This window comes from Delphinapterus leucas, chromosome 9, assembly GCF_059928025.1.
Source record: "Delphinapterus leucas isolate spDelLeu-1000000601 "Yukka" chromosome 9, BTC_Dleu_Yukka2, whole genome shotgun sequence".
In the NCBI taxonomy this organism is placed as follows: domain Eukaryota; kingdom Metazoa; phylum Chordata; class Mammalia; order Artiodactyla; family Monodontidae; genus Delphinapterus; species Delphinapterus leucas.
The window spans coordinates 39,422,517-39,999,232 of NC_143137.1; the positions used below are offsets into that span (position 1 = coordinate 39,422,517).

Here is a 576,716-nt window from a genome sequence, read left to right on the forward strand (position 1 = left end):
TCTCCCGCTGCGGAGCGCAGGCTCCGGATGCGCAGGCTCAGTGGCCATGGCTCACGGGCCCAGCCGCTCCGCGGCACGTGGGATCTTCCCGGACCGGGGCACGAACCCGTGTCCCCTGCATCGGCAGGCGGACTCTCAACCACTGCACCACCAGGGAAGCCCTTCCCTATATATTTTGAGCATTAAAGTAATCACACAAATTTGATTAATTTGACTAAAATGAATAAAGTTATCTTAGTGAATTGTCCTTATGTGCTATTTATATTGTCATCACCATTCAGTAAAAACATAAAACACGTTAATAATAATAATGATAATCACTAGGAAATAATACATCCTTTCTTTAGCCCAAGCATTCTTCCAAGTATTTTCATACTCATTTTGTTTAACTTTTACAAGGTTCCTATGAATTGGGGAATATTCTAGTCTCTATTTCATAGCTAAGTAAGCCAAAGTGCAAGTGACTATGAATCTTGCCCAACTTTACTCACCTGGGAAATATCACATTTGGAATTTGAGCTAATCACATGATTCTAGAACTTGAGTGCTTTAATATTTCATTCTACTTAATTTTTATTTCCCAAGTAGCAATGAGCTAAGCCAGTCTCGGAATGGCCAGGTCTAAATCCTTTTGCAAAATGCTTCCCAGTTATATCTGTACCTCTGAGAAGGACTCTCACACACATCCTTTAACGACTATGGCATTGTCAGTTACTATGCAATGTGTATTCTGTTCTTTCTTCTCTCTCTCATTCTGTCTCTTGTTACCAAAACCGTTAGGGAAAAAAACAAAAACAAAAACAGATTTTGGTTAAACCCAACAGATTGAACCTGCACGTGTGCCTGAATTCTCTCTGCATGGAAGACATCAACATATTTTTGGAGGCTGAAATGGAAAAGTGGTAACTGTTTAAACAAACCAGAAGGAAGTCAAAAATCTAAGTAACTATAGTAGGTGTCAGTCAGGTGTGGTGTGTGTGTGTGTGTGTGTGTGTGTGTGTGTGTGTGTGTGTGGTGGGGAAGGAAGTGGAACTGGAGCTAGAAGCCAGAATTGATGCAGAAGACCCCAGTAAGGCTTCAAGGATAAGGACTGTAGCACTTTCTAGGGTTTATGAGAATTCATACTTAATTCCTTAGATATTCTAGTCTATAACCAGGGTTAAGTATCATTGTTATATCGTTTAGGTGGTAGGCTTCAAGCTGGTGACTATATTCTCTAGTACAAAATGTATTAACCAATATTCAAACGGAAAACTTTACATATGCACATAAACACATATACATATACATGTGTATATCTTTGTGTGGGTGATGTGGACTATATGGTAATAAAAGAAGATGAAAAGAGGACTATGAGTTCATTATGTTCCAAAAAGTGAAGTAATCAAATGAGGTCATTTTGGTGAGAAAAGAAGGTCTTAGTAAAGCAGAATATCTCAATAAAATTACAGTATTTCAATTATAATGTAGCCACTGAGCAAATCTCTATGAGCAAGAATATGACACTAAGAAATATCCAAAAGTAGTATAAGATAAAGTCATGCCTTCAAGAAGCTTATAACGTAGATTAAGATACAAATATAACATGGAGAAAATCATTACAAAATTAAATTCTAACTAAAAGATACTAAGTAAGGCTCAGAAATAATGCCACATAACAGGTAATCCAGAGTTAACTTGACGCATCAACAAGCAGCTTATGGAAGAAGAGGCAGCATTAGTGTCCTTGATCATTAGGTTTTAAATAGATAAAGAAAAGAAGCACATTCCAAATAAGAGGGAAAGTAAGAGCTGTGTATATACTGAGGAACTGAAATCACCTCTGCTGTTTTAGATTTTGTATGCTATCAAGTGCAGAGGAAAATGAGGAATAGTGATAAAACAGGGAGACAAGATGAAACTAGAAATCTAACTATATCTAATATTTATCATGGTGATCTTTTATTCTTTTTTTAGAAGATCAGTGAAATTCAGATACTGTTTCATTTAGGACATTAGTAAAATTTTTAAAACCTCATATTGATACTAATGAGAAAAAAAGCAAAAGGCATGAAAAATCATTATCAGCAAGAAAAAGGGGACATGGACATAGATTACGTAGACCTGGAAAAGTTTACAATAGGGTAATAATGACAACTTTTTGCCAATTAGAATATGTTGAAGTAATGGAAATTTCTAAAGTATAACTTTCCAAAACTAAAACAAGAAGAAATTAAATCTTGAATAGTCCTATTTTCTTTTTTTTTATGTTTATTTTTTTCTTAATAGTCATCTATTTTATACACATCAGTGTATACATGTCAATCCCAATCTCCCAAATCATCCCACCACCATCCCACCACACACCGCTTTCCCCCCTTGGTGTCCATACCTTTGTTCTCTACACCTGTGTCTCTATTTCTGCCCTGCAAACCGGTTCATCTGTACCATTTTGCTAGGTTCCATATATATGCATTAATATACGATATTTGTTTTTCGCTTTCTGACTTACTTCACTCTGTATGACAGTCTCTAGATTCATCCACGTCTCTACAAATGACCCAATTTTGTTTCTTTTTATGGCTGAGAAATATTCCATTGTATATATGGACCACATCTTCTTTATCCATTCGTCTGTTGATGGGCATTTAGGTTGCTTCCATGACCTGGCTATTGTAAATACTACTGCAATGAACACTGGGGTGCAAGTGTCTTTTTGAATTATGGTTTTCTAAGGGTATATGCCCAGTAGTGGGACTGCTGGGTCATACGGTAATTCTATTTTTAGTTTTTTAAGGAACCTCCATACTGTTCTCCATAGTGGCTGTATCAATTTACGTTCCCACCAACAGTGCAAGAGGGTTCCCTTTTCTCCACACCCTCTCCAGCATTTGTTGTTTATAGATTTTCTGATGATGCCCATTCTAACTGGTGTGAGGTGATACCTCATTGTAGTTTTGATTTGTATTTCTCTAATAATTAGGGATGTTGAGCAGCTTTTCATATGCTTCTTGGCCATCTATATGTCTTCTTTGGAGAAATGTCTATTTAGGGCTTCTGCCCATTTTTGGATTGGGTTGTTTGTTTTTTTAATATTGAGCTGCATAAACTGTTTATATACTTTTCAGATTAAGCCTTTGTCCGATGATTCATTTGCAAATATTTTCTCCCATTCTAAGGGTTGTCATTTCGTCTTGTTTATGGTTTCCTTTGTTGTGCAAAAGCTTTTAAGTTTCATTAGATCCCATTTGTTTATTTTTGTTTTTATTTCCATTACTATAGGAGGTGGATCAAAAAAGATCTTGCTGTGATTTATGTCAAAGAGTGTTCTTCCTATGTTTTCCTCTAAGAGTTTTGTAGTGCCCAGTCTTATGTTTAGGTCTCTAATCCATTTTGAGTTTATTTTTGTGTATGATAGTAGGGAGTGTTCTAATTTCATTCTTTTACATGTAGCTGTCCAGTTTTCCCAGCACCACTTACTGAAGAGGCTGTCTTTTCTCCATTGTATATTCTTGCCTCCTTTATCAAAGATAAGGTGACCATATGTATGTGGGTGTATCTCTGGGCTTTCTATCCTGTTCCATTGATCTATATCTCTGTTTTTGTGCCGGTACCATATTGTCTTGATTACCGTACCTTTGTAGTATAGTCTGAAGTCAGGGAGTCTGATTCCTCCAGCTCCGTTTTTTTCCCTCAAGCCTGCTTTGGCTATTCGGGGTCTTTTGTGCCTCCATACAAATGTCAAGACTTTTTGTTCTAGTTCTGTAAAAAATGCCGTTGGTAACTTGATAGGGGTTGCACTGAATCTGTAGATTGCTTTGGGCAGTACAGTCATTTTCACAATATTGATTCTTCCAATTCAAGAACATGGTATATCTCTCCATCTGTTGGTATCATCTTTAATTTTTTTCATCAGTGTCTTATAGTTTTCTACATACAGGTCTTTTGTTTCCCTATGTAGATTCCTAGATATTTCATTCTTTGTGTTGCAGTGGTAAATGTGAGTGTTTCCTTTAATTTCTCTTTCACATTTTTCATCATTAGTAAATAGCAATGCAAGAGATTTCTGTGCATTAATTTTGTATCCTGCAACTTTACCAAATTCATTGATTAGCTCTAGTAGTTTTTTGGTGGCATCTTTAGGATTCTCTATGTATAGTATCATGTCATCTGCAAATAGTGACAGTTTTACTTCTTCTTTTCCGATTTGGATTCCTTTTATTTCTTTTTGTTCTCTGAATGCCGTGGCTAGGGCTTCCAAAACTATGCTGAATAATAGTGGTGAGAGTGGACATCCTTGTCTTGTTCCTGATCTTACAGGAAATGCTTTCAGTTTTTCACCATTGAGAATGATGTTTGCTGTGCATTTGTCACATATGGCCTTTATTATGTTGAAGTAGGTTCTCTCTATTCCCACTTTCTGGAAAGTTTTTATCAAAAATTGGTGTTGAATTTTGTCAAAAGCTTTTTCTGCATCTACTGAGATGATCATATGCTTTTTCTTCTTCAATTTGTTAATATGGTATCACATTGATTGATTTGTGTATATTGAAGAATCCTTGCATCCCTGGGATAAATCCCACTTGATCATGGTGTATGATCCTTTTAATGTGTTGTTGGATTCTGTTTGCTAGTATTTTTTTGAGGATTTTTGCACCTATATTCATCAGTGATATTGGTCTGTAATTTTCTTTTTTTGTAGTATCTTTGTCTGGTTTTGGTATCAGTGTGATGGTGGCCTCATAGAATGAGTTTGGGAGTGTTCCTTCCTCTGAAATTTTCTGGAAGAGCTTGAGAAGGATGGGTGCTAGCTCTTCTCTAAATGTTTGACAGAATTCACCTGTGAAGGCATCTGTCTTGGACTTTTGTTTGTTGGAAGAGTCTTAATCACAGTTTCAATTTCATTAATTGTGATTAGTCTGTTCATATTTTCTATTTCTTCCTGGTTCAGTCTTGGAAGGTTACACCTTTCTAAGAATTTGTCCATTTCTTCATGGTTGTCCATTTTGTTGGCATAGAGTTGCCTGTAGTAGTCTCTTACGATGCTTTGTATTTCTGTGGTGTCATAACTTTTCCTTTTTCATTTCTAATTTTATTGATTTGAGTCCTCTCCCTCTTTTTCTTGATGAGTCTGGCTAATGGTCTACCAATTTTGTTTATCTTCTCAAAGAACCAGCTTTTAGTTTTATTGATCTTTGCTATTGTTTTCTTTGTTTCTTTTCATTTATTTCTGCTCTGATCTTTACGATTTCTTTCCTTCTGCTAACTTTGGGTTTTGTTGGTTCTTCTTTCTCTAGTTCCTTTAGGTGTAAGGTTAGATTGTGTATTTGAGATTTTTCTTGTTTCTTGAGGTAGGCTTGTATAGCTATAAACTTCCCTCTTAGAACTGCTTTTGCTGCATCCCATAGGTTTTGGACCGTCGTGTTTTCATTGTCATTTTTCTCTAGGTATTTTTTGATTTCCTCTTTGATTTCTTCAGTGATCTCTTGGCTATTTAGTAACGTATTGTTTAGCCTCCATGTGTTTGTGTTTTTTACGTTTTTTCCCCTGTAACTGATTTCTAATCTCATAGCGTTGTGGTCAGAAAAGATGCTTCATTTGAGTTCAATTTTCCTAAATTTACGGAGGCTTGATTTGTGACCCAAGATGTGATCTATCCTGGAGAATGTTCCATGCACACTTGAGAAGAAAGTGTAATCTGCTGTTTTTGGATGGAATGTCCTTTAAATATCAATTAAATCTATCTGGTCTATTATGTCATTTAAAGCTTCTGTTTCCTTATTAGTTTTCTGTTTGGATGATCTGTCCACTGGTGTAAGTGAGGTGTTAAAGTTCCCCACTATTATTGTATTACTGCCAATTTCCTCTTTTAGAGCAGTTAGCAGTTGCCTTATGTATTGAGGTGCTCCTATGTTGGGTGCAAATAGATTTATAATTGCTATATCTTCTTCTTGGATTTATCCCTTGATCATTATGTAGTGTCCTTCATTGTCTCTTGTAACATTCTTCATTTTAAAGTCTATTTTATCTGATATGAGTGTTGCTACTCCAGCTTTCTTCTGATTTCCATTTGCATGGAATATATTTTTCCATCCCCTCACTTTCAGTATGTATGTGTCCCTAGGCCTGAAGTGGGTCCCTTTTAGACAGCATATATATGGGTCTTGTTTTTGTATCCATTCAGCCAATCTGTGTCTTTTGGTTGGAGCATTTAATCCATTCACGTTTAAGGTAATTATCAATATGTATGTTCCTATGACCATTTTCTTAATTGCTTTGGGTTTGTTCTTGTAGGTCCTTTTCTCCTCTTTTGCTTCCCACTTAGAGAAGTTCCTTTAGCATTTGTTGTAAAGCTGGTTTGATGGTGCTGATTTCTCGTAGCTTTTGCTTGTCTGTAAAGTTTTTGATTTCTCCATTGAATCTGAATGAGATCCTTGCCAGGTAGAGTAATCTTGGTTGTGGGTTCTTCCCTTTCATCACTTTAAGTATATCATGCCACTCCCTTCTGGCTTGTAGAGTTTCTGCTGAGAAATCAGCTATTAACCTTATGGGAGTTCACTTGTATGTTATTTCTCATTTTTCCCTTGCTGCTTTCAATAATTTTTCTTTGTCTTTAGTTTTTGCCAATTTGATTACTATGTGTCTCGGCATGTTTCTCCTTGGGTTTATCCTGTATGGGACTCTGCACTTCCTGGACTTGGGTGGCTATTTGCTTTCCCATGTTAGAGAAGTTTTCGACTATAATCTCTTCATACATTTTCTCAGATCCTTTCTCTTTCTCTTCTCCTTCTGAGACCCCTATAATGCGAATGTTGTTGCATTTAATGTTGTCCCAGAGGTCTCTTAGGTTGCCTTCATTTCTTTTCATTCTTTTTAGTTTATTCTGTTCAGCAGCAGTGAATTCCACCATTCTGTCTTCCAGGTCACTTATCCGTTGTTATGCCTCAGTTATTCTGCTACTGATTTCTTCTAGTGTAGTTTTCATTTCAGTTATTGTATTGTTCATCTCTGTTTGTTCTTTAATTCTTCTAGATCTTTGTTGAACATTTCTTGCATCTTCTCGATCTTTCCTCCATTCTTTTTCCGAGGTCCTGGATCACCTTCGCTATCATTATTCTGAATTCTTTTTGTGGAGGATTGCCTATCTCCATTTCATTTAGTTGTTTTTCTGGGGTTTTTTCTTATTCCTTCATCTGGTACATAACCCTCTGCCTTTTCATCTTGTCTGTCTTTCTGTGAATGTGGTTTTTGTTCCATAGGCTGCTGGAATGTAGTTCTTGCTTCTTCTGTCTGCCCTCCGTGGTGACCTTTTTTTATTTCAGTTTATTTAACCATTACAACCCCTGAGTTACTCAAAAAATTTTACATAGTGGCAATAACATGTATCGTATGGGATGGTAATTCATTATATATAAATTGAAGTGGTGTTTAATAATAATAATAAACAATGCATTTAACATGTATATAGAATGATATATTATTTCACTTATATATTACAAATATATAACTTAATATATTAGTAAAATAATTACAGAAATTATAAATGAAAATAGAGAAAGAAATTATACTGCAGTGAAACTGACTTTCTCTCTGTAACTCCATAATTAAAATATTTCTGGCCTCAGAACTTTTGGGGTTTGTTTCCTTTTTTTTGGTTTGTTTGCTTGTTTTGTTTTTGTTTTTTCTTACTACACTTTTCCCTGCTATTGTCATGGCTAAATCCTTCTCATATTCCATTTCAAGTGTAACGTCTCCTCTTGAAGGAGGGCTTTGCTGACTTCTGTAGCAACTAATGTAGCATGCCCAGAAGTTGCTACCCCAGTCCCTCTCTGCTTCCTTTAGAGCAGTCAGCTTGATGGGTTTGTACTTGTTTCTACTCCTGTGTTTGTCCATTCTCCATACTAGAATGTAAACACTAGGAATATAGCAACCAAGTTTGTTTTATACAGCAGTGAGTGCTTTGAGCCCAGCACAATTTTTGGCTCAGAGAGATACCAAAAAAAATTAGTTAAGCAGATAAATGAGATCTGTAATCAATCATCCGTCTTGACTTTCAGAGGTGCTTTAACCATAATATTTCAACTTTTTTGCCCTGAATGAATTATTTAAGAATCTATATCACGGATGACCTAAGTAAATTATCCATATTCCACATTATTCTATGACAGTAAAGAAATATATAATCTTTCTTCTCATGACCTAGGGCCCTATCTGTTAAGTTAAGCTGCTTCCCTAGATCTATGTGAAGCTGTGGAGACAGACCCCAAAGCCAGGCTGACAGGATAACTAGTGAGTGAAGCCTCTTTCAATATGGAATAAAGCTCTCAGATCACCGCTCTTGTAACAACCCAATTTAAAGTTGAACGTTATTGAATTAAAACCTTGAAACTATAATTGAAATATAAAAATCACAATTACTATTTTAACTGTGAATTCCCTCTGTTTTCAATAAAGATATCACCATTTGAGACAAGAAGGGGACGGATGGTTGTGGCAAAGGAAAGTGATACATACAAATGTCTAAATACACAAGAATGTAGATTTTTAATGTGATTTCCTGCTTTAAAACAATGCTATTGTTTTAGATTTTATTTGAAATGATCCTTGAAGTCTATAAGTGTCACATTAAGAACTTTATGCCTTGAGTGGTTGTTACAGAAGTCGAAATAAATTTCTTAAGATATTCCAGAAAACCCTCCAGCTTTTACTGTATTATTGTTACTAATCTCCTGTGTAGAATAGTTTTGCCACTCAGCTGGGAGTATAAGGAAATTGAAAACAATATGCATGCCTAATGTGCTAAGTGAACTGCAATAAACCATGCTACATATCCTGACCACCCCAGTAAATCAGATGTTAATGGGTTTTCCTATTTATTAATGTTGTAAAATTGCCTGAAATGTTCCTCTCAATTTGAGGAATTGAAGATAACTTTTGCTCCCTTTTCTGTTACAGAAAAATGTAATTGAAAAAATATATTTTTTTCAAATACAAAAATTGAACATATCCAGAACAAGTGGGCTCTTTAAAAAAATCATATTGTCCCCAAATCATTCATCAAATGCAACTATATTAAGGGTTTTGGAATTTAGAGCTAGTTTGTAAGGATGTATTGGACAGTTGTTCGCATTGATATTGAAGCACAGACATTTGTTGTTTTGTTCTGTTTTTTGCCAGTTGGTTGCTGCTTTTCATGAAGGCCTACTTAGGCTTAGGCAGAGAAAAGCAGGGATCAATGGCATAGATTTTAGCTATAGCTCCAGCTAGCTAGCTAACAGAATAATTCTGTTGATTAAAGTGGATAGACTGAAAAGAGATTTTTCTAAAATAAGTTATGGAAAAGATAATTCAAAACAAGTATTCCATTATCTAGTGGCCTGTAATTACACAGAGATAGCACTAATTAATTTTTAAAAATAATTACTAAGATTTTAATATCTAAACATCTAAGTTGTGAAATGTCAAAGTTTGCATATGCATATGCATGTTTTCATTAAATTGAGAGGCTGTTATTTTAAAAATAGAGATATTATTGTGCTTCTAAGGAGATATGGTTTTAATAAAATTAAAACTTTCTTGATGTCAACTTTGGTGGGAAATTCAGAGAAGACACTTTTTATGGGTTTTAGACATTTACTTTTTACACCTTTTCTCCTTTGCACAATCTGACTACAACTTTCCATTGTTTCAATTCTTGGCATTTCTTACTCTATTCAAATTGTTTCTTGAACCTCTCGATTATTTCCATGTTTGGCTTCTGACTTTTCCCTCCCAATCAAATTTCCTCTTCATGACTTAGTTGTCCCCTTAAGTACTCTTTATACCAAGTCACTCTCTTCCCTCTACTTCCACTGTTCTTTTCCCTCTATTTAAGATCCCCTGATTCTCTTTCTTTTCTTGCTACTCTAACCCTGGGTCACTCCCACAATCATCTTCCCTCTTGCTGACCAAGCCCTGCTGGAGAAAAGGACATGACCCTAAAGATTAGTGAAGCTAAAGATCTATAATCTCCAATATCAGTTAGACTCTCAAAACTGCAGCCAAAAGTATGCTCATTCATTCATTCCTTTATTCATTAACTCATCATTAACTTATCATTCAGTCTTTTAGTCCATAAATCTTTACTAAGCCACAACCATAGACTAGGCATTGGTCATACTATGGTAAATAAATTTAAGTCCCTGGGCTTCCCTGGTGGCGCAGTGGTTGAGAGTCCGCCTGCCGATGCAAGGGACATGGGTTCATGCCTCGGTCTGGGAAGATCCCACATGCCACGGAGGGCTAGGCCCGTGAGCCATGGCCGCTGAGCCTGCACGTCCGGAGCCTGTGCTCCGCAACGGGAGAGGCCACAACAGTGAGAGGCCCGCGTACCGCAAAAAAAAAAAATAATAATAAAAATAAATAAATTTAAGTCCTTGCTCTCAGATATATAGTTAGACAGATCTATATTTAGATAGATAGATAATCAGACAAATATAAAATTGTTTCAGAAATCAGCAAGTTCCAAGAAGAAAAATTAAGTGGGGCAAGGAGACAGAGTGATTGGATTGAATATTAGTTAGTGAAAAGATCTCTGATAAGGTGACATTGTACAGAGATCTAAGAAGACGGAGAGGGGGCTTCCCTGGTGGCACAGTGGTTAAGAGTCCGCCTGCTGATGCAGGGAACACGGGTTCGTGCCCCGGTCCGGGAGGATCCCGCATGCTGCAGAGCGGCTGGGCCCGTGAGCCATGGCCGCTGAACCTGCGCGTCCGGAGCTTGTGCTCCGCAACGGGAGACGTCACAACAGTGAGAGGCCCGCGTACCGCAAAAAAAAAAAAAAAAGAAAAAAAGAAAAAAGAAGACAGAGAGAGGCATATGTAGAATTGAGGGAAGAGTTTCCTAGGAGAGAGAACAGTAAATTTCTTTGCTACACTTGCATAATTACTTTAAAAAATTCACCAGTGGGCATAGTTATTAGGAGCAGAGGCTCCTAAGTCCCCCTTCCTAAATTTGAATCCAACTACATCACTTACAAATCAGGTGCCCTTGAACAAGTTAATTGATTTCTACCCTTCTCTGTAAAATTTCTGTAGTATTCATCCCTATCTCTGGGAGAAGATAGCAATTGTGACTATTAAGTGAGTTAATATATGTGTAAAGCACTTAGGCAAGTTCCTGAAACATAGTAGATACTCAATATTATTTTAGCTCTTAATCCCACGGGAGATCATTCATCCTTACCAAACTTTGTTTTTCTGTAGGATTTATCTCCTTTATTCATTTCTATAATAATACTGTTTCTTGGCTTTCATCTTACCTCTTTTTATATTACTACACAGATTTTTTTCCTTCAATTTGCCAATAAATAATCCTTAAGCCAAACACTCTTTCAGAGGTCATTACTTTGGTTTACATATATATCCAAGAAGCTTCCTGTTCTCAGCAGTCTTCTTTCCCTACACAGGATAGGTAATTTTATATAGTCTTGATCCCATAGTTATATGAATATTTTTCATGTGCTCATGACCACTCAATTTGCCTCTGTAGCTCAGACTATTCACCCTGAGCCACAGACTCCTTCCTTAATCCAACTGCTAACTTGACATCACCATCTGGATGTATCCAGGATATATCTAAGTAACATTACAACCTTAAATAACTACAACTGTTACTCATTCCCTACTCCTTCCTTAAATCTGCTCTAGACTTGAAGCCTTTCTTATACCAGTAAATAATACTACCAGTTTTTACTTAGGACACAATTCTTAGAATCACCCTTGACTCCTCTGTTTCCTCACACCTCACATCTAACACATCAGCAGAGCTCCTTAGTTTTACCTCCAAAAATAACAGAATTTACCTATTTTTTCCTTTGGTATGCTGCACGGCTTGCAGGATCTTAGCTCTCCAATGAGGGATTGAACTCGGGCCCTTGGCAGTGAAAGTATGAAGTCCTAACCACGGGACTACCAGGGAATTCCCAAAAAAACAGCAGAATTTAACTGAAATCTCTATTGCTATAATCAGAGACCTGGAATACTGCAGGCTACTTTGGCTACTTTTGGCTACTTTTCCCCCATTGTTAACTCCCCAACCAAATACAACAAAACTTCTTCACACAATAAGAAAAATAATTCCTCTAAATCAAAAATGATGTCATTATAATTCTCTGCTTAAAAGAGCCTTCAAATGGTTTTCCATTGCCACTAGAATAAAATTCAAACTTCTTACCATGGCCTTGAACGACTATAAGATTTAACCCTAACTTAAATGTCCAAGCTTATGTTCTTCCATCCACTGTATCCAGCCACATGGTTTTTATTTGTGTCCTTTTAACACATCAAATGTCTTTTGATCTCAAGGTCTTTTGACGTATTGCTTCATCTACTTGGAATGTTCTTTCCCTGGAGCTTATATGGCTGGATCCTTCTCATCATATAAGTATCAAATCAAATGAAGTCGTCTCCATGCCAAGCATACACTTAGCAGAATGATATATATGGAAGTATTTAAGGGCTCTGCCAACATTTCCTGGACTCAAATCTTAATTCTATTATTTACTTGTGTAAAGGCACATGCAAATTAAAAATAAGAGGCTTAATTCTTCCTGTTGAATATAAGGAAGATTCAGTATAAGCAACCTCTCCCTCCCTTTTCTTTGAGCATTAACTTTAGAAAACTTGCAACTGTAAGTTCTTTCTCTGTCTCTCTAAAATGTATGTAAAATTTTTGAAAAGCTAAGTAAGAATTTTGTCAGATTTATAACCTAGGTATGCCTTTCTCACGGACCTGGGAACCATCTCTTTGATACGTAATTATCACAGAAGATAGCATCCCTATTTCCCAGTTTCTTTGAAAGCTTAGGAGGCTAACTTTGGCAGGTGTCACACTCCAAGTTGCAAAACTACCTCCTGTCATAAAGATATAAGAAGTTTATTCTTCCTTTGGATAAGGCTAATTAGTTGACACAGAAGGTCACCCCAACTGCCCGGTGAATTTAGGGTGAACTATGTGTGACAAAAGGTGCTTTCAAGTCCCCTTGATAGAGGGCTAGTTACTGTTTATCTTGAAGACATATCTGTAATGGGTTGTATCTGCTTGACTACAGATACGGTGAGATTTCTTTTTGTCTTTGCAGTCTCTTAGCAGAATGCCTGTGATGTGCATCACATTCTGGTTTAATACTCTTTCAATAATTAAACTGTTTTCTTTCTCTTCTACTTTTGGAGAAAATGGAGAGGTTGTCTGGGTTAGCAGGAAATTTTGTTTTTAATTATTTTCTCAACACTTACTAGTTGTGAAGCAGTAAGTTACTTAACATTTCTGCATCATTTTCTTCATATGAAAAACCGGGAGTAATAAAACCTCTTAAGTTTCTATAATGAAACAAATTAATTAAACCATGCAATGAAGGGTATCTATTACAATAAAAGTGTTTGATAATTATTAAGCATTGCTATTATTCTAACAGCATAATAAAATCTGTAGTAATACAAGAAATTATCTTTATGCGTTTTAATGTTCACCAGTTTATTATATGTCTCCTTCCTCAACAAAACTCTGCCAATTTCTCCTTCAATGTACTTCAAGTGCCTATCCATGAACAACAATAAATACTTATTTACTGATGTACTAAGTAAGTTTGAAGAAACAAACTAAAAGATGACAAACACTATTAAAAGGGAGGCATTTCCTCTACTTTCTTTTTCACATCTTGTAAGTAAGAGCCCATAAAGATGTTTTAAATATTTTATAAATATTTATAAAAATATTATATACAAATATATGAAACTTAAAAAGCATGCCTTAGTGGTCATTTATTTTTAGGAAGAGAATCTTAACAGTTTTAATAGCTTATGAAAATTATATCTTTGAATCATCAATAACAGAATAATATATTCAGTGTCATTTGTTTTAACAGAAGAAAAATTGTAACATACTTCAAACAATAACAATTTTTTTAAAGTTTCAGTGCTTAAGGAATGCTTCATTTGCTTGGAAGTTTCACTTATATGAGAAATATCTTATTTCAAATAAGAACAAATAAGTTGGGTATTAAACGTTTTATTTGCTTGCTTCCTCAATTACAGACATACATATACATGTGTATCTTAAATGTTCATGCAAGCATATATGTATTGATGCCTATTAGTAAACACTTTGAGTTTTAAACAAAAAAAAATTGGCTTTTGCATGTTCAAAGCAGAAAAAAGTTAAAATTCTACTTGCATAGCAGTGATATAGTCTTTACAGTTTAATGAAAATGCAAATGAGCTAACAGTTTAGATGAATAATACATGTCTTTATAGCTGTATGTACTAAAAAATATTCCTCAAATAAATGAGTTATAAATTTCAGCTCAATTTCATCATTTGGTGATACAGTAGACACTTTACAGGATATAAAAATTGGTTATTGTCTCATACTAGTTTAAAGGCCCCATTTATAAAAAAAATATTAACATAAAATAATTATTGTTAGCAGCCATTTTAGAATGCCTTACATATTCATTGTATTATTCACATAAGAGAATCCTGACACAGTTATCACTACTAGGGTATAAACCCAAGTACTCCAAACTCCCATTTCTCATCAGATATGTATTTCTCCTCTGTCAAACTCATAGGTCATTTTCAATTTTTGAACTTTGAACTTGTACTTTTGCTATGGAGGAAAAAATGACAAAAGGAGGTAATCAGTAAGTAGATAAATAATATTTATTTATTTTTATTTATTTATTTTTTTGCGGTACACGGGCCTCTCACTGTTGTGGCCTCTCCTGTTGTGGAGCACAGGCTCTGGACGCGCAGGCTCAGCGGCCATGGCTCACGGGCCCAGCTGCTCCGCAGCATGTGGGATCTTCCCGGACCGGGGCACGAACCCGCGTCCCCTGCATCGGCAGGCAGACTCTCAACCACTGCACCACCAGGGAAGCCCGATAAATAATTTTTAAAAACAAAACTTTTTAATCTAAATATTACAATTAGCCTTTGCTTTCATGTAAGTCTTTGAGGTTTTATGCTATTACAATTGGCAGAGAGATGTAGGAACTTTAATTTCTTACATCTATTTCCTTTATAGTTGCTGCTTTAATTAATGGAAGTCAGTGTCCACTTTCCTTAGGATTGGAGACATATATTAAATCTCCTCAAACATTCCTTGCTCAGCGATGTGAATGCTTTATACAATGGTAACTACGGCCAACAGTAGCTCTTGTTGCTATTTATCTTATGCCCAGACCATTGTGTGCTAAACATGTTTCATGTTACCTACATGGCCATACCTGCTTGAAGGGGAAGAATGAAACCCATGTACCTTGCTGAAGGGTGTAGCCTTGATGGTCGTATTTTTTGTTGCATGGACCTATGTACTAGCCCTACCACAGCTAACTGGGACAAGATTTGGTCCCTTCCAAAAAGTTTGGTTTGAAAAAAATGAGCTAGACTTATGAGATTCTCTCTCATTAATCTGAACTAAGAGGTAACAAAATATCTGATTAGCGATGGGTGTCAAAGATGAAAGAGTAATTTCTTGAAAGTAGATTAAGGGTCATGGTAAGCTGAAGCCATGTGTACACTGAAGGCATGAGAGAAGAGAAACAATAAGTAAGCAGAGGTAGAAAATAAATCAGGGAGGGCGGAGTCAAGATTGCAGTGTAGGAAGAGGCAGAGTTCACGTCTCCCCACAGCTAGGGTGTCTGCCGGATGCTGGTGGGGGACTCTGACACCCAAGGAGATGGGAAGAATCCCCAAGCGAACTGGTAGGACATGGGGGGACTGAGGAGGGAGAAGAAGTGGAGGCCAGACAGGACTGGTGCCCCTGAGGGGTAGCTGAGAAGGGGCGGGGTTCCCATGCCTGAAGGGACCCTCAGGGGCTCAGATCGGGGGTAGCAGGCCCAGCGTTTCCCCTACCCAATCGGCCAGGGAAGTCTGCCTGGCTCTCAGGCCAGGTCCTACTCCCTCAGAGGTCTCATCCAGGCTGGGTTGGTCCTGGGGATGTAGGAGGGAGGCCAGGAGAGGCAGGCGGGAGGGGCCCTCCAGGACCGGAGGACTGGGAGAGGAGCAGAGGACATTTGCTCCACTGACTGGGGCCCAGGGAGACTGCTAAGCTCCCAGGCTGATCTCCCACCCTCCAAAGTCCACTCCAGGCCATGTGGGTCCTGGGGACAAAGGAGGGAGGCCTGGGAGATCAGGAGAGGCAGGTGGGAGGAGCCCTCCAGGACAGGAGGAGCAGGAGAGGAGTGGAAGGTGTTTGCCCCAACCACTTGAACCCAGGAAGCCTGCTGGGCTCCAAGGTGGGGTCCCCTGCCCTCTGAGACCAGGGGCCTGGGCCCCTTCTTTTCTGTTGAGCTTACCCATCCACACACCCCAGGGCCTTTTCCAGCCCTGTGGGTCCTAAGCATAGGCCCCACCCACCACCCAAACCTTGACCCTGCTTAGGCCCTGCCCTCCATAGCCAAGGCCTTTTCCACCTTTTTTTTTCTCCTCCTCTTTTTTACTATTGTGGTTCTCTTTTACCTTCTCGTTGCTGTTTCATCTATATTTTTATTTTTATTCTAACATATCTGTTAGTTTCCTAGTCTAATTTTATTTTTTACTTTGTTATTGTTCTTTTTTTTTTTTGCTGCCCTGCGTAGCTTGTGGGATCTTGGTTCACAAGCTGGGGATTGGGCTGAAGCTCCTGTGGTGGGAGCTCTGAGTCCAAACCACCGGAATCACAGAGAACCTCAGAACCCAGGGAATATTCATCACAGTGAGGTCTCCTGGAGGTGCTCATCTCAGCACAAAGACCCAGTTCTACTAAACAGCCTACAAACTCCAGTGTTGGAAACCTCAGGCCAAATGACCAGTAAGACAGGAACACAATTCCACTCAGAAAAAAAAAGGAAAAAAAAATGAGATGGAAAAAAAATATTTCACAGATAAAGAGGCAAGGTAAAAACCTACAAGACCCAATAAATGAAGAGGAAATAGGCAATCTACCTGAAAAAGAATTCAGAATAATGATAGTAAATATGATGCAGAATCTCATAAATAGAATGGAGGCACGGATTGAGAAAATACAAGAAATGTTTAACAAAGATCTAGAAGAACTAGAGAACAAACACAGATGAACAACACAATAACTGAAATGAAAAATACAATAGAAGGAATCTAACAGAAGAAAATAGTTGAAGAGATTATAGTGGAAAACTTCTCTAACATGGGAAAGGAAATAGTCACCCAAGTCCAGGAAACACAGAGAGTGCCATATAGGATAAACCCTAGGAGAAACACACCAAGACACATATTAATCAAACTAACAAAAATTAAATTCAAAGCAAAAATATTAAAAGCAGCAAGGAAAAAAAAAATAACATACAAAGGAATCCCCATGAGGTTATTAGCTGATTTTTCAACAGAAACTCTGCAGGCCAGAAGGGAGTGGCAAGATATACTTAAAGTGCTGAGAGAGAAAAACACCACCAAGATTACTCTATCAAGCAAGGATCTCATTCAGATTTGATGGAGAAATCAAAAGTTCTTCAGACAAGCAAAAACTAAGAGAATTCAGCACCACCAAACCAGCTTTACAACAAATGCTAAAGAAATTTCTCTAAGCAGGAAACACAAGAGAATAAAAAGACCCACAAAAACAAACCCAAAACAATTAAGAAAACTGTAATAGGAACATACATATGGATAACTACCTTAAATATAAGTGGATTAAATGCCCAAACCAAAAGACACAGACTAGCTGAATGGATACAAAACAAGACCCGTATATATGTTGTCTACAAGAGACCCACTTCAGACCTAGGGACACATATAGACTGAAAGTGAAGGGATGGAAAAAGATATTCTATGCAAATGGAAATCAAAAGAAAGCTGGAGTACCAACAAAATAGACTTTAAAGGCTGTTACAACAGATAAGGAAGGACACTACATAATAATCAAGGGCTCACTCCAAGAAGATGATATAACAATTATAAATGTTTATGCACCCAACACAGGAGCACCTCAATACATAAGGCAAATACTAACAACCATGAAAGGGGAAATTGACCGTAACACAATAATTGTAGGGGACTTTAACACCCCACTTACACCAATGGAAAGATCATCCAAACAGAAAATAAATAAGGAAACACATGCTTTAAATGACACAATAGACCAGATAGATTTAAATATTTATAGAACATTCCACCTGAAAGTGGCAGAATACACTTTCTTCTCAAGTGCACACAGAACATTCTCTAGGACAGATCACATCTTGGGTCAAAAATCAAGCCTCAGAAAATTTAAGAAAATTGAAATCCCATCAAGCATCTTTTCTGACCACAACCCTATGAGATGGGAAATCAATTACACGAAAAAAATTGTAAAAACCACAAATACATGGAGGCTAAACAGTGCACTATTAAATAACCCAGAGATCACTGAAGAAATCAAAGAAGAAATAAAAAAATACATAGAAAAAAATGACAACGAAAACACAATGACCCAAAACCTATGGGATGCATCAAAAGCAGTTCTAAGAGGGAAGTTTATAGCAATTCAATCTCACCTCAAGAAACAAAAAAAATCTCAAATAAACAATCTAACCCAACACCTAAAGCAACTAGAGAAAGAAGAACAAAGAAAACCCAATGTCAGTAGGAGGAAAGAAATCATAGAGATCAGAGCAGAAATAAATGAAGTAGAAATGAAGAAAACAATAGCAAAGATCAGTAAAGCTAAAAGCTGGTTCTTTGAGAAGATAAACAAAATACATAAACCCTTAGCCAGATAGATCAAGAAAAAAAGGGAGAGGATGCAAATCAATAAATTAGAAAGGAAAAATCACAACTGACACCAGAGAAATACAAAGGATTATAAGAGACTACTACAAACAACTATATGCCAATAAAATGGACAATCATGAAGAAATGGACACATTCTTGGAAAGGTACAATTTTCCCAGACTGAACCAGGAAGAATTAGAAAATATAAACAGACCTATCACAAGTAATGAAACTGAAAGTGTAATTTAAAATCTTCCAACAAACAGAAGTCCAGGACCAGATGGCTTCACAAGCAAATTCTGTCAAACATTTAGAGAAGAGCTAACACTGACCCTTCTCAAACTCTTCCAAAAACTTGCAGATTTTTGAATGAATCCCAGATTTGAGATTCATTCAAATAATGAATCCCAAATTCATTCTATGAAGCCATTATCACCCTGATACCAAAACCAGAAAAAGGTATCACAAAAAAAGAAAATTATAGACCAATATCATTGATGAACATGGATGCAAAAATCCTCAACAAAATACTAGCAAGCAGAATCCAACAACATATTAAAATGATCATACACCATGATCAAGTGGGATTTAACCCAGCGATGCAAGGATTCTTCAATATATTCAAATCAATCAATGTGATACACCATATTAACAAATTAAGGAATAAAAATCATATGATCATCTCAATAGATGCAGGAAAAGCTTTTGACAAAATTCAACACCAATTTATGATAAAAACTCTCCAGAAGATGGGCATAGAGGGAACCTACCTCAACATAATATAGGCCATATATGACAAACCCACAGCAACCATTGTTCTCAATGGTGAAAGACTGAAACCATTTCCATTAAGATCAGGAACAAGACAAGGATATCCACTCTCACCACTATTATTCAACATAGTTTTGGAAGTCCTAGCCATGGCAATCAGAGAAGAAAAAGAAATGAAAGGAATACAAATTGGAAAAGAAGCAGTAAAACTGTCACTGTTTGCAGATGACATGATACTATACATAGAGAATCCTAAAGATGTCACCAGAAAACTACTAGAGCTAATCAATGAATTTGGTAAAGTTGCAGGATACAAAATTAATGCACAGAAATCTCTTGCATTCCTATACACTAACAACAAAAAATCAGAAAGAGAAATTAAGGAAACAATTCCATTTACCATCACAACAAAAAGAATAAAATACCTAGGAATAAACCTACCTAAAGAATCGAAAGACTTGTACTCAGAAAACTATAAAACACTGATGAATGAAAACAAAGGTGACATAAACAGATGGAGAAATATACCATGGGGATATATGTATGCATATGGCTGATTCACTTTTTTGTACAACAGAAACTAACACAGTATTGTGAAGCAATCACACTCCAATAAAGATCTATTAAAAAAAGAAAGAAAATAAATCACAAAGAAGAGTTCATGTAGAGTATAAGTCATGTCCCAAGTTATGTCCATGGTAGGGTACCCAAGTTGAGACTGCTATGATTGAGTCCTTAGCATAGCTGAGTCCAGCATTAATATGCAAGCTAAGCTTCATGAGAGTGGGCTTCATATAGTCTCTTCTTTGTGGATTTCTGTTATGTTCCATTTATATTCTCACAATAAATAACACTGGGCTAAACCTAGCTTCATTAGTCCTTTCTTCCCTGAAACAAAAAAATATCTAGGGAAGACACATGTTTAATGTGACATTTCAGCTCAAAGTAAAATTCACCTTTTCAAGCAAATGTAGGACTTTCAACAGCGTTCATTTGAAATTTATCATTGCCATGTTATACAACCCCAGGTGGTGTTTCATTATGTCTTTGAATCACAGAATTTTAAGTCGAAAAGTAACATTAGATATCATCTAGTTTTATGTTATCATTTTAAAGGACCAAAATTTAGAATCCCAATTACATTTTGTGATTTGCCCAAGGTTATACTTCTCTAAGTCAATTTAGCAGAGACTAGAATTCAAATATTCTAATACCTAATAGGGAGGTAGGAGGGAACAAGAGATGGAAAGAAAGAGAGGAGAGACAGACACAGAAACGGAGAAAGGAAGAAAGAGCAAGAGAGACCATAAATATGTGATATTAAAAAAACTCACTTGGAAAATTTATTTGTGTCTACCCAGAAGTATATTCCAATTTTGGTATTTCTTTGTCACCACAGGCACTTATTTAGAGAGTGTATCTTTCTATTCTGATATATGAAACAACTAGGACTTTGACATAGGGTGTCAATATCATCATGGTAGAGGAGCAGCAGAGGGTGTCAATATCATCATGGTAGAGGAGCAGCAGGTCTTATCAAAAGAAAAAAAATAGAGTGAAAAGAACAGTGATTGTCTTAGATAAACTTGAAGGAAAGCAAATGTTGAAAACTAGACATTAGTAAGATTATTAGAGTCTTTGTGAACCTTATGAGAAGCACAGGTACATATCACATATTTCTACACTGAATCATTCATATTATTGTGTATAAATATATATAGTTATATATATATATAACTATATACATAATTAGAGTACATGTCTATGATTATCAAATCAGTTTAAAGCACTTTTTATTGTCTCTAATGCAATGTAAAAGCTTGATACATGTAAAGTGATTTTTAAACATTACAGATATAGAGACAATAGATAGATAATAGATAAAATGTGATTGTATGTAACTTTACCCTTTATTGTGATACAATGATACAATAAGTTTCCTTTCTTTAGTTTGTTTTCTTTGTATAATATCTCAGTTTAACTTCCAAATAGAATGATTTTTTTCCACTAAAGAGCTTCTGTTTTTAACCAAATATATAACATTTCACTTCTGATCATACTGGCCTATTGTTTTTTATAAGTTGATTTTCAGCTTATAAGTTTACTCAAGGCAATTTAAGGATAAAAGCTAAATTTATTGTCATGACAGAGAGGCATCACATGGAATCAAAGGCAGGAAGTACAACTAGATATCATAAAAATTGTAATCAAAATTAAATATCAGAATCCCAGAATATTTCTAGTTCCATATAAGTTAGCACTTGGCCTATCCCTGTGTCAATAACATCAAAACCACTGATACAAAAGCCAGGGAGATGGGTATAAAAAATGAACTAACAATGGAGCTCCAAAATATATGAAACAAACAAAAAACTGAAAGAATTAAATGGGGTAATGAATAGTTCTACAACAGCTGGAGGCTTCAATATCCCGCTTTCAGAAATGGAGTTAAGAACTAGACAGAATACCAATCACAAAATAGAGGACTTGAACAACACTACAAACCACCTAGACCTAATAGACATATTCAGAATATTCTGCTCCAGAAAAGTAGAATACCTTTTTCTCAAGTGCACATGGGACATTCTCCAGCATAGGTCATATGTTAAATCACAAAACAAGTCTAAATATATTTTAAAAGAATGAAATTGAAATTATCCAACATATCTTCTCAAACTACAATGGAATGAAATTAGAAATTAACGACAAAAGAAAAGATGGAAAGTTACAAATATGTGGAAATTAGACAACACACTTTTAAACAACCAAGGGATCAAAGAAGAAATCAGAAGGGAAATGAGAAAATACTTTAACATGAATTAAAGAAAAAACATATACCCAACACACCAAAATTTACAGGATGAAGCAAAATGACTGCATAGAGGGAAATTTATAGCTCTAAATGCTTATGTTAAAAAATGGAAAGATCTCAAATCAATAACCTAACTTACAACTTAATAGAAAAAGAATAAAATAAATCCAAAGCTAGCAGAAGGAAATAATAAAGTTTAGAGTGTAGATAAACAAAACAGAGAACAGAAAAACAAAGGGAAAATCAACGAAACCAAAAGTAATAAAGTTGGTGTCACATATGAGTAGAACATGATAGTATGCAATGAAATCTGAATTCAGTGATACATACTACAATAAATGATGCATTGGAGGAAGTGTACTTTTAAATTGAGTGCAAATTCTATAACAGCTTCAGAGAAGAGATTGCTATGATTTATGTAGGTCAAGAGACTATTAAAAGGAAATTTACAGCAATAATACCATGAGGAAATTTTAAAAAATCAACTAGTGATATTCATAGGAGGAACAAGGAAGAGAGTAGTGTAACAATGTAACAAAAGAAAGTTCACACTGAAAGCAAAAAAAAAAAAAGATTAGGTTATAGATCTTAGTCTATACATTAGTTATTCTGTGATTGATTTTCACTATATATAAAAATTATTGGCCAACAAAAGAGCCAATACAGACATAAAAAATAACGCAAATTTCAAATGTTGACACATTGAAATTTTTCATTTAAAATGTTTTATTATATATCTATTGTGTCATTTTCCGCTGGTTATGTCAATTTCAGAAACACACTTTTAAATATTGTTATGAATGTGTGTGAGACTAAATACATAGCTCTTTATTTACTCCCATAGAAGTGCTAGGGAGGATTTTCCTAAAATGTACCTAGGAGGTTGGAAGGGTGCACACCAGAGAAGATTTTTAGCAGAATACATTTAATAAACTGTGCCTTTCTATTTATTACATTATTGTCAGAAAAGGATTTATACTTCAGGGGAAAGCCAAGGTACCATCACATAGAAGGCTGGGCAACAATAGGAAAGGATGTCAAAGCTCAAATTAAAGATAGCATTCATAAATTAAGGATGGGGCAGGAAAAGTTTTGATGATTCAACATGTAAATCTAGTTGTGAAGTCAACCTATCTAGCTTCTTGGTCTATTTGTATTTGTTATTTATGCTTTTAATTTTGGCTTAGACAGCAGCGATAAGTTTACTAAAAGAAATAAATATAAATTCTCTCTGGGTTTGCCTTAGGGAATCAAGCTGATTTCGTACATCTTTTCCTTGAACTGGATTAGACCTCTTGAAGATAAATATAACTGTGGAATGGAAAAGAGACTGTTGAAGACCTAATGTGATTAGTGTTATCTTCAAAGCAGTTATCTTTCCTTCTGAGGTAAAAATGACTTAGGTTTGAAGTTCAGCCCAAAAAAAACTTTTTTCTAAGTGCTACAAAAGAGAAATTGTAACAGTTCTTAAGGATTATATGGAAATCCTGGAGAGCAATAATGAGAAAGGAGTAAGTAGAACAATAGCTACTTCGATTTAGACTTAAAAAATAAACTGTAGAGCTTATTTTTCCCATTCTTGAATACATACACAGTTCCTGACTACATTTCTATAAGACTTATTTTTGTAGCCTGATCAGTCAGCGACTATAAACTTTTCTGATGGCAAAGACCCAGAACAGCCAAAATCATCTTGAAAATGAAGGAAAAATGTGGATGATTTACATGTCGTGATTTCAGGTCTTACTCTAAAGTCAGAAATCAAACACTGAAGTACTGACAAAAGGAAGGACCAAAAACAACCAAAACAAAACGAAACAATAACACATAATAGAGAATTCATAAATGGAACATATACTGTCATATGATATTTTGATCAAGGCATCAAGTCAACTCAACTGGATAATAAAAGTCATTTTAAACAAATGGTGCTGCAAACACGGGATATATGCTAGGAGAAAAAAGAGAAACTCATTTCTTCATACCCCTCCCCCCCCAACACACAAAAAACCATTTGAGATGGATATCATAGACCCAAACAGAATATCCAGAATCATGCAGCTTCTGAAAGAAAGCAACCTTGTGAAAACTTCTTCAACTTAATACAGAAAAAGCACAAATGAAAAAAAAAAGGTAAATTAAACCTTATCAAAGAAATCTATGCTCATTAAAAAAAAATCGTTAAGGAAATAAAAAGCAAACCACAGACTAGATATAGTATTTGCAGCATATATAGTAAGAAAGGACTCATAGATTGTTAAAGACTACAAATAATGAAAAGATAAATAACAAAAAATGGGCAAAAGACTTTAACAGACAATTCTCAAAAAATATATGCCAATGACCACATGATAAAGGACTCAAAATCATTAGTTACCAGAGAAATGAAAATGAAAACCATGATCAGTTATAATTTAGCACCCACTAGAAATTGCTAATGTTATTAAAAAAATGACAACACCGAAGTTTGTGGAGCACCTGGAATTTTATATATTGTTACTGAGAGTGCAAGATGGTAAACACTTTGGATAAGCATTTGGCAGTTTCTTTTAAAGTTAAATAGAGGAGGAGCTGAGTCCTGAGGTAGTTCAGTTTTTAGAGGTTGAATATTTAAGAGGGAACAAGTGAAGGAGAGGAAGGAGGAACAACCAATAACGGCAAAGGAGAATCAAGAGAAGATGAATTGAAACACACAGGTGAAGAAAGTGTTTCATGAATTGTGTCAACCGCTGCTAATAATGAGTGGGTAAGTTATAATTTCTTGTAAGAGTCAGCCTTACTACTGCATGATAAGATCTCAGATACAAAGGTGATTTCAAAGACTATGTGAGCAGTTTTAAAATACTCTTTATGATTCATTTGCCCAGTAATCAAACTCATGTACTCAAATAGGAAATTTTAACCCTGGATACACATTACAATGGTTGGGATCTTTTTTTAAAAAACACTGTCTCTCAAACAGAGATCTGATTTAATTTTCCTGAGATGGAATTGAGCTTTGGTATTTTTTTTCCAATCTTTCTATATTACTCTAATATGCAGCCAGGATTGAAACCACTGATTTTGATCAACTCAGTGATGAGAATTCATTAATTCTTGAGATAATTTATTTTATTCTTAGACTTCTGTGATATGCTACATCAAATCTTTCCAAAAGCTTCTCTCCTTTATAAAAATATTTCAAATTCTTGTAGACATTGATGACATGATATGGATCGGATTGTCCTCATGCTCCTGATTGCTCTTTTCTGAAACCACCTTAGATGATCAATGTCTGCCATGAAGTGGAATCAAATAGGAAGCTATTATAACATAGGAAAAATAGAGCAGTGTCCAGACTCAGACCATTGCCACAGGTATGGTCTAAGTAAGGTTCCCATTGTGAACACAGGGGTCCATTAAAACAACCTATTTGTTTGTTTGCTTGCTTGTTTGTGTTTAATTATGGAGGTAACATTACAATGGTGATTTTTGTTTTTACTGGAGTATAGTTACTTTACAGTGTTGTGTTAGTTTCTGCTGTACAGCAAAGTGAATCAGCCACACGTATACATATATCCCCTCTTCCTTGGATTTCTTTCCCATTTAGGTCACCACAGAGCATTGAGTAGAGTTCCCTGTGCTATACAGTTGGTTCTCATTAGTTATCTATATTATACATAGTAGTGCATATATGTCAAACCCAATCTCCCAATCCATCCCACCCACCCCCAGTCCCCCCTTGGTATCCATACGTTTGTTCTCTACGTCTGTGTCTCTATTTCTGCTACAATGGTGATATTTTTAACCTACTATCAATTATAACCTCTAGAAAGTTATCACACCTTATGAAGCACTGTGTCCTCTGTTTTATTCTTCTCTACCAACTAGGATTTTGGTACTAGTTATAGACCTTTCTATAGGGCTCCCCTAAAATTCATCTTGTTGAAATTAAATTATCATTAGAAATAGAAATGAATATAAATTGCATTCCTTGTCTAGTAAGTGGTTTAACAGATATCCTCTCATTTGAACTTTATAACAACATACCTCAGGCTAATTGCTTATTTACTATTTATATTATTTCATTTATCTTCATTATTATTTTGTTGTTTTGCTGTTTTATTTGTTGTTTGCTGCATTATTATTTTGCTGTTCTTTACAGCAGATTTGAATATTCTTTAACAATCCAGCAAATATATATTATAGCCACTGTAACCAATATCTAAGATATCATTCACAATGTATATGTCCATAATAGATTATTAATGGAAGGATCAACATAAAACAACAGGGCTCACAGGATGATCCCATAGAGTACAGTGTGTGCCTGTGTATGTGTACAGGCTAGTATAAGAAGAGTAAAACATAACCTGTAAGTATATGTATCACATTGTCAGCAATAGCTATCTGTAGAAATAAAAGGGATTTTACTTCCTATTTTCATATTTCTATAATGTTTTTAAATTTGCTTTTTTAATTAAAAAAAAAACAGAAGTATAAAAAAGACTTCATAGCAAAAAGGAAAGGTACAGTAGGACCAACTTCTTCATTAGGTACAGTAGGCACAGTGCCTACCACCCACAATACTTTTAGGCATCCATGAAAATATTTTAACTTCTTTCTAAATTAGAGGAAAAACTGAACTTTTAGGTAAAATAAAATAGTTTAGTATATAATGTTAATATATTCATTTTTATACCAATGCAGTTATAAAATATAAATTTAAAATTTTTTGTGGAAGAAGGGGCCCATGGAAAGTCATAATTCAGCCCTGGGTATGGGCTCCTCTTGGAGAGGAAAGGCACCCTGAAGCTGTTACCTGTCAAGTACACAATCAGGCATTCCATCCTAGAAGTCACAGGAGAAAAAGTCTCCAGATCAAGTTAAGATGTTCAAATCACAAGGTTTATTGAATCAATTTAAAACATATGGGGACTTCCCTGGTGGCGCAGTAGTTAAGAATCCGCCTGCCAATGCAGAGGACAAAGGTTCGAGCCCTGGTCTGGGAAGATCCCTCATGCAGCAGGTCCAATAAGCCCGTGCGCCACAACTACTGAGCCTGCGCTCTAGAGCCTGCGAGCCACAACTCTTGAAGCCCACGTGCCACAGCTACTGAAGCCCGTGTGCCTAGAGCCCGTGCTCCACAACAAGAGAAGCCACTGCAATAAGAAGCCCGTGCACTGTCCGCTCACCACAACTGGAGAAAGCCTGGGTGCAGCAACAAAGACCTAACGCAGCCAAAACAAATTAATTAATTAAAAAAAAAAAACCATATGGCAAAGCAACATAGATTAATACATTATGGTAGCTTGCAGGTGGGATAGAAGGACCATAATACCTCAGTCTCTCCCTCTCCCTCTCCTCTTTCCCTCTCTCCCTTCCTCCTCTCCCTTATCCACCACTTTTCTCTTGCATCAGCCTTCCCTGCTATAGTATGGTAATAAGGACCAGAGTTGAATTCAGTCAAGGTGGCTCAGCGGAAGGAAGGTGACTGGAACCAACACACAAGCTTATTTTATGGAAAAGATGCAGGGGCAAGTCTCCTGGCCAGTAGCTGTAGCTCCTATAACCTGCTATGCACCTGTGGCTTGTTTCTACATGTCTCAGTCAGAGGCTACATGGGGCCAGATGGGGAGCACCAATGAGTGCCCGATTTAAGGGTGATATAACTGTCATAAAAATGTGGTGCTCCTTGAATAGCTAATACTTGCTCATTGTATCTCTTCCTCTCTATGTCAGCACACAAATGAACTACTTACCTCATCTATGGCTAACATGTTTCAGGCACTTCTTGTTTGTCATCTATACTTCATTTTACTATCCTCTATTGCTCATTTCTCTTCCTCTCTATAATACAGTGGACTATTCTTAAATAAAATAAAAAACACACAATAAAGTCACCTGATCTGATCATAATAAAATTAAACAAGAACTCTGCAATAAAAATTTGAATTAAATGACAATAATTGCAACCATTTTAACAAGTTAAAAATATTTAAACCTATGAGTTTTTAATCATTAAAACAACCATAACAAAAGTCCTGTCACCTTTGGAGGATATAAGTAAAACCAACTAAATATTTTGAAAAATTGTTAAATAAGAGTAAATAATCTAGTATGTTATCTTTATATAAAAACTGTTATTCATGGTAACTAAATTGTTAATAAGGAAAGTTTCTCTTTGTGAAAGCATCACAGCTAATAATTAGGATTGTTAAATTAGATGTCATCTTTTCATAATCCCTAATGAAGTGAAAGATGTTGGCAATGATTATCAATGGCTAATAACAGAGAGATGGGGTGGGATGTGGAGAAAGAGAGAAAAGAGAGAGAGAGAGAGAGATAGAGAGAGAGAGAGAGATTTTTTTTTACCTCTGGAAAAAAGTATGAGACATTATCTCTGTAGTGGTTTTGCCAAAACCTTGAACTGGTTTCTGATCAAACTTGTAAGTCTACCTCACAGCTTATACAGAAAAAAACGGTAGGTAACAGAGAGAAACATGTTAATAGATATGTGGGAATGTAATCAACAAAATCCGGATTTAAAATTTCTAAGGACATGTCACCTGGCTTCTTCAATTACAAACAAATGTGAAAGAAAAATAGGTACAGAGGAAGAACATTTTCCAAAAGAGAATTAAGAAACATACCAATCATTCTCAATTTGCAAATGAAATTATATAATTTCCAAAATTTGCTTCAAAGTAATTTTGGAGAAGTAGAGGGTTAGGTCATCAATAAAGTAAGATTGGCCATGAGGGGATAATTTTTGAAGTTGAGGACATGGGGATATTATATTATTTTCTTTACTTTGTATATCATTGGCCTTTTCTATAGTAAGAAGGGAAAAAATAAAAGAGAACCACACTGGATCGTTTCTATGTCCTGAGTAACTGTCAGTTAAGAGGGAAATAAAAATAGACAATTTGGTTACTCAGCAAATAATGATAAAATAATTATAGGAGAAATGCATGAGTTTAAGTCAGGCTGAAGTCATAAATTTATACTCTAATACGGTTTTCTTATATAACAGAAAGAAAAGGGATGAGTTATTTATTCATTTTCAGAATGTAAAAGGAGAAAAAATACTATTCAAAGAAAAACAAAAAAGGGTAAAAGCAGAAACATTTAAACTAGATTATTGGAAGATATTGTAGTCGATACTTACACTCAAGGAAAGAAAAAAATAATTAGACAGACCCTTGAGAAGTCTACCAAAAAGTAGAAATAATGATAATTAGAATGAGAAATCAAATATAGTGACATGAAATACAGGAATTAAAAATCATATTAACACAGTTGAAAATATTAACAAGGGAATCTTGTTAGTATTTCTGAAATAATCTATAATTGCATCTTTTAATGTATGCCAAGAATGAAAGTCCAGCTCAATTTTGAAAAAAAATTATTCATATTTTACATTAACACATCAATAAAAGCCACAAAGGAATTAGAGATTTCTTATAAGACATTCTTCTAAAACGCAGGAAAAGACTATTCCCTAAATACAATTCTGACTCTCCATTTCAAATTAACAACTACATTCTGCCTCCTTTACAGTTCTTGGTTGTGTATCTTACTGCCAGCCCCTAATGTCATAGTGCTAGCTGTACTTATTTCTTCCCTGAAAAAATTTTACTTTAATACTTATTTCTTTCCAGCCTCATTCTCTCTATGTTTATTATTGACAGTATTCAACAAGGAAAATATACTAAATTTGCTTTTAGTTTCCTTCAGAATAAAGTCTATAGTCTTTAGAACGACTAAATTGATTTATTTTTAATTTACACATCAAATATTTGAATATCTATTATGTGTTTGGCCCTTCATTTATGTCTCTGGTTCTATTTCTCAATTCTTTGTTTATAATAGCATAAAAGAAGAACAGAAATATGGAAACCTTCTCAATGTCATAAGTGGGTGAATTGTGTATTCTCCCCCTCCAACCTATATCCTATTTTATTGTTTTCTTTATGCCCTTATAATCACCTGATATATATTATATCATTATTAGTTTATTGACTGGCTTGCTTTATAGATAGCAAGCTCTGTACGGTGAAAGCATTTATGGCCTTTACTGCTGAATTCCTAGGGCCCCGAAAAATGCCTGGCACATACAGGTGCTTAATTAATAGTTGTTGAAGAATTTCAATAGATAAATAATAAGTAAACCATGATATATCCAAAACCAATAGGATAGCATCATGGTAATAAAAATCATGGTTGCACACATAGCAAGAAATAGTTGTTGTTTCTTATTTACTTCAAAAGTTTTAATTTAATGTTTTCTTAGAAAATTGAAAGGGTTTTAAGTATTACTTAAAGGTTATAAGTATTACTATGTAAAAAATTTACAATTACAGAACACAAAACTATGTATAGATAAAACAACTGAAAGGGGAAATGTCAGAGTAATGTCTGTTTAGTATTAACATGTTAACGACACCCTTACATTAGTGATGAAATAATGAGCGACAGGTCCTCTACTTTTTCTAAAAATTTTTAAAATTTCCTTTCAGATTTATGAACTGTTTATAACATGAAATATCATGATGTATGTAATATATTTGAAATCATTATAATTAATCTTTTGTTTTCAACTACTGTACTAACTTTCTTTAGGTGAAACTCTCTGGTTCTTTGTTATCATCTAAGGTCTATAGATAAGGTAGGTTTTATAGAACATGTGCACAATAAAAGAAACCAAAGAACATAAATGTGGTAATATGAAGCCTAAACAACTTGTTTTCTCAGAGTAAACAGACATTACCCTGTAAAAATTGGGGAAATGTTTTATTCATTTTTATAATACAGACACTTGCTCTATTAAACATCATAAACAGAACTGCTTTAACATTAATTTAAATCATAGTTTATGATCCTTTTATAGCAAAACCTAAAGATAAAATGCTTTAAAAGTACCCAGTTACATGACAACACATCTATGCAAAAATTATTGTGTTGATTTTCATATAAATCCAAAAATTAAGATTGCTCAAAATCTGAATTAACTAAAAATTATCCATATTTGGTCTATTTTACAGATTTTCAGGGGCAGCATTATTGAAAATAAAATCCTAGCCATTCTAAATGTAACTCATTAAGTGAAAACAATAAGTTACAATTGCATAAAAATATACGCAACTATATATACCCCTCACAGTAGGTAATCTAGTTCTTTTTTATCCTTATTTGAGTATACTTTTATTGGCATACAAACATAAATCATAATAGTGACTTTTTGACTTATTCATGTCTTTCTTTCTCAGACTTTTCTAAACAATGTCCTGCCTGGCATGTGGCCACTTTAGGATAGGGGGGATGAAAGGAACCTCTTTGAGAAGGCTGCATCTGAGCAGAGACCTGAAGAGGCCCTAATAACATGCAGTAATTTTAAACAAATTATTTAATTTGCTTTCAATTTGCAATAATCATAAACTTTTAGAACTGTAATTGACCATAAATATAATCTAGTGGAATTTTTTAATCTAATACACTGAAATTAAAACCAAGATGCTATACAAATAAGCAAGATGGCTGAATGGTAATTGAAACAGTTGGCAACTTTAAAAATGCCAATAATTAAAAATTTTTTTTCAATAATTAAATTCTCAACTATACTGGATGTTCCTTAATAGAGCAATTGTTATATTTCTTTGTACCCTATATACAACACAGAACTGTGCCCTATAGTACAGTAATTAAAGTTATAGATTTTATAGTCAAGGAAACTTGGGTTTAAATCCAATTTTTGCCCCTTACTAGACATACAACATTAGAAAGGTTATGTAACTAATTCTAATTCTCAGTTCCTTCATCTGAAAGAAAGGAATTAAAACAGTAGTTAGTTGTGAGTTTTAATTATAATAATGTTCTCAAAAGTATTTACTATTCTTTAGTAAATAACTTCTATTATTAATTTAGTAAATATTCAATAAAAAGTTAACAAGATAGGGAGGGTGGGAGGGAGGGAGATGCAAGAGGGACGAGATATGGGGACATATGTATATGTATAGCTGATTCACTTTGTTATAAAGCAGAAACTGACACACCATTGTAAAGCAATTACACTCTAATAAAGATGTTAAAAAAATAAAATTAAAAAAGTTTAAAAAAGTTAATAGATTTTCACTAGCACTAAATTGACATTATATATCTTATGTAAATTATTTTAAGATAATATTTATAAATCTTATTTATATTTATAAATATTTACAATCTTATTTATGAGATTATAAATCTTATTCCAATAATATACTAGATTTTGCTTATGAGAATAGTACTAACATGTATTAAATGTTAATAGAATTAACATTTGTTGAAAAAATAAGCACAGGACATAAATATGTTATATATTTAAGGCCTTGTGAGTGGATTTCAACTTGAAATACAATACATACAAATGTGTTAGAGTTACAATCTATGGATTAAAAGCAAGAAACAGGCAATTTTCTGGTGTGATATATGGATGATAAGTGACATAAAAAAAGATACAAATTTTTAATATGATTTTTCTGCAAAACAGCCCGGTGCCCTTCTGAATACAGCCATCATCTGTACTGTTGCTTCTTATCTTGGCATCTGAAAATCCTTCCACAATGAAATTCAAAGATGAGCCTTAATGCATAGATCCCAAATAGCAGGAGCTATTTATTCTTAGGAACAGCTCAGAACTGCTATAATAAATTGTATTTCCATCACATGGCATTTAATGTCTACTTTTCTCTTTGGTAAAATGAGAAATCTTAAATATTTCTTTTCTGAATAATAAACACAACAGATATATGACTTAAAATTGAGAAAATATATAAAGCTTAATTTTTTCTCTAACAGGAAATGACAATAGGTCAAGAATATTTATATGTTTTATAAACGACTATGACACTGAAATTTAAAGATGGAGCAATAGCAGTCATTCTTTTGGTCAAAGACTGGTTGAAGGGAATTTTCTTTCAGTGTGGGGATGCTTCCCAATGAGCATGAGATTTTACCCTACCCCCAAGTATATATATATATATATATATATATATATATATATATATATATATATGTACACTTTTTTCAGGTTTTATACCAGGAAGAAAATCTTGTGTTTTAGAAAAGAACTATAGAAAAGTCTCAATATTGAAGTAGAAATGTAAAGTTCTAGAGACATATTTACTCTAAGAAAGTATGTCCTTTTTTAGTTATGGATACCTAATTATAGCCACATAATCATTAATTTCATAAGCAGATTCAGCATGATTTTTATATACTATTTACCAAGGCATTTGAATCTAACCATCCGGTTAATCTGACCAACACCATTCTCCTCCATTCATATAATGACTCTAATGTTTATCTTTAGGATAACTAACACATTTAGCTGCAGAATAAATATAACAAGTGGATAGAGAGACAAACAGATAGAATGCAGAATAAATATCACAACCAGGACTTCCCTGGTGGCACAGTGGTTAAGAATCCGGCTGCCAATGCAGGGGACACGGATTCGAGCCCTGGTCCAAGAAGATCCCACATGCCGCGGAGCAACTAAACCCGTGAACCACAGCTACGGAGCCTGCACTATAGGGCCCACAAGCCACAACTACTGAAGCCCGAGTGCCTAGACCACGTGCTCTGCAACAAGAGAAGCCACCGCAATGAGAAGCCCGTGCACCGCAACGAAGAGTAGCCCCCACTCACCACAACTAGAGAAAGCCCGCGTGCAGCAATGAAGACCCAATGCAGCCAAAAATAAAATAAAATACTAATAAATAAATAAATAATTTAAAAATATATCACAACCAGATAGGTAGATACTTACAAAATAATCCCTGCAAAACCTAAATATTTAAGCTAAATTTGTATTAACTTGAATGACTCCTCTTCCTTTTAATGCTAAATACACTCCTAAATATACTGCTTAAGTTAATTGTTATTTTTCCCAATTTCAACAACTTCTAGGCTTTAGAAGTCCTTCATCCTAGTCTTTGACATAAAGTTAACACACAGCCACTTATTTACTTTTTTGACTGAAAGCAAAAGCCTCTCCCCTCCAAAAAATAATAATGACAATAATGACCTTTGAATTTAAAACAAGTGCCCTAAATGTAAACTGATCCACCCTTATGCAAATGCAACCAAGTTATATATTCATAGACTCAAAAACTCATCTCATTAAGCTCTTTTTTTGGTACTACATGACTTTTTCCCCTGTGAGAAGGCACTCTGTTTTATATAAGTAGCTTTGTAATGGCCTTTGACCAAAATTGTAAACGTCTGAATTTCTGACCTAAATTACATATCTCTATTACTAACTGCTTTACATTGAATATAAGCCTGTTAGTAAAAATTTAAAGAGATAGCATTTTTTTTTTTTTTTTTTTTTTTTAGCGGTATGCAGGCCTCTCACTGTTGTGGCCTCTCCCATTGCGGAACACAGGCTCCGGACACGCAGGCTAAGTGGCCATGGCTCACGGGCCTAGCCGCTCCGCGGCATGTGGGATCTTCCCGGACTGGGGCACAAACCCGTGTCCCCTGCATCGGCAGGTGGACTCTCAACCACTGCGCCACCATGGAAGCTCAAGAGATAGCATTTTATACAACTACTTAAAAATATTTTACCCAAACATGTATTCAGTACTTTCTAGGCAAAAATGAACATTTTCTCTTGAAACCAACTTCAACAGGGAAAGTGACTGCAGATCTTTTTCCCTACTGTTGCTTCATGACAATAATCACCTACTGATGAAGGTAAACAAACTCTCTGGAGGCGCAGGCAAAAACTATGCCTTCTATTTTCTATTTCAGTGAAGCTACAGCCCATATCTGCAAACAATCCCACTCACAAATAGGTTCTTATGATTCAGAACTTCTAATAAATTAAGGTCATTCAAAACCAACTGTACTAACATCTCTCCTTGAAAGTGAGTTAAGTTTACATAGAAGGCAAGTTCATGCTGAACTGAAATTATAAATCAAGCCATTAAAAAAAAGTGTGTGATATTATGGACTCGTTTCAATGAGATGATTTGCTCATTCTTTTTGCTAAGGTCAAAACTAAAAATCAATAATTTTGAATGCACATATCTTCTAACATGAAGTAAGATCCAAAGACATGGTTATCTCAAAGCTGACAGTTATCACATAGATGCCTTACAAAAAGTTATCATTCCATTAAATAAACGGTTCTTTTTTAATGTGGTATAAAAAAGCAAAAAATGAAGGGGAAAGAAAAATACAAAAACAGCACATGATAGCCTAAATATATAAGGAAATTAATATTTTATTCATAATAAAAGATTAAAAAGTATTATAGAATTTCTAGACTTCTCCAGTTATGGAGTCCTTTTATCAATTGCCCATGAGCCAGATAATTTTGAACTCTTAAAAAATTTGTAGTTAAAATTCACTTTTGATCATTCCACATCCATTTTCCAATAATGGGAATAAAACTATATTCACAGTGAGCTAAAGAAAGGAAATCTGGTTAAATATGAGACTACTCTGCTTTTCAAATAACCTCTTCTAATATCCCTAATCCAGGATACATTAATTCTCATTGTCTCTGCCATTCTCTTATTTTCAGAGGTTCAGAGAATAGCGATAAGAATATAACTGATTCTTTCCCAGGTTTATTTGGAAACCAACAAGTAGTTATATAAATAATATTTATATATATAAGAGATATTTATACATATAAATTCTTCATTAACTCTCTGTATTATGACAACTCCTTCAGGGTTATTCAAGATAGAACTTTTCTTTTCTCTTGCCCATCTATGATTTTGATTCTGGTTTCCAAAAAGAACCTCTCTCTTCAAGCAAAATTTTGCCTTCCCATGGGGTGAGGGTTCAGGATACTCACATTAAATTCGGCATAGAAATCTAAATGTTCAAGACAAGGTTACCCACTCTCTCCACTACTATTCAACATAATTTTGGAAGTTTTAGCCAGAGCATTCAGAGAAGAAAATGAAATAAAAGGAATCCAAATCAGAAAAGAACTAAAACTGTCACTGTTTGCAGATGACATGATACTATACACAGAGAATCCTAAAGATGCTACCAGAAAACTACTAGAGCTAATCAATGAATTTGGTAAAGTAGCAGGATACAAAATTAAGCACAGAAATCTCTTGCATTCCTATACACTAATGTTGAAAAATCTGAAAGAGAAATTAAGGAAACACTCCCATTTACCACTGCAACAAAAAGAATAAAATACCTAGGAATAAACCTACTTAAGGAGACAAAAGACCTGTATGCAGAAAACTATAAGACACTGATGAAAAAATTAAAGATAATGCAAACAGATGGAGAGATATACTATGTTCCTGGATAGGAAGAATCAATACTGTGAAAATGACTATACTACTCAAAGCAATCTACAGATTCAATGCAATCCCTATCAAACTACCAGTGGCATTTTTCACAGAACTAGAACAAAAAACTTCACAATTTGTATGGAAACATAGGAGACCCCAAATAGCCAAAGCAATCTTGAGAAAGAAAAACAGAGCTGGCGGAATCAGGTTCCCTGACTTCAGATTATACTACAAAGCTACAATAATCAAGACAGTATGGTACTGGCACAAAAACAGAAATATAGATCAATGGAACAGGATAGAAAGCCCATTCTTTTACAGCTACATGTAAAAGAATGAAATTAGAACACTCCTTAACACCATATACAAAAATAAACTCACAATGGATTAAAGGCCTAAATGTAAGGCCAGACACTATAAAACTATTAGAGGAAAACATAGGCAGAACACTCTATGACATACATCACAGCAAGATCCTTTTTGACCCACCTCCTAGAAAAATGGAAATAAAAACAAAAATAAACAAATGGAACCTAATGAAACTTCAAAGCTTTTGCACAGCAAAGGAAACCATAAACAAGATGAAAAGACAACCCTCAGAATGGGAGAAAACATTTGCAAACAAAGCAACTCACAGAGGATTAATCTCCAAAATATACAGGCAGCTCATTCGCTCAATATCAAAAAAACAGACAACCCAATCCAAAAATGGGCAGAAGACCTAAATAGATATTTCTCCAAAAAAGATATACAGATTGCCAACAAACACATGAAAGGACATTCAACATCATTAATCATTAGAGAAATGCAAATCAAAACTGCAATGAGGTATCACTTCAAACCAGTCAGAATGGTCATCATCAAAAAATCTACAAACAATAAATGCTGGAGAGGGTGTGGAGAAAAGGGAACCCTCTTGCAGTGTTGGTGGGAATGTAAATTGATACAGCCACTATGGAGAACAGTATGGAGTTTCCTTAAAAAACTAAAAATAGCACTACCAAACCACCCAGCAATCCCACTACTGGGCATATACCCTGAGAAAACCATAATTCAAAAAGAGTCATGTACCAAAATGTTCATTGCAGCTCTATGTACAATAGCCAGGACATGGAAGCAACCTAAGTGCCCATCAACAGATGAATGGATAAAGAAGATGTGGCACATATATACAATGGAATGTTACTCAGCCATAAAAAGAAACAAAATTGGGTTATTTGTAGAGAGGTAGATGGACGTAGAGACTGTCATACAGAGTAAAGTAAGTCAGAAAGAGAAAAACAAATACCATATGCTAACATATACATTTGGAATCTTAAAAAAAAAATGTTTCCGATGAACCTAGGGGTAGGACAGGAATAGAGACGCAGATGTAGAGAATGGACTTGAGGACACAGGGAGGAGGAAGGGTAAGCTGGGACGAAGTGACAGAGTGGCATTGACATATATACACTACCAAATGTAAAACAGATAGCTAGTGGGAAGCAGCCACATAGCACAGGGAGATCAGCTCGGTGCTTTGTGACCACCTAAAGGGGCGGGATAGGGAGGGTGGGAGGAAGATGCAAGAGGGAGGAGATATCGGGATATATGTTTATGCATAGCTGCTTCACTGTGTTATACAGCAGAAACTAACACACCATTGTAAAGCAATTAAACTCCAATAAAGATGTTAAAAAAAAAACAACAGTAGTCTTAGTGAAATAATTTTCATTCTTGTCATATGGGAGAAAGATCCAATTATTAATCATGAAATCATGCTAGAATTAGAAATCAGAAAATAGCAACTCTATAGTTGAGATTGAATTAAGTTAAGTGAGAGAATAAACAGAAAGGGAAGATGAGACCTAGGTGTTTTGTCTGAGCAGAACGGAGTAGGATGGGACAGGAGAGAAAAGGCATTCAACTATAAAGAAGATAAGAGAATGGGGAGTGAATTAGGGATACGGGAATCTAATCTTGCAAAATTCAGGTATTTATTTTGCTGTTCCTTATTATTGACTTTGGCAGTAATATCCAGGCTGCAGAGGACTATAAAAAGAAGAGGACTGAGATGTGCCTGAGAAGGACTACAAAGGGTGAAGGCTCGAGATACAGATTCATGATCCATTTGCATCAAGATCCAGGATAAATTTCTGAGCATTATTGATAATGGAAGAGGGTAGGGCCGAGAAGAGAAGTAACTAGTTACATAACAAGTAAGAGTAATGTATTTTTTTAAGTTAATTTATTCTTTCAATTTTAACTTTTACTACCTCTATTTTTAGAAAAGAGGCTTGTCCTTAGATCATCTTGCCATTTCAAACTTGCTGTACTATTTCTCTGTCATGTCACTTCATGTTGAATCTTTCAACATCCAAAATAATACTGACCCAAAACTATATATGTCAGATTTGTATAAAGTATTCAAGACAATATAGAGGATTGGCATCATGGCCTGGAAAACTACTTAATATATAAATTCCCTCTGTACATATCTCTGGTTTTGAAATGTCTTTATCTGGGAATTGTTTATTCTTAATAACATAAAAGAAATGTAGGCATTCACTGAGTTTTGGGTAGGCTGAAGTAGAAGCTTCTAAGATTCTATATGTTTATGAAATAAAGTTGAAAAAAAAGGATAAGATTTTGTTATCAATATGGGGTTTTTTGGTTACCAATGTTGTAAACAGAAGGTTTGCTTTATTATTGTTAATAAGCACTCTGGGGAACTAATATATTATAAGTGGTTATTGTGTGTCAAGTACTATCCTAGATGCTTTATGAACATCTCTTTTAATATTCAAACATTTTTTGGAGATATTATTAATTCCATTTCTAGAAGATTAAAATGAGATTCAGGGAGGTTAAATACCCTTCCTGCAGTATTTCCTTTGTCCCCGTTAAAAGGTGGAGGCCTGCTCTTGTTTGCTCAACCCCGTTCCCTTTTCCTCTCTTGCACTTTACTGACCCTCCCAACCCCCAACTCCTGATACTATCTTACCTAAAACAGTTCAGCATTCTCTTCTTTCCTCTCCTAAACCATGCACTCAAGCTCTCATTTTCTAGATCATAATTTCTTGATATCTTTTCTCTCATTATGTTCCCTGATTTTATCTATTGACATACCCTAGACTACCCATTTAGCTTATTTACCTTAATACTTATGAGGTTGGTAAGTATAATTCAATATTTTTAAAAAAATATTTAAGTTTGTCTCAATTAATTTAATCGTTCGTATTTGGAAAATTATGCCTATGTCTGTGTGCGTGTATATGTTATGCCTTTTATTTCATTTATGCCTTAGCTTCAGGTATACCTTTAAAAATTATGTCTAACGATTACCAGTACTATGAAGATGACATGCTTAAGAAATGTAATTTAATTAGCTGATAAGATCAGTGAAGTGGTAAATTAGTCAGCCATAGATGAAATATTTAACACCTGTCCTCAAAAGAAGAAAAGTTATTTTCTGAAAGGCGTGTCAGCTTTAACACTGTCATTAAAATGGTCTCATGGAATAGAATTTTAAAACTCAAAAGTACCTTAGAGAGGATGAAGCTGAGACAAGTTCATGGGTTGCAGATCACTCTCGGGGCAGAGCTTAAGAGTATTATCAGGTACCACTTGGTATTGTTTCAATGTGTAGAAAATGTATACAAACTGGAACCCATGAGTTTTTCAGTTCTATGGGTCAAAGCGCAGTATTTCTCAACAATTGCTATGGAACAGTCAGTAATGCATTAAATACAAAATAATGAAATAAATTCAGTATTTTTTTACAATTTTATGATCAGAGCTATTTTAATATGCCTGGAGAAGTCTTAAAATCTATAGGGAAAAGAGAAAGGAAAGCTCAGGCACATTCTCTCTGGGTGTGAGAAATCCATCTTAGTTTCTCTCTTCTCATTCCTGGTCTCTCCTCTTTTACTCCCTTGCCCTTGCCTTCTGGTCTTTTTTTCTGTTTCCCTCATTCTTATTCTCTCTCTCTCTCATTGCAATCAACAAACACATTCCGTTAAAATTCAGCCAGTACTTTACTGAAGCCGTACCACTCAAAATTCATTTTAAAAAAGCTCTTGACTGAAGATGTCATTAATTGCCCTAATTAAATAAGCCTCTATTGAAATATTCCCACTTTGTGCAAGTATGCTAGGCACTGGAGAATAACATGGAAATAATATGGTGCAACTCAGCTACAAACAAGGGAAAGAAGATAATATATATCTTTCACTGTAAATATTGAAGTATGATAAATGATTTAAAAGTGATTCAAAGTACAATGGAAGCGAGTTGGGAAATTTATAATATTGAGTTATTCAATTTGTATTTCATATATTTCAATTTTCATGCACTTTTCTTACTATGTGCTGATAACTGAGGCAAAGCTTGAGTCTGTCTCTGTTTTATTTACTCCTCATTATTTTTAATGCCATATAAATGAACTCATTAAAAGTACTCAAAATATTTAATTTTAATCAATATTTAATTGTCAAGTTGTAGAATATTTCCCAACCAGAAGAGGAAGAAGAAACTGTCACCAACTGATGACAGATTTTGAGAGCCACAGAAATTTAAAAAATAGTAATAAAAATAAATAATGTTTTAGCCTCCAAACACTAGGCATGGGCTTTTCCTATTGGTTTTGCCATTCTGAATGGGTAGCTGAATACACTGAAATAAGAATCCAAACACACCTTAACTTTGACAGGTTAGGCTTATGATACACCCTGACTTCTGTTTACCTTCTAACTCACTTGCAGGGCTCAAACAATCCTTTTGCCTATTTTATTGACAAAATCTTAACATCCCCAAAATGGTTTGTTTTACTTGTACAGAATTGAACTCCAAGCAAATAATCCAAATGTTTAATCTGGTCTAGTTCAGCTGAGATAACATAAAAATAACCCCAAATTGAAGTACTAACGAAAATATCTACAGAAAATAGGCTTACTTTAAGCTAATTAAAAGCTCTTTTTTTTTTGCGGTACGCAGGCCTCTCACTGTTGTGGCCTCTCCCGTTGCGGAGCACAGGCTCCGGACGCGCAGGCTCAGCGGCCATGGCTCAGGGGCCCAGCCGCTCCGCGGCATGTGGGATCTTCCTGGACCGGGGCACGAACCCATGTCCCCTGCATCGGCAGGCAGACTCTCAACCACTGCGCCACCAGGGAAGCCCCTAAAAGCTCATTTTAAGGGGAAAATTATAAATAAAAATCCATTGTGTTGTATGGACTTCAAAGGACATTAAGTTTTGGTTGGGATTTTTCTGTTTAAAATATGATTATGCAAAGTAAAGAGTCTTTAAGATCTCTCTTAAGCAAATTTGCTTTTGCTAAGTTTGAAAATATTTTACATGCTGCATGTTATGTTCCTGCTGATCAAAAAGCTAAAGATTAATACAGAATATCAATACTTCAATATCGAATCCATGATTCACTTGGTTTCCACATAGAAATTATTTTAAAATATAATAAATTGATATTTGACATGTGTACTTACTTTTCAATACTTAAAATCTGTTTAAACTTATGATGGGGTATTATAAGCTAAACATAAGAAATAAAGAGCTTGAGATAAAAATCCAGTGCTAAATTAAAGTAAATAAAAACCTCTATTATTTCATTTTAATGTTTTTAGGATTCTAAGAGACTCCAGGGCTTCCTACAGTAGTTTCTCTTTACAAGTGCATTACTTATTTTTACTTATGCAATGTGAAATTAGGTTACTCTAGTCTGTTTTATTAGTTCCATTAATTTTAGTGTAATTATTTTATATAGAAGACAGAGAAAACTGATTTCTACATAAAATAATAAAAGCAAAACATATATATGTTTTGTAAGATCTAAAGAAAATGAAATAATAAGACAAAGAACTATTATAGTACCATTTAAAAAACTAATTTCTAAGAAAAATGTACATTAATGACAATAAAAATGAGAGACATTTGCATGGGTTTTAATACATGTCAGAAATGAAAATATACTCAAAATTGTAGAAATATATTTCTTAACTGTAGACAATCCCTATACTGGTGATTTTTGTAAAACAAAAGAGAAGGAGAAGAAGAATAAGCATAGTAGGATTAGAAAGGTTCTTACATTTTCTCTTAGTATTATATCTGGAGTTACTCGATGTTCTTAAATATTTATACTTAACATTCCTATGAAATGCTTTTTGAAATGCAATAAACCATGTATTTCTTATTGTGAGGAATATATACCTGAACACAATAATGACTATACACACTGAAATTTAAATTATTCATTTGTTATACTACAAAAAATATGGTTCAATATTTACGCAATGCTCTTGATTCATTATTAAAGCCCTTGCTTCAACATTTGATTGAAATTAATTCTGAGTCCAGTAACACTATAATAACATTTAGTGTCAATCATTTTAAAATTGTTCTATGTCATGAGGAAGAAAAGCAATTATCAGGCCTAAGAATTAGTAGAAGTGTCAAGCAAGTAAATAACCTGTCATACAGCTATTAATACTGATTAATCTCTGAAGCACCATCCCTTTCATAAATGAAGAGGAAATGTACAGGCCATTGAGACCAGTAAACATTCCCAAAAATATAAGGGCAGCTTGGTCCTAATCCAAATTTCTCTCATGTTGCTTTATGAACACATTTAAAATATCATTTCTAAAAACGTTTGTTTTATACTATTTTACTGTAAGTGGGACATCAATTCATTGCAGAAAACTAAAGGTGTAGGTCATCAAAAAAGAAGAAAGATGGAGGGAGGAAGAAGAGAGAAACGGGGGAAAAAATTATCCTACCAGCAAGGGTATTGGTTTTTTGTTATTTGAAACGCAGAAAGATTAAATAGAAAGATAAATTATAAAGAAAATAATCTGTTTTTCAATTGGTCATTCTACATGATTACCTTTTCATGTTGATAAAGTTTAGTCTGTAAAATCATTTTTAATTTATGAATAGTATTATATCACATGGCTATACCTTGAATTCTCCAACTATTATGATTTATATTTAGGAACTATATTTAAGTTTAATGCAGTTTTCTACAAGTATAAAAACTTTTCCTGCAGCTTTTATGATGTATGTGACTAATGGTTCCTGAAAATGAGTAAGAAGCATCAACCTAGTATAGTAATACAGTTCCCTGAGGGGAACATGGTAAACAAGGAAAGGTGAGTAAAATAGTAACTGCTGACAAGTTGTCTCTGAAGTGCTGGAGAAGCCCAAATGGTGTTTTTAAAATAACTTTTTCAAAATTGGTCTTTGGCTCCAGAATTTAAATGTAAAACCCTGGCATGTCATTACAATATAGCTAGCAAAAATAAAACCATATCTGAATCCTTGTGTTATAAGCCTTCCTGGGAAATATGAAATATATAAGAACATAAGTAAATAGGCAAGAAAGCTGCTATTTATTTCCAGTACTCAAGATGGTGACCGCTTAATGACTTCCAGAGATTGCTGTTTTTGCTCTCAGAGTTGGACTTGGTCTTGGCACATGTTCTATGGATACTGTTAAGTAAGTTTTGAAACTCTCAGCAGCATGCTTTAGAGGAAAGGGCGTGGGTTCTAAGCTCAACTAGGCAATTGTAATTATAAAAAATATACTCTCCTAGTAAAAATATTACAAAGCATTCACTCAAAAATGGTTTTATGTAATGTTGGCAATATTCTTGAGAGGTATTAATTATATCATTTAGGTTGTAAGAGAGAATTTTTGAGGCATTTAAAACATAAACTATAAATTGAGAAATAACTTATCGAAGTTATCATTTACTTTACTTAACCTCATGCTACTATAAATAACATAAATGAACAGTGAGGGAAAAGGGGAGGGGGGATGTGTGACGGTTGTTCTTCATGAATTCTTTTCTAAGGGAAAAACTATTCATGTGCTTTAAAATGGCAAAGTGTCAAGCCAATCTATAAACAGTCCTGTAGACCAGTGTCTCATAAAGCTTGTTCCAGAAGGTTCCCTTAGAGTTTCCTATATGTGTGTGAGTGAGTGGAACTCAGAGCCAGAGGACCAAATCGAACTAGGGCAGTTCAACCTTATCCTGGTTTCATGTTTACTTTGTTTATGCACTTTTGCTTTAGCAAAGATTTCTTAGACTTAAAGACTTTTAAAACTGCCATTTTTAACAGGGCATATTATAACTTTACTCCATGACAGTGGTTTTGAGAAAATTTAGGAAGTTGTTCCAAAGGTATTTAGATTTTCACCATGCTGTGTTATGAGTTCCTAAGTATGCAGATGTTGTAATTCATTCATTCCATTCTTCATTAGCAGGCTGCATAGGAATCTCATGTCAAAGGAAAAGGATATTCAGAAACACTCTTTAAATGGCGAATGTGTAAATTATCAAAAACATCCATTAAGATTACATGAATGTTTAGAGTTTTAAAGATATTTTCTATTGCTTTCCTATTTTCAATCTAATATTTTCAAGTGACGAACTATCCTGTTTCTCACCAGAGAATTCTCAATCAAGAGGTAAACTTTATGCTTTGAAAACTACTTCCTCCACAAGCAATTTAGTACTGAAAATGTATTTCATTAATTTCTCTTTCCCAAATTGCTCCAGCAGCTTGAAAGCATGAACCAAGTTCTCCCAACTCCAGCCTTGGTGGATGAACCGCTCATATTTCTAAATGCTGATTCTCTGACATCTTGAATAAGAGAATTAGATAAGCCAATTTTTCAAAGGCGTAGAAGAAAAAAATCATATTAGTATAATGTCACCTCTGAGAATTTAATTAAAAGCATAACAATTACTTTATTATATGATATTAATAAAAAATTTGCTAGAAGATTTCCAGCAAACTGAAGCTTTAAGTAAATACTTGAACCAACATTTTTATTAAATTAAGTCATTTATAATTATGAATTTGACTCCTAAGCAATTTTCATTACAATATTAACATACTCATAAATTTTATAAGGATAAAAAGCTCAACAGCAAATCTGTTATCTATGAAATTCTTCAATTTATATAGTTATAATTTATAACTATGAAGTTCCTTTTTGACAGGCAAAAAACAATCACAGATAAAAGCAACAATGCTTCCATATTCCTTAGAAACTTGAAGGACTAAGGCTAACTTTGAACATATTAAACATTCATAAGCCATTAGGTATTATATGCAATGTGATTTTTAAAAAAACAAACAAATAAAACTGTAGCACTAACCCAGTCCTGTAGACTAGTATAAACCAGTTGGCTCATGCTCTTTCTAAGTCATTTTCACCCATTAGTTTCCTGGCTGATTCTACTAACTGCAGTCCCAAGTTCTTGAATGGCTACATGTTCCCCTATCTAGAAAAAATGTGATTATTTGAACATATTTCACATAGGTCAAAGGATAATCCCTAAATCAAAGTGATTTGTATAACAACCAAATGATAAATAATTACCTACGTGAGAAAATGCATACTGTCAAGTTATCGATATATGAGTAGTGTGTTGAATATTGGATGGTATATAAATGGCAGGAGGGAAGAAAAGAAGAAAGTGAAGGAAGAAAAATTAAGGAACAAAGGAATAAGATCATACTTATTGCAATTGTATGTGTATAGGAGGCCATCAGCATCTACGTAGTAAAAATTATCTATGAGAGTGAAGAAACAGAAGGTGGGATTAAGTAAACAAATCAAATTTACAAATCAAGTAAAGATAATTTAAATATATAAATACTTGCCTTACTCATCTCCTACTAGGAAATAAAGTATGTATTTAAAAAAATAGCTATTTGCTTTACTTCTCCCTCATTTTTTTCGTGTATGTGTGTGTGTGAGAGAGAGAGAGACAGAGAGAGACAGAGAGAGATGGAGAAGGAGGTGTGTGGTGAGGGAGGGGAGGAGAGGAGGCATGGATGGGAAAGGAAATACTAAACAGAAATGGTAGACACTAAACAAACCTGGGATTAAAAGAATGAAATGTGCGGGCTTCCCTGGTGGCGCAGTGGTTGAGAGTCCGCCTGCCGATGCAGGGGACATGGGTTCGTGCCCCGGTCAGGGAAGATCTCACATGCGGCGGAGCGGCTGGGCCCGTGAGCCATGGCCGCTGAGGCTGCGCGTCTGGAGCCTGTGCTCCGCAACGGAAGAGGCCACGGCAGTGAGAGGCCCGCGTACCACAAAAAAAAAAAAGGAATGAAATGTGCCAATACTGACAGAACATTTCCATCATAGAAACAAAACCTGACATCCTAAATCCAACGGTAATTATGCCACACATTTTTCCCACTCAGGGTCATAGCTTAGTTTATGCAAGTCCTTCAGACTCCTTTCCCTTGCTCATCCTCAAAGGCTTTCCATTAACAAGGTCATCAGATTCAACCTTCTTGCAAAGTGCACCTCATTCCAAAATTTCCATTCTTTCCAAATCTCCTTTCTAACAAAATAAAGAGAAAAGTGAAAAGAAGAAGAAACAAAAAAACTTCCTGTCACTGAAGTCAATCTCCCCAAGTTACAAATAAATTTCAATAATCCCCAGGAGAAACGTGTTAATCCTAAAAATGGCATGGTGTCTGATGTCATGAGTCTTCCCTTTTCCACTCAAAGCTGTTTACATATTCAGAAAACCTCAACTACCACAGACTTATTTCCTCACCTAGATAGTATGGAAACAGAACCAGATCACCTGCAAATTACCTTCTGTGATTATGTATATTGAAAAAATTTGTATTTAGGTGTGTATGTAAATAATTGTCTCTTAAGAAATGACATTAAAATACAGAGAGTGAAGAAGATATTATTTGTTGACTCTAAAGTGTCCTTGGGATGGTAATGGTCAAGTCAGAAGCATGCAGGAATTAGAGATCTGCAGTCAACAAAGAAAACAGAAAATGAGTAGTGAGAAAATCAGAGGAAATACCTATTTGATAGAGTATTACAAAGACAGCTGAAAAGTAATTTCTTTCTTCTACTAGCTGTTAATTTATCAGATGCTGTATAAATGTACCCAATTTTACCACTTTCACTTCTAACTAGAAAGTAAGAATTTTTCCAAAACATGAAGGTGAACATGTAAGGCTATTCCATATATATCCAGTGATGGTAGGTAGAATTTCATATTTCCCAAACTATTCATGTATCTTTCTATCTATACAGTTATCTTTTTCTTTCTTTCTATGTTATCTATCTATCTATCCACCTCTATTTAACTATCTAGTCACATCACATTTGAATTGGGCATGACTTCATTCAGATTCCACAATGGAAGTTATTTTAAAATAATCACTCCAGCAAAGGATTGTGCTGATATCCAGAGATCACCTCACAACAATTTCAGGACTTCCCCAAAGCCTACCCAGAAGTCTGGTAGACACACAATGGAAAGGCTAGCACCCAACAGGCTTTGACAAGTGAACATTAAAGCCTAGGGTCAAATGATCATTTCCAACAATGATAACCATGGCTCTAAAAGACCAGAAATAGGATTGGTCTGCACACTGGGAAGAGCCCTGCAAACAAAACGACAACAACAAAAAACACCCAGCATGCCTTGGTAGTTTCTTAAAAATAACTATCCCAGGTGGGTTAACTGTTTTTATCTTACTCCTCAGAAGAGAATATGCATCTTAGAAACACACAACCTTAGAACAAGTAGCCCCTCTCTAATTTGAGGTTATCTATCAGCTTCATACTTGCTGCCTTCACAGGGAGTGAGTGGGCCAGCTCAAAAAAATAAATAAACAATAAAAATAAATTTTAACTTAGGGAAAAAAGTGTTTATAAGAGTGTATGTACCAGAGTCAATCAGAAAGATAGCATTTGAGAAATCTCTTCTTCCTTTGGACACTAGTCTTTAGTTGGAAGAAAACTGTAAGTTGGTTTACCAATAAATTGATTATTATACAAATTGTGTCACGTGTGAGATGAATAAAACCATTTATTTTCTTCAAAACAGAATATATATAAATGAACATATTTAATATTTCATTACTAATCATTAAATGTTTCAAAGCAACACATACATACTTGGCACAGATTGTTCTCATTTTTGGTGCCCTATGTTTGCTCTCTTATTCTTTGGAGTTCCTTGCTCTTCCTTGATATCTTCTTGGATGGTTGATATTTCCTTGTCTGCCTTTTAGGTGAGGAATGCCAGTAATTACAACTGAATTAGAGTTCTGCTTTAAAAATATAAATGATCTGATACACCAAGAAATAATTTCAAGTTTTGGCACTTCTTAATTAAAACATTTGTTTAAAGGATATACAGAGAGCATGACTGCACAATTCATGTTAAAATGCATTTTTCAATGCTATATGTTCTCATAAGCTTTCACTTTCATTATTGACAGTGACTTTTAAAACCATGCAAAAGTATATTTACATGTATCCTTATTTTGCATTACCACCATAACTTTACAATAAACATGTATACTTCAGCAGAGTTGGACCCCTAATACCTTAAAAAATAGATTGCTTTAAAAATGACAAATTATATATTGCACATTTAATAATAAATAAAACCTCAGAAATTATTCCTTAAGTAAATTTTTTCTAGCTTTAGTATTTTCAGCTTTAAGTCACGCTTTGCTTGAAAATTATGTCAAAGAAATATAAATATCACCACTTTTATACATGGGAGGAATGTAGAAGCCATTACATCTTTGTGATTTAGACCTACTTTCTGCAGAAATTCTGTATATAGGCTAGGGGGAAAAAAAAAAAAAGGTTTGTCATAGGTCTATCTGAAATACCCAAAGCTCTGCTGTACTTTCTCTCTGCACTTTGGAGGTATTTAGGGAGAAAAATGTGTCTTCCATGCAAAAGAATTTGGGAAGACTTTATTTTAAAAATATGTCTTTCCATTTAGTGATTTAATGTATTTCCCCTATTTGAATAAACTCACTTGCAAAAGTTGGTAAGGGATTTTCTTAAGTACCAATAGTTAATCTGGAAAAAGATTTTTAATTGTATTGCCTGTTTGCATAGGAATGAACAAGAGATTTCAAATAACCTATTGTAAATTCTTTAAAGGAAATTGATAATGTGCATGACCTAGGCACAGATTTATGCTCTTCTAATTTGATAAATGTTTCAACCAAATATCATAACAAAATTTTGCTTCTATTCAATTCTCACTTAATTGAATTTTTACTCCTTTGTAGAGCCCAGAATCACCACAAGCTCATTGACCAGCTACCATTTTCTCAGTATGCTTTGCTTCCAAATATTTTCTTTGTATCCTTGAATTTATCCATATCCAATGTAATTCCAAAATCAGGCAAAGGATAATATTTTATGCATCTGCATGACTTCTTATTGAGCCCTGCTTTGCTCCTCAGATGACCTAGATTAAAAAGTCAGTAAATATTCTGTCACTCTTGGCCGATAGATTAGACCATCCAGCAGTGAATGTTGTCAGTAACTATGAGCATATCCAAACTGTTGCATGTGTCCTCTAATAGTATTTTGGAAATTAGCTCTCAATAATGAAAGAAAGCACTCTTGGAAGATGAGACTATATATATATATATATATATATATATATATATAACATTAAAAGTTGGGGGTTTTATTTGTTTAATAGACTTCTTAGAATAGACATAATTTGCTTACTGGAAACCAAGTTTTACAGAATGAAATCCGCCTTTCAAAGTTTTCTTCTATTTATATATTTTGCCACCAGATAATTCTTACTCTTCCACCATCTTCCCCCTCTCCTCCATAGATAATTCTTTAATGCTGATTTCTTAGTGATTTTCTAAGGCCCCAAAGAAGACTTCATTTATCAAAATATCAAAATCACTAATTAGCCCAGTGCTCAACCTTTGAAAAGGTGTGTAAATTTTGTTTTTTAAAAAATTCAACGTTTCAAAGAGTTTGTCTAATGCCATTAATTCTCCATTCCTCTTCGGATTACAAAACTGCTGCTCTTCCTTGATATGACAGATGCTGTTCTTATTGCACCAATATCCCCTTTCTCATTCATTTACCATTTCCTTGCTCTCAGCATCATATCTCTATGCCTAAATAGTTCTCACTGACTGCTGATACCTGCTCATTGTTTGTATGATCAGGACAGAAGTGCAATAGAAGGAATGCTCCCCATAAATATAGCTCCACTGATAACTCACATGCGTTGGTGTATGTTCTACATCATTTTTCAGAGCCTTTCAATGATATTAAGCTCTATTTGCTCATAGAGGCAACTTATTTGATAAAATACTCTTTATTGGCCTCCTATATTTTGCTGTCACACTTCCTTACTTCTCTACTGGCATTTCCAGGGACTGTCTTCCAAATAAGTTTCTTGTACTCAAATGCTCTTCTCAGGGTTTGTCCCTGGGGAAACTAAGATACTTATCTTTAAGATGCTTGATTTTCCCCACCTTTCTACATCACTGAAATTGGGATGTAACATTGTATGTTTCACCTATATTTGGATGGCTACTTGGTTCACATTAAATCCTTCAAAGGTCCTATCTGTGCTATTATGATTCTTCTCTCCCCACCATGGCTGGCTGGCCTAGTAATAGAAGCTTCTGACCCCAGCTGGATCAATCTTATTTCTTCCAGAAAATTAAAACTTAAATAAAGGACCCAGAGACTGGACTGGCTGAGGCATGTTAAAGGTCGTGTCCTAGAAAAAAGAATGAAAAACTCCTTTATTGAGGTCCAAAAGCTCAATAAAGGCTTCTTTACCAAGGCTTGCTGCCTCTTCTTCAGTACTATGAGGCTATCTCAAAACATTTCAATAACCCCCTCTCCCAGTGTTGTTTTCTGTTGCATGAAATGCCTCTCTCATCCCTTTCTTTACCCCCCAAAAAGAATATTTAATGCTCAAAAGCCACAAGTCACTGGTATGAAATTCCTGATCCATTCATCTCTCGTACCACCTAGAGTTCCCCTAACACTTTTCCATTTTTATTTTGCTCTTTTTTTTTTTTTTTTTTCCCTGCGGTACGTGGGCCTCTCACTGCTGTGGCCTCTCCCGTCGCGGAGCACAGGCTCCGGACGTGCAGGCCCAACGGCCATGGCTCATGGGCTCAGCTGCACCGCGGCATGTGGGATCTTCCCGGACCGGGGCACGAACCCGCGTCCCCTGCAACGGCAGGCGGACTCTCAACCACTGCGCCACCAGGGAAGCCCTATTTTGCTCTTAATTAATACACATGTTAATAATTCTAGCCACCTGGAATCCTTCTTGGAAATAGGGTACCCATTTTGGATAACCTATAATCATCAAAGAATGAAAATAAGGTTTGAAATCTGTCAAACACTATTTATTATCAGCTAAGAAACAGATGATTCATTTAAAAGATTTTTCCTGAGTGCTATTTTATGATGGCCACCATGCTGACTAAATGTGACAGAGATGAACGATCTGTCTGCCTCATTCTATTCTTGTTCTGCAAAATGATTTTTTTTGGTTTCTGAATATTTACTTACAATGTTCAGTTAAATCTTCTCCTGTAGAGTTAACAGGCAGACTAAACTCTAAAGTTTTAGCTCCAATTCTAAATTCCTGGTAAAGAACTCTGACAGGCCCAGCTTGGTTCAAGGGCTTACCCCTCCAGCACCCAGTGAAGGCTAGGACAGAAGAGTAATACTGTATTTTACAAAATGATTGCAGAGGCCTCATCACTGTTATGAGGAGGAAGCTGGGAGTCTGTAGGATGTAGCACTAGGAAGAACTTCCAATAGGTGTCTGATTATTGTAGACAGGGTTTCATACATCCTAGGTTTCCTGCGACATAGCTCGTTTGAGTCTGTGTTTTAGGTATAATTACTAATACTGCCCACTTTTGCTCTCAAAAGAGTTCTCCCTTGGATTATATATGTGACTCTAGTTATAGAGATCATTGAGGGCAACCCTATCCTTTTACTTGAGAGGACAAATGAGACCTAGAATGGTTATGAGACTTTTTCAAGGTCATCTAATTAGTAGTATATTTATCAGTAAAATTCAGGTGTGTAGTACACAATTTTAGTTATTAGTTTATAATTTTGAGTCCATTCTTTCAGTATTCTACCTTGTGATTGACAGCATGGTGTCATGATATGGTTGGTTAAAGTTCAGCTGAATTGAGTAGTCAAGGAGCAGAGCAACCCCAGCTCCATTCAGTAACATCAGGATCAGAATTAGCATCCTAAACAATGAGCCAGATAAAGATAACACTGTCCTGCAGAACTTTTCTTGGGATGTACATCACTAATATAAAATACAGTATAATTCAAAGTCACTGTTTGTGGTTTGTTTCCTTAACATTGGCTGAATGAAACCTAGCCTTGACTCTATCATTAAGCATTTGTGCTCTTCTTAAGAAAACATTTAGCCTAAAAGTTTAAGCACTAAGGGCAGCCACCCTTCCAACTGGCTAATGAAACCAGAGTATAGTATCTGAAAATGACTCTCAAAACAGACATCTTTACCATTTCAAAAAATATAAGACATGTAGCTTTTCGGAAGAACATATCCCACTTCTGGGGAAATGACCTTCTTCTGAGGTTAGTGTAAAGAAAATCTGTAAAGTAGGAAAAGTTGGTAATATTTCAATACTCTAAAACCGTCCCTACTCCATATCCTTTGTGACACCATTTTGCCATCCTATCCTCTTGTCTCTGAGTTTTTTGTTGTCATCATTTTTTACTTTGAAATTTTGTTCTCTGGAAATGAATTTTTACATTTCTATAAAGGATAGATGACTATTAGGTATTCTGTTATTTCTCCCAAGATTGCTGCTCTATAAGTCTTATCTATAAAGCCCACACATTTGGAACTCTAGGAATTAAATTTTAAGCATTAGCAAAATGCAGTATTGTTTGGGATAGGAGAGACTTTGAACTCCTCTAGCCATGCCAAGTGTGTGCCTCCCTAATCCATCCACTTTCCACCTATTAGAAAACTGATTCTGCCTTCCAGCTTAAGTTCTATGCATAGCTAGCAAAGCTGAATGAATACTCCTTTCAAAATATTCCAAATTGGAAAATTAACTTCACAGATTATCGGTTGCAAAACACCCTAAAAATATGGCAGAATGATCAGTAGCTACTATACATTTCAATGCCAGGAGCTGAGAAAAAAAATCACAGGCAAAAGATGGAATTTAGATGAGTTCCCTAAGGGAAAGCTTTAGATTTTTGCATACTGATAGATGATTTTCAGAGGAAGCTGAATTATGACTTTTCCCAATCAACTCATCCTTAAAAACGTCAATAGCAGCACAATACTTTGAACATGCTCACTTAAACATATGCCAGCTGAAACTGGGAACAGAATGAGCTGGTGAGCAAGAACTTCAAATTAAGTAGGAAATTTCTCATACTTTTTACGTGCCACTGAAAATAAGAAAAGTAAAAGACATGTTTAAGACCCTAGTCTCATTTCTTATTATTAATTGCTATGGAGGGAACGTAAACATTTTGATTTCTTATAACTATTGTTCTGTGGTTTGTTGCATTTTGAATAGCGGAATGTGCTATAGAATCAATGAAAATACCTTACTGAAATTTAAATGACTGTCAGATTTCAGGGCTAATTTTTTTAACTTGTTGGTCCTCATTTTTGAACAAGATAATGTGTGTAATTATAACCATAACCTACTTACTTCATGGGAAGATTATAAGGAATAACTTGATGTTACCGATATACCCTTTAGCAATCTTAAGAAAAAGTAAGTATAAGATGGCAAGGTGTATTTTTTAAAGGGTGTCGAAATGTAGAAAATTCACAAAAGGAGTAGCTTCAGGGGTAACTAAATTAAGCATCCACGAATTAGTCTGGAATTTTCAGTAGTGCAATTCAGAAGAACAATACCAGTGACTAAATTGAAAGTTACTTTGGGACTCCTGGCTGAGTTTACTCTTCTATCACCTATATATTTAGCAGACCTAAATAAATATTTATTTATTTCTAATTAATGTGTCAAATTATAATCCAAAATATTAAGAGTTTGCTTTCTTACACCTTCCAAGCTATTTTTCAGCTCAAGTTATAATTGTCACAAGCTATTCTGAGTTTACAATTACAAAAATAAAGACTGGCAGGGGCGTGGATACACAGGTGATTTCCTTTAATTCCTCTCTTCCTGAATCTTGTTGAAAGCATAATCGATAAGGGTATTCTATAACTGCAATACTTGAATTGCAATACTTGAATCAATTTTCAAATTAAAGATTTATTTCCTAGCTGTCTGAACCACTGAACTGGGAGTTGTCCACTCTGTGACACCTGGGTTATATTGTTTTTATGTCTAACTTGAGAACCATATTCTTGAGGAAATATAGACTTAATTAAGGAGCTTAGAAAAATATTCTCCACTTTTTAAATTATTTGCAAGTTATTTAGGTCTACTAAATCACAGGGGAACAGGCCAATTCCATATGATTTAAATGGTTTTAGATATGACAGTGTGCTCCCATGAGGTGGTGAACAGTAGAGAAAAACATCTTTAGCTGGGAGCCTGAAGACTTCACTTCTAGTCTTAACTCTGGCATCGTGTAGCTGAAAACAAGTAATTTTTCCACTGAATGGACTTATATGTCATCAGTTATTAAAAAGAAACAGTCATTTGGGATTACTTCTACAGTCACTTCCATGTGAAAACAAACAAAAACTATGGTTCTGCTATGCAGAGCACAACTAAAATGCCTAGTTGATGCTAAAGAGTCCTACAAGAGTAGCTCTAATCGGTGAATATTGATACTAAGATTTGTATCTAACTTATCAATTGTTCATGTGTAGTTTGGTTTGTAAACTCTGTTTCTTTCAATTTATTACATATTTTACTAGAAAATCCTTATTGATACTATTCCCTAAAAAGTTATATCTTCTCCTAGAAAGTTCCTCTTAAAGGCAAAACTTGAATCTCAGGATTGTTCAACATTCAGCATTCCTAGTCCTCAAATGATTGAAGTATCTTATTACCTTAGTTATTTTTCTCCACTTTCCCTTATTATGTTTCAATTTAAACTCAATGACTTAACTTTGGTTTCTTTCCTTCCCTTTGTTATATGCTTTTCCCCCTTTATTCAAAGTATCTAGAATTTGGGAAGTACTGAAGGAACAGAAGGAAAACACAATCTTGCTCATTGTGGAGGAAAAATACCACACTTTTTTTCTCTATGTGAAAAGTGTATTAAGACATCAGAAAAATATGGATAAGGAATTTATTAGTAAAAATTAGAAATTTTTGTCTACCGACTCAGTTATTCCGTTTGATTTTCTAAGTCACAAAGTTTCTTGCATACTTATTTCAAAGATTATAGTACTCTCTGACTACTACACCAAATTTTTCAAAATTTCTTTTGTATTCGTTCTAACAAACAATGTACCTCCTTTTGACCAAGTTTTGTGTTTTTCATGTATTAATGGGTCTGTTTACATAGGGACAATTTTCCAGAACGATGCATTTTTGAAGAAACATATGTTGTTAACCAGTCTAGAATTTTGCTAGGATTTTAACATTAAACTCTAAGGTCTTGAGAGCAAGAATTGTCAAATAAATAACTCATTATATAATTTGTTAAATCTTAACATATTTATTGAATATCTGCTACTTCCAGGAAATGTGTTAAACCTTTGCTTATAAAGAGCTGAAAAGGACACATAATATATTGGCTTATACAAAAATTACTTTATATCATCAGTATCTCTAGGCACAGTGCTTGATTGACATGTGGTAGTAATAAGGTTTCTTAAGTGAATTAACTAAAAACACATCATTCAGCTCTTTATGCTCTTCTATTAAAAATTTTTTAAAAACTACCATAAAAGTATAACAAACAACTCTATGCTCACAAATTTGATAATGTAGATGAAATAAAACAGTTCTTTGAAATATACAAACTACCAAAACTCAGACATGGTAAAGTACACAATCTGAATATCCTTATATCTATTAAAAATTGAATCAATACTTAATATCCTTGTAAAAAATAAATCACCAGATCCAGGTGGTTTCACCAGTGAATTCTACCAAACAAATAAAAGGGAAAAGGGATATCAATTCACAAAAATCTCTTCCAGAAAATAGAAGCAAAGAAAATACTTCCTAACCCATTCTATGAGACCAGCATTACCCAAACACCAAAACCAGCAAGTCAAATACAACAGTATATGAAAAGAATTATACACAATGACCAAGTATACAAAGCCAGTTCAACATTCGAAAGTCAATCAATGTAAGATATCAACATCACTAAAGAAGGAAAATCATATAATCCCATTAACTGTCACAGGAAAAGCATTTGACAAAATCATATACCCAATCATGATGAAAATTCTCTGTAACTAGGAATAAAAATAAATTTCCTTAGTTTGATAAAGAACATCTAAAATCTACTGCTAATATCCTACCTAATAGTGAGAAGCTAGACACCTTCTGCCTTGTGAACAAGGCAAGGATGTCCCCTCTTACCACTCCTACTCAGTGTCATACAGGAAGTTCTGGCTAGTGCAATAAAACAAGAAAAAGAAGGAAAATTTACACAAATTGGGAAGGAAGAAATAAAATTGTCTCTATTCATAGATAGCATGATTGTCTATGTAGCAAATCTTAAAGAATTGTCCAAAAAAGCACTACAACTAATAAGTGAGCATAAATGAGGCTCAGGACACAAGATTAATATACAAAAGTCAATTGCTTTTCTATATACCAGCAATGAACAACAGGACTTTGAAAAGTATACAAAACAATAACATTTATAATAGCACTCAAACAATGAAATATGCATAAATCTAATGAAATATGTATAGGACCCATAAGAAGTATGAAACGCTGGTGAAAAAAAATCCAAAAAAGATCTCAATAAATGGAGAGATGTTCTATGCTCATGGATGGAAGACAATATTATAAAGATGTCAATTCTTCCTAACTTGATCTATACAGTCAACGCAATCCAAAACAAGATCCCAGCAAGCTATTTTGCAGATACTGATTCTAAATTTTATATGGAAAAGAAAATGTCCTAGAAGAGTCAACACAATAATTAAGAAAAAAGTTGGAGAACTGGATGCTCATTTGCAAAAATTAAAGTAAAAATAAAACAAAACAAGACAAAATTACACCTTACATAAAAAACTAACTCAAAATGGATCTTACATCTAAAATGCAAAACATAAAACTTATTGATAAAGACATAGAAGAAAGTCTACAACCCTGGTTTGGTGATGAGTTTTTAACAAAATACCAATAGCCCAATCCCTGAAGAAAGGTAAATTGGGCTTCATTAAAATAAAAAAAAAAATTCTGCTCTGTCAAAATCACTGTTAAGTGAATAGAAAGATAAGCCAAAGGCTGGCAAAATACACTTGTAAAACATATAACTGATAAACAACTTGAATCCAAAATATACTAAGAACTCTTACAACTCAAAAGAAAACAAAACACAATTTGAAAATGGGCAAGAGATCTGAACAGACACATATTCAAAGAAAATACACAGATGGCAAATAAGAATATGAAAACATGCCAACAGTATTTGTCATTAGTGAATCACAAATTAACACAATAACGAGGTAGTCCTTCACACCTATTATAATAGCTAAAATGGAAAAAAAAAAAAACCCAACAATATCAATGTCTGGTAAAGAGGTGGAGTAACAGGATATCTCACTCATTGCTGGTGAAATTGCAAAATGGTACAGCCACTTAGAAAGACAGATTGTCAGCTTCTTCAAAGACTAAACATAATCTTAACATACAATCCAGGAACTGTGCTCCTAGGTATTTACTCAACCAATTTAAAAAATAATGTTCACACAAAACTTACACGTTTATAGGAGGCTTTAGTTTTTGGTGATTATGGTAAAGCTGTTATAAACATTCAAATGTAGCCTGTAGTGGCTGGAAAAAGGTAAGAAAATAGATCTCCTGTAGAGCCTCCATAAAAAAATGCAGCAGCCCTGCTGACACCTTGATTTTAGCCAGTAAAATTATGACATATTCCTGACCTAAAGAAATATAATTAGTGTTCTTTAAGCCACTGTGTTTGTGGTAGTTTGTTATAGCAGCAATAGGATACTAATACAGTGGTGGCTGATGGGATCTAGGTTTTTGTGGGATCTAGGTTTTTTGCTGTTGGAATACAAAGTTACAGATAAATAGGAGAGATGGCTAAAATGATCCATGTGATAATGGGTTAGAGTTAGAGACATCAGTACAAACTCATATTTAGCTTAATATACAGATGGTTACATGTAGAAATATGTATATATATGTGAAAATACACATATTAGTACAGACATATATATCTTCAGTACTGTTAGCTTGAGAGGACTTAGAAACAATGACACACCAGTAATAATGAGCACATCTAGCACAAGATGTTGGCTTCTAATATCATTCTGCAATACAAGGAGTCAGAGCTCCTTGAGAAATGGCTGATACTAGGACTGGGACAGGAAATACAGAAGATGAGTCTGGAACATTTTAAGAGCCAACTAAAAGGACTCCCAATGGCCAAAGCTGGAAAAAAACGTGAGCAAAAAATTGAATTAAATAGTATTGGATTTATAAACCACAGTATAAAACAAATAGCCCTTACTGAGAAAAATAAATGGTTTATAAATAAGGGGGGGTGGAATAAACAAACGTATCACATTGTAAGAATCTCAAACAGTTAATGTAGGTATTTTGTCCTTAAGGAGATAGTATATAACTCTTGACTCCTTAAATGTGGGCTGCACATTGTGGCTTTCTTCCTAAAAGTATAGCAGAGAAAGGAGAAATAGGACAAACACAACCTCAAGTCAGGTGACCAAATTAACATCAACGATAATAAGTCATTTGATATTAAGTGCCCTTGATATGATGTGATGAAAATCCCCCCCCCCAAATACATTATCCTGATATAATCATGAGAAAACCAGCAGGAAAATTCCAACTGAGGTACATTCTACAAATTACCTGACTAATATTCCTCAACAGTGTCAAGGTCCTCAAAGTAAGAAAAGTCTAAGAAACAGTCACAATCAAGAGGAATTAGGGAAAAACTAAAGAAATCTTAACAAGTTATATTCTTTAGTTAATAATAATGTATCCATATTGTTTCACTCATTTTATAAATATTCCAAACTAACATCAGATATTAACAATAGGGAAAATGATGTGGGTATATAGGCATTCTTTGTATTATCTTAATAGTAATTCTTTAAATCTGAAACAGTTCTAAAAAAAATCAGATGTTTGTCCATGAATGCACACACATGAAAGGTATTTTGCCTCTGGTCAATGAAAAACTGAACTGGTCTGTCTTTCTGGTCATCTCAAGAACCCTTGGGTCCTTTATAAACTGATTCATCTAGAAAAGCTAAGCCTAGAGATTTGATATTCTTCATTCCCTATTTGTAAAGCATATTGTGGGAATAACAATGACAACCTCATTAAATATCATCAAAGGGCAGGAGACATTTTACCATATGATAAACATCCTTTTAACAAATCTACTATATAAGTGAATAGGTATTATTCCTATTTTACTGATAGGTGTTATTCTTATTTTATTGGTAAAACTAAAGTTCAAAAAATCTAAGAATCCATGGAGTTGCCTCAGTGACTTGGGATAAGGAGGCTTTTCAAAATAGCTAAAATTTCCCCTCCTTTACCAACAGGTTTTGTATGTAACATTTAGTGAGAAAATATTCTCATGACAAAAAAAAAAATACTTGTTTACACTGTAAGACCTTTTAGAATGAAAATTACTGAAAAATATTGATGAAGGTAGGGAAAGATACAATACTGTTAACAAACCAAAAACAAACAGACAGAACAAAACAACAAATTTATAAATCAAGCTCTTCCACAGAACTAAGGAATCAGAAAGCTAAGGTTGAGTGCCAGGCAATTTTGCATAACCCTAGAAAATAGAGTAAAACATGAGACTTCCCCTCAGGGAAATATTTAAAACAGAATTATTTGGTAATATGTCAATAGTTATACTAAGTTGCACTCACCAAGTATGATGTAACCTACTTAGTTTGGTTAATCTGAAGTGAACTTGAAAATCCTTTGGATCAAGACCATTAAAATGAGAAATAATGATTTATAAACTATCCCAGATATTGTTCAATACTGAAGGGAAGTGTTAAAGTTCTCTTGTCAGTATCTGCAGAGCACGGGTCTCTAATGTTAGCAGGCGAAGTTGGAGATGCTATCTATTCAACTCCAGAGCTGAGTCTCTGTAAGAGTTAAGGACTTGCCTATAGGATTTAACACAACAAGGCTTTCCTCTCGCCTCTTCAGAAAAAAAAAAAAAACAAAAAACTTTTAACCTTTAAATAGCTCTTAATAGAAAAACAAAGTGATGAACACGAAAATAGTATTTTTGTTTCTCTATATTTTTAATGGTCAACTTTTTCACTTAGATCATTCTACAGGGAGGCTATATTTAAATACTCAAACAAGTATATTCCATATATCCCCTAATTCAGTATCTCTAGCAAGAGGTAAATCTCTGTTTGTACAGGTATGTATGTGTGTGTTTAAGTCATACAATCAGTGCTGAAGCATTAAAGAAACCCTATGCTACTTTCAAAACACAGCAGCTCTATCAGAGAATTTGTACACATATGTTTCATGGCTGAGCCAGAAGATCCAAAATAAACTTTTGTTTCTTAGGCAGTATGTATCTATATTTCAAATTACACACACACACACACACCTATCAAACCATACACATTTTATTTTGGGAGATATCATTAAGCAACAAGTCACTCAGCTTCACTACTGACGGTGTTGTTTCTGATTAGTTTCCCTTGGCCAACTCCCTATTTATAATAGTACTTTATTTTTACTTTAGACATATTTATGAAAGCTGTTTTAAAGTCTTTGCCTTCTGATCCCATCATGTTTCATTTCTGAATCTGTTTCTATTAACTAAATTTCACCCTGATTATGAGTTATATTTTCCTGCTTATTTGCTTGTCAATTTTTTCTTGGTTGCAAGATATTAGTGAATATTATGTTCTTGAGTGTCTCTATTTTGCTGTCTCTTGTGGAAGAGTATTCAGCTCTCATCTAGGAGATGATTCACTTATTGGTGGTCCCACACTCTGGCAACACTGAGGCAGGATTAATTCATTGCAACAATATAAAGATTCCTAAAGGTTAGACTACTTAAATGAGGCATGTGTTCTTCAACTCACTAAGATGCTCACACGGTCCTAGGGGCATTTAAGCCTGTGAATCTCGATCTATATAATGCCCATAAGCTTATTTGGCAGACTTCCATCCCACCCACCTCCCATTTACCCCTCTCTGCAGTCCCTAACCTTACTATATCGATAGGAATAGAGTCTATGGCATCCTGAATTTCTGTCTGCTCACAAACATATAATTGTTAATGCTGACTGGGCTGGAGGACATTATTTTTACTCCTAGAGGAGATATAATAAGAATAAATAAAGAAATCTCAAAGAGAAAAACATTTCTGAAAACCTTTCATTCTAAGCTCTCGGCAACTCTTTCTTTCCTTTTATTTAGAAATTACTTCCAGTGTCAGTAAAAACATATCAGCAGCTGCAGGGTTGCTTTTCTTTTCTTACAAATGACGGTGAGAGGAAATTCCCTATTGGGCTGGATTATTCAAATTAGCCATAACTCAAAGTCCTTCACAATGAGCTCAGGAATTTATTACATGATTTATTCTGCAACTGATGTATCATATTTCTAATTTAATTTTTATTAGACTAATGCTAAAATTCCTGAGAACTCCTACACATCAGCCAGTTCAACCATGCACAGGAGTGCAAAAAGAAAGGTGATATAAAACTAAAAATATCATCTTGCTTAACAATCAGATAGAACACTTACATAAAACTCATCAAAAATAGGTAAAATTCAATGTTTTAGAATACAATTCTTCTACTTTTATGCTCAAGAAATAAATACATTTGCAGGACAGTAGGTGAATAAGATTGAGTTATGATAATATCCATTTTAGAAAAGAAAGAAATCACCCTCCTGTGCATTGTTTACAGTTTTAGGGAAAATGCAGGTGAGCAAGAAGAGCATCTCTCCTTCCTTTCTTTCTTGAATGGACAGAAGTGACCATATTTTTTCCCATGACTTTTTTTTTTTTTTTTTGCGGTACGCGGGCCTCTCACTGTTGTGGCCTCTCCCGTTGTGGAGCACAGGCTCCGGATGCACAGGCTCAGCGGCCATGGCTCACGGGCCCAGCCGCTCTGCGGCATGTGGGATCTTCCCAAACCGGTGCACGAACCCGTGTCCCCTCATCGGCAGGCGGACTCTCAACCACTGCGCCACCAGGGAAGCCCCATGACTTTTTTTTTTTTAACTCAAAAATAATCCTTTAATCTGATCTCAACAAACTGCTATAGAGAACCTTTCAACATTATGAAAATATCCCTGAGAAGTACACCATTGGCTGAGGTTGCACAACTGGAGGTCCACAGTGCTAGGGGCCAACGTAGTTTCACAGAACATGAAATGCAGCATGCATTGCCCTCACTTGCATCGACCATGGCTTCTACCCGCAGCAAATTCTAATTAGGATCAGCAGGTAGAAGAATTCCTGATACTAGCAGCATTAAATCCTAAAATTCTATTTTAAAATTTATCTTCACCATGGAGTTTTCGTGTGTGTGTGTGTATCTGAAAAAGAAATGTTAACTCAAACAGTTGCTTCAAAATTTGTAGGGAACATTTTTCCCACTTACTTCAACAGCTGCTTCATCCACTTAGCATCTTAGAGGAAAAAAAGTCTCCAAGTGAAATTTTTTCTAAGATAAAAAACAATACAAAGTTTCTTAATGAGGTAAGCCCCCAGAAATAATCTATTTCCATTTCTATGCTATTTTTTTGCTATGGGACAGAAATTTTTTTCAGAAAGTAACAAACTTCCAAGACACGTTTCTTTGTAAAACAAATGGCTATCAGTCAGTGTCAGTTTTTACTTCCCTATTCCCCTAAAATCAGCAGGCGACAAACTTTGAGTTCTTCAATACCGTGCAAGAGAATTTCTTAGTCACTCTACCTAAATATGTAAAGTGTAGGAGACACTTTCTATATTAGAAACAAAACTTTGCCAATGGGAACATTTAATATAATTAACCTATTTATTTGAAACAAGTCGTAAAGTCCCTCTATATTGAAAACTATGGAGTCTGTTTGTGTGCTTGCGTTACCAGGAAAACACGACAAATTGAAATACAGATTTGGTTTAAAATATAAAACCGTCATAACCTTGAGAATCAGGACATTTCTTATAGCTGAACAGAAAGCACAGAATTGGCCCATTTTCAAAACATACGTCCCATCCTATCTTCCACCTGGATTATATATACACATCAAAATTCTCTAAAGATAGGACTATGTAAGCAAATAAGGCATCTGAGAAACCTAAACCATAACGATTTCAGTTCAACTTCTACCCAAGGAATAAAATCGTTCAAGATTTCCTCACCAACTTATTAAAAGGTTAAACAAGTAAGTTCAACGCACATTTATGAACACAATTCAAAAAAACTTGAAGAAGAAAAAGGTCAATATATGACTTTGAGGATAGCCTTCTCTGAAAGCCATTATTTTCTCTCCTAAATGGTCACAACTTCATACCCATTTCAGACATTTTGCAAAGCTGACCTATTAAGCCTTGGTTCAGGATAACAGACTTCCAGGAAAGCTGGAGCTCCCACTGTTCTCCATCAAATAGAGAGACTTCCAGAATGCCCCTGATTCACTTTATTTGCTTACAGACTAGATGACTTAATTAAAAAGAAACTTGTTTTCCTTTTACTCCAGTTTATAAGCCTTTCTAGTCACTAAATGCCAAAAGTGCCCAGTCTGGATAATGGCTTCCATGGCTTTATCACCAGGAACTACTAATCCAACTGAGCTTAGAAATACTCCCCAAACTACTCTTCTTGCCACCCACCACCATAGACAAAGGACAATTTAACTGCATGCCTGGAAAATCCCCTAGACAAGCTGATATGCCAATGCCTATTTGGACCCTGAACATTTGAACTAAATTCTCAATCAACACTGGAAAAATCTGTAAGCCATTCTTTGTACAACTCATTTTCAATAAAATGACTCAGAAACTGACCCAACCCTATGGCAGTATTACGAGTTCTATCAATTGACCAGGCTGTGACCAGGAAAAGATCACCTTCGATCGTATGATCGAGACAGGCTTTTCAGTAGACCATGAATTACAATCCAAACCCAATACACTATACCAATTGTTATAGCTACCGGGCCCAGATGTCCCCTGCAATTTCAGTAGCTAGGCAGGTTTTGAGCATTTTAAAAGGAAGCCGGTAAGCAAAAGCTACAAGAGGACTTAATGTAGTGTAAGGAGCCAAAGTCTAATTTCCCCCGGAAAAGAGAAGTAAACTGCTATTGATAGAATGAGTAGGAGTTTTGCCAGGTTGGGGCAGAGAAAATTGGGACATAAAGATGCTGCCCAGAAATTACTTTTCTAACCTGAACTCCAACAGCTACCCTATATGAAATCAATAATCCAGTCAAGTTAGTTTTTTTAATATTGCTTGAATATACTTTCTGCCTCTACTCATGATACAGGCCAGACTTTACCTCAAACTACCAAATTTATGAGCACCTTTCAATATGCAGCACTAATGCCACCTTCTCTAGGAAGCATTAACTGATTTTTCCAGATGAATATGGCTTCTTCCTTTCTGGTCATTTCTGATGATTTTAACTTTTCATCACAAGTTACCACTTATTAAGTCAAGCTTTAAAGAAAGGAAAAAAAGAAGGGCGCTTAGAATGATATTTCTTTACAGTATTATACTAAATAAATAACCAAATAAATAAAGGTAATAGTTCTCTACATGTAACAGGTTCTCAACTAATGTGTGTTGAGTGAATAAATAAAATTGACCTGTGAAAGACTGCTACCTAAAAGTAATGTCAAGATGTTGACTGTTTAGACATTTCTTGCCTGCTATAACAAGAAAATACTGCAATTCTCCTTTCAGCCAATTAGTTAATTTCTAATTAGCTAAAATAGTTAATTTAGCCAATATTGCATGTCAGGGCACGCATCATATATTAATGAATCTAGAATACATAAGATAGAATCTCCTACCTTCCAGGACATGATAAATATAATTTTGCCTCTTAGCTACACTGGTATTTTTTCCTAATGTATCTTAAGCCTTGTAGGGTGACCCAGTTTTTAGAACCATCACCGTCTTACCATTGTTGGTAAGTAAGGCTGTTCTATATCATGAGTGATATCCCTAGTGCCAGTTACACTGTTTTCTTACTTTAGAATCTGCAACGTTAAAAAAGACCTTGAGAGTTCATTAAATCCACACCCTGGCTTAGTCAATCAAGATCTGACGGGTAAGTCTACCCTAATGGTTAAGGCAGCTAGAAAAGCAAATTTCACAGTGTCCCATGAAAAGTTAATCTGTTTTAAGGCTTTCACTACCTAGAAAAGATGTCTCCCTTATACTTAATCAATGTAGAATACAGAGGAAATGAGGAGGGAAAGAAACTATTCTTTAATAATTACATTCAATATTCAAGGCAGAGCACTAATGGCTTTGCTTTACATGTGTATATTAAACAATCCTTGAAAAAGCCAATGTGCTTAAAATTGTCACTATTATGCCCATTTTATAAATGAGATAATTAAGGACTGAAGAATGTCTGCATCATGCTCAAAACTACACAGCTAACAAAGAACAAGTTAAATTCTCTAAAGAAAACTATTGGATTCAAAGAAAGGAGTAGGGCAGAAGCCTTCAATTCAGTTACATTTTTCAGAAACTATCTGAGAGTTCTCTCTCCTGCACCAAAGAGCAAGTTCAGTCACACACTTCTCCGCAGCATTATTCCCTCATATTCTCCACTCTCCCTTAGGAAACCTACAGCCTGCAAGGGGCATCTCTACATATTCATCAACTTATCTATATAGTAAACAAAATTTATTCAGTACTAATTACACATCTATAACTGCAAGAGCCTCTGATACTCTGGTCAATAAGACGTGCATTCCTCTCCTCAGGAAGTTAAAGACAAGCACAGTAGACAGACATAAAAGAAGTAATCACACTAAGATAAAATTGCTAACTGTGTCATGCAACAGAAAGAACAAAAAATTATATAGGGTGTTCTCAAGTAATATAACAAGACAACCGTCTTAAGTTTGGGAGTGTAGAAAAGACCTCCTATGGAAGATGATGTTTAAAGTGTAGAATAAATGAGTGTTAACCTGGCAGGAGGGGGGTAAAGTGAAGATAGCATTAAGAAGGGGAAAAGAAACAGTCCAAGTGTAGGAAATGAAATATATAAAAACCCTGGAGTAGGAAAAATCTAACATAATTGGGGAATAGAGAAGAGGTTAATATCTAAAGCACATTGATCAAGACAGAGTGGTACAAAATACAGCAAAGAGGCAGGCAGCAGGGGCCATAGAGATAGAATTGTGCATTCCATTCCAACAGGACAGGAAGCCATTGATAAGTTTTGAGCAGAGGTGTGACATGATATAACCTAAGTTTTTAAAGTGATTACTCTAAAAAATGTGGCAGATATTTTCTCCAACCTCTACTAAAACAAAAATAAAACACATTTTTAAGTCCACAAACCTGTAAGCACAAAGAACAGGAGAAAAGATGATGTCAGCAAAATTTGAAATATGGAAGGATAAGTGATGACTGATTTTGAACAATAAGAAAGCTAATTCTAAGTCATAAGAGGTGAAAAGTGCCAAGTAATTTGATTTGCACTTCAGAACTCCCCTAATACACTGATACTTCTGAAAGAAGTATGAGAATGGTACCAGAAACAGGAAAACATGCTGGGGAAAAAACTGCCCACTCCCACCTCACCCTAGGCCCTTGCTACAGTATCCCTCCCCTACTTTTCACAACCAGGCCACTGGCCCACCTCATGCCTCATGCTTGGCAGAAATAGGAAGTATATTCTTTGGAGAAATTCAAACAGTCTCTGAACTAGGAGAAAACAGGCCAACATACTAATACAGAAAACACGGAGACTAATGAAAGTTTAAGTGTAGAGTATCAAGACTACATTTTCTTCATTTTATTCCTTGAGCACTGGCCAGGTAATTTGTTTGCCACAGCTGTAAGGGTAAGGCTTATAGTCTTCTAATCCAAGTGACTGAAAGATTCTACCCTGTGGATTCAGAGAAAAGATTTACAGATTATGATACTGGAAGTTTTTCCAATGAAACAGCCCTGCTGGATCACCCTATAATGAAACCTTCAGATGACAATTTCTTCACATGCAATACCTTCCTGTAAGTATGTAGTGCTGTACTTTCATGTATGACAGAAAGCCAAAAAGCACTAGACATCATAAGAAATTGTCTAACATGAAAGACAGGGACTAACACCACAAACTGAAATAAGGAGGAGGAAAGACAAGCTTGTGAAGAAAGTTGAAAACCACACACACACACACACACACACACACACACACATTTTATCAATATCCTCTGAGAGTTAAGAGAAAAATATCCACAAAGTAGTAACTGAATGTTATACAAATTGAAAATCAGAAGGAAAAAAACAGCCCATGGAAATGAATAATGATAGCATAAACGAGAAACTCAATAGAAGAGTTAGCAAATGAAATTGATTAAATCAAGAAAGAAAAGAGCATTAAGAAAAGGAAGCGAAAAATTGGAAAAAATATTAAAAAATTGGTTCATTAATCAAGTAGTTTCAACATATGAATAATGGTAGCTCTATGAAGATATTACAGGAAAAATAGGGAAAAAACAATAAGTGATTCAAGAAAGTTTTCCAGGGTCAAAAATTTTTCCACATTAAAAGAGCTCACCGTGTATCCAGAAAAAAGGATGAAATAGATTCTTGTTAAAATATATAATTCAGAAATTTCAAAACAGTAAGTCAAAAAGAAGAGCCTAATAATCTCCCTGAGGAGGATAAACTTAGGTATCATAATACTTAGATTAGAACGGTTTCAGGTTTCTCAGAAATCTATGAATAGAGAAAACTGGTGTATTCATTTTCTACTGCTGCATAACCAATTACCAAGACTAAGGATTTTAAAACACCACATGCTTATTACTTCACAGTTCTACAGGTCAGAAGTCTACCAGGCACGACTGGGCTCTCTGCTTAGGTTGAAATCAAGGTGCCAGCTGAGCTCAGTTTTCATTTAAAGGTAGCAGAGAAAATCTGCTTCCAGGCCCATTGCTGTTGGTGGCAGAATTCAGTTACTTTTGGTGGTGGGACTAAGGTCCTTTTTTCCTTGCTAGTTGTCATCCAGAGATTGCTCTCAACTCCTAGGGGCCACTCCCATTCCTTACTACATGGCTTCCTCCAGTTTAAAAGCAACAACAGTGCACTGAAACTTGCTCATGCTTAAAATATTTGTCTTCCTCTTCTGTGACCATCCAAAGAAAACTGCTTTTAAAGGGCTCATTTGGTTGGGTCAAGACCACCAAATAATCTCCCTGTTTTAAAGTCAACTGCTTTGTGACCTTAATTACAGCTGCAAAATTCTTTTATAGCTAAATTAGTGTTTGATTAAATAACAGGAGATAGTGTTGCTGAAGAAAAAGTCTACTCAGGACACTGTTAAAATAGTAACGCAGATTTTATTCAGGACTAACATGAAAGGTAGAGGATGAAAGAATATTGAGAGTACTGAGGAAAGCCTAGATTGCCTTGAAGAAATTGTAAGTAAAGGTGAGCTAAATAAATCTTCATGTTCTGTAGTTTAAGGCCAAAAGATAATTTCTGAAAAAGCAACAAGGAAAATGCAAAAGATAAAACTGGAAATGCAAAAAGTAGTCCCAGCATCATAATTATTAGGTAAAGAGAGATAACTAAAAACTACAGGATAATTGGTAAGTTTGAAAAGTGGTTGCCTCTGTGGAAAGGAGATTGAAACTGGGGGTGGGAAATTCCTTCAGTTCTGCTTTGTGTGTGTTTTGTTTTGCTCTCTTATAAACTCTGTAGAATAATTTGACCCTGTCAACTAAATACATGTATGGCTTTCATAAAAATTGTTTAAAATCTAAATGAAAAGATTACCATGGCTGCTCTATGGAAAATGGGTGTAAGAATAAGAGGCTATTATAGAGATGTGGCATGAAGTGATGGTAGCATGAAGTGGCATGATAGTGATGGTGGAGAGGAGGGAATATCTAGATTAAATGTGAGAAGTTAGGCATTGTAAGATGTCAAAAGTGACTCCCAGTTTTGTGCATGAAGGACTGTATGAGAAAAGGTTTTTACCAAGATGGGGGTTATGCTCTAACTACAGGATTTGAGGTAAATGATTTTTTTCTTGGGTATGCCACACTTGCAAGATTTCTGTGAAACTGTGGAGGGGAGATTTCACATAGACATTCATATATATGAGAAACTCAGAAGAGAATTCTTAACTGGAGGTATGTGTGGGATTTTTAGTAATTAAATATTATTCAAAGATGTGCAAATGGTTAATATCACTTTTATATAATACAGACAGATAAAAGATGAAAATTCAAGACTATATTGTCAGAAATAAAATATATGAAAGAAGAAAATAGACACAAATAAAGACTAACCAAGAGGGGCCAGAAAAGGAGGAAGAAAATGAGAAAAATACAGAACCATGGAAGCCAATATAAAACTGTGTTCAGATAAATGGAAATTGTCAGTGATGTCAAGTACTTGTTAAATGTCACATAGAGTTAATACTGCAAAGTGTTTATTATATTAAGCAACACGGATATGCATTTGTTTAGCCAGAGCTGTTTTGGTGGAGTAGGCGGACAAACCAGGTTAAAGTGGGTTGAGAGTGAAGGGAAAGAACGAATGGAACTTTTACAAGCGTAGGGAAACATGCAATGAGTTTGGCTGTAAAAGATGAGTATATAGGCAAGGCAACTTCTGGAGGGATTATGTGGTTGGAGGGGATCATTTTAAATCCAGATGACAACAGCATACATTAATGCTGATGAGGAGGATTCATCGGAGAGGCGGCTGGGGAGCGAGGACCCTGGGAAAGCTGAAGGGGGTGAAGACCAGAGTATATGCAAGTGTACCGGAGCTGGAAAAGGAGAGTTTATTAGTCCTTTGTAACAAGAGAGAAGAATGGAAGAATGGATGCAGATGCAGGTGTCTTTATAGAGTGTTGTAAAGGCAGAGGAATTCCTGCTTGCTAATTTTTCTACAATGTACAAGAAATAGTCATTAACTTAGAGTTATAATGGAGGCAAAGTTGGAGGTATAAAGAAAATAAATGTACCAAGGTAGGCTGCATGGCACTTTTGAAACCCCATTTGGGATTAATTCAGCTTTATATAATGATAACAATATGGTAATAACTAATAATTAATAACAATGGGGGAGAGTGGTTTGGAAGAATATTTTACATCTTAAAAGATAAGGGCATATTTTCTTTTTTTTACAGGAAGAGAAATAAAGATTTAGAATATTGCCCCCACTTTGTGGGCCTAAAATATATACAACTCAAGTCTTCTAGGCATACCAGATTTAACAAGAGGTAGGTATCTGATCCAAAATCAGCTGTTCAGTTTCTCTCTCCTGGCAATTTCCATTTGGGAAACAGAATGAATCACTCAATCATGGAGCTGAACTGAAAGCTCTGACAGTCTGGGAGCTGAAGGTGCCATGGAATAGCCACGATGAGTCAAGAATGCAATGATACGTAAGCAGGGAGAGCCGGGCCACAGAGAGAAGCAGGAGAATCAAGCTGACATGCAGAAAGAAGAGATAAGAAAGCATGTGTCCCAGAAAGGCTGAGTGAATAGTTTGGTAAAGAATTTCAAGTTCCCAGGAAACCCTCCTGGGCTTTCATGAGGTTGCTAACATTAAAATATAACTGATTTTAGATAAGTTAATTCTCATTGCTTTCTATTCTATGCAACAAAGCACCCCTGGATAAGAAAATTAGAGGAGATTTTCATCCTGGTTATGTTTATTTCAATGCTGTGTTAAAATTTATATCTCACATAGGAGCTGATATAAAATTTATCTAGACCCACAGTATATGTGAAATAAGGGAACATAGCTTTCCACATAGGAATGGAGATAACTCATTTTCAGTGGACTAAAATAGGAGAGGATAAGGAAATTTCCCTTTTTTCCTGTTTGTTTAATTGTTTTTAACCTTGTTCTGTCAGTATTTCCCAAAATAATGTATAGATAATCTTGTTCTCTCTTTTGTTTACCAACAATGACTTTAACATTGCTGAAAAAAGATCTTTTAGATATGTGTTATATTTATCTAGAAAACGGTATCTTACCTGTCATTTAAAATAACTGAAAATTAACCCACATTTTTAATTAGAATTGTCACATGAATACATGCTATCCTCAATTCAGGCTGTTAGCAGTAATTTATTTGTGTAGCTGAACAATAAATTGAAAAGAAAATTGCAAAGCGTCCCAAAAAATAGATGTCGGTTGGATGTTTCATTCATAGTGTAATTACTGAGATTACATATACTGAGAGTTGCAAAAGGCTGATAATGGGCATATAAATATTAATGAAAAAGATAAAATACTACTATTCATAAAATATTATCATAAACAATACTTCAGGGGAAAAGGAATATTGGGTTCTTTCATAAGGTTTTGTAAAGATTGAAATTCAAAATGATATCTGAGAGAATGTACTGCAGAATACTTCTGAAACAGGGTAATTTTATGTCCATGTATTACTACTTCGATCATGAATTACCTAATTTACTCACAGAAAGCATTTTCGAATTGCTACATGTGCTTTTTCTAATATATGAAATAGCTGCAAAGTTTTACACAAGAGTATCCTTGTCAAATTAATATTTGGTGAAATTAAGAAGTGGAAATTCCTGCTAAATATAAAAGGATTATTTCAGATTTCAACAACAAAGAATATTGTGAGATAATTCTATTCTACTCAAGATTAAACATCATCTCTAAAATCCCTATAGATTTTATTTTTAACATTCAGATCTAAAAATGATTTATATGTATGTAGCTGTGCTAGTAGTATCATCATCACACAATAACTTGTTAGAAGTTCAAATTCTCAGTCCCCAGCCCGTGGTCTGTTTTAACAGTGATTCTGATGCATGCTGAAGTTTTAGACTGAAAGTCAGGAACTTTAAAGCAGCAGGGATTTTAACAGGAAGATAGAGGAGTTGTAATGTGAAAGTATCAGTGATAGGAAGAGAAGCACGCTCCTGATCCCTCACCTGCCCGCAGATGCTAGGATGTTAGGAGAAGAGCAGCTTCAAAGAGAAGCTCAGGAAACAGCCAGTCCTTACGCAAAACTTGAAAGTGGAGGGAATGGTCAGTGAAAGAGTAGAGGCTGGCGGGTAGTTGTTAACTATAAGAGTTCCAGGGAAGAGAAGGGAAGAGTTTTCAGAGAGAGGAATATGGGAAATGGCTCTAAGGAAGAAAAATAGTATGTAATGGTAGTGTGGGAGACTAACGAAGAAATCCATACTGGGAAATGTATAAGAACAATCTGGATGCGCTGTCTACAGGCGGCACTGTACAGTACAATAGCACTTAAGCACTCAGATTTTAGCAATAACTCCCTTGATTGGGTTTTGGTTCTACCATGTGCTAGACTGGTGACTTTTGGTTAGTTTTGGGTTTTTGTGTGGTTTTTTGTTGTTGTTGGGGCAGGGTTAAATCTTCAAAATAGATGGGAAAAACAGTAGTTATCTCACAGAGTTGTTGTGGGTATTAATAAGATAATGCTAATGTGTTAAGAAATGACACATATACATCATGACTTGGATGGGGAAAAATAAAAAGAGTAGAATTATTTACTTTCTATAATTATATTCAAATTCTTCTGAAGTCCCAATTTATGTGGATGGTGGAAGGGATTACGGGGGCAGAAAATTGAACTAGCCAATTAAAATTAATTGTTTCTTTTGGATGAACTGGAATCTTTTCAGTAAATAGCCTTTCCAACTTATTTATCTTTTCTCCCCAATATGGCACAGGTGTGTCTCCATGGAAAGAGTTAAAGGAGCAGCTGATATGTATACAGGTTGCTGTACTGCCCTCTAAATTCATAGTGCTCTTTTCAGTAATTCTTTGTCACTGGATACTCTGGTGGCAAATGTCCACACCAATCTAAGTCAACAGCATGTTCAGCTTTCAGTCCATTCTCCAGGCACAGCCCCACTTTACTGACAAGGTCCCATCACAGCTCTCATCAACTCTGCAGATACTGGGTCTTAGTCACAACTTCCATCAAGATTAAAGATTTAGCAATCTACCTGATGGTCTCTGCTGGGGAGCCCCTTCAAACCTTTAACCTTGATAGCCCCAGAACAGCTCCACCAACTCTCAGCTCCCAGTTCCAATTCTGAGATCATACTAGAACATCCATGTTTTCAAAACCTAAGAGCCAACGGAAACTCAGGTACTCTGTTTATGACCCTGTAAGCACGCTATGCTTCCATTTCTCTCCTGCTTCAAAGACACCTGCCTAGTGGTCACTTCTCACAGTTCTAGGCAGAAATCTAGGTCTAAGACCCTCAGCTTTTCGCTTCCCACATAAACTATTTGGGATTTCTACCACCTCCAGCCCTTAAATGGGACCTCTTCCCCATCCCTTCCTTTATCCTCTCCACCATGAGAACTCTGCCTCCTTTCTCTCATGTATATTCTGAGGTCTCTCTGCCTTTAACTTATAGTAAAAGTTATATAGTAAAAGTTATAGTAAAAGTCTGAGCAATCCTGACCTGTCTCAACTTGTTTGAAAATGTATAAATCCCCTTCTTTCTCTCAATAAAGCCTGGTTCTATTGTTTCAAGGGAGAGTTTTGAAAGCCAAAGGTGGTCAAAACATTCCATGTTGAAAACTGACTTGAGTGATGTCTCATATTTTGACCGTAATGATAGAAAGGTCATAGGGAAATAAAATATAAATGAGCATGGGAATTAAATTAACTTGGTTCACTGCTTTCAAAATACCATCCTTGTTATCTAAGTGATATCTACTGTTTATCACTTAGTAGCTATCAGGCACTATGCTAAGTTCTTTACAGATATTATCTCATTTTTTCATCACAATAGCTCTATAAAGCATTATACAGATGATAAAACTCAGGCATGTAGATGTTAAGTTGTTTGTACCAGGCAACAGTGATTAATTTAAAGAGCCAAGGTTGAATTTAAGCAGTTTGACAGTGCCTAAATTCTGAAAAGTAAGGCTCTATTCCCTCTGTGTATGGAACAGAGTATTTAATAAGTAAGAGCTATTATTACTAGTATTACTGTTCTTGTTTGGTGACTCTAATCGCTACAAGTTGGTATATGCGATTTTAAAATAATAATTTAGTATTTTGGTTTACAGATTACTCTTTCATGAATTTGGTTAGCTTGACTCCATCAGAGAGACTGATCATGTCTTGGAACACAAAATTATAAGGAGAATATGGAAAAAAATAATGATTTATAGCTCCATCTTTAAATAAATTAAATTGCAATTACACTATTCCAATCCCACCAGTTGTCACTACAAAATAAGGTCACATTTCTATTAAATACCTAATTGTAATGGACTTTCAGCTATCTTTGCCCAAACTGGGACTTAATCACTCTCTTTAGATGTACAGGAGGAGTGTTCTAAAAGGTTCACAGATAACTGTGCTATAGAGAGGAGGGGTGAAAATGAATAACTTTCTAGGGACAATCCTAAATTATACAGAATTCATAGGAGAGAATATTTTCACTACACTATTCCCTTGAAAAAGAAAATGGCAAAAGAGGACCTTTTAATCTTCCTTCTAGTTCTCTGTGTGAAAGCTATAAAGAAACTACAAATCTTTATTTAAGGATATAACACTTTGAGAGAATAAATGAGCTGATATATCATATTATTCAAACGCAACTGTACATATAGAAACATCAATTCTCCCTCATTTTATGCCATAATTTAATGCAATTCAAATGGGTTTCTTTGGGAGTCACTGAAAAAAGTGATTTGAAAAAAAAAATCAATAGTGACTGTATCAAATATAATTCAGAAAGAAAAGACTAATGTGAAGAATCTACTTATAAAAAAAATCTCAGTACATTATGAAGACATAACAGGTAATATAGAGTAATACTGTCCCCAGATAAGCAACTATACGAACAATACAGACTGGAAAAGATTACCCAGAAAGAGATTCAATTACATGTAAGAATTTATTATACAGTAATATAGACATCACAAATCAAATGAGGAATATTTGGTAAATAGATCTGAAACAACTAACTTGCAATTTTAAGAAAATCAATTGGTATTTTATTTCATACATCAAATTCAATTTAAGATGAATTACTCTTTTGATATTTGAAACATTCTATTAGGGAGACTGTAGAGAAGGGACTGGGCAAAGCTATAGAAAACCACAAGTTGGGAGACTAATAAGCAGACTAAATGAGACATGCCAAATGAGAAATAAGGGATAAAAAGATGAGATGAAGTCCAGAAAAATAGAACTTGATGGTGAAATATATACCTGAAATATGCAGTTTTCAGACTTTAGAATGTAAATGAATAATGGTTCTTTTAATTGAAATAGGTCAGACTACATGGAGAAATGCTTATGGAACAAAGCCTTCGAGTTCAGCATATGATGTATATGATGCTCAGGACTGGAGTTGATAATAAAAGTCCAGAATTCACATAATATATCTGGGATGGAAATAAAGACTTAGTAGGATTCTGCTTCTACAGAGAATTTGAAGACAAAGAGTGGATAAAATGACTCAGGAAGAGGATATAAGTGATAAGAGAGCCAAGCGTAAAATCTCACAGTGGTGGCAAGATTACAAGCCAAGTATAGTGTACCAGAAAGTAGAAAAATTGCAACAGGGAGCATAATGTCAAAAATATGAAATACAGTGGACAAATCTTAGAAGAAGATATCAAATGAACTGAATTCTCTAAATTGGGCAATTAAGAGGTTTTTGGAGATACTGGCAAAAAGAGTTCCAAAAGAGGACAAAGGAAGAGGCCATGTTGTGGGTAGTTTGAGTATGAGTGATAAGAGAGGAGAAATCAGATGAAAAGGGTACTGGAGGAAAAGTTATGTGAAATCACATTTTGTTAAGGAAAAACAGAAAAACCAGACTCTTTAAAATTCATATTTGTATCTCTAGGCCTTGATTAGTACAAAAAATAGAAAGTATTTTACAAGTACATGTTTTCAAAAAATTAGTAATTTTTATTTGGACAATTACCATTTTACAACATACTTAGATCAAATATATGTCAAACATCAGCTGCAGATCCAATTCAATATTGAAATTAAAAAAAATTTTAAGATTTTCTCATGTGATGTTCTGCAGCTTTCAGCTATCATAGGTCACTATCTATTTAAATGGCATTAAATCCAGTCCTTTGACTCATGAAACAATCAAATTTTACTCCATAATTCAGGGGTTCTTAACGTTTTTTTATTGTTGTTGTTTGTTTTTCTTTTTGTTTTTTTCAGAAAATACCAGTGAATAATCTGATCCTACATTTCCTTGGTACTGAAAGTCAGTGTTGCTATGTCTACCTATGGATTCTGACATCAGGATATTTCATTGTTTTCTACTTTGCTGATTTTGCCCTCAGAAAGAAATTCTAGGACACTTTAAATTTTCTTTTCTTTTTTTCTAAAGGAGAGGTAAACTATCTTTGAAGTGTCTCCATTCAAATGTATTAAGCAGACATAAATCACACATGAGAGACACCAGTCAAAAAATGGGCCACAAAAAATAGTGAACTTCTGGATTGGTTCAAGATGGCGGAGTAGAAGGATGTGCTCTCACTCCCTCTCGCGAGAGCACTGGAATCACAACTAACTGCTGAACAATCATCGACAGGTAGACACTGGAACTCACCAAAATAGATACCCCACATCCAAAGACAAAGGAGAAACCACAATGAGATGGTAGGAGGGGTGCAATCACAATAAAATCAAATTCCATAACTGCTGGGTGGGTGACGCACAAACTGGAGAACACTTATACCACAGAAGTCCACCCACTGGAGTGAAGGTTCTGAGCCCCACGTCAGGCTTCCCAACCTGGGGGTCTGGCAACAGGAGGAGGAATTCCTAGAGAATCAGACTTTGAAGGCTAGTGGGATTTGATTGCAGGACTTCGACAGGACTGGGGGAAACAGAGACTCCACTCTTGGAGAGCACACACAAAGTAGTGTGCACATCGGGACCCAGGGGAAGGGGCAGTGATCCCATAGGAGACCGAACCAGACCTACCTGCTGGTGTTGGAGGGTCTCCTGCAGAGGCAGGGGGTAGCTGTGTCTCACTGTGAGGACAAGGACACTGGAAGCAGAAATTCTGGGAAGTACTCCTTGGCGTGAGCCCTCCCAGGGTCCACCATTATCCCCACCGGAGAGCCTGGGTAGACTCCAGTGTTGGGTCGCCTCAGGCCAAACAACCAACAGGGAGGGAACCCAGCCCCACCCAACAGCAGACAAGTGGATTAAAGTTTTACTGAGCTCTGCCCACCAGAGCAACAGCCAACTCTACCCACCACCAGTCCCTCCCATCAGAAAATTTGCTCAAGCCTCTAGATAGCCTCATCCACCAGAGGCCAGACAGCAGAAGCAAGAAGAACTACAATTCTGCAACCTGTGGAACAAAAACCACATTCACAGAAATATGGACAAGATGAAAAGGCAGACACCTATGTACCAGATGAAGGAACAAGATAAAACCCCAGAAAAAAAACAAAATGAAGTGGAGATAAGCAACCTTCCAGAAAAAGCATTCAGAATAATGATAGTGAGGATGATCCAGGGCCTCAGAAAAAGAATGGAGGCAAAGATCCAGAAGATGGAAGAAATGTTTAACAAAGATCTAGAAGAATTAAAGAACAAACAAACAGAGATGAACAATAAAATAAATGAAATGAAAACTACACTAGAAGGAATCAATAGCAGAATAACTGAGGCAGAAAAACGGATAAGTGACCTGGAAGACAGAATGGTGGAATTCACTGCTGCAGAAGAGAATAAAGAAAAAAGAAAGAAAAGAAATGAAGACAGCCTAAGAGACCTCTGGGACGACATTAAACACAACAACATTCACATTATAGGGGTTCCAGAAGGAGAAGAGAGAGAGAAAGGATGAGAGAAAATACTTGAAGAGATTATAGTCGAAAACTTCCCTGACATGGGAAAGGAAATAGCCACGCTAGTCTAGGAAGCACAGAGAGTCCCATACAGTCCCAAGGAGAAACGTGCCGAGACACATATTAATCAAATTGGCAAAAATTGAAGACAAATTATTGAAAGCAGCAAGGGAAAAATGACAAATAACATACAAGGGAACTCCCATAAGGTTAACAGCTGATTTCTCAGCAGAAACTCTACAAGCCAGAAGGGAGTGGCACGATATACTTAAAGTGATGAAAGGGAAGAACGTACAACCAAGATTACTCTACCAGGCAAGGATCTCATTCAGATTCGATGGAGAAATCAAAAGCTTTACAGACAAGCAAAAGCTATGAAAATTCAGCACCACCAAACCAGCTCTACAACAAATGCTAAAGGAACTTCTCTAAGAGAGAAACACAAGAGAAGAAAAGTACTTACAAAAACAAACCCAAGACAATTAAGAAAATGGTAATAGGAACATACATATCAATAATTACCTTAAATGTGAATGGATTAAATGCTCCAACCAAAAGACACAGGCTCGCTGAATGGATACGAAAACAAGATCCATATATATGCTGTCTACAAGGGACCCACTTCAGACCTAGGGACACAGGCAGACTGAAAGTCAGGGGATGGAAAAAGATATTCCATCAAATGGAAATCAAAAGAAAGCGGGAGTAGGAATACTCATATCAGATAAAATAGACTTTAAAATAAAGAATGTTACAAGAGACAAGGAAGGACACTACATAATGATCAAGGTTCAATCCAAGAAGAAAATATAACAATTATAAATCGATACGCTCCCAACATAGGAGCACCTCAATACATAAGGTAACTGCTAACAGGTATAAAAGAGGAAATTGACAGTAACACAATAGTGGGGGACTTTAACACCACACTTACACCAATGGACAGAGCATCCAACCAGAAAATTAATAAGGAAACACAAGCTTTAAATGACACAATAGACCAGATAGATTTAATTGATATTTATAGGACATTCCATCCTAAACAGCAGATTACACTTTCTTCTCAAGTGAGCATGGAAGAGTCTCCAGGATAGATCACATCTTGAGTCACAAATCAAGCCTTAGAAAATTTAAGAAAATTGAACTCTATGAAGCATCTTTTCTGACCACAACACTATGAGATTAGAAATCAATTACAGGGAAAAATCGTAAGAAACACAAACACATGGAGGCTAAACAATACACTACTAAATAACCAAGAGATCACTGAAGAAATCAAAGAGGAAATCAAAAAATACCTAGAAACAAATGACAATGAAAACACGACAATCCAAAATCTATGGGATGCAGCAAAAGCAGTTGTAGGAGGGAAGTTTATAGCAATACCAGCCTACCTCAAGAAACAAGAAAAATCTCAAATAAATAATCTAACCTCACACCTAAAGGAACTAGAGAAAGAAGAACAAACAAAGCCCAAAGTTAGTAGAAGGAAAAAAATAATAAAGCTCAGAGCAGAAATAAATGAAATAGAAACAAAGAAACAATAGCAAAGATCAATAAAACCATAAGCTGGTTCTTTGAGAAGATAAACAAAATTGATAAAACATTAGCCAGACTCATCAAGAAAAAGAGGGAGAAAACTCAAATCAATAAAATTAGAAATGATAAAGGATAAAGGAGAAGTTACAAGAGACACCGCAGAAATACAGAGCATCTTAAGAGACTACTACAAGGAACTCTATGCCAATAAAATGGACAACTTGGAAGAAATGGACAAATTCTTAGAAAGTTATAAACTTCCAAGACTAAACCAGGAAGAAATAGAAAATATGAACAGACCAATCACAAGTAATGAAATTGAAACTATGATTAAAAATCTTCCAACAAACAAAAGTCCAGGACTAGATGGCTTCACAGGTGAATTCTATCAAACATTTAGAGAACTCCCATCCTTGTCAAGCTCTTCCAAAAAATTACAGAGGAAGGAACACTCCCAAACTCATTCTATGAGGCCACCTTCACCCTGATGCCAAATCCAGACAAAGATACTACAAAAAAAGAAAATTACACACCAATATCACTGATGAATATAGATGCAAAAATCCTCAACAAAATACTAGCACACAGAACCCAACAACACATTTAAAGGATCATACACCATGATCAAGTGGGATTTATACCAGGGATGCAAGGATGTTTCAATATACACAAATCAATCAATGTGATACAGCATATTAACAAATTGAAGAATAAAAACCATATGATCATCTCAATAGATGCAGAAAAAACTGTCGACAAAATTCAACACCGATTTATGATAAAAATTCTCCAGAAAGTGGGCATAGAGGGAACCTACCTCAACATAATAAAGGCCATACACGACAAATCCACATCTTTCTCAATGGTGAAAAACTGCAAGCATTTCCTCTAAGATCAGGAAAAAGACAAGTATGTCCACTCTCACCACTATTATTCAACATAACTTTGGAAGTTTTAGCCACAGCAATCAGAGAAGAAAAATAAAAGGAATACAAATTGGAAACGAAGTAAAACTGTCACTGTTTGCAGATGACAGTATACTATACATAGAGAATCCTGAAGATGCCACCAGAAAAATACTAGAGCTAATCAATGAATTTGGTAAAGTTGCAGGATACAAAATTAATGCACAGAAATCTCTTGCATTCCTATACACTAATGATGACAAAACTGAAAGAGAAATTAAGGAAACACTTTAATTTACCATCGCAACAAAAAGAATAAAATACCTGGGAATAAACCTACGTAGGGAGACAAAAGACCTGTATGCAGAAAGCTATAAGACACTGATGAAAAAAATTAAAGCTGATACCAACAGATGGAAAGATACACCATGTTTTTGGATTGGAAGAATCAATACTGTGAAAATGACTATACTACCCAAAGCAATCTACAGATTCAATGCAATCCCTTTCAAATTACCAATGGCATTTTTTACAGAACTAGAACAAAAAGTCTTAAAATTTGTATGGAGACAGAAAAGACCCCGAATAGCCAAAGCAGTCTTGAGGGGAAAAAACGGAGTTGGAGGAATCAGACTCCCTGACTTCAGACTATACTACAAAGCTACAGTAATCAAGACAATATGGTACTGGCACAAAAACAGAGATATAGATCAATGGAACAGGATTGAAAACTCAGAGGTAAACCCACGCACTTATGGTCAACTAATCTATGACAAAGGAGGCAAGGATATACAATGGAGAAAAGACAGTCTCTTCAATAAGTGGTGCTGGGAAAACTGGACAGGTACATGTAAAGAATGAAATTAGAACACTCCCTAACAGCATACACAAAAACAAACTCAAAATGGATTAGAGACCTAAACATAAGACCGGACACTATAAAACTCTTAGAGGAAAACATAGGAAGAACACTCTTTCACATATATCACAGCAAGAGCTTTTTTGACCCACCTCCTAGAGTAATGGAAATAAAAAAATAAATAAACAAATGGGACCTACTGAAACTTAAAAGCTTTTGCAAAGCAAAGGAAACTATAAGCAAGAGAAAAAGACATCCCTCAGAATGGGAGAAAATATTTGCAAATGAATCAACTGACAAAGGATTAATCTCCAAAATATATAAACAGCTCATGCAGCTCAATATTAATAAAACAAACAACCCAATCCAAAAATGGGCAGAAGACCTAAAGAGATATTTCTCCAAAGAAGACATACAGATGGTCAACAAGCACATGAAAAGCTGCTTAGCTTCCCTAATTATTAGAGAAAAGCAAATCAAAACTACAACGAGGTATCACCTCACACCAGTTAGAATGGGCATCATCAGAAAATCTACAAACAACAAATGCTGGAGAGGGTGTGGAGAAAAGGGAACCCTCTTGCACTGTTGGTGGGAATGTAAATTGATACAGCCACTATGGAGAACAGTATGGAGGTTCCTTAAAAAACTAAAAATAGAATTACCCTATGACCCAACAATACCACTACTGGGCATATACCCTGAGAAAACCATAATTCAAAAAGAGTCATGTACCACAATGTTCACTGCAGCACTATTTACAATAGCTAGGACATGGAAGCAACCTAAATGCCCATCGACAGATGAATGGATAAAGAAGACGTGGTCCATATATACAATGGAATATTACTCAGCCATAAAAAGAAATAAAATTGGGTCATTTGTAGAGACGTGGATGAATCTAGAGACTGTCATACAGAGTGAAGTAAGTAAGAAAGAGAAAAACAAATGTCGTATATTAACGCATATATGTGGAACGTAGAAAAATGGTATAGATGAACCGGTTTGCAGGGCAGAAATAGAGACACAGATGTAGAGAACAAATGTACGGACACCAAGGGGGGAAAGCGGTGGGGGGGGGTGGTGTGATGAATTGGGAGATTCGGATTGACATATATACACTAATATTTATAAAATGGATAACTAATAAGAACCTGCTGTATAAAAAAATAAAATAAAATTCAAAAAAAAATAGTGAACTTCTTGTTTCCTTAATACAAAATACTATTGGTGAGCCAAAGACCCTTATAGTCTAGACTTCTTGTTGTTATAAAAGTAAAGAGAATCCCTATTGATCAGGAGGGACAATGGAACAGTCATGAAATACCACTTGATGAGATTTCACTAGAAAATACCCACTGAAATATGAAGAACTGCAATGCTGTGAAATTCTTTGCCTTAATAGAGATGAACCTTTGAAGATTTGCAAGCATGTTGAGATTTTTCTCGTTTGGAAAAAGATTTAGTTAAGAAGGAAACTTAGATAAGACAGTGTCCTAGCAGAATCAAGATTTTGTAATTCTAAATGCATGCTGCTGATAATCTGTTTTAGAAATTCACAAATAAAATTTAAAATAATTTACTGTTCTCTGATTTTCCCATGAAAATGACCTAAGAGGCAATCCAGCAATAGGATCCAATAAAAATAATGTAATAAAAATGGTCTCCTTTCTCAAGCAAGAAAATGCATCATTTACTTTAATAAAGAATAAGGATACCAGCCTCTTGGGTGAGGTTCAACAGATTCTATATTTAACAGCTTTCAAAAAAGTCAAGTGTCTAGGATTCAGAGGTACAGATGAAGATCTTAGAAATAATCATATATTTTAAACCTAAGAGGAACTTGTTTTATAATAAATAATGATTCATAAGAGAGTTAAGGAGAGTTGACCAAAAAATGATCAATGTGAGCACACACATACACAAACAGTATTATTTCCTTACATCAAAAATAGCAAAAAGTACAGAATAAGTGGAAATTAAAATGCATATATTTAACTTCATTATAAAATTTTAAAGATTCTGTTAGTGACCATACACCATACATAAAAATCAACACCATATGGAATAAAATTTTACATGTCAGAAGGTTGTAAGTCTGGGGACTGCCCTGGCAGTCCAGTGGTTAAGACTCTGCGCTTCCACTGCAGGGGGCACAGGTTTGATCCCTGGTGGGGGTACTAAGGTCCCTCATGCCACGTGGTGTGGCCAGAAAAAAAAAAATTTGTAAGTCTGTTAAACCAGTGATCTATTCATAAAAAGGAAAAGATACTTGGTTAAATTTCACTTCAGGCTCCCTACAAAACCTTCATGATGGCAGATTAAGAAGGAGAGTTACGGGCTTCCCTGGAAGCGCAGTGGTTGAGAGTCTGCCTGCCGATGCAGGGGACGCATGTTCGTGCCCCGGTCCGGGAAGATCCCACATGCCGCGGAGCGGCTGGGCCTGTGAGCCATGGCCGCTGAGCCTGCGCGTCCAGAGCCTGTGCTCCACAGCGGGAGAGGCCACAACAGTGAGTGGCCTGTGTACCGCCAAAAGAAAAAAAAAAAAAAAAAGAGAGAGAGTTACTTTGATCAGTCCATATTCTGAGGTCAATAATTACTGAGGCTTTGATCACACTCTCTGCTTGATTGGGGAAGCCAAGAGCCATTCACAAGTGCACACCGTTGACTCACCCTGGTAGACTCTTACTTATTTATCATGGGCTTATCTCTGCATTAAAGCTGTGACTTCCTTCTGGAAAAATTTATGCTTCCTATATTTTGTCTTACCATAACCCAAATAATTTTGTTTATCTTGATAAATGGGAAGATTTTCTTAAGAGTGATTTGGAATTACAATGGTCATTATGGGGAACTTCTGCCATGTAAAGAATAATACATTTAAGTGGAACTCTAGGAAAAAAATGAAACAAAATACCAAATAATCTATGGTTGACTTTCTTTTATGGATATACTAAGGCCTAAAAACTAAACACTGATTCCAAGATAGACACTCTCAAAAATTCGTTAGCAAAACCAAAGGGAAAAAAAATGTCCTTCCAAACTTCTGAAGTCTTCCCTCCTTGTATCTCTTTTTCTCTCTAGCCATACTTATCTTTACCCATAAATTATAGCACTTCTATTCCTTCTGCTCTTTCCTCAGACCATCTAAATAAATTGCCCTTTCCTCAGGGTATTTCTCAAATCAAAACCACAATGAGATATCACTTCATACCTGTTAGAATGGCCATTATCAAAAAGACAAAAAAATATCAAGAATTGGCCAGGATGTGGAGAAAAAGGAACCCTTGTGCACTGCTGATGAAGATGTGAATTGATACAGCTATTTCGGAAAACATCCTTATGTGATGGAGAATCTAATAACTATGTTTAAGAGTTATCCATTTTCAAAACATATCATTTAGACATTCTCATACAAAAACTTACTTAATATTGAGTACTGATGTGTCTTATCTCGCAAATGAAAAGAGAAAATATAAAGTGGTTATTGAATAACTACCCCAGATTCCCTTGTAGACTCCTGCTTCTTATCTAAAGAAATTAACTCAGATAGCTAAACTTATGGCCCTTTCTGGGGTATGTCAATGTGATTAATATAAAAGGTTAAATATAATCACAGAAAGCTGATAGGTTTTTATAGTTCATAACTTTGAAATCAACTATGGAAACAGAGAAGAGTCTTAACCTCCTCAGGTACTCCTATTAAAAACTGGACAACAAATATATGAATTGCTTGGTACTTTATGCTACCTGATGAAATTATGGTTATAAAGGTAGAGACCTACCATAAATGACATAAAAAGTACATCTAGAGGAAATGGTTATGCAGGCCATTATGCTAAGCCAGTTATGCTGACTAAAGCCCTGTGCAAAGACCTCTTGTAAAGTGAAAAGAAAAATCCATGGAGAAGTTAAAAAATTCCATACATTAATACACAGAATTTGGCTGCAAGTTCTGAAATGAAATACTGAGAATGATTGTGTTGTAAGACAAGTTATAGCAAAGCTAGGATGGCTGAATAGTGGCATAAGATAACCTCAAATGGACACTTGCTGAAATACTTAATGAGATAACCCATGATAAAAGGAACAAATTTAATCAAACACTGTTGGACAAACTTTTCTTACTATCAGAGGATATATCCAGTTCATGCCTTATCTATAGCCAACATAATCCTTGAAAAAGGTAAAGGTTGGACATAGACAAGAACTATGTTCTGACTCTGTTGAACATCTCCAAATATATTTTTTACAATTTTCTTCCCCTATGGAATATGAAAATATTCTAGTGATAGTATATATTTTTCTGGATGCATAGTCTTCAAGCCCCAAGTGCTACCACTATTACCTCATCTCCTATCACTTCTAAATTGTCTCAGACTTTTAGAATTTTCCATGACATACATCATACCTACCACAGTGGGAACCACAGCAGTTCTAAGACCCAAGTGTGACTGAATTACCTCCTTAAGCCCCAAAATTTCCTAGCACCCCTGAGGATGTATGTAACACAATCCAAACATGAAACATGAGCACCCTAAGAGAACTTTAACCAGGGAGAGACAGAAAAAGCTGGCAGATAGATTGCTTTCCCTCCCTGCCCTTGATGAAGTATTTTAAGGCTTACTTCCTCAAATGGACTATGACAAAATGCAGGGATTACAAATAGCCTCCCCAGATATATCATGTATGACCTAGCCACCAGCTATGCATTCTTTTGAAGTTGTGGTTCCATAATACATCATTTGTTTGATTTTCCTCCATTCCTGTTTTACTTTCTTTCTCCTCACTTTTGATCACAAGGAAAGCCTTCACCTGCAATTATGATAATGTGTAGATAGAATGCAAGGAATTGGATGATCAAGTGATGCTGTTCGATTAGTATGATGTAGTGATAATTATATGGAATTTGGCATTTGGCGGCTTCATTGAATAGCATGGGAAGGCTTGCAAAAAAGAAAATGATGGGCTCAAGGTAGCTATCTGCCAATATATGTCATGCTATGTAACCAGACTGTTTTAATAGTAGCTTTGAAGAAGATTTGTTTTTGCAGCCACAGGGCACACTGCCAAAAATTTATGTGATTATAAGGGATGCACTACTGCAAAGGAAAATGGTGTGTAATGATTGAGAGAGATTAATTCCAAACGGCACTGATGCCATTTTCCAGGGTAACTAGAAAAATAAATACCAAAGATATTTTAAGGAATTGATGTCACCATAAAAATTTATCATCATGGATATCAGTTCATAATGGGGACACATGGAGAACAGGTAATTAATTTATAGACCTACTCTGTGGTTATCTATTCAGGCTCCACCTTTATAACTGGGATGATATACTTAGCTGCTAACAAAAAGGCTCGCATTTGGTTCCGTGATCTGCAGTATAAGGGCCATTTTACGGCAAAGGCTATACTGTAACCCCTCACCACTGGCCAAGATAGTAAATTAGAAGACGTATCCTGAGAGGAATGATGGCGATCAATGCCACCACCAAAGACTTAAGTGTTACAGGTATAGTAAGTTCCATCCTATCTCCATTCAGTTCATCTGTGTTGCCCCGGCAAAACCAAGTAAATCATCAATGATAAAGGTTGACTTCAGTAAAATTAATCAGGTCATAGTCCAAACTGAGTTGCCATGCCATATGTTGTATCTTTATAGGAGCTTATCAACATAGACTCTGTCACATTGTATACAGTTATATTTTGAAAGGCATTTTTTTCTCAATCTTAAAAAGTAGAGAGAATCAAAAATCCCTGTCTTGCCTCAAAACTATACTAACTCTTACAACCTTTGTCAGAATATAGTCCTCAAGAATTTTGATCATCTTGACATTCCAGTGAAAAATCACCCTGGTCTACAGTATTGCGTCATTATGCTAATGAAACCATGCAGAGCTTCATAAGCACTCTAGATACTCTAATAAAATATATGCATGACATGTTGCAGTATAAACCTTCTAGAATTCAGGGAACTGCTACAATGTTTAAGTTTTTGCAATATATTCCACCTAGCAGTGGGCATTGATTTGTACTTTCTAGAATCATTTCATACTGCAAATACTGCTTTCCATACTCACAATGACTTTGATAGCATCAGTATCCAAAGGCTTAGAGACTATTAATTCATTGATATAGATCATATAATATTTCCTTGCACTAGGAGACATATTTTATGGCAACGGAGATGCAAAAGATGACGCAGGATTCACCATTCTGACAACATACCCCATTCACCCAGAAACAGGCAGCCTGATGATATAGTTAAATGGCCTGTTGAAAGGTCATCCAGGGTGCCAGCTCAAGGACAACACTTTCAGGATTTGAATGCTTCCTGCTGGGTACAGTGCATGTATAGATTGAACCAATGTCCAGTATATAGGGTTGTGTCCCAATAACTACAATCTATGGGTCTAGCAAGTATAGATGGAAATAAGATTGGCTCCTTTCACTGTCACCACCAAGTGATGTACTTGATGAATTTTTCCTTTGTATTCCTAAAACCTTAAACCTCTCAACCTAGAGACCCTAGTTCCTAGGGGTAAACACTTCTGTCAGGGAACACAGCAAAGTTTCCACCAAAATAAAAGCTGCAGCAGACATGTGGCTACCTGTGCCTTCATGCCAGTGTACCAGTGGGCAAAGAAAAAAAAAGTGCTGTAAAGATGAAACAATCATGAGGATCCAGGTTTGCTACTAAACCATGGGGGAAAGGAGGAGTATTTCTTGAACCCAGGTTATTCACTGGGTATCTCCAATGCTTCCATGCCAAGTGATAATGGTGAGTAGATGTTTAAAGTAAACATGGCTTCAAAAAGACAAGGAAATTAAGAGCTCAGGTATCTTGGAGAAGAAAGTCTGAGTGATACTATCAGTAAAATCACTCAGACCAGGCAAATGGTGGTGAGAGAAATCTAGAATGGGTGATTAAGGAAAGTGATTATAAATATCAATTACAGTTTTCTGTTACGGCACAACAATTTCCAAAACTTTGTAACTTAGAAACATCAATGTTACTAAGCCACATCATTTTGTGGGTCAGGAATTGGGAAGGGCTTGCTTGGGCAGCTCGTCTCTGCTCCCCACAGCAGCAACTAAAGATGGAGGGGATGGAGGATCTGTGTACAGGATAGACCACTCACAGTGCTGGCAAGTTATTGCTCGTTGTTGGCTGGGAGGAAGTTGGAGCTGGCTGTTTCCTGGGCACTCAGAAAGGCTTTTCAGCTGTGTGCTTCAGTTTTGCTCCACAGGGGCCTCTCCACTGGGCTTCTTGGGCTTCCTCACCACATGCAGTTTCAAGAGGGAGTGTTCCAAGAGATAAAGATGGAAGCTGCAAGTCTTTTTCTGACCTAGACTCAAAAGTCCCAGGAAGTCAATTCTTTTGCATTATATTAGTCAAAAGAATCACTAAGACAAGACCATATTCAACAAGAGGGCAATCGGACTCCACCTCTCAATGAGTGAAGGAACAAAGAATCTGGCTGTCTTCAATCTCAGCTCTCAAGATCAGTTACAACAATAGAAATTGTGGGTTGATGTGCTAATCCTCTTTAAGCCTTTTTTAGGAGTTAAGTTTCTGCTTCTTCCCAGATATTTTAGTCCGACCTATTCTTCTAGTCCTTGCCAAACTACTTGTTTCCTGATCAGAATGGTCCCTGTGGAAGATCAGACCATTTCTTAGGTTAAAAACCTCTGGCCACTGTGACAGGCACATTCACTTCATCTTCTCACACTTCAGTTGTCTCAGTTGTCCTGAAAGGTGGGAACTGGGTTTGAACTTAATCTGGGTTGCCACCTTTCATGGCAGAATCCCCAGAAACTCTAACTTCTAATCCCAACCTGATTGGACCCCAAAAGGTTCTAGCTTCTCATGGGTTTAATTTTTTAATAATAACTTAATTGAGATATAGTGCACATGCCATAAAACTCACCCATTTAATGTGTACAATTCAGTGGCTTTTAGTATATTCACAGAGTTGCACAACTATCACCTCTATCTAATTTTACAACATTCTCATCAGCCATGGTTTGAATTTTGAGCTATGAAAAATAGACTAAGAAGCAGCCAGGAAATAAACTGCTCACCTTCCACACTGTGACGGACTGTCATGATATGCGGTGGTTCCATATGGTCTCTCTAGACATGTCCAGCTTGACAAAACAACCAATTATGATTTCTTGCAACAACTTATAAAAACTCAGTAATAGGACATCTTATATTTAATTCTCATCCTATCTCCTTAACTTGTGCTTTCCAATGTTCTTAACCTTCTGGGACCAAAATACCCAATAAAGTATGAACATGTAAGCTCTGTGCAGGCTCTGTTTTCTAGAGTATGGGTAAAATGCGTGGCATTCAAGGATCTCCACATTCTGACTTCCATTGTATCTCCCTCCAAACACATGACATGCTATTCTTTATACTCCAATTCCTTAAGACTGTTCTTTTTCCAAGAAGTCCACTCCTTTTCCTATGTTGTTCCTTCAGTCTACAATATACAATGTACTTTCCTAATTACTCACCCCTAAAAGTCTTGTTTTTCTTTTAAGGCCCAGAGAAAAATACCTATGGATGTTTTAATCACTCTTTCCTCTCACTGTCTTCCACTTACACTTCTCGTGAAATATTTACTGCATTTTGCCTTGAATCATAGTCAAATTTTCTCACCTCTCGTTATCACCAGTCAAATATTAAGATCATTTGGAAGTAGGTTCCTTGTTTATTCTCTTTTGACTTTGTATCCCCAAAATGCCCTGGCACAATGCCCTGCACATAGTAGGGGATCAACAAATGTTGAATTAAATATTAAGTTCCATAGCAGGAAAAACAGTATTGCAAATTGATACACTGGTATTAACTTCAAATGAGGTTAGCACAGCTATTAACCAGCTTATATGCCCTGAGGGTTTCATGACACAAAACCTTTTAAATTTTCAAAGCATATTTTCCATAAGATCTGAATTATTTCATTGTATTTCTCTTAGCGTGAAGAAAAATCACAATGAAGTCGTAAAGAGCCATCTATACATTTAATTTTGTCCTAAGTAGAACTACTTAGAAGTTATCTATTTTTCAGGAAACATTTTTGAATGTATCTCGAAGAGAAGTAAGGAACATGGGCATTTAATAAACCAGACAGAAATCCATGCTTCCAGGGAAATATTACAGTTTACCCAGAATATTTTACTATTCTCATAAAATTGAGAATCCTTTCCCATAAGAATATTGTTAGGTGTTAGCTAATAATGAATTTTAATCAAACCCTAACAAAAAATTCTGAAGCATTTATTGCCTTGTATGTTTCCTGCTTTCTAATATTAAACAGACACTTGAGATGGGTTGGTTCTGCAGCAAACTTGGGCTTGGCCGTAAATAGCTGTGGACTAGTACCTTATTAAATAGTGTTGCGCTAACTGCATTACACCTGGAAACGAAAACATAATGTTTAGTGGAATTTACTAATGTGCTTCATTTTAATTTCCAGGACACCAAAGCAAGCTCAAGTTATTACATTATACTAATAATTAAATGGTGGCTCAGTTAAATGATAGCAAACAGTTGATGGTGACACTGTGTCATCTGTCTCTGCTTCCTCCACATGACAAAATTCTACTAACCTGCTACTTAGGAAGCTCATGTTGAGATGGTAATAAATGGTTTTTGCTCTTAGCAATTAGAATCAAACCACCCAAGCAATTGATGTGGAGGCTCAAATAATTGCAAGAATAGAGAATCTGAGATCAACTCCACATCTTTCAGATATTTCAGACACTGGTCAGGAGTCTACCTTAAGAATGTTTTACTTCTCATTCTTAATTTAAAACCAAAGATATCCAAGTGGGAACCAAAACAGTGTTTCAATATAGAGAAAATCAGAATATCAGATAAATTTACAACTGCAAGAGAGGCATTAACTGATCTCAAGATAGGTGGAAATGTAATTTTAGAGCACATCATGTGTCCATTAGTGTTAGAAATGGTCAGTCTGTCTTTTGGGAAAGCTTGCAAACAGCAGATGAGTTCTCTTGAATCTGGGACATTTTCTATGGACTCAGCTTTCAGAATTTCAGACTGGATTCAACTTTTACATGTTATTTATGACAAAACACTGTGACGGGGCTTCCCTGGTGGTGCAATGGTTGGGAGTCCACCTGCCGATGCAGGGGACATGGGTTCGTGCCCCGGTCCGGGAAGATCCCCCCTGCCGCGGAGCGGCTGGGCCCGTGAGCCATGGCCGCTGAGCCTGTGCGTCCAGAGCCCGTGCTTCGCAACAGGAGAGGCCACAACATTGAGAGGCCCGCGTACAGCAAAAAAAAAACAACACTATGATGTTGATGCAAAGATCGGGATCCTCACTAATAAAAATTGCTAAACATGTAATATTTATGTCCATTTTCCATTCCTGGCACACTTCTTTTCCTTTTTTGAAATCTATATATCTATCTATCTTCATTCTACTCTGATGCCCAGGCCACCTCTACCTATGTCCAACAGGTTTCATTCCGAGAATAATATGAATGTGAGTTCCATGAGAGCAGGGATCTTTGTTTTATTCAGTGATAAATACCAAGTATATAATACAGTTCCTGGAACATAGTTGGTGATCAGTAAATATTTGCTGAAGGAAAGCTGGAAAAACAGAAGGATGAAAGGAAGAAATGCATAATGGAAAAAGTTTTATCATCCTATTAGTTACTTTTCTTCGTGTACCTGTAGTGTCTCTTTAACAGCAATATATCAGAAAGAAAAGTTAACATTAACTTATTTTAAATTTAGATACTAAAAGATAATTTTGACAACATGGCAGTTAAACAGAACTTAGGGCATGTTTAATATTTCTTAGTGTTATTTTCATCTCTTTCTTTCTGTTACCTGTAAAGATTCACATGGGAATTAAAACTATGTCTAACCAATATCAGTGAGAATATGAAGACATTCTTGCTTGGGTCTTCCTTTTGGAAAGGAACATGGAGCCAGGTTAGTATTCCAGCTAAATAAAGAAACTGCAGCAGATCAGGCTTTTACCATATAACATCACGTGGTGAAGCATGTCCAAGTAGACTCACTAGGTAAGAGGGTTTTATTACATCTGGTGCATTAACCCAATGGGTGACTTAAATATCACTTTAAGACATAAGAAACAAGACTTCAGTTACATGCCAATTCTTCAGCTCTTTTTGGCAGAACACTTTTAAAAATGATGCCACACTTATTCCCTTGGAACACAAATTAATTTCTTATTAACATCACGTTCACAAGAATTTCAAGGCATATCTTATGGCGGAAAAAGCACAAATGAATGTTTAACTGGGATCAGCCAAAAGTGGAGAGAAAAGTAAAGAAATGGTGAATTTTAAATAAAGTTTTTAAATAAGACTGCCATAAAATTCATTTCTATTTATCAATTAAATAAAATATTAAAACTTTATCAAAAAGATTGCAGTGAACAAATGTTAAAATAAATGGCTCTAAATCACTGGCTTTATTCTTTTTAGAGGTCAGCAACCCACAGTTTAAGGGTCAAAGCAGCATACAGTATAAAAGCAGTAGAAAGTTACAGTACATAACCTATAGTACACAAGGGCATGGTACCCCCATTCAGAGTATCTGGTCTAGAACCAGCTCCCCCATTTTCTGACTGCATGACGTTGACCAACTTTTCTACCCTAATTTCCACATGCTGCACAGTAGAAAGAGGAATCTGTATCTCTCAGGACTAAATACATATAAAGCACTCAGAACAGTTCCTGGCACACAGTAGTAGCTCACAACCACCAGACCATGGCTCACAGACTGAAGGGAAGTCAAACTGGATGTAATGAGACCACATGGAAGTTCACTGCATAATCTTGGTACTGAATGACCATAACAATCGCCACATGAATGGAGAAGAGAAGATTGGTTTAAGAGCTACTTAGGAGTTTGACTCTGTAGGACTGTTAGGAATGAGAGACGAGACAAAATGATAAATGATTCTTAGATTCCTACCCTGGACAACTCGGCTGATGATTAGTACCAGTTGCATGTACCTGAATACTGTTAAGAGGGGCTGGAGAAAGATAGTAAATTTTGAGGTATGTTGAGTCTGTAATGCACATAAGACTTACAAGTAATGATGTCCAGAAGCAGCTGTTTTATACATAGATCTCAAAAGATAGTTCTGGGACAGAGATATAAATTTGGAATCATGAACGTATAAGTAATAAGTTAACCCATGATGTGTGTGGGATTCCTGAGACCAAAAAAAGGAAATGGAAGATTTATTGGGTCATGATAAGAGCTTAGACAGGAACATAAAATAAGACATAATTTCAACTAAAGATCTGAAAGAGGGTTTGATTATCAGTGCCAAAATATCAGTATGCTCAAGTAAAATAAGACCTTAAGTCCATTCCTATCCTCTTTCCTGGGCATATTTCCTCATTTCCAATTATAAGCTGTACCTTTCTACCTAGATGTCCCACTGGAATCACAAGCACTCATCTCTTTAAAGAAGGTCTATAAGTACAGTCTTCATACCACTGTTGTAACCCTTATCACACTTTATTCTTGATATTGTTTATATTTCTGTTGCCTCAGCTACAATATAAACCCCTTAAGGGCAGCATCTTTTCTTTTTAAACATTTTTCTTTCTATCGTTTTTAAAATCTCTATGCACTGAACCTAGCACAATGACAGGCATATAGTATGCATGCAATAAATGTCAACAGAACAAATGAATCCTAATCTTTACTTCCCAATCAATGACTTCCCCATGTCCATCAATGACTCTGGCATCATCTCAGACCTTTAGAGATATTTTCATCTCTTTATGTATTCATTATTTCTCATATACAAATCTTTTGCTAAGCCACACTGATTTCATCTTTGCAATACGCTTCATGCCCATCTTTTCATCTGCAATTACACTATCAACATTTTATTTGAAGTCATCATTACCCCAAGCTTCTTAACTGTTTTTTCCCTCCTTTTCTACCTATACTCATATCAGTGCCATTAGTGACCTAAAGTAGTTTTGATCATGTCACTCCCTAAACTTTCAAAATCTACACAGTACATTTTTTAAAACTTCTAAAATGCTTAGAAAGTTCAAAACCTAACCCCATGTATGTCAATCTACCTTTCAAGGCTCTCCTCCCACTGATTCCCTAGAAAATTTTGTAGTCTTTCTTAATAGGTACTATTACCCAAATATGCCTTTGTAATTTCCAGTCCTTCCATGTTTGTTCATAAAATACACATGACCTAAAATATTTTCCATTTTTCTTAGTATTTCAACCAATTAAAATCTATACTAGTGTATTTTCAAGAACTATTTAAAATTTCACTTCCTTTTTGAGGCATGTTTGGATCACTCTACCAAACTTTCAAATAATCTCTCTCTAAAGCTTTATCCTTCTCCACATTAGTGCCTTCAGAATCTCTCTTTAACTACATGGTTTCTCAGCACCTAGACACATCATTTTCAGTATCTAAATCATTATTTTATCTTCTGTGCCACCCTCCACTTCCTTCTCTCTTCTCTTTCTTCATTATCTGCAAGCCAGAAATCTAGATTTCTCCCTTGCTCTCAACAACCAAATTGATCTAAAAGCCCTATGCATTATACCCTCCAAATAACTCAAATCCATGCTCTCTTGACTATCCCCACAACCACTCCCTTAGTGCAGGTTTAGTCATCCCCAACCTGGATTATCTAATTACACACTTTCAGTGACTGCTCACTGATCACAGAATGAAGTCCAAACATCTTTAAAACAGAAATTTTCCACCACCTGTCTTACCTCCACATGCATCCCATCTTCAGATCCTATATTCAGACAAGCTGAACTACATTCTATTCACCAAACATAACCAAGCTTCTTCGTGGCTCTGCGTTATTTCCTGTGTGACAAATATTCTTCCCTCTTCCATATCTCCCACTTTCTTTATCCCTATTCATATTCCTTACACCCACCTTAAATGTCATCTACTTACAAAAGCCTTTCCCCTTTCCAGGCAGAAACATTTTTCTTCTTTTTCTGCCACAGACTTTTATTCATGTCCCTAGTATTGTACTTTCTATGTTACAGTGCAATTGTGTATTTACACATCTATCTTCCGTACTAAAATGAATACTCTTTTGAGGTCAGACACATTCAAAATACCCTCACTGGCATTTCCCCATTATTAATACAATTCATGACATACAGTAAGTACTCAATGGGCATTTGTTAATTCAAAGGCTGGGAATAACCTGAGTTAATCTTGTAGCTTTCTGGACCATCCCCAAAAGATTATCAGTTCATTCATTAAAATTTGAAGATAATTATATTATAAAGTCTATCATATATTTATTTATGTCAGGAAGGTTTTTCTCCTAAACAAACTCTAATAATCCTATCCTTCATAAAAAACAAAAAACAAACAAAAAAACCCAACTTTAATCCTACTCCTGTATATTAAAAATACCAGTTCCTCTCCCTTCCTTAAAACTATTTTTCATCCCTACATGTGTTCCTTCTTTTCCCTACAGTCCTTCAGCTCACTCCTATTCCTGGAGTCAATACCAAGTTTAAAACAAACACTAGGGCTTTCCTGGTGGCACAGTGGTTAAAATCCACCAGCCAATGCAGGGGACACAGGTTCGAGCCCTGGTCCAGGAAGATCCCACATGCTGTGGAGCAACTAAGCCGGTGCGCCACAACTACCGAGCCTGTGCTCTAGATCCCGCGAGCCACGACTACTGAGCTCGTGTGCCACAACTACTGAAGCCCGTGTGCCTAGAGCCTGTGATCCGCAACAAGAGAAGCCACTGTAATGAGAAGCCCGCGCACCACAACCAAGAGTAGCCCCCACTCTCCGCAACTAGAGAAGGCCCGTGTGTATCAACAAAGACCCAATGCAGCCAAAAATAAATAATTAATAAAATTTATTTTAAAACACAACAAAAAACAAATACTAGATATTGTTAAGTTTGCTGTGTACCGATTTTTACTTAGAGTTAATGAACACCAGATAAATTTAACATAACATATTATAGAAAACAAAAAATAATTCAGGCTAAATTTTTATTATACTTTTTAAAAGAATAAATTATAATTCATCATCATTTTGATTCTAACAGCATAGTATATTACAAGCTTTATTAAAATATGCAATTTAAAATTATTCTTCTCATAGATTTATTCATGAGGAACTATATAGACAAATTTCCTATTAAATCCAGATTGAGATTTACATATTTTAGTCCAAGGGACTACAATATATTCTGTAATTAATTAGACTGATTTGTGTAAAGTATCTTTTGGTGACTACATCTAAAAAATATAAAATCTCAAAGATCACTCAAGAAAATACAGAAGCTGAATTTCTCACTAGCAAATCATCTCAAGATTTCTTCACTAATTCATTTTTCCATTCATCAGACATTTGTTATGCAATCACTTTATGTCATTTCCTATATTTAAAACTGGTGATATAAATACAAATAAGATGCATAAAAATAAGCACATGATGGGATAATGATGAAGCTTATATGATATGACTGGAAACTGCAGAAAAGTTTACAGAAAGTAAACCTTACAATCCATTTTAAAGAATGACTGGGAATTTGCCTTAGAAAATGAACTCTAAGTGTTTATTTAATGGTAAAATTTTATGACACAATTGCTCTCTGAATGAGAACAACATCCCTCAGAGCACTAGATCTTGTCCTCTAGGCAAAGCAAGGAGAAGCATATTGCAGACTGACACTAGATTTCCCATTTTAGCTAATCTTCCTTCCACTATTATATCCATGTTGTTTAAAGCAATGTCCCATTGAACCCATCTATTTCATTAAGGCAACTGACAATTTCTGAAAGAAATTATTGTCCCCCCATGTATGGTTACCCCAATCTACTATAAATTGTTTCAAATTTATCATGTTAAGCATTAAAATAGAGCAGTTATGTTTTATGATATCAATTAATATGCTCAGTTACTATAATTAACATTTGATAAGAGCAAAACCCCTGAACACAAAAAAACACAACTATACAAAAACTTCATACTGTTCTATCACCATTAATAGAGAATTTTGCTTTCCATTTTAAAATTATGTTTAATAAAGAAAATGACTGAATTCATCAATGGGTGCTGTGTCCACAAAAGGGCAAATGTAATCTAAGGGAAGGTAACAGTATTATTGTTAGTCTTTTCCAATAAATTCAAAATACATGCATGGAGTTTCAATGTTAATTCCATCTTATTGAATCAAAACAATTAAAGAGTCATGAAATGGAGAAAGAGCTGAGCATTCAAATGTAAATAAGAAAATCAAGATTTTTTCACCATTGTAGGTCTCAGATCTAATATTCTTGAGGACCACTTTGCTCAGTGTATAACACCAACTTTTAAAGTTCAAATTCGTTATACAAATTAGACAGGCGTTTATCAATGATGCAGCTGAGATCTCAATTTCCAAGTAATGTATTAAATTGTTAAATTTTGAAATATAGAAAACTATAGAAAAATAACTTGGATAACTCAGAATGTTAGGAGATGAATTACTTCCCACAACCTAGTAAGTACAATAGAAGTGAGAGAAGGACATGGGATGGGGCCAGCTAAGTGAGTGTCAAAAAGGTATTAATTCAGGGTTTCCCTGGTGGCGCAATGGTTGAGAATCAGCCTGCTGATGCAGGCGACACGGGTTCGTGCCCCGGTCCGGGAAGATCCCACATGCCGCGGAGCGGCTGGGCCCGTGAGCCATGGCCGCTGAGCCTGCGCGCCCGGAGCCTGTGCTCCGCAATGGGAGAGGCCACAACAGTGAGAGGCCCGCGTACCGCAAAAAAAAGGTATTAATTCAATGACTAAAAAGAATGACTTCTCTTCATCTGTTATCTTTTCTGCTTTTAAGGTTTGGTTCTTAAGAAATTGTCACCATTCATGGCTGATGCATAACAGAAAGAAAGAATAAAGCAGGAGAGAGTTTGCAGAATGAGGCTTTGTGATATGATCAGACCCCAAATTTTAACAAAATGACTGACAAGTCTGGTCTAAAAGAAGAACCAATCCCACATCTATAAGACAATGATTAACTTTCAAACTTCTAAAAGCCAGCAAACTATATGATTTGCTGTATACATCACCTTAATAATTCTGCCAAAACTCTTCACACATCTCCCTTAAATATGAAAAAAAAGTTAATTGGCTGCAAACACATGATCCTGTTTTTTCTTATTTATTGACTAATGATTTGGAAAAATAGGAAAAACACATGACAGTATGTTTACTTCTGCTTACCTTCCTTTTCTATTGCTGATCCTGTAACATGAAATCAGCATTCTTTTTTTTTTTAAACATCTTTATTGGAGTATAATTGCTTTACAATGGTGTGTTAGTTTCTGCTTTATAACAAAGTGAATCAGTTATACATACACATATGTCCCCATATCTCTTCCCTCTTGTGTCTCCCTCCCTCCCACCCTCCCTACCCCACCCCTCTAGATGAAATCAGCATTCTTAAAGAGATGCATCTTTCAATCAGTGTAGAAGAATTTTTTAGTCATGCATACATATGTTGGCCACATCTAATTATGGAAAATGTTTGTCGCTTTATGCAAACAACTCCAAAAATTGTCACCCACACTTGGGATAATGACAATAATAATGGTTATAACATATTAGGTCCTTGCTAATTCAATATACTAGTAATTTCTTAAAGAATTAAGTGCCCTATTTTCTAGGAGGTCTTTGCTCTGATGTAAGCATCAAATAAAATAAAATACTTATTTGCATTTTAACCACTTTAGGAACAAGACTGTAAAGAGCTACATTTGTGTAAATACTGTGAAGTCTTAAGAGAATTTTTTTAAAGACAATTAATGTGCTTAAAGTTCTCTGGTAGCAAAATATAAATTTTTATAATAATATTTATTTTTATATTCCACTTAATTGGTTTATTATGCCAAACTATAACATTACACTGAAGTCCCAAGAACTGCCAATATTCCATGCTTAACTGACTCAGACAAAAAGTTCACGATTTTGCACACATTATTTTATTTTCTCTACTTCCTGAATTTATGTCTTTGTTTTGAAAAGACACCCAATCCATAGAAAAAATTAAGTTTAAACATTTTTCTGTAATGTGTAAAATAAAAAATGATACGTACTTTAGGCTGAGAAAAGGACATAATAAATCTCTGTGCCTGATTATGAGATTCTAATATGTACTACAACACTTCATTTCAGTGCTTCTTTGAAATCCAACAGCATTCTTCATCAACATATCATCAAAAAACTTAGTATTATTTAAGGCAAACAAACTAAGACTTTAAAGTTTTGAAATTGTGTTATGTCTACTTTAAAACTGTATTATGATGTTGATTTGATGAAAGCTAAGTTCTATTTGCTGTGGGGGCAATATTTACCCTGTAGTGACGGCAGTTTAAATTTCAATAAATTTTAACCTCTAGAAATGACTTATATTGACTGAGCTTAGATATCATCATACTTACAACAAATTCAGTTACATTTTGTCATATTGGAATCAACTGGATGATTCTAAACTGAATTAGGTCCATTCAGACCTATAGCTAAAATACAATTGTTTATACCACTTATATTTGTAATATGTGTCAAGTACACCATAACAGAATTTGCAAAAGGTAAACATTTTGAGACAAGAATTTTTAATCTAAAAAAGTAGGATTGATTCCAATAGTATTACTTTCAAAGGGTTTTTGTTACATCATTCATATAGAAAACTCATAAATTACCCTTTAGAATTTAACAGAAAACAAAGAGAATATACATTGTCTACTAGGACAGGGTTTTAATAGCTCAAAATAAATTCTGCAAATAATTTTTTAAATTCCCAAACATTAGAATCTGGATTGAATGTCATAATTATATGCCCCTTAAAATTAATCTGCAAATTAAAAGTTTACCCAAAACTAAGGCAGAACAATAAAATCACATGTAACTAATGACAACTTACAAAGGTTAATTTTCCTAGATTCCTTTGGGAAATATGGGACATTCTGGGCTATCGTTAGAACAATTTGTGTCTGTGCTTTTGAGGTCTCTAGGAAAATATATGAGAAGCAATTTGGGGTTATGCTAAGTCCCAGAACATACTGAAGTTAGGATGTTTCCAAAGGAAAGGAAGACTTGAAGCTATAATGCAGTGTGACAGGTAAGGGTAGAATGAGAAGCGAAGAAAGGTGTCTTGGAGTTGAGGGTAGGAATAAGGTAGCCTTGAAAAGAATGTCAACCAGGAGCTAATAGAGACTTACACGATTAGAAACAGCAAAACTGACATATTAGAAACAGCAAAATGTTAGGCAGGGTTCAATCAGTGCAACACATACCTTAAAAGGGCTTTGAATAAGAGGGCGTCTCCAGAGCTGTCTTTGAAAGTGCCATGTGTCCCTACTATGAACATGTGTCCTGATTTGTCCTGGACCATTTCCATTTATACCCTTTTCTCAGCATAACTAATAAAAGCATTCCCATTTGCTCTTCAGTATGTTTCCTGGTCTGGATAATTAAATTATATGGTTAGTTTTGGGTGAAAAGCAAACCCTGAGAGAATGACTTGTATGCTAAGTGATTCATTAAGGAAAGGCTCCCAGAGGAAATGGGTAAGGGGATGAGAAAAGCAGAACAGGAAAGGGGAAGAAGCCAAGGAGAATATGCGTTCATGCAAAGTCCTACTGAAGGAGGCTTTAGCTTGACCCCTCAACAGACGTTTGGAGCGTAAATTACACCTCAGGGTTAATCCCATCCTGAGGAGAGGGAGCTGGGTTTTCATTATCCTGTACCCTAGTCATCGGCAAAGGGTGTTCCTAGGCGCTTCCAGCTCTGTGTAGGATTAGGGGAGGTGGCTCCAGCGGTTGAGGACAGTCCCCCAAGATAAAGCAATTGTGAATGGCAGTCTTGGATATGGAAGGGCACAGAGAGATAAATTAGAGATAAAGGATCTGGTTAAAGGCACCAACAGCAATCACTACAGTCACCCTGTGTGGCAGCCTCTAGAGGGCTCAAGAAACTCACTGACCCACTCTGTATAGACTATTTATTAAATTGGGTTCCGCGGATGATTCAGGTGAGTCTGTCACATCTCAGGAAATTGTATGATTGATTTTTCATATCGGTATATATATGCATATTCCTAGAGAGAGAATAACAGCTTTCTTCGGATTATCAAAAAAAGTCCATGATCCAAATGAAACTATGCAGACTTCACAGGTGAAACTTCAAGAAACCTAGTGTTTTGTGTAATCCATATTCGTGTTTTAGGTAAAGAGGTAACTGGTCCAATTCCTCCAATAACCTCATGTGGATAAAACAGATTTTTACATTTTTTGTATATCCTCCTTCAGAAGTAAGAAATAAGCCCGGGAATCAAATGAGGTTGGTTGGAAACTCAGACTCACTAGGAGGCCTTAAGTCAGCTAGTGATGCTGAATTTTAATCCTTCTGAAGAAGGATTTATCTGGGCAAATAAGTGTTACCAAAATAAATGTCATTTTTTTCCCTTGCCAACCTATCAGTGGATTCCAGATTTAATCAAAAATTGATCAATACACAGGGAGATCAGCTCGGTGCTTTGTGACCACCTGGAGGGGTGGGATAGGGAGGGTGGGAGGGACGGAGACGCAAGAGGGAAGAGATATGGGAACATATGTATATGTATAACTGATTCACTTTGTTATAAAGCAGAAACTAACACACCATTGTAAAGCAATTATACTCCAATAAAGATGTTAAAAAAATTGATCAATAAAAATGTCAGAAGAACCTTTGTGAGGTTGTAGGAAATATGGAATAAGCTACTTTCTCAAGTGAGCTCACAAACTTTTCCATTTTCCTTACTATCAGGACAACTACATGTTGGATACTCTCTTGAACACAGTCCTGCAACACAGCTCCTAACTAGGCCAATAATGAATAATTTATTATTTTTCTTCTCACGTACTGATCATCACTTTCAGCACCAGTACTGCTGATACCTCCTAATTCTTACTTGCCTCACGACACCTTAAAAGTGTGACGTTAGTGTTTGTTCATTTATTTCTAAGACATTTAACAACTTCTTAGTATGAGAGATGCAAAAATGCAGTTGTTCTTTCAAACTGTCATCTTTCATTTTCCTCTCTCAAATGGTTTTCTTTCCACTTTGAACTGTGTAATGTATTCTTCTTAATTAAAAATTCTCAACATCTAATTTTAAAGGTATTTTCTATCTAGTCATTCTTATCTCTGAGAGGTTTTCATTACATTACCATTTTTCCACACCACCTAACGAGAAACACAAGTCATTCAAATGAGAAAATTAACCATTAAATTGAAAATAAACAATAAAAATTAAATAATTATTTGTCTGTCAAAATAAATTTCCAGGACCACTTTGTAAGTTGAAATAATGATCAACACGAAAAGCTACGTATCTTCTCTGACATTTACCCAACATTTTATTCATGTTATAATATGAAGAAATCATGCTTATATGCTTATAATCATGATATTTCTCTCTCATCAAATTCAAACTTTTTACAATTCTCAATATCTTTCATAATTCATACTTTACTTCTACCATCATTTCCCGACATCCCCCATCTGTAAAAGCTTCTCTACGTGGATTGATTTGATTAATACCCTATGTCTCATTATATTTCATATGGCTTCTTAGTCCTATACCCTAATTCTTTCATTCCATCTTTTCTCTTTGGAGCAATTTCTAGGAAACACTACTTAGGCTTCAAAGGTCCTGATCTAAAAATCAGCAGTAACCACAATGCCTAAGCGGTTAGATGAAAAAAGGTTAGTACAATATGAAAGTGTGTTCTTCTTTTCACCTTTTAGACCAAGAGTTGCATATACTAAACATTCTCCCACATTCACCAGCTCTAAATCCCCCTTCAATCTGAATCCAGAAACCATTATTAAAACTTAGTCTCTGACAACCAAAGCAGCATGGAAATTGCTGGGGAAACCGAGGGTGGGAACCTAAAAGGTACCCCAGGCTCTTGCAGAGTGCTTTGTTTATTAAGAGGTGATATGCACTCCTTAATGCTGGCTCTTAATGCTTCTCTACTCTCTTCCTCCAATCCCAGTGCAAAGTGTTTCTAATGCCTGCTCTGTGTCATGTTTGGCAAAGGGGAGAAAGAAGATGTCTGACATACTTAAACCCAGGAATATTAAGTGATTGCGATATTCATTTCACATGCTGTTAGCTTTTCAATGAAATATTGAGAGTGGGTTCTATATACGTAGTAATTATTTTTCCTTATATCTATGATTACAAGACTGAGGATGAAATTAAGGAATCGTCTTGTAACATGTAGATAAAATGTTCTGAATAGAGAATTTGGTTACTAGTCTAAGCACTGATACACCAATAACAGTATCTTGACTCAGTCAAATCCAGTTCATCTTCAGCCACAAAGGCTAAATTTATATACAGCCAAACTGAATAGTTAAAAAAACTAATTTACTTTTCTTTTTACTTTGGCACTGTAAGAGTCCTGTCTGCTTATTTTTGTACTTAGCCAAGTATGTTTGGGAAATGTGTGCATACTTATCAGAAAATCCTTGCTGTCTAGTGGACAAAAAATATATATAATGAGCAAGGTGTCAGCCCCAAATTCCAGCATCTTAGACTGTGCATATCTTCAATTAAAGGAAGTGATGGATCATGAAATGCAAACCCATTCAAAGGTTTTGTTTTAGTACCTAGAAACAATCTTTTGCAACCATCTATGATTATGTTACTCAAACAGACTACAAATAAGAAAGTAGATTTTCTGACATTTTTAGCTCTTTTAAGAAATAAGACTCTAAAAGACATTACAAGACAACACCAAACGCTGACTAGCATGTGGAGCAACAGGAACCCTCCCCTCATTCATAGCTGGTGGAAGTGAAAATGGTACAGCCACTTCGAAAGACAGTGTGGCAGTTTCTTACAAAACTAAACACACTCTTACTATATAATTTGGCACATGTACTCCTTGATATTTACCCAAAATAGCTGAAAAGTTCGGTCGGCACAAAAACCTGCACAGGGATGTTTACAGATGCTTTGTTCACAATTGCCAAAACTTGGAAGCAACTAAGCTGCCCTCCAGCAGGTGAATGGGTAAACAAACTGTGATACACACAGACAATGGAATATTATTCAGTGCTAAAAAGAAATGAGCTATTGAGCCATGAAAATACATGGAGGAACCTTAAATGCGTATTACTAAGTAAAAGAAGCCAATCTGAAACTATATGATTCCAAATATATGACATTCTGAGAAGGGCAAAACTATGGAGACAGTAAAGAAGACCGGTGGTTTCCAGGGCTTAAGGGGGAAGTATGGGATGAATAACCAGAGCACAAAGAATTCTTAGGGCAGTGAAACTACTCTGTATGATACTATAATGGTGAATACCTGTCATACATTTGTCAAGACATAGAATGTAAACCCCAACAGTGAACCCTGCTGTAAACTATGGACTTTGGGTTATAATGATACATCTGCATAGGTTCACTGATTATAACAAACGTACTACTCTGATGAGGGCTGTTGATGGTAGAAGAGGTTGTGCATGTTTGGGGCCAGAGGATGTATGGGAACTCCCTTGTACCTTCTGCTCCATTTCTTGCTGTGAACCAAAAAATGCTCTAAAAATAAATTCTATTTTAAAAAGACATTTTATATTCTTTTGAAAGTGTTTATTGAATAAAGGACATTTTTTAGTAAGTTTTAAGCTGGTATGTCCAGTGGGTAGCATAGTGCCTAGCACTCGCAGTTATAAATAATTGTGAATGGAGATGTAAAGTGGAGAAAGAAGAAATGCGCTATTCAAGATGATAACAGTGAATTAATTTTTTTTCAGGTGAGTTTGGGAAACAATTGACTTCTTCATAGCAAGTACTTATCATGGCTTTTACTATGTTAATGCAGCTTATAACTATCCATGAGGTTTATATCACACCATATTCTACAAACTTACTTGATAATAAACTCATTTTTTGTAAGCAATTCTTTTTTAAAAATATTTATTTATTTATTTTTGGCTGTGTTGGATCTTCGTTGCTGTGCACAGGTTTTCTCTAGTTGCGGCCAGCGGGGGCTACTCTTCGTTGCGGTGCACGGGCTTCTTATTGTGGTGGCTTATCTTGTTGCGGAGCACGGGCTCTAGGCACTGGGCTTCAGTAGTTACAGCATGTGGGGTCAGTAGTTGTGGCACACGGGCTTAGTTGCTCTGTGGCATGTCGGATCTTCCCGGACCAGGGATCGAACCCATGTCCCCTGTGTTGGCAGGCAGATTCTTAACCACTGCGCCACCAGTGAAGTCCCTGTAAGCATTTCTTGAAGTCAGGAACTGGCTCAACATGCTTTTGGAAATGCTCTTATTCACTGTGCTGTTTCCATTTGCTTGTGAGAACTGTCATATCTGATAGATAAAATTCATTCTGCCAATATTCTTGACCACATAAAAATAAATGAAGCAGGACTCCTACCCTTAAGACTTTATCCTCTGTGTGTGGATGGGGGAGAGGGCAAGCATTTACTGTACAGCTTAGCAAATGATACGATAAAAATATACACAAAGTACAGATTTATGAAATACGTAAGAAGTTATCATTGTTCTAAACCTGGGGTCATCAAACTACAGACTGTGAGCCAGATCTATTTTGCATTGCCTGTTTTTGTAAATAAAGTTTTACTGGAACACAGCCATGGACATTCATTTATGTATCATCTATGGCTGCTTTTCCACAGTTGAGTAGTTCTGATGGGCCATGTGGTCCATAAGGCCTAAAATATTTATTATCTAGCCCTTTACAGAAAAAGTTGGTCAACTAGGTAAACGTAAAACTAACTCACTCTTGGGCTTCCCTGGTGGCGCAGTGGTTGAGAGTCCGCCTGCCGATGCACGGGACACGGGCTCGTGCCCCAGTCCGGGAAGATCCCACATGCCGCGGAGCGGCTGGGCCCGTGAGCCATGGCCGCTGAGCCTGCCCGTCCGGAGCCTGTGCTCCGCAACCGGAGAGGCCACAACAGTGAGAGGCCCGCGTACCGCCAAAAAAAAAAAAAACTCACTCTTACCCATGGATGCTCTAATTGGAGGAATTAATGGAACCTTATGTAAAGTTTGCTAATTAATAGAGAATATTATTATTTCATCAGAAATTTTATACGTTCCATAAAACATGGCCAAATATTGATGCATTCTAATGTGGTAGGATGATCCCCTGTTCAGAAATCAGGAAAATCACGTCCTCTTCATGTAAAACTATCTTTGGATTACTGAATCTAATTTTTCTGCTAGTTCTAAAATATATTTATTTTCATTTAACAACTACCTTGGCGAAAACTTCTATGCCTCTATATTATAGCCACTTGAACACTGAATTTTCATTTTACTGAGGGCAAATTATTAACAGGTGTGCTCTGCATGGAGTAGAATTCAAAAAATAGTAGAGAGGATGCTACTAGACTAAAATCAAGAAAGATTTTAGACCCCACCACTTGTTTTTTTGGTTTTTTTTTCACTTCATAGGAATAAACTGATTTTTTAAAGAAGTATTCTTAAGGTAAAGGGCCAAAGAGACTATTTTTGGAAACTTTTGAATGAGGGACTAGAAGAATCTTGAGCTATTTTTTTAAAAAATAAGTTTTTTTTTCAAATAACAATGAGCGATTTTTCTTCCCCTACCTGAAATTACTAAATTCATAATTTTTAATAATCAAAAATACCAGTAAAATAAAACAACTGGTTTTATTTATTGAATTTACTGGCCATTTCACTTAACTGTCCATTTGTTTAGATAAGTTATTTTGGCATCATAATACTAAATCTGTGTTCTTTTCTCCCTTGGTTGTTATGCTGTCACTTTTCATTTATATTCTTAGATTCGAAGAATCATTGTGAATGCATGAATAATGCAACTATAGTTATGAAGGCACTCAGTTTCTTTAATTAAATTTATTTGCCTGAAGCATATGACATGTTTTAAAATATCAGTAGTAACAGCATTCCACTCTTGGATAGCTGGTGCTTTAATGTTTCTTCTTTCTTAAACACCTCATGAAGAAGCCAGAGATTTTCTTCATATAATAAGCTCAAACTAATTTTAAGATACTATCTAAATAAAGAATTTTTAAACCTGCCTATCATGTCTTTCTAAACGATTTATTTCAACAAGCACTTTGCTTTAAAAACTTAAAACAAAGTTTAAGTACAGCATGTAATTCCTATTTTCATCTTGATTCCAATTATTACAAAAATCAGAGAATATTATTTTACCAATAGCAAAATCTTTACATAGACTGATAATCTGATTCCTATTTAATTCTAGTGCCTTCTTTATGAACTCCTATTCAAGGCCTAAACTATGCTCTTTTAAAAATAGCAGTAAGAGTGGTGTAGTTAGAACACCCAAGACTGAAAATCCAGTCTTTCTTCGGCCCATGCATTCCTATCATGCTTTGGAAATCTGTTGAGGTGATGTGGTCTCTCTAAGTCATTTATGTCAACTGTTAATTAATTTGATGATATCATATACTTTAAAATTCATAAGCCTTTCAGTTTTTAGGAACTTTTTTTACAGTTTATTACTTGAGGTTTTATGCTGACAGGATATTTATGATTATGCATGTAAAATTTTGTAATTACATATCTTTCACATCCATTTTTCTATTAATGTATCCTGAATTATTCAAGTTTTTACTTAATATTTTATTGCAACAGCATCTATATGTTCCTCTTATATTGTGACTTTTTATCATAAATTTGAAATGCTTAAATTGGCTCTTATCTCTTTCTCTTATGTCAAGTTTCACTGCAAAAAGCATTATAAATCTACTTTCTGCATTATAAATCTACTTTCTAGTACATTTTTTTCTCATAAATCGAGTGTGAGTATCAATCATATTTCTTATTATTGTGTGAACCATTTTCTATGCTTGATAAATAATATAAATGCAAAAATCCAAGAGGTTCAATACATCCTAAACAAGATAAAAAGACAAAATCGTACTTAGGCATGTACAACTACCAAATACCAAAGATACAAATGTAAGATATAAGAAAATTCTAATACCAGTCAGAGGAAAACAGACACCAAATCCAGAAGAATAAACATAAGAATAAATGCTAACTTTTCACCAGAAACAACAGAAGCCAGAAGGCAATGAAATATATCTGTAAAGGAGAAGGAAAACTGTCAATTTAACATAATCTATCCAGCAAAAATATTCTCCAAAAGTGAAAATTTTAAAAAGAAAATTTCAGATTAACAAAGGCTGAGAGAATGTGCTACCAGCTCTTCAGTTTGAAGAGAATGAAATCACTTATAAACATGTATGTACAAGAATTGAAGAGCAACTAAAATGATAAATATTTTAAACATAAAGGCCTTTCATTATTTTCACTAGTTTCTTTGAAAGACCTTTGAATTTTAGAGCAAAGTCATATTGTATTGAGGGATATATAGCATATGTATTCATAAAATAAAAGAAAAACATACCACATAGGATGGGAAGAGTTTAAATGAAAGTATACCATTGGTAAGTTACAATACAATACATCAAATGGCATATGATTAATATATAATAAAATGCTGAGTTAAAGATACATGTTGTATTCTCTAGAAACTCCTCTAAATACACACACACACACACACACACACACACTCACTCACAAAGATGATTAGATACAGATACAAGAGAAAAGTTAGAACTGAATATTAAAACATACTTGATTAAAATAAGAAAAGTAAGGAGTACCAAGGAAAAAAGAACAGAAGAAAGAAATAAAATAAAAAAGATGATAAAGCCTTAACAATAGCCCAACCATATCAATAACTAAGTGGATTGAGAAAAATCTAACTAAAAATCAGATATTATCACAATGAATTAAAAAGAAACAAGGGGAGGGTGGGAGGGAAATGGAAGAGGGAGGGGTTATGGAGATATATGTATACATACAGCTGATTCACTGCTGTGCAGCAGAAACTAACACATTATAAAGCAATTACACTCCAATAAAGATGTTAAAAAAATAATAAAATGAAACAAGATCTAATTACAGGTAGTTAAGAGAGTACACACTAAAGTAAATAAAGACACAGATTGTTTGCCAGTTAAAGAATGGAAACAATGTGTACAAAGTAAATACTTACCAAGAGAAAGCTAGTGTGTCTAAAATACATATAAAATAGAGAATAAAAACTTCAATTCGGGGAGTATTATCAGAATAATGATTGATATTTCATAATTACAAAAGGATGAATTCACAAAAAGTTCTAACCATTTTAAATGTGTATGTACTTAATAACAAAAGTTCAGAGAATGTGAAGCAAAAATTGATACAACTAATGGAAGAGACAGACAAACCTGCCAACATGGTTGGAGAAATTAACACTTTTTTTTTTCCACTACCAAATGTAAGATAGTTGGCTGGTGGGAAGCAGCAGCATAGCACAGGGAGATCAGCTAGGGGCTTTGCAATGACCTAGAGGGGTGGGATAGGGAGGATGGGAGGGAGACACAAGAGGGAGGGAATATGGGGACATGTGTATGTATATGGCTGATTCGCTTTGTTGTGCAACAGAAACTAACACGGTTATTGTGAAGCAATTATACTCCAATAAAGATCTATTAAAAAAATAAGTATCATTAGGTCCCATTTGTTTATTTTTGTTTTTATTTCCATTTCTCTAGGAGGTGGGTCAAAAGGATCTTGCTGTGATTTATGTCATAGAGTGTTCTGCCTATGGTTTCCTCTAAGAGTTTTATAGTGCTAAGTGTCCATCAGCAGATGAATGGTTAACGAAGATGTGGCACACATATCCAATGGAATATTACTCAGCCATAAAAAGAAGTGAAATTGAGTTATTTGTAGTGAGGTGGATGGACCTAGAGTCTGTCATACAGAGTGAAGTAAGTCAGAAAGAGAAAAACAAATACCGTATGCTAACACATATATATGGAGTCTAAAAAAAAAAAAAAAAAAAAAATGGTGATGAAGAACCTAGTGGCAGGACAGGAATAAAGACGTAGACATTGAGAATGGACTTGAGGACATGCAGAGGGGCAAGAGTCAGCTGGGACAAAGTGAGAGAGTGACATGGACTTATATATACTACCAAATGTAAAATAGATAGCTAGTGGAAAGCAGCCACATAGCACAGGGAGATCAGCTCAGTGCTTCGTGACCACCTAGAGGGGTGGGATAGAGAGGGTGGGAGGGAGACGCAAGTGGGAGGAGATATGGGAATATATGTATATGTACAGCTGATTCACTTTGTTATAAAGCAGAAACTAATAGACCATTGTAAGGCAATTATACTCCAGTAAAGATGTTAAAAACAAAAAGTAAATTAAAAAATAAAAGCAATTATCCATTTCTTTCTTATTGTTAAGTTGACCAAAAATTGTTAATGATACATCAATAAAAAAATAATATTATCATCCACCATGGCCTAAAAGACATTTATAGAAAATCACATCCAGTATAGAATATACATTCTTTTTGACTGTACATAGAACATTGTCCAAGATAAACCACATTCCAAACCATAAAAAAGTCTTGATAAATTTAAAGTATTAAATAATATAGAATATATTGTCTGACTGAAACAGAATACATATAGTAATTAAAAACAATGAGATCTCTAAGAAAACCTCAAATAATTAGAAAAAGAAAAATAAATTCTAAATAATTCACAGATCAAAGAAAACTCACAAAGAAAAAATTTAAATATTTTGAACTAAATGACAATATAACACACTGCATCAAAATTTAGAAAATGCAACTTAACTCGTGCTTAAAAGAAAATTTATCCAAATTTAGATAGGTAGAGAAAGAGACAGATGACTACCAATGCTTTTTCAGGCCCTTTTGGGAATATAATAATAAACAAAAACCCCACAAAATTACCTGTCCTTCTAGAGCTTTTTGGGGAATATAGACCAAAAAAAAAATTAAAATGTATATGATCATAAATTAGAAAGTGATACATGCTACAATCAAAAATAATGAATAAAGAAGATGCAATATATATATTATTCAATGATATGAATATTATTCAGCCATGAGAGAAAAGGAAATCCTTCCATTTGTGACAACATGGATGGACCTTGAGAGCATTATGCTAAGTGAAATAAGTCAGACAGAGAAAGACAAATATTGTATGCTATCACTCATATGTGGACTTTTAAAAAGTTGAACTAAAAGAAACAGGGTAGAATGGTGGTTACCAGGGGCTGTGGGCTGGGGGAAATGGGGACATGTTGGGCAAAGGGTACAAACTTCCAAGTATAAGATGAATCAGTTGTGGGAATCTAATGTAAAACATGGTAATTAGAGTTAACAATATTGTATTATATACTTGAAAGTTGCTAAGAGACTAGATCTTAAATATTTTCACCACAAAAAAGGAAATGGTAGTTATGTAGCAAAATGAAGATGTTAGCTAGAGCTATGGTGGTAATCATTTTGCCACATGTAAATGTATCAAATCAACATTTACACCTTAAACTTACACAATGTTATATGTCAATTATATGTCAATAAAGCTGGAAAAATAATAACTCAAAAATAAACACACAAACCAACAAAAGAGGGGAAAGACGGAATCTGTAGAACATTGTTGTCCTTTAAGCTTTAAATACAGTGTCAAGCAAGGTCTCACCAAGAAGACCTAAAGGAGTAAGGAAGGGGGTTGTGGAAATACAGGAAAGATCTTTCCAGAAGGGTAAACAGCAAAAGCTCTAAGGCAGGAGTGACTTCAGCTGTTCCAGACCATAAAAGGGACTGTTGTCAAGAGAGGTGAAACAAGGCGAAGAGAAGTTTAAAGTGTGATCAAGGGAAAAAGGAGCCTAGAACTTGTACGGTCTTATGGGCCATTCTGAACTTTGTGAGTGAAAGGCAGAATGATTGGAGGCTTTTAAGTGAAGTGACATGATATGAACTACATTTAGAACAAACTGTGTCTAGAATAAACTGTATCAGGCCTATTGTCCTAATAGGAAGAAGGTCATTCAGTAATCAAAGATAGAGATGACGAGGCACTGATGGTGGTGGAGGGGAAAAGTGGCTTGATGTTGGACAAATTGTGAAGGTAGAGAAAACATGATTTACAAAGAGACTCAACAGATGGTGTAAAAAAAAGCTCATTTGCAGAAAGTGATTATACACAATTATCTTGAGGAGTGTTTCCCGTAAAATGGGCCAGTCATGTAAGCAGCAGCTGAGAGGGAAGGATTTTCTTTTTTAAGATGGGGGGGGCGGAAAACATGTTTGTAGGCCGGTAAAAAAATACAGTAAAGAGTGAAATACTGATAATGCAGGAAAGAGAGAGAGGGGTAGGGAACTCTTTGAGGAAGTGAGAGCATTGGGATATAGAACACACTAAGGTGTCCTTAGAGAAGCATGGAAAACTCCGCCATAGTAACAGGAGAGGGGTTGCACATATGGGCACAGAAGGAGACTGATGTAGAACTGGGGGTGTCCGTTCTGATGGCTTTTTTTTCCCCAAAGGTGTTGGAGGTTGAAGAGTGAGGCTAACGCACGAAAACCTCATCTGGGAGGGCAGAAAGACTAAGGACATATTGGATGATGACTGGGCAGCACTCAGGGCCCACATAAGAACAATTGTTAGGAATGCAGACTGAGCACACTCAGGATGGTCTTCGTGTTTTTCTCTGTGGGTACAGAAACCAAATAGAAGGAGAGTGGAATTAACCAGAGGAATCTTTAAGTCTCTCATAAAAACTCCACAAGAGGAAACGATTTCAAATATCTGTTAAACCTGGAAAGCACTATGGTCATATCATGCTAGATCCATCCATTCTGCCCTAATTCTTTCTATTCCTTAGCCTGACACCGTAGGAGTCACAAACAGCAGCCAGGAAGTTGAAGGGAAGTGATTATGGGATGCAAAAGAAACCAGATTTTCCCTACTGCCACCTCTAACATCAGGCTTCCATATCAAAATATACCTTATTCAGGGAGAAAAGAGCAAGATTAATTTTGGGATGTTAAGAATTATGCTATTACATTAAACTGCACTGAGTATTTAATTACTCAGTGAAAGCTTTTAGAATGGTTAATGGACCTGGCAAAAACTCTGAGACCCACCAGAGCAGATTTAAAAGGACATTGGATGAAAGCATAAAGCTATAAATCCCAGTTGCTTAAAACAATTTCACCACCCATTTCAAATATTCGGTTATTACAAAGAGACTATAGTGGGGAACATTCTAGAGATTCCCTGCCCATAAGATTCCCTTCCCCTGGTTATTCAATTAAACATTAATCTATGTAGTTCTGTGAAAGGAGTTTATAGATGTAACTAAAATCCCAAGTAGGTTGACTTTCAGATACGGAGGTTGGGTCTGACCCAACCATGTAAGCCATTTAAAAGCATGGCATTTCCTCTCCCTGGTAGCAGAAGAAAACGTAAGAGAGATTCACAATGTGAGAAGGACTCAATCTGTCATTGCTGGTTTGAAGACGGAGGGACCACACAAGAAGGAATGCTGACGACTTCTAGGAGCAGGGCCAGTCCCCAGCTCACAACAGACATGAAAATGGGGACCTCAGACCTAAAGACACAGGAAAGTAGGTGTGGTTTCAAGCTATTAAGTTTGTGGTAAGTTTGGAAGTTGGGAAAGTATGGTAAATTTGTTATGCAGCAATAGAAAACAAATACAAAGTTATTCACCTTTGTCCCCCCGATATGAGTTAATTTGAAGACTAGGGTATAATTTTTCTCTTATTATAGTAGAAAGAGCAACAGAATGACTTTAACTTATTTAATGTATTTATCTATGTTTAGCTTATTGACTAAAATAGTAGTAAGACATCCTAGAAATACATCCCAGTGTACTGTTTTCCTACCCCGCCCCCCCCAACCCCAGGCTCTGAGTTACAGGAAGAGAGAGGCCGTTCTTATCCATCTGACTGAAGTCATATAGACTGTGCTCGATATTCCTAACCAGGACCGTTCTAAGTTACTGTGGGATCACTTCTTTCTTGAGGTGAGCCATGACGCATAGTTCCAGAAGAACCCATTCTTGCCCCAATTAAATAACTGTTGCTTAAAAAGCAGCCTACACTCTCCACCTGAAGGCACTGTATGTGAAGAATTGTAAAGGACCTGATATTTTATCCTCCTTGCAGGCTAACAAGTCAGCCTGCTATAGGATCGTAAACGTAAATGCTATCAGAAGACAAGTCAGAGACAAAGGACAGTTTACTACTTGGAGCAGGAGCAATATCCAGACTCTCAGCATTTCTCTGAGTTCCTGAGCCCCAATTCCCACATGACAATGCAAAGAAGGCCAAGTGACACTTGCACGCACAGTGGATTATATTATAGGGAGGAACTCTGAGCTTACGGATACTGAATCTTTTATCGTGGGAAGTAACTACATGTGCTTTTTGCTCTGGAGGAAGATGCTATCTCTATCTTCCAAGGTTCTTCACTATACAAATGTCCTTGAAAATATAGGCCAGGACAATGATTGTCAATGTCTCTGCTCACAAGATAGGCAGAAACATGACAGACCTATGGAGAACTGTCACCCAAAGTACACTGAGGTCAAAGCCAGGGCAAGGAATTGAGTCCACAATTTTAAGCTGTTTTTGCATATAAAATAACTCCTCCAAAGAGGTGATTTCTTTGGGGAAAATAATTAGATGTGCATTCAATATCTACATCTTTCTAATCAAATTTCATATTCTTTACACCACATCTCAACTTATTACAACTTAGCATGGTTTTACAAAACCGTCCAATTATTGATCTCTGGATGCCAAACAATGATTAAATATAAGTTATATATCTCAGATGTTTGGTCTTTAGACTACTAAGGTTTTTGGAAAATAAAATATCCAACTCACTGACTTAATTCTTCAGCATTTGTTTGACATTAAGCTAAGTTAGTCTTGACTCACTGAAATTGATAACAAAGTGATCCATATTGCATGCACCATGGTTAGAGACTACTAGAGAAAACTTATGTCTAAAAGATAATTTATGATGTCCATGTAGATAGGGAGTCAATACGGCACGAAAACATTAAGAAAAAGATGTATGTTTGAGGAAATGATGATTGATCTACATGTGAGAAATGAATGAGTATTAACCAGGTACATTAAGAGTGATTCTTTCTTCAATCATGTGGTTTATGCAGTCATGTGTGATTTATCTACCGAAATATCCATCAAAGCATTCTTTATTTCTGTTACAGTTTTCTTTTTAATTATTATTTCTAGCATTTCCTTTTGATTGTTTTTTGACTATACATCTCTCTGCTCAAACTACCCATCTGCTCTTACATGTTTCTTATAGGATATTAATCATACTTATTTTAAATTCCCTGTCCGATAATTATCTTTGTCATATCTGAGTCTGGATCTGATGATTGTTTCACCTCTTCAGAATGAGGGGTATTTTGCCTTTTGTTTTGCCTTGTTATGTTTTGATGAAACCCAGGCATGATAGATTAGGTAACAGGAACTAAGACTGACAGGACTTCAGTGTGAGGTTTTATGTTAATCTGGCTGAGAGTTGGGCTGTGTTTAATGTTTGCTCCAGAGGCTTCAAATTCCTCTAATGCCTTTGTGCCTTGGGTTTCCCAAGAACTCCTCCTTAAATAGAGTCTGGTCCTTACAACTCTTCTAGCTGTAATTCAGTTATTATACTATAGTCTTGTTGATGTGCTGGTGAGAAATGGACATGGGGAGAATTCTGTAATTTTCTGATTAAATCTCAGTATTTAGTGGACCTGTAGCTTTCTTCGGTGATATAGCTTTTTCCTCTTTGCTTCCTATTCCATTCCCTAGCTGCAACATTCCCAATATATTATAATATTATATATATTATATTATATATTCCCTAACCCTTCCCTTATATTAGACAGGGAAGCTGGAGGGCCTGGAGTGGGATGATTCCCTTCTACTGGGATAAGGCTCTGGCAAAATCCTTTCCCCTGGTGTAGACTTTGTGAAGGAGAAGGTTCTTTGTTAAGGAGAATCATTCCTCAATGATTACTCCTCCATTCTCCTTGCCAGTGTCATAAAGCAATATTTTCAGGTCTTCCTTATGAAAAGCTGGTAGGGATCCTGGAGGTAAAGTCCAGAAAGTGTGCCCTGACTCCATGATTACAAACCTAGGAGTTTCTCACTGTCATGCTAGTCCACAATCAACCTCCAGAAGTTTGCCAAAATTACCATTTTATGGCTACCAGTTTATGGCTTCAATGGCTTTAGATGCAATAACCAAATTTCATCTGTATCTCTCTGAATATTACCTGTCTGTCTAGACTTGAGAGGCTATTTGCCTTTCAAACTTAGTTCTCTGATGGCTCCAACAAAAGTCATTGATTTTCAGTATTTCCAACTATTTCTTGTTATAAGGATGGAAGTGACAGCTTCAAACTCTTTACATGTCAGAGCTAAAACTAGATGTCCATTCTTTCTATTTTTTAATATTGTAGTATTTAACTTTTTGCTATAAAAATCCAAAACTAAAGAAAAGTCAAAAGAACAATATAATACAATTACATGCCTATAGAGAGCACTTAAATTTAACAACTACTTACACACTGTCATATTGGTTTCAGTTATTTTTTCACACATTTTGTGTTTTTTTTAATAAACTGAAACTATATTATGATATTTTACCCCAAATAAGTATATTTTCTTACATACTGGTAACACTACTAACTTACTTAACAAAACTGACAATAATCCCAAAATAACATCTAATTACCAGCCCATATTCAGATATTCCCAAGAGCCCCAATCAGTATAGCTTATTAGTTTAAACCAGTAATCAATCATGAGCTATGACTTCTGTTTGGCTGTTTTAGCTTTTAAATGCATTTTAATTTAGAACAGACTACCTTTTTTTTTTTCATAGCATCCATTGTTGAACATAAAAGACCAGTTATCCTTTAGAATGTCTGATGTTCTAATTTCATTCTTTTATACGTAGCTGTCCAGTTTTCCCAGCACCACTTACTGAAGAGAGGCTGTCGTTTCTCCAATGTATATTCTTGCCTCCTTTATCAAAGATAAGGCGACCACAGGTGCGTGTTTTTATCTCTGGGCATTCTATCCTGTTCCATTGATCTATATTTCTGTTTTTGTGCCAGTACCATACTGTCTTGATTACTGTGGCTTTGTAGTATAGTGTGAAGTCAGGGAGCGTGATTCCTCCAGCTCTGTTTTTCTTTCTCAGGATTGCTTTGGCTATTTAGGGTCTTTTGTGTTTCCATACAAATTCTGAAATTTTTGTTCTAGTTCTGTGAAAAATGCCACTGGTAGTTTGATAGGGATTGCACTGAATCTGTAGATTGCTTTGGGTAGTACAGTCATTTTCACAATGTTGATTCTTCCAATCCAGGAACATGGTATATCTTTCCATCTGTTTCTATCATCTTTAATTTCTTTCATCAGTGTCTTATAGTTTTCTGCATATAGGTCTTTTGTCTCCTCAGGTAGGTTTATTCCTAGGTATTTTATTCTTTTTGTTGCAATGGTAAATGGGAGTGTTTCCTTAATTTCTCTTTCAGATTTTTCATCATTAGTGTATAGGAATGCAAGAGATTTCTGTGCACTAATTTTGCATCCTGTTACTTTACCAACTTCATTGATTAACTCTAGTAGTTTTCTGGTAGCATCTTTAGGATTCTCTATGTATAGTATCATGTTATCTGCAAACAGTGACAGTTTTACTTCTTCTTTTCCAACTTGGATTTCTTTTACTTCTTTTTCTTCTCTGATTGCTGTGGCTAAAACTTCCAAAACTATGTTAAATAACAGTGGTGAGAGTGGGCAGCCTTGTCTTGTTCCTGATCTTAAAGGAAATGGTTTCAGTTTTTCACCATTGAGAATGATGTTGGCTGTGGGTTTGTCATAAAAGACCTTTACTATGTTGAGGTAAGTTCCCTCTATGCCTACTTTCTTTAGGGTTTTTATCATAAATGGGTGTTGAATTTTGTTGAAAGCTTTTTCTGCATCTATTGAGATGATCAGATGTTTTTTCTCCTTCAATTTCTTAATACTGTGTATCACAATGATTGATTTGCATATATTGAAGAATCTTTGCATTCCTAGGATAAACCCCACTTGATCATGGTGTATCATCCCTTTAATGTGGTGTTGGATTCTAGAACACTTCCTAATGCCATACACGAAAATAAACTCAAAATGGATTAAAGACCTAAATGTAAGGCCAGACACTATCAAACTCTTAGAGGAAAACATAGGCAGAACACTCTATGACATAAATCACAGCAAGATCCTTTTTGACCCACCTCCTAGAGAAATGGAAATAAAAACAAAAATAAGCAAATGGTTGTTAAAAATAATAATAATAAAATAAAATAAACAAATGGGACCTAAAGAAACTTTAAAGCTTTAGCACAGCAAAGGAAACCATAAACAAGATGAAAAGACAACCCTCAGAATGGGAGAAAATATTTGAAAATAAAGCACCTAACAAAGGATTAATCTCCAAGACATATAAGCAGCTCATGCAGCTCAATATCAAAAAAATGAACAACCTAATCCAAAAAAGGGCAGAAGACCTAAATAGACATTTCTCCAAAGAATATATACAGATTGCCAACAAACACATGAAAGCATGCTCAACATCACTAATCATTAGAGAAATGCAAATCAAAACCACAGTGAAGTATCACCTGACACCAGTCCGAATGGCCATCATCAAAAAAATCTATGACCAATAAATGCTGGAAAGGCTGTGAAGAAAAGGGAACCCTCTTGCACTGTTGGTGGGAATGTAAATTGATACAGCCACTATGGAGAACAGTTTGGAAGTTCCTTATAAAACTAAAAATCGTACTACCATATAACCCAGCAATCTGACTACTGGGCATATACCCTGAGAAAACCATAATTCAAAAAGAGTCATGCACCACAATGTTCATTGCAGCACTATTTACAATAGTCAGGACATGGAAGCAACCTAAGTCTCCATCAACAGATGAATGGATAAAGAAGATATGGCACATATACACAATGGAATATTACTCAGCCATAAAAAGAAATGAAATTGAGTTATTTGTAGTGAGGTGGATGGACCTAGAGACTGTCATACAGAGTGAAGTAAGTCAGAAAGAGAAAAACAAATTCTGTATGCTAACACATACATATAGAACATTTTTTTTAAAAAATGGTTCTGATGAACCTAGGGGTAGGACAGGAATAAAGACACAGATGCAGCAAATGGACTTGAGGACACAGGGAGGGAAAAGGTAAGCTGGGACCAACTGAGAGAGTAGCATTGACATATATACACTACCAAATGTAAAATAGATAGCTAGTGGGAAGCAGCTGCATAGCACAGGGAGATCAGCTTGTTGCTCTGTGACCACCTAGAGGGGTGGGATAGGGAGGGTGGGAGGGAGATGCAAGAGGGAGGGATATGGGGATACATGTATACATATAGCTGATTCACTCTGTTATACAGCAGAAACTAACAGAACAATGTAAAGTAATTATACTCCAATAAAGATGTTAAAAAAATAAAAATAAATTACAAAAAGAGAAAAATGAATAAATAAAAATAAGGTATTTGTTAAAAAAAAAAAAGAATGTCTGATGTTTTATATTTGTGTTCTTGTGAGGCTGTTTAGTTTTTTCTCCATTGTCCGTCCTTGCTGTAAACTGGAAGTTAGACCTAAAAGTAAGTCTTAATTATAATCATTTCAGCAAGACTACTTCATGGATGAAACTGTGAACCTCACGTGCATGATGTCAGAAAGCATCTAAAGCCAGCAGTTCTGCTATTAGTGATGCTATAGTTGGCCAATGCATTAAGATGGGAACAGCCAGCACTCTCCAGGTGTCCCATGACAACCAACAAGCTATCTGGTCCCTCCCTATCCTTTACCAGGAGGCCATGTCCTGCAAGGGAGAACTGCCCAAGCTCCCATTTCCCCAGATCAGCCCAAGTATAGTTTTGTAGATTGTGGTCTACTAACCTAAAGTCTATTTTACTTGAAGAAGAGGACCTTTATCTAATTCACATAAGTGTACCTTGTAGGGCAGTGATTGTCCGAACAGTTACATATGCTGATTTCCATTTTAGGAAGATCACCTTTTTGCAGTGTGGAAAACAGATTTGAGTATGTTTAGACAGATAGGACAGATTCAAGTAAAATATACTTAGCCCAAATGAAGATGATGCAGGCCTTGTGTACATGAGTAGTTGTAGAAATTGGACAGAGAGAATGCAAGAAATATTTAGATGGTAAATGGATAGAAATCCCAGATTTCTACAAGCAAAAATCTTTATATTTGAAGTTGACATCAAACATCTCCCTGCCTTTCTAATGAAACAAAAACAATCCAAATATTGCATGGAATAAACTAAAGCAGAATTTCTGAGTAGGTCTGCATCTTTATTCCCGTCTTGCCCCTTGGTTCTTCATGACCATTTTTTAAAATTTATTTTTTTAGTTTCCATATATATGTGTTAGCATACGGTACACAGACCTACTAGAGAATGGACTTGAGGATATGGGGAGGGGGAAGGGTAAGCTGGGACAAAGTAAGAGAGTGTCATGGACATATATACACTACTAAACATAAAATAGATACCTAGTGGGAAGCAGCCACATAGCACAGGGAGATCAGCTTGGTGCTTTGTGACCACCTAGAGGGGTGGGATAGGGAGGGTGGGAGGGAGGTAGATGCAAGAGGGAAGAGATATGGGAACATATGTATATGTATAACTGATTCACTTTGTTATAAATCAGAAACTAACACACCATTGTAAAGCAATTATACTCCAATAAAGATGTTAAAAAAAAAAAGAATTTCTGAGTAGGTCATAGATATTATATTTGTGACACTAAATAATTTCAGGTTTATCCAAAACTTTAACATAAAAATGAATAGTAAGATTGCAGTTAATTTAAGTACAGAATATGTACAATTCAAGTACATAGTCATGTAGTTTCTATTATTCATAGAAGTACCCCCAAATGAAGGACCAGACGAAACTGTTAGGGAGAAAATTGCACCAGACACTTGTTAAAATTGACAAGGAAGACTATTCAAGACTATTGCAATAGGGGAGAGAGACTGAACTCAACTTCCCTGAAACAAAAGACAGAAGGATTTGCTGGGATGAGTGAATGAAAAAGTACTGGAGGACTCTGAGAAGGGGGTGAGGAGTTTGCCCACAGTGATTGGGCCATTTGTGTTTGCTACTTGTTAGGCTCCTACCCTTGCACAGAAACTAGGAAACAGAGGCCCTATCTTTCTTGATGACTGCATTGCAAAAAGATGGCTCCCAGGTCCTTGAGAAACACATTTCTGGGTTGCAGAAGACTTACACCTCAAAAGAGCAGAGAAAGAATTTACAACTGCAAGCTTTCTAAAGTAAAGGCTCTAAGAAAAGGGAGGTCATGCACCTATAGTCAGAGGTCATGAGAGGAAGAATAAGGCCATCTTAGTCAAAACACTCAAGAACTAGAGGCTAAAAGCAAAATAAGATGCCTGGAATAAGACCTTATGAATATAAATAATGTAACTGCCAATTTTGTGTTTAGCTGCAGTAGTAAAACAGCATAAGGTAAATAAAAACACATTCCTTTTTACAGTAATGAGAAAGATGAATGCCAACAGGAAAAACAAATGATCTCCTGATTTTCAATTTATGAATTTTATAGCTGCTAATTCATCTTGAAAGACTTCAAACTGAAGCAAGCTTCAGAAATATGCAAAGCCTGGCACTCTGTTCTAATAAGGAGACAAGTTTTTCCCTGTGTCCCTGAGGCAGAAACAGTTATTTGACATAATCTTTTCTAATTATTGGAGTGGATTTTCTCCATCTAATCATATGTGTTCTGTCTCAGCTCTAAATGTGCATAAATGATTTGGATAGTGAGGCTGTCAAAAGAAGCAAATAAACCAACTAGACAAAGGTAGTTATAGCTTTATGTGAGGGAACCATCTACTGCTATCAAAATTAGTGACAATGCTACTTCAAGCTAATAGCTAACTTCAAGACTTTTGTACTTTGTAACAGCAGACAATATTAATACTTTAATGTTTTATTTTCATTTCCCAAGACAGTTGTTATGGGTTGAATTGTGTCCCCTCAAAAAAAGGTATGCTGCAGTCCTAAACCCCAGTACCTCAGAACGTGACCTTATTTGGAGATACAGTCTTTACAGAGGTAATCAAGTTAAAATGAGGTCATTAGGGTGGTCCCTAATACAATATGGCTGGTGAGGGAAACTTGGGCCTGGATACAGACAGGCACAGAGGGAAGATAGCCATCTACAAGCCAAGAAGAGGGGCCCGCAATAGATACTTTCCTCAGAACAAACAGCCTGCAGGAGGAACCAAGCCTGCTGACATCTTGATTCCAGACTTCTAGCCATCAGAACTGTGAGACAATAAATGTCTCTTGTTTAAGCCACTCAATGTGTAGTACTTTTTTAGTGGTAGCACTAGCAAACTAATACAAGAGTGCTAGGACTAAAAAAATTAGAAAGTATTTTTTAAAATTTGGGGGTTACTGTCTTCTTACTCGACTGTAGTTTTTTAAAAAATGTTATGTTTCTCACTTTTATTGACCTTTGTGCCATGTTTTAATGTTCATTTAGTTTGATTCATTCAGCTGTTTTTTCAAAGCAACTTTACTTGAATTTGGTTTCTAAAAATGAACCTGTGATGATTCTTGAATCTTTGTGTAAATAAATCTTTACTAAATCCAAGTGGCCTGTTGAGTCAGAATCTTAAATCCTTTTTAACTGGCTCAAGAAGAACTTGGTAACACACAAGCACACACACACACACCTCTAAATCTTTGGTGAACAATAAATATGCCCAGGTCCATAGAAAATAATTAACTTTTCTACCATGTTATACAAAAAGCCGAACACAATTCCTCTTCCAAATGTGAAAACTATAGTCCTGGAGATTCATATTTGTACATTTAAATACTTATCATTACTGAGAACCAAAGTAAGCTTAGGTATGAAGTGTTGTCAGTTACTTTACCATGAATATATACAAATGTTCAATTCATTTGTGTACATGTTTATACACACACCTGTATATTTAAAACTCAAAAAATAAAAATTATACTTAATATACAAAGGCATGGAAATTTATTGAAAAATACAGGTTTACCTTTAAAATAACTGTCAAATCAACCACTGCATTTTTCATGATGTAATCTAATTTTTATTCCATATTCTGAATTAGAAAGATTTACAAATAATTCCAGCTTGTTACCAAAAGAGGGGGAAAAAATTCAGCCTACTAGTACTGGATTATATTAATCAGCTACTAAGAAGAAATTTTCAATAATGAAAATGCCTGGTATATAAATTGTTTAATATTCAACGTCTCAGTGTTATATTTCTTCTATAAATGATACTGCCTTCAGGTTTATCTTACTTCCTAATGTTCTTGATGGATCCTAAGGATACTGCAGAACACTGAATTCTGAAATCTTTAAATAGATGAAAGCCAATCATAAATAATGCATTTTTGCATTTAGATAAGATATCCTGTTTGGCTATTTTAACGTTTTTTAAAAAAAGCAGCAGCAGCAGCTATTCTGTGTAGGTGTTTTTGCAACAAATCAAACACTAATCATCATTTTGCTTGTATTTTGCTATTTGTCATCAGGACTGCCCTACCATAAAATAATCTCTGTCAGTGACAGATTAATTGGTTTTCTCTGTGTCTCGTTTCAGACTATTTAAAGTGCCACGCTGAGCTAGATATCCTAGTATGGGTTCTCCGGTAGTAACTCTCATGCATATTTTGTAGAAAAGTTCTGATAAGCCAAGGCTTATATTTGTATATCTGTGACTCCCTCTTCTTCCCAGCTCCCCCTGGGATGTAATAAAACCAGGCCAGGAATGCTGTCACAACCTGGATCTCCTGGGGAGCGGGGTCTGGACCTCATCCCTCGTGCCAGGGAATGGAGAAGGGCTTTTGTCTTGTCCTTGGAGCCTTAGCTCCTGCTGTTCCCTCTCCTGGAACGCTCTTCCCTAGAGAGTCTCTTGGCTCAATCTCTCATCTCCTTCAAGTCTTTTCTCAAATCTCTTCTTTATAAGAAGAAATCTAACTGCAAATTCAATACAGCAAACTGTCCCTCTCCTCCTAGCATTTGAGATCTCCCTTATACTCTCTAATTTTTCTTCTCAAAGTTGCATTTTCCACATTTTAAAATATTATATGGTTTTATAATTTATTCTATTTCTATTTTTATCACCCTGATAAACTCTGTGAATGCAGATATCTCTTTCTGTTTGTTTCTTCCTGTATCCTATGTGTTAGGAATACTGTCTGACACATAGTTGACACTCACTAAATATTTGTGAATGACTGAATAAATGACCAGCTACAGAGAAAAGTGCTTGCTACTCCTTGTTGCCTGGATAAGCAAACAAGCCCCCCTATGGAGTCTTTGAGGAACTAGAAGTCTGCATCTGCCTGCCTGCTGTGAATTTCAAGCTACTCTGGTGAGCTGAATAGACAGAAGAGGAACTGGATTTCCTACTCACTGGCTGTTAGTCCAAAAAAGAAGCTGCTTTGCTTTCCACCATATGCTGGTTGGCTGCTATAGGAGATATGTCAGCAATCTGATCTTAGTGACTTCTAAAGAATCACAAAATTATGAAAACAAATGAAAAATGCACCTCATTTAAAGGCACTCACTTACCTAAGAGAGGAAGACCAAACTGAATATCTAGTATGGGCAGCTCCCACTGAAAGAGAACTGAAGAAAAGGCAGAAAAGAATGTTACAAAGCAAGAGAAAATGAAAGATGTTACAAAGGATGTTACAAAGCAAAACAAAACAAACAGTACCAGAACTCTTTCAGAAAATAACAAAGGAAGGAAGATATCCCTCTCATTTTTTGAAGCCAGCATTATGTTTACATCAAAGCCAGCAAAAGACATTACATAAAAAGAAAGCTATAGATAGATATCCCTCATGAACATAGGTAGAAAATTTCATAACCAAATGTTGGCAAATTAAATTTAACAACATATTAAAAATATTACGCAACATGACCATATCAGATTTATCTCAGAATACAGGTTAGTATAGCATTCAAATAGCAATGAATATGATCCACTGTATTTTCAGACTAAAAAAGAAAAAAACACAATGTTTTCAATAACTGTAGAAAAAGCATTTACCAAAACCCAACATCCATTCCTGATTATAAAATCTCTCACCAATCTAATAATAGAAGGGAACTTTCCCAAACCAAGCAAGAACATCTATGAAAACCCAATGCTAACATTATATTTAATGTTGAAACACTGAATGCTTACCTATAATTTCATGAACAAGGCAGGGATATCTGCTCTCACCACTTGTATTCATCTTAATAATAGAGGTCCTGGACCCTGCAATAAGGGAAAAAAGGGAAGGGGAAGAAAAATCATAAATATCAGAAAGGAAAAAATGAAACTGTCTTAATTCAGAGATAAATATGATCTTACATGAAATAAATTATAAGGGATGTGCAAAAAAAGCTATAAAGTAATAAGTTTAGGGACATCAAATATTCAAGGTCAGTATGAAAATTTATTTCTAAATACTAACAACAAAATTGGGAATTGAAAACAGAAATACTATTTTACTAATTACATCAAAATTATATACTACTTAGAGATAACTTTAACAAAATACGGGGAAGGACTGTACACTGAAAACTATAGAACATTGTTGAAAGAAATTTTAAAAGACCAACATAGAGATACAGTATATCCCCTGATCAGAAGAATAAATTAAAATGGCAATTCTCCCCAAATTGATATACAAATTTATTGCAAACCCTTTCAAAATTACAGCAGGCTTCTGTGCAGAAACTGGCAAGCTGATTCTAAAATATACATGAAAAGATGAGTAACCCAGAATAGCCAAAATAATATTGAAATAAACTGTAGCACTTATACTGCCCAGTTTCAAAATTATTATAAAGCTATTACAATCAAGAATTGTGGTTCTAGCAAGAGAAGAAACACATAGATCAATGGAATAGAACTGAGAATCCAGAAATTAATTCTTACATTCATGGTAAATTCAGTTTTAACAAAGATGCCCAAGAACCCAATGAATAAAGAATAGTCTTTTCAACAAATGATACTCACACCAGTGTATAACTACATATGAAAAGATAAATCTAGCCTCTTAACTCACAACATATGCAAAGATTAACTCAAATTGGATCATAGACAAATATAAGAACTAAAACTATTTCAAAAATTGGACAAAATATGTGAAAAGACAATTCAGCAAAGTAAAAGCATATACTTATATGTGGCAAATAAGCACATGATATTGTGCTCCACATCATTTATCATTAGAGAAATGAAAATTAAAATCAAAATGAGATACCATTACAAACAATTTAAAATACTTAAAAGAATAAAAAGACGAAGTTTTAGAAAGAATGTACAGCAAGTGGAACTCTTATACATTGCTGGCAAGAATACAAACTGGTATAGCCATGTTGGAAAGCAGTTTGGCAGTGTCTTATAAAGATAAACATGCACTCAACATACAACCCAGCTATTGCACTCCCAGGAGAAATAGAAACATCTCTCTACACAAAAAAGTTATATTTGAATGGTCTTAGCAGCTTTATTCATAATAGGATAAAACTGAAAAAAAACCCAATCCTTATGAACTGGTGAGTGGGTAAACAATGGGTGACAGACCAATATAATAGGATAAGCAATCAAAAGTAACAAACTACTGATATTCACATAAATACATGATTTTTTGCATAGATGAATCTTAAAAGCATTATACTAAATGAAAAGTCAGAATCACCAAAAAGTAGATAATGTATGACACCAATTTATGTAAAATTCTAGACAAGGCAAAACTATAAAGATGGAAAAGTCAGTGGTTGACTGTTCCGTGGATGGAGGAGAGGATGAACTAACTGTAAATGGGGACATGGAACTGGGTGATGCAAATGTTCTTAGGCTTTCGCCAATTTTTGAATTATATTGTGTGTAAATTATATCTCATATAGTGGAGAATTTTGAAAAATGCTATGCAAGTACAGCTACCTATCCAAACTCACACTACACAAACTCTCCTTATCTGAACTTAGGGACCTGAATTCCAGACAGCTACCTTCTGAAACACAAGGAGAGCAAGAGTACTGGCAACACGGAGAAGAGAAGCATCCTTGCATGGCCTTCACTGCTGGACTTTATAATGCAGGCCCCCTGCTGTAGTTTCCTCCACAGCGTGCATGTGTGGCCTTCACCCAAATATCTTCAAAATCTCTGGCAGCCTTTGCACCCCACTCACACCCCATCACCAAAACCAAAACAAAAAACAACAAAAACAAAACCCAGATCAAAAGACAGATTAGCCTTCCGGGAAGATGGCGGAAGAGAAAGATGCTGAGATCACCTTCCTCCCCACAGATACACCAGAAATACACCTACACGTGGAACAACTCCTACAGAACACCTACTGAACGCTGGCAGAAGACCTCAGACCTCCCAAAAGGCAAGAACCCCCCACCCCATACCTGGGTAGGGCAAAAGAAAAAAGAATAAACAGAGACAAAAGGATAGGGACAGGACCTGCACCAGTGGGGAGGGAGCTGTGAAGGAGGAAACGTTTCCACACACTAGAAGCCCCTTCGCGGGCGGAGACTGCCGGTGGCGGAGGTGGAAAGCTTCGGAGCCCCGGAGGAGAGCACAGCAACAGGGGTGCGGAGGGCAAAGCGGAGAGATTGCCGCACAGAGGATCAGGGCCGACCGGCACTCACCAGCCTGAGAGGCTTGTCTGCTCACCCGCCAGGGCGGGCGCGGCTGGGAGCTGAGGCTCGGGCTTCGGTTGGAGCGCAGGGAAAGGACTGGGGTTGGCGGCGTGAACACAGCCTGCAGGGGGTTGGTGCACCATGGCTAGCCGGGAGGGAGTCCGGGGAAATGTCTGGACCTGCCAAACAGGCAAGAGACTTTTTCTTCCCTCTTTGTTTCCTGGTGCGCGAGGAGAGGGGATTAAGAGCGCTGCTTGAAGGAGCTCCAGAGACGGGCGCGAGCCGCGGCTAAACGGACCCCAGAGACGGGCATGAGACGATAAGGCTGCTGCTGCCGCCACCAAGAAGCCTGTGTGCGAGCATAGGTCACTATCCACACCCCCTTTCCGGGGAGCCTGTGCAGCCCGCCTCTGCCAGGGTCCCGGGATGCTGGGACAACTCCCCTGGGAGAACGCATGGCGCGCCTTACGCTGATGCAACGTCACGCCGGCCTCTGCCGCCGCAGGCCCGCCCCGCACTCCGTGCCCCTCCCTCCCCACGGCCTGAGTGAGCCAGAGCCTCCGAATCAGCGGCTCCTTTAACCCCGTCCTGTCTGAGCGATGAACAGACGCCCTCTGGCGACGTACACGCAGAGGCGGGGCCAAATCCAAAGCTGAATCCCGGCAGCTGTGCGAACAAAGAAGAGAAAGGGAAATCTCTTCCAGCAGCCTCAGGTGCAGTGGATTAAATCTCCACAATCAACTTGATGTACCCTGCATCTGTGGAATACCTGAATAGAAAACGAATCATCCCAAATTGAGGAGGTGGACTTTGAGAGCAAGATTTATGATTTTTTCCCCTTTTCCTCTTTTTGTGAGTGTGTGTGTGCTTCTGTGTGAGATTTTGTCTGTATAGCTTTGCTTCCACCATTTGTCCTAGGGTTCTATCCTTCCTTTTTTTTTAATATTTTTCTTATTTTTTTATTTTAATAACTTTATTATATTTTATCTTATTTTACTTTATCTTCTTTCTTTCTTTCTTTTATTCCTTCCTTCCCTCCTTCCTCCCTTCCTCCCTCCCTTCTTTTTTTCTTTCTTTCTACTTCTACTAATTCTTTCTTTCTACTTTTTCTCCCTTTTATTCTGAGCCATGTAGATGAAAGGCTCTTGGGGCTGCAGCCAGGAGTCAGTGCTGTGCCTCTTAGGTGGGAGAGCCAACTTCAGGACACTGGTACACAAGAGACCTCCCAGCTCCACATAATATCAAACGGCAAAAAACTCCCAGATATCTCCATCTCAAAACCAGCATACAGCTTCACTCAACGACCAGCAAGCTACAGTGCTGGACATCCTATGCCAAACAACTAGCAAGACAGGAACACAACCCCACCCATTAGCAGAGAGGCTGCCTAAAATCATAATAAGTCCACAGACACCCCAAAACACACCACCAGACGTGGACCAGCCCACCAGAAAGACAAGATCCAGCCTCATCCACCAGAACACAGGCACTAGTCCCCCCCACCAGGAAGCCTACACAACCCACTGAACCAACCTTAGCCACTGGGGACAGACACCAAAAACAACAGGAACTATGAACCTGCAGCCTGCAAAAAGGAGACCCCAAACACAGTAAGATAGGCAAAATGAGAAGACAGAAAAACACACAGCAGATGAAGGAGTAAGATAAAAACCCACCAGACCTAACAAATGAAGAGTAAATAGGCAGTCTACCTGAAAAAGAATTCAGAATAATGATAGTAAAGATGATCCAAAATCTTGGAAATAGAATGGACAAAATGCAAGAAACATTTAACAAGGACCTAGAAGAACTAAAGATGAAACAAACAACGATGAACAACACAATAAATGAAATGAAAAATACTCTAGATGGGATCAACAGCAGAATAACTGAGGCAGAAGAACGGATAAGTGACCTGGAAGATAATGTAATGGAATAACTGAGGACATGGAAAGGAGACGTGACCCATGAGCCCCCCTCTGCCCAGCAAACTGGGGGCTGGCGAATAAGCCAGAACTGCAAACAGTCCTGATTGCTTTGAGCCCCCCACCCCGGCAAACTGGGGGCATGCAAATAAGCCAGAACTGTAAACAGTCCTGAATGCTTTGAGCCCCCCCTCTCCGCGGCAAACCGGGGGCCTGCGAATAAGCATTGAGTGCGTTGGGCACTGATCCATGAGATGTCCTCAGTATAATCAGAATGGAGGGAACGCAAGGAAATATCCTTGTGCTACTTCAGTATAATCAAAATAATGGTGGGAACTTTGTGCTGCTTTTGCGCTCAAGGACGAAGCACAGCATGTTTTCAAGAAAGCCAATTATTGCTTGTATAATCAATAGAAGCATATGTTGCTACTTTGGCATTTCTGGAATGTTAAGAAAATAAGTCTTAAAATGTAAACATAGATAATGCTTTAATAAAAGCTACCACAGCAGGACAGACGGCGCTGTTTTGCCTGAGCTAGTGGCAGCCCTCTACTGCTGTGTTTCGGCACAATTCATCTCGTGTGATGAGCTTACTTTCGGCCCTGTCATAAGATAAACTACAGCATTTGGCGCCCGAACAGGGACCTGAAGGTAAGTAATCGCGTGATCGCGGGACCGAAGGGGAAACTCGTCCGCTCAAGAGTAAACGAAACCTTCGGGATCAGTAGAGTAACTGTAATGGGGAATTCCCATTCAGTAGAATTTCAATACATTAGATTCCTGAAACAGTTATTATGGAGTTCAGGAGTGAAAATGAAACCAGAATCTTTTGATGAATTGTTTGTGCTGGTTCATAAACATTGTTACTGGTTTCAACCTACTGGTCATAACCAGTTGAATTTAAAAGTTTGGAAACAGGTTATGCGAGCCTTAAGAAGAGCTCATCAGCATGGAGACCCTATATCTGTCCGAGTTTGGTCTCTTTGTAAATTAATTTCCCTTGCCCTGGAACCATTACAATCTGAAACGGAAAGTGAAAATGGGGCATGCCCTCAGCGTCCGAATTCTGCTCCCGATGATTCTGCTGCTTTTCGTACTCTATTTGTGAGTCTCCTATAGAGGACCTTCCTCCGCCTCCTCCTCCCCTTGTGTCTGAGACAGGAGAGGATTTTTCAGGTTCCAGTGATGAAGGGGTTTTTCTGATGATGATAAAGGTTAGGAGCAGACTAGCAAACAAAATGAGATGCCACTTTCTCAACAGAATGAGATTTCTGATATACTTTCAAAGTTAAAAAATTTGAGGGTTAAATTGGAAGAAAATAAAAACAATGGTACCACTCCTTTATATCAGGAGCCATGTCCTACTATTCCTTTGGCTCCTCCTTTAGAATTAGCAGCTTATCCTGTTGGAGCCTCTCGTCAGTTTCGCTTTCCTCTAAAACCTGAATCTAACAGACTATTGTTGGAAGAAGAGATGAATAAGGAAGAAAAGCAATATTCTGAATCATTGTTTGCTTTCCCTATCGTTAGACAAGCTATGCCTGCTAATGATCAATTTCCGAATGGATATGTAAAAGTTGAGTATAACCCTCATGATGTAAAAATGTTTTAAATGCTAAAAGAAGCCATTAATGCATATGGGATGCATTCTAATTATGTTCAAGGTCTTTTGTCTAGGTATGCTTCCGAAAACATATTAATTCCTCAGGATTGGGAGGCGCTTGCCAAGACTGTTCTTGAACCTGGACAATATATGCAGTTTAAGACTTGGTGGAAAAGAAGAAGGCGCCTCCACTGACCTGGGGGCAAATGAAAAAGTTTAAAGGCACTGCTAAAAATTTTGTCATTTCACAGGGTAAACCCCTCGCTAGCACCAATCTTTTTGTAGCCATGTTGGCAGTGTTGTCTGCAAAGGTAATAAGCATATCAGCCAATGAGATAAATTGTACTAACCATACTTACTGGACTTATATTCCTAGCCCTCCTCTTAATATGGGGGTTACCTGGTGGGATGCCCCAATTCTTGTATATGTAAATGAGTCTGGATCGTTGCCTGGTCCTTTTGATGATAGAGGCCCTTTGAAGCTGGAAGAAGGAAGGATAATAGAGAATTACACGGTGGGTGTTAATGGACCTCCTATTTGTATGGGAAACGGAGATCATTGCCTTAAAATGAATTATCAGGCATGGTTAAGTGTTGTCAAAAATGAAAGCAGATATCATGGGTTATATCTTTTGAGTGCTTATAGTTTTAAAAGTTCTAATTCCACTCTTAATGAGAATGTTTCCGCACCTTACTTGCCTCCATGCCAGGTGCCTCTTGTGGATCGATTATCGGATTGGGTCCATTGGACTCGATGCTGAGGAGAAATGGCTCGGGTTCTTGTTAATACTTCTTGGGGAAGCGTCATTGATTGGAGCCCTTTTGGCTCCGCCCGAGGAAAAAGGGGTCTGAAGAATTTACACTGGCATAGAGAGGATAACACTATTTATAGCAATACTATTAACGATACCATAGTATGGCATGCTGGAGGGTTTTCTCCTCCAGGTCCTCATTTAAATGGATATCCTATCCAAAAGGACTTGTGGAAGCTTATGGCAACTTTGAAAAAGATTAATGCTTGGGTAGGACATATGGTTAACAAATCTGGAAATCATAGTTTGACTTTTCATAAAAATGTTACTCAGTATACTCGTAATTGTGTGAAATTACCTTATATATTGTTAAAGGGACCAGCTGTATGGAATGAGACTCAAGGTATTATAATGTGTAAAAATTGCTCTCTGTATACCTGCATTAACTCTACTATATCTTTTAACATATCTACTGAAAGTTTGTATATCTTACGAGCTCGGACAGGTCTTTGGCTTCCTGTCAATCTTGGAAGGGAATGACAAGAATCTCTTCCTATGGCTGTTTTGCAATATTTAGCTGATGCATTAAAAAGAAGTAAAAGATTTGTAGGAATGTTGATTGCAGGTGTCATGGGTATTATAGCCATAACAGCTACTGCTGCAGTAGCTGGAGTTGCTTTAGAACAATCTATTCAGACCATTGATTATATAACTGATTGGCATAAAAATTCTGAAATGCTTTGGTCCTCTCAACGACAAATTGATTCGGAAATACATTCGGAAATAGCAGACTTACAACAAGCTGTGATTATGTTGGGGGACCAACTTGTAAATTTACAAAGACAAATGAAGCTACGTTGTGACTGGAATCAAAGTGCCTTTTGTGTCACTTCGGTTCCGTATAATCAGTCTGCATTCCCCTGGGCAAAAATAAAAAAGCATTTATTACATCACAAAAATTTTACAGAAGAAATTGTGAATTTACAAGGGAAAATTCAACAAACTTTTCAGAAGAAATTACAACGACTTAATTCACAAAAAGTATGGACTGGAATTATTCAAGGACTTAATAATCTAAATCCCACGTCTAAATTACATGCTTTATTTGGTTCTACTGCAGGATTGCTAATGCTCATTATAATAATAATCATATGTTTAATTGTAGTCTGACGACGACGAGTGAAAGCTACCCGCCATGCAACATTGCAACAAGCTGCCGTGTTCTCCTTGATGCTGCACAAGCTGCAAAAAAAAAAGGGGGAAATGTAGAGGAATAACTGAGGACATGAAAGGGGACGTGACCCATGAGCACCCCCCCCCAGCAAACTGGGGGCTGGCGAATAAGCCAGAACTGCAAACAGTCCTGATTGCTTTGAGCCCCCCCCCCCGGCAAACTGGGGGCATGCGAATAAGCCAGAACTGTAAACAGTCCTGAATGCTTTGAGCCCCCCGACCCCGGCAAACTGGGGGCCTGCGAATAAGCATTGAGTGCTTTGGGCACTGATCCATGAGATGTCCTCAGTATAATCAGAATGGTGGGAACGCAAGGAAATGTCCTTGTGCTACTTCAGTATAATCAAAATAATGGTGGGAACTTTGCGCTGCTTTTGCACTCAAGGATGAAGCACGGCATGTTTTCAAGAAAGCCCATTATTGCTTGTATCATCAATACAAGCATATGTTGCTACTTTGGCATTTCTGGAATGTTAAGAAAATAAGTCTTAAAATGTAAACATAGATAATGCTTTAATAAAAGCTACCACAGCAGGACAGACGGCGCTGTTTTGCCTGAGCTAGTGGCAGCCCTCTACTGCTGTGTTTCAGCACAATTCATCTCCTGTGATGAGCTTACTTTCGGCCCTGTCATAAGATAAACTACAACAGATAAGATAGTGGAAACAACTACTGCAGAGCAGAATAAAGAAAAAAGAATGAAAAGAACTGAGGACAGTCTCAGAGACCTCTGGGACAACACTAAATGCACCAACATTCGAATTATAGGGGTTCCAGAAGAAGAAGAGAAAAAGAAAGGGACTGAGAAAATCTTTGAAGAGATTATAGTTGAAAACTTCCCTAATATGGGAAAGGAAATCGTTAATCAAGTCCAGGAAGCACAGAGAGTCCCATACAGGATAAATCCAAGGAGAAATACGCCAAGATACATATTAATCAAACTGTCAAAAACTAAATACAAAGAAAGCATATTAAAAGCAGCAAGGGAAAAACAACAAATAACACACAAGGGAATCCCCATAAGGTTAACAGCTGATCTTTCAGCAGAAACTCTGCAAGCCAGAAGGGACTGGCAGGACATATTTAAAGTGATGAAGGAGAAAAACCTGCAACCAAGATTACTCTACCCAGAAAGGATCTCATTCAGATTTGATGGAGAAATTAAAACCTTTACAGACAAGCAAAAGCTGAGAGTTCAGCACCACCAAACCAGCTTTACAACAACTGCTAAACAAACTTCTCTAGGCAAGAAACACAAGAGAAGAAAAAGACCTACAATAACGAGCCCAAAATAATTAAGAAAATGGGAATAGGAACATACATATCAATAATTACTTTAAATGTAAATGGACTAAATGATCCCACCAAAAGACACAGATTGGCTGAATAGATACAAAAATAAGACCCATATATTTGCTGTCTACAAGAGACCCACTTCAGACCTAGAGACACATATACACTGAAAGTAAGGGGATGGAAAAAGATATTTCATGCAAATGGAAACCAAAAGAAAGCTGGAGTAGCAATTCTCATATCAGACAAAATAGACTTTAAAATAAAGACTATTAGAAGAGACAAAGAAGGACACTACAGAATGATCAAGGGATCGATCCAAGAAGAAGATATAACAATTGCAAATATTTATGCACCCAACATAGGAGCACCTCAGTACATAAGGCAAATACTAACAGCCATAAAAGGGGAAATCCACAGTAACACATTCATAGTACGGGACTTTAACACCCCACTCTCACCAATGGACAGACCATCCAAAATGAAAATAAATAAGGAGACACAAGCTTTAAATGATACATTAAACAAGATGGACTTAATTGATATTTATAGGACATTCCATTCAAAAACAACAGAATACACATTTTTCTCAAGTGCTCATGGAACATTCTCCAGGATAGATCATATCTTGGGTCACAAGTCAAGCCTTGGAAAATTTAAGAAAATTGAAATTGTTTCAAGTATCTTTTCCGACCACAATGCTATGAGACTAGATATCAATTACAGGAAAAGATCTGTAACAAATACAAACACATGGAGGCTAAACAATACACTACTTAATAACAAAGTGATCACTGAAGAAATCAAAGAGGAAATTTAAAAAATACCTACAAACAAATGACAATGGAGACACGACGACCCAAAATCTATGGGATGGAGCAAAAGCAGTTCTAAGAGGGAAGTTTATAGCAATACAATCCTATCTTAAGAAACAGGAAACATCTCGAATGAAGAACCTAACCTTGCACCTAAAGCAATTACAGAAAGAAGAACAAAAAAACCCCAAAGTTAGCAGAAAGAAAGAAATCATAAAAATCAGATCAGAAATAAATGAAAAAGAAACGAAGGAAATGATAGCAAAGATCAATAAAACTAAAAGCTGGTTCTTTGAGAAGATAAACAAAACTGATAAACCATTAGCCAGACTCATCAAGAAAAAAAGAGAGAAGACTCAAATCAATAGAATTAAAAATGAAAAAGGAGAAGTAACAACTGACACTGCAGAAATACAAAAGATCATGAGATTACTACAAGCAACTCTATGCCAATAAAATAGACAACCTGGAAAAAATGGACAAATTCTTAGAAATGCACAATATGCCAAGACTGAATCAGGAAGAAATAGAAAATTTGAACAATCACAAGAACTGAAATTGAAACTGTGATTAAAAATCTTCCAACAAACAAAAGCCCAGGACCAGACGGCTTCACAGGCAAATTCTATCAAACATTTAGAGAAGAGCTAACACCTATCCTTCTCAAACTCTTCCAAAATACAGGAGAGGGAGGAACACTCCCCAACTCATTCTACGAGGCCACCATCACCTTGATACCAAAACCAGACAAGGATGTCACAAAGAAAGAAAACTACAGGCCAATATCACTGATGAACATAGATGCAAAAATCCTCAACAAAATACTAGGAAACAGAATCCAAAAGCACATTAAAAGGATCATATACCATGATCAAGTGGGGTTTATTCCAGGAATGCAAGGATTCTTCAATATACACAAAACAATCAACGTGATAAACCATATTAACAAATTGAAGGAGAAAAACCATAAGATCATCTCAATAGATACAGAGAAAGCTTTCGACAAAATTCAACACCCATTTATGATAAAAACCCTGCAGAAAGTAGGCACAGAGGGAACTTTCCTCAACATAATAAAGGCCATATATGACAAACCCACAGCCAACATCATTCTCAATGGTGAAAAACTGAAACCATTTCCACTAAGATCAGGAACAAGACAAGGTTGCCCACTCTCACCAATCTTATTCAACATAGTTTTGGAAGTTTTAGCCACAGCAGTCAGAGAAGAAAAGGAAATAAAAGGAATCCAAATCGGGAAAGAAGAAGTAAAGCTGTCACTGTTTGCAGATAACATGATACTATACATAGAGAATCCTAAAGATGCTACCAGAAAACGACTAGAGCTAATCAATGAATTTGGAAAAGTAGCAGGATACAAAATTAATGCACAGAAATCTCGCATTCCTATACACTAATGATGAAAAATCTGAAAGTGAAATCAAGAAAACACTCCCATTTACCATTGCAACAAAAAGAATAAAATACCTAGGAATAAACCTACCTAAGGAGACAAAAGACCTGTATGCAGAAAATTATAAGACACTGATGAAAGAAATTAAAGATGATACAAATAGATGGAGAGATATACCATGTTCTTGTATTGGAAGAATCAACATTGTGAAAATGACTCTGCCACCCAAAGCAATCTACTTATTGAATGCAATCCCTATCAAACTACCACTGGTATTTTTCACAAAACCATAACAAAAAATTTCACAATTTCTGTGGAAACACAAAAGACCCCAAATAGCCAAATCAATCTTGAGAACGAAAAACGGAGCTGGAGGAATCAGGCTCCCTGACTTCAGACTATATTACAAAGCTACAGTAATCAAGACAGTATGGTACTGGCACAAAAACAGAAAGATAGATCAATGGAACAGGATAAAAAGCCCAGAGATAAACCCACGCACATATGGTCACCTTATCTTTGATAAAGGAGGCAGGAATGTACAGTGGAGAAAGGACAGCCTCTCCAATAAGTGGCGCTGAGAAAACTGGACAGGTACATGTAAAAGTATGAGATTAGATCACTCCCTAATACCATACACAAAAGTAAGGTCAAAATGGATTAAAGACCTAAATGTAAGGCCAGAACCTATCAAACTCTTAGAGGAAAACATAGGCAGAACACTCTATGACATAAATCACAACAAGATCCTTTTTGACCCACCTCCTAGAGAAATGGAAATAAAAACAAAAATAAACAAATGGGACCTAATGAAAGTTCAAGTCTTTTGCACAGCAAAGAAAACCATACACAAGACCAAAAGACAACCCTCAGAATGGGAGAAAATATTTGCAAATGAAGCAACTGACAAAGGATTAATCTCCAAAATTTATAAGCAGCTCATGCAGCTCAATAACAAAAAAACAAACAACCCAATCCAAAAATGGGCAGAAGACCTAAATAGACATTTCTCCAAAGAAGATATACAGACTGCCAACAAACACATGAAAGAATGCTCAACTTCATTAATCATTAGAGAAATGCAAATCGAAACTACTATGAGATATCCTCTCACACCAGTCAGAATGGCCATCATCAAAAAATCTAGAAACAATAAATGCTGGAGAGGGTGTGGAGAAAAGGGAACTCTCTTGCACTGCTTGGTAGGAATGTAAATTGATACAGCCATTGTGAAGAACAGTATGGAGGTTCCTTAAAAAACTACAAATAGGGCTTCCATGGTGGTGCAGTGTTTTAGAGTCCGCCTGCCGATGCAGGGGACACGGGTTCGTGCCCCAGTTCGGGGAAGATCCCACATGCTGCAGAGCGGTTGCGCCCGTGAGCCATAGCCGCTGAGCCTGCGCGTCCAGAGCGTGTTGCTCCGCAACGGGAGAGGCCACAACAGTGTGAGGCCCGCGTACCACAAAAAAACAAAACAGAACAAAACAAAACTACAAATCAAACTACCATATGACCCAGCAATCCCACTACTGGGCATATACCCTGAGAAAACCATAATTCAAAAAGAGACATGTACCAAAATGTTCATTTCAGCTCTATTTACAATAGCCCGGAGGTGGAAACAACCTGGAAAAAGAAACGAAATTGAGCTATTTGTAATGAGGTGGATAGACCTAGAGTCTGTCATACCGAGTGAAGTAAGTCAGAAAGAGAAAGACAAATACCGTATGCTAACACATATATATGGAATTTAAGAAAAAAAAATGTCATGAAGAACCTAGGGGTAAGATAGGAATAAAGACACAGACCTACTAGAGAATGGACTTGAGGATATGGGTAGGGGGAAGCGTAAGCTGTGACAAAGCGAGAGAGAGGCATGGACATATATACACTACCAAAAGTAAGGTAGATAGCTAGTGGGAAGCAGCCGCATAGCACAGGGAGATCAGCTCGGTGCTTTGTGACCGCCTGGAGGGGTGGGATAGGGAGTGTTGGAGGGAGGGAGACGCAAGAGGGAAGAGATATGGAAACATATGTATAACTGATTCACTTTGTTATAAAGCAGAAACACAACATTGTAAAGCAATTATACTCCAATAAAGACGTAAAAAAAAAAAAAAACCCAAATCTCATACAGATTTTTTTTTTTTTTTTGCGGTATGCGGGCCTCTCACCGTTGTGGCCTCTCCCGTTGCGGAGTACAGGCTCCGGACGTGCAGGCTCAGGGGCCATGGCTGACGGTCCCAGCTGCTCCACAGCATGTGGGATCTTCCTGGACCGGGGCACGAACCCGTGTCCCCTGCATCGGCAGGCGGACTCTCAACCACTGCGCCACCAGGGAAGCCCCTCATACAGATTTAAAGTTTGTATGATCTTCCACAGAGGAAATAATATTTTCCTTCCAGGAGCTCCTCTGAGACTTTACTTGCCTCTAACTTAAAACTTTTCAAATTCAATGTGTATTATTATATTTTATTTACATTTATCTACTCTATTGGATTGCTCCTTATTATGAAAGCTATTTCTGGTAATTAGTTTTTGTGGCCTTACAATGCTTTGGTACAGTGGCACTGACCCAGTAAAGCATATTTCAATGTTTTTTCATGTGTGTGATTGGTCTAATTGTCTCCAGGAACTTCTTCCTACAATCCAAGCTATTAGATATAACCATCTTTTCTTACAAGCTAATATTTCTTATAGTTAAAGTCTGAGAATTTAATGCCATTTTGAACATTTATTTGTTTACATTGAACAAATTTTATATTAAATTAAAATGTATTTTAATTCTCATATTGAACAGTTGTTTCTGTTTATATTAAATTCAAATTCTATTATAGATTAGAAAAGAGAAAAGTGTATGTGTGAGTGTGTGTATGTGTGTCCCTTTTATAAATTATACCATATGCCTATCAGATTATCAGTTACTTGAATATTTATTATAAAGTGTCCACTTAATATGAAAAATATTATGAGTGCATTTCTGTAATTTTTTCTTCCATCTTTTCCTCCTCTCTCCAGGTTCCTGTTTTGTTAAAGAAAGAAGATAATTTAAAAACTCACAAACCTATCCTTTAAAACCATATACTGAGAACATAACGCTTGTAGAATTCATAAGCACTAGAAAAACATACATATAAATTTTAAAAACAATTATTTATTTAAAGTTCTGGGTGATGGAATCTTTTCTTTCACATCACTTATTTTTCACTATTTTTATTTGCTATTTGAAGTGGTATCTACTCAAAAAATATTAATCAGTGATAATTCAACTTATGCATATATTCAGACAATATAATTATTTATACTAATTGAAAAGCAATTAGAATTTAAAATATGTTAAAATGTTCTATATAATCAAATTAGTACTTCTGAAAATATAACACATTTCTTCCTGCAAGTATAAATTATAGTTGAAAATTTATCAATAATGTTACCCAGAAATAAATAATAAATAAATGTCTCTCTCTGGCTTACAAAGAATGTATTCTCTTCAAACATCTCCCAGATTTTAACATTTTGTAGACACATTTTTTTAGTTTCCTTTAAATGTGAAAGACAAATAGTTGATATTAATGAAAAATGCTCTTCTAAGAAAGTGTAAAGCAGTTTTTAGTTCATTCTGAATGAAAGGAAAAATTTTATTCAAATGCAAATGCCAAAATGTGAACTAACAGCATTCGTCTGTCCAAGTTAGTAATCTGTCGCTTCAGTTATCAGAAAATGAAGTGAGTCATTTACAGTCTTGCATTTATAATGTTGATCCAGTGAATATAGTTGATCTCATAGATCAGAAATTCATAAGTTCAACTCTGACACGTCTCATTTTTTATATCTATTTTGGTACTATTTATGCGTAGACTGTTGAGAGTTTTCAACAGTGCATTTGATCCTTATTTATGAAAAGAGCAAAAAATTATAATTAATAAAAATATAAAGCTTCATTTAAATTCTTTCTTTATCTTAAAACACTGGCCTGGAATTTTAGGGACCATTGTAGCCACAGACAAGCACTGCACCGAACATCAAGTAAGCCATTGAGAATCACCAGTTCATCTCACATAGATCATCACAGGACCGGAATGTTGAACGTGTGCCCTCTATTTCATGGAGAAATCTATGTATAAAAGCCCCTGTATATAATAAAAGTTCCCAGCAGCCGGGGTCGGGGGGACAGAAAGATACATACTCAAAAAGCATTTCTATTGAATAATTTACTGTTATGATTAGCACCTTCAGCCTATTTAATAATGTTCAAACAATGTTAAATATACTGTCCAAGAAAAGACCTATTTTTAACCAATCTAATAGTACTCATTTTGAAACTGACCCTTCACAATTCTTCTGGATCTCAAGGGAACCTCAGCTCCTGTTATCTCTACTCACTAGTGTGGAGCAATTAACACATACCCCAGCAGCTTAGTTTCTGTTTGACTGTGATTATTTTTAAAGTGTCAGGGAACTGAAACCATAGTCTTATAAGACAGGCCATGACATGATGAAACAGTCTCTCTAAAACCATGGTATAGTCACAGTTCCACAGGTTTAAACTGAGAGGCAGTTCTCCAAATGTATTTACCCTAGTTAATGCCTAGCAAGGATTTAGTTATCTATTCTGTACTGTATTACTTTGACATGGACATTTTGCAGATTTAGGAAAGATGCTTCAAAAGTGGAAAGAATAAGCTGGAATAAATCTTTAGCCATAAGAATTAGATGGTTAGGATAAATGTAGTCCAAACTCTTTTTATTTCACAGATAAATAGAACTCTAACTTAGTATTTTATCTATCTATCATCTATCTATCTCATCTACCTGTTATCTATCTGCCTGTCTACTATCTATTGCTCTGTAAAAACCTACTCCAAAATTTAGGAGTTTAACAAGCTTTTTGTATTGCATTGATTTGTGGGTCAGGAAATCGGTAGGGCTCCTTTGTGCATTTCTTCTATTATACATGGAGCTGACTGGATCACTTTGTGGTATCAAGTTGGTCCCTGAGCTGTTCTGAAGAATCTAAGAGGGCTCCAAGCATATGCCTGGTAACAGAGCAGAAGAGGGTAAGGCAGGAGACAGCTGTACTTCTCCTCTTTATGTTGTCTGAAGGACTCTTCCTGGATTTTCTCTAGTAGGGTAGCCAGATTTAATATATGGAGGCTTATAATATATATTATTCCAGAGATCCAGACAGGAGCTGACTGTTCTTTTAAAGACGATGCTTTACTCCACTTGTCAAGGTAGTCATACACCAGCCTAGATTCAAGTGGTAGGGAAGCAGACCTCATCACTCACTGTAATGAGTGCCAAAGAATTTTTGCCGTCTTAAATATGCCATAGTTCTGCCTATGGCCACTAATTATTTCCATTTCTCCCACATGCAAAATACACTCGGCTCTTCCCAAGATTCCCCGAAAGTCTTATCCTATTTCAACACTGACTTCACGTTTAATATCTTAGTATCTAAATTAAGTCCAGGTGTGAATAACATGCCCTGGGTAAAATTCCTTTTAATCAAAAGATTTGTGAATTAAAGAAATGTTATATGCTTCCCTCCATATTTACCCATAACATAGAATGAAAAGTTTCTTCTTTAGTAAATCTATGCGAGGCCACTAGAACCCAGCTGGCCGTTTGCAAATTATGCCTGGAAAGCGCCTTAGTTTAAGCCATTATGTATATTTCTGATCTTCCCTATTACTGTTGGTGACAGTGTTGCTGAATTTTCCACCACTACATAAAAAGGACCACTTTTAATCCAGCCATCAAATACAACTTCCTTACTGTCCTTCAAGCCCTCATCTACTTTCAAGCTTTTACTATCAGTCTCCTTGAGGTCCCCTGTCTATCCACTGCTGGCCCAAAGCCAATGCCACATGTTTCAGGTTTTAGTTATGGTAGCATCCCACTTCCAGGTAACAAATTCAGTTCCAGTTATCTATTGCTGCATCATAAACTATCGGGTACTTAATGGCTTCAAACAAAAACTTTACTTTTTATATCTCATGATTTTGTGAGTCAGCAAAAGCCAGTCTGAGCAGAAGTGGAACTCTGAAAAAGATTTCTATTAAATAAATTGCTAGTTTGACTAGCAATTCCAGCCTGTTTAAAGAATAATGTTCAGACAGCATAAAAAACGTTCACTATGAAAAGAGCTATGTGTAAGCAATAGTCCAAGTTGCCTAGCTGGCTAGGCAATTCTGCTTCATGTGTCATTCACTGAGATTATTCAGTGGTATTTAGGGAGTGGCTGAGCTAAACTGGAGGGTTCAACAGAGCTTCAATCACATCCCTACACCTTTACAGTGACAGCTGGGCTCATAGTAGCCTTTCACCCTCTCCCTTTACTCTCAGGGACATGCCATGTGTTCTTGCTCTCTAGGTAGCGGAGCTTCCGATACTGCAGTCCAGGGATCCCAGAGACCAAGGTGAAGCCATTAGTCCTCTTAAAGGCTAGGGTAGTAACTCTCTGAGTGTCAATTCTGCTATCTTCCATATCGGTCACAAGCCAGCCCAGAAGCAAGGATGGATAAAAGGATCCCACTTCTGAGTAGGAAGACTGTCCCAAAATGTGTGATAATTTTTAATCCATCACAAGCAGCATGCCCAATATCACTCAAAGTTAGTAGAGTAGCTCGGGTTTGGATTCAGGTCTCCTAAACCCCAACTTTTCTTTTTCAATGTTTACATTGTCTTTAGATATGGGTTTCTCCTTCATCTTCACCTTTTTTTTTTCTCTTTAAGACAAATTTGTCTTTATTTTTTTGAATAAAGTATTTAGGGAGTGGCTGAGCTGAACTGGAGGGTTCAACAGAGTTTCAATCACATCCTTTCACAGTCTCAGATGAACAAATTATCTGAGTGACTTTTCATACCAGAGTCTGGAGATATAAAGGTTACCCTCCCTGTGGTCAAGGGAATCACTCAACATTTTTAACATGCAATATCCTTTGTCCATATTTTTTAAAGTTTATAACAAAATATTTCAGTTAAATGAAATATATCTGCAAACAATATAATAAATGCCGTGCACCCAGCAATCACTTAAAAATAAAATATTACTTATCTATATAATAGTCTGTGTTCCTCCTTTTGATCTCATCCCTCTCCATCTCCTCCCGAGTAGCCACTATAATGTGGAAAGTGTTTGTATGTCTGCATAGATCTATATCCATATCTATGTCTATAGCTATATTTAGTATTTTTTTCTTCTGACCATTGCCATTCTATATCTTTTGCCCATTTTTACATGCAAATCTTGTTTGAAAGGTTTTTTTTAATTTATGTATTTCAGTTATTAATGTTAGGCATTTATGTATCTTGTAGTTACCCTCTCCTGGACCATGGACCATAGGATCATCATGTCACTTAATGTTGTCTTTTAGAAAATAGATGTTGCTCATTTTAACATTTCACTTTTCCTGATTTTCATTTCTCCTATAACTAGTTTCTGGGCATGATAGGAGGTAAGCATATATTTTATTTGTTTCATATGAATATTTCCACCATCATTATAAATGTAGGAGTTAATTCTTTCCCTCACTGGTCTGTGGTGCCACATATGTCCTAAAGCAGGGTTTAAAATGTATTTTTTCTCTGTTTTGTGCCATTATTCCATTTATCTAACTCTTAACACAAATACTACCACATTATTTTTGAGATCTATGTGGCAAATACCCTCAGCTTATTCTTTTTCAAATCTTCTCTTAATTTTTGGCCCTCTCAATCACCTTGTAAGTGATATAATCAACTTGTCCATTCCATAAAAACCATGAAGGGATCATAATTGCTAATGCATTAAATTGATGTATCAATTAGGACTGAATTACCCTATATGTATTGTTAAGACTTTTCAGGCATAGATATGAATACCTCTATGTTCAATTCTTTAATGCTTTTCAAGAAAATGTTATAATTTTCCCCTAAACATTTTACACACTTTCTTTATATTTATTACATAGTGCTTTACAGTTTTTATTGTTTCTATAGTGTTATCTTATTTGTTGCTGCTGTGTATAAGAACATAATGCATTTATGATCTTATATATGGCTACCCTGCTAAACTCACATTAATCCCAAATATTTCTCTCAAATTTTCAAGGTACAAATACAAATATATTGTGTGGGGATACTGACAATTTTTTCTTACTTTCAAAATCATACAACTTTTATTATATTTTTGTGTTCCAGCCCTACTTAGGGCCTCAAGCACAGTGTTGGATAAAAATGGCCACAGCAGGCATTCTTGTCATTTTCCTGATTTAAAAGAAAACACTTCTACCTTTCACAAAATAAGACTGATATTTGCCGAGATTTTAGAAGACATTTCCCCAGTTACTCCAAATTTACTTAGTTTTGTTTTTTTTTTTAACATCTTTATTGGCGTATAATTGCTTTACAATGGTGTGTTAGTTTATGCTTTACAACAAAGTGAATCAGTTATACATATACATATGTTCCCATATATCTTCCCTCTTGCGTCTCCCTCCCTCCCACCCTCCCTATCCCAACCCTCTAGCTGGTCACAAACCACCTAGCTGATCTCCCTGTGCTATGCGGCTGCTTCCCACTAGCTATCTATTTTACGTTTGGTAGTGTACATATGTCCATGCCACTCTCTCACTTTGTCCCAGCTTACCCTTCCCCTCCCCATATCCTCAATTCCATGCTCTAGTAGGTCTGTGTCTTTATTCCCGTCTTACCCCTACGTACTTCATGACCTTTTTTTTTTTTTCTTAGATTCCATATATATGTGTTAGCATATGGTATTTGTTCTTTACTTTCTGACTTACTTCACTCTGTATGACAGTCTCTAGGTCTATCCAACTCACTACAGATAACTCAATTTTGTTTCTTTTTATGCTGAGTAATATTCCATTGGAGATATATGCCACATCTTCGTTATCCATTCATCTGTCGATGGACACTTAGGTTGCTTCCATGTCCTGGCTATTGTAAATAGAGCTGCAATGAACATTGTGGTACATGATTCTTTTTGAATTATGGTTTTCTCAGGGTATATGCCCAGTAGTGGGATTGCTGGGTCGTATTATAGTTCTATTTTTAGTTTTTTAATCAACCTCCATACTGGTCTCCATAGTGGCTGTAACAATTTACATTCCCACCAACAGTGCAAGAGGGTTCCCTTTTCTCCACACCCTCTCCAGCATTTATTGTTTCTAGATTTTTTGATGATGGCCATTCTGACTGGTGTGAGGTGATACCTCATTACAGTTTTGATTTGCATTTCTCTAATGATTAGTGATGTTGAGCATCCTTTCATGTGTTCTTGGCAATCTGTATATCTTCTTTGGAGAAATGTCTATTTCGGTCTTCTGCCCATTTTTGGATTGCGTTGTTTGCTTTTTTAATACTGAGCTGCAGGAGCCGCTTGCAAATTTTGGAGATTATTCCTTTGTCAGTTGCAAATATCTTCTCCCATTCTGAGGGTTGTCTTTTCGTCTTGTTTATGTTTTCCTGTGCTGTGGCCAAGCTTTTAAGTTTCATTAGATCCCATTTGTTTATTTTTCTTATTTCCATTTCTCTAGGAGGTGGGTCAAAAAGGATCTTGCTGTGATTTATGTCATAGAGTGTTCTGCCTATGTTGTCCTATAAGAGTTTCATAGTGTCTGGTCTTACATTTAGGTCTTTAATCCATTTTGAGTTTATTTTTGTATATGGTGTTAGGGAGTGTTCTAATTTCATTCTTTTACATGGAGCTCTCCAGTTTTCCCAGCACCACTTATTGAAGAGGCTATCTTTTCTCCATTGTATATTCTTGCCTCCTTTATCAAAAATAAGGTGACCATAGGTACATGGGTTTATCTCTGGGCTTTTTATCCTGTTCCATTGATCTACATTTCTGTTTTTGTGCCAGTATCATGCTGTCTTGATTGCTGTAGCTTTGTAGTACAGCCTGAACTCAGGGAGCCTGATTCCTCCAGCTCTATTTTTCTTTCTCAAGATTGCTTTGGCTATTCGGGGTCTTTTGTGTTTCCATACAAATTGTGAAATTTTTTGTTCTAGTTCTGTGAAAAATGACATTGGTAGTTTGATAGGGATTGCACTGAATCTGTATATTGCTTTGGATAGTATAGTCATTTTCACACTGTTGATTCTTCCATTCCAAGAACATGGTATATATCTCCATCTGTTTGTATCATCTTTATTTTCTTTCACCAGTGTCTTATAGTTCTCTGCATGCAGGTCTTTTATTTCCTTAGGTAGGTTTATTCCTAGGTATTTTATTCTTTTTTTTGCAATGGTAAATGAGAGTGTTTCCTTAAATTCTCTTTCAGATTTTATCATTAGTTTATAGGAATGCAAGAGATTTCTGTGCATTAATTTTGTATCCTGCTACTTTACCAAATTCATTGATTAGCTCAAGTAGTTTTCTTGGTAGCATCTTTAGGATTCTCTATGTGTAGTATCATGTCATCTGCAAACAGCGACAGCTTTACTTCTTTTTTTCTGATTTGGATTCCTTTTATTTCTTTTTCTTCTCTGATTGCTGTGGCTAAAAGTTCCAAAACTATGTTGAATAATAGTTGTGAGAGTGGACAACCTTGTCTTGTTCCTGATCTTAGTGGAAATGGTTTCAGTTTTTCACCATTGAGAATGATGTTGGCTGTGTGTTTATCATATATGGCCTTTATTATGTTGAGGTAAGTTCCCTCTATGCCTACTCTCTGGAGGGTATTTATCATAAATCGGTGTTGAATTTTTTTGAAAGCTTTTTCTGCATCTATTGAGATGATCATACGGTGTTTCCCCTTCAATGTGTTAATATGGTTTATCATATTGATTGATTTGTGTATATTGAAGAGTCCTTGCATTCCTGGGATAAACCCCACTTGATCACGGTGTATGATCCTTTTAATGTGCTGTTGGATTCTGTTTCTTGCATTCTTTTTGATAGTACAAGACAATATGCACAAATTCTCCCAACTTTGCATTTTTGTGACAAGGAGACAAAGAATTCAGACCCCAAGAATAAATAACACTAGGTATGGGATAAAGGGAAATGAAATCATAATGTTATTTTATATTAACTGCAGAGAGAAGTCCTCTTTGACTAAGTGCTGTTGTTAGTTTCCTGTGGCTATTGTAACAAAGTACCACAAACTGGATGGCTTTGAAACAACAGAAATGTACAGTTCTAGAGGCCAGCCGTCTGAAATCAAGGTATCAGCAGGTTGGTTCCTTCTGAGAGGGAAGGATCTGTTCTAGGCCTCTCTCCTTGGTACATAGAGGACCGTCTATGTATCTATGTTCATAAGGTAATCTTCCTGTATGTATGTCTGTGTCCAAAATGTACTTTTTTATAAGGATACCAGTCATATTGGATTAAGGCCCACCTTAATGACCTCATCTTAATATAACTAATTACTTCTGCAACAACCCAATTTCCAAGTAAGATCACATTCTGAGATACTGGGTGTTAGGACTTCAACATGTGAATTTGGTGGGGGGAGGTGGCAGGGCGGTGGGAGAACAATTCAACCAATAACAGATGCTAATTGAGAAGAGCTCTGAATAAGGAGGGAAAGATAAACACAAGACTTTCTGGGGCAAGAGCGTTCCAGGCAGAGGGAGTAGCCAAAGGTATGAGATGGGAGCTTGCCTGGCATTTACCAAGAAGAGCATCCAGTGTGTGTGATGCAGAGTGAAGGGAGGTGGTGGTGGTGGAAGGAGATAGGATCAGAAAATCAGTAGGGGACCATATCAGGAGAAGCATGGCACAAGATGCCTGGTAAAGCATGGTAAGGACTTGTAGTTTATTCCATGTGATATAGGAAATCACTGAGAGTTTTGAGCAGATGAGTGGCAAGATCTGACTTTGTAAATAAATAGAGATGTCAAGTATAGAAGCAAAGAAACTTGTTATGCAGTTATCACAACAATGCACAGGTAAGATAATGGTGGTTGCTAAGATAGTATGGTAAGGAGAAACCATGAGAATTATTTGATACTAGATGCATTTTGAAGAAAGATGCACATATTTTGCTAACAGGTTGGAGTATTACTTAGGAATGTTTACATTAATATCTCAGGCTGTAATTTTTCAGACCATGTGGGTAATATAAATTTGAACTTTAAACTTGCAGTAAGAGTCAGAAAGATGGCAGAATAGGAGGTCTCCATCTCTTGTCCCCTATGCAAACTTGCAGTGGGGAAGGCCTGTGATTAGATATTCTGAGGGGAAACCTTTTTTAAAAAATTAAATTCCCAGAATGCAGGCTGAATTAAATCACTTTCCAGCTTCCTTTCCTTTGATAGGTTGGTAGATTTCTTCTACTCCTATTTTACTTAAAAGTGTAGAGCAGAGCTCTGGGAACACAATTCTCCATATTGAGAAGATACAGAGTCTTAACTGCCCCTTCACCATCTAGTCCATGCCCACCCTTACTTAGGGGCTGTTAAGATTTCAGTCTCTAGGTCAAGAAGATAACAAACATGTTGAGGGAGCCATGCTTTAGATATAGCTTATCTACTACAGGTCATTCTTTGCATTTGGAGTCAAGAGATTTTTCTTTATGTTATTTAAACTTAGCCTGCATTTAATGTAAAATTGTATCCAATACTCCTGGTAGCTTGAAGCTGGGAGAGTTGCTACAGGTATATGTTCCAATAAAGGGACAGAAACATGTATACGATATTCATGATAAAGTGAAATGACATCCTCTAACTGAATTTATAATACAACTCCATCAGCTGAAAATGAAGGATGTTAAATGAACATGACTGCTTTTCTTACAAAACTGCACATTCATCTTGGTAACATGTACATATTATTGTTTCTTAGCATCTATGCTTATGATTCTTTTATTCAAGAGACTGTGTTTCCTTTTGTTTTGAAACTCTTGTTTTGATATATCAGGCTTTCACATTGTTTGAGTTATTACTGTTCAGTGTTAATATTAATGTTAAAATTAAGTGTAAAATTGGTGCAACACCATCATTTTAATGCTTAAGGTGTTTTGTTTTTGTTTGTTTAGTATCAGTACAAGAAATTGAAAAGAAAATAAAGTTGCTACTAAAACAAGAAGAAAAGAAACTTTTGATAATTCCATTCCTTATAGGACGTATAATCATAAGCATTAACCATAATGGTAATATTGACATTTAGACTACAAAGGTATTTAATGTATAATTAAACATTTTTAGTAATTCTTATAAAGTTTAACATCAAAAGAAAAGTATACAATTCATAAATATAAAGCCCTATAAATTCACAAAGTAAGCATATCATTTTAACCAAAACTCCAAGAAACAAAATTTCACCAGCACCCCTGGAAACCTCCCTTTGCACACCTGTCTAGTCCACACTGCTTCTTCTCGCCATGAGTAATCACGATCTGGGCTTAAGACAGCATAGACAAGATTTGAGTATTTTTGAGCTTCATAGAAATGCAGTCATTCAGTATGCAGTTTAAATAATGTTTGTGAAAATTATTCATTATTTTGTATGTAGTTTTAGTTTGTTTATTCTCAAAGCATTTTAGTATTATTTATTGTGCTACTGATGAGAATTTGGGTTGTTTTCAGTTTGGGACTATAACAAATATTCCTTATATGAACTTTATCATGCATGCCTTTTGATGGTCATATATGTATCTATGCATTTCTTTTGAGCATATACTTAGGAATGGCACTGCTGCCACTCTTCTGTCAACTACAATCCCTTTTCGCTACTTTTCACATTATTTTTCTCTATTCTTTACTTTGTATCTTTTTTACCCTTTCAGGGCTTCATTGTGGATATTATCTATTAGCCTGCCTTCTAGTTCCTTGATCTTTTATTCTGCTAAATTCTTAATATCAAATAATGCATTTTTCATGCATACAATTTTTATTTGATATTTTAATAAATTCAAAATTTCTGTTAAAATTCTTTATCTATTAATCCAATTTCTTAACACTTCCTTCCTTCCTTCTTGAACATATAAATTATACTTCTTCCAAAGTTCTGGATAGGTAATTCCAAAATCTAGGTCAATTATGGGTTTGTTTTTATTTTCTATTTTTTCTCTTGGCTTCTATATAATCAAATCCCTTGTATACTTGAGGTTTTTTTGGGAGGGTTGTTGTTGTTTTAAATAAATACTGGAAATCGTAAAAATAATTAAAGATTATCCAGTTAATATTATTAATTAATAATATTAATTAAATTATAATATATAATCTAATGTAATTTATTAAAATAATTTTTAATTAATAAAAATTCACTCATTTTTTTCTTTAGGCAGATGTATTAGATATTATGTTATTTAATGTTCCCAATGACACTACGTAGTAGGTAATATTATTACTCCCATTTTATAGGTAAAAGCATTGAGGTTTGATTAACAGTAGTTGAGCCACTACTGCTCCTACTTATAGAAATATTCTCACTGGTTAAGTCTAGTTCCCTCTTATTGAAGTAACAGTCCATCCATGTTCCTTTTGCCCCACAACGTACAGGGGGACATATAAGTATCCAGAAATGCTGAAAGGCAGGATGCACATGAGTTGTGATAAGGGACATTCATACTTAAGATCAGTTCATCCTGAATCTCTTCCAATTTTCCAACCTGGTCTTCTGCAATGAAAAAGAAAATACTACTACTACTAATTAATCAGTAAAAATTCTCTCTTCCCCTTCTACTATATTCCCTCTCCAATTTAAATTTCATTGCTACTCAGCATTCTCTCTCCCCTTACCTCAGGCCACTCCTGTGTAGCATCCAAATACCAACTCTGCAAGAAAGTGTCTAAGAAGAGAATCATCACCTCATACTTAATTTGGAAATTTCCTTTAATCTTTGCTTCTACTTCAATGTGGGTTGTGGTGGGTGGGATTGGGAAAGGAAAATTATATGAGAAAGAAAAGTTTGAGAGAAATGTTCAAATTAATCTGTTAAACTACCTTGCCACAAAGAAGTTAAGCAAATTGCCTAGAACAGTATTATGCAGAAGAAACTGAAGCTGCACCCACCAGGTGGCCCTGTCTGAAGCCGGTGCCTATCTGAAGGCTTTACTCGACCAATAAGTCTTCTCCTTCAGGATGATTAAGTGCTCTTCCTCTGTGTTCTTAAAAGACTCTATGGATACATTTATTACACTGCGTCCACAATATCTATGTTTCTCCCTCTTATACACTGTAGATCACTAGGGGTCATTGCTCACAACTTTTTATTTATTTACTATCTTGCCTCTCTTCTTCCCTTCACAAAAACTTACTGAAAGAGAAGTTGACAGTTGCTCTGTACCTTCCCATAACCCATTCACTCTTTACCCAATGCACTCTACCTATGCTGTCTCATTGTACCAAAAGTCCTCTTATTAACAACACTAGTTATTATCTTACGTTGTGCCAAAAATCACCCTTATTACCAAGTTCCGCAGACAGACTTCAGGCTATCATATTTAAGATCTCTGGAACAAATAACTAATCACTTTCTCTTGAATTCCTCTCTTCCTTCTGTTTCCATGACACTTTTCTCCTTTGATTAACTTCCTATGCCTCTGGACAGTCCTTTTCAATTCCCTCTGTGTGCTGCAATTTCTCTAGGGTGCCCCTATGTGCCTCTACTCATTTACATTCCTCCTTCCATTCTGCACACTTCACCTAACATACATCTGCTGGGACCATATGCTCCTAAAGAGATTTATCAGGTTACACAGGTCGACCACATGGCCAATTGATCCACTGACTTCACTGATAACATCTTCTTTTATCTCTTTTCTACAGAACAGGTGTACTTATCTTTCTCAGAAAAAACAAAACAAAACTGTAGTTGATGAGGTCAACTGACTTCCTGGCAAAGTGCTATCAGGAAATCCATTTGTCTGAGAAAGGAAGCAACTCCATCTGAGTGGTAACGATGTCTGCCACAAACACAGGGAGACAGTCAAGGGAACGCCAATCTCTGAGGTTTCACACTCCCACAGAATATTTACTTTTGTTCTTTTATTGTCACCTATACCTGGATTATACATATCAAATTGGTTCCATGACTAAAATGAGTCGTATCCATATCCTACTGCAGATAAACAAAGAAAATTCATTCTTGCACATCTTTAGACACCAATTATAGCATTTGGTGGAATTCCAAACTGGCAAAACACATGCTTCTGCTTGCCAGAAACCCCTCATGCCACTTTGAATTTATAGAGAATCATATTTCAAAACTCCCTAATGGTCCTCAAGGCAGGAAAAAAATTATTATATTCTTATTCTGAAAAGAACACCAAGGAGTACTTAAGAGTTAAGGATAGGAAAAGTGCTAACAAGAGACTCAGAATGAATTCCTCAATTCCCCATGAGGGTGCTATTCAGCAAATTGGCTTAAACCCAGGAGCTATCTTTTTTTTTTTTTTTGCGGTACGCGGACCTCTCACTGTTGTGGCTTCTCCCGTTGCGGAGCACAGGCTCCGGACGCGCAGGCTCAGTGGCCGTGGCTCACGGGCCTAGCCACTCCGCGGCATGTGGGATCCTCCCGGACCAGGGCACGAACCCATGTCCCCTGCATCGGCAGGCAGACTCTCAACCGCTGCGCCACCAGGGAAGCCCCAGGAGCTATCTTTTGCATCAGTTTTGATGTGCCTAAAATCTTTACTTCTTAATAAATATTCTTGGAAAGCAAAAATATTTTCATATCATAATCATTCAATCCATAAGCATCCTCTATTCTAAAATAATATAAATATTTCTTTCATTCTCTGTGAATATTCTGACCAATTTAGTATATGGATTATTTTCCCTATTTTTTAAAAGATAGAAGTATTTTAAGAGCTTAGGATAGAGACTGTGTTTAATATGAAATTGTCTTCAGAACAGTAGAAACAAGGAATGTGAACTCTCAAGGGAAATGTTAGAGGTAAAGCAACCTTCTCAGCTGCATCATATGAAGAGTCAAAAAGGAAATGAAGGAGGTAATATGGATGTAGGGGGCAGGTATGAGGGACCTTGAGAGCAATGATAGGAGTGAGTCAGAATTAATCTTTTCCAAATTGTTCTCACTGAGACCACATCCCTTCACCATCAGCGTTGCCAGTCTGATCAAAAGGACAGATGACACCTTTCTACAAGCAGTCCTCACACTTAGTAAGGATTACATTTGGGGGACTAGAACCATGAGTTGCAATGAGACCACTTGACTTGATTTTCCCCTAAAAAACAATGGGAATAAATCATGCTTATGAACCAAAAGCCCAGTGCCCAACTTTTATAGAAATGATCATATTTTTTGAACTTGAAATTCTGAACCTCTAGAAAATAAACCTATTAATTGAAAGTAAATTACCACAAACTGGGTGGCTTCAAACAACAGAAGTTTATTCTCTTACAGTTCTGGAGGCTGAAATTCTGAAATCATGGTGTCGCCTTGCTTTCTCTGAAGGCTCTACGGAAGAATCTTGCCTCGCCTCTTCCTAGTCTCTGGCAGTTGACAGCAATCCTTGGTGTTCTTGGCTTGTTCCTGCATAACTCTGATCTGGCTCTGTCTTCACATAACCTTCTTCTCTATTTCTTTGTGTCCTCTCCTCTCTTCTTCGTATATGAATTTGGGGTCCATCCTAATCCAGTATGACCTCATCTTAACTAATTACATCTGCAAAGACCCTGTTCCCAAAAAAGGTCATATTCTGAGATTCCAGGTGGGTGTGAATTTAGGGAGAATTTTATGCATGTACAACAGGTTTTTCTTTTTAAGAGAGTTCAAGTTGGGCTATATTTGTGTTTTTTCTGCATTTTAATGCATGAGGGGATGAGGGTCTTATCATAATGTTAGTGGAAAAAGACACCAGGCTTCAATATAACCATTTGTGACTTCTTGGTTTTCTCCTCCTCCAGTCTCAGTCATATAGCAACATTGTGAATCATATTAATAAAAGAGATATAGCTTTGTTGACATCCACCTTGCCTGTCAGTTCACTCTGTGGGATGAACTGCTCTGAATATGAAGCTCTACATTGTACTTGGCCACCAACTTTCCAAACGACAGCCATGTTCACAGATTGTCATCTAAACCTAGAGCACAGCAATCAACCTGGGATTTCCTTTTCATCAACATCCTAAAGGTTCTTTTTCTTTTTCTTGTATTGGATCTCCTGTCTCCTACCCCCATCCCACCTTTGTATTCATCTTTACTGGTTAATGTTTCCATTTTTATGGAACACATTTTTCAGTACCTTCTAAAGAAAGGGGAATGGGAAATTAAATTTCCCTTTTCTTACATGTCTAAGATAAAACCTGATAGCAGGCCAGGTATAGAATGGTCAGTTGGAAACCATTTTTCTTCAGATATTTGAAGGCATTGTACATTGTTTCTTGCTTCCAATGTTGCTCTTGAAAAAAAATGGTCCTCTAGTTTTGTTATCTTTCTTTTTTTTTTTTTGCTCTTTTTGTTTTAATCTCTGAGAGATTTCTACAACTTTATATCACAACACTTTCATAAGTATTCCTTTCCTGTGATCATTTTTCTAATTTTATGGTATTCTCTGAATGTTTCTCTTCATACTGTCCAGTCTTTCTTTTATGAATACAATAGTCTCTATGATCACTGTTAGGATATTAATGTTAATTGTTTTCTTTCTGCATAATACTTGTCCTCTCCAAGTTACTTTTCTTTTTCTATTTGCTTATTTTTTTCTACCTTCCTTGTTAAAGTCTTCCCCAAGTATCTGATCATCTATTTGCCTGCTCATGATGAAGAATAGCAGGAGGTGGGCTCAAAACCAGGCTGAACACTCTGAGCATCCAAGTGAGGACTGGCAAACTGGAACTTCACTGGAGGGAGATCTGGACAGGTATTAGGAAAACTTGCATGTCAATATCTTTGCTTTCTTATTTTATGGGAAGATCAATTTCCCAAAGGCAGATCTTTTAGTCGTCTATCAGGCAACAGAAGTTTGGCTGCCCATGCCCTGAGAGCTAATTTAAGTATGGGACAAAAATCTTGGCACTTTTATATATATATATATGCTTTTGTATATATATATATATATATATATATGCTTTTGTATGCATATATATATACACACGCTTTTATATGTATATATATATACACACACTTTTATATACATATAGGTGCATATATATATATATATATATATATATATATTCTATTCATTCTTCTCTTTATGGTACTATACATTTATTCTCCACAGTCTAGCCCAGGAACAGTTTAACCTTCATTAGCATACAAATCTCCAGAGCACTACTTGAGTAATGGAGGGGAAGGCAAATGAAATGGGAGAGGTTATCTAGGAATTTGCTTTTTATATCATCTTTAACAGCAAACTGCTTCACTGCAAGTTCCATAAGTACTGCCAGTTCCTAAGTTTTTTGAAAATTTTACAGTTTAATTTTGGTTCTTTCTCAGTTTTTTCTATTTCCAGGTTAGCATTTGCTAAGTGGGTAGTCCTTGCCCATCTGCTTCCTGACTTCCAAAATGCTATTCCAATTGTTTTTCTCTCCTGTCTTTATGGTTCTATGTCTTTAAAAAAATTATCCCTTTATTATAGCTTTAATGAAGTTTGAAAGGATCAATATTAGATACATGTATTTAATCTGTCCTCTTAAAGCATAAAACCTCCAAGAGAAATTTTATTTTATAAAAGAATAAAAATTAACAAAGTAGTTTTCAACCCAGAAAGGTAGGTTCTCTGTTATTGTGATCAGAATAATACAAAATGTGGACTAAGATCTATGACAATGGAAGATCTTTGGCTGATTACGATTTTCCCTGAAGGATGCCAAGAGTCTGGGGTAATAGAGGCTAAGATAAAAATCTAGTTATAATCAACATCACTTGTAATAAATATACTACAATTATACAGGCAAGAATGGCATGGGGCAGAAAAGAAATTATGAAAATTATGGAGTAATTCAAATGCACTATTTTATTAAAATTAGGCAATGATAATCAGTGGCTACTAACATCATGAAAAGAGACCATCAGATTTTATATACCTCCTGATGTAAGTGCACAATAAAATTATATAGCAGTTTTGGCAAAACATTAAACATAAATACATCAAGGCTCTAGATATATTTATCAATTTACAAGAAATACAGAGGCCAGACCATTTAAAATGACATATAAGGGTATAATCAGAAAAAAAAGCCCAAAAAACAAAAAACCTTTCTGTGGGAAACCCTACAAAAGAACATTCTGATAGAACTTTCAACAACAGCGGAACTGTTCTGTATCTGCATTATTCAATACATACCTACATAGGCCTAACGAACATTTGAAATATGTTTAATGTAATATTTTAAATTTTATCTATGCTAAATTTTTCTTTAATTTTAATTAACTAAAATATAAATAACTACATGTGTCTAGGGGCTACCATATCAAGTCATATATTAAGACATTTCTTCAATAAATAACAAAGAAAACGAGAGAAAAGGACACCTTACAAAAAAGACTCAAAAATATATCTTCCAATACAGGGACCTTCAAGATGGCAGAGGAGTAAGATGTGGAGATCACCTTCCTCACCACAAATACATCAGAAATACATCTACATGTAGAACAACTCCTAAAGAACACCTACAGAATGCAGGCAGAAGACGTCAGACTTCCCAAAAGGCAAGAAATCCCCCACGTATTTGGGTACGGCAAAAGAAAAAACAGAGATAAAAGAAGAGGGATAGGACCTGCACCTCTGGGAGGGAACTGTGAAGGAGGAAAAATTTCCACACACTGGGAAGCCGCTTCACTGGCAGAGATGGGGGTGGGAGGAGGGGAAGCTCCGGAGCCACGAAGGAGAGCACAGCAACAGGGGTGCAGAGGGCAGAGCTGAGAGATTCCTGCACAGAGGATCGGTGCCGACCAGCACTCACCAGCCCGAGAGTGGCTTGTCTGCTCACGTGCCGGGGCTGGTGGAGACTGGGGGTTGAGGCTCGAGCTTCGGAGGTCAGATGCCAGGAAGAGGAGTGGGGTTGGCTGCGTGAACACAGCCTGAAGGGCGCTGGTGTGCCACAGCTAGCTGGGAGTCCGGGAAAAAGCCTGGAACTGCCTAAGAGGCAAGAGACCGTTGTTTCGGGGTGCATGAGGAGAGGGGATTCAGAGCACCACCTAAACGAGTGCCAGAGATGGGTGCAAGCCATGGCTATCACCACGGACCCCAGAGACGGACATGAAACACTAACGCTGCTGCTACAGCCACCAAGAAACCTGTGTGCAAGCACAGGTCACTATCCACACCTCCCCTCCCGGGAGCCTGTGCAGTCCACCACTGTCAGTGTACCGTGATCCAGGGACAACTTCCCCAGGAGAACACAGAGCGTACCTCAGGCTGTTGCAACATCACGCTGGCCTCTGCCCCCGCAGGTTCGCCCTGAATCCTGTACCCCTCCCTCCCCTCAGACTGAGTGAGCCACAGCCCCTTAATCAGCTGCTACTTTAACCCCATCCTCTCTGGGAGGAGAACACATGCCTTCCGGTGACGTACACGCAGAGGCGGGGCCAAATCCAAAGCTGAACCCCAGGAGCTGTGCGAACAAAGAAGAGAAAGGGAAATCTCTCCCAGCAGCCTCAGGAGCAGTGGATTAAATCTCCACAATCAACCTGATGTACCCTGCATCTGTGGAATACCTGAATAGACAACGAATCATCCCAAAATTGAGGCAGTGGCCTTTGGAAGCAACTGTAGACTTGGGGGTTGCTTTCTGCATCTAATTTGTTTCTGGTTTTATGTTTATCTTACTTTAGTATTTAGAGCTTATTATCATTGGTAGATTTGTTTATTGATTTGGTTGCTCTCTTCTTTTTTTATATATATATATTTTTTTTTTACTTTTTTATTTTTGTGAGTGTATATGTGTATGCTTCTTTGTGGGATTTTGTCTGTATAGCAATGGTTTTACCATCTGTCCTAGGGTTCTGTGTGTCCATTTTGTTTTCTTTTTCTTGTATAGTTTTTAGTGCTTGTTATCATTGCTGCATTTTTTTTTTAGGTTTGGTTGCTCTCTTCTTTCTTTCTTTTTTAATTACTTTTTAATTTTTTTATTCTTAATAATTTTGTTTTATTTTAATAACTTTATTTTATTCTTTTCTTTCTTTCTTTTTATTTTTTCTCCCTTTTCTTCTGAGCCCCGTGGCTGACAGGTTCTTGGTGCTCCAGCCAGGTGTCAGGCCTCAGCCTCTGAGGTCGGAGAGCCGAGTTCATGACATTGGTCCACCAGAGACCTCCCAGCTCCACTTAATATCAAATTATGAAAGCTCTCCAAGAAATCTCCATCTCAATGCTAAGACATACTCAACGACCAGCAAGCTACAGTGCTGGACACCCTATGCCAAACAACTAACAAAACAGGAACACAACCCCACCCATTAGCAGAGAGGCTGTCTAGAATCATAATAAGGTCACAGACACCCCAAAACACACCACTGGATGTAGACCTGCCCATCAGAAAGATAAGATCCAGCTGCATCCACCAGAACACAGGCACAAGTCCCCTCCACCAGGAAGCCTACACAACCACTGGAACCACCTTAGCCACTGGGGGCAGACACCAAAAACAATGGGAACTATGAATCTGCAACCTGTGAAAAGAAGGCCCCAAACACAGTAAGTTAAGCAAAATTACTAGACAGAGAAACACACAGCAGATGAAGGAGCAAGGCAAAAACCAACCAGACCAAACAAATGAAGAAGAAATATGCAGTCTACCTGAAAAAGAATTCAAAGTAATGATAGTGAAGATGATCCAAAATCTTGGAAAGAGAATGGAGAAAATACAAGAAATGTTTAACAAGGACCTAGAAGAACTAAAGAGCAAACAAACAGTGATAAACAACACAAAAAATGAAATTAACAATTCTCCAGAAGGAATCAATAGCAAAATACTGAGGCAGAAGAATGGATAAGTGGCCTCGAAGATAAAATAGTGGAAATAACTACCACAGAGCAGAATAAAGAAAAAACAAGGAAAAGAATTGAGGACAGTCTCAGAGACCTCTGGGGCAACATTAAACGAACCAACATTTGAAATATAGCGGTCCAGGAGAAAAAAAAAAAAAAACACTGAGAAAATCTCTGAAGAGATTATAGTTGAAAACTTCCCTAATATGTGAAAGCTAATTGTCAGTCAACTCCAGGAAGAACAGAGAGTCCCATATAAGATAAAACCAATGAGAAACACACCAAGACACATGTTAATCAAACTATCAAAAATTAAATACAAAGAATAACTATTAAAAGCAGCAAGGGAAAAGCAACAAATAATATATAAGGGAATCCCCATAAGGTTAACAGCTGATCTTTCGGCAGCAACTCTGCAAGCCAGAAGGGAGTGGCAAAACATATTTAAAGTGATGAAAGGGAAAAACCTACAACCAAGATTACTCTACCCAGCAAGGATCTAATTCAGATTCAACAGGAAAATTAAAAACTTTACAGACAAGCAAAAGCTAAGAGAACTGAGCACCACCAAACCAGCTTTACAGCATATGCTAAAGGAACTTCTCTAGGCAGGAAACACAAGAGAAGGAAAAGACCTACAATAACAAACCGAAAACAATTAAGAAAATGGGAATAGGAACATACATAATGATAATCACCTTAAATGTAAATGGATTAAATGCTCCCACCAAAAGACACAGACTGGCTGAATGGATACAAAAACACGACCCATCTATATGCTGTCTGCAACAGACCCACTTCAGACTTAGGGACACATACAGACTGAAAATGAGGGGATGGAAAAAGATATCCTATGCAAATGGAAATGAAAGAAAGCTAGAGTAGCAATTCTCATATCAGACAAAATAGACTTTAAAATAAAGACTATTACAAGAAACAGAGAAGGGCACTACATAATGATCAAGGGATCAATTCAAGAAGAAGATATAACAATTGTAAATATTTATGACCCAACATAGGAGCACCTCAGTATATAAGGCAAATGCCAACAGCCATAAAAGGGGAAATCGACAGTAACACATTCATAGTAGGGGACTTTTAACACCCCACTTTCATCAATGGACAGATCATCCAAAATGAAAATAAATAAGGAACACAAGCTTTAAATGATACATTAAACAAGACAGACTTAATTGATATTTATAGGACATTCCATCCAAAAACAACAGAATACACTTTATTCTCCACAGCTCATAGAACATTCTCAAAGATAGATCATATCTTGGGTCACAAATCAAGCCTTGGTAAATTTAAGAAAACTGAAATCATATCAAGTTTCTTTTCTGACCACAATGCTATGAGATGAGATATCAATTACAGGGAAAAATCTGTAGAAAACACAAACACAAGGAAGCTAAACAATACACTACTAAACCAACAGATCAAGGAAAAAATCAAAGAGGAAGTCAAGAAATACCTTGAAACAAATGACAAAGAAAACACAATGACCCAAAACCTATGGGATGCAGCAAAAGCAGTTCTAAGAGGGAAGTTTATAGCAACACAATCCTATGTCAAGAAACAAGAAACATTTCAAACTAACAACCTAATCTTACACCTAAAGCAATTAGAGAAAGAAGAAGAACAACACACAAAAAAAAAGTTAACAGAAGAAAAGAAATCATAAAGATCAGATCAGAAATAATTGAAGAAGAAATGAAGAAAATGATAGCAAATATCAATAAAACTAAAAGCTGGTTCTTTGAGAAGATAAACAAAATTGATAAACCATTAGCCAGACTCATCAAGAAAAAATGGGAGAAGACTCAAGTCAATAGAATTAAAAATGAAAAAGGAGAAGTAACAACTGACACTGCAGAAATACAAAGGATCATGAGAGATTACTACAAGCAACTATATGCCAATAAAATGGACAACCTGGAAGAAATGGACAAATTCTTAGAAATGCACAACCTTCCAAGACTGAACCAGGAAGAAATAGAAAATATGAATAGACCAATCACAAGCACTGAAATTGAAACTGTGATTAAAAATCTTCCAGCAAACAAAAGCCCAGGACCAGATGGCTTCACAGCCGAATTCTAGCAAACATTTAGTGAAGAGCTAACACCTATCCTTCTCACTCTTCCAAAATATAGCAGAGGGAGGAACACTCCCAAACTCAGTCTACAAGGCCACCATCACTCTGATACCAAAACCAGACAAAGATGTCACGAAAAAAAGAAACAGGCCAGTATCAATGATAAATATAGATGCAAAAGTCCTCAACAAAATACTAGGAAACAGAATCCAACAGCACATTAAAAGGATTGTACACCATGATCAAGTGGGGTTTATCCCAGGAATGCAAGGATTCTTCAGTATACATATATCAATCAATGTGATAAACCAAATTAACAAATTGAAGGAGAAAAAGCATATGATCATCTCAATAGGCGCAGAGAAAGCTTTCAACAAAATTCAACACCCATTTATGATAAAAATTCTCCAGAAAGTAGGCATAGAGGGAACTTACCTCAACATAATAAAGGTCAGATATGGCAAACCCATAGCCAACATCATTCTCAATGCTGAAAATCTGAAACCATTTCCACTAAGATCAGGAACCAGACAAGGTTGTCCACTCTCACCACTGTTATTCAACATAGTTTTGGAAGTTTTAGCCATAGCAATCAGAGAAGAACAAGAAATAAAAGGAATACAAATTGGAAAAGAAGAAGTAAAACTGTCATTGTTTGCAGATGACATGATACTATACAGAGAATCCTAAAGATGCCACCAGAAAACTACCTGAGCTCATCAATGAATTTGGTAAAGTAGTAGGATGCAAAATTAATGCACAAAAATCTCTTGCATTCCTATACAATAATGATAAAAACTCTGAAAGAGAAATTAAGGGAACACTCCCATTTACCACTGCAACAAAAAGAATAAAATATCTAGGAATAAAGCTACCTAAGGAGGCAAAAGACCTGTATGCAGGAAACTAAAAGACACTGATGAAAGAAATTAAAGATGATACAAACAGATGGAGAGATATATCATGTTCTTGGATTGGAAGAATCAACATTGTGAAAATGACTCTACTACCCAAAGCAATCTACAGATTCAATGCAATCCCTATAAAACTACCAATGTCATTTTTCACAGAACTAGAACAAAAAATTTCACAATTTGTATGGACATACAAAAGACCCCAAATAGCCAAAGAAATCTTGAGAAAGAAAAATGGAGCTGGAGGAATCAGGCTCCTGGACTTCAGACTATACTATAAAGCTACAGTAATTAAGACAGTATGGTACTGGCACAAAAACAGAAATATAGATCAATGGAACAGGATAGAAAGCCCAGAGATAAACCCATGCACCTATGGTCACCTTATTTTTGATAAAGGAGGCAAGAATATACAATGGAGAAAAGACAGCCTCTTCAATAAGTGGTGCTGGGAAAACTGGACAGCTACATGTAAAAGAATGAAATTAGAACACTCCCTAACACCATACACAAAAATAAACTCAAAATGGATTAAAGACCTAAATGTAAGGCCAGACACTATAAAACTCTTATAGAAAAACATATGCAGAACACTCTATGATACAAATCACAGGACGATCCTTTATTACCCACCTCCTAGAGAAATAGAAATTAAAAAAAATAAAGAAATGGGACCTAATGAAACTTCAAAGCTTTTGCACAGCAAAGGAAACCATAAACAAGATGAAAAGACAACCCTCAGAGTGGGAGAAAATATTTGCAAACAAAGCAACTGACAAACGATTAATCTCCAAACTTTAGAAGCAGCTATGCAGATCAATCTCAAAAATACAAACAACCCAATCCAAAAATGGGCAGAAGACCTAAATAGACATTTCTCCAAAGAAGATATACAGATTGCCAACAAACACATGAAAGGATGCTTAACATCACTAATCAATAGAGCAATGCAAATCAAAACTGCAATGAGGTATCACCTCACTCCCGTTAGAATGGCCATCATCAAAAAATCTACAAACAATAAATGCTGAAGAGGGTGTGGTGAAAAGGGAACCCTTTGCACTGCTGGTGGGAATGTAAATTGATACAGCCACTATGGAGAACAGTATGGAGGTTCCTTAAAAATCTAAAATTAGGGGCTTCCCTGGTGGTGCAGTGGTTGGGAGTCTGCCTGCCGATGCGGGGGACGCGGGTTTGTGCCCCAGTACGGGAGGATCCCACATGCCGCGGAGCGGCTGGGCCAGTGAGCCATGGCCGCTGAGCCTGCGCGTCCGGAGCCTGTGCTCTGCGACAGGAGAGGCCACAGCAGTGGGAGGCCCACGTACCGCCAAAAAAAAAAAATCTAAAATTAGAACTACCATACGACCCAGAAATCCCACTACTGGGCATATACCCTGAGAAAACCATAATTCAAAAAGAGTCATGTATTGCAGTGTTCGCTGCAGCTCTATTTACAATAGCCAGGACATGGAAGCAACCTAAGTGTCCATCAACAGATGAATGGATAACGAAGATGTGGCACATATATACAATGGAATATTACTCAGCCATAAAAAGAAATGAAATTGAGTTATTTGTAGTGAGGTGGATGGACCTAGAGACTGTCATACAGAGTGAACTAAGTCAGAAAGAGAAAAACAAATACCGTATGCTAACACATATATATGGAATCTAAATAAAAAAAGAATGGTTCTGAAGAACCTAGGGGCAGGACAGGTATAAAGAAGAGACTCAGAGAATGGACTTTAGGATATGCGGAGGGGGAAGGGTAAGCTGGGATGAAGTGAGAGAGTGGCATTGATATATATGCACTACCAAATGTAAAATTGGTAGCTAGTGGGAAGCAGCTGCAGAGCACAGGGAGATCAGCTCGGTTCTTTGTGTCCACCTAGAAGGGTGGGATAGGGATGGTGGGAGGGAGACACAAGAGGGAGGAGAGATGGGGATATACATATATATGTATAGCTGACTCACTTTGTTATAAAGCAGAAACTAACACACCATTGTAAAGCAATTTTACTCCCACAAAGATGTTAAAAAACAATAAAACACCATGCAGTTGGCAAATATTAAATGTTGCTGTGAAGAATTAATGATTGATGATTACTTTTCAGGTATGGATGGTAAGGCAGTCTAATTTGATTAATGATTAATTGTCTCAGTTGTAGAGTTATACTTCTTATATCTAACAGAGTGACACGACCTTCCTAGGACCTCAAAATATACATTAGATAATGGAATATTTTATAAATTTCTATACCTTACCCTCCTGCATTAAACACATTACGTGAGCCTATCTTATTTTGAAACCTGTCATTTCTTTTATACCTCCTGCTGCCAGTACAGCCAAAGGTAGTCTACATTATGATGCTTCATATTTCAGCTATCAGAGTGAACAATCTATGTTCAGTCCTAGATCTGTCTCATCAATATGCGACCTGAGAAAATTCTGGGCTTATATTTGTTTCTTCTGTAAAATTGAGACAATTGTGTATCATATCAATCAACCTCATAATTTTGTTATGATTTTTAAATAAACATTCATATGTATTAACATATCTAGATGTATAGATAGATACATACCAGATGCTATGAAAAATTGCTCTATTGTGTTTTACTTTACTTCAAAAATAAAATGTATTATTAGTTTTAAATATATATATATATCTTCCAATTATAATATATACATGTTATTTGGATTTTTATTAAAGGAATTGTATGCAATTATATTACAAAACATTGGGGGAAATGTGAGCATTTATATTTGATGATATTAAGGAGTGTTATTTAGTATATGATAAGGATGTTACAGTTACGTTTAAATATAGTTTCCATCAGAAATACTTATGAAGATATTTACAGATGAAATTTACTGTAATGATGGTTTAGATTTGGTTCAGCGTGATCCAAGGCTGGGTGAGAGTACAGGTAAAACAAGGAATAGATGAAACAAGGCTGATAATAAGTTCACTGTTGAAGCTGGTGATAGACATGTGGGAACACATCATACTATTCTCTTTACTCTTGAACATGCTAGAAAATTTCCACACGCTCACATATTTTTTTAAACAACAATGTTCCAACTCCAGACATTCCAATTCTAATGTACATCTAGAGTTGAGGTCCTTGAGGACGAGGAAAAATATAGAGTCAACTTTTTAGGAAGAGCTCTAAGTGAGAACAGAAATATTTAAAAGACATTGTATAAAGTGGGAGAGGCCTCTTCCTTCCCCTTCAGGAAATTTTACTGCACAATTACTTCAAATTTATTTGAGGTTTTATTATAAATGTAACTTTGAGGAATCAATTTTTCAATTTCAGAATTTTGGTACATGCTCAAGATAAGAACATAAAAGTTGGAGAAGCAACTGATACAAACAGATACAACTTTTCAAAGCATTCTTATCATGCTTCCTGTGAGGCTAATGAGGACTTAACTCAGGAGAGATGAAAACTTCTGCATGTGTCTTCTGCAAGTGTCTTCAAAAATGAAACCTCAAATGTGAGCAGAGAGTATAAATACAGATATTTATCCACCATTAAGATCACTTTGGGAATCTACGAGCTTGTCAGAATGTTTTAATAATGAGGATCAGATATAGCAGATAGAATAATGTAACAGAAAACTCAGACTACAGCCTTTCTTTTACCACTGATTGAGTTATTTCTTTTCCTCTGACTGTGTAACATTTTTTTGTACACATAAGTTTAACAAGTAGTCATGCAAAAAATATTCTTAAATGAATTCCCTGGGGCCATAAAGATATACATCTATGTAAAAGCAGGTTTTACAATGACTGCAAAAGATCTAACTTTCTGATCAGTCTTTCTAAATTGCCACATGGATTAAAATCATTCTAGATGTTCAAAATTTGCAAGCATTAAATTCATGACTACAGGGTAACCTCCTCCTATTGCTTATTCATAATATTCCTACTGGGATACAGGGAAGGGAGAAAACTAGCATACACTGTGCCTGCCAAATTAAATATATTTTCTACTTTAATTCTCTTGTTAACTTTACTGTTATTATCTCCATCTTATAGTTAAAGTAAGTAGATTCAGAGACGTTAATTCATTTGCTCAATGTCACATAGTTAGTGGAGGAGTAGACCTTAAACTTAGTTTGACTCAAATCCTAATATGATTTCCATTACTCCATTCTGTCTTCTCATCTACTTTGCTTTTGTCTAGCTTTTACGTGTACATAAAAAAAGGTTTAAAGAGAGAGTAAAAAAAAAAAAATCCAGACACATCTGTTGGGGAAGATGGTTTATTACCTAAAATAGAATGCAAATGATACCAGCAAATTTCAGAAAATGTGAATGTATTTGTTTCCTAGGCTGCCATGCAAATTACTACAAACGTGGAAGCCTAAAACAACAGAAATGTGTTCTCTCACAGAGGCTCTGGCAATATCAGTGTCTCCATCTTACTCTGCCCCCACCTCTCTGGCTTGTGCTTCTACATTTGCAGCTCTGCACTTGGAGCCATTCTCCTTTTTCTTGAAGGGCTCTATCAGCTCATTTCCCTCGTGTAGAATCCCAGAAGCCCAACGACCATCCTTTATTTCATCTTGTCTGTATTCTTCTGTCCACGTTGGCATTGTTTCTGCTGGTACAGCAGTCTCAAAAACATTCTCTGTCTCCCATGTATGTCATAAGGATCTATACCATTAGACAAGAGGGTTCTCCATAGACCATTCCTGGATAACCCCTATCTATTCCTGGCTTCTGCTGAGATGATAGTTGATTGGATCCATGAGTCATATATCCAGCAAAAGTGGAGTCATATACATCAGCAAAAGTTTTCCAGCCACACCCTTGAACCTCTCTCCAGGACCTTCAAGGACCAGGGCATGAACCCGTGTTCCCTGCATCGGCAGGCGGGCTCTCAACCACTGCGCCACCAGGGAAGCCCACTTAGTGGTTTTAAACAAAAATGTATTCTCTCACAATTATGGAGGCAAGAAGTCTTAAATCAAGGTACTAACAGTGCCACAGTCTCTCCAAAGTCTCTAGGGACCAATACTTTCTAGTTTCTTCCAGCTTCTGGTGGCTACTGGCAATCCTTGGCCTTCCTTGGCTAGTAGATGCATTACTGCAATCTCTGCCTCTTTCTTTATATCATCTTCTCTGTATCTTCTCCTCTTCTGTCTGTATAATCTACTTCTGACTCACTCTTGTAATGACACCTATGCTTGGATTTCAGGCCCACTCAGGCAATCCAGGATGATCTCATCTCCAGATCCTTAAGTGTATGTGTGTACTCTGTATCTCTATGTGTGTATGTGTGTGTGTGTGTGTGTATATATACATATATATGACTACATAATACATAATACATAAGTCTATAAAAGTCTATAGCTACATAAATCTAATTACAATTTCATAGGATTGAAAAGTGTGAAGCAAAATTTATCTTATTAATGGTGCTAAAATTCAGTACATATATAACTTTTTTTTTTTTTCTGTGGTACGCAGGCCTCTCACTGTTGTTGGCCTCTCCCGTTGCAGAGCACAGGCTCCGGATGCACAGGCTCAGCGGCCATGGCTTACGGGCCCAGCCACTCCGCGGCATGTGGGATCTTCCCAGACCAGGGCACGAACCCATGACCCCTGCATCGGCAGGCAGACTCTCAACCACTGCGCCACCAGGGAAGCCCTATAACATTTTAAATCTGATGAAAACAGTCTATCAATAAAATAAGTTTAATAAGAGTAAAGAAGTCTTCCACCAAAATTGTTGGGGAGTGGCTGTCAAACTGAATGCAGATATAAAACCTACTGGGAACAGCTGATCCTTAACGGAGTAGTGAGTTTATATTTGCATTCACTGCTCTGTCACTGTCTATAAAAGCTATCAGATATTTGTTCTTTAGGTACTGTCGTCAGACCAGTTTTGAGAGACAGACAATGTTAAAGTAAAGTCAGAACATGTCAAAAAGAACTTTTTTTTTTAATATCACAGGGATAAGGATGGACCTAAATATATTCTGAAACTAGAGGGAATGTCTTGATGGTAAAAAAAAAAAAGTCTACCGATGCTGCCGCCTTGAATCATAAAGTCAACATTTTTTTTTGTTTGTTTTTATTATTTATCCTGGTTGAAAGTCAATGCACAAGTAGTATACATTTTCAATTCACTCCTGTTTTCAGTAATCTAGGTATCCAATATTTCACACTTGGCCTAATTCTACCATGTGACTGAAGACTTCTAGACAATTATTGTGTAATAGAACTACTCTCCCACAGAGAGGACTTATCTGTAGTATAGACCTTGTGAGGATTATATCTGGCACACCTGTATCAGGTTCTTAATGCTCTCAGGACAAGTTACCTTATTTATTTTATTATTTTATTATTTAAAACCCTCAAACAACTATTGCACCCCATTTTGCTAGAAATAACTATTTTACAATAGCAGAACTTATCATTCTGTGTAATGTTTTAAAAGAAAATAATCATTTTTCTGCATATAAAACTTATTCCTGAAAAATATATGGAGTACACTTTATTTTCTTAGCTGCTGGTATGAAATGTCTCTTTGTGGAGACCTGTCTTTGTTAAGAGAATAGACCATCTCTAATGAAGCCTGAGGCCCCAGGGCCTGATTGTACTGAGATTGGTGCCTGAGTTAGAGAGAATCTACAGAAGAACTCCTCATCTGCACATGAGAAAGGGACATATTTACTCCTGAGAGACAGTAGGGGAAGAAGATATTGGAGGCAAAGTAACAAGGAAAGGATCAAAGGAAACTATCAAGATTGGCAAAAGACAACACACAGAATGGGGGAAAATATTCACAAACTCTATATCCAATAAGGATCTAGTATAATACATAAAAAGCACTTATACTTCAACAACATAAAACCAAACAACCCAATTGAAAAATGTGCAAAGAACTGAATACACATCTTTCCAAGGATTATATACAAATGGATAATAAGCTCAACATAATTCACCATTTGGAAAATGCAAATCAAAGCCAAAATGAAATACAGCCTCACAGTAGGATGGCTTTAACTAAAAAACAAAAACCAAAACAGAAAATAGCAAGTGTTCGTAAGGAAATTGGAACCCTTGTACATTGCTGATGGGAATGTAAAATGGTACAGATGCTGTGGAAAACAGTTGGCAGTTCCTCAATAAGTTAAACATAGAATTACCATATGATCCAGAAATTCCTCTCCTGGTTATGTATCCAGAAGATTTTAAATCAGGTGTTCAAACAAACTTGCACACAAATGTTCATAGCAGTATTTATAATTTCCAGAAGATGAAAACAACCTAAATGTTCATCAATTGACAAACAGATAAATAAAATGTAGTATATATAAACAATGGAATATTATTCAGACATAAAAGAACAAAGTATTTATACATGCTACAGCATGGATAAATCTTGAAAACAATAAGCTACATGAAAGAAGCCAGAAACAAAAGGCTGTATATTGTATGGTTCCATTGTGAAAAACCCAGAGTAGGCAATTTTACAGAGAGAAAAAAATTATTGGTTGCCAGAAGTTAAGGAAAATGGGAAGTGGGGAGCGATTGTTTAATGGGTTTCTTTTGGGGGTGACGAAAATGTTCTGGAATTAGACAGTGGTGATGGTTGTACAACATTGTACTAAATGCCACTAATGGTAAATTGTATATTATGTGTATTTTACCACCACAAAAAGAAATAATTGTAAAATTAAAGTACTAGGGAAGAAGAAGGACCAGGGAAAGAGAAATTAGGAAATTGCTGCATGACCCATGCAATATCTTCTTTTACCATGACCTTATAATACTTTTGTCTTTTCTAAAGACTGTAAAAAATCACAAGTTTCCTGGTAAATTCGGATTCCTTTTGAAAACTGGTGTCAAGGCTGAATTCTGTGCCCTGGCTCATATTATGTCAATAAGATCAGTCTATGTTATTAGGGGAAGCAGATATTTGATACCCATATTTAATTAAAAAAATAGTGATCACCTGTTCTTTATCACTGTTCTAGACCTTGGGAGCTATAAAGCAATATAACAAGGTTAGTGTTAGAACCGCCCTCACAGTTATGCTTTTCTTAAAATTATGATCAATGTTCTTACTCCATGTGACACACATGGAGTTCAGATGCCCCCATCTGAAACTCAGGGTCTTTCCTTGACCAATTCAAGGTATTCCAGGACATCAAGAGACTCACTATGTCAACCCTACCAACGCAGCCCCTTTAGTAACTGGGTATCTTCCACATTAATGATTACCAGACTGAGGTTAGCAAATGCCCCCAGGTCATGGCTGGTTGCACAAAGAGTTTGAAATTCAATTTACCTAAACCTTCACAAAGACTCCAAAGGGGTTTTAAGGAATGTGCACTGTGGGACATTGTGGATTACAACTGTAGACTATTGTAATTCAGTGATCTAGAAGAATCATTAGGACTCATGAAAAGTCTGTTTGTGTCAGGTCTTCAAGCACATGCTCAAAACACATGGAATAGGACTACCTCTAAGAGTGCCTTTGTCATAAGGACATTTCAGATATAGGATTTATACAGGTCGCTAATTCTTATTAGTAAGACTGTTCTCAAACAAGAAAGAGATTTCCCAAGTAGTATATCCAGATAACTTAAGTCATACTGTATTTTTGTTCTAATCCAAACTATTTATTTCAACTTTTTGTAAATGTTCATAGCATTTGGGGGAAATGTTCTAATTCATCTTTCATTACACACTGGTAATCTGCTAAATTCCCAAAGTACTGATAACTCAAATAAAGCTACTCCTAGCCTCAAAATAAAATATAATTCTCTGAAGAATTACTTGGTTACAGAAGGATTTTACTATCAGTGTCTCTGTAGAAGAATTCATTAGTTGGTAATATCACTAAGGCTGCACAAATCTGGAAGAAAGTATGAGATGAGTTGTGGTCACATTTGATTAGGTTTGGACCTGGGGGAATAATTCCATGCACCAAGGTAACAAGGGAATGAGCTCACCTGCAGGGTTTTGTCCCTGATGAATTTCAGTCTCTGCTAAACATGAATAGTTAATTTTCAAGGGGGATACAAGAAGCATATGCATACCACATTTAGAGGTGAAACTAATCTCATGCTTTGCTATAAAATATATTTCAGGTCTAATCACTGAATACCAGAAAATAGCCCTTGCTTCTAAAGTCAGTCAGTAATTTATATGACTCTGACAATTTTAAATTGCCTAGCTTGCGCCTCTAAAGTGAAATTCAAAAATTAGCAATAGGAGATATACTCCTGTGAGGAAAAAATACTGTAATTCTAAATTACACATGAAATATTTATGATGATGTTGGGGTTTTTTCTTGTCTTTTTTTTTCCTTCTTCAGATTTTCAAAGGAATTTATTGGTCCTTTTACTCTTTTTCTTTGCTCAAAAATTTCCAAGGAAATGTAATTATGGGCTAGGATTCTACCTATCATTTTAGTAGGAACAGCAAGAAGTGAAGGGAAGAATATCGAGAAAAAATAAACATTTGCTTTACGGTAAGCATTTTGTTAAATGATTGATTCATTTTATCTCATTACACATTTACAACAGCTTTTCAAGGTAGATGTAACAGGATTCTAAAACTGAACTCCCCTTGTCTCAAATTTGACTGAGGCTCTGATGGCACAAAGCAAAGCAATAGGTCTGAAGCAAATTGCAAATTGCTTGAGCACACCTACACAGGACCAGCAAAGGAGGCATCTGCCATTCTGTTTTCCAAATCTTACTTCAACATCTAATATGTAAGTGATTAAAGAGAGAAAGGAGAGAGGAGGGGAGAGGTGAAGAGAGAAAAGAGAGGAGTTTCAGAGAGAATTTCTTTGAAGAAGGGTGGTGAAGAGCCATGAGAAGGGAGATAAACCCTCCACATTTTAAGCCAGTGAGAAGGCACTTCAAGACTCAGAGAACTTGAATTTGTACCTTATGTGATATAGGAACTGGTGCCAGACTGATATCGTAACAGGTCCAAATATGCGAGTTTGTGGTTATCTAGTTGCCCCAAGAGTATAGAGGGCTGAGTTGAGAAGTAGCAGCACTTTCAGTTGTCAAACGTTAGTGTTTAAAGGAATTAATTTTGTATATTTTGATAGAAGCCATCGAGGGCTTGTTTTGGATCACACCAAATAGGGCTGTGTAGAGAAACAATGGGACTCCAATATAGGGGCTCTTCCTCCAAGATTCATTCCTCCATTTATTCATTCATCTTTTCAACAATATTTACTGAACACCTACTGCAAGCCAGGCATTATTCTTGGCACAGGAGATACAGTAATGAATAAAATACGTAATCTTTGCCTTTTAAAACCTTATATTCTATTGAGGAAAGACAGATAATAAACAAATATGTCAAATTGTGAAAAGTGCTTTGGATAAAAAGCCATGAAGGGTGGTGGGGGGGATGGGGCGGGGTTGGAGAAAAGTCCAGTAGAAGAGAATAAACAAGGACTCAAGGAGAGATCTGAAGTGACCAGTTAGAAAAGATGCTTTGGCTGCATTATCCTGAGTACAGTGAGAGGTTCACAGGGAGGGAATCACTGAGAAGCCAAAAATGCCCAAGGCGAGAGTCAACTTTCAAAGTCCACCAAGCCTAGAAAATGCAAATGCCATTTCATAAGTAGGTATTTTCTCACATCTCTCCTCTCTCCCTTGACCCACCCCAATACTGGAGGAGCCAGAAGCAAACTAATGAATGAGGAGATGGAATGTGGCGGAAAAGGAAGAAGAGAAGGTTTAGCAGAAGAAAGAGAAATCGAAAAGCTGCCCATACCTGCCTTCCCTTTGTTGGTTTCCACACTGCAGTATACTCAAGGCATGGGAGGAGAGAAAGTGTCTTAAGCTCACATGAAGGTTGGAATTCTGATTGTTCAACTGCAATAACATTTTAATAAAATGAAAATGACTAGAAGTGCTTAGAAGACTATTTTTTTAAATCCAAGAGTGACTGGAAAAGTCATGGAAATTCTCTGAGATTTCATGCTAGGAGAGACCAACAACTAATTCACCAAGGTGATCTCAATGGAAGTGGGAGAAAAATAATGTTTAATGTTTGTACCCTATTGAGTTCTGCTCTTTCAACTTAAAGGTAGCAGTCGGTAGCACTCCATAGCAGAGAAACTGAAGCTTACAGAGTGAATTAACCTATTCAAATTCATACAAAACTATGAAGTAGTGAAGCCCAGAAGCAAATATGAGACAATCAAAGGGATAATTGACTTGCCTGGAAGAGGCATTCTTTGGCTCCAATGCCTCAAAGAGAAAGAACATTCAAGAATAAGTATTTCTTTGTGAAAGACTCTTTTTCTTTAAGGTCCTTTATGGACCAAACAAGCTGAGGTTCAACCAAAGTTCCATGTTGCGGAGAGGAATATTTCTTCACCAAATGTATGATCCTGAATGTGGTAACATCATTCTCCCACTTCCGCAACATGATTAGTCCATCTTATCTTTTGCCCACTCCTTTGTCCCATATGCTCAACTTGATATTTGCTCATTAGAATTGTAGGGTATAGTTCTAAACTGATAGTGATATTGACATAGTCCTTAGATTTATAATGCACTTTCATGCAAATAATTATTTGATCTCATAATAAATTATAAATTATGAGATAATTTATCATAATAATAGAAAATTAAATTTAAGCTAAAAGAGAATAAAACTAAAGCTAAAAGAGTTTGAGTGAATTGCTCAGAGTCACAATGTTACTGTTAGAGACAGACCTTGAGCACTACTCTTCTAGCTCATCGTTTAATGTTCTTTTTCTTTTTCTTTTTTTTATAACTCATAGTTTAATGTTTGGGTTTTTTTCTTATAAATTTATTTTATTTATTTATTTATTTATTTTGGCTGCGTTGGGTCTTCACTGCTGCACGCAGGCTTTCTCTACTTGCGGTGAGCAGGGGCTACTCTTCGCTGCAGTGCACGGCCTTCTCATTGTGGTGGCTTCTCTTGTTGCGGAGCATAGGCTCTAGGCGCGCGGGCTTCAGTAGTTGTGGCATGAGGGCTCGGTAGTTGTGGCACACGGGCTTAGTTGCTCTGCGGCAGGTGGGATCTTCCCAGACCAGGGCTTGAACCTGTGTCTCCTGCATTGGCAGAGGGATTCTTAACCACTGTGCCACCAGAAACCCTAGTTTAATGTTCTTAAGGGAGACCTAAGAAGACTAAAGAAAGCACTTTTACTGTAATTGATAAAAATAATTTAGATAACCATTTGTGTCAAAAATAGAGATGCCAAATAATTCACAGTTTTCACCACTTTTAAATTTAATATTTTCTATAATTTAGTCTCTTTTCCTTTATCTATACCAATTCCTGCTAGGACTTTCTACTGAGAAGAGTTGTTTGAAAGTCTTTATTAAATTGCCTTTGGGCTCTCCTAATTTCTAAGAAAAAAACTAAGCATTTCTCTAGGTAACTTTTACAGCCTATTCCCAATGCTTCACATGTGGAGAGAAAATTCAGTTGCCTACTTTTGTTTCTTGAAGGAAAACAACTAAGGCTTTATCTACAAAATTCTAACAATCAGCAAATATTGAAAATAACTCAGTCAATGGATTTCAAACTACAAGGTTGAAATTTTTTTTATGAAATTAACATGTAACATCCCATACATGAGGGCTCTGCCTTCAAGACCTAATCACATCTCAAAGGCCCCACCTCATGATACCGTCACATTGGGCATTAGGATATCAGCATATGAATTCTGCTGGTACACATTGAAATCATAGCACTTCTACTCACAGTTTCTTTTCTGTTTTTTCCTTAATTTCTTACTGTTAGTCCTTAGAACCTTTATTTTCGTTCTTTCTTCAGAGCCTATAAATTTGTATCTAAATATAGTGCTCATCCTGTTGTATAGGTATAACTGTATCCCCTTTAATTTCTATGTGGTTTTTAATCTTCCTTTCATTTTATTATACCTTTTGATATAATATTAATTTCAAGAAGTTAAAATTTTGTCAGCATTTTATAGTTTTTAATTTTGCAGAAAAATGTAAAATATTAAAGCTCACTTTAAAATGTTTTTCTTAATGCCCAAGGGCAGGACCAATTTTTCAAAATCTTCAATAAATATTCAAAACAAACATATATCCTTTATTTGATGAAGACAAAGTTCTCGCTGTCTCTCTCTTTATATATAGCTCTAAAAATCTTGTAATAATGATACACTACACTAGCCATACTTAATATGTGTTCATGTACAATTCTATTCATCCAAGTCTTTTTCCCTATTAGAACAGTCTAGTTCTGACAGTAACATGAAATCTATTATCATACTTGTGATTTATTTTTAATCACCTTCTCTTTGCTCTTCAAAGAGATTTTTTGCATGTATTTAGTTGCTGGTTTCTGGTTTGTTGTTGGTTTGTGTGTGTGTGTGTGTGTGTGCGCGTGTGTGTGCACTACTCTGTTTCATCCTTATCATATGTTGTACCTTTTTTGTCTTTTTTTCATTATGCAATTTCCCTCTGTATTATGTTTAGTGCTTTGACTCCTCTTTAACATAATATTGCGGTACCCATTTTCCTGTTTGAATTTTTCTAGTATTTTTCTACCCATGCCTTATTTTCAACTCTAATAAAACATGTGTTTTTTGCAGAAATATACCTGTTTTTAATTAAATCTATTATCAGTTCATTTGCATGTAACATAATAACTGACATATATAATTTCTTTATGCTCATCTTATTTATACCTATCACATATTTTGTGTTATTCTTTCTTCATTTTCATTTTCCAAATTTTTGTTGATTTGGCAGAGTTATTACTAATTATTTATTAACTTGGAAGTTTTGCCCCACTTTTTGATAAATGAGTAATTACCTTTCTTTTATTGCTGGTATAGGCAAGGACATATTTCTCTATAAGTATTTAAAAATAATATACCAAATACTTCTCCTACGAAGATTCACTCTTTTCTATGTCAAGAACTCCTAGACCTCATCTGAAACTGCTTCACTCCAGTAAGATGGGATCTTTAAAACATTTTCACATTATCCCCTTTTCCTCTTACTTATTCTCCATTTCTATCATTAGTAAGACACACACTTTGAATGTTTTTACTTTTTTACTTCTCCCTCGTCCCTCTCCATTCTGAACGCTGGTGATTTTGCTGATATGGTTAAACTTTTAGTTGTACACTCTATATATTTTCCTTAAACTATGCTTTTTCTCCAAGAATCCTAGAGAAGCACTATATTTACACTGGCAAAAGATCTACCCTGACTCTTCCTTATTATCTCACATTTAATTATGTGTAGAAAATTGTGTGTAAGGTGTGTGAGGAGAGAGAGAGAGAGAGAGAGAGAGAGAGAGAGAGAGAGAGAGAGAGAGAGAGAGAGAGAGAGATCTACTGTGGATTATTTGTTACTTCATATGTTTTATGGGTATTTTCCTCAGAAGGGAGCAAATGTTAAATACTCTGAGTTCTTGCATCTCCTCCTCATTCATTCACTGTGATGGCTGAATGACATCTAGGTTGAGCATGGTAATCCTGAGTTCTAGTTCTTTCCTCCCAGTAGTCTGTAGATGATTTTTTATTGTCTTCTGGCTTCAAATCTTAGGTAAGTCCAATATCACTGTAACCTCTTTCTGAGCCAATTGTAGGTAACTTGTTTTTTCTCCCTGGAAATTTATGAAACTATAAGATTTTCTCTTTCTCAGCAATTTTACCAGAATGTTTCTCGATCTTTTTTTTTGCTTATCATTCCATACTAGAATTCAGTACAAGCAATTAAGCTGTAAACTTGCTCTCACCTTAAGAAAAAATTTTCTATTGTTTGTTGTACTTCTTCTCCTCCAAGTGTCACTTTCTCTTTTTTGAAGGCCTATTGTTTCGTACATTAGTGCTCCCAGAGTTATACTTCAAGACTCTTAACTTTTCCATTATGATTTCTATTTTCCTGTCTTTCTACTTTGTAGTTTGATATGTATTATTCTTGATCCCCTAGTGCAAAATATTTTAGTCTCAACATCCTTTAATTCATCTAATACATTGTTTAGTTGATATATCATGAGATTTTGTTGCTTAATTTCTTTTTTTTGTTTGTTTTGTAGGTGCCATTGTATCTATATCAAGTTATTTTAATTGTTGTCTAGTTCCAGTGTTTCTTTTTCAGAAGCTCTGTACCTCTGTGTATGTCTATATTTCTGGGTATCTCTGTGCCAACTCATCTTCTTCGCTCTGGCTGATGGGTTCAAGTTATTTGGGTTATACTCTTCTTTGCCGGCTCTTTGAGGTTCAAGTCTTATTGCTGGAGTATATTCAGAGGTGGCAGGCCCACAAGTGGTGGAAGGCAAGGTGCTTTTTTCCCTTAAGGATTTTGATAAAATTAAAGACTCCCAGCTCCCTGCAGAGGCATCTAAAAGAAGTTGCCGCACTTTCTGGTCCCTCTGTCCTCTCCCCACCATAAGAAATTGGAAGACTCCATTCACACACAAATTTCTTTCATGGCTTCTTAGGAATCAGGAATGCCAGGTGCAATAATACAGCGTTACTATCAGCCATTCCTCAGATTATTTTTGAAGACAAAGGTCTACTGCTTTCTGGTCCTCACCCCAGATGCTCACAAGATGCTCACTTAGCTAAGAAGGGAGAAATTCCAATATCAGTTGACTTTACTAAGACCCAGAAGAATCCAAGATCTCCCTTTTACCTTTTGACTCAGAAGATGCTCAGAATCTTTTTCCCAAAGAAAACCTCCATAAAATAAAATCAATCCTTGCTTTTTCTCTATCATAGCTTCCACACATGTTGAATAACAATATTCTAGTTTTGAATAGGGCTTTGAGATTATTTTATTTCACACATGAGAAAACCCAGGAGCTAAAAATATAAGTGTTATGAAGACAGTTAAAAAACCAGACTTTTAGGCAATTATGCCATGACATCACGTGATGCCATTTAATATGCCATTGCTCTGAGCTGGTTATAATTGAGCAGCAGTTACAAATCAACAGAGTCTTAACTAGACGACTGAAGATCCCTTGTGGAGAATGGACTTTAATGTAACATTTCAAATCTTTTTTTGGAGTAACGCAAGGTAGATAAAAATGTTCTAATTTCTAAAGTACGGTAATTAATTAGTAATTAAATTATGATTTATTATTGTAGGTGTGGGTTGGTGTAGGTTTAGAAAAATCATGTAGGTTTTTCCAAGTTTCATGTTAAGATTCACATTATAAAAGTAAACAGAGGAGTAGAGTCAATAACTTGATGGTCATGGAGAAACCCAAAATATTACCCCTAGGAAGCTTGTATTTTGCAACCCTCTTTAAGCAAATATGTGTATATGCGTTTGGGTGTATATGTGTGTGTGTGTGTGTGTGTGTGTGTGTGTGTGCATATATGTGGTTTAGAATTCCCTGTTAGCCATTTAATTGGCTAATGCTAATGGTGGAATTTACCATCAGGTAAGGAAACTATTATTTTTTAAAAATTCATGAATATGCAAAAAACTTGTTAAAGTTTGAGGAACTATAATCAAATTAGAGAAGGTGAGGCTGCTTTGCTAATCCCTACAAAGTATATGAAATCTAGTCAATAGTAATAATCACACAGGGATCTATCAACATGAATACAATTTAATTCTCAAATATTTTTGCTGCCATGTTAGATAAATTTACAATTAACGTATGAAGCAAAAATGCCATTCATTCATCATGTCTACGAGTTATTTATTCCTGAATTAAATAAAGTTGATAAATTATTATTTCCAAAAAACAAATAAGAAAAAGGGTCATCACACTTTGCTAAAATACACTTCATATTCTTCTGGAAATAACATTTTTATGATATAAGTAAAATTATGTTACTCTCTTTGAATGGCTCAGAACAACAAAAGATAAAGAACAGCCAAGTTTTCATTTACGTGGAAGATATTTAAATTTCACAAAGATATGAAAAACAATTTAATGTATTATTCATTTTCATCACATATATATTCTGATCACCTCCTATTCACCCCACTGATGAAGGAGTGCCCTACACTAAACAGTACTAGATAGCCAAACACATAATACCCAACATTGGTCAGATGAACTTGATAGCAGACTGTTAGTCACATATACTCACAGTCTAGGGGAGAAGGACACTGCATGCTATTCAAGGCCACATAGGGTTTGCACTTGAGGACAGCATGAACAGGACTGTGGAAGCAGATTCTATAGTAACAAGAGGATGAGGTGTCCTGTGGGAGGATGTGATTGATTTGTTTAATTCCACAGGCTGGAAAAGTTAGGTTGATGACCAGTTGGAGTATAGTTCATCTGGCTCATAGCAGGCTAGCCAGGTGGAGAACCTTTCCTGCTGGGGAGATTGGAGGAGGAATGCATATTTGGCAAGAGCAGTGGAGCTCACGGTTAGGCTTTCTGGGGTCCTGTGAGGCTCAAGATATCAAGATAGCACTTAGAATTTTAGACTGTACAATGCAGTGTGTTTAATAACAATTTAAAGGTATTGGTTTCTCAATGCTGGATCACTGAAACCAGACATTAAAATGATAAGGAGACTTATGATAGTCACAATAATAATAGTCATATTTTTTTTACTGCAATGATCTTTAATGGGGAATTCTTAAACTAGATCCGTTAGATAATTCTAAAAGAAAATCCAAGTGTTAGCAACTTTGGCAACAAGATATCAAATACAGATTTACATGTGAATTTAGAAACTTGTGCTGATATAGAGAACTGCATTTGTTGATATGACAGTAAATCTTCTAACACTATTATATATTATTTTCTTAAATCTTTGTTTATTCTAATGAAAATGTCTTTCTATCTGCATACCTCCAAGAATCATGCCAAAAGACAAGATGTTACCAAAAAAGTAGGTAATATGTATAATGGATGCAATTATCTAGCTTTGCTAATTGTAATCACACAAGGAAAACAAAGCCATTTGGGAAAATCTTTTTTCAAAACTATATGTAAAAGCAACTTAAATTAAAATTATGCAAGATCAGTATCCAGAGAGAATGATATTAGTACACTTAGTGGAACATTAAAGTTTTTCCAGTTATTTGTTTTTATAAATATATGGAAACTTTAATATCCTTGCTGATATACCACACACAGGTCAAAATATATATTAATATTTTAAATAAATGTATGTGTTTACCTGTGTACAGATGTGTAGATAAGGATTATACTTAAATATAGTAAAATAAAAATAATATATTGTAACTCATGTGATGTGGTTTATATGAAAGTGGGCACAGATGACATAGAGCTAAGTCTAAACTCAAGTGATAGAATTAGCTTCATTAAGTTTCGCTCTATTTTTCTGTTGAGATGATCTCTTAGAAAGACTCATGAAACCATGCTAAATCAGACTAGGAGCAATGTGGAAGGGGTAAAGTTAAGTGAAACACTGATATGATGAAATCTGATTACAGAGCGCACACCTGCCATCCAAGCAGAAAATGTTAAGTCCTCTATGTTGAAAAAGGGAGAAGATTTCAATCCCCTATTCCCTGCAGGCATTAATTTTTCATTTTTATTATTCTTTGGATTAACATTCAGATTTGAGTTGTTCTATGTTTGCTTTGATATACTCAAAACATTGTCTAATAAATAAATGTATGATATTGTGGTGATATATAGTTAGTAATATGTATGTATTATATTTGTTTTCTAATCATTTTGCACAAGCTTTAAATTTTATCATATTCTCTGTATCGCAATAAAGCCATTTCCATTGCAACCTTGTAACAATAATGGATAGCAACCTTCAGGGGATACACTTCTGAGAAATTTATTTTCCCTCATCTTGCTCAGCCACCCAAAGAATGAATTTGTTTCCATGACAGATAAAGACTACACTGATCAATTTAGAAATGGTCTTGGGGCATCACAAGTCAATAACAGAAAAGGAAAACGCAAGACAATAGTATTTCTTTTCATTAGGTTGGTAGATGGCATTCCAGATTTATGCATCAAAATTGTCTCTTTAACAGTTATTAAATAACCGTAAGCATACATCTTGGTTGTGTGGGTGCTGTTTTATACTGAATAATCAAGACAAAGATAAATTCTATTTGACTGCAATGTGGTTACTTTACAGAAATATGATTACCAAAAAGTATGTGAAATTTAAAAGACAGAATATACTTACTACAAAGCATAATATTCTACACTGAAATCTAAAACTGCCATATGATATAATTTTAAATTATTTTTTTAGTATAAGAGTTCTGCAATAATAAGACATTTCATAGGAATGATTTGTTGTTCTTGTTTTGTTTTTTAAACTCACTTGAGCAATAAGTAATAAGAGTGGTGTTCTACAAAACTGTCATGCGAGAAGACATACATTGCATAGGCTATTTTAAATACAGCGATGGTGAAAATTTTTTGTTGCAAAAAGTGTGCCTTTCAAAGTAATTTGAGATAAACTAAAATTATAGCATTTTAAAGGGATTTTTCCCTGATTGCTCTCATTTTCTTCTGAGAGTGTTATATATGCCTGAATTACATACAATAAATGGAAAAGTGTTTCTTTTAGAGAAAGTTCCAAAACATTTCTTTAGAAATGTGATTTCAATGTTTTCCGCATTTGAGAACTTGTTATACTCCTTCCTATCACTCAAATATCAAATTGAAATATATTTCGAAGTGTTACTTTTGTGAAAATTACCAATGACTTTCTTGAAAACTGAAAAATTTAAGTAATTTAGTGAAGAAAAAAAAAACCTATCTGATGTAAACTCCATTTGATTGTCTGAATTTTTCACCCTTCATTGGTTTTGGTAGATGCATGCAGACATATGTCTACACTCTTTTGAAGCGTTTGACATTGTACCCATGAAATATGTCAAGTCAACATCATTTGTACAATTTGGCTATAAAAGATGATTTTAGATGTATTCCCCATTCCACTCCTCAAAACATCCCAGTTAAGGTGACAAGTTCTAACCGTGTTTGATAAAATGCTCCCATGATGTTAAAAGTATGTTATCATCCATATGCCAGAGTACTGGAAAATGTCTATTAATTTGAGTTCTAACGATCATGTGTATTTCTACGTACTGAAAATTACAATCCAAGAGGAAATTAAGGAAAAAATTAAGGAAAAATTAATTAAGGAGATTAAAGAAAAAAATTAAGGAAAAATTAAGAAGCAAATATTAGAAATAAATTAACAAAAGAGGTTCAAGACTTGCATACTGTACTACACTAATATTTTGAAAACTATAAAACATTATTGAAAGAAATTAAAGAGGACCGAAATAAATGGAAAGACAATCCGTGTTAATGAATCAGAAGCCTTAATTTTAAGGTGGCAGTAATACTCAAAATGTTCAAGAAATTTAATGCATTCCTTATTAAATTTCCATCTGCCATTTTGCAGAAATGTAAAGGCTAATCCTAAAGACCATATGGAATTGCAAAAGACCCTGAATATGAAAAACAATATTGAAAAGGAAGAACAAAGTTGAAGGACTTACACTTCTTGATTTCAAAACTTATTATACAGCTACTATAATCAAAACAATGCCATACTAGCATAATGATAGACATACAGATTAATGGAATAAAATTGAGAACCCCAAAATAAATACATAATATATGGTCAATTGATCTTCTCAAGATGCCAAGACCATTCAATGAGGGAAAGCATTTAACAAATGCTGGGAATACAGGATATCCACATGAAAATGTGGGACGTTGGACACTTACCTCATATCATAACACAAAAGATAACTCAAAATGGACAAAAACATCTATATATGAGTTAAAATTGTACAAATCATAAAAGAGAATATAAGAATAAATCTTCATGACTATGGATACTTATACATGACACCAAAACACAAGCAAAAAGAGAAAAAAAAATTGAACTTCATTAAATCAAAATTAAATTTTTTTGTACTTCAAAGGACACTAACAACAGAGTGAAAAGAAAATCCACAAAACGGGAGAAAATATTTACAAATCTTAAATCTAATAAGGGGGTCTAGTATCCAGAATATATAAAGAACTGAAAACTCAACAGCTAAAAGACAAACAATGCAATTTTAAAACGGGCAAAGGATTTGAATAGACATTTCTTCAAAGAGGATAGACACATGACCATGAGCAATGAGACGCTCAATGTCATTAGCCATTTATTCCAAATCAAAACCCATGAGACAATTTCAGACCCACTAGTATGGCCATAATTTTAAAAAAATGATGATGATGATGCAGAGAAACGAGTCCTCATACATTGCTGGTAGGAATTTAAAATGGTACAGCTACTTTAGAAAACAGTCTGGCATTTCTTCAAAAAGCTAAATATAGAATTACCATACGACCAAGCAATTTTACTCTTAAGTATTCACCCAAGGAAATTAAAGACATGTTCAAGTAAAAATATTAAACACAAATATTCATAACAGCATTATTCATAATAGCCAAAAAGTGAAAACAATCCAATGTCTGTCAACTGGTAAATGGATAAACAAAATGTGGTATATTCGTACAATGGAATATTATTCAGTTATAAAAAGAAATGAAGTACTAAAACAGCTACAACTTGGATGAATATAGAAAACATTATATTAACCGAAAGAAGCCGGACACAAAGGTCACATATTGTGTGATTCCTTTTATATGAAACATACAGAATGAGCAAACTCATATAGGTAGAAAGTAGATTAGTGGTTTTCAGGGGCTAGGAGGAAGGGGGAAGGGAATAGGGAGTAACTGTTAATGGGCAGGAGATATCTTTTGGGGGAGACAAAAATATTCTGAAATGAGACAATGGTGATGATTGTACAACATTGTGTAGTAAAAAAAAAACCCCACTGAACTGTATAATTTTAAATGGTTAAAATGGTGAAATTTATTTTACATAAATTTTACCTCAATTTAAAATAATGGAGTGAAGTAGTGATGTATACAACAGCATGGATGAACCTAACATGATACTGTATAAAGGAAGCCTGATACATAAGAGTACCTATTGTATAATCCCATTTACATGAAGTTCTAGAATAGGCAAAACAAACATGATGACAGAAATCAGAGAAATGGTTGGTTGGGAAGAATAACTGGTATGAAGCACAAAGGGAACATTCTGGAGTGATGAAAATGTCTGACATCTTGAGAAAGGCACAGATTACACAGTTTATGCATTTTTCAAAGCTGAACAAACAATGTGATTAAGAATTATGTATTTCATTGTATAATCAGATCTATAACACTTGTTTTGATAGCATGAATTTGTTCCAACATGACTGATGTATTAGGGAATAATAGGAAAGGAACTTCATGTTAGCTTATGCATGAAAAACACTAGCTGAACATCGAAAACAGCACCCAATTTAACTGAGCCAAATAATGCAAAAAATGAACATACTTCAAACACCTACCAGCTGTCTCAGTTCACCACGTGTGTTATAAGCCATTCCCATCCACATCTAGTGTTACAGCTTTCTAATTTCATATGATCCATTGTACTGGATTAAATAATGACCTTCAAAAACCCATGTCCATTTGGAACCTATAAATGTGACCTTACTTGTAAACAGGGTCTTTGTAGATGTAAGCAAGTCAAACTGAGGTCATACTAGATTGGGTGAACCCTAACTCCAGTAAGACCGATGTCCTTATAAGAGGGAGATTTGGACACAAAGAAACAGATACACAGGGGAGAAGGCTATGTGAAGACAGTGACAGAGACTAAAGTGATGTACCTATGCAATCCTAAGGATTCTGCCATCAACCAACAGAAGCTAGAAGAGGCAAGGGAGAATTCTTCCCCAGAACCATCAGAGAAAGCACAGACCTGCCTACACCTTGATTTCAAACTTCTAGCCTCCAGAACTGTGAGAGAATAAACTTCCCTTGCTTTAAGCCACCCAGTTTGTGGTAATTTGTTACAGCAGCCCTACAAAACTAATACACCCATCTTCTACCACTTCACAATAACTCATAAGCTGAAACCCTTCTGAAGCCCATTTCCAGAAGCAAACATGGGTATTTTTCAAATTAAAGTGTCTTATTTATTGTATTATTTTTTCATATCCATTTAACATGTGTAAAACTGTACTATTATTTTTACTAGGTTTCTATCGTTCCTTATGTCGCTGATATTTGACATTATATATTGTGCTCTAAACCCATCTTTCCCATAAGCACTGCACTTCTTTGTTGAGCAAATTTCCATAGCACACTGCTGTGAGGTATTCTTTTTTTTTCTTTCCATTAGCACATAAGTTAGATTAGGTTATAAAATAAGGCAGGGCATATTACAGCTTCTTAGTAGCACTCCCGTTATAAAGAAATGCATTAGTTGCCTTGAATGATCATGTATATTTCCTAGGTTTTCATCTATACAAACAAGTGCATGGGTTAGGTTCCTCTACAAATAGTTAATTTTATATTTTTGGTTTCACTGTCAGAAATTAACACTATTTCCAAATTCTATAAGTTATCTTCTTAGTTCAAAACTTCCTCTCGCTATTACTTATCTCTACCTTTTTTGCAGTCAAACTAATTAAAATCTAGGTTATCTACACTCTGTCTCCTCACTTCTCAAACTATCACAATCTAGATTCCATCTCTTCTACTCAACTGAATCTCAAACTCAGCATGATTGACAAATAGCTCCTGTTTTCACAAATTAGTGAGCACTATTCAGTCTTCATCTCATTCGATGGCTTGGAAGCTATTTATACCATTGACTTCTTGCTTCTTTTCATGACTCTTTCAATGCTACGAAAACCAATTTCATAACATATACTCTCATAGTCTTCCTCCTCTCTCTCTTTAGTTACTTTGCAGCATTATTGCTTGTGGCATATTTTTCTCTGCCTGTCATTTAAATGAGGATGTTCTCAAGCTACTGATTTTTTAATGCAAATCTGTGTCATCCTAGCTAACAAGATAAACAGAGGAGCTAACTTGAGCAGAGTTCTGAGATAGGCTTTTACTGCGGTTCAAGAGGAGTGATATGAAAATCATTTGTATGAGAAGAGTTATACAGCATGCTAATTCCAATTTATTCAGTGACACTGAACATACTACTTAATCTATTTTTGGTTATGGTTTTTCTATCTTCCAAATTAGTATATATTTGCTTTTTACCTTACTGAAATGCTAGAACATTTCCAAGATGTCTGCAAATTGTTTTTTAAAGCCTCTGAGAATGTGTTATGTAAGCACCAATAAATGAAAATGTTATTGTAGCCATAGCTCGCAAATATTTTTTTAATCTCTAATGTCATTATATGACATTATAATTTGGCAATGCTCACAGTTGTAAAGTGAGTTTTTAGTTTTAAATTTAGAGGCATTTACCCTAAAGTATTTCTTTCATTTTATGGTTGTTTTGATTCACATCAAATACTAACAAACATGTAAATACTCTCTTAACAAAGGTTGTCCTGGCCTGTGATAATGAATCATTATTTTCGGTTATTAAAAACCAACACATCTGGGCTTCCCTGGTAGTGCAGTGGTTGAGAGTCTGCCTGCCGATGCAGGGGACACGGGTTCGTGCCCCGGTCCGGGAAGATCCCACATGCCGCGGAGCAGCTGGGCCCGTGAGCCGTGGCCGCTGAGCCTGCGCTCCGCAACGGGAGAGGCCACAACAGTGAGAGGCCCGCGTACCGCAAAAAAAAAAAACAAAAACCAACACATCTAACTAAAGTAATTCACTAAAAATAAGTTGTAATGTCATCTCTTTTCTACTATTCAAACCATAATCATTAGCTAGATATATTTCCAGGCCTTCATATATAAAGATATATTCCCAAGGAATATGTTGTTGAGTGATATCTCCTTACTGAGTTCTTGAAGGAGAAGACATAAATCACAATTTTATAATCTCAGAGATAAAAGGAGCCTAGGAGCTCATCTGTGGTGGTAGAATACCATCATTGCTAGCAGTATGGGCTCTGCAGCCAGATGGCCTGAATTTGAATTCAGTCTGCTATTTTCTGCTATTTAGTATGGACACTTGTGTGAATTGGGCAAGTTACTTAATGTTACTAAACTTGGATTTCTCACCTGTAGAGTTAGTAATAATACCTACACTGTAAGAATTGTTTACATTAAATAAGAATATATAAATATGCATATATATATACCTTATAACAGTCAGTAGTATATTTAATACATATTAAATACCCAGTAAATGTTAGCTACTACTACTACTATTATTTACTCCAACTCTCAGCTCCTATGTGAGCCCATGCCATTCAGCTCACATGTGGCCATTTCATTAGGGAGATCCCACCAGCTCATGTAGAACCATGGATGGTCACTTACGTTTAGGAGATCCAATTCTCTTTAGAGGATCCCGTTGGTACAGTTTTCCTAGTATGTTGTTGTTCCACATCTGTTTCAGTGTCATCAGCTATTTTATACCAGGTATAAAATGAAAACAGTTAAAGAGAGGGGAGCTTATAGGAAGAAGAGAAAAATATTGCTCAATATATATATAATACGATATATATATTATACCTATACTATAGATATAATTATATATTACATATATTATTATAGCAGCTAAAAAAGCAAAAGGGAAAGATTATATTGGCTAACTTCAGGCAAATTTTGGTTTTTACTGGAATTTGTATTTTCTTTGTTGAAATAATAGGGACAGTAAACATATATTAAATGATAAGCATGGTTGCTCTAAAATAGGTTTCTTTTCCTTCATGACTCACTCCACTTAGCAATTTTTCAAGATTCACTCATTCAGTAGGGACCATATTCAATTCAATGTTCAACACAATACATTCTTGTTTTTCAAGAAAGCCTAAATAATCACATGCCATAATTTAAAAAATAGAACTCAGGTTCTTTCTAGAAAAAAATAAAGATAAAATACACTGAATTCTATAACTCTCACCATTGAAGTATGAATCTAAATAAACAACAAAAAAATGTATATTTTTTAATCCCTTGGAACTAGACAATCTCTGTAAATTTATTTTTCCTTTTTATGTTTCCTTTAATAAGAATACTTGCTGCTCCTAAAGGAGAGTTTTATTTCACTTTGGTTTGGGCAAAATCAAAAATATATATATATATATAATACTTGATAATATAAAAAAATATATAAACTATCTGTATTATATCCTCTTGTTCCTTGTCACTATTACTCTATGGGCTTAACGTTCTCTTCAGTAATGTATGCTTTTATAAAGTCAAGAATCATAATAAGCTGTTTTTTGTTAACCAGAACAGTTTTCCCAGTTGACTCGCACATGGTAAAATCAATAAATATTTACTTTTGGCTTAGAATAGAGGAAATTTTGAAATGTTTTCTAAAATAGCAATTAATACTTCTATTTCCAAAATATTAACATAACATTATTATATGTTTTCTTTTCATCAGACTATAATTCTTTTGTTTAAATTGTACCAATATACAGTTTTTCATTTTTTTTTAAAGAGAACAGAATAAGTACCTGATTATATGTGTTCCTTTCAAATAAGAAAACAAAAATAAAATCTATGATGGGAATTCCCTGCCAGTCCAGTGGTTAGGACTCTGCATTTCCACTGCAGTGGGCCCAGGTTCAATCCCTGGTCAGGGAACTAAGACCCCGCCAGCTGAGTGGCTCCACTAAAAAAATTAAATTAAATTAAAAATCTGTGAAAGGCTTACAGAATGAGAAGTATTCATCCAGATATGGAAAAAACTGACCTACTTGTCACTCCATTCCCTACTATAGACTACAACAAGAAGCCACTATTAAAAAAAAGTAATTTACGCCAGATTAAAAGTGTGCTACCAAACATACTCACCAGAGCACAATTTTAAATATGTACTCTTTTTGTGTTTTGCAACTATACCTGAATAATTGTGCCCCAAGCTAAAACCTTTTTTTAACTTCTTTTAATAGTGTAACTACATAGACTATTTCTTTTAAAAGAACTTATAGAATCCAAATGAGTAACAAGAAAAGAAAAACAAAGATAAGCCATTACTGTCAGTACCCATATATTTTGACAAAGAAACACAACACTCAACGTTTCTCTCTTCTCTCGACGTCCAGCTTGCTGCAACCTGTTGATGTTAGATGCATTTACTTTGTCACGAATTAAGAATGAAAGGGTTAATCAGATGCTTCCATCATTCTCTGTCTAGAAATCCAGGTATCGGCTTTATATATATTTTAGTTCTAAAGAGCTTCCCCAAAACACTTGAGATTCAATCTTTCCATCCATAAATGTCTACTACAGGATTACGCATATTCTTTTCCCTAAAATTTAAGCTGTAGGGGCCAAGAGTTTTATTATTCTGATGGCTCTTTGGTCATGCATCTTTGTCATTCCTTCCTGGAAGAACAATGTGGATCCTTCAGAATCCACTTAAATTGCTACGACTTCTTAAAAAGTCTGCCAAACTCTCTTACTATCACCCTCGGACTCCTCTGAATTACTCTGACCCCTTATAGCAATGCTTTGTAACAGCCAATTTACAAAATTATATGTACCGCTATCTTTTATAAGTATATATGTAGTTCCCCTAAGGCCTTATGTCCCACAAGGTACCTAATATGTTTGCCCATGACGAATGCTTGAAAATATTATTTGATGCACTGACTGAATCCCTGCTTTTGACTGGTGTTTGTCTCTCATCGTTGAATTTGTTCTTCTTTCAAGCTGTGCCTCATAAAACATATGCTATCTTGCTCAAAACATGGCAGGATGGCCAAATATTATATGATGAAACTCAAAGGAATTCAATTTAAACTCTTCTCCCCAAAAAAATCATCGTCTTTGATTACCCTTCAGAAAAAAGAATCTAGTGCTTCATCATGTGTGAAGTTGAATATCCAAAAGTAGGCTTCTTGAAAAAGCCACATGTGTTTATCACATGGGAGAATTAGACTATTAAACTCAGATGCAAATGCTGGAGAGTGCAACAATATTTGTCAACAAACATTTTCTCGGTAGCTAAAATGTAGTGCTGTAATAGAGAGGATACAGAAAAATCCAATACGGTAGTCCCTGCAAATCAACGGATCAAGAACATGCAATGCTATATTTTTTTACGTTTTCCTCTGTGTCTGTCTTGCCCTTCTAACCAAGCAGTTTTTTTCTGGTGAAGAGAATCTTCCATGATACATAAGAAATGTTATTTTAACCAAGCAAGACCTCGTGTGGCCTTTCAGGAGCAGATGTTTCCCACCACCCCCCCTGCCCATGTCCTCTGCCTGTCTTTTGTCTGTAGAAAAAACTTTAGTCCAAGAATAAATTTAATCAGAGAAGTGAGAAAATGGAGAAAAAAAGGAAATCAGTCAAGCAAGACAAAAAAAATAATAGTTTAGCCCTTAAACAATGTTAAGGACCTTTAGTTCCTCCTTAAGGGCTGTAGACAATATTCTGAGCCTTGTCCCTTGACTTGCTTTGCAGATACTGAAACCCCCACCAGGTAGAAGTTAACTGTATGATGCCCACAAGCACGTAAACCCCAGACTGATTGGAACCAGAAGGTTGATGATGTTGACTCCCAATTACCTTACCACCAAACAATCAGGAGAACGTCTGGTTGACATTCTTCTGAGCTGGTCACACACCCCACAACCCTCCTCCCTCACCCTGTCTTTAAAAACCTTTCCCTGAAAGCCTTCAGGGAGTTCGGGTCTTTTAAGTACAACCTGCCCCAGAATCCTTGCTTGGCTCCATGCAATAAATGCTGCACTTTCCTTCACCACAGCCCAGTGTCAGTAGATCAGTTTTACTGCAGGCAGGCAAGCAGACCCAAGTTTGGCTGGGTAACATTATGATTATTGAATTTGCTTTTAATGTCTGAATATAGCATCTTTCAGAAAAGTACTTGCATTTGGAAAGAGAGAATTTAGTCCAAGCAATAAATGACTCATGATAGATTTTGTTTTATTACTTGCAGTCTACAAGGGGAAGAGGAAAATACTCATTGAACATAACTGTGAGCATTGAAACCAAATCCTGGAGGTAAACACCTGCTTGGCCTACAAGTGGCAGAGGCCAACTCAAGGCTACTCCGCCTGGTGCAGTTTTATCTCATGCTACCTTCTCTGTTATCATATTGCCCTCGAATCCTTCAGGCACATCCGACCTATCTCCCTGCATCTAGTCTTGCCCTTCTTCTATCCATGTTTAAAGAAAAAAATTCAGAATATGTCACACCCTTGATTAAGCTAAGCACCACCTCCACAATAGTAACACAGCATGGCCTCTCTCTGCACTTAAAATTCAAGTCCTGATGGCCTATGAGCACTTCCATGATCTGGCTCCTGCCTATCTTCCTGGCATCACTGCAGCTTTACTAACCCTTTTGTTCAACTCTATCGGCCTTCCTTCTGTCCTTGATCATACCCAGCTTATTCTACCTTTGGGCCGTTTCACTTGCTGTTTGGGGTACCTGGAAAACTTGGCTCAAATTTCATTTCTTCAGAGAAAAGTTTGTTTCTCAGTCTAGAGTCTTTGTATCCCCCAGTGTCAGTCACTCTTTCACATCACCCTGCTTTCCTGTCTCCACAGTAGAGAGCAATATTTAAAATTCACTTAGTGTTTATTTTTGGCTTCTCCTCTTTAGAACAGAATCTCCCTGGTCTATTCTCTCCCTAGAGCCCAGAACAGCTCCTGGTGCAGCGCAGGTGCTTAGTGTATATTGCTAAGTAAAGTCCTAGGAGCAGAAGCAACACCGTTTTTCAGTTCTCAGCCACCGAAGTCCCAAGACAAGAACAAGGGGCTGAATTTAAAACAAGGACAGGAGGAGAAAGTTAATTTCTCCTGGAAAGCTATAGAGGCTGTTGACACTCTTCCAAGATTCAGAAGCTATTGTTATTATTTGTCCCCTACACGTTGAAACAGAAAATGTCAGTGAAAATCCAAGATAGTGGGATAATTATGTAAATAAATAAAATAAAACATGGTGAATGTATCAATCCTAAGATACTTTCAGTTACCACTCATTGATGTAAAAGGAAGAATCCCTGGAAATAACAGGTGATTCCTTTTATTTTAACATTAAAAAACCTGTGATATAAATGAGTATGTACATGTTATTCCAATTAAATACAAACTACTTATAATATGCATTAATGGATCATAAAATTTCACCTCCAACTAGGAATAACCCACCTTCAAATATGCACACTTGAAGGAAGCTTAACAAGTGTGTCAGTAACCTTTAGTATTATAGTGTCATTCGCGCTATATTTTCTTGCCTTTAATAAATTTATTTCCCTTGTTTCCCGATAAGCCGACTGAATTTCTGGCTACGTTTCTTCCTCTCTGTCCTGAATAAGCTCCTACTGTTAGGCCCGAACCAGGCCATCCCATCTATTTGCCTGTGACCTAACCCACGTAATCTCACTGGGCTCCTAAAACCCTCTCATCTGAGCTCATCAATGACAGCCTTCTCCTCCTTTAAAGGCACCCTCAGTTTAATCTTCAGGTTAGCTGAGTAATCAATGGTTCAGGTAAAGCTTATTTCGTTTTCATTTTTTTCCTATGTATGAGGATTTTTCAGCTTCTGTGTTAAAGTTGACAAGGAAAGTACTTTCATTTTAGTGCTACATTTTCATCTTTGGCTTAATCTAGAAACAATTTCACTCCTGCAAACAAACCTGGCATATTTATGAACATGAGCAGGTTATATGGTCACCTTTTATAATTCTGTCATGGAGTCAAATTGTATTTTCAAGAAAACAGAAATCTTCCATAGAGCATATGTACACAACTCTAAGCATCCTGAAAATGTGTAGTGTAAGTGAAGCTATTTCTGTTGCATATTTTATCCTTTCTGCAAAAGGAGTTCATGTTTTGTTTTGTTTTTTTTGCGGTACGCGGGCGTCTCACTGCTGTGGCCTCTCCCGCTGCGGAGCACAGGCTCCGGACGCGCAGGCCCAGCGGCCATGGCTCACGGGACCAGCCGCTCCGTGGCACGTGGGATCCTCCCGGACCGGGGCACGAACCCGCGTCCCCTGCATCGGCAGGTGGACTCCCAACCACTGTGCCACCAGGGAAGCCCAGGAGTTTATGTTTTTAGTGGCTGGGGAGATTCTAAATTTAATTAATGCAAGAGCATCATTTGAGTTGGCCATAAAAATGTCCACTCCAGTGACCTTTCCATCTTCTGTCACAAGTGGGAGTGATGGATTGACAAAGTGGTCCTGCACTAAATATTGCCAAAAACAATACCAGGTCCTTTTGTGCATATTTACAATACAGTGAGTTGAGTTGTTTAAGAAACAACCCTAGAAAGTAAAGGCTTTGAACTTTCCATCTGAAACTATTTTTTTAAAGGGGAAAGATGAGTCATTGATATGTTGATATGATTTTAACACAGTAATATTCTACAATCAATTCACAGAGATTATATTCTCAATACCAAAAAAAAAAGACAGAAACAGTCACATGTCAGTTTGGAACGAACAGTCACACTGTTCGTTCCAAAGAGTGTTTTACCCAAATACTAATCAAAATGCTAGGAACAATTACTATATTTTATGTGGAGCATTCCCTCGAAGGAGCATTTTAAAACATAACGGACTCTAGTATTCACATCATCCCCTCAAGAATGTAAACAGTGCCAACATTCATTATTATTATTTTGATTGTTAACAATCACCACTATTGGTATTACTCTAACAACTGCAATAATGGTCGTTTCTTTTCACCCTTCAGAAAACACTATTAAAAATGAGCCACACAAGAGAAAGTGGAATACATCAAAACCTTTCAGAGCACTTCATGAGGATGCCATGTCGGAGAGGGTGAGAGAAGGAGTAGGAAAGAAAAAGGCAAAGACAGAGAAGTGTGAAAAGAGAGAGAAAAATATTATTAAATACTATTAAAAATTTGGGTACAGGTAGAGAAAGAGACAAATCATATGTGTGTCAAGAAAAAGGAGAAATACCATTTTCAGCTTAGGGGGAAAAGGCACAAGAAAGATATAATCCTAGCACTTTTTCCTTCTACAACAATTTTCTCCTCTAGGATAAAGCCTGGAAGCCTAGAGTTTGTCATGTCCAATAACAGAGAGACCTTGGCTAACCCAAAGATCACATGCTACTAGTTTCATGCAACTCTTAAGTTCCTAAAAATGATATCAACAATACCTTCCAAAACACAGCAATTCTCAGCCTAATCAGGCATCACTCTTCCTATGTATCAAGCCTAAAATCCTACCATTATGTTTTATTAAGCTACCATGATTTTTAAAAAGAGCATGAGGTTTCAAACAAGAGTGGAAATGACTGTGCATAATGTGATAGACAAGAACCAGGAGAAAAAAGAGTAACGCCTGGGGAGAGGAGATACAGAAGGCAGGCACCTTTCGATATGGTGAAAGGTTACTCTGAGAACCAGAGACCACTGAGAGTGAGCACTCGCTGTGAGAAAGAACAGAACCTCTAAGAAGGAGACCACAGGTAAGTTCTATCTTCCATTTTTACCAACAGAGTAGTTCTGAAGCACAAGAAGAAAGTGTATGGGAGAATAAAGCCGAGTTCATGAAAGTTATCCTCTTACTTTCCATAATATTCACACATGAGCCTCTCCTCCAGAAGTTTCTTATATGGTCCCATTTCCTCAAACTTGCAAATAATAGCAATGTAAAATGTCAAAACGTTGATTTTTACATATAATAACTTAGCAAAAATGTAATAAGCACCTGAATATCTACTCTAGGCTTGATACTGAAGATAGAAAGGTGACCACAAGTGTGGTCTCTCTCCTTACAGAATTTTAAACCTAGTGAGGAGACTAAGAAAAAAGGTGATATTGGTCATATTATTGAGTTATAGGAGTTCTGCATATATTCTGGACCTAAGTCCTCCATTAAATATACTATTGTGAATATTTTCTCCCATTCTACATTTTGAATTTCATTTTCTTAATGGTGTCTTTCAAAGAGTGAACATTTTTAATTTTGATAACATCCAATTTATCTTATTTTTTTTCTTTATGGTTCATGTTTTTGTGCCCTATTCAAGAAAGCTTAGACATAAAAGAATTAACACAACCCTGGGAGAAAATCCTAAATGTATATTTTTGTCTATTCCATGTGCATGTAAACTGTTTATCCTCTTCTTAACTGGTTGGGATAGAAAAGAATGCATACCATAATCCCTTAGCCATATTAATTTGCTCTAAAAATAGATAACATGTCTAACATAGTAGGTGTGATCAGGGCTACCACTTGATTAAGCGGGTAGTTAAGTCTATGTTCATTCTCCAAGATCCTTCTGGTTTCTGCAGGAGGCAGACTGATGAATTAAATGAAAATACAATAGGTAATACCACCCCTACATTTCTGAGATCCTTAAAGATGGCACCAATTTCTGCCATCCCCTCTTCCATACACATATAGCAGGATGAGATATTGTGTTTTATTTCTCCCTTAGCACATGTAGGTAGGGCGGCCTTCCCCACTATGACTGTTATTTCCCTATAGGTCAAGGACTGAAAGTAGGAGTTATTCTGTCAATTATGTCAGCCCCATTCATACAATAAAGAAATGACCATTGGCCAAGTATATGGACCCAGCCAACTGTAAGCCAAATTTGGCCCAAGACTCCATTTATTACCTGGTCTCCATAGCTTCCTACTCTAACATGGCTCAATGATGTCTTTTCCAGTCTTCCGTTATTAATGTCAACTTAAGACTTCTGTCTAATAATCCTCAAAATGTCTGGGTATTCCTCTTTCCCCAGGGGACATTTACCCAAGTAAATGGATATAGGTTCTTTCGGGGAAGGACTGAAGGCATCATTAAAATATTGATATATTTTTGCCATGGTTATATAGAATCCTTCCTCCTGTGGACACTGTCACCTCATTAGTCAGTGGTCTCTGGGTCTAAACATGTCTCAGGCACCTGGGAAAAAGTTCATGGCTTTCTGTTGGGGAAATCATCCTCAGCTCATCTATCCTTGCTACGTTTAGAATTATGTACCAGTACGAGAGTATTTAGTTGCCTACCTATTTTGTCCCTAGGGATGCCATGTTCATTCAAGAACTTTGGGAAGTTTGAGCCAATATTTCTTTAAGTATTTTTTTTTCTGATCTGTTCTCTTCTTTCATTCCACATTCTGATTGACTATATTTTAAATTTGTTGAAAATTTTCCACAAGTCTCTAAGAGTTTTCTATTTTTGATATAGTTTCTGTCTCATTTTTAGATTTTCCCCCAAATCCAATGATTCTCTCTGTCAAATTTATTATGCTACTAACTAGTGCAATATTTTTAAATTTCAGATATTATACTTTTCAGTTGCAGAATTTTTGTTTTGATCTCTTTATATTTTCCATTCATCTTCTGAGACAATCTTTCCCTTCATTACTTACTTGAACATACTTATAAAAGCTACTTTAAAGTTCTTTTCCGAAAAATAAAAATATGGATCATCCAAGGGTTCACTACAGCTGATTGTTTTTCCCCCTGAAAATGGTCACATTTTCCTGTCTCTTCATATTTCAAGTAAAAATAGATTTTATCCTGAACATCACAAAATTTATGTTGTGGAGTCTCTAGATTTTGTTACATTGTTCTGAAGAATTTTGTTTTAGCAGAAAATATAGGCAATTAACTTGGTGAGAAACAAACTTTAACAACTGTTTCAACTGCAGTGGATGGCAATTCAAATCTCAATTAAGTTCTTTCATTTTTAGCATCACTGAATCTATCCTTACAGGTGTGATCTAAGCCAGCTAGGCATTGGGCAGAGTTTACACATTACCATGGGTACCCATGCTTTTTGACAAATAAATGAAATGCTCTGAATTTCTCTCTCCCCTTTGGCCTTATCTTGACATTCTTCCAGCTTGCAGCAACCTGTTAATGTTACATGCACTTACTTTATCACTAATTAAGGAAGAGAGAGTTAATCAGATGCTTCTATCATTCTCCATCTAGAAGTCCAGGTATAGGCTTCATATATATTTTAGTTCTAAAGAGCTTCCCTAAATCACTTGGGACTCAAATTTTCCCTGCAGGAATATCTATAGGATTACCCATATTCCTTTGCCTAAGATTTAAACTATAGGGGCCAAGAATTTTATTGATCCTGATGGCTCATTGGTCATGCATCTTTGTCATCCTTCCTTGGAAGAACAAAGTAGATCCTTCAGGATCTAGTTAAAGTGGTACAATTTCTAGGAAAGTCTACCTGACTCTCTTATAATCACCCTCAGGCTTCCATGAATTTCTCTGAACCTTTCTGGAAACGTTTCATATCAACCAATGTACAAAATCATAGGTACCATTATCTTTTATAATTTTATAAGTATGAGTTTACACATACCTGGGGTTTCCATTTTCAGGCTCTCTCCTTTCTGGGATGGTCCCCTCACTTTCCTTCAGCTATAGCTGCCATAAGTTCTGTCCTCTGATTCCTCTGGTCATGAAGCTAGTAGGTGTTCTATGGATGTTTCAGCTGCCTTATATCAAGACATGATTTTCATCCCCAGGCTAAAACCACAAAAACAGGGAACTCACCATTTGCCATTCCTTTTTTCTAATTTTTGCCCCACTCCAAAAAATCTGTAGACTGAGTTTAAGGTATCTGTGGAATATGCAGTTGGAGATGTCAAGTTTGAAAATAGATGGGCCAAAGCTGGATTGGGTACCTCAAACTATGGAGGAATTTTTCATAACTAAATTCTCCCTTGCCTTTATCCATTATTGAAGAAGAAAGTTTAATAATCAACTTTATAGTCCACCTTAAAATTATGGACAGCCAAGTAAAACTTTATCAGAGATGCATCTGAACATATGTTGGGTGGGCTTTCTAGTGAATATTTTGCTTTCTAATTTAAAAAAATAGACTCAGCTGTTTATTCCTTCCTCCATGTTCCCTTTCTGGATGTGATGCCAGGAGATGTAGCATCCATTGCATGACTAGGAAGCAATAAGCATGAAGACAAAAGCCAATATGCTAACAATGCTGGAGCAAAAAGGCAGGTGGAATTTGGATCATTACTGACTAGAAGGTCTTCTGCAAAAGCCACAGATGGACTATCTCTGGATTTATTATTCAGTAAGTGGGAAAAAATACGCACTATTTTTTTCAGCTGTTTGTCAGATTTTGTGTAATAACTGATACTTCCCTAATTGATACCGTAAATATATAGAAAACAACTCAAGAAAGATCTAGGCAGGAAAGTCAACAGGGTAGACATAGCAGTTGAAGCCATGGTTTGAATGAGATCACCAAGTGAGAATATTATACAGTAAAAGGAAAACAGGGCTGAGAACAAGCATTGGAGAACACTGGCACTTAAGAACAACTGCTAGAGGAAAGAAGCTGCTGGAAAAAGATATATGACTATAAGGAGAAAGAATAAAAAAGAGAAAAGGATGACCTAGAAACCAAAAGAGGAAAAAGTAGGTGTCAGTGTTCAAATGCTACAAAGTAGAGCTAACCAAAGCACAGGAAAGGGTCCATTAAGTTTGGTGATATCAAAGTAGAGCATATTAGTGAAACAGAAAACAGGTTCTAATAAACCTGGCTTGTGGATAATCTGTTTCTCAGCTACAAACTGGACTGCACCAATCACCCCAGTAAATGTACCTCTCACGGTAGGCTGTTGGTCGCAGAGCCGATCCTGAAACAGGATGTGGATGGATCATTGCTCCAACTGGAAATACAATTCAAAGTGCAGGCTCTATGGAAAGGAGGACAATAGGGTCTTTCTTAATATAAAAGGCAGCATATTTTATATCCCTTAAAAACAAAAGTAACAGCTTAAGTTTAGAATGATCTACCAAGTGGGCAACAGGGTGGATTTTCTTGACCCTTTCATTTTTAAAACAACAGCAAGATGCTAAGGTTTAATACCTGCCTGGTTCCCTGCAGCCGAGACACAGGCCTCAAGCATGCTTTGAAGATGACAGGCACTTGAGTCAGTGATGATATAGGTACAGAAAGGGAGAAGAGGAGGGGATAAAATGGAATCAGTGAAATATAGTGAAGAAAGGAACTTATTAAGCGCTCTTTTCTTCTTCTTGTCAGTAATCAATAATATGAAAATATTAGCACAAGGCAAATAAGAAAAGTTATAAAAAGGAACAACAGATGTAAAGAGTGATTAAAAGCGAGGCAGACCAACTTTCAATGTCTAACTTAGCACTTAGGGGTCTTCAGAGCTGCAGGGAACATTCCTTTTTTCTTTTTATTACTATGGAATTGGTAAGAAGGACTTGAAAATGCATGTGAGAATTTAAAAGTCTTTCTTTCTTTCTTTCTTCCTTTATTTTTGAGAATTCTTTTAACCTAAAGAAGATGTATGGAAAACCCAAAAAGCAATTAGTAAAAGTGAAAAGATGGTTATGAACAATTAAAATCCTTTCTGCTTCATTAACTTTTCACTGTTAAATGCTCTCACTGATGAATGCCAGGATGAGACATTGAATAATCTCTTAAATAGCATATATATCAAGAAATGAATTGAAGACAAAACTAAAGCAAGAGAACCCACAGAATAAGCTTATTAACAATATGACATGGGTAAAAGGCTCAGGTTAAAAGTGTATGTCTCGGTCACCAGGGGATGGGGGCGGGGCAGGGATGAACTGGGAGACTGGGATTGACATATACACACTACTATATATAAAATAGATAACTAATAAGACCTGCTATATAGTACAGGGAACTCTACTCAATATTCTATAATGGCCTATATGGGAAAAGAATCTAAAAAAAAAAAAGAGTGGATACATGTATATATATAACCAATTCACTTTGCTGTAAACCTCAAACTAACACAACATTGTAAATCAGCTATACTCCAATAAATTTTTTTTAAAAAGTGTACATCTCTATTTTAGCATCCCACTGGGAACTTTGTGCTCACAAAGCTATATATGTGGGGTTACATGCATTCTTTACATTTTCCAAATACATTCCTCACCAATGTAAATACAGTACAGATGAACAGGGCAACATACAGAATTTGCAGGGTCTAATACAAAATGAAAATCTGGGGCCCCTCGTTTAAAAAGCAAGAAAAAAACAATGCCTCTAATAGTACTAAAATATAATTTTTTCCTTTCTTCTTGTAGTCTTTCTCTCAACTTGTCATATTGTTTAATATTTGCTATTTAACATAATTCAAACTTTTTTAAATTAAAACTTTAAATGGAAGAAATCTTATCATTCACTTTATATTATGCAATGTCATTTTAAATGAAAATATGAGAGAATTTAACTCAGTTGCAGTATCACAAAATTATGTAATTCATATGTCTTGGTTAGTACATGTATATTTCATTCTCACCAGAACAGCAGAAACATTCCATAAAATTAATTTAACTGGTTTTATTTTACTTCTTTTTAAAATTAATTTTTAATATTTTTAATTGTGGTAAAATAAGCATAACATAAAATTTACCACCTTAACCATTTTTAAGTGGATAGTTCAGTGGTATTAGGTACATCTATATTGTACAACCATCACCACCATCTTTATTTCCTTTCTTGATAAGCATACATTCTACTGACACTCTACACTGGCTGACTGATGTGTAAGGAAGAACTAAAAGGAGAAGGAACTGGAAGCCCTATTTTTCCTTTTCCTGTCATTAATTTCACTGTAAGTGGTTGGCTAATGCAAGGAAGTAACACAAGTAAGAAAGGGCCTGGTAGAGCTCTGTGGCTGTTTCTATTTTTCAGAATGCCATCATGGCCTTCTTTCTGCATTAGAGACAATTCTTAGTTCAACCGGGAATGTGTGGTCTCTAGGGGCAGTCAGTAAATGCCTCCCACCCCTTACTCAGTCATAGTCTTAACATCTTACCTCCTAGTGGCTTTGAGCAATACTTAACCCCCAAATATCTTGGAATTCCGCGTGTTATTCAAATAAGGCAGCAAGGAGCAGAGGAGGTGCATATTATTCTTATTTCCAAGCATCTCCTCCTGTGCTCCATTTTCCCTCAGCCTTGACTTATAAACCACAAGTGAAAAGACAAAGTGGTTAAGAATTTCAGCGGGTGACAGCAGGACATTTAACCAGGCACCAGGCTTTCCCAGAGCAAGGCCCTGCGAAGTGGCACAGGTCAGATGCCCAAGAAGCGGTCGCAGCCGACCAGAGAGACTGAAGAGGATGCAGAATCACCACGTTCACAGAGCACTTTACAGTTTACAAAGCACATCTCATTTACCTCACCTGTCACATCAGTTCTGCCTGCAGGTGAGCAGCTGATATCTGCTGTTCAATTAATTAAACAAGGAAACCATTAGACTGAGGCAGCTCTAATGCCAGCACGGCAAACATAAACCAAAATCTAAGCCTGTAAACGTGCCAAAGTTATGAAATTGAAGTGCTAAGAAACAATCAATCACAAAGAGCAAACTAGGCTTTAAGCTATAGCCAGGCAAACTCCTCCACTTTCTCTGAACTTGCTTAACCCTGGCTCCCGTCCTTCCCCTGGCCACCTAGCCACTTCCTGATTGGCGCCGCCCGTTTCAAATCTATTTTTGCTCAAATAAATTCTTCACATGTTTAATATGTTGCAGGTTATCTTTTAACACCTCTTACAGACTAGAGAGATGCCTGATGAGCCCAAGTTCCGTGGCTAACTGGGGGTGGAATGTGGACTAGAAGTGAGCATGCTGGTCTCTAGTTAGATCCTTTCTCAATGACCTTTCTCCTCTGAGAAGAGCTGTCAGACTGCAAAGGGAGAGGCTACACTTGCCCTGTCCTTTGGGTGCGTTTTCTGGGCAATCCCAGAGACAGAAAAAGCCACGGGTTATGGTACATGGGATATGTTAGTAGCAGAAGGGTTAAAGGAAAGAAATGATCAGAGTCAGGAGAGGCCACTCTGAAGTCTCCCAAGAGGACAGAGGCTTTGAGGGAGGATTCAAAGTGAATACTGAGTAGAGGCAAAACCTGTGTGAAGAAATGTCGTCTCCAAGAAAAGCAAGTGAGAACGAACAGAGAAATCGGAGTAGTATGGGAAGGTCACGATTTGCATGCCTACATGAAGTGTCAGCTGAAGATGCCGTCTTTGGCATAAATTTCTTTAATTTAATTTTACAACTAATCTGCTTAAAGCCATTTCCCTCCATCATTTATCTAGTTAAATCAGTGGTCTCCTTCTACACTCCTTTGTTCTAAAAAACAAACACCCCAAATCTAGGGGAAGATGGCGGAAGCGTAAGACGCGGAGACCACCTTCCTCCCCACAGATACATCAGAAATACATCTACACGTGTAACAACTCCTACAGAACACCTACTGAACGCTGGCAGAAGACCTCAGGCCTCCCAAAAGGCAAGAAACTCCCCACGGGACTTGCCTGGTGGCGCAGTGGTTGAGAGTCCGCCTGCCGATGCAGGGGACGCGGGTTCGTGCCCCGGTCCGGGAGGATCCCAGGTGCCGCGGAGCTGCTGGGCCTGTGAGCCATGGCCGCTGAGCCTGCGCGTCCGGAGCCTGTTGCTCCGCAGCGGGAGAGGCCGCAGCAGTGAGAGGCCAGTGTGAAGCCCCTTCGCAGGTGGAGACTGCGGGTGGCAGAGGGGGAAAGCTTCGGAGCCACGGAGGAGAGCATAGCAACAGGGGTGCAGAGGGAAAAGCGGAGAGATTCCCGCGCAGAGGATCAGGGCCGACCGGCACTCACCAGTCTGAGAGGCTTGTCTGCTCACCCGCCGGGGTGGGCGGGGCTGGGAGCTGAGGCTCGGGTTTCGCTCGGAGCGCAGGGAGAGGACTGGCGGCGAGAACACAGCCTGCAGGGGGCTAGTGCGCCACGGCTGGCCGGGAGGGAGTCCGGGAAAAAGTCTGGACCTGCCGAAGAAGCAAAAGACTTTTTCTTCCCTCTTTGTTTCCTGGTGCGCTATGAGAGCGGATTAAGAGCGCTGCTTAAAAGGAGCTCCAGAGCGCCAGCCGCAGCTAACAGCGCAGACCCCACAGATGGGAATGAGACGCTAAGGCTGCTGCTACCGCCACCAAGAAGCCTGTGTGCGAGCACAGGGCACTCTCCACACCTCCCTTCCGGGGAACCTGTGCAGCCCGCCACTGCAGGGTCCCAGGATCCAGGGACAACTTCCCCGGGAGAACGCACGGCGCGTGCCAGGCTGGTGCAACGTCATGCCAGCCTCTGACGCCGCAGGCTCGCCCCGCACTCTGTGCCCCTCCCTCCCTCCGGCCTGAGTGAGGCGGAGCCCCCGAATCAGCGGCTCCTTTAACCCCGTCCTGTCTGAGCGATGAACAGACGCCCTCCTGCGACCTACACGCAAAGGCGGGGCCAAATCCAAAGCTGAACCCCCGGGAGCTATGTGAACAAAGAAGAAAAAGGGAAGTCTCTCCTAGCAGCCTCAGGAGCAGCGGATTAAATCTCCACAATCAACATGATGTACCCTGCATCTGTGGAATACCTGAATAGAAAACGAATCATCCCAAATTGAGGAGGTGGACTTTGAGAGCAAGATTTATTCTTTTTCCCCCTTTTCCTCTTTTTGTGAGTGTGTATGTGTATGCTTCTGTGTGAGATTTTGCCTGTATAGCTTTGCTTTCACCATTTCTCCTAGGGTTCTTTCCGTCCGTTTTTGCTTTTTTTTACTTAAAAAAATTTTTTTTGTTCTTAATAATTATTTTTTATTTTAATAATTTTATTTTACCTTACTTTATTTTCTTTTATCCTCTTTCTTTCTTTCTTTATACTTTTTCTCCCCTATATTCTGAGCCGTGTGGATGAAAGGCTCTTGGTACTGCAGCCAGGAGTCAGTGCTGTGCCTCTGAGGAGGGAGAGCCAACTTCAGGACACTGGTACACAAGAGACATTCCAGCTCCACATAATATCAAATGGCGAAAATCTCCCAGAGATCTCCATCTCAACACCAGCACCCAGCTTCACTCAACGACCAGCAAGCTACAGTGCTGGACGCCCTATGCCAGACAACTAGCAAGACAGGAACACAACCCCACCCATTAGCAGAGAGGCTGCCTAAAATCATAATAAGTCCACAACACCCAAAAACACAACACCAGACGTGGACCTGCCCACCAGAAAGACAAGATCCAGCCTCATCCACCAGAACACAGGCACTAGTCCCCTCCACCAGGAAGCCTACAAAATCCACTGAACCAACTTTAACCACTGGGGACAGACACCAAAAACAACGGGAACTACGAACCTGCAGCCTGCAAAAAGGAGACCCCAAACACAGTAAGATAAGCAAAATGAGAAGACAGAAAAACACACAGCAGATGAAGGAGCAATATAAACACCCACCAGACCTAACAAATGAAGAGAATATAGGCACTCTACCTGAAAAGGAATTCAGAATAATGATAGTAAAGATGATCAAAATCTTGGAAATAGAATAGAGAAAATGCAAGAAACAATTAACAAGGACCTAGAAGAACTAAAGATGAAACAAGCAACGATGAACAACACAATAAATAGAATTAAAAATACTCTAGAAGGGATCAATAGCAGAATAACTGAGGAAGAAGAACGGATAAGTGACCTGGAAGATAAAATAGTGGAAATAACTACTGCAGAGCAGAATAAAGAAAAAAGAATGAAAAGAACTGAGGACAGTGTCAGAGACCTCTGGGACAACATTAAATGCACCAACATTCGAATTAGAGGGGTTCCAAAAGAAGAAGAGAAAAAGAAAGGGACTGAGAAAATGTTTGAAGAGATTATAGTTGAAAACTTCCCTAATATGGGAAAGGAAATAGTTAATCAAGTCCAGGAAACACAGAGAGTCCCATACAGGATAAATCCAAGGAGAAATATGCCAAGACACATATTAATCACACTGTCAAAAATTAAATACAAAGAAAACATATTGAAAGCAGCAAGGGAAAAACAACAAATAACACACAAGGGAATCCCCATAAGGTTAACAGCTGATCTTTCAGCAGAAACTGTACAAGCCAGAAGGAACTGGCAGGACATATTTAAAGTGATGAAGGAGAAAAACCTGCAACCAAGATTACTCTACCCAGCAAGGATCTCATTCAGATTTGATGGAGAAATTAAAACCTTTACAGACAAGCAAAAGCTGAGAGAGTTCAGCACCACCAAACCAGCTTTACAACAAATGCTAAAGGATCTTCTCTAGGCAAGAAACACAAGAGAAGGAAAATACCTAAATGGGAATAGGAACATACATATCGATAATTACCTTAAATGTAAATGGATTAAATGCTCCCACCAAAAGACACAGACTGGCTGAATGGATACAAAAACAAGAACCATATATATGCTGTCTACAAGAGACCCACTTCAGACCTAGAGACACATACAGACTGAAAGTGAGGGGATGGGAAAAGGTATTCCATGCAAATGGAAACCAAAAGAAAGCTGGAGTAGCAATTCACATATCAGACAAAATAGGTGTTAAAATAAAGACTATTAGAAGAAACAAAGAAGGACACTACATAATGATCAAGGGATCGATCCAAGAAGAAGATATAACAATTGTAAATATTTATGCACCTAACATAGGAGCACCTCAATACATAAGGCAAATACTAACAGCCATAAAAAGGGGAAATCGACAGTAACACATTCATAGTAGGGGACTTTAAAACCCCACTTTCACCAATGGACAGACCATCCAAAATGAAAATAAATAAATACAAGCTTTAAATAATACATTAAACAAGATGGACTTAATTGATATTTATAGGACATTCCATCCAAAAACAACAGAATACACATTTTTCTCAAGTGCTCATGGAACATTCTCAAGGATAGATCATATCTTAGGTCACAAATCAAGCCTTGGTAAATTTAAGAGAATTTAAATTGTATCAGGTATCTTTTCCAACCACAACATTATGAGACTAGATATCAATTACAAGAAAAGATCTGTAAAAAATACAAACACGTGGAGGCTAAACAATACACTACTTAATAACGAAGTGATCACTAAAGAAATCAAAGAGGAAATTTAAAAAATACCTAGAAACAAATGACAATGGAGACACAACGACCCAAAACCTATGAGATGCAGCAAAAGCAGCTCTAAGAAAGAACTTTATAGCAATACAATCCTACCTTAAGAAACAGGAAACACCTCGAATAAACAACCTAACCTTGCACCTAAAGCAATTAGAGAAAAAAGAATAGAAAACCCCAAAGTTAGCAGAAGGAAAGAAATCATAAAGATGAGATTAGAAATAAATGAAGAAGAAATGAAGGAAACGATAGCAAAGATCAATAAAATTAAAAGCTGGTTCTTTGAGAAGATAAACAAAATTGATAAACCATTAGCCAGACTCATCATGAAAAAAAGGGAGAAGACTCAAATCAATAAATTAGAAACGAAAAAGGAGAAGTAACAACTGACACTGCAGAAATACAAAAGATCATGAGAGATTACTACAAGCAACTATATGCCAATAAAATGGACAATCTGGAAGAAATGGACAAATTCTTAGAAATGCACAACCTGCCAAGACTGAATCAGGAAGAAATAGAAAATATGAACAGACCAATCTCAAGCACTGAAATTGAAAGTGTGATTAAAAATCTTCCAACAAAGAAAAGCCCAGGACCAGATGGCTTCACAGGCGAATTCTATCAAACTTTTAGAGAAGAGCTAACACCTATCCCTCTCAAACTCTTCCAAAATATAGCAGAAGGAGGAACCCTCCCAACTCATTCTACGAGGCCACCATCACCCTGATACCAAAACCAGACAAGGATGTCACAAAGAAAGAAAACTACAGGCCAGTATCACTGTTGAACATAGATGCAAAAATCCTCAACAAAATACTAGCAAACAGAATCCAACAGCATGTTAAAAGGATCATACATCATGATCAAGTGGGGTTTATCCCAGGAATGCAAGGAATCTTCAATACGCGCAAATCAATGTGATAAACCATATTAACAAATTGAAGGAGAAAAACCATATGGTCATCTCAGTAGATGCAGAGAAAGCTTTCGACAAAATTCAACACCCATTTATGATAAAAACCCTGCAGAAAGTAGGCATAGAGGGAACTTTCCTCAACATAATAAAGGCCATATATGACAAACCCACAGCCAACATCGTCCTCAATGGTGAAAAACTGAAAGCATTTTCACTAAGATCAGGAACAAGACAAGGTTGCCCACTCTCACCACTCTTATTCAACATAGTTTTGGAAGTTTTAGCCACAGCAATCAGAGAAGAAAAGGAAATAAAAGGAATCCAAATTGGAAAAGAAGAAGTAAAGCGGTCACTGTTTGCAGATGACATAATACTATACATAGAGAATCCTAAAGATGCTACCAGAAAACGACTAGAGCTAATCAATGAATTTGGTAAAATAGCAGGATACAAAATTAATGCACAGAAATCTCTGGCATTCCTATACACTCATGATGAAAAATCTGAGAGTGAAATCAAGGAAACACTCCCATTTACCATTGCAACAAAAAGAATAAAATATCTAGGAATAAACCTACCTAAGGAGACAAAAGACCTCTATGCAGAAATTATAAGACACTGATGAAAGAAATTAAAGATGATACAAATAGATGGAGAGATATACCATGTTCTTGCATGGGAAGAATCAACATTGTGAAAATGACTCTACTACCCAAAGCAGTCTACAGATTCAATGCAATCCCTAACAAACTACCACTGGCACTTTTCACAGAACTAGAGCAAAAAATTTCACAATTTGTATGGAAACACAAATGACCCCGAATAGCCAAAGCAATCTTGAAAACGAAAAACGGAGCTGGAGGAATCAGGCTCCCTGACTTCCAACTATACTACAAATCTACAGTAATCAAGACAGTATGGTACTGGCACAAAAACAGAAAGATAGATCAATGGAACAGGATAGAAAGCCCAGAGATAAACCCACGCACATATGGTCACCTTATCTTCGATAAAGGAGGCAGGAATGTACAGTGAAGAAAGGACAGCCTCTTCAATAAGTGGTGCTGGGAAAACTGGACAGGTACATGTAAAACTATGAGATTAGATCAATCCCTAACACCATACACTAAATAAGCTCAAAATGGATTAAAGACTTAAATGTAAGGCCAGAAACTATCAACCTCTTAGAGGAAAACACAGGGAGAACACTCTATTACATACATCACAGCAAGATCCTTTTTGACCCACCTCCTAGAGAAATGGAAATAAAAACAAAAATAAACAAATAGAACCTAATGAAACTTCAAAGCTTTTGCACAGCAAAGGAAACCATAAACAAGACCAACAGAAAACCCTCAGCATGGGAGAAAATATTTTCAAATGAAGCAACTGACAAAGGATTAATCTCCAAAATTTACAAGCAGCTCATGCAGCTCAATAATAAAAAAACAAACAACCCAGTCCAAAAATGTGCAGAAGACCTAAATAGACATTTCTCCAAAGAAGATATACAGACTGCCAACAAACACATGAAAGAATGCTCAACATCATTAATCATTGGAGAAATGCAAATCAAAACTACTATGAGATATCCTCTCACACCAGTCAGAATGGCTATCATCAAAAAATCTAGAAACAATAAATGCTGGAGAGGGTGTGGAGAAAAGGAACACTCTTGCACTGTTGGTCGAAATGTGAATTGGTATAGCCATTATGGAGAACAGTATGGAGGTTCCTTAAGAAACTACAAACAGAAGTACCATATGACCCAGCAATCCCACTACTGGGCATATACACTGAGAAAACCATAATTCAAAAAGAGTCATGTACCAAAATGTTCATTGCAGCTCTATTTACAATAGCCCGGAGATGGAAACAACCTAAGTGTCCATCATCGGATGAATGGATAAAGAAGATGTGGCACGTATATACAATGGAATATTACTCAGCCATAAAAAGAAACGAAATTGAGCTATTTGTAATGAGGTGGATGGACCTAGAGTCTGTCATACAGAGTGAAGTAATTCAGAAAGAGAAAGACAAATACCATACGCTAACACATATATATGGAATTTAAGAAAAAAAAAATGTCATGAAGAACCTGGGCATAAGAAAGGAATAAAGACACAGACCTACTAGCAAATGGACTTGAGGATATGGGGAGGGGGAAGGGTAAGCTGTGACAAAGTGAGAGAGTGGCATGGACATATATACACTACCAAACTTAAAATAGATAGCTAGTGGGAAGCAGCCGCATAGCACAGGGAGATAAGCTCCGTGCTTTGTGACCACCTAGAGGGGTGGGATAGGGAGGGTGGGAGGGAGGGAGACGCAAGAGGGAAGAGATATGGGAACATATGTATATGTATAACTGATTCACTTTGTTATAAAGCAGAAACTAACGCACCATTGTAAAGCAATTATACTCCAATAAAGATGTAAAAAATAAAAAACAAACTACAGGGATATCACATGGATATAATATTTAGGATTAGAGTTTTACCTGCCAATTTATAATTTATAATTATATTCAACAGCATTGGTCGCTATTGGAGGTTCTAATTTTTTCTTCTTGCTTACTATGTGTTTTCTGGACTAGTTACATCAGTAAAATATAGAAGAATCATGTTAATGTCATTAACATTAATATTAGTATATTTCTAACCTTGTCTATGAATTATTCTCAAGTTTGTTACTATTAACCTCCACAAGTTATGTTAGTTTAAATCATTTATTCTGCTAATATACTATATTACATAACCAATTTCAGCAAATCTGTTAGTGATTTGAACTAATTTGTTCTTTAGAAACTATGCTAGAATAATTATGCTGTGATCTTATAAATTAGCCAAATGCAATGTTGTTTATAATATAATTTAAATGAAAACTGCCATTAAAAATAAATAAATAACCAAACATCCCATAGATGGAATTAATACAGGCGCATATATATATATATATATATATATATATATATATATATATGGCATGTTTCAAAACTCAGGGTTCTGTTTGTTTGGTTGGCTTTTGATGAAAGAATTTCATCAAAAGAACAGAAAACATCAAAAACAGAAAAAAAATTATACCAAAAAATCACTGAAAATACTAAAGTACATGATACACAAATTACCAAAAAAAGATTTAAATACTCTGAGGATACACATCTAATTTTCTCACTAATACTACCTGTTTAAATCATTTATTAGTTACTACTTGGCCTAACTTAACTTCCTGCCACTCAGCTAGAATAGAAAACCCCTTTTAACTCATCAAATATCTTCTTGATTGCTCAGTGTTTCTTAAACTTGGCTTTTCTACAGAAGCTGTAACCAAGTTTGCATCTAAAGCCATTTCAGGGGCTTTTATTTGAGGGCATTCTTTCAAGCAAGGAAGATTGCCCATTCACTAAGGAAAGAAATCCTTTCATTCAATATTCTCAGAATTTCTTATCATCTGTATATAACTGCTAGCATCTGACTCACGTTGAAAGAAAGCATAGCACGTCAATATAAGCAGCACAAAACCCCTGCCTGTGATTACGTTTTCCCTAGATGAAAAGAAAATCAGAAATCACAGCCACTTCATTACCTACTCTATGTTTCTCCTTTTTTCCCTCCTGATACTTAAAAAGAAACAAACAAAAACAAAAAGCAAAAAACTGATTTCATTTGTTACTTCTACTCTCTAAGCTTAGAAACACAATAACACTTTATTGTCAAAACATAATATTTTTAAATCCCTGATAATAGAAAATAACCTGGTGAAGTGATTTCTTCACCTAGTGACCTGTCTCACAGTGAGAAATTCCCCTGGTGGATCAAGGGTGAGGTACAGCAGTGAAGAGCCCAAAAAGGAGGTGAGGGGATTCAATGTGAACTCCTTGGGGATATCATCTGTCCTATTCGTTCCCTTTTTCCCATAACCTAACACAGTGCCTGACAAATAGTAGAAAGACACATGTCAGCTTTGTTGCTTTAGTCAAAGAGCTTTACATTCTTCAGTGTTTGACTCTGAAAATGCTGAAAGTGATTAGATAAATGAAGCCCGAGTTTAAAACAAAGAAAACTTCATTCTCTGTCATTGCTCTTAGTGTGAATTTAAGCATGACATTGTTTTTAAGAAGGCAAATAACCAGATTGTACAAGAGCTGAAATATGCAAAATTTTCACCTGAGCTACTCAAGCAGGTAGCCAGATGATTCATTTTTCACCATCACATACAGGAAGATAAGTGGATTACCAGAAGCAAAACTGCCTCTTCCCTCCTGCTATGCCCCGTATACTTAGTGACACAGATTGTGTCTCTCAATGTGTTTATAACCACACAACTATAAATAACATGGTCTCCCTCAGGCATCCTGTGAACAATAAAAAGAAGTTTCCAAGAATAATAATACTAAAAGTCGATGAACTATATTAATACAGTATAAAAACAAAGTTGTTACCTGGCAACTTGGTGGTACAGTGTAGAGGTTCACTGAAAATTCTTAACCAGAAGAGATTTTTATATTAGCTCTGGAAATCTCCTTTATCTTTCTCTGAACCTGGAACTTTTTTTTTTTTTTTGGCTGCATTGGGTCTTCGTTGCTGCACACAGGCTTTCTCTAGTTGCAGCGAGTCGGGGCTACTCCTTGTTGCAGTGCGCAGGCTTCTCAATTTGGTGGCTTGTCCCATTGCGGAGCACTGGCTCAAGGCGTGTGGGCTTCAGTAGTTGTGGCATGTGGGCTCAGTAGTTGTGGCTCGCAGGCTCTAGAGCACAGGCTCAGTAGTTGTGGCGCACAGGCTTAGTTGCTCTGCGGCATGTGGGATCTTCCCGGACCAGGGCTCAAACCCATGTCGCCTGAATTGCCAGGCGGATTCTTAACCACTGTGCCCCCAGGGAAGTCCCTGGAACTTTAAATGAATGAAGGCAGTCTTATAGAAATCTTGTGAAAAAAGAGACATAATCTTCCAACTCCAAAGGGGGAAAATTAAATGAAACAAAATTTGTGAATAATGACCTACTGATAATTTTGGCTAACTCTATAGTAATCTCAGCCCCAGAGTAGAGATTTACCAGGTCTAGAGCAATGTTTTGCAAAATGTGTCCACATCACATGCAAAATGCAGATTCCTATATTCCACACAGAATATTTGGCTGTGGGGAGATCTGCATGTCTGACAAGGTTCCCAAGTGATTCTTCAATATACTAAAGTTTGAGAACCACTAGTCTAGAGTTACTGGTTAGTTTCCAGATGGCATTTCAGGATTGCATAGTGAACTCGGGAATTACATGCCCACCTGCCGTGCATAAATGTAAACTCATTCAAGGAGAATTATCTACATAGCTGCTTGTCTTCATTAGGTTACTTTTATTTTAAAATGACATCAACTCTCTGTTACTCAGTTCATTGTCAAAGTATTTGAACGTGTCTTTAAGAAACCACTTAAAAATTCTGTACTTCTGAATCATGCCAAAGAATATAACATTTTATTTTCTGTTATGCTATTCATATAAAAAGTTCAATTATGGAATTTTTGTAGATGTTCAAATTATCTCTTCCCATTTATATTCCAAATTATCCTTGAGTCAAACCAGACTACTAGGCCATAGGTCTCTGATAGGGCAACAGAACTACTTTTACAAAACCACACTTGGATTGCTGTGTAGCATGTTATCAGCAAGCTTCCTCTGAAATATATATTGGGAAGATATGGTTGAGGACTTTGTTCAGTACATCCCTGTATATATCCGTTATGAAGACCCACGGTTTGCCTACCAAGGAAGACAATAGCTCTGCCTTAACCATAAATTATCTTGTATCTCTCTTTGCTTTGGCTGCTTAGACTAGTAAGTATGAAGTATTTAATATCACAAATTTTATGATAAACCGTAATTTTAGCTGATGTCATTTCCCTTTCTTAATTTCTTTTGGGCCTGTTTTCTTCACCTACTTTAATCTTTATCTTGCTTGTCATGCTTTTTGTCTGAGGCTTCTTGAATCATTTTTGGAATAATGGAGGTCATAAATAAAACTTTATTATACTAAATGATCAGAGTTTCATAGTCATAACTATTCAAAATCACACTGGATATAACTCGTATTGTACAAATTTTATCTTTCAACCCTCTATGTAAAATCTCTACTATAGAAATTCAATATTTAACATTACACTTATAATAAGAAACAAATTTTCTAATCAATAGGACATGACTGAGAATGGCCTGGGCAATCATGGGATATAGTGAATTATCCATTATAGGAAGTAATCAAGCAAAAGCTAAGTGACTATTTAGCAAGAATACTGTAGAAGGGTTTTGATATCAGGTAACACATTGGATATCTTGAGTCTCTTCTACCTCTGAAATCCTTAAATCTATTACTTAAAAAAAGTACATCGTTAATATCAGAAAAAAAATAAAGTCAGCAAAAGAATTAAAAGAAACATGCATTTCTCAGTCAGGAGTATGCAGAAGAATACAGAGCCAGAAAAAAATTACATTTTTAGGAATAGACTGAATAAAAACTTTCTATATTGTATCCTTTTTGTCAACGTTAGCAGGCATGCACTGCTTGTCTGGGTCCCCAGTTTCTAACTCAAATTGTATGAATAACCAAGCTACACTGAAGCCTGAGAGTGATTCAGAGACTTAAGCATTTGCTTCATATTTCTTCTGATAACACTGTTTTTAAATGTGTAATCTTTAGTGCCAGGAAATCAATTGACTTAAAAAATTGCCAACTCTGCCAATAACCAGTAATATGAATGTAACCCTTCTGCACTGAGGGCGTGAAGAAATTAAATGATCAAACACATTCTGCTAAATCCAGCCCTGAGAGAAGGTTGTTCCTCTGCAGTGAGATTCTTCTGAAATGAGACATGGAAACAGCAATGAAGGAAAAAGCATCTGAGTAATCGTACAAAGTCTTCTAAGTGGCACTCAGCCCAGAAGACACTTTTGTTCTGTCCAACGGCACAAAAATCTGTGGAGACCCATCTGACCCCAGCATTTCAGGGCATGATGGGGCTCTCTCCACAAGAGAGCCCTTCTTCTGAAAAGCCAAGGTTCGTGTGCATTGGTGATAGCTATCAGAAATAAAAATGATCCAAGATATGTTGTTGTTGGATTCTAAAACAGAATTGTAATTATATTATCTTGTAATATAAAATCTAAAGAAAGAAATGTTGCAAATACAGGGATTAAGAACATTATGTCATTTTATACTAATTCTGATACTGAATAGGACCAGACCAGATGTGGCACAGAGAGAGATAATTACATTTTTTAATTTTTTTGAGTCTCTCTTTGTGATCTAGAGTAGTGGTCAGCAAACTACAGTCTGTGAGCCATAGATGCTCTGCCACCTGTTTTTGTAAAAAGAAAAAAATAGTTTTATTGGAACTCAGCCACACCATCCTTTACATCCCGTCCATGGCTGCTTTCACAATGCAACAGCCTCACTGAGTAGTTGCCACAGAGATGACGTAGTTCGTAAAGCCTAAAATATTTTCTATACAACCCTTCAAAGAAAAAGTTTGATGACATCTGATCTAAAGTGTGGTCAAGGTTTTATGAATGTGCTTCCTTTTGAACTACGTTTTTAATAATTCTTTCTGAGAAGTATTTGCAGGAGGAAAGACTCCTTGCTTTTTGTATCCCTGGCAATACCTTAATTTACCCCTCTTCTTTGAGTGATAGTTTTCAGTGTTAAACAGCATTTCCTCATCTTTTTTAAACAGCATTTTTAAATAGCATTTCCTCATCTTCTAGTATTTAGCACTGCTGATGAGAAGTCGACTATGATTATAGTTGCTGTGTAAATAACTTGTTTTTTCCAACCTACTTGCACTTAAAATTTCATTTTTATCCTTGACATTTTCTAGTTCGAGGATAATATTTTGGTGTGGTTTTATTATTATCTATCACGATGCACAATGAGTGTGTGTTTTCATTTCTAGTCTATGGAAATATCTTTCTTTGGAGCACTGATATATCTTTTTAAATTTAATTTTCAATGCTTAATCTATTACTCCATGTTTTTGTTGCAAAAAAAAATGGAGAGATTCAAACCATAAACTTTACTATGCCATTTTGAAAAGATGGAAGAGTGAACATTGGAAACTAGAGAGATAATCAGACTGATGAAAGTAGAGGGTCTACAGTTATGACCCAGAAATTTCACTACTAGATTTATACAACAGAAATGCCAAAATATATTTACCAAAAGGCATGTACTGAGACATTCATAGACATACTATTTACAATAGCTCCAAACTAGAAGCTATCTAAATACCCATCAGCAGTAAATAGATAAGTAAATCATGGCAGTGTCACACAGTGGGACATTATTTAGTAATGAGAATGAACAATCTACACCTAGTCATAATAACATGAATAAACTTCACAAGTAAAATGTCAAGAGAAAGAAGACAGATGAATAAAGCACTTTCTATAGAATTCCACTTAGATCAATACTAGAATAAACCTATGGGGTCAGAAGTCAGGACAGCAATTACCTTTGTTACAGGATTAGTGAATGGAAGGGATACTGGCCTTCAGGGATGCTGACAATGTTTCTTGTTCCAGGCACTGATTTCAGAGATGTGTTTACTTTGAGAAAATTCATCAAGTTGTACACCTATATGATATGTTATAAAATATTTTATACTGCAATGAAAATTAAAAAATATATATATGATAGAGCTTCACCAGTTTAGTGGTTTTTCAAACTCCACTCGTAAACCCTAAGGATCCATGGACCTCAGCGAAAGTTCTTGCTTTCAATTAATTGTACATTTGGTTTGGTTTGGTTTTATTTATTTTTTATTTTTTGGCCACTCCTCACAGCTTGCGGGATCTTAGTTCCCCAACCAGGGATTGAACCCGGGCCACAGCAGTGAAAGGGCCAAGTACTAACCACTAGACTGCAAGGAATTCCCTGGTTTGGTTCTATTGTCTCAAAAGGACACCATTTTCCACACTCACAGCTATAGAGTAGGAAGAATTATATCTCCAGGAGAGCAATCAATTATTATATATAACTATAAAATTATTTTTAACTCCCTTAATCAATAGAATAGACCTACAAAGAGACTGTAAAATTACATCCACAGAGAACTTCAAAAATTGGATAAAACTTGAAGTACCTGACAAATTCTTTTCTTCATATCCAGAATTGTAGCCCTTGATTCTAAGCCTGGTCATAGCTTCCTTCCATAGGTTTTAACTAGCCTTATAACTAGGCCCTGGTAGAGAAGTAGAAGGAATCTCATGATATTGCTTTATCAGTCCAATGCCATCAATCCACTGATCAGAGTTCACTGATAATTTGGTCCCTACCTCATTCACAATTACCCTGCTTGGTTTCCTAGCTTTTTAATAGCAAAGTCAATGTCTGTATGTTAGAATTTCTGTCAGTTACCTGTTCCAGCAGATAGCTAGGATCTTGGATTCTGACTGACATTGCTAAGAGTAATGTTGCATTAATCATTCTTCTCACTGATGTGTCTTTTGGTTTTCTAATCCATTATAGCCTCAGAGACAGAAGTTCCTATTGAATCACTGAATTTGGTCTACATATACTCAAAATGCATCCAACTTTTTCCAATATTCTTAAGCATTCTATTACTGTGCCTGTTTTTCCTACAAGTCTATCTTTTAAAAAGCAAACAAACCATTACAGGAATTGTTATCTCCCCAAGAACTGCCAACCAGTTCTCTTAAGGCTGGGATGTACTATATTATCAGAACCCAAGTGAACATATTCAGTGATATACCCTAAGCATATGGAATCCTTATGGATATTCCAAAGTCCAAGAAAGATGTAAAAGCACTATCCATAAACCAGGGATCACCCAAGAAAACAAAACCTCGTATCAGCCAATCTCAGCCTTCCTTAACCAAGAACATTCTGAAGTCTATTGGCTGAATCTTTCTCCTCAAATCTTTGATTCCAAGCCAAGAATCATGTGATGTAATGTGAGTCCAGTTTCTTCTTCATGTCTGGGTTTAAACTGTCTTTATATTTAGGCTCTAGTCGGTCTCTAGAACATACAGTCACTGGTCATCTATTCCTCATCAAACTCCATATCTGCTTGACATTAGAAGTCTGACAAATTTTCAATCCTAGTCTGATTTGAGCCCTGGTTTACATAAGAGCCATCCGTTTTGAAAGGTCTCATTCAGGGTAAGAAGTCATAATCACTGCAGACATTCTCATGATCACTGTAGACATAAGTAATTGATTATGACACTCTCACAGAACTTGAATACGGCTTCACGATACAACCCCATAGAGCAATTCAAGTAGCCGCTATTAATTGACTGGAGTTTTTAATGAGAGATAAAATGTTTTGTAAGTCAATCTTAAACCCTATACAAGTTTCAGTTTAATTAACTATAGCCTACTTTAACTCAAAAACACAGGGAAATGTTTGGCTTATACAGAAATCAGTAAATTAATAAGATATATAGACAGATTTTCCTTTTTTCTCTCTAACCTTCCACATTTCTAATTCCTCACATGACCCTAGTTCTTATCACATATACATCCTTTAACATGTATTTTACTAATTTATTAAGCTTCCATAGTTTATGATTTGCTTTCTTGACTGTTTGGCCTCCTGTTGCATTTGGTGGGACCATGAGGGTATTAGTATTCTAGGAGATAGGAGATGAAGCCTACCTGGTCAGTTATCTTCTGAAGACATTTGGCTATATTGGCATCTGACAACATATCATTAGTGATCCATTCCATCTGGTATTTTTTTTTAATCATTATACTTCCTACATTTTTTGGTAACTTTCTGGCTCACTGCTATCTGCTCTCTCTATACACTGATTTCTGCTAATACGATATTTAAAAAATGAAAACGACTATGCCTATTGACAGAAATAAACTTAATAGAAGAAACAGAATATCCACACAAGTCCACACCTCCCTACTTATTTTTCAAATTAATAAACAATTACTCATGTCCTTTCATCTTCACTTCTCTTTTACAAGGCCACTTAATAGAATGTACTGTAATATTATTTCTCATTTTTTATATTCCATGAACTTAATTATTAATACTTTACTAGCCATAAATATTTTACTTGCACTATTTTCCTTCTCAACAAAATTCCTTTCCCATCACTGGTTTAGGTATTCAGCAGATAGTTCCTGAATTAAGTAATTGCCTGAGGGTAATTCCAAATCTTATCATAGAAAAAATAATTCTCTTAGATTAAAAAATTAAGTGGAATTCTGTTCTAAAAACCAAAACGTAAAACAAAACAGGATACCAGCAGGAAATTCATTCTTTGAATATACTAATCTCTACCTGTGATTTTACACTCTCCTTTGGGATTTTATACTCTCCCTTCTGGGACCCAGTAAAGGTGACAGTGAGGAAGCAGTACATAATAGAAGTACATAATGTATATAATAGCAGTACATAATGAAGGAAGAGTTTCCTTCATTTTCCTCTCATCACCTAACAGGCTTAAATGGGTCAGAAGGAAACAAAGATCCTCCATAAAAGATGGCAGTGAACACAAGCACCATTCAAGCACTGCAGTGTCCAGAAACTATCTCCAACAAGGTAGAATGGGTTCTGGAAGGGGCTTTGGCTTCTCCCACCTACAAACTAGTACTCTGAAATACAAATTAAAACTAAGAAGTCTTAACTTCCAATATAGAGCCTGTCACTCAAAGACAATGCTGATAGCCTTTAGGAGACTGAACTAATCTCATGCCAAGATAGAAGAATGAATTTCTAAGTAACTTGTAAAGTAAAATGCAAAACATAACTTTAAGGGACCCAGAATGATGTCCTTTATTAATTTGCCATATGAACTCAGAATGTGTCATGAAATTCTGCAATACGGTTCTCCAGAATGAGCTTTGCTTTTGCAGGCCCAGAATAATTTTCAGTGCAAAGTCACTGATAAAACTAAAGTATGTATTTCTTAAAGTTTTGGGCATCACAGATAGACTTTCCAATTATCTTTTAGTTTCAAATACATTGGTAAATTTCCCTGTAGCTCATCTGAGTCTAATCATATAATTATGTTCCATTTAATTAAAAATGAGCAGCTAAAAATGTTTGGATTAAAAAAAACAGTAAGCCTCAGATGGCGAAAGTTTTCTCAAATATTCCAAACAAGACTTCCGATGTCATTATTCTCTGGATCATAGGCCTTGGACCAAAGATTATACAAAATGTTGAGATGAAGTAACAAGATGCAAAGAGAAATTGAGTGTAACTTATTAAGTACAGCTTAGTGGTTAGAAACATAAAATTTAGTGTTCAATTTTCAGCCTTATAGCATTTCTAAGACTCGGTATTTGCAAAATGTAAATAATAATGGTACCTACCTCTGTTGGGTACTAGGTCTCCATTCCAATATCCTTCTAGTGGGCCTTTCTCCTCTGTAGATACTGAAATATGAAAACATATTCTGGAATTGGGAGGGTTTTTTTAGCCTTGTTGCCCAATACAGCATTGAACAGACATAGTGAGAGTGCGTGTATTTATTCTCAATCTTAGGGGGAAAGTATTCATTATTTCATCAGTCAGTAAAATGTTAACGCTAGGTTTGTTGCAAATACCCTTTGTCATAGTAAGAAAATTTTTTTCTACTCCTAATTTGCTAGGACATTTTATCATAAAGGGATATTGACTTTTGTCAAAAGCATTGTCTGAATTTTATTAAGATGACAGTTTATCTGCTTTTTTCTATTAATATAAAAAATAAAATTGTTTTTGGATTTGTTTTAATTTACATAGAGCAAAAGTCACATTTTTTGGTGTAAAGTTCAGTAAGTTTTTACATGTGCATGTATTCTCATAACTACAACCAGAGTAGGATACAGAAATATTCCTATATCCCAAAGAATTATCTCATTCATTTCATTTGTATTCACAACATATTCCCAATCAAACTCCTGGAAACCACTCATCTGTTCTGTCCTCCTATATTATCGCCTTTTCCAAAATGCCAAATGAATGAAATTATGTGGTATATAACATTTTAATATTGGGTTCCTTAATTTAGCACAATGAATTTGTGACTCATCCATGCTGCTGTACATAGCAATAGTTTGTTCTTTTTTAATTATTTAGTATTCCATTAGATTGACTTAGTTTTGCATAATAAATTAACCTTAATTTCTTGAGATAAAACTGAATTTGTCATAGTATAAATTCGTTATCTTTTGTTATATATTGCTAGATTGATTTGATATTCTTAGTTAACAAATGTTGTGTCTTTGTTTATAAGGTATATTGCTCTCTAAATTTCCTTTCTTATAATGGCATTGCTAAGCTTGATATCACTAATATCTTTTTAAATTTTATTTATTTATTTATTTTTGGCTGCGTTGGGTCTTCCTTGCTGCACGTGAGCTTTCTCTAGTTGCGGCAAGTGGGAGCTACTCTTCGTTGCGGTGCACAGGCTTCTTACTGTGGTGGCTTCTCTTGTTGCGGAGCACAGGCTCTAGATGCGCGGGCTTCAGTAGTTGTGGCACACAGGCTCAGCAGTTGTGGCTTGCGGGCTCTAGAGCACAGGCTCAGGAGTTGTGGCACACGGGCTTAGTTGCTCCGCGGCATGTGGGATCTTCCCGGAACAGGGCTCAAACCCTGGTCCCCTGCATTGGCAGGCAGGTTCTTAACTACTGTGACACAAGGGAAGCCCCCAGATGTTGGTTTTTAAATGTCACTTCCAACTAAAAGATATGAGGTTTGGGACTGGGAAAGTAAAAGGTGAGCCCGAAACATTTTGTTGCATCAGAAATCAAAGGTGTGTTCATATACTAAAAGGGATACATTAAAAGCGTACAGAGATTACCTGAAAGGACTTTCCTGGTGATATTTAGGACAAATTAAAAATAATAATCATAATGGCTTATAATACATTGACCAAAAAAATGAATCAATACAACCAGAAAGATACTTTTTAAGAAAGACAAGAGGCTATGTGTGAGAGAGAGAACTTCCTTACAGAATAAAAGAAATGGACAAATTCACCATTTTGCAATTAACAATATAATAAATAATTTTTTAAATTTTATGAACAAATATTAAAATCAGAACTAGGAAAGAAACAGTCATATTTGGAGACTTCAACACCTATATCTCATAAATTGATAAAACAAGTAGAAAAAAGTCAGTAAAGAGATAAAAGATATGAACAACACTGTCAATCAACTTAACTAATTGCAAATTATAGAACACAATAGCAAACAATACACATCTATTTCAAGTGCACAAGGAATATTCGCAAAGATATCATATGCTCAACCAGAAGGTAAGTCTTCATTAATTATGAAATGATATTAAATTATCTTCATTTGCAATGATATACCCAAAAAACCCTCAAATATTTGCATATTAAATAATCACTTCTAAATAACATGTGGATCAAAAAATGTATTACAGCAGAAACTAGAAAATATTTTGAACTCAATAATAATTAAAATACAACATATCTAAATTTGTGGAGCACAGAAAGAGTACTGATTAAAGGGAAACATATAACTTTAAATGCTTATATGCTTATATTAAAAAAGAAAGGTGTAAATAGAACTAAGCTTTCATTTAAGAAAATGAAAAAACATGAAAATGAATAAATTAAGCACAAAGGATATAGAATGAAGAAATGATAAAGAACTGAAATAGAAATAGATATTAAATATTTCCAGCTGACACCCCCCTTTAAATTGGCTGGAATTTCTATCTTCTCATTCATTCATTTGTTCACACAACCTACATTTATTTTGCAACATTCTGACCTTGGCACTGAGTGAGATGCTTTGGAAAAGCAGTGATTACAGTTCCTTCCCTCATTGTACATAGGAAAATAATTATTCAAATAATTAAATCTTTGCTTTTGATCAATTCTATATGAGAACATCAGGATGCAGTGAGATTGTAAAAGGAGGACTGAAGCATCTCTGAAAGATTACAGATTACACAGAAAAAAAAAAAGCACACAGGTAACCCAAAATGCTCAGTTGAATTCATCTAGTACTGCTCAAAGGTTATAGAATTTTAGCTGGAGTGACGTGACCATACAGAGCAAGAACTACAACAGAGTTTCTTGAGACTTGCTCCATTTCTTGCTCCCTCTACTGAAGTCCTTAGTGGTGGTGTGTGATAGTCATTATTGCTGGACATGAATATTCTGGTCCTGTTTCTTTGGGGCACGTGGTAAGATTGTAATTCTGGGGAAAATATAAGTGTGTAATTCACTACGTGCTCTTCCCCCTACCCTGATGGTTATGGAAATTAAGATGAAGCCTCTGTCAGCCTTAGCCCCTAACAGAGAGGATGTAAGACTGAGCTAACTCACAGGGGACATGTGGCATAAGCAAGAAATAAATCTTTGTTGTCAATGAGATAATGGGAATGTATCTTAGTGCAACATAATCTAGCCTACCCTGACTACTACACATTTACATCAGCAAACTACATTAACCTGCCAGAGAAAATGGACATTCAGCTGTTAAGTGACACTGCACCATTTCTCTGCCTCAAATCATCCAGAATTCCTTAAAGCACATTTCTACACAGATTCTTAATCTGCTCTGTTCTGGTCAGGGACAATGGCAAAGGAGGCCATTAAAGCTCCCCTAAGAAACTAAATACCATTCTAATGTGTTAGGAAATTCACTTATTTTACCATGAAAAGAACAATTTCCCTTTATACCTATGCACAATCCCCTATATAGTAAAAGTTTAATAAATAACTGTTAGTGTTTTTCTTTTTTTAAGAAATAGTCATGCCCTGTACTGTTAGTGTTTTATTAGATCATCTCTGTTAGCTCATAGGAAGTAATTAAGATGAAGCATAATGAAAAGTTAAGAATGTGACATACAATTTTTTTCAAAGAGCCAAAAGTATAAGTAACAGAATACTAAACAGTGGTCAATGGGCTTAAGTAATTAACCACATCAGTAATTAAATAGGCTTAGTGAGGTGAAACTAATGACTAAATTTCAGAATCTATTATATCAAAATGGAGGATAATTCTTGTTTATGTGGTGTTACTCTGGTATCACTGAAATAATTTAACTCTCTAATGACCTTTTCATTTAGGTTTGATTAATTCTATATCATGGCATTAGCTCATGCAGTGAGCCTTACTGCCATGGTAGATTTTATAATTACCTAGCAGAATCAAGGCCTGTAAACACTCAGAACTGCAATAGAAAATGTCATCACCTAGAAGTGCTTTGGCATTGGGAGACAGATACAGGGCAAAATTATGTATTATCCATACCTCAATCTAATACTGAGGTATCAGAGGGTATTAAAATGTACTTACATTCTCCAATAACTTTAAATTAGCCAAGGTTATAAGTAACAATACTCTAATGCAAACAACTTGATTGCTTTTCAAAGAAATAATTTGTTTTTCTTTCTTTTCACTTATGCATTGGTTTTAGCTTTTGGCTGCTTCTCCAGATCCTCTGGTCACACATTACCCTCAGGGATGCTCTAGGCTGATAAAAACGTGGGCATACAGAGCTGCCAAACACTTTAAGAAACCATCAATCTATTACTGTAAAAAATGAACAGTGCTTAAATTTACAGAAAAGATGTTGGAGACTTGCAAAGAAGCCCAGAACAGGAAAATATCTAGAAATTTATAACAGAAAGTATTTCCAAAAGAAAATGAAGTGCATATTCTGTTTTTCAGGTAGTATATGGAAAAGTTAATTTTCAAGGAGCCTGAGTCAGACTCGAAATAGTAAATCTCTGCAAGCAAAATGCTATCTTAAATGTCTAGCTCTTAAGTAAATAATTAGGTAATATTTTAGCACCTTAAGTTTACAAATTATTTTCACATTTGATCCTCACAACAATTCTGAGGAGGAATGAATAGATAGTGTCATTCTCCTTTCATGGAAGAGGATGCTGCGGCCAGAATGTAGCACAAGTGACAACTGAGGTCTTTAACTAGTAAATGTCAGTGTCAGAGTGGTGTCAGTACAAAAGCCCAGGCCCTGGCCAGAATATACCTGAGACCCCCAACCCAACTATATTCTCTGACAGCTATGTGACATTGGTACTATTTCCAAACTCTTCTGGTCCTCATTTTCCATAGCTACAAATATGGATAATACCTACTTCAAGGAATTGTTACAGAATTAAATAAGGGAATAAGAGAAAATTTTAATAATTATCAGTAGTATGCTGACAAATAAACAACAGGCTCTCTGAAGAAAAAAGTATGTATATAAGTTTATTATAAATGTTATTGACATGAATGTGTAGCACACAATTAGCAATTAATGGTAAAATACACAATACTTATTATTGTAAATTCTACATAACCAATTGGTTCTACCAATGCTTCCACTGATATTTTCCAAACTCTTGTAGTGATAGACAAATTATGGCTTCAATTCAACCAGGATTTGGCAAAAAGAGTCAGGTCCCAATCTACCACCTCTTTTCCCAATAAGTGCCTCATCATTAAATCTGATATGCAACATCAAAGCTGGTTGATATTTTTGTTTACTATAACAAGTTAGGAGGAAAGTGAAACAACTAAGATGTGTGTCAGAATCTTATTTGCTCATGAATGACGTGCATCACATCTTTGCTGAATCAGATAATAGTTTTCAAAAGATAAATGAATATTTCCTTAATTTTATATTCTTCATAATGTAACTGCATGACACACTTTCCATTTTAATTTTCATCATTAACATTTCTCAACATTAGACAATCAACAAAACAATAAATCAATACCTGATTTATAGCATTTGCCAGCCATGGGTAATTTGAGCTGCCAATATGATGTCATTGAATACAGAGCTGAAAAGATATGTGTAGTAGTGCACTGTTATACAGGATTTCCACCACAGATACAATAGGTATGGATAACCTCGAGAACATAAATAATAGTAAAATGAAAAATAATTTGGAAGTGATTGAGCTTTGAGTGTTTTAATTTTGCTTTTAATTTTTAGCTAAGTGAAGGCTTATACAATTTAATTTTTAATAATGGATGTTGCTAACAACTGCTCTGAAAAATTCTTGAAAATCTAACAATGAGCTCTTTCAGGTGAGCCAGTACTAGCTGGCTACAGCACAACACTGGAACTCACTGCATATTATGCTCAGTGAATATATATTTTCTTCCCTTTTTTTTCTTTTGTCTTCTTAGCTTTCTACCCATTCTCCTTTTATCAATCAAAGATGCCATCCAGCTCAATTCAGCATTGCCACCCTTAGCATCTAGGAGCTTTGGGGAGGTGCTGCAATAGCTGCTCTTAATTAAGTCAACTTCAAAAAGCTTTCAAACATGCCTCGTTTTCCTTATCTGTCATTTTGCAGCTAACATACAAATTTAGCTGAAAATTTTCTGAATATATTTTTATAATCTGCCCGTTTTGAGGAGAATAACAAAAACCATCAGAAAAAAAAAATACTTTTTAAATTATTATTCTAAAGCACTACTTTTTGTTCTCTTTAAAGCCGAAGTGTAGGAAGCAGCAACATCTATTAGTATCCTTTCTCCATCCAGGATGCTGACTCAAATCTAAGGGATGCTCTATCCTAGGAATCCAGTGCTGACCAAGCCAGCAAGAATCATGGGCAGAGAAGTCTAAGTGTTAACAGAGGCTCAAAGCTCCCTCAAGACACTGCATCCTCTGTGTAGCACGGTTTCATCTAGATAAGAGACTACCAAGTAATTTTCTGGCCCTTGTTGTTATTCCTCCCTCCCCGCGCATATTCTTCCCCAGAGGTTGATAGAACCTCACTTAGTTCCTGCTACCTGATGCCACAGAGGCTTACTGGGCTGTGCGATGCAGAATGTGATGTTTATTCATCCTGATCATCCTGATGACCCTACACTCTGTGGAAACAAGCCCAGAGTGAAGATGGGGCTATATTTGTGCACTAATCACACTACAATTCTGATGGGATGAACGTGTGCCTAGTATTACTCTTCTTTTTTTCCTTTCTTTCTCCTCTAAGGTTTTTTGGGTTATTTGGGGCTTTTTTGGCTTACTTTGTATTTTGTGTAAAATGTTATACAAGCATCTTCCTCTCTCATCCTCTACAAGGTCCTTTTCTTGTTTCCTTTATCTCTAAATCAATAGCATTCAAGTATTTGTTCAGGGGCTGCATGTTTCACAGTCCCACCATAAAAAGAAGCTTCTCCCAGACTCAGGAAAATGAGATGAAGCACAGCTTCTTCATTTCATCAACACTCATTTACAATGGCTACTGATGCAGATTTTAGGGGAGACTAAAAAGTAATTTGATACGAACTGCCCACCCGTCTTCATGGGGCTATTTGTTAGATTCAGTCTGTATTGTAAAATAACCTCTTTACTAGGTGCCGGTGTTGGCTCTTCTGCTTACAAGTTTCATGACCTTATACTTGTCACACCTCTAGTGTCATCTGGAAAATGGATATAAATAATACATCCCTAGTTAGCTAGTGAAATGATTGGGAGGACCAATTTTAAAACGTATGGTGAAATGTTTTGTAAATGAAAAGACACAATGCAAACAAAGCATGATTATTATGGCTTTATTTATACGTCTTCAGCTCTAACGTAATTATATACAGTTTTCCAGAGACAGACACACTGAGGTTTTGATGAGAAACCTTATTACGCGGATAAGATACTAGAATGTATCCAGGAATACTAACATCTTACCATGATCCAGCCACTCATTTTGAGAAGCTCCTGGATGAGAGATGTATGGATAAAGTAAGCAAAGCACGCAAGGCCGCAGTCTTACTATATGGGACTATGGCTCCACACCCCAAAGTGGGCTGGACTTCAGGAGGCAAATTCTTTTTGCCAAGAGTAGAAAATTTGCTTCTGAAATGGACCGGTATGGCTGTGGAGAACTGTACTGACCAGAAGATTCAGTGGACACAATTTGCAGTGACTCATTCTGACCATTGTTTTAGTAATGCTGTCTGGTGGTTCTTTGAACCCGTAACCGTCGTCTTTGAACTTCTGATTTCAATTCAATCCAATCAATTAGAGCAGAAACTGATCAGCAATACAGCACCAAAATTTCGTCCTATGCACAGTGACCACAAACACCATCTACCAAGTCATTCATCTAAACCATCATGCTAAAGTGTGTTTTTGAGACATGAAGAACCTGTGTTTAAAAGGCAACTGAAGAAAAATTATTCTGGAATAGGAATGGGAAAGAAACTTTTTCTTCAAAGTAGCTTTTGGGGGAAGAAAAGTTTAAAACTTCCTCTTAAATTTTTTCTTGTTATTATTCTCTATCTCTACAATTGACCCAGCCTATGTCTTTAAAGAGAAAAAGGCCAAAATGAGGAGAGAGGATTTTTGATGTCCAGATCAGCACCAATTTCCTGAGCTATGTGCTGCCTTTCTGTCTGTCTGAGCAGGAGTTCCAGCGGCCTCATCTTTGGAGGTAGGTCATAAAACCCAGTAAGGAGATACATGATAAAAGATTTAGGCCTCTCTTATTAACACATAACTGTTAGAAAGTAATGGCAAATTAGGAAACATTAACAATAGATGATACTTAACTATAAATGCCTTGACAAGTGTGAGTTTGAACTTTTATTCTTAATGTGTTCCAGGGTTTAAAATGCGCTTTTAGAGTTACAATAAAACCTGGGGTGGTTTTTTTTTTGTAGTTTCAATATCAATTCAATTCTCATCTGCAGTCTCATCCTTAGGTCTTTAAAATAAGAGCATTTGGAAAAAAGTAAATCACAGAGAAGGGCAATCTCGATATGCAATAAGCAACAAAGATAAAAACGGATGGGTAATCCTTAAGTGGAAAAGCATCATTGTAAGAAATGCTCAAAGAGGATTTCCTTCACTCATAAATAGGTCATATTCATGGGGATTTGCACCAACATAAGCACTTTAAAAAGATTGTATATAATCCCTTCTTGGAACTGACATTTAGAATCAAGTCCTCTACCCAACTCTTAGGCCTCCAAAGATATAAAAAGTGGTCACATTTTCTACCAACACGTGGAAACTCATTTCTGATTTGTGTATCTGTCTGTTGAGACAGTAGGTACTTGTGACTGATATAAGTGGAGTAAAGTAGCTCTGTAACCTTGGTCTTTGAACTTCTGATTTCAATTCAATCCAATCAATTAGAGCAGAAACTCATCAGCAATATAGCACCAAAATTTCATTCTATGTAATATTTATAATATATTACAGTGGTATTATATATCTTATTTTCTTTAAAATGTACTCAGAGATACGAAATTTGTATAGGGCCTAGCCCTATAAACTATGCAAACGAGAACATAATCACTGACCCCTTGTAGAACACATAGAATACAGTCATCACAGCATGCAGCACACGGTAGTGGTCTATTGGCATTTGTGACTTTATACTCCACATTGTTAACTTATTGGAAGCACAGATTTTGTTTGTTTTGAATTTGTAACATTAAGGCTTATCAGAACTGTTGGCAAGTACTAGGTGCCTAATAGACATATGATGACTGAGAGAAAAAAAACATTATTGTAAAGATACGGGGAATATCTTTGGATGTGCAAAATGAGACGTTACCCACAAGAGGATTATTTCGTTAAAAAAAAATTTAGTAATGGTAGTTGGTAGTGGGGGAGCATGAACCAGATGGAAAATAACTATCTTAAAAGATTGTGCAGTAAACAGTGAATGTGTTCCAGTGAGTGGGCATGTGTGAATGTGTACAGTCCGCTTAGAACAGATCATCCATCCCTGGCTCCAAGAAACTCAGAGTATCAAATCATCTAGGTAACATGAATTGATAAAAAATTATGACATTAGTTAAGTTTATTTTGGTACAGAGAAGAACTTGCTTTCAAAATGTAACAAAGTAAAAAGTCAAGAAAGAGGTTTACTTCTCTGAAATAAAAATGAAACACTTTGAACACTGATCACTCAGAATATCCATATTAATTAAATGACAGATTAAAGCACTTTAAACTCTTCTCAGAAGTCTGATCTAGCAACCTTGGGAGTTACCTTGTCATTGACAATGCAAACTTTGGGTTGTTTTGGGGGAAAAATAAATAAAGCAAATTAAAAAAAAAAAAAAAACCTCTAGTGATCCATGTGTTAGTACATAAGAATTTTTGAGGGATGGGAGTCCCAGCAGGGGAAACAAGCAGTTCAACCTCCCACAAGGAAAGAGGTGAGACACCCCCCTTCTGCACTGCCTTAAACCCTACAAAGAACTGTTCTCTACACACATTACAGCACTTATTTGTACATTTCCGCAGCAGTCTCGGTACCTGGGAACAAATGGCAGAACATTTTTTCACTCCTCTGAACAGAACTCAACAATTTTAACAGCAGGAGTTCAAGTGTTTTATCAACAGCATGCTACTATCTACTCTGAAGAAAAATAAAGAAAAGAAAAAAAGAAAGCCCTCAAAAACAAAACCCCTTAAGGAATGTAGTATGAATGTTTAGTGAACTATGTGTTTAGAATAGAAAATTGTCACAGCATGCAAGAAGATGGCAGTCATTCAGAATGTCAGAGAAATTATCTTTGTGCCTTTCTGAGCTTCCAAATACACCCTATACTTTATTCTACCTGTGTGTAAGGTATAAGAATACACTGGAAAACAACTGCTTCATTTGGGTTGCCTAGTCTGAGCCTTGTTGACTTCACCACTGGTCATCATCCAGAAAAATCATAATGACTCATCTCTCAATGTCACCAAGCCATAACAATCTGTGACCCTAGTAAATTGTCACAGATCAATAGATTGACCCTTTGCTCAATGTAAACCCTAATGTCACTGCTGAATTCAGATAGGATTCTTGCCTAAGTTTCTTCACTCCAGAAAAAACTCAGAGTCACATAGCCATCCCAAATTTTACAAAGAGATGGAATGGAATAACAAAATATAAGGAAAAACTGGCGACTTCTGTTCAAGACCCAAGTTAGTGCTCGGTACATAGAAATCTTAAGTATTGCGACAATTGTAAATATTGGGTTGGCCAAAAAGTTCGTTTGGGTTTTTCCATAAGATGTCATGGAAAAACCCAAATGACCTTTTTGGCCAACGCAATACTTTAGAATTTCCAGTGAACTTATGATGTTGTGTTAAAATCTGCTTTGGCCTCTCAGTCTTAGTTAATACGTTTATTTCATCATATAAATTGATTTATTATTTTATAAATGTTTATGCCTTCAATAAATGCACCAGAATGCAAATATTAGGAGTTCTAGACAAGACTCATCTCCTCACTTTTAGGAACTCATTGTTTACCTGAAAGCCAAGATCTTGGTACTAAATATATTAAGAAGGTACATGACATATCAAGCAATATGAGAATCACCAGTAGAGAGAACAAAGTCAAGATCTAGATGAACAGTTAAGTAAACATATGCCATGAATTCACCGTTAGGAAAATGTCATGATCAGGTATAATAAAGAATGGATCTTGAAAGATAATATTTGGATGAATAGAGGTTAAAGAAGAAGGCATTTTCAATGTGGGCCTAATGAAAATGAACCTGGTTTGTATAGGGACATGGAGGTGACAAAGCTGATTACAACTAGTGGTATATAAAGATGTTCTTAGAGTTAACATTTGAAAAGTAAATTGGATTTAGATTGCAAAGTGACATGAATTTCATCTTGAGCTATAAATTTTAGTATTATTAAGTTGCATCCTACCTTGGTCTGAAATGATTTGAGGTAGTTTACAAAGATGCAGCAAAACCAAGAAAAATAACCTAATTTACACTTAAGGAAAAAAATGAGTCAAAATAAAAATTAAGATTTAAATTAGTGCAGTGTAGCTAGGAAAGAAGTTAAGTTTTTAAGAAGCATGCTATAACAAGTTATACATTTGTTAAAAGCGATAGACAAGATTGTTTTCCCACACGAATAGGGAAAATCAGATGAAAGATTTAGTATTATATGGCACAAGTAAACCAAATGCTCAGGAAAATCACAACTGATACTAAGACCAAAGACCTCAAAAAGAATTCAGTGAATAATATGATAAACAAATAACATCCTCAACAACACAGCAGAAAATTTGACAGAACAATTTTCCAGAAATTCCCCTAACATAGGTCAATGACAGATTCTAAAGCACAGTGGAGTAATGTCTTTGAGGGATGATTCTGCCCAGATATGTTTTACATTGATTGCCTGACTCAACACAAGAATATGAGGTTAAAAGTCATGAGAGACTTTGAAACAGGACAGCTACATGTTTAAAGGCAGACATCTGCTGTAAGACTTCCTTCAGACCCCCTCTTGGTAGACAAAATACAGGACCTTTGGAATAGTTTCATATATCAGCTTGTGGACATTGCCCTTACAATTTCTTTTAACCCTAGCTCTGTAAAAGATACAATTCATTCTCAAGAAAAGTATGTTTCTCTTCCATGAGTTGCTAACCAAGTCTTGGAGAAACATGGGTTTTAAGGTAAATGCAGGGTTGCGGAAACCATCCATCAGAACTTGGAAAGTTTTAACCTGGGAAGATAAGCACTGGATTGTCAAGAGCACTCTTTGCTTTTAAATTTGTGATGCAGATTTGCATTTACTTCATACCCCATGCATAATTTGAAGGTCTGCCTGTTGGAAATGGCTGTCCTTTCTGAAAAAGGTGCTACTGTAATGGCAATAAGGAAAATAGGTCATGAATTAATAATCTTGCTTGGTGGAAGTTTCATGACACCTGCCAACACTACACACAAAGAAAGCTTTTCTCAGTCCTTCGCTGTCATGCCTGGCGGATTAACTCATATATTTTACAAAAGAAGTGCTCCATACTGTAATCATTTCCATCTTCTGACATCTGCTTCATGCATATCTTTGTCAATCTAAGATATGCCACTTGTCAGTTATAAGTGAATCAGGGTGTATAAAAATGCAAAAGTACCACTTTACATTAGGGAGGTGTAAAGGGCCTTAGCAGAACTTGACAAAAGTCACCAAATATAAATTGTAACCTTTACTCTGAAGCTGACAACTTAAAATTTCTCACCACAGGGCTTGTTGGACAGTCTAAAAATGAATAAGAAATCTAATTTACCTGAATTGTGATATAAATTTTGTTAATCTTGTGTGGTTTTTTTGAACAGTATAAAATTTTATTTTAACTATTAACTATTTTACAGGGATATATGTTACATTTTATTTCTTTCTATTATTTATTTTATATATAAAGGCCTTTATATTGTGACCTAAATATCATGAAAAGATATAACTCCTTTCAATATGATGAATAATACTCCCTGTTAAATGTGGTTACCTTTTTCAAAAACCATAGAAAATTGAAATAAAGTTATTTAGTAAAATTGATAACAATTCTTTAAAATAATAATATGCTATGTTAGTTAGGGGAAAGTTATGTAAGGTCCAAAATGGAATATGGTACTATAGTTCAAAGAGTTAAATCATTTCATAAGCAACAATATCTTTGTTAAACTTACAGTGTTGCTATAATAGAATGTCTTTGAAATAGCTCTCCTAAAAAAAGTCAAATAAAGCTATGATTATGAAAATGGGCTATGAATAATGTTATTGAGGAATCTATCAAATTAATAAGTGGTTTGTTATTTCTTAGTTACAATTTTGCTAGACATACTTAGGATTATCCACACTTGCTATATATATCCTTATAGTTCTGATAATCATCTAATAGAAACTACAAGTATAAATAAATATATTTGACTCAGAGAGATTTTTCTTTTGCTCCATTTCCTTTTGCACATAAATACAAATCATAGTGTATAATCTCTCCCACATGCGTACTAAAGAAACCTTTATTTTCTTTAAGTGTGTGTTAGTGTGTGTGTATGTATCTGTGTGTAAAATCAAACTGTGATATACCAGGTAGGTGATTTTTTTTAAATGGACAAAGTAATAAATTTTATTCTCCTAGTGCCATCAAAACGTGAACAGAAAAAAACTTACCTTGTCCTTAGCCCACTGTTCCCTAAACATTTGGAAAGAAAAAAGATAAAGGAATCATAAAATCAAAAGGTTTTAGACTAAAAAGGAAGTTTCAAAGTAATTAAGACAAGTTAATGATAACATACTAGTGTCCAAAAGAAAACTGTTTTGACATCTCTTAATAGACTGTTCGTATAATATTTATCTATTCATTTTTAACAACCTGACATATACACCTGTGTGAAGAATACTCTGTAAGGAACTGCAGGTTCTAGAAAGTATAAACTTTGTGGAAGAAAATTTAGAAACTGTGGGTATATTATAAAGTTAATATAATTCCACATAGTGGAATATTGTGCAGCTATTAAACTTTTACAATACAAAACTGATTATAATGTATTATAAAATGAAAAGAACTTATGAATACGGTACTATTTTATTTTCTATAAGCAGATGCACACATACATGTATTGTAAAGGTAAAAGGAAAAATTAAACTATCTATTATTATCACTGACTTGTTGGAGTAGTTTCTAATCAAACTTACACCTTTCTATATTTCCAAATTTTCTGCAATCAACATGTGCTAATTCTCAAAGAAAAATTTAATGTAGAGTGTTAATATACAATAGAAAAAGCAAGAATTATTCCAGATAACTAACACCCAGGAGGAACATGTATGTACCCCTTAACTCATATCCCTGTACTTGATAAATTTAAACAAATCCATATCAATAATTATGCTAAAAATAAATGAACAGGAATTTGTGTTCTGCATAAGATGGCAAAGCACACGCCACTCTATCTCTCACACTAACTGCAACTATAAAAATGGACAGAATGTGTGAAGCAACTATTCAAAGACACTGAAAAGTATATGGTAGCAGATACAATAGGTAAGAAGATGAGCATTTGAGTAACCACCAGATCTGTACTGAGGTGACCATTTTTTCCCCTTTGGACTCTCACCATTTGGCCGAATGCTGCACAGTTGCAAAAGTGAGTGGCAGAGAGGAGTAACTAAAGCCTCAGCTTTCTGGGCGAAGACTGAAAAAGGAAGTCCCAGGGAACCTAAAAGTACCAGGGAGACCAGACGGAGGGCAGGGTTTGGGAAAGAAACCCTATAAAGTTGGTTATGAGTTCCTGGGCTCAACACCAAGTTGTGCACACGTAGATCCACCCCTGATCAGTGTATCAAAGCTATTGAGAACGGAGCTAACACATAAACTACCAACTAGATCCCAAACTACTACTGGGTGGTACACACAAGGGACAGATTCAAATACCACTACAAAGGCTTTGAAAACGAAACTGAAATTGGAACCACAGCCCACAAAAAGTATGTTGGAACTCTCAGCATAAACCTAACCAAGTTGACTGCTTACTAGAACAAAAATGTCAATGTTTTCCTTGGGATTTAAAGTGAATCAGGAAGGTTATAGCATAACATTCAAAATTTGCAAGATACAGGCCCAAATGGTTTTCCATGTGGAAAACTAGGACAATTTCAACTTGCAGGAGAAAAGACAATCAACAGTTTCCAACAACAAAATGACACAGCTGTTGAAAATATCTGAAAAGACTTTAAAGTAGTTAGTAGATAAATGCTCCAGCAATCAGGGACACTCCAGAAATGATGAAAAAATATAAATTTTCAGCAAAGAAATAGAAGACATAAAGGAAAAACAAACGGAAATTTTGTAACTGAAATATACAATACACAAGACAGAAAATTCACTGGGAACGTCAATAACAGAATGAAGATGACAGAGAAGACAGTGTTGAAAATAGATCAATAGAAATCCCATCTAAACAACAATCTGCAACTTAAAATAAATAGATTTATTATCTTAGTTTCAGAGTGTTGAGAATCTGGGAGAGGCCAAGCCACATGATGGTCTCAGGTCACTCTTGAAGTTTCAGTTAAAATGGCTGGGGCTGCAGTCATCTGAATGCCTCTCTGAGCCAGCCAGGAAGAGAGCAAGGAGGGCATGCAAGACAGAAATCATAGTCTTTTCGTAACCTAATCAGGGAAGTAATATTCAACAATATTGCCGAATCCCATCCACTAGAAATGAGTCACAAGATCCAGCCCACACTCAAAGAAAGGAAATTGTATAAACATATGAATATTACGAGCTGGAATCTTACAGGTTTACCACAGCTTTGCACAGAATTAGGTTGTATGAAGAATATAATAGAAAACATATTTTCTACTGCCAAGAAGGTATCTCTTTGCATTGATATCATTGGTATAACAATTGGAATTAGAGAATTTCATCGAATTGGAACCACTTTATATTTTTAATGCCAGTTCATCTATATGATGTTCCCAAATCGGTCACTCCATTTAAAGATAAGGGTATTAAAACAGGAATTAATGGAAAAAGCGTGTTTGTACCATTACTTCCACCTGTAGTTGTATGTAAGATTTTTAAATGGGGATATTCTATATACATTTTATTTATGGAGACAAAAATCATCTCACCACTTTCCTTTAAAAAGAATGATAAATCTGGAAAGGGAATAAGAAAATAACTAGTCCAACCTCTTGATTTTGTAAGTGAGGAAACTCAGGGTTATTTAAACTGTCACAGCTATTTGATAATAATAAGTCTAGGAAGTGACATGCTGAAACTGACTCGCATGGGCTTGCAAGGCTTAACTGTGAGAAGTCTTCCTAACACCACTTTCAGTGACATCAGGATGGTAGCTTGAAATTGGCCACAATAGGAGTATTTACATCATGGAAGTCTGCAAGCATTACAAACCAGTGTTCTTGTTTTTTTTTCCAGTGTGCTAATTATTAAACATTCACCAGCACAACACTAGTCTTTCTGATCTCTTATTCCCTATCTGCTATGCACTGGTTGTACATCTTTATCATGAAGATCAAAGCTGCTGAACTAATTTTCTTATATAATGTTTTATCCTCCTCAATCTGACCTGGACTTTGTACATAATGTTTCTTCAGAAGTTATATTCACTCATATGCACTGTTAATGAAAAGCAGGTTTATATACCCGTAGTAATTATGGGTCCTGGTGATCTTTGAAAAAGATGGATGCCTAGTTTCTCTATCTCAAATTATTTGTCACAAGAAAGCAATTACCCTTATTTAATGTCTAGACACTGTGACTATATTTTTAACACTGCTACACAGTATTAGCCATACTCATGGCTCTTCGTGTGATCTATATGACAATTAAATTTTAAAACCTCATTTCTTCATGTTATGCATATTATTGCAAACTCTCTTAATTTAACAAACTCTATCTCCTGTGGGGTCAAACAATACAAAACAATACAAAACATAAAGGAGCCCCAAAGTTAATTTTAAACTAATTTTTTAAAGAATTCATATTATTTGCTTTATCCTACCCTAATTTTTATATTCTTATTTCTTGACCTTTATTATTATTTTTAGTTACTACATAATATTATAGGGTCATTTCTAATTAGTAACAGCAACAAAGAAAACAAATCTGTCATTCCTGGAATCAGTCAAAATTGTAAGCTACAAAGTTCCAGCTCTTTGAGTTTATTTAAGGAGTTTCAATAAAATTGTTTATATATGAAGTATATTTATAGTAGAGATTTGGTAGCATAATTATTCTCTAAAAACTTGCATTACTGTAATTAACTACCACATGCTGGTTATCACCAGGATCTCTTCTTATAGCCATAGTGATTTCCTTATTAAATGAAGCAAACCTGCTCTGTGTGTGTGTGCACGTGTGTGTTTGTGTATGCGTGCGCGCGTGTGTGTTTGTGTGTGTTTTCAAAAGTTATCCAGAAACTCTCACCAACCCCACAGCTACAGATCTGGTCCAGCCAACATCTCTTATTTAGATCGTGGTAATTATCCTTGTCTTAGTCCATTCAGGCTGCTATAACAAAATAAAACAGACGGGGTAGCTTATAAACAACAGAAGTTTATTTCTCACAGTGCTGGAGGCTGGAAGTCCAAGACTGAGGGGTAACATGGCTGCATTCTGGTGAGGGTGCTCTTCCTGGTTCATAGCTGGTTACTTCTCACTGTGTCCTCACATGGTGGAAAGGCTAGGGATTTCTGGGGTGTTTCAATTATAAGGCACTAATGCTATTCTCATGAAGACTCCACCCTCATGACTTAAGCACCACCCAAAGCCCCCCGCTCCTAACACTATCATTTTGGTGGTTAGGATTTCAACATTTGAACTTTGGGGACACAAACAGTCAGACCATAGCAGTCTTCTAACTACTTTCCCTGTTTTTATTCTTGCCTTCCTACAAGCCAATTCTCCACACAACAGCCAGAGTCAACATTTAAAAGGTATATGAGATCTGCTGAATCCCACAATGACTTCCCATCTCACTCACAGCAAAAGCCCACAGTCCATATAATGGCTTACAAAGCCTACGTGATTTGACCTGTGTCTTCTCTGACCTCATCTCCTTCTCTCTCCTTCCCTCTATCTGCTCCAGCCACTCTACCCACCATGTTTTGTTTTGTATTGTTTTTGCAAATACTGCAGTCATGTTTGCATCTTGGATATTTCCATTAGCTATAATCCCTCTGCCTGGAATGTTTTTCTTTCTAATATTTGCATAGCTCACTCTCTCACTTCTTTAAAGTTTTTGCTTAAACATGTTCTTAGTGAATCATGGCTGATGGCTGATTACCATGTCTAAAAATGTAACCTGCCCAAATCTCTGTCCTTCTGCTCTCACTTTTCCAGAATATTTATAATTTACTAACTTACTATAATTTAGCTATTATGTTAATGTTTATTGTCTGTCACCCAGACCACAGTATTATATATATATGTATTTATATACTGCCTTAAGTTAATATTTTTGAAGAAAAGAAGAAAGAAAAAAGAAGTTAACCACAAAAGTAAAATATAAGAAAAAGTAGTGAATATAGACATTGGTAAACATGTTGGTGAATCTATTTAATTATAGACTCTAAAAACAAATTAATAATGAGGATTAATAGGAGAGGATAGAGCTAACAGACCTGGTAACATAACAATAGCATGAAAATAATAGAAAGAGATTAGTGTTTCCATATTTTTAGTCCCTTGCATTATTATGCAAGATCATAGAGACGTTAACTAGCTTTAGGTATCTTTAAGACTAGAATGTGGTTTAAAATATAAGGCTCTCCATTTTCTAAAATGGATTTTAGGCAAAAATTAACATAAGCAAAAAAAGAAATTGACAAATCTGTAAATACAGTTAGGGATTTTACAGATATATTCCTCAGAAACTGAACATCAAACAGACAAAACAATAATGAGATTGTTGAAAATATAAAAGGTGAAATTATTAAGCTGTACCTTATAAACATGTAGACCACCTTCATGGAAAAAAAAAGAGAAAATAAATCCTTTTAGTCACAAAGTATGCCTATGTACGAAAGAATATCTTATATAAACTATTTTCTCTCACCACAATGTTATAAAGAGTCAAAATAGGACACACACACACACACACACACATAAAATACTGAAAATACACTTCTGAATAATTCACTGCCCAAAGGCTAAATTAGAATGAAACTTATGAATTGGATCTACATAAAAATGAAAGCAATAGAGATTAAAATGTGTAAATGTCTCTAAAGCAGTACAAAGAAAAAAATGTTTAACTTTGATACACATATAATAAAGACTAAAAATTAATGAACTAAGTGGCCAAATCAAGAAGCTAGAGACAGAACAAGAGAGAAAACCCTGAGAATGAAGAGATTATAATAGTAAGAGTAGAAACTATTTTTTTAATGGGAAGGCTAGAGAAGATCAAAAAAATAAAAAAGCTTTAAAAATAATAAAAAATAAAAGAGGCAAGATTGATCAACAGTATTAACAATTTTTTTAGGTTTTGGAAAGTTGAAGGAGACATACGTATAAATAGAGCAGAGATTTAAAAGCATCAAAAGAAAATATATGGAAAAATTATGCAAATAAAATTGAAAATTATATTGAAAGAACAATTTTCAAAATTATTAGCAAATTGACTTGAGCAAATAGAAGGCCAAAATTAAACTATAACCATTAAAAAATTGAAGAAGCAGCAAAATTCTATTAATTACAAAAGGATGAGGCCCTGGTAGATTTAAAGAATTTTACCAACCTTATATGATTCATATGATTTTTATTATATTCACTATGTCGTACATCATCACCACTACCTAATTCTAGAACATTTTCATCACCCCAAAAGAAATCGTGTACCTATTTGTACTCAGTCCCAATTTCCCTCTCTCCTCATCCCTTGACAATCACTACTTAACACTTGTTTTTAAATTATGATTATTAACATAAGTGAGAGTGTTCACATAGATAGACTTGAACAAATCCAATTTGGAAGGCAAAAGAAGTGTTTCCTTCACTGCTCTCTACTTCAGGTTAACTTTAAGTAGTAATCAACATGAAAAGTTTTCCATTAAAAAGAATGGTTTATTTATCAAGTGAATTTCTCTCCTGGTAATAGTATAATTAAAAATTTTAATAGGCACATTTCGAAGTTCAGTTCTTGAAGAGTCAGTTAAATATAAATTCATAATGCCACCTTGTACTGTGCTGCATTTTTGAGATTGTAGAAGTGTGAATGCACTAGTATATCATAAGTTATTGAATTCAGTCAACATAATATAGGTGTACTGAGTAATTATGACAGTATGCAAATCTCTTGAAATGGGCTAATGTATAAGCAGCATTCATACTACTTCAGCATAACCTAGTTTACTGTTTCTGTTAGGCAAGGAAGAAATTTGAACCTTCTTCTGAGGAGTATCCCAGTCTATATCTGAACTCCAACTTTACTGGGTCTGCAGACAAGCATCACCTCTCCCAAGAAACCTCATCTGATTATCCCACACACTGACCTTTCCTTTTTGTAATTCCTCTTCAGCACTTATTCATTTTAGACACCTAATGGAACACTGTGCTACAGCTGAATTGTGCTAACAAAAGCAATGAGAGTGATGGGATATTTTTTAACCTAACAGACCTTTTACATCCAAATATTTTAGCACTAGAGTCTCTGCAGAAACAATGCCCTCATTTCAGTGATGCTGCCATGACCCCAGTCACTCTGTTAACTCCTGTTACACACCATCGAGGGCATTTTCATATGATGCACTGACATTTTCTCTGGTGAAGATTCATGTCCTCCCACAAAATAGCTTTCCTTCCTCATCTTGTTTTTAATCACATCTATCTACACTGACAATAGTGCTTACTTCAGAGTCTAACCTATAACTTACCTATAATTTGGGGGAAAAATTTTTTTCCTCCAAGAAGAAGTTGAGTTTATAAACTTTTTTACAAATTGAGCTATAATTCCTCAATGAAAATGCCTCAAAATCACTACACATTGAAGGATTCCTAAGGCATGGGTCTCTCCTTCTAGGAGTTCCTAAACTAATTGGAAAAGCAAGCTATATAAGACCCATTTGAAATGACATGCTTTATTTTTTAGTAAATATATCATTTATATGTACCTATTAATACAACTGACAGTTGCCTGGCATTGGTACTGGAAAATCAGAAATAAAAGATACAGTCAATGACTTATTATCTGGTATGGAATGTAGAAAGGTGCTTTATTGAAGTAAAATTTCAGAAACCAGAGACACAGGCTAAAAACTGAAGTCAGGAGAAATGAAAGATTAAGGAAAATATTAGGTTGGTTTGTCTCCCATATTGTTTAAGGAAACTGGGAAGAAACTGTTATACCTAATAGGAGTAAGAGGAAATGAACACAGTCTCAAAGTTCCCAATTTCTGATGATTAGAAAAAATATAACCTCTATTAAAAAAAAACCCTACAGCATGATACTACCTAAACATATATGCTAAATGACTCTTCAAGTAATTGAATGACTCTTTATATCCCTTCTCAAAATTTTAAATCCCATGAGGTCAAAGAGTATATTTTGTTGACTCACAAGTAGTATATGCTCAACAAAATTTGATGAATAACTTTTGTGAATGAGTGATTAGATTCATTGATACTAATTCTTAACTCAATACTTGGTCAAGGCAAGTAATACTGCAGACTAAATGTGAAAGACAGAGAGCAGTTAGGCCAATAGAAAAGCAAGACATTGAAGATGGATCTTCTAAAAGTTGACACTAATGTAGAGATTTTAATTACTGTCTCAGAAAAAATGACAGATGTTCCCCTTGCCCAAGAGTCAGGGATAGGCAAAGCAATCTACAGATTCAATGCAATCCCTATCAAACTACCACTGGCATTTTTCACAGAACTAGAACAAAAAATTTCATAATTTGTATGGAAACACAAAGGACCCTGAATAGTCAAAGCAATCTTGAGAAAGAAAAATGGAGCTGGAGGAATCAGGCTCCCTGACTTCAGACTATACTACAAAGCTACAGTAATCAAGACAGTATGGTACTGGCACAAAAACAGAAAGATAGATCAATGGAACAGGATAAAAAGCCCAGAGATAAACCCACGCACATATGGTCACCTTATCTTTGATAAAGGAGGCAAGAATATACAATGGAGAAAAGACAGCCTCTTCAATTAGTGGTGCTGGGAAAACTGGACAGCTACATGTAAAAGAATGAAATTAGAACACTCCCTAACACCATATACAAAAATAAACTCAAAATGGTTAAAGACCTAAATGTAAGGCCAGACACCATCAAACTCTTAGAGGAAAACACAGGCAGAACACTCTATGACATAAATCACAGCAAGATCCTTTTTGACCCACCTCCTAGAGAAATGGAAATAAAAACAAAAATAAACAAATAGGACCTAATGAAACTTCAAAGCTTTTGCACAGCAAAGGAAACCATAAACCAGACCAAAAGACAACCCTCAGGATGGGAGAAAGTATTTGCAAATTAAGCAACTGACAAAGGATTAATCTCCAAAACATACAAGCAACTCATGCAGCTCAATATCAAAAAAACAAACAACCCAGGCTTCCCTGGTGGCGCAGTGGTTGAGAGTCCACCTGCCGATGCAGGGGACGCTGGTTCGTGCCCCGGTCCGGGAAGATTCCACATGCCGCGGAGCGGCTAGGCCCGTGAGCCATGGCCGACGAGCCTGCATGTCTGGAGCCTGTGCTCCGCAACGGGAGAGACCACAACAGTGAGAGGCCCGCGTACCGCAAAAAAAAAGCAAACAAAACAAACAACCCAATCCAAAAATGGGCAGAAGACCTAAATAGACATTTCTCCAAAGAAGACATACAGATAGCCAACAAATACATGAAAGAATGCTCAACATGATTAATCATTACAGAAATGCAAATCAAAACTACAATGAGGTATCATCTCACACCGGTCAGAATGGCCATCATCAAAAAATCTACAAACGATAAATGCTGGAGAGGGTGTGGAGAAAAGGGAACCCTCTTGCACTGTTGGTGGGAATGTAAATTGATACAGCCACTATGGAGAACAGTATGGAGGTTCCTTAAAAACTAAAAAGAGAACTACCATACGACCCAGCAATCCCACTACTGGGCATATACCCTGAGAAAACCATAATTCAAAAAGAGTCATGTACCAAAATGTTCATTGCAGCTCTATGTACAATAGCCAGGACATGGAAGCAACCTAAGTGTCCATCGACAGATGAATGGATAAAGAAGATGTGGCACATATATACAGTGGAATATTACTCAGCCATAAAAAGGAATGAAACTGAGTTATTTGTAGTGAGGTGGATGGATCTAGTGACTGTCATACAGAGTGAAGTAAGTCAGAAAGAGAAAAACAAATACTGTATGCTAACACATATATATGGAATCTAAAAAAAAAAACAGTGGTCATGAAGAACCTAGAGGCAAGATGGGAATAAAGACACAGACCTATTAGAGAATGGACTTGAGGATATGGGGAGGGGGAAGGGTAAGCTGGGACAAAGTGATAGAGTGGCATGGACATATAAACACTACCAAACGTAAAATAGATAGCTAGTGGGAAGCAGCCGCACAGCACAGGGAGATGAGCTCAGTGCTTTGTGACCACCTAGAGGGATGGAATAGGGAGGGTGGGAGAGAGGGAAGAGATATGGGGACATATGTATATGTATAACTGATTCACTTTGTTATAAAGCAGAAACTGACACACCATTGTAAAGCAATTATACTCTAATAAAGATGTCAAAAAAAGTCAATTAACACTTATTGTGTATGTTGTTTGTGCTATATACATATTCTTACAACAAAGTAAGTTAGAGAAAAGAAAATGTTATTAAGAAAAATCATAAGGAAGAGAAAATACATTTTAAGTATGGTACTGTATTTATTGATACTGAGAGTTTGCATTGTCTGTTTACAGGATGAATTATCTGTCAGTACTTACATCAATATTTTCTTATATGATACAAAACACTGTAGATGTTATACATGTTACTAACACTAGACATCAAAAATACAAGATAATGAGGAAAAAAAGATTAAAAAAAAAGAGTCAGGGATAGGAACTGAACAACTAGTGGGGACTTTTATTTCTTCAGAGACTCAAGAGATCTGGGCTTGGAGACTACTCTATGTGAATGGCATGGGACCATAGAGAATACTAGTGACAACTAATAGAGAAGCAGTGTTTCACTGTGTTTGAGTTCACGGGGTATTAATTTAATGTGCTTAATACAGAGCAAAGTGAAGATGGGCAATTTATGAATCTGGAGACATAGCCTAAAGCAATGCTTAAAATTTCTTTAAAAACAATTTCTTTTTTAAAACTCATGCAAATTTAGCAGTGTAGTTCATTTTATATTTCTGTTTGTTTTCATGACCATGAAGGCAAAGACCATTTGTTTCCAGCTAGATCTTGAATGGTTATCAGAAAGCCTAGCACCTTGCTAAGCAACCAGTAAATATCTGTGGAATGAATGCAAAATCATTTTAATTATTTTCCAATTGGCTAAGCAATAGACCTCAAAACATTTTTCATATCTTATTGATTATGAACAATTCAATTGCACTGAATCTATCAACTTTGGCAAATTAGCTTGAACTGAAACAGAGTTGACATCTTTTATACAATTTCCCGTTAGTCTCAGGGTCACATGTTGTAAGACTTCATTCTTACCTATTAAGAGAATGCAATTGGTACCTTTTTTTCTCTTTTTTATGGACTTTGTTAATTATCATGACAGAAGACTTCCAGAAAGCCACTGAAGAAGTGGGAAAGTGCAAAGTTTTGGGAGTGTTGTCAATGGAAATCTCATTAACTGCATCTTCTTATTGAAATGTCAAGATAATGATCGTCAGGTGCTGGGCTGAAAATGTCTCCAATCAACCAATCAGATTCTATTAATATCTCAAGGAAAAATTTGCAGAAAGGTCTTTTTCAGTAAAGAAAGATTGTTGTTGGTGTTCTTTGCTGGCTGATGTTCTCATATTCATTCCATGCAAATGGACTAAGAATCTAAAATGACTCATTTTCTCAACAATTAACTTCTCATCCAAATCTCAAGCCTCATTTTCATGGCAGCCATTTTGTTGTAGGCAGTTAAATCATTAGATTTTTGCCTTGCAGTTATTGATTGTAAGTATTTAGCCTTGAAAAAAATTGCTATATAAGCAAACATTGTGATACACTCTTTTCAATAAATTTAACAATGAATTAATTCATGTAGACAGATTCTTACCCTTTATTATAGTGCCTTTCCCTCAGTGAAGGAAAATAGATAAGACATGAATTTAAAAACTGATAAACAGCTCCATTCAGTATATTTATCTGTAGACGGATTGAGAAAGTTACTTTCTATTTTATAAAAAAGTCATTTTAATGCAATTCACCATTTGCCCCCAAAATAAGCAAACTGCTACAAAAAGATTGCCTTATGATTTCCTTAGTAATTTGTCATGGATAATGAAGTGGCTGCAGGTACATGTGCAGGGTACAATGTTTTGTCTGTCATGATTTGACTCCACCTGTGCACATATCTCTCTAGATATATTTTTTTCCTAGATGGTATGATGCTTTATAAAAATCACACATTTGTTGATAAAATGTGTTCACAAGGTTTTTGGGTTTTTTATCATTTAGCATGGTGAAATTAACATGTCTTCACAGACATATTTAAAAAGCAAGCTATTTAACTGACTTGAGGAAACTAATTTTTTCAACAAACAAGTTGTATGCATTTTCATATACTTCATTCTTTCCATGAGCTTTCTTCCTGGGCTTCATATACTTTGTTCTTCCTTGTATTTCCTTCTGGTACATCAATCTAAAGACTGGTGACTTTAGTATATTTTGTTTTGCATGCATTATTTACATTGCTCTGGTCCTAAGAGCACTAAGTCTTTCCAGAACACAAAACTACCATACTTTTCCAGTCACTGCCTACACATTAAGTCTCTAACACTCCAGACTTTTGAGACAAAATGGAAGTTCACCAAAAGGGAAAAGTGATATTCTTATAATTTGCTTGTGAAGGTACAATGTGACCAAAAAAATTAAGAGGATAAAAATGTGATATTTTCCAAATCACTGAGAAAAACTCAGCACAGAAAGATGGTTTTCCTGCAGCTGTACACATCTTTACTCACCAGTATGTCCACATTCTCCAATTTGAAGAGCACTATAGAAAAGAAATGCTCCAGGACATGGAGGAGGTAGCCCTGAGGCAGTCAAGTGGTATTTAACTAAAAGGCACATCTTCTATCTCCTAACTTGAGGACAGTGAATTTCTGTGTATATTGTACATTTCTATCCACAGTTGACTACCTGGATATAGTTATGCCATAAAAACACTTTAAAACTATAGCACAATAGGATTTGCTTTCTTCAGGGTAGCTTGCCGTAGCATTCCCCACTGCTGTAGATGAGAGTTTACAGGAAAGAGGAACAGAATATATTCGCAAGTCTTAACTTCTGGAAAAAAAAATTTTAGACTTCATGTGACAACAGGAAAACGCTATTGTTTAATAAAAGTACTCCAGCTCTCTCTGCAACCCCTAATTTTATATATCTGTATCTCCATTCACTCCTGGAGGAGTGAAAAAACTCCTCCACCCTGCCATTCATTTTTCCTCCTTAAATGGCATAAATCTATTACCTTGAAACTTGATCGCTAAGGGGTGAAAGAAACAACCATTTGAGAAACCAAATACAGGGCCTGTGCTCACCTATGTGAAACATGGTATCTGAAGAGATTTAAATCCAGTTTGTGTTCTCCAACTTTGTCAATTAATATCTATTAAGGGTAGTCTTACATGAAAATCTGTGTGGAAGGGGAGGAAAGAAAGCAATATTGGGCAGATGGGAAAGATGGGATGAAATGCAGTCTCAACAATGGTCAAAACTAAATGCCACAAACAGCTCTGAAGGTGGAATGATCCTTCAGATTTGTTCCACATTGTTGTGAGAAAGTCAAGTCTTTATACTCTGAATCAACCAGTCACAGGATGTAGACTACCTCGAGAAAGAGATGTGACTTTGGGAGAAGCAGCTCCTCCAACCAAGGTCAACTTCCAGAGAAGGATGACAACTGAGGGTTTCCAGCAATTAGGGTAACGAGCTCTTCAGTACTGAACAGGAATCTGGACAGCATATCACAGCATCCATTCCTGATTATTATTTTTCTCTCCAAGTCATGAAGCATACATTGATCCTTTTGAACAAACACATCACAAAGTAGTTCCTCAATGCAGAAAGAAATGAATAGCTGCTCAAATAGGAAGAGTAGATATTTCAAATTCAAGTCTGGAATTTTTTTTAATATTACATATTGGAATATATAGCCTTGCTTGATTTTTATGTCCATTTTACGTTTAAAAGCTTAATTATTAAAATAATTGATACAAGTTATTAAAACTCTTCCATGTTAGAGGCTTTCATATAATCTTGCAAAAAATCTAAGGGTTAGGTACTACACATTGCACAGATAAAGAAAGTAGGCTGGGGGAAGTTAAGTATATTGTTCTTGGTCACACAGCTAGTAGATGGCTGACTTGTGTCTAACTCCCAATCTGTATCCTTTCTACTACTCTGCACTGTTACTTGGGTTAAATAGAAATATATTTTAAATATAATTTTATAATTTATCAACCCTAGAATTGGAGCCTTTGTCTATCTCATTTATCACAGCAGACACTGCTCTTCATCTTAGTAACTCAGAAACTAATCTAGGTTCTTTGATCAGTTTCCTCAAGTACAAAATGGGTATAAAAAATAGTTTCCTTACCTATGCAAATAGCTTGTAATGAACAAATGAGATGAGTACTCAATTGACTTGAAAACTATAAAGTGCTAAGAAATAAATATAATAATTATTATGATGATTACTTCTTTTGCATTGATTCATGCTCATTGTATTTGCCAAATAGACTCAATATGGTACAGTTTTGAAAAGGCATATACCCTCACATGCATGTTTATTTTATAATATTTAGCTATGACCTTCACCTTCAGGCTTAAAAGAATCAGATAATATTAATATTCAGTAAAAAGAAAAGGCCATATTTTTATTTTAATAAAACAAAATCATTTTTTAAAATAATAATGTTATTAATTGTAATTATATACAGGTACAACTTGTTCTGTGAAAATTTTAGCATTGATGTTGAAGAACAGTTTAGTTCTTGAATTCTACCTTTACGCCCTGGACTTCCATATTCTTATGACTAATAGCCAATTGGAGAGGAGAGTACTGGAAGCAACACTGGCTGAGCAAGGTTGCTATAACCCTAAAAATACAAGGTTGCTTGGCAAAAGCTGATTTGGAGAATGTGACTTAAGCCCAGACTCAATTGAGTCTTCTTGTTCTTATGGGCCAGCAGAGGAGTAGATCCAGAATCTGTTTACCCAATAAACTGCATAGAAATGGGGCTGAATTCAGAAATATAATGGCAACTGGATTCATCAGAAACTAGAAGGATGTGGTCAGGAGACCATGATTCACATGAGCATTGGCCTTTAAGACAGAACCGTCTCCACTAGTGAAACACAACCTAATAATAATTAGCGCCTCTACTAAAATGAAGAACTATTATGTGGTGAAGACAGAGGTCAACAGCAAGACAGTCGATGTTTTTCTATTCTCTGAGGCCAGATGGAAAGACTCACTAGAAAGATTTCACCACACACACACATATACACACACTTCCTAGCACAGATTCTCTGATGAGTACTTAGTAAATGGAGACTTAATTTCTTACAACAAAGAAAAAGTGCTTAAAGGTGACATAAAACAAATGGACTGTGTGGCAGAAGAAGAAAATTTCCTCTACCCTTTTAGGTTCTTCTGGCTGATCTAAGAATTAAATTGACATGAGACAGATTAACAGGAGAAAATCATCCAAAAGTTTTGTAACATGTATACATGGGAGAGACTCAGGAAAACTGAGTAACTCACCAAAATGGCTGAATCCCTCACCTTAAATAACACCCTCAGCTGTAGACAAAAGAGGATGTTGAGGGTAGTGGTTTGGGACCTCAAAGGGGAAGAAGGCAATTGACGTGGAGATGGAAAAACAAATGTTTGGTAAACAAATATTTGCTGGGCCATGCAGAGACAATAGGACACAGAGGAGAATTTTACAAATAGGCTTGCTAGGTTCCTCCCTGTCTGCACACCTAGTCCATACTATAGTTATTTATGGTGATAGCTCACTTCCTGAAACAAGTCCTCTGTCTACATTCTTTAGACAGGGAGAAAGTCAAAGTTTTTTCCTGAATCTTTTGGGCTTTGATTGTTTTCAGCTTGAAATAATCTACGTGCCAAAGAGACATTTTGGGGTAGCAAATTTTGCTCCCCGAAAATTGCAAAATTCAGTGTGATAAAGATGCCAAATATTCCCAAATTGATCTATAGATTCAATGGAGTAAGGATTTTTCTCAACTCTGAAAATTGTACCCAAAAAAAACCCATCAGGACTTCCCTGGTGGCACAGTGGTTGAGAATCTGCCTGCCAATGCAGGGGACACGGGTTCGAGCCCTGGTCTGGGAAGATCCCACGTGCCGCGGAGAAACTAGGCCCGTGAGCCACAACTACTGAGCCTGTACGTCTGGAGCCTGTGCTCTGCAACAAGAGAGGCCGCGACACTGAGAGGCCGGCGCACCCCGATGAAGAGTGGCCCCTGCTTGCCGCAACTAGAGAAAGCCCTCTCACAGAAACGAAGACCCAACCCAGCTAAAAATAAAAATACATAAACTTGGGCTTCCCTGGTGGCGCAGTGGTTGAGAGTCCGCCTGCCGATGCAGGGGACACGGGTTCGTGCCCTGGTCAGGGAAGATCCCACGTGCCACGGAGTGGCTGGGCCCGTGAGCCACGGCCGCTGGGCCTGCGCATCCGGAGCCTGTGCTCCACAACGGGAGAGGCCACAACAGTGAGAGGCCCACGTACTGCAAAAAAAAAAACAAAAAACATAAACTTATTAAAAAAAAAAAAACCATCAAAATAGCAAAAATACACTTTAAAAAATAAAAAAAAAATAAGGAATACTTGTTCTATTAGCCACACTATTAAGACAGTGTGGCTACTGGCACAGCAATAGGAAAATAAATCAATGCAACAAAATAGAGAGTCCAGAAATAAACCCATGCATATGTAAATATTTGTTAAATGTAGCATTGCAGATTAGCAAGGAAAGAACAGATTTTTTTTTTCAGGAAATGCTACTAGGTTATTTTTGTATACATATGGAAAAAAGTAATTCGATTTCTACCTTACTCCATCCACAAAAAATTAATTTTAGATAAATTATAGAACTAAATGCAAATGACAAAACTATAAAGCTTTTAGAAGATAATACAAGTGAATAGTTTCATTACTTTGTGGCAGGGAAGGAACTCTTAAGACCAAAGAAAGCTAAATTTACCACTTTAAAAGGAATTTCTGTTCATCAAAATACATCATCTAGAGAAATAAGAGAAATTGCAAAACAGGAGAATATATTTGCATGATATTTAACTGATGTAAGGAAGAAAAATTTGTCACCCCAAAATATCTCTTCGGCATGTAGATTATTTCAGGCTGAAAACAATCGAGGCCCAAAAAACTCTGAAGAAACCCTGATCTTCTCCCTAACTACCTAAAGAATGTAGACAGAGGACCTGTTCCAGGAAGGAAGCTGTCACCGTAAGTAACTATAGAATGAACTAGGTGTGCAGACAGGGAAGAACCTAGCAAGTCTACGTGTAAAATTCTCCTCTGTGTCCTATTGTCTCTGCATGGCCCAGCAAATATTTGTTTACTAAACATTTGTTTTTTGGTTTTTTTTTTTAAACATCTTTATTAGAGTATAATTGCTTTACAATGGTGTGGCAGTTTCTGCTGTATAACAAAGTGAATCAGTTATACATATACATATATCCCCATATCTCTTCCCTCTTGCATCTCCCTCCCTCCCACCCTTCCTATCCCACTCCTCTAGGTGTTTTTCCATCTCCATGTCAATTGCCTTCTTCCCCTTTGAGGTCCCAAACCACTACCCTCAACATCCTCTTTTGTCTATAGCTGAGGGTGTTATTTAAGGTGAGGGATTCAGCCATTTTGGTGAGTTATTCAGTTTTCCTGAGTCTCTCCCATGTATACATGTTACAAAACTTTTGTTTAATTTTCTCCTGTTAATCTGTCTCATGTCAATTTAATGCTTAGCCCAGCAAGAAGAACCTAAAAGAGTAGAGGAAAAATTCTTCCTCCCCAACACCGACAATGGACTGGTATCCAAGATATACATAATGTCTAGAATCAAAAGAGATACTGTCTAGAGACCCAGTAGAAAATGGGAAAAATATCTTAATAGATACTTCAAAAAGAGGAAATTTATAAAAAGATGTTTTATCTCACAAGTTATTAGAAAAAATGAAAATCAACCAATTTCACACTCATCTGATTGAATAAATCCAGAAGCCTAACAATTCCAACTCATATGAGCTGCAACTATGAGTGCCATTTGGTACAATCCCTGTGGAAAATCATACGACATTATCCAGTAAAACTGAAAATGTGTATAGCCTATAATCCTGTAGTTCTCATCCTAGGTATAATCACAAAGAAACTCATACACTTGTGTACCAAAAGACACATAAAAGAGTTTTTATTGCTCATTGCTTGTAATAGTTCCATACAGGAAATAACCCAAATATCCATAAAAATTAGAATGGGAAAATAAATAATGACATAAAATGGAATGCTATGCAACATTGAAAATGAATAAACTACTGCTAAACACAGTGAACACAGTATGTTGAATGAATGAAATAAGTCACAGAAGTATGTAGACAGTATGACTTCATTTAGATGATGTTTAAAAATAGACAAAAGCAAATTATTATGTTTAGGGATGCAAACATAGGTGGTTAACTATAAAAAAGCAAGAAAATGATTATTGAAAATGACAGATGACTTTTCCCCTAGAAGAAAGGAAACGTGTTCAGGAAAGGATACATGAGAGATGGCTGTTATGTTCTGTGGCTTATGGTATTTCTGCACTAATTCATTCACCAGATAGTTGAAAATCTTTTAAAATTTCATTTATTCTCCCAAGAAATTAAAGCTGAGAATTTTGACACTAGCTTATATATTTAAGACAATTGATCTCATTTTTACCATATATAACACTATATATACATATTATTCTAAGTTAACTTCTTTTTTTCTTTCAAGTTTGATCTCTTGAGTTCTGTTTTCTAATAAAAGATTCAAATTGCCAAACTGAGGTGAGAAAAAAAGAGGTCAATTTCAGCTGGGATAATTGCTTCACAGAAAAGATAGCACTTGAACGATACTTGGAAAGGCACATGGCAATTTGATATTAGGGAAAGAGAGTTATGTAGCAAGCACGAGCAGAGATATGTTCAATGATTTGACAAATAGACTAGTTTGACTGGATCATGCAGTTCATGTATGGGAATAATTGGAGTTAAGTCCAAAAAAGTCCAAAGGTCAATTCTGGAAAGTTTTGCTCTCAATCTCTCTCAATCAATCTCTCTCTCTCTCCCTCTCCCTCCCTTCTCCCTCCCTCCCTCTCCCCCCACAAATTAAGACAATTCTAACTCATTCTTCAAATCTCTGCTTACTGTCACCTCCTTAGCAAGTCCTTCTTTGCTCTCTGAATTAGGGTAAGCTCACCACTGCAACATATAGACATATAACTTTAACAGAATAAAATTTCATTTTTTGCTTTTTGTAACACCACAGGGGGGTGAAGAGTTTGCTAGACAGCCTTCCTCCACAGTTATTCAGGAAGTCAGAACTATCCAGGCCCTGTGATATTTATCATGCGCCTTCCATGGTTATTCTTCAGTTCATCTCTACCCCAACAGCCAGAATAAAAAAGATCCTGGAGAGATGCTGCATGGTGGAAGAATTTTATGGGCCTGGAAACAGATCACTTCTACTGACATTCTAATGGCCAGAACTTACTCAGTAGATTTCATTTTAATGAAATGAACTCACTCAAACAACATACTCCTTAGGGGTCCTGGTAACAACTCTAGTATATAGGGATCTAATAATTCCCATCTTCCTCACTAACTAGAGTACCAGGTATCCACTGGTAAAAAAAGTCCTATACAAGTGCTATGTTGTCCTGGTCCAAACCCAGAGGTGTGAGGAATTTATGTGTGGTTTAAGTTTAAACCCACAAAAATAATTTTAATAATTTATTTTAGGCCATCTCACTATCTGTTCTGTTATATATTAGAAGACAAAATATCAAATTTGTAAAAAAAAAAATTAAATTTGTGTGTAAAATCAACAGAACGCATTCATATTTGAGTCCCTCCCCTCCCCTAAATAGTTCTATTCTAAACCCAAATATTACCAAACACTTTTGATTCTATAAATAAGAATACATTTATAATTGTACTATGCATTTCTTTAGTGTCAACTATAAGATTAGGGGAAATAATCAAAGCGAATATAGGAGACAACTGTGGAAGAATGTCTTTTCCACCACATCCCTTCCCTGGGGCATGACATAAAAAGTTTCACTTTGAAGCAACTTAAAGCAGAAAAAAAAAAAAAAAAAAAAGAGACAGGGATACTGTTAGCATAGTAACACGCTGGAGATTGACTTGGAGGTGATAATACTTGTCCACATAAGTGTGCTGGATTTTTGTATATGTTTGATCTTGATGACTGTCCAGTGATGTGCATTCCCCTCTCTCTACTCACAACAAAGCCAAACGCTCTCTACATCAATTAGAAGAAAGTTATATGTCACAGTAGAATAAAACTGCAAGTCTAGAGAAGAGGTTTAAACCCTTGAGGTGGCTGAGGAGATCAGAAGGAGTCCCAGGGGAGAGGAGACAACTCCAGCAGCAGCCTCAAATGCTGCATCTACCCTGCCTGACAAAGAGTGAATTAGGAGGAACACGGCAGGTAACTCACACCAGATCAGTTCTGGTGGCTCATGCATGAATAAAGAACAGTGCAGCACAGTCTTTTCATTCCATGTGTGTGTTTCCATTTAATGGACAGTATCACTCTGCTTTGCAACACTGAGAGATTATACAACATCTTCCTCTGTTCATAAATTGGGCAAATAATTTTTCTATATAAATTCCACAATGCCATTTGTTTAGTCTTAGCTATTGTTAAAATGCAATTGAATTTCTGAATATGATGTTTTCTTTTCCAGAAAATCAGGCAGTTTACTTCAATTACTTGTATTTTGAGTTTCAAGTAGACTGATCTGTGGAAATATTTTGGGCCGTGCACTACAGTGACAAAATTGTTAGATGAGGAGTCATAAGACTCAGCTTCATTCTAAGCTCTCACTTAGTTGGTCAAGTGACCTTTAACTTCACTTCCTTCTCCTGAAAACTGAGAAAACAGCAAAATATCACATGCACTGTCTAGAACTTTATGTTAATGTGAGGTCAAATGAGGTAATGTATACCAAATGGATTTTAAAGTATAAAATTATACACTAATGGAAAGGATTAAACTGCTCTACGTGGAATTTTTTGAACATAATTTTTCATTTAATGAATATTTAGAATGTCTCACACATGCATGGCTTTTGTGAGCCCTGAAAAAGGGTTAGAGTGTATGAGGGAAGGGGTTGGATAAATTGTATAAAAAGCATCATGTTCCTTACCTCAAAGAGCTTGTAATAATATGGGAATCAGGACACACACAAAAAAATTAAAAGCAAAATAACAATTTAAAGAAGCATAGGATTAGATGGTAAGAAACATGGAGAGATAATTTGTGCTAAAAATACATCTTTGGAGAGAGGTCGTTAAGTAAGTGCTGGAAACCCCAGGCCCCTCTAGGCCTTTAATCCCTTAATTAGCATTCTCTGATACATTAATACATCTTCAACTTTTAAAATATATACATATATATATATATATATCTTTTTTGTGTGTGTGTGTGTGGTACGCGGGCCTCTCACTGTTGTGGCCTCTCACTGTTGTGGCCTCTCCCGTTGCGGGGCACAGGCTCCGGACGCACAGGCTCAGCGGCCATGGCTCAGGGGCCCAGCTGCTCCACGGCATGTGGGACCTTCCCGGACCGGGGCACGAACCTGTGATGCCTGCATCAGCAGGTGGACTCTCAACCACTGCACCACCAGGGAAGCCCCTAAAGTCTATATTTTTTACAGAAGAAATACTTGAATATATTTTCATGATGCAACAATCTACAGAATACAAAGTTAAAATCCCACACTGTCTCTCCCCCTTCTGCCTGATAAACTCCATTCCCAATCTCATTTCTATCCTCATTAAATACCACTGTTAATAGTTTGGTGGTATATATCCTAGAACTTTTTGTGTATTGATACACACATGTGTGCATGCACAAATTTGTAACACCAAGGGTATCATAATGTATATGCTATTCTCAAACTTGCTGTTTTTTACTTAATAGTATGTCTCAGCAACACTTTTACGGCAATACATGTAACTTTATCTTGTTCTTTGAAAGTGATACTTTATATCAATAAACCAGACTATTTTTCCTCCTATTAATAGTCATTTAGATGTTTCTAATTTTCCAGTCTTACCAACCATGCAATACCACTATCTGAGGGCTCACATGATGACTTATCTGTCAGCATGGGATGTCACAGGACTTCTCATCAGACCAGGGGACCCACTCTACATAAAGGAGGTACAGGAGTGGGCCTATGCCCAGGGGGTACACAGGTTGTATTACATACTGTACCACCCAGAAGCAGTTGGCATGAGAGAGCATTGAAACAGCCTCTATACACACTATTGAAGGACTGTCTTGGAGGCAATACTCTGTGAGAATAGAGTATGGTTTTTCTGGACGTAGTATGCACATTGAGTCAAAGACATTTATATACACTATATCTTCAGTAGGAAGAATACATGGGTCTGGGAACCAAATGGTTACCACCAGGGGAATCTGGCTTCCTGTCTCTGCAATAACTTTGAGTTTTGCAGAGTTAGATGTCCTGGTTCCTAAAGGGGGCATACTAATGCTAAAGGACATAGTGAGGGTACCATTGAACTACAAAGTAGCGCTGCCCCTGAGTCCTTTGAGCTCCTCCTGATAAAGCAAGCTACTCTCTATTTCTAGCTCTTCTTTTTTTTTTTTTAATATTCCACATATAAGTGAGATCATAAGTATTTGTCTTTTTCTCTTTGACTTATTTCAACATCCTCAAGTTTCATACATGTTGTGGCAAGTGGAAAGATTTCCTTCTTTCTCGTGGCTGAATAATATTCCATTTTGTGTGTATGTTTGTTATACATATAACATCTTCTTTATCCATATATCCACTGATGAACACTTAGGTTGTTTCCATGTCTTGGCTATTTTGAATAATGCTTGGATTGGAATAGGAACATTCCAGGGATGAATCCCACTTGATCATAGTGTATGACCCTTTTAATGTGTTGTTGAATTTAGTTTGCTAGTATTTTGTTGAGAACTTTTGTATACATATTCATTGGGGATATCGGCTTGTAGATTGTTTTCTTTTTTTCTTCTGGTGTCCTTATCTGGCTTTGGTATTAGGGTAATATTGAATGAATTTGGAAAAGTTTGAGAAGAATTGGGGTTAATTCTTTTTACATATTTGGTGGAATTCACCAGTGAAACCATTTGGTCCAGAGCTTTTCATCCTTGATTACTGATTCAATCTCCTACTAGTTATTGGTCTGTTCAGATTTTCTATTTCTTCATGATTCAGTTTTGGTAGGTTTTACATTTCTAGGCATTTATTCATTTCTTTTAGGTTGTCAACTTTGTTGACAACTAATTGTTCATAGTTGTCTCTTATGATCTCTTGGATATTTATTTTCTTAATGCTGTTTTTCAACGAGCAGAAGTTTTCAATTTGATGAAGTATAATTCATCATACTTTATGTTTATTTATTTCTGTATCCTAAGAAATCTTTGCTTACCCATAGGGAGAAAATATATTTTCCTATGTTTTATTTTAGAAGATGTATAGTTCAGGAATTTACACTTAGGTCTATAATCTACCGTGAATTAATTTTTCTATATTCATATAGATATTCAGTTGTTCTCATATCATTTACTGGAAATGCTTTCCTTTCCATCTTTATCAAATTTACTTTGCTACCTTTACCAAAATCAATGTTCATGTTGCTGTGGATCTGTTTCTAAATGTTATGTCTGGCTCTCTTATTCTATTTTCTGTCTTTATGCCAACACCATACTGTCTTTAATATCACAGTTGTCATAATTTTTAAAATCAGTGTAAATCTTCCAGCTTTGTTCTTCTTTTTCAAGATCTTTTTGGCCTTGTAGTCCTTTTATTTTTCAGTGTAGATTTTAGAATTATATTGTCAATTTATAAATACTAAGAAAAGTCTGTTGAAAACTGTGTTGCATTGAATCCAGATTATTGAGGGTATTTGGGAGAGAGTTATAATATGCATCCTTAACATTTCACAGTCCACGTAAATTATATTATATTGTATCATTTCATATTGCAACAATATATGTCCATTTAGCAGTCCACCATCCGTCGTGCTATTATAGTCATGTATATATATAGTCCACATACATTATAAACTCCATAATACACTTAGAATTTTTGGTTTAAACAGCCATATGTCTTTTGGAAAAATTAGGATAGGAAAAATATATATATATGAATTTTTATATTGCTTACATATTTCAGCTTTTCCAATTCTTTTTGTTTCTTTCTGTAGAATCCAAGTTTCCATCTGGAGTCATTTTACTTCAACCTGAACAACTTTCTCTGACATTTTTATAATGCAGTCTGCTGGCAGCAAAATGTCTGCTTTAGGGCTTCCCTGGTGGCTCAGTGGTTGAGAGTCCGCCTGCCAGTGCACGGGACACAGGTTCGTGCCCCGGTCCGGGAAGGTCCCACATGCTGCGGAGCGGCTGGGCCCATGAGCCATGGCCGCTGATCCTGTGGGTCCGGAGCCTGTGCTCTGCAACGGGAGAGGCCACGGCAGTGAGAGGCCCGTGTACCGCAAAAAAAAAAAAAAAAAAAAAAAAAAAGTCTGGTTTATTTTTCTGCTAATGTTTGTCTTTCTCCATCAGTTTCAGAGGACATGTTTGCTGGGTATGGAATTCTGACTTTACAGGTTTTTAACTTTCTTTTTATATTAATTAATTAATTTCTGGCTGCATTGGGTCTTCGTTGCTGCGTGCGGGCTTTCTCTAGTTGAGGTGAGTGGGGGCTTCGTTGAGGTGGCTTTTCTTGTTTCAGAGCACAAGCCCTAGCGCCCGGGCTTCAATAGTTGTGATACTCAGGCTCAGTAGTTGTGGTGCACAGGCTTAGTTGCTCCGCAGCATGTGGGACCTTCTCAGACCAAGAATCAAACCCATGTCCCCTGCATTGGCAGGTGGATTTGAAATCACTGTGCCACAAGGAAAGTCCTAATTTTCTTCCATCCTTTTGAAATTGTCATTCTGATGTCTTCTGGCTCATTTTTTCTAAAGAGAGACCATTCATCAGTTCTATTACTGTTCCTCTGCATGTACTATATTGCTTCTTCTGGCTGCTTTTGAGAATTTTTTCTTTCTCCTTGGTGTTCTGAAGTTTGTTTATGATGTGCCTGGGTGTAGTTTTCTTTATATTTTTTCTGCTTAACATCTACTTAGTTACTTTGCTCTATGGGTGTATCATTTTATTAAATTTGGCAAATTTGTGGACATTTGTTTTTTAAATATTCATTGTCCCTATTTTATACTCCTTTCTATCCTCACTTTGCAGTTGCTCTTGCTTTCTTCCTCTTTGTCCTATGACTCTAGTAACATTGTGATCTTTGCTTCAATTATAACTGCCTTAGCACCAAGCATCCTGGGGAGGGCTCTCAACTGAAAATTTTACCCAGTTTAGTTCCCTTCTTTCAAGTTTTTTCTTCTTTTGGGTTGCTTTATAAAGGCTTCAAGTTGTTGTGTGGGGTCTCTCCAGAATTTATAGTAGTTATCTATAGGGAAAGATTGGTAGAAGCTCTTCTACCATTATCTGAAGGGGATCTCTTCACCTAAACTTGTAAGTATCTCTTCACTTTCTTAGGCACTCAACCAAAACAGCCAAAACAGCCTGCATTTAGTTTTTCAAGTATGCTGTTTTCTCCTTCCTGCCTCAGAGCCCTTGCAATTACTCCAGCCCCTTGGAATGTTTGCTCTCCATACCAACACACACACACACACACACACACACACACACACACACTGGAGTTTAAACCCATGTATTCTTTAGACCTCAGGTAATGATTTTTTATACTGTGATGAAGCTTTTCCTTACCTCTTGGACTAGACAATTTCTTCCCGGTGTTTTTTCTTAATCCCTCATGTATTTTCCCCTCATGACCCTTATCACGGTTTGTGGTTTAGGCTTTTTTCTGTCGTCATTAGTTAATATCTATCTTCACTATTGGAACTTAAATTCCAATGATTTGTGCTCACAAATTTGTACATAGATGAATCTTGTTTGTTATACTCGCCAGTATATGGGTAATGCTGAACAAGTATCTGATAAAGTGTGTGTTCTCAAAATATTACTTTAATGAATTAATAATTCATTACTTAATGGCTCCTCACCTATATTGCTTCTTGACTGTTTCTAATTAAATACCTCATGGGTGCCTTAAACATGCCTCACACAGAATACATTTTCTTCCTATCAAACCCCACCTGTCCTCTTTCATTTGCAATATAAATTAGTTATAACCCTATATATCTAGGTGCTCATAATAAAAAACTCAAACCATTTTTAGGACTTTTCCCCTTTCTCATGAACACTTCCCACAAATGTACTTCCTTGGGATATCTCACTAGTCAAAAATTCTATCACTTTCTTTCCATTATCTAACTGCCTTATCTAAGGGCCTTATTTTATTGTTTCTACAGGTTTCTATCATGTTTCACTGAGTTTAGTCTTTCCTCTAGCTGCTTTGCCTTTAATATTCATCCCTATTCTCCCAATAGATGGATAGTCTAGAAACAAAGCTTGCCAGGTCTTCAGTTAAAATCTTTCCAAACGTTTCATTTTTAATTGGAGAAAGTTCAAGAACCCTGACATAGGACTTCCCTGGTGGCACAGTGGTTAAGAATCTGCTGGTTAAGGCAGGGAACACAGGTTCAATCCCTGGTCTGGGAAGATCCCACATGCCACGGAGCAACAAAGCCTGTGAGCCACAACTACTGAGCCTGCATGTCCCAACTACTGAAGCCCGGGTGCTGCAACAAAGAGTAACCCCCACTCACCGCAACTAGAGAAAGACCGCATGCAGCAACAAAGACCCAACGCAGCCAAATAATTAATTAATTAATTTTAAAAAAGAAACTTAACATAGCCTACCTTTTTTTTCCACCTGGCCCCATAGTTATATGGTACATTCATTTAGACACTACAACTCAAGGAAGACCTCAGCTGCTTTATCTTATATAAGTGATCAGATCTTTCCCACACAGCCCCAGCCTGATGAACAGCCAGAGCTCCATGCTCTGTGTTCTAGCTCTAGGTGTCCGTTCATCCACAGGTATTCTCAGACCCTCCATTCTCTGTCACCAGGACACTAGGAACTTTTGGTCTTCTCTGCACTAGGTACAGAATATGAGGAGCCTAGACATCTCCCTAAGGGTTATCTATCTTGCCGCCACCTACTGACAAAATTTCTCTACTGCTCTGACATGATGTTGGAAGCGGCTCCATGCCAAAGACCAGACTTCTCCCAGCACCAGAGGCTGAAGGCTATGTCTTCAAAGTAGGACATGAACCTGATGTTTTCAGCAGATTCCATACCAGTCTGCGTGGTTTTAGCCCTCCAACCCTGTAGATCAACTCAGAACTTGGAGTGGATTAGATCTGGTGTCTGATCTCCTTGCCTTCCTGTTTCCCTTAGAAGTGGGTAGGAGCCGGCTTTTTACTTTCTTTCACTTCTTCCCTAGCTGATGTTCATATTGCCCACTTACCAGTCAGACATAGTGAAGGTAGGTAAAATGTCTTTGTTAGAATAGAAGGTCTAAATATATTATCCCTATTACACAAAATTTACAGAGTTTTCAATTTCATTTCAAGCCATGTCCTCTTCTCACCACCTCTAGGCAGTATTAATTGCTATCACATCTCCCACAGCACCTTATTCACATTTTTATTTTATCATTTAGGACACTGTCATTATAACTAGCTGAATGTTTGCCTTCCCTACTAGACCGTGACATCCTCAAGGTCAGGGACTGAATCTTACTCATCTCTTTACTTTCCCAAAACCTACCCCACAGCCTGACACAGAGTAGGTACTCAGTGCGTGTCTGTTCTACCCATGAGCTGACCTGCTTGGAGCTGAGGCTTCATGCAGTGGAAAAATGAATGGAAGATAAAGTTGGAAAGAGAAGTTGTAATCGGTTTATGGAGTGCCCTAATTTGGACCTTAATCCTCTAACATGTATCAATTTCATTTCAGAAAATGAATGTTTTTGAAGATTTTCAGTGAGTGATGAATATATTCTGAATAATAAAACTATCACTAGAGATCTACTGTACAACAATGTATCTGTAGTTAACAGTATTGCGCTGTTCACTTACAGATTTAAGAGGGAGGTCCATGTGAAGTGTTCTTACCACAATTTAAAGAGAGAAAGAGTTCAGAAGGAGAACACATTTTGTAATGAACCCAGATCTGTTACCAAAATAAATTAATTAATAAAATTAACTTTCAGCACTGAAAAAAAATATCACCAAAGATATTAAAGCACCTTGATAGTTTAACAGCATGTTTGGATAATTATTTAAAACATCCTCATAAATTTTTCTTGATAAAGACTGTGTCTTTACAATTTATTTTTTCACATGTCAGGGAGCATCAATCTCAGAATATGAGGGAAAAAAGTACAAAATCACCTGGTTTCTGCCCCACCTGGCTGTCCATTATCACAAGTAGATGTTTTAGATAATTGCCTTAATTCTTAATTTCTTCATGAGACTTTTTAAACATATTTATTATAAATTATTTTTGTCTTCTCTAGAATATTTTTTTAGATAAGAGAGCATGCAAATTTATCAAGATAACCAGGTAGGACATAGCTCAACAGCACTACTACATATAAGTAACATCATAAGTGCATTTATCATGCAGCCATGACATGCCTTTATGTTAGAGGTAACTCTATGAAAATTTATAAGGAATATTCCAAGCTATACTGGTATTACTGACGCTATTGCTTACATGAAAATGACTGCACAGAATACTATTTAGATGTGAACTTTTATTAATTAGAACTTTCTGTAAAAGTACTCATTTGTTTTATAAAACAGATATACCAAAGATATCAAAGTACAAAGTAAAACAAAAATATCATTTGCCAAGCAGAAGTCATTGTTGTTAACATAATTCTTTATATCTCTTGGGTCCATGCATATATATATATAGGCTAAATGATACAAGGGTTTAAAATGTAGAAAAAATGGTTTATGTCACACATGCTATTTTAAAGAAAAAATGTTAAATATAATTTTATTGAATTTAAAGATAAAAAATATAAAAATAGAATTTAATTTAATTGCTGAACTTCAGATAAATTTTTTTTACCATAGGAGGTAATAAATTCTCAAAACTTTTTCTAAAGAAACATGATTATGAAAACCATTAAGAGTTTGGAGTCAACATAGTTTGTTTTTAATTACAGTGTCTATTGACTCCCTGATTTTAAAAATTAGAAAACTTGTACGTTTTTCTCCTCCATCTCCCATTTCTCATGGTTCTGAAATCACTGACAGTTATCTTATTGTCAACTTTTAAATTTCATCATCAGTCCCAACAATATTGCTTTTCCAGTCCTGCGTACTTTATTCTGATTTGTCATTTGTAGAGCTGTATTGTACTGTCAGTTAGTTTAGATTTTTTTGTTTTGTTTTATTTCAAGCAAAGTTTTTTCATGTTTAAGAATGTGGTCTTTCATTTAAAGAAATATGTTCTTATATTAAGAGATTTTAATTTTGCTTCCTGTTCCACTTGTTTTGTTCTTTCCTTAGGGAAGTACACTTAAGTCTATATTAAATATACTTTGACTTTCTCCCCTTTTTCTCTAAATCTATTTTATATCTTTCTTATTTTTCCATTTGTGGTTTTAACTGCTTTCCTCAAGCTTGCCCGCCATGTTCCCACCATGTTTTCATCATGTTTATTCTTTTGTAATGTTTGCTGTTTCTATTTTGACTTTTATTTTATTAAAATTTTTAACTGTTCCTAATTTCTTTGATTTTCATCTCTTTCTGGCATCCTCTTATCTCTTTTTTAAACTTTGAATCTTTTCTATAAATTCACAGGTTGACTATAATTTTGTTGATAATACAGGGAGGCATTTAACTGAATTATGTCTCGATTTTTTGAATACTCTGATGTACATTCCACAGATTGTTAATGTGCTTTGCTTTCTTTTCCTTTGCTTGCCTGTTTATTTATTGTATTAGTGTGTTAGACAGGTGCTGGTTCCTTGTTTATTATTATTCATTTTAGAATGAACTAATTTATGAAGCATATGTAAGAGAGGAACAGTGGGAAGAACTAGAACATTTGGCAGCCTTGTTGCAATTTTTGCTACAAGAATTTTCTCCCCAATTCTTTCCTCCTTGAACCAGCTCCCCGCCTCAGTTTTCACATGGCAGGAATCAGTGGGATAAAGCCCTTCGATCCCAGGTCATTTGTGTTGCACTCTGGTGATCGCTGCTTCTCACCCTCCCATCCAGCCTTCAGACCTCACTTCTCCAAATTTCTTAGATTAGAAAGAAAACCAGACTACAGAAAATTATGATGGCATGTCAGTGTGGTTTCTCTTTACCTCTATATCCTTAACACACTGTGATATCCAAATTGGTTACTACAGGATTATTTTTCATTTATCCCACTACTTACTTTTAATCCTAATTTAGGTGGTGTTGTTGTTAATTTTATTTATTTATTTTTAACATCTTTACTGGAGCATAATTGCTGAACAATGCTGTGTTAGTTTCTGCTGCTTAGGTGTTTTTTAATCATTATTTCATTTATTTATTCAGAATCATTTAATTGTCAGGCAATTATGTTAAGTTTGGAGGACACTCAAGCTCCTAACTGCTTCAGACTTAACTTCTGGCAGAAAGCAAGGACCAAAACCATGGGAACAAATAAATTAAGAAGGTACTTTTAGGAATGATAAATGCCAAGAAGAAAACAAAATAGGACTGGGGGCTAGAGAATGATGAAGGTGGGATGCTGTGCTACTGTATGGCAAGTGGCAGTAACTTAAAAGAGATAACGTCTAAGTGAAAAAATTAAGAGAAGGGTCTGTGGAAAGCGGCCTTCCAGACATGATGAACAGGTCGCACAAAGGCTTGAATGGGGGGAAGTCGTTGTTTCAGGTACACCTTTTGGTTTGGACCACCAGCTTTTAGGGACAGCTGCTTTGGGCTTAAGGTTTGAAGATGTTTGCGTCAGCTCTCAGATTCAGATTCGTTCATTTTGGTCCCCAATTTTCGTAATTTGGATGTCAGGTTAATAGATTTTGATCCAGAGTTGTGTCTGTTTGCTTATTTCATTGAACATATAATCTCCCTTTTCTTCATTTTGCTCTGCTATTGTTTATTTATCAGTTTTATACTGCTTTGATGGATTTTTGAATACAGGAATTGACTAAAACTGCCTTTATTATGGAAACTTTATATTCAGGTTCTAATCAGTTTTTTTGTTTATTTGGTACGTGGGCCTCTCACTGTTGTGGCCTCTCCCGTTGCGGAGCACAGGCTCCGGACGCGCAGGCTCAGCGGCCATGGCTCACGGGCCCAGCCGCTCCGTGGCATGTGGGATCTTCCCGGACCGGGGCACGAACCCGTGTCCCCTGCATCGGCAGGTGGACTCTCAACCATTGCGCCACCAGGGAAGCCCTCTAATCAGTTTTAAACTAAGGGTATCTAACTAAAGGTATGGCTACACAGAGCCACACTGATGATGACCCACTGAATGTCATTTTGATGAAAATTCATAATGGAAACACTGTTTTTCCAAAAAGCACATTGAAGCAATGTGAATCCTTCAAAATTCCTCTGAGATAGTCTGACACATGTCATTATTCTTTCTGGTAGGTGTTGGACCAAATGCATATTTTATATAGAAGATACACTGAAAGGCTCACTTATTTTATGTTTGTTAAACACACATTTTTTATGAAATACAAAAAAAAATCTAATATGCTGGTACTACATGTTATAAATAAATTATCCTTCAACTCATTAAGCACATATATAAATCTTTAAGGGCTAAAAGTTGGTTTGATAAAAAACTTAGTTTATGGTGTCAATAAATTCTAGAGATATAGTTTGTCTAGAATTTCAAGAAAAACAAAATTTCATTTGCTTTTAGGTAGATTCTATTTTCCCCTGAGGAGAAAATAGAGTAAAATATACCACTTGTTTGAAGCAATCATGGGTCTTGGAATATTTTAGTTTCCCAAGTTGCATATCATTTTGTATCTTTTTATCTGAAGGTATAAATTTGGAAATCTTTGCACACACTGAGATATCACTGTGTAATATCAAATCTTATCAAGCCCCCTTTAATTGCAGAACTTTAACTCTCTAAGGTATCAACTTTATCAAGAATATTCTGCCTTTTCCCGCTGGGCTGCTGTTTCTTCAGAGCACTGATTCTGGAAGCAAGTTATCCAAACTAGATAAGCTGCCTACATTTGTTTTTCTTCCAAACAAACAAACCACAAGGACAACAACAGAAAGATATCAGTAAGTATCCCAAGGCCAATTTCTCTTGTCACTGTACATATAAAAATGTACAATATATCCATTTAAAATAAATAGAATATATAATACATAGGATGGCTTGGTGTTGTTTGTTTTAAAAGTTTATATAGGGCTACCATATATGAAGATATCTATTTTCAACTGGCTGTTTTCATTCATCATTAGGTTTTGGGATTAAACTACATCAGTATTCATCTATTTCATTCATTTTAATGGCTGTATATTATTAATTATATAAATATACAATGTTTTTTAACCTATTTCTTAGTGAAGGGCTAATTCTACTTTTTAAGTATTACAAACAGAGATTAAACAAATTTATTTCACCTCAAAAGCAGTTACAGGAATTTAAGATGCTTTTGCTTCAATCTCTCCTATGTCACTTCTTAAACTATTTCAGTTTGATTTCCTGATTCCTCTATAACGTCCCTCAAATTAGCTTTTAAATAATGCTAATATGTATTTAATCCTAACAATACAGTACACTTATCAATTTATTTGTCAGCATTGTTTTTGCATCCCACTCATCTTTCTGAGTTCAGTTTTATTTTGCTGTATTATATCTTTAAATAGTTTTTTTTTTTTCTTGGAAAATAGGTGAGTTGTAAACTCAATATTTTTCTATCTGTAAAAGTCTTTATTCCCTTCCTTACTCTTTATAATTACTTGTCTGAATGCAAAAATGGCGCACAGGTTTTGTTTTGTTTTCAGCTTACTGGAAGTGTCATTCCATTGTCTTCTAATAAAAGTAGACCGAGATAAAAGTCTGCAAAGAATCTGATTGCTGTTCCTTTGTAGGTTATATACCCCCTCCCAGTTGAAAGCTTTAAAATCTGAATTGGTCTTTACTGCAATTTCACTATGATGTTTCTAGGAGCAAATTTGTTTTTACCTATCCTATTCTGGAATTAACAGTTTTTTAAAATTTTGATAATTATTTCCCTTTTTTTATCTTCATATAAAGTCCCCTTCCCACTGTCTCTATCCTCTCCTGTTGAAATTTGTATTATAATTATGTTGGATCTTCTCTTTTCATTGTCCACAACTCAAACTTCAGTTTCATGTTTCCTATCTTTAACTCTGTACTACATTCTGAGTGATTTCCTTGGATCTGAGTTTTAATTCGTTAACTCTTTCTTCAGCTGAATCTAGTTTTATATAACTCCTCCATTGAGGTTTTATGTCAAGGCTTACATTTTTAATTTCTTTAACTTCCATGTGGTTCTTTTGCATCCCCTTTTTTCTCAAAATAATTTAGTCTATCCTTCTCTTTTCTATTTTGTCTTTTTAATTTAAAGTCTCTTTGAGTGTGCTCTGCAATCTCCAGTCCATGAGGTATAAGTTCACCCATGTGTTGTTATCTGTTGACTCTTCTCTTGGTGGTTTGTTTTCTCATGATGTTTGTTATTTTACTGTAAACTTATCTTCATCAAGGGTTACTCCTGTGGGATTCCTACATGCCCTGGAGTGTGGGAGTATCCCTGCAGCATAGTTTGAGGATTACCTCTGCTTTAGGACCCCAGTATAAAGGGTTCCAGTGGGTATCCTCATTCCCAGGAATTACCACAAATCCAGACAACCCTGCTCAGGGCTCCTGCAGCTTCTTATCTCTTAGAAGTAGCTCTTCTTTCCACCCTTCACTTCTGCAGTTGACAAGCTTCCTTGCTGATTTCCTGGCCTGAATGGAGGTCAAGCTTTTCTTGCCTTAATTTCATATATAACCTGATCACTTATGACTTTTAAAAAGGAAGTTCTGTCCCAGGTTCCCCATGTGCACAGTGCCTAAAGCTGAGACTTTCCTTCCTGTATCAACAAAATAGCCCCTAAACACACACACACACACACGAAAGGAATTCACTGACTAAATCCATGAAAAGAACCACTTTTGAACTCTTCTGATTTTGAGTTCTCTCTTCAGTTCTGACACTGAGGATACTCTTCTTCTCGTTCTTCTTCTTCTTCTCTTCCTCCTCCTCCTTCTCCTTTCTCTTTCTTCTTCGATTTCAAGCCCAGTTTTGTATTTAACTTTTTTGTATATGTTTATATTTCATCCAAAATGTATTTGATGGGGGAAGGTTTCCCATACCAGTTTAGTCTAATATATTAACATGAGGGACCCTTTCAGTTTCATTTTTGAATTCATGAATATATAAACCTAGTGATTTTCTTAGATGACTGCCTTGGTTAGAAAAAATATTTTTAATTTAAGAGTACAGTCTAATCTTTTAGCAATTTTAAGTATTTAGGGTTCCTATTACTAAGGACCAATCTTTCTGACTCTGGGAAGAACTGTAACTCTTTAAAGAAATCCGAGAGAGTTTTATTTTATAATATCATCTTCAATATCAAAGGTTTTCTTAAATGAATAAATTGATATGAATAAACATTTCATTTGCTTCCCAAACATCAAGGCCAGAGATTGATTTCTTAGAAATTCAGTTCCTCATTTAACAAAGGATAAGGTTTGGACTCTGTTTTATTTGCCAGTTTCCTGTTTTTCTTCTACCCTCTAAAATGCCTTGTTATTTTTTTCTTGGCATTGACATTTTTTCAATTCTTATAAATTTGTTATAGAACGCAGCCTGCATACCCTAATATCTGATGTTTAAATTATTTGTCATGAGTTCTCAGCCTTACACTTTTGTCTCCATCTAAAATTATAACCTTTGTTTCCCTATCCCACAGTATTTAGAGAGAGAAGAAAGAAAGAGAAAATGAGGACACAGAATCTTCTAATTTTGACTGAATTGTTCCATCAGTGCAGGCAAAAACTGCAAAAAACGTAAGACATTTCAGAACTTTTTGTTTTAGTTTTAAACCAGTAGTACATGAAGAACAAGTTGCTCAGAACCATATATTTTACTGCTAGGAATATTTTTTATTTCATCTTTCATATAATTAATTCCATTTATTTATTCAACCATTAAAAAAGAATGATAATTCCCAGCATTTCCCCTTTTATAAGGCTATTCAAATTGGAATCTACTTCTTTTTACCAAAAATTTTTACAATTTATAACTAAGGCTTGTAAACTTTTTTCAGGCATTTTATTTTAATTTTTTGAATTTTATTTATTGTTTTTTTATACAACAGGTTCTTATTAGTAATCTATTTTATACATATTAGTGTATATATGTCCATCCCAATCTCCCAATTCATCCCACCACCACCACCCCGCCTCCCCGCTTTCCCCCCTTGGTGTCCATATGTTAGTTCTCTACATCTGTGTCTCTATTTCTGCCTTGCAAACTGGTGCACCTGTACCATTTTTCTAGATTCTACATATATGTGATAACATACAATATTTGTTTTTCTCTTTCTGACTTACTTCACTCTGTATGACAGTCTCTAGGTCCATCCACATCTCTACAAGTGACCCAATTTTTTTCCTTTTTATGGCTGAGTAATATTCCATTGTGTATATGTACCACATCTTATTTATCCATTCGTCTGTCGATGGGCATTTAGGTTGCTTCCAGGACGTGGCTATTGTAAATAGTGCTGCAATGAACATTGGGGTCCATGTGTCTTTTTGAATTATGGTTTTCTCAGGGTATATGCCCAGTAGTGGGATTGCTGGGTCATATGGTAATTCTATTTTTAGTTTTTTAAGGAACCTCCATACTGTTCTCCATAGTGGCTGTATTAATTGACATTCCCACCAATAGTGCAAGAGGGTTCCCTTTTCTCCACACTCTCTCCAGCATTTGCTGTTTGTAGATTTTCTAATGATGCCCATTCTAACTGGTGTGAGGTGATACCTCATTGTAGTTTTGATTTGCATTTCTCTAATAATTAGTGATGTTGAGCAGCTTTTCATGTGCCTCTTGGCCATCTGTATGTCTTCTTTGGAGAAATGTCTATTTAGGTCTTCTGCCCATTTTTGGATTGGGTTGTTTTTTTAAATATGGAGCTGCATGAGCTGTTTATATATTTTGGAGATTAATCCTTTGTCAGTTGATTCATCTGCAAATATTTTCTCCCATTCTGAGGGTTGTTTTTTCGTCTTGTTTATAGTTTCCTTTGCTGTGCAAAAGCTTTTAAGTTTCATTAGGTCCCATTTGTTTATTTTTACTGGAGGAAGTGGGTCGAAAAACATCTTGCTGTGACTTATGTCTAAGAGTGTTCTTCCTATGTTTTCCTCTAAGAGTTTTATAGTGTTCGGGCATTTTATAATGGCATATCTCAGAGCCAGATGCTCTGGAGCCTAAAAGACAACAGAATGTGTAAGAATGTTCACTGATTATTAGTTGATGAGAAGTGTTATAATTTAAACAACTGCCAATTAGCAAATCCTAATAAAGTTTTCAGAGGACTCATGAAAGTTAACCATGCTTAAATTCTTCACAGGGTCACCTCCCTTCAGTCAACATGTGTTCCTAAAAATCACATGTCAGTTGATTATAAGTTACAGCATAAGTTTTCACGGACCTGAATTATCATTGCCTATACACTTTACCATCATTCCTCATTGGTTTGCTATTGGCAATGGTGCAACTGAAGTTTGGACTTTTCTGCTTCCTGCTTCTTTGTTGAATAACAAACTATTCAAGGCCCCAAGGGAGATTATAACTTAAGTGTACACTTTAAATTGTTTTGTAAAGTGAATTATTGATCAGGAAAGACAGGCACACTTGCAACATGGAAACAATTATCACTAAAATGTTATAAGAAATTCCTCTGGAAAATGGGAGGTGAAGATGGTAGAAAGAATCTACTAAGGGCAAGTTCTTTCATAATTATCTCAATGAACCTCACAGTGCTTCTCAAGGTAAGGATTCTTGTTCCCATTTTAAAAATTCGGATTAGAAGCCTCAGAGAAGTTAAGTGGCAGAGGTAGCACTTGAATCCTTCTCTCTGAATCCCAAGTCCAACTGCTTCCTACTCTACAATAGGTCTTAGTTTGACCCACATCTGGAAGCTCATTTTTAGAATTTCAGGAAGAGCTCTTTGAAAATATACAGGTGTGTTACCTCATGGAATAATACAGATATGTATGGATTAAGGCAGGCACCAAAGTCCCCAAATAGATAAAAAAAATTGTTCTGTGCACTTTCTATTTATTATCATCATTTTTATTCAGAATTCTACTATATTTTACTTTAAACTGAGTCACTGCAGTCAAATAGTGAAGGAAGAAATGCCTCTTTGCTAGTGCCGGATCATGAAAACTCCATTGCACTACTCGTTCTCTGCTCAGTGTAGCTACCTCATGAGCCCTGCAACTCCCAGTATAGCTGCTTTTTATTGCTAATTAACCACAGTAAACAAAATACCAAGTGGTAGGGTCTCCAGTTGCTCTGCATCTTGTCCTTGCCCCAACCCTAAGCCCTAAAATGAGAAGGAATCCCTGGACTGTGCAAAGGTCTCCTGCACAGACATCCTACTGTTTTTTATTTCCTCAATACAGAAGGTCATATCTGGTCCTTTCGGTCAACTGAACTAAATAGCAACAATTGCTTTAATTTTTTCTGGTATCTAATGGTACCCTTGGCAAGTTTTTGGATCAAATTCCGGCTTTCCCTGACTTTATATTCCAAACAGTTTTCTAGTGTGGATGTGTGTGGGTAAGGATTTGGGGGGTAGGGGTGGGGCAAAAAGTTAAATCTCCAAATAAACTTCAAGTATCAATTAAGATTTTTGTGAGTACATGCACAAAGTTGGGTTTGTTTTGTTTTGCAAGGTGTAAAATAAAAAAGAAAGGAGATGGAATGGAATCTTAGAGGTAATTTAGGCAATACTTAGATTTTGGACTAAGGTAGAAATGAAGAAATTAGAGGAAATAATTTGATTAGGAAAGCATAACATAGGACTAAACTTGGGTACTGAATGTGTGGGCTGAGGATGAAGGAAGAGCAAGGATTATCTGGAATTTCATCCCTGGGAGCTAAACAAGGAAAAATAACACTGACAGAGAAAGGAAACTAGAGGGAAAATTCCACTGGGGTACTAGGGAAGAATGAGCAGGTAACTGTGCTGGATTTCAACATCTCTTAGGGAGGTCAGACTTGAGTTCAGGAGGTGACTACAGCTGAGAGTGAAGTGATGGCCACTGCATCTGTGAGTTGAGGAGAACTCTGACCTGAGCATGCTGGGCGAGAAACAGAGGACTAAGAGATAAGCCTTGGGGTTTCAGAAGGAAGTAGAAAAAGGAAAAAAAGGATAGCCAGAGGAGTAGAAGAAGCAGTGAGGTGAAGCCTCATAAAAGGCAGAAGTGGGGAGAATTTCCCAAAGAATACATCATGTAAGGAACTGAATATTGCAGAAGCTTTAAAAATGTTTTCTAGGAGATTACTTTTGAATTTAAAGTTTAAAGATTTTGTTCAGAGTTACAAGTGTTATGATTATCCAAATAATCACACCAATAAGTGGACGATAGGAAGATTTCTCAAAATTCATTAATTCAACATTTTTGAAAATGGGAGACTGGGCAGACTATATACATTTTATTAAGACAGCCTTGGAGAAATACAAGAACTTTAGCTAATGAAAAATATGCAAATTCACTTCATTACATTTTAGTGTTAAGTGAATACCCTGAGTAATGTTCCATAAATGTGCTCTGCAAATTTGGAAAAGGTTTACAATTTGTTCCTAATGGTGATATAGAAAAATTAATTCTTAATCATAATACCTAAGGCTCTAAGGACAAGAATTGGCTTCTCAATGTAGTTTTTTATTGAGGCATAAATAACCTTAATTTTGTGCACTTCTAACCTGTGAAATGGAATTCATTTATGTAAATAATCTATGTAATTTTAAACAATATTTCCAGTAATATTGGCAGAATACATGGATATTAATGCTGGTAAAATGATCTGTTACCCTATCTTGACCCAATATTATACTGTGCTTCTCAACATAAACTACTCAGTGCACATAAAATAAAATTAAATTTACGAATAACATCTAATTGAAGACAAAGCTCAGGGACCCCATCACAGAAACTCTTCCCTAAGCCCCAAATTCACTCAAACAAGCAAGTCAGCTTTTCTTCTCCTCTTTTTCTTTTTCCCTTTCCCCCCTTAGCCTCCATCCCAAAGAGTGTAGAAAGATGTCCACACAGCAACAGAAATTATAATTTTATATTGTTATGAAAATTATGCAGCACTGAGCTTGTGATCACAGGAGGTCATTTACATTCAAAAACTTGAATATAGTTGAGTTTTTATAAAAACTCTCTAATAAAATACAAGAGAACTAGGGAGGACTTAGGAGAGTCAGTCAACTTGATTCACCACAGACTGTTTACCTAGTCCGGGAGCAGGGGAGATACCTGCCCACAATATTTATAAAGTAATTTTAAAGAAGTGTAATCAATCTGATACAAAACTCTTATGATTACATAATTTTTGGCTACTGTTGATTCCATCAAAATATTTAAGGCAATAGAGCTATTTTCATATTTGAAAATATATCTGTCTGGTAAAATCTATTTTAATGAGATTTATAACAACCGCAAACTAAGTTTATAACATCCCATTGTAAATAAGTAGTTGCTATATATATATATATATACATATATAGATATATTTTTTATATATATATTTTTGACTGGATGCACTTAGAAGTTCTTTGCTGAATTTTACATTTCAACAGGGAATTTTAATTTTTCATTTATATGTTATACACAAAAGGTAGTTGGTAACATCTGACTTGTCATAAAAAGAAAGCTAAACCATTTTTAAAGTGAAAAATCAAGATGTCCCCAAAAGGCAACTAGAAATAATTAATGCAGTTTCTAAAACATGAATTTTCTATTTTATTTCATTTACATCAAATCTGTGGAAGAGAATATTTGAGAAAAGAATGTGTTATTTAAATATTTTTCCTCAAATCTATAAGGTACACCTTGCATTTACTCTAAAATTTTTAGGAAGTTGGAGTCAGTAACATAAAGATTATGTATTATTTAATTACACACAAAAAACAATTCATAAGATATTCTCCCTCTTAGAAAATATTTCAGGTATTTTACAAGGAACAATATAGCTGGAGTACCAAAAATATATACAACTGCAGAAGCAATTAAAATCAGTAATAAAAATCAAACAAAATCAGTGTACCATGGCCAAGGCCTTTTGAAATAAAAGAGCTTTAAACCTATAGAACATAAAAGGAGGCTAACAGTGGTTGTCCTCAGTTGAAAAGAGAGGATGTTCTATAGCCCTAGGCTAGCAGACAGAAATTCTTGAGCATGTGCTGGTAAGTTTCAGAATGAAAATTATCTTGCCCTGAAAGTTCACAAGTTCTTTAACATTTCTCTTTTTAAGACACTCTGCTTAGAGCGTAGTGTCACCAAAGGGGTCTTAACAATGAGGGTCAATTATAAACATACAAGTATACTGTTTTTCTACTACCATGTTGACCTTTTAACTTTCTGGAGAGAAAAGAAATTTTAAAAAAATTATTCACTGTTTGCACTTCTAACATCAGTCAAGGTCCTTGAGAATGTAAAAAACTGGGCACTTGTGGATAAAATGAACCAACAGAAGATAGTTTTGAGCAAACCAAAACTACCTCTTTCTAGGAAAAACAAAAGCAAATGAAAAACTTTTCAATATGTATGACTTTCTGACAGGGTAGGAAATGCATTCATTTGTCAAGAATGAACTGAAAGAAGATCTAAGTATATTTGTTGCCAAAATTTTACAATGCTGCTTTAAAACAGAGTAGACAGAGTCTACTTAATCTTTGTAAAAACCAAACTGCCAGCTTCTTTATGTGAATGGCCGAATGTCACTCTAGGACTCTGTTCTCAGTGTGAATTCATTGGATCAAGTATAAAATTCTTACTCCCCTACAATTATGAACTCCAAGCCATAATGATTTTAAATGGCTTGGCATATGGTTGAGATATGAAAAATGGAAGACAGACACTTCTGCCACCAACAGCATACATTCAAATGAATTTCAAACAGATATATTTTGATGAGTATATTTTTAGTTTTTATAGCACCAGTGTGTTTGAAGAAAAAACTTCACACCTCTTTTCCACCTAATCAGAGGAGGCTTTGTGAAATTCCCAAGGATGAGAGAAAGAAAAAGAACACTCACAGATCGGAGAAAAGTTGTTTTTTTTTTTCTTTTCCTTTCTCATTAGCAGAGAAGTTGAAAAAGATAAAATGTGAGACGCTATAAAGGATAGAGGAGGCAAACAAGTTTACCTGAAAAAAATAATTAAGGTCAGAGAACAACTCCTCTGCTTGCTAACTACTCTCGATCTAACTCTATGTCCACACCAGACTTTTTGACAACAGCCTAATACTGACAGCTACTGGGCCCAAACAAGATGCAGAGCTTATGCTGTGCCAGCACCATAGAGCCAAAGAAAAACATTATTGAATATGTTTGATCTGAAATATATGTTTTATCTGAACTATTCTCTATCTCTATTTTAATTCTAAAGGTAGGGTAAATATGTGATATCAATATCATCTTTAAAATCCAATATTGTCAACTTGGCATGTACTGAGTGGCCGTCATGTTGGCCTGACAGATTTTCCTCACATCCTAGTCCCTTCCATATTTCACTAAGGAAAAAGAAACTACAACAAAGTGCTTACATAATATTTTTTATTGTCATCCCAGCCTTAACTCTTTTTACCTTCAAATTTTGTCACAAATAATAAATTGGTTTTATATTCCAATAAGCCCTTCAGTTCATTCTGGAACCTTTTGGTACATCAATATGTTGAGAGAGCTAGCTTATGATCTTTAATCCTTTATACATTTAAAATTTCATAAAGGGTTTTTATAATTACTAAAGTTAAGCTCTGAAAGCCCAAAAGATCACAAACCCACATTCAAGCATGTGTACATATATCTCATTGTGTATCAGTGTCACAATGAAATGAAAAGAGCATTGAGCTAAGGGTGGGGACACGTGGCTTCTGCCATTGACTCCTGACTGCTGAGAAGATCCATACAGCACTGAACAAGGCCGTGGGTGCTATTTTTGTAGCCTACAAAGGTGAGAGGCCCCTCCTAGAATTTGCTGTGCACACCTGCAAAACTACATTCAGTAGTCCTGCCTAATTAGCCTGTAACTTTAAGACACTGCTGACTTTGCTGTGATTCAATTTCTTCAGTAAAGGGGCTAGAGCAGCGGTCCCCAATATTTTTGGCTCCAGGGACTCGTTTCGAGGAAGATAAGTTTTCTACGGACTGGTGGCGTGTTCAGGCGGTAATGCGAGAGACGGGGGGAGCGGCAGATGAAGCTTCACTCTGCTCGCTGCTCACCTCCTGCTGTGCAGCCTGGTTTCTAACAGGCCACGGACTGGTACTGGTCTGCGGCCCGGGGGTTGGGGACCCCTGGGTTAGAGAATATTGAAAGCTCCTGCTAGCCTCCAAATCCTATGATTTTTATCATACTAGATGGTCCCCTCTAAAGGCTTAGAAGCCATTAGAAATGCTTCATGTTTCCTTCCAGTTCTATGATGAGTTGGAAGTAATCAGTACTAAGCTTAGATATGGCTTTAAGAATTGTCACTTCTAAGGCAGGACTTGGCCAACTGAGTAACCGAAGCTGACAAAGAGTCAGAGTCAAGAAACAGTTTTTAGCTAGGGAAGTTCTCAAACAGTGAAACAAAATGGCAAGAAAACACTGTTGTAAAAGAACACTATTGTAAAAGAACATAGAACATTTTAAGGGTAAAATACATTAATTGACTTCTTTGGTACTTACTAGCTCAGGCATATACACTTTTTGATTAGAGTAATTTTATTCTTATGGAGTGTTTCTTGCCATTATCAGAATCAGCTTCAGAGTTAGCTAACATTAACAAACTCAGAGTGGTTCCACAGAAAACATCTCATGATAAAGTATCAAGTCCAAAAAAAGGAAATGCTTTAAATTATTTGGATTGCTTTGGGTATATAACTGTATTTCTTAAAGACACTGAGAATTTTCCATGTTGTGACACACGACTGTGAGATCTCAAGAAAGGCTTTTGGAAATTGCCTGATTCTAACTTAAGCTCCTTTCTGAAAAACAGAAAAGGTGAATTATTATTTAGCCTTTTCTTTAAGAGAGAATGTAAATTTGATTCTTAAAGTTCTACAGATGTGTTCCCTCTCACCAATATGTAACACACTAGATGGTACAACTTAAGGGAAATCTAAAGCAAAAGTTAGCACTGGGGAATTCAATCATTAATTGGCAGAGCCCACTGAACACTAGTTGACAATCGAGACAATGAAGGAATGCTTTCAACATTTTGAGCCAAAATTACTGAAACCTAGATTTTCACACATAGCTCAAACAAATTTGAAGGCAAATTAAGACTTTGTAGATAAGCAAGAGACAAAACGTTATTGCCCAGGCTCATTTCCAAAAAAGAAGGAGGAGAATGCCAACAAACTGAAAAGGGGATCTAAGAAAAAGGAAGTATTGGGAATCAGAATAACTACCAGAATACATTAAAAAGAAGTCTCAGTGTGACAGTGGAGCAAGTGTTTTAGAGGCAATTTTTCTTTGTTAGAACAGAAAGCCGAGAGATCAAAGATTGTCTTCAAGAAGAAAGTGGATATGATTGGAATTACATAAACTGTATGTAGGATCTTAATGGTAAGATGAAGGGATGTACTGTATGTGACAAAGGCAAAAGAAAGACAACTAGAAATTCAAAGGAAAACAAAAAGTTGTGCTTTCAACTCATGGTTCAACAATGAACGAATGTAAAATATGGCATAATTTTGGCAACTGGTAGGATGTAAGGAAAGAGAGTGAATTTTATCATGACACTTGGAATAATCTCTTCCAGCAGCACTGGTTTAGTGTGCATAGGAAAATATTTTGTTGGCAATGTACAAGTAATGCCATAACAACAGAAATGGAGTTTAGAGCAGAGTTTGACAGATGAGTAGAAATTCCAAATTCCTCACTTTGTGATGCTGAGATTCAAGAGACACTCCAATATGTATTGATATTAAAGAATCAAGGGTTAGTCTTTTTTTAAATTGAAGTATAGTTGCTATACAATATTATATGTTACAGGTGTACAATATACTGATTCACAATTTTTAGAGGGTTAGTTTTTCTAATTATGCAGCTGAAATAAAAACTGGTAATTAACAAACATTGGGAGAAGATTAAAAGAGGGGATAGTATATCTCCTCTGTCACAGTGAGAAGATATTAGACTTTATCAAAATTATTGAGTGAATAAATAGCTCTATGAGAATAGCATTTAGTATTTTGAGGCTAACTGCCATACGTGGAAACCAAAAGGGTTAAATACATTACTTATGTGATATACAACTGAGGGTTGGGAAAAAAAGAGAAGGGAGAATTTCACTTTAATTTCATGTTATTTATTATTTAAATTTATTTCAAAGACATGTAATATTTTATGATATAATTTTTTAATTGAAAAATGTCTCTGTATTATATGATCTCAACTCCTGATATAAATCTTTCTTTAGTTCAAGCAGTGTTCTTAGTCTCACAGATAGATAGTTATAACCTAGAATCATTTCTGTGGACTTACTTTTCCTGCTGTTTGTAAGACTGTAGTTGATTTTATTAGCCAGTATGATATTCACTCTACTGAGGCCTTTGAGATATATTCCTATTTGAGTGCCCTGTCATAAAAATATCTTTGTAGATAAACTGTGTCTTTTCTTTGTCAGAAAATAAAAACTGTGAGGGCTTTAGGTCTCAGGAAATTTAAAAGTTAAAGCCATTGCTCATCAATTACCTAAGTGAACTAGGTAGTTATCAGTTCACCTAGGTGTCTTAACTTTTAGGTCATCTTTACTCTGCTTTTATTCCTTTTACTCCTATTGACAAATTAGGCATTTTGAAAGATTCCTTCAACATTTGAATCTGTAGGAATTTTACTGATGCTAAATACATGAAAAGTTATTAGCCCTACTATCATAGCAGAAGTTTATTCCAATCATAGTTGTGCCCACATTTTTCTCTAATACATTTTAAATTCTTTAATCATACCAATTAGATATAATGTATTATAACCCCACATCTCTATCAGAGTGCTGTGTATGTAGCAGGTGCCCAAAAAACATTTCTATGTTAGACTGACTTAATCATGGCTATCACAGTTTTTCAATTTATGGTCAGCAGTAAAAATGTTTCCCAAGTTACATGTAAACAAAAGGAAAGTGTTTTACCTCTTAGCTACTTTTACATGTGCCAATAAAATTCTCCTAAAAGAAACAAAGCAAATATAAGACAAACTTGTGATTCATAAACATATAATATTACAGTTACCTTTCACTATATCACTTTAAATGCAATTTTAATTTCTAGAAGTGAGTATATAATACGGACAATAAAAAATCATTCTCATATCTATCATGAATGATATACAATAGTGAGATGTGTTTTATTCTACAAACTCCTGCATTTAACAAGTATCTGAAGCTAAATAGAGATGGGAGGGAAAAAACACAAAACTATAAAATCCTTTTGAGAAAAATCAATTCCTACATCTTTAATTTAGAGCCCAATCTGCTAAAACACTCAGCAGCCTCACAAATGGAAGTTTGCATTCAAGGGTCATTGAGCAGAAATGTTTTCCTGTTGCACCACAGTCATAAAAGTACTTTGAAAAATGACATTGTACCATTAATTCACAGTGAAGCATCAGTGTTTCACTATCACTCAGCTGCTTCATTTTTCTCAGAGGTAGGCACACTAATGTCCCTTAACACACTGTAAAGGTGACACTACCAACAGAGCAGGGTTTTTTTGTTTACAGAGGTACAAGGGAACTCTAGTCCATGGTATGATATGGAGGCCACAGACTGGCATACCTGTCCTCAAATTTTTCTCCCACCAGCTTGAAACAGAAACAGGAATTTCCCACTATAAAGTTAGTTCTGGAAAACAAATTTATGGTTTCCAAAGGGGAAAGTGGGAGGGGGGGATAAATTAGGAGTTTGGGATGAGCAGATACAAAGTACTATATATAAATAGATAAATAAAAAGGTCCTATTGTATAGCATAGGGTACTATATTCAATATCTTGTAATAAACTATAATGGAAAAGAATCTGAAAAAGATACATATACTTATAACTGAGTCACTTGGCTGTACACAAGAAACTAACACAGCATTGTAAATCAACTACACTTCAATGAAAAGTAAATAAAACGTATTATTAAAAAAATAAAGTTAGTTCTTTAGGTCATGGCATCATCCGCGAAAGGCTGAGATTAACATAATAGTAGCTTGCCTGAGATACCATATTCAAATATTGGCAGCCATTGACATAAATACATGTATTTGAAAAGATATCTAGCAACCAGTGGACATTAAAAATAGGAGAGAGGATAGGGGTATTTTCCTGGAGTGAAGGAGTCAGGATAAGTCAGAGAGCAGAGAGGGAAGACCCAGGGATGGGGCAGAATAGAGGGCTAGGAGCCACTTTGAAGACACAATAGTGAGACACGGTAGTGACTCCCAGTGGAGACACTGAAGAGAGAGATCAGAGGCATGAGGGAGCGCGGCACCTAAACATGCCAGATTCTCCTGTGGCCTCTCATGCATATTGAAACAGAAAACGGTAAAGGAAAGGTAAAATTGATCACAGAACACAGCAGAATTGGATTAGAATTTGTAGATTATTATAAGGCAGGAAGATAAATCAAAATCGTGGCTAAACAACAACCATTTACTTTTTTTTTTAATAAATACTTTTAATATCTTTCTTTTTTTTCTGTGTCACATTTACTGTTCCTTGAGGAAACGCTTCTTGACCAGAGTAAGACAACCTCCTAAGAGAAAACGGTAATACAGAATGATCAATTCTGGGTGAACTCCTTAAGAAAATTAAACCTGAAACCGGTTCTAGAAAAAGAACACTTAATTATTAGTAAAACACCAGCAATGATTCTCAGCTTTCACTGCATATCAGAGTCACCTGGGAAGTTTTAAATACTGTTTATGAATCCCAAGACTCAGTCCCTACCAGAGATTCTGATTTAACTAATTAAAGCTCCCTTAGCGATTTTAATGTGCAGCTAGAGTTGCAAACACCAGCTGAAACCATGATGCAAGCTTTAGGGTCTTAAGAAGGTTCAGAAGCTGTTGCTTCAGGTCTCTGCTTGCATATAATTCTTGTTTCTTCTCATTTCTTTTCACCACTAAACTACTGAAGTCACCATTCACAATACAGATCTGACCATTCACAGTGGTGCTCTAGAATAGCCCTCCTGTTGCGTGGCAGACCCAGATTAACCCAATTTGTCAAGGACAAATAATTGAACCCTAAATGGTACACTTGTGGTTGGGAATTCTCATGATTTTATTAAGTGTGTTGACCACAAAGCATAGTCTGGTATGAAAAAGTCTTAGCTTTTCAAACCAGTGAATGTTTGGTTGTAGGTGGGGGATGGAGCAGATGATAGGGTAGTGTAAGAGAGTTTTATTACAAAAGGGCATGAGAAAACATTAGTAGGTAGTGGATATGTTCACTATCTTGATGGTGGTGATGGTTTCATGGGTATATAGATATGTCAGAATTTATCAAGTTGTACATTTTAAATATATGCCTTTTATTGAATGTCAATTACAACTCAGTAAAGTTTAATATATAAAAACTTATACTTTTTATATATCTTTAAAGTCTGTTATGACTTACATAAAAGGTTTTCAAAAAACATTAAATTATTTTATATCTTCAAATTAGTTACTCTAAGTGCCTTTAAATATCCGGAAATTTGAAATAAAAAATGATAAGAGTGGTTGAGAGTCCGCCTGCCGATGCAGGGGACACGGGTTCGTGCCCTGGTCTGGGAAGATCCCACATGCCGCGGAGCCACTGGGCCCGTGAGCCATGGCCGCTGAGCCTGCGTGTCTGGAGCCTGTGCTCCGCAACGGGAGAGGCCACAACAGTGAGATGCCCGCAACGCAAAAAAAAAAAAAAAAAAAAAAAAAAAAGTGATAAGAAAGATCCCAAGCCCAAAACATCTCTCCTACTAACCTATGATGATACCTGAAACTCCTTTCAGTAGTTGAAGCCAAAGCCGTAAATGTTAGGTGAGAATTGTGATGTCCTTATATCAGTTGTTGTATAAGCACCACAAATTAATACCCATCTCCCACAGAGAGAAAGACTCACACAAAAAAAGCAAATCTGGGATAGAAGGAAAGTGAGAAAATCAGGAACACGGAGGCCACCCCGTTTATACCAGGAAGCTCTGGGCATCTGAGTGGTTGGCATGATGAAGGTGCTGTGATGGCAGAGGTATGCAAACAAAAGTTGTAGTCATCAGAGAACTAGAAATGCCATAAATAGCAGCATCTGCAAACTAACCCCTGCTGGTTTTGCTGGCAATGCTAAAACATTTGTTCTTTATATGAATCATCCTTAAATAATCAATACTCTTGTGATTGTTCAGGAAGGCTCTTTACTTATTGATGTTCTGCAAATGCATTATTCTCCTTAAAATATAGAAAGCAGAAAATAAGATTGTTGTTTTGGTAAGGATTGACTAGGTTCTATTAAATTTCATATGCACATAGTCAAGGAGGCAGACGCTAGGATATGTAGTCTCAAAATCCCCACATAAATATCAGAGTAAGAACCCCACATAACAAAGAATTTCTAACTTAGTAAAATCCCACTGGTGAATCTATGGTGAAAGAGTATGAACAGAAGGCAAGTTTAAAATGAAGAAAACACTATGAAGCTGGTAGTTTTCAGTTAATACCATAAAATAGTTTCTGTTACTACGGCTCTTTAATTTTTTTTAAATCCATAAGTGTTTTTTACAACATCTTCGAAGACTACCAAATTCCAATCATATTATGAAAATACTAATGTTTTATTAGAAATGACAGGGGCTAAATTTATATCATTTTTCATTGATAAGCAAAAATCACCTTTTGTGTTAGCCTAGTAAATCATTTATATTACAAAGTAGTTTATGGTCCATCCAGAGATATTTAGTAGGATATCAAAGAATATTTATTTATAATCATGCACTACAGTAAAAGGAAACACTTGAACTTGGAAGAAAAACTGCTGTCCCTCTAGTAGTTTCCTAATGGCTTTCTCAGAGTAAAGGCTTTAATGGAGATTTTTATTATTGTTCTTAATTAGACTAAGCACCTCCAGGGAGCTGATCTCTTGTGACTCAGATTCATTTACCAAGAACTATGAGAGAATTCAGGAAAAACAAACAAACAAACAAAAAACAAACAGCAGTGGGAATATATACTCTGCAAAGAAACTCTTGTTTTCAAAATGCTAAGCTTATCCAGTCGAGAGAATTTGTTTACAATATTTGTTTTGTGTCTTTTTTTTTTTTTTTTTTTTTGCGGTACGCGGGCCTCTCACTGTTGTGGCCTCTCCCGTTGCGGAGCACAGGCTCCGGACGCACAGGCCCAGCAGCCATGGCCCATGGGCCCAGCCGCTCCGCGGCATGCGGGATCTTCCCGGACCGGGGCACGAACCCACGTCCCCTGCATCGGCAGGCGGACTCTCAACCACTGCGCCACCAGGGAAGCCCTGTTTTGTGTCTTTTTAATTAGGCATTTCCAAGGCCAGCCAGGGGGCAAACCACTTGTTTACCTTTCTAGGGAGCACCTCCCATTACCCAATATTCTCTCACCTTTCTCCCTTACCTCATTAGAATATAACTGTCCTGTATTTCATGCCTCTGGATCTGTGTTCTGTTAGATAATTTGACCATCTGGTTTTTTCTATTTTGACCAAAGACCTGGCTGACAATGTATGAGGCCTATTGGAGAATATTTTTTGCATTTCAACAAGGATCATAAATTCCTCAGCCAAAAGCAGTAAAGAAGGATGGAGATTTCACACATAATGAAAGGTCCTAGAAGTCTCTCAAGATTTCTTGGAACAAGATGGTTTTCCATTGTCCTCAAACAGGACCACAGTGGTACCCCAAGGCATCCTTAGACTCAAAGGAGTTACAGATAATATGTGATCAATAAGCATTCATTTAACTAAATGAAACATTGTTTAACTAAATGAAAGAGAGAGGAAAAAAAGAGCCAGAGAACTGATCCCATTGAAAATGTATATGAGACTGGAGAACAAAGTCTAAGAGTCATGATCAGAGAAGTAGAAAGGGAGCCAAGATAGAACTGACTTGTAGGATCCAGTGGGGAGAGAATTTCAGAATTAGGATTATTAGTAGTGTCAAATCCTACCGTTTTAGAGAAAAAGGAAACAAGGACTAAGAAATGATACTGATTGGTTATAAGGAGCTCATTATAATCTCCAAAAGAGCATTTGTTTACATATTTGTTTGTTTCCTTATTTTTTTACACACTTAGGTAATGTGATGGGAGCACAAAACAAGACTGTAAAAACTTGAGGAATTAGAGAAAAGTAGGAAAATGGTAACAGTGAAGCCAGACTACTTATACGGTGTTTGGTTTAAAGAAAGAAAAGTGGATGAGTGTGCAAAGTGTTGACAGCATCAAGAGAAAGGATATTTCTGCAGATGGGAGAGAACTGAGAATGTTTATATACTAAAAAAGAATCCAGTTGAGTGCGAGAGATGGAAGCAGTGAAAATAAGGAGGTTGAAGCCAATCTAAAGAAGGTTAGAGGGGGCTTCCCTGGTGGCGCAGTGGTTGAGAACCTGCCTGCTAATGCAGGGGACTCGGGTTCTAGCCCTGGTCTGGGAGGATCCCACATGCCGTGGGGCAACTAGGCCCATGAGCCACAACTACTGAGCCTGCGCGTCTGGAGCCTGTGCTTCACAACAAGAGAGGCCGCGATAGTGAGAGGCCCACGCACCTTGATGAAGAGTGGCCCCCGCTTGCCACAACTAGAGAAAGCCCTCACACAGAAATGAAGACCCAACACAGCAAAAATAAATAAATAATTAAACTCCTACCCCCAACATCTTAAAAAAAAAAAAAAAGGTTAGAAATAGAAGGTAAGATTTAGAAATAAGGGCATGAACTATATAATTTAAATAAATAAATATGGGAAAAAATCATGAATTTAAACTTAAGGATGTGAGAGAAGGAAGAAGCAAACCTCAAATTCATAAAGCAAAAGTTGAGATCATTCTCATGGTTTGGAATGATAGTAGGAGATTGAGCAAAATTTTAAATCTTTAGGAGATATCAATAAACACAAAAGAAGCATATTTCCTTTGAAGAAGACCTATAAAGTGTAACATAAATGCAAACAAAAATCTTAAAACCTAGAGAAATGAAATGTAAAAGTAAAGAAATGAAGTATGAAGGTGAAAATGCAATGAATCTATGTACCAGATTTGTGCATGTTGAAATTTTATTTATTCTCCTTAATACTTTTAACTTTAAAACTTAAATTCAGTGGCCTCAGGCCATGGGTTTCAGAGATAAGATCAACAGAGATAAATGTTGTCTAAGTCCTTCCTTTGGTGAATGGGCAGGGGGCATGGAACCACTATTTTTCTCCATGGACTTTATATATTGAAATAACACCAGTAAGTCTAGCCATTTCAGCTGGAACTCTGTGTGTGTGTGTGTGTGTGTCACCTTATGCCATACTTTTAGCAGAAGACTGAGCGGGAAATACAAATTTTAAGCCAAATGTATTAATCAAACATTGAGAAGTTGGCCAGCAAGAAGAAAAGACGGTTTACAGTATGGTTTGGGATTGGAACATTTAGGAAAAGCTCTGTACTGATAATAATTGCTGAAAGGGGGAAGGAAAAGAAGAAAGATGTAAATTCTTGGCTCTGAGCTCACTCAGGACAAGGAGAAAGAGAAAAATGCTAAAGAATAAGAAATTCCTTCAAAGGAATAAGGAAATTAAATCATCCCTGCTGCTCAAACACAATAAAAGCCATCTGTCACCAAAACATCAGTGAGGACACAATGCATTGTGAAGTCTTCAGACAGTAGAAAGACAGAAGCATTCTATCTCGGCACATGGACTATTTAGTACAGGCATGGCATGCCTGCTGCCTGACCCTGCTTACCAAAAATGTCGTTAAGTCAGGAGGAATTTAGAAACCTATGAAGATCTGTAACTAGCAATTGAATGAGCATGGCACAGAAATGTTTGTTTCTAAGGCACGCCCAGGAAAAATGAATTTATCTATTATACACACTCAGGATTGTGGACTGGTGAAATATATTGATTTCACTTAGAATGTTGTGATATGTTCTTGTGGGCTTCACCAGAGACAATCTGACCTCCTTTCTACACTCTCCTTGATTTGGATTCCAGCCAAGAAGTGTCATCTTTTGGGTGATAACTCCCATTTCCCTTCCTTACTTCTGGTCTTTTCACTAGAGCTTCAGCTGCATTACAAGACAAATTTTCTTGCTTATCATCTCATATGTAACATAATTAGGTTCATGCACACCTTTTGCCTTTTTTCCCCTGTCCAAATTTCCCAGGCTTCAGAAGCCTTTGGGTACAAACTTGCATATTTGTTAACATCCAAATTTCATTTTGTAACTGCAAAGATAGGACTTCGTTTTGATTGAGAGTTTCTCCGATTCCCCTATACACTTCTAGGACTCTCCAGAAAGTGTCCCATGTCTCTGAGGCTCTCACAGTGCCACAGGGATGTGCACAGCTTGAAAGAATGATTCTTTTCCCTACTCTACACCATACCCTTCCTCCAGGAGAAATAGATAACATTTCATGGGGCCCTTCAGTGAAAAAGAAATCTTCCCAAATCAGTCTCTAGCCTCTCTACTTTGATGGCTCAGACTTAATCCTTGAACTGGACCAAGGAACATTTGCCACACCATCCTCTAGTTGCCCCAGTATCACGTGCCTCCCCTAGTCACCCAGGCAGAAAACTTTCTCCTCCAAGCAAGTAAAACCCTCAGATACTTGCCTGAAGAAGCTACTAGAGCTGTCTATACGTGACTCTTGTCCAGTTGAGGCACAGCTAGACTTGCCCTCCTAGAAGGCAGTGACACCCAGGCTGTCATTCCTTGAAGCTATAAAACTGGATGCCACTTTTGATAGAGTCTCTTCTATTCCACATAGCCAAACCATCCAACTCTCATTCATTCTTCAGTTTCTCTATGTCTGAGATTAATTTGATGGTGTGCAGAGCCAGCTCATACTGACTGACAAAAGCCAACTGTTGCTGTTAGGAGTTTGGTGAGCCAGTTGACCTCGAATTGGCAGCTTGAATTCAGTCATTGTGAAAGTATTTACGTCACAGAAAGTGGCAAGTTATCAAATCAGGGCTTTTCCCCCTGGAGAGTCAACTGTTAAATATTTACCAGAACACCACTGGATAAATCCACTATTTTCATGCAGAATGGTACAATTCATTAACACTCAGATTTTCAGAGTAATCTCTCAGCTCTTCTTCTTGCCTTTTTTCCATCTCACATCCACTCAGCCAAATCAAATCACTGAATATTTTAAGATTTACATTAGTTCCTATTGCCAAGGGACTCAAGTACAAAAGTGAAGTCTTCCAATATGTTGCTGTCAATCTTAAAAAATGGGTTACAAGAGATAATCCGTGTAATGCACTTAGCTCAACGCTTTGGGCCATAGAAACCATTCAGTAAATATTGGTTGTTTGTCAGTATTATTTTTATTAGCATTAATTTGCTATGCATTAAGTTCATCTTCACTTGCATTTAAAGAAAAACCCTCCGGGCTTCCCTGGTGGCGCAGTGGTTGAGAGTCCGCCTGCCGATTCAGGGGACACGGGTTCGTGCCCCGGTCCAGGAATATCCCACATGCCGTGGAGCGGCTGGGCCCGTGAGCCATGGCCACTGAGCCTGCGCGTCCGGAGCCTGTGCTCCGCAGCGGGAGAGGCCACAACAATGAGAGGCCCGCGTACCGCAAAAAAAAAAAAGAAAAAAAAAACAAAAAAAACAACCCTCCATATTATACTTTGATATAGCAAAGTCTTCATCTCTACAAGTTTATTCTCCAGCTGAAATGTCCTCCTATTCTCCTTTCCCTTAACAAATATTTTCAGATGCAGAGCAAACCATACCGTTCTCCAAAAGCATATTCTGAATAACCCCAGACCACACCTATCTCTCCAGTTTCTGAATCCCTTTAGTACTTTTTTTTTTTTAACCAAACCATTAGCACTTGTAAATACAGTACCACTAATATTGCTCTGGGTCTTTCTTTTTTGTATGTATATTGTTTTGCACGATAAAGTATGAGTTTCTTAAGAATAAGAAGCTTATTATCAACTTTTGATATTACACACATACTTTCATGCCTGTGGCCTTCATCTAATCTCACCCACTCTCAATAGAATATTGTTCATGAGCGTGGATATTGTGTACAGTGAGTCCTCTCAATGAAGACAATATTAATCAAACATAGTCCATGACTGGTGACCCCCATATGATCCATTCTACTTTTCACCTGCGGGAGCAGTTTTCATTTATTTTTATTACTTCATAATTCTAGCCATTTACAACTCATTTAAATGTTGCCCATACATTTCAAAATTATGTGGCAATAAAAATAATTAAAAAACAGAAGTAAAAACAATGGCAAATCCTTTCCAAACTTAATATGAACACTGTCAGCAGAAAGGAGGCCCAAACTCAGAAGGGATGAGATGCATCTTACATTAGAATTTCAATGTCATGAATATGCAGACAGAGTCCATCCCCAATAAAGACAGTGAAGGAATTTGCTTTCCATGGCTAAAAACCTCCATGTGACCAAACAGGCCCTGATACATCTTAGGAGGAAAGCTAAGCACTGATTGCTACATGTCTATTCTGACTACATTTGTTCCCCTGGGGTCTTTTCAGGATTGAATATTGAATCCATCAATATGTTCTCTACTCAAACCCAGAAGAGAAGAGGATTATGGAAATTTCAAGGTCCAAGATGAAGGTGATGGCACAACCCATTCAATTCTAAAAATAAAAGCGTCAATTTAGCACTTTGTTAGCTTAGAGGAAAGAAAAAATTATTTTTTTCCAAAAGATATGTCATATCCACTGTATTTGTATGTAAGATTGAGCAGGGATGTGAGCATAATTTTATGTATGTGCATGCATTTCTTTCATTGATGGACGATTTGATGTGCCATTAATGTAGTCTTTGAGCTATAAGCAACTAGACACAAAGATTGAATAAGTTAGCATGAGCTGTGTGAAAAACACAATGACTTCATCAGCTTCAAATCATTCTCTTTGGACCAGAATTACTCTTAGGGGTTAAAGTATTATTTTCAAAAAGCATTTGCTAATATTCAGAGCTAAACCAAAATGAGGGTGAGCATTGAGAAAGCCACACTCTCCTAATACATTAATCAAACAATAATTGCAACAATGGTTTTTACCACATCAAGGAAATCAAAATGTATTTTTGCAGTCTTGACATTCTCATGATTCTAATAATGCCTACAATCTTAGCTAATAACTATGCATGTATTTGTAGAAATAATATACACATATATATGTGTATATATATATATTTTTTGGCCACAGTGCACGGCATGCAGGATCTTAGTTCCCCGACCGTGCCCCCTGCACTGGAAGCATGGTGCCTTAACCACTGGACCGCCAGGGAAGTCCTAGAAATAATATTTTTATAGGAAATTTTCCATAATCATTATTAACGAAGAGAAGCCTTTTTCTGAGTAACGAAGTAGTTATTAATCACCAGCATGTGCCATTGACTTCAATGATGTTGATACCCCTAACACCATCTGAAGCAAGGCCCATGCAGAGGTGAAATCAGCAGTTAATTGCAGCAGCTAAACTTAACAAAAATGGTTAATTTCAAAAAGCTTAGTGGAAAGTGAAAGATGTCAGCTGACTTGCATTTATGTCTGGTGATGTAGCAGGAGAACATTAATAAGCACAATTTTTTAGTTAATTTAATTGAATTCTATTACCTGAATTCCTAAGACGAAGATTCTTCCTTCTAAGAAAGAAGTCAAAAGTATTCTTTCAGGCAATCTACATTGCAAAGTCTGCAGTTCCCTGCTTTCAGTCACAAAATTTGTGGACAGGGCAATTGAATTTTCATGGATTGGATTAGTGCTGATTCTAAAGAAGGGAGAGTTTACTACCAACACTGCAATCTATGATAATGAGATGAAATATTTAAATTAAATTTCAGGTTCAGCACAGCTTCCCTGCAAGATGGCCCTGGCAGCTGTCTCTGAATTTCTCAATACAGTACATCAACCCCTACATAAATTGCACATTTATGCAAACGAAGCTGTAAAAACACAAGAAGATGGAGTACAAATTTCTTCTTTGCCAATCTGAAGCATTGAGTCAAACCACCGTAAGAAGAGAAGTATAGTATTTACTTCAAGACATCAACTTTTGGAAAAGATTGCCTATATTATTTTTTTTAAAAAAAGGAAAGAAGAAATGAAGAAAAAGAAAAAAGAAACAATCACAGTGTAGCCTTCTCTTAAAAGTAGCTCAGTTTTCCATGCACCTCATTCAAATGTAGAAAGAAACCAAAGGCAGAGCCTGTTATCGGAGAAAAAGCTAAAATTGCATTTTAACATCCTTAGATTCAATCTATATCTTTTTCTTCTCTTCTGCTCTTTTTATTCATGGACTCTTTACAACTTCACTCGAAATATGTTACCCAATCACCAACTCTACAAACAGAACTTTTCAAAGCCTTACAACTGCACTGAGGAAGCAATTCTAAAAATTCAATACAATGATGAGGAGATATATCCTGTACGTAAAACTCTATTAGCATCTGATGGTGCTGGAGGGTGAGGTAGAATTAGGGTTTTACTTCCTCTACTGAGCCAGAGTTTGCAGGAAAAAACTTGTATTGCCAAAAAGAATGGAAGACAAAACAATTTAAGTTTGGGTACAGATAAAAGTTATACAAGATCCAATTTTCAAAAGCCAGAGAAAGGTGAGGATCTTTTGAATTTGTCTACACCACCACACAAAGTTTGGGTCCACGATACTGCTACTATCATTCCCATTGCCCCTACTTTTCAGTATCTGTACCACTGTTTCCCACTAAACCCAGACAATCATGAGTTCGTTCAATGAGCATTTATTAACTGCCTACCCTGTGCTGGTATCATGTTCCATGATCTAGAGGGGAGATAGGGTTGAACACAAATATATATAAACCCAAAAAGTATGAGATATTTGTCTTATGCACAGGGCACCTTGAAAATCCCCTCTGTTATCCATCTTAGACATTAGTCAAGTAGGGTGACTGATGCTAACACTATCTATAAGATAATTTTATATCTTTACCAAAAAGCCAGTAATTTCTTGGCTTGGGGGAAAAAAATAAGTAATTTTTTCAATACCATTTGTCCATTTGTATAGTTTTTGTAACTTGTTCAACTATAGAAGTGAGTGTGTTTGCTTTTTAATTTTTTAATGCCATAATTTCCAATAACTTCTACCACTGGTGTGGCTCAATTTTAATAATTTTAGCTAATATTAATACAAATAATATTGAGTGCTGACATTCAACCACTGTTATTTTTTTCCAACTATTAATTTTTAAGTCACCTCTATTGATTTCATTTGAATTCCACTAGTTGCATTCAACTAATTAGAATACAATCACCTAAGAATTATTTTATTTACATCCAAGTATATGACTTTGCATCTATATATGCACGTACATAATTTTCAAATGATATATATTTTTCAAAAGTAATTTACAAATAAATATAATTTATGCAAATAAGACATTTACTTATCTTTCCTAAATCATAAACATTTTTCTATGACAATACATACTGGTATAAACCATCCTAATGACTGTAAAATACTTTATTGCAAAAACTGCCATGATGAATTAGATACTGCATTTTTTTTTTTTTTTTTTCCAGTATGCGAGCCTCTCACTGTTGTGGCCTCTCCCGTTGCGGAGCACAGGCTCCGGATGCGCAGGCTCAGTGGCCATGGCTCACGGGCCCAGCCACTCCGCGGCATGTGGGATCTTCCCAGACCGGGGCACGAACCTGTGTCCCCTGAATCGGCAGGTGGGCTCTCAACCACTGTGTCAACCAGGGAAGCCCAGATAATGCATATGACTAATTTAACTAATTTGTGGCTAAATATACAAGTTCATTCAGGAACAAATATTCAGTTCTTTTTTATTTTTGGTTCTTTTTTTAAATTATATTTATTATTTTTATACAACAGGTTATTATTAGTTATCTATTTTATACATATTAGTGTATATATGTCAATCCAAATCTCCAAATTCATCCCACCACCACCACCACCCTCTCCCGCTTTCCCCCCTTGGTGTCCATACATTAGTTCTCTACATCTGTGTACCTATTTCTGCCTTGCAAACTGGTTCATCTGCACCATTTTTCTAGGTTCTATATATATGCGAAAATATACGATATTTGTTTTTCTCTTTCTGACCTACTCCACTCTGTATGACAGTCTCTAGGTCCATCCACATCTCTACAAATGACCCGACTTCATTCCTTTTTATGGCTGAGTAATATTCCACTGTGTATATGTACCACATTTTCTTTATCCATTTGTCTGTGGATGGATATTTAGGTTGCTTCCATGTCTTGGTTACTGTAAATAGTGCTGCAATGAAATATTGGGGTGCATGTATCTTTTGTAATTACAGTTTACTCCAGATATATGCCCAGTAGTGGGACTGCTGGGTCATATGGTAGTTCTATTTTTAGTTTTTTAAGGCACCTCCATACTGTTCTCCTTAGTAGCTCTATCAATTAACATTCCCACCAACAATGCAAGAGGGTTCCCTTTTCTCCACACGCTCTCCAGCATTTGTAGTTTGTAGATTTTTTTTTTTTTTTTTTGTAGTACATGGGCCTCTCACTGTTGTGGCCTCTCCCGTTGCAGAGCACATGCTCCGGACATGCTAGTTCAGCAGCCATGGCTAACGGGCCCAGCCACTCTGCAGCATGTGGGATCTTACTGGACTGGGGCATGAACCCGTGTCCCCTGCATCAGCAGGCGGACTCTCAACCACTGCGCCTCTAGGGAAGCCAGTTTGTAGATTTTTTTATGATGCCCATTCTAACTGGTGTGAGGTGGTACCTCACTGTAGTTTTGATTTGCATTTCTCTAATAATTAGTGATGTTGAGCAGCTTTTCATGTGTTTCTTGGCCATCTGTATGTCTTCTTTGGAGAAATGTCTATTTAGATCTTCTGCCCATTTTTGGATTGGGTTGTCTTAATATTGAGCTGCATGAGCTGTTTACATATTTGGGAGATTAATCCGTTGTCCATTGATTCGTTTGCAAATATTTTCTCCCATTCTGAGCGTTGTCTTTTCGTCTTGTTTATAGTTTCCTTTGCTGTGCGAAAGATTTTAAGTTTCATTAGGTCCCACCTGTTTATTTTTGTTTTTAGTTCCATTACTCTAGGAGGTGGGGCAAAAAAAGATCTTGCTGTGATTTATGTCAGAGTATTCTTCCTATGTTTTCTTCTAAGAGTTTTACAGTGTCTGATCTTACATTTAAGTCTTTAATCCATTTTGAGTTTATTTTTGTGTATGGTGTTAGGGAGTGTTCTAAGTTCACTGTTTTACATGTAGCTGTCCAGTTTTCCCAGCACTACTTATTGAAGAGACTGTCTTTTCTCCATTGTATATCCTTGCCTCCTTTGTCATAGATTAGTTGACCATAGGTGTGTGGGTTTATCTCTGTGCTTTCTATCCTGTTCCATTGATCTATATTTGTTTTTGTGCCAGTACCATATTGTCTTGATTACTGTAGCTTTTAGTATAGTCTGAAGTAAGGGAGTTTGATTTCTCCAGCTCCATTTTGTTCCCTCAAGATTGCACTGGCTCTTCAGGGTCTTTTATTCCCCATATAAATTTTAAGATTTTTTTCTTCTACTTCTGTAAAAAATGGCATTGGTAATTTGACAGGGATTGCACTGAATCTGCAGATTGCTTTGGGTAGTATAGTCATTTTCACAATATTGATTCTTCCAATCCAAGAACATGTATATCTCTCCATCTGTTTGTATCATCTTTAATTTCCTTCATCAGTGTCTTATAGTTTTCTGAAAACAGGTCTTTTGCCTCCTTAGGTAGGTTTATTCCTAGGTATTTTATTCTTTTTGTTGCAATGGTAAGTGGTAGTGTTTCCTTAATTTCTCTTTCAGATTTTTCATCATTAGTGTATAGGAATGCAAGAGATTTCTGTGCATTAATTTTGTATCCTGCTACTTTACCAAATTCATTGATTAGCTCTAGTAGTTTTCTGGTGGCATCTTTAGGATTCTCTATGTATAGTATCATGTCATCTGCAGGTAGTGACAGTTTTACTTCTCTTTTCCAATTTGTATTCCTTTTATTTCTTTTTCTTCTCTGATTGCCGAGGCTAGGACTTCCAAAACTATGTTGAATGATAGTGGCAAGAGTGGATATCCTTGTCTCGTTCCTGATCTTAGAGGAAATGCTTTCAGTTTTTCACCATTGAGAATGATGTTTGCTGTGGATTTGTCGTATATGACCTTTATTATGTTGAGGTAGGTTGCCTCTATGCCCACTTTCTGGAGAGTTTTTATTGTAAATCAGTGTTGAATTTTGTCAAAAGCTTTTTCTGCATCTATTGAGATGATCATATGGTTTTTATTCTTTAATTTGTTAATAAGGTGTATCACATTGATTGATTTGCGTATATTGAAGGATCCTTGCATCCCTGGGATAAATCTCACCTGATCATGGTGTATGATCCTTTTAATGTGCTGTTGGATTCTGGCTGCAAGTATTTTGTTGAGGATTTTTGCATCTATATTCATCAGTGATATTGGTCTGTACTTTTCTTTTTTTGTAGTATCTTTGTCTGGTTTTGGTATCAGGGTGATGGTGTCCTTGTAGAATAAGTTTGGGAGTGTTTCTTCTACTGCAATTTTTTGGAAGAGCTTGAAAAAGATGAGTCTTAGCTCTTCTCTAAATGTTTGCTAGAATTCACATGTGAAGCCATCTGGTCCTGGACTTTTGTTTGTTGGAAGATTTTTAATCACAGTTTCAATTTCATTACTTGTGATTGGTCTGTTCATATTTTCTATTTCTTCCTGGTTCAGTCTTGGAACGTTATAACTTTCTAAGATTTTGTCCATTTCTTCCAGGTTGTCCATTTTATTGGCATACAGTTGCTTGTAGTAGTCTCTTATGATACTTTGTATTTCTGTGGTGTCCACTGTAACTTCTCCTTTTTCATTTCTAATTTTATTGATCTGAGTCCTCTCCCTCTTTTTCTTGATGAGTATGGCTAAAGGTTTATCAATTTTGTTTATCTTCTGAAAGAACCAGCTTTTAATTTTATTGAGCTTTGCTATTGTTTTGTTTCTATTTCATTTATTTCTGCTCTGATCATTATTATTTCTTTCCCTCTACTAGCTTTGGGTTTTGTTTGTTCTTGTTTCTCTAGTTCCTTTAGGTGTAAGGTTAGATTGTTTATTTGAGATTTTTCTTTTTTCCTGAGTTAGGACTGTATTGCTATAAACTTCCCTCTTAGAACTGCTTTTGCTGCATGCCATAGATTTTGTATCGTTGTGTTTTCATTGTCATTTTTCTGTAGGTATTTTTTGATTTCTTCAGTGGTCTCTTCATTATTTAGCAACGTATTGTTTCGCCTCCAACTGTTAGTGTTTTTTACTTTTTTTTTCCCCTGTAATTTATTTCTAATCTCATAGCATTGTGGTCAGAAAATATTCTTGATACAGTTTCAATTTTCTTAAATTTACCAATGCTTGCTTTGTGACTCAAGCTGTGATCTATCCTGGAGAATGTTCTGTGTGCAATTGAGAAGAAAGTGTAATCTGCTGTTTTTGGATGGAATGTCTTATAAATATCAATTAAATCTATCTGGTCTATTGTGTCATTTAAAACTTGTGTTTCCTTATTAATTTTCTGTCTGGATGATCTGTCCATTGGTGTAAGTGTGGTGTTAAAGTCCCCCACTATGATTGTGCTACTGTCGATTTCCTCTTTTACAGCTGTTAGCAGTTGCCTTATGTATTGAGGTGCTCCTATATTGGGTGCATATATATTCATAATTGTTATATCTTCTTCTTGGATTGATCCCTTGATCATTATGTAGTATACTTTCTTGTCTCTTGTAACATTCTTTATTTTAGAGTCTATTTTATCTGATATGAGTATTACTACCCAGATTTCTTTTGATTTCCATTTGCATGGAATATCCTTTTCCATACCCTCACTAGCAGTCTGTACATGTCCCTAGGTCTGAAGTGGGTCTCTTGTAGACACCATATGGATGGGTGTTGTTTTTGTATCCATTCTGTAAGCCTGTGTCTTTTGGTTGGAGTATTTAATCCATTCACATTTAAGGTGATTATCAATATGTATGTTTCTATTACCATTTTCCTAATTGTTTTGGGTTTGTTTTTGTAGGTCCTTTTCTCCTCTTGTGTTTCCCACTTGGAGAAGTTCCTTTAGCACTTGTTGTAGAGCTGGTTTGGTGGTGCTGAATTCTCTTAGCTTTTGCTTGCCTGTAAAGCTTTTTATTTCTCTGTTGAATCCAAATAAGATCCTTGCCAGGTAGAGTAATCTTGGCTGTAGGTTCTTCCCTTTCATCACTTTAAATATATTGTGCCACTCCATTCTGGCTTGCAGAGTTTCTGCTGAGAAATTGGTTGCTAACCTTATGAGAGTTCCCTTGTATGTTATTTGTCATTTTTCCCTTGTTGCTTTTAATAATTTTTCTTTGTCTTTAATTTTTGTCCGTTTGATTACTATATGTCTCTGCATGTTTCTCCTTGGGTTTATCCTGCTTGGGACTCTCTGTGACTCCTGCACTTGGGTGGTCTTTCCTTCCCCATGTTAGGGAAATTTTCAACTATAATCTCTTCAAATATTTTCTCAGGTCCTTTCTCTCTCTCTTCTCCTTCTTGGATCCCTGAAATGCGAATGTTGGTGTGTTTAATGTTGTCCCAGAGGTCTCTTAGGCAGTCCTCTTTTCTTTTCATTCTTTTTTCTTTATTCTGTTGTGCGGCAGTGAATTCCACCATTCTGTCTTCCAGGTTACTTACCCATTCTTCTGCCTCAGTTATTCTGCTATTGATTCCTTCTAGTGTATTTTTCATTTTGGTTATTGTATTGTTCATCTCTGTTGGTTTGTTCTTTAATTCCTCTAGGTGTTTTTTCTTTAATTCTTCTACATCTTTGTTAAACCTTTCTTGTATCTTCTCAGTCTTTGCCTCCATTCTTTTTCCAAGGTCTTGGATCATCTTCACTATCATTATTATGAATTCTTTTTCTGGAAGGTTGCCTACTCCCCTTCATTTAATTGTTTTTCTGGGGTTTTATCTTGTTCCTTCATCTGGTACATAGCCCTCTGCCTTTTCATTTTGTCTGTCTTTCTGAGAATGTGATTTTCGTTCCACAGGCTGCAGGATTTTAGTTCTTCTTGCTTCTGCTGTCTGCCCTCTGGTGGATGAGGCTATCTAAGAGGCTTGTGCAAGCTTTCTGATGGGAGGGACTGGTGGAGGGTAGAGCTGGGTGTTGCTCTGGTGGGCAGAGATCTGTAAAACTTTAATCCATTTGTCTGCTGATGGGTGGGGCTGATTTCCCTCCCTGTTGGTTGTTTGGCCTGAGGCAATCTAGCACTGGAGCCTACAGGCCCTTTGCTGGGGCCAGTGGTGGACTCCAGGAGGGCACACACAAATAAGTGCTTCCCAGAACTTCTGCTGCCAGTGTCCTCGTCCGCGCAGTGACTCACAGCCACCCCCTGCCTCTGCAGGAGACCCTCCAACACTAGGTCTGGTTCAGTCTCCTAAGGGGTCACTGCTCCTTCCCCTTGGGTCCTGATGTGCACACTACTTTGTGTGTGCCCTCCAAGAGTGGAGTCTCTGTTTCCCCCAGTCTTGTCAAAGTCCTGCAATCAAATCTCGCTAGCCTTCAAAGTCAGATTCTCTGGGAATTCCTCTTCCCATTGCTGGACCCCCAGGTTGGGAAGCCTGATGCGGGGCTCAGAACCTTCACTCCAGTGGGTGGACTTCTGTGGTATAAGTGTTCTCCAGTTTGTGAGTCACCCACCCAGCAGTTATGGGATTTGATTTTATTGTGATTGCACCCCTCCTACCATCTCATTGTGGCTTCTCCTTTTTCTTTGAATGTGGGGTATTTTTTGGTGAGTTCCAGTGTCTTCCTGTCAATGATTATTCAGCAGTTAGTTGTGATTCCAGTGCTCTCACAAGAGGGAGTGAGCTCACATCCTTCTACTCCACCATCTTGAACCAATCCCCCCAATATTCAGTTCTTATTATTCAGTTCTTACTATGGATCATGCACTGTTCTAGGAATTCGAAACAGAGCAAAGAACTAACATAAAATTTTTGCCCACTTGGAGCTAACATGCTAGTTTTGTTTCTACTCCAAAAAAATTTCATACTTAATTGCAAAAAGCCTTTGAGCTGCAGAGAAATTCAACAATAACTTCTGTGTGTAAAGTAAGCACAGAGATTGCATTGTGGTTTGGGATTACCAAGAAGTTCCTTGAGGGGCAGGGTCTTTCTGCCTCCATATAATCTAATCCTTCAGTATCTATTCCCAAACCACCTCCAAATAAAGAGAATCAAAGAAGGAGGTGGAGGAGGATGCTCTGTAAATGCAGCTTCAAGATATCTCTCCTCCAACCCCTCCCTCCATTCCAGTAAGACTGTTTTCTTTGGTTCTTCCTATGTAGAAAATCTGGAGCACTGACTGAACAATGATGACCTGAAGAACTTGTCCCTGTTTCAAGATTTGCTCCTTCCCTCTAATTGGTTGCAGGACACCTTTATTTTAAATGAACTCTCGCATACTGGGTTGTCAGCACAACCCACTCACAAGTGAGTATCCTACATTTTTTATAGTATCCCTCCAGCTCTCTGTACTTGTGTTTGTGTGTGTATAAATATCTATATCTATCTATCTATATAGATAGATAGATATAGATATTTTAACCCAAAGAGGTTAAAATTCATCATTAAAAAGATGAACACGTCTGAAAACTCCAATTCGAAAATATACATGCATCCCAATGTTCATAGCAGTACTATTTACAATAGCCAAGACATGAAAGCAACTAAATGTCCATTGACAGATGAATTGATAAAGAAGATGTATGTGTATATATATATATATATATATATATATATATACACAATGGAATATTACTCAGCCATAAAAAGGAATGAAATAATGCCATTTGCAACAACATGGATGGACCTGGAGATTATCATACTAAATGAGGTAATTCCGACAGAGAAAGACAAATATCATATGATATCACTTACATGTGGAATGTATATATCTAAAAAAATGATACAAATGAACTTATTTACAAAACAGAAATAGACTCACAGACATAGAAAACAAACTTATGGGTACCAAAGGGGAAAGTGGGGGATGGATAAATTAGGAGTTTGGGAATAACAGATACACACAACTATATATAAAATAGACAAACAACGAGGACCTGCTATATATCACAGGGAACTATATTCAATATCTTATAATAACTATCGTGGAGAAGAATCTGAAAAAGTATATATATATATATATACACACACACACACACACACACACATTTTCTGTATACCTGAAACTAACACAACATTATAAATCAACTGTACTTCAATAAATATTTTTTTTAAAAGATGAACATGTCTGACAAGCCTGGATAGCTTTTCTACTGAATAGACCACATTTTTGTAATACATGGGCCCTATCCTTGATTCTGAAACTCCTTTTAATGTGTCTAGCCTTGTTATGCCACTCTTCTGGTATGAGAACAGCAAAGGTAATGGTACCAGAAACTCAACTGGAGGTTGGCAGGGTGAGCAACAGTGAACATAACATGGTGAGGAAAGACTTTCTTCTCTCCAGCTCAGCAACCCCCTCCACACATGCAAACACTGACCTCAAGAAAAGACGGTACTATCAGTGAACACTAAGTAGACAGGGACATCAGCAGACATTATGAAACCACCTGACGTAAAGGTGGCACTATGTGGCACTGGTTTGAGTCCTCTAGTTCTCCTTCTGCAAGGTCCTAGGAACCAGATGTGGTACTTTAGATGATGCCTCAGGAACAGAGAAACTGCTCCCTTGGCTGTGAATGCTGCAGCTTTCAGGAGTGGTATAAGAGGATGTGGAGAGAGTCCCCAGCTTGACAGGGAGGTGATCCAATCCAAAGCATTGGCTTAAGATTATACCTGGGCATGCTTCAGATTCAAGGAGCCACACCTGGGCTTTAGACACCAATGAAAGTGAGGTCAGATTGGGGCTGAACTATGGGTGAGCCTCCTCAGGATTTGGAATGCTCTATGAGGGCTGTCCCTGGGGCAGAGAGAGGACATACTTTGAGTGGTAAAGTGGGAGAACAGTCACATTAATTTTTATTTTAAAAAGAATTATTGTGACCTTTGTTCTCCAAGCTGATGAAGTGCATTTATGCTACATGAAATAGCTCTTATTGAAAAATATGTATTTTTTATGTGCTCTCAGTAAAGCATTCAACAATGCTGCAGAGAATTACACACACAAGCATGTATATACGGACTATATATATATATATAATATACAGTCTACATATATATACACACTATATATATAATTATATTGTATATATAAATTATATATATAAATAATGTTTTCAGAAACTTAAGTTAGGAACATAGAATATATACAAGTATTTACATGCAGAATTTGACTACTACTACTCTGAAATTTACTTTAAGCTATTTAAAGGAGTAAATTTATACCACACAATTAATAGAATTTCCTTCTAAGTTAAGCCAAAGAGGCCATAGAGCAATTATCCTAATTCCATTTCTGTAAAAATTCTTCTAAATTATAAATCCAAAAACCACTCCCAAAGGAGTCTTATTTTAGATTTAAACTGCTCAAGACAGGTCGTTGCAAACGAAAAACAAAACAGCAATGTGCAGAAAAAAATATTTTCTTTCAAAAATATTTTTAAAATATTTAAATCATCTAGAGTTTAATTCATAATTTTAGCAAAGCATACTCTAATAATTTGAAAGATTTCTAAGAAAATATATAATTTTTCTCTTAAAGTTCCCAAATGTTGGGGATTTTTCTGTTCTTTCATTATTATTCAACTAAAAGGAATAAATCCTGTTTGAAATATGACTCTGATCAAGAAAGACAAGGAAAGACTGAGGAAATTTTTACACAACGGGAGAGACTAAGTAGATTTGAAGACGGAATGCTATGTGGGATTCTCGATTGGATTCTGTGACCAAAAAAAAGGACATGAATGGGAAAATTGTTGGGATTCAAATACCATCTATAGTTTAGTTAATAGCATTTTGCCAATATTAATTTCTTGGTTTTGATCATTGTACTATGTTTATGTAATATGTTAACATTAGGGGAAGCTGGGTGAAGGGTATATAGGAATTCTCTATATTATTTTTGCAAATTTTCTGTAAGTCTAAAATGATTCCAAATTAACAGTGTAAACCAAATCCTTGGGCAGAAATGTCCTTTGTTTCCTTATGCAATTGGGTGGATTTTAGCTGTAAGTGAAATATCTCTCTGCAGCATGCCTGAGGAAAGATCTTGTGATAATGAGAAAACTAACTCCTCACCACCTTTGGAACACTGATTCGATGGCATCTTTTGCATAAATAAAAATATATTTTTTATCTTAATAAACAAAACATTTAAAAATTCAGCAACTAATGACTACTACTAAAAACTGTGCTAATAATAATGGTGATTGAAACTACTACATTGCAGGCTGTATCCTCTGCATTGTTATGTTAAGCTATAATTACCATGTTTTTTCTCCAGTCATTTTTGATTTTAAAATTTTAAGTAAAAAGTGATTTTACAGATTGCATTCCACAGTGTTCTTTGGGACCTAGTCATAACACCATAAAGTACAGCAGAATCAGGAAATGTAGGCTAAAGGGGCCCTACCTAAGAGGGTTTGCTAAAGAAATGACTAATGGATTTCAGTATGAAAGAGTTTCATTTTAGATTTATCCCAAGAGCGTTAGCCCCGACGGCTATGTTATTGGGAAGTTTAAATTCAATCTGCTTTCATTGTGAATTGAATGCAAAGGCTATAATTAAGGACTGTTTTCAGATTCCTGAATTTTAGCTTCTCTAAATTATCTTTGGTTGCCCAACACACCCTTAAAAGGATGAGATATACTATCTAAGAATTAGGATTGCCTTTATGGTAGAAAGTAAGCAACTTTGTTATTTTAAGGTCACAATATATCTATCACTCCTTACCCAAGTCAACTCTCCTTCTGGCCTTCCTCATGACATAGTTCTACGTTTCTGACTCTCACTTGGCTTAAATTTTCTCATAGCGGCAGGCTCGAAGGAAAAGCAAACATAGTACTTAGAAGTGCACCAATGTGTATAGTCATCCACCAGTAGACAAACTAATAACACTTAGTTCAGCAGATTGGCTAGTTTTTAACTCAAGAGAGAAAGAGGACTACTGCAAGAGAAGGAAAACTTGAAAGTCTAAAAGTATAAGCTTCTGTTCACAGATGAGGGTAGGAGTAGGAGACTCAGAACCTGGGGAAGAGGGAGAGAAGGCAGCAGAAGCCCTAATGCAAACTTACCTGCTTACAACTGGCTGGAAGAAGCCTTCTAAGACTCCATCTCAAAGGTGATGATGGTGCTTCTCTGAGGCAGTCAGGATGCCACCAAGTTGTGCTGTGTAGAGAGGAAAAAACAAATTCACAGCTGTGAATTGTCTTGTTCCAGATCTCAGCCAATGCAAATCACAAGATGCTACCTAAAATGTTAACACAATTTACTTGGACCTCTGAGCTCAAATAAAAATGAATGCCAAGGAACACTGTCATAAAGTCAATCAATGCTGACTAATGCCTATTGTTGAAAGGAAAAAAAAGCTTTGAACTTGTTTTGAAACCACAAATATCCCATCAAAGGTTACAATACAGTGTATGCATTGCCAAGGTAATCTCCCCACTAGAATAACAGAATCAGACAAAAATAAAATGTTAGAAAAAAACACGAAGAAATTATACAGTTGATCTATTACAAACTTTATTTTAAAGCTTTGGGTAGTAGAGGTAAACTAATGCCTCTAGCCTTTTGAAAGCATCTTTCCCCTACACTTCGCCAGTCCCTCCAGGAAACTTCCTGTCAGTCTTTGTGCCACTGTTTGCATCTCCATCTGGCTTTCCAATTTCTTGAAACTACTTGGAAGAAACCATTACACCTTCTCAGAATGAAAATTTTAATTGGTATAAACAAAATGATCATATGATTTCAACACCTTCCCTTTCCACAGTGCTTTTTCCGAAACTATTTAACTGATTATCCTTCTAAGGATTTGGCCAAAACATAATCAGAGCTTCTTTGTTGGAACCATTTGTCACCTTTAAAAAAATAAGTTGGCAGGAGTGGCTTGCTTTTATGTTACCTTATTTGTATTGGATTTTTTTTTCATGGATAATACTTTTGGAGTCAAACTCAGTCCTATGCACCAGTGAGACTGAACCCAGGGTTCCCACCACTCCAGGCACGAATGGCTGCCTGGGTATGTGACCTGTGTAGTCACATACTATAACATAACGGCCCCACGTTCATAAGTTCCCTTGGCTTGGTTTAATGGTCTGCAGTCACCATCTGAAAATTCTTAATAATTTTTTGAGCAGGGACCCTGCATTTTCATTCTGCACTGGGTCCTGCAAATTATGTACTTGGCTCGAGGTAACACCTTAATTAAACAAATCCCTACCAGAAGACCCTGCTCTATAGCCTGCTTAAGTCCCCAGAATTCCTACCAGGTTAGGCCTGATCCTGAAGATACTGAGAGTCATTTTTTCAGAATATTAGTGCAGATCTGCTTCTTAGCTGGAGCCAACTGTAAAAGGACCAGGTAAGCAATGGAAGGAGGAGGAAGGGTATATAAGAAGGAAGGTGTAGGAAAACTCTTGGAAAATGTATTTAAGATAGACACAGCATTCGGGGGTGGGTAGGGGTTCTAAATGACAGAAGTGAATTCTAAATATCACTCTCTATGAACATATATGATAATCAGAGTCAGTTCGTACTGAAAAAGCAAATAAACAATTTTAACTTGATGATCATACTTAAAAATTAGAAGGGACTTTAGAAATCACTTAGTTCAACCTTTTCATATTTCTGTTTTATCAGGAATGTGAAGACGATAAAGCCCACAGGCTCACATATAGTTAGGATTTCAGCAGTGATGAAAATCTAGGTGTTCTGGTTCCCAATCCAGGGTGCTATCAAGCACACCACTCAGCCTCTGAAAAAGTAAATGCCCTTCATAAAGCTGGTCCAACACAGAAACCGTTGTGATGTTGCTAAGAATGGGCCCAAGATATCACCCACGCCTTTACAAAGTCTCCTCCCGTATAAAGTACTCAAGAGCTTGTGTGAATTCTGTGAACACCAAAGCCAGATTCTGCCTGGCCGGCCTTGAGAGTGGTGCCATTTTGGATTTACACTATTATAATGGGGGTGAGGTGCGACAGTGTGGAGAGTTTTAAAGTATATTTTTCAAAGTATTTTTCATACAAAGTGTATACTGTGGCTCTAACTATATATATTGTATTTTTGACTTGTTTAAATATTGCCAATTCTGAATAGTGGTTCTGTCTTTATTTGTAAGCAAATGTGGCATGTGATGCCCCCAAAACCACATTTTTCCTTTCCAGACACTTTTCGTATTTATTATTGATTTTATTGGGGGGGGGGCGGGTGGGCATCGGCTGTATGTGAAATTTAAGAACAAAGAAAGAGCTCAGTTCTGGTTTTGTGGTGAAGTTAGAGCTCCCTCCAGTGATCTGTCCGGCTGACTGAACTTCAAAACACCCTTCCTTTCCAACTGTTCCTCAGTGCATACAAATAAATCTAAGCTTTAGCCTTTTTAATGCAGACTTTTTCCCTTTTAAAAATTAAACTCAGCTGCTAAATACATTAATATTGATTTCTCCTAAAATCTTGTTAAATATCCGTATTCATTCTTCCTCTAGTAGAACATTTAGAGGGTAGAATCAATAAAATAAGACATGGTCAAGGAATTTTGGCAGAGAGGCTGTTCATGTATTGTTATTATTTGTAAACTTTTATGACTCTGCAGGTGAGAGTGAACTTTTGCAGTCATTAGCGAACAAAGGAACTGGATAGGCTAAGTGCCCTACCATTCACACTGGGGTTATTTATATTTCAGAGGCTTTTTCAATGAATGGAAATAACATTTTAGATCTATCACGGCCACCTTTAGCATTCCTCTTATAAACTGTCTTCTATTTACTGGCTTCTACAAGCCAAGCGTAACAGTGTCCAAATCAGTGATGCCATATAACTCGATCAACTACAGGTAGTATCCAAAGGGATACAAGGATAATTCATGAAACTAACTAAGGGCCAAGTGGCTATTAAATCAACCTTGTCTGAGAAAATTATGATTATGATATGATTATCATATATATGATTATCATATATGATATGATATGATTATGTTATGATTTTTGTGATTTATTTAGTTACTCACTTGTTTATTGAATTCCTCTGAATACCAGATAAGGTTCTCCCTTGCTCAGCATCAAGGAATCACAGCCAAGGTAATTGGTGGGACGCTCTCTCAACCACTTCCCTATTCCCTCTCTCCTCTTCTCCTCCTTTTGTTACTTCCTCTTTCTATCTATTCTCTTTATATATATATATATATATATATATATATATATATATATATATATTTATCTCTTTCTCTCCTTTCCCCCTTCGACTAGATTTCATTGAGACTCACAGTGTTAGAGCTGGTAACTACATTAAAGATAATCTAATACAAGCCTTTGCTTTTATTTTTTTTTTTAATTGGAGTACAGTGGCTTCAAAATGTTGTGTTAGTTTCTGCTGCAGAGCAAAGTGAATCAGCTATACATATACATATATCCACTCCTTTTTGGATTTCCTTCCCACAGAGCATTGAGTAGAATTCCCTGGTGCTATACAGTACGTTCTCGTTAGTTATCTATTTTTTTACATAGTAGTGTATATATGTCAATCCCAATCTCCCAACTCATCCCACTCCCCCTTTCCCACCTCTGTGTCCATACGATTGTTCTCTACATCTGTGTCTCTATTTCTGCTTTGCAAATAGGTTCATCTGTACCATTTTTCTAGATTCCATATATATGCTTTTTTTTCTGAAAAAAATTTTAACATGTTTATTAGAGTATAATTGCTTTACAACGGTGTGTTAGTTTCTGCTATATAACAAAGTGAATCAGCTACACATATACATATATCCCCATATCTCCTCCCTCTTGTATCTCCCTCCCACCCTCCCCATCCCACCCCTCTAGGTGGTCACAAAGCACTGAGTTGATCTCCCTGTGCTAAGTGGCTGCTTCCCACTAGCTATCTATTTTGGTAGTATATATAAGTCCATGCCACTCTCTCACTTCGACCCAGATTACCCTTCCCAGTCCCCGTGTCCTCAAGTCCATTCTCTACATCTGTGTCTTTATTCCTGTCCAGCCACTAGATTCTGCATAACCATTTTTTTCTTTAGATTCCATATATATGTGTTAACATACAATACTTATTTTTCTCGTTCTGACTTACTTCAGTCTGTATGAAAGTCTCTAGGTCCATACACCGGATTACAAATAACTCAATTTCATTTCTTTTTATGGCTGAGTAATATTCCACTGTATATATGTGCCACATCTTCCTTATCCATTCATCTGTCAATGGACACTTAGGTTGCCTCCAAGTCCTGCCTATTGTAAATAGAGCTGCAATGAACATTGTGGTACAAGACCCTTTTAAAATTATGATTTTCTTAGGGTATATGCCCAGTAGTGGGATTGCTGGGTCGTATGGTATTTCTATTTTTAGTTTTTTAAGCAACCTCCATACTGTTCTCCATAGTGGCTATATCAATTTACATTCCCAGCAACAGTGCAAGAGGGTTGGTTCCCTTTTCTCCACACCCTCTCCAGCATTTATTGTTTGTAGATTTTTTGATGATGGCCGTTCTGACAGGTGCGAGGTGATATCTCATTGTAGTTTTCATTTGCATTTCTCTAATGCTTAGTGATGTTGAGCATCCTTTCATGTGTTTGTTGGCAATCTGTATATCTTCTTTGGAGAAAAGTCTATTTAGGTCTTCTGCCCATTTTTGGATTGGGTTGTTTTGTTGATATTGAACTGCATGAGCTGCTTGTAATTTTGGAGATCAGTCCTTTGCTACTTGCTTCATTTGCAAATATTTGCTCCCATTCTAAGGGTTGTCTTTTTGTCTTGTTTATGGTTTCCTTTGCTGTGCAAAAGCTTTTAAGTTTCATTAGGTCACATTTGTTTATTTTTGTTTTTATTTCCATGTCTCTAGGAGGGGGGTCAAAAAGGATCTTGCTGTGATGTATGTCATAGAGTGTTCTGCCTAGGCTTTCCTCTAATAGTTTTATAGTGTCTGGCTTTACATTTAGGGCTTTAATCCATTTTGAGTTTATTTTTGTATATGGTGTTAAGGAGTGTTCTAATTTCATTCTTTTACATGTAGCTGTAAAAGAGGGGGCTTTCTAACCTGTTCCATTGATCTATATTTCTGTTTTTGTGCCAGTACCGTACTGTCTTGATTACTGTAGCTTCACAGTAGAGTCTGAAGTCAGGGAGCCTGATTCTTCCAGCTCCATTTTTCTTTCTCAAGATTGCTTTGGCTATTTGGGGTCTTCTATGTTTCCATACAAATTGTGAAATTTTTTGTTCTAGGTCTGTGAAAAATGCCATTGGTAGTTTGATAGGGATTGCACTGAATCTGTAGACTGCTTTGGGTAGTACAGTCGTTTTCACAATGTTGATTCTTCCAATCCAAGAACATGGTATATCTCTCCACCTGTTTGTATCATCTTTACTTTCTTTCATCAGTGACTTATAGTTTTCTGCATACAGGTCTTTTGTCTCCTTAGGTAGGTTTATTCCTAGGTATTTTATTCTTTTTGTTGCAATGGTAAATGGGAGTGTTTCCTTAATTTCTCTTTCAGATTTTTCATCATTAGTGTATAGGAATGCCAGAAATTTTTGTGCATTAATTTGTATCCTGCTACTTTACCAAATTCATTGATTAGCTCTAGTAGGTTTCTGGTAGCATCTTTAGGATTCTCTATGTATAGTATCATGTCATCTGCAAACAGTGACAGCTTTACTTCTTCTTTTCCAATTTGGATTCCTTTTCTTTTTCTTTTCTGATTTCTGTGGTTAAAACTTCCAAAAATATGTTGAATAATAGTGGTGAGAGTGGACAACCTTCTCTTGTTGCTGATCTTCATGGAATTGGTTTCAGTTGTTCACCACTGAGAACGATATTGGCTGTGGGTTTCTCATATATGGCCTTTATTATGTTGAGGAAAGTTCCCTCTGTGCCTACTTTCTGGAGGGTTTTTATCATAAATGGGTGTTGAATTTTGTTGAAAGCTTTTTCTGCATCTATTGAGATGATCATATGGTTTTTCTCCTTCAGTTTGTTAATATGTTGTGTCACATTGACTGATTTGCGTATATTAAGAGTCCTTGCATTCCTGGGATAAAGCCCACTTGATCATGGTGTATGATCCTTTTAATGTGCTATTGGATTCTGTTTGCTAGTACGCGCTATTGAGGATTTTTGCAACTATGTTCATCAGTGATATTGGCCTGTAGTTTTCTTTCTTTGTGACATCTTTGTCTGGTTTTGGTATCAGGGTGATGGTGGCCTCGTAGAATGAGTTGAGAAGTGTTCCTCCCTCTGCTATATTTTGGAAGAGTTTGAGAAGGATAGGTGTTAGCTCTTCTCTAAATGTTTGATAGAATACGCCTGTGAAGCCATCTGGCCCTGGCCTTTTGTTTGTTGGAAGATTTTTAATCACAGTTTCAATTTCAGTGCTTGTGATTGGTCTGTTCATATTTTATATTTCTTTCTGGTTCAGTCTCAGAAGGTTGTGCTTTCCTAAGAATTTGTCCATTTCTTCAGGGTTGTCCGTTTTATTGGCATAGTTGCTTGTAGTAATCTCTCATGATCGTTTGTATTTCTGCAGTGTCAGTTGTTACTTCTCCTTTTTCATTTCTACTTCTATTGATTTGAGTCTTCTCCCTTTTTTTCTTGATGAGTCGGGCTAATGGTTTATCAATTTTGTTTATCTTCTCAAAGAACCAGCTTTTAGTTTTATTGATCTTTGCTATTGTTTCCTTCATTTGTTTTTCCTTTATTTCTGATCTGATCTTTATGATTTCTTTCCTTCTTCTAACTTTGGGTTTTTTTTGTTCTTTTTTCTCTAATTGCTTTAGGTGTAAGGTTAAGGTTGTTTATTTGAGATATTTCTTGTTTCTTGAGGCAGGACTGTATTCCTATAAACTTCCCTCTTAGAACTGCTTTTGCTGCAGCCCACAGGTTTTGGGTCGTAATGTTTTTATTGTCATTTGTTTCTAGGTATTTTTTGATTTCCTTTTTGATTTCTTCAGTGATCTGTTGTTTATTTAGTATTGTTTAGCCTCCATGTATCTGTTTTTTTACAGATTTTTTTCCTGTAATTGATATCTAGTCTCATAGCGCTGTAGTCAGAAAAGATATTTGATATGATTTCAATTTTCTTAAATTTACCAAGGCTTGATTTGTGACCCAAGATGTGATCTATCCTGGAGAATGTTCCATGAGCACTTAAGAAGAAAGTGTATTCTGTCATTTTTGGATGGAATGTCCTATAAATATCAATTAAGTCTATCTTGTTTAATGTATCATTTAAAGCTTGTTTCCTTATTTATTTTCATTTTGGATGATCTGTCCATTGGTGAAAGTGGGGTGTTAAAGTTCCCTACCATGATTGTGTTACTGTCGATTTCCCCTTTTATGGCTGTTAGCATTTGCCTTATGTATTGAGGTGCTGCTGTTGGGTGCATAAATATTTACAATTGCTATATCTTCTTCTTAGGTGGATCCCTTGATCATTATGTAGTGTACTTCTTTGTCTCTTGTAATAGTCTTTATTTTAAAGTCTAAATTCTCTGATATGAGAATTGCTACTCCAGCTTTCTTTTGATTGCCATTTGCATGGAATATCTTTTTCCATCCCCTCACTTTCAGTCTGTATGTGTCCCTAGGTCTAAAGTGGGTCTCTTGTAGACAGCATATATATGGGTCTTGTTTTTGTATCCATTCAGCCAGTCTATGTCTTTTGGTTGGAGAATTTAATCCATTTACATTTAAGGTAATTATCGATATGTATGTTCCTATTACCATTTTCTTAATTGTTTTGGGTTTGTTACTGTAGGTCTTCTCCTTCTCTTGTGTTTCCTACCTTGAGAACTTCCTTCAGCATGTGTTGTAAAGCTGGTTTTGTGGTGCTGAATTCTCTTAGCTTTTCCTTGTCTGTTAAGGTTTTAATTTCTCTGTCAAATCTGAATGAGATCCTTGCTGGGTAAAGTAATCTTGATTGTAGGTTTTTCCCTTTCATCACTTTAAATACGTCCTGCCACTCCCTTCTGGCTTGCAGAGTTTCTGCTGAAAGATCAGCTGTTAACCTTATGGGGATTCCCTTGTATGTTATTTGTTGTTTTTCCCTTGCTGCTTATAATATTTTTTCTTTGTATTTAATTTTTGATAGTTTGATTAATATGTGTCTTGGTACATTTCTCCTTGGATTTATCCTGTATGGGACTCTCTGCACTTCCTGGACTTAACTATTTCCTTTCTCATATTAGGGAAGTTTTCAACTATAATCTCTTCAAATATTTTCTCAGTCTCTTTCTTTTTCTCTTCATTTTTTGGGACCCCTATAATTCGAATGTTGGTGTGTTTAATGTTGTCCCAGATGTTTCTGAGACTGTTCTCAATTCTTTTCATTCTTTTTTCTTTATTCTGCTCTGTGGTAGTTACTTCCACTATTTTATCTTCCAGGTCACTTATCCATTCTTCTGCCTCAGTTACTCTGCTATTGATTTCTTCTAGAGAATTTTTAATTACATTTACTGTGTTGTTCATCATTGTTTGTTTGCTCTTTAGTTCTTCTAGGTCCTTGTTAAATGTTTCTTGTATTTTCTCCATTCTATTTCCAAGAATTTGGATCATCTTTACTATTATTACTCTGAATTCTTTTTCAGGTAGACTGCCTATTTCCTCTTTATTTGTTAGGTCTGGTGGGTTTTTATCTTGCTCCTTCAACTGCTGTGTGTTTCTCTGTCTTCTCATTTTGCTTAACTTAGTGTGTTTGGGGTCTCCTTTTCACAGGCTGCAGGATCGTAGATCCCATTGTTTTTGGTGTCTGCCCCCAGTGGCTAAGGTTGGTTCAGTGGATTGTGTAGGCTTCCTTGTGGAGGGGACTAGTGCCTGTGTTCTGGTGGATGAGGCTGGATCTTTTCTTTCTGGTGGGCAGGACCGTGTCCGGTGTTGTGTTTTGGGTTGTCTGTGACCTTATTATGATTTTAGCCAGCCTCTCTGCTAATGGGTGGGGTTATGTTCCCAGAAACAATGGTCTCTTGCCTCTTAGGTACAGATTTTTTCCCGGACTCCCTCCCGGCTAGCTGTGGCGCACTAGCCCCCTTCAGGCTGTGTTCGTGCAGCCAACCCCAGTCCTCTCCCTGGGGTCTGACCTCCGAAGCCTGAGCCTCAGCTCCCTGCCCCAACCCGCCCCAGCGGGTGAGCAGACAAGCCTCTTGGGTTGGTGAGTGCCGGTCGACACCGATCCTCTGTGTGGAAATCTCTCCGCTTTGCCCTCTGCACCCCCGTTGCTGTGCTCTCCTCCGTGGCTCTGAAGCTTCCCCCCTCCGCCACCTGCAGTCTCCACCCACAAAGGGGCGTCCTAGTGTGTGGAAACCTTTCCTCCTTCACAGCTCCTTCCCAGAGGTGCAGGTCCCATCACTGTTCTTATGTCTCTGTTTTTTCTTTTTTCTTTTGCCCTACCCAGGTACGTGGGGAGTTTCTTGCCCTTTGGGAAGTCTGAGGTCTTCTACCAGCGTTCAGTAGGTGTTCTGTAGGAGTTGTTCCACATGTAGATGTATTTCGGATGTATTTGTGGGGAGGAAGGTGATCTCCACATCTTACCTTTCCGTCATCCCCCACATATATGCTTTTATAGAAGAAAAATTCAAGAAGCTTGAGAAGCTTGGCCCAAATCACACCAAAGTTTACTCTTCTTTCCTCTTTTCTTTCTGCCAAGGTCTTAAGCACCCATTAGGTTCAGCGTACCCCTGGGCATTTTCTGGACCCTAATTCACCCTGGTCCATTGTCTAAAATTTGAGTTAATGCCCAAGAATATGTAAGCAGTAATGGAAACAGAGATGATAGAAAGAGTTTTCTGTATGAAGGGATCTTAGAAAATTTAAAAATGGGAAATTACATGAGCATACAATATGTCAAAACTATGGAATCTGGATTTTAGAAAAATTTTTTGAAAAGTGCCTTGCTTTTGCTCCTTTAAATAAACAAGAGAACTTTATTTGATGCCATTTCTCTTGATAATGATGCTAATAATGTCGCATTATATTTATCTAGCACATTATACCTTACAATATTTCTTCACTTAGTGTACTATTCCAGGTAACTAGAACATGCTCTCTTTGAAGATCAAGTACTAGTACTACATATAGTAGAATATGAGGAAGTAATAGAGAACTCAGAGTGGCCCTTTACATTTTATGCCTCCCTTAGTTCTGGGTTATTGTATGGCTGAGCTCTAGATTCAGTAAAATGTTTATGCACTTTAAAGGAGATATCAAATTTAGCACTCGAGATAAGAAGGTAATAAAAATGTAGATAGTTAAAGCAAATTGCCTAGCTAAGAAAAACTTGCTGTACCCTCTACAGTGAGCACAGGTCGCCATTAGCCACTCCCAGAAACTCCAGTAGGAAGAATAAATCTAACTATAGGCCCAGGTATTTAGCCTGAGCAGCAAGGTTTCCTTGGTAGGAGTCCACCCACCTAGGTGAAAATGTTATGTGAGAAGGTTTCAGGAACATTCAACCATCTTGCTAACCTGGATTGCTTGCAATGTTTAAACAGTTTTGCTAGATGTAGGCTATTTCAGTAAGTGAAGATTACACTGGGAAAAAAGTGCACTCTGTATTGAAACAAAGCAATCCAGTTACTCACAGATCTCAAACAGCTTCCATGAGCAGAATAGCTTCTATGATAGATGTGAATCAAGCCTCTTACTCTTATGCCATGGATCTCAGATTTTAGTAAGCATGAAAATCACTTGGAGACCTTGTTAAGGAGCAGATTCCAAGATTTCCCCCCCAATCCTCTTTCTGTAGCTGCCAGGAACACTAAAGGTATCTTTCTTTTAGTCAGTCTTTGACTCTGATGTCGACTGCCTGGGTACCACACTTAGAAAAACAACTGTGTAAACTAAATCAGTAAAATATATATTGAGTCCAGGAGTGGGGATGATGATCACTGTATTACTTTCAATTATCAATACTTCCTTTGCCATAGAAAGGGAACTGAAGCAAAAGCTATAATAAATGGGCTCTATTCTTGCCTCTGAACAAGAGTCTCTTCAACTTTCTGAGGGAGCATCAATGACCTCATCTTTTAAGATCTGCTTTACAGAATCACAAGGTTATAGCAAAGAGTTTTTTTTTTTAAATCTGTATGTAAAAATACTTCTCCAAACGTAAAACACCAAGGCAAAGTGCATATTTAATTAAAGAACAAAATGTTCAGGGAATTGGGTAGTATAGTCCACAATGTACAGATACATACTTCAATTAGAATTGCAATGTCTTCTCTCCTTTACTTGATTGTTGAAAATGACTGAGGTAAACTCCTCTAAAATAGTAGTCCTATGGTATGATTTGGAGAAGATGTACAAATGCTAATATTCATAGCAATTACAAAATAAAATAGTGCTGCAAAACTGAAAACCTTAGTGTATCAATCTGAGAAAGCAATGCTGCTATATTTACCCCAATTTTTCTAAGTGGTTTAAGCTGACTTTTGGAAATTGATTCTGTGTTCTTTATCAAGATAAACCAAAATAATAAGGGCAGGCATCCTGGCCTAAGTAAAGACGAGAGCTTTGGACTGAGACTAAAAAATGCAATGTTGGCTAAATCAAAGCTTTGAATCCTCTTAATACATCAATACTATCATCCATAAAATGGGGATTAATAATGTTTTCCTCCCCTCAAGGGAGGGATCCCTTAAAAGGGATAACTAACAAAGCAAATTGTTGTAAATTATTTTGTAGGCCTGCTGTGTTACTGCCAAACAGGAAAATTTCGATTTAAAAGCTGGGATTTTCAGAAGCTCTGAAATATTACAAAGCAAGTCACATTTTATGGCTAATTTAAAACATCAAGCGTTCATACAAGTTGCTTATAATGATATTTTCCAATTCCCATGTTATTTGATGATTTATACAGCTTCAGCTTTTACAGTTGAACCCAGCCATACGTCTCTGGCCATGATTCTCTTTTATCAATACGACCAGCTCACGTAACTGTCTATATCTTCAGGGGATTAAGCACCACTTTTTATCTGGACCTAAGAAGAGTAAATTCAGAGATGATAAAAAATTTCTGGTTGCAAGTCCAATGTGTTATTTATTTAGATCAGAAAAAGAGCTGTTATATACAAGTTTAGGAAGACTTTTTAAAGCACTGATAAAACCCCTGCATGTCAAATGGAATGGTACTGAAATTATTTTAATACCTTAAAGCTCTTACGAGTTGAACTAAACTTTCAGCAAGAGAGTTCAATTCTACTTCGGGATTTTTGGTCCTCAAGAGATGAAAGCCAAGCTAAGCAAAATAAAACAATGAAAAAAGCCAAAAAAGAAAGAAAAAAAACACTGATTGCACCAAATCTCTGAGCCACAATATTAAGGTAAACAATATGTGTATGTTTAAAAGGAGCTGGAAGAATCAGAAACTCTGGATGGAGGTGATATAAATGATATTTAGTGTTTGACAAAAGTAATTTATCCTAAGAATTGGCTAGGATATTAGATAAAAATACGAAGTCCTAGACTTCACTCTAGCTTTCTTAAACCAGAATGTTGGGAAGAAGGCACTAGAAATCAGAACTTTTAGCAAGTGTTGAGATTCTTGCAACATAAGGTGTTGGTGGTGGATCAGCAGCATCACCTAGAAACTTGCTAGAAACGCAGAATATCAAGCTGCACTCCAGTACTGTTGAATCCAAATCTGTAAGTTAACAGGATCCCCAGGTATTTGTACACACACTTAAGTGTGAGAATCACCACCTCAGTGATGCTTATAGTCTAACAAGGTTGGGAAACAAGTACTATAGCAGAAGGAGTCAGACGATTTGATTTGGTGTCAAGCCCTGGCTCTGCCACTAAACAGCCCTGAGCTCCTTCTATGAGATGCCTGGGAGTAGCATAAGAAATTAAGTGTGAGTTTTGTACCACTGAACAAATCATCATTTTCACTGTGATAAGCCATCAAAGCCTAAGAGTTCCCAGAGGTTCCTATTTGAAGAAAAGGAGAAGAAATATTAGCTAGGCAAATATTGTTATTAAACAATTGTTGAGAACCTACCACAAGGTGGGCAGGTATCAGGCAATTAAAAAACTGCCAGCCTTCACAGAAAAAGATAACACACACATACGTCAACCTGGTGAACTCTGAATGAGGTCAGTGGATTGGACCAAGGTCAATTTCCTTGCTGTGATACTGCACTACAGTTATGCAACGTGTTGCAACTGGGAGAAACTTGGTAAAGGATATATAGGATCACTCTGTATTATTTCTTACAACTACCTATGAACCTACAATTATATTAAAAAGTTAGGGAAAAACAAAACAAAACAAAACTTCAAGCCCAACAAAGATCCACATTTTGTGTCTGAGAAATCTAAGGTCAGGAAGATTAAGTAACTTTCCCAAATGTCCTTACTAACAAAATAGGTAAATTTAGAAAACAGTAGCCTATGGTGGATGGTACATCAAAGAAGAAATTCACAGGCTGGACTGTATCTCTGTGTCTTCTATGTTATACTATGGAGTATAAATGTCATTGCTTTTAGCCTATTCATTAATGCAGGCACAATTGAATCCAGGTACTATATTAATTCAGCATAAATCAAAGCAGGCAGAAAAGAAAGGGAAAAAATAAATCTTTCCATCATAAGAACTATTAGATCTAATAACAGGGAACAGGAAACCAGGTGTTTTAAAAGAAAAAAATAAGTCACTGTTAAGTTTCATTCTTTTTCTTTCTTTTACACGTTGAAGAGGAAATAGTTTGTTCCTTAAGAGGGACAAGCACTATAAACCTACTCCAAATTATAAATCAAAGTCAACAGAAAATCTTTCATCTTGGAAGCACAATTTTGTAAATGTTATTTTAAGAAGTATTTCCAGTGAAATCTGTTTATCTTAGAGAAGGAGAGAGAGAGGCAGGAAGGACAAAAGAAAAGAACGAATAAAAAAAGCTAAGTAAAGAATATAGTAAGAGGTAAAAAATACACTTGATTCTATTTTTTTAAATGAGCACAGAACAAAAACAGGAAATTCATAGAGCAAACAGTCAATAGATTTTTTTTTTAATGTTCTCCCCTCAAAATGAAGACACACGTTCTTTATCAAATTGGAAAAATATATATTTAAAAGTAGCAAGTTCTTCTAAAGATATGGCAGTACCGACTTATCATATACTTATTAGTAGAAATGGAATTAGTATAACCTGTCTGGAATACACTTAGGTAATATGCCTCCAAAAGTGCAAAGACCTCTATTCACAAACATTTATCATGTCACCATCTTTAATAGTGAAAAATTAGAAATAATATTAATATCCAACAATTATACATTAAATTATAAAACTTCAGCATAATAGAATGAAAAGTCATTTAAATAATGTATTTTAATAATGTTCATTGACTGGGAACGTGATCATCATATTACAAATAGTTTTCTAAAATGTTAACAATGATTGTTTTCAATGTAAATTGCTATTTTCTTTATACAACTGATTTTCTAAATTCCCTTCAATAAATATGCATCATTTTTAAAATTAAGAATGGATGGCTCTAAGTTCTTCACTGGAAGAGAAAGAAGCATCTTTCTGGGAAGGTATCCATGTCTGTGGTTTTCATTTTCCCCATTAAGTTAGGTGACTGTGGTAGAAGGAAAATAAAGAAGGTAAAGAAAGGGGCAAGGATGGAAGGAAGGGCTGGCGGTACATCTCCAGCCAGGATTTCCCAAGATGATGTGGTAAGTCTGGTAAAGAGACCAGGACTGCCAGTTGCCTGAGCTCTGCCTGCCTAGCCCCTTCGTGGTCATCTTTGGTTAAGATTAGAAACACCAGGTTTTTTAGACTCATCCATTTCAGTGCTTTTCTGTTTTGTTTTTTCCCTTAAGTTTCCTATTAAAAGTTTGTTTGAAAAGTTTCACCTTTTACAGAATATAATATACAGTATTATACATGCAGTAGGGCCAGTGAGATGGTGCTTTCAATCGACATCCCTGCTTGGACCCACGAGGGGGCTTTAGAGGAGGAAATACTGGAAGAGGTTAGCTAGCTGCAACTGCAGATTTTTGAGCATGGTTTCTCTTTTTGAACTTGGTTTCTATTTTACATACATAATGAGCTATGCTCTGTGGCAGTAATTTGCATTTTCATAATACTGCAACAAGCCATGTTTTTAAATATGAAGTCAAAGGAATTCCTGAACATAAATGAAGTATGAGCACCAAAAGTCTCTTTACATACTACATTTTTACAAGGCAAGTGTTTGGGGTCTGTGTATGTGCATGAATGCATGTGTGTAAGTGTATCTGTGTGTGCTCAGCAGTGAGAGTTCTTCCCTCTGAATGAGCATAAAATAGGACTCTATCTCTAATAAAACCTTGCCCCTCTTTTTGAACATAAAAATCCTTTATTAGCAAATAGACTGTCAGCTCGGGGAGAAGAAAAGCAGAAATACAGGCAGTTATTTAAAAATTAGCCAAACCAAGGATAACAATCAGGGCTCTTGCCTTCCTCCCCCCACAACAAAAGGCAATGTCTGACACTGTTCTTATTCTGAGTCCTGCAGGGAAAGGGCGCACACATGAACTTCCATAGACGATACATGAGCACAATAGATAATCAATAGCTACTGAATAAAACCCCAAAGTAGTGGAAAATTTGGAGGGAATAAAACAGGGAGGGGAGGCATCTCATAGCCATAATCACTTTTGTTTCTATACAAATATCCATTATACAGGTGTTCTATTTTCAGTTTTGATGAAAACCCAGGAAGTAAATAAAGCAAAGTCATGCAATAATAGCCAAATCTCATCTGAGAACATAAAATATTTTTCAAAGGCTCAGCCCATTTGGGTGTAACTCAAATTGCTTTTTCTATCTTTATTCTTTAAGATATCCACCATCATATAAAACTTACACAGATTTCATATACACGTGGCCTCCCTTTGCTATGAAGGCCAATGGCTGTGTATTTCTAGACTTATATAGTCTTAGAGTTTATGTGACAGAACACACTTAGATGTGTCTATTACTTAAGTAAAAAACCTCTATATTAACATGAGTTGGCTGTTGCTTCTTAGGAAGGGATTTTTTTTTCAGCTCTAAAATATAGCTTACATCCTCTTTGATTTAGGGGAGCAATCACCCGTTGAGTCCTAAGTCCACGTTCAAAGTCAGTAAGGTTGGACTTCCCTGGTGGCACAGTGGTTAAAGAATCTGCCTGCCAATGCAGGGGAAATAGGTTCTAGCCCTGGTCGGGGAAGATCCCGCATGTCACGGAGCAACTAAGTCCAAGCGCCACAACTACTGAGCCTGCACTCTAGAGCCCGCGAGCCACAACTGCTGAAGCCCGCGTGCACCTAGAGCCTGTGCTTCGCAACAAGAGAAGCCACCGCAAGGAGAAGCCCACGCACCGCAAGGGAAGAGTAGTCCCTGCTCGCCACAACTAGAGAAAGTCTGCACGCAGCAACAAAGACCCAACGCAGCCAAAAATAAAAGAAAGAAAGAAATTTATTTATTTTAAAAGAAGTCAATAAGGTTGATCTAAGATGACCATGTAATATATTGGACAAACTGGGACACTTTTGATAGTGAATGGGACTACTAACAGACAGGCAAGCCTGGATGCAGGCATCTTTAGCCATGACCCAAACTAAATAGCTGCTTCTTGGTACATCTATCATATTGTAATCGTTGTAGATATCATATAAAATATAATGTATTTTTCTCAGAATATAAGAAAAAAAGGTCCAAAGATAAAACAAAGGCAGAATGACAGTACTGTAAATTATTATAAGGTGATAGCAGAAAAATTCTTCATTTGCTACCCACTCTCTCTGCCTCTGCTCATTCCAGCTCAGAGACCCCTTCTGCCCGTGCTTTCTGCCCCTGTCATGTTTCTGCCAGCCTGCAGGCTACACACAAAACAGCATTAAACAAGTTACCACACCAGCAAAGTCCTCACTAGGTGATTATTTCAAATAGAAATTGGATGCAAGATCTGTTACAGAGCCACGGTAGAGAACATGATTCACCTAGAGAAAATGAAAATTTGTCCTTACATCTGTTTGCAGTTTCAGCGCTGGCGAAACCAAATCTCAGAATACTTTGTCATGCTTTACTTCTTTTCCCTTGATGTCTGCTCACTCTACCTATACATACGCTTGAATGTCTTAGAGCACTGGCATTCCTGCTCTTATTATTTTTCCCCTTTGCTATTCCTAGATTTTACCTCTAAAACTTGCTGATTCATATTTACATTCTTAAAACTCACAACGTGGGGCTTCCCTGGTGGCGCAGTGCTTTTGAGTCTGCCTGCCGATGCAGGGGACACGGATTCGTGCCCCGGTCCGGAAGGATCCCACATGCCGCGGGGCAGCTGGGCCCGTGAGCCATGGCCGCTGAGCCTGCGTGTCTGAAGCCTGTGCTTCGCAACGGAAGAGGCCACAACAGTGAGAGGCCCGCATACCACAAAAAACAAACAAACAAAAAAAAACTCACAACATGAAAAGAAGCTTGTTTGTTTTATGCCTTTTTCATTTCGATATCTAATTTTTCCATGGACATTCCAAATACATCCAGAGGCATTAATCTGGGTGATTTTCAGAAAGATAAATTAATATAGAGAAAAGAAGCTACCAACTATTCTGAACTTGCCACGCTTCTGGTAATGGAGGGGGAAAATAAATAAGCTTCTACTTCCAGAGCAAAAGAAAGGAATAAAATGAGAAAGGGAATCAGAATCACATTCTACACATGGCCCTCTCTCTATTTGTCACCAAGTAGCTCTTAAAAAGATGTTGCTCCAAGCCAAAACACTGATTTTTTTAGGTAAGATTTCATCTAGGTATGACATAAACAAGTATACTGCTCAATGAATTTTAACAAAGTTAACACCACTGTGCAACCAATTCACAGATCAAGAAATAGGACAATAATAGCACCCCAAGCTATCTCCTGACTCCACCTAATTAGTATACTTTCTTCCCCAAAGATAAAAATTACCCTAACTTCCATCACCATTGGATAGTTCTTTCTGCTACCAAATTGTTTTAGTTAATATTAGGTTGGTAAGATTTATCCTTATTGTTGCATAGTCATTCATTTTCATCGATCCATGGTATTTCCTTGTATGATTTATATCACAATTTATTTATCCATTCTACAGTTGACCAACATTTAGTTTGTTTTAAACTTAGGGTTATTACAAATAATCCTGCTCCAAATCTTGAAGAAGTCTTTTGGTTTCTATATATACATATTTCTGTTGGACGTAAGAACAGAATTGCTGGTCAAATGGTGTATAAAATCTGCCAAGCAAATTTTCAAATAAGTTGTATTACTTTATACCCCAACTAGCAATGTGGAAGAGTACCCATTTCTGTACATTTTCATCAAAAGTGGTACTGTCCATCTTTTAAATTTCAATCATTCTGTGGGGCGTGTAGTACTATCGTATTTTAGTTTTAATTTGAATTTTCTTGATTACTAATGAGATTAAGTATCTTTTCATATGTTTATGACAACCTGAGTATCCTCTTTGTGAAATGTTTGTTGAACATTTTGCCAATTTTTCCACGTGGTTGTTTTCTTATTGATTTGTAGGAATTCTTTGTATATTCTATATATAGGGAGAAAATATATTCTCCAACTCTGTGACTTGCCTTTTTATTCTTAAGTGTCTTTTGATTTTCTTTATTAAAACTAAAGTAGTCCAAATTATCAATCTTTCCTTTTGGTTTGTGCCTTTCGGATGCTATTCGTATTAGAAAATATTCTTTTAGGCTCTCCTCTAGAAGTCTTATTGTTTTTATTGTACAGTTAACTGAAATTTGACTGTATCTATATGTGAGGTAGAGAATATTTATTTTTTCATATAGATATCCAATTTATTGAGTTTATCAATTTCTAGAATAATTTGTACTTTCCTCCCTGCATTCTGTGTCATCTTTATACAAAATAAATGACTGCATGTATGTACCTCTCTAAGATATGAATATAAGGCTTTCTTATTTTGATAGTCTTGCATCTGAAAGTTTGTATATGTCTTTTGTTTTTATAAGTTAATAAAACATACCTTTTCATTCCCTTGTAGTTTATTTTTTTACTCATAATTTTGTTCTTTTTTAAAATTTTGTTGCTTGTTCCCAAATTTTTGAGAATTTTCTAGTTATGGTGTAATTGAATCCTAGATTTATCAATATCTTTTTTTTTTTTTTTTTTTGTGGTACATGGGCCTCTCACTGTTGTGGTCTCTCCCGCTGCGGAGCACAGGCTCCTGACGCGCAGCCGCTCCATGGCATGTGGGATCCTCCCGGACCGGGACACGAACCCATGTTCCCTGCATCAGCAGGCGGACTCTCAACCACTGCACCACCAGGGAAGCCCTGAATCCTAGATTTAATTCTAATATGATCAAAGGAAATAATCTCTGTGATTTAGTAGTTTGAAATGTATGGAAACTTTCTTAATAACTCACCATAAGTCTGATACTAATTTAGTTATAAAGCACTTTTATGGCTTGTGTTTACGTTATAATTTTTCCTAACATTTGATTTTCAACATTTCTGTTGAAATGTCAACATTTCTGTTTCAACATTTCCTTTAATTTAAGGTGTATTTCTTTCAAATAGCTTAGAGATGTGTGTTGTTTTTCAACTCTTAATGGGAAATTTTATTTTGCTTACATTTAATGTAATAATTTCTATACTTAGATTTGAATCTATCGTCTTGCTCTTCATTTCTAATTTTTTCCACATATTCTATCTTTCTGTCTTTCTTCTTGCAAAAATGCATAACAGATTATACTTCTTTTACTTGTAGGGATAACATTAGAGAGTGCAATAAGCATCCTTAATTTATTAAAATTTAATATAAATTAGAATTTTATCTCTTCTCAGACAATGGTAGGTCCTTAGAACACTTTCACTTTATCTTCCTCTCTCCTACTTTCTGTGTAATTATTGTCATCAATTTTAATTCTACATATGGTTAAGTACATTATTTGTATTATTATTTTCACTGTCAATTTTCACTTAGGTTTACTCACATATCCACCTTCTCCACTTTTCTTCTTATTTTTCCCTATTTTTTGGTCTTGTATCATTGCCTAAAGGGATTTCTTTCATGTATATTTTAATTCAGGTCCACTGGCAACAAATTCTCAGTTTTTGCTTGTATAGAAATGCCTTTATCTTTTAAAGGGTATTTTTACTTAGTTCAGAAATCAAAATAAGCAGCTATTTTTCTCCATACTTTAAATATGTTATTTAATTTTCTTTTTGCTTCTGTTGTTTCTATTAAAAACTCAGTTCTGCTTATCTTTTTAGTGTTTATCTTCTTGGCTTCTAAGCCTCTTGCTCTGTGCAGTTTAAGACTCAGCAAATGACCCAAGGGAAAAACTGTTGCAGATTGTGGGCTCTCTTCTTTACATCTCCCTCCTAACCAGAACCTTGGGCTCTCAAGTCTTAGATGCTTTGGCACTCTAGATCTCCACTTTCTGTATCCTTAGTCCCATGAGATTGTTTTAAACTCTGCTTGCTTCTCAGCCGCCTCATCTCACCTACCCTTGGCTTCTTAGTCTCTTACTGTGTGCCTCTTAAGAGTCAGCAAATGCCCTCTAGCAGAAAGCAATGCATAGAATGCTGACCCAAGTCAATAAGCTTCTCTTCGCTCCAGGATCTTGGACTGTCAAGGCCCAGTGGCTTGAGAGACACTCTGATATCTTTTAAAAGATTTTTTTTTAATTCAGATGTTCTAGTTATTCTCATCAAAAGCACTGGTTTATAACAAGCCATTCCATCATATCTGGAAGCAAAAGTCAAAATGTTGTTTCTTAAAACTTGGTCAAAGCCATTTTCCCATTTCATAATGACCTTTTCAAGATTATGGTAGATTTTAATATGGACAATTATTAGCTTCCACTCCCAGCGGCAGCATAATACATCCTTGTATTCATTGGCATCAGCCTGGCCATGTGACTTCTTTTCAACAGTGAAATGCAGTCAATTTTAACTAGAACTTTTAAAAGGAAGACTGTAGATTACCATGTCTAGTTTCCCTCTGCTTGAGACAAACAGTATTCTAGATAGAGGCTGTTACATTAAATGGATGGCAGAGTGAAGGAGAAAAGGAAGCAGAGCCAGAGCTGACTTGACATGGACACAGAGCATTTATTATCATTAGGGCCTAAAATTGGGGGTTGATTTTACTTCAGTATAACCCAGTCTATCCTGACTGATACATAGGTGCACAAAGGAAATTGATGCATATAATTAATGTGTCTCCGTCTTCATGTATCACTATAGTAATAACAGTTCCTCTTTGGTCCAAAGATTGCCTTAATAGAAGAGAGCTGGTCACTAACAGTCAACTTCTCATATACCCAGAAGAGTCTTTTGTTAAGATTTTCAAAGGTAAAGAAGACAGAATAAGCCCCAAGATGTTTTTGACTTTGACCTTTTCCTAAAAACTCTCGTTATTAGAATTCAAGCCATTATGTAAATTCAATCATTGAAGAACTAGGTTCTTTTACCAGAAAAAGTCATTCAAAAGATTTCTCAGCTTTTTTCCTTTCCAATGGTAATAAAAACTTTCTCCTTGACCTATTTATTTCATATAATTGCCAGAAGACTTATATGAGACGAGTACTTTGAAGTAGAAGAAAGCTTCATACAAATGCAGGGTACTACAGAAATATGTATCTTCTATTTATGATGAAATTAACCCCCACAGGATACTTCATTTTCTAAAATATATTCATTCATGGAACACTGGAGCATTTAATAAAATAAATTCAAACTATTAGTATTCAAATTTGTTAACTAAACAGCTTCATCCTGCCCTTACCCAAGACAGCAGCATCTCCTCCTTTACAACTAATAGAAGTCACAAAGTTAAAAATCCAACGAATTATTTGATGCCTTATCTGGCAGTATCTTGGTTGAAGTCTTCTGCTGTCTCACAAGGAAACCTGGTCTTGCCCTAAAATGAAGCTCTGATATGACAGATAGATTTTATAACCTAAGAAAGTGACTTCTATTAAAATAAACCTGTGACAGAAATCATATCACAGAAAATAGGAAGGAAGAAAATTCTAACTTGTATGACATGGTACAATATGAGTGAGACTACAGTTATATTAAGAATACTTTAGTGGCTTTGAAAATACTTTGTTTTTTAACTTTGAAATGACCTGTTAAATTGATCTGTGAAGGTCATGAGTGCCCCTGGAAAGTGGTGCTTAAATTCTTTTCAGTAGCAGGAAGTCCTGGTTGAATTAGTGCAGACCCCATGGAGACTTCTGAAGCTGTTGATAAATCATGTTTAAGAGCTTTTCAGCCCAAAGCTCAGCTGTAAACTCAGGCAAAGCCATGAATAAATTTGCAGGTGGCAATGCCCCATAACTATTCCCTTCTAATCCAAAGTGATCCCTTCTGAGCTACTTCAGCATCAAGCACCCCATTCAACAAATTAGGCTGAGTCATGCATATCTTCACTTATACTCAGATCCTTGGTGCAGTCAGATCTGGACCAGGTGACCAGCGGGCAGAGTGAACAACTGGTTCTTCAGTTAAAAAGGAAAAATGTAAATCTGGAGATCTAAAACAAACACATAGGGCTTCAGTGGGAGCCCAATCTTGTAAGTGCTAGACAAGGGCAAAAATAATAGTTTCTCATTTTGTTTGGATACCTTGTTACTGAAAAATATATAGTAGTGTCACCAGTTTGATGAAGGTACAAGACTAAAGAAAATATTTTAAGTCATCTCTAGCTTTATTCTTATAATGAGCCCTTTAACTTTCCGCAATATATATATTTTTTTCCTCCAATGCTGAGGAAATAGATACGGAAGAACCCCGGGTCAATGAAGAGTATAACTTTCGTACATTTAGCTATCCAGTCAGATTCCAGTCCCAATTCTAATTTAGAGCATAAGGCAATAAGATAAATGGGGGCTGACTCCCTGCAGCAAACTTAGCTGAGGCTAGTTTTTGAGTACTCTGGATGAGTAGTTTAGAATGTAAGCTTATGGAAGGCAATGATATTATAAAAATTTTAATGCATCCAAATAATGGAATATTAAGGAGCCTTAATAAATAATGACTTTAAATAATTTTTATTGGTATGGGGAAATGTTCATGATATACAGCTAAGAGAAAAGCAGGATATCAAACTGCATTTACATCATGAACATAAATGTAAAATATGAACATATGTAGTGTATGTGCATGAAAAGATACTAGACAGAAATAAATAACTAAAATGTTAACAAAGGCTCACTATATGTATGGAACATGAATAACCAAAATGTTTCTTTATATTTTACTTTATTTTTCATTGTTTTGACAACAAATATGTACTCATTTATGATAGGGAAAATTAACAAACAGGAAATATATAAATAAAACAAAGTAAGTCTTCTGATGGCTTCAACTGCCTTTAGGAAAATGTTGGCTCTCTTCTTCACTAGCCTTATGGAAACTTCTTCCCATATTGCCCTCTATACTTTCCTGTAATAATCTCCTATTACAACAATTTGTCAAGGGAGGGTGATGAGGATGGTGAGCTCTAGGTGCAAGCGATAAGTGGGTACTTTTTCCTGCAGAAAATTAAATTGCATGATAAAATTTACTGAGTCATTCAGCTTAATATTATCACCACTATTATTTTAAAAGTCAACAGACAGCTAATGGGAACCTGCTGTATAGCGCAGGGAGCTCAGCTCGGTGCTCTGTGGTGACCTATATGGGTAGGATGTGGGGAGGGTGGCACGGAGGTCCAAGAGGGAGGGGATACAGGTATACATATAGCTGATTCACTTCATTGTACAGCAGAAACTAACACAACACTGTAAAGCAACTACACCCTAATTAAAAAAACAAACCTAGAATTTTTGAACTTTAGTAGATTTTTAAAGCTTTTCTAGCACAAAGTCTTATTCAATAAGGCAGTTTAAAAAAACAGCCCAAAATTTTAAACACATTTTTGTTTTCATTTTTCCATTTACCAGGATCATATTGATATAAATTGTGGAAGTGAGCATCTGAAAATGTACATAATTTTCCTATGTATTATAAATCTTATTCTATGTGTATTAGAGGAAACAGTGTCATAAAACTGTATAGCTGGCAGAGACCCAAAAAAAAGTAAATAAATAAAAGTCAATGGTAGGGAATTCCCTGGCAGTCCAGTGGTTAGGATGCCATGCTTCCACTGCAGGGGGCCCAGGTTCCATCCTTGGTTGGGAAACTAAGATCCCACAAGCCGCGTGGCACAGCCAAAAAAAAAAAAAAAAATCAGTGGTGAATATTGTTTTCTAAAAAAAAATAAAAGACTATATATATATATATATATATGTATATATATATATGGTCTTAAGTTCTAAACAACTGCCTGTGCCCAGTGTGAGACACTCCCAAGGTCCAGCCGTCACTGGCTTACTGCTATCCTCTCATTCCATTAATTGTCCTACCTTACCTCTAGGTCTGCATATACTAACTCAGAAATTCTCTTCTCCCTCTTCCTCCTCTGGAGAAATGTCTCACAACCCTTAGACTCAATTAGTATGTTTTCCATGAAAACTTTGCCAACAACCCCAAGCAGAGTTCTTTGGTTGTTTGTATGTACTACTTTTTCTCCTTCTACGTATCTCTACTAAAGCACTTAATACATTATGTCGCATTTACTGACCACATTTCGTTTTCTTTCACCATGCCCTTTCTCCATCTTCACCCTCATTACCACCCTTCACACTTCTCAAGTTGAAGCTCCACTATGGGATAAGAACAACATGGGCACAAGTGATGAAGCCAGTATGCCTGGGTGTGGAATTCTTGGAGCCATATTAGCCATGGAGAAGAATCTAAAAGACCCAGAGAGACCACATCTTCTTCTACTAGAGTAGTGACCTCCTTCTTAGAAGCAGTTTTTGAGGTTTTGATATTACAAAACTTGAGGAAATCATTTGGAGAAGAATTGTTTTGCCTTAGCACTGTTTTCCAACTGCCCATCCACATGCCTTTAAAAAACAGAGAGGGACTTCCCTGGTGGCGCAGTGGTTAAAATCTGCCTGCCAATGCAGGGGACACAGGTTCGATCCCTGGTCTGGGAAGATCCCACATGCCGTGGAGCACCTAAGCCCGTGTGCCACAACTACTGAGCCCATGCGCCACAACTACTAAGCCCATGCGCCGCAACTACTAAAGCCCGCACACCTAGAGCCCGTGCTCTGCAACAAAAGAAGCCACTGCAATGAGAAGCCCATGCACTGTAATGAAGAGTAGCCCCCGCTCGCCAAAACTAGAGAAAGCCCACATGCAGCAGCAGAGACCCAATGCAGTCAAAATAAATAAATAAATAAATAGCGGAGACCCAATGCAGTCTAAATAAATAAATAAATAAATAAATAACTTAAAAAAAAAAAAAAAAAAACCCAGGGAGGAAAATATGCCTACCAAAAGGAAAAAAAGAACTCTATATTTGTACAGAATCCCTAGCCAGGAGTAAAAAGTATGCACTTCCAGAGATTATTCTCTATTTGGGGGGATTTAGCCCTGCTATAAGCAATGATGGCTAAGGAATATAAAAAGATCCATTCTAACATGATATATCCAGGAAGACAGAAGAAATGAAATTGGTAACAAAGAAAAACAAATACCACTGGACTTTTGGACCTGGTTCTATTTCTATCCCAAGTGGAACTTGCTCTTGACCATATTAACCCTCCACTTTAAACCTTCAGCTTTTGTCACTCACTTGTTAAGAAGGAATATTGGCATAGATGCTTGCTAATACCCAAGCCAATATCTTAGCTACCACTGGATCTTCAAGGAAGAGACAGGGGTACTCTTCCTGAGCCTGGTAATGAGAAAAACAGGATGGAAGCTAGTAACACGGCTTGATTTTTTTCACACAGTGGATTCCAGGATGCCTGGGTTGAAAAATGCTCATCACCTTACAAAACTTTTGGCTCTGCTCTGCTTTATGAGGTAGCACTGAAATCAGATAGACTGTGACTTTAGATGAGCCGTTAATTTCTCTTTCTCTTATTTATATTAAAAGGGTATTAATAATACTTACCAGGCAGTGTTAATGTGAGGAGTGAGTGAAGCAATGCATGCAAGAAGAGCTCACTGTAACCCTTGGCACATGGTAAGAGCTCACCAAAAATTAACTATTAGAATCATTACTGAGTCTATTAAATTCCTAGGGCTGCAGTAACAAAGGAACACAGAGTGGGTGGCTTAAAACAATAGAAATTTATTGTCTCACAGTTCTGGAGTCTAGAAGTCTGAAATTAAGGCATTGGCAGGGCGCTGCTCCGTCTGAAACCTGTAAGGGAGAATCCTTCCTTGCCTTTTCTAGCTTCTGGTGTTTGTTAGAAATCCTTGGTGTTCCCTGGTTTGTAGATGCTCACTGAAATCTCTGCCTCTGTTGTCACATGTCCATCTTCTCCTTGTGTGTCTCTATCTTTGTATCTCTTCTCCTCTTCTGATAAGGACACCGTTCACATTGGACTACAGTTCACAGTAATGACCTCATCTTAACATGGTTACCTCTGCAAAGAGCCTATTTCCAAGTAAGTTCACATTAATAGATACAAGCAGTTAAAATTTCAATACATCTTTGAAGGGGGGGAACACAATTCAACCCATAGCAATGGTGCTGGACCTAAGAGCTGTCACTTACCTAAGTGCACAGAATGTGAACCATCTCTTCAGGAATTCTCTGAACAAAACTAATTAAATGTACTCACAATGCCCCAAAGTTAGGTAAGAACTATGAGTACAAATGAAAAGGTAATTTACTGAGGGTCTCTGTTGACCACAAAGCAAAGAATAAAAGGGCCTGTGTTTTTATTTTATCAGAGACTCTTCTCGGTCTATTGTCCAAGGCACCCTCTCCATCTACTTTGATGTTTTGGATTAGCTGTTTTCCAAGTTACAAATAACATATCTGGATCATGGGAAGATTTACTAATTTGTCTCTTCCTTTCCCGAATCTTCCTCATCCAAACCAGTCTTCTTGGTGCAGAGATTGGTCTTCTCAAAACAAGTCATTTTCCTTATCCAAAAGATGAGTGACTCATTGGCCTGGTTCTTGCCTGTCACTCAAGGCCTCCTCTACACTGGTCCTGGTTGACTTGTTAGCTTTGAGTCTTACTCTCAGATACCTTCATGGGTCTCATCAATTAGGCCTCATTTTTGTCAACTGCACTGAACTTTATTCACTTTTAGGCCTGCTCCCTCTTGTGTTTTTACACATCTATTCATATGATTTCTCTATGCCTAACAACTACCAACCCATCAGTCTAAATCCTTTCATTCTTCAAGGATTTTAACAATGCATTCTTCAAGGTTTTTAACAATGTCCTCTTCATTGGAGAAGATATCACTTCAAATGCAAATTATTTATTCTTCTTCCATGTTCCTGTAATTCTTAATGTCTTTTCCACTGATTTGTTAGCTGTCCATTTGTTGCCTGGTAATGGTAAATGCTTTTAAGGTGCATGCCTTATTCCCAAAATTATGAAATAAAGTGCTTAAAGGGAGTAAAACTGCCTTATGTTTTTACCTAGTGCAATGCTTGTACATGGCAGATGCTTAATAATTCCTGTTTTGTTGGGCAGACTATGAACACTGAGAATCAGGGTCTTAGAGAAGGAATACCACAATTGGAATCACCTGGAAGAAATGTTTATCGCTCCAAACTTCTACATAGCTAACCAAGCTAAGTGTGAACTTGAGCTTGGACTCAACACACATTGTGTGCACTACAAACTCTTTCATATCTTAGTAAAGTTCAGTCCCTGAGACACCCTAGAGAAAATAATCTGCTAGAGAAAAAGAGAAAAGTTTGTCCTAATTCTTCTCTATGCTTCATCTTTGAGTTTGGGACATGAGGTCAATTTCAGAACTGAGATAAAAGAACAGGAGACCTGAATCAGACATGTTCCAGTTGCTCCAATAAGCCGGCCATAGATCTGCCTACTCTGCTCTGTATCTGAGGGGTTTTTTAGGGTAAAAAGCACCTGCAATGAGTGACTAATTCGCGGAGTTTTTCCAGTGTTCCCTGTGTGGTGTATTTTAATCAGCAGTACAATTTAGCAGCTGCATTAATTAATTAGCACATTAATCAGGAGAGCATTTTAGCAGCTAATCTCTAGCAAACTAGCAGTTTGTGATAAAATCTTAGCAATAGGAGAACATGCAGCATACCAAGTTATTTTTCAATGTTATCATTACTGTGGGCCTAGCAAGGGCTGAAATTATGTAACCAAATTGAAACCTTTCTTAAAATATAACAATGCAGGGCACATTTGAGAAATTGTATGCTTCATGGGGAAAGGTTTAACAATTACTACTTTCTCTACAAAGCAGCCATTCCGAAGAAAACTGTCAGGCACGCCAGGAAACAAACTCTGTAAGTGTTCTTAAAATAGTCCTTGTGTAATTTCATAAGAATTCAAGTTTCCTCTTCTAATAGCAAGATTATTTATGTAATAATGAGAAGTTTCAAGATATTATTTTATTACATATGTTAGAGTGATTAAAAAGAAGGAATACTTGCCTTAGCAATGAAAATGTTACAAGTCTGATTTTTAGCTATATAAAACCTTTACAGTAAAATTTATACTTGGAAAGGGAATAGAAAATATACTTCTTCCAATACAATGTTTAGAGATAAATGCATGTAGTACCACAGCCAAATGTAATACAATTTTGATGAAATATAAATTGGAAGACTTCTGCATATGGAAACATCACTCCTTTTTTGCTTCATTATATCCAAAATGCAGTGACGTGCTTTTATTGAATCCATGCATATTGAATTCCACATGTTCCAAAATTTAAAATTTGACTGAAAAATCCCATAGGCTGATATTAAAACTTCCTTTCATTTACAAACCCTGGGGATATTGAATTCTTATACACAGCAATGTATTCGTTTGAACTGTTAAGCAGTTCTTTATCCTCACAGCATTTTCCTGGGAGAAATCAGTGTTCTTTCATGACTCCACACCACTTTTTCAACCTCAGAAAGGAGAGGGTCAAGATAACCGAGGGAGCATGTGCTGGGTAAGCATTTCCTTACATTTCAGACTCTTGTTATATTGATTTTTTCCTCTGGCTCATGGAAATTGCACTCTATTTAAATCATATAATACAAGTTGGAAGAATTTTAATTTCCACTCTACCTTTTGTCTCCTTTTATAAATTACATCTATATCACTCAATCATACGCCCTCTCTTTTCTAAATTTTCAACTCTTCACAACCTAGTTTATCAGCAGTTCCACTCCAAGTCCAAAGAAATTCCAAAACCTTCTGGAGAAGGGCAAACGAAAATTAGATATTTCTCTACAGAAAAAAAAATTTATAAAATACAGCACTTAGTAAGGATATATTCAAGTGTGATGTTAGTGGGATATTTTCTTATAAACACTTTATAAATAAAAAGCCTGAAAGTGCAATAACTACCCATGCTACTCCATCAACCGTTCTTTTGAGACAATATCATGTTTTGTAGATTTTTATGTGCTTAGGTTGAAATTTATGCATACCTTTTGTCACACCTAAAATCATTATAATTATGTTGTTAGTGCATTAGTTGGCTTCGTTTGTAAGTACAGCATTTTTTATCGATAAATGCCTTATGGATGGAAAACCTCATTTAACTATGAGTCACCCTCTATTGATGTAATCCTTCGTACTTTATGAACTTTTATAATTAACATAAAGCCTGCAACCTCAGATCTTAGCAACCTCAGAGTACAACTTTTTTTCTTTTCTTTTAAGAACATTTACATTTTCACTTAAAGGAAGTGCTTTACACTTCTCTTTGGCATATCTGAATTGACAGCATCACTACTCTTGCACTTTGGGGCTATTATGAAGCAAAATAAGGGTCACTAGATCACAAGCACTGTGATACTGCAACAGTCAGTATGATAACTGAGATGGCTACTAAGTAACTAATAGGCAGGATACTCTGGACAAAAGAACGATTCATGTCCCAGGTGGGACAGAGTAAGACGGTGCAAGATTTCATCATGCTACTCAGATGGGTACACAATTTAAAACTTATAAATTATTTATCTCTGCAATTTTCCATTTAATATTTTTGGACCACAGCTGACCTCAGGTAACTGAAACCATGGAAAGCAAAACCATGGATAAGAGGGGACTACTATATATATATCTCCAAAACTGCTTAGCATGGAACACATATTCTCATGGACATTTTAGGTAGCACCAAATTTCAAGGACATTTTCATATGGACCAAACGTCTTATAGGTGTTTCGGACAGGACCACATTTCAAGGATCTTTTGGCATGGACCAAATGTCTTATGGGTGTTTTGGAGAGAACCAAATTTCAAGGATGTTTTGGGGTGGAACAAATGTTTTATGAATGCTTTGGACAGGATCAAATATCAATGACCTTTTGGACAGGATCAAATGTCCTTCAAGTATAGAGTTTGATATTATCCACAAATTCAGGCATCAGATGGGGATCTTGGAACATATCCCTTGCAGATAAGGGGGTGGGGGCTATTGGTTCTGTGTTTCTGGAGCATCCTAGTAACACTTCTAGTAACTTCCCTGCACAAATACTCCGTTCTAGCATATTCCATTTGTTGTTTCCCAAACAGACTATGCTCTCTTGCTTCTGTGCCTTTGTGGATGCTTTTCTCTAATATGGAGTGTCATCTCTTCTCTCCTTGCCCTGCATAACACATGGTTATTTAGGACTCACATCTGATATTGCTTATTTTCCCCACCACATTCTGTCCTGAATTAAACCTATTTTATTTGCTACCTATGTGGCAAACCTGTGTTAGTTGTTTTCTTGCACTAGTTGAATCCTATGTATATCTCTCTTCTTAGAAATTACTACATTTAATTTTAGTGATTTTCCTGTCAAATTTACTCACCACACCACAAGTCCTTTGATATCAGGGACTGTCTTTCATCCTTTTCTCCCCAATACTTTGCAAAAAACAGAGGATATTAAGTTTCGATGGTGTTAGTTGAATAAGGATAATTTATTCAACTAAGTAAAAGAAAAGGCTTTGGGATCCAGGATGGAAGTAATGGTGCTAGAAAGAAGGAGATGTGTTTTTAAAACATGACTTAAAAGTCTCAAAGTGATGCTATGGACTTTTACAAAACCTGGACTTCTGCAAAGCTATGAAATCCATGAGTAGAATTAGAGTAAAACCCTCAGGCTGTTATGGATTTGTTTTATAGCTTCCAGGCAAATGAACTTACTTCTAAACTCATTAAGGGATGACACGCTTTCACCATGCCCAAGCAATGGCCATTTGGGAACACTGGAATTTGCAACACCTTAGTGGTCAAATCTTTCAGAATAAGCCATGAAACTCATGAGATGTTAGCACGCGAAGCCTCAACTAAGAGACAGAGAGCAGTCCTATAACATAGGTAAAACACCAACAACCACTATTTTAGATGAGGAAATTAAAGCTGGGAATCATTTAAGGACTTGCCCGAAGTTGTACTGCTAAGTAACAGATGTCGGTGCCACACTTAATTTCTGAAACTAAATCCATCATGCTCTTGCTCTATGTTACGAACAATACGAACATCTCAAAACTCACAAAAATAACCAGTAGTCATAACCGCTGCTGGATACGTATCTGTGTCTGTCTGAGTGGGGCAGGAAGCGGTAGGGATGTGGGAGACAATTAATGAATATCATTCTGAATTTGAAGCATTATTATTATTTTCATATATTACGTAAAGTGAACTACTTTTGATGTTAATTTTCAAATATCACATTAATAGGAATAGTTATAGTTATGTCTTTTTAGCCAGAAGTGTCAAACAAGCTAAGTCTGCTGCTCTTACGTCTTCTGAAATTCATCTTTTCTGAAAATTGAAGCCTACTCATTGGTCCAGAGGGAAAAATGATGGAGACTTTACACTGGGGAACTACAATGATTAGTTAATGAAACAAAGTTACACTCAGCAATAAATGTTGATTGTATATGGTTCCCTTAATACCCAATCACCAAATACTTTGTAGAGAAAATCTCTAAGAACAACAAGAAAACATGGAGAGGTCCAGTAACCCAGGAGGAAAGGGAGGAAGCTATAATAGGTACTACAAAATAACAAAAGGCCACAAACAAAGACAAAAATTCTCCCAACTCAGAAGGAAAGGGGATCCAATTATTTATAATAGAGCCCATGTTAGGAATTAGGGTTAAATGGTGGGAAAGAAGATGTCATCTTGAACAATTATACTTATTGGGTGCTTTGAAGACGTAGGCTAGCTCCCTAAAAAAAGAGAAACGTGCACCCTGGCTTTATTGCTTTCATGTCAGTGCAGGAAGAACCCTGAGAAGTCAACACAGCTCAAAATTCTCAGGAGGACCTGAAATTACTTGCAAACTTAGTTGACTGACATGTTAGGAGAAACTGTTCTTTTGATGTACAGGTATTGTATGTCTAGAGATTTAGAACAGGAGCAGTTATTTGGGGTACCAACATGAGATTAAGGAATCATTCTTCAATATTTAGTTAACATTCTTAAGAGACTGGTGTGCACAGAATGCTAATGTAGGTGCAGTGGGAATAATCATCATCGACACAGCTCTTCCTTAGTTGAATTTCCTGAAATAGTGATCTGGGGAAGGGTTTTCAGAGTGAGGAGCATGACAGTCCTGTGATTGTCATTGACACACACGGTGGACCCTCCAATGGGTCTAATCTTCACAACCAGCCTCTGTACCCAAGAAGTGGAAGGGAGAATGTCCCCACAGCCTCGATGTAGAGAGAGAATTCCAACAAGCAACAATACCCCTCCTCAGTAGGAGGCAGAGAAGTACCGTGCAGTTCTGAGTTATCATAGAGTCAATAAACTTCTGTGTTTTCCCCTTATAAGGACAGCTTGGCAGTTATTATCCTAGTGAATCTAAATTTGTTAGCAACAGTAATTCTACAGGGTGTTGGTACTATCTCGTAGGCATAAACTTGTATGATCTCTGATCAACGATCTCTCACTGAAAAGCAAGATCACCTTGCAACCCACAGCAAGAATTGTACAGTGAAATAATTGAGCAGTTAACCTGGTTGGAAAACATTTTTCCCACCAAGCAAGTTTTATAAGTCAATCAACTTTATTAAGTTGAGAATAAACAGCAAATAAGAGAGCACTGACTTCAACAGGCTCACTCTGTTGTAGCGTACACTCATCATCACCTATCACTCCTTAATAAGTGCAGGCAGTGAAAGTATCACTATAAATTAGCTTCAAAGTCCTTAAGAGACTTCGATGGGACAGAGGAAGGAGACTGTAATTTAAAAAACAGAAAGGATGAAGTACAAATTAAGGCAAGCCTTGCCAGCAATTCCACTGTTAAGACCAAAGTACAAAGAACCTTGAAGAGGAAAGAAAGGAGTAGGTTGTTAAAGTCTGAGCAGAAAATTCTGATAAAGTAAAGCAGTGGCAGGTAAATAAAAGATAGGTTGAAGATATGTAATTAGTAACAATCACGAGTTTCAATTAATATCATAGCAATTAACATCAAAATAATGTAGTTTTATTAGTTAAAACAATAAATTATTTCTCTTCTTCACATATAGGTTCAAAATACATTATTAATGCTATCTCTCTTTTCTTTTTTTTTTTGCTCTTTGCTAGATGTTGTCCCATTATTCCAACTACCAGTTGCATTTGCCATTCCATTTTCTTGACCCACATTAAAATTAGGCAAGTATGAAATTAAGACTCCAAACATTTTCAAGAGCTATTTCAAATTCAGAGATTTATATCCCTTGCAAAATGGGACTCTGACTTTGACGCTGGTCTGGGACACATAAGATCCCCAAGCACATTTCAATAGAGATATGAAATAGTTAGGGCGGTGTTGGGGGAGAGTAATTTTTTAAAGTATCTGAAAGTCCTTTGTGACTAACTTCTCCAGGTTATTTGTGTATGGAGCATTTGACAAATTCTAAATAGGTTCTGTCTAAGTAAAGCAAAATGGACTCATTTTCTTGGTAGCATTTAACTTATATAATGACATGGATACTGGAAAAAAAGATACCCCTGCGGTTCTTTCTATACTCAGAATCTAATGTAAGTGCCACCCAAGGTCATAAAATGCCCTCTAAACTCAATGACAACAAGAAAAGTTTAGAAAGAGACAGTCAATATGCAGGTGTGGGCTATCTCCAACTTGCTCTGAAATCCATAGTAGAGGGAGTGTTTCTTTATTACTTAGAATATAAAATGCCATCTTGATTAATATTTTGTGAAAACAAATGCCTAGAAATACCTTTTGTAAAGAACTACAAAAAAAGAGCTGTTATAAAAAATGAAATAAAAATGTTCCACTTAGTACAAATGAGGGCAGGGTCCCTATACACAAGGAACTTTTAATTAAGTGGAAAAGAAAATTCACACATGATAAATCAAAGAATCCCTTTTTCATACTCTCTCTCTCTCTCTCTCTCACACACACACACACACACACACACACACACACACCGAATTAAGTCAGAAAAGTATCTGCCTTAATCCTATAGAGTATATTTAAGAGGTGAGTTCCCCGGCAGACAAACCTGGTTTGGATCCCAACTGTGACGCTCACTAGCTGTATAACCACCTCCAACTTACTTAACCTTCCTGAGCCTTGCTTTCCTCAACATAAATTTGAGAGAATGTTAGTGTTTCCTGCAAAGGGTTGTGAGATTTAAATGAGAAAATGTTGAGTACCTGTTATACAGGAAACAGTCAATAGATACGAGTAAGAAGAGGAGTCTGTCTTTAGCCCAGTACACATATGATTAAACGCTGGAGCTCCACGGATACTTTCAGCACTTACTCCTTCTTAATTCCTTTAAGAAGTCAATCTACAAGCAAAACTGTGAATTAAAATTTATCTCCTCTACTGACATTCCTTGTCACCATTGCCATCATCTCAAATCCTTCTTTCTCCTTTTCAGACGGATGGTAGCCTATAATTTATCAAACTATGCTCAGGAGGGACTTCCCTGGCAGTCTAGTGGTTAAGACTCCGCACTCCCACTGCAGGGGGCACAGGTTCAGTCGCTGGTCGGGGAGCTAAGATCCCACATGCCGTGTGGTGTGGCAAAAAAATCTCTGCTTAGGAAAGAAGGAATCTCAGTGGCACTCCGAAATTTTCCCTTTTGTCTTCTTAACGCTCATTCTCTCCACTGATCCTTCCTCTCAATCTACCAACATTTCCATTAACTCCCTATCTAGAAACAAACGAACCAAAATCACTGCCTTCATTCTGCAAACAATTAGTGACTATTATCTTTTCTTCTACCCCACCACCAGTCTTCAGTGGAAGATCTCTATATCAACCCTCTTCCTCTGTAATGAATTCCAGTCCCAATTGTCCACACCATTTCTACACGGTCATCATTCACTTCTCTATATCAGGGTCTGCTAAAAGGATTTTCACCTTCCCATTGCTCTCTTCCACCTGATCTCCACATGTGTGACTACATCATCATCAACCCCGTTGCTCCTCCTCACGCATATGAATATACCGTCTGAATAGAATACCAGATAGAGACTTTTAAGTATATTCAGTCCATCCTGCTAGTTCCTGCAGCAAAGTTTTCTAGCCCCTGGCACACTCTCCTTTTGAGCTCTCCCATCATGTTTGCTTCAGTTGTTTTATCCTTGGCGCCTGCGAGCATTTTCATCAGTGTCAGTTGGGGCTTCCCTGGGTGGTGTCTCTGCTCCATTTACTCAGCGAGGAAAGGGCCTCTGAGCCATTTGTCATCACCAGTAGACTTTCTTCAGGCAAATGAGTAAATGCCTGATCAGATATCCTTTACATGTTCAAATGAACTATAACCCTGTCTGAATTTTCTTGTCATTTTTAACAAATTTCAATGATATTGTAAGAGCCATAAAAAATCTGCATATAATCAAACTCTACCTACACATTTTTGAAGTTATTGAAAATGTTGACCAGGTGATATTGTCTGCTATTGAGTATAAATCAGCTGTTCCCTGTTTTACAACGTTTTCAAATCTGCAACATCACAGAATACTTTCATGCAAAAATAAAAATAAAGGTGATACAGGTCCACTAGTGACATAATAAATGCTTCAATTTTGTTATTAAAAGGAGCCTGTATTCTCTGCACAGACATAGCTGGGTAATCTAGGAGTTGATCTCCTTTGCTGCAAGGGGTTATCCTTATAAAAGAAAATATATTTGAAGTCCAATTAGAGATATGGTGTTTTGGTCTATACCACAAATTAGACACAGTCCCGGCCCTTTTGGAAATTCACAAAATGATGTGTTCATAAATGTCTGTTTAGATAATATTACTCACAAATGATTTTGCTAAGTTTCACTAAAAGTTAGTGATTTTATTTACAGAGCATGTCTTAAAAATTAATGTTTTGTTTTGCAGAGTATGTCCTCTGACTCTTAGGTGTAATAAAGAAATATAAATATCAAATGATTTTCAAATCTTATCATTTCTTCTTTTTAGTTATTTTTATTGTTTTATTGAGATATAATTGACATATAGCTCTGTATAAATTTAAGGTGTACAGCATAAAGATTAGACTTACATATAGCATGTAATGGTTACCACAGTAAGTTTAGTGATTATCATCATCTTGTATAGATACAAAATAAAAGAAAAAGAAAATAGTTTTTCTTGTGATGAGAACTCTTAGGCTTTACTCTCTTAACAACTTTTAGGTATAACATACAGCAGTGTTCATTATATTTACCATGTTGTACATTACATCCCTAGTATTTATTTATCTTATACTGGAAGTTTAAATCTGATCTCCTTTTTTATGAGTTTGCTTGTTTGTTTTTGAAGTATAATTGACCAACAACACTATGTTAGTTCCTATTACACAACATAGTGATTCTCTATTTCTGTGTATTTCAAATATATTACCTTTTATTCTTAAAAAGAATTGTGAAGCCCAATTTTTTATAGCTCTATTTATTCTACTATTATAAAGAGATTTATATTTTTTATTTTATAAAGAAAACCCTATTCAATCAGTGTCAATAAAGTCCAGTGTAGAGGCAGTTTTAAGTGTAAACATTATACAAAAATAATTTTTGATAAATATATGCTTTGTACACTTAATGACCTATTTACACAAAACTCTATAGTATTACCAACTCACACTTTCTTAGCATCACATATTAAGACATCTAGAAATATAAATAGTTTGATACAAACTTGAGCATACTTTTAAATAATTTTCTTTAAATTGGGATGAAAATAGCTATCGCCCAGTATTGTACACTGATATAGTTGTCAAACTTAATTATATGTGATTTGTTAGACAAAGTATTTTGAAATTTTTCCTTTCAACTTTAAAAATTTGAGCCTACCGGGACTTCCCTGGTGGTCCAGCGGTTAAGACTCTGCGCTCCCAAGGCAAAGGGCCCAGGTTTGATCCCTGGTCAGGGAGCCAGATCCCACATGCTGCAACTAAAGATCCTGTGTGCTGCAACTAAGACCCGGCACAGCCAAATAAATAAATAGTAAAAAAAAAAAAAAAAATTGGGGCCTACCAGTTTGAAAAGAAAAAGGCAAATATCATGTGATTTCACCTATCTGATGTATCTAATGTTGTGAAATTCACAGAAACATAAAGCAGAATGGTGGTTACCAGTGGCTGAGGGAAGAAGAAAAGGGAAAAGGGGAGATGTTGTTTAATGAGTAGAAAGTTTCAGTTTTACAAGATGAAAAAGTTCTGGAAAGCTTTTGGAAAACATTGTGATACTTGACACCACTATACTATACACTTAAAAATGGTTAAGATGGTAAATTTTAAGTGTTTTTTTACAACAATTAAAATTTGTATAAAAGATACAAAGAAAACAAAACAGAATAAACTAAAAACATCTCACAGCTAAAATTTTATATATATATAGGCCTAAATACCTTTAATTCCACACTGTAATTATATTTAATTTTCCACTCTGTAATAATACTCATAATCATGTTACTAAAAATACATAGGCTACAGAATGCTAAAACAAACTATGGAATAAGGTTATTTTCTGGTCAGTTTGAAGAGGGACATTTTATTTTTTATTAGTTGTGAAGTAGATCTCTAGTTGTGCTGAAATGTGAGGTCACTTTATTTGACTCTCTCTACAACAGGAAAGAAATGAGGTGTCTTCAACAAGATGGAAAATCTAGCTTTTAAAATAAATTAAGTCTGAACCTCATAAACAGTAAAAGTGCTTTCCCTTGATGTAACAGGAAGAAAGATGGTCTAAACAAGCACATTAGCTTTACAGACATCATCCACGTCATCCAAAGCTCTATTAAACTATGTCTATCTCTTTTACTTACTTAAAGCTAAAATAAAAATACAAAAAGAGCAAACCAAAATAAAGATTTTAATTTGCAAAAATAAAATATATATTTTAATGATTTTAGAAAGAGCCTATATCAGCAATTCTATTTCTATATTTTCCTAATAATGGCTTGTGATGGCATAGGTTTCCACATGGGAGGTAAAATACTGTGGTCAACTTCATCTGTCCCACCCTGCATGACTGGACCTTCCAGGTGGCATTTTCCAAACAATCAGAGAAAATATATGAACCAGCTAAACCACTGAGCCATAAAATCCACTTAGGAGAAGCAAGTCATTTCACAGTATGAAGGCAATATGGGTAAGCAATGGCACTTACCGAGCATCTTTATGTGCTTGAGGCTGTACAATGTACTTTGCATATATTATATGTTATTAAATATTAAAAATTCCATGAATTAAGTAATAATATTCTTCATTTTAAAAGAGGAAACCAAGGTTGAGTGAGGGGAATTAGTAAATAGCAGAGCTTGAACTCAAACACACGCTCCAAAATCTATGTGCTTGCCATAGCATTCAATGTGTTCAAGCGTTTTCTTTTTTCCTCCCTCCGATTTCATTATATTCCAATCCCATTCTTTTATTTGCTTAATCTCTCCCCAAAATATACCTCCATGGGACTATATGTTATTCATACACAGGCTTATTCATTCTTAGATGAAAAATATATAATTTATAAAAACCACTCTTAGAAATATATATATTCAATAAATCCATTAAAAATGACTTTTTTTTTCTTTGGAATAAAGCTACTTGTCAACAGTCATCACATGAAACAAGGCTCTAAATGAATCACTCACAAAAACAAAACAAAAAGCCTTTCACGGCCACCACATCCTCAACTTCACAGCACACTGCATTCCTTTCTGCTAAATCATTTTTCATAGCAGCTGTACAAAATCATAGTTCTTCCTCTTTATGACCAGAAGTAATACAATTCCATTCTGTTAGCTGAAATTTTAGGAACTTTTAATTTATACTCTAAAACTTGTGAATAAGCATTGACTCTATCTCTACAATTAAGAGTGACAAGCCTAATTTCTAATACTAATTAGCGTGGCTGCTTCTGCCATCTTTGAAGACAACTGCACAGCCATTTCACCCAATTGTCTATTACTGTTAGCGTCTAGGTCACTAATTCTTTTTATTTAATACTCCCCAAGACTTGATTTGACATTTACCCATTATCCTATATTAAATGTTGGTAATTCAAACGCCTACATTTTCTATCTTACTGCAAAACTAATTTTCATGGTCCCCCATTGCTAAGTGGTTCTTATTAGTGATTAAGATGCAGAATTGCACAAATCATATAAAACCATCTAGCTACTTCTCACCATATTAGGTAAACTCAATAGAGTTTCCAACAGTAAAAGGGCACTGTTGCTGTTGTTCTGCTTCTCGCTAATCTAAAGGACATAAAATTTGAGACTAGTTCTCATGTCAAAAGTTTGACCATAATTTCCTAGAAGTTTGGAATACTTAAAATGATGGCAAAATTATGAGTGTGGGGAGTGAAGTATGTCTTATAAGGTTAGCACATCTTTTTGTCTAATTTCCAGCAGACTTTGTCCCATGTTTTCAGGCAACATTCAGTTGGCTCTTGACTGTTGCTATATGCTTCCTTCACCCATTCATGGCTAGCTCAAACCTCTCACATTGAAGAGAAGTAAAACCAGCTGTGTTAAAAGCACAACCTAATTTTTTTGACGGCCATAATTTCCCCCAGACCAGTATACTGGGGAAACTATAAGCTGAGCACTGGCTTGGGGAGTTGACCAGTATGGCAGAAGGTGCAGAAGGAGGAATTAACTAATGTTGGCAGTATGATTCAATTAATGTTGGCAGTATGATTCTCCAACTCTCATAAATATACTCCACAGACTATAAAGATGACTCAGCTTTAGTTTTCAAGATGCCTTGACTTAATTTTAAACTTATTCATTTGTTGAATAATGTTTGGGTGGAGAAAGGATCAATAAAAGAGCTCTGGGCAGTGAAACTAAATACTTCTGCTTACCATTGCAATATCAACTTATCTTTTCCACCTTTCTCCACTTCCTACTCAAAAACAGGTTAAATGACCAAAAAACCCAACCAGAGAGACAAAACTAGCTTCAGGAGGGATTTAAGCGTAAGATGATTCATCAAACCAAGTAACATAATTAGTTACTCAGTTTTTTCAGTCAGTCGATCAACCTGTTAGTCAAATTCAAACAAGCATGATTTCACTATCTACAAAGACCCAAATGACAGAAACACACATAGAAATATTAGAGGCTTATTGGTCCAAAGAAGGCAAAGGTGGTTGGAAATCGCTCATATTTATGGAACAACTCAATTTATCCTTATAACTGTTATAAATTATGCTTAATACTCTAAACTTATATAATTGATTCCTGAAATATAAGATAATGCTTGAAATAAAATGGGAAAATATACCTCTTTATTTGTCAAATTAAAATATTCTCCTTCCCAGTAATTTATTTAAAATTTTTCATAAATACAGATGCCTCTAAAACAGTAGTTGGTCCTTAAAATTTTTTACATAGATTACTTTGAGAATTTGAATTAGAAAGTAATGGATCTTCTTTCACAGAAAAAATGTGCCTATAAAATGTGTATAAATACCCAAAATTATTGATACAATTTCAGGGGATTCATGAACCCCTAAATATCCTTGTACTTACTGCAATATCTGGTACACACACACACACACACACACACACACACACATATATCAAATCCCCAAAGACTGCAGCGTCTTTCTTTCTCTGAGTCCTTACACCATTACCTAATACTTGATATCTTTTTTTTTAAATTTCCCCATTAATTTATTGAACATAATCCTTGCCTTTTCAACCACAAAATAATATCTTCAGAGAAATGTGCCTTTTATATTCCAACTGACACACAGAAGACATTTAATAATCGTGTGGGGTGTTGATGGAAAGAAAAATGCAAGTAAATAAAAGCTGAGATTACATGAGACCTTACATCTTGCCCCTTGGAATGTGGAACGTTCCCACTTGCAGAATGCTTAGATCGTCTCTAATCGTTGCTTCTTCTCCATCTTTTCTCCACTAAATCAAGGATTACTGCATGACCCTGTGATCATTTACACAATCACTGTCAAGCTCTGCCCTACAGCTAACTGAATTTCAGCTTCAGTGAGCCAAATCCACACACTTACAGGGCACAAAGTTTGATTCCAAGTTTGGGAGCTTTAGGGTAAAGACATCCTTACTTCTTTCTCTATTTCTGTTCAGGATGATACTCCCTCACTTGATGTCTTCACACTGCTGGGTCAAATCTCTTTGCCTTTGTGTCTGACCTAAGGCCATTTAAAACTACCAGACAAGAACTAGGACTGCCATGGGGCTTCCTTTAGTGCAGCAATGTAATAGAGAAAACATGCTTCTCCTGGAGAGAAGTTTTGTCGTGCTTTGGTTATAGCTAGGTAGGTCACTTGCATGATCAGTCGATCACCTTCTGGAGTCCCCTGAAAACAAAACAGAGCTGGGTATCTGACGCTAAGTATCACAGAAATCTCAGAAAATGTTTTCATCTTTTGATCAGGGCTTTCTTTATACTTACTTCTCCTTTACTAAAAACAAAAACAAAAACAAAAAATTACAGGTAGCACACGCAACGTCACATATTATTTTACCTTCCTTAAACTGTCATCATCCTGAACAAAAATAAATGAAAAAAGTCTTCTAGAAAAAAGTCTACTACTAAAGATTGCTTCCTAGGAAGTGGATTTAAAACAAAGAGTTTAGGATACACATATCTAGTTTTTTGCTTCTGTTCTCTGGTTTTATTGCAGTTGTATTACATGAAAAATTAGAGAGAGACAAAAATGTTTCCTAAATTATTATTGGCCATTTACTCATTTTTATAGATTCTATCCCTCCTATTACTTTCTCAATGAAGTTATCACTTTTTCATGTAGATAGCACTGAATATACAATTAAGAAGTCAATTATTCAATTTGCTATTAAGAAAATGTAGTATAGATGTGTGTGAGAGGTTTGTATTAACCTCAGAAATACCAAAGTGGGCCTTGAGTTGTGACCTAAAGAAGGCCACCTAGGAAATCATGGATGGGAAGAATGGGTGGTCCCAGGGACACAGATTGTCAGAACAAAGTCTCAGACTAAATTATTGTTCAGCAGCTATCATAATGAATGACCACTTTTGAATTTTGAAGTTGCTAACTTTGGGAAGAACTCACAATCCTACATTTAGAAGCAATTTCTGAGTAAACTGGGGCAAGTGCTCTACTTGCTGACCCACCCACCACATGCCATAGAAAACCTGTCAAGTGGAAACCAAAGGGAATGAGCAAAAAGGGTGGGGCCGTGAGTGCAAATGAGAAGGAAGACTGTGAGTTCAAACAGCTGCACTATGTAAAGAGCAGGTGGAAACCATGAAAAAGAGTAAGAACATGGGGACTATTATATTAATACAGTATTACAGCTAATGTTGGGAGCTCTTAGAGAACAAATGTCTCAAAGGCTGTCTCTGATACTCGCTAAGGCCCAAATGATTAATCATCAGAGGAAATGTTGCCTTTTTATTTGGTGATGATTGAAGTGTCCAACCACTTACACAGAATGAAGCAGCCAGAAGTTTGAGAAAAGGCTCTGTTCCACCAGTCCAAGGATTAGACATTGTTCAGTAATCTATTATTACTCACTTTCTTTATTGCCCATATATCTGAATGGAACCCTACACTTAGATGGGGGAGAACATGAGATAAAAAATCTAAACTTTTTTCCCATGAGGGGAAACACACAATGTTCTTTCCACTTTGTATTATGAGCCCCCTTTGTAGACAGAGTATAACTATATGTCATGTAAAATCTGATTTCTGAATTTTGCTTAAGGACTTTAGCATTGCCATCTGGGGTAAATACATTTCATCAGTTTACTATATGATGTTTCTTAGGGATATATAATGCAATTACATGAAAAAAAATAGTTCTGACCTTAGAGCAAATATGGCTTCACTAAACTGAACCAATTATTCAGAAGAAAAACTGGTCTAAATAATTGCACCACATTTTAATTGTGTCCAAAATATCTCTTCTCTCCACTAAACACTATTAGTACCTCTGCAGTGCTTACCATGTCCAATGCAAGTAAATAAAAGCTGAGATTACATGAGACCTTACATCTTGCCCCTCGGAATGTGGAATGTTCCCGCATTTTTTTGTTTGTTTTTTTGTGAAACAATTGTTTTCTTTTGGCCTTGTATTCTGAAATTTCTCCAAAGTAAAAACTGAGCAATGATGAATTTTGGAACAATTACTCTTCCTTCCAGAATATTCACATCTGATCTTTGTTTACATTTCTAGCTGTCATTTTCGTCAACAGAAGTAAACAAAAAATGATGAAAATAGGCATCGTTGGGTATTGTTTCAGTTCCTAAAGACTTGCCATTTTCACACTGGCTTCCCCACAAGGCAAAAACCACCCAAATACCAGAGAAATCACTATTGCTTCCTGAAGTGATCATTCAGTGAAATAATAAATCACTTTCAATTCTGCAGCTGCTGTTTCTTGCTGTCTTCCTTTTATTTGCTTTCAGCTTGAGTAAGATATTTACTTTTGACAGTTTGTTATTATATGAGGAGCTAGTCATGTTGAATTGTAAAACACTGAAATCTTTTCTCATATAGTTACAGAGCACTTCCTTTTCCATCAAAATATAGGCTAAATATTTACAGAATTCCCATTAAATATCTTTCATAGTAGTATCATCGTCAAATGATATTGAAATGTGGTAAAAGCAGATGATCCAAACTGCCGAGTATGTAGTGGCTTCATATACAAAGGAACCTGGATTTAGACTTCTGTTTTGTAGAGGAGAAAAACCAGTCATATTAGAACTCCCTTGATTTTTCCCAACTTTACTCATTTAAGAAGGGCTTAATATTTCCCTTGGCTTGCCTAAACTTTAGACAGACTTCTTCCAGATTCTGGGCCCTGACTGCTCTTTTCTAAGAGCACTTACTTTAGAAAACTTATCAATTCTTTCTCTGCCTCTTTAAGGCGTAAAAATTTTTAAAGACCCTTGATAGCAAAGATCAATAAAACTAAAAGCTGGTTCTTTGAGACGATAAATAAAATTGATGAACCATTAGCCAGACTCATCACGAAAAAAAGGAAGAAGACTCAAATCAATAGAAGTAGAAATGAAAAAGGAGAAGTAACAACTGACACTGCAGAAATACAAAGCATCATGAGAGATTACGACAAGCAACTATATGCCAATAAAATAGACAACCTGGAAGAAATGGACAAATTCTTAGAAAAGCCCAACCTTCCGAGACTGAACCAGGAAGAAACAGAAAATATAAACAGACCAATCACAAGCACTAAACTTGAGACTGTGATTAAAAATCTTCCAACAAACAAAAGCCCAGGACCAGATGGCTTCACAGGCAAATTCCATCAAATATTTAGAGAAGAGTTAACACCTATCCTTCTCAAACTCTTCCAAAATATACCAGAGGGAGGAACACTCCTCAACTCATTCTATGAGTACACCATCACCCTGACACCAAAACCAGACAGAGATGTCACAAAGAAAGAAAACTACAGGCCAATATCACTGATGAACATAGATGCAAAAATCCTCAACAAAATACTAGCAAACAGAACCCAACAACACATTAAAAGGATCATACACCATGATCAAGTGGGGTTTATCCCAGGAGTGTAAGGATTCTTCAATATACGCAAATCAATCAATGTGATAAACCATATTAACAAACTGAAGGAGAAAAACCATATGATTATCTCAGTAGATGCAAAAAAAGCTTTTGACAAAATTCAACACCCATTTATGATAAAAACCCTCCAGAAAGTAGGCACAGTGGGAACTAACCTCAACATAATAAAGGCCATATATGACAAACCCACAGCCAACATCGTTCTCAATGGTGAAAAACTGAAACCATTTCCTCTAAGATCAGGAACAAGAAAGGTTGCCCACTTTCACCACTATTATTCAACATAGTTTTGGGAGTTTTAGCCACAGCAATCAGAGAAGAAAAAGGAATCCAAGTTGGAAAAGAAGAAGTAAAGCTGTCACTGCAGATGACATGATACTATACATAGAGAATCCTAAGGATGCTACCAGAAAACTACTAGAGCTAATCAATGAATTTGATAAAGTAGCAGGATAAAAAATTAATGCACAGAAATCTCTTGCACTCCTATATACTAATGATGAAAAATCTGAAAGAGAAATTAAGGAAACACTCCTATTTACCACTGCAACAAAAAGAATAAAATGCCTAGGAATAAATCTACCTAAGGAGAAAAAAGACCTGTATGCAGAAAACTATAAGACACTGATGAAAGAAATTAAAGATGATACAAACAGATGGAGAGATATACCATGTTCTTGGATTGGAAGAATCAACATTGTGAAAATGACTATACTACCCAAAGCAATCTACAGATTCAATGCCATCCCTATCAAACTACCAATGGCATTTTTCACAAAACTAGAACAAAAAATTTCACAATTTGTATGGAAACACAACAGACCCTGAATAGCCAAAGCAATCTTGAGAAAGAAAAATGAAGCTGGAGGAATCAGGCTCCTGGACTTCAGACTATACTACAAAGTATGGTACTGGAACAGAAACAGAAATATAGATCAGTGGAACAGGATAGAAAGCCCAGAGATAAACCCACTCACATATGGTCACCTTATTTTTGATAAAGGAGGCAAGAATATACAATGGAGAAAAGACAGCCTCTTCAATAAGTGGTGCTGGGAAAACTGGACAGCTACATGTAAAAGAATGAAATTAGAACACTCCCTAACACCATACACAAAAATAAACTCAAAATGGATTAAAGACCTAAATTTAAGGCCAGACACTATAAAACTCTTAGAGGAAAACATAGGCAGAACATTCTATGACATAAATCACAGCAAGATCCTTTATGACCCACCTCCTAGAGGAATGGAAATAAAAACAAAAATAAACAAATGGGACCTAATGAAACTTAAAAACTTTTGCACAGCAAAGGAAAACATGACTAAGACGAAAAGACAACTCTCAGAATGGGAGAAAATATTTGGAAATGAAGCAACTGACAAAGGATTAATCTCCAAAATTTATAAGCAGCTCATGCAGCTCAATATCAAAAAAACAAACAACCCAATCTAAAAATGGGCAGAAGACCTAAATAAACATTTTTCCAAAGAAGATATACAGATTGCCAACAAACACATGAAAGGATTCTCAACACCATTAATCATTGGAGAAATGCAAATCAAAACTGCAACGAGGTTATCACCTCACACCAGTCAGAATGGCCATCATGAAAAAATCTAGAAACAATAAATGCTGGAGAGGGTGTGGAGAAAAGGGAACCCTCTTGCACTGTTGGTGGGAATGTAAATTGATACAGCCACTATGGAGAACAGCATGGAGGTTCCTTAAAAAACTAAAAGTAGAACTATCATATGACCCAGAAATCCCACTACTGGGCACATACCCTGAGAAAACCATAATTCAAAAAGAGTCGTGTACCAAAACGTTCATTGCAGCTCTATTTACAGTAGCCAAGAGATGGAAACAACCTAAGTGTCCATCATCAGATGAATGGATAAAGAAGATGTGGCACATATATACAATGGAATATTACTCAGCCATAAAAAGAAACGAAATTGAGCTATTTGTAATGAGGTGGATGGACCTAGAGTCTGTCATACAGAGCGAAGCAAGTCAGAAAGAGAAAAACAAATACCGTATGCTAACACACACATATGGAATCTAAAAAATTTTAAAAAGCGTTCTGAAGAACCTAGGGGCAGGGCAGAAATACAGACACAGACATAGAGAATGGACTTGAGGACACGGGGATGGGGAAGGGTAATCTGCAACGAAGTGAGAGAGTGGCATGGACATATATACACTACCAAATGTAAAACAGATTGCTAGTGGGAAGCAGCCACGTAGCACAGGGAGATCAGCTCGGTGCTTTGTGTCCACCTAGAGGGGTGGGATAGGGAGGGTGTGAGGAAGACACAAGAGGGAGGAGATATGGGGATGTATGTATATCTATAGCTGATTCACTTTGTTATATAGCAGAAACTAACACACCATTGTAAAGTAATTATGCTCTAATAAAGATGTTAAAAAAAAAAAAAACAAATGTACGTGGGTATGTGTATGTCTACATCAGTACATATGGGGCCAGATGAAGCCCTGCTCTTGTCGTTTGTGATAGTTTGAAGTTGAAATGTAGAAGCTCTGATTGTCAAATCCTGTCACTTACCTTTTTTATTGGCCTGTTTCAGCTTCAAGACTGAAAGAAATTGAAAGCTAATTCACTGCTTTCTCTAAAATTACTGTTATTGGAATGATTGTAAAATAGAACAATCAAGCTCAGCCATTAAAGTTGATCAATACACGTTGTCATTGCTTCTCAGTGGGGATGAAATGCAATTCACTTAAAAACAGCAAATATTTGCAAGAGTTAAAGAGAAATAGAAAAGATATTGTTTGTAAGTGCAATCTTATAACTACATATCAAATTTGATGTAAATAATTACAATGCAGAATTACTCATCTCCCCAGCCTTTAACCTTTTGCCTAAAAAATTACTTTCTTTGTGGTGAAAGATCATTGGATTTGTTACACTCCAGAGTCGCTGCAGAAAAAAATTATTCTTTTGAAAGTCGCTATTGTATTCTGTTAGGTCCATCAGTTGCAATTCTTAAAAAAACCCAAGTTCTATTTAAGGAGAAAATTAGGTTTATAACTTGTTGGTTGCTCAATTGTCCTTATTTTCATTACAAAGAGGAACACTTTACATGAGATTTCAATCAGGAGAAGAAAACGGAGCACTGACTTAACTACCTGTAGCTCTCCATGGTGCTAAAAGCAGCAAGGACAGCACAAGAATATACCAAAATCACTCACTGGAAATGAAATCTTGATACAGAAATAAAGGACCTGATTATATTTACCACTTAGAGCATACGTTTCCCTCCTTACAACTAATGACAATCAAGAAATTAAGTATTTCAGTGTGTTTCATGATTAGAAATAAATTCTAATATATGTGTGTGCATTGTGTCATATTTAGCCCTACAAATTTTTTTCCAAAACAAAGACAAAGTAGACATTCAAAAGGTTTGTTTTGCTTAATTGGGCTGTAAATCAGAAAACATCCTAGGTGCTGTGAAAAGTATACAACCCACTCCAAAGACCCAGGCTATTATAAATTCCACAGATCTTAGCCAGGGTTCTCTAGAAAGTGCAGCCTGAGACAAGAATTAAAGTGCTGATGCTTTACTTGGGAGGTGCGAAACAAGGCAGGAATGATGGTAAAAAGGGAAGTCAGCAAAAAAGGCTATAAACCAATGTGAAGTGAGGTTTTAGATGCTGCCTATCACTTCTCCAAAAGCTGCAGAGAAAGACGGTGCAGCGTGATTAGCAGGTCTGGCTACTTAAACATGAGTCTTCTTTGGACCAAATGCAAAGAGAAGCCGTGCCTTGAAATAGCTGATACAAGGTAGGGAGGTAAAGGAATCTATCTGCCTGCTCCCTCCTGACTTGTTTCCCAATGGCTATCCCTTGGGGACTTAACTCCCATGTACTCTGGACTTATCATCTGGCTGGCAGCTGCTCAGAATGGCAGAGTCTACCCCTGGAGCGTGCTGTTTCACCAAGTCCTGAAGTGGCAGGAGGCCCGGAAACCCAGCATGTGGCTGGTTGGCCATCCTGAACAGCCTGGTTGCTCAGTGTGGCCAAGTGGAAGGGCCTAGCCCTCCCAGAGTAAATGACTAACCAAAAGACTGACTCTTTTGTCTTAGGGGACAGAACTGAGTGGACTTTATCTCTGTCCAAAGCGGAAGTGACTGAGGTGAAAGAGCAGCTGAAGTTTCAGGTAGGGGCTGTGCCTAGAAAATCTGAGGAAGAGCATAATGTATCTATGTGTGGTGGATAAAGTAATAGGTTGGGTTAGAAGTAAAAAACATATAAGGGAACATGGCCAAATGCAGGAATCAGTTTGTGGCAACAGGATGGGTTTCTCAGACTGACAAGATACCAGATTGTTCCAGGTCACCCCAATTCTCAGGCAGTTTCTGTTTGGCATCATAGAGTTAAAAGTTGCCTCACAGTCTATGACAGATTGTCAAAGCAATGAAAAAGAAGTCAAAGCTACTAGCATCTGTGTTTCAGAAGATAAACGTTGTGAGATTCATATACCATTGATTCCACATCAAACAAAAGGCAAACAGGGTAATGGTTGATGTATCCAGAGTCCTTTTTCCCATGATGCTGAGTCAATGATGGACATCAACACTGGCATTACGAACAATTACATCTGCAAAACTTACCTGTCACAGCTAATATTAAACAAGACAGAAACATCAATGAGATCTGAGAGTAAAGTCAGAAAAGAAGATAAATGATTTTCCAAAGCTTAGGTTCCTTTTCCAATTGCCCAAGGAGGATACTTTAAAGTGGTGTTTTCTGCAGGGATACTTTCCTGGGGTCGGTTTCTGCCTCATGGCTCTAACATTGAAAAAAGAAAAGGGCATTTTCAGTGGCAAATAACCCTCTGGATCTAGTTATATCGACCAAGTGGAGGATAGTTTTCAGTCAATCTCACGTAGTTGTGACAGGGGATATGGGAGGTGGCTTGTCTGCCCCTTTAGGTCCATGGACTTTTCATGAAAGAAGAATTCTAAGTCAAAGTGTGTCCCTTAGATCAGCTTCAGTACTAATTTAAAATGCTGACCCCTGGGGCCCATCAGAGTTTTACGGATTTATATCTATGTGGAGCGGGGACTAGAAATCTTCATGTTTAATTTAAAAAAACTAAGGAGATTCTGAAGTAAATATTATTAAACACTGACAAAGTCATCTTCAAGGGAAAAAATATCTACTTGGTGCCCATAAATGCTTTTGAAAATGGAAAGAAATCACCTGATACCTCAGGGTTCCTTTCTAATAGTAAAGCTGCTAAGGCTTCAAGCCAAGATTTCCATTACAGACCTAAGGAAACAGGAGTACTCCTGTGCTGTTAATTAACCACTAAGACCTATGATCCCTCCCACCAATGAAAGGTCCTTAAGTAGCTCTAACTTGGTCTCCCAGTACTAATAACTTAATAGGAAACATAAAAGACCATGCTAATGGAACATTAGGAAAACGTCTTATTCAAGCACTGCTAAGTAGAGCTGCTAATTTGCTCAATGTTCCTTAATATTAACTGCAGTTCTCACTTGGATGTCTACCCAGTTTATGTAGCTATTGACAGATGTTTACAATATCCTGAGTCCTTTAACTCAGATCTTTACTGTTGTAAGCATCTCCAGTGAAGAGAAAGTTTTGTGCACGGAGCAGAACACTCACTAAAATGTGTACTTTATATTGCTACATATTAAAATGGAAGTTTGGCAGAAACAAAATCATATAATAGGTATTGTATTCCAAAGGAGGCACTAGACCATACACAGAATTCAAAAGGTTGTTTCAAGAAACTATTCACATGTCCTTTAACCACAAACTCACTAGAAGGACTTAAATAGATCAGGAGTGGCATATTCCAAAAGAATTTGGAGGGGAAGATTTCTTCGGGGAGAACTGTGCCACAAGTCCCACCCATCACTCCCAAGGGGACGTGAGAATGTAATGAGTGGTTTCAAGACCACTTGGAGGGCTTTATATGTGTCATATGCATTCTGGAGACACAATGGACAAGTTTCTGAGTCACAGGTAAGAAATCTAAAGCATGAGAGAGAAGGTAGCTTGCCGTTTTGACAATGGAGCAAAAGAGTTGGTGCTGGCTTATAAATTTAGATTCAGAGTAAATAATGCATAAACGCTTTTCCATGGACCAGATGTGAGGGGCACACACAAAGGAAACCTAGTGTGAGGTCGTCTTTAAGTCTCACCCAAGAAAACCACATGGTAGTTGACAATAACAGAGAGAATTTGAAGATATCGAGAGATGTTAAAGGGCTGAGAAAGCAAAATAGAGATGCACTTGGTAGGGTCAAAAGAACTTCAGGTAATATGTCCCCATAATTGGGGTAGGGGAGGGTTTCTAAAGTACTCTTAAAAGAGAAGGAGGCTACTTTAATCTCCTAATGGTCCAAGACAGCATGGACCAGTTAATGATAGCATCAGTCGGTTGAGACTCTCCTACCTTCGTCCTTCTCTTCCCTTCCAATACCCTGACTACAAAGTGGTCAGAAGTGCAGTTAGTTAGCCAGATCAAGGGAAGGGGATGAAGGTGAAAAATGGAAGTGCTAGGGAGGCAACCAACCACATCTTTTCCCAATTGTAGGATTCCAACCTCGTTCAAGTTAGGAATAGGGAGAAATCTCAAATTTAAGTTTAGAATTTTGATTAGTACATGAGAATGGACATTTTAATTATTAACTGAAGACTGTGTCTGAACTTAAGGCAACATGACTAGAAACCACAGATCTGGCCCTTATTTTCAACAGAGACAGGAGAAGAACTAGCCTTATAGAACAGATTTAAAGAAACAGCAAAAGACAAGAACAAAATTATTTTATAATTACATCTCAGGAGTTATTTTAGTTCAACTGTAACGGTTCCTTTCACTCAATGCTTAATTCATTAAATCCACATATCTAAAAAACAAAACTTGGAAAATCCATTTTTGTGGACATTTAATTATTTTAAGGTTGATTGATTAAATTCCTTTAAACAATTTGAACTGCAATTAGCAACTTAGTGTGACTGATTCTTCTGGATACTTTAAATACCCTAAACAGCAAGAAAAATATACAGAAACACAATACTCATAATGCCCAATACCTTAAAATAATACTAGTAGCAAAAGCACTAATACCATTAATGAAATGTGCTTTAATTCTTATTTTTACATCTTTTCAGGGTTCTAATTTATACCTTCCTAAGTTTCTGAAGCTTTACCAGAACCAATGTTTACAATCTTTCCAGGGATTTAAAAAAATTTTCCCAGATCTAAAAGAAAAACAATGCTAATTTAGAATACGAGAATCCAGGTTTTTGGCTGTTCATTTACATTTGTGGTGTGACACTTAGTTGTATGGTCCAAGATAAAGCAAACTTCTGTCTCTGCAACAGGCTGATTGCCTTTTTATATCAAACTTTCTTTCACTCATTACATCCTGATACCCATGTATCCCTGTCTTTAATATAAATTTTAATTTTTGAAGACTTTTCTTTCCCTAAGTTTCTCATAGCCAGAAGTCCCTATGCCATTGCCTTGATATTATGATACATTGACCTGGTTTGTTTCAAGTACTGAAATATACATATTTCTTATTACTATTTTATTAAAGTTCATAAGGATTTATTCATAATAAGTAGATACTTCATCTCCTAGGAGATGAGGGATTGAATTTTTGTGCTTTTCCTCTCAGAACATTTGGATCATTTATAATTTTGAAACACCCCATTTTGTAATGGCCATGGTGTATGCCTGTATGCCATACTTGTAATCAATGTTAATAACCTTGTAAGTCATTATTATATAAGACCATTAATTCTGGTCCTCCTTTAGTATTTAGTATGCCCTCTTTTCCCAGTCATTTCTACCTCAAGAAAAACGTCTGCCTTATTGTGCGGAAATCCTGTGTCTTATTGGTTCATTTATATATCTTTGTTCCTTTTCTTTTTTACACAAACGAGTATATGTGCTAAACATATGGAAATATATGCTAAACAGAGAATAAAATGTTACGTGTCAACAATTTCCTACTTGTTTAAATTAATAAAGATGCAAAGATCCTGCTGGAATTATTCTTTTTTTATATTACAAGTACCTCTTTGCACACTTTGTGTTTCCTCTTTTGAGTATTACTGTAAACTCATGGCTTTTTTCAGGCTTAACTTGTTCCAATTTAACCACTAGCATTATTACTTCTGTCCTTATTTGCTCTTTTGTCATTGAAGCTCTACCATGATGTTTCAAGAAGCAGCTTTGATTTCTGCTTAATAACAGGTTGTTTTGAATCCATCTCATTTTGTCTTTGCGCCAAACATAGAGTCATCTACCCTCCAGGGATCAAAATTTGTGTGCTAGGGGTGTACATGAGGGTTGATAATAGATTAGAGTAGTGCCCCTGCTGTTGGGCCATTTATAATAATGATAGAGCTGGAAAATAAGTCTTTTAAGGACATGAATTCACACTGATTTTCCAATGTAACATATTACTGAACCCAGCTTTTCTTGTAGACTTGCTTTTACACTTATAATAAATATGTAATAAGATGGAGAAAATGCATTATCTTCACAGTTGCTAGCAGAATTTCTCCTCAAGAGAGATCAACCTCCCTTGGGAAAAATGTTTTAATTTTTTAGTGTAGAAGGTGAGCTCCTCTCCCTTCCCAATTTCTACCATCAGGGCCTAAAGGGCTGACCCTGAAGTTACAGTGAAGAATTTAGCTGTCTGAGGGCTGCCAGGAAGAAGGGATTTGAGTACAGAAGATGAAAGAAGGGGAGGAAAGGAGGACTTTATGGTGTTATTATTGCCTCTGATGCTGATCCATCCACCAAATAAACAATCAAAACACCAAATTCTTGGAGTCCTGGTATGCGTGTGTGGCAATGTGTGCAGGGGCTGTCCATGAAAACTAAAGAAAGGGCTGAGCATCACGACAGATTGAGGAGGTGTAGGATAGGTATAGTATGCAAGGATGCAGAAACCCAAAGACGTGGAGAGCTCTGAGAATATAAGTTCCCTGTAAATTTGCCAAAAATTTGGAAGATCCCTTGAGACTTCAACATAGTAGAATCAGTGAGGTGATTTCATTTAGATCTAAGAAGCAGGAAAGTTCTCTGTCTTAAAAATAAGACACAAACAACTTCTTAGAATAGGGTTGCCAGATTTAGCAAATACAAACACAAAACGCCCAGTTAAATTTGAATTTCATATAAATAGTTTTTAAAAATTAGTGGAAGCACAATATGTCCTATGCAATATTTGGGACATATTTATACTATATAAAAGCCCAACAAAAAGGACTGAACCCACATCATGAAATGGAATAGAAATTGTAAACAGTTTACCAAATACATATATATTTTTTTTGCTAAACTTCTGTGATTTTATTTTGAATCTTTTCCTTTTATGCTAAAAATCTTAGTTCTAATGACAATAGCATAATTGCTTATTTGCTTTACCCCATTTTTAATACACCCATATATTCATATAAGATCAATATCAAATATATGATTAGTGAAAATATTATTATTGTTATTGCAGTTCTTAGGTATATCCTACCAGAGACATATAGGTGAATTACTGTATTTTCAAACCATTTAAAATAACACACTTCTGCATAATTAAGCTATCAACTCAGTGTGCAATTAGGGTCATTTATTTTATTTTCCCCTTGATTTTATGAACTGCCTTTTCATTCTTTTTTTTTTCTTTTATATCTTTATTGGAGTATAATTGCTTTACAGTGTTGTGTTAAGTTTCTGCCGTACAACAAAGTGAATCAGCTGTATGTATACATATATCCCCATATCCCCTCCCTCTTGAGCCTCCCTCCCACCCTCCCTATACCACCCTTCTAGATCATCACAAAGCATCACGTTGATCTCCCTGTGCTATGCAGCAGCTTCCCACTAGCCATCCATCTTACATTTAGTAGTGTACATATGTCAATGCCACTCTCTCCCTTCACCCCAGCTTCCCCTTCCCTCCTGTGTCCTCAAGTCTGTTCTCTACGTCTGCATCTTTATTCCTGCCCTGCCACTGGGTTCATCAGTACCGTTTTTTTTAGATTCCATATATGTGCATTAGCATACAGTATTTGTTTTTCTCTTTCTGACTTATTTCACTCTGTATGACAGACTCTAGGTCCATCCACCTCATTACAAACAACTCAATTTCATTCCTTTTTATGGCTGAGTAATATTCCATTGTATATATGTGCCACACCAAATTTTTTTACATATATATCAAAAACTACAAATATACCCAGTGTGGTTATGGTATCATCTGTGCCCTTCTTCATTATAAATATATAAAACCACTTAGTTGTGATAAATAGGAAAAGCTCCACCCCATTTGTTTTTGTGTTTATTTCTGTATTGATCATCCTGATTCTGCATCATTTCTTCATACCTTGCTTTCCACATTCCCCATGCCAATATGTAACAATCATGGTTTTTTAAACCTACTGTTGAAAATTCTCACAATATCTGTGTGATTGCTAAAGAGTCAAGTAGAAGGTCTTTGTAAACTATTTCTTCAGCTTCAGCTAACTCTGTTCTCCAATGCACAAGACATATCTTGAGCTGAAACTCTGGAAGACATCCATATAAGCTTTGCAAGGTGATGGCTGTGATGTTACCTAAAAATGGTCCTTCTCATGCCTCTGCACCTCATCTAGCTCTTCAGAACCTTTTCAGCCTCAGTTGTCTTGTGATACTGTTTTGAGGAAGGTGGAAAATTCTTTTTTGGTAGGAATAAAGAAGCATCCAGGTTGGGGAAAAATGTATACCTCATTCTACAGGAATCCTGTGGCATATTGTGTGACATGGAACCTTAATTGTAGCTGCTCAGCACTTTTTTCCCTCTTCCCTGATTTCACACAGGGCGCACTCATTCTTTCTGCACCCCTAATGCCCTGCCTTCTCAAGCATTTTTCCATCCTGGGCTTTTTGCATGCAGTGATGTGAGGGGAATTCTCAGCTTAGTTTAGTCATATGATGAATCAGAGACACAGAATTAAGAGTTTATCAGGGATACATACTTCCAGTGAAAGATGCATATCTAGGCATCTACAGCAAGAAACTCGTGGGTTATGCAAAATTCTTTCCAAAGGAAACAGGAAAAAAGGTTAATAAAACTTTACAAAAGTGATTGTGTGGTAGCAAAATGCATTTGTGAAAAGTGAAAATATGCCATTATCAATGTCCTGCTGAGAGAAGAGTTGACTGAACTATACCCAACTGTGATAAAGAACTCACAACGATCCCAGGCCTTCCAAGGGAGAAATTAAGAAAGGGGTATAAAGTTGCCTGAGTTTGCTTAGCTTGTCAAAAGGTGGGGGGCACTCTTCAAGCCTCACTCTTCTCATCTGTACAGAAAGGGGTCTGGGCTAAATCAGTGATGCTCCAGCTGTGCTCCAGCAGGCCTTGTGTCTCTGTGGTGACACAGAGATGGGGCAGGTGGGACAGGACATCCTATCCAAGAGCCAGAACAGTTCTGACTAACTCTTTTACATATTGGAATTCACAGAAAAATTCCACTGAAATAAAGGTTTAGTATCTGTATTAATTTCCTTGGGCTGCTATAACAAATTACTACAAACTTAGTGGCTTAAAACAACAGAAATGTATTTTCTCACAATTATAGAGGCCAGAAGGCCAAAATCAAGTGTCAGTAGGGCTGGACTCCCTCCAGCAGCTTTAGGGAGATTCTGTTCCTTGCCTCTTTCAGCATCTGGTGGCTCTTGGAATTCCTTGGCTCGTGGCTCTCAGTCCAATTCCTGTGTCAGCTTTCACATGGCCTTCTCTTCTTCACATCTTCTACCTTTCTCTTCTTTTATGAAAACACTTGTCATGAATTTAGGGTCCACCCTAATCCAGATGAGAACATCTGGAGAGCTTTAAATTAATTACATCTGCAATGATGGTTTTTCCAAATAAGATCACATTCACATGGTCTGAGTAGACATATCTTTAGTGGGGCCACCATTCAACTAACTACAATATCAAAGAGAATTTAATCTAAACAATATTTTAAAGGTTCCTTTTATATATATTTTTTCAAACTATGGATTAACACATGCTTGCTGCAATAAATAAAACTTACGAAGATGTATAAAGAAAAAGCTAATTATCTACCCTCCCCTTTCTGCTTCCCTCCAATTTCACCTCTTTCCAACAATTCTCTCCAACTCATCCAGATTTACTGACCTTTCTTCCAGTCGATCTGGTAACCCATGTTAACAACCCTGTGTTTGTACCTCCATGCTTTATTTCAGGCTCATGTAATTACACACACAAAACACACACACACATACATACAAGCATATACACATATATCTGCATTGATAAGGAGTTTGAAATTGATTATAAAATTTGTATCATACTATACACACTCCTATGTATCTTACTTTTCTCTTTAAAAAATGCCTTGAGTACATTACTCTAAATTAACTAGTATAGTTCTAGTTTTTATTATTTTTTATTATTTTTAATGGATGCATAGTAGCATTATATTCCACAATGTGGACAAACCAATATTTATTTCAAGCTTTCCCTATTAGTGGGCATTTATTATATTTCCAACTTTCTGTATTTTTACCCAACTGAAAAATTCTGTAGTACATAATCCTTGTACATGCAATTTTATAAGCTGGTGATTTTATTACTATATACAACTATATAGTAATTTGTATTACTATAAATTCCCAGCAGTAGGACTACGGATCAAGAATGCATGTATTTTTCATTTCAATAAATTGGTACCAGATTGCTTTCCCAAAAGACTGCAAAATTCCATTTGTCTACCAATATATGAAAGTACCCACTTCCTCATATTACAACCAGCAATAACTGTTATCATTCTTTCCACATTTTTGCCATTCTGATGGGTGTAAATAACACTAATTTTTATTTAATTTGCATTTCTCTCACTACCAGTAATTTTGAGCATCTTCTCAAATGTTCATTGGCCATTTGGATTTTATCTTCTATGAAATATTTATCTCTATTCTTTGTTCCTTCATCTCCTAGGTTGAATATTCATCCTTTACTCACTGAATTGAAATACTACTAACTTTATCATATATTGAACTCTCATATACACTGGAATCATTTAACCAATTTTTATCTAGTTTCCTAGTTTTAGCACAACGTCACATTGATCTTTATTACAATGGATATTGTATTTCTAACGATGATAAGGTAGGTAGTTTATCCCAGCTCTTCTTTATATTTTTCATGAATATTCTCAGGCATTTACTTTTTCATATTGGATTATTTTATGAAATCCCTCTCAAAATAAAATTCTCTAGAGTCTAATTAAAACTGCAATGAATTCGTATTTTAATTTTAACAGAACTGAGATTTTTATTGTATCTCATCCTCCAAGAATATTGTGTCTTTTCCATTTTTTTAAATATTATTTTGTATAACTCAAAGATTTTATAAGTGTTTTTGTAAAATTCTACTCTTGGTAAATGTATTTCTAAACATTTTATGCTTGTACTGTTATTTTAATGGATTTTCCCCTATTTTTACTTTTAGGTTTTGTTAACTGAGAGAAAATCTATTCCTTTACTCTATTTCATCTTCTACTTGTTTATCTACACAAATATTTTCTTCATACCATTCTTGTGTTAGAATTCTTGGCATTTTTAAATATATAATCATATTCATCAGTAAAAAAGAGATGATTTAATCTCTTCCTTTCCAGCACTTTGTCAAATGATCCATGTTATAACATTTGTTATAACTGCAAAACTGTTGAGTATTAACAGCAATAATGAGCATTTCCATCTAGTTCCTGATTTCAATTGGCATGATTTCAAGGTTTTAAAAGTAATTTCACTCTATTCATATTTTACCCTAGGGTATCCTTCGAAATTTTATCTAACATGCTTTCAGCTTCTCTTAAAATGATAAGGTTCTTTTCCTCTTTTAGTTTGTTGATTAGACAAATTACAATAAGATTTTTCTGATATTGAACCACCTTTGCATTTCTGGATAAATTCTAGTTGGTCTTAATAAATCTTCATTTAATACAAAGCCAGATTTTATGTGAAATTTTTTAATGTTAGTGTATCTAAATTCATATGCATAATTGGTTTATAGTTTTTGATTTTGAAATACTTTTGCCAAATTTGGGTATTAAAGTTGTGCTGTCTTCAAAAATGATTTGATGAAATTTCCATCTTTTTATTGTGTAAATTAAGTAATACGAGAAATAGCTGTTCTTTTCTTGTTTTTGCTGTACGCGGGCCTCTCACTGTTGTGGCCTTCTCCCGTTGCAGAGCACAAGCTCCGGACGCGCAGGCTCAGCGGCCATGGCTCACCGGCCCAGCCGCTCCGCGGCATGTGGGATCTTCCCGGACCGGGGCATGAACCCGTGTCCCCTGCATCGGCAGGCGGACTCTCAACCACTGCGCCACCAGGGAAGCCCTAGCTGTTCTTTTGAGATTAGTTAGAACTCAGGAAAATAACTGGTCATGATACATTTTTCTTAATGTGATAAAAATATACATAACAAAATTTATCATTTTAACCACTTTTAAATGTACAATTCAATGGTGCTAAGTACATCGCCAATGTTAGCCAACCACCACCACTATCCATTTCCAGAAACTTATCATCACAAACAGAAACTCTGTACCCATTAAACAATAACTCCACATCCTACCCTTTCTCCAACCCCTGATAACCTCTATTTTACTTTCTGTCCCTATGAATTTGCCTATTCTAGGTACTTCATATAAGTGGAATCATACAATATACATCTTTTATGTCTGGCTTATTTAACTTAGCATAATGTTTTCAGGGTTCATCCATGTTGAAGCATGAATCAGAACTTCATTCCTTTTCAAGGCTGAATAATATTCCATTGTATGTATATACCAAGTTAGTTTATTCATTGATCTGTTGACGGATTTGGGGTTGTTTTCACCTTTTGGCTATTATGAATAATGCTGCTATGAACATTGGTATGCAACTATCTTTTTGAGCTCCTGCTTTCATTTCTTGGGGGTATATACCTAGAAGTGAGATTGCTGAATCATTTGGTTTATGTCTAATTATTTGAGGAACCATCACCCCTTTCCTTAGTGCCTGCATCATTTCGTATTTCCACCAGCAATGTGCAAGGGTTCACAATGCTTTTTTTTAATGATATAACTTTAATCACCTTTTTCACTTCTTCACTCATAATTGTTTTACTCTAGGTCTGTACTTCTTTATCAATTTTGGTATGTTTACTTTGCTTGGAAATCAATAATTTTCTTTGGAGTTTCAAATATCTTCCATCCTCTTCCCCTTTTATTTTACCACTTATCAAAGGAATTTAGGCTATAAATTTTCTCTCTGAGTTTTTGCTGTCCTGTAGGTTTTGATATTCATCATTTTTTTTACTGTTTTAAAGATAGTTTGTAATTTCAGTTTTCATATGGTCTTTGGTCCATGGGCTAACCAGGAGTGCATTCTTAATTTCCAAGTAGGTTGGGGGTTGGAGGAAAAAAGAAAATCACTATTTCATTATCTCTTATTTTAACATGGTCAGAGAGAGTAGTCTGTAAAAATCTTGCTTTTAAAATTTTGTCAAGATTTGCTTTGTGGTCAATCACACATCTATTTTTGTGAAGTTTCCATAGACATAGAAAAAAATTTTATATTCTCCATTCAAGAGATATATGTTTCTGAATTTTTCTTTTTGTCTTGCTCTCTCTATACAAGAAAATGTGTTGATAGCATTATTCAATTCCCTTATAATCTCGTATAATTCTAAAAATGGGTATTTTAAGGTATCCCATCATAACTGTAGTTTTGTAATTTATCCTTGCACATCTAATAGATATATCTTTTTATATTTAGCTATTATGTGGTCTTTGGGTGTTTTCATTGTGTGGTTTTCAGATTCTTCATAAACTGTTTGTTCAATTTATCACTTTATTATTGCAAGATTCCCCTATATTGATTACTACTTTCAACTTTACATACCTCTTTTCCTATTATTAACATAGTTTCTACTATTGCCATGCCTGCTTTCTTTTTTCTTTTTCTTTTTTCTTTTTGTGATTTCCTTCACGCTGGCCTTATTTTCATCCCCAAGGTAGGTACATCCTTCTTCCTCTTGCTCTAACAGATGATAAGCTCTAGAAAGTAGCTGACTGAGAACTGTGTCTCCTTTAAGCCACAGTATTTCCAGAATCCTCTCACCCTCCATTGCTTTACTACTAGATTATTTCTCTTATTCCTCTATACTTCTATATTATCTTACCTAAGTAGAGGGGGAAAAATCTTTACAGAGAATTAGGAGAACTGAGTTTTTAATAAAGCTCTGACAATAGCTGTGTGACCTTAAGCAAGTCAATTAATGTTTTGAGAACTATGGTCTCAGTTGTAAAATATCCAAATTGATAAGATGGCCTCTAGGGTCCTTTCCAGTTCTGCAATTCAGATTCTACCATTCTAGAGAGGAAAACTCAAGGAGGGAGAGGAAAGATATGAAGGTAGCACAGGTCAGGTACAAAAGGTCAATTGCAAATTTTGAGGGCTAAGCACAAAGATAATCTTTTGTCTTAATTATGTACCAAAATATTATATGCAAGGCTACTATACAGCATTGCTAACTTTTAAAATTATGAGTATGAATTGGGCTATATGTCTCAGAGATAATTCTATGGTTCATTTAGATATCTATTAACATAAATTGAATACCTTAAAATTACATATTGGTCTCCATAATTTTCTAATTCAACCCGTAAGTGATGAACAGCCATGCATTTGAGATGTACCTATGTCTGAGAGAATTATTTTGTGTCCATATTCATTTCAAGTCACAGTACACTTCTTATTAACCACTGCAGCAAAAATCAGAAACAAATTCCATTGTATAATAATCCTCCTCCCTCCAAAGTTTAATGGGGAGAGCCAGTTAAATTGTGCAGGGTAAGTTTTCACATCCACTCACAAGAATTGCAATATTTCTCTTCCTTATCAGAAGGAAGGAGAGTGTGGCCGGAGCAATCCCACGGACTTCCGGTAAATCTTAACACTTAACTGACTGTCCCAAAGCCTGTCTACAGTCCAACAGTGAGAATTCTGGAAAACAAGTTACATTCTAATGCTTCAGTCTACATTGTCTCTTATGTAGTCTGAATGTTCGTAGAATCCAAAGTCAAAGCTAAGATTGTTTCTCCTGGAACATACGTAGACCAGGCCCGTGTCTCCATTCTAAAGACTGTGTGATTCAAGAGTATTTAAATCAGTAGGCTTTACTGAGTGCCTATTATGAGCATTGTTTTACTTTAAACACACAATATAATGAAGTAGTAAACATATAAAAACATGGAAGATTTGATATCTATCCTTGAGGAACTTACAACCTGACTCAGGAAATTAAAAAGAATACTGTACACAGAAACAAGAAAAATAGCTACAAGGCAAAATGAAATAATCAAAATGTCACTGTGGTGCTCGCTTCGGCAGCACATATGCTAAAATTGGAACGATACAGAGAAGATTAGCATGGCCCCTGCTCAAGGACGACACGCAAATTCGTGAAGCGTTCCATATTTTTGGGATGAAGTGAGAGAGTGGCATTGACATATATACACTACCAAATATAAAATAGATAGCCAGTGGGAAGCAGCTGCATAGCACAGGGAGATCAGCTCTGTGCTTTGTGATCACCTAGAGGGTTGGGATAGGGAGGGTGGGAGGGAGATGCAAGAGGGAGGGATATGAGGATATATGTGTACGTATATCTGATTCACTTTGTTATACAGCAAAAACTAACGCAACATTGTAAAGCAATTATACTCCAATAACGATGTTAAAAAAAATGTCATTGTGATAGGCTGAATATTGACTCTCCCAAAATGTTAACATCCTAATCCCTGAAACCTTTGACTTTATTACTTAACATGGCAGAAGGGAGTTTGCCCATGTGATTGATAATTCTGAAATAGGAGATTATCCTGGATTATATGGGTAGGTACAAGAGAGTAGTAAGAGATATGAGGACGGAAGCAAGAGGCTGGAACGATGCAAAGAAAGAACCACAAGCAGGTGTCCTCTACAAGCTGAAAAAAGCAAAGAAATGATTCTCCCCTCAGAGTCTCCAGAAAAATCAGCCATGCCAATACCCTGACTTTAGTTTATGGACTTCTGACCTCCGGACTGTATGAGAAAAAATTTACATTGTCTTAGCTACTAAGTTTGTGGTTGGAAACTAATACAGCTATGGTATGATTTGAAAACATAAAGTTAGGAGGTAATATTGAATTAAATGAAGTATAATGGAAATGAATCATTGATGATGTTGATAACATTTTTATGTTAGACAGGAACATCTTCTCCTCAGTCTTTGTTTTCATGGAGAAGACTTTTATCTAACACATCCCCTCACTTCTAACCTTTTAATCACTCAGGCCCTGGTGATATAGAACGATGTTTACTTTGAAAAGAAGATCTGGACATGCTCAATCCAGTTCTGCCATTCTTAAAAAAGAGCTTCCTGTAGGGACAAGCATGTTCTGCTCTTCTTTCTCTTTCCTTGGGAAGGCTGGCCCAGGTGGTACTGCTATAACAGGTAGGGTGAGTCTACTAATTCTGGGGTACATTTAGCAGACCAATTTATCTTTCAAACTAAACTGCATTCTCCAACCTTTCTCTATAACTAATAAGGTGATATTTTCTTGTTTCTTTTCTTTTTCTAAAATTCCCAATTATTCACAACCTGGGTAGGAAAAGAGAGGTGCAATTTTGGGGGGAGTCTCAAATTCTCCACTGCTAATATTTACAGAGTACATACCATGTGCCAGGCACTGTAGAGAGCATTTTACATATCTCATTTCATCCTCACAAAGACTTTATGAAGCAAGTACTGATCTTAGCTGCATTTTATAGCTAATAAAACCAAGGCACAGGGCTTCCCTGGTGGCGCAGTGGTTGAGAGTCCGCCTGCCAATGCAGGGGACAGAGGTTCGTGCCCCGGTCCGGGAAGATCCCACATGCCGCAGAGCGGCTGGGCCCGTGAGCCATGGCCACTGAGCCTGCGCGTCCGGAGCCTGTGCTCCACAACGGGAGAGGCCACAACAGTGAGAGGCCCGCGTACCGCAAAAAAAAAAACAACAACAAAAAAAACCAAGGCACAGAGAGGTAAGTAACTCGCTCAAGGTCTCACAACTTCGAAGTGACAATGTTGTGATTCATGTCCAGGTCTTTCTCACTTCAAAGCCCAGGCTTTTGAACACTCTGCATATTGCCCTTCCTCCTGGAGGACATGAGGTTGGAACTGAACACTAATGACAATTCCTAAAGAAAGCTGTCTTCTTGGTATCAGTCTTGGTTTGATTTCTTTCTAAGAAGTTTCTAAGAAACTTCTTTCTAGATATAAAGCTCAAATTGAGGGACTTCCCTGGTGGTCCAGTGGTAAAGAATCCACCTTACAATGCAGACGACCCAAGTTCGATCTCTGGTCAGGGAACTAAGATCTCACATGCTGCAGGGCAACTAAGCCTGTGCGCCACAACTACTGAGCTCACATGCCTCAACTTGAGAGCCTGCGTGCAACAAACTACAGAGCCCACGCGCTCTGGAGCCCGCGTGCCACAACTAGAGAAGAGAAAACCCACACGCCACAACTAGAGAGAAGCCCATGCACCACAATGAAGAGCCTGAGTGCCGCAACAGAAGATCCTGCCTGTCTCAACGAAGATCCCGTGTGCCGCAACTAAGACCCGATGCAGCCAAAAAAATAAATAAAACAAGTAAATAAATAATAAGTCTTAAAAAAAAAAAAAAACTTCATTTAAAAAAAGCCCAAATTGAAAAAAACAAATAGAAACTATAGATACAGTAGCTTTATTCTATATACTTATTTAAATGCTATTAATCATCTGGGTCACTTATAACTTGCTGTCACATGAACACAGCCTAGACTTGATTACAAAAATAAAATCTCTTTGAAAAGATTTCATCATTTAAATTACAGTCACCCAGAAAACCTTTAATCTTCCATGTCATGGAACTATCCCCACACAATCAGAAGCTGCCTAAGGGGTAATCTCAAACACTGATGCCTATGGCTGAGAATTAAGAAAGCAGACTTTCATCTCATTTGACCAGTTTTATTTCACTTTTGATTCCACCTCCTTCCCCTTCTCTTATCCTGCAGGCAGTGGACCATATATTTCTTACTTCATAGAGGATTTAATAGGTAGTCACAATTCTATAGCTGGATATCCCACAAAGCAATAATCTCCATGATAAATTCCAGCCATTTTTGACCCTCATCCTTCCTTTGAGAGCCATATCAACCATACTGATAAGACCTCGTATTACCATCTCAAGAGTATAACAAGGTTAAGACAATTGCTGTCTCAGCAAGATGCTGAGCTTTTGATTCATGTTTTTATAACAACAAGGCTGGATTACTACAATTTGTTGTTGGTATTCCTCCCAGAATGCTCACTGCTTTGACTTGACTTTGTATAGAGGATTCGGCAGTCAGGGTGTTCAACAACAAATACAGAAATGCCTGCACATACCCTATCAGTACCACAAACACTATGTTGAAATAAAAAACTGGTTTGAAAAAGTGTAGGTACAGGTCCTTGCTTTTAACACGATGAAACAGTGAACCTTTTCCTCCCAGAAACAAGGCTTTCATGTATAACCATGGTGTAGAACTGACTGTGGCTCAAGAGGTCTAAGCTACTTTATAAGAATGTCATACTTCACTTGACTTGAGGCTCCGATCAGAAATCTGGGGACAATCTCTCTTTTCAAGAGCCAATTCCCACTTGCTAGCACACTTAGTTATATCTTACCAGAAGACACTTTCATTTAAAAAAAGTAATGTGGAGAATACAACACTCTATAATCTGCATTAATACCTTAGAGAAACTCAAATCACACAATGTACCAGTATATAAGTCTGACTGAGGAGTATTTCTTATTTATACTTGTAATTTCTGGATGAAGTCTCCTTCCATCTACTAGACCAGTACTTATCAAAGTATGCTCCTGGAACCACCTACCTCAACATCACCTGGAGTGTTCATTAAGAACACAAATTCCAGGGTTTTACTCTTAGAGTTATAATCTCTAGGGAATTTTTTAAACAAGCTTCCCAAGTGATCTTAATATATGCTAAAATTTGAGAACCTCTGTACTAGACACTGTAAACCCTGGGAGTGAACATTCACAAGTCTCATTCAGAACCTAGCATGCTGCCTGACCCTGGTAAGTAGTCATGGTTCTGTTAATGATGTATGAATAAATGAACAGTTGATGAATCTGTATGGGGATTCACAAAGTCTAAGGCAGTGCCCCTCTCTGCTCTTGTGATCTGCTCAGCACTTTTCTTTTTTTTTGGCTCAGCACTTCTGACAGGGGTTTAGATGCCACAGGTAGAGTTGCGAGATTGAGCAAAAAACAGAACACCCACCCAGTTAAATCTGAGTTTCAAAAAACAACAAATAATTTTCAATATAAGTATTTCCCATGCAATACTTGGCAACTCTAGCCTTAGACTACATAGCCCTAGACTGACCCAATGTCTTCCCTTGGCTGATGTCCCCTCCCAACCACAAAGGGAACACACACATACCTTGTACAGAGGATCTCCGCATGGAAGCCAGAATGCCTTCCTGTATACCTCCAGGAGAGCTGTCAGCTTTACCCCTGAGGAGCAGGGTGAGATTTTTCCTCCCAGTCTCGCTGCCACTGCCTGGACAAGGCCTTATCCAAGGGTGAGGCTCTTGTTTCTCTGATCATCTGATAGCTCATCTATTAAAAAAGAAGTGAAAATGTTCACTTGTACAAGTTGCTATGCTGATAATGTAACATGCATAAAGCTTAACAATGGTGCTTATTTTCTCACCTTCACTCTCTTCAGAGCTGTATCACCTTCACTTTCAACATTAACAGAGTACTATCACCATTACCAACTCATATACACATGTGCACACATGCACAAGCAAGTGTGCATATGCCCTCCCTTGCACACACACACACACATGAGCATGCACACACACTTTTTTGGAGTTCTACTTATGCTCCAGGTAGGAGATCGGCACAACATAGCATGGGGGTCAAGAAAGAGAGGACTCTGAATCCACGCATTCAGGTTCCATCTTTGCCATATATGTTTTCTGTGTGACTTTGGCTAGTTATCTAACCTCTTCAAACTTGAGTTTTTTCATTCGTAATATGGAAATAATAATACCTGATTTACAGGGTTGTTGTACACATCAAGTACATTCATACAAGCAATCACTTAGTACAGTGCCTGTACATGGTGAGCTTCAATAAGTATTAGCTATTAGATATTGTTATTTTATTATCATCATCATCACTGTATCCAATCCCGATATGTTCTTAAAACTCAGTGATCTCACAGGACCAACAATTACTTCCCCAAGTAATCCCTCTGACTTAGGACTAGAAAGACCCCCAAACGCCCATGTTTTATTCTCATTAGGAGCTGGGAAAATAGTTAAGTTATACTTCAGTAAACTGATTTCCATTCTCTGGAAATTTTTAAAGCATTCATGCTATTGAGACCATTTTTTTTGAATTTTTGAATTTTATTTATTTATTTTTACAGCAGGTTCTTATCAGTTATCTATTTTATACATATTAGTGTATATATGTCAATCCCAATCTCCCAATTCATCCCACCACCACCACCCCCCGCCACTTTCCCCCCTTGGTGTCTATACATTTGAGACGATTTTTTAATTGGCCTAAATAACCACAAATAGAGAACTAGCTTAGAGTTCTTGTGATTCTACATTTACTTTGGTAACTAGTTGTTTGGATGAAAAAGCTTGTCCTTAGAAATTGTCTAAAGATCAAAATATGTAACCCATTACATTTTAAACATCTAAACACAGAAGATCATAACATGTCCACACTTAGAAAATTGTGACTCTCGCTGTCATTACTAATCAAAAATTTTGTAAGAAATATGTCTGACTCTTCCTCATTGCCCAACACTATCTCACCCAATGCCTTTTAGTTAGAATATTAACATGATAGGCATTTATTTACAAATTGATCCATCTATTTAATAGGTATTCATCAACTGCCTCTATGTGTGAGGTGCTTTGCTATAGCAGTGAACAAGACAGATAACCCTGCTCTCATGGAGCTTACATTCTATGGGAGAAAGGGGGGAAAAAAGGAAAACATATAGTATGTCATTTGGTGAAAAATTTGTGGGGAAAAAATTAAGCAAGGATGGGGCTAGGAAGTGCAGTGAGTGCTGCCCTTCTTACTTAGAGTTGTCTGGGAAGACCTCACTGATATTTGTACAGAAACCCGGGAGGGGTAATGGAATGAGTTCTACAGATACCTAGGCAGAAGGGACAGCAATGCAAAGACTTCAAGGCAGGACAGCACCTGATGTGTTTCGTTAAGATAAACAGACCAGTGTGGCTGAGGTGGAGAGAACATGGGAGGGGGTAGTAAATGGTGTCAGAGAGAAGCAAGATGATGAAGGGCATTGTAAGCAATTATATGGACTTTTGCATTTACTCAACTGAAATGGAACACCATTGGAGGATTGTGAGCAGAGGAATAACGGGATCTGGTTTATCTTTTAGAAGGTTCATATTGCCTGCTGTATAGAGAATGACAGTGATGGGGCAGGTATCATAAAAGTCAGGGGACCTATTAACGGTAATTGCAATTATCCAGGAGAGAGATGATGGCGGCTAGGATGATAGCAATGAAGGTAGTGAGAGCTGGTTGGATTCTGGATATATTTTGAAGGTACAAAAGAACATGGTTTGTGCCTTCCAAAAATCTAAGCATGCCCATCAGAGGAGTAACCCAAACAAATGGAAATGTATTAGAACTTTCTTTAAAAAAATTAAATTTTGAATCAACAATGATGTTCAAAGGTAGGGAGTTGAGAAGCTGCCTCTGGGGTAATGGAAGAGAGATTAGAAAGACAGAAAATGATATGGAGAAAGAGGAAGACATTGTAGGTTTCTGTGGAGGTAAAATGAAAAGAGTAGATAAGAAAAAGTGTAGAATTTACTGTTAAATACATCATCCACCTTGACTATTCTCAAATTAAGCCTGAAAAATACTGCATACCTTTGAGTACCTTGTGAGAACAAAATACTAGTTTATGTGTACTATCTTAAGCTGTATTTATAAAAGTAAAATGGTCCCTTTTCCCCTAGCAAAGGTGAAATTCTTTGTAGAATGGAGTACCCAGCTCTGGATCAGTACTGTAAGTCAGCAGACCAGGTGTGTTTCCTGAGAAACCCCACAGGTGAACAACCACCACTCTCCTCATGCCTGCTGCATCCCCTTGAATGTTCAAGAAACCTGAGTTATCTATGAATTTAGCCTTATCTGGTAATACCTTGACTCAAACATAATGCTCTCCAAGAACCAAAAAAACCACAAACCTGTACAGGAAATGGATTTAGAAGTGAAAGGCAAAAGGGCCAGAAGAACCCAAAACAAGCCTTGAGAAGACAGATAGGCAGAGAGCAAAGATTAGGTTCAGGGACTTTTAAATTTCCTCAGAGTAGACGTTCTCTGGGTCAAAAATCATGAAAGGTTCAGAGAAACACAAAGCTAATTAAAGGCTTAGAAATTGAGTTTTAAAATATTGTAAGAATACTGAAAAAAATTAACCTGAAGGTAAAAAATATTTGATAGGAATGGGCTTTTTAAATAAACATACCAAAATTTGGATTCACTACTAACACCACGTCCACTGAGAACTCATCAGACAAAAGTTACAACCCAAGCAAAGCTGGCATCACCTTGCCTGAGTTTAACACTCTGTGTCCCAGAGTGATAATTCCAAAAGTCTCTGCAGGAAATATAAATAGTTATGGGCAAATTCATGTAGTCATTATGATGGTACCCTCATGGTGGCTATCCCACTGACTTCTGATACAGAACTGCTCTCTGTATCAGGTGTGGTGGGTGGGGTGTTCTATGAACTCATCTGGAAGGGAATGCACTGACAGCCAATCAAAATTCTTATTAAAGGGGACTTCCTTGGCAGTCCAGTGGTAAAGACTGCGCTTCCACTGCAGGGGCACGGGTTCAATCTCTGGCTGGGGAACTAAGATCCTGCATTCCACACCACGCAGCCAGAAAAAAAAAAAAAAACAATTCTTATTAAAAAAAAATTATCTTCAAAAGTGGAAAAAATTTGGCTAAAAATAGTTATTAAAAGCAATCAACTCAAACTACCAAAAAATATTGATTTGTCTTGAATGTCTATTTATATTAACATGAATGAAGGAGTATCCTACAGGGAAGGCCATGCCTGCCACGGGACCTATCATGGAAATAGACTGAGTTTCTCTATAAAAATTCACTTGTGACAAAGACTGCGACAGATCACGAAAATGTGTGTAATTATATTTTGTCGGCTTCTTAACTTCTACTAAGTATTTTGCTGTTAGTATGCTCATATGCTCTTATTCTTTAGTGTAATAAATCTTCATTCTATTGATATGTTTCTATTCTTTGTATTGTTATAAATATATTTATGGGCAAGGGTGTTATGAATTCACTTGATGATATATGTAACAGGGTTAATTAACACAATTTCAGTCACAAGGTAAAACCATGAAATGAAAGTATTAAAAATCATTGTAATAATAACAATTACATTTTTTCAGTCCTTAGGTGTGTCACACATTTTACACATATTCTTAATCTCATGACAACCTCGCTGATATGTATCATCATCTTCATTTTTCATATAGGAAATCTTATTCACATAAATTTAATTTCTGGAAGGAAACAGGGCCAGGAAGTAATAATGCTGATATTTGAAAGGACATCGATTTGAGTTCAAAACTGCTGGGCTTTCTACTATACCACATCATGTTTTTAGTAGCATTTATTCAGTTTGCTTGCTAAATTTGTGCTTAAATCATTTTTGTTTAGTTGATGACATTTAAGAATATTAAAAACTGAAATTTTAGTTTGTTTTATTGCCTATTTTAATTTATTCTTACAAAATCAATGTGTATGGGCAGCATTTTAAAATGATACTTTGGAACTTTTACATCTATGGCATTTCACTACAAATACCATTTTAAAACCTGTTCGAATTTGAGTATAAGGGCTGTATCGGTTGTGAATTCTATTCTACAAAATAAATGAATATAGGGTTCATTTTGCAGTGAGACTTGAAAGAATGAGAATTAAGAACATCAGCTCCAACAAAAAACCATGACTTGCCAGGCTTTTAGAGAAGGCTGCTTGGGTAGCCAAAGCAGGAAGATCACTTACACAAGGGAGGTCATGGAGGACAACAGTGCTACTCAAAATCTGACCTCCTCCTGTTACCTATGGACATTCCTAGAGTCAATTTAAGCTTACGAAAATATCAGAATTGATTTAAAATCCAAAAACACATGTTAACTTCTTGTATAGAGTAAAACCTCTATCAAACAAAATATTTCTCTTTGAAGATTAGGCTGCAAATTCCCGTCCCTCTGAAAACAAATAAAGCAAAACAAACTCAATAAACTTCAGAGAGGCTGGTTTACTTCTGAATTACTTAGATTAACCAAGCCATATAGACCTCATGCTGAGGGCAATTTTTAGCCAAAACCCTAGGGTTATCTACCAGGCTACCGCTGTATTGATTCAGCCTTTCTGCTGTAATGAGTAGAGTGAGAAATTCTGTATGTGAGCTAAACTGTTTAGGAATCAAAAGGCTTTCCTTATGAATCTTACTACCATTTTGCTGGGACTCTTACCCATATCCTCTCCAGCTGTTCAGGGAGACACAAATGGGCCACTAGGAATATTGTCAGTTACAATGAGGGAGAAAAAGGCAGGAACTGGCTTGTATTGCTTGTTCCTGAAAGCCTTAATTTCAGTGGTGATCAGTATGTGTTTTTAAAAAAAGTATTTTTTAATATGCCTAAAGCATTATATTTATATTCAACTTCTTAAGCTGGTTTTAAAAACAAAACAAAACAAAGCACTCAAGAAAAATATGAATGCAGCAACACTTTAAAAAGAACACTTTCATTTCATGGTTGATTCTTTTCTGTCACAAAGACAATGAAATACATGACAATGCTTCTGTCTTTTCCTCTTCTACACTAAGCACACCGACATATCCATTCAGACACTTTATAAACCACACTTGTGAATACTGACCAACCACAAAATCAAAACCTATAAAGGCTACATCTGATCAGAATATTTTTGTTGCAATTTTCTCCTCAGCAAACAGAAATGTGACTTAAAGTACCTCCTGAAAAAATACTGGCTATTATAACTGAGGTATTCCTAGTTAATTTTAATTTAGATACTACTTTTCCAGGATTCAGATGATGTCATCAGGATCTGGTTTCTCTGAGTTGAGAAGTATACAGGATTTTAAATCAAGCCAGCATTCTATGCCCAACTCTACTGTATCTTGGAAATATTAGGGAAATCGTAAGTTCTGTGAATTTCAATTTGCTTATTTAAAAAAGGGAATAAGGGGCTTCCCTGGTGGCGCAGTGGTTGAGAGTCCGCCTGCCGACGCAAGGGACACGGGTTCGTGCCCCGGTCCGGGAAGATCCCACATGCCGCGGAGGGGCTGGGTCCGTGAGCCATGGCCGCTGAGCCTGCGTGTCTGGAGCCCGTGCTCCGCAACGGAAGAGGCCGCAACAGTGAGAGGCCCGCGTACCGAAAAAAAAAAAAGGGGGGGGGAATAATAATAGCCCTTTGAAGTAGGATCAAATGAGAGTGTAGAGGAAAGTGCTGCTGCTAAAACTCTAAGGTATCATACAATCATTAGCGAGAAAAGCAAATGACTTTCCTCCTAATAGAGTGTGTTAAAGAAATTCCAGTTTGGGGAGTTAAGAGAGTTCGTGAAGGAGATGAAAGTGGGGACACAGGGAGAAATGTTTAGAAGAGTAGTTAAGGAGCATGTCAGTAAAGGCCAGAAAACACTAGGAATCTGGAGCATAGCATGGCAAGGGAAGTGGGAGCACCAGAAAGAGCCATCATGGGAGAGCTTACAATATGTCCTTCCCTTTGCATAGCTGCTTGTCATGAACTAAACTACCTAGTGATGGTATAGTTAACATGACCATCTCAACAAGCAGCTGCTAAAACATTCTCTGAAACTCAAAGGCCCTTTTCTATAGTCTAAGCCTTGGACAACGCTCTCTTTTCAGTCAACAAAGGAAATCAATTGAAGTTAAAATGTCTATTTTTGTGTAAAATAGAAAATAGCATCCTAGAACTAGCACCTAGCTGGCAAGGAAAGAAATAAGGTGCTGGCAGATTTGTGTGCCTTCTTTCTTTGAGTAAATGGGTATTGAAAACTAGCTAGTATGTGGTTAGCAATGAGCATATAAAGATAAATAAAACATTGGTATTCTTCCCTCAAGCCCAAGACTTTAGTCTAATCATGAAAAAACATCAGACAAACCCAAATTGAGGGATAGTCTACACAAAATAATTGAGCAGTACCCCTCAAAACTGTCCAAAACAAAACAAAAAGACTGAGAAACTGTCACATCTCAGGGATAACTAAGGAAACACCATATAACTAAATGCAATGTCATATCCTAGATGGGATCCTGGAACAAAAAAGGGTGGCAGTGTAAAAACTAGGGAAATCCAAATAAAGACTACAGTTTAGTTAATAGTAATATACCTGTGCTCATTTCTTAGTTTTGACAAATATGTCATGGTAATTTAAGACATGAATATTAGAGGAAACTGGGTGAGGAGTTGAATTGGTTTCCTAGGGCTGCCATAACAAATTACTCTTATAAGGACACTTGTTGTTGGATTTAGGGCCCACCTACATCCAGGATGGTCTCTCAAGATCTGTAGCTTATTTATATCTGCAAAGATCTTATTTCCAAGTAAGGCCCCATTCATAAGTACCAAGGCTAGGACCTGGATATATTTTTGAGGCTACTGTGCAACCCACTACAGGGGTATATGGGAAATCTCTGTGCAGCCTTTGCAACTTTTCTGTAAATATAAAATTATTCCAGCATAAAAGGTTTATTCACAAAGGGGAGGGGGCAGTGGTTAAGTGGAATCAGTATAATGGAGGTGAAATCTTACATACTAAAAAATATACTTCCTCAGAGACAAAAGGAAAGATGGGAAGAAGAGGACTGAAAACATGTTTATAGGCATGTAGGCAAGATGTTAAGATTGTTCATGGCAGAAGAATCCCATTCCCTCTAAATATGAGGTAGGAGCTTTATAAGTAAAAAAAAGGGGGGAGAGACAGAGAGTGAACAAGTTTGGAGGTACACAGTAAGGCCTCTGAGGAGAGCTATGCAGTTTCCAAAAGTAGAAAAGAGTGATGCTCAGAACCAGAGCACTAAGCAGTCCTGGGATCCAGCTGAAGTCATAAGCCATGACTAAGCAAAGGTGTCAGGCCAGTTAGTTCATTTGCTCTAGCAGCCCTCAGCAGTTTGGGCACAGTAGCCGATAAAGAGGGTGGAGTGATTGATCCACAGAGGGCACTGGCCAATGGGTACAGTGACAGGTATGTTGGTGAGGAACAAACTGAAATATTTGACCTTGAGATCCAGGCTAAGTGGGAAAGGGAGTAAAGACTGTGAGAATCTTTTTCCCAATGTTTTCTTCTAGGAGTTTTACAGTTTCAGGTCTTATTTTTAAATCTCTGATCCATTTCGAGTTAATTTTTGTGAATGGTATAAGGTAGGGGTTCAGTTTCATTCTTCTGCATGTGGGCATCCAACTTTCCCAACACCACATATTAAAGAGACCATCCTTTACCCATTGTGTGTTTTGGGAACCCTTTCAAAACTTAGTTGGCTATGTATGTGAGGGTTTCTATCTAGGCTTTCGATTCTGTTCGACTGATCTATGTGCCTGTTTTTATGCCAGTACCATACTGTTCTGAGGAAAATCTGTAAGTGGTAGAGCAGGTCTTTTTAAACTGGTATGTGCATATGAAGCACCTGGGGACCTTGTTAAATTGTGGAGTAAACTTGGGGAGGGGCTCCCAAGTGAAGCCAATGCCACTGCTGTTCTACCAAACTCATTATGAGTAGCCAGAGAACCTAGAGATCTTGAGGATGTCAAAATGCAGATACGAAAGGCACGGAACCGTGGCAAGAAACAAAGCTGTGGGAATTCAAGGATTCAGTTTTCTGAAATAGATCAGTGTTAGAGGATGACGGGGCCGGGGAGTTGTCCTGGTCATGAACGGTGGAAATCAAGTGGCAGTAAATGTTGTTTGAAGAGTGTTTGGAGTGTTTGGTGGGTCCTCCCTATAGACATTTAAATCACATAGAATGAGGACAGTTTGAGTCCAGAGGAACACTGACAGCCAAGTATTAAATTCTTTAATGCCTTTGAAGAGGAAAGACCTAGAGACTACTGAAAGGTGATATAACCCAGGGAATGTGAAGGGCAGATAGGCTTCTGTTCACGTTTTGGAAGTAAAACTCTGGAAAATACTGACCCTAGTTTCTGAGACACAGGGAAGTGAAAGAATGAGCAGTCCCAATCAAAGTTTTGGAGGGAAGCTTTTCAAATAAGCTTCACTAATGACTGAGACTTACTAATAAATTCCAGTTAAATAAGAAGATGGTAGACAAAATCAATGAAAAGGCTCAAGGTTATCAGGAAAACTGAGGGTGCAGCGTATAAAATTTGGAGGGAGGTCAATGGTGGAAGGTAGGGGTGAGATGGAGAGAAAGAGAAGAAACCTTGTCTTGTGTCACTTGCCCTTCTGATGAGGACTTGGAAAAGTCAGGATGAGAGAGGTAGAGTCAAGAGCTAGATAGGAGGGCCATAAATAAAGTCAATATATTCTCAGGACTCAGGAGAAATCCCTAATAAAAAAACTACTTCTCTCCATAACACACAATCCCTAGTTCTGCACTTTATGTAAACAAGAAACAGTAAGAGTGCTTCTCTGACAATCTTTCGGTTCTAAGGAAGATAGTATCTGTTCAGCAGCAATGGATTGAGGACTTTACAGGAGTAAGATTATCAGATTTACCTTAAATTCTGAAATATAAAAAGGTGGCTTTTTTACCTCCTACTGTTGACTCTCATGGAAATCATGCTTATCATAGGTTTTGGGGCCCTGTGGCGACTGACAGGAGTGCTAACAGTGGATGTAATCCAGAATGGCAGATTAGAGATGAGACCTTTAAAGCTGTCCTGCATTCTAATTAGCTGATAGTCAGGAAAGATGTAAGCTTCAGACATTACACTGTCACTTCAGGCAAGGACAAAAGTCATCTAATTTATATTAACATGAGAAAAGTTTAAATCTGTCCATTTAATATGGGAGAGTTTAGGCAAACTTTCATTAGCTTCTTGGGCGGATAAATGAAAGTCTGAAAGACTGTAAAAGTCATATCATTTATTCTATAAATTAACAAAGACTGAAAATCATCTCACGGTAAATCACCCCTTTTATCAGCAAAAATACCTCTGTACTGGAGCAAATGTCAGAATATTTTATTATCATCTTTAAAATCTTGTTATTTTTAAAGCCATTTACATTTTGTCTCCATAAATTAACATTTGGAGAAAATACTTCAGTGAGGAGTTGTGAAATCTGGAGATAATATGGAAAATATTTGTATCCTTAAATATACTTAAAAATACATACTTGTTTTTAGTATTTTATTCTCCCTAAGTCTTTGGATTAAAGTTTATAGTTTTAAACTCTTCAATCTAGTCCCCTTTAACTTTATTATACTCTTGCCTACAGTGATTTAAAGACGTAAGATCAAGACTTTGATTTAATTCTTAAGATAATTCTTATAGTGTGTTTTCTTTTTAAATTACAGCGCTTTCACCCTGTTTATGGGTTAGAGTACAGAAGGCTTCTACAGAATTAAGGATACATTTACGTTCTATAGAATTTCAGTGATGGGTCTGGGAAAAAGGCAAATCAACAATTGCTATACCTGTTGAAAAGGACTAAGTGACAACTTGTTTGCTAACCAGATATATGTCCAGAGCTTGGACTTGTTTACTTAAAGCAGATGTTGACCTTTACTGCATCCCAGAAAGTGTACCACGTATCTTTTTTTACAAAGTATATGACACGATACTTATTGTTAAGGAGTCTACAGCTTAACTGAACAGAGCATATAGGGATTATAAAGATAATCATCAAAGCAGCATATGATTAAATGTCGACACTAATATCATTTCCTTTACTAAACATTTAGACTAGGTTTTCTTAAAATAGCTTATCTCTAGAATATTACTAAATACTTTGCCATTTAGAAAATCCCAATTCATTCTAGAGTAAGTTCTTTAGGCTTACTACTGTTTTGTCAATGTCTTAGTCTTGAGTCATTTCTTTCAGTGTCTGGCACATAATAGGGACACAACAAATGACTGAATGAATGGATGAGTGACTAAATCAAAGAATATTGAGAGAAAATGCAAAATATATAACATTTCTCAGATATTTCTTCTTTATCTGAAAACATGAGACAATTTTGTTTAAATATACATTAAGTTAAACCTAAGTTTTCATCACTGTTTCTCAAAACAAAGTCAGGCATTAAGTCCAACTAAAGTATCTTGGAAATTTTCCTTCAGAAGCAGTAACATCTGCTCCATCTATTGATATTATTTGTTCTACCTAAACAAACGTCTATAGAGTGATGTCAGAATGATTTTTCTCAGTAATGTCATCTTGGATGTATGCCTTCCTCACATTCATTTATTATTTAATTTTTTACAGTAACTATTTTCAAGAAACCTGAAGCACACTTGTAGTGTCCTACATCAACTGATGAGTGACATTAGTCCCTAATATTTCCCTCCTCTGGGCCAAGCTTGCTCTTTAATCTCCCCCTTGTTCTCGAAGGATGTTGCTCTCTTCCTTGACAATCTCCTTCAAATAACAATGCCATGTTCTGAGTCAATCCTCACTATAAAGATCTGTTTCTCTTAATGTTATTTCTGATAATTTAGGATTATTTTTAAATCTTTTTTTCACTTTAACATGGCTTTTAATAGTCTTGATATTGTAGAGTAATAGGAATAAATTATGAAAAAATGTAATGATCCTATCTAGTAATATTTTTATTGCTGTTTTTCTCCCATCCACTTGTCCTCACTTTAAAGCCTGGGTAACTATGCCATCTCTTTCTATGCCTGCTAGAAGGCAGCTACAAAAGTAAATTCTAAGGAACAACTAAAAAAAGTGGTAACAAAAGGCATAATAAATATTAATAAGCCTGAAAAATATTCAACCGACAGCCTATTATTATTCTTTACATCAAAAGAAAACACAGGAACTAAGCCTCAGAAGCAAATATGAAGGGAAGAAAATAATAATATAACAGAACTTGGAAATTAGATGAAACATCAGAAGGCTGAAAGGGGTTCAAGGAGAAAAGTCAGAATATCCAGAAGGAAATAAAAGAAATAAGTATGACAAGAGTAATAAATGCTACAGTATGAGGCAACTGGTAGCTATACTCACACAGAATTAACATTATCTAATAATATGTTCTTTTGTTTAAAAAGTAATTCCTTCCAGCTTCACTTTTTCAATTAAATGCATGAAGTAGTTCTAATGTGAATGAACTTAATAACTAGTTATTCATGTGGTCATTCATCAGAAATAAAACATCCTTAGTGGTCAAAGAATGCAACTGACTTCTAGAAAATGTCATTCCTTGATGACCCCAATAGATGATGCACTCCATGAGGATTTCATAAAGTTCTAGTTTCCTTCCCATTACAGGTTTCAATTATTTCATATTTTTCATCATTACTTAAGATTTCAGGCAAGATCTAAAAAAGTAAGTCATACATAAAATGTTTTCAGAAAGAATGAGAAAGATACTACATAATTTGTTATTGGTGTATTGTCTACTTCACTCCAAAAGGTACACAGAGTAAGCTCTACAAGGCAAAAGCTGTCTTCTTTGATTCACTCCTGTATTCCTATTACCAGAAACAGTGCTTGGTATACCGGCGTTGAAAGCATGCAAATTAAAGTTGGATGCCTTCACAAAGATATTCATAAAACTGGTTCACTAATTAGGTATGTCTTTAGCAACATTTTTCGTATTTCCTAGCACTCATTAATCAGTATTTAAGGAATAGCATAGTCATAAAATGAACAGTAAATTCATATAAGGAATATTATATTCAAGTATATTCACATATCATATATTAACATGAAGAAAACAATTTCTCTGAAAACTGAGAATTAGTGACAAAAATTAATTTGACAGGTTATAGATTAGAAATTTTTAAATGTGGCAAATTTGCCAATTCATAGCTCATATTATAGAGTTCACAGCTTGAAAACATGGAGAAATGCAGGGAGTTTTCTAACTAATAAGCAATGAAAAAATTTTACAGAATCAGACAAAAAATTACAATAAGTGAACTGATATTCTACAAAATAAAAATGAAAAAGACAACTTTAACAGACAAAGTAAATCTAATATACAGTATTTAATTGGGCATAATTTGAAAGCATTCCTAGATCTAGGAAACCTGCATAAAAATGAAAGGACTACCTGAAAATGGAATACCAGTTACACAAAGGAAGGCAGTAAAGCTGCAGGACTGTGAAACAACCAGGACATGCAAAGCTCCCTTAGGACAAGAGATGTTTCAAAAGAAAACAACAACAAAGAATGTGGGATAAAGGTCAAGTTATAGAAGAAGCCTAATAAAGAGTAGTGGATGATCAGTTCCTGTCCGATGAGCAGACAAATAAGGGACAAATAAGTAACTGAACACATGTATGTTTTAGCTGTTTTAAATAACTATACATTTAACAAAAAATATGTTTTGCTCTACAGAAATGGTTCTCAAAGTGAGGTAGTATAAGAAGTGTAAGGTCCAAGAAATCCACAAGTCTGGGTGATTTTCTCTGAGAAGATAGTTTTGTAATACATCCACATCTATAAAGTTTGTCCATGATAAGAAATAACTATTTTCTTAAAACATGACATGAAAATTATTATTGTGATGAACAAGCAAGCTGAGGATGTGTAAAATATTTTTCACACTTCTTTTGCACTGTTAATGTAATACACAAACAACTTTGAAAAGTCACAAGGTAAAGATAGGAGAAAGTTAAAATAAAATAAACTTATCATTAAATGTTAAATAAATACCCCCTTGCGGGGGAAAAAAAGGAGGTAATAGACAAGGGCTAAGAACAGAAAAAGAAAAAACAGAAAGAGGAAGGAAAGGAGGAAAGGGAGCAGAGGGAAGGAGAGGAGAGGGCGGGTGGGAGAGGGGGGGGAAGGAAGCCAACTAGACTGCCTTAGTGCTCTCCTCAGCTCGACTAAACCTTAGATAGGTTTCTTCCTGACCTCCTTTTCTTACAGCATTTACTTTAGAAAACTTTTCATTGTAAATTCTTTCCCTGCCCCACTGAAATGTATGTAAATACTTTGAAAAGGCTCTTAATGGTTTTAAATGCAGGGATCTCTTTCTCAAGGGCCTGGGAGCCATCTCTTTGAAGTGTAAACATCAGGGGGGAAACAGTGCCCCATCTTCCTGTTTCTGTGGGAAAGTAGGAGACTAACCATAGTGTGCCAAACTTGCTCCAAGTTTTAAAACTGCCTCCTGTCACAAAGGCACAGAAAGTTTACTTTTCCTTTGGGTAAAGCCCAATTAACAAACACAGATGGCCTGTGTTCTCCCACTCACCTCAGTGTTTAAAAACCCTCACACCCTTTGCTTTTAGTGGAGCTGAGCTAAGACTGAGTTCTGGTCTCTCTCCCCTATTGCAACAGCCTTGAATAAAGTCTTCCTTCCCTGTTTAAATTTGCCACTTTTTAAAAAATGGAAAGAAAGCAAAATCTCTTGACAGAAGAGAGATGAGAGATCAATAATTATTCGTTTTAAAACATGACAAATGAGAGTTTTTTCAGTTTCAGTAGATACTGAAACACTAACCCATCAAGGATGTTAAACCACCGCAAAATGGATGCATCTCCAAGCATGAATCATTTATCAAGAACTCAGGCGGCTACAGGGTAGGCTCAGCTAAGAGGCATTTGGGGACCAAAGAGGTGCTAGCTGATTGTGAGGAGGAAGAAACCAGGACAGAAAAGAATAGGTAGTGGATTTGAAAGCCACCAACCCAGGTGTAGCACTGGTTACTGAAGATGACTCTTGGTCTGATGTTCAACATGCCAGTGCTAGGTAGACTCACAGTTGATTCAGACAGGCACTGCAGTCCAAGCCAACAAATGGAGTATTGCAACAGAAATTCAGAGCACATGTTGGTTGAAGTTGAGCAGATTCCAAGAGTACCTTCAGTAGTCAGGGAACAGAGAGCTGAGTGGATTCTTCCTGTCAGAAGGACATGGCAAGGACTCAGGGAAGACCTAGCCAGAGAAACAGAAGCCAAAGACCAATCAGGTGACCTGAACAATTCCATGGGGGAAAAACTGCAACTCACTGGACATATATGTACCCATGGCTTGCAGCAGGCATCCTTGGTATTTGATTCTGTCAACAAGACTAATTCTGCATTCCAAAGGTTACTGGGCAGAGACTGTAAACACATCTAATAATCATCATGGTCTTAGATGTTGGGAAGTAGTGATGGGAAATGATGACTGGTCAATGAAATGGACTAAGCCTTCAGGTGGAGAGAACAGAGGTTAGCATATGAAAGGAATGGGCAAGACTGGACAACTAAACTGTCTTCATCCTTGTTCCAAGGTGCTGGGCATTGTATTTTTAAGCTTCTTAAGAACTTCTGAAAACTCCTGCTACTTTTCTCTCCAGGGGCAAGCATAGATATTTATTTAAGGGTGTGATACAGAGAACATTTTCATCAACTCACAAAATGTGAACCTTTCCCAGGGAGCAAAACAGCATACTCCTATTGTCTTTCTTTTCTAAGTGCCAGAGGGGAATAGCTTTTAATAAATACTTTTACACTGCACTTCAGTCGAATTGCTATCGTGTGAAAACAGGCCTGAGGAGAATAACACATTGCCAAATTCCCTCCAGCGAGTGCAAAATAATACTGTAGGTTCTGGCAGGGAAATAAAATGGAAATCTGATTACTTTGTTTTATTCTATATGGAGATAATGTGTGAGCACATTTAAATACATAATTCAACATATTTCTGCTGTGGCCTTAGATGATGATTTAATGTCAGCCTAGCACTAACCTTGTAACATGAGAGTTGCATTTAGAGCTGACAACTAAAAAAGAAAGTTGATAAAATTACACTTTATTTTCTGCAGAGCTAAGCAGACCTGTTTATTCCATTCCTAATGCCAGCTACTGCCATAAGTTTGAAGAAACTAAACCTACCCAGAGAAGGCCATACATATTAATACAGCTGAAAGAATTGTCTACTTACCATATTGGAATAGATTCAATGAAGAAATAAAAAATAAATAAAATGTGGAGATCATTTTCATGGGTCAAATTATAGTAAGCGATTTAAAGTCCAAGTAGATTTCTAATAAATTACCTTTTAATTATATGAAATCCACCATTGTATTAGGGATAAGTAAACGGCTACTTTTGAAAGAATACAGAATGGAATATTCAGTGTAGAAGATAATTTGCAAAAATGGTTAAGAGTGTAGAGGCCACTAGTAAGATATTAAGTAGAGAATATTAATATTCTTCAGTAATATTGTGGAAGAGTTGAAATATATTACGGTGGGAAATAGTTGTAATGATAATAATTTTAAGATGATTATTTTAAAAATTGAGTTTCTTCCATTTTATGTATTTTACTTACCTCTGTGGCAACAAGCATAGGGTAGCCAGAAAGTTAAGACACTGACTGTTTTTAATTCTAACGCTAATTTTCAGGCCACACATATAGCAGATGATGCATTATTAGGAGATGTCCAGAATGCTGTGAACATGGTGAGATGAAATGTTTCATAATGCCCATGTAAAGTTCAGGTTACACTGCAATATTCACATCTGAAAAGCAGTACACTTTCAAAGGTCAGTTTATAACTCCTGCTTTTGTGACTTAAGGCCTAGAAGACAATTGTATCTCCTCGCACAATGGAAGGAAATAAAAAATAGAAATTTTAAGGGTTCCACATAATGTTCTTACTTCCTAACTTGAATGATTTTTTGCAGAGAAATTTTTGTAAAGAAATAAATGAATTAAGAACTAATATAATGAATGATATGGGAAAAGAAACCCGTTTTACTAGATGCTTAGTGGGTTATGAATGACAAGGGTATATTCTCATTTATTGCCAAATTTCTGCTATCTTCTAACCACAAATAAAACAGAGGGTCAGTCTTAAAGTAAGTTATCTTTGACATAATCAACTTTTGATTTCCAAAACACTTCTTTTGCTGATTACATTATTTCAATTGGCTTACAGTGTAGATTTTAGCAGTGTTTGTCTATTTATGTTTAGTTAATAAATTATAGCCTATCTCATTTTTTTTTTTTAATGGTATTTAGGGGCTTCCCTGGTGGCGCAGTGGTTGAGAGTCCGCCTGCCGATGCAGGGGACACGGGTTCGTGCCCTGGTCCAGGAAGATCCCACATGCCGTGGAGCGGCTGGGCCCGTGAGCCATGGCCGCTGAGCCTGCGTGTCCGGAGCCTGTGCTCCGCAACGGGAGAGGCCACAACAGTGAGAGGCCCGCGTACCGCAAAAAAAAAAAAAAAAATGGTATCTGAAGCAACTGTCTCCAGCTTTGTCGGGGCTGTAGGGTTTTATTTGAACTCCTTTAATTCCAACTTGTAATATATAAAAGTATCTGCCTTAATTGCTACTGTTGCTACTTCTGTGTCTACAACTCTGCTACCACTGTTTTCCATGTTGCTTCTACCTTTGCTTCTTTATAATTACACAGATTGCATTGAATTGTACAAGGGGTTTTGGAAATGCCTGTGTCTACTTGGGACATTCTAGGATTATTTCATCTGCTATATTTGGTGCAGAGTGATTTGCCTCTAAGAGCAGGGGACTTCATGGTGCCCACATGGTGAGGCTACACTGACCTCTTACGTTACTTTGGGTTCTCTTTTCAAGGTCAAGGCCTCTTCTCAGTCCCCTCAGACTGATAGGTATGTCCTCTAAGGGTCCTCACCAATCACACTTTATAAATGAATATCATTGTTTTCACTGGTCACTTCTACCCTTCTCCAAAGGACTCTAGCTTTATCATTCGTGATTTCAGCTGTCACCCTTTCTTGATGGCCACTCTGGCTCTGGAGAAAATGTCCACACTAAACACTCTGTACCCACCTTGTGGTCTCTTATGATCCTCAGGTCTCATTAGGGTCCCTTTAGCTTCTTACTTCTCCCAATGAGAGACACATTTTGAAATTTGGAGCCTATAAGTGCCTAATATACAAAAACTGCTATTCACATGCAAACAGCTGCCATATTGTTCCACAACTCTTCTCGGTGTTTTCAACCTGCTCTTCTTTTATATGGGTTTGCTCTCAGAATGAGCCTAGATGATGATGAACAATATGCCTAACCCAGTGGTCTCATTTGCCACAGCTTTGAAGATTGCCATTGTATCTCTACATGGCATCTCTGCATTGCCTGCCATTCCCTGAAATCTGTGTACCAGCTGTGGGAGAACTGATCCAGTGGCCTGTTTAATACCACTGGAGTCTATCTGGACTCACATGTGCCCAACATCTCCAAGCGTCTAAGATTCTGAAAGAGTTAAAAATAAGGCCAGTTACAATTCACAAAGTATAGCTAGCCAATAAACATAGGCCCAACATCTCTTATAAAAAGAAATGTAAATTAAAATGCTTTAACTCTCAGATTTCTTTAAAAATTAAAATATTCAATAATATTCAGTCACTTTCATTTATACTTGTTAGAAGAATTGGTGAAAACTTTTAAGAAGGCAATGTGGAAATATCTGTCTCTGTAAATTGTGACAATGCTGTCAGTTTCTTCAACTAAAAATGGAAATAATAACACTTATTTATAATGTAAGTATATTGTATACTTAGCGTTAGACAAATATACGTATACAAGCATATGCATAAGCATATACAAAGTAATTAGAATTGTCTGACACAAAAAAACTCTACACAAGTGTTAGCCATCATTATTATTATTATCAACATTTAAAATAAGCAGACCTATGACTGAGCAACTTCACTTAAGGAATTTATCCCAGAAAGAGGCAGATTCTGGCCTCTTTGTAAGGCCAGAAGCTTATGCAATTTGGAAAGCCCTCTTTATGAAAAAGCACAGCAGTATGAATTAAAAATTAGTTACAAAAGTGAATATCTATAATGAGAAAAGAAATTAAACCAAATTATAGGTGTCTTAGAAATCAGGTCCCTTCTTTTTTTTAAAAACCTTCCTTAGGCAAATTACCAGAAATGCTCATATAGAAATGCTTTCTGTTTGCATCCTGATGTCCCCTTGCACCAAAAATCCTCCACAACTCTCAGCAGTCAAAAAGCCATGCAAGTGAGGTGTCCTGAAGCTTCTGCTTCATTATATTCACAGGAAATCCACCTCTGCCAAGAAAAATGCTCATGTGTGTATAAGGTTATCATTAAAAGTTGTACTACTTAAAGACATATATGTTTATACACGCTTTAAATTTTGTAGAAGTATAGATACAAATAAAAAGTTGTTTACTACAGCATAGCTTATACTAGCATACAAAGAAAAAATTAAAGTCTACCAGTAGGAAGCAAAGCATGATGGCTAAAAGAGTGAATTCTGCAGTCAGAGGGACTCAGGTTAAATCAAGGCTCCACTACTCATTGTTGTTTGACCTTAGGTAAGTTACTTAACCTCTCTATTCTTATGTTTCATTATCTGTAAAACAGGGATAACAAGAGTCTCTATGTTATTATGGAAAGTCAATGAACTGATATTTATAAAGTGCTTGGAACAGTGCTTGGCACATGGTAAGTGCTATTTAAATATGAAATAAATATAAATCTACTTGGAAACTAATTAAATAAGTCCAGGGCTTCCCTGGTGGTGCAGTGGTTGAGAGTCCGCCTGCTGATGCAGGGGACACGGGTTTGTGCCCTGGTCCGGGAGGATCGCACATGCCGTGGAGCAGCTGGGCCCGTGAGCCATGGCCGCTGAGCCTGCGCGTCCGGAGCCTGTGCTCCGCAACAGGAGAGGCCACAATAGTGAGAGGCCCACGTACCGCCAAAAAAAAAAAAATAAATAAATAAGATAAAAGAAAAAACAATAAGTCCATACATCAGAAAAGTAAAGATAAATTTATATTAAAATTAAATAATGATATTGAAAGCTGTTGCATAAAAAAGGGAAATTGTGAAACAACAAAATTCAATGTGACATCAAGGATGTGGGGAGAGAAAGTGAGGCTTGCCTTTACAGTACTTATAGGCAGGGTAGTTCAGTATCATACTATTTAGAGATATTATTTGTGTTTAACTGAGGAAAACTATGTAAACAATTCATTACAGTACACTGCTCATACTCATGGAAGTTTAAAAGCAAACAGTCCCACAATTTTTTGACCTTCCTCCCATAGAGAAATGAGGTCTATTTCCTCCTCTTTGAATCTGGGCTCTGTCTCTGTTCCATCAATAGAACAGGATGAGACTGGCACTACCCAGTTTCCAGACTCAAGTTATGAGAAACTGGCAGTTTCTACTTTCTGGTGTTGGGATACTCATTCTTGAACCCAGCTTCTGCTCTGAGGAAGCCGAAGCCACATGAAGAGTCCATCTACAGGTGTTCTGGCTGATAGTCCAGCTGAGGCCCACACAACAACCAGCATCAACTACCTAACGTGTGAGCTAATATGCCTCTTGTTGATATCAGCCCCAGCCTTCCAGTCTGTTCAGCTGAGGTCCTAGACCTCATGGAGCAAACATAAGCCACCAATACTTTGCTCTGTCCAAACTCCTGTCCCCAGAGGTTTTGAACATTAGAAACTGGCTCTTTGATGACATTAAGATCTGTGCTGATTGTTACACTATAGACAGAAAACAGGCAATAGGTAACTAGAATAATGTGTTTATATTTTTTTCTCATGATCTATTTTGTATGCTCTCAGCCAGCGACAGTATCTTCTTAGCCAACTACACTATATACTTCCAATAGTGAGTACCCAGAGTACAAATGGAGTCAGTGAGGTCTATGGCATAAATTGGGTGACGTCTGTATCTTCCACTATTTGCTGTGTGATGGTCTATCTTGCTGCCATTTGTCTATGGATTAGCAAATAAATTAAATCCACCTTCACTGAAGGTTTGTTAGTAACAGCACTAGACCTGCCGCAAAGGGAAAAGTTCTCACTGCTGCTTAAAATGCGAGTTTTGGGGATGCACATAGGGCTTTTGAGAGAATAGTAAAAGAAATCAAGGGAAATTTCACACGGTAATTGAGAACTAATGCAAATGCTCTGACATCATGAAGGACATGTTAAACATCACTGTAATCTGGAAACGATTGGGCAACAGCTGCATGAAATCATTGGAAAGCTGAAAGAAACCTTGGCCAAAGGCATGACCTGAGTCTAGGAAATTAAATGAACATGGAAAAGTCATTGCCTCTGCATGGTGCATAAAGTGTGCCTCCATGTGGAAGGTGCCCTACACTGTGTTTGTGTTGATTCTTTCCAGGAACCCTACCCCACTATCAAACGGTGCATGGTTCTGAGAGCACTAGCGTGTGTGTGTGTGTGTGTGTGTGTGTGTGTGTTTCCTCACATGCACTTCTAGATGAATCAAAAATGCTTACATGTATGTATTAGAAATTCGTAATAATGGTTAATGACTGTTCCTTTTGGAGAGTCTAGGGACAGGATTTGGGGAAGCAGATGGTCTGTGGGATGAGTGAGGAGACTTTACTTTTTAATTTCTTTTTTTTTACAAGACTGCATTGCTTACATAATTTAAATTTAAAATCAATTTTAAATAAATGAGTCTAATTAGAAGCATCGGGTTTATAACTTCACTTCTTGGTTTTCTCACAGATAACATGGCAGAGTTTTTTCCTGGCAGGTTTTCCTCTACTCTCTTTTTGAAAATGACAGTACTAGGTAGTGGGTTGTAAGTATTCATTTTCAACATGGAATGGTTATAAAATGTCAGACCCTTCCACTTTTTTTTTTTTATTATTTAGCGCTTAAGATTTCCAGGTTCTAAAAATAAGATAAACTTCTCTCCTGCGTTTATGTACCTTGGACAATGTTTTAAGTATATAGTAGTCATTTATAAAGTGTGTATCTAAAGGTGGACAACAAAACTGTGTTTGCAATAATCATTTTTCTTTTCAAGCTATCTCAGAGCAATCCCAGGAAATGTTCTTTCATGATCAAAGCAAATCACGGCCTGGAAAGATGCACTGTTTTCAGTTAACTCTGCTACCAGCAAGTGCCAAATGCATTTGAAGACAGAATGTTTCACACTAGAGAAAGTTAAGTACAGCACTAAAAAGCAGCCATGAGATCACCAAGAGAACGTACAGAGAAAACATGTGGGCAGACTGTATGTATTTATTCAGGGCAAAACCACCATCAGCTTTATATAGCTCACAACGTGCCCCAGAGAATAACCGAGACTTGAAAAAGACAGAAGGAAAATATGCATGGCTCCCAACTGTCAAAGCAGGCAGTTGGGCAACTATACTCATCATGATTTAAAAGCCTGTAACATATTCTATTTCAAAGGTATTACATTTCTTTCCCAACCCCGTGGAAAGGAATATAGTCCCTCTAAGAAAATGGGCAATTTGTACTTGAGCTAACTTTAAAGCCCTGGCTAAGGACAGATATCATAATGTTTCTGTGTCAGTGGATAAATAATTCCTGGTTAAGAAGACCACAAAACATAGAAGAAGCCACAAATGTAGACTCGTAAAGCAGCTTATGGTTAGGGAAAGCCAGTCATGACAAACACATTCTTTCTTTTGGTTCTTCCCACCTAATTTAATATCAACTTCATCATTACTAAGAAGGTGCATGCCTAAGTACTGGGAGCATGAGGGAGGGAAGGGGAGACATACTTTATCTACCCTACAGTAGTTATATCCTTGCTACTAATTATGACACAGAAAGTCACCTCTCATTTGCTATGCAGCTTGTCCCCATTACTCTGCCGCAAAGCAGTACTTTTTTGAAGTGGGATGTGGGAAGAAAATATTGAAATTCCACTTATCCTGTTCTAGAAACAGAACAGGAAATTAAGCTTTACTAATATTTACTGTTGAATGATCCTGGGTTTCCACCCTCAGTCCATATGTCAGAGAGTCACATGTGACATATGCTCCACACAGGAGATGGAGGGAAGGGCGGGACTTCCCCCCAATTTGACATTTTCACTGGTTCCTTAGATTTCAACATATTGCAATGAATTACAGATTGTGTATGACTAATTAGATAGATCTACAGGCTATATTTATAAGGTTTTCAACTAAACTAAATCTTCTCAACATGGTCAAAGGGCTTTTTAAAAAATCTCTGCCAAGAAACCCAGATTGAAGATAAAACTAATGATGCAAGTTAGAGCAGATAAAAAATAAAGTGGCAGTGGCAGAGTTAACACATCTATTCTTAACATGAATTCTCTGCCATGTTATAAATCAAAAATGACAATGATTCAATCATATGTGGACCTATGTCAGCCCCCCCTCCAATTTTAAATTATCTAAAGGCTTCCATCTATTTTCTCTAATGATGGATTTCTTTTAATTGCACATCGTTTCTTGAGATAGTAACTAGAGATGGTTTATATATATATATATATGTGTGTGTGTATAGATATAGCTTATAAATACATATATAAATATATATCTGGGGAGTACATGCTCACTTTTTCTGATAGATGTGTATATTCAAAAATATTGAGGCCAGTCTTCAAAAAAACAGAACAAGGGGCAAGAAGAGATCAGTAGAGAATAAAGGGCATGTCAATTCTTAATTTCTCATTGATTTTTTCTGAAATGCTGACTAAACTCATTTCATAAGGAACCACTAACTTAAGCACATACACATTAAAGGGATTGTTTTTTTTTAATTTTTGAATTTTATTTATTTTTTATACAGCGGGTTCTTATTAGTTATCCATTTTATACATATTAGTGTATATATGTCAATCCCAATCTCCCAGTTCATCCCACCACCAGGGATTGTTTTTTTTAAAGTACCTTGTTTTGCTAACTTTGGCCCACCCTCCTCCAGAGCCATTTTCCTGAAGTGATTAACTTAAGAAATGCATGATGACACAATGGATTCCAAGAGAAAATGTTGATTCACCTAAATAAGTGAGTAATTTCCATCTTACTTAAGCAACTTAAATGCAAATGATCCATTTTATGTTTTCTTTCTGTGCCTTCTCCCTTACTGAGAAATGTGCATATTATTTCACAGTGAAAGTAGAAAAGATTCCTTAGAAATTAACATTTACCAGGGAAACCACCTGCAAAGACTGCCTCTGCTCCTTTCCCATTGTACAGTTGGAAGGGGCATCAGAAATCAGCCACTGCAGCCTCCTCATTATACAGATGGCAAAATTGGGGCATGGCAAGATGTAGCTACGTCAGCAAGACTGCACAGTTCATTAGCCTACAAAGCCAGGACCAAACTCTTCCTGACTCATGGACCAATTACTCTCCAACGAAAGGAGACTAAAGCATAAACATTGTGGTATTCTTAGAAAGGAGTTTGCTCAAAAAGTTAATTCATGTACAATTGCTTTTCCTAAAAGGACTACCTTCCATAGAAATAAAAAATAGGAAAGGAGAGAAAGAGCATAAGAAAGAAGAAAACTAATAACTTTAGGATATAAAACGGCCTTGAAATGAGGTTTTAAAGTGATTGCACAACTATTTTGACAACTAGGAGCACATTTCCATTCTTTGTATAGAATCTCTGTTATTCCACGGAAATGTTAGAAGGTGAGCACATTTATGATAGTTTTAACTAGCATAAAGAGTGTAGTGTACTCCGCTTGTGTTTAACATACTCCAGAAAATTGTGCATTTCTCTTTGACTTTGGTGATGCAGTGACCCAGTGACCTTTTTTTGGTATTATATCTTTCTCTAGTGTGAATAGTTTTGTCTTCAAATGCATTTGGCACTTGTGAGCAGCTGAATTAACTGAAAACACTGCATTGTTTTCAGGAAGCGATTTGCCTTAATTACAAAAGATCTCCCAAGAGCTCCTCACCAATCTAAGGTAAGACTCTTTTTAAAAAAATATATAGTATCTTAGAGGTTCTGATTCATTGGGTCTGGGAACTAGCATTTTTAGGAAGTACCTCTGTGATTCTGATGTAGGACCATACTTTCAAAAATACTGCTTTGTAAGAACCTTTCCAAGCGCTTATTTTAGCCAATTCCCTTAGAATGGGGCAAATAGAATGTTCCCACGATGTGTTCAGTGCAATAACTGCTTGATATTGTGTAGGCAGATGATATGCTTATTTAAATGAATTTCTCAGTTTGACAATGTGGAATCACATACTACCTGTCACAAAGAAGACTGTTTTCAAAGATCAAAGAAGTTATAACACATAACTTGAAATAGACTACTTTAGGACTTCCCTAACTAAATCTATATTTTGAAACACTTTTTTGTTTGGTTTCAGGTAGTCCCCATTTGTTAAAGAATAAATAACATAAATGAGAATGTAATAACGAAAGCATTTTACCCTTCAGATAAGTCTATCACAGAACTGGTCTTGAGATGGAAATGAAGAACTCCTAATCAAGAATCCCCCCCCTTTATGCCTCCTACCATATCCAAAATTCCTAACAATACCTGTCAGCTTCTAAATGTAATCTAGAAGAACGCCATTAATCCATCAAGGACCATTAATGTGTAAATACAGATTGACTTATAAAACGGTAATGAAACAAAGAACTGATGTCTTTTTTTTTTTTTAACATCTTTTCCCCATATCTCCTCCCTCTTGAGTCTCCCTCCCGCCCTCCCTATCCCACCCCTCTAGGTGGACACAAAGCACCGAGCTGATCTCCCTGTGCTATGCGGCTGCTTCCCACTAGCTATCTGTTCTACATTTGGTAGTATATGTAAGTCCACGCCACTCTCTCACTTCGTCCCAGCTTACCCTTCCCCCTCCCTGTGCCCTCAAGTCCATTCTCTACGTCTGTGTCTTTATTCCTGTCCTGACCCTAGTCTTAATAAGAATGCAACCAAGTAAAGATTTAGATAGATTCTAGGTCAGGTGCTCTGGCCTGGGGAGGTCTAAAACAGCAGAGTGTGGATTCTTAAAGCCAAGAGAAGCATGAGGGAACTGCAAGGAAGAGAAATGAAGAGAAGAGAGGAAGGACCTGCTAAAGATAAACTAAAACAACTTCACAATTTTGACACTCTGCTGACCTTGTCCCAGAGCTGTTTCTTCCTGAATATCTATAAAGACCTGCCTTCTTCTAGTAGGCAAGGTAGAAGGTGCTTGGCTTAAGAGAGGTAGCCCTACATGTGCAAGAACAGACCAGAATTAAAATCCAAGCTCTAACAGCAGCTGTGTGATCTTGTACATTACCTCTGTACCTCTCAGTTCCCCATCTGTAAAAGGGGATAATAATTCCTATTCATGGACCTTTGAGAAATAAAGAGATGGGTATATAAAGTTCCTGATATGGTGCTTCTTCTCTTCATCTGCTCATCTGTTCTGCTCCATCTGATCACCCTGCAGCGCAGGAAAAAGGAAAGGGGGAGGCATTTTCCCCGGTAGCACATCTGAGGTATTTGTGAGTTGTTTTCTGATTTTCCTTACAAGTATTTGTGTCTTTTTACAAATTCTGCAGCCATTTCCAGGGAGAAATAAATATCACTCCATGAATATGAACTGATTATATCTCATTTTCTGTCATTTCAGTACTCTTACTCTTACTCAAAGGTGAGAGTGAATATAGATTACAAAAAAGGTGAATACAAAAAAGGTGAATATAGATTTGGAATATTATGCATCTTTATGAAATAAAACAAAACTAACACTAATTTCTTGAGGGTTCATTGTATTTGGCAGTAGAAGAAATGCAAAGAAATATAAGACACACATCTTCTGCACTAAAGAAGTTAATTGATTAACGGTTCAAGGCAAGTGAAAAGTTTCAGAGCCATTAAAAATTAAACAACAGCTCAGACATAATAGGAAAGATGTCATGAGGCAGTTCATGATTAATTTCAAAATGAATTGCGCAGACAATAATTTTTAAATGATTTTAAAAGAGACAGCGATCACTTCCGTTTACATACTGAGGAAAGTTTGAAGCAGAAATTGGTGGAAATTGGTGGCCTGTGGGTTGAAATCAAGCTGCAGGCCTATTTAATTTGAAACTTTTAGTGTTGTTCTGTTTTGTTTTTGTGGCTCTTTTTAGTAAGTTGCCAACATGAAAATTGTGGAGAATAACGCCTATGGTACAGGGAAGGCCTTTCCAGACTAAATTGGTTATCCTGGGATTTTAAAGGAAGAGGAACAAGAGAGAAATCCAATTATAGTCCTACTCTCCATTAGTTCATTCATTTGTGAATAGCATCTCTCTTCTATCTGGGCATTTCTAACATTGAAATATATTCCCTGTCTTTCCTGCTGTCAAAAATTCTTGTTAACAACAACCTTAAAGAGACTTACTATTTCTTGAGCTACCAGCAATAATTAAAATCATCAGGGTAAAAACCAGCGGTTCCTCCTCCTAGGTGATTATCAGCTTAGAGCTGGCTTCATGGGCTGACCACTTCATAAAGTGAACAAGCAGGTAATTAAATCCTCAAATCTGTAGGAATCCACAGGGTCTAAACGCCAACAAGCAATTTTACATTTAAGACATTTTGAGAATCAGGCCAATGAATAAACAGATATCTTAGATTTGATTCCAGCATATACCCTGACTGCAAAGAAGCAAAATAAAAATGAAAAAGCTTTGCACATAGTCGCTGTCTTTTTATTTAACGCGACTATATTGGTAGAACATTGAAATGCTCTCATTTAAATATTCGGAAGCCCAGGATGGTTTGTTCTCCAAAAACTTTTCTTTATCATATAAACGTATGTCTAACCTTATAGGATTTAATTGACATTTACTTCTTCAAGTTGCTTGCAAGACTTATTTTATTCATTGAAAACACCAAATATTCTCTGAACCAATCTGTATATCCAAAGATTTTTTTCATGAAATATTTCAAAGATGGTTCTACTCACACTCTAACTCCTGAAGAGTACAGCAGCGTATTTTAATATCTTAACACTTTAGTGTCGAGATGCACCTTCCGAATTTTCACTGATCATCAGGAGAATCGCTCATATCCATATGCAATGTTAGAAGCAATCATTTGAAATAGGAGGAGGGAAGACAAATATTTTCTAGCAGGGTAGAGCCACTAAACCATATGTATTATTCCCATACCCACGTAAAACACCTCAACACATGAAAATGTGACTTTCAAAATATGAGACTTTTTACTTCATAAAACATTTTGAGTTGCTACACAGCGCCCCTTTAAACACACATCACCTTAGTGTCTTGCACATAGTAGATGCTTGATTCAGCCATTGAATATGAATTAAATGACTAAATGAGATGTTTATCAACATCCAAGTTTTATTTTCAACACAATTTCTTAGAAATATATGTATATTTTTATTATTTGAATACACTTATTCTGTGGGTTTAAGATCATCTTCACTCACTAATCTTTTTAAGAGAAGATAAAAACAATTCATTTTGGTCAAGCCTGGGGAATCTGCAACCTAGTCATGTTACAAGTTAGCCCTGAGGAAATCCAAGAATCTGCTATAAATGCTTTCAATTTATAGCATTTCCGAGGCTGAATGGCATTAGCCCACTAACCTGGCAGTTCAACCACTTGGAGTTATAATTAAACACATCGCAACCTTTCATTGAAATGTCTGTTTTTGTAGACACAGAAGGAAAATTGTGGGGAGCAAAATGACCTTGGTTACTGCACAATACTAATATGTTTTTCACCAAAACTAATACAGGGAAATAAATAAATAATAATAATGAAGCTGCTTTGAATTTAAAGCAGACCAGACTGTGCTGTAAGCACTGCTAGACAGAGGACCAAATACTTCTCTTAAGGCATGTAGTTCCAAAACTAAGAGTGTTTAAGTTAGATCCCTCTGCTGGGCAAATTCAAACCTTTCAAAGAAACAATACCTCTTCCCAGACCCCCATGTAAGAATAAAACAATATATAGCCACAGGGCCCACGAAGATAAACAAAAGCTGGCAAATCGACAAAGTTCCTCTAGAGTATAGGTGCTCATTTAGGCAGCAGGAGGATAAATAGGACTCAAGGTCCAGCTTTGTTCCAGTCTCTATGGCACCAGTCTCTGGACACCATCCAGCTGAAATCAGGGCAAATATTAGCTGAGTGTTAAAGGGGTGAGTTTGAACTGTACCAGATGAGGAAAGTGGGAATTTCACTGTGTGGCTCTCTCCCTTGCTGGGAAACCTCTTCTATTTCTTCAGTTACTATTCACTCTTCAGCTCTGGCTTCTAATCTCCTTACTCTATCCAAATGGCTCTTACCGACATTACCCATGACTTCCTAATTACAAAACAGTGTTGACATTTTTAGGCTTTACTTTAATACATCTTTCTGCAACACTTGGCTTGGTAACTATTCCATCCCCTAAATCCCCTTTCCTCTTGAGTCTCATGGACGTGTATGCTACCAGTTCTCGCGTTCTACCACCTGTTGATCTTTCTCCATCTCCTTTGTGGAACTGTCTTTCTCTGCCTCCTTCTAAAACACCATTATTCCTATAGTATTATATCCTCTCTGGGTAGGGTTGTGTTCTCTCTTACAACTTATTAAAAAAAAATCCACAGTGGATGCCAGGAGCTAGGGGAAGGAGGAAGAGGGAGTAATTATTTAATGAGTATAAAGTCTCAGATTTGCAAGATGGCAATTTCTGTTGTGAGATTTTTCACAACATTGTGAATATACTTAACACCGCTAAACTGTACACTTAAAAATGTTTTTTTACCATGATAGATGTTAGATAGATGAGAAAAAGAGAGGGAGAGAGGTTCCAAATCCCAAATTTAGGATAACTTTGGTTACAAATAGCACCTTGGCTAGCTCACTACATGGCTTCAAAATGGTTGCGCCTGCTCCACGCTTCATATTCTCACACATCTCGCCTTATAAGCATTAAGGAACTCTCCCAGCAGGGCCCAGGAGACACCCTTATATTTCTAAACCAGAACTGAATCACCAGCCACTTCCTAAGCAAATCACTGTGATATCACTATGACCAGAAGAGACGGTTCAAGCTGAGAGGCTTCTCAGAAACCTTTGCTGAGGATGAGGTTAGTCTCTCCTTCCCAGAGCACATGGCTGCACAGAGAAGGGTGAAGGCACAAAGTCAGAGCTCTACCGGTAAGGAAGAAGGGATATGGAGAAGATTTAGTTGGACAACTATATCTGTTACACTGATCTCTCCTATGTGCAGTAGACACACAGATACAACTGTTTCTAAAACATCTGCTCTCATATCTAACTTAACATGTACAAAACCAGTCATTATCTGCACTTTTCATATTTCCAATTGCATTTGAGAACACTTCCATGTAATCAAAAGTCTAGTCAGAAACCTGGGAGAGGTCTTCCACTCCTTTTCCTATATAAACAACAATCCCCAATTCTGATAATCTTGACTCTCCATCTCATTTCTATTGCCACTACCTCCTAACTCATCTCCCTGCCTCTAGGCTGGCTTTTCCCAACCCACTCCAACTAGAGCAATTATTCTAAAGCACAGACCTGACCATGTAACTCTCTTTACGAACTGTCTACAACAGTGATTCTTTTGACTATGACTCCCTTGAAATCAGATGCAAAATTTTTTGAATGACTAAGTATGTGAAATTTTCTGGTAGGCTATCCCAGAAAAAAATCCATGACCCAGAAAAGGTTAAAAAAACCACTGATAAAATGGATTTTTAGAAAACTAAGATATTTAGTATGGAATATAAGACCTTTTATAATCTGTTTCCTACCTACCTCTCCAGACTCATCCCTTACATATTATGTTCCACTTAAACTATGTGCAGTTACTCAAGTAGTATAACTTGTGCCTATGTATAAACTAGTACTTCTTTCTAGACTATTATTTTCTGCCCGCATCCATTTAGCACATACCAATACACTCTTCAAAATCCAGTTTGTATATCACTTCCTCAGTAAAGCCTTCATTTATGGCCCCAGAATATATCATTTCCTTCTATGTACCTTCACTGTACAGATATTTTTCTATTTATAACACATTTGTCTCTGTAATGTATATTTTGTCCACCAAACTGAGCTGTCTGAGGAAATGATGGTGTCTTATCCTTTTTGTGTGTCCCCATCTCCTAGAATAAATCCCAATACAAAGTAAATGTTCACGAGGTATTTATTGAAAGGAACAACTTGAAAATATATATGCTCATAGCTAGTATATAATCATGGAATTGTGGATTAACCAGATATTGGGTATTAACCTGACAACTGCTTCCTTTCTCTTACCTAGGTTTAATAGCAATTGTTCTCAAACTTTAGTGTGCACCAAACTTACCACTGAAGCTTCTTAAAAATACATGGGGAAGCCTTGGGCCCTATCCCAGACGTACTGAGCCAGAATCTCCAGGGCTACAGCTCTGACATCTGTTTTAACAATAAGCTGCCCAGATGATCATCACGCACATCAAAACCTAACTCCTGCTCTCAAGAACTGACAGAAACCACTTTCCATTCCAGGACAAGGACCAAAGAAATATTCTCAATCTCTCTGCAGTGTGACCTTAGGCAAAAGGGTCTGTCACTACTTGTGACATCAGAGGATAATCCATTTTAATCACTGCCAACCTCCTTTCATTGAAGTTCAAGAAGAAATGTAAAAGGAACTTCAATCCTGTAAGTCATTTGGACAGTTCCAGCTGAAGAGCCAAAGCAGAAAATTAATATTCCAGCTCCCAGAAACTTTATTTCCATCTTTCTTCTGGGCATAAATAATTTGTAAGTCAAATAGAATTGTTCTGGACATAGTGATTTTTGCATAATTACTCATAGCATGATATTCAGGCTCACATTCAGTCATATTTTTCTTACATTTCCATAGAAGACTGACCACCCTATTCCCTAAGCATCCCAACAGAGCCCCCAGCCAACACCCAGCCCCTGCCGAGACCAATCAGCCACTGAAAGAAAAAAATATTTTTTAATTTTTATTTATACAATAAATCAGAAACGGCACAGAAGATGAACCTGGACAAAGACCTGAGTGCTTGCAACCAGACTACAGCTGCACTCTCTTTGTTCAGGGAGGGAGCAAGCATGACTCCTCATACACCCTCAAAGCCAGTAGACAATGGTTCCTCTCTGATCATTCACTCTTTATGAAGTGAATCAGATATTGGTGTTTACTTATTCATATAAGCCTAATTACTCATCTTATTAACCATACTTCATCTTCCCACTTTTATTTATGCATTGCCAACCTAGGTAAATATGGTGGTCATGGAGGTACCTTACTTCACAGATGCTTCCTCTCAATAAATCTCTTGCATATCTAATCCCATGTTGTCTTTTTAAAGGACCCAAACTGACACAGTGCTGGCTGTATTAAAGACTGTTGCAAACTCTTTGCAGCTACTCCCATTAAAAGATGGAGACCCAGGGAGTCCAGTTTTCCAACCATCCATACCAGGACGCCAAGAGAAGACATCTGGGAACCTGCAGGCCAGTTCATCTGCCAGCTGAGTACCACTAAGTTATCTCCAACAACATCATGAGCAGCAGAAAAATCACCCAGCCAAACTCTGCCTGAATTCTAGACCCATACAGTTTTGAGATGAAATAAAACAGCTTCTGTTTTAGCCGTTAAGTTTTGGGGTAGTTTGCAGCAATAGATTGCTCTTTCTTATTTAGTTGAGTTTAAAATCAATAACCTATGTACATAATTCCTCACAAAAGAAAACGTTTTAAGAGTCTATATGAGAGAGTATTTTTCCATAGTCTCTCAGGCTATAATTTTTGATGTAAGATTAGGTTTTATTCAAATCTAACCAGTTGAGTTCAATAGAAAATTCTTGTAATTTCAGATGCTAAGAAAGCACCTTTCAAAAGCTCCTCTACCTACAAGTTTTTAATTCATTGGCTCGCTTTCTGTCTTAACTTTATAGAAAGCAACTCAATAGTCTTCCAGTTAGCATGCAATTCTGCAATATTTTTTTTTATACCCAAAAGAGGTAGGTAGGGATCACAGGGAGTACAGTGGGAAGCTTTTCAAAAAACTGGGGCTGTTGAAAAGAGCACGCTGCTGCAGGCAGATTTGAAATGGAACACTGATTTTATTTTGATCAATAAATCCAGATAACACAAGGCATTACCATTCTCAGACGCTGCAGTTTTTGCTTCATTTTAACTGAATGTGTCTTGAGGAATCTTGTTTTATTCCATAAAACAGAATGACATTTTTTTTCCCCAGTCAGACAGGCTAGACCTATCTAAAATCAATCTTTCAGCATGGCAAATACATTGTAAATTATAAGGCAATGTGTATACTAACGCAAGTGTCATAGTTAATTTTAACGATTTATTAAAAGCATGTCAGGATTTTGATAATACCAGGGAGATGAAAATTTCTTACACAGCATGCCAGATCAGCCCAGTTTTCAGTTTGAAATTATAGGCCATTGACTAACATGTCATCAGGTTCACATAGTATTTATGGTCGATATGCTCAAGAAATTAAAAGCACTCAATCTTAGGCAAGACATAGATGTGAATGACTAAAACAGAAGATCTGAAAATATTACAGTTGTAATATATACCTTTAATAGATGTTTTGATTTATTTTCCAAGGAACCCAATACCTGCTTTAAAATCACAGCTCCATGGAAATCTTCCAATGCCCAGGTGTCACCACGCCCCTTAGAGTCATCTACAATTCAGGCCATTCCAGTACCTTTGTTTTTATATTAATTGATCCCAGAGAATCAGACTGCATAATCCTAGCTTTTCACTGTATCTTTAGAAACCATTCTTTTTTTCTGTAACATCCTTCAAGAACCCCACATTTTTGAAGTATGTCATTCATTCATACATACATATACCTTCTACATATACCTTCTGTTGGAAAAGATTTTAAAAAGGAGAAAATTGTTTAGTAAAACATAAGTTGTTTTGTTTTGCAGGGGGAGGGGGGCTGTTTGTTTTGTCTTGTTAGTAGCTTGGCTGGTGAGCAAGCTCTGGAATTGATCAAGAAAGCCGATTCAAAATGCACAGGTTCGGGGATCTGCATTCCTATCCTTTTCGTGTTCCCTCTTCTGTCTCTTCCCTTTCTTTTCTGGTGATCCTATGCACCCTCTTAGCTACAACTGCCCCCTCTTGGCTGATGACCCACCGTCTAGCTTAGACTTCTCTTCTTAGCTCAGCTTTGAAATTCCACCTGTGTATGGCACATCTCCACATAAGTGTTCTCTTCACAACTCAAAAATCAACATTTTACTGAAGTTCAATTTATTCAAGTTCAATAAATACTCATTTAAGCTAAAACCTGCATTTTCAAGATGTGAAAACTGAATCCTAGAGTGGTTTACTAGATTACCTATAGCTGCCCAGTGGGAACAAATCCATTTCTCTAGAAAGAACGCATAAAACCTAAAATTTGTTCTTTGAGATAACCAGTAAAATTGAAAAACTTCTGATTTATCAAGAAAAATAGAGAAGACGTTAAAAAAATTATCACCATCAGGAAAGGATGGTTTTCAGTTCTTGAATTTCCACTTACTCTTTATTATAGATGTCAGCTTTCCAGTGAAACTCCCCATTTTGTCATCAATTTTTCAGAGTTATTTAAAATTCCAATATCTGAATCACCTGTGAGTATTTTTATTCTCTACTCTTTCCCAAGGTCCTGTTTAGTAATAAATCGGGACATTGGACAGAAAAATTGTAGAGGGACTGAAAGGGTGATTCTTCCTCCAAAGGGCTTTTCTCAAGTTTCTAGAAGGCAGTTTTGAATAGGAGCAGAAACATTGACCCAATCAGAGCTTAAGCTGATTGGGATAAAGGTTTCAATCTTCCTCAAGCTGATCTATTTCTGGTTTCCCCTTATTTCTTGCATGTTGTCGTTTAGAGCTCTCAGCTGAGAGTCTGGGCCCATTCACCTGGCAGACCTTGTACTCCAGTTTTTATCTCCCAGCACCACCAGATTTCTGATAACTGCTCTCTGCTCAGCTTCTCTAATTCCTGGCCAGCACTGCCTCATGGGCAAACGTGGCTTAGAAGGTAAATATCACTTCTCTGCCATTCTCTTTATTCTAGGATTATGACTCTTCAAATCCTGGCTGCTTTGGAAACCATACAAAGCCTTCAAGCAGATGTTTTTCTGTATTTCATCCAGATTTTCTAGTTGCTCTCAGGGAGAGGATTGGTTAGGTCCAATCCAGTCCATCATAGTTGGAAGCCAAGATATATTTTGAAGACACAGTGAATGGGATTTGCTGACAAAATTAGATGTGAGAATTGAGTGAAAGAAACCAGTTGAGAATGACTCCAAGGGTCTTGTTTTTGTTGTTGTTGTTCCCAAGAAACCATAAGAATGGAGTTGTAAGTAATTAAAATGGGAAAGGCTGGGTGGGGGAGACAGGTTTGGAGGGAAAAATGATAAGCTCAGTTATGAATACATTAAAAATGAGATGCCTGCTACACATATAAGTGGTGATGCTGAGTAGGCAGCTGGCTATACAAATCTAGAGTTCAGAGGAGTCCAAGATGGAGACATGAATTTGTGAATCTTCAGCCTGTGCTTTTGGAGTTTACAGGGTCGAGGTTAAGATACATACAACATTGGAAGGAAAAACAGTGAGTGGCACTCTTTAAAAGATTGAAGATTTTTTTTAAATCTAAAAAATCTAAATGAATTTTTCAATTTTTATAGCAGAACTTTCAGATCAGAATATCTGAAGTAGAGCAGAACAAGGCAGATAGAGGCAGGATTCTGTGCTTTCAAATAAATCCTACCACACTGTTTCTCTGAAGACAAACAATCATGATTACTTTGTCTTTTCACTCAGGTAGGAGGTTTGGCACCATTAATTTCCCTTTCCAGCCTTCCTCCCAAAGGACTCCATCTGTAGAGAGAAGCCTGAGTAAGGACAGAGTGGTATGTATTAAAAGAGAAACTAGACAGTACAAAAGGACTTGGGAAAGAGAATGAAAAATGAGGAGAAGAAAAAAAGGTAAAATAAAAATACAAGCATACTTGAAAGTGAATAATCCTTGCGTCTGTAACATTTACTTATTTCTAAATGCTTATATATTAGGAAGTCGGGGGGCGTTGAGTCTAACCTTAGTTATCTATAGGGAATACATACCCTCATCATTAATTAGTAGTAGTCTTTAGTTATTTAACTAATTAAATAACTTTTCAAGGAAGAAGAATAAACATGCTTTTATAAATCTTAGAATCTCTACATCTGCTTTTTAAAGAGTCAATTTTGTCTATTGCCCCCCTAAAACACTCTCATTTATCCTTTCATATACACTATCACCTATAGAGCAAGGATCCAAAGTTTGAGGCCAAAATCAGAATCACAAAGTTTGAGGCTTGGGTAGTTGCATTTTTTTAATTTCCATAGATTTCAAAGTCTTGGTTAGCAACCATGATAAATAATTTTTTGTCTTTCCTCATTTTGATGTTATTCAGTCACTAATTGCCATAGACAATGTTTGTGTCCCTTCAAAATTCATATGTTGAAACCTAACCTCCCATGTGATGGTATTTGGAGGTGGAGCCTATGGGAGATGATGAGCTTATGAGGTCAGAGCCCTCATGACGGGGATTAGTGCCCTTATAAGAGAGACCCCAGAGAGCTTCCTTTCCCTTTCTGCCATGTGAAGACAGCGAGAAGATGACTGTTTATGAACCAGAAAGCGGGCTCTCGGCAGACACAGTATCTGCTAATGCCTTAATCTTGGACTTCCTAGCCTCCAGAACTGTGAGAAATAAATGTTTACTGTCTAAGCCACTCAGTCTATGGTACCATGTTATAGCAGCCTGAAAGGACGCAGATACTAAATGAAGAGTGGTCAGAGCTGCCACTGTCACTGAAAGGTACACATTCATGTCAGTTCTGGATCACCTCAGAAGCCTCTGCTATCATTCTCCTTCTCTTGGTTTCAATCTGACTTTTTGCCAATATCCATATAACTGACAGAATAATCTTCCTAGAACACCACATTGATCACATTACTCCCGGGTGAAGGATCTACCATGGCTTACTATGATATCAAGTTCCTTTTTTTTTTATTTAAACTCAAGTCTCCCTAAAATAATCCCATAATTCTTTATCCTTGCCTCTAATGTCAATCTCCCTAGTGTGTCATATAACAAAAATTCAATTCTGTTTATATTTTATTTAGTTTAATAAGGTCTTCTTATGATTTATAATGCAACATTCTGTTTGTGTGTAATGTATTATATAATTACTACCAGACACTTAAGGGGTTGACTTCCAAGTGTTGCTATAAAGGCCACCTTGGAGAATATTAGGAAAACAAGCACTTCATGACCTAAGTGTCAGGAGATCAGAATTCTAGCTTCAGCTTCAATGCTAACTAATTACATGACCTTGGGAAGGTCATTCTATTTCTTTAAGTCTCTGCTTTGTCCTTTGCAAATGCAAGGCTCGAATTCAATTACCTCTTAGGTCCTTGTAACTCTAATGCTTTATGAGGCTCTTACCTCTCATAGAGAAGGGTGAACTAATGACTAAAAATAAATAGCATTAGCTTACAAGTTCATAATTTTATAGAAAATAGGCATTTGAAGCAATCTAATAAGCTAAATGATACTGTATTTAACAGATACATAAATTACATTTATTCTTATAGGGATTTTTATTTGTTTCTTCTTTTTGTCATTTGTGCAAAAAGTGTTTTGGCTTTTGCTTGTAATCTAAAGCAGTCCACCTCTGACTACTGTGTCTGTTTTACACGAACTCTACTATTTCCAAACAATTCCAATTGCTTTGAATATGCTCACATCTGGTCACAATAAAGATAAAGCTGTGATAATATTTCTAAAAATAAGTTAAAATTATCTGAGAAGCCAAAAAGCAATAACCGTAATAGAGGTTGCTTCATCTGGCAAAAAATGAAGGGAACTGATGCAGATTTCCTGCTTCTTGGTCATTTTTACCTCCAAACTTTGCTCATACCCTCACCCACCCTGTATCGTGCTATCAGTCCAAATCCATTAGTTCTTTCAAGGTCAGACTCAAAATTTACTTCACTAGCCCTTCCCTCCTATCATACCTTTATTCCTCACGAGACAGGGGCCAGGCTTAGCTTCACTTTACTCCCTACCCATTTATGAACTCTCTCTCCCACTTTAAACATCTACATCAAGGTACCATCATCTTTGCTCTCCTAGCTGCTCAGGAAGCACATCGAGATGTGCCCACTGCAACTTTTCATCCTCCACCCTAATATTCTACACCAAATTTTAGCTATATCTTGGCCTGTTCTTTTGGATTACCAATATACTAAAGCAAAAAATATTGATGATTAAATGCTAGCATATATAGATGGGAATAAAAATATATTTATTAAATTCCAAAGTTAACCCACATTATGGAAACATTTGATAACACGAAAAAAGGAAAAAAATAGACTTCTGCATACTAGAGTTAACTTTATCATATATCAGTCTGACTGGAGGTTAAGCCTTCCATCAAAATAGAGAATGATCTATATAATTCTTCTGATTGCTAGGTAGAAGACAGAGAAACCATTCCAGATAATGCTAATAGCCAAGTTGCATAGGAAGAAGAAGGAAGCTTTTTGAGAGACAGTAAATGGTAGTAGTTAAGGGCACCAGTTCTGGATTCATGCTGCCCAAGCTCAAACCCCTCTGCCAATTACCAGTAGGAAGACCTTGAACAAATTACTCCCCATCTCTGTGCCCACGTCTCCCAACAATACAATAGATATAGCACTAGCCCCTACCTCATGGAGTTTTTGTGAAGATTAAATTGTTCACACATATATAAAGTGTACAGAATAGATTAGTCTTTCCAATGATTGTTGCTATTGTTAAGAGGTCCCTCAGTTAAACATGTAAAGCAGCAAATTAAGAACAGGAAGAGCTGGTAACAAAACCTGCACTCAAAGTGTGAGTTTTACAAACTGCAAATAAAACCACTGAGAATTTTCAGCCATCAGTCAAGCAATCCTGTTTCGAGCAGGGAAAACGCATTATGAAGAACCTTGTGGAACACAGACAAGGATCATCGCATACACAAAGATTTCAAAGAAAGAAGGCCCAGAATAAATCCAGAAGAGAGCATTCCCTTAGCATCCAATTCTTTAGTTGCCATTAATACTGGAGCAATACTGTGCGTCATAGTGGAGTTTTCCACATGGACATATAAAATATAATGTTTAAGTTTATTAGTTTTATATTAATTAAATACAGGTCATCTATGTGGGTTCAGCTCCTCCCCTAGTTATATTTAATGTTGTTTTTATAGAACAACAAAAGAATACCTAAGTAGATATTTGTATCTTGTGATCCAAGTGTCTGGAGCAGCTACAATGCTGGATTGGGGATGGACAGGCCAGGCAAGAAGCTCTTCTTCCACAAAGGTACCTTAAGGAGGCCTATTCCTTGCTGTGCTGCAAATTCAAGTATGCAGTTCATCTGAAGTGTCCTGTTAATTATTACAGAGACATCTGAAGGCTCACCTTAAAGGAACGGGTTCAGTCACTTCACATAGTCCACCTCCCTCCTTTCCAGACTCCTGTATATGTATGTCTCCAGTATATGGAGACAGCCAGCTTCTTCTTGCCTCTTTCCCTTGTTCTTCCCCAAGGCTGTTCCTCATGCGTCTCTCCTCCTAGTGAACTAATACTATGTCTTCTTCCCAAGGGCTGCCTTTCTTTCATCTAGCCAACATGTCATGTGACCCCTTGCCTTCTGTTTCCCCTACCCATTACACAGTAATTCTCTGTAACTTCCATTCTCTAACCTTTTTGCACATTATTTTCCTTTCTATATTGTTGCTCCCTTTATTTTTAACAAGCTCTGTGCCAGATCACTAGTGTCAGTTATTAACCTCAAGAAAAATGTGTTCACAAGAATCCCCTGGCGGTCCAGTGGTTAGGACTCTGAGCTCTCACTGCCGAGGGCCCAGGTTTGATCCCTGGTCAGGGAACTGAAATCCCACAAGTTGAGTGGCGTGGCCAAAAAGAAAAAAAAAGAAAGAAAAATGTGTTCCCTCTCTTCATTCTATTTCTGACTTAAAAACTTAGCATAATCTTGATGATTTAACAATAGTGCTGACAACATACATGTGTTAATTAAATGACAAACCTCAATTTTTGTCAGATGTAGGGTATAATATTCTTATTTTTATCTTTGCTTCTTTACAGCAAGTATTTTGAGCTGATACTAGGAAAGTCTATCCTCAACACACTCATCCCTCCAACTGACTTAAGAAAGGATAGTGATGATGTAACTTGCCAACAATACCCCTGGAAATTTGACTATTCTTGTCTGATGACAATAAGAATGATGAGACATTAGTCCTTAGGAAAGAGATTTTTCCTTTCCTGAGGCTGGTCAGGGCTGTCAACTACCATATCTGAGCACAGTATCAAAGTTTCATGACCTTCAGTGGTCAAGGAAATGTTTATCTGAAAAGAAGTAACAGAGGCACAATTCCAGGTTAGTATCTAGGAAGTAAACATGTTTACTCTGTAAACAGGATACAACTCAAGAGGAAAATTCCAATACCTTATTATAAAAGCCATGGACATATGTTTTTATTATAGGCAAAATTATATATGGAGAACTCCCAGGCTCTCCACATTTTACCTGCCTCAATAGCCAGGAGACATAGGAAATGCTGTGATTGCCCTTGGTGAAGATATCTATCTGACCAGGAAAGACAGCACAAACAAAACCACAGGGTGGGCAGCAAGCCCAACAAGCCAAGGTACCCACCCCAGTAAAAAGCAATGATCTGACTAGATCAGCAGGCAGAACACAACCATAGTCAATCTCTGCTCTAATTTTTATCACCATGGACTGGTTTCACCTGTTCTTGAATTTCTTATTAATGGAATTATCAATATGTATTCTTGTGTCTGGGTAGCAACATAAAATCTTTGAGCTGTGTGCATCGGTAATATTCTTTTTGTTGCTGAGTAGTATTCCACCGTATGGATGTTGTATAATGTATCTATTCAAGAAGCAAGTTGTTGGATGTGGCTAATGTACAGAATTTATGTGGGGATGGTTGAGAAATGGAGAGTACATCTCAAAATAAACCTGAAAAGAAAGGCAGGACCAAAATCACGACACGTGGCTTACTGAGGAGTTTGGACTTTACCTTAAGGGCAATAGGACTTGGATTTTACCTTAAGGAGTTTTAAGGGGTAGGGATAATCAGACACCAAAATCCAGATTATCACTAATGGGAAATATCAACCTCTAATCAATAATTACTTAGAATTCACCTCAAGGTCTGAGTCTTATAACTGTCAACCAGAGTACATGCGCTCCCTCTAATATCCTTCATTTTCATATTCAGCTAAGATATTTTGAGCATCTACTATGTCAGGCTCTCTGTTAGGAAATGTCACGTACGTGACAGTTCTTAAGATTCCTGCCATCCTCATTGCCCCATGAGGGTATTCTTACATCTGCAGGATCCACCTCTGCCACACAGCTTGGCCACTTGAGTCTGCTCTGCATTTTCCAGTTACCTTGTGATAATGGGAGGATTTGATCCTGCTCATTCTTTTTGGAGGAAAACATAAATTGGTGATTGGAATTACAGCTAAAAGCAGGTCTCCCCACAGTACAGACTATTGTTTCAGCAGCTCAGAGGTATTAGTGTTTAAGCATTTCACGCTCAATCTCGTATGAGCTGGTGCCAGTTGGACAACCAGTTGGCAACTGTCGGTTGGACGGCCAGTTGTGGCAGTTTTCTGGAATATCTCATGGAAAGATTTTTCTGAGTCTTTTGATGGGACTAGAGCCAAGAATACATTCACACAACATACCCTGGACCCTATTTGTTACAGGTAGCTCCAACATAAAAAACAGAAAAAGAACAAGGGACATCAATTTCTAAAGGTTTTGAAAAGATCCAAAATCATTTGCTTGTTTTAACTTCCTCCATTTAAAACTGATTTTCTTGAGTACAACTATTTAAGAAAATAAAATTTTAGTGAATATAACTGTTTTAATACAGGAAAAAAAATTGCCTACTTATAGAGCACTACATGCTTCATAAAATGCTTTGTGAGTCGAGTTTTATGTCAGGGAATTTTGGAATGCAGGTTGGCAAGTGATGCCTGACATCATAGAGAGAAAAGAAAGAGAGATAGTAATCCTGAGGAAAACAACTGAAAGGACACCTGTCCCGTGGTCCGAGATGAGAAAGGTGAGTTATCTGCCAGCAGTGGGCTTCCTGGAATTCAGGCAACAAAGAATACAATGAAGGTGGGCTAAGTTCAGGGATCCCAGAAGAAACTAAATGCAGATTTCTTGGCAAGAAGGAGAAGCTCAGACTATGAATGCTGACAGACTGGAAGTGACCCCCATGGCAAAGGCTTCTGATGGGCAACTGAGGACAGAAAGACTCACCAGCCAAGCCTTCAATGGTCATGAGGCAGATGAACATTTGGAAGACTGACTGTTTTGCTGGATTCTCAGTTGTTTATTCTTAGTCTTCAGATAAAATATGTGTATGTGTGATATGTGTGGAACAGGATAATTTCAGGATATAATTTATGGTTTGCCTTACATTCCCTTTCCCTTCCTTTGCTTTTAAAGGCTCCATGTTTGGTTGCTTCAGGAGAAGTTCACGGCAGGGCAATCTGTTCTTTCTTTTCATAAGCTTTGGACTGTGGGAGGAATGAGGTTTGAAAAGAAAAACATGGCCCCAGGCTGAATTATGAGCCTTTGGACTGGGAGTGGTACTATAATCCATGGTCACACAAAACGTCAAGGAAACTGGGTGCTACGTGGGTCTTCTGGATTGACCAGAGCCCCATAATCCAAGAATGGCATGGGGAAGGCAGAGCCACCTAACTGAAAGAGTAAGGCATGCTGGCAGGAGAGGTACTTCTCTGGTTCCACTTTCTTTCGTTCTCCAAGCAGTCCAAATTTTCAGCCCAATAGTAAGGGACAGAAAGAGTATCCATACAACAGGCTATTACTGTCCCCAGCCAAGCTGACAGGTGAGGAAGTACAACTGGGTTTTCAGTGCAGGTGGATGAGAAGTTCAGGCAGGACCATGTGAATTCTCAGTTGCTTGGTTGATTATCACTGAACATCACGTATGTTCTTTGGCCAACAGCTTTTAGACTTCAAAGATAAATTTAGTCCTTTTATAGTTAAAAAAGTATTTCCCTCATCACTTTATATATTATTTGCAGCATGAAACTATCAGACCTGACCTTCCCCCCAAAATGAAACTGTAAAACAATATAAACCTCTAGCTTTGTTCACTGATCCAACAGTGATCAACCTCTAGTTTTGGATCCAACCTCTAGTTTTGTTCACTGATCCAACTCTACTCTTCAACAGTCTAACAATCTCCTTTAACTTGGAAGAAGTTTCTCTCACCTCAAATCCCAATGGACTTCAGCTTTGAAAACAGAACCCATAAAGTCCTCCCACAAACTTCTCTAGACAAAGGAGCAGGAGCTCTTGCTATTTTCTTGAATGGAGAAGAAAAAGGAGGGGGGCTTATTTTTCATTATAAAATTATCGTAAGATAAAGGCTCAATGTCAGGGCAACTGGGAGCCGGATAGGTACAGTTTCATCACTCCTTAAATGTTAATTCTTTTGGGTCTGACAACTGTATTCGAGGCTTCTCTCCTTTTTTGGGCTGAAAATATGTAGAGCCACCTGTGTTCTAGCTAACATTTTTAAAAATTTGCTCTCTTAATAATGGCCGTTTCAGTTATATCCATGGTAGAAAGATGATGGGTGACCACCAAGTCCTATCTGAAACTTTGGTAGTGTATATGAAGCTTGGGGAGGGGACACTCAAAGATGGCTACAGTCACATTTCCCTCCAGCCCAGCAGGAAAAGAGCTGAAACAGTATTAATTCCGTTTCCCTCAGAGGAGAGGCAGCAGTTACACACGTAATCTCCTCAAGAGCCACACTTTTTGAGTGGGAAACCTGGCTCTCAGGATTATATGGCTTTGGATAAGGTTCCTGACCCCTCTGTGCCTCAGATTCCTCACCAGCAGAGTGAGGATACTAATAGTATATGTTTCAAGTGTTGTTGGGATGATTAAGTTAAAATGTATAGACATCCATACGACAGAGAGCAAGAAAGGGGAAATTGAGAGGACAGGACACTCCTTCCCAGAAGTTTCGCACACCACTTGTGTTTATGTTCCATTCGCCAGAATGTAGTCACAGGGACACATTCTGTAGTCAAGGAAATATGATCTTTATTCTGAGGATCCATGAACTAAAATGTGCAGGGTTCCATCTCTGAGAAAAAAGGAGAATAAATATTGGAGAAATATTTGGAAATATTAGCACTTTCTACCAGAGGCATCTATTAAAAGACTGAATTTGTGGATGGAGATTCATACCTGCTACATAAGGTTATTTTCTCTCTTTCAACAGCCTATATTGAGGTCTTGCAAGATGTGTGAGGTGAAGAATGTTGTTCTTCTCCAGGACGTAAGTAGTCCCACATGGTTGGGAGAAGATAAGCTAAGGAAGAAGATATTCCTAAATTTAGAAATCTTGCCTCCTACAAAAGAGTCTGAGCAAAGTAAGGGTTACCCAAGAATAATTTCATTTGATTAGCTAGCTTATAAACTGGACAGGGCAAGATTATAATCCTGAGTTTATACATGAAGAAAACTGAAGCTGATTGAGGTTTCTGTGTTCACACAACTGTTCAATGACAAAACCTGGTCTCTTATCCGTGACTTCTGACCACAAAAACAAGCAATGTTTTCATTAAACCAAGTTTACTTTTATTACATAACTAAATATTGAATCACTGTTCACAGTACTTTTCACAAGAAGAAATGGCTCTGAGTGTTCTTGATAAAGTTTTATTTTAGGAGCTGGGCATCTGAATTCTGTTTTCAACCCTACTATTACTTAGTTTGTGACTTGGACAAGTAAGCAATATTCGTGTGCTTGACGTACCAGATTGAAAAATGTGAAAACTTTGCAACTTTACTCTTAGTTCTATGTTATGTGTCAGCAACTACAGTATAAGCTATTCCCAGGCAAGAATCTAGCCTCCATGCAACAGACAGAGAAGCACCTGTCACTGAGCATACAAAAATAACTCTATAATAGGTGACCTGTTGGACTAGATGACCTCTAAGGTTTTATGGAAAAATGTTGGGATACCCCTGAGGCATCCAGAAGCACTCAGTGACTGACTGGTAAATAAGGAAAAGCACCTCTGATTTACACTGCTTGGTGAATAAATCATTTGATACTTGTGGCAAGTGAACCAAAAGGAAATTGAGATATTCTAAGAAGCAAGGTGAATCAGAAAAGGGTCTGGAAAAAAAATATTTTTTAATGAATTTAACCACTGGTAATTAGGATTGGCAGTAGAAATTAGCATAAACACACTGTCCAAATGGTAATGCAACTAGAACATTGTTATAAATTCTTAACGCCCCTTTTAAGAATAGAAAATGACAACTCATCAAAGAACAATTCATCAGGGTTTACCCAGCACTGACCTGAGCATTTCATTGCTCTGATCTGTGGAGCCCATTTCAATATACTAGGCAAAATGCTTCGAGTGGAAAAAAGAGAATTTTCATATAGTAGTAGTCTAGATTAGTAGGCTTCAAAATTTCTTGGTGGAAGAAAATTGTCCCATTTTTCAAAGGGATTAGTAAGCAGAAATCCAATATAAGAACAGTAAAAATAGCAATAACTAATACTGAATATTACCATGTGGCAGGTGCTGATTTAAATATATGTGTTAATTTATTTAAACCTCACAGCAGCACCCAGACATTGGTAATATTACCCCCAGTTGGCACCAGATGAAGAAAGTTTGTAATAGGGAGGTTAAGTAAATTGTGAAGATCTCCCAAGTTGTAATGGAAGAAGCCAGGTTTCTATGAATAAGTCTGCCCCTGAGCCCAGTTACACCCTTTGCTTTTGTATGTAAAAGAAACAAATGTATCAGAGCTGTTCTGGTTAGAAGTGAATGGGTATGATGGACCACTCCCCAAGGGCTGCCTACTGGTCTAAATGAAACCTACCTTCAGAACATCTCATATATGGATATCTGGAAAAGTACATGTGATGCTGTCCTTGGATTTACTAGACAGAAGTGTCTCCCTTTATAACTTAATATTTTTAAATACATTTGAACCCTTTGTATTTGATTTTCCAGAGTCAGATCCAAGATACAGTCATGTCTGAATGAGACAACAATCAATTTTTTGAAGTCTCCAATCTAGAGCAGAGATAAAGAAGTAGACAGTAGATTCCCCATAATGACAATAAATGTTCAGGGCAACTACATGTAACTACAATAGGTGTCATATGCTTGTAATGACCTCATAAAACTCTAGCCTTTATATACCCAAGAGGTGACCAACAGCCATGGTGGTTAGAGAAATGTGTTAAAGAAGCAAAAGCTATGGTTTTCATTTCTATGTGGTAGGTAACTCAACTTTAGTCTGTTTCTAGGCCAGTACTTGCCCCTTTAATCAGAGTGAACTTCCTTGCAAGTGCAAGGTCCTTTTCTATTTCTGAGGTCCTTTCTCTGTCACATAAAGTAGAATGTATCCCCCAATCACAGTTTTGCGATAAATGCAAGTGACCTAGATAGACAAGACGAGAGTATGACCAACAAACTTATCACCAAAATCCAACTACCCTGGGAGACACACACCCAAGCATATCACCCTGACTATACATCAGGGTATGTATATCATTGTATATTTTTTATTCAAAAGACAGCATAATTTTGTATCTACAGAAACACAGACCTCATACAGTAGTAAAGAAACTTCCATGTACTTTTAAAATTCCTTTTTATAATTCAACTCAGTAAATGTTAATCTAGCCCCCTCTCTGTTCTTAGCACCAGTGATAGTAAGATGACAGTGACATGGTATCACCATGTCAGTATAATCTTAATCATCTTTGCTCATTTGTAAACCTTTATCCATCAACCGTTCATCTCTTATTATGGGTGAAAATTTTCATCCTTAAATATGTTTCCCTCAGCAGTGAACAACTCCAGTGCCTCTCCTGACCTGGCAACAGTAGGGAGGAAGTACTACTCATTTCAGCATCAGAGAAGCAGCCTCAGAGGGCAACGAGTTCCCAGGATAGGCTTAGGCAGGGTTTACCCGGTGGAAGTTTAATCAACTTCACTAGTGGTTGTGAAGAATTATTGAGCCATATCCACACATAATAATCCTCATCTTGCTTTGGTCCCTGTATTATAGAGGTTTCACCAGCAGGATGAATTGGCTGTTCCAGAAAAAATAAAATAAAAAAATCCTCTACTCTGACAATGGTGTATAAATGGGACAGATCTGATAAGTCAATGGTAGGAAGGAAGATCTTTTCCATATTTAAATCTGAAATTTTCTAGTTTCTACTAGAGAAATGGGCAGAAAGATGGAATATATGCACTGGATAGAAAATGAGATTTCTAGTTCTAGGCATCAGTCCTTCAGAATAAGTTCCAATTATTAATAATCTTTTCAAAAAACATAAACAAAGAACATACATCAATTCATAATAGCACCAAATTTGGCTTGAGATTTTGAAAGCCTATTATTTAGATATCCAACTGGAATAACTACTTTTCCTGCTGTGATCAGAGATTATAAAATATGCAAGTGTGAGATTGCTATGCTTCACTAATTACCTTGTCTTATATTCAATCTTACTTTGTTTTTTTTGTTTTTTGTTGTTGCTGTTTGTTTTTTTACACAGATGTACGTACAGCTCTTTGGTGAAGTATGACTAGCACAATATCAAGAGTTCATACTGGAAAGTATAATTGATAACAATAATTTAGTAGCACTTTTACAAAAAAATGGATAAAACTGCTGTACAACTCTAGAATGCACAGAAGTTATGCAATTTAGTAGTCATTTACGAAGGAACATAAAAAATAAAGTACCCATTTTCCCCAAGAGAAATGGAAATGCAATTTTCCCAAGCAAAATCTATTCATGTTGGAATTTTTATTAGCTTTCTGTAATGGAAAGGCTATTAAATATATATTGTTTTGTGCTTCTGAATAGTTTTCACATCTTCTTAAGTGAAGACAAGATCAGTATTGCATTATGAAAAGTACCATTCACGCACTGTAAGCACCAGTTCACAATGCAACAGACTGGGAAAAGGCAAAATAAATTCCAAAATCTAAACAGGGCAAATGTGTTAAAATGAATGATAGCTTTATTACTTACTCCACAGATACCACGTAAAAGAACAAAAATCTGAGATCTGAAGCTAGCTTTTACTGAAAAGATCTTTAAAGCCATTTGTTTGAAAATGCAATGACACCTAGTGGCAGATTCAGCTCATCACTACTCTGTACTCACCAAGAGACCTTTGGGCCCACTGCCATTTTAAGACATTCTCATAATAGGAAAATAAATCTGGCATTCGGGGTCAACATGAAAGATGGAAAGATAGTTTACTGCAACTAAAAGGACAAGCTTTCATTTAATAGTCAAGGTTGACAAAATGAGAATAAGACAGCATTTTGAGAGAGGGAGGGTACTGCTCTCTGTCCTTCATATTCCTGTGTTGATACTCCACATGGACCCGAACAGAAATGTTTTAGAGTCAATTCCATCATTTCAAAGAGGACAATTTAATGAATCAAATCTTGTTTAGTGTCTATTCTGGTAACATACAAAAATGTCTGCTTATACAAAATGATGGGCAAAAGTTTGGTCTTGATCCAGCCCTACCCTAGTGAACCAAGGAGCTTCAGCTCCAAGTTCCCTATAAATTGTTTCTCTCTTCTCTAAGGAGCTAATCCAGATCAGAGTCTCTGAAAACATTTATTGAGAACTTACAGTCAGGTTAAGGATCCTTTCTTCATAGGTGCCTTTTAGACACCATGGCTTAAATGGACAATTTCTCTCCTCAAAAGTATAATACATGAAATATTTAGGCCAACTTAAACTCGCAAGGACTTCTCCACAGGGCATGTCACAAACTAAAAAGTTCTGGGCTATTCGCGGAAGAATGGTTGAGAAAGTTAGCGATTTCATTAAAAGCAACATTCCCATTGAGCTGTACTTTGTTCTTAATTTTAGTCAACAAAGATACATTAAATACCTGCTAAGCCCCAGGCACTGTATTAGACCTAGGTGAGCAAAGTCAAATAAGTCAGAACTTTTGACTTTGGGACTTCTCCAGTCTGGTGGATCCTGAGATCAGAGAGCACATCAATGCTAGGGCAAAGGTAAGCACTGGGTTCTTTTTATGAGAGTGGCCTGTGAGAAGGGGAGATGTTACCTAACCCAGACTGGGCAGGAAGGGGGGCAGGAAATAATAATAATGAGAAAAATCTTCCCTGACCAGATAGCATTAGCACCGACTTTTTTAAAATTTTTATTGGAGTATAGTTGATTTACAATGTTGTGTTTGTTTCAGGTGTACAGCAAAGTGAATCAGTTATACATATACATATATCCACTCTTTTTTAGATCCTATTCCTATATCGGTCATTACAGAGTACTGAGCAGAGTTCCCTGTGCTATACAGTAGGTCCTTATTTTCTCCTTTAGTAGTAGGTATATATCAATCCCAATCTCCCAATGTATCCCTGCCCCTCTTTTTTTTTTTTTTTTTTGCGGTACGCGGGCCTCTCACTGTTGTGGCCTCTCCCGTGGCAGAGCACAGGCTCGGGATGCGCAGGCTCAGCGGCCATGGCTCATGCGCCCAGCCACTCCACGGCATGTGGGATCCTCCCGGACCAGGGCACGAACCCGTGTCCCCTGCATCTGCAGGTGGACTCTCAACCACTGCGCCACCAGGGAAGCCCATATCCCTGCCCTTCTTATCCCCTGGTAACTGTAGGTTTTTTAATAGTGCAGAAATAGATGAAGAAATGCAGGGTGGTGGAGAGAGGGCAGAACTTAGGTGGAAGGAATGGAAGGTAGAAAATAAGCGGGGGAGATCATGGCACATTACCTAAAAAGCAAATCATTCAACATAAATTTTACACTAAAGGTAATCAGTTACCTTTGAAGGATTTTAAGAAAGAAAGTGATAATATTTCATGGAATTTTAGAAATATCACTCCCCGTAAAGAATGACTCAGGGGCTCTATGAGACCTGCTAAAATCGTGGAAGACTGTGTGGGAAGCAAAGTTCACTGGATTCTGTGGGGAAACTCAATTCCACCTAATTTAATCAAAGTTGGCTAATCAGACTCAGGATCTATACAGCTTGGATGGAGAATCTCACAAATTAGCAGAGTAGCCATTTTTAGCAATCAAGCAAGCAGTCATTTTGCGAATGTTGAAAACTATTAAGCTTACTTCCTCCTACCTAACAAGAAGAAAATTTAAGAAGGAAAACAAGAAAATAATAAAACTGACAGTGGCAAGAGTTCTTCTGAAAGTTTTCCTTTTGCTTCACCTGCTCCCAAACAGGTTGGCTATCAGTCCTATTAGAACTAGCTTCTCTAAGGAGTACAAGCAGAGCAGTAAAATGCAGATCGAGAGAGGAAGTGCACAGCTTGGGGAACGTTTTTAAAACTATAATGCAGTCTCATCTCTCCATGGATAGGCTAGTGGGTTTTGTCGCTTTAGGAAAATGGCAGAACAGGCTCTTGGAACCCTTACTCTCTTCCAGATTCCATTCAGAGTCGGGATGCCCTAACCTTCCCTTGAAGCACAGTCCAAACAGCCTCACAGAGCAAAATCAAAGCAATGAGTACAGAGCTGATTCAACCACTGAAAGGTTTGCAGAAGGAGAATTATGATTTCATTCCTTATATGTTTTGTATACAAAGGAGTAAAGGAGGGAAGGAGGGACCACTACATAATATGTAGGCAAGGAAATAGATACCAGGATGACTGATGACTGAGGCTGCTACAGTTTTCAAGACAAGAAACGATGTGGGTCTGAACAAAGGTAGTGGGAATAGAGTAGGAAAATGTGATCAGTTTAGAAATACTAAGGAAACTGAATAAGACTTGCCGACCAGTTGGATGCAGAATACAGGGGAATGGGAAAATCTGGGATAATCCCCACATTTCTGGCTTAGAAGGCTAAGTCGCGATGCCATCCATCAAGCTTCAAAATGTAGGAGGAGCAAAGATAGGTGGAGGGAGTGAGAAAGCGAGGGAATTAAGTTTTATTCAAGTAAGTCTACATTTTCTGTGGAACATCAGTGAACTGCCCATCAGGCTATTGTTTGTTTGTTTGTTTTCTGCTATTGAGTTGTCTTTATATATTTTTTTATTAATGTCTTATCAGATACATGATTTGAAAATATTTTCTCTCATTCTGTAGGCTGCTTTTTAATTATGTTGATGGTTTCCCTTACTGTGCAAAATTTTTTGGTTTGATATAGTCCCATTTGTTGATTTTTGCTTTTGTTGCCTTTGCTTTTCCTGTCAAAAAAAGATTTTTTTAATAATAAACAAACTACCCCAGTTACGCCCCTACGTTATTCCCTCTTTCCAAATTTATTTTCTTTACTTCATACTTACCTCTTAATGGGGACTTAACTTTTCAGGATGGCATCTCCTTAGCACTGGACTATACACATTCACTCATGCATGCACACAGCTCCTCTCTGGAATGCCATTCAAAGGAGCTGTTTTGTTCTACTGTGGCCTGGGGTTTGCATAAAACAATCTGAGAAACAGAATCAGGTGCAATCAACATTCCTTCCATTTATGGTCCAAGGAGTGCATCCAAACCCTTCTTAATACACTTGGATTGCCATGAAACAGATGGCAAAAAATTAGGAAGGGCCTTAAAACCATGCTAATTAATTTAATGTTCTTGGCAATGAGGAGTCACTTGTTGTTTTAAGAAGAAAATAGACATGATAAGAGAAAGATATCAGAGAAAATTTGGGAGAAGTATGGAGAGGTACTGAGATGGCTGAAGACAAGGTAATATTAGGAGGCTATCTAACTAAACTAGCTGAGAAATGAGGAAAGTCAAATGAGGGGAACGGCAGAGTAAATGGAGGAAGAAGAAAGAAATCTCAAAGTTAGTTTTGACATACTATAAGCTAGACTTATTGATTGGCTCCTGGGGCTGTGAGAAATAACAGTCAAAGATGGCAAAGTTTCCAGGAGGATGACTTCAAAGTAATTCTATTAAGAGGGTGAAAGTGCAGAAGAGGGGAGAAAGTTTACCAGAGAATAGTAGTTAGTTATGTGACCTTTGAGAGGCATTAGGGCCAACTAGATGAAGGCAATAATTGGCAGCTCAGACAAGGTCTGGGCTGGAGATATAGGTTTGTGGAAATCAGCATAGTTGAGGCCATGGCAAAAAATAAGAGGATGAGAAAAGTAAAAAACCAAGAACTTATCCTGTTCTTGTAAAAAAACAATATTTACAAGCTCCTGAAAGGAAAAGAAAGCTAAAAGGAGACTGATTAAAAAAAATATATAGTAAAAGAAAAAAATCAAGAGGAAAATGGGAAAATGTAGTGATTCAGAAGCCAAAGGATGCTTTGTCATGGTAAATGCCACAGAAGTCCTAGAGGATAACAGCTGAAAAGAAGCCATTAGATAGGGCAGGTAGGAGGTTGTCAGTAACCTTTGAGAAGCTAGCTTCTGTAGAGTGATGGATGGGAATAAGAATCCCCGGCAAGCTGAGGAAGACTGAAGAAGTGAGTATTGAGTTTTCTTTCAAATTTGGGGACAAAGAATAGGGACAATATTGAGCAACAAAGGGACTCAAGATCCAGGAAAGCTGTAATAATTCTTAGTATGTGGACATTTTTATACATGGACAAGCTGGTTAAGGCCAGTGAAGAGGAAAATTCTGAAGATATGAGACAGCTGGGAAATAACACTAGCTCCTAAGAAGAGTTGATATGGGTCGACTCTGTTACCCTTACCCTGTTAAGGGTAACAGAACTCTCACTTTATATCCTGGTTTTCCGCTTAGTCTCTTGCCAGTCTCCCAATATTTTTAGAGGAACAAGCTCAGCTTGCTGATGTTAGGAGCCCAGGATAAATACTTTTAAAAGAACAATAGTTGGCCTTTCTCAGGCAGTCATTTTTTTATAATCTCTTTGGACACACAACCTACTATTTTTGCAATGCCCAGCGATCTAGGTCCCCAAAGCAAGGTGTTTAGTGGCAGATACTTGCTGTTTCAGAAGAGAGCACCTCTCCAGTGCCCTCCCTCCTCTATTTCTCACCAAGCCTTTTATTTACAGCTCTGTCTCTCTCTCAAATGCTTTAGGAATAAAGCACTCTCTCATTAAGTCTCTCTTCACTTACTGCAGGATTTATCCCACCTACTACTAATAAACTGGTGTGATTTATGACAAGTGGTTTACTTTCACCCATTACAGGCATCTAAGGCTAACTCTGAAAACTCTCCAAACACTGATTCAAATGTTACTGAAGCTGAGCCCCTCTCTGTTCCCAGAATACCTTAGAGAGAAGAAAGTTTTGAAGGCAGCTGAAGGTTCCCTTCACACAGAGCACAAAGCTTCCCTCTAATAGACACTTAACACTACCCCACTCTTGGAATAGGCTTCAACTGTTTTGTCTTTCTTTTAATATATACATATCTCAAATTCATGTTCAACCTTCTATGCATCTGTTTACAAGCAAGTCATGATATCTACTCTAGAATGTTTTCTAAACGCCTTAAGCAGATTAGTTCTCACATCAATGAGATTTTAGGTGTAGCCACCACCTCAAGGTAGATGGATGGCCTGGCTGACTTGTAAATTCTTTTTCCATCTTGCATAACTAACTGTACTCTTGAGAGACCTTGAGACGAGCTTCTAGGTGTTTAGTTCAGGTCTCTGTATTTCATCTTTAGTCACTCCCATCACCCAAACTTGGGTCATATTTTCAATGCTACTGAAGTGGGGGAAACTGCTGGAAGAGCAAGTTTGGGGAGGAAGGGCCAAGTGAGGTTCAGGATGGAGTCAGATAATCTTACTCTGAAACTTACGGTAAAATTTAGGGTTAGAGGTAACACTTCCTATGCTGGAAGTGAACCCCTTTCTTATTTCAGCAGAGATCCCTGATGCTTGCCAGATGGGGGAAATGGCTCAGATAACACTATATCTATTTTCTCCAAATTGGCACTCAGCAATCCTAATGTCAGGACCTGTCATAAATGACAAAGATTAGTACTGGTTTTTTAAGGATTAACATCAAAAAATAGCTCCAAGCCTTAAAGATTCTCACTCGCAGCCAGAAACATAGAGGAGATGGAAACAAATGGTGATGAGATTTTAGGTGATAAGTTCTCATCCATGATATGAGAATAAATGGGTTCCATTTAATCAAGTGAACAGTTGTTTCTTAGTTCATTTTTCCTTTTATTCAGCTTTCAAGCTAATACAAATGATTACGGAGGAAGCTAGGAACAGGGCAAAAAAATTAACAGTAAATCTGAGCCATGTAAACATAGGGAGGTAAGATTTGGTGTGATCAGCAAAAGAGAAGAAGTGGAATTCCCATTAAAAGTTACCATTATAAAAAATACTTTAGAAAAAAAAATGGTTCTCCTTGTTTATGAAAATAGAAAATAAGCAAAACTATTTTTCCCAGAACAACACAGACACCACTTTGGCTTTCCTCTGATAAGCCATTAATGAAAGAATATAATTAGTGATGGCATCTTACAACCATTCACCCACAAAACCTCCTTAGCAGAGAGATTTTCTAGTTCTGTAGTTTATAAATGGATCTGGGCTTCCATATTCTGTATGAAAGCTCATGTTAAATGAATCCCTGTGCTCTGTAATAAGGTCCTTGACTCTCCAGGAATCGCAGCCCCCCCACATCAAATGCCATGGGGGGTTGACTGCCTAATTTTAGATGATGTCTTATTCCATTAGAGCCTAGCATTAGGGAGACAGCATGATGTGGTATAAGAAATTTAGGTTTGGAAATCCACAAACAAGGGTTCTATCTCTGCATCTAAATACAAAGTGATTTCCATAAGTTATAACCTCTTTGAAGATCAGTTTCCTCATCTGTTAAAAAAAGGGGGGGAGGGGAAGATTATGTCTCCTTCAAACCCTTTTTTTTTGTTGTTTATTTATTTTTGGCTGCGTCAGGTCTTCGTTGCTGTGCACGGGCTTTCTCTAGTTGGGGCGAGCGGGGGCTACTCTTCATTGCGGTGTGCGGACTTCTGCTCTAGGCACGTGGGCTCTAGAGCACAGGCTCTAGAGCGCAGCCTCAGTAGTTGCGGCACACGGGCTTCATCGTTCCATGGCATAGTGGGATTTTCCTGGTCCAGGGCTCGAACCCGTGTCCCCTGCATTGGCAGGCGGATTCTTACCACTGCGCCACCAAGGAAGCTCCTTCTTCAAACTCTCAAAAACGATTTTCTTGTTACAAAAGAAGTTGGGGTGATCATAATTATCACAACAAGCTAACACTACTTTTTCAATGAGAGTGCTTCATTTAAAAAGGCCAAGAGACAGAATTACATTAACTCCTTATATTATTTTCTAAATTATCTTTAATTACAATCATAGTCATGGTGATTAACATAAGGAGTAGATCATGTAATTTCTATTTTATATTTAGCAGATCAAAAGGACTTTGCTCTTTCTGAAGTCCTAATTTCCATTTGAATTATAAACACCTTTGTTAGCAGCTGTTCTACTATAATATCTTTCTTGGAGCACATAGGTGTGATAGTATTAAGACCCACAAAATGCACAGAGAGATAAATATCCGCTTAGCCTATTCCAGTCATACAGTATTTCTTCCTGTGGTGAACATTTTCTGAAGAGTCATTAAAACGCTATTTCCCTGCATAACTAATAGCAGCATGGGGTTAAATCAAGTGAATAAATGACCAAATGGAGATCATTTTCTTACAGAAATTGTTTTCTCAAATTTGGCTCAAGCTTGTGAATTGTCTTGTATTTGTCTGACCCATCATCATTTTTAAAAATTATGAGGTAAACAGCACACGTGCACACTTGCATTCATTTACATATCACACAAAAGAAAAATAGGCATCATGTCTTAACAGAAAAGCCTGAATTACAGCCCAAATCTAGAGTTCTACAAAGTGAAGTAGATAAACAGCTTCAAACAGTTATGATTCCCGTTTTATAGGGCACAGACCTTACCGTGACATTGACATTCACTCATTCATTCATTCATCCAAGCACATGTTAAAGTACCTGGGTCCCTGGCTAAATGCTAAGAAAATATAAAGGTAGTCTGTATGACCAAAAACTTCTCAATTTATGACAAAAGTGGATATGTATTCAATACAATGTGTTAAGTTTTATAATAAAGGTATGTTCTGGAGACTAGGTACTGCAGAAGGGGGCACCTCTGCTGAATGGTTTTCAATTGTCCTTGCAGATCTCCTTTCCACCCTTCCTCTGTGATGCTGCCAGGAGGCAGACCTTATGGCTCTTTCAACGGCCTTACCTTCTGGCTTCAAGTTGGGTTCAGATAATGAGAGACACTGAAAGCAGGACAGAGGGCACAAGAACACTAAGGACAGGTGTTTATCTCCCAATTCCTCCTTGAGAGGTAGCTGCAGGTTGTACAACAGACTACATCTCCTGTTAGGTGGTCCGTTCTGGGGTAAACCACTACTATCCTCTTGCCCTGTCAGGCCTAGCAGTTATAATGACCCCCAGCTGTTGCTAGTCCTGGGATCCTGCACTATCTTTTGTGGGTTTCCCTTAATCATATCTACGCTTTTGTAAATAATCCCTATATTAAACCCTCCTCAAATTACCTACTTTGCATATGCTGTCTGTTTGTTTTCTTGATACATCACCCAACCCAGACTGGGTTGGGAAGAACCATATTTAGGAAGACAAAGTATATCACCTGGTCATGAAAAAGAAGGGAAGATTGGATAAGAGAAGAAAAGGGATTAAAGAATGGACTTTAAAAGTGGAAAAAAATTTCATCTGTAAAAATGTAAAGAACAAGGAATATATGATATGCCTGAAGCATCTGGAGTTGTTCAGAAAACGGTGGAATAGACAGCCAAAGAGGCAATCAGGGGCCAGATCATGTAGAGCCTGGTGTGATTCAAGGGAATTTGGGTCTCATTATGAACTCTATTCACTTTTCTTGAAGCATCTTTGTTCAGTGCAGTTTCAAAAGGTGACAATAGTGGCATTTTGGAAAGTAGAGGGGAGAGAATTGAAATTGGAGATAGGAGGAGCATTTATCAGTTTAGTACAATTATCTCAACAATATGGTTGAGAAGTAATGCACATCTGGACTAAGGCCATGCCAGAGGGGATTGAGAGAAGGAAATGGAGAAGCATATATTTGATGGCACTTTGTGACCAATTAAATACTAGGAGAAAAGTAATGAAACATACTGGCTTAGATAACTGAATATATATATATATTTGTAGGGGCTTTATTATGTGCTGAACACTGTTCTTACAGTTTTACATATTTTGGCTGTTTTTGTCCTCCCAGAAACTCCTGAAAATAACAATAACTTTATCCCTATCTTTTCACATGTAGCTAGCTAGGTACAAAAAGCTTAAGCAACCTGTGCAAAGTCATTCAAGTAAAAAGTAGAGGAGATAAGATTATAGGAGGAGAAGGAGTTTGGAGAGAGGGTTGAGTGAGATTAGGAAAGTCAGGTGGGAATCCATTAGTCTCCCTAAAAGTTGGAGATATTTAAGTAGAGAAGTCTGATAAGCAATTGGATATACTAGCTTGGAGTCCAGCAACATAGAAACACAATGGCTAGAGATATAAGCTTGAAAATTTTCAACACATATTCTTCATAATTGAAGTCTTAGGACAGGATGTGAGTCCCTAGGGAGATTATGCAAAGTGAAAGTGGGTTTCTGGTTGGAGACCAAGGCAGCATTAACATTTAAGGAATAGAGTAAGAGGGGCGTAAGCAGTAGACCCCACAATGCATTCCTGTCCCCAAACTCCTCACTAATCTTCCATCTTTCCCCACTGAGAATCATCTGCTCCAGACAAATTTATCTCCTTCTCTTGTATTGTGCTTCTTCTGATTAACTCCCTTTGAAAGATGGCCCCTGCATTCCACTCATCCAAACCTTTCTCAGTCTTCAGGAACCATTTCAAATTCTACTTCCTCATTGGAATTTGGTCCCAATTATCTCTTTCTAGGAATTGTAAATCACACTTTGCTATAAAACTCAATGGGCATGCTCAGTTCTTTTTGTGGATATTTATCTTTTCTATTGCCTCTCTGCTTTTCTGTATCTCCATGTCTGTATCCCCAAATAGATCAGAGACTCCATAAAGGAGAAAGTGTTCTTATTTTTATATCCCATTGTTCCCAAAGCAGTGCCTCATACATGGTGGACATTTGGTAGTGTGCACTCTCTGATTTGGTGTTGACAAGGACTAGACACTATCCATATGAGCAAGTACATTCTCTATCAAGTCTCTGAGTGAAACTATCAGAGTTGAAATCTTTACTCCACTACCATTCTCTTCTCTCATATGCCCAGTGTCTTCATGTTTATTGTCGTTACTCTCTCTGAGGAATGTCATAAGCTCTACACCCTTTCTGATGTGTCTCCTATACAAACTCATCTGACCACAATCCATTCTCTAACTGCAATCCTTTCTGCAAGCTGAGTACTAGCTAACCTGACTTTTTCTTTTCCTCCACCAGATAAAAGGTGAAACTTCCAGGTTCCATCTAGAAGAAATACACTAAACCTATAAACCTATTTCAATGGCAAGAATTTAGGCACTCTAGAATATATTTTGAGACATACAGGGTTTGTGGGGTTTGTGATTTTCTTCAAATCTTACTACATGTTTCTAGTTCTTAATTATTTCTAGGATCTGGACCTGAGACCTATTAAAATATAAAGGTATTTGGGGTAGAATTTTCCCATGTTATAAATTCAGTACTTTACCATTTCTTTTCATGTGACTTTGGACCAATTTTTAGAAACAGAATGTATTTCACTTAAAAGATATACTAGAAAGAACATCCTATTCATTCACATTTGTGCCATTCCGTATGTTTGATATGAGGGAACCATCCACTTGCCACAACTTTAAATCCTATAAATCTTAGTGTCTGAAATATCTATATTTTCACAAGTAATGTCTGCCTTGTCTTTAGGCTGAATTTTGTATGCCTTTTTTTTGTTTTCCAGTATAATTGTACATGGGTTATTAAAAATGGCATGTGTAAATGATAATATTAATAAAATACTAATTTGTACTCTAATAATGGTCTCCCACTGATAGAAAAATGCTGGGAAAGATATGTTGACATTATTTCTGAAGCAGTTTTAGCTCATTACAAGAACAGCAAAATCTTCTATCCTTTTTTTTCTAAAATAAGAGCACAGTTTCAAAGCTCATCATCCATTTGACTTTCACCTAAAGAAAGGAATGATATCAATGGCTGAAAGAGGCTCAAGAGTTAATGAACTTTGGATTAAGTGCCATTTGTCACTAATCAGTTTCCCTTTTCAGGTACTAAACTTCTAATTCATTTTTTATCATTTAGGGAGTAAACTCAACATTTAAAGAATCCATATGGCTGTATCCATATTAAATATCCATGCTGATATGGAATTGTGGAAAGCTCTGTGTGCTTAGAAGCAGGTTTGAGTCTTATTACTTACTGGCTTAAGTTATTAAATTGTGATTTTTCTCACCTATAAACTAAGGACCTTAATGTGTAAATAACAAGACTACAAAGATCCAATTAGCTACTAAGTGTAAAAACTGAAGTGTTCTTAGCTGGAAAAACCCTATATAAATATAACCTACTAACACTATCCCAGGTCTTTAAAGAGCTTAATAATTCAATGTGCTATAATGGAGGGAAAGTGGGTTTTGGAGTTCAACACCCAAAGTTTCCATATGTTTCTACTTATTTACTTATTATCTAAATACCAAAACTTTCAGTCATTGAATTCTGTTTCCACAGAAGAAAAAGCTGGACAATATACAAAATTGTAACATTCTGTGAGCCATCAGAGAACAAAGCCTCCAGGCAACTAAATGAACTGAATTCCAAAGAGTAATAAACTCCCTTAAAGAAGAAGAATGTTAATCTAATTCCAGGACATAGGTTAGCCATATTTACTAGTGAACAGGGTCATGGTATTTAAATGAATGAATAAATGAAGTGGCCCATAAATGTGGTCATTTCTTCATTCTAGTACATTCTTTTTTCCATGTTTTACCTTTCCCTGTAGGAGCATAGTAAGCCCTCAAGTCTGGACTAGGAGGCAAGGAAAAGGTCCAGGTCATAAGAACTCTGTTGGAATTTCAGGCACAATTTCAGCCAGTAATAAAGTGTTTCTTTGCTTCCATGGTTATGTTCCTTGTGTGTATATCTTTCTCAGCACCACAGGGAGGGTCAGCTCTAATTTAGCACAGAATTTGATTATTCCTGAGTACTTATGGCATAATAATGCCACATAATCACCTTTATACAATCAAAACCTCACTAATATTTCCAGTAAGTATCATAATAAAATTAAGATGAAATGTTTTTACTGCTGATATAGCATATTTGTTACCAGATCTAGGCATATAACTATCCACAAAATGATTAAAAGTTTTAAGAGAGCTAATATTTATAAGAAACCTACAAAGTGCCAAGAAATTTCTACCAATAACAACAATGTGCTGATGTCCCACAGTGTATCAAGGACTACAGTAGGTGCTTAATGTGCTGTATTGAATTTAAATTTCACAATAGCTCTATGGAGTAAACTTGATTACTCCCATTTCACAGAATGAACTGATGGTTAGGGAACTGAAGTTAATCAGTAAATTTTATTTGCAACTAAAGGCCTGATTTTCTTACTATACCACATTGCTTTGTTAAGCCATTTGAAGTTCTTAATATTAATAACTTAATAACATACAATTGTATAATATTTTTTACTTTAAAAACTTCAAAACAGCCCTTGAAATTGCACAGCCTAGCAAAGTGCATCTATCTCAGCACAGCTCTCTATTTACATTTTGAGGTAACCACATTAGATGTATCCCCCATCTCCCAACACAGAAACTCTATATTGCTATGACGTACATTATTTCCAAACATAAGTCTCCATACCTATATGCCCACTCAACCAGAGAAAACCATACCAGCTATTAAAAAAGATACACTATATCTGTTTACCCACCATCCCCAGACCCAACTATAGGATCTTATCACTGCAGTATACAGAAAACCATATCCAACACACATTCCAAAACACTGGAATAGACAGAACAAAAGGAATTTGATCCCAAGGTTAATTCCAAGTTCACCTGGACAGATTATGCAAATCTTTAAGCCCATACCTGGCTGGAAAATCAGAGCAGAGAAGTAATGGGAATGCAGAGTTACCTCTACAGATCTGAACAAAACTCTTCGGCAAAAAGAGAAGGAAAAAAGGGAATATATGATGAAATGTGGTAAGGATTTCTCTGACAGTATAGCCTGGATGAGTTCATCACTTTAATTGTATTAGGCACGAAGGAGAAAGTGCAGGACAGGTCTATGTATGTATTTTATTAATGTGTAACACCCCTGCCTACTAGCAAATATTGCCCAATTAATCTCTGAAACTTAACCAATTAAATGATCATCCCTATACTTTGGGGTGGATTTAAGAGAAAGGGTAGATGCAAGGAACCTACAGTTTCCACACCAACATTATATATTTAGTAAATAATTTATAAGGAACAGCAACCACTAAATCTTTAGAAAACAGTGTATTTTCTTTCATGTCCTTTCTACCATTGTAATGACCTCTAGGTCTCCCAGTCTTTTTCTAAAGTATTTGATCTATCAAGTTCCTCCTTATTAACAGTCATTTGTATTTAGGTTTTTTCTTTCCCAAAAGATGGTAAATCATTTGACAAAGGTACTATGCCTTATTCCTCTTTGTGTCTGCTATTGTACATCCAATGCAGTAGTAGTTCTATGGATATTACTCAATAAAATTAATTTCCCTGCTGCTCTTCTGAAACAGGTAACCAAGCCAGGAGAGAACTCAGTTTTGTTTTGCTTCACAGTCCAACTCAGTTAATATATTATTGACTCTGGGGTGGAAGGTAAATTTTAGCCAAGGTTTTATTACTTCTGAGCAAGGTACTTCATTATGACTTTATTTGTACTTTCCAAGTTTTCACTAGAGAATAATGTTCAGCCTCAGATCTACTGGCCTGGTGACAGAAATTCCATTTGGCATCATTTATTATATCAAAACATTATTATACAGTCTCATTAATTCTGTCATTTCAGCTGTGAGAAATCTAATCTTACAAAATGATTTAGAAGAAAAAGCTGAAATATAATTGGTGGCCCTTATGGTTTCCTTGTGGAAAGACCAATCAGTTGATAATCTAAAATAACTCATCATCACCAGTCAGATCACTCATCACACCAGAAAATATCATGGAGCCGATACTTTCTTCTCCCCACTGTGTATCTGGAGGGGTAGGAAGATTAGATTTATAGCTGATTTTAAAGCCACTAGCTTTTATAAACATTGCATAATGTGAAAATAATCTTTCACATTGAACAATTAATATTTGCAATGTTCTATGATATTTAAAAAGTTTGGGCCAAACCAATTCTCAGGACTGAAACAGTGAACTGTCCAAGGTTTCTTTAGCACTCTGTTCTATGAAGAGCTGTTACTTAACATTTCTTTTGTAGCTGCTCTCCTGCCTTTCCTCCCAAGAGAGTATAACTTGGTTTTGACATCCACTTGAAATAAACTCTATTGTCCTGGAATATTGAGGTTTGTTTGCATGTTTGTGGGGAAATACCTGCTAAGTACAGCAATGTTCTGTCATTAAGTTGGAGACCCCAATCAATTACTCTGGGCCATCCAAGACCATGAAATGCTTCTGAATTGAGCCATTCCCTGGCCCACTAACCCAGGACTCCTTGTGTCACTAACCACGGGTTTGATTATTTCTTTCTTCCTCAGCCACTGTTAGTAGCTACTAATCTATAATCTCTGTCAATCTTACAGATACACACTCAGAAAGTTTTTATAGCTCTGCCACAGCCAAATTTCAGCTACAGCCTATATCTGCTATTAGAACAACCTGAGCTGCCATGCAGCCCACATCCTGATCTTATCCAGAGTTGGGTTAAAAACTGACCTGGACCCTGAGTGTGTCTCGTAATAACCAAACTCCTCCCAACCTAAGTTTGCAGTTCTCTGTACAGTAAGCCAGTGTTAAAATAAGGGATTCAGATCAGTACATTTATTATTTAAAAGAGGAAGAAACATGCCAGCAAGGAATAAAATCATATTTTAAAGCAACTCCTTTCTCCCCATAAAAATTATATATTTTTCTTCTTTTTTTTTTGTGGTACACAGGCCTCTCACTGTTGTGGCCTCTCCCGTTGCAGAGCACAGGCTCCGGACACGCAGGCTCAGCAGCCATGGCTCACAGGCCTAGCTGCTCCGCCGCACGTGGCATCTTCCCGAACCAGGGCACAAACCCATGTCCCCTGCATCGGCAGGCGGACTCTCAACCACTGAGCTACCAGGGAAGCCCTATATATATTATATTTTAATCTTTTTAATTCAAGTCAATAATCAGAAATCTTTGGCAGTCTGCATTCCCCAAGGTACCCCACATCCCATCACGTCATTCACATATTCTTTGCTGAAGATGTGTTCTTTTGCAGCTACTCTAAAAGTCAACTTATTAGCTTTTTTTTTTTTTCTTGGCTGCATCACTGCATGGCTCGCGGGATCTTAGTTAGTTCCCTGACCAGGGATTGAACCCGGGGCAAAAATGCCAAGTCCTAACCACTGGACCACCAGGGAAGTCCCAACTTATTGGTTTTATTTAATTTTATTTTATAAAATTGGATTATGGTTCTCATGGAAACATGTAATTAAATCTCTGCTGCTGCTCAAGACAGGTTCATTGTTTAAATAAAAATTGTTACTACATTTTGCAATGACAATTTAAAAACAAAGTTTCTTTTGACACACCACAACCTTTGGTAGAAATTGTGGAGAAATCAGTCAGTACAAAAAGGACTGTGATCTGACTCTTTTTGTATTTAAGAAATCTTTTTCTTTCTGCTAGATTTAATTAATTTTAGCTAAGAGCACTAAGAATTCATTTACCAAACTAAACTTGTAAACTTCTTTAGAAATATAATCTAAATTCTTCAGTAAACATGCTTGTATAATCCATTATTCATATTTTCTGCCAAATGATATGACCTTCCACTTAATGAGCATTATTGACAAACAGCTTAATTATTTTTTTAAATATAAAATATTTTATTAAGGTTAAAAGGTCTAATATCTCTGAAGGAATCATAAGAACTTGAAAGTAGATATCTGAAAAATAGTAACCATCCCTGAAGTTTCAAGTATCACTGCCATACCACCTGCTCCATCTTAAATGTCAGGTTCACATGGGTTAAATGCTAGAAGTCCATAAAGTTGTAAGATAAAGGTCTTGGATACGTAAATATGTTAAGCAACTAGTAAAGAAAATCTTTATATTTTTAATAACTTAAGACAAAAAAAAGAATGATTTCAAAAGAAAACTATGCCCATCTTTCTTTTATTAATATGGAAATAATAATTACTTAGTAAATCTCTTTTTTTATTCCATGATTGTGACTGAAATAGATCCGGTAGAAAAAAAAATTGGCATTATTCTTATTGAGTATCTCTTACATGGCAAAGAGAATCCTTAGATTTGAAGATGAAAATATGGTATCACTCCTTATAGAATGCTCACACTGTACTTGGTACAATACCAGGGACTTACTGTCTTAAGAAATACAGACAGAGCCATTTGCATATAACAAGAAAGCCAGGTCTTTGGTTAAATGTCAGTTTCAGATGTACAGGCTTTCAAGCATCTTTTAGGTTTTTTTCCCCTTTTTTCCTCCTATACCTTCCTCTTTTTTTCTCCTCTTCCTTGGGTTTCTGTTTGCTAGGTATTTTCACGGAAAGGGTAAATGAAAAACGTGCATTTTGAGGACAAAGGAGTAAAGAAATGGACAGTTTCAAGTGCATAGGGCTGCTTCAGGAACTAGAGAAGAGAGAAAAATCTCACCACAACATAAGAGACTTAGAAAGGAACACAGCTGAGAGAAGGAACCAATTTCTACAACTGTTATTGTGTTCTCTAATACTGGAAACTGAAATAAATGGTGGGTCTTATGCGGTTTTCTTGACACCACTGGGACTGCAGAGGAAGAGGCAGCTGTTAAAAACTGGCTTCACACCCCTCTGCCTCTATTCCACTTTGAGTTACATTAACTAATCCCACAGATGTTGACTGAAACCGGCAGAAAAAACACCCTCAGGGTCAATTTGACATCCCATTTGGCTCTAAAATATTATAATTTAGGGACCCAGAAAAGTTAAGGTCAAATGATTGTAATTACTTAACTTGTATTAGAATAATCATGAAAGCATACCCTGCATGGATTCCACTTTACCTTTGTTTTCATCAATTTCATAATGGGATAACTTTGAATGAAGCAAATGTTGATCATCTTTTCATGATATGGAGCACAAAAGGAGAGCTAGACTAGTTAGAAAACATTGAGTCCTGCATGCATTATCCTAATAACACCTCGCAAGTTTTCAGGTAGGAACTATTATTATCCCCTTTTTACAAAAGAGGTTAAATAACATGGCCAAGGTCACACAACTAGTGAGCGGCAGGTCAGGATTTGGACCCACTCATCTAACTCCAGAGCCAGCACCACAACTCCCTACATAACTTACACTAATGCATAAACTTATCCTAAGGATGAGCTGGAGCTGAGCAGATAGACTTGGGAAGGTGGGTTACCAAAGTCTTCCACAAAGTGTGGCATATACATCATTGGTGGTGTTCAAGATGAATTTTTGGTGATATGTAGATAGGCCTTTAAAAATTTTAATGGTAATGTATTTATTAAGATGTGTGGAGAATTAATATGATCAACTTATTAAACCCATTATTTCATGGATTTTTTTGTTGTTGTTTAGAATGAGGCTAAATTTTAAACAGTGAACTGTTTAATATGTATGCAAAGAAAAAAATCATAGGAAACTAATAGTAGAGATGGGAAGTTAATGAAGGAAAAGGCACAAACAGAAGAAATGAAATTTGGGAACCATGGAATTAAAGCACTCCATGCTGAAAAAATCACTAACACAAAGTCATAGGGACTTGAAAGCAAACAGTAAGTATAGAGAAGAGCAAATATGTCATTATGACTAGATTATAGGGTGGATAGAAATTAGACCTGAGAGGTAGCATGTTAAGAACCTTAGAATTTAAAAAAAAGAAATTGAGAGTCATCAATAGATTTGACATGGTCAGATTTACAGGTAAATAAAAAACACTAGAGAAAACTCCTGGAGACAGAGGCCATGATAGCATACCCGTATGATGGCTACTACCAAAAATCCAGGAAATAATAATTATTAGCAAGTATGTGGAGAAATTGTAACCCTTTGGCACTATTGGTAGGAATGTAAAATGGTGCAGCTCCTATGGAAAACTGTGTGGTGATTCCTCAAAATTTTACAAATAAAATTACCATATAATCCAGTAATTCTACTTTGGGATATAGACCCAAAAGAAGAGAAAGTAGGTACTCAATGACATATTTGTAAAGTCATGTTCATAACAGCATTACTTGTGATAACCAAAAGGTGGAAGCAATTAAAGTATCTATCAACAGATGAATGGATAAACAAAATGTGATATATATATATATATATAAAATTCAGCCTTAAAAAGAAAGGAACTTCTGAAACATGCTACAATATGGATGAACCTTGAGAATATTATACTAAGTGAAATACATCAGACACAAAGAACAAATACTGTATAATTCCACTTTTATCAAGTACATAGAGTAGTCAGATTCACAGAGACAGAAAGTAGAATGATGGTCACCAGGGCTGGGAAAGGAGGAAATGGAGAAGTTATTGTCTAGTGGGTACAGAGTTTCAGTCTTGCAAGATGAAAAGTGTTCTGTGGATGGATGGTAGTGATGGTAGCACAACAGTGTGAATATATTGGATGCCATTGAACTGTACACTTAAAAATGGTTAAGATGGTAAATCTTATGTGTATTTTAACAATGAAAAAAAAGAAACCATTATAATAATCCACACACAAAAAACACTGAATCCTTAGCTAAAACTTTAACCAAGTAAAGGGCAAGAAGCAATAACTGATGGAGTTACTGATTCCTAGTCATGGAAAGGGCTGGATAATCAGCAGAGCACAACTAACTCAACCATTCACCAGGTTGGGTCACTTCAGATGTTTTCAGCACATGATTTATTCATGGAACTTCTGAATTTATTTAAATAACAAATTATTGAATACTAACTGTGTACTAGGCTGTATACATCCTAGGGACAAAGTAGTGAACAAAAAAGACACTGTTCGTCTCATTTTCCAGAATGGATAGGGAAAGGTGATGGGTCTTTCTACAACTCATAGGTTTGAGCCCTTTGATCATTCTTACCTTGTGAGTCCAGATAGCACCTTCCATCCACAGCCTGTTTTCTTAGTCAATGTTTGCCAGACTTGGGGCATGCCAACTTCTTATTTTGATAAGGAAAGTTCTTTTCAATTACTGTCAATTCAGAAAAGAAAGAAAATTCTAAGATACAAACAATAGCCTAACGCTAGATATAATCTTAAAATAAAGATCAATCAATAAATGCTGGAGAGGGTGTGGAAGAAAGGGAACCCTCCTACACTGTTGGTGGGAATGTAAATTGATACAGCCACTATGGAGAACAGTATGGAGGTTCCTTAAGAAACTAAAAATAGAACTACCATATGACCCAGCAATCCCACTACTGGGCATATACCCCAGGAAAACCATAATTCAGAAAGAGTCATGTACCACAATGTTCACTGCAGCACTATTTACAATAGCCAGGACATGGAAGCAACCCAAATGCCCACCAACAGATGAATGGATAAGGAAGATGTGGCACATATATTCAATGGAATATTACTCAGCCATAAAAAAGAACAAAATAATGCCATTTGCAACAATATGGATGGACCTGGAGATTGTCATACTGAGTGAAGTAAGTCAGACACAGAAAGACAAATATCATATGATACTGCTTACGTGTGGAATCTAAAAAAAAGGGTACAAATGAACTTACAAAACAGAAGCAGAGTCACAGATGTAGAAAACAAACATATGGTTACCAGGGGGTACGGGGGGTGGGGGAGAGAGATAAATTGGGAGATTGGGATTGACACATACACACTACTATATATAAAATAGATAACTAATAAAGACCTACTGTATAGCACAGGGAACTCTACTCAATACACTGTAATGGCCTCTATGGGAAAAGAATCTTTAAAAAGTGGTTTATGTATAACTGATTCACTTTGCTGTACACATGAAATTAACACAACATTGTAAATCAACTATACCCCAATAAAAATTTAAAAAGAAAGATCAATCCAATAAATACATTTAGTTTTAACTCACTACCTGGACCTTATTTTTTCTCTTTTTTGCCATGAAACAATAAAAGTATCTTCAAGGGTATTTACTGTCCTGTGGACATTCCTCTGGATCAGCATTTAGAAACCACAGGACTAGGGTTCAGCCGATTCCTCAAAAGCTTGGTCCAGGTTACCTCTACCTTCTTCCGAGTAACTAATGGCTTCAGGGGATCCTACTTTGGCTGTCTTTGAACATTAATACCTATAAATAATAGATACAAATAATAATACCTATAAAATACACAAAGGCTTCTGCCAAGCCTCTAACAGTCCTTCCAGCCATTAAATGATTAATTCAATTCAAACTCATTGACAAACTGATTGAATAACCTCCATGTACCAGATAACAGGCGAAGTACTAGAGGTGAAAAGTTCTTCACTATAGGATGGACATCTCATCTATTACCCAAACAGGGACACTTCAGAGAGTGAAAGGGGGCTCTTTTAATACTTATGCCAGGAAAATTGACCCAAGAAATTTAAGACACATACTCACCCTGCTTAAGGAGATCACAAATTGGTAAGTAGCATGATCAAACTGTTATGAAAACTCAAATGAAAAAGCAATTAATTTGGGGGATGGGGAGGCTAAAGGATGGTGATCAGGGGACACTTCCAAAGAAAGTAAGGTTTTAATTAAATCTCAAAGAACTACTAGGATTTCACCCCAGGAAGAAAATGAGAAATACACTTGAAGCAAAGGAACAGCAGAAAGCTCATTAAAATACTGGTTGCAGGGACTTCTCTGGTGGCGCAGTGGTTAAGAGTCCGCCTGCCAATGCAGGGGACACAGGTTCGATCCCTGGTCCGGGAAGATCCCACATGCCGCGGAGCAACTAGGCCCGTGCTCCACAACTACTGAGCCTGCGCTCTAGAGCCTTCGAGCCACAACTACTGAGCCCGTGTGCCACGGCTGCTGAAGCCCGCGCGCCTGGAGCCTGTGCTCTGCAACAGGAGAGGCCACCGCAGTGAGAGGCCCTCACACCACAGCAAAGAGTGGCCCCTGCTCCCCGCAGCTAGAGGAAGCCCGCGCGCAGCAACAAAAGACCCAACAGAGCCAAAAATAAATAAATAAAATACTGGTTGCAATTCTACTATTACCAATTACAGTAGAAAATATTAAGGGTTTCTAAAATAAGCATTTGTCATAATTCTTTACCTTTGTGGAGCTTATAATTTTTTAAAAATGATAAAATATTTATTTTTTAAAGACAAAATAATGGACAAGGCTTTCCCCTGACTATACAATACATATATAAGATTCAGATATTTTAAAAAACTGCCAGGAAAAAAAAAAGGAAAGAGAGAGAGAGAGAAAGAGAAAAAAAAAAAAAAGGAGGGAGGGAATAAAGGGAAGGAGGGAGGGAGAAAGAAAGGAAATTTAACAGTATAATCCAATGGGGTTCTTAATTTCCAACATGACAGTTTTCTGGATTCAAGATAGATTTCAAGGATGGATGTATAGAACTATATATGTTACATTTTGTTACAGATTCAAGGACCATATTTTCAATTCTACATATTAACCAGGGCTGTGTTCCAAAGCGTGTTTCATTAGCTACCCACCTCAGAACTACTTGAGTGCTTACTAAAGTGCAGATTTCCAAGCCCAGTTTCAAAGTCCTGGAAATCTGCATTTTTAACAAGTTTAAGGATAATTTTGCCTCCAGACTCCTGCAATTTAGAAACATATGAGGTTTGAAATAAGTCCCCCAATTCACTTGGAGCTACCTCAACAACTTGAAGTAAAATGGCAGGATCATCTCAAAAGGAACTAAGGAAATGCTGTATCAGAGGAAACAACCAGAGAAGACATATATAAAATGTATTCATTTTGCCAGAATAGTCAGTCTCCTGCCAGTTGAGAGAGTGTAAGTATAGCGGGCCTGACTTATTTTGCTGCAATTTAATCCAATTATCTAAAGCTCCAAATGTGGGGGGGGGGGAACTCACGTGAATAACTGGCTCTGTCTCACAGTTATTAAGCAGGTTACGATGTGTCAATCATCCCATGCCCTGAGAAGGCGATGAAGACACAATTTCAAATGTCATGCTTTTGCTTGCAGTGAGCCGCACAAAGGTTAGTGAATTTTAAACATATTTGTATGCTTAATAAACACAGATTCTTCTGCACACATGCCATAGAAGCCCAAGTACATTTTGCTTATTTCTGTGTTATGTTTACAGAATCATCTAACATGACTCAAATCACAGAACACCATAAAAAATGAGATTTTTTTTGTATGAGAGGTGGCCCGTAGAAGTAAACATCTGACCAAAAGCTAAACAGATTTAACCAAGACTGTCCACCGAAAATACACAAAATTCAATCCTCAGTAAAAGAGGGAAAGTAGTTTCTTTTTTTAGAGCACAGAGCTAATAAAATTTGTTTGCATTGGGAAGATAAGGTTGTTAATCACACACTGTTATAATCACTCCAACACTTGCATCTCTCTCCTTGCTCTCAGTGCAAATTCACCTTTCACTGAGCAATTAGAAACAATCCTAAAAGAACGCCCACAAGCTCTGACCACAGCACAAGCACATCTGTGCTTATCAATCCTGGCTTCTCTCTAATATGGATGTGTATCCATTCCTCTCACAGGGCCAAGCCCTACACTCTTATCATCCTCTTATCTTCTCAACAGCAATCGCTCCAATGACTATTTCCCTTACATTCTCAATGGTTTTTCCTCTCTACTAGATTATAAAAATCTATAATATTGCACATCAAAGAAAAGGAAGGAAAGAAGGAAGGAAGGGAATGAGGGAAGGAAGGAGGAGAGGGGAAGCGAGGGAAGGGAACAAGAGAGCAGTAAAGAAAAACCCTCGCATTCCCCTCTCATACTTCTCTTGTTACTGAGAGATCAGGCTTACCTTATCAGGACTAAATCTCCTTTAGGCTGGGCTCCCAGAGAAGAATTCGGTGTCCTATAGCCCTCCTATGGAAACTGGGGAGCTAGTGCTTACTATATTCAATCCTGATCAATCAGAAACTTGAACCTCAGCCCTGTGAGCAGTTGAGGCAGGGGTTGAAGGAACTGGGCTGAAATGAAAATATCACGGCAGCTCTACTCACATCAAGAGAGGAGCTGGTACAGCTTTAAAGCCCTACAGCCTAATGTCAAAGTTCCTCTCCTGGAGTCTGACACTCAGCCCTGCTAGATATGTGTGTACTGCCCTAAATGCAATGGGCAGTGTGGGTTCATGTCCTGATACTGGTCCTGCCCCTAGGAGTTCTCCCCCAATAAACACTGCTCCAGCAAGCCTGGCACGTATGCTGTCTGGCCATCTGTTCAACATGGCTGGGACAACAGTACCATTCTCCTGTTTAGAGCAAATTCCTCAATAGTTACCCATACTGTTGCTTCTGTTTTTTATCTTCTTATTCTCTTTTGGACCCTCTCCAGAAAGCCTTTTCTATTCTTCTGAACAACTCACAAGATGGTCAACAATGATGCCCAGTTGCCAACTTCTGTCCTTATTTAATAGACCTATCAATGGCTTTTGATTCCACTCACCCCTCCCTCCTCCCTGAAGCAGTGACTTCACTTGACCCCTGAAAGACCACTCTTTAGGTTCCCCTGTACCTCACTATCTCACTCCTCCTCAGCATTCACGGCAGATTCCTCCAACCTCTAACTCTGGAAACACCCCAGGCCTCAGCTCTCAGAACTTCTCTATCTAAATTACTCCCTAAATGATCTCTTCCAGTTTCCTGTCTGTAATGGTATTAAACACCAATTTCATGTTGACAACTCCCAAATCTACATGTCCAGCTATGACCTTTTTTCTTGGAACTAAATACTAATCTCTAATGTCCAAACCGGATTTATCCCAAAACAAACTGCCAAGTTCCCTACCAAACTCTCTTTTCTGCAGCCTTACCCTTCTGAGTTGCTCAGGCCAAAAACCTTGAAAACATCTTTACTTGCTTTATTTCATACCCAACATCCAATACATCAGGATATTCTGTCACCCCTGTCTCTAAAACATGGCAAAAATCGAATCACTTTCCACATCCTCTATTGCTATTACCCTGATCCAAACCATCATCGCCCATTGCCTGGATATGACCTAGCTTATTGCTACAGTGCTTCTCCATTTCGGCACCTTGACAGTTATTCTTATAGCATCCAGACTAATCCCTTCACAAGAAAATAAGATCAGGTCACTTTTGTTTTTATGACTTTCTGTTGACTTCCATCCCACTCAGAGTAAAAGCCAAAGGCATATAATGGCCCCCCAAGGCCCTGTAAGACCTACGTCTTCCCACTTCCTTGCTCGTATCTGGTAATCTCCTGGACACAGAGGCCTCCTTGCTGTCTCTGGAGCACACTCCTGCTGCAGGACACTTGCCCTTGCTCTTCCTTCTGCCTGAAACATTCTTTCAACAAATGCGGATATGGCTCATTCACCCCTTCTTTAGGTCTCCAGGTTGGCTTCCCCAACTGCAATACGTAAAATGGCTACTACCATCCACACTCCCCAACCTGCTCTGTTTTTTTCTCCACAGTACTTATTGCCACTTGACATACTACATCATTTTTAATTGTTATCTATTCCTCCTCTAGAAAACAAACTCCATTAAAGCAAGGACTTTGCTTTGCTCTCTAGTGTGACCCCAGGACCTAGGACAACAACAGCCTTAATGTAGGTGATCACTGTATATTTGTTGAATGAATAGCTACATAAATATTAAAATGGTTAACAAATTAAGCCATGTTTCTTTATATTTCAATGGCAGTGTGACTAAAAATGCAATTATTTAATATTCCAAAGAAAGGCTTTATTTTGTCATGTAAGAGATTACTCTGAGATGGCTGATTAAACATTTCATTTCTGAAACTAAATCTCTATCCTTGGGTCACTATTTTCAAACAACCTTTCAGCTCTTTTGAAAGAACCTCACATAGATTACTATATACTCTTTTCATTTTTTCATGACATTCTCAAAGATCAAGTAAAAAACACATGTCAAAGCAATTTCTCCCTGCTCTTTCTGATTAAAATCAATATTCACCCTGCTCTTAACAGCAGTAAAAATCAACACAACAGTTTCTGTTAACTCAATAGAATGTCAAGTGATATCTTAGTGTATTGTTACCAGCTGGGATATCAGCAGAGGACTACCAACAGCCTATAATCGTTGCTGTTTTATTATCTACAAAATGTCATATGTGCACATGGCATTTTACAAAACACCACAGTGAAAATAAAGCTCATGTCTCAAGCAGCTTAGAGCTTATTTAGACAAAGAACTAAAGAAAAGGGAGGCAAGGGCTTCCCTGGTAGCGCAGTGGTTGAGAGTCCGCCTGCCAATGCAGGGGACGCGGGTTCGTGCCCCGGTCCGGGAAGATCCCACGTGCCGCGGAGCAACTGGGCCCGTGAGACATGGCCACTGAGCCTGCGCGTCTGGAGCCTGTGCTCTGCAACGGGAGAGGCCACAACAGTGAGAGGCCCGCGTACCGCAAAAAAAAAAAAAAAGAAAGAAAAGGGAGGCAAAACTCAAAAGGAGGGCCTGCTGTTGCTGAGAAAAGAATACAATTGATCCAAGTGGTTAGGGCAGGGTGGTGATTTTCATTCCTAGTCTGTGAATGTGTAGCTTGATTCTGCTCTTTGGATCACAAACAACAGCTATAACCTTAACTGGTTTTCTCAAAACACTCGTCCTGTCAGTCATGGAGAAGAGAGCTCAGGACATACCCATCAGAAAATACAGTTAGAAATGTCCAACAACAATATAAAGCCACATCCCACCAATAGTTGCTAGCAATATCTTGTAATATTTTATTATTTAAAGAAAACTGATCTTTCCCAAGAAATCTTATAAAAACTGTATTGAGCTTAGCCTAATAGTGAATTTCTAAGTTTACATAATTTAGAACATCTAATTAAAGATATTTACAATCAGGTTATTAGTAACAGTTAATAGTAACATTTCAGTTACTAAGAAATGATTGTACAAATATGTAAAAATGTGCACTTAAAAGGACTAAATATGGTAACAAAAAAATTTGGAAACAACCTAAATGTCCAAAAGAAATTGTTCGAAAGGATTGCATAAATAAATTAAATCTAGCCCACACTACACTCTAGGATACCATCCAGTCATCAAAAATGGAGCTTTGTATCTATATTTATTGTTATAGAAAAGTTTTTTTTTTAATTACAAGGCAGCATGTATCTAATGGTGCTATTTTGACATACATATACACATACATTTACCCATATATAGAGACTCACTCACATACTTCATATGTATGAATCCACATACAGAGAATGTGAAAGACAATGAGAATGTGTGTGACAGAGAAAAGATGAGGGGCCAGAAGCTAAAATAAAAGACAGGTAGGGAACCCCTTACAGACAGAGTGGAGAAAAGCAGACACCCACAGAATGGTCTGAGATATACAGATTGAGTTACACCCAAAGAGATTCATACAGACAGGAAAAAGTATGAAAGGATATATACTAAAAGGTTAAATAGTGGTTCAGTCTGAGTGGAGAGGTTATAAGTAATTTTCACTCTACCTTTCTATATTACTTGATTTTTTTTACTATGAAAATTTATAACTTTAATAATCAGAAATAATAATCAAAAATAATAAAATATAAAGCTACTTATAAAAAAGAACACTGGAACTCAAGAATGAAATAGACACACTTCAAACACAGAAATAAACAAAATCCTCAAATTTTTAAGTGCTAAAATTTAATGAAAATATCAATTACTCTTTAAAATCCTAAAAGTTTTGGTGTCTACTAATTTAATAATGTATCTTAGTGAAGTTTCAAGAAAAAGCATGGAGCCTGTCCTCCAAGTGCTTTTTAATTTAGTCTGTAAGACCCAGTGTATGCCAACAAAGAAGTTACTTCTCATTCAGAATATTATTTCCATATGAAAATAGCACATACATATTTGTATTTCATCTTTTCTTTAAATCTCAGAACTTCAAAGCCTTGAGGCAATTTCAACATATCTAAGTAGGAACAAAGATAATCACCATCATGTCATCCAAATCAGATACAGAAGGAAGTTTTTCAGGGAGAAACAGAATTCTTGATCAGAATTATATAGTTCTTAAAAGTAGCTTTAGACAGATCCAAATATAAGGAAAAGTTTGCAAAGGTGGCACACAATTTTTGCTTTAGAAAAGATCAGAAAACGTCTACAACTTTAGCAACTCATAAATAAGTCACTCTATATGCCCAAGAGAAATGAAAAAATACACTATTTTTAATTCACCAAATTATGATTTTTAATTCTTTTACCAAACTACAAGGAATTCATTAGTCTGAAAGGCAAAACTAAAGATAATCATTTTTTTAGTAGAAAAAACACTGATATATGAGGTTTTATTTCTGAGTTTAAAAATCAGTAACTTTTAATTCACCAGAGAAACTAGAAATCAATAAACAGCAAAGCCTAATGATTTTCCACTTAAATTTCTTATTCATATAAATATAGCCATGTACATTAAAATAAGAATGTCTGATTTCTCAATATCAGACAAACATAATGCTCAGAGGATTATAGATTAGATGTTTCATTTTTAACAAAACTTGGGCTAAACTTCATTTAAAATCTTGTTATTCTGTTTATTTTTATTTTTTTTTGGCTGTGCCACAAGGCATGCTGGATCTTAGTTCCCCAACCAGGAATTGAACCTGTGCCCCCTGCAGTGGAAGCACAGAGTCCTAACCACTGGACCGCCAGGGAATTCCCTTGTTATTCTAAATATATTTTCAAATACATGAGTAGAATAATTCTGAGCCACTGGAAGTTTATTAGTAAATGTCATTTACAGAAACCACAATAATTCTCTTAAAATTCACAGTATCACTACTTGCTCAAAATAATTTAGTGGTATTTCATTGCCTTCAAATTAAAATTCTGAAATTAAACAACTTTTATGATTTTCCAACCAACTGTTCACTATTTGTTAATTTCATTCATGAGATTTATTCATTCATTGTGATCGTTTAAATTTTTTACCATTCACATACATGTTTATTGTCATCTAAGTTGAACTATAATATCAATACTCAAGTAGCTGTATAATACTAAAGTATATATCAGAAATGAGAGCTGTAAAAAAAGACAAAAGAGATCCCCTGGGCTCAGTATCAGGGAGCCTGATCTAGTAAACTGAGTGTAGGGCCCAGGCATCCAAAATTTCAAAAGCACCTCAGAAGATCCTGATGCAGCAAGTTTATTAAAAGACTTTGGAAACTTCTAGATCATTGCCCTGGCTATACCACCTCATAGTTTTTTGGGTTTTTTTTTTAACATCTTTATTGGGGTATAATTGCTTTACAATGGTGTGTTAGTTTCTGCTCTATAACAAAGTGAATCAGTTATACATATACATATGTTCCCATAATTCTTCCCTCTTGCGTCTCCCCACCTCAGTTTTATATTACACTTTGCAGTTTTCAGGGTGCTTCATATAAATTAACCTAATTGATTCATGCCCCACTCCATTCAATGATCTTTCCACTGCCACTTCTCAGCACATTCTGGTCCTCCTTTGAACTCTACTTATTTTATACACAAAAAAAATACTTTGGCACAATTCCATATACGGTCTTGAAAAACATGTAAATATCTTGGTGTACAAAGGTGTTGTCTCTCTAACTCCACAGGCAGAGACATTATCTAGCACCCCTCTGGTAATCTTTCCTCTCCTGCATGCTCATCACCTGTGTCCATACCCCAGAACCGCCCCCACCCCCTTCCCTTCACCATTTCTCTATCTCTCATTACCTCACAGCTAACCTCCCTCTCAACTCTTTCCAATACTGGAGCTCCCAATTCCATCACACTCTTCTGCATCCTCAGTGGCTTTACTGGATGTTCTTCCCATTCTTGTGCTTAAATAAAAACAGAAGTCTTCTCTTAGGATAGGGCTTTTCTTCCAACTCTTCTGTATGGAAGATGCCCACATGCTGATGACCCACATACACCAGGAAAAGGAGATGGCATACACATTTTTTTGGCATCCCACTGGCACTTCCATATTAATTCACTCCACTCAATTGTGAAAAGAAAATATTCCTCCTTTTATTTTCATACCGTCAAACAACTCTAACTTCTCCCCTATCTAGTGGTGCCACTTCAATTCACGGCACATACGTTGCAGATGTTACCATCTAGATCATTTAAATTACATCCAGCTTTTATCCAGAGGGACGCTAATATAAATGGACAGCCTCTTAATCTCTTGACCTGGGCAACTGTTGTTGCCTTTACCTTCACTCCTCTTTGATATTCCTCTTTTAAGATCATGTAATGAGCCTTATCAACCTGTCGGAAGTCTTCTACCTCTGAAGAAAGGAATTCAACAGCCAGCTTCCTGGTCACATGATCCTGTTAGCAATGGTCCCTGGGTCTTGACTCCACCCCAGGCTTTCTCTCCTGATACATTTTCTCTTCGGGAAATCTCAGTCATGCCAATAGATTCAACTTCCTCTTGTATTCTGATAACCACTAAATCTATCTTTCTAACCCAGATTGCTCCACCAAACTACAAGTCTATATGGTTATCTCTACTGCAAAAAAAATTTTAAGTTGCCTCATAAACACTTTAAACTCATAATCAAAGACCAAAGTTTCTCATCCACCTTCTCAAACCTGGTCCTTTTTTCTAGGTTCCAGTTAATCAAAGTAATGATACAATCATCTAACAGGTAACCAAACAGCTGTGAGAATCATCCTAGATTCACCTCTCTTCACGCTGCCACACAATTTTCAAATTCTGTATATTTTACCAACCAAATATTTCTTTTATCCTCTCTTGATCTATGGCCTCAACTCTCACCTTCACAATTATATTAACTTCCAAACTCAATGATTCTAAAACTTTTTTATATAAGGACCACTTGATGTGCATGTTAAAAAAATGCAGATTTTTATGCCCCTTACTCAGAAATACTGTTTGGTTGCCTGGAATCTTTTTTTTTTTAATAAATTTATTTATTTTATTTATTTATTTTTGGCTGTGCTGGGTCTTCTTTGCTGCACGGGGGCTACTCTTAGTTGTGCTGCGCAGGCTTCTCATTGTGGTAGCTTCTCTTGTTGCGAAGCACAGGCTCTAGGTGCATGTGCTCAGTAGTTGTGGCACGCGGGCTCAGTAGCTGTGGCATGCGGGCTCAGTAGTTGTGGCCAACGGGCTTAGTTGCTCTGTGGCATGTAGGATCTTCCCGGACCAGGGCTCGAACCTGTGTCCCCTGCGTTGGTGAGCAGATTCTTAACCACTGCACCACCAGGGAAGCCCTAGAATCTTCATTATTAACAAATTACTTCATCCTTTGCAGATGCTTCAAATTCTGGTGACCCATTTAATCACACTTTGGGAAGCAATGAACTATTTGGTCTCCCGTTTCTTATTATCCCTCTTCATTCCATCTCTCTCCTACTCACACCCTCACACTCTCCCTTAAGCCTGATCATCATGAAGAGCAGAGAATTTTATTTTCTTCTAAGATGTTCTCCCACGTACACGGTATAGTGATACACCATCTTGTAGGCAATATTCCCCATAAACACACACTCCCGCGGGAATATACAACACTGTCCACGAGGTTCAAGGACAAATGGTGAAAACTGTCTCAGACCTCTGCTTCAGTGTCTCTCTCTGAGCCTCTCTCTTTGTCTAGAAGTGAGGCAAGTCTGTACATGCACCATGAAGCATGCAGCAAGAGGTCCACACTGCAGGGACAGCATGCAGGTAGAAATGTGAAAAGGACTATTCCAGAAAGAGATTTATTTATTTTCTTTCTTTCTTTTTTTTTTTTTTGGCTGCGTTGGGTCTTAGTTGCGGCACGCGGGATCTTTCGTTGTAGTGCGGGCTCTTCACTGTGGTGCGCAGGCTTCTCTCTAGTTGTGGCGTGCGGGTTTTCTCTCTCTAGTTGTGGCGCGCAGGCTCCAGGGTGGGTGGGCTCTGTAATTGTGGCGCGTGGGCTCTGTAGTTTGCAGCATGCGGGCTCTCTCCTTGAGGAGCGTGAGCTCGGTAGATGTGGCATGTGGGCTTAGTTGCCCAACGGCATGTGGGATCTTAGTTCCCCCAACAGGGACTGAACCCACGTCCCCTGCATTGGACGGCAGCTTCTTTACCACTGGACCACCAGGGAAGTCCCTAGAAAGAGATTTAAACCTTGACCAAGAAATGTGGGTTTTAAGATATAAAAAGCCAGGAATTGAAGTCCCAGATACTGAAAAAGGTTTGTTGTTTTGCTCCACCTCTCTTTCTATAATATCTTGGTTTGGAAAGCAAACTTGGTCTGTAGATAAGCTTTGGTTCAATCATAAAGGAGCCCTCAGAGAATCTCTTTGCCCAACCCACTCACCCTATTATACAGAATATCCATTGTTTTCCCTCTCAGAATCAATTTTCATCTCATCCTAAGAACAGCCCCTAGATTTCCTTTTAGGCAGCAACTTCTCACAGCTTAGAAATATCTGAGAAAATAAAACCAGTGCTCAGCTGGTGACTAAAAAGAAAGCATGTATGAACTGCTTTAAGGCATGATGTGAGTTTAAGTGTCAGTATCCCACTAGAGAAAGATGTTATTACACGCTATCTTCCCCTTGCATTAACTGGTTACTAATCTTGCTTTTATCCCCCAGACTTTTATTGACTGTTATTAATAGGAGAGCCCTTTAAAAATAATTCTGAGTAGCTAAAATGATTTGCCCTCCAAGAAGAAACAAGGAACTGCTTTCTTCTCTCTTTAATATGAGTGTTGTTCAGGTTAAGATGGAGACATATCCACCTACAAGGGACACATCCCTTAGCTGTTCCTCAGGCTGTTGCTCTGAAGAAAATTTCACATGCCATATTTCGGACACCATGACTTTGACCCCAGAATGACTGCTATCATATTTTGACAAGATTTCTTGTTAAAGTATTCACTCTTCAACTCCAGATAATGGCTTTTTTAAGGTACATCTCCTTGTCTGTAATAATGGTTGAAAAGAGAGAAAAAGAAAGAGCATTTTCTTCTTAGCTATTCTACTCTCATTTTCCACATTTATGAGGTAAGAGAACAGACAAGGTAATTTATAAAGTTTCTTTGGCTCTAATAACCCCAAATTTGAAAACACACTAAGCATTTCAGTTGGCAGCACAGCCAGGTAGAATGACCTCTCATCCTGCTACCATTCAGAGACAGCAAAGCTGTCATTCAATGTGTAGATGAATTGGCACAAGACAAGCTGACATTGTCTCACCAGGACTTGCAGGTAGAACACCAAATTCTGAGATCACAGTGCATTAAAGAAATGAGTATCTGTGTAGCAAAAGTGCCAGGATTCATAGGCACTTTGAATGGAGCTGAGAGGTTAAGTCTCAGATGGGAGGGGGCTGTCATCTTCTCTATAAATGTGAAGCAGTTCTTACAAATCCCATTTAGCAAAAAGACATAATCGTAATGACATTTCCTATGAATCCTATAAAAGACACAAAGCACAGCCAGCCCCTCAGTGTCTTCTATTATAATATGAGTGATTTAATGAAATTTGAAGTTGACAGTAATAGTCTCATAATATGACATATTTTAGATCAATAAAACAAAGGTGAAACGAAATAAAATCTAACCATATACCTGGTATTTTAAAGTTACATACTTGCAGCCTATCACAGGAGTCAATTATTCTGAAAATTGTATTCATGTATAATAGTACATGTAAAATATGCACAAAATTAAAGGTTTCGACTTGAACCGTGTGATAGGGACTGAATATGAGCCAGTCACCTGAGACAATACAGCAAAGACAGACACTTCATACCATTGATTACTTACATTTTCCAGGGGACACAAAATATGGACTGGATTTTCCTTCAAAATGTATATAGAATTCAACCACTTTTTCTCCATTTCTATTGTTAGTACCCTAGATAAAGCTTCTACCTTCTCTCATCTGATTATATTGTATAAAAGCCACCTTTTGGACACCATGTCCACCCTGGTGCCCTGCATCTATTTATCACAGCCAGACTCAAGTTTAATGGTAACATAATTGAAAAGAAAATGAGGATTTTAGTTGACTGAGAAGCTCAGTAATATTGTACAAGCACTAGAAAAGTTTCTGAGAACTTATTATTTTATTATTTTTGAGAATAGTTATTATTTGTAAAATATAATGATCATAAAAAGGGAAGAAATAATTGCCCCCTTTACTATGCTGGTAAAAGTAGGGTAGCACACCCTGAGAGGGTCACTAACCGACAAGAATTGGTCAAGATAAAACTGAACAGAATATTGAGAAGGAACAAAAAGCTGTGTCACGTGGGGCACACTCAACTCTCACGAGTTGAAGAAATTTGGGACATTCACGCACAAGAAAAAACTCCCACATGATGGAAAGAAATACGGAAAAAGGAGACACTAATGGCTGCCTTCAAAAATATGAAGGACTGCCATGTAGAAACAGAATTAAATTTGTCCTGTGTGACAAGAGAAAAATCTAAGATAAATTGGTGGATGTTCCAAGATGGTGGATTGACTCTGTATAGGCAAGACCTATTCAACAATCACAGTTTTCCAAAATTAATAGCGGCTCCAAGAAATGTTCACACAAAGTCTGACCATAATCCATCCCTTCACCTGAGCTACTTCTGCACCTTCCTCCTACCTGATCTCCCATCTCCAGTTCCTCTCCAACAGCCAAAGAAAACCATTCAAAATACAGAACTGCTCTGATATTCCCCTACCTAAAAGTCTTCAAAACAGTCCATTATCTTTAGGATAAAATCAAAATTCCTCCCTCACCACTATACATTTTCAATCTCCTCTTTCACAGTCCTGCCTTTGTACTCTGGACTTCAGCCCAAATGAACATTTCCCAGATCCTTGAACAGGACATGCTTCACTCACCTTCAGACTTCAGCTCTCATTAGTGTCTTTACATACAGCACGATGACTTCTCCTCAATGTCTGGGTAAGTTCTTCTTGTCCTTCAGATCACAGCTTTGGTATCCATCTCAAATATCCTTCTCAGATGAACCAAGCTAAAGTCACCCTCAAGCTCATATAAACTAAAAAAAGGAACAAAATCACAGTGATCTTTTTAAAACATAAACCAGACCACCTCACTCCCTGCTCAAATCCTCCAGTGGCTTCTGATCACATTTAGAACAAAATCCTCCTCACCATGATCTACAAAGCTTCGTGGTCTGACCTCTGGCTCCCTCCATCCTCAGCTGCTCTCTATCAGTGCTTCTCTCTGCTCCAGCCATGCCAGATTTCTTGCTGTTCCTTGAACATATTTTGCATGTTCTTGGCCTCACAATCTTTTCACTTGCAGCTTCCTCTACCTGGAACAAAATTTTCCCAGATATTTACATGAGTTGGTCCCTCACTTCATTCAAAATTCTGCTCAATTCTCACTGCCTTGGGATATTTCCCTCACCAGCATCTATCAAAAATAGACCTCTCACTCAGCCATAAAAAGAAACGAAACTGGGTTATTTGTAGTGAGGTGGATGGACCTAGAGTCTGTCATACAGAGTGAAGTAAGTCAGAAACAGAAAAATAAATACCGTATGCTAACACATATATACGGAATCTGAAAAAAAAAATGGTTCTGAAGAACCTAGGGGCAGGACAGGAATAAAGACGCAGATGTAGAGAATGGACTTGAGGACACAGGGAGTGGGAAGGGTAAGCTGGGATGAAGTGAGAGAGTGGCATGGACTTATATATACTACCAAATGTAAAATAGATAGCTAGTGGGAAGCAGCCACCATAGCACAGGGAGATCAGCTCGGTGCTTTGTGACCACCTAGAGGGGTGGGATAGGGAGGGTGGGAGGGAGACACAAGAGGGAGGAGATATGGGGAGATATGTATATGTATAGCTGATTCACTTTGTTATACAGCAGAAACTAACACACCATTGTAAAGCAATTATACTCCAATAAAGATGTTAAAAAAAAAACAGACCTCTCCACACACTTTCCCTTTCTCTTTTATCATTTCAGTTTATAATCCTTATCACTATCTGACCTCCTACTACACATTTTTGCTTGCGTATTATTTCTCTCCCCTAATAAAAATAAATGTAAACTCCATGAGAAGAGACTGTATGCTCAGCACTTACAGCAGTGCCAAGAAAATACTAGGCATTCATTAAATTTTAATATAACAAATGAATGAATCACCCTGCTTTTCTACATAGCATTCATCATTATCTGAAACGTATCCTATTCATTTCCTCTATTGTCTGTTTTCTCTGTCTCTACCTTTTCAATAGAATGTAGGTTCTATGAGCCCTGCAAGTTTATCTGTCTTGATCCTCAGTAGAACAGGGCTGGGCAAGAAAGAACAAAATGACAAAATAGTGAGTGAACTTAAATGACACATTCTTAGAAACATTCACTGATAAAATAACATGTTTCTTATCTGTTCTTACCATAATATCCTGTGCTTCCTTGGTTACAGCCCTTGAACTTTACAGAAATGCTTATTCTATTGGCTGTATTTCCCACGGTTCAGAGAGGTCAGGAACTTGTCATTTTCTTCACCAGTCATATCCCCAGCACTCATAAATCCTTAGTATAAAAATTTTCATTTTATAACTGTGTTCATGCAAAGAAGGAAGGGGGTGAAGGAAAGGACAGATGAAGAGACAGAAGGAAAGATGAAATAACTTTTTCAGATGACTGAAAAGATTATTCAGGATCTAAAGTGATTGAACAAGATGACCATTGAGGCCCCTGAGTTTTTCCCAAGGGGAGCCCTAAAGGAGCTACAAAAGAATAAATTTATAAATTAAGGCTCTATATTAGATTCTAAGAAGCCAGTTGGAGTCTAAGAATCTAAACACTTAGCTTCCTGTAAGACATTTGTCACTGGGACACTGCTCACATTAATGTCAAAGACATACCAATAGCTTGCATCAATAACGTTCAAGAAGTACAAATATTTTTGTTTGTAGGTCCTGAGAATTCTGTGTTTCTTTTTCTCCTCAAATCTGTATTTCTCTTCCTGTGTCTCCACAGCATGTGATCTTTATATATATTTTTATACTTGAAAGTTGTTCATTATCTCCTTATTATAGCCCTCTGCAACAAAATATAGGAATTTATTTTTAATATTCTATTAACACAAGGCTATACATTTTCTTTGAATTAATAATTCATTAAATTAGTACTGATATAAAATTAACAAAAATAATCTATATAATAATATAGATTTAAAAGGTGAATACAAATATAGAAAGTATAGAGAGAGAAAGTAAAATAAATACAAAAAGGAAAACTTTATTGGGTCTATACATCTTAATGAGAAGAAGAAATTTATCATGTCTCGATTAGAGGAATCATTGAAGAGTCCCTCTGCCTGCTGCTCTGCAGGCTTTGAAGTCCCAAGGTCAAGTCTCATAATAAGATTCCTAATGGGTGAAGGTAGGCTTTTCTTTTGCAACATGGGCAAAGAGGTTTTGTGGAAGGGCAGGTGGCAAAGGGAATATCTACCTCAGATAACTGCTCAGGTAAATCAGCTTTAGAAAACAGCACACATGAAGGCAATTCTCTGGAAGATGGTTCCTGTAAAATGAACCACCAGTATACCCCGTGGAAAGTCTCTTTGTATCCTGGTCTGAGGATCACTGTCTGGCGTCACAATGATGCTCATCTGACGCTCTCCTTCTCTTATAATCATTTCCTCCCTCAGCAGTGTCTCCCTCACTCTCTTCACTGCAACTTATAGCCTCTCTACTGAATTTCAGACCAGCATTCCCAGCCCCTGGCAAGGCATTCCCACATGCACACCTATCTGATAACTCACACTCCACTTGCCCCAAGATAAAATTATCCCTGTCTCAGCCCCCAAAACAAGTTACACTATCTCTTATATTTTCTATTTCACACAAATGGCATCACAAATCTTCCAGAAACTCAAGCTAAAAACATTCATTAACTCTGAATACTGAATCTAATGAGAACTGAGGAGACAGTTAGCTAATTTTTGGATAGCCAGACTCATGAAGCTCAGCCAAGTCACCCTTTGAGTGGTCTTGGAAGCTGGAAGTAAAGAAGGTGTATCTCCTTCCCTTGAAGACGAATCCTAACAGATGAGATCTCAGCAGGTAGAGATAAGCTGGTTCCTCTAATCATGGTCAGGGAGCCCTCTAAAGTAAGCCTGGGGACCTTGGTTAAGATGCAGCTTCTTAATTTGGTTCTAGTAAATTAGAGCAGGTCATAAGTGGGAAGGATATAGTTACCCCATCATCCTCTCCCAGAGGATTGCAGATCCAGTGTGACTGGAATATATTCCAAAGGGAGCCTTTGTTTCTTGCTTTATTGTGTCAAAGAGGGCTTTCCCATGTTCCTTTTTCATCTCCAGAGCTAAAATACTGGTCATGAGGAGAGGGGATTAAATACCAAGAATGCCAGTTTGCTCTTTGAGAAGTTAACCATCCCCTAGTCCCAAGGTCTTGAAGAAGGTACTGCAATGAACTAAGGTGGGGTTTACTTCATAGCACCTACAGAGGAGCCTGAGAGGTATTATATACAATCTCAACATAGGAAAAGGGAGAGGAGACACTGAACTGTAAACAGAGCCCTACTAACTAAGCAAGTAGAATGGGAACTTGAGATATGAAAATATTTAGGTGCTCTGGACTAATATTTTGTTACCCCCTATAAGAACTAACCCACAGGAAGTATGACTGGACAACGATTACTAATATGTGACTATTCCCACAAATACTGCTATAGATGTACATTAGACAGAGCTCTTTTCATTTCAAGAGGGAAAAAATCAACTTAAGTGAAAAGAAAAAAAGATGGGACTTATTAGTTCATGTAAGTGGAAAATTCAGGGGTGCATCAGCCTCAGACACTGTTAGACCTAGAGGCTCAGGCTGCCAGTGGTTTATTTTTCTTCCCATTTTCCAGTTCTGCCCTCCTCCTTAGTCAACTTCATTCTTCGGGCAGCCTATTGAATCCAACCAAGGAAAGAAGGGGAAACAAATGCTGGCGATTCCACACTATGATCTTTACAGCTTGTGATACACAAAGGAAGAAAAGAGTCTACAACCAATCCCCTGGAGGGCATCTAACTGACACAGTTTTGGACATGTATATGTCCTTGAACCATTCATTTTGGTCAGGGGAACGAGGGAGTCTGATGGCCAATCCTGAAGCCCGTCTACCTCTGTGGCTAGTTTGTGATGGTGTTAGCCCCACAAACTACCCAATACACGTTTTCCACAGGAAGAAGTTCTGTACCAAAGAGAAAGGGAAGGGAAGGGGAGGAAAGCAAGCTAGAAAAACCAGGCTGTAACCATCAGAGACCCTTGTAGGCATGCTCTCCATTTGCTGGCTTGGTCTTTTCCTTCTCTGCTTTCAGAGATGGGTTTTCTCCTGCCGGATTGGTTCCTCTGGATTTTGTCTTTCAAAATCAGTACATAAGAGAGAATGGGGAGAAAGAAGAGAGAAAGACACAAGATGTGCGGGGGTGTGATGTGGCAAAACTTTGAGAAGAAAGAGGCACAGAGTTGGGATTGTGTGAGGAAAATGGATGAGTGACAAAAGAAGTATTTAAAGTATTGCTTTAGGTTATGTAATGCTTTTCATGTGGTTGAAGCAAATATTAAGAGAGCGCTCTTCTGAATTACTGTTGGGTTTCTAAATCATTTCTTTGACTACTTCAGTAAGATTAGATCCTATTGTACAGTAGTGTACAAATACTATATTCTGCTAGTGTTTACACAGCTATCTCCCCCACTAGATCAAAGTCTCCTTGAAGGTAGTAGTTATATCTTATACATTTCCATAGTGTTTCGCACACAGAAAGGACTCAAAAGTGTATTTGTTGATGAGTGATTTTTTTTCATTCTCAAGGCACTCCAATAAAGTGGTCCTTCAAATTCTTAAAAATCCTAAAGATGGTGTTTCCATGGCCTCTGATTATAACCTTTCCTTTAAGTAAACAAGAATTCCCTTTGTACCTTTCATAAATTCATTCTAAGGCATCTTCTCTCTTCACCTAAAATCGAGATAGTTAAGGCAGTAATCTTTCAACATCACAGAATCAAACTAAGTAAGGCATAGAAGAGAACTTAAAATATTGAAACCAACTCCTTCATTTTACATAGAAGGAAATGGGATCTTTTTTTAGTTAAATTATTCGTTCACCCATATAGTTATTTAGTGCCTAAATCAAGGATGAGTTCCAAAACTTCAGTTTCAGGACTATTTCCACACATCATCTTGCCTCCTAAACATTACATCTTCTTAAAGACATGTCCAATCCTCTTCTCCTCATACTAAATAGATATAATTATCCTTGCCTTTCTCATAGTTCCCAATATAAAAAATGTGTGTGAATAATATGACGTAGTACAAAAACATAGCTTTAGATTCTGACCAGTCTTGACTCTTCTTTCTTGAAGTTATATGATTTGGTGAACGTTTACCTATAAAATAAATGTAGGGCTTCCCTGGTGGCGCAGCAGTTAAGAATCCGCCTGTCCATGCAGGGGACACGGGTTCAAGCCCTGGTCCAGGAAGATCCCACATGCCGCAGAGCAACTAAGCCCATCACCACAACTACTGAGCCTGTGCTATAGAGCCCACGAGCCACAACTACTGAGTCCACATGCCACAACTACTGAAGCCCGCATGCCTAGAGCCTGTGCTCTGCAACAAGAGAAGCCACTGCAATAAGAAGCCCATGCACTGCAACGAAGAGTAGCCCCCACGCACCGCAACTAGAGAAAGCCTGGGCATAGCAACGAAGACCCAACGCAGCCAAAAATAAATTAATTAATTAAAAATAAATAAATAAAAATAAAATAAATGTAATAATACCTATAGTTACCAGATATCCATAAGGTACAGAATCATAAGCATTGGTCAAGATAAAGTACCTAATACGTCATAGACCCTAAACATGTATTAGGGTTTGCTTTTTTTTTTTCTGCCAAACCACAACCCCATCCATATCTGAATAACATTTATGAAAAACACTGCAACATATAGAAGCCTATGCCGGAGGTTACAATTTTAGCTCAATGAAGAAATTGCAGTTGGAACTTGGAATATCAAGAGATTTAAGTACTATATGTTAAATTAACCATTCTTCAAGTTCATAATACCTCTTGGGTAACTCATAGCCCCGTAATACTAATGAAATAAAATATTCCTTTAAATTTATTTTTATCATGAGAATGTATTAGCACCAAACAAGTACGGTAGTCCAGACCACAAAGTACTCAGTGGGGTCTTACAGGATTTACTTAAAAGACAGTTATTCTGTCACCGATAGCAGTAGAGATTAGAAACCGATAGCAGTAGAGATTAGAAACTAAGTAACAACTCTCTTTTTCAAACATTGCCACTTAATTTACAATACCATGGCAGCAAGGAGAGCAGTCTTGTAGATAAAAAGTAATTTGATAAAATAATGGCTGCCATTTTTCTACTGCAATAGCTCTGCAACGTAATTTATAGGAACCATACTTCTCCACTTCCTGATGACAGGTAATGGAAAAAAATTCAGCAGCAAACTTTGATAGCAGGCTAAGACCATTTGGATCAGTATAACTAAGTCATTTTTAACTGTTTTTTCAATTATCTTTTTTCAGCTTTTACCCCATTTCATCAAAAAGAAGGATAAAGGTTGATGATAAAAAAATCTCTGTTCAAAATTGAGATTTTTAGATTAAAAATAGCTGTAAAATGATTTTGACTCTATATTGTATGGATATTGGTTCATTTTCTACATTGAGATGATCATAAATTAGTCTACACTTTATCACCATGAATACTAAAAGATGCAATAGAGTTACATATACAGCTCTTCTGAAAATGAAGATCACGGCTTTTTTTTAAATTGACTCTGTGCCGCATTTCAAATAAGTTCTGAAGTAATTTAAAGATTATCATGGAATGTAAAATGTAATATTTAAGAATAAAAGTGAAACAGACTACCTGAAAGATGCAAGTGGAATATTACTTCTTAGCACCTGAATTGAGTTGATTAAAATTCTTGAATCCTAAATTTAGCTGTTGAGTTTCTGGAATCAAAGAATATGAATAATGGACAATTGCAGCAACTTTGACTTTTAGCCACTCACACCATCCTTTCCCTCACATTTTGTATGAATCCTAATTTCTTCTTTATTATTTCAGCTATTCTTTGTATGGATCTTACCTTGATTTTGGAATTATGTGGGGTAAAATGATAAATGGATAAGTTAGATCTTTGATCTTTAATCTTCCATACTAGTGATAGGTCAGGATACCACATGTCCATACAAGATAATAGAAAAAAAAAAAAAAAGACCATTTAAACACCAAAAGATGAAGTTTTAAACTACTGAATACGTTAAAAAGTGATCGACTATATTTTATACATTTGTGGTAAATATGACAACTAAGATTATGCTATTGATGTTCAGCTGTTCTTTCTAATAATTGCTAAGCATAAAATCGAACTTCTTAGAAACTTCTCCTAGAACAAGGCAATATACTCTGTATTTAACATAGTCAAAGAAGCTACCATTATTTTTGGTATAGTTGAAGGACAACTATACAATTCATCTAAAGAAACTATTTCAAAATACTTAGATAAAAGTCCACATGTTCATGCTTTCAACAAACAGGAACTTCGGTGTTCTGGGCACCATTCTAGAAGCAAGAGATTCAATAGTGAAGCTGCCTTCGCTAAGCTTCCTTCCATTCTAGTAAAGGATATAAATAAAAATGTATCTGGAATACAATGGGCAAGTGCTCTGAAGAAAAATAAAGCAGCATGAAGAAGAGAAAAATGTTGGTAACATTTTAGATAACTAAATTTTAGGTAATATAGATTAATACTTTTCAGTGTAATTAGAGAAAACATCTTTAAGGAGAAAATTTTGGAGCAAACCCCTGAATGTGAATATCTAGGGAAAGAACATTCTAGCGGGCAGAACAATATGTCCTAAGATCCTGAAGCAGGATATTAGAAAGGAGTCCTAAGGTATAAGCCAGGATAACACTAATTAAAAATAGAATCCATATAGTTTTACATCTCTCCTCTCTCTAATTGGGTTTTGACAGCAATGTTTTAAAACTGAATAAAGAAATAATGATAGTCTGAGGTCAATTTCCTGGCCATAATTAGGCCAATATATAGCCCCTGAATGCTGAGAAAAAAGGATTCTGATAGGTCAATTAATTATCAAATAGACTTTAATCATCCTTGGCAATTTTCCTAGCAATATGAAATTGCTTTGCATAGTGACTAATAATAAAACATGTGCTCTTGAATTATGCTTCTCATAAAAAATACAGTTTGAGGAAATGATAATTCAGTTGTTTCTAAGCTAACAGAGTTTGAAATGTGTGTCAAAAACTTTGTCCATAATTTTGAAGTAATAAAGTGACTGCATCCTGAAAGAAGCATAAAAATAGAACTAATTTAAGAGTTTGACTATTAGAGATCAGCTTAGATGGTTTTTCTGCCATGTGATCTTCTCTTGGGGTTATTTTCAACTGGAGCTGTGAGAAATTCTGAGGGAAATGAGGCTGAACTAGCTTAACTATGGTGAAGGCACTGATGGATGGCATGTGAAGAAAGAAACATGTCATGTGTATACCTTACAAGAACTCTCAATTGAGAGAATTTATCAACTAAAATTGTTTTCTTCGATACCCTAGTTGGCCATCTCAAAAACAAAACCAAAACAGCAACAACAAAAACCCTCCAGCTTGACTTCTGTACTACTTGTCAGATAATTATTTTACCGAAAAAATGTACAATCAAGATTTTTTGTTCTCAGATTAACCATAGTTGTTGTTGTTGTTTTAAATTACCCTCACCCCTCTCTCTCTTTTTTTTTCTCTCTCTCTCTTTTAATCCTCATTTTTCCTTCGTCTCTTGACTCATTCTACCAACTCTTCCTAACATCTGAGTGTACAATTTTCATTCCATATAACTTTGAGAATATAAAAATACCCAGCTAAATGTCTCTGAGTTATTCCTTGGTTAATCTGGGCATTGAAAGACTGTTCCTAATCTTCACTGATCCTTCAAGAATCTGATGAAAGTTATTGAATCCCCGCCCCCTAAAATGCAACACATCCATTCACATAAAATTTTACACAGATTCATAGGCTTCCTGAAGCATCTCCTTGTGTCCACATAAACTAAGGTAAGAGCTCCTGCTGATTTGGAGTTATAGACTTCTCTCATGCTACCTACGAAAAGCTTTAGATCCATTTACAAGTCAGACAGACACAAACTTAACCTTGAAATCATTTATAAATATTAGCCTTTCTCATTCTGCTCTAACATGAAGTCATACAATGAGCACAATGTCTCCCCTGTCATGCACTTGTCCTGAATATGTGATAAGACCTGCCTCCTTAGAGAATGCAATGTGTTTAAATTGTTAAATAAGCCAACTAAGCTTTTGAGTGGCTTCTATTGACTTGCTTATGACATTGTCAAGATAGTTTTGCCTAATAGTTCTAGTTTCCTATGGAATTTTACCAAATAATAAAGTCAATGTAGGGACGTCCCTGGTGGCGGCGCAGTGGTTAAGAATCTGCCTGCCAATGCAGGTGACACTGGTTCTATCCCTGGTCCGGGAAGATCTCACATGCCGCGGAGCAACTAAGCCCATGTGCCCCAACTACTGAGCCTGCACTCTAGAGCCCGTGAGCCATAACTACTGAGCCCACGTGCCACAACTACTGAAGCCTGCGCACCTAGAGCCCGTGCTCCACAACAAGAGAAGCCACCACAATGAGAAGTCTGCACACCACAGTGAAGAGTAGCCCCCTCTCACCACAACTAGAGAAAGCCTGCGCAGCAACGAAGAGCCAATGCAGCCAAAAATAAATAAATTAAATAGGTAATTTTTTTTAAAAAGTCAGTATTATCAGCTCTGTTTCTTTAATCAAGTCTAATTGTGCCATACCTACTCTCTGTTTCTCATAATTAGAATCTTTCAGACAGTATCACATGAAAAGTATTATCAAAGACCAAGAAATTCTCCAAAGAAAGAAAAAGATCCTCACTGCACCTAGAAGACTTATCTCTCACAGCTTCACCTTTCCAGTTTGGCAAATAACCAGCTTGATGATGAGACATATAAATTTTAAATTGGAAATGATCCTTTTACATGCTCAACAATATTATTATACCTTGTTGAAGAAGTTCAACAAGTTGGCATTGAATGTACATTGTGAATATGTGCCCACCTTAAAGTTGAGATCAGATATCAACTCTAAAAATGCTGAAACCTACCTTGCTTGGTAATTTTCCTTGAAAAAGTGAGTAACTTTTGTGCTAATGCTTAGAAAGAATCCAATTTGTTGAAATTAAGTACATGCTAAATAATCAATGCGTGTGTCCTAAGAGCTATTCATTGCCAAACTAGTCTGGCCCTTATTTAAGAAGTCATCCTTCATAGGTATTCTGCATCGTTCAATACCTAATAAAAAATAACTGAGATACCAAAAGCACACAGTACCAAAAGCACTCAGCCAGGTCACTTAGCAAAGTTCAATGTTGAGGAGCTACTCTCCACAGTTTCAACATGTGTTGTGACAACTTTTACCTGACTATATTTCTAAGAATGACTGTATAGCAAACAATCTTGGAAGAAAAAGATAGTGTCTCCCACTCGGCAGAGAACATGTCTTTAGTGACGAGAATAAGTTTTAAAATCTCTCCCTCTGGAACAAATTTTGGCAAATTGGCTAGCATCTTCTTTATAATACTGAGACTCAGCATTCCTCAGCTATGACACAGACCCACTCTGTGCACACTGTTTATCTAGATCCTTCCACATCACTCCACAGGATGTAGGGGACAAAGGGAACCAATAAGAACAGGAAGCTCAAGCTTCTTGCTGTGCCTTGAATAATAAGTCCTTTGTCTCTGATCCCAGAGTCTCATGTCTTCTGCTAGCATTTTAAAACTGTGGCCGACTAACTTGTTATTTTGCAAGCAGGGTAAAATCTCAGACTCTTCATAGTTCTTGACACTAAGCTAAATAAGCAAAGCCAATTGGGATAGAAACTAATATCCAGGGACTTCTGCATGTGGCCAAGATAGAGTAGAGAGCCAAATTTATCATCAGACCAAAATAACTATAAGCTAAGAAAAATATCCGAAAACAATGCTGTTAAGACATTTGGACATCAGTCAGTGTGCAACAGTGATCTCTGAGAGAGGGGAAACAAAGTGCCTGCATGAATTTCCAGTCTGCAAGAGAAGAACACAGGAAGAGCCCATCGGTCTAAGTTAAAGAGATAGAGTTGAGAAACCTAGGCAATTAGAATTTGCAAGGCAGAGGACAAGATAGGAGGGAGTTGGACAGAGAAAGAACTCCAGAGATGTGGAGAGAATTCTCTTCCTGTCATCAACTGAGTACTGATAAGTGCACGTGTATGAAGAAACTACCAAAGGCAGAGAAAAGAACCCCCCGGAGCTCACACAGGGCAAGGAATCATTTGTGTTCCCAATAGCCAGAGTGAAAAAGTGATGGAGAACTCAGAAGAGTACTGCCTCAGTAGTGGGGTAAAATTCTCCCCAGACTAAAGACTTCTCTGGATCCACCAACACCTCAAAAGGATCAAACTATTTCCAAGTAACTTAGCTGCATCCCAGAACAAAGTTCAAGAATATTTATAAGAACATGAAAATATCCAGCATGCAACAAGGTAACATTCACCATGTCTGGCATCCAATCAGAAGTCACCATACGCCCAGACGTTCTTTTTCTCTTCCAACTCTTCTGCCTCCTGCTGCTCCCTCTTCCTCAGCAAAGGCAGATGAAAAGAAATCAGAAGTATTATAGCTCTCTTTAAGAAGAACCTATTACAGGGAGAGGTGAACCGTCCTCGGTGCTTACTTTACACACCCTGGACCTGAGCAGAACTTAGAGCCTTGGCTAAGGAATTTCCCGACCTGAATCAGCATCCACTGGGATTTCCTAAGGAATTTGAGTTAAACATCCAGACCTATGAGCCTCGATATCAATCAGTATTTACTTAACTGGAAATTAAAGGAAATCTCACCCCCCCCAAAATAAAGTCACCATACATGCAAAGAAGCAGGAAAATATAACTCATAAATGGGGGGTGGGGAGATATCCAGGGATATTCTTCCTATTCAAACTGTGGGTCACAGACCAGCAGCGTCTGTGTCACCTGGAAGCTTGCTAGAAATGCCGAACATCTTAGTCCCCACCTCAGCTCTACTGAATCAGAATCTGCATTTTAATAGGATCCCTTAGGAGATTAAATTCACATTAATAGTCACAGAACTAAAACTCAGAAGTCAGGGGAGTCGCTCTGAGGAGTAGCTTAGAAAAAATGCTTGCTCAGAGACTTCTATGAAGAATATGTATGTGGAAAGAAATATTTATTAAGCATATCCTAGATTCTGGATATTTTATTTCCTAAAAATATAATAAAGTAATATATGCACTTGTTAAAAAAATAAAATTCTATAATAGGTTTTTTAAATGAAAAGTAATGTCCCCCAACCCACTTTTTCCAATCTGAACTCTAGCTTTCAAGAAGTGAACACTTTTTTCTTTTTTTTTTTTTTGGGGGGGTACGCAGGCCTCTCACTGCTGTGGCCTCTCCCGTTGCAGAGCACAGGCTCTGGACGCGCAGGCTCAGGGGTCATGGCCCACGGGGCCTAGCCGCTCCGCGGCATGTAGGATCTTCCCGGACCGGGGCACGAACCCATGTCCCCTGCATTGGCAGGCAGACTCTCAACCACTGCGCCACGAGGGAAGCCCAAGAAGTGATCACTTTTGACTTTTTTGTTGTAGCTCTTCTAGTAGTTTAGTTCTTTAATATTTAAAAATATGCTTACATTAAAATCTCTTGATCTGTCAAATGTGACTCTCTGGTATGAAATATAAAGACAGCTTATTAATTCTATTTCTTCTCTCTAGCCTCTCCTAATTTTTGATAGTTATTATCAATTTTTACTATAACTTTACTATACATTTCTACTGGACACCTATATAATTTTAAATAATTAGTATGTATAATATTTCTTTTTTTCTGAAAAAACACTGCATCCTTTGATGGCAGTAATACAATTATTGGATTAAGAGACCACAGGAGAAAGGACAGGTGACATTTCTGGAAGACAGATATGGAATACAGAAAGGGGGGGAACAGGGTCATGTGACAGTCACTGTAAAAATACAGTACATTCTATAGATACCTGCACCATCAACTTTCAACTGTGAAATAGCATTTACACTTTTGTTACAGTCCTGGTTAGAGAACAATGTTTCTTTAAAGCCTCAGCCTGACAGCAAATGAAAATCTCAGGTGAATTCATGGTCCTGTGAGGTGCTTAGGCTGAAGATTCCAAGAGGCTGGTTCCAGATTCATCCACAGATTTCTGTTTTTAAAAGGTATTGAGTTTTGCTTTTACAAAACAAAATTCCCAAAGGAGGGGAAAAAAAACCAACCATAGCCACAGCATGTATTCTTTCTTATCTTACAAACACCAAGGGCTACAACCCTCTGCTTCAAGGCCAACACTCGTGGCTGAAGAAAAATCTCACTAATCATTGTTTAAAAAAAAAAAAGACACAAAGACAAACCAAACCAACCTGATCATGGCACACTGACTTTGGGGGGCTGTCCCTCCCACACTTGCTTCTGGCTGCAAACTCGATGACTATTTCTTTTCTGGGGGAAGGGGGTTTGGTATAGAAGCCTCGTTCACCTGCCACCCCAAGGAGCTGGCAGGGGGAACCCTGTGGCTGGCACACCAGGTTTCCTCATAATTAGCAAGGAAGAGTCAGGGGCCTTAGTAAGGTGGCTGAGGAGGTGGGATGAGGAGGAAAAGGCAGGAGACCGCCGGCAAGTACCGACACACAGGCGGGAGGGACCCCCGGCCACACAGGCCTCGCCCACTCCCCTTGGGCCTGTCTCCCCAGGCCACAGCCACAGGGTGGGCTTCCTCTGGGGCTCTGTGGACAGCACTGGACCTCAGCCAGGTCCCGGGAGAGTCCACTGCAGGCATCTCTGCTCCCTTCCCAGTTCCAAGCTCCCCACTCACACCAGGAACACCAGTCCCTCTCCTGGAGAGGGCCCAGCAGCCCCCACTAGTCTCCCACCCTTTCCTCAGGCCTCTTTCCCAGAAATATCCACAAATTCAACACCATACACACCTCTGAACCCATACACCTGTCAGCCTGACAGAACACCAAACACACCAAAACCATGGGCCCTAAAGATATGGTGCAAAGAGGTGCAGATAAAGCAGAAACACTCTACCTAGAACCACACCCAGGGTTCCCACCGTCGGGAGCCTGGCGAAGCGGCCACACCACCCATCCTTAGTTGCCCCCAGAGGGGCCGGGGCTGGCACACACGGCGCTCTGGCTTCTGAGGACCAGGATAGACACCGGCATGAGGGGAGAAAGGCACGGCCGGCCAGGCCAGGACAGGACAGGGGTTAATACTGTTTCCTGGAGGCAGCTCTTGGGGGGACGCTGTCCCACACCAGCCCTGCCACCTCCAGGTCCATCTCTCACCCTGGAGTCTTCTGATGCAGGCTGGAGGGTGCGGGTTTAAGGATGAACTCTGGAAGGAGGATGGCAGGAAGGCCCATGTGTGAATGCAGACGAGACAAGCAGTGGCAAAGGACTCCATTTCTCCCATCCCAGGCTCTTTTCCTTTTCTTTCTTTCTTTGATACTTTTTCACTTCCACCGGCCCCCGAAGTGGGGTCCTCATGGCCCACACACTGCAGAGGAGACAGGGTTCCAGAAATGCCTGGACCTGCTTCCATGTGGGTCTTGCCTGCCATCTTGGCTCCATTTCATCTTGCTCATGCAACACGGGGTGAGCAGCGTTCGGTGCCTTCTAGAAGCTTGCTGTTCCCTTTTTCCTGGGGGAGGATGCAGCAGAGGAGGAGGAGAAGCAGGGCATATGCTTTGCCCAGAAAACCCACCAGACCCCCAGCCACCAGACTGCGACCCCAGGCTTTCGGGAGTCTCTGAAAATCAGGCCCGTTCAGGCGGAGTGCCAGCTGGGGCTGAGGCCCAGGGAACCCACAGCTGTTCACATGCACAAGTAGGTTTTCTCAGGCAGGAGCCTAGGAGCCCCGCAGCAGAACAGAAGTGAAGATGGTTATATACAATTTATATGTTTCGAAGAAAGTACTACTTGAAAAAAAAAAAAAAAAGGAGAGAGAGAAAAGAAAAGAGAATAAGAAAACAGAAAAGAAAAACTACCCAATGCCCCTCCCCCCAAGTTTCCAACTCTGGGTGCTTCCCTTAAATATTGCCCTGGGAAGGGTGGGGTGCAGGGAGCTCTAGACTCCGGCTTAACGCTACTGGCAAAAGGGGTAGACAGTGGAGGCAAAGCCTTTAAAAGCATCGTTTAGGGACCCAGCGTGCTGCTCACCGTCGCGGGCCGGTGTATTTCCAGCAAATGTGCTTCCGGCGCGGGTCTTGGGCGCCTGTTTCAGGAAAAGAGAGTTGGCATGAGGAGGTTGTGCACCCCGGGCTGGGACGGGGCGCCCTCTGGTGGCGGGTCGCCCGTGGCGGTGGCGGGGACCGCAGCGGCCTCGGGTAGTTCCGATTGTAATTGGTCCCTCTGTCTGTGAACTTGACCCCGCCCCCTTTCGCACTTGACCTCCGGAGTTCAGGCTGTTCCAGGCCCGGCTTGCAGGCACATGGGGGCTCCTTGGCCTTGGCGGCTGAGCTCTTGCTGTCGCCCTCGAGGCCCTTGGGTTGGCGTTGGCATCGGCAGTCGGCTCCGTGGCTTTGCCACCCACGTTGGGAGTTCTGGGGTCCTAGAGGCTGATGCGGCTCAGCACGCTGCTTCTCCTGCTCCCGCTGCCCTGGCCCAGGACGCGGCTGCCAGCACGCGAGGGTCAAAGGAGGAGGTGACTGGGGGGCGGGGGGGGGGGGGCAAGGACTCCTCGGTGGGCCTGGCGGCTGGAGAGGGGTGCTTAGGGGCTGCCAGGCTTAGCAGCCTGGGAGGAAGCAGCAGTCGGCTGGCTTCTGCAGCGGAGGGTCGGTGCGTGTCTTGTTTTCACAAAGTTGTTGGTAATATTTCTGGACTCTATGGGATAAAGATATTGGCACCTTTCCTCATCTGTTAGCTATATCTTTACCTTTATATTGTTAAGGTCGATAATATTTACATTTTATTCTGTTTGCTTTGTCTATAAATTGATTATTGAAATTAAAAATCCACAGCAGAACTTAACGTTATTATGACTATGCATCATTTACTGAAAGCCAAGAACTGTGCCAGAATTCAGTATTTGTTGTCCTAGTACCCAAGTCAAATGGTTTTTTTATACCCCACTGATTTCTCAGAACCTGCCAATTTGTTCATTTGCTTCATATTTGAACTGTGGCTTTCTTACAGAGGTTCGTGTGTGCATGTGTGTGGTTGCTGTTGTTTTTCCTTGAGTTCAAATTTGCCTTTATTTTCTCATGTAATTTTCTCTACTATGTCACTAATGTCTTATAGTTACTTATTCTACTCTTGAAATTCTCATCTACTGCTTGGATTCTACTCCATTCTTCTCAGCAGATTCCTTATGGTACTTCATTTCTAGGCATGCTGTATAGCTGATTTCCTGAATTTGTTTCCAGTGGACTTTGGAATTAATTCTACACTTTTTGAGTATCTCATCTTTCCTTCTATTGGTTTTCAAATTTGTAGCACTTGAGAAAATTCTCAAGTAACTTCCTTTAAAAAATATGTATGGGGGGTTGATTTTCTTCATCTTTGCATGTTGAAAGGTATTTACCATGATAACTGAGTGGGTATGGAAGTCTAGATTCAAAATGTTGAATAATTTCCATCAGAGCTTTAAAGGCATCATTCCATGGTTTTCTAGTATTAAGGATTATCAAAAAGAAGTTTAATGTCAGCCTGATTCTCATTCCTTTCAGGGTGATTTTTTTTTCTTTTCTGTTTGTAGGATACATATTTTTATCTTTGGTGTTCTATTGATAAAATGATATGATAATGACTATAAGGGTGTGTGTGTGTGTATGTGTTTTCATTCATTATATTTATACAGGGTGGGTCCTTTCAATCTAAAGACTGGGTATTTCACTATGGAGAACAGTATGGAGAATCCTTCAAAAACTAAAAATAGAGTTACCATATGTTCCAGCAATTTCACACCTGGGCATATATCTGGAGAAGACTAATTTGAAAAGATACATGCACTCCAGTGTTCATAGCAGCACTGTCTACAATTGCTAAGACATGGAAGCAACCTAAATGTCCCTCAACAGATGAATGGATAAAGAAGATGTGGTATATATATACAATGGAATATTACTCAGCCATAAAAAAAGAATGAAATAATGCCATTTGCAGCAACATGGATGGACCTAGAGATTATCATACTAAGTGAAGTAAGTCAGACAGAGAAAGACAAATATATGGTATTATTATATGTGGAGTCTAAAAAAATTTGATACAAATGAACTTGTTTACAAACAGAAATAGACTCACAGACATAGAAAACAAATATATGGTTACCAGAGGGGAAAGGCAGGGGAGGGCTAAATTAGGAGTTTGGGATTAACAGATACACACTACTGTACATTAAATAGGTAAATAACAAGGACCTACTGTATAGCACAGGGAACTATATTCAATATCTTGTAATAATAAAAGTATATGTATAGAAATATATATACATAAAACTGAATCACTTTGCTGTATATCTGAAACGTAAATCAACTATACTTCAATTTAAAAAAAAAAACTTTGAGAAAAACACTGTTAAAAAAATAAAATAAGGTAAGTATTTTTTTTAAAAGACTGGGCCATTTATTTTTCCTATTAATGGTTTGACAGATTCCTCATTTTATCTTTTCTCTATCTGAAATTCTTATTAAGTGGATGTTATGCTGACCTTTCTACAGTCTCTCTCTGTCTCTCTCATACATTCTACATCTGTCTCTTTCTACTCTGGGAAATTTTCTACTTGACTCTGACTTTAATTTCTGACTTATTTACTATGTTCTTGTTAGTTTTGCATTAATTTCAAGAGTTCTTTCTTGTTCTTGTTTTCATGAGATGTTGACCTGGTTTTATCAGTCCTTATATATTATTCTTTCTGAATATACAAATTGGAAGTTTGGAATTTATTGTTTGTATTTGTTTTAAGCTATATTTTATCCTCTGAATTAGATCTTTTTCTTCTCTGATATTTTCCTGCTGTTATGTATATATATATGTCTTTTTTCCCTTACTAGGTCTCTTCTAAATAGGAAATTTGACCAGGAGCCCTGTAGTAGAGAGGACTTGTCATCCGATAGACTTCACTTTAGGGTAAAGGGCAAGGAACCAGGCTGTAATAGGAAGAGAACCCAAATGCCAGAATAGCAGCCCAAATTCTTCCCAGGCAGTTTGTTTAATTTCTGTGGAAAAGAATCTTCTGGATTTTCTTGTCAAGGGTTAAATATTGAGTCGTCCACAGTCTGCCTGCCAGAGAACAGGAAAGGGCAAAAGAAAGGGAAGTGGGAAACCAAAGTATTTTTGTTCCAGTGGGCACACCTTTCATTCCCTTATGCTTATTATTTGCATACTTTCCCATTCCCACCCTCTATACTAGCCCACTAAGGTCTGGGGTCTTTTGAGGGGTTCCGCCTGACTTATTCTGGCCTCTACCCCAACTCTGCTGGATGCACCAGCATGCTCCTATCTACTTCATCCTCCAGAGAAGGAGTGAAATATCCTCTCAGCTGTTGCTCCCCTCTTCACCACTAAGTAAACTCCATTTCTTAGTCTTTAACATTTTATTTGAGTCTTGAAAGGAAAAGGAGATGAATACATGTGCTCAATTAGCCATCTTGAATGTGAAGCCAAAACAAGCATTTCACATACATTATTTCATTTAGTCCGAATATAGCCTCTAACCACAAAATAAGGACTTGCTTATCATCAGCTTCTGACCGCAAAACAAGGTCACATTTCCTTTGTGTGTGCAAAGTTTGGATGGTATGATTTTCACCCCACACAGTGGTTTGACTGCTCTGCTCATTCCTGGGAGAACCCAAAGAGGAGGTCTCAGCTGCCCCCAACAGCAGTCTGCCTGCCACAGCCATCTTCTTGCATGAGTTCACTTCTTCCATCTTCTTCCATCTTCTTATGTGAGTTAACTCCTAACTCCTATGAGAACTAAACGGTACTATTACCAGAGTTATATAGATATTATTTAAAACACAACTGTGAATAATATGTCTATATGTTTTATATATATAAACATAAAATTATACATATAAAACAAACATATGAGATCATCTCAGATTATTTTTAAGTTAACTTGAAAATGAGCATTCATTATGTTCTTTCCGTTTTTCCCTGTAATGGTATGTGGTTCCTCAACATAGCTTTTGGTATTTGCTTCAAATTGCTGATAAATACTTAACTTCATTTTTATATTGAAAGAAAACTTTGGTAGTGTAGATTTCTTAAAGTTTCTTAGTTTGAGACTTAAAATTCTATGCTAAGACCCAAGTTACACTCCTCAGCAGACCTCAGAATTCCTGAGAAGCACGTCACACTCACCAATGCCAGCAGTAAAACAGAGGAAGCCTGTCACGCCAAGACAGCCCAACAAGCCCTTCTACAATCTGCCATAATGTTCGGAAAGGGAGACTAATACATCATATGATAAAATGGAAATGTTACCCGACTCCTTTTTAAGTCTGAACGGACTCAATCTTTAAACAACCATCTATTCTGTTTCTACAATGAAAGAGCAGACCATGCTGTCGGTACTATATGATATTACCATAAAGAGAGAGAAATGTGTGGTAATGATCACCCTGAATTTGGCAGATAAAAAAGTGGTAGCTCCCCTTCCCCCAGAAAATAACAACCTTAAATTCTTTTTTATGCTAGAAGAAAAACTCATGGGTTGTTTTTTTTTGGGGGGGGGCGGTTAATGCCTACTCAGTTTTCTATGTCAACTTGACTTGCAAGGGTAAAGTTACTTCATTGCTTGAACTAGTTCTCATCCCCAGTATTGAATCTCTGCTCTAAAAAGTGTTTTTCTGTGTTAGGCTATAATTGTAACCATTTCTGTGCTCCTGGATTATCAGCCTTGACATGAAATTTGTGCTCGATAGAGATAATGCTCTGCATTTTTTTCCACATGGGCAGTTCGGTTCCTTCCCTAAGCAGAAGGATAATTAAAGGAAGGAAGACATGAAAGAAACGTGTCCGGGGCAAGGACCTCATCAAATAGATTAGACCATATTAAGAACACATCAGCTAAATGTCATTTAGAATCACGTTTTAAAGGAGGCACACAAGTGCAAAGCCTCTTTCAAATAGCTACAGACTGCATGTAGACTCTGTCTAGATAATTTGGAAATGCAAGTGATCTGTCTAAAAGGAGTTAACTGCTCAGCACAATCCAGTACCACTCCTGGAAACGTATTCAAGGTGTATGCCATCGTTTGCACCAAAAAGCTAGGGAATGCACTTGGGGGTCATTCTTATCTCATATGCACATACAGACCACAGAAGTCTACAAGCCCATAACACTACCCCAAGGAATAAGTATTAACCACACTTGGACAAAAATATTGTTTATGGTAGTCAAATGGCTGACTCACTCATTCTCCACCCACATCTGCAGACTCAAGAAGAATGTTCATTTCTCTTAACATTTGAATAGAAAACCAAACTCATATTTCAGTAGCCAACATACAGGTCCCCTTTGGGTCTCAAGAGCCATCATTAAAATTGACACTAATTGGTGTCATCGCCGACGGCACAGTGATAGGTCAGGCTCTGCAGAAGAAGCAAAATTTATCTCTAGGAGAGCATGCCAGCTTACTCATGGATGGGGAAAATCAGGTAACCCCACGGTGAGCCTGCCCTTGTCATTCATGCTCCGTGAAGACAAAAGATGACAGGACTTTTGATCCAGCATTTCTTCCAAACACTGTTTTCTCTCTTTGCCTCTGTGCACAATGCCTCCCTTCCCAAGCTGAACTGATGAGCAGGAATTCAAAGGCAATGAAAGCTTGGCTCTGATCAGTGATGCATGCACGGCGGATGCTGAGGCCAACAGCAATACTCAGCCTCATGTAGGTGTTATGACAGGAGCTCAAGACTGTGATGCTAATGAAGCCCGTACAACAGAATGCATTTTTCAACCCAAAGAAGCACCACCACCTGAGTGACAGGAATATTCTTGGGTTCCACTGTTGCTCACTCATGGTGTACATGGAAAACTCATCCCACTGCTAATTGTTTTATTTACATCCTTCCTATCTGTTCTTAAATAGCATCTGGCTTCTTCCCAGCATAGTCCTCATATTCCATACCTATATAACTGCTGTTGAACTGTAATAGTGTGTCAGAAAATTTGCTTTATAAATCCAAAAGTACATAAACTTGTATAGTTCCTATTCGCAAGAAGAAAAGAACCTGTTCCTATTAGGACATGATCCAGAATGTTCATCTTGAGACATTTATATATAGATATAATCATTAAGATAACCAAAGAAATAGCCTTTTAAAAAAAAACTTCCATGTACAAAATGGAGATTTTTTGAAGTAGGGAAAGGAAAGGAGAATAATTTCAAAAGCAAGTATTGAGCAGTCACTGAAAAAAAAAAAAAAACAGAGATGCATGAAGGGATCCATAATAAATGCATAAATATAGGGTAGTACCTTGAAGAGAAAAAGTATAATAAATCTGTATATATACCTTTTTTACTTTATCTTGAGCCATAGACTAGCAGAGATTTCACAGGTCATTTTAGAAGTCATCCTATTCATCCCAGTGTCTCTCTATATAAGATAGCAGATGAAGGGAATGAGATTCTATTACTAGTACTAGTAGTTTACTAGTACTAGGGTTTACTATATGTTTCCAGTCTACTGCACAAGCTTTGGGAAGTTGGAAGTTATGTCCTCATTATCAAAATCATGTCATTAATGGGTGGGGGGGGGGAAATAAACAGAACAAGTTCTACTTCTCCAAAAACAATAGCCAGCTAATCAAATTTGGAAGAGGATTTCACTTTCAGATTGTCAGGTATAGGATCATGCTAAATCCAAAGATGGAGAGAGAAGGTCATATTGAATCTGTGTGTCTTGGACTCACCTACTCAGAGACCATTCAGAGTAGAAGTTATACCGACATGTAAAACCATCATCCAAATAGAGTAACTACAACAGTCAGGAATGCCTAAAAGCACGAAACTCATGATAAGACACACAGTGGAAATTTATATTGAAAATATCCATAAAAAAAAAAAAAAAAAACTATTGCGGGCTTCCCCGGTGGCACAGTGGTTGAGAGTCCGCCTGCCGATGCAGGGGACACGGGTTCATGGCCCGGTCCGGGAAGATCCCACATGCCGCGGAGAGGCTGGGCCCGTGAGCCATGGCCTGAGCCTGCGCATCCGGAGCCTGTGCTCCATGGGGGAGAGGCCACAACAGTGAGAGGCCCGCGTACCGCAAAAAAAAAAAAAACTATTGGAGAGAAACATATCTGACATTCTACATATGTGAAGAATAAAAGTGACTTTTCAAATATGGTTATCAGCATAGCTGGGTTAGAAATTTCACATTACTCAGTAATAGATGAAAATAGTATTATGAAATAGTATTATGTTACTTTAGTAGCAGAATCTAAAACAAAGAGAGCTGGCATTCTCTATGAACTTCTTAGACAAAAACGAGGAAGATGTAGGAAGTGAGATGTTAAATGCCTTTTACTAAACTCTTCTTTGGCATCCCAAACAGCCCCTTAAACATCATTTAGTAGATCCTTGCTGACTAATGATAAAGTCCTTAGAAGGGCATTAAAAGCTCTACCAAGCAAGCTAAAATGATTTCCCTCAGGCAAGGAAAATTATAGATTCTAAGGTTAAGGTCAAATCTTAGTGATCAGAATTCAACCTCTCATTTTTCTGATGGAAAAATTTAGGCCTAAAGTGGTCAAGGATTTTCCCCCAAGGAAAATTCAGTTAGTCAACTAGAAATGTCCAGTCTTTTCAAGGATTCAAGGTTTCCTTTGCTCTCACTGTCTGTCAGGACCCTGCAAGATACTGCCAAATACAAAGGTAGTATCCTTGCCTTCATGTGGCTGATAATCTTTGCAGAAGGTAGAATATTTTAAATAGCTACTATGGACTGAATTGTGTCCCTTCAAATTTCATACGTTGAGGCCCTAACTCCCAATGTAATGTATCTGGACATAAAATCTTCAGGGGGCAATTAAGGTTAAATGAGGTCATAAGGGTGGGACCTTAGGAAAAGAAGACGGATACCTCTCTCTCTCTCTTGCTTTCTCACTCTCTCTCTCTTTCTGCTGTGTGAGAATACAGCAAGAAGTCTGCAAGCCTGAAAGAGAGTGTTTGCCAGAAATTGAATCCTGCCAGAACCTTGATCTTGGACTTCCCAGCCTTCAGAACTCTGAGCGGGGAAAAAATGCTGTTGTTTAAGCTACCTAGTCTATGGCATTTTGTTGTGGCAGCCCAAGCTGACAAACACAACAGCTATAACAATGTGTAGTGAGAGAGAGGGGACAGCACTCCCAAAGGCTTCAGTCTAGACCCCAAAGGGAGCAAGCACCATGGCCACAGGAATCCAGACCAAGGCTCTCCCTGATGGTGCAGAGCTGAGTAGAAAGGGCAGGACTTCAAGGGAGCAAGAAAGAACAGATAAGACAAATTGCCCAGTCTCAAAAGCAGACCCAAATGAAGCACTAATGACAATGCCTCCAGTTGAAGTCTGCAGATTAGACATCCATTGGTGGCATGAACTTTTATTGACTTCTTTAGGCAGACACCCTGCTAATACAGCAGTGATAACTCAGACGTTGTCCCTGCCCACAGGAAATTGGCTGGACAGGGGAAGACAATCTGGGCAGGTTGCCGTTGACCTGAGTGTTCCCTGAGAGCCCAGTGAATTCTACAGATTGGCCATATAATGTCTCTGTCCATTTTCTTCCATGCTTTGCACCCTAATGATAAGAACTTCTGATAGTTTCATAGACTTTTGCTACAAGCTTCCTGACAATGTCACCGTTGAGGAAGAGGCGCTAACTAGGCCACAGTCTATAAGAATCCATCACTGTGGATGAGATCTGAGGTCATGAAAAAAGTCTTTGTGTGTGGATCTGGCTAACCAGGCTGGCCACTTTGCTCATGACCAGGCAATCAGTGTGTTTAACTCAAGAATGGATGGCTAATCTGTCTACCTCTCAGCCAAAGAAGTCCGAGATGATATTGTCCTCCAGATCTCAAAAGGAGAGCCTTCAGAAAATCACCGGTGAAGTGGAGTATTTGGTGACTGCCAGCCAGAAATCACCATTAAATGAATATATAAAAGGCTATCTTGCTGTCTAGCATCTACAAAACCCATTCTGATTGGACCCTAGTGTTTGGGAAACAGGGTCTAGATATGATCTGTGTCCACTATGTCTCTAATGAATGCAGCCATCCAGGAGGTGGATATCAAGAGCAAGTTTCAATATTGCAATATGCAGCCATGGCATTTTCAATGCTTGAAGTCAACACTGTGAATGTTAAGCCCTTAGCCACTCATCTGTTTCCTCTAGAGAGAGCCCTGGAGACCTTTAATAAATCCATAAAGGAACTGAGGTTGAAATCTAGGCTCAAGTGCAAACCACAATAGCCAGAATCACTGATCCTCTGCCCTCATCCTCACCCTCTCAGCATTTCAGAGATTAAATGTCAGATCAGGGTTGCCTCTGATGAAGAAACTTCTAATTAATGGTAAAGAATAAATTGATGTAGTGCATTATAACTTAGAGAGCCTTATACAGAAGAGGTGGTGTGCCTTAAAAACATAAGTAGGGACAGCTTTGAGAAACTTGTAGGCAGGATGAGGTATTCATGCAAAGTTGAGCAAAGAAAGCACATGCTGGAAACTCCCCTTCCTCCTAGGCTGCCTTAGTTGGGCAAGGAGGGGAATCTGTTATTCGGATTCCTGGTTCTACCATGTCTGTGGCCAAGGTGGGATACTGGAGGAGAGATCAGTGAGTTGTAAAGAGACAAGTTCATTAAGTTTTATCTGACCTGGAAGCCAATTTTAATAGAAACCTACACCCCAAGGTTAGAGGGTTGTCAGTAGTTTTGAGTCCTTTTTTATTTCGTGATAAAAGGAGAGCAAGAGAAGGGACACAGGGCTCTATGGAAAAATTTAAATAGAATTGTACGTGTTTAGCCAGACTTTTCTTTCCCTGAATGTAGAAATAAATTACCTTCTACAAATGTAGAATGAGGATTATGATTAGCGCAGTATACTGAGCCCTGAAATATGTCACAGGGGGTCTTCTAGGACAGAGTCCTCCTTGAGGGGCTAACATGTAAGCCGAAAAATGATTAGGAGTTAGCCCTTTGAAAGGAGAGTGTGGAGTGATACGAATGTCTCAGTCAGAGGACATTCTACCAGTGTGCACTGTTTGGGCACATGTGCAAAGTTCCTGAGTTAAGACAAAACATGGTGTATTAAGGCAAAAAAAAATTCATAGCGATACATATGAAAGAGGGTAGGGAAAAGAGATGAGGCCGACAATCTGGAACAGGTCCAGGTGGCAGATCTTACAAATTGGATTAAGAGATCTTGACTTTATATCAGGACAATGGGAAATCATGAAAGCATTTTAAGTATGAAACTTAAGTTATTAAGTTTTATAATACTTCTTGAAACAAGGAATGTAAAAAGGATTTAAGAGGAACATGATTACAACTGGGAAGCCAAGTTAGGAGCTATTACAGAACTCCAGATGAGAGAGGATGGCCAGGATAAGGGAGGTTGCAGTGGTGATCTGAGGAAGGAAACAACTCCTGTGTTAACGACATACTTGACATTTCCTGCCTGAGCAGGCAAGTCGTGGCGTCTTCTAAAGCAAAACATATTCAAAACCCTGCTAATGATCTTCGGTCTTTCCAAGCTCAATAAGAGGCACATTCTCCTAGACATGGAGGTCAGAAACCTTGGAGATATAACAGATTCTTCTATTTTTTTCTTATTTTGTCCCCCATATTCACTCCTCTCTGCTCTGTTCATAAATCTCACTAATTCTGCCTTCAAAATTTGTCTCTGATTTTCTTGGTTCAGGTTGGAAATAGACTCAGAGAGGATTTGCATGCAAGAAGTCAACTGGGGATGACTCAGGACAAATTTGTAGGAGAATAGGGAAGCAGAATGGGCAAAAGGAGAGGTTGAACTGAAATGCAGCCACATCAGAGGCCTCAGATAATTCCACAGAAAACTCTGAAGCTAGAATGGCCTTTCAGAGTTGTCCCAATTTAAAGCAAGGACCTTATTCTGCCTCCCCCCGCCCCCTTCACTGACCAGTTACAGGATGTGTGGGCTAACCCAGAGGCATGATCTTGAATAAGGCACTTCTGTTGGGCAAAGGACAAGTCCTGGAGATGGACTAAGCTCTAAGCTGTTAGTGGCCAACACTCCTAGCACTGGGAGAATGAGTGTCTCAGTCCTGAAGGGGGCATCTAGGTGGCACAGCACAGAGTCTACCATATCAAAGCTACTTAGTTCCTTCTTTACTGCTTCCAAAATTATTATGTTACTGTCATCTATCACCTTGACAGTGTGTTAGCTCTGAACTGGATTTCTCTGCCCTCACTCTTGATGCCGTCAAATCCACTCTCTACCAAATAACCAGAAGTATCTTTTTGAAATGTGAAGCTGATCATGTCACTCCCCAATTTTCAACGACTTCCCACTGCAATGAAAATAAAATGCTAACTCCTAATCCTGCCTGGGTCTACTACTCCCTGAGCCTTTCTGTTGTAATCCATTCAGGCTGCTATAACAGAACTCCTAGACTGGATGGCTTATAAACAACAGAAATTTATTTCTCACAGTTCTGGAGGATGGGAAGTTTAAAAATCAAGGTGCTGGCAGACTTAAGTCTAGTGAGAGCCCACTTCCTGGTTCACAGATTGTCATCTTTTCACTGTGTCCTCACATGGCAGAAGCAGCAAGGGAGCTCTCTGAGGTTTCTTCTATAAGGGCACTAATCCCATTCATGAGAACTAATCATCTCCCCAAAACCTCACTTCCAAATACCAGCACATTGGGGGTTAGGATTTCAACACATGAATTCTGTGGAACACAAACATTCAACCTATAGCACTTCATCTTTAACCACTGATTTCCAGTCAACTCTTCAAATTATGTTTTTTCTCTCTTAATAACCTTCACACAGCTCTCTACCACCACCTTAGCCACCCTCCTATACACCAATTCTTGAATGGCTGGATCTTTCTCACTTTCCATGCCTCCTCTTGAATATCACCTTCTCAGGGAGGTCTCAACTAACTACCCTTTTTAAATTAGATCCTTCCTCCCTTATTCTCTAACATAACACCTTATGATATAGCAAGTTATAAATGTGCATTTGTGTATGTATTTATCTTTCTTTCGCACTACATTATCAGCACTGTGAGGTCAAGACCATGATGACTTATTCATCTTTGGATCCAGAATCTAGCACAGTGCTTGATGCTTAAATACTTGTTGAGTGAATGAACAGCACTATGAATGAACAATACATCAGGAGATACTTGGGAAATGCAATCAACAGAATTCTGCCAGATGTCATGGTCAATTGGGTGTGATGACTTAGGGAGAATGGCTCCTACAATTCTATATTATGCATTTGGGTGCCACCTATTGAGATGCTACAGGAAGAGAAGTGGTTTGGGGGGAGTAGAAGGAAGGTCATCTAAGCCTGACTCTTAGTGATTAATAAATATATACTTTATTCCCTATAATTCTGAGAACAAAGAGACACACCAGACATGCCTCTTTATACCTTAAAGCCAACTTCTCTCTTAATAGGCAACTCCCATAACTTTCGGTATCAGCAAACACTTTGATTCCCCTTGCTTTCTTCCACTGTACTTTGACAGCTCCTAAGAACCTCTCAACCTCTACTATATGCCAAACTATGGCTGCTTTTAGGAAAAAAGCATGAGAATAAGACAAAAATATAGAATTTGAAAGAGGAAGAAGAAAGCTGAATATGGAAAGAAACAAATAAAGAGAAGTGCTATCTAGGAGGAAAATAAATCCTTTCCCCATGAAAAGCAAGAGACAAGACTCAAATCTGGTTTGAGAGTATAGACCACATGGAAAACAGTCAATGGCTTTACCGTTGGTATCTTTGACCTTCCGTGGAGCTTATTTGCAAGCATATGTTATAAGCGAAGCATAAAAACACAGCCATCTCTGCAGTATTGGAATTCCAGCAATCTCTCATGCTTCAGATTTTCATTCGTTCCAAATATTTGCATTTAATTTCATATTACAAAGCTATAGTAGACTGTTTGTACAAAAGACATCTGTGTTTATGTCAACTTCCAACTAACCTTGCTGTGATAGTATGGATAATCGCAAGCAGGGATAAAACTAAAATCACATATACATACCTTTCATTATTACATAAATTTTTGGCTGTGCATTTGCCTTTCCTAAGTATATATTACAGAAGTTATCTTTGATTCAGTAGTGATTACAATGATCTTCACAGGTTAGAACAATAAAGAATCTTCCTAATATTACATGAGGAAGAGTCACGGAGAGTTGCTTATTTGGTGGTGTAGCCAGAACCCCCAAGTCCCAGCCCCCTCTTCATCATGCTCAGCAGCAGAGTCAAAAGTGCATGCATGGACTATTCTTCATGACCCAGCGATTTCCAGACTTAGAGTTGCAATGCTATTGTTAGCCTTTTTGACACGAACCTACAAGATGACCTTAAACATTGTTTAGAAAAAATTTTAAACCCCCTCAGATAACTGGAGCACATTTCAGGATACAGTAGTACAGCTGAGAATTAGAAATGATGTGGTTATTGTTCATTTAGTCCCACAAATTTGTTCTTAGCTCTTCTTCTCCCTGCTCTGTCACTGGTCTAATGGTCCAGGGCACCTGAACTTCTTTGTGGCCGAGCTTAGGTAGGGCTCAGCCAGTGGGCATCATCAGAAGGAAACCAGAGGTTGGAAGGAGAGAGATGTCACAATTTTTGTCCCCTTATACTCTATGCTTTGGACTATATTTCTTCAAGTTACATTCCTCCAGGACTACAATTAATATTAATTGATCCCTTCTCCAAAGCTCCAACTCTCACTAGGCTCAAATAATACTATTTCTCTTCAAGCCTAGGGCCTCGAATGGCAGCCCTCGTCGCTATTTTCTGGGTGCTTCAACATCCCTCATTTATTTCCTTAAAACTGCTCATCCTCTGTGAGTGGGCCTGTGAACCAACTGCCTTACATTTTTTTTGTTGTTCTGGAGCTTGACTAACACATACATATATTTATGTTAAGGTTACTCAGTTAACTGTACACCCTCTAAGCTGCAAAGGTGTATAGATAACTATAATTAGCTGATTCTTTATTAAAAGCACCAACTGGAAATAGTTTTAAGTTTACATGGTGGTATTGCTTGTGCTTTTTATCATAAAGAGCAGCAGTAGTAGGGCTATGAAGACCAGTTTAGGAAAGGAGGAAAAAACAGAGAAACAAACGCAGATACTTGAGAAAATATCAACTCTCTCTCCAATCCTGGACTTCTGAAGTAGTCGAAGTTCACATCTCAGAAATACCACTCAAATAACAGTAGTATTAATTAGATATAACACAGTGATGTTATCAGAAAATACAAGGACCTTGTCTGAAAAATTGCTACATTACCAGCAAATCCCTGACAGCTCAATTTGATGTTAAGGTGTTTTCGCCAAAAAATGGCTTAATCACTCCATTACAAGCAAAACTGCTATATTAACTGATAAGGCTTATGGTGCACTATCCCTTACCCCTGGCAGCAGCATATAGGTCAGCCCATGAGAGAGTGACTCCCAGGAATGTATATCATAAATCCATGCTTAGAAAAACTTCTAGCGTCAGCCGTTCCTGCATTTCCCGGTGATCACACTCACTTGGAGATTGGGAGAAACAACATTAACATTTTATGTAAGAGTGCAGGTGAATTAGTACCACCACCACTATATCATCTTCCAGAATACACAACTTGTGGGGCTGCCTATATGTTGAACATTTTTTTGAGAATGCCAACAAATGACCATACTTAAGAAATTTAAGCCTTACCCATGCAAACTATTTGTATTTTACATGAATTTCTTTCACATTTAATCTTCTGAAAAATTACAACTTTGGTATCATTCCCTATCTATTTAGTTATTCAATCATTCAGCCATTCATTTGTTTATTGGAATTATGGACATTAAGGTTCAGAATAGTTAAGAAGTTGCCCTCAGTCAAGGGCAACTTAAGAAGCAAAGCCTGGATAAAGAATGATCTCCTGACCCCAAGTCCCAAGCTCTTTCCCCTCCACCACAATGTGTGTTTGCTTGGACTATTCAAAGCACACGGTCTCTTTTAACAGAAAGGTTAATGAACCCTACTTCAATTATACTTCCAAAATATGTTCCGTTTTAGATTTCTCCCCATTTCTTTTCCATTGCCTTATTGCCAATTACCGCTGTCTCTCTCCTGGGCTTCTCCAAAAGTTCCCTAATTCATTTGCCTGCTTCCACCCTTGCCCACCCTCACTCCCATAATCCTTAATCCACACAGCAGCAAGAAAGATTGTTTTAAATATAGATTAGATTGTCACTATTCTGCCTTGAAAGTCTAATGTTCTCCCATTGCACTAAGCATGAACCCCAAACTCCCAACTGAGCTACAAGTTCCTGTTTGATCTGACTCCTGTCTACCATGCCGAACTCCTGTCTACTCACCATTAGTCACCACGCCTCAGCTATATTGCCCATCTTTTCACCGTTGAGCAAGCCAAGCTCATTTACACCCCAGGGCCTTTGCACCTATTATTGCCTATGCCTGGATTCCCTTTTCTCCAACTCTTTCCATGACGTGCTCGTGCTCATCATTTAGATTTCATCTAAAGTCATCTCTTCTCTGACCACTTTATCTAAGAGTATCTTGCTGTTCCACAGATAACATAGCCCATTACCTGATTTTATTTTCTTTATGATACACATTACTTTCTAAGATCTTACTCATGTTCACTTTATCTGTTGAGGTAGATTGGATTATTTTCAGCAAATAGTCACTCTTTCCCACAGCATCCTCCGTGAGAGATGTGTACTTCCCCAGTCCATTGACCTGAGACTTGCTTTGGCCACTGAAATGTGGTCGGGAGTGACAGTGAGCATTAGGAGGTACGGTAAGTCTCACCAGCCTGCTTATGCTCCTAAGACCCTTTTCCCATGATGAGCAGAGCTTGTCTGAGGCAGCCACTGCCCCTTCAACTTTGGTCCTAGGATGAAAGACACATGGACAGACCAGAACCCACTCACAGCAGGAAACAGAGTCACTGTAGTTGACCCCTGATCTGAGAAATAAATGTTTTTTTTTAAGCCACTGAGAATTTACTGCTCTTTGCTTTGTTGTCACAGCAAAAGCTCTGAGAATGGATCACTCTATGAGGTTTCTTGTTTGTTTTTTTTTACTTATTTGGGGGGTGGGGGGTTTGTTTTGTTTTGTTTTGTTTTTCTGCCTCACAGCATGTGGGAACTTTCCCGGACCAGGGACTGAACCCACACCCCCTGCAGTGGAAGCTGTGGAGTCTTAACCACTGGACCACCAGGGAAGTCCTATCTTTTTACTTGTTTAATATCTGTCTCCCTGACCAGAATGTAAGCTCCATTAAAGCAAAGACTTTGTCTCATTTACAGCACCAAAAATGCCATCTGGAATATAGTTGATACTCAATAATTACTTGTTAAAATTCATTAGCAGGGTCTGATACAATCTAGAACTATAAAAAATGTAAAACTCATTGGACAACATGAGGTTTTAAAACATAGTATTTAAATATCAAAATGTGAAACAATTTCCTAAATTTTCCTATTAGTCGATATGAAAGGAGTTTTTATTTCCCCTAAAATCAAACCAGTTGAAGATGAACAACTGAATTGTAAATATGTTCTGTAGCAAAAAGAGCAACCTTGAATTATTTTTCCAAGGATAACAAAGGAGTTGCCATGTGCCGAGTGCTTCTCAGTCAAAACCTAAAGTAGGGCTTCCCTGGTGGTGCAGTGGTTGAGAGTCCACCTGCCGATGCGGGGGGGCGTGGGTTCGTGCCCCGGTCCGGGAGGGTCCCGCGTGCCACGGAGCGGCTGGGTCCGTGAGCCATGGCCGCTGAGCCTGCGCGTCCAGAGCCTGTGCTCCGCAACGGGAGAGGCCACAACAGTGAGAGGCCCGCATACCACCAAAAAAAAAAAAAACCTAAAGTAGTACACAAGGTCTCTAACTCTCTGCCAACTCAAACCCTTCCACCTCCTCCCGACTTCCTGCCTTTGTATTTTGGCTCATACTCCTCCCTTTATCTGGAACACCCTTGTCCAGTATCTCTACATTTTGAGATTACAGCTATTCTCCAGATGCCATCCGCTTGCAAAATATTTTCCATCTTTGCCAAACAGAATTAATCTTCTCCTGTAAACTTAGGGAGGCTATTTGTACCTCCTGTACAACTTTTATCACATCCTGCCTTCTATCCGGGCATGAGGACCTCTAATAAGCTCTGTGAGGACAGGAATCACGTCTTATTCATTGCACACTGCCCTGAAAATAGTATATTCCTGACAAATTTTTGTCACTTTGGAAAATGTACTAAAGTTTTCAAACATCCCTTACCACCATGGTATGCATTAGGACTGAAGAAAAGAGAAACTACATTACTAACCAAGCTTTCTCATAGTATGAGATTGTTGTAGAAATGGAAAGGGAGGTCAAAAACTAAGCCTGTTTCTTGTAAGTTTAACAATGCCTAAAGAGGCTAAAATTTTGCTCTTATGGCTGACATCCACAGATAATAATCACCCAAGTTGATTTTGAAATGCTCTGTACATCTCTTTGACTTTGCCGCTAAATAATATGTATAAAGCTTTCTTTTATGAAAGGATCAATTTGAGGATTTTTACATCCAAGCAAGGCTGATTTGTGGGAAAAGGAATAGGCACGTGCATTATTTGGTATGATTAGAAAACTATAAAGATGCACTCACTACCCACTAAATACGATGCATCATTCAAGCTTCTTTACCTTAAGGTAAAGATACTTGAGAAAGTCCACAGATGAAGTTAAGTAACAGTTATTCATATACTAAATGAATTACTTTAATGAGATTGCCTCCCTCCTGACAGCCAGTTAAAAATGGTGGCCCTGCTCCCATTGCTGTACTTTGTACCAGACCACCCATGTGGATACGCATATTTCATTGCAAGCCTTCCTGGAGATTGGAGACAAGCCACAGTCACATCAAAAGTACTAAAAGCTAAGAAGCCACAGCCACACCAAAAAGCACTAAAAACTAAGTACTACTGACTCCTCTCCAAATCACAGGTACCATTTAGGACTACGATAGCCTGAAAGGGAACTCCTAAGTTTTCACTGCTCTGTAGTGGCTTTCACCTGGAAAGAGAAGAGACATCCATAACTCACTAAGAGATACCCACCGTGAAGTATTCTTGGAGAACTGTGTGGATATGCAGGTCAAATAACCCTAAGACTAGCTGTGTGAACTGGGAAACCTCAGAGTGAATCCTGCCTATAGGATTCCTTGCAGTCTTTACCTTACTTGTGATGGTGGTTTGCTGCTGCCTACATGGAAGATCTTCCTTCCCCCTGACTCACCTTCCCCAGCACACAGTGATGATGAACAGCAGTTATCCCTAGAAAGGCATATCCATGGCCCAACGAATGCATAGGTACGTATTTGTGGATTGGTCTATCCCAACAGGGGAGAAAACGATGAGGAAAGCAGCCCCTTCCCAGTGAAACACTGGAAAATATCATGCAGGCAAAACTCAGTTATCAAAAATATCTCTAATGTTTTGGGACTTCCCTGGTGGTCCAGTGGGTAAGACTCTGCCCTCCCAATGCAGGCGGCCCGGGTTTGATCACTGGTCGTGGAATTAGATCCTGAATGCATGCTGCAACTAAGAAGCCCACATGCTGCAACTAAGAAGCCTGCATGCCGCAGCTAAATAGCCCACACGCCGCAATGAAGATCCCACGTGCCACAACTAAGACCTGGTGCAGCCTAAATAAATAAATATTTGAAAAAATTTAAAATAAATAAATAAATGGTGGCCCTGGAAGAAGAGCAGGTTTGAAGACAGAGAGTATGGAGAGAAAACTGCAACAAATGAAATTGCTCTGGGAGCACAGAGCTGATGGGAGCCTCAGCTGACCCTGAACAGCAGGGTAGGAATCAGGAAGGGGAAGAGGGGTGTGCCAGAGATCAAAGAAGGAAACAAAAGGGAAGATACATGGGTGCTAAGGAAACTTCTAAAACCTCACCCAAGATTGCCCTGGGACAACAGTCATGTAAGCTATGTTTACATGATACCAAGCAAATCCTCTGGGTTCACTCATTTAACTATGTTGGAGTGGAGGGAAAAATCAACACTACTGTCTGACTCTTAACTGTCAGAGTCCCTGATTCACATTAAGAAATTTCCTTAAGGTAACTCAGAGGCCATGTTTATATGATGGCAAAGAATTATAAAATGTACATTGAAAGGCATCCATAACAAATGTCTAGATGACCAGTTGAACTGAAAACAAAAATTTAGAATAAAGGTTTGGTGTCACCCAAAAAAATATTAAGATAAACTTCCTTCTTAATCATTTTGATTCAAATATTTGAAAACCTGCAATGACCCAAAAACTGGATTAGAAATAAAAAATAAATGAGATATATATGTTGTCTTCAAATAAGTGTCTAGGAATGGAGACAGACTCAGAGAGATAACTTCAATAAAATTGGAAAGGATTGACTGGACAAAGCAGAAGGAAGCAGTGCTTCATGCAGAGCAAACAGTGGAATGAGCTATTTGAGGAACCACCTTAGTTCTGCCTAAACTATGAAATGGCAAAAGATGGGGCTTTTGCCCCATAGGGGATAGAACTTGAACATCTTTCTCTGCCATGCTGAGCAACTTAGAGGTTCTTCTCTAAGGAATGGAAATCTATAGAAGAGTTTTAAGCAGGAGAGTGAAAAAGTTAAATGTGTGGTGGTGTGGTACATGGATGGATCTGGGCATACTGGGGAGTTGAAATCTAACTAGGCGGCTTTAGCAATAGTTTAAGTGTTTGTTGGCCATCTGTATGTCTTCTTTGGTGAAATGTCTATTTAGGTCTTCTGCCCATTTTTTGATTGGGTTGTTTGTTTTTTTGATATTGAGCTACATGAGCTGTTTGTATATTTTGGAGATTAATCCCTTGTCAGTTGCTTAATTTGCAAATATTTTCTTCCATTCTGAGGGTTGTCTTTTCGTTTTGTTTATGGTTTCCTTTGCTATGCAAAAGCTTTTAAGTTTAATTAGGTCCCATTTGATTATTTTTGTTTTTATTTTCATTAATCTGGGTGGTGGATTGAAAAAGATCTTGCAAACACATGAAAAGATGCTCAACATCACTAATCATTAGAGAAATGCAAATCAAAACTACAATAAGGTATCACCTCATACCAGTCAGAATGACCATCATCAAAAAATCTACAAATAATAAATGCTGGAGAGGGTGTGGAGTAAAGGGGACCCTCTTACACTGTTGGTGGGAAGGTAAATTGGTACAGCCACTATGGAGAACAGTATGGAGGTTCCTTACAAAATTAAAAATACAGCTACCATATGACCCAGCAATCCCACTCCTAGGCACATATCCAGAGAAAACTATAATTTGAAAGGATGCATGCACCCTGATGTTCATTGCAGCCCTATTTACAATAGCCAGTACATGGAAACAACCTAAATGTCCACCGACAGAGGAATGGATAAAAAAGATGTGGTGCAGATATACAATGGAATATTACTCAGCCATAAAAGGGAACGAAATAATGCCATTTGCAGAGACATAGATGGACCTAGAGATTGTCATACAGAGTAAAGTAAGTCAGAAAGAGAAAAACAAATATACAATAATGCTTATATGTGGAATCTAGAAAAATGGTAGAGGTGACCTTATTTGCAAAGCAGAAATAGAGCCACAGATGTAGAGAACAAACTTATGGTTACCAAGGTGGGAAGAGGGGGTGTTGGATGGACTGGGAGATTGGGGTTGACACATATACACTACTATGTGTTGTAAAATAGATAACTAATGAGAACCTACTATATAGCACAGGGAACTCTACTCAGTGATCTGTGGTGACCTAAATGGGAAGGAAATCTAAAAAAGAGTGGATATATGTATATGTATAACTAATTTACTTTGCTGTAAAGCAGAAACTAACACAACATTGTAAGCAACTATACTCCAATAAAAAAAAAAAAAAAGAAGTTTAAGTGATAAGTAAGAAACAAAAAGCACAGGGCAAAATACCAATAATGTTCTGGTTCTTGGGAAGGTGGTAGGATCACTGGTGTTATCTATATTATTATAGTATACATACATGCATAACATACAGTTTTCTGTATTAAATATTAAGTTTAATAGACAATGAAGCAGAAAAGAAAAAGGAGTTGTAGATCACAGGATATTTAGGTGTTGAAAATTAATCAGATATGTAGGTTAAGAGGTAAAAGAGGGACTTCCCTGGTGGTGCAGTGGTTGGGGGTCCGCCTGCCAGTGCAGGGGACATGGGTTCAATCCCTGGTCCTGGAAGATCCCACATGCTGCAGAGCAAATAGGCCTGTGTGCCACAACTACTGAGCCTGCGCTCTACAGCCCACAAGCCACAACTACTGAGCCCGCGTGCCACAGCTGTTGAGGCCCACCGCCTAGAGCTCGTGCTGCGCAACAAGAGAAGCCACCACAGTGAGAAGCGCGCGCACCACGACGAGGAGTGGCCCCTGCTCGCGGCAAACTAGAGAGGGCCCATGTGCAGCAACAAAGACCCAATGCAGCCAAAAATAAAATAATAAAAATTTAAAAAGTAGAAGAATCTAGAATGAAGATCGTCTCATATATTTATGCATGCCATGTTCTGAACTGAGGGGGGGAATGGGAAATGGAATCCCACCTGAGCTTTGCTTATCAAGTAGAGTCTATATATGCACAGAGGAATGTCAACACTTTCTGATTTTCACAAAAGCACCTCAAACAGCAGCCCTGTCCAGGGTAACTCCCAGTTTTCTGCCTTCAGCAACGGGATGAATGGTGATATCATTAACACTTGAAGAGGTGCCATTGCTGGGTAGCACTGAGGAAAAGGAAGAAGACTGTGATATTAATTTCAGGCTACGTGTGACATCCAAGTGAAGATGTCCACCAGGAATGTGTATCTATGAATCGCAAGGTGGTTGGAAATGTCAATGCTGGATACAGATGTCAATGGCACATGTACAAGAGAGAAGTGAGTAATTATAAAACTGAGTATCACTTAATCTGTAGGGACAGTAAAGAGGAGCCAGGGAGAAACAATATTTAAGCCTATTGATCTAACCAGAGATTTAACGTTCCATAATACTTTGTTTCGGTGACATCTTATTGTACTTAAAATTTCCCTGAAAACTGAAAGCTCTTTTCCTACAAACAGCCCATTTTGTCCCCTAAAGCACCAGCAAGCCCATTTCTCATCAACCTTAAGGCTTTTAACTATGTTCTTATCTCTTGTTGAAAAAGAACTGATTGCCTGTCATTGGCTTATGCTTTTCAAGCCAGATTCTATGAAAGGTATTTCAGCTTACAAATTACCTTAGTCAGACAAAGAGATATTGCCTCATGTTTCAAGATACGTTCAATTCAAAACTGAAATTTAAGCCTCAGTCTTTAATGCTTTGTCCTTTTGCCCCTGTAGAAAATAGAATTTTTATATGATAATTTTGGTGACATTCTTGCTGTTCAAATGGTCCAAATAGTTATTAAAGCAACAATGCACTGTAACATCTCATTAGTGAAAAGGAGGAAGTCTGAGGTGATTTCTGAAGAAGTCTGATGCTTTCACTCATAAGCTGTCCACAAAGGCCTTAATGGGTGTGTTCTCAGCCAAGTTCACAGGATTATCTGATTAGCATAGCATTTACTATTATCAGCTCCACTTCCCTTTTTGAGGGAGAGAGGCCAGACTTTATGTTAGGCCTTAGGAATTCAAAGAAGAATAGGACATTATTCCTACACTTTAGCAATTCAACCTAGCAGACTATCAAGAGCAAGATATCCCAAATTATCAACTGCCATTTTCTCCAGTTCTAGTTATATGAGAAAATATGAGAAATATGTAGTTATATGAGAAACTATTCTCTAGTAATATGAGAAAATATAATTAAAATTTTATTTTCATTTTACTAAAAAATGTTGTTACATAGCCGAATTCATTACACTATTGCATCCTTTCTTCCCTAAGTTTTCGATTTTAAAATTCCAAAATAAAACAGGCTTCTGTGACATTATTTATGATATTTTTAATATACTTATCACTATTCAAGGCAAATGCCATATGAAAAGAGATAAATTATGTCTCCAGGAAGGCTGCAGTTCATAATTCTTTCTCCCTTTAATGTCAATGAGCGGGACAAGTTTTCAGGGACGAACTAGCAGTTAATGTAGATTATGTAGATTCAACCTTAACCATCATTTTATGACCCAGAAACTCCTAGATTTCCAAGCCTGAATTACAAATCAATTTGATATCACATTTATTTTTATTTTATTCACCTGATTAGACCCTGCAAAATAAAATGAAAAGTCTAAGACAGTATATCATGTCATTTATTCTCTTTGGAACCAATAGAACATGTACATTGTCCACTCATCCAACAAATAGTAATTAAGCACATATATTGTGCCAGGAACTACATTAGTTAAGAGTGGTACCTACATTGGTGAATAATACAGTCCCTGACTTCTTAGAAACGTACATTTCTATCACTTTTCTTTATGAGAGTGCGTAAGCTCTCAAAAAGACACTTGTTGATTATCTCCAGAAATGATACCTGGGGGGAAAATCCTGAAAATCAGAGCCATTTCCCAGGATGTAAACTATCCTAAGCTTATTTTACCAGAGTTATATTATATAACATCACATAAACAACCGAAAAAAGTTATACAGAAAAACCCCATCTGTAGCAATTCAAAATGGGTTTATTGTATATTTTGATGGTCATCACAATGTGGTTCAAGGACTAGAGAATTGATCAATCAATTGATTTGATTGACAAATACAAAATCAGCAACTACTGGGAGCTTGGACACTATTAGTGGGTAGCTAGAGTATCTTTGCAACAAAAACTGCATCAAATTTAAACTGTTCCATTTATTTCTTTTCCAATTCTCTACAATGCTCTTACCATTCCCATCAGAAACAAAAAGAGACAGATCTATCCCAGGTTTTCTTCTCCCTTCTCCAACCTTGTTTAGATGTATTATTGATCTTAGACTTTCAAAATAGCTTCTAAATTTACAACTTATTTTTGTATTCCTTACATTACATTGCATTTACATTAAAAATGTATATTCTCTCCAGAAGGCAGACAGCAGAAGCAAGAACTACAATCCTGTAGCCTGTGGAACAAAAAACACATTCACAGAAAGATAGACAAGATGAAAAGGCAGAGGGCTATGTACCAGATGAAGGAACAAGATAAAACCCCAGAAAAACAACTAAATGAAGTGGACATAGGCAACCTTCCAGAAACAGAATTCAGAATAATGATAGTGAAGATGATGCAGGACCTCAGAAAAAGAATGGAGGCAAAGATCGAGAAGATGCAAGAAATGTTTAACAAAGACCTAGAAGAATTAAAGAACGAACAAACAGAGATGAACAATACAATAACTGAAATGAAAAATAAACTAGAAGTAATCAATAGCAGAATAACTGAGGCAAAAGAACAGATAAGTGACCTGGAAGACAGAATGGTGGAATTCACTGCTGTGGAACAGAATAAAGAAAAAAGAATGAAAAGAAATGAAGACAGCCTAAGAGACATCTAGGACAACATTAAACGCAACAACATTTGCATTATAGGGGTCCCAGAAGGAGAAGAGAGAGAGAAAGGACGCGACAAAATATTTGAAGAGATTATACTCGAAAATTTCCCTAACGTGGGAAATGAAATAGCTACCCAAGTCCAGGAATCGCACAGAGTCCCATACAGGATAAATCCAAGGAGAAACACGCTGAGACACATAGTAATCAAACTGGCAAAAATTAAAGACAAAGAAAAATTATTGAAAGCAGCAAGAGAAAAATGACAAATAACATACAAGGTAACTCCCATAAGGTTAAGAGCTGATTTCTCATCAGAAACTCTACCAGCCAGAAGAGAGTGGCATCATATACTTAAAATAATGAAAGGGAAGAACCTACAACCAACATTACTCTACCCAGCAAGGATCTCATTCAGATTCGTTGGAGAAATCAACAGCTTTACAGACAAGCAAAAGCTAAGAGAATTCAGCACCACCAAACCAGCTCTACAACAAATGCTAAAGGAACTTCTCTAAGTGGGAAACACAAGAGAAGAAAAGGACCTACAAAAAAAAAAAACCCACAACAATTAAGAAAATGATCATAAGAACATACATATTGATAACTACCTTAAACATGAATAGATTAAGTGCTCCAACCAAAAGACACAGGCTTGCTGAATGGATACAAAAACAAGACCCATATATATGCTGTCTACAAGAGACCCACTTCAGACCTACAGACACATTCAGACTGAAAGTGAGGGGATGGAAAACGATATTCCATGCAAATGGAAATCAAAAGAAAGCGGGAGTACCAATACTCACATCAGATAAAATAGACTTCAAAATAAAGAATGTTACAATGACAAGGAAGGACACTACATAATGATAAAGGGATCAATCCAAGAAGAAGATATAACAATTATAAATGTATATGCACCCAACATAGGAGCACCTCAATACGTAAGGCAACTGCTAACAGCTATAAAAGAGGAAATCGGGGATTCCCTGGTGGCACAGGGGTTGAGAGTCCACCTGCTGATGCAGGGGACACGGGATCGTGCCTGGTCTGGGAAGATCCCACATGCCACGGAGCAGTTGGGCCCGTGATCCATGGCCGCTGAGCCTGCACGTCCGGAGACTGTGCTCCACAACGGGAGAGGCCACAACAGTGAGAGGCCCCCATACCACAATAAATAAATGAATAAATAAAAAGACGAAATTGACAGTAACACAATAATAGTGGGGGACTTTAACACCTCACTTACACCAATGGACAGATCATCCAAAATGAAAATAAATAAGGAAACAGAAGCTTTAAATGACATAATAGACCAGATAGATTTAATTGATATTTATAGGACATTCCATCCAAAAGCAGCAGATTACACTTTCTTCTCAAGTGTGCATGGAACATTCTCGAGGATAGAGCATATCTTGGGTCACAAATCAAGCCTCAGTAAAGTTAAGAAATTGGAAATCATATCAAGCATCTCTTCTGACCACAACAATAGGAGATTAGAAATGAATTACAGGGGAAAAAAACATAAAAGACTCAAACACATGGAGGCTAAACAATACGTTACTAAATAACCAAGAGATCACTGAAGAAATCAAAGAGTAAATCAAAAAATACCTAGAGACAAATGACAATGAAAACGTGACAATACAAAACCTATGGGATGCAGCAAAAGCAGTTCTAAGAGGGAAGTTTATAGCTATACAAGCCTACCTCAAGAAACAAGAAAAATCTCAAATAAACAATCTAACCTTACACCTAAAGGAACTAGAGAAAGAAGAATAAAGAAAACCCAAAGTTAGCAGAAGGAAAGAAATCATAAAGATTAGAGAAGAAATAAATAGAATAGTAACAAAAAAACAATAGCAAAGATGAATAAAACTTAAAGCTGTTTCTTTGAGAAGATAAACAAAATTGAAAAGCCATTAGCCAGAATCATCAAAAAAAGAGGGAGAGGACTCAAATCAATAAAATTAGAAATGAAAAAGGAGAAGTTACAACAGACACCGCAGAAATACAAAGCATCCAAAGAGACTACTACAAGCAACCCTATGCCAATAAAATGGACAAACTGGAAGAAACGGACAAGTTCTTAGAAAGGTATAACCTTCCAAGACTGAACCAAGAAGAAATAGAAAATATGAACAGACCAATAATAAGTAATGAAATTGAAACTGTGATTAAAAATCTTCCAACAAACAAAAGTCCAGGACCAGATGACTTCACAGGTGAATTCTATCAAACATTTAGAAAAGAGCTAACACCCATCCATCTCAAATTCTTCCAAAAAATTGCAGAGGAAGGAACACTCCCAAACTCATTCTATGAGGCCACCATTACCCTGATACAAAGACCTGCCAAAGATACTACAAAAAAAGAAAATTACAGACCAATATCACTGATGAATATAGATGCAAAAATCCTCAACAAAATACTAGCAAACAGAATCCAACAACACATTAAAAGGATCATACACCATGATCAAGTGGGATTTATCGCAGGGATGCAAGGATTCTTCAATATACACAAATCAATCAATGTGATACAGCATATTAACAAATTGAAGAATAAAAACCATATGATCATCTCAATAGATGTAGAAAAAGCTTTTGACAAAATTCAACACCGATTTATGATAAAAACTCTCCAGAAAGTGGGCATAGAGGGAACCTACCTCAACATAATAAAGGCCATATATGACAAACCCACCGCAAACATCATTCTCAATGGTGAAAAACTGAAAGCATTTCCTCGAAGATCAGGAGGAAGACAAAGATGTCCACTCTCACAACTATTATTTAACATTGTTTTGGAAGTCCTAGCCACAGCAATCAGAGAAGAAAAAGACATAAAAGGAATACAAATTGGAAAAGAAGAAATAAAAGTGTCATTGTTTGCAGATGATATGATACTATACACAGAGAATCCTAAAGATGCCACCAGAAAACTACTAGAGCTAATCAATAAATTTGGTAAAGTTGGAGGAAATTAATTAATGCACAGAAATCTCTTGCACTCCTATACACTAATGATGAAAAATCTGAAAGAAAAATTAAGGAAACACTCTCATTTACCATTGCAACAAAAAGAATAAAATACCTTGGAATAAACCTACCTAGGGAGACAAAGGACCTGTATGCAGAAAACTCTAAGACACTTATGAAAGAAATTAAAGATGATACCAACAGATATACCATGTTCTTGGATTGGAAGAATCAACATTGTGAAAATGACTATACTACCCAAAGCAATCTACAGATTCAATGCAATCCCTATCAAACTACCAATGGCATTTTTCACAAAACTAGAACAAAACATTTCACAATTTGTATGGAAACACAAAAGACTCCAAATAGCCAAAGCAGTATTGAGGGAAAAAAATGGAGCTGGAGGAATCAGACTCCCAGACTTCAGACTATACTATAAAGCTACAGTAATCAAGACAATATGGTACTGGCACAAAAACAGAAACATAGATCAATGGAACAAGATAGAAAGCCCAGAGATAAACCCATGCACCTATGGTCAACTATTATATGACAAAGGAGGCAAGGATATACAATGGAGAAAAGACAGTCTCTTCAATAAGTGGTGCTGGGGAAACTGGACAGCTACATGTAAAAGAATGAAATTAGAACACCCCCTAGCACCATACACAAAAATAAAGTCAAAATGGATTCGAGACCTAAATGTAAGACTGGACACTATAAAACTCTTAGAGGAAAACATAGGAAGAACACTCTTTGACATAAATCACAGCAAGATCTTTTTTGTCCCTCCTCCTAGATTAATGGAAATAAAAACTAAAATAAAACAATTGGGACCTAATGAAACTTAAAAGCTTTTGCACAGCAAAGGAAACCATAAACAAGACGAAAAGGCAACCCTCAGAATGCAAGAAAATATTTTCAAATGAATGAACGGACAAAGGATTAATCTCCAAAATATATAAACAGGTCATGCAGGTCAATATTAAAAAAAAACCAAACAACCCAATACAAAAACGGGCAGAAGACCTAAATAGACATTTCACCAAAGAAGACGTACAGATGACCAAGAAGCACATGAAAAGCTGCTCAACATCACTAATTATTAGAGAAATGCAAATCAAAACTACAATGAGGCATCACCTCACACCAGTTAGAATGGGCATCATCAGAAAATCTACAAACAAGAAATGCTGGAGAGGGTGTGGAGAAAAGGGAGCCCTCTTGCACTGTTGGTGGGAATGTAAATTGATACAGCCACTATAGAGAACAGTATGGAGGTTCCTTAAAAAACTAAAACTAGAATTACCATATCATCCAGCAATCCCACTACTGGGCATATACCAAGAGAAAACCATAATTCAAAAAGACACATGCACCCCAATGTTCATTGCAGCACTATTTACAATAGCCAGGTCATGGAAGCAACCTAAATGCCCATCGACAGACGAATGGATAAAGAAGATGTGGTACATATATACAATGGAATATTTCTCCGCCATAAAAAGGAATGAAACTGAGTTATTTGTAGTGAGGTGGATGGATCTAGAGACTGTCATATAGAGTGAAGTAAGTCCGAAAGAGAAAAACAAATATCGTATATTAACGAATATATGTGGAACCTAGAAAAATGGTACAGATGAACTGGTTTGCAAGGCAGAAATTGAGACACAAATGTAGAGAACAAACGTATGGACACCAAGACGGGTAAGTGGCGGGGGGTGGTGTGATAAACTGGGCGATTGGGATTGACATGTATACACTGATGTGTATAGAACTGTATTAAAAAAAGAACCTGCTGTATAAAAAAATTAATACAATTAAATTTTTAAAAAAAAATTTTAATGTAAATTCTCAAAACATCTCCTGACGATCTAGTTTTCTAATGCTTAGAAGATATTTCCCTTAATTGTTTAAAATAATTCTCCGTCCTACACAAACACATACACACACACATGAACAATTTGCAATTATCTTCTTTTTCTCTACCCAGTATTCAAAAGAGTCTGTATTTCACATCTGGGAATGACTGAAGAAATTAAATAAACCAAGAAAAGAACTGATTCTATGAATTCTTAGGTAAATAAAGCATCTGAGATAGGCTCACAATCAGTAGGAATTTCAAGTAGATCTTGTCCTATTCATGATGGATTGTTCCATTCACTAAATCTACCTGTAAGCTGACTACTTCTTGGCAACCATCTCTACAAGGAGTCAAGCTCAAAAAGGTCATTCTTTTGCATCCTATATTTGGCACGCACTGGCTGGAATAATGCATTAAACCATGTTTAATGACTTTCGGACTGACCTTGGAAAGGAAATAAATGTCACTCAAACAAGCATATTACATGAACAAAGCGTAAGTATGAAGACAAAGATTTTTTGTCTTATTTTTATTTGACAAAAGGGGAAACAATCCGTCCCATTATTTTAGGAGCCCAAGTTATTGGCATGTCCCAAAATTCCACAGTAAAAAATTTGTTTCTTTGTTTTACTAGTGGTACTAGAGATGGATATACATTCTTTTTAATCATTTCCTCCTTATTCTCTCTCTTTAAATAATATGTCCATACCCGAGTCTCATAAAGTCTGCTGTCATACCCCAAGATGACACTCTGGCCAAAGCTAATTGGAAGAAAACATCCAAGCTGAACGAGTTACATCATCTCATTCTGATCATCATTTTGAAGTTAGAACTGGGAGACCCCAGTCAGTCTCTGATGAATATTTTAGTTGTGAGATAACCTAAAAGGGATGAGAATGGTTATTTTTCACCTTATGCTAAATGAAGTACAAAAAGTCAGTCAACAGAAAAAATGAGAGAATGAAGTGGGCGCAAGAGAATTGTAGAGACAGGAGACCCTGTAGGTGGGAGAGACAGAGAGAATGACTGCCTTGGATTTGGATCATTTTTCACATCCAATGCCAACCTCTCCTGAGGTCACACTGTACATCCTAACTTTGGGCTCTCTAAGACCACCCAAATGTTCCTTTTGGTTTAGCATATTTTTAAAAATTAATTTATCTATTTATTTGCTTGTGTCGGGTCTTAGTTGTGGCAGGAGTGCTCCTTAGTTGTGGCTTGTCGGCTTCTTAGTTGTGGCACATGTGCTCCTTAGTTGCGGCAGGTGAGCTCCTTAGTTGCAGCTCACCAGCTCCTTAGTTGTGGCATGCAAACTCTTACTTGCGGCATGCATGTGGGCTCAAGTTCCCGGACCAGGGATCAAACCCGGTACCCCTACATTGGGAGCACAGAGTCTTAACCACTGCACCACCAGGGAAGTCCCTGGTTTAGCATATTTTTAATAGGTTCTATGTTGTATAGTCAAATTGGCTTTGAAGGGCTTCCCTGGTGGCGCAGTGGTTGAGAGTCTGCCTGCTGATGCAGGGGACACGCGTTCGTGCCCCGGTCCGGGAAGATCCCACGTGCTGCGGAGCAGCTGGGCCCGTGGGCCATGGCCGCTGAGCCTGCGCGTCCGGAGCCTGTGCTCCGCAATGGGAGAGGCCACAACAGTGAGAGGCCCGCGTACCGCAAAAAAAAAAAAAATCATCTTTGATTAAGACATTGATCTTTTAAGTACAGAGGTAAAAACAAGGTTCCAGGCATTGTCAGAAAGTCAGATTTTGGTCTTATCTTTCCCCCCACCCCCCCTACGCGGGCCTCTCATTGTTGTGGCCTCTCCCGTTGTGGCCTCTCCCGTTGCGGAGCACAGGCGCCGAACGCGCAGACTCAACGGCCATGGCTCACGGGCCCAGCCGCTCCGCGGCATATGGGATCTTCCCGGACCGGGGCACGAACCCGCGTCCCCTACACCAACAGGCGGACTCTCAACCACTGCGCCACCAGGGAAGCCCCGGTCTTGTCTTAAAATTAGTATCTAACAGTGCATATGTGGTTGTTCAAAAGCTATATGATCTTAGGAAAGTCATGGCAACTCTGAATCTATGTTTCTTTACCTTTGAAATAAACGTAAAAGGACTTCTACATTTGACAGTATGGCAGACTAGATACCCTGAACAAACTGTTTGAATAAGATAAAATATCATATAAAATGTTTTAATTATTTTTTAAATGCATCACTGAGAGAACAAAAAAGTATAAAGATGTCAAGCCTCAACAGTAACCAGGAGCTCTAGGAAATAAAAGAGAGCCAAGGCTGACTTTTGACCTGAAGATTTTTATTGAAGCTGTGAAACCTTGAGCTTCTACTTGGCACCAGATCAGGAAATAGGGGATGTAACATAAAGCCCAGGGCCCCTCAAGGTGGGTTATTTGATAAGTGGTCCCTGCTGCACCCACCATGTAAGGGTGAGTGAGACATAAACCCCACTGCACAGAATGGAGCAGAAAAGAAACTCATCTGTGCCAACTAAGCTCTCTTGGAAGGGAAAAAATATGTATTTACCCTAGTAATTCACAAACATAAGCCATTCCTAAACCACGTTTGCAATCTGAGTTCACTCTATCTCAGTGATCTGAAAAAAATCCTCAGGAGAAAATTTGAACTTATGGTGGTTCCAGATTGGTATCAGCTACAGGGGACTGGCAGAGTAAATGCAAATCTTATTTTGAGGTATACTGATCATCAACTAACTAAACAGAGAATAATTCATATAGCAAATTAAATACAGCCCTACTTTCTAAATGCAAAGCTGATCATCTCACCCCAGTTCCTAAAAATGTCATTGCCTTTTAAAAGTCAAACTCTTCAAAAAGTTTTCTCCCAATCACACATAATGACCCACCCACAATATGTTTTGTTCCTAGCCCCACATATCTGAGTAGTTTAGAGGCTTTCACCACATAAAAGAGCAAATTGCTATACAAGGAAGGAATTTCTACAACAGGCATCCAACAACAATTCACCGTAATGGAAATTAAGACTGCTACTTGACCATGCAGGGATCCTCATGCCACTGGGAAAATAGGCAAAAGCAGGTGTTACAGTGTTAACCAAGATCCTGAAGTGTCTACTACTATTAAATGCATTCAAGGATAACACCTGGAACCCAGGTAATTCCCTGGGACACGTTCTTTTATAACCATGGTTAGTGATAAAAACTAGGAACTTGATTTAATGAATGGGCAAAGGACCTGAATAGACATTTTTCCAAAGAAGACACTTAAATGGTCACAAACTATAGAAAAGGTGCTCAACATCACTAATGATCAGGGAAATGCAAGTCCAAAATCACAATAAAACCTCATACCTGTTGGGATGGCAATTATCAAAAAAAAAAAAAAAAAAGATAAATGTTACAGGGGATGTGGAGAAATTAGGACACCTGTACTCTGTTGCGGGGAAAGTAACATGGTGTAGCCACTATGGAAAACAATGTGGATGTTCCTCAAAAAATTAAAGATTGAACTACTATATGATCCAGCAATCCCACTTCTGGGTAAATTAAAATTAGTATTTTGAAGAGATATCTTCACCCCCATGTTCAATGCAGCATTATTCACAATAACCAAAATACAGAAACAAACCAAATGTCCATAGACAAATGAATGGATAAAAAAAAGATAATATATACATACAGTGGAATATTATTCAACCTTTAAAAAGAAGGAAATCCTATCATTTGCAACAGTGTAGATGAACTTGGAGAACATTATGTTAAGTGAAATAAGCCAAATACTGTATGATCCCACTTATAAGAGGTATTTAAAGTAGTCAAACTTGTGGCAGCAGAGGATAGAATGGTGGTTGCCAGGGGATGAGGCGAAGAAGAAATGGGAAGTTGTTCAATGGGCATAAAGTTTCAGTTATGTGAGATGAATAAGTTTCTAGGGATCTACTGTACAACCTAATGACTATGGTTGACAACAGTGCACTTAAAAAATTTATTCAGAGTAGATCTCACGTTACACCCTCTTACCACCCACATAAAACAGAGACAGAAGGAAACTTTTGGAGTCATGCTGGATATGTTTATTACCTTGATTGTGGTGATAGTTTCAAGGGTGTGTGCATATGTCCAAACTCATATGCATTAAACATGTGTAGCTATTTTTAATATTTCAATTATACCTCGATAAAGCTGTTTTAAAAAATTAATGAAGGGGCTTCCCTGGTGGCACAGTGGTTGAGAGTCCACCTGCCGATGCAGGGGACATGGGTTCGTGCCCCGGTCTGGGAAGATCCCACATGCCACGGAGCGGCTGGGCCCGTGAGCCATGGCTGCTGAGCCTGCGCATCCGGAGCCTGTGCTCTGCATCGGGAGAGGCCACAGCAGTGAGAGGCCCGCGTACCGCAAAAACAACCCCAAAAAACAAAAAAAATTAATGAAGGATCACCAGGGTTTCAGATATTTAAAGAATGAATGTTTGGAGCATATCGCTGGGCAAACAACCAATGGCAAAAGGAACTAGAATGGGTAGTACAGAAGAAATAATAAATGTAAGAAATAAAAATTTTAACCCTCACTCATATCCCTTTCATTGCTTTTAATCATTTCCTTTCGCTTTCCTAGTGGCTTCCTACACTTACAGTATTGTAAATGGAGTTTAGTGACGATGATTAGCCTTGCCATTTTGTCCATAGTGTGTAATATCAGCATGGATTGATCATAGGAAAACCACGAGGAATAAAACATCATCCACATGTCTCATACATGGAGTGAGACACAGGAGCTGACCACAACTATAGGCTATGTTCCTTTGGGAAAGGGATGAATAGAGTTTAGGCTGCAAATAATGTAAAAGGAGGATTCTTGAAACTCTATTATCAGAGTTTCTCAACCTTTTATTATTACCTCTCCCAAAGAGAAAAATTAAATTTAAATTCTCCTTAATGAGAAAAATTAAATAGTAAGGAATAAGACTTTGTTACGTGGGGTTGAGCTATGGAGAACCACAAACTATTGAAGTACTGTATTTGTTTCCTACTCATGCATAAACTACCACAACTTAACAGCTTATAGTACAACTTTTTTCTCTTACAGTTCTGGAAGTCAACTGAAATCAGTTTCACTGGACTAAAGTCAAGATGTTAGCGGGCCTGCATTTGTTCTGAAGACTCTAAGGGGAGAAGCCATTTCCTTGTCTTTTCCAGATTCTAAAGGCTGCCTGCATTCCTCGGCTCATGGCCTCCTTCCTCCATCTTCAAAACCAGCAACATCACATCTTCAAATCTCTTGCTTCTGTCATTACATCTCCTACTGCTGACTCTGATCCTCTTGCTTCCCTCTTATAAGGACTCTGTGATTACACCGGGCCCACTCAGATAACGCAAGATAATCTCCCCCACCTCAAAATCCTTAACTTAGTCATATTCGCAAAGTCTCTTTTACCATGTAAGGTAACAGTCACATGTTCTAGGGACCAGGACGTGTACATCTTTGCCGAACTGTTATTCAGCCTACCATAAATATCTAACATTTCTTCCGCCAAAAAACAAATTTTACCCCCTTGGGAGGAATATCATCCCTGTTGAGAATGTATGCATTATATATAGGAAAGACATATGTGGATATTAAGTAGCCAAAGGTTGGACTGTATTGAACAACTTTGGGGGTTAAGAGTATTTCCATCCATGCCACCTTTTCTTGGTACTAGAAAACCAGATTTCCTTTGGAGAATGACACTTTTCACTGTGTGTAGCCTTAATGGACCCATATATCAAGGTACCATACTTTCCCCTAGTCAAGGTACAGGCATCTGGTAATACATTGGACCTTCTCTGTGAGCAACAAGAAAAGAAGAGGCTCAGCTTTCATTCAGCATCTAATGAGAGTCTAGAAGTTCATGTTTCCTTAACTCCTGGATTTTCTGCGTTCTTGGTTCTTCAGTCTCCCTTCACCTTCTATTCCCCTTCTGGAACTCCACTAGATCCTTTCAATATATTCTTTTTTCCCTTGAGCTGGCCAGAGCTGAATTTTTTTTTTTTTTTTTTGCATGCACCCAAATAACTCTAACTCACTCAGAATAAGATATTTTAATATCTGACAGTAATACTACTATGGGGGTCTAGGAGTTTAGGAAAAATGAATAATTCCAAAAGTCATTTCACTTTCATTTTTAGTTGGAACAAAGGAAAGAAATTGGGCAATGAGGAATGAATTAACTACAGCAGTGCTATCCAACCAAACTTTCAGCAATGGTGGAAATGCCCTCTGTCTGTACTGTCCAGTACAGTAGCCGCCAGCCACATGAAATGAAGCTAGTGTCACTGAGGAACCGAATTTATAACTTTATTTAATTTCAACTAAACTTAATTTAAATAGCCACGTGGGGCTGCTTGCTATCATATTGGACAGAGAACCAGAGTCTTTATATTTTTATAGCCTTTATATTTTTATTTTTTATAAGAATACTCTTCTATAAGATAGAACACCCTAAATAAATGATTAGTTCTTTAACCATGAGCACTAATTACGCTAATATTTACAAATACTCTTGAATTTCACAACAAAGACCCATGGTCAGTGGGCTGGATACTGTATTTACCCTTCCAAATCAAGTCTCTACCTTTCTCTTCACTATTCTAGACCCCATAGCCTGACAGGCATGGATTATGTAAATAGACTCCTTTGCCCTCTGGCTTCCATTTGAGGTTGGTTACTCAGAATTCCCTGAAGATGGAACAGAGGGAGCAGAGAGAAATTGGGTTACTTCTCTCCCTATTCCCTTCCTGCTGGGTAGCTGTGGGTTAGCAATATCCCTCAATCACAGGTCACAGCTCCTTTCAGACAGCCTTCTCCAGATGCCTTTCTATCTCTAGGCTCTGGTAACTACTTCCTCCTTTTGGTTCCTCAGGCCTACAGATAGTGATGACATCCCCACTGTTACTGGCTCTCAGGTAGTTATTGGGCTATGTCTTGCTCCACATACCTGCCTTTATTTATTACTCCCTTTAAATAACCCATCTATTTCCTGCTGGGATGCTCACTGACAAAAAACAGTCAACATTTTTGTTTAATAATACTTTAAGATAGGCTTAAAACCATAAGCTAACAAATAAATAGATTTCACCATAGAGCTGAAAGAAGACCCTCATCAAATGTGTTATTGACCATTTCTATAGATATTAGTCATTTTACACACACACATACACATGTACTTACAGAGCACAAATGCACACATGCAGAGTTAAGAATAAAATTCAGCTCAAACCTCTAAGGGACAGTAACAATAGTTCTATCATTAAAAGCAGATAGATATCAAAGATTCTTCCACAAAAGTAATTACAAGTGTGTTTGACACAGATCCTAGACTGCAATTTGGTCAGACTCCTGGAAACTTGATGTTTTCAAATGCAGATCTCTTGGAAAAGAAGATAAAATATCATTGGATTCCCATCAGTTTAGTCTAGTTAGGATACTATTAACCAAAACAGAAAGTGGAAGCAGAATTTAGTGTTATTTGTCAACTAAACACAGAAACAAAAAATGGAAAAACTTGTGTTTTCCCAAGAGGATGTTATATCCAAAAGAAACTTTAAAAGTTCATCTAATTGAAGATGTTCAGATTCTGCTCTGAGTGGTCCCGGGGCCACTAGGAAGCTTCTGCAGAGAATTCCTTAATCTGATGGGATTCAGCCCTTCACCCACTACCCTCATGACAAAAAAAGCAATTCTGAAGTTAATTTCCGCCAAATTTTAATTTGAGCAAACAAGTCACTGCTAAAAAAAGAAAAGGAAAATATGAAAGCCACTTCTGATTCAAAGCCATCCCTTTACTTTCCATTAATTAATGGAGTCCTATCCAAGTTAAGTAAGGGCTCTCCCCAGTGTCAAATATCTTGCACCTCAAATCAGATCCCCGGAGTATTTATCCATTGTTCTTACCATTATATTCATCATTCCAATTAAAACATCATCAGTAATTTCCTTTTACATATAGATGTGTATGTGTGTGTGTATTATATGTGTGTAAAGATCTTATGTGTATAATATATACTGCAAATATATATACATAAATATTTATGTTTACTTATTTATAAACTTCATAAGGATGTTTAGTTTAGGAGAAGCATATGGTCCAAAGTTTAGTTTATAGCTATATTGGTTAGAGTAATACTAGTTGCCAAAATGTATTTTGCTTCAAACTCAATAGGACTTTATTTCTTGCTGGGCGGCTGATCAGATCAACGGGGTTGCCCTCACAGTCATTTAGGGCAACAAAGTGACAGAAGCTTTGCCATCTTCAATTGTAGCTTCCAAGGCCATCATGGTCATCTCCCTCCCAGCCAGCCAAAAAGGGAAAATAGGAAGGAAGATCACACTTAGATGATTTTTCAAAGCCAGAAAAATGTGGCATATATCACTTTGAGCTAGAACTCAGTCACATAGCTATGCCGAATGCGAAAGAGGCTAGGAATTGAGTCCAGCTGTTTGTTCATAAAGAAAAGGAGAAGAGGGACTTGGGGAACATCTCGCAGTCTCTGCTACAGTGGCACTGAACCTTTCTTTCAACCCTCAAAACATATACCTAGGAAATAGGAAGAAAGAGAATCATCATTTTCTAAATGGGAAAGCTAAAGTGCAGAGAGTATGCTGCCCCCGCCCCCCCCACACACACACCCATTAGGCCTGAGGTTGGTATTAATCATCCTGCCAGGATGAAACACACTGAGCTGAAAACATGGCTTGTACTAGAGGAGAGAGGAGTCAGGAAAAAAAGTAACTGACTAGTTCTACCATTGCTTTCGAGAGCAAAATCAGGTTCATTCATTGCTTTGCTTCCTAGTACATCATCTATGAAATTCACTGCCCACAACAGGGGAAATCGAACCTCTTGACCAGTGCCAGAAGACTATACACTTGCTGCTTATTTCCCAAGTAGTGCTCTGGGGCTCAACCCTATACATAGTTCCAAAAACTGACAGTGGTTAGTTAAAATAACACTAGCACCTCTAAAAACAAGAAAGCCTGAAATCTCAGTGGTTGAACACATAAATGTATCTCTCCTGCATGTAGGGAGAAAAATGGATGTTCCTGATCAGCTGCCAGCTCTCCTCTGAGCAGTGTTTCAAGACCCAGCCTCCATCCAATTTACTGCTCTTCTATTGTCAACATGTGGTTTCCAAGGTTACCCCAGGGGTGTTCTTCCAGCCCGCAGGTGAGAAAAAGAAGAGATGGAAAGGGTGTGCCTCATTCTTGACCCTCTTTTCCTGCAAGTGACACACGTCACCTCTGCTCATATTTCATTGGCAAGGCCATCGGCATGGCCACACCTAGATGTGAGGGAGGCTGGGAGAGATGTAGTCGTTTCCCAGCAACAGTTTTACACTATAATAGGAAGGACACAAGTTTTTGATGAAAAGCCAGCTCTCTCTATCACAGCCCACTAGGAACCAGTGGAAGGAATTCTTTTATTTGACTAGTTGTTATCTGTGCCACAGAGTTCTGTTTCTATAACTAATTACTTACAGTGGGTTTTCTTTAGCCTGGTGTGGCTGAGCTTCAGAGGTAAGTGAACACTTTGAAATGTATGCAGAATTTTATGAGTCGGTATGGGCTGCATTTTTAAAGCATCTTTATGTCAGATTTTCAGAGGGCTTCAAAGCCTCCCAAATATTTTAAAAAGTCATTGCCATATAGAGATTTTCTAAACTATCTTATCCTTCTAAGCCTCATTTCCTAACCCAGTGGTTCCTGGACTAAGTAATCAGACCCACTGAGGATCACTTTGAATGTACAGATTTCATGATCCTACCCCAGCCCTATTCAATTACATTTAAGTTGGGGAGGGAGAAGGATGTTAGGCACCTAGGAATATGTATATTTTTAAATTTTCCATGTAGTCACTGTCCTTAGTCCTTGAACTAAACTAAACAGGTTAAAGAGAAGTGAGAACGCCCGCTCCTCACTAATGTTGCCAGAGATTAGCTTCCCCCACTCAGAGCGCACCTGCGGTTCCTTCAGTCTATCCACAGTTCTCCACCTGTTTCTAACAAACAACTCTGGGTATATTCATCAGACCCATTTTCCATTTCATACATCCCTTTTAAATTACGATGCTGACATTTATTAAGCATCTCCCATGTGCCAGGCATCATGCTTATCACTTCACATTTCATTTAAAACTCACAGCGACCCATTTACAGCTGGGTAAACTGGGGCTTATACACTCGTATAATTCGTCCAGCATCACAGGGCTAGTAAGTGCCTAAACCGAGATTCAAACCTCACTGCCTGATTCCAATCTGTTTGTTTGATTCAAGAACCTATTTTTAATCCCTCTTCCTCTTCAGAACACTGAAGAATAATTTCATGGCTTTATTATTTGCCTCTCCTACTCTCAGCAGTTTTTGCTCCCTCTCAAATATTACTTTAGGTTTTTATCTTTCCCCAGTTTAAAATTTTAATTCTCAGTAGTCCATGTATTAAAAAAGAGGAACTCTATAAAGTTTCCCGGTGGTAGCAATGCATATGTTATTTGTCATCAATTTTTCAAGTCACTGGTACCAAATGAAGTAGATGAAAAACATTCCGGGTCTTACCAGGGTGTCAGGTTGAGCTACAGAGTTCTTTTTCTCTGCTTGAACAGAAAGGGATGTTGGCTGCTACAAGTCTACAGAAATCCTTAGAGCTTTGATCACAATATGAATAGCTGAGTGGGGCTGTTAATGACAAACACTTCAAAAAATAATTAACTGTTATATCTGACTTCACATATCACGGAATTCAAGGTGCAATACCAGGAATTTGTGTTGAGACTGTAAATTATTTTGTGGCAGATGGCACATAGTTACACTTCCTTAATTCATTCTGTATAAATGTCCCATGCTATGTCTGTCTGAGTCCCTGTCTCTGTTTTCTTTCCCTGCTGACATGAGTGACTGAGCTCCACTGGCAGCAGAAAGGCAAGTCTGGAATCACCAATACCATGAGGAAATGGTTACAACTCTTTAAATGGCAGAAAGCTCTTGATCACAAAAACTTTTTCTTGAATTTTCCAGTTGCATAGGCCACTTCAATCATCTGGTTGGAGGGGGGAAGAGTTGGACAGTATTTTATTAAATACTTTTGCTGAGGGAAATGTTAGAATTTTTTTTATTAATATTTTTTCCTGGGGGTAAGTTGAAAAGGAAATGGAGAAAAGACATGTCAGTCAATGACACTATATTTTGAATTTTACTAAAATATTAGGCAGAGCCAAATGGTTGAAAGTAGCTCTAAAATAGTTCATAATGAATTATCGGGGGACTTTAACTGTTCCTGCCATCATTGTACCAAGAGCAAGGATGTTGTTCAAACTCCATTACAAACAAGAAAAAAGCAAAGAAAAAGAAATGATCTCTCACCTATAATGAGAGAGCTGAGACAGAAAGTCTTGGCACAGATATCAGCGGTTTAATAAACCAATTTAAGAGTTAACTGGACACTATACCTTATATACAAATATTTTCATAGTTACTTACTGGTATCTAACTCACAGAACTGCCAGTCTATTACTGGCAACTACCTATCATGGTGAAATCTTCTTCCATATTACTTTCCCCTAGCTTCATCAGCACCATAATTTTTTTTCAACCTTTTACTCCTATTGCAACCTCCAGTCTCTTACCCCTAGCTAATAAACATGTTCAAATTTTTTCTACCCTGAAAAAGTATGTCTTCTTGGCCCAGGCCTTACCTCTAACTATGTGCTCGCTTTATTCTTCCCTGTTCGGCTGCTTCTGAAGAATACTCTGTTCCAACGACCTCTACATCTTCGCTTCCTATTCCTGTTTTCTCTCAACCATGAAAAGCTGATTTTCACCTCCTATGTACCACACACTTGCCTCAACTCTGCAAAATCTGCTCTGGAAATGGCAACCAATGATCTCCATCATGTCAAATCTGTCAATTCTCTATTATTTTTTGGTACTTTCTGTCCTATTTGAGAATAGTAGAGACTCAGTCCTTTCTAAAATTGTATATCCTCGGTTTCCATGATATTATTCTCTCCTAGGTTTAACCCTATTCTGCTACTATCTCCCATATGAGTATATTTGCTTCTCCTCTGCTTGTTCCTTAAATGTCAGTGTTCCACAGGGTTTTTTCCTCTCCTCATTTTTTCTGCACACTGCCTTTCTCTCCATATGCTCTTTTCAGATACCCTCATTTGAGCTAATGATTTAAACTCTCACCTATGTGCTAATGACAACCAAGGCTAGTTCTAGAGCTCTGCCCTCTGCCCTGAGCTTCAGATTCAACCAACCAAATCACTTCTACATATATGCACTTGGGTATCTACAGTCACCTCTTGTTCAACACAGGCAAACCTGAATTTGACATCTTCTCCCGACAACACTTCTTCTCTGGATTCTTTCCTCCTTTGCTCCCAATAACATTTTTGGTAACAATGTATTTTGGGATAATATCTCATCCGTATTATCAAGGAACCATTTCTTACCCGTTGACCCTACTGAGTGGACAGTAGGCCATTGATTCCCCCTTCTCCACAGCTGATTGGACAAGGGGACAGAAAGATGCAGTCATTCAAAGTGCAGCTGAGTCCTAGAAATGGTTTAGCACAAAGGAAAAATGCATGAGCTCCTGCCATTAAGGTTCATGGGCAGCCTTGAATCCAGAACAACCACACCAGTGAAACTCAGACCGCTTGTTACTCCTCTTCTTAGAGGAGGGTCTCCTTTCTTCAGCACACTTGAGAAGGGTCTTTCTTTACTGCAACCAGAATAATCCAGACAAATAACAACAACAACAACAAAAATAAACAAAAAAACCCCACTTATATCTTTAAATCAAACTGACCTCAACACATGGAAAGGATGATGATGCAATCACTATTAGCATACAGCGTCTCTACTGCTCAGAGTTCCTCATTGCCATGAAACCCCTAGAATTGACTCTAACGTGGCTATCTAGATGCATCTAGCTAAGCGAAACCTTAGGCAACATACTATCTCTATTCCAATTCTCTTCTCACTCAGGAGCTGCTCAGAATCTAAAATATCAAATATAAATTACTAAATAATGCATTTAAGAAGTCATGTCTGTAGGCTTCCAGAGCTTCTGGTGCTGCATTTTTGCTAGCTGTTTTAATAATCCTCTTTTAAATTCCATTTGTCAAATTACCTCTGATCAACAAGAGTGCTGTTGCATGAGGTATACAAATGGGAAAGAACACACTGTTCCTCAAGGTGCCTCCTCTTGGAATGAGCCAGGGAAGTGATTCCTGAGGACTTGATTTTAAGAAAAGGTATATATTCAGTTCTAGCACGAAATGTCAAACTTTATCACAAAGGGAATCCAGATGCAGTAGGTACTGCCTGACATCAGATGATAATATTCATAATTGTTAAGTTTAAAAGCATTTCACACATAATCACTTCCTTCAGGAATAAAATGGAGTCCTTTCTGAAAGCAACCTGGGTTTGGCTATTCTTTAGTGAGTCAGAAGTAACACAGAGCAGCTAAAGGTTAAAGCGATTTGTCACAGTCACATGTGAGCAATTCAAAGTTCTTTAACCCCTTCATTCTGAAAGGATGTTTTCCTTAAAAGCAGGCTCTGACATTATTTTACAGCTACTAAGTAGCTCACAGTAGATAGAAGAATGAGAATCAGTGCCAGCTTCCCAGACAAAATTTTACAAGGAAAAAAGCAGTAGAATCTTCCAGTTAATTAATTTTGAAAAGTCTTAATTGGACATTTTGTTAGGGTTCCCATCTCAGAAAAATGATTAATATCTCAATTAATAACAATTAATATTGTATAAGTAATACAAATCATAAATAGTTAATCCTATAGTTTTTTAAACAACTATGATTCACCATGAATCATGGTAAAGAAGAAAAAAAAAAGAAAAGAAAAGAAAGGGGGAGGGCTTCCCTGGTGGCGCAGTGGTTAAGAATCCGCCTGCCAATGCAGGGGACACGGGTTCAAGCCCTGGTCCGGGAAGATCCCACACACCACGGAGCAACTAAGCCTGTGCGCCACAACTACTGAGCCTGTGCTCTAGAGCCCGCGAGCCACAACTACTGAAGCCCGTGCGCCTACAGCCCGTGCTCCTCAACAAGAAAAGCCACCACAACAAAGAGTAACCCCTGCTCGCTGCAACTAGAGAAAACCCGCGTGCAGCAACGAAGACCCAACGCAGCCAAAAATAAATAAATAAATTTATTTTTAAAAAAAGAAAACAAAGGGGGAAAAACCCCACTAGGTTGAGCTGCATGTACTCACTCAATGCCCTGGTTAATTGTTAAGATTTTTAAATGTCCTTGTAGTCATATCCTTAAAAGCTTGATTTTGTATTCAGAGCAAAACGTGAAAGTGGGAAATTCTTCCAAAAAGGTTTGTCAAACTTTTCCTTTTACACTAATCAAGACACAGGTAGGTCACATCACCATTTAAACTCATTTTAGCTCAGCTGAAATCTACAGACAGATATTTTCATTAAAAGTCTACAGTTCTGGGCTTCCCTGGTGGCGTAGTGGTTGAGAGTCCGCCTGCCGATGCAGGGGACGCGGGTTCGTGCCCCGGTCCGGGAGGATCCCACATGCCGCGGAGCGGCTGGGCCCGTGAGCCATGGCCGCTGAGCTTGCGCGTCCGGAGCCTGTGCTCCGCAGCGGGAGGGGCCACAACAGTGAGAGGCCCGTGTACTGCAAAAAAAAAAAAAAGTCGACAGTTTTATTTGGTCCACATATGAACTATGAATGTCATAATCTTCGTTTTCAAATGTGGGATATAATAGCATATTATCATATAGTTAAATCACCAGCTTAGCTCGTCTAAGATTATCCTAGGAACTAAATGATATACTGATGATGCATATTAATAAATTTTAATAAAAACATAAGCTTCTGATTGTACTGAGTGGGAAAAAAATAAGATCGTGAAAAGTGGCTGTCAGTAATACAAGATAATTAAACCAACTTTCCCTCTACTATTTAATATGCTGCTTTGGAATTTCAGCAGAATTCTATTTATGTGTATATTTGTTTACACACACACACACAGATTCACATTCTCCCATACACTCTGTGCCAAAGATGACAGATTAGGGTTACCAAATTATAAGGAATGTGGATTGTATCCTAACAACTTTGAAATATGTTTAAGCAATCTAGAAGGAGAAGTGTGGTTCATTATTAAGTATGATAGACTACAAGCCCAGTAATTATCCAAAGTATTTATGTATATCAGAGGTGGTTTAACTAATTATACATAAAATTCATTTAAGACACACTTAATGACTACAGGCAGTATATTTTTCAAATTAGAAAAACAAAATATACAAAGGCATGTGAAAATAGGTTAAATGCAGAAGGAATTCAAGGAAGGGAGAATTCCAGTGGGCTGTTTAACAGAGACTCTCTAAGCAGTGGTTCTCAGCTTTGGCTGCACATTGGAATGACCTTGGTTTCCATCAATTTAGGTTCTGATTTAACTGGTGTGAGGTGTGGGCTTGACATGGAGATTTTTTAACTTCCCAGGTAATTCTAATGGGCAGTAGATAAAAAATAAGTCATCTTAAAACTACCCCCTCTTTTTCCAACACCTGCTATTTCTATCTCCTCAGATTATATGGATTCCCCAAAGAAGAGATCAATTTTTTCTCTAAATTTTTAACTACATATCAGTATAATAAACACTAGTGGTTCCAGAAGGTTTCCAGAATTCTTCACCATTTTTTAAAGAATTGTGTAAGATAAAATCAGATGTATCTATTGAAACACTTTCTCAAGCTATTACTTCAGGGAAAGTAGACGGTTAAATTTCTATCAATTATTTAGGAAGTTTGGGAAGTTTAAGTGGATATTTCCTTCATTATAAAGCAATCTTTCTCATCCATAGTTATTTTCAAATCCTATATGAATTTTTATCTGAATGGATAACTATTAGAATATTAACAATAACTAATGATATTCTGTTTTAGTCTTTTTTCTTCGTGTTTTTTTTTTTTTACTAATCCAATTCTAATATAGTCATGCCTGGAGAATTCCAGCCATGTTATAGTCAAGAAAACAAAGTCATTATAAAATAGGAGAGAGAGAGAGAGATGTTAAAATGAAGTACAACATGTTTCTGAGGCCAGAACATCAGAGCAAATTTATACATCTTAGTCAACTTCTTTCACACCCAAAATTGTCTATAGCCTTTCCCAACATGTCAAAAACAAAACAACAAAAAAATCAATGTTCTTGCATCTTACTACTTCTGCACAACTCTAGGGTAACATTTCTTGCTCATACTTTTACAGACAAATTATTGTTCAGTTTCCTTCTCCCCGAGAAAGTTGGTGAAGTTAAAAACCTGCTGCGCTGTTGATTTGAAACAAGAGGTACGACCATTATTCAAAAAGCAAGACTTGATTTATGAAGCTTCAGCCACATTTGTAAGAAGTCAGCTGTTCTGTCCATTTCCCCATCAGTAAAACACAGGCAAAAATAGCACCTACTGTGGTTATTGCGAGCACAAATGATAATGCCTGGTGCACAGAAGGTAGTTTTTGAGAGTTGTGACTTCTGGGTGATACTTTTCTATGTGAGAATTGGGGGAAACTTATGTCTCTACTGCTGCCTTGAGCAAACAACGGCTTTGCCAAACAATGACTCCAACCAAAATTTACACTCTCTATATACGGCGAGGTTGAAAAAAGCCTATGAATACTCTACTTCAGGAGGCGTGATGGCTTTTTTGTATACATGTTCTTTATTTTATGCCATAAATTTGTATGATGATCTATTGCTTTAAATTAAATATTATTTTGAATCATTAATGGTATCCACTATTTATTGTTCTGTAACATAATCACCTCTAGTGTATATATTAGAGTTCAGCTTTATATGTACTGGATTTCCTTAAGGGACATCTCTGTGTATTGCCACAAACAATTATGTCCTATAGATGGCAGGCAAAGATATCTCACAAGCAAGCAATGTTTAGTCCAAAAGACTGTGTGCCTGAAAACTGAGTCCAAGGCTCACTCTTGAAAACCTGATTACAAAATGTCACATTTCTCCATTGTTCCAGGGACAGAAAATTTGGAGAATACTTTAAAGAAATGTAAAGGTATAACTGTGGAAAGGAGTATAGCAGTCTTCCTCAGAGAGGAAGATGCAGAGGGAGCATGAAAAACATGGCTGAGGCAGGTCCCAAGGGAGTCTTGAACTCTATAAACAGCATTACAATTCCTTAAACAAACCTAGATCAGCCACATTAAATACAGGCTCTGCCTCCATAGGAAATGGCCTCAGGAATCCATACTCCAAATCTAGAATTCATCTAGACCACTCTCCCTGGGCCACCCCACTCTATTGGTTTCTTGAGCTTTGCTTCCCACCAGCCAAAATCCCAATGCCCAGTTTTGCTGCATGTTTTAGATATGTGTTCTTGACTAACCCAACCGATTTCCACAGCTCTTCAAACCTGTCTTTGACACCAACACTCTTCAAACACCAGACTGTCACCATTTACAAGAACTCAGACTATGGACAGGAGGCACCCAGGCTCAAATCCTACCTCAAATCCTGAAAGAACAAGAGGCCAGACACACTTGCCACCAGGAACTCCTCTCCAGGGGATGGTGATGGGATGTTCCTCAGAGGCAAGTGTGAGAAATTATGGAGCAAAACATCTGAGCAGGTGGAAGTGGCCAGAAGTGCTTTCTGAAGGGGAGAAGTAGTTTCTGGATGGATATCTGTTTATTCGGCTTAACAGACAAATATTTATTGAGTCTTTTGTGTGCTAGGCAGTGCTCTATATCCTGAGGATAAAGGGGTGAACAAGACAGGGAATGTCTCTTTCTCTTGGAACTAACATACTAGTTGGGGGAGACAGACACCAAACAAATAAAAAATAAATACACACATAAATGCATAATTAAAACACTGATAGTGCAATAGCAAAAGACTAGGGGAATGGAGACACCACTTTAGGTCAGGTATTCAGGAAAGGCCTCCCTGTAGACATGGCATTTGAGCTTAATCTAAATGAAGGAAGAAAAGATGGTCATGAGAGGATATGGGGTAAGAGGATTCTAGGCAAAGGAAATGGCACGTGTAAAGATCCTGAGGAATGTATTAACTTGGTTAGGTTAAAGAACAGAAAGACATTCAGTGTGGCTAGAGCACAGCAAATGTAAGTAGTGGATGATGGCAGAAACATTAGTGGGGCCCATATATATAGGATTTTGTAAAAGCATGATGCAGTGTTTGGATTTTATGCTAAGAGCAATGGGAAGCAGAGGATTTTATGTAGTATAATGCATGGAGTGATTTATGTTTTAAGATCTCTCTGGCTGGGCTTCCCTGGTGGCACAGTGGTTGGGAATCCGCCTGCCAATGCAGGGGACACAGGTTCGAGCCCCGGCCCGGGAAGATCCCACGTGCCGCGGAGCAACTAAGCCCATGCACCACAACTACTGAGCCTGCGTTCTAGAGCCCACGAGCCACAACTACTGAGCCCACATGCCACAACTACTGAAGCCTGCATGCCTAGAGCCTGTACTCTGCAACAAGACAAGCCACTGCAATGAGAAGACCACACACCACAACGAAGAGTAGCCCCCGTTTGCCACAACTAGAGAAATCCCGTGTGCAGCAACGAAGACCCAATGCAGCCAAAAATAAAAAATAAAATAAATTTTAAAAAAAGATCTCTCTGGCTGCAAAATGTAGTATACATTATAGAGTTCAAAAGCGGTAGCAGAAACAGCAATAAGGAGACTCCTGTCCAGGAGAGACATGATGGTGGCTTGAATTGGGGTTTGCAGCAGTAGCAAAGAGGCTATGTTAAGGGAGTCAGAGTATATTTTAAATGAGGCGCTGAGAGGCTGATGCATCGGATGCTCCCAAATTATGCTCTGAAAGGCTTATCCCTTACAACGCTAGCAACATTTCAGCCCATGCTACCCTGAAATGAAAGGCATTGCTAGTTCCAATGGGTAAAGCCCCTGTCTAGGGTCACAGGGAGATGGTAGAAATGGTGACAATAATGACTAGCCAGCAAGGAGAGGTTTTTTGTGACAATGACTGTGGCTCTGGCTCAGGCTCAGAGCACATAGCTCATCAAAACGTCTGCAACATTGATCTCATCTGTCACAGGTAAGGGGGAGGGGGAGGAAGAAAGAAGAGGAGAGGGAAAAGGGGAAGAAAGAGAAAACCTACTTGTACTACTGCCACTAGTCTTTTTGTTTTGTTTTGGATTTTGGGGAGCTACCATTTATGGTATACACTCAATAAGATGAGTGATGCTGAAAAGTGTTATACCAAGCTAGGCACCATGCTAGGTGTTTCCTATTGTCTCTAATTCACATAGAAATCCTGAAAGTTGGGTGTTACTGTCTCATATTTACAGAAAAGGAAACTGAAACTCAAAGAGGGCAAATGATTTGTCCATGGTCATGGAGCCATTAGCAAAGCCAGGATTCAAACCAAGTCTGTTTGACTCCAAGGCCTGTGGGTATATGGTGATTGGGAGAGAGGCCTGTGGTGAGAGGGTGTAAGAGCCTGCAAGACAGTACTTGACCATGAAATCCACCAGCCCTGGCTAGCAGAGGAACATCGAACACAGTCAAGAGCCATAACATGGAGGATGGGGCCAGCACCTGGGACTCTGCCCAAAAGGGAAGCAACATGGGGGGAGTGGGGGATAGAGCATTTTCCTGGTGGGTGGAGATTAGGAGGATCTTTTTTGATGTTGCTACTGTTACTGTTACTCTGATGCCTGCTCCTTTAGGTTGGGGGACCTCGGGGGAAATACTGATTCATAGCTGCATAATTCTGCAGCTAAGTAAGCACAGTGTAACTTCCCACTCTGCTCCCAAGTTGCAGCAGCTAGAAAGAAAAACAAGCTTATCTCCCTCCACGTGTACAACTAAATCTCTACAGAGAGCCGTGTTGGTCCTACTCAAAGACATCCGTGTTCCCCTCATTTTATGAAAGAATTATGAAAGTGTTCCTTGCTGAGTTGAGTTATGCCCTGAAACTTTTGAAGAAAAGTTAAGTCTCTCTGGACTTGCCCAACTCTCTTGAAGTCTATAAAACCGGAAGGAAAATATTGATAAGGTTGCATAAGCTTCAGTTAGTTTCTTTTCAAACATCCACAACTTTATGCACATAAGAGGAGTAAGCTCTCATTACTTGCTTGCAATATAAACATTGATAACATTTTCAAATGTATTTTTCACAGAAGTAACATATTCTTATACTTTAAAAGTTTCATATTTTCATATTTGGAAAGTTGGAAAATAGGTTCTCTGGCTTCTGACTGTGCCTCCCTTTTTTTTCTTTTTAACCAAACTCTAAGGCACCAGTTTTTCAGCCCTGATACTCCCTTCCCCTCCACCAGTCACCCCAAAAGGTATGAATTAAGAGCCACTAGGGTTACCATACACAAAAATCAACTCAAAATGGATCATAGATCTAAATGGAAAAGCTAAAACTTTACAATTTCTAAAAGAAAACATAGACGATATTTGTCATGATCTTCAGTTGACCAAGAGTTCTGAGAAGCAATGCCAAAAACATAATCTATAAAAGAGAAAAATGATAAACTGGACTTATTCAAAATTAGTCTTTCGCATTTCAAAAGACATTGTTAAGAAAATGAAGAGACATACCACAGGCTGGGAGAAATTATTTGAAATCATATATCTAACAAATGACTTATATCCAGAATACATATAAAGAACTCTTTCAATTAAATAATAAGAAGAAAACACAACCCAATTTTAAAATGGGCAAAATATTTGAATAAATTCATAAACAAGATACGTGAGGGCTTCCCTGGTGGCGCAGTGGTTGAGAGTCCGCCTGCCGATGCGGGGGACGCGGGTTCGTGCCCCGGTCCGGGAGGATCCCACGTGCCGCGGAGCAGCTGGGCCCGTGGGCCATGGCCGCTGAGCCTGTGCGTCCGGAGCCTGTGCTCCGTGGCGGGAGAGGCCGCGACAGTGAGAGGCCCGCGTACCGCAAAAAAAAAACAAAAAACAAGATACGTGAATGTTTAATAATCACATGAAAAATTGCTCAACATCATTAGTATCTAGTGAAATGAAAATTAAAATCACAATGAAATACTACTGTATACCTGCGAGATGGCAATAATCAAAAAGACACAACATCAAATGTTGGTGAGGCTGTGGAAAAACTGGAACTCTCTCATACATTGCTGGTGGAAAGGTAAAATGGTAAAATGGAAAACAGTGTGGCAGTTTCTTTTAAGAGTGAAACATAAACCTAACCATCTTATGCAACAGGACCACTCCCAGAAATTTACCCATTTAAAACATATGTCTATATAAAGACTTGTATGCAAGTGTTTATAGCAGCATTGATAATAGCCAAAGTAGAAACAAAACAAATTTCCATCAGCTTGTGGATGGATAAATAAAATGTGGGATTTCAGCAATAAAGAGGAACAAACTATTGATTTGTGCTAAAACAAGGATGAATCTCAAAAATATTATGCTAAGGGAAGGAAGACAAATGCAAAAGATTACATGATTCCATTTAGACTTACATGATTCCAAAAGTATGAAATGTCCAGAAATGAAAAATTCATACAGACAGGAGGCAGATTAGTGGTTGTCTGGGGCTAGGGATGGGAGTGAGGATTGACTGAAAAAGGGCCCAAGGGAACTTTTTGGGATAATGAAATTGCTCTAAAACTGGGTTATAGTGATGATTGCACACTCTGTATATTTAATAAAAATTATGGAATTTTATGGGTGAATTTCATTGTATGTAATTATACCTCAATAAAGTTGATTTTTAAAAACTTTAAAAATAAAGAGCCATTAGGGTCATCAAGATATGTCTGTGGCTTTCAAAAAGGAATTATTGGGACTTCCCTGGTGGTTCAGTGGTTGGGAGTCCTCCTGCCAACACAGGGGACACAGGTTCGAGCCCTGGTCCGGGAAGACCAGGGTCACGGAACAACTAAGCTCACCACAACTACTGAGCCTGCATTCTAGAGCCCACAAGCCACAACTACTGAGCCCTCATGCCACAACTACTGAAGCCCACGCGCCTAGAGCCCATGCTCTGCAACAAGAGAAGCCACTGCAAGGAGAAGCCCGCACACCACAACAAAGAGTAGCCCCCGCTCGCCACAACTAAAGAAAGCCCGTGTGCAGCAAGAAGACCCAATTTAGCCAAAAATAAATAAATAAATTTATTTTTTTAAAAAAAGGAATTATTTACTTACCTGATAAAAAATATTTCAAGACACCCATCAGATTGGTAAGAAGCTTATAGTCAGATAATACCACATGTTGGTGAGCATATCAGTCAAAATGTGCTATGATCTACAACAGTAACAAACAATCCCAAAAGATCAGTGGCTTAAAACGGGGGTCAGCGAACTTTTTCTACAAAGGGCCAAATAATAAATATCTTCAACTTTGTACACCACCTGGTTTCTGTCTCAACGACTCAACTCTGCCTAGACAAGACATACAAAAACTGGCATGGCTGTGTTCCAATAAAGCTTTATGGAAACAGGCAGTGGGTCAGATTTGGCCAACAGGATAGTTTTCCAAGCTCTAATATAACACATCAATGATTTATTTATAACTCATAGTTAATGTTTACTGTCCAGTCAGCTTGAGGCTTTATACTCCATGTTATCCTCACTGCAACCCAATACAATGAAGAATTCACCATAGAGATCATTAAAGTTCACTGAGGCAAAGTCTAGACAATGTGATGAATGCCTCACTCGCCCTTAAGACTCTGCTCACATTTCATTGTCTAAAATGATCTCATGGCTATGCCTAACTTCAAAGGGAATGGGAGAGTGCAAGGCCTCCACATGCCTAGAAGGCAGAGAGCTGGAAGTCACTGGTGAACAGTACTCAAGTTACTGCAACAGAGGACATAGGGAAATGTGAACTCTCATGCACTGCTGGGAAGAGTGTCAGCTGGAAAGCCACTTTGGGGAATAATTAGCACATTTAGCAAAATTAAATATAAGTTACAAACCTCAAATTTCACTCTTAGGTGGGTACCCTACAGCATCTCTCACATAAATCCACTAAAAAATATAGACAAAGATGTTCACTGCAGCATTGTTTATAACAGAAAAAATTAAATGCAACTGTAATGTCTATCAATAGTGGAAGAGATAGATAAATTATGATGTTTTTCATAAAATAATATCATACATACCAGGATCAATGAAAATGAATTACTGTATCAGTATGAATATATCTAAAGAAAGTAGTTCTGAGTAAATAAGGAAAGTTGCAAAAAAGAACATACACAATGATTCCATTTATGTAAATTATTTAAAACACATTGTTTTTGGAGACATAATATAAAGAAGGGGGCACACATTAAAAATGCTTATCCCTGGGGAGATTTGGGGGTTAAGGGGGTTTCCAATGGATCTGAAATGTTATATTTCATTAAAACTATCTGAAAAAGTTATGGCAAAATGTTAATATGTACTAAATCTGTATAGTGGAAAATACGGGTTTCTGTTATTAACTCTTGTATGCTTGAAATATTTTTAAAATAAAAAGAAAAATAATTATGCAGCTAATGTATAATTTTCAACCGAGAGAAGTGTCACGGTGATATTAAATGACACGAGAGAGCGGGTTGAACTAAGAACAAGACAATGAGTTGCCCTTACAAGAGCATCAGCTACAAAAAATGAGCCACAAAGGAAGACAAAACAACATCAGTGGCTGAGCAGTCTGAAAGCAAAACAGTCAGGACTCAATTCTCTGATTTAGAGAAAGTTAACAGTGAATAAAACCCCCAAAAAGTAAACTCCATCTTTTTGTGCCTTTGAATAATACCTTGTGGTCATTTAAGAATTGTTTGTTAGGACTTTTATGATATAAAAATTATACCAAATAATTGTGTAACATATCAAATTATTATGTCTTCTATGCTGTGAAAGTGTTCTCATATGACAGAAATAAAATAGAAGGGAGAAGGGAAGAAGGAATGGAAGAAAGAGAGAGAATGAGAGAAACAGGGAATGGAGTGAGGGAGGAAATGTCTGTGCTGGAAATCAGGTAACTGAGCTCCCAGCCTCGCTCTGTCACTAAACCCATCTTGAGCAAGGAACTTCATGTCTGTGAGCCTGTTTCGTCCTCCCTAACAAAAGGACAATGACCTAGATTCCAGCTCAGTATTCTATGATCCTTGAAGTAGCCATTGAGATTCACGTTTGGAGAAGTGGTATTGCCCTGGGATAAAAACTCTCAGCCTATGTCTGATCCAGTGAACAAAGTACTAGATTAAAAAGTCATGGTCACAATTCAGCATGAAGGTCAAAGCCTCACATCATTCATCGGGGCAGTTGCTCTACTATGGGTAGGTGGGGTGGGAAGTGAGTGAAGATAACTTAGGGAGACCGCTGGGTTTCAGACTTCCATTTATAACAAGCAGGATCCAATGGCCACGCCCTCTGTCAGGAATGCCTAAAAGAGAATTGTGAGGAGAATCAAAGATTTATGCCTACCTCCAATTTTTCAGGATCTCAGAACAACATAAGAAAACCTAGGAAACTCTGGTACATTCAAACCTCTAACTTGCCCCGACGTTGGTATGAAAAAGTTTACATTAGGGCTTCCCTGGTGGCGCAGTGGTTGAGAGTCCGCCTGCCGATGCAGGGGACACGGGTTCGTGCCCCAGTCCGGGAAGATCCCACATGCCGCGGAGCGGCTGGGCCCGTGAGCCATGGCCGCTGAGCCTGTGCGTCCGGAGCCTGTGCTCCACAACGGGAGAGGCCACACAGTGAGAGGCCCGCGTACCGCAAAAAAAAAAAAAAAAAAAGTTTACATTATAGGATGTGGAACAAAGTCTCACCAGAGTGGTTTCTTGAATACCTACTATACGCCAAACACTACACTAATAATAATAATAGTAATAATAATAACAACAACAGAATGAGCTACATCTGGTCCCTTCCCATGACCTGTTTCTTCTCATCCCCATCCCTGCAACATATCAGCCCCTTCCTATAGAAGCCATAATGAGTTATTGCATTTCTCTCCAGCCTGAGCCCTTTGCCTTTTAACTGAGACTGGGCCATATCAAGCCATTTTCTCTATAGCTGCCCACAATAAATCATGCGGGGATATAGTTTGGAGGGGTGAAGGTAGCATGTAGAACCTATGAACTGGAAGAGGCTCCCTTGAGAATCAGTGTCACTGGCTTAAAATAATTTTTCTTCAGGATTACAGACAAACATTCTCAGATGAAAGTTTTCCAAACAATGCAACCATCTCTATTTTACATTTGATATGATGTCATCACAAACCAAGATCTTTCCATTAAAGTGTCAAGACTCAGATTTATACTACAGACATAAAAATAAAAGCTAAATACCGAGGCAAGGAACATTAATGGAAGTTATATACATGAATTAAGGGGAAAGTGCACCTCTGAGTGTTGTTTATGTAAAAGGCTATTTGTAAATTTGAGCTTGCATTTCCTCAGACATTATTTGAAAGTGTTTATATTACTGATGTGCAAGAAACATTTCTCACATTTTAATTATACATTGAGGACAGTTTTACAGTCCGTGAGCAACAAAGCACTCCCATTCATATAGAGCCCAGATTTTATTCATACAAATATTAACATGTATTTAGTACCTACTATGTGCTAGGATCTTGACTAAAACAGGTATTTAGATACTAATCCCTCTCTGCTGCACGTATAATGAGGTTTCCTCCTTTGTGTCCCCAACTCAAAATAAGAACATTTTCTTTTCTTTTTGTTTTTTGACAGCTTAATTTGCACTTTAATGTGTAATACTCGAGGTACAAGAAAATTGCATCTAAGATTGTTGTAAATAAAAGAAATCAGGTCATCAAGGGCTCCAGAGTGAACAGCATCTTCATAACCTCCATGCTTATCGTCTTTGCATTCTGGGGGTAATTTAATAAGATCATCAATTCGAAGAACGGTAATTGCAGCTTCAGTTGCAAATTTCAAACTTTTAACTTTAACTATGGTTGGTTCAAACATCCCTGCCTGTTTGTTGTCTCAGGGTTTACCATTGACCAGGTCAAGACCAATCTTTTTTAGATTTTTGTGTTCTGGGTTAACCTGAGCCTCATGATGAAAAGTTCTTAATTTTGCAACCAGATCTGTGGAGTCTTGGGCAGCATTAACTGCCAGAGTCTTAGGAATAACAGGAAGAGATCTTGTAAATTCCACAATAGCAAGCTGTTCCCGGGAGCCCACACTGGTTGCGTGGTTTTCAAGGTATATGGAAAGGGCTGCTTCTACAGCCCTCCACCCGGAATCACAGATTTTGACTCCAAAACTCTTCACCACACGAAGAGCATCATGTAAAGAGTACGCCATCTGGTCACACATGAAATCATTTGCCCCACGTAAGATGACTGAGGCAGAGGTATGAGCCTCAGTGCTACTTAAAAAATACTGAAATTCTTAAATCAATGCTTTAATAAGTCCACGTAGAAATTCACTCTAAGTGCCTCGATTAAATCCTGCTTACACAGGACATTTAGACACGGAAGCAATGTCTAGACCATGGAGAAGAGATGAAATGGTTACTTCAGCTCAATTCACAGTGGCCCAACATTATTTTATCCCATGTGTATAACTGCTCGTATCACTGAAAGATTATAGCAGCAAATAAATGGGAAAGAGAACAACATTTTCTATGTGGCAAAGAGAAGCAATAGGTCAGCACAGTGAGGCAAGCAAGGGCCAGGTCATGAAGGATCTTGTGTGTCATACTATATATAACATTGAAAGCTATGAAAAATACAGAACTTTTTAATCTGAGGAGGTATGGGATCAGATTTTCATTTGTAAGATATCGTTCTGGACAAAGTGGAAAGAACAAGGTACAAGTAAGGGCAAGAAGAGGGTTCAAGGTCCCTGTAGTAATAAAGGGCTTGAGTGTGGATGAAGTTTGAATAGGTGCATTGACATAATTTGGTAATCAAATGAGTTTGAGGTAAAGGATTGAAGGCAAGGATAACTCTTTGTTTCCTGGCTTCAGCTCCTAGACAAGAAATGATGCCATTGGCTAAAAGAGGGAATAGAAAAAGAAGCAGGTTACCAGGAGTGGAGACTGATAGATAATGCGTTCAGTTCTAAATATGTTGAGTCTGAGGTACCCTGTTGGCAGCCCATGTGAAAATGTCTAGAAAGCTCTAGGAAATGTGTCTAGAGCTCAGAAAAGATATAAAGGGAATACATGAGACTTACGGTGTAGCTGAGCTCCTGCAAGGAGAGTCTCTGGTGGAAGAGATTAATAATGAAAACAATAGTAATGGCCAACCTTTAAAGTGTGCTTCCTATTTGCCGGACCCTGTTCTAAGCCCTTTACATATATTAACTGATCTCATCCTCACATAAATCCAATCATTATCCCCATTTTGTGGTTTGTAAGACTAAGGCTTAGATAACTGAAGCAACTTGCACAAAGTCATACACAGCTAGTCAGTGCTGGAGCTGGGATATGAACCCAGAACAGGCTGTCTCCAGCCTGTGCTCTTAGCCTTTACACAACACAGCCTTCCTAAGAGAGGCTGACCACAGAGGTCACCCTGGACTGCAATGATGTGGGAAGAAGGAAATGATCACTCAAAGAATACTGAGAATAGGACACTATAAAAGGGAATGGGAAGACCAAGGAAGAAATAGTTTTAAGAATTAGGAAGTCTTGGGCCTCCCTGGTGGCCCAGTGGTTGAGAGTCCACCTGCCGATGCAGGGGACACGGGTTCGTGCCCCGGTCTGGGAGGATCCCACATGCTGCAGAGCGGCTGGGCCCGTGAGCCATGGCTGCTAAAAAAAAGAATTAGGAAGTCTTCAGGAAAGGCAAACACTAAAGGTATCATTAGTACATACCATTTCTTCTTATCGGAAGAGAAAAAAATATTTTTTTCTGAAAAGAAAGCAAATAAAGCTTGTAAGTAATCTAGAAATAACGTTGCAAACATTTCTTCTGAAATTATAAAGGGTTTCTGCCCTGCTGACCACATAAACATGAGGAGGTCAGGCAAGGAGTATGAATTTCAAAGTACAAATATATGCTATTTAAAATAAAGGTTCCTGGGGCTTCCCTGGTGGCGCAGTGGTTGAGAGTCCACCTGCCGATGCAGGGGACACGGGTTCGTGCCCCGGTCCGGGAAGATCTCACATGCCACGGAGCGGCTGGGCCCGTGAGCCATGGCCGCTGAGCCTGCAATTCCGGAGCCTGTGCTCCGCAACGGGAGAGGCCACAACAGTGAGAGGCCCGCATACCTCAAAAATAAAATAAAATAAAATAAAAAACAAAGGTTCCTTTTCTATAGTTACTTAGAGTTCAGCTCTGCCTCTTAGTAGGTAAAGGCCACTGAAAACCAAGATGATTCGTCCTGCTGAGACATCTTGCCCAAAGGAGACAGTGAGATTAGCGAGGGCACTTCCCAGTAAGAATACAAGACCCAATCTGGCCAGCACGGACTCCTCACTGCAACTGCCAAAGAAATGAAAAGAGGAAGCAGAGAAAAGACAGCTTTGCAATCCGTCCTTGAAAGAGTCACAATCAGATCAAAAACAAACAAAAATCCTTAAAGCCTTTAGATGTGCTCATTGAAGCTGTTGATGCATCATAAACCTTGACATATCATGCATATTCCAAGACTCTGCAAATAACTGAGCATTCCTAAATCTAATCTCCCATCCCAAAAGAAAACTGAAAAGTCAAACTTGAGAAAGCCTATCCTTTCCTTATTTTCAGCTGGGGAAATGCAGTAAAATATTCTGCTCTGAAAAGTTAGGAATTGGTATTTCATTAGCACCATTCTACTTCAATAGCAATATATCGCCCTCTTGTGGATTTTTAAGATATTTCCACCCAGCAGAGTCCCTTCCAACTTACAACTCTCACTTAATCACTAAGTTGCATTGTATAACTATAAGCATAAATAAAAGATAGGATACTCTGCCATATCCCCCTACTAACTGAAGTACTAAGTAGAATACATACCCTGGCAGCTCACATTCATTCTTCTTCTGGAAATGAAGTAGCTGTTAACAAACATCATGAATCAAATATTTATTAAGCTATTATCAAAAGCATGGACACAGGGCACTTGAAAATGCAGAGCTTGTTTCTGGAAAAATTTACAACCTAAAAATAAGACCAAACAGCTGGCTGGAAATTGCGTGTCAGTTGCTCTGATAGACTTGTCCTAGGACAGCTACTGAGGTAGAAATTCCCACCTGTGACCAGGACTGCCAAATGCCTAGATTCTAGAAGACTATTGTCCTGGGTGAAGTGTGCTGAAGTACTGTGACTATAAAACTGATATTTTCTCCTATATGCACAAAAAGTCAATATAAGAATTAAATTTCATCTCTCTTTACAGATATAACACCACCACACAGAAACACCGCAGAGTTCTTTCCCAAAATTTTGCAGTATCTAAGCCTACTTTTTCTAACCTTCCTTCCTTCCTTCCTTCCTCTTTCTTTCTTCCTTCCTTCCTTTCCCTTCTTTCCTTCCTCCCTCCCTCCCTCTCTCTCTTTTCCCTTTCTTTCTTTCCTTTCTTTTTCTTTCTTTCTTTCTTCCTTCCTTTCTTTCTTTCTTTTTTCTCTTTCTTCCTTCCTTCCTTCCTTTCTTTTTCTTCCTTCCTTCCTTCCTCCCACTCTCTCTCTCTCTCTCTCTCTCTCTCTCTCTCTCTCTCTCTCTCTTTCTTTCTTTCTTTCCTTTCTTTCCTGTTTCAGAAAAGAAAGTATCATTTCCTCCCAAGAGAAACCCTTTTACCATTTTTCTCAGCTCCATGCTCAGGTCTCTTTCATCTCCCTCAGCCCCACCCCCACCCCCTGGTGATCCTTCTTTGAACTATGAAGTCTACCAGAATTGTTCACATTAGAATTAAGTACCACTCTCTATTTCTCCATTCACTAATGAATCACCAGCACCAACAACGCCTCATATATAGCAAATATCAACATTTTTTTCATTTTTGTACGTAAATTTTTTACTTGAAATATACTTTGCATGCCATAAAATTCACCCTTTTAAAGTGCACAATGAGGTTTTTAGTATATTCAGAGTTGAATGATAGTGGTACAATCATCACCACTATCAATACATTTTTCACTTTTTTTCTGCTTTATTGAGGTATAATAGACAAAACTGTAATATATTTAAAATGTATAATGATGATGCTTTGATACATATACCTTGTAAAATGATCCCCACCAATGAGTTAAATCTATCACCTCACATATTTATCTTTTTTTTCTCATGAGAACACTTAAGTTCCACTCTTATCAAATTTCAATCGTACAATACAGTATTATCAACTATAGTCACCATTATATATTAGATCCTCAGATCTTATTTCTCTTCTAACTGAAAGTTTATACCCTTTTATTAACCTCTTTCTCTTTCCCTCACCCCTGTCTGACAGCTGCCATTCTACTCTTTGTTTCTATGAGTTCAACTTTCATTTTTAAAAAATTCCACATATAAATAATGTCTTCCTCTATCTGGCTATTTCATTTAGCATAATTCCCTCCAGATTTATCCATGTTGTTGCAACTGGCAAGATTTCCTTCTTTTAAGGCTGAATAATACTCCATTCTATATTTATACTACATATTCTTTATTCATTCTTTCATCGACAGACATGTTTCCGCACCTTGGCCATTGTGAATAATGCTGCAATGAACATGGGAGTATAGATATCTCTTCAAGAAAATGATTTTGTTTCCTTTGGATATACAATTGACCCTTGAACATCACAGGTTTGAACTGCTAGGGTGCACTTATTCAAGGATTTTTTCTCAATAGTAAATACCACAGTACTACACAATCCAAAGTTGATTGAATCCATGGATGAAGAATCATGGATACAGAAGGACCAACTATAAGTTATACTTGGATTTTCAACTGGGCAGAGGGTCAGTGCCACCAACCTCTATGTTGTTCAAGGGTCAACTGTATACCCAGAAGTGGGATTGCTGGATCATATGGCAATTCTATCTTAAATTTTTTGAAGAACCTCCATACTGTTTTTCATAGTGGTTGTACCAGTTTACATTCCCACCAACACCAGTTCCCCATCCAGGATTTCCTTTTCTTCACATCCTCATCAGCATTTGTTATTTGTATCTTTTTGATAGTAGACATCCTAACAGGTGTGAGATGATATCTCATGGTTTTGATTTGCATTTCCTTGATGATTAGTGATGTTGGCTACCTTTTCATCTACCTGTTGCCATTTGTATGTCTTCTCTAGGAAAATATCTGTTCAGGTCCTTTGCCCTTTTTTTAAATTGGGTTATTTGATTTTTTGCTATTGAGTTGTATGAGTACCTTGTATATTTTGGACATTAACCCCTTGTTTTTTTTTAAATTTAATTTAATTTATTTTTCACATAGCAGGTTCTTATTAGTTATCCATTTTATACATATTAGTGTATATATGTCAATCCCAATCTCCCAGTTCATCCTACCACGAACCCCCCTACTTTCCCCCTAACCACTTATTGTATATGTGGTTTGCAAATGTTTTTCCCATTCCATTGCTTACCTTTTCATTTTGTTGATGGTTTCCTTTGCTGTACAGAAGTTTTTAATTGCATGTAGTCCTACTTGTTTATTTTTCCTTTTGCTGCCTTTGCTTTTGGTGTCAAATCCAAAAACTCACTGCAAGACCCAGATCCAGGAGATTACACCTTACATTATTTCTAGGAGTTTTATGGTTACAGATCTTACATTCAAGCCTTTAATCCATTTTGAGTTGATTTTTGTGTATGGTGTAAGATAGGGGTCCAGTTTCATTCATTTGTGTGTGGATATCCAGTTTTCCCAACACCACTTAATGAACAGAATATTCTTTACCAATGGTATATTCTTGGCTCCTTTGTCATAAATTAATTCACCAAATATGAGTGGGTTTATTCTGGGTTCTCTATTCTGTTTCATTGATCTGTGTGTCTGTTTTTATGTCACTACTATACTGTCTTGATTACAATAGCTTTGTAATATAGTTTGGGAGTGGGAAGTGTGATGCCTCCAACTTTTTTCTCAAAATTGCTTGACTATTCAGGCTCTTTTGTGGTTTCATATAAATTTTAGGGTTGTTTTTTCTATTTCTGTGAAAAATGTCATTGGTATTTTTTTTTGTTCTCCATCTCTATAACTTTGTTATTTCAAGAATATTATATATATAGAATCATTCAGAGTGATTATCCATTGGAATTTTAATAGGAATTGTATTGCATCTGTAGATTGCTTTGGGTAGTATGGCATTTTAACAATATTAATTCTCTCATTCCATAAGCATGGAATGTCTGTTCATTTATTTGTGTCTTCTTCAATGTCTTTTATCAGTATTTTATAATTTTTAGTGAATAGATCTTTCATCCCCTTGCTTAAATTTATCCCTAAGTATTTTATTCTTTTTGATTCTGTTGTAAATGGGATTTTTTTTTTAATTTCTCTTTCCTATAGTTCATTGTTAGTGTATAGAAAAGCAACTGATTTTTATATGCTGATTTTGTATCTTGCAAATTTACTGAATTTGTTTATTAGTTCTAATAGTTTTTGGTGGCATCTCTAGGGTTTTCTATATATAATATTATGTCATCTGCAAACACAGAAAATTTTACTTCTTTTGTTCTGAGTTGGATGCCTATTATTTTATTTTCTTGCCTAATTGCTCTGGCTAGGACTTCCAGTGCTATGTTGAATAAAAGTGGCAAGAGTGGGCATTCTTGTCTTGTACCTGGTCTTAGAGGAAATGCTTTCAGCTTTCCATCATTGACTATGATGTTTGCTATGGGTTTCTTATATACATCCTTTAATATGTTAAGCTATGCTAGCACTATACCCATTTTGTTGAGAGTTTTATCATAAATGAATACTGAATTTTGTCAAAATCTTTTTCTGCATCTACTGAGATGATCATATAATTTTTATACTTCATTTTGTTAATGTGGTGTATTGCATTAATTGATTTGCGGATATTGAACCATCCTTGAAACCAGGAATACAGCTCATTTGGTCAGGGTGTATGATCCTTTTAACGTACTATTGAATTTTGTTTGCAAATTTTTTTCGAGTATTTTTGTTCATCACGGATATTGGTCTGTAATTTTCTTTTCTTGTAATGTCATTGTCTGGTTTTTGTACCAGGGTAATGCTGGCTTTGTAAAATGAGTTTATAAGTGTCCCTTCCTAGTTTTTGGAAGAGTCTGAGAAAGGCATATTAATTCTCCTTTAAATGTTTCGTAGAATTCACAGGTAAAAACATCTAGTCCTAGACTATTCAATCTCCTCACTAGCAATTAGTCTGTTCAGATTTTCTTTTTCTTCCTGGTTATTAGTAGGTTGTATATTTCTAAGAATTTATCCATTTCTTCTAGGTTGTCCAATTTGTTAGCATATAATTAATTGTTCATAGTGGTCTCTCATGATCCTTTGTATTTGTGTGGTATCGGATGTGATGTCTCCTCTTTTCTTTCTAATTTTATTTATTTGAGGCTTCTCTCTTTTTTTCTTGGTAAGTCTACCTAAAGGTTTGTTCATTTTATCTTTTAAAGGAACCAGCTCTTAGCTTTATTGATCTTTTCTAGTCTCTATTTCATTTATTTCAACTCTGATATTTGTTATTTCCTTCCTACTACCAACTTTGGGCTTAGTTTGCTCTTCTTTTTCAAGTTTCTTGAGGATTAAAGTTCAGTTGTTTATTTGAGATTTTTCTTTTTCTTTATGTAGGCATTTATCCCTATAAACTTTCCTCTTAGAAATGTTTTTTCCTGCATCACATAAGTTTTGATATGTTATGTTTTCATTTTCATTTGTCTCAAGATATTTTTTGGTTTCTTTTTTGATTTCTTCTTTGACCCATTGACTTTCAGAGCTAGGTGATTTGGCAGTCTGTTCTTTGGGTGGCAGCCTTAAAAGCTGGGGTGCTAGATGTGTGGTCCAAACCCTTCACTCCTTGGGGAGAAGCTGGGAGTTAGGGATTCACTCCTGATTGTGTGGCACTGTCCCAGTGGTGGGATTTATGGCAAGAGTGTGTATCAGCTTTTCCTACCCATTTCTATGTGGGCATTTTCTCAGTCATCCAATATGAAGAAGTCACTCCCCTAGTTTCTGGATTTCTCTCAGAGGGAATTGCTCCTTATGTCACTGTATATTCAGTAGGTCCATGGGAGAAGTAAAATTCAGGAAGCATATTAGGAAGGAAGAAGAAATCAAAACTAGATCTTGAATGAAAAAGGAGAGAGTGGAGTCAAGGGCAAACTATAATAACTCTGTTATTCTAAGCCACAAAGTTTTGTGGTAATTTGTTACAACAGTAAGAAACTAATATATCACTTTTCATTATTTAATGTGACTTTTTAATGTGGATGGTCTTCTTCGCAATTTGAAATAATCCAGTGGTCATTTCCACTGGTGGATGAGAAGCAATTTAAGCAACTTAGAGTTAGAAAACAAATGACAAATAAATTAATAAAAATTTTTGACAGTATTTTATTTTAAATCGCCCCAAAAGTATTTACATAGTATAATGGCTAATTTTATGTGTCAGTTTGACTGGGTCACAGGGTACCCAGATTAAAATTATTCCTGGGTGTGTTTGTGAGGGTGTTTCTGGATTACATGAGCATTTGTATTGGTGGTGGACTCAATAAAGTGGATTGCCTTCCCCAGTGTGGGTATACATGGTGCAGTGGTTGACGGCCTGAATAGGACAAAAATCAGACAACTGGAATCACATTATTGCTTTCCTGGGTGTCCAGCTTACAGATAGCAGATAATGGAACATAGCCTACATAATTGCATAAGCAAGCAAATTCCTCATAATCAATCTCTCTCTCTCTCTCTCTCTCTCTCACACACACACACACACACACACACACACCACATATATACAAACCTTAGGCAAAACTAGATAATCTCAGTGATAACCTTCCTATGCACTTTGACCCTTCTATCTTATTCAACTAGATGTTGTCTTTTGACTGAAAACACAATGTACACTACTAAATTAGAAAATTCTATAGGTTTTATGATGGTAACTTCATTCACTTAATCAAGCATATAAAGACAAACTATGTGAATTACCACACAAGATACATTTTAATTTGCTAGTTCTAAAAATATGTGTGAGCTCTCAGTGGTAATTTGAAAGATTTGCTAGTTCTAAAAATATGTGTGGACCTAATTTATATCAAGTAAAGCTATGACAAAATTTTACTACTTAATAGAAACTATATTATGTACTATAATGAACTAATGTTTTCACCTGAAAAATAAAAGTACACAAAACAACGTACACCCATTATAACACAGTTTGTTATTGCTGTGATCTAAATGTTTGTGTCCTCCCACGTTGAAATCCCAATGCCCATGGTGGTGTTGTTGGGAGGTGGGAACTTTAGGAGGTGCTTAGGTCATGAGAGTGGAGGAGTGTTCGTGAATGGAATTAATGCTCTTATGAGTGACCCCAGAGAGGTACCTCTCCCCTTCCACCACATGAAGGTACAATGAGAAGTCTACAACCCAAAAGAGGGCCCTTGCCTGATGATATTGGCACCTTAACACTGAACTTCCAGTTTCCAGAACTGTAAGCAATAAATTTGTGTTGTTTATATTCTACCCAGTCTGCAGGATTTTGTTATAGCAGCCTAAAGGGACTAAGACTATGTTCTATTCTCTTGTTAGTGGTCATTTTGTCTCCATTTGATATCCAGAAGAAATCAAAATGTGATGTGGTTTCCCTCAGGAAAAGCAAAGGAACAAATGAATGAGGTATTTACAACCTCTACCCCAAGACTCCAAACTAAAGGATGCTGTTGATGAACTGAAATGTATTTCATTTTTAAATACAGTAGAGTGGTGCTCTCAACGTGTGGAGGTATAATTATTCGAGAATCTCAACGTAGAGGGGCACAAGGGCCAAGGAGCTATGGTTTATTATCTTTCCACACTTTGTCTAAAATGTGGGATTCCCGAAAAGATTTATACTATTTCCCGACAGCCCCTAAGCATAAAATTAATAAAGAATGTAAAAGAAAATTTGCCACAGAGATTCAGAGCTGATTAATATAAGCCATGCCCGTCCATCATTCTCTGGAAGCCAATTAAGCAAAGTACTAAAATGTAAAATTTTAACACCATAAATAAAAGTTGGTGAAAAGTTTAAATTCTATCATAAAATTACCCAGTGAAAGTAAAGTAGCTGTAAAAGCATACCTTATAAAAATAAGGTATATTTATGTCCCGATTGCTAAACAAAATAAAGGGAATTTTTATTGTGAAACAGCCAAAATGACCTCATCAATCTTTTCTAGCTTTCCACTGGGGGAAAGAGGATTTTGCACCATGAGGTATGTAAAATTAATCTTCTTCAAGCCTATTATTCTGCAGGACCTTACGAAAAACCCCATGAAGAGAATCTTAAAAATAAAGATGGACAACTCACCAGATTACAGAAACAGAAGGAAGGGGATAGATGGCCTGAATTTGTTCTTTTCATATTAAATAGTTTGGGCACATTTTCTATCCTCTATGAAATTTGAATTCAAACAGTGTCACACCCAACCATCTTTCCACACAGTAAATAAAGAAATGGATAGATTGATAGTTAAATTAGATAAACTAGTCCTATAACTCTGTCTTGTATGCATGTTCTCAATACCTGCTTTTTGTTGTTTTTTTTAAAAAAACTCAGCTATCAAACGCCTGGCTACTGAGCCATGGGTTTTATGACATAATCAGGAAAAAATTCATTATAATGAGAGAAAAAGAGTCCCATGTTCTAAACCTAAAGACCCTGAAAACCGAGCCCTAGTCAACTGATTATGCCAGGTGATTCTAACATTAGATACTACCTCAGCCACACATATCACTTCACCCTAATTCCATGCCCTGGAGCCCTACAAGCATCAGATAAAACCACTCTTCCTCCGCTTCTATACTATCCTTGACATGAAGAGGAAGATCTCCAAATTAATGTGCTATGAGTAAAAATCAACTCTCATCCTTCATTACACCAACTCTCATCATCTATCTGCCTTGTGACTCAGACATCCCTTTATTCCTGATTTGTTGATCACCTCATAAAGCCTAGACCCTCTCCTTACCTAGAAATGCCTTCATCCCTGGGCTCTTCTTATTAGATAGCTGTGTACTTACCCTTTTATGAACTTATCTCCAACCCATCCCCAAATCCCCCTGGAACCCAAAATCAATCACCAGCAAAATCCCTTGTATCCAAAAATCAATCACCAGCAAAATCCCTTGTATCACTAATATCCTGAACTTGACCTGGCTCTCCCCCCAAGCTACGGCTACTCTTCAACTCCTCAGAATATCAACCCACTACCCCTCCTTGTTGCAATTATACACAGACCTGGGTCCTTCCCCACTCCTTGAAGAATTAAGCTTCTAACTCACTGTCAATTCCAGCACTCTATTTGTCATTATTCTTGGTGATTTCAATATTCCCCTGATGATCCTTCTAATCCATTTGAGCTCATCTTCAATGATCTTGTCTCCCACCTAACCCAGTCACCTTCTCATTACCAGTAACAGCAATTCCCCCATAAGTTCAACATCAAGCATCCCACTCTCCCACAACCATCTCTTGTCCTTCCAGATCTTTCCTCTAATATCCCATTCCCAACGAGGACCTATCACTTTTTCCCCACATCCTATTGATATATTTAATATTCTCCTTATGTACTGATAGTTTAGAATCCACAGTCCATTATTCCTCTCTTGCATAAAACCTCAACTCTCTTGTCGTCTTCTTACCTCATAGGTCTTGCATGGCAAAACTCTAATCATACTTAAAGCCAACTCACCACCTGCTCTGTCCTGGCACCCATGAAGCTGAATGTGGCTGGAGAAAAACAATCTGCTGTATCCTTAAGTCATGATCACTGATCTCAACGAGACCGTTAGTGCCGTCCAGTGAATGAACTCCAGTGAATGGACTACATATCTCTACTCCACTCAGTTACCTCTACTTTCACCTCAAAACTCTAGCACCTCCTCACCTTCACTCTCAGCTTTGCTTCCTATATCTCTGAGAGAAGAACAGCTCTAGAAACTACTGCCACCACCTTCACCCATGCAGCTACACTTATTCCACCTTCCTTTCTGTTACCATAGGTGAATTTTCCATGCCTTCATCTAGAGCCAGCTCCACTACATTACCCAAGCTCAGCCAAGCCCAGCAGAGCCCACAAGTCAAATCTGACCTACAAGCCCATTAGAAAGAAATATATGCTTGTTGTTGAAAGCCACTGGATTTTGGGGGTTTGTATGCAGAATTATTGTGGCAAAAACCTGAAGGTAATTTCATATACAGCACCAATATCATGTAGAAAGATTTCTACTACCCTTTATCCATGATTTATTTTGCCATATCTCATAAAGGGTTTTATCCTTTCTTTGGTATCCAACTAACACTATCACTCTTTCTTCTTTAGTTATAACTTCTTGAAGCAACAGTCTATCTGTATTTGTCTCCTTTTGTTCATTCCCACATGCTGTAACCCCTGCAATTAGGTTTACATCTTGACATTATAGAGACCATTTTCTCAAGTGTCACTCATTTCCTTACCAAAGGGGCAGATACGATGCAGAGTTGGGTCAGCAGCAGTCATGAGGACTGAATCCATCGGTAAGTGACAAGTAAAGAATTGGGTTGATATGGGGCAGAGAATGTAAAGCAATTTGAAAAGCTATTTGTTCAATCTATTGAGGCTTTTATTTTTTAAAAATAAAACCCCTCCCTTTTAATTTTTATTTAAAAAGTCAAGATACTTCATCCACTGGATGAGTAATCAATCTCAGTTTTCTCAAAAACTAGTTTGGCAATTTTTTGTAATGCCACTTAACTTCTGTGATATTTTCACTCATAAATTTAGAAAGCTAAGCAGCATGGTTTTTAAGCAGGAATCTGGCAATTTTTCAAAATTCACATAACCAATGGACCCCCTACTCTTCCATTCAATTTTGATACAACCCTTTAGAGTAGAGTAGGATTTGGGCAGCCTGAAAATACTCTAGAATTGATTTCTTATCTTCTCAAGCCACGTTGCCCATCCCTTGACATGCGTGCACACTGATCATTCAAGACCATGAGGCAGATGTTCCCCAACATCCCCTCAAATATGTAATAGGTATATTTATCGCCTATAGATTGTGGTCTGAACACATTAATTGAAATGATGTTTTGTGTCTCTGATGCTATCTGTCTACGCCATCTAATGAATGTAAGCTTTCTTTTTCTTCTTTCACAATACCCATAAAAGGGCTAGATGTTAATAGTTTTTATATTAATTTACCTTCCCACACCCCCAAAACACCATATATGCAAGGATTTATGGGCCAAGAAAGCAACTTTGTAGTGACATATATTAATTTCTTCATATAACCCGGAGCATAGAGGCTAAGAAAGAATTTAAAAACTAGTGTGAGTTTGGGAGTTGTGTATTTTAGATACAAATTTTTCCCACCATGTAAACATTTGAAATAATACATCCAATAATTGGATGTTCCCTCTTTTCATTATCTCTCTATTCTGAAAAATATGGTTATATGTTTTAATTTAATTTGAATTTTTAGGATATTAATGCATTTCTTTTATTCATTTTATCTTTAGCCATTTCAATATGAATTCACATACACACACATGTACCCAACTTCTAAAAATCTAATACTCCTGCTACACAGACAGACATCAAGCAGTTTCCAAGGGAACACTGCTTCAAGGCAATGATCCTATTAAAAAGATCCTTCTGAGAACAAATATCCATTCCCTGCAATTGCATTCAGAAGAATTAAATTAGAGCCACTCCTCTTGAAATGAAGAGAACAATCCTGTGCTTAACCATCATAGGGTAACAGAGAATGTTCCTCTTAAAAGCATAATTATTCTACAGGATGGCAGTACCGGTATGGACCATTAGCTCTGACAGTGAAAAGCTCCCAATTCCTCTCCAATTGAAAAGTTGCTTGAGATGACAAGAGATCTACAAATCATGATTATCTTAAAATCAGAGAATTAGGCCATGTTACTGAAAGGGCCCTGCAGAGATCTGATGCCCAAGACCTCTGGCTCAGGCAGGGAGCATAGCCAGAAACTAGACTAGTTGAGTAGTCTTCAAAGGGTGCTACTTGCCTAGAATTAACCGTCAGAGCACTAGAATACCTCTTAAAATAGATATTTTTAGCATTGCTCTCATTACAAAACAATAAAATTTAGAAAACATAGAAAAGCACATAGAAGAAACAAAAATCAACCATACTCCTACCCCCCAGAGAACGAATGCTAACATTTTGGGACATTTTTCTAAACTTATTCTGTGGCTTTATTTTTCCTTTTATAAAGACTCTAATGGGACCATAACATACACATTATTTTATGATGTACTTTTTTCACAGAATACTTAGTTGTAAATATTGTCTCCATATTACTAACTAGTCTAATAGTGATTTTGAATGGCTGCAGTGAATTCCAAATTACCAAACTAGAATTTACTTAACAAATACTCATTTGGGGACACTTAGATTGTTTCTGATTTTTTAGTCTTCACTAATAGGGTACTAGACACCCTCAAAAAAATGTTTTAATGTACAAGATATATAATTTCCACATGACAAATTCCTAGGACAATTGCTAGATTCTAGAATATAAGTGTGTTAAGATTTTTGATACACTTTCCAAAGGATTCCTCAGAAAGGTAATAACAATTGAAAGTCTACCATCAGCGTGAGAATGGACACCAGAAATGGCACTGGAATCCTCAGGCAAGATCCACTCAGGACAGTTACAAGCGTTGATAGTAATGACAAGTGGGATTCTGCCACCTATTTAAGGCCAGAAATCGATTCACTGAGAACTACTAGATTCACATGAAAAAGTAAGAATTAAGTAAGTTTACTAATAATGTTAATTTATGAATACTTCTAAGCATCTGTGGATGTTTCACAGAGAAAAATGAGCAGCAAGTTCTAGTTCCTCCTCAAAAATAGAAATACTGAGCCATAGCTAAAGAAGTGGTCTCTCTTTGGCTTGGTCTGGAAAGTTCTTCCTGATTTAGCAGAGCATTCTGTTAGTACTTAGCATCATTCTTTTCTTATACATCTCTGTGACAGGATAAAAGTACCCTTAAAGTACCCTTGATTCTCAGAGAGCATAACTCAATCAGCTACAAATCCCATACAGGTATATAAAGATAGAAACCTTGCCAATTTCTAAACACTGGGGAGTAGTGGAGTGTGTAAGAAATTGGAGTAAAGTAGTTCAAATTCATTTTTTTATCATGGAAGATAGATTATATTTCTATTACGGAGGTACTTACTTTTTGAAAACTTTTTCTTTTAGGTCAGTTTTAGGTTTATATCAAATTCTTTTGGATTTTTTACTTAGACAGTCATACCATTTGTGAACAACGTCTTCCTTCCCAGTCTGTATACCTTTCTTGCTTTATTGTTGTAGCCAGGACTTCCAGTATGGTGTTGAAAAGGAGTGGTGAGAGGGGACATCCTTACCTTGTACCTGACCTTAGTGGGAAAACTTTGAGTTTCTCACCACTAAATATGATGTTGGCTGAAGGTTTTTGTAGATAGTCTTTACCAAGTGGAGAAAGTTCCTCCTTACTCGTAGTTTACGAGTGTTTTTTGTCATGAATGGGTGTTGGATTTTGTCGAATGCTTTTCTTGCAACTATTAATATGATCATGTGATTTTTTGTTTTTAGTCTGTTGAGGTGATGGATTACATTGATTTTTGAATATTGAACCAGGCTTGCATACATGGGATAAATCCCAATTTGTCATCATGTATAATTATTTGCGTACATTGTTAGATTCAGTTGCTAATATTTTGTTAAGGATTATTGCATCTATGTTCACGAGAGATACTGCTCTGCAGTTTGTTTGTTTGCTTATTCTGCTTTCATATAATGAGCTAGGAAGTAGTCCCTCTGCTTCTGTCTTCTGAAAGAGATTATAGAGAATTGGTATAATTTCTTCCTTAAACGTCTGGTAGAATTTGCCAGTTAACCCATCTGGGCCTGGTGCTTTCTGTTTTGGAAGGTTATTAATTATTGATTTATTTCTTTAATAGATGTAGGCCTATTTAGAGCATCTATTTCTTCTTGTGTAAGTTTTAGCAGATTGTGTCTTTTAAGGAAGGAATTGGTCCATTTAATCTAGATTATCAAATTTGTGAACGAAGAGTTGTTCATAGTAAATTTTATTATCTTTTTTATTATCATTTTAATTTCCATGGGATCTGTAGTCATGTCCCCTCTTTCATTTCTGGTATTAGTAATGCATGTCCTTTTTTTTCATAGACTGGCTAGAGGCTTATCAATTTTATTCATCTTTTCTAAGAACCAGCTTTTGGTTTGATTTTCTCTATTGATTTCTCATTTTCAAATTTATTTATGCTTTAACTCTTTTTATTTTTTTTTTCTTCTGCTTATTTCGGGTTTAATTTGGTCTTCTTTTTCCAGTTTCCTGAGGTGAAAATTTAGATTAATGATTTTAAATTTTTCTTCTTTTCTAATATAAGTATTCACTGCTATAAATTTTGCTCTAAGCATTGCTTTCGCAGCATCCCACATGTTTTGATAAGTTCATTTTCATTTCAAACTCATTTTTAAAACCATCCTGACAGTCAAGCAAAATAAATTGAGGGGAAAATTTCACTCATGGACCTCCAGATTGAAACACTGCTTAAAAAAAAAAAAACTATTCTAGATTATTCTCAGTCTCTCTTTAATGATTTTTCAAAGTATGCTTTGGGCAGCAAACATTTATTGAAGGATTTTTTTTTTTTTTTGCGGTACGCGGGCCTCTCACTGTTGTGGCCTCTCCCGTTGTGGAGCACAGGCTCCGGATGCGCAGGCTCAGCGGCCATGGCTCACGGGCTCAGCTGCTGCGCGGCATGTGGGATCTTCCCGGACCGGGGCACGAACCCGTGTCCTCTGCATCGGCAGGCGGACTCTCTACCACTGCGCCACCAGGGAAGCCATTTGAAGGATTTTTTAATGAATGTTTGATTTAGTGTGCTCTTTAAAAAGAAATATTCAGACTAAACCTGTGATATTTCATTTATTAACACTGAAATAGGGTTGCTTTCTATTTATGTGCCTCTGTCTTGTGTTGTCTGTGTTCTGCCTTGCTATGGCAGTTTTGTGCTCTCCATATCCTAGCAATGGAAAATTGTTGCAAATTTATTTTAATAATAATAATATTATTAGTTAATATTTACTGAGTACTTAATGGATTCAGGTCAACTGACCCAATTTCAGCTGAAAAGGGATTTCCCCATTACCCACCTCCCCATAGTGGTTCTAAAGATGTTCCTTTTAACCATTTTACCCACAAAAATATATAAAATCTACCCTATTGTAAGAATGAGGTCACTCAGAATGAGGTTACACTTGTCTCCTTAGTCACAAAGTCTCCCAAAACAAGTAAGAGCGTGGACAAGGAAGGAAGGGAAGCATGGGAAAGGAAATGCGATGGGTGACCCTTACAAAGTTTAATTTTGTGTTGGTGAGGCTGATGTCCCAAGAGAGGAGAACTCCATTTAAGCCTAATGCTTTTGTGGGGTTGGTAAATTTATTGAACTCACAGGCTGAAACAGTCTCAAGAGGGCTGTTTATTCAGAGGAGACATATTAATCTATTAGGCTAATGCTTTAACATAAAAGCCTGGACTTACTACATCAGCTTCAGTGACCCAAGTGATTTTACGCATTTGAATAAAATAAATTTTGGTGTGAGCAATATAAAAACAAACAAACAAAAAAACAAATGAGCATCAAATGCTGTGTGTGTGTGTGTGTGTGTGTGTGTGTGTGTGTGTTCCATCTATTGGGTTAAATTCCTAACCTTGGCCTTTGTATTAATTTGAAAATCATAAAATCTTCCATACTCTGAAACATGTATTTGATCTGAAAAAGAAATTGCAACCGAAAGCCTGTGCTTATCTGGATAAAATGAAAGTTTTCTGAATGTGTTTAGGGGGGAAATGGTGCATAAAAGAAAAGATAAATTGTGAGAGCTTGGGTCTCCAAAAATAAGGAAATAAAATTATATCTTAATTATAATTAGAAAGACTTGAAGAGTACTGACATGTGAGTAAACCATTTGTGTTTTCAGTGAAGTTTGCTCCTTAAATATGTTGAAATATAATTTTCACTAAATCTTAATAAATCATTCATGGCAGATGTTAAGTGTATCAGTATAACAGGATCATGCAAAGAAGTTAGTAAATTCGATCCTACTAATAGCATAAGGCAAAACAAATGTGCGTGATTAACAGTGACAGTTTGAGAGAAGAGCTCTAAGCAATTTAAAGACCCAGGAACCAAAAGGATCAAAATAAACAAGTTACTTTCATTGGGTGAATAGAAGTAACTTTAAAATTAGGATTGTTATAAGATGCTACTTCAAATGAGCTACAGGAAAGGAATGAATGAGGACCTATTTTATTCTCAAAAAGCCTATTCTGTCTAGGTTGTTGGAGAACCAATTATTCTCATGAGTTCGTCAAATAAATGCCTCTGAGCCTGTCTCAAGCTAAAAAATTACATACAAGCATTTAGCATGTATTAGTTTGACCCTGTGAACTGACCTCATTCATGAGATTTCAACAGAGTTGTTGAAAAATACTTCAACATACTAGCATACCTTAATTGAACATGGCACGTTCCCGTATACGTTCCCGTATAATGCGGGAAATTGCATGAAAACGAGAGTGAAAAAAGAAATTAATCTAATGTCATTCCATATGCCAGTACCATTCCAGAATTTAACAAGAAACACAAACCATATAACCACTAAATTCTGGTTTCATTGATCCAAATCCCCTCCAAGTTATCCAACCAACCCAACCACTTGTCTTGTTTTAAATATTTACGAACACAGCTTTTATCTGGATTAATTATCAATTGCTAATTGTTATATTAATAACGGAAAATTAAAATTAAAATTCAACACTGAAACAGACGGCCTCCCTTCCACTTCACTCCAACCTTTATCTTATTGAAAACGCTCCTAAAAGCCAAAAACTATTAATCAGTTGGATGGGTTTTACAATATGTTTGTTACGTCTCAAGATGGGGTGTCAGTGAAAGCTTTTCTTAGTGAGAGGCAATTATTTCGATATGGAAAAAGTTCACAACGTATCTCATAATCAACATTTGCCTAAACATTTGGCAATTTGCCTAAAATATTTTCTCTCTTTTTCCATGAAAAAATGGAATCTCTTACTCTTTGATGTTTTATTAACTGTTAATCTGGTGAATATTTATTCAATACTCAATGAAAATTTAAATCATACATTTAAAACAAATATTTGAGAACATCTCTTTATGGCCTGTCTAAGATTTGGATCTGCATGACTATTGCCTTCTCTTTCCATTCTGAGACACCCTTCTGATCTCCATGTCTCCCTGACAAAATGGGCACTATGATTCTGTCTAGGGTTCAGACACTTTCTCAATTAATTCATCCTCATCTATTCATACACTGTATGACTGAAGGCCAATAAAAGCCTTTCCAACCTAAAAACGTTACATACCATAATTCTAAAAAACTGTAACAAAGATATAAATACGAGTTTGATTCTTGTAAGGCCTATTTATAGATTTTACAGCACTGCTTTATTTTAATATATATATTCATCTTCCATGCACATAAAATTTAATAGTCATTATTTCCATGCAAAAGGTAATCAAAAATAAAGTAATTGTCAGCAAAGCATTTTAGACTCAATAGGTAAATTATAAATATTTTAGTCATATTATTTAGGTAAACAACAGTAATGTCAATTTTTCTTTTCTTTTTTTTTTTTTTTTTTTTTTTTTTTTTGCAGTACGCGGGCCTCTCACTGTTGCGGCCTCTCCCGTTGCGGAGCACAGGCTCCGGACGTGCAGGCTCAGCGGCCATGGCTCACGGGCCCAGCCACTCTGCGGCATGTGGGATCTTCCCGGACCAGGGCACGAACCCATGTCCCCTGCATCGGCAGGCAGACTCTCAACCACTGCGCCACCAGGGAAGCCCTCAATTTTTATTTTCTTAAAATAAATTTATTCTGTGTATTTTCTTTAACCAGAAACAATAAGAAGTATTTTAATAAGATAAATATGTGTCTATGCTATTTATATGAGCAAGGTTTTGTTTCCTTTCATTAACCAATTACATTTCAGCAGGGAAAACATTAAAATTAGGATAACCAGCTCAATTCAGCTGTCACCTTATTATTTATTGGTATACGAAGATTCAGTCAGGATAAAGTGCTTTTCTGCTTTTTCAAATCGTAAACCATTTCTCATTTGCAAAATAGTTTAGTAAATAGAAACCATTCTTTCTATACCTGTAGAAGGAATTCTGTTAAAAGCTTCATTCCGTCTATAGCACTCCTATGATAGCTTTCTTGGAAAAACCACAAATGAGACAGAACTTTGAGATGGAATTTTGCCTCTAAGAACCAAGGCAGGCCTTAGTTTTGGTGCTAGAGATCCTCAATCCTGAAACTCAAGCAGATGAACCCCTTCTGGCAAGTTTTGCCCCTCCCCAGGCTGTGGGCCACCTCTGGACAGAGTTTTGCTCTGAACTGATGCACTGATCCTAGTAGAACTCTGGATATATTTTTTCCACAGTAGCAACCAGGAGAAAGGGAGATTCTCAATAATAGGCAGGGCAGGATACAAGAGGTCAAAACCAGAGCACGAGGTGGGGAGGTGAATGAGAATCTGTGCCTAGGAAGGTAAGTCATACACCAAAAGCGTGAAGGATAAGGCCCAAGTCAGAATATGGCACCTCAAATGGATGAAGGCAAGAGGTTCAGGATGAAAACCATGACCAGTACATGGGTGACACAAGCTATGTGACATAACAATGGGCTTTATGGTGAATAGGACCCTGTAAGACTGAACAGAAGTTTTAGTTTCTATTCTGTAGGCAATAGGAATCTATCTAAAATCCTGAGCAGGAACCTGACATGATCTGACATGTAGTTTAGAAGTTCCACTCTAGTGTCAGTGTGATAGACTGGAGAAATATAAGGCTGAAGGTAGCAAGAACATTAGGAAACAAGAAATGACAAAGGTGTAAATGAGGGCACTAGACGAGGGGTATGTTTGGAAGATGTTCAGAGAATAGAATGATAGCAATTGGTAACCAATTGCCTGCTGGATCTGGGTGGGGTTTAAAATGGTATTTTTTACATTATTCCCAGGTCTGGCTTGGTGAAATGTGGGGATGGTAGTTCTAGGAAAGACAGGAAAATTCAGAAAGAAGGGGAGATTTTTGAGTAAAAATAATGAGGTCATTTTTAAAGGTTATGTTAAGCAAAGTAAAAGTATCCAGACCAAAACAAAGAGACACCACTCCTTTAGTACCACTCTGGCTTGGTATTCCCATTCTTGAGGAGGAATGAGAATTTATAGCCAGAATCTCACTGTAGAGTGTTCACAGATGCTTGGCAATATTCATTAATCAACATTCTTAGTCTACCTTGCTTATTTTTAAATTTTTACTGTAAATCTAGTATTTCTCAGTGAATCAACTTCTGGCCTTTTAAGCAGAATCCCTTCATGACTATGTAGAAGTATAACAGGTATAACTGTCCTAGGTGGAGCTTGCCAAAAGAAATGGAACTTTCCATTTCTGGTATCTATTCTCATACACTGATGGTGGACTTTTCATTGTTATTACCTTTCTGAGGAATACTCTGACAGAGTGTACCAAAAGTCTTAACATACTTATATTCTATGATCTAGCATTTCTATAAATTTGCCCTAAGGAAACTATCACAAATGTGCACAAAGATTTATGTATGAGACTATCTAGCACACTATTAGTTCTAAGAGTCAAGAATCTAAGGACTATCCAATGGAATTGTTTTGTAACCAATTGGAAATAGCTTATCCCCTACTAGTCCAGTTTCCCCCATTCGAATGGGCATACTTGATCTGCAGATCCTAGTCTCTTCCATCCTCCCCTAACCTAGATCCTATTCTTGCCCTCATGTTGCCTTCTGTCTGTTTCATGTTTGATCCACTCTGACTCTAAATCTGCACTCTAAAGTTTACCTGTCCTCCATTCAGTCCTCACAACTCTCTTCTTCTCTAGGTAATAGACAGTTAATCTGATACTCGAGTGCAGGTAACGATACAGGTAGAACACCAAAACCACTGTATGCTTCTCCACTATTCCGCAAGATGATATGTTTATTTTAGCACTAATCTCTTGAACCCATGCCCTGTGTTTCTTGTGTTCGTGAAGGAGCAATTACAAGGATGGGAATTCCAAACAAAGCAGAAGACAGAAATGCTATGGCAACTGATTCAGGTAAATAGTCTAGGAAATGGGGAGTGCTGGTATCCCTCTTTCATCTGGTCATTTATTCCATTCTACAACTGGGTCCATCCTGGTCTCTGATCCACTGGAAGGCTGCTTATATACTGCTTTTCTGGAAAGTTAAAATAAGTCAATATTTCCAACAGATACTTATCATGCAAAACGTTGTGTCATTCCTGAAATAGATAGAAGTCATTATTCCAGATCGATACTTATTGAGTATATGAATACAGCCAATACCTTCTTTAGCAGTTAATGACTAATGGTCAGTTCAAGAACTGAGAACACTAACAAGAAATTTAGCTTTAGGTAGTTAAACTATTAAGATGTATTATAAAATTTTCTAAACTATACTGTCCTAAATGCTGTACTTCTCAAACTCACAGAGCCACCCAGGGAGCTGCAGCAAATTCACAAGGGTGCCACGGGATATTTTAATTTTCAAAGGAAGCACAGCAACATCTGTCAGACACCACACAAAAAACAGCTCTGAGATAGTTCAGTTTCAACATGTACATTCCTTTTGATGTCATTTTTTTCCCAGTTTTATTGAGATATAATTAACATATAACTGTATTATTTTTAGGTGTACAACATAATGATTTGGTATATGTATATATTGCAATGATGTCATATCTTTGTGAAACATTTTCATCAGTTGTGATAAAAATCGAGAACTAAACAAAAATCAATGCAGAACAAGAAATGAGAGCAGTAGGTCCATTTTACTCCATGGTTTGAGAACTTGTGCAGTGGCATAATCATACACATACTAATAGTAAAAAACTATGGGTGTTTAAGAATGAAAATATTATTTTTCTTTCCATTCTATGTGTATTATTTTTCCAACTGTCTTCTATAATGCTACAATATAAATACTTAAGTTATTTGAGCCTAAATACTCAAAAATAGGTCTATTAAATTAGTCTTCTGGCCTAAAGATGCAGTGAAAAAGTTACCAGACACTAAAAGCGCCGTTTACAGGAGAAGTTCAGAAACCTCTGCTTAAATGATATGAAACTCTAGACATAAACTATACATTATTATTACATCTTGGTTTTTTCACAAAATTGAGTGAAACACTTTTTGTAGAATTTTATTTGATTATCACAAAAAATAACTTTTGGACATAAAGAAATTCTTAATTTGTATCCATTTTTATCATTAAATATTGTTAGCACTTCTTTAGGATTTAAAAAAGGTAAACATTAAATCCTCAGTTTCAGAAGAATTAATTTGTCCTTTGGTTTCATATTTCTGTAATTTTAGGCAGTACCGACTTTTAGGCAAAGTGCCTAGCAATTAGTTGCCAAAGAATTTATTTGTATGGAAAATTTTCTTCAGCCTTCTCCACTGATGCATAAACATAGTAAGGAAACTTTAACCTCATTGTTATAAGAAGAAACACCTGAGGCAATGCCAATCAAGCCAAAATCTTTTATAAAATTGCAGGTCTGTGTTTTGTTTTCAGTATCAAAACTAGCACCAGTTATTCAAATCAGCTTACTTTATGTAAATTAGTCTCTTCAAAAACCTCCTTAATCCAGGCAGTTATTAAGTGAAATGGGATTTACCTCAACTAATGGCTATACAAAGAGGAAAAAACACACAAGGGAAATCCTATTATAGCTTCAAAGCACTGGGCTCTCCTTTGTTTGCTTACAATCCCCCCTCTGGCAAGAACAATAAGCAGCGTGTAATTATTTTCTTGACTATAATTTTTAAGTTTTTAATTTGAACCAGCATTTAAAGGAAAAGAGAAGAGGCATACAGTGCAGGAGCCCTTTTGTCTATACCAGTCTGGCTTAGCCATCAAGAAAGGGAGACATCAATTTTGCCACTGATTCCAAAAGGGATATATTTAAGAAAAACTGTACTTTTCTGCTTGGAATATGTGGTAGATTGATCTTCCAACTGACATGACTGTTTCACTGCTCAAAATCAAAATCATTTTCATTAGGAAATAGACTTCCAACTTGGAATTTTTTGCCCCATTAAAATAGCAATGTATTTTTAAAAAATTAAGTGCTCTCAAGATGATTTAGTCTTAACATGAATCAAGCACAAATTTTACAGTATCAAACAGAAGGAGTTTAATCAGGAGGTGAAGGTGAGTTTTGATGTCTCTTTCAAAAAAGTTTCAATTGCTACTTATCATAATCAAAGAATAGACAAAGAAAAAAAACATTAATATTTGGCCTCAAATCCACAGTCATTGGTGACAGACTTACATTCTTTTCTTTATTTTCAGACCATGCATGTGCAAATTTAAAACTGACAAACAAAAGCCTTATCACCTAGAAGCCTGGGAAAATGAGTTCTTCTAACAGTGTTCCTTTGAAGGTAGCGGTTCACATACCATACTAAATAGAAAGTGACAATTAATTTGACAGATCCTGGTTTTAGGAATCCAAGAGAGTAAAATTTCCTGGTACCATAAGATACACAACTGTGGTTGAATCGGGGTAGAATTCATTTCCTAAAAGTGTTAGCAGCCTAAGCTGGGAGCCAGGGTAGAGTTGCTGCAGGGAGAATTTTGGGGAAATTATGGGATGGATGTTTTTATTTTTTGCAATTTTAATTTTTCTTAGACTTTCATTTCACCAAATGACTTTTTGTATTACTTTAATACACTGACACCTTCATTTCAGATTCTAGGTAAAAATTTAAAAACGTTAAAGACATACTAATCATCACACATACATGCCAGATTATCACTATATTCCCAGTCTCAGATGAACCCTGCTAAACGGAAGACAAGATGGTATTTTTGGTCCCCTTGCATTTTTTAATAATCAGTGCATAATAAACTCCAAGACCTAAGTGAAAGTCACTCACAAAAAATAGGAATAAAATCAGAAAAGTCATCCTCTGCAATTGAAGTTTATATTAATTAATATGGAATGGATATGATTAGCCTTCTGCAGGAGTGACCTTTGAGAGGCACTTTGCAATGAGTTGTGCCTCTAAATCCCCTTAAGGTCCCCAGTCCAAATATTACTTACTGTAGCCTGAGCTTTGACTTTAGATAACCTGGATAACCACATGCACGTAATAAATGCAAACAAAATGATGTGGCACTCTGCATGATGTTTAGAAAACAGAGAGTTGACAAATAATAATCTGTTGGGGTTTATTCAGAGAGACGTGGAATACAAGTCATTAGAAATATGTAGTCAGCAGTAAAGCAGGAGTGATTTCTCTAGTTTTTGCCACAATCCGGAAGACATATCCTTCAAGATTACTCAATTTATTTTACCGTTATCTCATACGTATATCTTTGCCTCACAATTTCTTGATTAGCAACTTGCATTCCAGGGAAGTTTGATAATAAAAAGGGCTATTTTAGATAAGGGTTTTCTAGTGACAAGGAAGGTAAATCCCCACTGAATGTTAATAAGTTAGCACTTGTTTATAAAAAAATCCATGAGACCTGATAGCCTGAAGTCAGTCCCCACAGAAGCTCATCATTCCTCAGTGAACTGATAGTATCATTTCTTGAAGCTGAATGCTAGACCCACAGGGACTTCATCAGTTTGCGAAAGAACCCTGCCTGAGCAAATGTGTGAAATGGTTCAAAAGCAAAACCAAAAAGTAATGAAGCATGTCATTATATATGTGTCAAAACTCATAAAGTGAACAACACCAAGAGTGAACCCTAATGCAAACTTTGTACTTTGGGTGGTAATGAAGTGTCAATATAGATTCATTGATTGCAACAAATGTACCACTCTAGTGCAGGATGTCAATGGCGGGGAAGATGCCCTTGTGGGGCAGGGGATATATGGCAAGTGTCTACACTTTCCACTCAGTTTTGCTGTGAACATAAAACTGCTCAAAAAAATAGTCAAGAAAGAAAGAAAGAAAGAGAGAGAGAGAAAGGAAAAAAGGAAAGAAGGAAGGAAAGAAGGAAGGAAGGAAGGAAGGAAGAAACAAAGAAAGAAAAAAAGGAAGAAAAGAAAGAAAGAAGAAAGAAAGAGAAAGAAAGGGAGAAAAAAAGAAAGAAAGAGAGAAAGAAAGAAAGGAGGGAGGGTGGGAGGGAGGGAGGGGGGAAATGTAATGCATGGAACCAGAAGGAGTTAAAAATAACCCATGGAATCAAAAAGACCTGAGTTAAAATCCTGACACTGCCCCTGACTGGGTGACATTTAACCTCTCTGAGCTTCAGCTTCTTTTTCTGTAAAATGAAGATAATAAATATGCAGCTTTGGTGTTATGAGAGTTAAATGCAATAATACATGAAAAGCATGTAGGACAGTGCCTGGCACATAGTGTGATTTCATAATTTCCATACTCCACCCGAAGTAATCCTCCTATAAGGTTGGACCTGATTTTTTTTTTTTGCGGCACGCGGACCTCTCACTGCTGTGGCCTCTCCCGTTGCGGAGCACAGGCTCCGGACGCGCAGGCCCAGCGGCCATGGCTCACGGGCCCAGCTGCTCCGCGGCATGTGGGATCTTCCCGGACTGGGGCACGAACCCCTGTCCCCTGCACCGGCAGGCAGACTCTCAACCACTGCGCCACCAGGGAAGCCCTAGAAACTATTCTTTACGCCAAAAAGTATAAATTTCTTTCTAACTACTCAGGGAGCCTAAGACACACAGAAATAAGAGCAAGAGATGGCAGGTTGCAGGATCAGTCCCCTGGAGGAAAAAGCATTCCCAGGTAATAATTTGTTAGGGTTAAAAATTTTGCAAAGCATATTGGCCACATCAAATTTTTATTAAAACAATTGATATAAACTTTATTATACTGAGGCTAAACTTTAACAAAATTGCAGAGACAGAATTTTTTGCAATTAATAATAAAGGTCTTAATATAAGAAAATGATTGTTACAACAAATACCAAAGTAGGACACAAATAACAATACAAAGAAGAGGATTAAGCAGAATCAAGATGATGAAAGAAAAACCTGACAGAGGTAACACCTATAACCAAGTCTAACTAAAGGGTTTGACAATTGATTAATGATGAAACAATGGAAATTAATATCAGCTTACACTGAGCCATGATATGAAAGAGCACAGTGAAACTGAATGCTTTATTAACTGCAGGGTGTTGTTGAGGACATCACTCACTACATCAAATAGTGTCCTATTGTCACAGTACCAGGAATAGTTAATACTTTTCCTAAACAACCTGTTTGTGTGTGCTTTAAGAATCCTTCAAATATAATGTCTGCATTTTTGTCTTCATGTTGGCTGCTAGAGAAAACGTGGACTACCTGCCTCTAGAAAGGATATAGGATACTATGACTAGCATTTGTATACTCACAGTTTCCTCCCCTTTTATTGTTATTATTCCTCCCCCAATATTACTCATATTCCCTTTGCCTAAATACTTTCATTTATTTTTAATTTATTCTAACATGATATATATATTTGTATACATCTATGTAGATATAGATCTTTGTAAACCATCTTCTTGTAACAATACGTAGTAAAAACAAATTTAAAAAATTTAGTCAGCAAGCAACTTTTAGAACCTGATCCAAAAATGAAGTGGGTGCTATGTGTATGGCTAGGTCCCATTACCATAACTTTCAAAATTGTTGGGTTAATGTCTTATTTTCCTTTATTTTTGTTGCTGACCTTGTGTCCCATCTTACAAGCACCAGAATTCAGGACAAATTGCACAGTGTTACATGGCATGGCTCCCATTATTTCGCAGAAATACATGCTGAGGCCAGGGCTCTGCTGGGTGGGGAGTTGTGCGGTTGTGTTTCAGTGCAGGGCCTTGGACTGTGTTATTCTGCCATTTCCATAGGACCAATAAGAGAAAGCAGTGGGGGAGCACACAGGCTGCTGGCCCCACGCTGTCTATTTTGGGATATCAGACCTGTATAGTATATATCTGCAAACACCAAGCTGCCCAGCTCTAGAGACTTTGGTGCATATGAGTTGTTGTCTTCCACCTGCTGGAGAGAGGAAGACCAAGGTCCCACGGAAGTTGAGTCTGGTACACTCCTCACTCCCCATTCCCCTTGAGAGAAGCACTTCTCCAGATCCCAGCTGGTTCATTTTCCAGGCCACCCTGAGTGAGTCTGAGGGTCACTTGAAGTCACTTCTGCTTGTTGTCCCCAATTGTCTGCCGTTTAACCACCGGGTCTTCAGGGGAGGGGGTGGGAAAGCTGAGGTTCCTAGCATTTGCCAGTGTCCATAGTATAAGTACGCCTACCTAGCCGATTTCAAGCTACCAATGTGACATCTCTGAATTCAGAGTTGGAAAGAGATGTTGAAAATATAAGAATGGGAGAGGGCAGACAGCAGAAGCAAGAGGAACTACAATCCTGCAGCCTGTGGAACAAAAACCACATTCACAGAAAGACAGACAAAATGAAAAGGCAGAGGGCTATGTACCAGATGAAGGAAAAAGATAAAACCCCAGAGAAACAACTAAATGAAGTGGACATAGGCAACCTTCCAGAAAAAGAATTCAGAATAATGATAGTGAAGATGATCCAGGACCTCAGAAAAAGAATGGAGACAAAGATCGAAAAGATGCAAGAAAGGTTTAACAAAGACCTAGAATATTTAAAGAACAAACAAACGGAGCTGAACGATACAATAACTCAAATGAAAACTACACTAGAAGGGATCAATAGCAGAATAACTGAGGCAGAAGAATGAATAAGTGACCTGCAAGACAGAATGGTGGAATTCACTGCTGTGGAACAGAATAAAGAAAAAAAAATGAAAAGAAATGAAGACAGCTTAAGAGACCTCTGGGACAACATTAAACACAAAAACATTCGCATTATAGGGGTCCCAGAAGGAGAAGAGAGAGAGAAAGGACAAGAGAAAATATTTGAAGAGGTTATAGTCGAAAACTTCCCTAACATGGGATAGGAAATAGCCACCCAAGTCCAGGAAGCACAGAAAGTCCCATACAGGATAAACCCAAGGAGAAACACACTGAGGCACATAGTAATCAAATTGGAAAAATTAAAGACAAAGAAAAATTATTGAAAGCAGCAAGGGAAAAACGACAAATAAAATACAAAGGAACTCCCATAAGGTCAAGAGCTGATTTCTCATCAGAAAATCTACAAGCCAGAAGGAAGTGGCACGATATACTTAAAGTGATGAAAGGGAAGAACCTACAACCAAGATTACTCTACCCGGCAAGGATCTCATTCAGATTTGTTGGAGAAATCAAAAGCTTTACAGACAAGCAAAAGCTAAGAGAATTCAGCACCACCAAATCAGCTCTACAACAAATGCTAAAGAAACTTCTCTAAGTGGGAAACACAAGAGAAGAAAAGGACCTACAAAAACAAACCCAAAACAATTAAGAAAAGGGTCATAGGGACATACATATCGATAATTACCCTACATGTGAATGGATTGAATGCTCCAACCAAAAGACACAGACTTGCTGAATGGATACAAAAACAAAACCCATATATATGCTGTCTACAAGAGACCCACCTCAGACCTAGGGACACATTCAGACTGAAAGTGATGGGATGGAAAAAGATATTCCGTGCAAATGCAAATCAAAAGAAAGCTGGAGTAGCAATACTCATATCAGATAAAATAGACTTTAAAATAAAGAATGTTACAAGAGACAAGGAAGGACACTACATAATGATCAAGGGATCAATCCAAGAAGAAGATATAACAATTATAACTATATATGCACCCAACATAGGAGCACCTCAATACATAAGGCAACTGCTAACAGCTCTAAAAGAGGAACTCGACAGTAACACAATAACAGTGGGGGACTTTAACACCTCACTTACACCAATGAACAGATCATCCAAAATGAAAATAAATAAGGAAACAGAAGCTTTAAATGACACAATAGACCAGATACATTTAATTGATATTTACAGGACATTCCATCCAAAAGCAGCAGATTACGCTTTCTTCTCAAGTGCGCACGGAACATTCTCCAAGATAGATCACATCTTGGGTCACAAATCAAGCCTCAGTAAAGTTAAGAAAATTGAATTCATATCAAGTATCTTTTCTGACCACACTGCTATGAGATTAGAAATTAATTACAGGGAAAAAAACGTAAAAAAACACAAACACATGGAGGCTAAACAATACATTACTAAATAACCAAGAGATCACTGAAGAAACCAAAGAGGAAATCCAAAAATACCTAGAGAAAATGAGAATGAAAACACGACAGTCCAAAACCTCTGGGATGCAGCAAAAGCAGTTCTAAGAGGGAAGTTTATAGCTATACAAGCCTACCTCAAGAAACAAGAAAAATCTCAAGTAAACAATCTAACCTTACACCTAAAGGAACAAGAGAAAGAAGAGCAAACAAAACCCAAAGTTAGCAGAAGGAAAGAAAACATAAAGATCAGAGCAGAAATAAATGAAATAGAAACAAAAAAATATAGCAAAGATCAATAAAACTGAAAGGTGGTTCTTTGAGAAGATAAACAAAATTGATAAACCATTAGCCAGACTCATCAAGAAAAAGAGGGAGGGGACTCAAATCAATAGGATTAGAAATGAAAAAGGAGAAGTTACAACAGACACCGCAGAAATACAAAGCATCCTAAGAGGCTACTACAAGCAACCCTATGCCAATAAAATGGACAACCTGGAAGAAATGGACAAATTCTTAGAAAGCTATAACCTTCCAAGACTGAACCAGGAAGAAATAGAAAATATGAACAGACCAATCACAAGCAATGAAATTGAAACTGTGATTTAAAATCTTCCAACAAACAAAAGTCCAGGACCAGATGGTTTCACAGGTGAATTCTATCCAACATTTATAGAAGAGCTAAAACCCATCCTTCTCAAACTCTTCCAAAAAATTGCAGAGGAAAGAACACTCCCAAACTCATTCTATGAGGCCACCATCACCCTGATATCAAAACCAGACAAAGTACTCCAAAAAAAAGAAAATTACAGACCAACATCACTCATGAATATAGATGCAAAAATCCTCAACAAAATACTAGCAAACAGAATCCAACAGCACATTAAAAGGATCATACACCATGACCAAGTGGGATTTATCCCAGGGATGCAAGGATTCTTCAGTATACACAAATCAATTAATGTGATACAGCATATTAACAAACTGAAGAATAAAAAGCATATGATCATCTCAATAGATGTAGAAAAAGCTTTTGACAAATTTCAACATCCATTTATGATAAAAACTCTCCAGAAAGTGGGCATAGAGGGAACCTACCTCAACATAATAAAGGCCATATATGACAAACCCACAGCAAACATCATTCTCAATGGTGAAAAACTGAAAGCATTTCCTCTAAGATCAGGAGCAAGACAAGGATGTCCACTCTCACCACTGTTATTCAACATAGTTTTGGAAGTCCTAGCCACGGCAATCAGAGAATAAAAAGAAATAAAAGGAATACAAATTGGAAAAGAAGTAAAACTGTCACTGTTTGCAGATGACATAATACTATACACAGAGAATCCTAGAGATGCCACCAGAAAACTACTAGAGCTAATCAATGAATTTGGTAAAGTTGCAGGATATAAAATTAGTGCAAAGAAATCTCTTGCATTCCTATACACTACTGATGAAAAATCTGAAAGAGAAATTAAGGAAACACTCCCATTTACCATTGCAACAAAAAGGACAAAATACCTAGGAATAAACCTATCTATGGAGACAAAAGACCTGTATGCAGAAAACTCTAAGACACTGATGAAAGAAATTAAAGATGATACCAACAGATGGACAGATATACCATGTTCTTGGATTGGAAGAATCAATATTGTAAAAATGACTATACTATCCAAAGCAATCTACAGATTCAAGCAATCCCTATCAAATTACCAATGGTATTTTTTACGGAGACACAAAAGACCCCTGCAAAGCCGAAGCAGTCTTGAGGGGAAAAAACAGAGTTGGAGGAATCAGACTCCCTGACTTCAGACTATACTATAAAGCTACAGTAATCAAGACAATATGGTACCGGCACAAAAACAGAAACCTAGATCAATGGAATAAGATAAAAAGCCCAGAGATAAACCCAGGCACCTATGGTCAACTAATCTATGACAAAGGAGGCAAGGATACACAATGGAGAAAAGACAGTCTCTTCAATAAGTGGTGCTGGGAAAACTGGACAGCTAGCTACATGTAAAAGAATGAAATTAGAACACTCCCTAACACCATACACAAAAATAAACTCAAAATCTATTCGAGACCTAAATGTAAGCCCGGACAGTAAATTGGACATCATCAAAATAAAAAACTTTTGTAAAAAAAAAAAAAAGTCATTGAGGGACTTCTCTAGTGGCGCAATGGATAAGACTCTGTGCTCCCAATGCAGGGGACCCAGGTTCGATCCCTGGTCAGGGAAAGAGACCCCACATGCATGCTGCAACTAAGAGTTCGCATGGCACGACTAAGGAGCTGGCGAGCCGCAACTAAGGAGCCCGCTTGTTGCAACTAAGACCTGGCACAACCAAATAAGTAAATATTAAAAAAAAAAAAAATCATTGAGTTAGTCCTTTTGACAAAGTGACTAATATTTGGGGTAAAATATTTTCTTAAACAAGAGCAACTAGTACTTGAATAATATCATGTAGTTTATATATACTCTCTTACTCCTCCACACAACCCTAAACTATGGACCTTGTTTTCATCTATATTTTATCTATTAGGAAATAGAAGCTCAAATAGAGACATTTGCAATGATTCATCAAAGACCATACAATCTAGTCAATAGAAAAGTCAGATTTCTTCTGCTACCTGCCTTATTTCCTTCCTCTCCTTTCCAAAAATACTTTTTGGGCAGTGAATTTGTCCACTCAGGCTGCCATAACAAAAACCACAGACAGGATGGCTGAAACCACAGAACTGCATTTTCTCACAGTTCCGGAGGTTCGAATAAGTCCAAGATTAAGGTGCCTTCAAGGGTGGGTTTCTAGTGAGACCTCTTTTCCTGCCTTGCAGATGACTGCTTTCTCATTGTGTCTTCACATGGCCTTTCCTCTGTGCTAGAGAGAGACAGACCTCTGGTCTCTCTTCCTCTTCCGTAAGGCCACAGTCCTGTAAGATTATGGCTCTACCCTTATGACCTCATTTTATCTTAATTACTTCTGTAAAGGCCCTATCTCCAAATATTGTCACATTAAGGGTTAGGTTCCAACATATGAATTTCGGGAGGACATAATTCATTCCATAAAAGGTAGCAGACATTATACCAGAGATGGAAATACAGTGATGGACAAAAAAGGCTTGGTCCCTGACTTTGTGGAACTTATGATGTATTGAGCTCAGAACTTAAGAACAGACACTGAATAGGTCCACATTTTCCCCCCCACAACACTACTTACAGAAGGCATGCTGTTTACCCCAATCTTCTTCATACCATTTCCCAAGAAAATTATTTTTATGTATGTATACAGGATAAACTTCAGACTGCTTTGTGTCTTATTCACTTGTCTTTAAATTTGCGGAGACAGAATTAATAAAATTTGCTTGGAAGTCCCCTCAGATAAAGTTTAGTGGGGTCCTTCCTGAAAGCAGAACAAGGGTTAGACCAGGATTTGTCAACAAAAATGCTTATTGCAGTGGTGGAGGGCAAGGAATGTTTTTGTGAATTCTGTGGGGGTGAGTGCTGTGCTTCCATCTTCCATTTAGACTGGTGAGCAGCAGGAAAGCTTTCTCTTTTCATCACTACCAAAAATCAAGAGTTATTATATTTAAGAAGTCTCTGCTGTTAAGCTGAAGCAAATTCACAAGTGTTTCAGAAACTATAAAAAGAACCGGACTCCACAGCATCACAGCCCTTTGATTCTGTGATTCTGTGTCACCTTCCCACAGCACAAATGGAGGTTAAGAAAAAATGTGGGCGAAGAGGAAAGGAAACATTCTAAGACCTTTTGTTTAATGATATGCAAATGAAACAGTTACTAGGTCGCCAAGCACCACAGATGCTAATTCTGCAGTGTTTTTTTGAATCCATTCTCTGCTTCCCAGCTGGCAGAAGCTTTGTATTGAATTAGATATAATATCTGCTCTGAGTCAGACAAATCTGGCTTCTGCTTCTGACACCAGTGCTTCCTAGTTTTATGAACTTGAGCAAAATACCTAGTCTCTTTTTGCCTCAGTTTCCTTACTGTAAAAACCAGAATAATAATGCTGTGCTGGGCTTTCTCAGGTTTAAGGAAAAGAGCTATGTTCCAGTTACCTCAAGACATTATAAAGACAAAAAGGAAACTGTCTCAGTCACCATCCTGATAATCAGCACGTTGTTCATCATTACTCAGAACAGGGCAGGTGCTGCTCTGACGGCCCATCAAGACTCAAATTCACCTGAAGATGAGATTTCGTTTCTCCTAACACTAGCAACCTCTGCCAAAATGGTAACTATCTCTCTCTCTCTCTCTCTCCTTTTTTTCCCCACCTGCTTCCTTCTATTCTACTACTAACTAATTTCTCTCTACTCCCCATGTTACCACTCCCATTAACTTCCTACTTCTACTATTGCCTTCTTTTTAAGGCCATTTCTTTGTGTATTTCTTTTCTGCTGCTTCCACGACTCACTGCATCCTTTTTTGTGTGTTTCATTTTTAAGCTGCCTAAGAGACAAGGTCTGATCAACTTACTAATCAGAATAAAACTCTGTTTTGGCACAGAATTTGATGCCTATCCCTTATAGACTCCTGTTCAGCCTGTGGGTGGCTGCCTTGGAGACTGTTGCTCATCTTGATACACTCGAGTGTGGCTAACATGTGTCACATGGACAAAGCATGGGTACATATGCAGAGAGAACTGTTGACAGGCTTGCCCTCGGAGGTTTCTCAGGAGAGAGTAGTGTAATTGAGCGCTCGTTTGAATAACCTGCACAGAACAGGTGTTGGTGAGGCTCAGATAAGATGTGCAAACAGCTTGTCTAGTGACTGGAATATAACAGACGCTCAGTAAATCTTAGCCCCACTCTTTCATCCCCCTGCTATGACTCTAGTTCAGGCCTAAGTTCTCTCTCACAACTGCAGTGGGTTCCCACAAGGCTCTTTGTCTTCACATTCTTTTCTCTTCAGATTCATCTCCCACACCTCTGCCAGAACAATTTGTAGAGACCAGGTGGAATTATTCATTTATTTAACATAACCTGAGTCTTTGCTATGTGCCAGACACTATCCTAGATGATAGAAATTAATAAGGTATGTATTCTATTCTCAAGGGACTCAAAGAACAGTAGAGAAAACAAATAATGGTAAATATATACCATAAAAGGTGCAGTGGAGCACCCTCAAAAAGAACAATCAATTCTTCCCTGGTCAGCAAACGAAGAAGTTTCTAAAGAGGAAATAGGTGAGTCTTGAGAAATATAGTATCTCAAAAAGTGCTGAAGGAAAAGAAGTTCATTGCACAAAGAGGACCAGATCATGAAAAGTTTGCAGTTTTCATATAAGGAATTAGAGAATAAGTCAAAGAGAAAAAACACTACTCTTAGAGGATATTAAAAAAAAAGGGGGGAGGAGTGATGTTTAAAAAAAAAAGCATTCCAGAATCAAACAGGTCCAGGAAATGCTGGGTTAAAAGAGTAAACAATAACCAACAGATTTCTTTACCGTAGGATTTCTCAGAGCTTTTAATATGCAAATGTGTATTATGACTCTCCAAGAGGAGAATTTGATCTAAGACATTTTCCAAACTTATTTGACCTGGAAACTCTTTTTCCATAGAACACCTGGCAGGACATGTTATTAAACCCATTCTAGGATATGAAGTTGTTGTCTAAGAAGGAGTTTCGGCAGGAGAGTGAGGTGAACAAAATCCATCTGCAGATCCCAACGCCCCACCCTCACAGCCTGGCCCCACCCCTACCTTTTCAGCCACCTTGTCGACTCCTTCTGCCCATGTTCTCTACACCCTGGACAAACTGGACATTTCATTTTTCACTAAGCATGCTTCATACCCCCTTGCTTTGGAGCTCTTGAACAGTCTCCTTCTGAAAGTCTTTTTTTTTTAAATTTAATTTTATTTATTTTTATTATACAAGAGGTTCTTATTAGTTATCTATTTTATACATATTAGTGTATGTATGTCAATCCCAATCTCCCAATTCATCCCACCACCATCACCACCCCGCCTCCCGTTTTCCCCCCTTGGTGTCCATACGTTTGTTCTTTACATCTGTGTCTCTATTTCTGCCTTGCAAACTGGTTCATCTGTGCCATTTTTCTAGATTCCACATATATGCGTTAATATACAATATTTCTTTTTCTCTTTCTGACTTACTTCACTCTGTATGACAGTCTTTAGGTTCCTTCTGAAATTCTACTCATCTTTCAGGATACACCTCTTCAATAAAGTCATTCATGATTCCCCAAGTTGTGTCGATAATACTCTCTTTGGCTGAGTATCAGTATTACTAATAATACTAAATACTAAATTACTAATACTACTAAAGACTAATAATATTAGTAATGCTCTCTTTGCTTTTATTTCTGTTAGCCCTTATTCTATTCTCTTTTGGGAATGGTCATGTATAACGGTGGGGCATGCCGGTCACTCCTTGCCAGAACCACCCAAGAACCAGTTCTAAATTTTTGCTGCTATATCACTACTTCCTCTCTGGGTTTTGAGATGGGACCATCCCTGACTAATACACACACACACACACACACACACACACACACAGCAGAGGGTTCCAAAATTCCCCTCAATTCACACAAATGTGTAGAGAAAATTTAACTTCTTTATTTCATCTGTAACCAATCTAATCTTCCTCATTAGCACCCACCTGCTGAGTGGTGATAAAACTGAGTTTATTCCTCTCTTATAAATTAATCTAATTCTTTCTAGAGAACTCAGTATTTTGGGGATAAATGTCTAGTCTTTCAGATGTGCTCTCTCTCCCTTCTCTTCTCCAGGGAAACATCTGGTTATATGAGGCGTGTTTCCTGTGTCCTCCTGACAGTAGGGGGAAGAGGTCTGGCATTTATATTCTCTGTCCTTATGCTTTTTTTCTGGACTAGCAATCATAGAAGTACCACTGAGCCTGTCCTGGGATGTTCTGCTGGCATCTGCTGTTAAATTTGGCAGCCAGTGGGATTTATGGCCTGACCTCTTTTGCTTTCCTTAAAGCCTCATCCTCTTTAAGCCCCTCTTATCTCTCCTTGAACATCTGGTCCTGGCCCAGTGGTTTATCTTATGACACTCAGCTGCAAGGTCACCTCCACTCTGCCACAGCACCCTTGGCATGCCAGAATCTCAGCTAATTTACTCTTCTCCCCAGTCCCCTCTGGGTCCTGCAAGAAAATCTGGGATTCCATCCAAGTAGAATTGGAATAAAAAGACTGCTTGGGGTTGCTAGGTCAGTATGAAGTATAAAGTAGTTGCTCAATAAAAATTTGAATAGAAGGTTCCAAGAAGAAAAAACAATGTTTATAAATGTTGACTTTATCAGCGTCTTTAAATGTTTTCAAGACACTCTGCTCTACATCATAATGTAAGTTTTATCCAAAGATTTCAATGTTTCTTATAACCATTTTAGCATATAGAAATTTGATTTCTTATTTTAGTTTATCATCATCACCATCTGAGAGCATCATTTTAGCAGGAGCAAGGCTCCTACCCATAGATACTTTAAATTTTAAGAAAAATAATCATGGTATAGATATACAAATAAGGAACAAGAAAAACTGAACAAAATATTACCTTTAAATTGAAAAGAAAACTGAGGATGCCACAGACTAATCAGTGGGAAGGTCAAGACACAGAAAGAGTCTGAAAGTGAGAGGAGGGAAGCCAAGGCATGAGAGACGTGGACTTTGGAATTTAGGCAATGTAGGATTCGGGAATGTCTCAGTGTGGCTGAACCACACTGACTCCATTTTGTTGGCTCCATCTTAGTCCTGCTGCCCCTCCCCTTTCTGCGTGGCTGAGCTTTAGCGTACTCATAAGGAATGCACCCAATCCAATTAAGTTCCCTGTCAACTTTTACCCTTGCCTTCATCTGATATGAAAACTGGAAGGTTAATGGTCATGAGACCCATGGTGGGAGGAAAAACCCCTGGTTCCTTTTGTGCAGATGTGCTTCTCCCTCAGTTGTCAGATTCTATTTTTAGCTTTGGCCCCTTTAAATCCCTCTGTACCCCTTTTAGTGTATGTCTCTGGATCACCCTTGGCCCAATCCTGCCTGTATGTAAGTCACCCACAATAAACTTCATAATTGCACTTCATGGAGTTGCCTGCTTCATTGTTTTTCAGCCTTAAAGTTCCTTCTCAGTTCGGAGGATATTATTCAACATCTCTACCTTCCAACTGTCTCTCATTAGATATTCTCCATAAAGGTGATAGTACAATGTTTTTCAAATGAAATGAAGCATCTCTTAGAGTGACCTTAAACTCTTCTCCAAATATGAGACTATCTAAATGGATTCCAAACTGAATCTCTTAAATAGTTTTCTAAAAAATAGGTTCAGAATAAAGAAAACTAAAGAATGAGGAAACCCTTTCTAACATACTAATCATATCTGTTCTCATTCTTCTGTATTAGTTCACTGGTCAGAGACTGGCTTCTGGCTTCCTGTTAATTGTGACCTTAGCAGAATTTATGTAACACTTGCTACTGAAGGAACGAGAGAAATCAGACAACTTTTAGCATATGAGTGATCAATTACTTAATAGGTTGTAGTTGATATTGGGTGTGGGGGGAGGATTAGATACCTTTTTAATAGTGGGTCAGAAGACAGAAGAAGCTTTAAATATCATTTTTCTTTCTGAGAATATCCTGGAAGCTATGATTTAAAAATAATAATATTTTATATCTGATACAAAGTCAGGGGTTGATTGATTTATTTCTTTTTATTTTTTTGTTTTAAGTAAAGTGTTCCCTGATGACCATTGCATCACCTAAGTGTGAAGCCAAGCATTGACTATTTTATCACACCAAATACAATCTCTTTTCCTCTGAAAGGTGTTGAAATGTTCATTTAATCCAATGACTCAATTGGAACCTTTTATAATGCATTTTGTCTAGGTTTTATAACACAATTTGTCTAGGTTTTAAAAATGCATTGGAAGAATACCTTTGTTCATTTCAATGACCCTGAGGGAGCCCCAGTTACTTTAGATTATACAGATACTGTGTTACGACCTCCCTGCTTAACTGTAAACTTTTATCTCCAATTAACTTCTGCCTATGATCTATTTAAATCTTCAGATAAGGTGAGAGAGGTAGGAAGTCAGAGGGAAGCAAAGGGCTCCTCTTGGAATAAGGCAGCTCTCAATCAACTTACAGGTATCAAAGGACAAGGAGGCCAACAAAAGCTGCAGAAAGCAGGGGATTTTGCCTTCACTCCACCTATGTTGAGCCTAGGTGGGCACGAGCTGGTAAATTGAGCTGAAAAATAGAAACATTCCAGGTGGGCAAAGCAACAAAGAGAAGAGCCTGGCCAGACCTCCACGGCTCAGCAAGTGCTGGTTCCACGCGACCACCGGGATATGGTGCTAATGATACCATACAGGGCATTCATTAGCACGAATGAGGACAGAAGCAAAATCCTAGAGCCTGTACAAGTGTATACATTTCAGCTGGAGGTAGGCAGTATCAAACAGATAATGAATAATTGATCCAATAGTAAGAGAGCTGAGATCTGTTACAAGTGAAGCCAAACGAACAGTAGGAGACAAGATGTCACTTCCCGAAGTGCTTGTAGACTGGTATCACCCTTTTGCAAAAGTGGTGAACTTCCTTTAGTACACCTACTAAGAGATGGATCCCTTCCTTTCTTAAAGAGACTACATCCTCTTGACGACGTGGACACTTGTAACAAGCTTAATTCTGCAGACATTCAACTGGCACCTACAGCCCTGAATTCCCTTCCAGAAAGATGATGTCAGACCCCACTGAGTGCTTGTTCTAGGTTGGCTAATACCACTTAGAAGTATGGCACGGGGTGGGGTGGTGGTGGTGGGATGAACTGGGAGATTGGGATTGACATATATACACTAATATATAGATATTATAAATATAGATATAGATATATATATAGATAACTAATAAGAACCTGCTGTATAGAAATAAATAAATAAAATAAAATTTTTAAAAAAAGAAGTATGGCACAATAGTCTCCTCTAAGCCATGTCAGCCATTCTTGGTCATGGTGCTGCATGGCCCTCTGTGTTCTGGGCTCCTACTTACAACAAAGAGGATATTCAGCAATTTTAGGTCATAGTCCCTCATTAAGAAGTTAAAGATCTGGTTCAGGGCCAAACCGCTGGCTTCACATTTGAATCACCTGGGGAATTTTTGAAAAACAACCAGAGTCTAGCTAGGGTCTGGATATGAATATTTTTTAGAGCTCCCAGAAGAATCTAATGTGCAGCCAGGGTTATGAATGCTTGTCCAACTGAAGCATTACACACAAACAGCAAAGAAATACAGGCAAAATAGAGTAAAAGCACAGCGTGCTACATATAACATTGCCAATGCAAGTCAAACCATGAAAAAGCATGCTAAGTCAACTCATTCTTTGTTTAACAAAACTGAAAACCTAACTGAAGCCAAAAATGAACTTAAGTTTACAATATAACTGTAACTGTATTAAGTCAGTCGGTTTGGGCCTGACTGCAGTTCTCCACGATTGGCAGAGTTCAGGAATTATCAGTCCCTTCCTTAGTGTACAGGCTAGTTAGCGCTGTGCTAACACACCCAAAACTCCTCAGCGGCTTAAAGCAATGAAGTTTATTTCTTACTCCTGCTTCATGTCTGTCACAGGTCAATGGGAGCTTTGCTCTTCTTGGTCCTTAGTTCAGGACCCTGAGTGACAGAGTAGCCACTGTTTGGAACCTTCCTAGGAGAGAGAGCATCGTGTTCCATGTGACAGTTTTAAAGCTTCCACTGGGATGTTACACAGATCACTTCTCCTATTTCTTTGACCAAAGCAAGTCATATGGCCACCCACACCTGACATCAATCCTACCACATGCCTAAACAAAAAACTAGAAATATTTGGTGAGCAACAAAACTAACTACAGCACATTGCTAGAGTTGGCTTAATGCACTAGGGAGGTTTAGACAAACCTCTGTCCTTTGTGGAATTTTTCTATTTCTTTATAATAGCTAAAAGTTATTGAGCACTTATTATGTGCAAGAGGCTGCAATAAGGATAAGACAGGTACATTGTGTATGAATATTCATAGTAACCATACAGATAGGTACTCTTACCATTACCATCTTACAAGTAAGTAAACTGAGGCTTAAAGCAGTGAAGTAATTTTCCCAAGGTCACAGAGCTTGGAATGAGCTGTTGAGTTAGAATTGAGTGGCTCCAGAGCCAGCCTACTTGTAGAGTAGCCAACTGTCCAGTTTGCTCAGGACTAAGTGGTTTTCTGGGATGTGGGACTTTCAATGCTAAATTAAAGAGAGTCGTGGGCAAACCTACTCGTAACAGTTACATTACCCTCTTATTGATCAGGCTTATAATAAATGACAAAGCTTACTATTTTCCAAATCAGGGAAAAACTCTGAAACCTGCTAATCCCTGGGTAACATAGCACAACACAGAACAGTTCCTACCTTTTAGAAAAATGATTCCAAATTTGTTTTTAATTTTTGTTTTTTGGGTTGTGGTTGTATTAACATATTGGCATCCCATCATGGATAAACCTATGAATCTCCATGCCAAGAAACCTTCAATTGTATGTACTCATTTAACCCAGGCTTCCATGGACCACCTAGACCTACAAACAAATGCTACCACAACCTTGGGGACAATCACAAAGTGATTGATTCTACCCTAATCTCCCTATCCTGACCTCTGCTGTCCTGGAAGCCCTGAGTGGTTCATATCCCTTCTTAGCCACAGTTTCCACTTTTCTGCAGCCATTGTCATTGTTGTCAATTCTCCTACAGTTGCCATTATTGAAGGCTAATGACAAACTTCTGCTCATTAACCAACCAGCATACGTCAAGCAGACGGCTAGACCCTTCACATAGTATCTCATGCCTTCCCTGACCAAGCAGTTTGGGTTAATTAATTTTCCAACATACTCAAAGGGCTCACTCTACCTACTTTCTGAAAAGGGTTTCTCTTCTTTTCCAGACTTGTGACAGCCTGTTTGCTTGCCTATATATCCCACATATGCAGCAGGAGAGTGGGACTAGGCTTTTCTCCATTATTCTCTCCCCAAACATCTCTCTTTCTCCATCTATTACAAAGCAGGACACTCTTAGAGGCAGTCCACTTAGAGGCAGGCTGACACTGAACCAGACTGCCTGATTTCAAATCCTGATTCTGTCACTTTTTGGCTGTAGAACCCTAGGCAAATTTCTTAGCCTCTCTATGCAAGCATTTCCTCACCTGTAAAATAGGAATAGGGACTTCCCTGTTGGTCCAGCAGTTAAGACTCCAAACTCCCAAAGCAGGGAGCCCGGGTTTGATCCCTGGTCAGGGAACTAGATCCTGCATGCCACAACTAAAGACCTGGAGCAGCCAAATAAATAATTTTTAACTAATTAATTAGGGATAATAATAGTACCTCCCTCAGAGAGCTGTTGTGAAGATTAAATGTGTTACTAAATATAAAATGTTTAGAACAGAACCCGGCATCAATGACCAGTCATCCTGGTTTTTCTGAGATTGAGCGGGTCCTAGGATGCAGAATTTTCAATGCTAAAACTGAGAAAGTCCCAGGCAAACCAGGATGATTTGGTTACCCTACCTGGCACACAGTAAGTAGTGTAAACATGTTAGATTTTTTCGGTTGATATAGTTGGTGACACTGGTTCCTTTGGACTTATAACTGGATTGTTACATATCTCCCATTTCTGTCTTTTCAAAAGTCAAGTCATTTAAGCAAGCAGGATGCATACCACCGAAACTGCTCAGCCTGGAACCAGGACTTACTATGGATTCTTTTGTCTTCAAACTTATCATTTGAAATAGAGGCCTGAATCATGTCTGTATCATCTTCCCCAGGGTTTTCACATTACCATCACAAACTCACTTCTCATCGGTTTACTTTCTCTTAAAGCCTGCTTGTTCCAAATGGGGCTCCCTTCTTATTGGCGCATTTGTTTCATCTTGTTTAATGAGGCAAATTTTTGTAACACTAGGAGGTAAAACATCACTGCTGTCAAGAGTGCCCAACATTATTTGGCTTCCCATCACAGTGCTTGCTATGCATAAACAAAAAGCATTTCTTCCCCTTTCCTCATCGCTCAAAGCTACGTAATCACAAACAGAATATTAAGAATATCTCTTATGCACTGGCCCAAGCTTATATAGATAACGCACGTGTGACACAATTAAAAAGTAATGTGAACTTTCACAAATACAACAGAACTTATCATTCCACAGTGAGGTTGTCACCACTGAAGGAGATAATAGGGAGTATAAGAAAGAGTAGAACTGTAGTGCCAGATAAATCCCAATTCTACACTAGTTCGAAAGGATTTTTTTTTTTTTTTTTTTTTTTTTTTTTTGCGGTACGCGGGCCTCTCACTGTTCTGGCCTCTCCCGTTGCGGAGCACAGGCTCCGGACGCGCAGTCTCAGCGACCATGGCTCACGGGCCCAGCCGCTCCGCAGCATGTGAGATCCTCCCGGACCCTTCCAGACCGGGGCACTAACCCACGCCCCCTGCATCGGCAGACGGACTCCCAACCACTGCGCCACCAGGGAAGCCCGGGATTTAAATCACTTAAACATTTTGATTCTGCTTCCTCATCTGGATGACAGGGATATTACCTGCTTCATAGGACTTTGGTGAAGATTAAATAAAAGTGATTTATGTTAAAAACTGAGCTTGCTTCTTCCCGTTTCTAAATCTAAGTTATCCTGGGGTGGAAGAGGAGGCACACAGCCATTCCACAGAGGATGCTGCTACACAGAATACTTTGGAATTGCTTACGCCACATCTCTGTAAATTTCTCAACTAACAAAAATTCACTCCGAGTCAAGTTTGATGAATAAAGTGAGTGAGCCAAGCAGGGCAACACCATCAGTAGTGATGCCAAAAGCTCAGCCTCTCTGTTCGCTGGTGCTGAATTGAATCTCAGAGACAGGAGACAGAGTTTTGGGTGAAGTAGAAAAGAATAACTTTATTGCTTTGCCAGGCAAAGGGGGACACAGAGGGCTCCTGCCCTAGAAAACTACGTCCCAACCCAGGAGGATTTGATGAAGAGTTTTATAGCAATAATTCAAGAGTGGGGTTGCTGATGAGATTAGGGTGTGTGTAGGGTCTGTCCTCCTTTAATCTGGCCTCAGGTAATTTTTTTTTTTTTAATTTATATATGTATTTTTGGTCGCATTGAGTCGTTGACTTTACGCGGGCTTTCTCTAGTTGCGACGATCAGGGGCTAGTCTTCGTTGCGGTGCATGGGCTTCTCATTGCGGTGGCTTGTTGCAGAGAACGAGCTCTAGGAGTGCGGGCTTCAGTAGTTGTGGCACGTGGGCTCAGTAGTTATGGCTCATGGGCTTAGTTGCTCTGTGGCATGTGGGATCTTCCTGGACCAGGGATCGAACCCGTGTCCCCTGCATTGGCAGGCAGACTCTTAACCACTGCACCATTAGGGAAGTCTCTCAGGCAATATTCTTGATGAACTTCTCTGGTTCCTTTATCCGGCCTCAGGTGGTCTTCTCTGGCATGGAGAATGCTGAATCTTCCATTTGTTGGCTTTTAGTTCTATAAAACGGCTTAAAGATATTGTTATGTGTGTCCCTTGAGGTGGAACCAGGATGCTGCCCCAAGGCTGTACTATTTTTTCTTGGCTGTTCTTCCCTTGATTCTGTATCCCTTCCCTTCCGGAATTAGCAACTGTTTGAATCTGCCCTTTGGAACTCAGGAAAGGTCATGGAGGCTGAACAGAAAGGCTCCCCATGCCCAGGAGCCCCTACAGGGTCCTGCTCTTTAAGTAGTAAAATTGTAACTACAGTAATATGGAGTACCCCTAACCACTTCCGGTTTGGTGCTACTCAACTGGAATCAATTTTTGCACAATCTCTTATATTTTTTAATATGCCTCGGTTTATCTTTTAACACCCTGGTGTCCAAAGAGGGAACCAAAGGAGACCCCCAATGGCCCCCAAGAGCAATGAGCAGCCAGGTGTAGGACCTCATGAGCCCCTTGATCTCACTGTCTCTGGAGATGATAGCTAAGTCCCTCCAGGATCCTGGATCCAAGCTCCACAGCTTTTGCATTATGCTCAGACTTTGTTTGAGCATTTCTTTTTCTGGACTGGGTCCAGAACCTGGCCAGAGTTAGACTGGGTCTGGGGTTGGACTAAGTTCAACTTAGAAACTGGACATGATCTGGACTGGATCCAGCTTAAACCTGGACTGGGTACAGCGTGCGGCCTCAGGTGAATAAAATTATTTTGAGGCTAAACAAGTAGGTTAACTTTACCAAAGATAATCTTGAATTACAGTGTCTACAGTAGAGAACTTTTAACCATCTTAGGTAGGCTTATCCATTTACACAGGTGTCCTCGAGACAAAGGAGTTTCACTCAGGCACTTGCTAAAAAGAATAGAGGGGAAATTATTTTTCCTCCTTTACAGTTTCTGGTGACCAGGATGCAACCTGCAGATGGGATCCTGGGAAAATTGCAGAAGCTGGCAAAGGGTGAGAATCCTCACCAAAGTCAGCTCCCCCAGATCTCTCTGTGGTGCCTGGTCAAAAGAGGAAGCTAAAATTTTACGTAGTTCCTTCTTTTCCAAATTTAGATTGGCAGGGGAAATCATTGATTATTGATCCTTTCTCTCCCAGGGGCAGCTATTGTCTTCCTGTCTCATTTTGTGTCCTGAGAGGTTGGCTTGGCAACCATCAGGTTGCAGGACCCCAAAATATGGCCAGACAGAACTGTGAGTTGCACTCCATTTGCAGCTAGGGTCCTACCGACCGTTCCCAGCTCTCAGGGGAATTGTCTAAGTCTTTCATTCTTTTGGTTATCTTTGGGAGTGGCTCTAGATCTTGGAAGGGTAGTATCTTTTGCACCCTCGTTGGGGACCCCTCTTGCGTCCATGGGGTTGTTCAATACTTCGGAATATTTACTGCTATTCAAGAGGTGTTTTTTTTTTTTTTTAAGTAGCTCTATGGTCAGAAGTTGATCTAATTGGAAGCTGACATTCAGAGCCTGATAGGAACTGTTTTGTAGACCTTCTCGCCTAATCTAAAATGAAACTATGTACCCAAAGGGAAAGAAAAACATTCTGAAGCCACTGTGGAAGGATTACTAAAACATTCCAAAGAATCACAGCTCTAAATCTAGAACATAGGAATCTTTTGATTTCCATCTTAGTTGGAAAATCTTCTCCCCAATATAAAAGAGGAAATTGAGGGTAATGTGGCTGGATGGTGGGGTCAGCATCTTGAAATTACTTAGGTTGCAACCCAATTCTTTAAGGAATTTTTAAAAATTGTACTTGTCTTACAACTGAGTCTTTACAAGAACAGAAATGCAGTTGTAGCAACAATTCAAAACCTACCTATCTTTTTACCAAACACCCAAACTTCCCTATTTATCTCAAAAGGCTTGCAGATGTTGTAAAAGATCTGAATTTAGGAAACAAAAGCCCTTTTTCGGAGAAACTTACAGCCTTTCCCTGTGCCTTTGAGATGTAAATGTTCTTCCTGGTCTTTAGGAACCCAGAGCCAGCTCTTGAAATGCAATGAGAGATAATTCTTATCAGAGAAAAAAAATTAAGCTATTTGGAAATGAAGTGAATAAAAAGTCTCAAGTTTTTTCCACAAATATTGGTAGTAAAAACTTTAGCCATCTGAGCAGGTAACCTTAACTTATTCTATCTGCCAGAAATACAACCAACCATTCTTTTATAAACTAGAGAGTTTTGCATTGTTGCACCTGTCTCATGGGTAAGATTTTAAAACAAAAACTATAAAATCAATGCATCTGTATATCTTTGTATATATGTTATAGTTGTGTGAAATTTTTCTACCTCTGGATGATATTGCCAAAATTAATTTGTCAAGAGCTCTATTTAATTTACTTAAAGACAAACAAAAACTTACATAAATCAAGTATACTCTCAGAAATATAGAAACTAACCCAAATGTTTTTCAAGTTCACATGATCTAGGATAAAAGCTAAAGTTTATTGGTTTAATTACAACGGGCTTGTCTTTAGAGTTATAAGCATTAAATATAATTCTTTTATTCTACCTAGGTTTACTAAAAGTCAGATAAGCTCACGTTTTTTCTGTTACAGAATTTGCACCCAAGAAAGATGACTTAGATGATGGTTAGCTGTCTAATGTCTCATGAAATTTTCATGAATGGTCTAAACATTATTATTAAGAACAAGTAAATTAAATAGATATAAGTTTATAAATAAACTTTTCAACAATAATTATGCTTTATGTCTACTCAAAAATAATTTCCAAAATCTTTTTGGTAATTTGAAACCTTAAAGTTATACTGAGATAAGTTGAATGATATATATTCATTGACTATCTAGATTATTTCCAAGTACGATAAAATACTGAAATGTTAATTGCTGAACATAGGTTTATCTACTCTTGGCTTCCTTTTACAGATGAAGTAAAGATATATTGGTCTGTTAGTAAACATGTTTTGCGCCACATTGAAAAATTTACTATGAGGAAGAATATACTTCTAGAAGTTGTAAAATATATTTATAAACTTGCCAATCTACAGAATGCTAGTGTAACAAACAGTTCACAATTACTTACTTCTTAGTTTCCACTAGAAATAAAGGATTCTACGATTTAAGAAATCTAATCAATGTGTTTAATTAAAACTACTTAGAAATAATAATGGTGAAAGGAAACAACTATGTATGAAAAGTAGGTAAGGAAAGTAACATGACTGGTTGTTCCAAAATGACAAAGAGAAGAACCATGGGACAAAACCTGAATGGATATCACAGTGAGAAGGCCGCACACCACAACAAAGAGTAGCCCCAACTCCCCACAAACTAGAGAGAGCCCACACGCAGCAACGAAGACTCAACGCAGCCAAAAATAAATAAATAAAATAAATAAATTTATTTAAAACAATTTGTTGTAGGAGTATGGAAAAGGAGTATTGGAAAAGGAGTATTGGAAAAGGAATTTTATGAGTGATCAAACGAACTAAAATTGGAATGGATTTATTTAAGTTTTTAAAGAATAAGTTTTAATAGCAAAAGTACACTGGTGTAAAATTTGAATTTGGTTTTCTCTGTCAAAAGGACAAAGTTTTATTGGACTATTGATCTGATCTTGATAAGAGATTGTGAAAGTTGTTTTTTTTTCCACGTAATCTACTTGGAAAGCAAAGGTTTTGTGTCTTACCAAAATAATTTATTGTGCTTCATGTTGTCTTTATCAGCCCAGTCTTCTGAATATTAAAAGAATTAAGTTTTGTTCACAAATATGTAACCTTCTGTATTTGCCTTCGAAGTCTTTTATTACCACTTTGGTTAAATAAATAATTTAGTATTATTTTATAATCTCACATCCAACATAGTCAAATGTCCAAACCTTTTGACATTTGACAACTTCCCCAAATCAAATTCTAAATGGAGTCTTTTTTACCTCAGAGCAACTTTGAGATTTTCCAGAAGACCTCTGAAAAACCTCAAAGAATTTGTCTCTCACCTTGTAAAAGAGAGATGTTAAGCTAATGAGATTGATTTTGTATGTTAAATTACATGGGAGCACTGTCAAGTAAGAAGTAATGATAATCCTCCTTATGTTATCTGTATAGGGATATATGTTGTTGACATAGCTATTTCAGAAATTGTCTAAAGTCTTTAGAAATTTGTCAATACTGTCATTGTCCAATTATTATCTAAAATTATTATATGCCACAAAAATAACTAAATTTCCTTGTCAAATGAACTCTCATCAGGTCTTCAACCATGGCCATTTTTTAGCCTTTTTTCATTTACATATAGTTACTGTTTTACTCTGATGTATTTTGAGGTACCTAATCTTCAGAGAGATTCATAGAACGGACTTTGACAAATATTCTAGAACTGGGTAAGAATTGGGTAAAACTGGGTAAAACTGAACTGGGTAAGAATTTCCATTAGGAAAAACTGGCTTCAAGCAGAATAATATTAATAATATGGGACTGAATAAATTGATGAGGATGATTATGAATTTTTTACAACTTTTGCTTTGAAACATTACTGGTTCCTTAATGTTTTGTTTTTCCAGATTTAAGGAAAACTTTTTCTTTTTTCTCTTAAGATATCTATGACTTACAGTAATTTTATAAAGTACACCTCTGTAAACAGAACTGAAATATTTAATTTTTCTCCCTACCTAATCCCTCCAGAATACAGAAATTTATTGAGTATTTTTCTTTTCATAGCAATATAGTTGTTTGCATAACTTCAATAAGGATCTGGTCTCCTTGTAACAAGACATGATTGGAAACATTGCTTATATAACCAAGGCTTTGACTGGAATATCATATTTGAGAATTCCATAAGATCAGATATGACCAAACAGTTTTAAGGAACTAAGGTTGACTTTAAGGAGCCAATAAAACTTATGAAAAATTCCAGCAAAGCAGATTTAAAATGAGTATACATGGTCAATCACTATTCTTGCTACATTTACATAAATAAGCAGGCCAAATTTAATGAGACTAGACTTATTTTGCAAACAAATTAGTCTTGCTGTGATTATCTTTGATAGAAATGAGGGTGTTTGTAAAAAACAAAACTTATGTTTCAGTAGAAAATTATAACACAACCTTGTGGATATCAGATTCTAGTTCCATTTATTGTCTTTGAGGTTTTGTTATATATCTATAAACCAAACTAGATCCTGAATTCTTCTAGTATCCTCAATTAACTGGCTACAACTCTCCAGACTAACATTTCCAATTTTCTCCCACCCTTTCTGAATTGGAATCACTAAGAACAAAGACTGCCCTTTAACCTCCCTGGCAGGGACCATACCAGGTACCCCTCACTGTCCAGAAGGCAGCCGAACTTCAGGGACTTGAACCTTGGGTCCACTTCCCCTAATTAAAATGGGCTCCTCTAGACTCTTGGAACTACACACTAGCTGGAGATCTAAAATTAAAATCGTCTAGGGAGGTTCCTCCCCAGAAGCAGATGGCATTCTCAGGTAGACAGCTCTCCCAAACTCAGAGATCAAGATCTTCATCTCCAATATAAAACTTTATTCCTTTGCCTTTTCACTACTTGGTTTTTCTCTCTGTTAGTGCACGGGAAGACAGAGCTCCTTAACTTTGGCAAATGTTGCTTAATTTACTGCTAAGCCCATAGCTGAACAACAAAAGTGCCTATATTTTCTTGCTAAGGTGGTTTTAGATAATAGGATTGCTTTAGATTACTTCTTGGCTGAACAAAGAGGAGTCTGTGCCATAGCAAATACTTTCTGCTTTACCTGGATCAACACCTGTGGTATTGTAGCAAAGAGAGGAAATAAACAAATAAACCGCTTGGCTAAATCAGACTGTTGCCCCTTCAGGTATATTCTTTGATTTATTTGATACCAACTGGTTTGGTTCACGGGGGCCCTGGCTAAGGAGTATACATCATTCTCTTGGTATTATCTTCCTAATAGCTATCATTGTAGTCTCCCTGGTGCACTATGCTCTCTCAAAAGTCTTAAATGCATGTCCACAGCCACCAGTAGTACACTAGATGGTCGCACAATGCTTGGAGAAACAGAAACAAGATGAACAGCAGAAACAATCTCTTCCACAGATCTGACATCGTAACCTATGAGTTTCACAATGAGACAAGAACAACTTAACTCTGATGGTGACTGAGAGTAGCGCTAATACTAAATTTTTGGTCAATATCTCATGTAACAGAGGATGACCAAAATGGGGGAATTGTTAAATTAATTCAACACGGAGGCCACTTCTCCCTCTTCCCTAGAAAATTATCTCCCTGAGCTCCTAACCACTTTCGGTTTGGCACTGCCCAATTCCAATTGACTTTTTTGCTCAAATAAACTCTTAAAATTTTGAAAAATAAATAAAGTAATAAGGCAAAACAGGTCATAAACTAACTTTGAAGCAATTCTGATAGAGGGGTTTTAAAAACATTTTGAAAAATAGATTTTTTTCAAATTTGTTTACAGCTTCCCAAGGTAATCCCTTAAAATAGCAACCCTAAACTGAATGATTGCTTCTATATTCATTAAAAAAAATCACATTTATTCTCATCTGTTTTATATAATTAAAATTAATTCTAGTTTCAGACACCAATTTAGATATTCTAATCACCATTGATGCTTGATATGTCATAAACCAAATCTGAAAATTATTGCTTGTATCTGCTAATCCCAAGAAATAATTTTCAGTTTTGGTTTATTTAGCAGATGCAAACTGGTATACATAGAATGGATAAACAACAAGGTGCTACTTATAGCACAGGGAACTATGTTCAATATCCTGTGATAAACCATAATGGAAAAGAATATGACAAAGAGTATATATACATGTATAACTGAGTCACTCTGCTGTACAGCAGTAATTAACACAACATTGTAATTCAATTATACTTCAATAAAAAATAAATTTTAAAAAAATCTACAAAAAAAGAAAGTCATTTCTTGTTATGTACATTCTTCAGGGTTTATATAACAAGGAATAAGGTTGTATATATTACACATATGATACTCTTGATGATGGTTACATAAAGGGCAGATTTCCATAGTCAGAATGAAGAACAGATTTGAGTTTCACATCTTGACATTAAGGATAAAATACATAAACTTGTTAAAAATCTTTTGGTTTCAGTGTGACTAAATAATATGCTTGCATCAACATTTATTCACTTTGTTGTGAATTCTTGGCCTCAGTGTACATTATCAGAAACATGAGACATGCTCCCCAGTTTTCTTATTTCTCAAAGTAAGAGGTTTTACTCCCAGTACTGACTGCCATAACTGTCTCAAAGAAAACAATATGCCCTTAGCCACAAAGATAAATTATAGAAGAACAAAAAAAAAAAAAAGTTAGGTTTACTGATTTAAGAGGCACTTGGTGAGCTTTCAGACCTCAATCAATGCTGTGATTTGAGAAAAAGAAAATGAATTTTCCAAGCAATTAGGTGGTAATAGATCTAATTGGGGGGAAAGAAACAGGTATATTTAACTTTGACAAGTGGCTGCTGTGCATGTGTTATATAACCTCTTTTGATAAGTATTTTTGCTCCAAATACCTTTTTTAATTATCTGAAAATGCCTTTTGCAGGGAATTATAAAGAGTAACAACCACAAAGGAGACAGGCATTCTGCCCTACTGAGTCAACAGCATTCACTTTTCTAAAAACATCTCACATTAATTTCATAATACTCACTTTAAAAGGTCCAAAAATATGTGCTTACCAATAAACCATATGGTCTCAGAAGGATATTTTATAAGAAAATGTGTCAGCTTTCATAAATTTCCACAGGGGACCCTTTTCCTTTTGAAAGAAGAAAATCTGACATTGAAAACACAGTGGAATTTGAGCATGAAAGAGACTTTTTAGCAGCATGAGAATGCAATAGAATCCAACAAAATCAGTACACTTTATATTAAAGTAAGGCCCTGTGTTCAGCTCATTCGTGGGACAAAAGAACAAACCATTGGTTACAGTGATGTAGTACAGGTATTCAAATTAATGGAGATTGAAGTTCCTCATTTACTTATTGTTAAAGGACAAGCTAAAATCGATTCATCTGAAAACAGAGCCACATTGCTATACCTTATTCCTTAGGTAAAAATCTTTCTTTAAGCTCTTTTTTTCACAGTGTGCAATGTTCTTCATTATTTAACCCTACTTTTTTCCCTGCCAATTCTCTAGAGTGCCAAAATGTGTCCTACAAAGCTTCACAAGGAGGAAATCCTCCATCCACTAGTTCTGTATGAGCAGAAAATAAATTCTCTGAGCTTTGTTGCCTGCCTCTTCCAGACGCCAGAAGCCTGACCTCTCTAACCTACAGAATAGCAAAATGAGTTGGCTTTAGGGTACAGAAAATATTTCAAGCTAATCAACTGAATGAGGTTTCTATAAAAGAAGACATAAAATTAAAACACATAATGGTTACACCTAAAACTTGGCTGGAGACAAAAGAAGTTTAATGTCTTCTTTGCTGGGGTTGGAATAATTGTTCACAAAATAGGAATGCTGAGGTCATACAACCAATTAATCAATGAGTAATCAGTGAGACAACAGCCAACCCATTCAGTCACTTTAACCACATTGATAAGGAATATTGATTTCTAAAATCAAATCTTTCAGGAGTTGATCATCTGTTTACTCAGATGACAAAACCAATGGGTCAGTTCCACTGCCTATCTGGCCCCTTATGTGGTAAAATCTGAAGAGTGCTTGCTGTTGTCTGAGACTGAAGCATAATGATATTGGTGCTAACAGAAAAGCAGAAGCTCTCCTAACCCCAGGAGCCCTAACCCCAAGAGAGGAAGCAAGGGGGCTATAAGAGAAGCAGAGGATATACCCAGCTCAAGAAAAGCTGGGACAGGACATCAGTGCCACAGAATTGGGCAGGAGAAAGCAGCACAAGTCATGTGGCCAAAGTAACACAGGGTCGAGCTAAAAGCACTAACACCTAATTAGTCATAACTACAACTGCCATATGTTGAGCACAGATATTTGCCAGGCATTGTGTTTATCTCAGCAAATCTTGACAGCATGTTTTGATAGTTTCTATCTCCCTGTTAGGGAGAGGGAAACTGAGACTCAGAAAGCCAGTGGTGGAATCAGAAACAAATCCAGGCAATATAACTTCACAGCCCATGCTTCTGCCAGAAGCCCTCAGGAGCACTGGCTGAAGTGAGGAAATGGCAAACATGAGCAGGGAAACCAAAATGAATCAGCCAAACATCAAGAGAGGGGCAAAAGGAGTCAGTGGACAAATGTTTAAGAGGTTGAGCCGCACAGCCAGGACCAGCAGGTAGGTGTGTGATGCTGCTTTGGAAGCCTGTGCTCAGCCTCATCCAGCAGCTGTGACCTGTCCCTCTTTAATCACTTGTAATTACAAACCACCATCAGACAGGGATGACTAGAAATAGCCATCTTGGTAAGCGTGGATCATTCAAGAACACATTCTGCAGGTCAAATAGAACTCTTTCATTTCTACTCATTAAAAAAAAAAATTATCGAAAATCTTGCTTTGACAAGAGCGTAC

The 576,716-nt window shown here is 37.1% G+C and overlaps 2 protein-coding genes, 1 long non-coding RNA gene and 2 other non-coding genes across 5 annotated transcripts; 2 read left to right on the top strand and 3 right to left on the bottom strand.

The window, feature by feature from the left end:
- The first annotated feature begins 133,244 nt into the window (after positions 1–133,244).
- LOC149748383 (endogenous retrovirus group K member 7 Env polyprotein-like) lies at positions 133,245–135,491 on the top strand. Its single transcript, XM_089917518.1, is given in 1 exon segment — positions 133,245–135,491. A coding segment is annotated over 1 exon segment (891 nt). The 5' UTR covers positions 133,245–133,270; the 3' UTR covers positions 134,162–135,491.
- A 67,725-nt stretch (positions 135,492–203,216) lies between these two features.
- On the bottom strand, positions 203,217–451,643 carry LOC149748384 (uncharacterized). The gene is made up of 6 exons (XR_016394209.1): positions 451,374–451,643; positions 436,480–436,590; positions 369,488–369,666; positions 302,903–302,996; positions 212,829–220,791; positions 203,217–204,335 (listed from the first exon to the last, which is right to left on the bottom strand). It is a non-coding gene; the product is annotated as an uncharacterized LOC149748384 (long non-coding RNA).
- Positions 365,343–365,449, top strand: LOC115801734 (U6 spliceosomal RNA). The gene has a single exon (XR_004022076.1). It is a non-coding gene; the product is annotated as a U6 spliceosomal RNA (small nuclear RNA).
- Positions 451,644–522,304: 70,661 nt separating the features above from the next.
- Positions 522,305–522,628, bottom strand: LOC149748385 (T-complex protein 1 subunit alpha-like). The gene has a single exon (XM_089917079.1). The coding sequence runs from the start codon at positions 522,626–522,628 to the stop codon at positions 522,305–522,307; it is 324 nt and encodes a 107-aa protein (XP_089773205.1).
- A 176-nt stretch (positions 522,629–522,804) lies between these two features.
- LOC115801772 (small nucleolar RNA SNORA20) lies at positions 522,805–522,934 on the bottom strand. The gene has a single exon (XR_004022104.1). It is a non-coding gene; the product is annotated as a small nucleolar RNA SNORA20 (small nucleolar RNA).
- Between the last annotated feature and the right edge of the window lie 53,782 nt (positions 522,935–576,716).

Excerpts from the sequence above, each read along its gene's own strand:
- LOC149748385 (XM_089917079.1), bottom strand. The coding sequence starts at position 522,628 with ATGGCGTACTCTTTACATGATGCTCTTCGTGTGGTGAAGAGTTTTGGA.